General features: G+C 39.2%; 15 protein-coding genes and 2 long non-coding RNA genes across 22 annotated transcripts in view; 6 read left to right on the top strand and 11 right to left on the bottom strand.

Annotated features, from left to right (window-relative positions):
* Positions 1-22,122: 22,122 nt before the first annotated feature.
* Positions 22,123-25,920, bottom strand: pcna (proliferating cell nuclear antigen). The gene is made up of 6 exons (XM_084728531.1): positions 25,481-25,920; positions 24,294-24,391; positions 24,103-24,170; positions 23,817-24,011; positions 22,764-22,887; positions 22,123-22,664 (listed from the first exon to the last, which is right to left on the bottom strand). Exons 1-6 carry the CDS (start codon positions 25,699-25,701, stop codon positions 22,588-22,590), a joined length of 783 nt encoding a protein of 260 aa, XP_084584657.1. The 5' UTR covers positions 25,702-25,920; the 3' UTR covers positions 22,123-22,587.
* Positions 25,921-26,806: 886 nt separating this feature from the next.
* LOC146320307 (putative aminopeptidase W07G4.4) lies at positions 26,807-34,652 on the bottom strand. The gene is made up of 16 exons (XM_084728526.1): positions 34,536-34,652; positions 33,708-33,749; positions 33,497-33,587; positions 32,721-32,869; positions 32,508-32,616; positions 31,495-31,622; positions 31,300-31,399; positions 31,014-31,089; positions 30,802-30,887; positions 29,497-29,601; positions 29,337-29,412; positions 29,106-29,224; positions 28,929-29,012; positions 28,761-28,818; positions 27,422-27,603; positions 26,807-27,315 (listed from the first exon to the last, which is right to left on the bottom strand). The coding sequence occupies exons 1-16, from the start codon at positions 34,544-34,546 to the stop codon at positions 27,178-27,180; spliced, it is 1,554 nt and encodes a 517-aa protein (XP_084584652.1). The 5' UTR covers positions 34,547-34,652; the 3' UTR covers positions 26,807-27,177.
* A 519-nt stretch (positions 34,653-35,171) lies between these two features.
* Positions 35,172-43,968, top strand: fahd2a (fumarylacetoacetate hydrolase domain containing 2A). 3 transcript variants are annotated; one of them, XM_084728529.1, is made up of 8 exons: positions 35,172-35,392; positions 36,590-36,855; positions 37,456-37,672; positions 38,908-38,967; positions 39,063-39,225; positions 41,630-41,738; positions 42,401-42,488; positions 43,344-43,968. In XM_084728529.1, the coding sequence occupies exons 2-8, from the start codon at positions 36,590-36,592 to the stop codon at positions 43,404-43,406; spliced, it is 966 nt and encodes a 321-aa protein (XP_084584655.1). In that variant the 5' UTR covers positions 35,172-35,392; the 3' UTR covers positions 43,407-43,968. The 3 variants fall into 3 exon arrangements, with proteins under 3 accessions (XP_084584655.1, XP_084584654.1, XP_084584653.1); XM_084728528.1 differs by having other exon boundaries at positions 35,387-35,526; positions 36,566-36,855; XM_084728527.1 differs by having other exon boundaries at positions 35,388-35,526.
* Positions 43,969-45,967: 1,999 nt separating this feature from the next.
* On the bottom strand, positions 45,968-193,913 carry gpat2 (glycerol-3-phosphate acyltransferase 2, mitochondrial). Its single transcript, XM_084728525.1, has 23 exons — positions 193,897-193,913; positions 91,658-91,761; positions 86,686-86,796; positions 86,351-86,421; positions 86,131-86,241; positions 85,582-85,704; positions 82,026-82,125; positions 79,142-79,275; positions 78,772-78,871; positions 76,051-76,230; positions 73,429-73,527; positions 71,253-71,335; positions 68,346-68,476; positions 68,144-68,214; positions 67,736-67,896; positions 67,476-67,579; positions 62,443-62,627; positions 61,033-61,110; positions 58,940-59,062; positions 50,302-50,422; positions 49,597-49,665; positions 49,155-49,210; positions 45,968-46,506 (listed from the first exon to the last, which is right to left on the bottom strand). Exons 2-23 carry the CDS (start codon positions 91,727-91,729, stop codon positions 46,390-46,392), a joined length of 2,400 nt encoding a protein of 799 aa, XP_084584651.1. The 5' UTR covers positions 91,730-91,761; positions 193,897-193,913; the 3' UTR covers positions 45,968-46,389.
* On the bottom strand, positions 148,347-277,157 carry LOC146320300 (lymphocyte antigen 6G-like). 2 transcript variants are annotated; one of them, XR_014771466.1, is made up of 4 exons: positions 277,002-277,157; positions 276,073-276,180; positions 275,717-275,921; positions 148,347-148,360 (listed from the first exon to the last, which is right to left on the bottom strand). XR_014771466.1 is itself a non-coding variant. In XM_084728524.1 (3 exons), exons 1-3 carry the CDS (start codon positions 277,045-277,047, stop codon positions 275,773-275,775), a joined length of 303 nt encoding a protein of 100 aa, XP_084584650.1. In that variant the 5' UTR covers positions 277,048-277,157; the 3' UTR covers positions 275,626-275,772. The 2 variants fall into 2 exon arrangements, 1 of the variants encoding a protein (XP_084584650.1); XM_084728524.1 differs by lacking the exon at positions 148,347-148,360 and having other exon boundaries at positions 275,626-275,921.
* Positions 218,005-222,488, bottom strand: adra2b (adrenoceptor alpha 2B). Its single transcript, XM_084728521.1, has 2 exons — positions 221,634-222,488; positions 218,005-221,471 (listed from the first exon to the last, which is right to left on the bottom strand). Exon 2 carries the CDS (start codon positions 221,446-221,448, stop codon positions 219,862-219,864), a length of 1,587 nt encoding a protein of 528 aa, XP_084584647.1. The 5' UTR covers positions 221,449-221,471; positions 221,634-222,488; the 3' UTR covers positions 218,005-219,861.
* Positions 235,033-239,075, bottom strand: dusp2 (dual specificity phosphatase 2). The gene is made up of 4 exons (XM_084728519.1): positions 238,456-239,075; positions 237,601-237,722; positions 237,184-237,403; positions 235,033-236,059 (listed from the first exon to the last, which is right to left on the bottom strand). Exons 1-4 carry the CDS (start codon positions 238,841-238,843, stop codon positions 235,842-235,844), a joined length of 948 nt encoding a protein of 315 aa, XP_084584645.1. The 5' UTR covers positions 238,844-239,075; the 3' UTR covers positions 235,033-235,841.
* izumo1 (izumo sperm-egg fusion 1) lies at positions 243,827-251,024 on the bottom strand. The gene is made up of 9 exons (XM_084729513.1): positions 250,751-251,024; positions 250,019-250,093; positions 249,735-249,818; positions 249,597-249,617; positions 249,378-249,467; positions 249,015-249,142; positions 248,664-248,814; positions 245,325-245,493; positions 243,827-244,909 (listed from the first exon to the last, which is right to left on the bottom strand). The coding sequence occupies exons 1-9, from the start codon at positions 250,950-250,952 to the stop codon at positions 244,828-244,830; spliced, it is 1,002 nt and encodes a 333-aa protein (XP_084585639.1). The 5' UTR covers positions 250,953-251,024; the 3' UTR covers positions 243,827-244,827.
* On the top strand, positions 259,443-273,696 carry LOC146320301 (alpha-galactosidase MYORG-like). The gene is made up of 6 exons (XM_084728522.1): positions 259,443-259,556; positions 264,498-264,987; positions 267,632-268,163; positions 269,088-269,892; positions 269,981-270,090; positions 271,985-273,696. Exons 2-6 carry the CDS (start codon positions 264,710-264,712, stop codon positions 272,330-272,332), a joined length of 2,073 nt encoding a protein of 690 aa, XP_084584648.1. The 5' UTR covers positions 259,443-259,556; positions 264,498-264,709; the 3' UTR covers positions 272,333-273,696.
* A 3,007-nt stretch (positions 277,158-280,164) lies between the features above and the next one.
* LOC146320299 (uncharacterized) lies at positions 280,165-281,872 on the bottom strand. The gene is made up of 3 exons (XR_014771467.1): positions 281,715-281,872; positions 280,588-280,683; positions 280,165-280,456 (listed from the first exon to the last, which is right to left on the bottom strand). It is a non-coding gene; the product is annotated as an uncharacterized LOC146320299 (long non-coding RNA).
* Positions 281,873-285,272: 3,400 nt separating this feature from the next.
* Positions 285,273-288,804, bottom strand: LOC146320298 (lymphocyte antigen 6G-like). The gene is made up of 3 exons (XM_084728523.1): positions 288,655-288,804; positions 285,672-285,779; positions 285,273-285,508 (listed from the first exon to the last, which is right to left on the bottom strand). The coding sequence occupies exons 1-3, from the start codon at positions 288,701-288,703 to the stop codon at positions 285,354-285,356; spliced, it is 312 nt and encodes a 103-aa protein (XP_084584649.1). The 5' UTR covers positions 288,704-288,804; the 3' UTR covers positions 285,273-285,353.
* Positions 288,805-291,682: 2,878 nt separating this feature from the next.
* Positions 291,683-347,698, top strand: msh3 (mutS homolog 3 (E. coli)). Its single transcript, XM_084728518.1, has 24 exons — positions 291,683-291,946; positions 292,053-292,176; positions 293,958-294,247; positions 295,401-295,628; positions 295,788-295,904; positions 295,996-296,113; positions 296,243-296,382; positions 298,016-298,182; positions 303,374-303,483; positions 303,663-303,777; positions 304,389-304,476; positions 306,355-306,464; positions 309,008-309,140; positions 311,528-311,715; positions 313,949-314,117; positions 314,323-314,387; positions 318,071-318,187; positions 318,413-318,520; positions 320,413-320,527; positions 320,928-321,085; positions 333,924-334,110; positions 344,019-344,151; positions 344,302-344,470; positions 347,580-347,698. Exons 1-24 carry the CDS (start codon positions 291,815-291,817, stop codon positions 347,659-347,661), a joined length of 3,363 nt encoding a protein of 1,120 aa, XP_084584644.1. The 5' UTR covers positions 291,683-291,814; the 3' UTR covers positions 347,662-347,698.
* Positions 347,699-349,917: 2,219 nt separating this feature from the next.
* On the top strand, positions 349,918-410,091 carry LOC146320296 (ras-specific guanine nucleotide-releasing factor 2). Of its 2 annotated transcripts, XM_084728516.1 has the most exons (29): positions 349,918-350,577; positions 372,482-372,588; positions 373,977-374,124; positions 380,991-381,080; positions 381,222-381,358; positions 382,464-382,580; positions 382,734-382,813; positions 384,618-384,811; positions 384,954-385,063; positions 385,151-385,269; positions 387,364-387,524; positions 388,300-388,366; positions 388,836-388,972; positions 390,042-390,124; positions 390,486-390,734; positions 392,833-392,925; positions 395,090-395,580; positions 397,767-397,892; positions 399,475-399,564; positions 400,235-400,341; positions 401,786-401,898; positions 402,969-403,029; positions 403,675-403,778; positions 405,535-405,619; positions 405,704-405,901; positions 406,677-406,756; positions 406,866-406,983; positions 407,078-407,146; positions 407,823-410,091. In XM_084728516.1, the coding sequence occupies exons 1-29, from the start codon at positions 350,302-350,304 to the stop codon at positions 407,913-407,915; spliced, it is 3,903 nt and encodes a 1,300-aa protein (XP_084584642.1). In that variant the 5' UTR covers positions 349,918-350,301; the 3' UTR covers positions 407,916-410,091. The 2 variants fall into 2 exon arrangements, with proteins under 2 accessions (XP_084584642.1, XP_084584643.1); XM_084728517.1 differs by lacking the exon at positions 392,833-392,925.
* Positions 410,092-414,289: 4,198 nt separating this feature from the next.
* On the top strand, positions 414,290-422,754 carry LOC146320295 (creatine kinase U-type, mitochondrial-like). Its single transcript, XM_084728515.1, has 10 exons — positions 414,290-414,441; positions 417,276-417,441; positions 417,729-417,927; positions 418,179-418,274; positions 418,349-418,570; positions 418,706-418,791; positions 420,366-420,489; positions 420,766-420,900; positions 421,010-421,135; positions 422,462-422,754. Exons 2-10 carry the CDS (start codon positions 417,299-417,301, stop codon positions 422,576-422,578), a joined length of 1,248 nt encoding a protein of 415 aa, XP_084584641.1. The 5' UTR covers positions 414,290-414,441; positions 417,276-417,298; the 3' UTR covers positions 422,579-422,754.
* Positions 422,755-426,719: 3,965 nt separating this feature from the next.
* Positions 426,720-427,660, top strand: LOC146320294 (uncharacterized). The gene is made up of 3 exons (XR_014771502.1): positions 426,720-426,879; positions 426,975-427,076; positions 427,215-427,660. It is a non-coding gene; the product is annotated as an uncharacterized LOC146320294 (long non-coding RNA).
* A 5,801-nt stretch (positions 427,661-433,461) lies between these two features.
* The window catches only part of LOC146320292 (corticotropin-releasing factor-binding protein-like), a 118,132-nt gene continuing 46,201 nt past the window's right edge, over positions 433,462-505,392 (bottom strand). Inside the window, exons 3-10 of the mRNA XM_084728511.1 lie at positions 451,064-451,281; positions 443,530-443,635; positions 443,303-443,390; positions 442,427-442,584; positions 440,256-440,466; positions 438,285-438,439; positions 435,318-435,438; positions 433,462-434,502 (exon numbers count right to left, since the gene is read on the bottom strand). Coding sequence (XP_084584637.1) covers positions 434,348-434,502; positions 435,318-435,438; positions 438,285-438,439; positions 440,256-440,466; positions 442,427-442,584; positions 443,303-443,390; positions 443,530-443,610 — 969 coding nt within the window. The 5' untranslated portion in view covers positions 443,611-443,635; positions 451,064-451,281 and the 3' untranslated portion in view covers positions 433,462-434,347. The remainder of the gene's footprint in view (positions 434,503-435,317; positions 435,439-438,284; positions 438,440-440,255; positions 440,467-442,426; positions 442,585-443,302; positions 443,391-443,529; positions 443,636-451,063; positions 451,282-505,392) is intronic.
* On the bottom strand, positions 463,150-469,787 carry LOC146320293 (homeobox protein orthopedia B-like). Of its 2 annotated transcripts, none has more exons than XM_084728507.1 (3): positions 468,905-469,787; positions 468,239-468,633; positions 463,150-464,527 (listed from the first exon to the last, which is right to left on the bottom strand). In XM_084728507.1, exons 1-3 carry the CDS (start codon positions 468,978-468,980, stop codon positions 464,024-464,026), a joined length of 975 nt encoding a protein of 324 aa, XP_084584633.1. In that variant the 5' UTR covers positions 468,981-469,787; the 3' UTR covers positions 463,150-464,023. The 2 variants fall into 2 exon arrangements, with proteins under 2 accessions (XP_084584633.1, XP_084584634.1); XM_084728508.1 differs by having other exon boundaries at positions 468,944-469,785.

Below are 505,392 nucleotides of genomic sequence, written 5' to 3'. Positions count from 1 at the left end.
CATGCTTCATTCTGTGCGGTTATATGGTTGGCAGGTGTTGCTCAGAAGTTCCCATCATAGATAGTACAATAAGTGGAAGGACCTTCAGGTCTAAAAAGTAAAGCCAATGTAGAATTGCCTTGACACCTGAATTATTTCTAATGGCCAGAAGGAGGCGACTGCATTGGCTGCAAAAAGAAATCCGATTTTATGGAGCCTTATGAGAAAAAAGCCAATTCTCATTTGATTTATGCACTCAGTAAACAGTTTCCTAATGAGTTTATAGTCTCAGTCACTAGTTTCAAGTCTTCTTCTGTACAGCATGATGTTTGTTTTGTAAATTATTAGAGTAAAACAGACAGAAAAGCAGAGTATTCTTGTGGCTACCTTGTGATTGACCCGTCATTATCAGTGAGTCCACCCAGTGCAAAACACAGGGCTCAGAAAACTCAGATCAAACGGTCAGACTGTGTTGATCAAATACGACTAAACAGTACTCAACAGACAGTAGTCCACAAACCAGTGGTTGGCTTCAAAGTGGCTTTGTCCACTTACAGTTTACAATTTTTCATTTATCTAATACAACACAAGCAAGGAGCACTTATTCTACTATCTACAGTTGCTATACTAATGATTTCTAGAACAGTTATAGGCCATTAATAAGAACACCCCTTTGGATCCCATGTTTATCCTCCATCATGACACTTGCTTTTTCTTTTTTGCTCTTTTAATCAAGAGGAAGACCTCTTGAACAGCCACTTATCTTTAAGGAAAACAGCTGCAGGTTAGACTTTAAATCTAAAATCCTAATTTATCCACCCTTTATCCTATCTTTAATAAGTACTTCCCTCATAATTCAGAATGGAAGACTAAGTAGATATTGATGAGTTACTAAAGAACAGACTGGGACGTTCTATATTAATGAGTCATCAGGTAATGATTAGTTCATGAATATCTATTAATCAATCATGCCAGACCACTTCCTTTATGAGTGTCTCCTAATTAACTCTGAACCAGCCAGTGAATGGCACAAAACTATTAATGACTCATTCATTACTAATTGCTTAAATATTAGTCACTGTTTTCGTGCATCCCACATAATGTGATAAATTATTACGTCATTATCTTACTATTTTTGTGGGTCCTAATACTAAAGCTTTAAGTGTTCACTTTGTTTTAAAACTGTGAGGAAGGTGCAGATTCAACATTTAGTTTTGACAATGTAATTTGACTTATTTTTGTTTTACACTGTAATGTGATTTATGTGGGTGAGATTTACAACAGTGCTTTAGGGCAGCACATCAAAAGAGATGAATTCTTCACTATTTCGACCTTTCATTCATCTTTCCTCTCTTCTGTGATCACTGTAGCCACTTTCAGCATGTCAAGTAGAGAGAGGAGGGTCCTGTGTGAGTGCATATGTGTGTGTATGTGTGTGTATGTTGCATCAGATTACAGTACGTGATTGTCATTAGAGTGATTGGTACAGAAATGCAATTACAGCCCTGCTGGAGAATCCGTGCGCTTGGAGAGAAACTGAATCAATTTAGGTGACCTTGGCCCTGTGTGAAGCTGCCCGGAGCAGAGAGGGAGAGAGAGACGCAGAGCGAGAGACTGTAGCAGGATGCTAAACAGCAATCAAGCCAGGTCAAGCATCCTCACACATAACGCTGATTGCATAATGAACAGCCAGGAAATGTAAATAGCCTGCAGGATGACTGAGGAAAGGCCATCTGTCTAATAAAACTACATCCTATGAGCCACCAAAGCTGAAGGCACATTTCCATATGTTTCCACAGGAGCCCGAGAGCAATACAGAGGTCATTCTGAGAAAAAATACATTCATATGAAGTTTAATTTCAGCGTTAGCCTCCAGGATGTTCACTACTGGAAAGAAGAATAAAACCTTCTGTTAGAGGAAATGTTGCTGGATGGATGTGTTCAACAGAAAAGTGGGAAATTATCACCTGTGGGCTGCTGTATGTACAGAAATCACTCCATTTATTCTGAATGAACAGAAATTTATGTTTTTTGTCCTCAAAACAATGTTGTACTGTGCGTATGGGTGGATACATTTCATTTTTAGCTTTAATTTATCATTTATGTAACATTTCCCTACTGTAGTCATACATAGGAGGTCAATCAGGAAAAAGAAAACAAATCCAGGTGGGGAGTAGGCTCCAATAGAGAAAGAAAATGCTTGAAAGCGATGAACTCACAAAGAAGAACAGAGACAATAAGGCAGAGGGAAAACAAGGAAGAATATATACAGGGTTTACTACTGGCTGAGTCAGGGCCAAAATAAAACAGAAAACACAATATGCAGGGATTAATGGGATGTTACAATTTAAGGAACCAAAAAGAAGAATATCAAACACTACTGTATAATTCAAATCTAATTAAAACATAAAATCAGACATCGCTGCAAGCATAGGCTACAACATATAATACAGATAAAACAGAGGAGGGCAGCGGACCAGTTTATACTCATCAATTTCACACAAAACAATACAAATGTTAGTGGGAACTATGTTGGGATTAATCAGTTAAAGGTATGTAGACTTTCAACTTCTCATCATGTACACAGATCAGACTGTGCACGCCACCAGATTCACTAATATGAATAAACACAACTTAATATAGGAATATGTGCTCTATGAATACAGAGCTGTTGCAATAACAATTTTGAAATATGGTGCTACTGACAAGCCAACTTGATGGGATGGCAAGCATCAAAAAAGTCCTGCTGTGTTCATGTTTTCTCTTTTTTTCATGACTTTGATGTGAGTTACATGAATGAATTACTGTTTCAAAGAAATATAATGGTTCAAACTCAAGGATGGATCAGTACCAGCTGTCTGTGACCTGACTTCAAGCCCCAAACCTGTATGTTTTGTCATGTTTTATGTTGTTTAAGAGTTTATTGTGTTGGTTATTGTGTAGCATGCTGCACAACTAAAGTGGCTACTCCCAAACATCCCCAATATTGAGGGACAGTCAAGAGAAACTGTGTTAATGTTAAGCCTCATTTGAAGTCAATTAAATAACAAGGGTGGCAGATCCGGTGCCTGAACTGCGTTTTACTGCATGCATGCATGCAATGCATACCTGTCCTAGCAAGCCTAAATAACTGCAAGGGAAATGTGAACACAATATAAACTTAAATAAACCTAAATAATCGAGTTCTGAAAAACAGCTTCTGATTTAGGGGTCCTGGTACAGTTGTCCACTAAGTAATGCAGCTTTCTGGGGACATCGCTTTAATTTGACCCAGAGTCCATCAAATCAATTATCAAAGTCTTGAAGGACTTTCCAATGACAAGAAGACCCAGACCTCCTCCAACCACTTGTCAATGTTAAAACATTTGATTCAAAAGCTTCAAGCCTGTTAGTGTAAAGTGCAATATAATAGGAGCTCAATCAATAAATTGTCCAGATCGTTTTGTCTTGCAGCAGCTGAAGAAAGTGCAAAACAGAAATGCAAATGATATGTAAGACAAGTCAAGATATATTTTAGTCACAGAGGGAGAAAAAGGGAATTTATGGATAAGGAATGCCCTTAAACTGGAATGGTGCCTTGAGAAAATTTCGCAGCATGTGGAATCACTTTTTTAATAGTTATCCACAAATGATTGATTGGTATTTTACCAACATTGTAATTGTGACATAACAGACAGCAGAGTGACTACAAATATTACTCCGTGTTTTAATATTTTATGTTATTATTATCATTTTACATATATAATTATATTTTTTATTTTATCATTATTTGTAGTATTTGTCTTGTCTTGATCTTGTAATGTTTCTCTCTCACTTATTAATTGCACCGTTGCTTTACTGACCAAATATTAGTGTTATTTATCTATTTGACTTGGAAAACTGTGGAAAAAAGACATTTTATCCCATCAAAAATATTCAGTGGTGGAAGAAGTACTCAAATCTAAGTAAAAGTACCATTACAAGTGTGTTGAAATAAATTAAAGTAAAAGTCAGTACAACAGTATCAGGTCAGCATCAAAATATAAGAGCCCAAACAGACTCATTTTGCCAGAATCATATATATGACGTGACTAGATTAGAATTATTGATGTATTAATGTGTTGCAGCAGGTAATGTTTGAGCTAATTTACATTACTTTATACTGGGCAGTTTAATTTATAATGCATCTTAATTCAATAACCTGAAACTGCAAAGTAACCAGTGAACAAAGTTATCAGATAAATGTAGTGGAGTAAAAAGTTTAAGTTTTAACAAACATAAGTACAGAACTTGAGTAAATGTACTGAGCTACATTCGACCACTGAAAATGTTTATATTATGTGTTTGTTTAAAAATGAAAATTGACTGATACATTCTTCATGGTTTTATTTTTAAACTTTAAAAAAAATCTCAGTCATCCTCAAAACTCCCTCAAAAAGCCCTGTGTCTTGTCTTTTCTTATAAACTTTTTTCACTAACACAATACATTACCTATGAGTGTGAATACATTAAAACTGAGCCTGTGGTTAATGCTAAAATAAGATTTTGTATAATTTGTGTAGCATAGTTGAAACCCAGCGTGTGCATACAAATCCAGTTTAATTCAACAGAAGGATTAGATGCCTCAGGAGGTGCAGATAAAGTAGTGAGTACACAGAGGTGGTTGTACACCGACTTTACATGTATACTGTTTGTAGTGCCTCTGGTACAATGAGAGAAAACACAAACAAGTGCTCACACAGTGAATTAAAGTTCACTCTTGACCTCAGCATCAGCGGTCGAGAAAAACAATCTCACCTCAAGGTCCACTGAGTTCTGGACTCTGGAGCGTTTGATTGTATCACAGATCCTCTTCTGCAGACGGAGTTTTTCTTCGTACTTTAAGGACTTCTCATTCAAATTAGCATAAAAATGTAGATACAATGCCAATTCCATCTTCTCAAGAGGATTGTGTGACACAATCAGATTTTTGTTTGTACTCCACTACCTTTATCTTACAACTATAGCTACTTTACAAATTAAGTTTGAATTTTTCATACAGTACATATCATTAGTTAATAAAATATGATGAATTGCATCAGATTAAACTATTTTATAGTGTATAAAGTAGAATAAGCTTTACCTAAACCATCTACCTTGAAAAAAAGATAATTGTTGGACTAACATTAAAAATTACTTTAATTGGTAACAAACAAATAAATTGGATATTTTTTAATATATGGACACATCTGCTGTATTTAATGATCTCATTGTGTTCAAATCAGCAGTTTGCATTAATTCAACCTAAATTTAAGACTTGAAACTTTCCAATTTTCCAACTCACTTATTTGCTTTACCCAAAACTGAAATACTGCACATTAAAAACCCTTCAACTACAACAGAAATATCGTTTTTTTTTTTGTTTTTTTTTACAGTGGAAAGAGACAATTCCACATAATATGGTTCACTATTGACCAAGAGCGCTGCAGCCATCAGAAATTAATCTGATCTGCCGTTCCTAATCCCTCGTCCTCCTCCCCTGCCTGATATTTTCTCATCTAACGCTATGAATTAAGAGATTATTTTGACCAAATAACCAGAGTTGGTGACAGTGATTTAAGTACTGTTGCATTTAGCGAGAGCAATCAAACGACTCTTTCTAGTTGAACAAAAAGGATCTTACTGTTTTAAAAAAGGTCTCTGTCTGACACTTACAATAACAATCTGAGCCTGTCAGTGGCAAAAATAAGCACTTTTTAGTGGCGATCACATTGCAACCTGTTTCGTGGTTAAAGGCTGCAGTGATCTCACCTCAAAACTGGACCAATTTAAAAAATTGTTCTCATTGTTAATCACTTGGACACAAAAACATGGGAAAATTGGTCCAGGTTGACAAATATCTTTAAATATTAAGTTATTCTTCAAGTAAAGTTTGTCACTTTACTTTCATTTGAGTAAAAATGTTGAATGGAGGACTTTTACTTTGAAAGGATTATTGTTACAGTGTGAATTTTGAATGCTTCTGTTAGAACCTGCAGGTTTGAGATTCAAAACTTCTACCGGATTAAATTTTAATGACTGATATACATGAATGTCAATGGTGACACAATATTCATGTTTGGATTCTATAGTCTCTTTTCAATAATATATTTTTACAGGTTGTATCACATGATCAAACTAAATATTACTACTTGTGTTAAACGTCTTGTCAACATCTTTGAGGCAAAAACACCTCCACATTTTGACACAGCTAGGTGAGAGAATTACCATGCTGAGGTTTGTAAATATTCTGAGGATATGCAACATAATGCAAAAAGAGTCAAGCCTCTCAGGAAAGGTCAAAAGGTCAGGAAAAGATTATAACCCTTCTTTAAGGTTTTATCTCTAACGTGATTTTTTTTTTAAAACAAAGTGGATTTCTTGTTATCTCAAATCTGTCAGAATCCTCGTCCTCGTCTTGCACGTTATCTCCATCTTCATCTCCGGCTCTCCTCTCATCTTGTTTTCCACTTTATAACAACACACAAACAACACTCACACAAAAGCACATTATACGTTCACAGCTGATATTAGAGCCCAATGAAGGAGGACTGCATGTTAGTGTGTGGGCGATGGAGAGAAAGAGAGAGAGAGAGAGAGAGAATATTTGAACAAAAGGGACACACACACACACACACACACACACACATGCTCTAACCCCTCTTCTGTTTTTCTTCTCTCTTTTCTGTCTTTGTTTTATTCAACCATCCCAGATTCAATACCTCATTCTTTAAGCCTCTGCCCTACCCATGCAAACACACACACAGACACACACAGGTTCAGCATTCGATCCGTCTTCCTTACACACGGCGAGGACGGATAGCAGTTATCAGAGAGAATGGCTCAGTAGGACAAACAATCAGTGCAAGGGTCAGCTCCATCTTGAACTCACACAGAGTAAACATGATGGAAACAGCTCTGGTAGAAGATCGTCAGCGGCTCTCTGATCCCAGGGAGATATAAGACGGTTGAGCTGGGCTTTTTGAATCAGCTGCTGGTTCCCCCACTATCCCCAAGGACGTCCACAGCCTCTGCTGAAGAAGAGGAGGAACAGGAGACACACTGTGAGAGGAGGGACTAATATGGAGGCAACAAACAGGAGACACACTGGCAGAAATATTTTAATGCTACCATTTGAAATGTGTTGGTGTGTATGTGGTTGTGTGGTTAATATATTCAATATTTAGGGTATCAGCTTCTATTACAGAGGTTCCCAACCGTTTCCACCTTTGTTACTTTAAAAGGATAATTAGGATTTTTGAAATTTTATGAGGTATTTATCCATAGTCAGTGTATTACCAACAGTAATTAGTGGATGACACGACCCCAGTTTGGAGAAGCAGCGGGAGCGACAGTGTAGAAACCTAAGCAATGCACTGTTGTGGATAGAGTCAGCAGCAAAATGTATTTTGTCCACCTATAAAAAGGCCCACACAAAACAAAAATCAATATCAGTTTATAGTTGTTTGTTTCTGTGCTCTCCTGTGTCGCGGTACTGCAGCCCCCCTCCTTGCAGCTGCAGTGATTGGCAGCAGCTGTGGTCAATCAGTAATCATGCCTGGAGCTAAAAAACAGGCAGAGAGCAGCAGAACAGGGCCAATGGACATCAGTCTGCATGTGCAGCCTGGTTGTGTGGTGGCAGGCAAGACTACATGTGTCCAGTGTAACAGACATAATATTTTGAATTAAAGTTTAAGATCCTTGTTTGTGTATTTGCATCAGTTTCTTTTTCCCTGGGTTACATTTTATTATTGTTACTCCCCTCATCCTCTGGTGAAAATTTAGAATATCTTTTTACCAAAAACCAAATATCGCTCTCAGATGATAACTGCCAACAGAGTCTGGTTGGAGAGAGCAATATTTGGCTTATAAAACAGCAGATTGCCATAAGAAAAGAATGTCTGATGGCAAGATAAAGCAGTCAACATATTCTAAATATAGCGTACATGTAAACAGATATTGATTTTTTTATGTGGGCCTTTTTATAGGTCCGCAGCAGCAGCTTAGCTTCCTAGTCTGGTACTCCTGCTGCTTCTCCAAACTGGGGGTGTGTCAACCACCATCTGCTGTAGGCATTACACTGACTAAGGATAAGTACCTCAGACACTTCCAAATATCTGAACTGTGCCTTTAAGGCCCTGGGCCATTAATGAATGTCCTCCACCTCACTCAGTTGTTGGCAGTTTTTTTTTTTTTTTTTTTTCGAGGTCTCCCCAGTTGAGCTCACTCCTACACATTCCTGCCTGGACACCTCTTCTCCAGCTGTTCCTGGGTCGACCTCTTTTCTTTGTTCCTCAGGGTTTCAATTTCAGGGCATGTCAGGCGGTTTTCTGAGAATGTGTTCAATTCAACTCCACTTTCTCCTTCAAATTTGTAAATCAGTGGGATCCTGGCTTGTTCTTTTCCACAGGTCCACATTGCTTACTTTTACTTTTTCACCAGATATATAGTGTTGTTGTGCTGAGGCAGATGTTAATGAATGTTTGCACCCTGTTATTTGTGTGATTTGTTGTTCTTCATGTTGGAGTTAAAGATGCATGTTTTGGGGTTGACTGAGATCTCCCTATTTTTATTGATCCTACTTTTTATGTCAGCATCTGTCCCTCTAATGACGTCCACAACAAAGACTTCTACTCCTTCTCAGGCTGTTTGCTGGTTTTAGATGGGATCTTTATCACCCATGTATTTGCTTTATTGACTAGAGAGATAAAACTATCTTAACTTAATAATCTCATGACCACTTTAGATTTAATTTGTGACCCCTTTGGGAGGTCTTGACCCCAAGTTTGGGCACCCCTTCTCCTTGTACAGTACCCCCATGGTATTTTTTGTAATTTGTCTTTTAGGACCCTAAGGATATCTAGTTAAGAATTTTTCAAATTGCCAATCTTCACTAATGGCCCATAGGGTTTGTTTGGTGGCCATCTTGAATTGATGTTTACATGAGTGGCAGCAAAAAAGCACAGATTTTCATAACTCCTACACACTAAACAGGCTCCGAAATTCATTCCCCTTTCCTCTGCCACCCCTGACTGCAGTCGTATGGTTCAGAGCTCAGCTGCCTGCTTACAGCAGTCCACTCTATAGTTCACTGGATGTTGGGGGTGAGTGAGTCTCAGCAGGGGGGCAGGCAAGAGAAAGCAACTCTCAACTTGCTGCTCAGGGTCTCGTCTTCTACTGTAATCTTCTTGAGCATCTGGTTCCTGATCAGGTTGACTGATGTCTCACATGTTTGACAGTACATCATGCGTGTGAAGCCCTCCAGCTGCACGTCCAGCTTCACCTTCCACCAACACAGGACTGCTCATGTCTGTCCGTCCTTGAAGAAGAATCCCCTCCCTGCTTCTCTCTCTGAGGACTCTCCCCATTTAATGTCCTGATTGTGACTTTGTGTTATATAAATGACACTGACTTTATTGACCTGAAATACAATACACAGAAAAACAGTTTTATACAAAATAAGCTGCCCGTCACCTTAAGATAAATGAGACACACAAGGAGTTTGTAAGAAATAAAATACAACAGAAAGACAGCACATTCACCTTCTGTCTCATTTGCCTGTGATTTGTGTGACTTAGCTGGTGCACCACTGTAATTTTCTACTGGGATTAAATAGCATTATCATCTATCTGAGTACAGTCTTTGTTGGACATGGAGTATTAAGTATTAGTCTGCTTGTATCAACTGGTTTTCATTAAAGAGCCGATGAGTTTCAAACTGTCACCTGAGTCATATTACATAGTTTTCTGGCATCCACTTAAACTATTTTTCTAAAAGGCCACATCAAAGTAATGTATTTTTAACCTGTTTTTAGGGCCCTAATGGCATCTAGCTAAAGGGACGGTTCATTCACAAATCAAAATCAAACCCAAAATTTTGGGTGTAAATTGTATATTGGCCATATAGATATCTGCCTTCTCTACAATACAGTGGGACTAAATGGCACTTGGCTTGTAAAAAATACACTAGAAAAATTAAAAACCAGAGTCTCTTTCCAAAAGTGTCTTTGTTATGTGCTAGAAAAAAAGATTTGAGATGGTTAAAAGGTGTTGCTGGGAAACATGTTTTGCTCTGTAGTAAAACTCTGGCTAATCTACTAAAAGAATTTCCTATCTTGTTATATCTGACAGCTCATATTAGTAAAAATGCTAACAAATCTACATTTAAAATAGGCATCAGTCAAGACAGTTAATGCCATTAGCCAGTGTTGCAGCAGGGTGATACTGCAGTGTTATTTCACAGCCTTAAGGCCTCATCACAAAGTAAACACTGAAGGTATTGGAAACATAATGAGCTAAAGAAAAAGAAAACGGCCAAATTATCTCTGTTAAATGTAAATTTTTTAGAAAATTGTCATTTGGCTTTTGCTCATTTGCACATTTTTGTTGAGACAAGGTAAAATTAGAGCCTTTTCCACATCAACTAGACAATTCCCTCCTACGGCAGATTAGCCACGGATTCACACACTTCCCCTTTTGCTACTGTAAACTAATGTGCATGAATCTACGCTTCGCCTGTCGGCTTAAAGCCCGTCATTATGAAAGAAGGAAGAGGTGGTGGTGGTGGTGGAGGGAGGTGGGGTCGATCATCAAAGCACTGTAAAAATCCTGTCTGCTGCAGGCTGAGAAGGAGAGCGGAGATTCCCCAAGAAAAGATCCTCACAGCTGGGATGATACAGTTGGTAATTTGCTTTCACCTTTGGAAGAAACAGAAGAATAGCACACACAGACACGCATGCACACACACAACAGCAGCAGCTCGAGAGTAATTCACCACTCTGAAGGATTTCACGTCTCTATGGAGAAGAATGTCTATTTTTAGAAGCAATATAAATAGCTATTTCTGTAGCTCCAATACTTGCATTCATGTCTGAATGTACCCAGAAGCCTTTACTGTATATTATTGTCTTATCTCCATGTGTCTCTGTGGATTCATCTGCTCTCCTCTGAGTGTGTGTGTGTGTGTGTGTCTGAATGACACCCGGAAACATGAACAGTTTACTGTGCAATGAGCTGCCATTTGTCTCAGTGACATTAGTGCTGAGGCGTATGGTCTCAGAGCACACTGACACTCCACGAGGACAACACAGAGGGAAATGAAAGGAGTGTAATTGGTAAGAGGTTGTCACATTCATCAATACGCTCTCTACAGCCCTCCTCGGACCAATAAAATCCCCAAAAGCATCAAGATAACAGCCATATCTCCACACAGAGGAGTGCTGTATCGTTGAGCTGGATAATATCTTCTTCTGAGCATGACACAGTCGATATTGAAGCTGCTGTGACACTTTGGTAGCCTGATGTTTTAAATGAAGACAAACAACGGGCAGCACGTAACAGACCCCTCATTAATACACTCGCTTCGTCACCAGGCTTTAGGAAGTGGACTCAAAGGAGCAGAGGGACACCGGCGACTTATGGCAGATACAGGGTGAGAGTGAGACAGGGAGCAACTTTGTAGCCGTGGAAACAGTTGCTAAGTAGCAAAGCCAGGCATCCCTGGATGAAGAGGGACAAAGATTTGATTGTGCAGGAAGTGCAGGAAAAAAGGAGAGAGGGAGAAATTTTTTAAAGACGTTCAGAATTTCACAAACTGATGAGGGAAAGAAAACGTATTATTATTCTTATTACTCAGTAAAGAGAAGCAAAGCATCTTCATCTTGAAACCATGAATCTCCAAAACAGCTGTCACTAACGATTATTTTCAGTATCCATTAATTAATCCATTAGTCTACATGCCCATCACAATGTGTCCTAAATGCCAGGCAGACTCTGCTTGTTTTGTCCAATCAACAGCCCACAGCCTAAAAATACTTTGTTTACTGCTGAATGAGACAGACAGAAGCAGCAAAACTTCACAACTGAGAAGTTGGAATGAGTAAATGTTGGTGATTTTTTCTTGAATAAGCATGAATTCACAATAGTTGCAACCTTGTATGCATATGCATCCTTGTGTGCATGCATTGACACACACACATCACAAACACTTAACCCATGTCACCAAAGTAACATACATAGAAAGGGTTCATTAGTTATGAAAGAGGCGTGGTTAAAGTATAGGAGGCGTGATAAACTGTCACCAATCAACATTAGTCCAATGATGACACCCACTGATGCCTAAACCACAAGATGATAACTCTTTACAATATGATACATAAAAATGTGATAGTTAAGGAAAAAGAGTAATTAATGATTAAGTAATTAACAATTAATGAGTCAGCAGGTGGTTCATAGTTAAACAGCAGTAACTCATAAAAAAAAAGTGGCCAGTATGTCGATTCACAGATATTCATAAACTAATCATTACCTAATGATTAATTAATGTAGTATCTCCCAGTCCATTCTCTAGTAACTTATAGTCTTCAAATCAAAGGTATTCAGGAACTAGTCATTAACAATTCATTAACAGTTCATTAATTATCAAGTCATTCCTGATTCATGTGATACCCAAATGCTTAATAAGTTGTGGAGGGGCAGGGCTGAAGTGTGGAGGTGTGGCTAACTCACGCCACTGATAAAGAAACTCTGCAGAGTGCAGTGATGCTTTTGATAAGACTCTTCAACAAATGGTTCATGAGTTTGGTCACGTTACAAGAATCCATTTAAAAGTTATGAGCCTTTCTGTTAAAGGCCACCTGCTCTGTCATGTTCACTTTTTGACAGTTGACATGAACTGTTAATCAGCTTCTGTGTGAATCCATGTGGAAGTTATTCGCCTTGCTATGATAGGCTACCCCCACTGCCCCCTTTAGCTAATTGGCTAAACACACATGCACTTGACCTCCTTGCCAAAGTTCAGCCTCCTGGGGCAGAAACTAATTAATCGATTGTCAAAATAGTTGCTTATTTTTATGACAATTGACTAGGCAATTCATTGTTTCAGCTCTAATCCCTGATTTTTGTGATGTTGAGAACATTTTCCAAATTGTCAAGCTACATAAACAATTTAAAAACCCGTTGGCTGAAAAATGCATTGTCACAAAACAGAAAACAGGGCTGGTTTGCTTGGCTCATGTAGAATTTTGTTGATTCATGTTTTGTTTTTTTTTAACAATACAGCAATAATCATGTGTAATGGTCATACAGAAGTTTAAGCATCAAAAACAGCAGTTCAAAGTAAGCTGCATTTTGTCTTTATATTTTAAATGTGAAGTATGTAATTTCTGCTGCTAGCCCCCCATTTCTCTGGGTTTGAAGATTTACAACAATGTAAAAACACAACTCAACAAAATACGCAACACTGAGTCTTGTTATTTTTAGACATCTGAATGTGGAAATGTTACATAATGTGCCTTTAATTTGCATCACTGCTCATTAAAGTGCTGTAATCTGCTTTATAGATTCAAGAAGATAGAAGCAGGGATTTTTAATTTATTGAAACTGGTTTGGTTTCACTAACAAAAAAGGGACAATTTTGTTGTTGTCACTGAGGATATATCAAGATCGACTATGTGTCCCACCTGAATCAATTACACTCAGGTGTGACTCCCCAGCCACAGCAAGCTCCTCCTCTCCTCTCCTCTCTGCATCACCCTCCCTTCTTCCTCCTCCCCAGCCGCATCGCCTTGTCATCTCCCTCACTGCTGTGAAATCTGAGTGACAGAAAACAGGGACAAAGAGGACATCCCATTAATATGCTAATCCATGCGGGGATGACTTCAACATGCGGAGCATAGTCAGAAATACATGTGTGTCAACTGTGAGGCATGCTATGTGGAACCAAAGCTCAGGGAGGAAGAGGAGGAGGAGGAGGGTCATGGAAATGTATTGTGGGGTGGGGGTGCTATGTTTGTGTGCAATAAAAGAGGGAATCCCCACCAAATCTTTGAAAGAGAGCTCAACTATCTGACAGGGTGGTTTGAAGCAACTGGATCCTGCTGCATGTGTGTCCTTGCCATGTGCCATGCCTTCATCGCTCTGTGCTGGCATCAATAATCCATGCAACCTGCTCTTGTGGAGAGACAGCAGAGCATCGAGGAGCACTGAGGGCTTATGTAAGGCAGTGTCAGGTCTGAGAGTTGGAATGGGATCGACCCTCCAGGACCTGACTGAATGACAAGAGGGGAGAAAACCACAAGAATGTGCACAGAAATCTGTTTACACTGCAAAAACAAAGAGCAGCATCTGTGTCGCACACCCACAAATACGCTCACAGCGAGAATCCACTGTTTGCTTTGACATCTTTCATGTTTGTTTTGTTGCTGATAGGGCTGACGGCGGTTTGAAATGGATTTCAAACATGTCGTCGGCGTCTCCTCGGCCTCACTGACCCGAGGGATGAGCCGGTGCAACCTGCTCTGTTTCAGCAAAAAGACAGGCGCTCAGTAGACTGGCCCTGCCTCGCAGAGAAAGACAGCCAGCGAGAGTGTTTCATCCCATTCCCCTTATCTCCCCGGCCAAAATCCCCTGCCTCCAGAAAGCAATTTAAAGGCCAGACAGAGACAGAAGACAGAGAGAGATGCAGGATTGCAGCCTCATGATAACACTGTAGAGGTTCACTTGAATACAACAGGCTACATCCAAGCCAAATGTAAGTACACTAAGAATGTATTAAGATATAGAGGACTGAATACAAATAAAATTTTAAATTAAAGCCCGAGTTTATGTTTTATCTCATGCTTGCCATGCTGTTCACTTTTACTTTATCAAAGAGGGCGAAACACTGCTGAAAGCTTGCTGAAACTATTATTTTCACACAGGAACCCACAATAACACAAGATATTAGTTGAGACAGATGACTCGAAAGGACTCGGATTTTTTTAAATTAAATATTTAAAATGTTCTGGGCAGACCAGCAGAGGCCAGTGTGTGAAGCATCTATCATGGAGGTGGCGAGTCCAAAATTAATATTTTGAATCAATGATTATATTGTGGATGATGATTGTAGGAAGGGAACAGCAGTGTGCAGAGTCATATAAGAACAACTTAGACAGATGTGTTAATAGGCTGGGGAGAAATGGTGTGATCCACCTGATCCTCCCCAGAAGTAAAGCCAAAGCATCTTGACCGCCCCCTGGTGGCAGGCTGCAGTACACGTCATAAATCCTGCTTCCCTAATGTTTTAGCACATGGACCAAACTAAAATTTCAAAGTACACGTCAAATAATTTTTTTTTCCCAAAGACGGTTTCTGTAATTTTAGGTAGTTCTTATCACACTGATGTTTGCTCAAGAGTTCATTTTTCTCATCAGTTTGGCTTTAATTAGTTATTTGATGCTATAAAACCGGGGTGAGTTGGATGGCTGTGCAGGAAGGAACTCAAAAGTGCGGCTCGCTAACACTGATCACTACTGTGCAGACTGCGGCTTCAGATGATGTCACCAGTGCAAGATGACAGCACTCGTGTCTGGGATATTTTGGATTCAGTTTTGTACAGTAGGAGGAAGTGGAGACTTGCTGTCCATGTTTTATTTATGTCAGTGAGCAGGAGGCATAACATTGTGATGTAAATTTGATGTGTCATTCTTCTGTTTTCACTTTAGATCCCTTTAGAGCCCATGAGTCTGCATCATTATTTCAAAGCCCCGCTCTCCATGGTTGTTCATTTAGGAGGATGGTTACTGATTGCCATAAAATGTCAAATGTCAGTTAGATTTATAGGATGTAAGCAGTTCAGCAATGACTTGAATTGCTTGAGACTTGAAGATTAAGACTTGAGACTTGCTTGTGACTTGTACATTGGCTGGGAAAGTCTCCCAATTTTATGATACATTATTCAGTGTAATACAGTACTTTGATATGACACAAATCCTGAAAATAAGCTATCTCAGCAGAATAAGCTGAATTTAATACTTTGAGTCATCATGTAAGAAATTTAAAGGGTTAGTTAACAAATTAGGAACAAAAATATAAATACAAACTTTGCACCTATTTTTCATGAGCTGAAGGAGTTGAGTATTTTCTCTGTACACACATAAGGTTTTTTTTCCTCTCACATTAACCCTAAACAATCATCCTCATGCCTAAACCTAACCAACCTGACCAACCGTAGACATATATGTAGACGCCACATTGACCGCTTTGGCTTGTTGCTGTATTATATCGACGTCACAGCCATTTTCGTTCGTTAGTCAAGACTGAGCTGTGGACAAAAACCCTGTAAACAGGAGAGCTGCTGTTTCTCTGGATACAAACACAATAACGTTAATTTTCAACTGATCTCAGTGAAAGGTGTCATATTCAAGTTTTTTCCTTCTAGGAAATAAATTAGCATCTGTAGACCTATGTGAACTACAAAGAGTAGAATTTTAACAACTTTGTGAGCAATATTTGAGAGAAATAACCTTTTTGTCTGTATTGAAGAAATATTACACCTGTAGATTTTCTTATCTCAACTCATGAAAAATGAGAGCAAAAAGAAAAATGGTGCTTATACTTTGTCCTCCAGAAAAGTTTCAACTTACTTGAGTAAATGCACTTAGTTTCTTTCCACCACTGCCACAGGTGATGCATTATTTTGGCTACCTGAGAAAACACATAATCATTGTTTGTGTCTTTTTATATTGCCTTGTGTTTCTTTTCTATCTTGTCTTAATCCTGTTTTATATCTTATGTAAAGTAATCCAGATTGCCTTGTTGTGAACTGGTGCTACACAAATAAACTTGCCGTGCCCTTTGTTTAGGGAATACCTCTGTGTTGTGTTCACTTCAGCTGCAGATGGAAAAAGAAGAGATGCCACAGATAATAAGCAGTTCATTGTGCGTGTTAAATGAAGATTGGATGGTAATTACCTCCTTTTGGATTATATAGTCATGTAAAATACAGTAATTCTAAACTGATTAAAGTAAAAGCTATGCACTTGAAAATTATGTGAGTTTCAAACTTATGCAGCTCTGACGTAAAGACATATAGTCTGATTGGCCTGGTTTAGTTATTAAATATAACTCATAATTACAGCCCGGACATTATTCGTCGTTATGAAGCATGTCTGGAGTCGCAGTCTGAAATTGTAGCCAATTCAGAAGCAGAAACCCCAATCAGGTTGAACGTTCTTTGCTCTGTTCCAGGACGTAATTAATTTTAACCTGGATGGCAGTGGTTAATTAAATATTGAGGCAGCTTAAATGGCTGCGCTGTCGCTTTGCTTTATCGGTCACTTCCTAAGATGACAGGCCCGTCTCTTCTCTCTGCTCTGAATCTGCAGGAACACACTTCCCCTCTTATCTGTGGCTCTATCAGATAAACCCACGCCTGCGGTACATCGTGTTTTACAAAATAAAATGCTGTAAGGACTGCTTCCATCACAAGTTTTCAGGAACATTTCAGTACACACTCTTAAAAATAAAGGTGCTAACCACAACCATCAGTGGTTCTTCAGCTTCAGGAACCATTTTTAGTTCCTGATAGAAACTTTCATAAAGGCTCTACTTGGAACTCTTTCAGAGGATTCTACGTAAAACCAGGTTCCACCCATAAACCCATGTGTGATGTTCTAAAGAGGAACCACTCTATGGTGTAATGGTTCCACCAGGTTCTATCCAGAATCTTTCCCCCTTCTAAGGATGTTAACAAGAACCCACCCAGGGGGGTCCATTCAGAACCCTTTTATATTCCAAGCATTTCATCTAGAATGCACCCAAGGAGTTCTAATGAGAATCCTTTTATATTATGATACAAAGAACCCTTGACGAAAGAGTTCTTGAAGAAATTCAACAACCTTCTCTGGGGATTCTCTCCAGGATCATCACTCCTGTAAGTCTGCCCACCCAGCGGGGTTCTACCAAGAGCCCTTTTATATTCCAAGGGTTTCCTCAAGAACCCACCCAGAGGGTTATACCATGAACTTTTTTGTATTTCAAGGGTTTTATCTAGAACCCATCCAGAGAGGTTCTACCAAAACTCTTTTATATTATGGTACAAATGGTTCTTTGGATGACTAAGGTTTTTAATGGAACCCTTAGTCTTCAAAAGACACCCTGATAAATCCTCTCTTCCAAAAAGGGTTCTTTAGAAGCAAATGGTTCCGGGTAGAACCTCAGCGCTTCAGAAAGAACCCTTTTGAACCCCTTGTTTTTAAGACTGCAGGGTGAAAAGCTGATAGCTGGTGTGGATTTAGACAACTCCAACAGACATGCAGGTATTAGGACTCATGAAATGCATTTATCGAATGTATTTAGAATAATAAGTAAATCCACAAAAATTACAATCCTCTTCTGCATGGGTTCAAGGTCATTAGAGTCCAGCCCCTTTCAGTAGATGAATTTTGATATTCCAGAGGAGTCTGGGATTACACTGGCAGGCAATCTACTATAAAGTTATAATCTGCTCCGTCTATGCTCGGGTGTCTCTACCTCAGGCTGCTTTTATTCTTCATTCAGCCAGGACTCTTAAGAGCAAAGTCAGATTTTACTGTGATGGCCTGAAGAAGGAGAAAATTCCTTTTTATGGGAATAAAAGAGAGAAAAAAAAAATAGAAATATGGATGAATGCGGCTGTGGTAAAAGTTTGACATTTTGAGAAATGCACTTATTCGCTTTCTTGTAAAGACTTCAAAGGAAAAACAACAACAACAAAAAAAATTCTCCTCTGGCCTGTGGAGCTATTTATCTATGCAGTTTGTTTTGGTGTGAGTGGCAGAGTTTTGGAGACATGCTCTGTTGAGATGTCTGCCTTCTCTCCAGTATAATGGACCTGGGTGGCACCATGCAGAAGGAAGTGTGCATCTACTGATGGACCACAGGCTTGTGTTTGTGACAATGTGGAATTTAAATGTTGATGGAGACCTCCTCGGTTGAACTGTAACCTCTCATCCCATCCTTGTCTTCTAAGTTATGTTTGCATATTGCTAAATTGTTTTTATAATTATATTAAGTCCTGCCAGTATTATGTTCACAGACAAGATTTATTTGAATGAATAAAACTGTATACTTACGTGCCACGCTGGACTCACGAGGACATGGTTGGGACGGACGGCAGGTATAGTGCAGGACTGTGACACCAAGGTCCAGGGTTCAGACTCCTGCTAAAAACAATTTGGTTAAAGTTGGGGGAAGTTTGTGATTTGGGTTAAATGATGATAAAAAAAAAATCTCTAATGGCTGAAATCACTGATAAGTTTTAAATACGGCTGTAGTCGCTCTGACTGGACAGTGTCCAGCAAGATTACATATTTTGGCAGAAAACACATGAAATACATTGTCAGGGAACATTTTACTGATGCATTCAGTGTCAGGCTATCACAACATCAGATATTACCTCAGTCAAATCTATTTTTAACTTAGTTTATTATGCTTGAGGTGGAGAGACAGTCTGTAACCATAACTATACAAAAATGCACAGTTTCACTTAACGGATAGTGAAAAGTAAACAAGATGAACTGACAAGTAAAAGAAACAGGATTTAAGAGATTATTTACAGGATAATATCATAAGTGTATTAATAATATATCAGTATTTCATTTCTCAAACATCACAGTTATCATCAACACAGGTATATCACGATACCTGTAGTTCAGTATTAGCATATTTGTGACTTGCCAGGGATGTTAACAAACAACGTTTCCTCATTATGTTAATATTAAATGTATTTCAGTCCGCATTACGTATCCATGTGCTGCAAACTAACTGTATAATGTAATCTCTAGGGCTGCTTGTCCATAAATAGATGCATGCTCCCATCTACAAAAATAGTTCCTACATGAAACTGCTCACAACAAGGTCTGTGGATTATCTTGAATAAACAGGCCATGATTTCTGAAAGAGACATATCTTTCCTTTAGTTTACAAACAGACATCTCCAAAACTCAGCAACTCGCACCAAAATACAATTGAGGTGGATAAATAGTACTACAGGTTAGAAGGAAAATACATTTTTTCTGATTTTAGGGTGAACTGGCCCTTTTGATATTCCCGTCACATTATGTCATTATACAATCTGCTCTGTTTACACTAGTGGAGTTCAGAGTGATGCCAGATGTGGCTGCCAGTCAGATTAAAGCTTCGTGAGGATTAAAACTGTCTGACTGCACACTAACGACTGCACTACAACACAGTAACCATCAGCCAGCTGCAGACAGACAGACAGACAGACAGACAGACAGACAGACAGGTGGTCTCTCAGGTGTGTCTGGCTGCTTGAACAGTGAATTCTCTGAATATTTATATTATATAATATTCATTCTATTTTGAGTTTTATTCAGTCCGCTCACTGACCTGCATGAGATCAGAAGCTGCCAGACATCTGTTCAGAGAACTGTTTGTTAAATCCCCTGTAATTTGTCTGAATAACTGAAAAACAATGCGACAGCAGCAGATGATATGTTCTTCATACCAAATAATGATAATGTAATGTTATGTGTAAAGAGATGATGAATTTATTGCTGAGTAACTGACAGGTGCTGTACATCATGAAGAACTAAATAAACTTTTCATCCTTTTGAGAAAATGGACAAATGGAAATAAGAGTAAAATTCTTCAAAATAAATGATTCCACAAAATTGACCTGACAGGTGTCTATAATTTGCTCTTTCCACAGAAGAAAAAACTTAAGTAGTAAAAGAGCGCCACCTGGTGGCGACACATGATCACTGCTGCACAACTTCCCTACACAGGATGTCAAATAGTTCACCGGCGATGGAAAGTAACTAAGTACATTTACTCCTCTACTGTACTCAAGTACAACTCTTGAGGTACTTTTTAAAATGTCTCGTTCTTTGCCACTTTACACAGGGGTTTGGTCCTGGTATAATCCATGAATGGTCTCCAGATCCTCTCAAACTTGTCAGAGGAGCCACATAACATATATTATATATTTGTCCTCTAAACTTCTCACATGGTTTCATTTAAATATGTAAATAAATAGACCCTCAGTCAGGTCATGGTATTCTGTAGCTGTGCACAGTCAACTGGACTTGATTGAGATTCTTGAAGACGTTTCACTTTTCATCCGAGAGGCTTCTTCAGTTGAGTGAAATGTTAAGAATCTCAAGCAAGTCCACTCACCTACATACAGCTCCTAGAGTAAATTATCACACACTTCAACACTTCAAAGGCACAGATTAAAAAAAGTTCTGAAAGACTGCAAATACGTGTATCAGAACTTGAGCTGGTTCTTTCCCCTCCCAGATATAAAGATTACAAAAACACTACAACTAAATAGCCAATTTACTGGATAAGTTATTGTTGCTCCTCCAATTAAAAACGTAAGTCTTTTGGTTTCCTCGGTTTGGTAAAGTTCTGAACACAAACACTCAAACTGGCTGAAAGTTGGTCAAACATTATGATCGTCCATTACTATGGAACTTATTCACAAATGGAAACGACTGCGGTCACAAGTCAAAACAAGAATTACTGCCTTGCAGTTGAATGCCCTCAAAATCAGTCCAGTTGCAGTTTAGCTTGAATTTTTTATTTTTTTTGCAAATATAAGTTATATTATTTTGACGTGTGACTAATTTCCAATGAGAAACACGCAGTCTCCATGTCACAGTGAAGTTGACCTTTGAGATACAAAATGTCATCACCTCATTTTATCCTATTAGACATTTATGTGAAATGTGAGAATATGAGTATGAATTTATAAGTTATGGCCAAAAACGTGTTTTGTGAGCTCAATGTTGACCTTTAGCCACCAAAATCTAATCAGTTCAGAAGTCCAAGTCACCATTTGTATCAAATTTGAAGAAATTCCAACTCAAAGCATTCACCGGATAGTGTTTACAAGAATGAGACAGATGTACAACCTGATAACACACTGCCTCAGGTCACGGCTGTGCTGCCTGTGCAGAGGAAACAATATTTTGATAAACAACTGACTGCAGTGTGGTTAGATCAATACAACAAACTACATGACAGTGTAAAACATTTCCAACATGGCTTTTTGTAGATACTGGGATGGTATGAGATAACTGTTAGTCAAGATCACAAGGAGAGTACAAAGAGAATAATATGAATCTATAATAAGGCGATTACCCTGCAGTCTTAGGAGGCAGGTTTTAGACTTGGTCTAATAGTGATCATTAGCTCGGCTATGGGTTTCGTGTGTGATCAAAGAGGCTAATAGATAGTTGAAATTTAAGACGAGTAGTTCAAATGTCAAGACTGAACTCATTATTCCAAAGTCCACCCTGAAGACGTGCAGGTACAGTGCGAGTATGTCAGGAGCATAAATGTGTGATACTTTTGTCCACAAATGTCAGAAACAAAAGGATATTGGAAAGACCTCGATTTATTTTGGACTGAATCAATGAATACAAAAACATTTGGGGGTTGGTTGACCACAGGAAGTATTTACAAATGCGTTATCTACAAGAAGGAATGACATATTTGAAACCTGTTTTTCCCAAAATGGACAAAAATAGAGAGAGAGAGACCAAAGTGGAGCAAACAAGTGCTGAAGTTTACACCGGGGCGGTTTGGACCTCAGCCAGCGGCTCTGAACACCTCTCCAGAGGGACTGAAGCTTCATCATATCACACAGATGGCATTCATATGGCCGACGGCTGACTTGTGATAAAAGTTGACACTAGACCTCGCGCTGAGAATCTCATTAGAGATGACATCAGAAGCCTCAGAGTGATAACCACTGACCACCACTTCAGCCCTTCAATCACTCAGAACATGTCTCAGTCACTTGCTTTTCTCTATTCTCCCTTTTTGGGCGGCTGTAAACAACTTAGGAAGCCTCTTCATCAATCTTCGGTGCCAAATAGTATTTGACGTGTCCCATATCAGCAATCTTGTACTCCACCACTGTAGAAAGACAAGTCAAGTAAGGGTCATAAAAATGTCCGTAAATGTGTCAAAAATTAAGATTTTCCACAAACTTAAAAAAAAGAAGAATACACTTACCAAGGGGGATATCAGCGGACATGCTGAGGGTGACGGTCTTGGAAAGCGGCGTGGCCTTGGTGAAGAAGTTCAGGTAGTTGAGGGCAAAGATCAGCTGGACGGGTTCATTCATCTCAATAGTAACCTGAAAACAGAAAGTGAAGGTGAATGTCCAACTACACGTACCATCACAACAGTGTTAAAGTAAAGCAGGGACGTTGCTAGCGTTTACTTTCATTATTGCTTATTTAATCTTATTTTTGAGTAGCCTAAGGTGACTTCTTGATGTGGCTTATTTTGTCAGGCTACCAGCCATTCAAACCTGAATATAATCATATTACAAGCACAAAAGACAAAGAAAAGCAAACTGTCCACAAGTGACAAGCTGGAATTAAAATAATTTGCTCAAAACAATTCATATTAATTTACTATCAGTTGAATAATTGTTTCAGGTCTAAAGAAAAGCTCTAAATTACTTGTTGCTTAGGACAAAGTCATTTTGTTTTTTCAATTAAACATCATAAATTATTGGCAAAGCAATTGCTAGGTTGTTGATTGTCCTACACACAAATTGATAGTAAATATTTGAGGTAAACACAAAGCAGTATTGTGGTTAAATGAAACAGCCTGTTTATACATGTCGGTCAATATTTTTTCTGTATAACTTTGTCAATACTCTCTAGTGGACAAACTAATGGAAAATACATACATAGACATACATCTGGTATTTATGTAACTTCTTATTTTTCATTGACAAAAATGGTTAATTTGACAATATGCAACTTTGAGTGAGATTTTTTGAGAGGTTTCATTGAGATGTTTATTTCACATGCATCTCATTCAGAGAATAAATGGCTTCAGAGGAAGCTTGGAGCTTGAGACATTAAAATGATGAGCAATGTATATTTGAACCTTTACAAACTTTGTTTTTTACCATGTCTGCAAGAGAAACTATAAATCTTCAAAAGACATATGATGCATGGCCATTACTTCATTGGACCAATGTTGTTAATATTGCCAATAATGTCCAGATCTGCAGTGAGGATTTTAACCAAGTTAACACTCAATACTCACTGCTTCTTCCTCTTTGTCTACGTTGCTGGTCTGGGACAGCTTGACGTTTCCTGTGCCCAGCTCTCCTGAGGCGGAGAACTTGACTCCGTCCTTGGCGCAGGAGATCATGACGGCGTCGCCGATCTGGGACAGGTCACGGCAGATACGGGCAAACTCCCCAGAGGGCATCTTCACCACACAGCTGTACTCTTGCTCCTGTAAGGCACAAATGGACAAAGAGTCAGGAACAGTGTGTATGAATAGTTTGCTGGACCGAAAAGAAAAAGACAGGTCACATAACACTTACTGGAATTCCCAGCTGCTCCACATCCAGGTCCATCAATTTCATCTCATAATCTGACACCTTCTCCTGGTCTGTAAGAATGAAAAGAGAAAAGGAAAACAGAGTCATTAATACTGAAGAAATATAGTTTAACAGCATCTGTCAAGTGGAGCTACTACTGCTTTAAAGGCAGTACCTCAATGTGAAAAACTTACTGAGTGTCTCAAACACAAGGGCGAGTGTGTCTGCATTGTCTTCTGCTCTGAGGGTGATGATGTCTTCGTTTCCTGCACACTTGAGGATCTTTGACATACTGTATGGGAAAGTCAAGGAAGGAAAAAAAGTCAGTCAAGTCAATACTGTGTAACAACCCACAGAGGACAAATTGAAAGATGTCCTTGTTGCAGAATTTATGGCATTAAAGAATAAAAATAAACTAAAGAGGTGGATTAGCTCTTTAGATCTTGTAGGGAAAACAAGAACTATTCCCTTCAACTTGTTAAATGTGAGAATATGCCACTCTCCAATAGAGCTGCAAGAACAAATAAATAATTAACAAGAAGAAAAGAAAATTCACTGCCAAACACTTTCTGTTCATTGACTGATTTTTTGTCTCATTCGCTCATTTCTGTCCTAATTCTGTGACCCTGATACTTTACCAACACTGAACTAAAAGCTTAAGTTAAAGACAAAATATATTTATTACATTCGAGCAAAATGAGCAAACTGTCAAAATCAGATCATAGCTCAGCAACTAATTCAAACCGGCGTAGTGTCACAAAGAGGCGGCAGTGAAAAGGAAGTAGAAATTCCCGGGTTCAACAACAATTCCCGCCAACCCTCCCTGCGTAGAATTTGGCGCTCAAATGACGTCACTGCGTAATTAAAATTTAGCCGATGACCCTCAAACTGCGCCAGATGTCATTTCAACATCAAACAACACGTTAAACGTTAAATCAGTCTACTTATTTGTAAATGACACGCGCGCACCCGCTCCGTTTGAACGCTGACAATAAAGAGTTAACTCTTAGCAGGGTGAGTCCGGTGCAGGGACATGCCCGGGCAATACCGCCATGATGGCTACCCTCTTTGTAAGGTGCAGATATTAACACACAGATCATTAACTCACGCTAACAAAAGAGACTGAAGAATCGTTTAACTGTGTATAACTTTAGAGGTTAAATACACAGAAAAAAAAATCCTCCATTTTTTTAAATATTTAACTATATTTAGCTATAGTCGTCAAACTTCGGCAACTCGACCTGTCAAACTAGCTACATTAGTCAGCAGATTATCTAGAACTTTTCAAGCCAGCAACCTAATAAGCCTACAGACTGACGTTGAAATAATATGTAATCATCTATTTTCTGGCTAACAGAGCTGTGTGTAAGTGGATGTTTACCTGCTGAGGTTGACTCCCATGGCGAGGTTTCTGTCGCAGCGGTACGAGTCGAAGCCATCGTGCCGCAGAGTGAGCTGCACCAGGGAGACGTGAGAGGAGTCCATGCTCTGCAGCGAGATGCCGGACGAGCTCACGTCCCAGCAGGCCTCTGTGATGAGATCCTTCAGAGCCTCCAGCACCTTCTTCAGGATGGAGCCCTGGACCAAGCGAGCCTCAAACATGGTTGCTGTGGAGTTTTAAGTCTGCGTAGATTCAAACGAAGAGTTGTTTTTGACGCCTTTGTCGCTACTCCGTCAAAAGGGAGGCTGCGGTTTCACTTATTACCGAGTATAAGAGGTGAAAGACTCCTCTGAAAGTTCAGTCTTTGTGTTGTTAGCTAGCAGAGGTGCAGCACGCAGACACCGCTCTCACTGCAGAGTGAAGGTTTGAGCTGTAAGCGCGCGCTAATGTCTGGTTTTAATGTTTCGGCGTCTTTGCGTCACTTCCGTGTCCTTGTTCGCCGCCCAGCGGCTAAAACGATTGGGCACTAATGTCCGCCATATTGGAGAGGACAATACAAGAAACTACATACGAAATCTAAACACATACCTAGAAAAAACACAACCCGAGAAAAAGAGTAGATATGACGCGATGAAAACTGAATAAATACAATTATAATAATCAATACATATTAGAATAAGATATTGATCAATTTTATGTTGATAAATTCTTTGTGGAATAAAAGGAGTGCCATACAAAAGACTAAATGCAAAAGAATAGGAAAATAAGTGGAAAATTAAAGACAAATAACATAATATGAATAAAAAATTGTAAGGATTTTTATTTATGTTAATATGTATTTGTTAGTGTATATCTGCATATATTAATTTCTATATTTCTTTGCTTATTTTTCCTGTACATTATTTATTTTCTAAATATATGGTGTTATTTTTTTAAATTTTCAGTCTTTTCCCTGTTGGTTTTGCTAATCCTTGAAGGGCCAAGCTGTCAATTGACTAGTTTTTGTCAGGCTTTCCTGCCCAGACTTTGGTAAATTCCTAGCAGGATTCATGTGTTCATTGAAGCAATAGCACAACAACAATAAGAAAAAAAAAACAAAAAAAACAATTCTTTTATATTTCATTATGTCTTCATATTTTCATTCATTTTCTTATTCTTTTACAGATTTTATTTAATAGATAAGAACATGTGCAGGCTGCAAAAAGTCAAAACTATGACATACAGAAGCAGTTTTTTCCCCACAAGGTGTAATATTTCTCATTCTCTCTAACTTGTGTAATAAGAAAATCTGTGCAAAAATAATTGTACATTAAGAACACAGTGACCTTTTCAATTTCAGTTTTGTTTTATTGATCAATGAGGAGTTCCTGGTTTGACTCACACGACCATGTCCCTAGTTTGTTGTACACATACAGACACACATATAAAAAGGATGGTATTTTTATGCTGCCATTTAGCCCCTGAGTATAAACTGATTCAGGCCACTTAAGAACAGGTTCATTTGATGCTTGGTGCAGATTAAAAAGGCAGAAAAGAACATTCTTACAGAAAAACAATCTGAGATGTTAGGGAATGTCACATATGGAAAAATTTTGCATTACGTGTTGTGGCAGGGATTTAATTTATATTTGGACGGTTACAGATTTGTGTTGGCATTGAGTGCAGAGACCATAGCATTTTTATATGGGAGTATCTGTTTAGAGACCATCAGGCATGACGTAGTAGGTTGCCATGGCGAGGATGGGGGCTCCTGTTGGCACACCAGGGAAAGGACCACTAGACCCAGCAATGTCGATGTGGGAGTACGGCAGAGGTTTGTCAGAATCCACACCATGCTGAATTGCAAACGGAAATGACAACACAAGTTAATTACTATACTTCTTCTGTATTAAATCTTTCATACTTACACATAAATAACTTATTCTGATAACATGTGAGCACCTTGTCAAGCCCTGAGGCCATGATGAGGAAAGCAGCGGGGGTCTGATGTCCTCGTGGTGTAGCTGAGGATGGCAGGTTGTTGCACTGCAGGATGTCCTCGTACTCAGACTTTCCCTTGTGGAACTCGTAGTCCTCTCGTCTGATACTGGACACCTCGAACACATCGCCCAACACCTCACCAGCTGCATGAAAGAGGAAGAAGACCATGTGTTTAGATAGTGATGGGGAGCAGTTGAGCTGGAAATGGTTCAGTGAGTGTTACAGTCTAAATGGCAACAGCTGCCGAGCAGCCCAGGGTACTGAATTTGCAACGAAGTATTAAAATCGAGACCAGAATGAAACTGTAATAAGTAGGAGTGGTCTCACTGCTGTAATTATTTATACTAATTATATTATAAAAAACTGATCACATTTAAAGTTAGAGTCAGTAGGGTTTGTCAGAGCTGTTCCTACATGTATCAGGATGTAAAATACATTTTTTTCTAGGCTAATGAAATGTGCTTAGCAGAGCAAAACATTGAGGAAAAAAATAAGGAAATAAAGGCAAAGGGGAGGGTCTCTACAGATACAGTATAATATAGAAGTGTGTGTTTGTAGCTGTATGTGATGACTGAAAGGGATTATATCATGTGAGTCTATACATTGTTTTCTTTAGGAAAATGTTGCAGGTTACACCTTTAAACTAAGTATACAGCTTTGATTCTAAACAACCGACAAACACATTAGGTAGTTGACACCTGTGTTTTCTGCTTTGAGATGTATTTCAGATTAAGGGTACAGATCTCATCAGTGCACACTGCACACTCTGGTTGGATGGTGTGCAGCCGCATCACTTTTATGTATTGATGTTCAAGTTTGTAATACAAAATACCTGCAATCTTAGATCCAAAAATAAACTCTGTTGAAATGTGCCACCTGTGTGGACCAAGACTAGGAAAAGGAGTCCATCTTTGAGTGACCTACAGACTCAAATAAATCTACCCCTCCTAATCTCTCTAAATAAAATCTAACTGAAGTTTTTATTGCAAAATGCTCTTGATACAATTTATAATTAATTTTGGCATACATTTCCTGTGTTCACTGAACCTGTTGTGTTGATGAACGGACATTAGTCTTTACTTTGCACTACTAGTATTTTGTATTTTTATTGTATACATGCAATCAACATGCACATAAAGTGTAATTTAGCTGCCTTCTTGCCCAGGTCACTATACTGTGTGTGTGTATATATATTTTTTTTCTACTATCTCAGTCATTATCAGCAGAAAACATTTGCTCAGTTGTTCCATTTTTCAAGACCATTTTGTCACACTGCTGTTCATCTGTATAATTTTCTCACCTTTCTGCCACTGAGCAGCGTTTGCAGTGCGATTGGCTGGTCCATTATCCATGATGATCTATTAGGAGAGAAGTTCAGAACTGATCTGAGTACAAACACTGATTTCTACAGCAGGGGATTAACTGACTTTTTAAAGTTTATTATTTCTCAGTAAGTGTCAGGACTCACAGAGTAGTTGGGTCCCATGGCTCTGATGGCATGACCGGTCAGAGTGGCGATAGTGAACAGCTGAGGAGAAGTCTCACGTACAGCCTGCAGACACAGATGATCAGAATCAGAGAGGAGGCACACCAGCAGAAAAGAGGTCAGGGTGTACAAATGAGTCAAGAAGTATTTATAACGAACTTTCTCTTTCATTTCGCAGAGCAGGTCGACCATCACCATACGTCCCTCAGCGTCTGTGTTTCCCACTCTCACTCTGCGACCCGCACGGGAAACCACCAGCTCATCGGCCACATAGCAGTCTGACAAAACATGCATGCACAGTCATTTGAAAAGAGGTGCTATGAGACAGATCACACAAAGAGAAATGTAAACAAGGACATGTATGATGAAAATAAAGTGGATCAAACCAACCTGCACCGACACTGTTCCTCACCATGGCCATGGAGCCGATAACCTTGAGATGTTTTGGCTTCAGCTTGGCTAAAATCTACAGAACAAGAGGGCGGTTAGAGAGGAAGCAGTGCCGCAAACTTAAAACAACACTGCAGGGGCAGCGTTGAGGGTCAATTACCTGGAAGAAGCCGGCGACGGCAGCTGCTCCACACTTGTCCCTGTGCATCCCGGCCATGAAACCACCAGCCTTGATGTCTGCTCCACCGGTGTCGTAGGTGATGCCCTAAAAAACACCACATAAGAAGTAACCTCTAGTTATTACATAGTCAGTTACATACAGATACAATACAACCTAATTAGTGGCCAATACTGAGCCAATTAAACCCAAGGCTCCAAACTTTAAATGTCTCCCTGATTAGTTTAAAATGAACAGTTGCAACTATTGATTATTTTCATTATTAAATCACTGGCTTTGTTATTATTTCCTATATCCCAATCTTTTAAATGTTTTCTTTGTCCAACCAACGGTGGAAAAAAATCTAAATTTACCATCATGTAAAATAAAAGTGTTAAATCTTTGCATTTCTGCAACCAATAAATGTAAGAAATAAGTAAAATGATTCTTCCATCATTAAAAAGGTTGCAGATTACTCTTGTCAGGATCAAGTAATAATAGCAGCTTTACTGAGAGCATTATGAAAACTGTATTGTATTTTACAATTAAAACATTTTAGAACTCCGAAGCATGGTTTTACATATTTTCTTGTACTTTAGGCTGATATTTAGTTTCTTTGGAGGCATTTGCACATACTGCATTAAAGCAGATGTGTATGTCAGTATATGGAGTGAAACTGTAATTCTCTGGATAATGATTTAAAATGCTACTAAAATATTTCATTTAAGAAAATTTATAGAGACAAAATACTGGGACGTGAGTAATATTTATGTGTATGAGTGTAGCTGAATCTTTTAAGTGACTGTATCTGAGTTCGTATTGTTGAATTTCCATGTGTTATGTGAAAAGGAAAATGGGAATCCATATTTATGTTATGTTATTACAGATGGGCAGGTAGTACAGGATTTTTCTGTTTTTATAAAAGTGGCATCAGAAAATCAATTAAAGCAGATTCAGCACTACTGTTCAATCTCAGCCTTTCACCGAACTTTACATTGATAAAGCTATTGTTTAAAACCATGCAATAGCCTGTTTCCTCCTATATTCTAGCTTGTGCAACATAATTCAAGTGTTTTCAATCCATGAGATCCAAAAGCCTCAATGTTTAATTGTTGCACTGTATTAAATTCTCACTAACAGTGCCTTACAAATGTCTGGTGATGTTTGGTCAGCATTTACTGGATCTTTTGAAGGTGTTAGATCATGTTTTAAGGAACACTTTGTTGAGTACAATACTAAATATTTATTTGGTACATTTTCTTTTAATGTTTTAGTGTTTCAAGAACAGAAGTCTGAGAATCTCCTCACCTTTCCCACCAACATGAGCGTCTTTTGAACGGGTCCCTCTCCACAGTACTGCAGTTTGATAACTCTGGCCTGGTGGCGAGGTACACCTGTATGAGGGAGACACTATGAGTAAGTATGCAAACATTTTAAAATACATCCACATTTAACAGGCATAAAAAATATGTGTCCAGGACCGTGTCAATAAATCATAAAAACAAAATATGTTCTCATACTGTTGGCACAGCGGTTGACTGCAGCCAGACATGGATACTCCTTCTCCAGAACCTTCAGGTCGCTCACCACTTCAACCTTAAAATCAATAAACAAAGAAAGATGAAGCAATCAGTGACTTTTAAATGCCACATAAGATCCAAACACTCACACAACTGTCTTGGACTGTGACTAAAATTGTTGCAAAACATCTTCATGACTTTTATGAGGAAAACAAGATGCTGAAAAATAAAAAAAAACAGAATCATGTGATTCTGTTTGTGCACATGATATGACATTTATCGCTACCTGCACAGGGCTGTCCTTGAAGAGCTCCTTGACGTAATCAGCCACACGAGGAGCAGCCATACGTTCAGGGTCTGAGCCGCCGATGTCACGACATGCCAGTCTGAGGAGGGGAAACAGGACAGCTGGATGAAAGAGCGGACAACACGACATGAGAAACCTTTAGTAGGGAATAATGAGGTGAAATATTTGACCCACCTCCCACTCTCCAGAGCTTCAGCCAGCTCTACCAGCCTCTTTCCCTCTGCCTCCTGTGTTGCCCACAGCCCCAGAACACACACCTTGTAGTCGGAGGGATTTACATTCCCCTCCCGCACTTCCAGGGGCTTTTGCAGGGGGAAAAAATGATAACAAGTCAGTGTATTTTTGCCATATATTTTACATATATTCATGCTCATATACATGCAGATGCAGCTGAGACGGACAACAGTTCACATCTGGCATTAAAATGTGTCAGGAGAGACTTGTTATCTCAAACCATGGACTGTAAAATAAATAGTGGATGGAGCGTCCATGACATCACCCACAGGTTTCTGACAGGGGTAAAATATCTGAATATTTGGTGCCACTGTTATATTCTCTTGTATACAATTGTTCCTGGGTTCCTGAAGCAAATAATAGACTAAACATAAACAACCTGTCAATGCCCATTTATTCACACATAACAATTTCCAATCATTTGTGTCTAAAAAACACAGAGAGATTTTTTTTTTAATTTTCAATAGTGAATAATTTTTCTGTCTCCGTTGCCACAGGATTGATATGATAGGATTCACATATATGCATGCATGTGTGCAGTACTCGCCCAGCCTCCAAGGCCTCCCCCTAAAGCCACGGTGTAATTCGAGCGCGGCATATGACTTCACACTGAACAAGATTTACTTCACTCTGGCCAAAAATTAACTGCATTCATGTTATTCTACAAAAGTTGACTAAGAGGAAAAGAAGAGTGGGTTGTCCTGTGTGTCCCTTAAGGTTAACCAGGCTGAGAAAAAAAAAAACTTTTGTAACTTAACAACCAGCTTCAAATGTGTTTTGTTCTTTGGTAGAGGATCATAATGAATGCACACCAGCGCTTAACGTGGCAAAATAGTGTTGCACTTTCATAAAGTTGGATGACTGATAAGACATGAATTTGGAAAAGAATGGTTGAAAATCTTTATTTATTTATTTGCCTTTATTTATGAGAATGAGTTAATGTGTTTTCTCACCATGTAGAGAGCATGAAGGGCCCCGAGTGCAGCCACCAGAGTGCTGTTCTTATAGTCCTTGTGTGGGGGGCAGACCAGCAGGGGGCGCTGCATGCCTGCTTTCAATGCCCTGAAAAGACACACAGACGAATGAGACAGCAAAGAGACCCGGTGGTAAACGAGCAAGATGAGAGACAACGGGCGGAAAAAAAAAATCAGCCACCAACAACTGACCGTTTGATGCCGTTGACTCCTGCATCGCTGAAGCGTCTGACATCATCATAGTCTCGGTTTACAGGGCCGGTGGAGGCAAACACCAGCCGGTTACCAGGGAGACCAGGGACCTTCAGGACCACCACCTCCTCACCCAGACCGCTGTCCACCTAGAGGAAGAATAGAGGGGGACGATACGTAACACACCATCATCACTAGAAAACACATTATACCACCTCCTGCTGATAATCACCTGCAATGGACTAGTTGCACAGCAGACACTCTGACTTATCAGAGCAGGAAAAGCACAGATGGACTTCGGTCTAATTAAGGCTCAGTTTCATTAGGTGTCCCAGTGACAGTAAAGCAGCATGCGCAACACAAGGACCTCCTCTATGTGGGATGCAGCAGTCATTAATACACCTGTGAGTTTTATGGTAAGGCATGTCAAAATGTTCATATCATTAATGTTGCTAAATCTGAGATGATTTTTTTTAATCCCACAACACGTCCACATACGTACTCTTTCAGGAAAGGGCAAAGAAGGAAAGGCACTTAAGATTTCAGGATCAGTTCCGACTCTAACTTCACTCATCCATATTGATTCTTAAATTCCCAACGTTTTTTCCAGTCCTACATTTTGTCTTTGTCTATTCTTGATAACACCATTACAAACAGTAATCTGTATCAGTGTGTGAATGCGTGTCACTAGAGTCTGGCTGTGAACGAGACAAACAAAAAAGGAGAGAAGATTCAATCTTTTTCAGGTTTGTGTGGTTGAAGAACAGAAGACTTACAGAGCTGTAGTCCTGCAGTGGTGCTTTCAGACACTCGAGCTCTTTGGGCAGCGTGTCATAGCTCTGGGTCACCAACACGATGCCATCAAAACTAAGAAAGAAGACAATATCATTATGTTACAGAACTGTTTGGTCCGGTGCACAGATGTTCTACCGGCACCCTGACAGGCAGCTAAAAAGAGGAAGCTCAGCATTTATCCCTAATACTCACTTCTGGTTATTGAGGTCAGTGGTCCACTCTATAGGCTGGATGCTGGACAGAGAAACACAAAGGATACACAACAGTCATTTCCTCTTGTATAAGCAAAGTCAGCAGACACAGAAAAGCTATGATTTATCAGACAGAGTTACACATTTAGACTTCATGTCAGATTTTATATTACAGGGAAATGATAACAGAGCAGGACAAAGTGTGGAAACTGGCAAGACCTTTGAGATCTGCTTTATTTTCAGCTGTTAAACATGTTGATGTTTAACAGCTGATGGGAATGTAACTTGTTGATTCTTTGTCCCCCTACAGTGAAATCAAAACTTTGTACTTAGTGTGCACTTTCCTGGGAGCTATAACCACAACTTGCAGTGGATGATAAATTTGTCAACTAGTCAAATTTCTACACAAGTCAGACATTTCTGGCATCATATGACACTTGAGCAGAATTCAGGGAAGCATATTGAAACTGAAATCTGAGCAAAAATGACTGCGTGGGCCCTTTTAGTGGAAACTAAATCCAGAAATATCAAACCTCTATTGCATCATGAGAGGATCAGATTTGACCACTTTCAGATATGAGTTAGGCAAATAAACAAATGGAGCATTTGGCTATAAATTATCACGGATTATTGCAATAACTAATCCAAATCAGCTGAAGAAACACATACACAGAACTGTGGGGAAAATCTCTTTAACAAAAGCCTCTATGGCCAATTCATTCATGCACAAAGTGCACACGGCACAAAGCTGCACGTGAGAAAACCACGTAATCAAAAAAGAGAGGGAAAAAAACGGGACAGGTAAAATAAAAGCAACTGTTAATCTCACCTGGTGCACATTTTGTAGTCCTCCTCCTTCTCCGGCGTCTTCAGGGCGAAAGAGACAGCTGAGAGCCGGTGACAACGGCTCCTTCCCTTCACTCCTCTCCTAGTTGATCACATGATCCTTTAAGTTGCACACGTGCTGCCTTCGCGGGCTTCTCGTAGCTCGTAATTACGACCGCCCGAGTCGTAAAATTTTTAATTTTCTCTAATTTAAGAGCTTTGGGTGTTATACTAATTTCAATTGAAATATTAATTGTTTAAGTAGTTGACGTGTGTACTAGATACTGATTTTTCAATGTGAAAATAATAATATTTACAGCAGATAGCCACAGTGCGCTAAGGGTTTCTGCTAAGGGTATATCTATAGGAACCTCGGACCCGCGGAAAATCTCGCGAGAGTGACCATTTTAACCCCAAAAATCTTATTTCCCTGATCGTAACTGAGAGTTTTTGTTCCTAAATTCACGCAGATTATTGTTATTACATTATATAACATACTTATTGTGAATGAGGCGCACATTATAGAAACAAGGTCAAATCTCGCGAGAGTTTTGGAAATCTAGGGTTTCCATGTAGAAACGGCAATTGCCCATTTCCCACTGTACACTAAGGCGCATTTCAGGATAATGTAGGGAAGTGTAGTTCACAGAACCGATTTAAGAAACGCAAAAATCAGCATTGAGGTGATTATATGACTAATAAATGAATTATTGAAAGGATCGAATAATAATGATCATGGTTAGCCTCTGTCGTTACCTTCAGGTAAGCAGTTTATCTTGTTTTTGACAGGACTCACCTCATGGACTACAAAGCACTACCCGGAAGCAGTTCAAAGAAGTTTCTCTGTGCAGAAACGGAAAGGTATGTATTGATTAGAGACAGTACAAAGGGCATGGAAAAACGTAGTGGCTGTCCTGTTTACCCAGTGGCAAGTTTAAGGGTCACTCTTGAAATGGCATTATATCTGAGATAAAAACGAAATTGCAAAGCGACAGGTAGGTAGAACTTATCGTGGGATTGATTTACAGCTCTACTATCAATGATAGCAAGTACTGGCAATTGTGTGGTGTAGCAGGCGGCACAATCACTTTGCTCTCGCCCAATTTTTGCAGCCTCCTCTCGACAAACTAGTCTGGGTGCATTTCATATGTTGCTCAATTTGTACTCACTGTTCCCGTGATTTTACCCTCAAACGGTAAAAGTAACAGAAGTTGGCAGATTTCCTCGGTAAACATGGGAACTATGGTTATATTTTTGGAAAATTGGTGACCGTCTCTTTCCAAAGAAAGCCAAAGCTTGGTATCTACATGTCCATATATTGACAAGGAAAGTAGGGTTGCACAAGTAATCGATATATTATCAGAATCGCAATATGGCCCAGTGCATTATCCAAGTTTTTGATTTTGAAAAACGTGTGAGAAAAGCATTATAATGAATACTGTAGTGTTGCAGAGATGCTCTGGTCTGTAAATGTTGTTTTCCAAATGTGAGAAAACGTGCAAATGTCACATAAATATGATTTTAAGAGTTTTTCAGAGGAAATGAAAATGTGATGCAAAAAACAAACAAAAAAAAAATCTCATTCCCATCATGTCGAAATCACAATATCTTTTTTTGTCACCATATTTTGCAGCCTAAAAATACTTTCTCTGGTTCCAACATCACATAAATGTGAGACTTTTTCTGCTTAGCTCAATTTTAAAATCTAATATCTTAGTTTTGTACTTCTGGTTGAACAAAACCTGTAATCTGAAGCTGCTTTATTTCCTACGGCCCAAGGTGACTATAGACTCAAGATTTAATTGAGTAACTGAAGTAGATAAATAAGTAAGTAGGTAAATAATGATAATTGAATAATAAATAAAAGGTTTTGATTTATGTGTAGGCGCTTTAATCTAGTTTGGTGAACGAAAAAAAAGTCTTCATGACATGACCAGAAAAGAAATATATATTTTTTTCTTTGTTTGATTTGTATTTTCTATGTGTGTGTCTGTCACTGGTCATCTGTTCTCCTTCCTCTTCTCCTCACCTCAGTTTCACTTCCTCTGTCGTCGACAGATGAGACTTCCTCTTCGCTCCTTTTGCAGCTTCAGGAGTTGTTTTCGTCAAAGGCAAACAACAAACACACAGTGGCGAGGCTTGAGTGGTGCTGCCATGCGTCTGGTGCAGTTTCATCGCCATGGTGACAGTGGGGGCATCAGAGTGGGAGTGGAGCAGGGTGAGGGACTCGGCGTGGTGGATCTGAAGGCGTTTGACCCCGCCATGCCCTCGACGATGAGGGAGCTGCTAGAGCTGGGAGACACAGGTCTGGAGTGTGCACAGAGGTACCAAACACACAAAACACATTCTTACATTCAGTAAAAAATTATCACCAAATATCTTTGTCCAGTCTGTTTTGACTCAACATTAGCTCTTAAATCACCATCTTCTTCTTCATTTTGTAAGATTTACTGGGATTTATTGTCAGACACCAGAATAAAAAAACACAATATAATGACTTGCATTGTTTAAAATAAAGAAAATAGCCTATATACACATTAGAACTGCATATTTATACATAAAAACCTGACCTGTTACTATGATTTCAGTCTCTCTTGCTCCTGTTGATTATTTTCCAGTCCCGTCCCAGTCCCTGAATTGTTTCTCATATCATCATCTTGCTCGTACATCAACATCCCTTCCTTAATTAAAAAAAGATTTTTGATCAGTCATCTTCTTCCTAAATCATCTTTTTTTTTTGGTGAAACATCATCTTCTGAAATTAACTTGCTAAATTTGCATCTTCTTCCTACACCCTCTCTTTGTTCTGACAGCTTAATCTTGTTCCGCATCGTCTTCTGCCCACATAGTCATTTTCTTCTTCTTAAATCAATTTTGTTCCAGATCATAATGTCCTTGCTGACTCCTCGCCTCCTTTTCCTCAGAGCCTTGTCATCTGGTCAGTGTGTGCTGGAGCGATCAGCCATCCAGCTGCTGTCTCCTGTGTTGGCACCGGAGAAGGTGGTGTGTGTGGGTATGAACTACCGGGACCACTGCCTGGAGCAGAACGCCCCGATCCCCAAAGAGCCAATCATCTTCAGCAAATTCCCCAGCGCCATCACCGGCCCGTATGACGACATCATCCTGCCCTCAGAGAGCCAGGTGAGCAGGCAAACTTTATTTATGTCACTTTTTAAGACAGGAGGCAATTAAGAGCTTTACAGGAAGAAATACAAGAGAGTGAACGCCAGAAGCAACTGATAAATAAAAGTTTATCGTAAGTGAAAACTTTCTCCATAGTGTGAGTGTGTCTTGAGCACTGTATCTTATTTTTTGTCTTGAAATAAATTTCAGGACAAATTCATTTGTACTTGAAGATTTGTTAACATTTTAAGGAGAAGAGACACATTTAATGTTAGTGTCTCTTCTTGTTTTGCAGATGTTGAGGAGACTATATCCTGGGCCGCGACCCAATTCCACACTACAGTATATATCATTGATCCCCAAACTTTTTTTCTGTGGACCCACTTTTTAAAAATGACAAACCATCATAATCCAGGTCACAAACCGCCTGATCGATAAATCTTGAAGAGTTAATTTGTGCATAATTGAACGTTCCTGACCATTTTTCTGCCATCTCTGGATCACCTTGTAGTATCATGACACATTTTATTGAAAAGACACGTGATACAGAGTAATGATATGAGATATAAATGCATTTAGACCGAATTAACAGGTCATCTAATTGTCTTTATTACCTCTCCTCTCATCAGGAAAACAATATAAGATATTTCAGTCTACTTCATAAATGAGACATAATAAGTACATTTAGGCAGAATTAACAGGCTCTATTTTCATCAGTATGACAATATCCACTTTTTAAATGTTTTATAAAAGTTGTACTGCTGATATAAATCCTATATTTGCAGAATTCTTTCCATAGTTTTATTTATTCGGCGACCTGTGACTCACCTCTCGGTCACGACCCAGTCTTTGGGAATGACTGCTATATATGAACTGTTTGCAGTCTGTACATAATTTATTTATTTATTTATTTTATCATATACTGGTTTTGCAGTTAATAGACACAGAATCAGCATATTCTACTGTTTACACAAACAGGGAATGATGCAGTATGTGTGGTGCTGGATATCATATACTTAGTTTCATTGAATTCTAAGAACTTTTTGGAGCCGTCTCATCATTTGGAATATATTTAAATTGTTTACAGCTGTGAGCAGCTCCTCTGTTTTGTTTGTGCATTAGACTGTGGGACAATAATGTGCATCAACAGTGCACTAAAAAAAATATTAGTGTTTAGAGTGTCTTTGTAGTGTTTAGATTAACTTCGCCATTTTATCTCGTACGACACACTGTCATGTCTTGTCTGACTAAAGGAGGTGGACTGGGAGGTGGAGCTGGCCTTTGTGATTGGACGAAAAGGAAAACACATCAAGGTGAGCATCACAGCATCACCTCTGACCGCCTCGACCCTTTGATGCACTGCTGAAGCATTTATTCTGACTGCATCTCCACTCCTCTCGTTGCTCAGGAGGAAGACGCTCTCTCTTATGTGGCTGGGTTCACTGTCGCCAATGACGTCAGTGCGCGTGACTGGCAGATGAAGCGCAACGGGAAGCAGTGGCTGCTGGGAAAAACGTTTGACAGCTTCTGTCCTCTCGGCCCCGCATTAGTGACCACAGATGCTGTGAAAGGTGAGAGGAAATGAAGAACTACAGAGAGAGCGAGACTGAAAGGGCGAATTGTGCAATTATCTGTGATTCTGCTCCTCAGGAACATCTGAGTCAAGAGGCTGCAGTTCTGTTGAAAGTGTAATTTGTTTAGCTGATTGGAGCTGTACGATGATGGTAAATATTCGTGAGAGTGGAAACACTTCAGGTGAATGTGGACATCTGTTATTATGAAAATCTTTGAATGCCGTGTTGTCTTAGAGCCTTTTCAGATTGCATATAAAGGTAATAGGTCTGTTTATGATGCAGTTTCATTGTGCTGCACTCTATTTTTCAACACCCTTGACACTTATGCAAGGGTCTTGTTTGTCATTTACTGTTCAGATTTTTATACTAGTCTCTCATCCAGGCTGTATGACAAACTCCTTCTCTTGGATGTTGCACAGTCCTCGTGCCAATGGGTCCTTGGCTTTTTGTCAGCGAGGACGCAGGTGGTCAAACTTGATAACAAATTCTCTGCAGACATTCTGACAGATGATTCCCAGTTGTTTAGTTTCACTCAGTTCCTTGGTAGGATGATTATGTTATTTGACCTCGAAGACACTCGACAGTTCAGCCTAAATAGCCTAATACTGCATTTGACATAATTTCAGACTATATCACATATATTAAAAAAGTTTGTCTTACGGGATTTATTAGTTTCTGGCGCAGAGAAAGTGGAAAAACAGTAAAATTCTGCAGTTCTGTATCTCTGCACTCTCACTTTAACCAAATCACACACATTTTTAGACTATTGAAATGTGATCTCCTTTTGATGACAAATGTAGGGCTGCAACTAATGATTATTTTCTTATTTGTGGACCATTTTCCTAATTAATCAATTAGCTGTTTCATTCAGAAAATGGTGAAAAATTTCCCAAAGCTCATGTGCAATTTGTTGTCCATAGCCCAGACATACTTAGTTATTGGACTAAAGAAACTGTAAAGTCTTCACATGGGAGATGCTGCAAGCGGACAACTACATATTCCTGGGGGGGGGGGGTCCAGCATGAAATGGGAGGATTACACCACTACTATCCTAAAGAAAGCACACCAGAGGTTTTTCTAAAGACAGCAGAAAAAATGTGGCACATCCCAGGGTGGTATGGTGCAGTTTTACAGAGCTGTGGTGGAGAGCATCCTTACTAATGCAATAACTATGTGGTGTGGACTGCATCCAGAATAATTAGAGGGGGCGCTCCACCCTTAACAGAAATCAGTAAAGCCAGATTACAAAAGAAAAGCCTAAAAGTCTTCAAGGACCCCTCTTATCTGGCGAACAACCTTTTTAAATGTCTTTCCCTCCTACAAGAAGCATTAAAACCAAATCATTCTGGTTTCAGAAGAGCACATCCTCCTCCGTAACACTTCAAACTGCAGGCTACGCAGGAGGGCAAATTAGTTGTGAGGCACTTTATCTAGTGGGTCAAATTATGTTGCCTCAAATTTCCTTACAGGTGTTAGTGTCATTTATGGTGTTCTTATGTGTTGGATTTTGTTTTTTACCCATTGTTTTATGCTTTTATGATTATTGTATGGGTTAGGAATGTTTTATACTTTTGTGCTGTGCTTTATGAATGAATGATTTTTGTTTTTTGTGTCCATAAGTGAGATAATCAAGGTAAATTCCAAAGATGTTGATATGGCAAAGTACTGAATTGAACTAACTGAATTTACTGCCTATGGCAGGCAAGAAGAAAAATTCAAGACCAGAGATATACTGAAAGCTTGTGTAGTGGCATCCTGCAACAATAGTGAGGCGCTTTAGGATTCTGGCTTGTTACATTCACATCTGCAGCTGACAGGCTGAGAGATGGCACTCATTTGCAGAATTTCCCATGATGCATTGCTGGGAATTTTGAAGTTTACTATTTTGTATTCTAAAATGCAAATGTTACCGTTTGTTAGTTCTTGTCACGTGTTTGTAATGTGTTTGTTCAGTGGTTATTTTTAACATGGTGGTTTGTATCGCTAACTGTCATTTTTGTGCTGGTTTATTGTTACACCATGAGTAGAGTGGCTAGTACATCTCCTCAGTCCAGCTGTTTCTTATCATAAAAAAAAGTGAAAAGAAAACTTGAAAAAGTGAAAAGAGCCATTTGTCTCTCACTTTGCACTGCTTAGCATAATGTTTTGAAATAGAAAGTGTGTGGCACTGTAACATTTACATCAGAAGGCAGATTGATACTGATATTGGATCTGGTCAGTCACATCTCTTTTCAAGACCATTGTAAGGCCTTTTTTGATGGAACCGAATTCAACACTTTATAATACTTTTCAAAACCTGCAGATACCCCGTATTTGCTATTATTCAGTATCATTGTTTGTTTTAGTGCCATTCTAAAGTCTAAAGACAACAGTGCTGTTTTTTGTATAATTCCCACTCCAGATCCTCACAACCTGGCCGTCCGCTGCCTGGTTAATGGAGACACAGTCCAGAGCAGCAACACGGATCAGATGATCTTTAAGACAGAGGCACTGATCGCCTGGGTCTCAAAGTAAGTCCAGTCAGTGCATCACCTACTCATGATGATGGTGTCTTTGTTTCAGAGAGATGTTGCAAGTTTCAACTTCACATACTGATTTTCTTACTACTACAGAACTTCTACATTTTTCTGCCTCAGTAACTCAAGCTCAGAGTGCAGAGTTTCCATTTAAGAAATTATGCAAATCAAATCGTGTCTGAAATGAATCCACAAAAGGAGCACGGTGTGAGCAAATGGCCTCGGTTCATCACAGGCTTGAAGCTGAAATTACATGCTTCAGCTAAGACAGCGGCTGGCACCCTGGTGCCCTAAAGCACCCTGACCAACTGGAGCGTTCCCTGATCTGATCTGAGATTCTTGGGCAGAAAAGCCTCTTAGTCCCTTCACCCTACTGCTGATGATGCTGTGTCATTCTGTAATAGTGGCAGCCAAAAGCACCTTTCACAGGATCTGGACTGTGCATGAGGATCATTTGGGGAAGTTATTGGTTAGCATGCTCTTATATCATCTAAATGGGCTTATAAATCATGTTGCATGACCATGAGAAAAGATTCCTCATTTTCTGCAGTCAGTAGTAAATCATGCTAATTTTGATGCTACTGTATAGCACATGCTCTTTTCTACTTCTGAACTGTGTGTGTGTTTTTTTGTTTTGTTTTTTTTTGTCCTGTCAGGTTTGTGACATTGACTCCAGGAGACGTGTTCCTAACAGGCACTCCTCCGGGTGTGGGTGTGTTCAGAAAGCCACCAGTCTTCCTCAAGGTGAAAAATGTAGAGCTAGTCAGTACATGTTCTGTGTCTGCAGGTGCACATCAACTCCAGTTTTACTCTCACTTTATCCAAAAGAACTTAAAGGGATAGTTTGCATTATTTGAAGTGGCCTTGTATGAGATACTTATCCATAGTCGGTGTATTACCTGCAGTAGATTGCAGTCGCCATGCCCCCAGTTCGGAAAACCAGCAGGACCAGCAGGAAGCTAAGCAATTTACTGTTTTGGACAGGGTGAACAACAAAATGTATTTTAGCCATCAGTATAAGTGTATGGTATGTTTAATACATTTTACTGCTTTAGCTTGCTGTCAGACAGCCCTTTACGATGGGAAACCGCCGCTATATAAAGCTAAATGCTACTCTCTTTAAAGCAGCCAAACCTCCTTTGGCAAAATCACTAATTATATCTCACAGAACAGACGCTGGTCTACTGCTGCCTCAGTCTTTTAGTTAGTTTGTGTTATTGTGTGACTTCAGTGTATCTGAGCTAACCTTTTAAAACACCCAAGTCACAGAATAACACATGCAAACTAAGCAACTGGTGCAGTGGTAGACCTGCAACTCCTGTGCTCTGCAAGGTAAAATGACAATGGAGCTGGTTTGTAGAGAGCAATATTTGGCTTGTAAAACAGTGGTTTCTTGGTTGAACAGGCTGTCTGATGGCAAGGTAAAACTGAAAATATTCTAAATATAGCGTAGTTATGTTTTTTGGTTTTTAGGTGAACCTTTAGGGTGCATGTCAGCCACCATCTAGACAGACTGTTGTGTAATCTGTAGCATATTATTTTAATAGAAAACAAGGAAACTAAAGCATTTTAATGTTTAACTGTTTTTTTTTCTTTCAGAAAGGAGATGTGGTGGAGTGCCAGATAGATCAATTAGGATCTATAATAAACAAAGTGGTCTGAACCCTGAGACAAGCTGCTGAAAACACCAAGAACCCATCAAGGAATATCAGCTGTTTCTATTAACTGAATGTCTGATCAACTGCTTCACATAATGAACTATTATTTGTAAAAGGTTGAATTGATTTTTGTTTTGAATAGAATGTGTGAAAACCAGCTAAAATGTGTTTCATGATGAATGTTTTATTTGTGATACTACAATAATTGAGGGGAAGGCAAACATGGTATTTTTACCACATGAAACGGTATAATTACGTGACTCAACATGGTGTTTTTACAGCCTGACCTCAGTTGTTGAGTCATTGTCATCTCTAGCTGTAAAAATACCCTCTATCAGCAGCCACCCACTCATGCTATAGAGCAGAACTCTAACCTGCTGACTTTTTTTAATGTTATGTAAAAATAAAAAGTATTTCGAATCTATTCTAATTATGTTTGCCATCCAGGATGATAAATTGATTATTTTTCTACAAACATGGAGGATCCAAACAGCCATTTTATCATAAAAGTAAGCAGGAATCCAGTAATGGAAAAAAATGAATTAAATTAAAATATGCTATCTTCAGAGTGCGTCCCTTTCATTGCCTGGGAGAAAATTTTTAATAATTACTTCGATTGGGGCTTTGATTCATGTACCTGCCTGCTGCTGCTTCTTTTTGCTGAAATCACCAAAGTTGCCTTTTTTTGTACTGACAGAAAGTTTTAGAGAAATCCTGTAACTAAATTGACCCATTTATATGTTGAAGTGGTGTGATGAGGTGACTTGTACCTGTTAATTATATGATTAACCATTGACTAATTAAAAAATTCAGCACTACATTACACTCATTTGGCAGATTATATTATATTTTCCCCAAAAAATTACTGTACATGGAGAGTTATTTGGGGTTAACTGTCTTACTCAAGAACACTTCCATCAATCAAACACTGCAGTTAATGACCAGTTTAGCTGCAGCTGCCCCTGAAATTCACATGATGGACAGTGTCTCTGAAGACAAGAATCGAAGCAGATGTAGTCAAAGAAATCCTAACAATGAGCTAAAGTGCAGAAGAAACACATAATAAGAAAATCACATCACACAACAGTGGCAGTTTTTTTAGACAAGATATTGTTGAGCACGAGATGTGTTTTCTGGCATATTATAAAAACAACTGCAGCTAGCTAATACAGTCCTGCCATAAATCCTCCCGACATGAATGGATGTATAAGTTAATTCAACTGTACGATCATTCTGGGGGATCCAGTCTGTGGTGCAGCTGAACTGCACTGTGTTATCATAAGAGTTGTTGTGTTGGACTGCATTAGTTTTTACCTACGTGTGATCTTGAGCTGTGTCCAAATACCATCAACACAGTGCCTGTATGCAGTATGGATTGTAAAGCAGAGGTTCTCAATTTTTCCTCATCCAAGGACCCTTACAAGATAGAAAATACATGGTGGACAAACTCATGTATGTTCCATGGAATAATTTTACATAGCATGTTTTACACTTCTTCTTAGTTATGCGCAAGAAAAACACAAAAGAAACGTCTTAGAAGGAGCACCATCAGCCCTAGCCTGGGACTTGAATATAATAAGCCTATAAAATTGTTTGTGGAAAGGAAATAGTTTGTGTAAATAAGTAATGACTGCAAAAAGTCTTATCATAAAATAAATGCAGTGTCACAGACCCCTGGGGCTCCCACACCCCTATATGAGAAACACTGGCGCAGACAAATCTTTATGGTACACTGTTTTTTGTGTTTACTATGCGAGAAATCAATATACTTGTTAATACTGATGGGAAATTATATAATGCTTGCACCAGAAGTAACATTTGTTTTTTTTGTATTTGATTCTGATGATTTTTCACCCTCATCCACAACAGCTAGCACAAGTTTGCAACTTCAGGAGGACAAAATACTCTCATACTAATACTTATTTCACTTTCATATCACAGTGAGTGAATACTTTGTCCTCCTTAACTCAAATCCTTTTCAGTTTTTTGGAATACGCTCACTGGATTTGGGGTTTAGCACTGCAACACTGACACTTCAACCGCCCAACCTCCTTTTCCAATAGAGACTCCAAACCTGCATAGAATTAGTATGTAATGTGGATTTAAGACCCAGCCACGGTGAGACGTGTGTGAAAGGTTTTGAGGCTTTGACAGTACACTCCTTTCAACACTGGGTGGCAGTAGAGTTTCACGGTCAATGGGAACTGATCAGCTGCAGGTTTGGACCGTAGTTGAGCTTAAAGAAAAAAGCCGGACTGAGACTCGACTGTACAAACAGATGGTTGTAAACTCCAAAATATTAATGTCTGCCAGAAAAAGATCTATGTCCTGTTTGAAGTCAGGCATCGATTTGTCTACATCTCACTGTCAAAAGGTCCACATCGAACACACAGACTCTCCTGAGGTCTGAGTCAGCACAGAAAGATCTACATCCAGGAGGAGAGCAAGTCAGAGTGAAGAAATTGTATATATATATAAAAAGAAGCATTATATACTACTGTAATTTATTCCTGTGTACAAGGATTCAATTGATATCTACCGAGTTAATGATGAGCTATGCCAGCATGAACAATGGTTTAGTTTATTGCTTTAACTGATCAAAGTGTGAAAAACCAGAAAAAATGCAGAACTGAGGTTAATGCTCACACAACAAATAAAACTTTGGCGGCCTCCAATACAACATAAACATGGTCGAAACAGGAGCTGCCTCACACGAGTCCTCACAGCTGATTACAGGGACTTCATAATCCTTGTCTCCTGTGGCTTTATGCTAATGCTATTACTAAAGATAAACTTAAAAATCAATGTCTCATCACTGAAAAATCAAAACGCAATTAACCTAAAGGCACGAGCGTCCCGACTCAGCATGCCTCGTTTTTTAACACCGAACACGAGCCTCTCTGACTCTTAACAGAGGATGAGGTCACACTCTGCAACAAAAACAACGTTGAGCTGAGGCCCCAAGTCGTGCTGCTCAGTTAAACACGTTAATTGTAGAGGTACTGTGAGATGAAGCGGTGCAGCTTCTGCCTGTTTTCTGACAACTGGAACAAAGGAGTGACACCCAGGAAAACGCCTCCTTTCTGACGCTCCTCCGAAAGGACCTGAAGTGAAAACAAACACAGCGCTGTCAGGACACTCGCAACCACAATGCCTTTTTATTTAGTAACCTTCATTTGAACATTGTGAGCGCCAAGCTTTTCTTATCTTTAGTAGTGTGTTTTTTCCACAAGGCCAAATAAAAAACACTGAAGTAATAACAGAGATAAAAACAGAACCTTTCAAAATAAAAACACTTCAGAAATGAACAAAAAAACAGAGCTAAAGATGTTACATAAATAACACTGAACTACCTTATTCACTCAGCAAGGTCTGAAGTAATGAGGCAAACGAGACAGACCAACTTCAAACTGTGCTGTTCTTCCTTTTGATTTAATGTTGCATAAACACAAGAAACTCATTTCCCCTTTGATTTGACCTGTAGGTCTTCAAAATCAAGACGTCTTGACATCAGGGAGTAGAATTAGCTGTCAAATCCTAAAGACAAGCACAATAATGACCGTATCTGACCGATAACCTTGATATGAAAGTTAATAATTGCCTCGTGAGATCTTTGCTGATATATAGGTCAATGATGCTCTATTTTTAAAAAGGCAACGATTCCCAGCCCACAGACTGATGGAGGAGAGTGATGGGTGCACACACTGTCGACTTTATTGAGTCAAAAGGCTGAGTGGTAAATTGTGAGAGCAGGAAGTCTGTCCCGAAATACTGATTTATGCAGTTATGGCTTATGAGTGACCTGCTGTTTTTTCTCCATTTTTCTGACTAAATGTTTCTAAACAGTTCTTAAAGTTGCTGCCTATCGTCCAGGATGCCCTTCACCTATTTTTTATTCCTCTCTGTTGTTTTCAGTCAGTGCAGTTGGAAATAATAGATGCTCATACTCCTATCTGCAAGACAAGCCATTTGTTGCCTCCTTCTCTCTTGCACTGTAGGAAAAAACAACTTCCACAGACTTTAAAATTGCCACAGCTTGATAATCCATCACAGTAAACACAAAGGCTTTATCTGGCCTCATCAAAGTTTCTGTTTAATCCTCGGTTCATTGTGCCTGAGTGGAGCGTTTTCATATCAGGTCACCGCACAGCCCACAAGAAGAAAGAGAAATATGTCACAGAGGAAATCTTAAAAAACATAAGTCACCTCACAAACACTTTCCCTGCATTCAAGATCTTAATCTTACCACTAAAGTAATATCAACAAAATGTACTTAAAAGCCAACCTGGACAGATGATGAGAACGATATTCTCCTTGTAGAAAACAGAAATTGCAAGCACATAATTTTAAGTAAATTCAGCCCAGAAGACTTGGTAAATAGTAACACAATCAATGTGAGAAATCTGCCGTGAAATGAACCGTAGATGAAGTAATAAAGAAATATTTCTATGACAGCAAGAAAGGAGATTGAGAGAACACTGACAGTGAGTTTCAGTGTCCAGTGGGTTCTCCATGTCCCAATAAAATGCATCTTGGTATCTCCACATCCTCTTCAATCAGCCATTTCACTTCTAGAGACTGGAATGGCTCACTGAAAATGGTTGTTAAAGGTCTGTAAGTAGCTTAAGAACTAACACTTACAAATCACAGGGTTTTCCCTTACAGCATCCTAAGAAATCCTTTTAATGCAAGGCATTCTTCAATGAAAATAAGAGCAACCTTGCCGTAACTGTTTTTTTTGCAACCAAGCACTGACTCTAAACTAATTCAAATAAAATTTTCATATGTGGTCCCAATCCTCTTCCAAACAGTAGTACCTATAGCTTTCAGATAAAGTTGTTAATCTCAGATGTGTCAGGTGGAACAGATACACTTGTATTTGAATCTTAAGAGCTGTCTACACAGCTGCACACAGCTTTCAGTTTCTTCTGTTTTACAGTGATTGTGTGTTGGATTTTGAAGTGCTGCAAAAATACAGGTGAGCTACAGTCAATACTGTGCCTGAATGCATCCTGTACAGAGACAGATGGAGCACTGAAGCTGCTGTTCTGCTGTTTAGAACTTATTAAAAAGTAGCAGAAAATGTAAGAACTAAAGTGAAGTACTTGTTATCAAAACTGTACCTAAGTACACCACTGATTCCAGCTGTGTTTTATGTAGAGTCTTTGTGATCTTGTACAGCAATTACATTTGTGCCAAAAGTGTATTTCAGACAATTTCCAAATGATCTAAAAAAAACAAATGACATTCAACACAGAAAACATGATGACAGTAAATGTGTGGTAAAGGTGGATATAGACAATAATAATAGGATTAGGTTAAAAGGATACCAGTATTTTTCTTTTTAAATAACAAAATGAAATGCAAATCACTTTGGCATGGTTAAGAGAGTGTTGTTGTCTGTACCACACTATTCTAATTTCCCATTTTAAATCATTTGTGTCCTTGGCCCAGTGAGTTCTCTTGATGCATTGACATTTCTGCCTCAAACATGATTGGATATGGCTCGCTCGAGTCAGGCTCAGTTTCTCTCGTTGCATCAGAATCAGGTTGAATTCCTGTTCCTTTATGCTGAACTCAAGAGAGACGCTACCAACCATTGACCAGTTGTTAGATCGGAGCAGAGTCATGTTAAAATTGGAGTTTTTGGGAGTTGGACGGTGCCTTAACTTTCAGTCCTGAATCGAGCTTTAATTCTCCGCAGACAGACAGACTTGGAAACACACAGACACACATAAAGGCTGTCACTCACCCCCAGGTCTATTAGTGTTCTAACTGCAGTGTCTGCAGCCTCCTCTGAGCAGCTCTCTGTGAGATACGGCACAAAGGCATACATGAATCAAAAGAACAGACAGTTATCCAACACAGAAAAACCAGGTCGGGATAACAGAACAAAGCCATTACCAGTGGGATTGATCATACTATACTAAGTATTATCGAAGGGTGTCATTTGGGTAGTTTCTGACGGTCTTATATGTTTTTTAAAGAAGGAGAGAGCATGTGACGAGAACAGGGGAGCTGCTCGGTGTTTCTTCTCTGGTCTCTGCTGACTTGGTACAACACAGGCTGAATCAGTGGGAAAAGGCAAGGTGACAAGCCATTGAAGTTATGACATAAAGAAATGGAAGATCTTAGTGTGTGCGTGGATGTCTGTGTGTGTGTGCTTTTGGAAAGGGAAGTCAGGTTGAACTCACCATAGTGCTGTTTCTTCTTATTTGCTGTGTCACACAGATGGGAGTGTATCTGAGCCATAAACTCAGCCTCTGCAGCAAAAAAAGACGTGAAAATAGAGCCAATTATTCCTCTCAAAGCAAAGCGAGTATAGTCTGCTCAGATACTATACACAGTTTTCAGGGTTCACTGACATGTTATCATACTGTTTATTTATGACTGGTGGGCGGTACAGCAGGCCACTGCAGATGGTTTAGGGTGACATAAATATCAGAGACATGAAGACCACCATTCATTTTGATTTAATATGGCATGAATGTGTGTGCACTCTTTTTTACCACTTTTTTTTAACTGCATGAAAATAAAAATGTTAATCAAGTTAAGGCAAGCTAACTTCTGCTCCTTATACTTTGTCCTGTAACTATCTTTGGCTGCCTTTAGCTCAGTTAGCCATGTAGCTCATTGCCCTTAGCCAGCTGGACCTGCAGCTCAGATCACTGGGTGAGTGTTTGCATTTACACAGTTATCAGTAGATGTCACTGCAACATTGACAGTTTTTGACATTAAAAGTCATAACTGCTTATTCTTCTTCACACAAAGTAGTTCATTTTTTTAAGTTTTAAACTAAAATTCTAGTCTTATTTTGCACCATGCACCTTTAAATGGCAAAGTGAATGTCTTGCCAAGTTACCACAAAACACTGTTCCTTGAAAATACAGTGCACATACCTGGCAGAGGTGTAGGCAGAAGGCTCAGTCCGTTGGTCGTCCAGCACAGTGTCCTCAAATGACCAGCTAGCATGCTGCAGAGGAAGAATAGCATCTCTGGACACTGACTTGGCTGCCTTATCTGGAGAAGCAGACAGAGACCAAAGTGGTCAGAACAGGGAGGGAGGATGAGGGGAGAGCAGGAATAAAAGAGCATTTTCCGCTGCAGTGAGTCAGTTGGTCTGTCGGCTCCAGAAAGTAATACTGCTGCAGGATACAGAGCACAATACTATAAAAGTAACACTTGGTGGGGCAGAATACTTTTATGTGGGTGTCCCAGGTTCAAATCCCTCTGCTTTTTATGTTCATGTAAGCTAAAACCTTTGAGTCAAAAACACACAACACTCCGTCAATGTATACTGAAGGCAGAAGGGAAGGACAAAATAACTGAAACACCTAACAAAATATAAAAATCAAATAAGTCCCAACAAGACTAGACTAACCCAGTGTCTTCACAATGTTTTGGACTTTTTTTAATGGCTTTAATTTTCCTCTTTTATCCCACAGGAGATAAAAGAGTGGTACACACAGACATGTCCACGGAGAACATAAACTCTCATTTTAATTAAATCCTTATCTTTTCTTTTTGAAGTTTTTCTTGAAGAATATAGTTTTGTGTTGTTTTTGTCAGTGAATTTATTCCATCAGTATTTATTTCTGATGTTCTGCAATCAGTCTTGGTTGATTAGGATGGAGCTCTGTAATTTCTCTGATTTTAGAGATGAATAAATTGAACATTCTACCTTTATCCAGTCCTCATCAGAGAGCTCTCATACAGGACAAGTCCTGAAATATGTGTACACTACATGGCCAAAAGTATATGGACATGCAAACATAACAGCCATATATGATTTGTTGATCCTATTCTAAAACTATGGGCATTAATCTGCTGCTGTAACAACCTCCACTCTTTGGGCAAAGCTCAGCACCAGATTTTGAACCCTGGCTGCCATAAGAGTGGAAGTGATATTGGGTAATGAGGTCGGGCCACATTCGGTGTTGGTGTTGTGTGAGGTTGAGGTCAGGGCTCTGAGCAGGCCACTCCAAAAAAAAATCATTTAATTATGGACACTGCTTTCTGCACACCAGAACTGTTATGTAAAAGCAGAAAAGATTGTGCCCCCAACTGTTACCAAAAGCTGAAAGCACACTATTGTTTAAAATTAAAAATTATATATATATATATATATATATATATATATGTATATATAAAAAAAAGCAAAAAGACACTTCCTCGCTGTCCTCTGCACTTGCAATCAAAGATTTAATTACAATGTTAGTAAATCTCTGATTGCAAATGCAGAAGACAGTGTGAGAGAGTCTTTTAGATTTCAGATTCTTAAAGAACAAAACATTTTGCCTTGTTTTCACATTTTTTGCTTACTTTTGCTACTTTTTGCTTATATTATTCTACATACTTCCTGATATCATAGTTTTGATGTGTCCAGTATTGATCTGCAATGTAGAAAAATAATAAAAATGAAGAAAAAGCACTGAATGAGAAGATGTGTCCAGGCTTTTGACTAGTACAGTACATGCTTTAAAACATACCATTTTCCCTTAGAGCAAGTGAGGAAACGTAAGTGCAAGCAAATGCTCAAATGTCCCACATATTTTGGGCCATACAGTGCATTAGGGCTCAACAACAAGGATTGCATTCTTGCCTGGGGCAAAAAAAAAAAAAAAACTCACTTGGTAAAAACAAGTAAACACCTTTCTTTTCATCTCTGAAGAGAGCTGCCCATGTGCAGAACAAATTGAGCACTTGTGAGAATGATCTGAAGTGCAAGCTAGAATTTAAATAATCATGGAACAGGTGTTTAGTTGGGTGATGTGAGGATTTGTCCAAAACTCGAATTGAAAAAGAAAAGCCTTTAGTGCCAGAAGAAATACTCTCCAGTTCTGATACAACTGGTGCTATCGCAGTATCTACGCTAACCTCTTCAGGAGCTGCCAGTTTGTCTGAGACGAGACACTTCAATGGACACCCATAGCTGCCAGTAGTCCCTCCTAGGACACTGACTAGCTGCACCACTTTCAGTGTGGACACAAACAGATAACTTGAAGCCTGGCAAGATGGATTCTCCAGCTGCCTTGCAAGGTGAGAACGACCAAGCAAGTGAAAAAAGAAAAAAAACATTAATGTTGAACCCTGTGTATATACTGGACAATTCTTCCATACAGAAACCGTTCATCTGCTTCAGTGATTCAGATCTACTTCTGCTCTGCATTCACATATTCAAACATTTACCCTAAAGACAGGGTTAATGGTTCTATCTGGTAAATGAAGTAAGTCATAAATCTGCGGCTTCATTAAGGCACTTTATAAATAGTTGAACAGTGTGTAAGGGGCTATTAGAGTCATGTAATGTGAAAACATATGGGAGTTTTATACATATAAATATTTATATATTGCAGGATGCAGCTGGTCTCTATTCCTTGCTCATTACATGGCCATATAAAACCATTATGAAATGTAAAGTCTCTCAAGGGATGGATGATCATACCAGTGCAGCATACTGGTCAGCCAGCAGCAGATTATTATGGGTTTCTTCTGCTACAAACATGAACTCATCCTAGTGTAGTACATTTATCAGGCCACTTTGTATTTATCGCCGCTCAGCTCATTTTATGCTACTTACAAACGATTCCACAAAATGTGCTTAAAAATACGTATCAAGTGATAGTTCACGCAGTGTGACATTTTGAATGGAGCCCATCCAATTTTTCAACGAGCGCTCGCCATTTAGTCAATAAGGCTAATTCAATCATAATGTGAATGGGGAGCACTTACAAGCTTCAGTTCACAGTAGAACTTTAAAATAAACATGGCAGAGAGCAAAGTGAGGGCGGTCAGAACAACAGTCATGAGAAGGGTTGCATGAGGAGTAAAAACCCATCATAATAAAGATAAAACTAAAACTAGAATAAACGTCTCACGGTTGCATGCAGCGGGTGAATTTGGACAACCGATCCAATTCACAAATGCCTCTTTTGGTTCTGTATTTTTTTTTTTTTAATAATAGTAGTTTAATAATATGGCCACAGCCATTTTGATCTTGCACAAACCTGAGTCAGATAAAGGATAAATCAGCCAGGCAGGCAGACTACACCAACATATTAAACTAACCCCCCCCCAATAACCCCTCTGCCCCTCCACTCTCTCTGTTATTAGAGGATGGAGATGGGGGGGTGTCAGGTTAATGCGAGGGATGCATTTTGGTCATTTTAGTGTGACATCATCACTCAAAACACCACCGCAGTTGCAGTTTATGTCCATGTCAAAACTCAAATAATATGGAGTGAAGACTTTGAAAGGATTTAATTAAAGGTGTTGAATGTATTTTTAGGCAAAATGGAAGTTATTGCTATATTGACATGTGCGATTCCCGAGAACAATTTCCAGTGAGAAACATGCTATCTTCCACTTAGAGACTATTTTTACATGTTAGTTCAAGTGTTTCCGTGTTGTCATGTTGTTATGTTGTCACAGTGAAGGTGACCTTTGTCTATTTTATATAAAATGTCATCACCTCGTCCTTCATTAGATATTTATGTGAAATTTTGTCATAACTAGTGTGAATTCTCGAGTTATGGCCAAAAACGTGTTGTGAGGTCACCATGACCTTTGACTACCAAAGTCATCCAAGTGAAGAAATTCCCCTCAAGGCGTTCTTGAGATAATGTGTTCACGATAATGGGACGGACAACTCAAAAGCACAATACCTCCAGCGATGAAAGGGTGCATAAAAAAAGCAAACCAGAAGCTATGAATAAATTGTTTTTAAAAATGCACAAAGGGTCCCCTGAAGAATACAGCAGCAACTAAAAATACAGACACAAATATACTGGCCGATATCAACTAATTAGATAGATCTATATCAGAGTATATGTTCCAGAAGTAACAAGACATGAAAAATGTCAAAGCAGTATTTGTATTTGTTGTTTATGTATTACATAAACAACACAAATAAAAATTATTGTCCTGCTTAATTCACATATTGGTCAAAAAAAAAAAGTTTTTCAGCTTCAGGCCATCAATTAAAAGTTTAGCGGATATAAACAATCATATACTGTAAATCCTTGAACCTTGCTACCAGAGAGAATATATCACTATAGCTTACATGGCTGAGTTAAATAAGTAACTCAATATACATTAACACAAAACCAAATAAAAAGGTGCCTTTGGATAAACAGAGTTCTACATGTCAGCGAACAAAATGAAGTTTCTAAAGATGAGCTGTCGGGGCATAAATCATAAACTTATTATCGCTGTGTTACTGCCAGCCTCCTTTGTGAGACCACCTGAGGTGAATTCAGCCAGGCTAACTGATAATAGGCAGTAGAGGAGGAGGTGAGGGAACATTTTTCATTGTTTGGTATGGAGGTGTTTGCTGTCCTTGTTCAGCGCCTGAGCTGAGGGCACCAGAGCAGAGGCGTGAGGAGAAGAAGAGTGAAAGCACTGGCTGGACAAAGTTAAAAGATTAGAGCTGAAAAGAGTAAAGCCGTGTAAACACTGTTGAGGCTCTTTCTCAGCAGGCAAAGCTGAAGTCAGATAGAGGGTTTTATACCAGTGTGGAGGTGGCCGTGGTTTTACTGGACTAGTAAGTAAACTTGCTTGCGGCAAAGGTAGGCATAAAGAACTTATTTGTATGTGTTCTGCATAGTTTATTGTGGATAGTTACAATATTCCTCAAATTTTCTGATAAAAAGAGGGTGGCGAATAATGACAGTATCCCAACTACCATCATCTGAGCACATCCAATCCCAGCAGTGTAAAGGTGAAGTACAAAAGCATCATACAAAACAAAAACAGAGGTAATCCACACAATGATTATTTCAAGCTCCCAAAAAATGTGGAATGATGCAGTAATTCAACCTTCAAGGTCTTTGTGAGCCAAACATCCATGTGAACAAAAAATATAGACAGACAAAAAATATACAAAAAAAAACCCTACCCATCATCCCAAACCGATCTATTATGTACTATTATGCACATAAAAAAAAACAAAATTGTCAATACAATAAGCAAGCCTGAGTGTAGACCTCTGAACTGCCGCCCACATCTTACTTGCTCAATGCAAATAGAATTGAATATAAATGTTTGCCTACCCCAGAGCCTATTGTAGGACAACTAGATGTTTTTATGCACATGTAGTAGAGAGTAGATTAATCTCTCTCACACTAGCTCCCGGTGGATTTCTGACCATTCTCGCCAGCTCCCGCAATGTGTGTGTTCTGCTCCTGCAATATGCGTGTCCCCTTCTTTCCACTCCCACTGGATTTCTGAACATTAACTCCCGCACAGTAAGAGTTTCATTGATTTTGTGTCTCCTCCAGTCCTGCAGGGAAACACGCTATTTTTCTGACATATTAATAGAGATGCATACCAGCTGGATGAAATTATGTTCCAGCATATCATTACATTCATATTAATCACAGTTTTTCAATTAAACGGAAAGTAAAATAAACATGTTCAAGTCAACTTTCTACAGTGACATCATATATTTGAAGTAAACATGTTTTTAAAAAATATACAAAGGGAAAGAGAAGCTTGAATGAACTCTAGTATTTACAACCTATAGGGACATTTAATCCATTGATGCAGGGAGGTGGACAAGCCGCCGCCTGCAACACAGTGCAAGAGAAGGGAGAGGGAGAGACGCTGGTTGAAGTCCACCTATTCTGGGACTGTTGGCACAGAGAGACAGAGCTGTACACAGATTACTCTGAAGAGGGCTCTGAAAAGTCAGTAGATCTAGCAAGAAAAACATCAAGTTGGCAACACTTGCTAAATCCTGGGATCTGCAGCTCATTTTATGACCACTGCCCGCTCCCGCCAGATTTGCGTTGATTTTCACAGGACGTGTCACGGACGGACAATCCCACTGCAGCCCCCTAGTATATAGTTTTGTGATAATGGGTGTTTATTGGTATCATGTGCGGAGAAGCTGCCATGTTTTCTGTATATAAACAATCTGCTTTTTGCTCATCTGGATGTTTGCCTGATGACAACTTTGAAGGCCGAAATGTTCCATCATTAATACTTTTTTGAGAGCTTGGTATATTTAAAGTGCTTCTCTTTAATCTTTTTCATTTGTTTATCACACTCAGTCAGGACCTGAATGTCAAGGTTATGGAACATGTGACTAATAACTTCTGTGCCTGCCTGGACCTCCGTAGGCTCCATTAAGATGTCAAACTGATGTAAACACAATGGAGGCTTCAATATATTCAGGGCTTTGAGAATCTTCTCTGATGCAAGAACTGCAATTAAGATACCTGTACTATGGACTCAATATGTTTTTGTGAGAAACACTGAGTGTCAATGTTACTGTTTGTTGAATCTTAAAACTTCTCACTGTACCTTTGAGTCTGTTCTTTTTATTGCATTTTGACATGCTGAAAATAAGAAAAGATGTGTTTCAGTGATTGACAATGGTGATTTATCCATATACTAAGGATTCAGGTGGGAAAGTATAAAACATATAGAGTGTACACTGGTTTAAATATGCCCTATGGTATGAATCTTGACTATACTATGCTGACTGGTAGACCCCTCCCTTTGCTTGATCAAAAAAAAAAAAAAGTTGTTAATTCGTCATCATCAGCCTGTGCAGCTAAACGTATGGAAAACTTTAGAGCCTTTGCTCTTCTGTTCTGAAACAAATAAATTGCTGAAATACTGCAGAGTCAAGCTAGCGGGCTGTGTTTGTGTAAAACATAGCACTGGTGGATGAAAGGCTGCAGAGAGAGCAAATTAAAATGTTGCTTTCTGTCTTCTTCAGGCTATCTTCACTTCAAAGAGCAGGGCAGAAGCTACAGCATAATTAATTACACCAAAACATTAAAAGTACAGATAAAAAAAAGTGATAATGTTGAAGCTTTGCCGAATTTTATGATATGTGACAAACTAAGCTAAACAGACTACAGCAGCAGGCAGGCAGCTTTCACTGTAGCTTGTTTGTAACCACCACCACGAAGACGAGGAAGAGCTGCTAAAAAGGCCGGTGTTACTTTCATTATATGGACAGAGTGTAAAAAGTCAGACAAGACCAGAGGAGAAAAACCTGCAAATCACATCAGTGGTTATAAGAGGTGGTAATAACTTACCTGACATAGTTGAGGACAGGTTTTGTTTTTTTCTATTACTCCAGTTTTGCACATTAAATGTTCTTAAAACACATTTCCAAAATATGACAAAGTCTGCCTTCTATTAAACAAAGAATCTTGCCAGATTCATCCGCTTCTCTCCCAGGCTAAAGCTGAAAAACTTGTGCATGCCTTCGTTACCAGTAGAGTCGATTACTGTAACGCCCTCCTCTCTGATCTACCAATAAAAGTTATTGATTAGCTGCAACTTGGATAAAATTCAACCGCTTTTTTTTTTACCTTGCACTTCACTGTTAATATTATCTATTATTTTTTATATTTTTTATTTGTTCAAATGTTTTATTTACATTTTATATATTTTTTTTTACGCTGAGCAAGTTTGATGTATGAGCATTTGATGTATGACTTGTGCTATATAAATAAAGTCTGATTGATTGAGACTGATTGTGAATAAATCCTAATAATGAAGCTCAGCATAAGGTCAATCAGGAAGACCATCTTTACGATTCATTCATTCACAATCTTCTCTCTCACTCTTCCTGCTTCCACTTAATCAGCTGATTATAGGCGTTCAATTTTTTGTGGTAAACCAAGTTTTTTCCATGATCTCCATCAGCCAATCATACTCCAGTTGTCAAACTTTAAATCTGTTCTCCTCTGCTGTTGTCAGCTGTCATTTGAGACGATCACTTCACCCCCCATCCAGCTCCAGTTCATTATATCCAGCGTCAGTCAAGCCCATCGAAGTTGACTCTTCATCATAGGTTTGCTGCTCCCGCTGCTTAGAATCAGTTGCAGACTAAATGTATGGGAGCCGTTCTCGTTGAACACTCTTAAAGTTTTTCAGTATGACCTGGAAAGAGGTAGATCTGGCTGTGGATGATCAATATTGAAAAATGCTTTCCTATTTTATAATTTTATGATTTATTTTTCATTTTTCATTGATGAAATTTGAATAAAAAAGAATATACTGTTACTGTCCATGCTCCGACTTACACTGTGATATAAATTTGAGATCATACTGTCCAGAACTACTGAGGACTGACTGGTGCTCTTTCTTTATGCAGTGTGAGTATCACATGTACAATCAGGGACTCCTGAGGCTGTCACCTCAAAGTCACTTTGCGGTGTTTGTGAGCGCTGGCTGTTTGGTCCCTTTGGAAGTTTGTGAGCTGCCTTGTGTTGCTTTGAGAAATCACATATAACCGTCATGACAGTAAGGCTTCTTTTTAAAGCTGACACATACCGCTAATAAGCATTCAAGTAATGCAACTCAACTGTGTAGGTGCTTTTGTAATGGAGATTTAGTTACTTCAAAGTTCTTTTTCATGTGGTGTTTCTGGTATTTTAGTACGTGCCCTGTAGGCAGTCACCTCGGGTGTCATCTTTTGTAGGCTGTACGGAACATTTTTCCCTTCGTATAACCTCCGGTGCTTCACAGAGGCATGTGAAGAAGCCAGAGGGGCCCAGCAGTGCACTTCTGTACCTTGTAGGAACACAGATCCTGCTCGTCACAGTCAGAGTCGCTGTGATAAGGGTCATCGGTGGTGGTCCAGGTCAGAGCGCCCTCTTTCTTCCAGAAATCACAGATAGGAACATCCCTGGATATCTACATAGGTTGGAGGGTAAAACAGACAGAGGGATGTCAGACTACAGCTCTCTGTCTCGTGAGGTCATGTTTGTCTTTTGTCTTCAGCCGACTGTTTATGTCCGACGTGCACATTTTGTGTTTAATGTCTGAGTTTCACTGCAAAATGAAAGACGCCTAATTTCACAAAAATAGACTGTAAACACCAAATTCAAACAGGGAGAAAACAAGGCCCTCCACATTTATTACTCCTCTGGATCGTTCAGGAGCGTTCTTATTAAATCATTATCTGCCTGCCTGTGATTGCGTTCACTGAGCCTGTATTATTATCAGTTTATGCTCTCTTTCTGTTTTATTGATCGACTCTTTGTTCTTATTATTTTGTTTCTGTTACTCTACAGAACTGTTAAGAAGACACTGATATAGCATAACTTTTTTAGTTCAAATGGTTTGCTATAGCTCGTCTTATTGACACATCCAACAGTTATGGAGCAACATTATTCATTTAAAGCTGTTTTAGTTTTGTTATGGTCTCTATAAACTCCTGAGAGAAATATCTAGTTCTTTAGCTGCTAAATGCTCCACTATGACCATCTGTTGGCTGTTTGGTGCTGAGTGAATCGTGTACAGTGGGTTTTTAGAGGTTTTTCACTCCACTCCATAAAGCCGAGGGGAACTGCAGATGCAGGTGATAATTCTCTGTTGGACGACTCATCATTAAGAGCAAACGCTGTCACACTGTCACAATGGCCACATTTGCATGCACAAAATATGCAGGTTTTTGTACTTATTCTGAAAAAGACAATATGCCTACTGAGCTGTTCATATGGCTAATTTCAATGAATATTTCTCTAATACTCACATTTACATGCAGCTGGGCATTACTCCCAGTATGGAGACTTCTTTGTGTTAAAATAGGATTTTTCCACCAGCGGCAGACTTGTTTGACCATGTGAACGCAGGCTCTTTGCATTCATTCAATGGTCAGCATCGCCAAAAACCTGTTGATATCCAAGTCTTTCATAATGTTTAAAAATAGGTCTGTTTCTCCTTTCAACCAGAATTATGGGCTTGTTTTTGTGCATGCAGGTCTCCCCCATTCCTCAAACTGTTGGCTGGTTGGTTTATTTACAATACACAGAGCTGAGCATAAACAGACAAGAGGCTGTGGGTTACAGACTGCAGTGAAAACCCCTTAGACACATATACTGAACATGCTTTACGTATATAATAACACCAGCGCATCCCATATGTCTTAATCAGAAAATTCTACATTTAGAATAAGGCCTAATACAGAATATCTAATAGGAATATGCTGTTGACATGACCTGCATCAAATTAAAAAATTTGGAAATTAATGTGCATGTAAACATAGCCATTGTTTTCACGTCGTCATTGAAAATATCAAATAGTTGCTTTAACATCCAACAAGTATCTGACAATAAAGCCAAGCCTTTCAGTCACTAAACTTCATCAGGAAAAATGTCTGACATAAAGAAATCCCAGATCTTAGAATGACGCTTGCTTTGTGCTTTGTTCTGCAAGTAGCCATGGGAAATGCAGTTCACACGTGAAATTCCCAAAGTCCCAATACATATGAAACTCCATAAATACAACATATTATAACATCTAAGGATAAACAATACAGATGGCAATCAGGAAATCAAAATTAGTTGATTACAAGAGAGCTGAGAAGTCATTTATCAAGGAAAAATTGTGAACTTTCACTGTTACATGCTTCACTTAATGTAAGAACTTGCTAGTTTTCCTGTTTTATACAATATTGAATTGGGTTTTAGATTGTTGGTTGGACAAAATAAATAATGAACATACTTTAAAAAGGTATTTGTAGATAAAAATGCATCAATAATGCAGCAGGTCTTCTAGATGTTTGAATAATCAAATTAACTTAAGGCAATATGTTTATTCATAACAGTTCAGCATTAAATTATGTAGTGTTTCAGAGAAAAAAAAAAGTAAATTTATCTTACTTCTTCCACAATCAGGATGCCACAGCGGACCAGACTGTCAACTGCATCTAGAGCAAAACTCAAAGACGCCTGACAGGGCTGAAGAGACAAACAAAGAGAGAAAATTCTACCAAGCACTGGTTACAGTACTGTACACTCACACATATGCATTATAAAGTTAATGTGGTTACAGTATTTGTTAATTACATTAATAAACCAAGCCAGATAGCCAGTTTAGTCCCCATCAAACTACAAACAGTCCCATCTACACACCACGTCCTCTGAAAAATATCAAGTTGATTACGAAAACATAGTATTCATACTCAGTCCTTTAAACCGTAGAATCAGGGTCTACCAGACCCGAACCCTGCAACATGTTACACCTTGTGAGTAGGGTTGTTTCCATACCAATGCCAGTATAAGTATAGGCTTCTCATGTTGATATGTTCAGGTCTATGCACCGATCCAATACCACAGAATTTATTAACCCTGTTACATCCCTTTATTTGTTCATCTTTTATAAAGTTTTTAACCTGAGCCAGGCCATACCGTGGTCTATCAACAATGACAGCAATAATGTCACTTTATATCTCGTTATCTGGTGCATGTCAATAAGGCCCTTTGAATTTAGAGAGGGAGAAGGGTAAATAGGCAAAATCACAATTCTTCTGTTTAAGTAAATTATGTAAAAATTTACACCTGCTTTAGCAAAGTAAGCAGTGCCCATACCAATAAAGGTACTTTGAATTTGAAAGAGAGAAATACAGAGTGAATGGAAAGCACAGAAAGAAAGAGACAGACAGACTGAGAGCAGAGTGAGAGAGACACAGAGAGAAAGAGATAAAGAGAGAGAAAGCAAGAGAGATAGGAAGGAGTGAGTACGCCGAGGTTAAAGGCACAAACAGATTCAGCCCATCACATATCTGAGAAGACAGCTGACAGAGAGCATAAAGTGTGTAGTAGAGACATAGCAGAGATCACACGATGAGAATGAAAGATGGCCGGCAGGAGGATGAGAGCAGGAACGATATTTTTCGTTGAGGAATGGGGTGAGAAACGTAGCTGCAAGCAGACGAGACAAGAAAGAGCAGCCGCTGAAATGAAAGGTGGGCAAGCGGAGAAAGGAATAGCATTTCTGGCTCAGATTCTGAGGCCTTAAAGTCAGTCTGATGGAGCACGTACAAACACAGCCACACACAAACACACACAGATACGCAGTACACACGAAGGCGCACACACGCGCGCACGCACACACACACACACACACACACACACACACACACACACACACAATTTGAAGCCTCTCTCTGCCAGAGATAGAGGCAGCAGAGCAGGATGAATGGCTGTTCAGCTCCATTAAACATCCATTGAATGAGACACACTGGGTTGTGTGTGTGTGCGTGTGTGTGTGTGATATGAATTCAAACTCACTGGCATGGAGCCCGGAGGCAGGAGATGGCAGAGCTGCAGGGCTCTCTCAGTCAGCTCGGAATGGCAGAGCACCACATCAAACTCCATGTCACTTTTCAACTCCTCCCCGTCCACGCCACTGCTCCTCACCCTGCTGCTGACGCCACTGCCGGCCACCTCGCACAGCATGGCCGACACCGCACACGCTAAGAACAAAAACACGCAAGCAATGGTCATTCATTCAATGTTCTTCATGCACATACAGTATACATGGTTAGAAAACGGGCTGGTTGAACAAAACACCTTAAGTTAAGATTTTCTTTCAAACCAGAATTAAGGCTTCCTTAAAAAAATGGCTGCACAAAACAACAAAAAATTTTCTCCTTAGAAATACTATTAGAAATTTTTAACTGGTTAAGAAGATGTCATATTTGAACACCTTCTGTACAGAGATTTCTTTCGGCATCAGCAGTGGTAGTTAGTTAATGTATCCTTCACAGTTACTTCAAGTAAACTGTAAGCTAATTTTAAGTAATTCTTATCAGTTTTACGAATTAGTGGCCCCTTTTTCGGTGAGAACTGACAAGATGGCATGATTTTTTGACCTCTTGGATGCAGACGATACAAGTTATCACAAGCGCTAGCATGACCAAACACTCTCTATAGAAACTGTAGAAACTGTTAAAACACTTTCAATGCAGTAAATGCCTTAAGGGTTCCACTTAACTAAGAAACTCTTTTAAAATGATTCTGTGCAATACCTTCAGGAAAATCACTCAGCTAAGGAGACATTAAGCCTTAAGTGTCATACACAGGAAGAAACCTTATTGGGGTTCGTGCAACTGACCCCTGGTGTATTGTCTTAGCAAAATTTCTGAACATGTTCCCGTTTGGCTGTAATATGCTGGACTCCGGACACTTTTAATCTTTAGCTGATGATATTTTGCTGATAAGAAGGATTGAGGATTTCCAACATTTACACAAGTGTTATCTCTTTATTTGTACTTTTTATCCCTATTATCCTGCTTTCATGTGCTGGTGGGAAAGTCTTGACATCCAGATTGTTTGTGTCCCTAAACAGAATTTCCTTCACACCCCATTTAGTCACAAAATCAAACCCCGAAGACAAACACTGAAAACATTATGGAGGCTGGTGGAGATTTGAGTGCAAGTGTCCTTATATTAGCGTTTATCCTATGCTCCATGGATTTGCTACAAGATTACATAACAAAATACTTATTTTTACCCCTTGAGGTTAGCAGCCATGTATTAATCTACTACACAGAGGATTTCAGCAGCACACAGCCCACTACCCACCAGCTTCACTTCCTATACAACCAAAACAAGTCATGCAGGAATAATGAATCATGCAGACGAAGTTGCTTCCTGCGCTTCAAAACACCACATTATTTTTACATCCACTAGCAAAGCGAAAATGTGGCTACAGTATCTACAGCTTCACCCTAGCCTGCCTTTTCGCACAATTTCTAGAAACAAAACAGCTCACATTTGAGTACAATTGAGCCAACAGATAGCTCTTGGCTCAGGGATGAGCTGATATAAGACTGGTGAGGATTTGGGATCTAGGCTTTCTGCCATTAGATGATTACCATAAATTACTTACTGTATACTGTACGTATTATGCTCTTCCCAACCCTATTGCCAAACAAGCCAACGTTGGCTGATTCTTTCTGCAGTATCTGCACAAATATCCAAATCACAGAAGCTGCAATTTCTTGAAAAAGGAAAATGTGTGACAAAACAGCATCATAATGAAGTACTGTAATGCTGCAGAGATGCCCTGGCCTACGAATCTTCAGATGTAAGAAAACATGTTTGTTTGGTACACCAACAAATGTCACATTATCATGATATTAACAGTTTTTCTTTCAAGGAAAATGAAAATTGTGATGTAAAAATGATCATTCACAGTAATCTTAAATTGCAGTCTATCAGAATAATAGCAATATGTTTTTTTTAACATACCGTGCAACTTTATTACAGTATGATTAAGGTCTGGGAAAAATCAGGGTTAGGGTTAACAAACATGTTAATTGCAGGTCTGTGACAGAAGGTCAACTCTGGTCTTTTGCATGAAAGTCTGACTCTTCCTTTAACAACCCAGACGTCCACACAGCTTTACTTTCCACCTGGTTACATCTGCAAACACCAAACACCACTGTGTCAAACACCACTACGACCTGAAAACGACCTGACACATGGACGCTCATTCATTTGGTCATCCTCAGATGAGCCCTCCAGTGGCGCCTCCAGTCATACTGATCCTTCATGCCTCTGGCTACCCCAACAGTACTTTCTGCTCCTGTGTCTTTCTTTAGAACATCCACGTACGTTAACATTGGATGCCCTTGTGGTTGATGCCCTTGTGTTGGCTCCCACAGCACCAGTTTGCAGGCCTGGAGCTCCTGGTGTCTCTGGCAGTGATCGGCCAGCCTCATTCTCCTGGATGCTGTTGTCTCTATACAGATTCTTTACGGTGATGTGGTCGCCCTGGTTGATGTTCAGTACTGCACACTCCATTTGGCAGCATTATTGGACATGTCCAGACGTGTTTGAGCCACCAGAGCCAGAGGACGGTGACAATTTCCCTTTTACTGACAGTATTTTTTTCTGTATCAGGTTGTTGGAAATGAAGTGAGCTGAAGTGAATTGCTGGGCTGATTTGAACTAAGAGTGGTGCTGAAGATACTTCTGTAACTGACCGCTAGGGATGGTGAGGGGAGGGGAGAGGAGGGGAGGGCGGTGTCATTTGTGAGTCCATTCGTGAGGTTTATATAGTGTTCAAGGACCCATGGCTCCAGCATGTCACCAAGCCATGTTTCAGTTTACCCATCAAACTCCACAATTCATGTTTTCAGCAATTATTTTCAAACATGTATAATGTGTTCAGAAGAAAAACTATGAATTCCCTTTACACAGACTTTAATGAAAGTAAGAGACAGACTAAATAAAACATGCACAAATATATATATATATATAACAGCTACTAGAATTTGTCTCTCAGAGGAATGAAAAGTCTCTCATTTTAATTAGTATTGCTAATCACTCCAGTGGTGAGGTGCACAGTGCCAGAAATCAGCCCTCACACAACTTTTACAGCCAACCTGTTGTGACCTGATGTCACTTTTGTTCACTTTGAATTCTATAAGGGATGTTATGTTACAAAGCATGGCTCTGTATATGAAAACACAGGTATGTTGGCTGTCAGTGATGAACATCTGATCTATTCATGCAACTGTCAGTGGTGAGTGCAATTAGCTGCATTGATTAAATGAATTCCAATTTCAATTATGATTTTGGCTTCCCACTATCATTACAAATTTAATTCAAGCTACGCTGGCACAGTGGGACAGGACGCTGTGGAGTTTCATGTTTGCTGTGGTTTGTGTTCAATTCTGAACTTGCTCCACATAACTGTCAGCTGTTTTGAGCAGAGAGAGGGGGAGAGATGAGCGGACACCTTTTACAGCGGTGACACAGAGCTGCACTAAGCAGACACACAGAAGGAGAGAAATCCTCCCACGAACAATCTCACAGGAAGATCTTTTTAACAGAGGGAGCAACGGCCTGTTTTTCCAGGAACATATAAAAAGCTTTGTGTTATAAATCCATCAGGTTATCAGCTCTGTGTGTGATTATAAATGAGCAGAATCACCTGGTGACCTGTGCGCTGTTGTGTTGTGTCATACCTCTTTTGATTTTGCGATGCGGGCTCACTGTGTAAAAGGACACATTGTACTGCACTGTAATTATTATTATTTTTTAAAACATATTATTTGTTTTATTTATTTATATATTACCCACTTTGTTATTCATTTGAATTTATTTCTTGTTTTTCAGTTCAGCTACACTGATAATTCAAATTCATTGTGTTAAAAAAGACCAGTAAACACATAATGTTATCAAGTCAAATAATAATCATATTTAATAATCACAATTACAGTATCAATCAAAATAATTGTGCTAATGATTTTTTGCCATAATCAAGCAGCCCTAATTTCATGTTAATAACATAAACATGACAATATCATGTAAATAATCCAGCGTCTCGATATCCGTTTCTTTCTGTTCTCACTTTGTCTCCCTCCACCACCAGCCTCCTACATGCACCTTTTCTCTGTCCATTTAGTGTAATTGCACTTTCTGTTAGACTCTCTTATCGCCTCCCTACACTCCTATTTTGAGTGTTATTCATTTGCCAAATAACAGATAAAATGTTACATTAACAAACTTGAAGATAAAGACTTTTTCCTATTTGTTGCGATATCGTTATTGTGAATTCTTTTGGCAGCGATGATCATGCAGCGAAAATCTCACATCTTGACAGTGCTACACTCAAATGGCACCAAATTGTGTGTCTGAGCTCACAAGGTATCTCTATAATCCACTGTAGATTGCCTTGTGGATCGTATGCCATTTTTTCTGTTATTTAAAGGAGAAACAAGCTCTGTTGTAATATATAATACAACTAGAATTTTTTGTGTCAGGTGTTCTACTTCATACTTACAATTTGGCCTCATCTGACATAGTCTTCCATATCATTCTGCAGCCTGAATTCCATGGATGACTTGCTGTCATTTCTTAAAAATGACTTAAACCAATTAACAGACTATCAAAATAGTTTGCGATTAATGTAATAGGTGAGAACTAATTGATTAATCATTGCAGCTCTGACTGACACAAGTGGAACTGACAGAAGAAACAGTTGAAAGCAGCTGAAGAAGTGCACTGCCACTGATGACCTGTCCTCACATCACCTTCCTTTTCATGTTTAGCTGCAGCATACAGCACCCTGACACTGCTCGAGGCTCAGTATGCCTTAACCACTCAGAATATTAAGTACTTAAACTTTAAAAATGTCACTTGTCAAACTGATTTTTCATACTGACATGCCAGCCGTCAGAGGAACAGCCAAGGCCTCCCACGAAAAATAAGGTGCCTGTAGAACACAGGGTCTTGAGATGATATTTAGGCTTAAATATTACAGGCAACATTTGGTCAGCTACACAAAATACATATGAAAAGTCACTCACCACCAACAGCTTCCAGAATAAATGTGTGTGTGATGATCTGGGCCTGGAGGGTGAGGTGAAGTGTGGCAGCACGAGAAGGACGGGGCACAATAAGAGGGTCTTTCCTAGAAAGAGGGAGACATGGACCAAAAGGAGGAAAGGGCAGTAACGTACAGGAGGTTTCAGTGAAAGGGAAATTGGATTTTTGATAAGCAACACAGTTTGGCTGTGGAGAGCTTATCAGTGTCCTTTGTTTTTCTTTTGACAGACAGAAAACCAACCTCAATGGCGCTGCAGCTATGATGAGATGAGGAGCGAGCAGAGAGAGGGAATAATGGACGACCTGGACTAAACTCCCCCCAAAACCAACGTCTTTGTTTCTGAACAAGACTTCCCTTGTGAGCCAGGCCACATCATGACACAGGAGAGACATATTCACACCCTGTGGAGGAGAAGGATGGAGAAGTTTTGTTCCAAAAGCAGACGTGAGCATTAACCATCTGGTGACATTAGTTGGATACTGGTGGGTATGACTCAGAAAATCACTGTCACACTCTAATAAACTAGCAATTCTGTTTATGAGCCTCTTGGATTATTGATGGAGGGGCAGAGGCGGATTTTAACTCTACTGACGGCACCGTGGGGACAACAGCTAAACAAACACACAAACACGCAGATGGTGCACTCACTTTGCGGCGCCTGTGCAACAAAAGACTGGCCACAAGACTGGTTGACATCACAGCCATGCAGGAGGTTGCAGCTGGAAACAGAAAACACACACACACACACACACACACACACACACATAACAGTACAGAGATAATGCAGAACAATTTGCATAGCATTAACAAAGATTTATGAATCAGCAGCAGTACATAATCCTGGACGCACAGTAGACGAGGTGAAGGATGATGGCGTTGCTGAGGTCTGTCTCCGGATGAATTGGCTCTTTGAGTTCAGATGCATAATGAGAAGAAAGCAGGGGCCACGACATCTTCCTCTGCCCAAACACACTGTCAGCTCTGAAGCAAGAACGTCAGATGAGGAAAGAGGGATGTGAGGATGAATTTAGAGAAATTTTATTTTAGGTCATTTCAAGTGACTCATACTTGTTCAAAGTTTTAATCCTAAAGATTTTCATGAAATCAAATCTCATTTGTGGTCAGCATTTTTTCCTGCAGCAACCATTCAACACATTTACAGTCAGTGCTTTCCTCTCTATAGGCTCCAACTCCACAACCCTTAAGGATAAGCGGTTATAGCTAACGTGTGATTGATGTACGGATTACCTCTATATAGTTTTTTTCATTGTTAGTCTGCCAAGCCCATGCAAGATTCAAGCTATATTCAAATGCACAGGGACTTACACGGGGAAATGATGCATGCATGTACAGCACAGTTTTATCTTACTGCAATCAGCCTTCTGTTTACCGTTCGCTCTCTTTACACAGTATCCGAGTATCAGTTTGGTGAAGTGTTACAAGTTAAAGGCTGCACACCTTCATCTCCTCAGCAAGCTTAACAATTTTTCTGTGTCCTGCTGTTGTGTGGAAGACTGCTCGCACTGTTTCAGCAAGAGATCAGATTGTGATTGCTCGGGCAGGGCCTTTCTATGCGGAGTTTGCATGTTCTTCACATGTTGCGTGGGTTTTCTCTGGATGCTCTGGTTTCCCCCACCATCTAACACGTATAGGTTCTCCTGCCAGTAGCCCTGGCCAAGGCACTGGCTTAAAACTGGAGCTGGTCCCTGGGCACTGCACCATGGCTGCCCACTGATCCTAATACTAAGGATAAGTTTATGCAGAGAACACGTGTCACTGTAAGTTGTTCTTATATAATTATGTATGTGACTAATTAACTTGATTTAGCTTTTTTAGCATTATTGGCTGTATCAAGCGACACTTGCTAATACCACAGTAATCACAGTTGCTGCATGATCAAGACTGAAGTATAATTTGTAGGACCCTTGCGCTCAAAAAATTAGTACTGCAGTCCAAATAGCAAAGTGGAGCCATAGACGGTATATTAAATAGGTTGGAACCCTATTTAATATTCAGTCTGGAGTCAAAGGGAGTTGCTTTCCCCTGCCCCTTCCTCCCAAGACCTGAAGCTCAGGCAGGCTGTCTGCAGGCTGCAGGGGCACTGAACCTACACACATGCAAGACAAGCACAATACGCAATACACAATACAGGTGAGGAGTCCTACACTATACATTGATTAGCTATATTTATATATATAACATATTGCTCAATTTAACCGTCAAACATCTACGCCTTCGAAAAGGTTATTAATCCTTTATTAAGACTCAAACATTCACTCATTTGGCAAACACTCATCTAATAAATGGGAAATGGGTAAAAAAACAAAAAAAAAACAAAAAAAAAACAGACATTCAGGACCGGAGTGGAAATTTCTGAGGCGAACGTGTTGGCTGTAGCATTGCCAGAGAAGCCACTATTTAAATTCAAAATGTTTTCTTAATCTCTGATGACATATCATGGTGATTTTATGATTTAGCACAGTAAATGTATTGTATATATTTCTTGTTTAAGGATAACAACTTTAACCCACATTTGGCCAGAATGTGCTGCAGTAAATTGCATTCATTGTCAAGGGAGTTGCATAACAAATCATGTGGATCCCAGATTATTTGATCCAGCAGAAAAAACATGTCTTTCTTCATTTAATTACATTTCATGAAATTTTTCAGTAATGATCAATTCACTCAATTCACCGTTATTGCAACATCTGTCACTCAGAGCAATTTCCTTTCAGTAAACTCTTAATGGTCACAATGAGAGTTCCTTGGATTACTTAACACCATATTTCTGAGAATAAAGGGAACGTGTTTGTGGGTAAAATAGGACTGAGGCACTTTAGGTGCATACAAGTGTATAAAAAAGCTGCTATGTCACTCAAAAATGGAGGGGTGTGAGATACATTTTATGAGCTTCTTATCTATGGCTACGCTGGAGTGATATGAGTGTGTTATTTATGCGTTTAAGCTGTACATGTGTGACAGAGAGAGGTACAGAAGTATCAGAGACAGTGTATCGTATCTTGGCTCTGTTAATACACAAGTCCTACAGACAGTCACCTTGTTCATCTGAGACAAGAATAAATAAACTATGAAGTGTTTGTGTGAGAGGACTTTTATTTATCATTATGCAAGCCCTCACATTTGCTGTATTTTTTATAAGTGGGGACAAACAAGAGGCATCAAAAGCTGAAACTTGAGCAGCAAGGGACAAACGGAATGAGGAAACGTGGCAGAGACACCGAAGCATGTTAATGATGTAGACATGCACAAAGAACCAAAAGCGCTCACACGCTGATAACAATTCAATCTAACTATCCCTCTCTACCTCTTTTCATCTATCACTTCCCATCTCTTTAACTCATGCTGTTTTTTTTTTGTTTTTTTTTTTGCATCCCGCTCTCTCAGAAGAATTAAATATATGAAGGGCGAAGCCACTTTGCTTGTCAGAAGCCAAGCAGAGATTGAGTGGGGATGTTATTTTCTTTCTGTTATCTTTTTCACTGGCAGACTGTGTAATGTTGATGGTAATTGGACCGAGTCTAAGAGGATGAAAACTCTCATCAGAGCTCGCATCGCGTCTGTGCCAGATTCAAGGTTTAGACGAAAGTTTATCTTCAAAGTTTAAGAGAAAGTAACTTTTCAATTTCACAGATGTTAGATAAAACACAATCCCAATCCAAACTCCATTGTGATTTGTTCACATACAGTATGAACACTTGCTCATGCGTACAGGTATGCACACAGGTGGTTTGATTACCTGTTGTTGAGGATAACAGGCAGCAACAGGTCCTGTAGAGGGAGCCATTCATCTACTCTGCACCTGCCTGACTCGCACATCTCCTACACACACAAACACACAAATATGAATGCACATATACACACCCAAGAGCTGCAAAGGATCATCTCCAAGTCATTCAATATTGATGTTTTGATAATCCAAGCGAAGAAAATTAGACAAAGTTTGCATTAAAACTTTTACTTCCAACTATTATTGCTGCTGCACATTCCTCTGTTATTAACACCAGATGATAATCTTCAGTTCCACTTGGGAGCCAGTTTACTAAGTACACCTCAATAAACCCAATTTAATATGAAACTATGTTAGAGAGGGGTTGATGTTACTTTGATGATTTTGGAGGCTGCAGTTTGTCGCTCTTTGAACTATACTCCATTCAGGGTTCCAACACCTTTTCTAAAGTAAAAGTCAAGCAATTTTCAAGAATTTTCCTGGTGCATTTTCAAGCTTTTCCAATGCAACTGTGGTAAATTACATATTTCTACTCACATACATACTAGTACTACTACTATAATGATTATTTCACTTAACCATCACATTAAATCAGATATTATTGTGCTATAAACAACCAAAATTATAATTAATGTTTGTGATTAGAATTCTACTGAAGGGTGACAAATTAGAGGAAAACAGAACAAAGTGTCACATTTCATTCAAATCAACTATTTGTAAGAAGACTCGGCATCCTGTACAACCTGGCTGAGCCAATATCGGATTTATTTTATTTCTTTGTCTAAAAACTGTCTAGCGATTTATTATCAAAGTAATGCAACAACAGTTTCAAGTAAAGTTTATCCAAATAAAAATATACTTTGAAAACACTTCATCAAAAGTGTTTTAAGGGATTTCCAGCACCCATATGAACCCTGTGTTGGGTTATGTTGGGAGGTGTTTCTGATTCTGCATCTGGACAGACTAACTACGCTCAGTGCTGGGAGCAAATGTTGGCTCTGTTCAAACAAAGCTTGCCCAACAACAAATAATGCCAAAAACAAGTTCCCAAAACATACTTGTGAACAAAATCCTGTTGGCCAAATGCAATTACAGCAGCTTTTGAGTGAACAGAGCCCCGATGAGCACTATCCTGCCTCTATCTTTTGGACAAATCACTCATAACCTTACTAATTACAAACATATTCTTACAGCGGTATCTACCCAGGTCAGGAAATAAAACACTGTGGCAATACTGTATCAATATACAGACACCAGGTATCAATCTTTTATATATAAATTATTAATATTGAAATTGCAAATTAAACTTTTAGGTACTTGAATAATACGACCAGTTAAGTTGCACTTTAAGTCTATCCAGACTTATTTAATGTATGTAGTGAAGACTTGAAAGGAATTTAATAAAAGGTATTCACTGTATTTTTTAGCAAAATGGAAGTTCTCACTACCCATGTGTTATTTGCAGTGAATAATTTTCAGTGAGAAATGTGTTGTCTTAACTTGAAGATTATTTTTATGGAGGAGTACAGAGGACTGATAAAGAGCTGAACACACAGAAATGATGAACAGAATGAAGACTTTCTCTTATTTGACAAATCCCCTTCGTGGACAAAATCTGCAGTTGAATAAAGTTGCAATATATCACAAAATAGGTTTTCGCTGTACCATCTGTTGCTCCCAGTCAGTACACAGTCCATTTTTCCCCACACACATTTGTTGAAACTAATGTAGTTGGTCCACTCTCAAGGTCAGTACGATTTATGACAAAGCTCATTCCTTGCCTCTCCAATCGCGCCTGTAAATGTGTGGTTTCAAATCTGGGAACTGCAATTCCACAAGGGGTCCCAAGATAAGTCACAAGATGATGATTAAAAGGACAAGAAAGACAGAGGGATAAGAAAAATCTGTTCTGCAAAAATATGCATTTTTTTTCTCGACCACTTGCTTTTTCCTTCTCAAACACTGGATGCTTTTACTTCTTTAGAATAAAAAGGAAACACGGAAGGGAGAAATCAGGGAAGAAGACTTTTTGGTTGAACTGCTCACAACTAAGTACATAGCATGGAATGGGTTGTCACATGTAAACACAATTTAAAAAAAAAAAAGGTCAGCAGCCGCCTCTGTAAACGATAACCTGCATATCATTTACTTAACATTTTCTGATATGATATGCTGTTCCTTTCACCTTGAGAGAAAACGGCTGAGCGAGGTCGATCCTCAAACTTCCTCTTGGTCTCCTCCAGGTCAGAGACCACAGCCACCGCAAGACAGAGCTTAGGCCAAGCTGTGAGGATATGTAAACAGACACACACACACACATTCATAGAAGTGCTACAGTGAGTTAGTGAGTATATTATAATGAGGCCTTGCCTTTGGGATGGACATTACAGCAGCAATACCACTAATGAGCAGGATCTATGATGAGCACTAAGATAAATAGCCAGTCAGACAGCGTGTGTGTGTATGAGTAGTGGAACTGTGTGTACAGTACGGTATGTGCATTGTGCATGAATGACATAATAAATGGATGAGGCAAGGACCTTATTATGGCAATTAACCAAAAGCAACGCGCACTCTCCAGTATCATCTCAAAGTGCAGATAACAGAGGGTAAGACTAATGGAGACTAATAGCTGTCAACGTTGCTCTGAAAAAATGAAATGCAAACCTCAACTAATCAGCCCGTGCTGACCAGAAAGAAATTACAGAGCAAACTTGTGAAATAAGACTCTCTTAGCTGTGCTCATTACAGACAATTTTGTTTTCCACTTAAACAAGAAGTTTGACACAGTGTCCCTACTCTCACCCCTCCACCCACCAATCACGATGTTCTGGAAATTAGTTAAGTCAAAAAACATACTGACAAATTTATATTTATCTTTTTTTTCCAACTCCTTTTATTATCATTTGGATTACTTCGATTACTTCTGTTTGGGGAAAATTGTGTTCTAGGTTTGAAAACTAAACTTCCTATAAGATTTTGGGTAATAAAAATAGCAATGTTGCCACGTATTCACTGAGTTATGCTGTGGACCACGACATATTCTCACATTCTACTTCGATACTACCATTGGGGAGGTTGGAGGAATGCATCTCCTACTGACGATGGGGCTGAAACGGTCGCTGGATGCTTTTTTCTGATTTTTGGGCAATATTTGTAATCTTATTTTGCTAATGCAATGGTCCGCAGAGTGATAGCCACTTCTCTGCAACATGCTCTCATCTCATCAGCTGGACCATGAGTGGTCTAAGCTGGATGAGGAGTGAGAGATAAACAGACAGCACAGTCAGCCTCTTTGCACTCTTTTCTCACAGTGAATTAAGGATTTAGTTTGACCAAACCAGAGCTGGAGATTGTTGGAAGAGTGAACAGACTGACAAAGACAGTTTTGGTGAGTTTTACATGCTTTTCTGTTGAAGTCTGTTTGAAGAGGAGTCAACGACTACCGCCTGTGGCCCATTTGCTGCATGCTGTCCCCTCTCTCTCTATCTGCTTCCCTGTCACAGCTCCAGCTGTCACCTATCAAATAAAGGCAAAAAGCCCCAAAAAATAATCTTAAAAAATACTGATATCCCTGGAAAGTCTCAAGCCATATTTGCTCAAGACCTGTACTAGGATCTCTAGTAATTTCTAACAATGGTGGAAGTCATCAGTCTTAAAGCCGACTAAATCTGCCATGTCCGTAATTTGTGAAGGTAAAATTTTATCATCAAACACAGAGCTCCTGTGATAATAGTTCAGTGCGACTCAGCATCTTGGTGATTTGGGGTTGCATTTAAAAAAACAAAAAAAAAACAAAAAAACATCTTTTGTCTGTTGTCAGAGAATTGAAGAAATATAAAATTCAATTGCAGTTTATAATATACTGAATATACAGTTGGGCTGTGAGAGTGGAAATGTGTATTAATGACTGTAACACATGCTGAACTATATTATTAGTGTAGCTGCTGAAGGACAGATGCTCTGCCTCTGAAATGATGTTGTTACACAGAGCCTTTACATCATATCCAGGGACTAATGTCAGTAAATTTGAGTAAAATACAGACTCCACTTAACTCAAATCACAAATGCACCTCACAAAACACATGAGGTCCCCTGGTATTACTACTCCCTGGCAAATAAGGCTTTAGTCCCACTTCAGCTTTGACTGAATTATGACTCTGAGGAACATGATTTTTCCTCTGGTGGTGAACTCGCAGAATGGATATACACACTGCCTCAACCTCCCCTTCCAATAGTGCTGGAGAAACTACAGTAGCTGCACAACTTGCATGAAATGTGAGGCCCTATCTAGAGCCAGTGTTTGATTTCTCCACTCTGTACTGAAGAAATACGGCAGTGCAACATGGCTGTCTGTAGATATAAACATTTCATTCTGAGGTAACAAAAACAGGATTCTTATTTTCAGGTGATTATGCACTAATGAAAACATACTTTTCTCCCCTGCTGCCATATTCTGCCAATAAATCCCAGTAAATTTTACACAATGGACTTTTAAAGTACCTTAATTTCCTCGACGAAATGTGTCACATCCTCTGCTGCAGCTCAAACTGAACATGTTCATACGCAGGCTAAATCAGCACACGGAGCTGCAATAAATAACTTCCTGTTGTTTTTACAACACCAGCACGCACCTGCCCCTTTCACCTCAGGGGGAATATCTTTGCCACTTCCTCTGCACCCCCCTGGAGAGGCACACTTCACAATTTGCTCTAAACCAAACCTAATGACTTGTTCCTGAAGACATTACAGATGGCTGTGTGAGTGTTGTTTGTGTGCTTGCAAGTGTATGTTTACACGCACCCACCTGTATGTTGGTCTTGGGCACACAGTCGTAGGAGATGCCAACGGGGACCAGACTGACATCGGGGACAGATCCCTCATTGATGAGCTGTCTGATGCATGCCAGCCACTGGCCACCTTGTCCAGACTCCGCTGACACACCAACACTTATCGCCTGGCCCTCATGTAGCAGCTCACGGAGCAACTGTTGAAGGAGGAAAGAGAAAGAAAGATGGCAGAGGCAAAGGTCTGAAAACTCCTGGCAGTAGGGGAGCAATTAGCATAAAATGCCTGCCATACATTTCTAAAATGTACATAAGCAACACAGCAAAACAGACCTTGGAGGGAATACAGAACGTCGAGAGCAGCAGAGGGAGGAGAAGTCAAAACGTAGGGAGCAGGGAGGATAAAGAGCAGGAATAAAATGGGACTGTGGGGGACACTTCCTGACATTCAGAGACATTTCCATTAAGTACTGTTTCCCCCTTACAGACATGGAAAATTCAATTACCATTGAACAGCAGCTAAGCAGGCCTACACTCAATAAACAATAAAGGTTTATTAACATTGAAATACAACCAATAAACAAGCCTGCTTTCTCACGCACAGCCAATATGCTTACTCACACAAATGGTCAATGAAAAAAAAAAACAAACTACTCTCTGTGTCAGTCATAAACAACCTGTTTATGTTCCGCTGTGGCTGTAGTCTTGTAGATTAATGTCAGACAGAGACGTTTTATTGAGCTGTATAGCACAATATTGATCTTAATATAGCGAATAACTCGCCCAAATGAATTACATCTTTACACAAACTGATATCAAGCACAAAAGAGCTCCCTTGCTAAATACAAAGACGGGAAGATATTAATGATGAACAGGTGCTGATCATTAATAAGAATCAAGTCAATAGGGACACAGCATTAGGCAAGGAGCACAAGGAAGGTACTACTACAGGAAAGTGTGACAGATGCAAGAGAGGAGCTTCATAAATCTCCAAAATAAGCGAGAAAAAAAAACATAAATCACCTTCCTCATAAAAATAGAAACAACCTGCTCAGACGTGCCAAGCTCACACAATCAAACTAACCACCATTCTTCCCGTCTCTCCGCCCTCTCCTCATTGCTTTGTCACTCCAGCCAACTCCAGAGCTGCAATCTCTGTGGCAAAAACTCGAGCCCCTTGGTAATTTTGCGAATGAATAGAGAGTGGGATGGGACTGGGGAATGGGAGGGAGGATGAAAAGACAGGTTGTATTCTGACTGAGGAGCTGACTGTGATAACACTCCACCATCGAGTGCAATGAAAAGTGTGTGACTGCGAGCGAGCATGAATTGAACTGACAGCACATACACTAAACAGCCAAATTACAAGGACAGGTATCTTTTGCTTACCCTGCAATTTCACATAATTACCTGCTGTCTATGAAGGATTTTTTTTTAGCAAAATGCATTAGCAACATGTTTTTGGATTTGTGGCCCAGTGCTTCGTTCCCCTCCACTAGTAAACAGACTGTTTTTGGGTTCACATACACAGCTAATGAGGGACCACTCCAATTGTCAGCCTGGAGGGTGTTTTTATGGTTGGTGACTCAGGGTATATGAAACCTGAATTAGCTTTTGACAGTTGAAAGATACATTTGCATATGTGAAAACGGTTGTTGAAAACCTTTTGTTGCTCTAGAGGGAGCAAAAATCGTGGGAGTTACTGCACTGAAGTGGTGTCATTAAAGTACATTTTAATAGTGGGTGGAGAATACAAATTTGAAACAGAGGTCCATCTTTAGGTGGTTGTTGGTAGGAAGAAGTCAAAATCAGTGCTAATATTCTTGGCATTTCTGTTTCCCCTCAGCAGTGAGGACGATAGACAAATTTGCGAGGTTGAGAAGCGGCAGGTCTAATATAATCTATAGCACCCCTTTTATAGGGATATCCTCAAAAGACAAGGCTTGGAAGGAAAACAGGGGGCTGTCCCCCAACTATACAGAAACAAGGATGACTAAAGAAAGATATGTATGCTGTAACATCTCTTGTATTATATCCTGGGCTGGGTACCGAACTCCACTTCAATACCATCAAGCAAAAACGCCTTGTCATTTGAAACCAAATCTCAATACCCAAGGAGTTTTGACAGCTATCTCAGTGTTTCCCCTATAGTGTATTTGGCAGGGCACCCCGCCCTCCCAACAAACGCCCCCACCCTGCCAACAGGACGCCCACACAGAACTTCAAGTTGTAGTTTTTTTTTTTATTTCATTATTTGATTTATATTTTAAAAGGTCCTATAACAGGTGTTCTTTTTTTCAAATAAAAAAGCTAACTCTAATTTGTGTGACTTCAGAGTCTAATGCGTTGCTATCGTTTCATTACATTCATTACAATGCATTTCTCCTCTCCTCTGTGACGGGCGGGTCTCCCTGCTCAGAGTAAGAACAGTTTCTCCAGCTGCTCCCGGATCTTTGAACAGCTTCTCCCCTTTAAAGTGAGTACCTGAACTGTCTGTAATGTAATTTTCTTTTAATTAAAATGGATCTGGTGTTGAAAAAGTATCATTCAGGAACAAGTATCAGAGCCAAGGTATTGTATTGAAAATTTTTTGAATGATACATAGCTGTTACTATATCTGACCCCAGGGAAAAAGCAAAACCTTATTTTTTCTTACTTTATACCTCACAGAACCACAATCACCACAAATATTACCACATCTTACCCTTTAACCCCAAACCATCAAAACAGATCAGACTTACGGAGGTCATGACAGGTGAATATAGCTGATCCATCGCAGCATCCTGCTCAGTCTGTGCAGAAGGGGGCAGAAGGATCACACCTACTTTCTGCAGGATGGATCTATAGGATAAACAGAAGATAGTGTAACTCAGACAAAACTAGATTAATTTAAGAAGCTTGGAATGACAAAGCAATAAATGTATTGGCCTAAATATAATGCTGTAAATTAAAAGTGATAAATTCAGCATATCATGTCTGGCAAAAAGGGTGTCAGCGTTATTTGCAGGGGAAGATCCTTTCTGTTAAAGTATGTATATATTCTGTACAGTTATTATCTCGGTGCAACTTGCCTGGAAGTTTCCATGTGGGTTTGTGTGTGGGTGATAATACCTTAGGACGTAGCTGTTAATCTGGAAGGGACAAACAGTGTATGGGACTCTGAGGCCGCGACAGAAGAGCACCAGAGGGATGAGAGCACAGTCCATAACGCTCTGACGCACATACACGTAAACCAGCAGAGATCCCTGAATTGCACAACAGAAGCAGCTGTGGATAAACAAGATTCTTCACATTGTTTTGTAATATGGAAAACAATAGTGGACTGTGCAGAGAGTTCCCGCGGCCTTATATTCAATCAATACTATAATCAAGCCCCACAAGTTTCAGATAATATCTGCAAAATGGATTTCAAAAAAATAAATTTATTATCTAAAACCAGCAGGGATACAAAATTGGACTATCTTATTATTTTACACTCCACAAGTTAGGAAAGATTTGGGCGAAGATTAAGTATATACATGGTAAGTATGTTTAAGAGACTGCATGTACTACAGAAGGTGGCAGCATACAAGGTGAACAACAGCTCTATTATTATGTCTGTGCGTCTTTATCTTTTGAGTAGCATTTGATATTTTTTATTGCAGACATGGAAATGAAGAGCTGCTATCGCAAACTCAATTACATATTGAGGGAAGTCAAAGCACAGTGATAAAACATCATTGTACTGTTGTGGATATGATAGTCACTACAGTAAAAAAGGTAATAAGGTTTGCAATAAAAGTGCTGCAATAATAAAAAACGTAAGTAGTCAGAGTATTGCTAGGTTCTATTAAAGCCATGATGAAAACAAGTTTATTACTTTTTTATTGTTGTTCATCATTTTTATCTATCTGGGAAACCGGTTTCAAAAATCTCAAGACTCTCACTTCCTATCATCAGTTCCAATGACGTCATATGCATTTATTTTTCATCTATTATTTCATCTGTAGTCACTACACAGTAAATAAAACAGGTAAAACAGATGACGACATACAAGTCATGCCACAAGCACTTGGACAAATAAAACTGCAATGATTAAACAATAAGTTAATTGCCAACTATAAACTAAAGGACAAATCTGTAATATATTTACTGCAATAAATCAGATAATTAGCATATGTCACCAGAGATGAAGGAAACATACCAAGTTGAAATACTTCTATTCTGGCCATAACTAGTTATTTGTCTGTTTCACACAAAATGGGAGCTGAATCATGAATAATCTCGTGAAAGGACTAGATGTTTATAACTGTTAAATTGAGCAATATGTTAATGGAGCCTGGCAGATAGTAAGGCAGGCAGGCACTGAACTCCAACTCCAGAGTGTGTATTTTTGGAGCAGCGAGCTTTTGTTTTCAGGATAACGGGCTTAGCTTTATGGACAGTTATAAACAGCTGATGGACTCATGTAGGACTCATTGTCGTTTCTTATTGTCAAATAATTAAATTAAGTCATTAAATTATTGTCTTGTCTTGTGCTCCTGCGGTTTTCTTGCAGCCTGCCTGAGGTTCCTCAAGTTTAGGGAGGAGGGGGCGGGGAGAAACAACTTGCTTCAACCACAGATTTTACTGAATAGGACTTCAACCTATTTAATGTAACATCTATGGTTCCAACTCACTATCTGGACTGCTGTACCCATTTTTGTACATGCAACTGCCACATATTGCTCCTTTACTCTGCAACATTTTTTTAAAAGAAAAAAGTCAATATTCTCTGATCTCAGCTTCTTAAATGTGATGTGTTCATTACTCCTCTGTGACAGTAATCTGAGTATCTTTGGACTGTGGACAAAACAAGACATTTGAGGTTGTCATGTCAAGATTTGGGAAAAAAATATTTGGATATTTTTTTCGCCATTTTCTGGCATTTTATAGACTAAACAACTAATTAACTGATAATGGCCATGCAAACATATAATCGACAATTAAAATAATTACGTATGTGTGAAATAAGTGTAAGATTACAAAGTTAAAATACAGATAATCGGATTATACAGTTGAGTGGGTAATTGGGACACACTGGTTGCAGGCTTTAAAAAGGCATTTGGACAAATTAAAAATAATCCAGCAGAGAAGACAGTACTCACATTGCGTAAGAGACCATGAATATGCACCAACAGTCAGCTGACAACCACTGAAAACCGTAAGCATCCCTAGAGTAATTTCCTGGTGGTTTTGCCTCCATTTATGTAATCGACTCTACTTCAATGAGATCTAAACTAAAGACATAGTTCACTGAATTCATTCATGGCCATCTCGAACCTCTGAAAAGAGCTGCGTGACTCAGACTTATTTACTTGTATTTATTTAGTCAACCATGTAATTAGAGTTGTGTCGTCTTCTGTAAAAAATGGAAAATAATTAAGTATATCAAGGCAAGTTAAAGAAACTCAGAAACTCGATTAGGCTTTTATTTTAAAATAGACTTTCAAAAGTACTTGAAAAACACTGAAATATTCTCACATTTGTATACTTTTAAATATTCTGATGGTTGAAACAAGGCTGTAGATGTTCATTATCTCATTAGATAGCTGAGCACAGCCTAGTTTCATATCCTGACTGCGCAAACCAAAACATTATAGTATGTGTGAAGTGGGGCTGCAACTAACTGCAACTTGATCATTTTTTTCCCAGATCCCAATATAACATCCTGAAATGTTTTGTTTTGTTCACAACCCGCGATAGATAGCTTGCTCTCACAATGGATCAAATAAACCAGAAAATATTCACATTTGAGAATGTGAAATAAAACAAATTGGACCTTTTTTCCTAAGAATATATCTCAAAAAAGTAATTGTTAAGCAAAATAGTAGGTGATTAATTTACTTTACTTACTAACTACCAGATTTATCACCTTTTGGAGTAACAGTTACGGGCATATTTAATCATCTGTGAACAAAAAACTTAGGACATTTTGTCTGCATATGTGTGTGATTGCGTTTGTGGATAGCTGTACCTCTTGTGAGGCTCTGTGCAGAGCCGGCAGATGGTTGAGGTTAACCTGAATACTGTCAAATATTGAAGCAAACATCTTCAGCATCACCCAGCCCACGAATCTAGTCAGGAGAGAGGATAGTGGGTGGAGAGGTGTACAGAAGGATGGGAGAAAGAACAGGAGAAAAAAATTAATGACTGGAGATAAGGAGGAGAGGGGGACAATGTACACAAGGGAATAATGGTTAGATAGTGGTGAAGCCAGGAAGAAATAGTCGCCAACAACGGGATGTTGAGCAAAATGAGGATGAAGTTAAGTGTGACAACATGTAAATGAGATAGATGAGAAGGAGACAAAGTGAGGAGAAGAGGGATAAGGAAAAGAAACTGATGACACAAGGAAAAGGCAAAATGGAAAGCGATAAAGAGTGGGGAGTGTGAGGATGACAGCTGTAGATAGAGACAGAAGCCGAGGCTGTAAATGAGGGAGAGAGAACGAGAGGAGAGGGCAGATTTTGACGAGAGATTCTTAAGAGTAAATGAAGCCCCCCCCCCCCCAAAAAAAAGTTTCTTTAAAAAAAAAAGTTTCCACTTCATTTCACCAGACATTTGCAGAAATCTAATACTGTCTGTGGCTACAGCAGCAGGCTCTTAGGACCTGACAGAGTCGTAACACCCAATTTCAATTTAAAATACAACATGCCGGGAGCAATCGAAGCGTGTTGCATGTCTGGGGACAGGTTTAATCCTCAACAACTGCCAGTCATCTTGAAGAGCGTGATGACCAAGTGACAGATTGTTATGCACCAGTTGGTAGTTACATATAAACATTTTGCAAACTAACATCCTAAAGGTCTTGTTTCACAGTGTATGAACCATTTCTGTTTGTCTTTCAGGTGGAACCACATATATGAAAGCAGTTTTACATTATTGTTGTTGTTTTTTTAACTGTTCTGTCGCAGAGAAGCCAAACGGAGGGAGTTATTTTGGGCATCTTGGGTCTCAGAGCTCCATGTCCTGTTCATTTTCTGCACAGACAATATTAAGGGACTGGCAGCTGGATCAGTTTAATCATCAGTAAAAACATGACAACATAACTGTGTTAGAAAATAACTAACTTTGATAAAAATCAGGAAGAAACAAAATCTAATCACAGTGTCTCAAATTCTGCTCGCTATTAGTATGGAAAACTGATAACACATTAATCAAGATAAATTAGGTTATTTTCATATTCTTGGTCCATTTTGGATTAATTTGACAGCTATGGTGTGCTGTTTTGTCCATAATTGCACTACAAATCATTTCTGCATTTGTTATGATTGACTGGCTTTCTCTTGAGTATGGCAGTTCTTTTGGTATAAAGATGACGGTATTCTGCACTTTTGTTATAGTCAACAAAACCAATGAAAAGACCAAGGCCAAAACTCTCAAAACTCTCAAAACTCAAAACCTCTCCAGCCTTTCTGTTGCTCTCAGACTCAAGCCCATTTGTTCCTTTAAAAACGGGCATGAATATAAACTTTATCTGAAAAAAGGCTAAATAATGTTTCTATAACAGCTGAGCACTATAGTTCTCTTCACACATTACTTTATCATAGTGCATTTGTTGGGTATGACTTTCTGCTCAAGATGTGCTCTAGTGCAGTGCTTCCCAACCTTTTTTTCCTTGGCGACCTCCTTACTTGTATCTAAGAAAAGCTGAGCCTTTACTTCATGAAGAGTGGCCCATCTGAGATCATACACTCTACATGGATTCCCTGGGCATTCATCAGAAGTGGATCAAGAATATTAATAGTATATAAGAAGAATATAATGTATTCACATTTTTTCATATTTTAATTATGCAAACTAGCTAGTATAGTAACACATATTAGAAAGGAGGTGGTCTTTTTCTGTTTCTCTCTATTTCTCCATTATCTGTTCCTGGCTACTGTCACAACCAATGTCTAACCACAATGTAAAAATTTAGGAGTATAAATACTGCCATCCAGAAAAGTACCTTCATCAGTTACTGAAGGCCACTGTGGTGTCAATCCAGTTGTACATGCTGTCACTGTGAGCAGGCAACACAGTGTCTGGAGGAGTGATCATTTTAACTTAAACCTTAAGGCTCTCATAAGAGTTTCACAAGTCTCAGCTTCCCTTCTAGACACCACCAGTAGTAGCCTACTATTTTTGAGTGAGGACAAAAAATATATATATCTTTTCAAACTGTGTTGTAAACAGACTTTTGTATAAATTGTGATTTTAGTTCAAATGTGTAAATGTGATTCTGACAACCTCAGAGCAGACAAGGCTTGCCAACACCCTTTTCTCTTCCTCCAGGTGGGGAACCACGGCCCAAAGAGTGTTTACTGCTGCAGGACGATGAATGTGACATTGACTCAAAACAAACAACAGTGTTAAATGTTCATGAACAAAAACATATCACCTAGTGCAACAGTGGGCCTCACTAATTCTAGTTTTTGGCCAACCAGCAGAAATAAGTCATATCATGCTTTGGCTACATAGGCAACACTTTCCATTTTGAGGAAGTCTGATGGATATCATTAAAAGAAATTTTTCAACAAGTAGCTCATCACAACTCTATTGTTCCTTCAGTCATGTTGATAATGTAGAATAGTGTTACTTCTAAAACTGTACAGGCCGGGTGGGCCAAATATAACGCCAAACATCCACTGGCGATTTGGAAAGCACTGAGTTGCTTTTGATCCATGTATCTGCATGCAGATCTGCACACTGTTGATGTTTTGCACAAGTTACACAGCCTATCTTTATGCAATAAACGCAGCTTATTAACCCTATAGACCCCACAGCACCCACTCTATATTTCACTATGCGCCCGGGTTTTCCCGTTATTTTAAAATCATTCTCAGTGTATTAAAATACAGCAAAAATCCTGATCTTTGTGGTGCAGATACTTTAAGTTGTCATCAATAACTGGAACCAGAAATATACATCATTACACTGAGAACTGTCACTTTTTTCACGCTGTTAGTAAACGCACTGCTGGAGTTGGCTGCTGTTTTTCAGGGGGAAGTGCAAGGAAAAGTCAAAAGAGACAACTGACTTGGTCGCAACTTTTCCACATATAAATTCAGAGATTTTTTTTCCTATTAGTTACTAAAGTCACTACCTACTGCCACATTACTGTTGTTTGTTCTTTCAATGAGAATTCTCACTGAACTGCACTAATATTATAGCAGTCGTCTTCTCCTTGTGATCACTTTGTTTGAAGTCTTCAATATACAGAACAAACAAAAATTTGAACGGAAACAGCCTATAAACTGCAGACTGCCCGCTGCGCCATCTGACTGAAGCTGACTGCATCAATATGCCACTCCATGTGCCTCATCTGTTTTTTTGGAGCACATCACCAGGCCTGGTGAAAATCAATCTAGAGGAAACACGGGAGAATATATCCCATTTCTTTCTTGTTACTAAGTAAGCGAGCAGATTGCATAATGCAGCTTTAAAATCAATACACAAAAGTATTTTATTAATAAATAAACAGTAAAAAGCAATCTTTGAACCTCGCCCTTTGCCCACCAGCCCACACATGGTAAACAAACACACACCGTAAGAATCCAGGGAGGATGCAGGTGTTAATGAGAGGGAGGAATGGTGAGAGGCGGTTGTTCTGCCCTCGGCTATCTCCCCCCTCAGACGCTTTATGCTCTGCTGCGAGCGCCTCCTTCACCCTGAAACACACGGTCACAGGACAGCAGAGTTAACACAGCACAAAGCCTCTTCTGTGCTCCACACAGACAAACACCCAGCTTCCAGTAAGACAACAGCAACAACATCCCTGACTAAAGAGGTTACAGAAAGGTTAAACTCAATTACACCGAAGGAGAGAAGACAAGCTGAGAACTCGGTGACTGAGATAGGGCAAGTGTGACGACAGTCCGAAGTCATCCCATTTCTCTTCATCTACTCTGCACAGACCCCATGATAGCCTTCATTTTCTATATCTTTGTTTGGGTCTCTTATCTCCTCTCCTCCTTTCTCTGCCTCTCACCAGAACAGCAGGAGCTGTTTCATTTTCTGTATCTCTGCCTATCATTTATTTACTCTCCTCTGGCATCTCGAGTCCTCTCCTCCTGTTTCTCTTTCCCCTAAGGTACCTGTTGCTCTGACAGACCCTCTCCAGTCTGTCGGTAACAGCACTCGCGTAAACCTTGCACCCACTCACAAACAGCATGCAGCACACCCTCCGCACCAGCCAGCCTCGATACCTGCGATTGCAAACACACAGTACAGAGGCAGAGAATGTGCATGGGTGAGTGTGCTGGGACTGATAAGTTTTGTATGTGTTCGCCTGAATACTGTAAATATTATCAGTACCTGGTGTGCGTCTCGTTGATGCTCAGCAGGTTGTGGAAGCCAAGCCAAGGGTTCTGCCCAACTTTCTTTTTCTGAGCCAAGTGAAAAAAACACACCATCTGATCGGACACATCTATGAAAGTATCTTTGAATCAACTAAACAAGCTCAGTGTGTTGTACAAGGTCAGTATGTTTTCAGTCAGTTTCACTGTAACTTGAAAGCCAATTTTTCTTGCACATACTGTACATTAGATAAATTTAATTTGTCTGCCTCCTTCATTTCATTAGTCTAAATGTTTGCTTTCCTCTCCTGTCTCTCTCTCTAACCGTCTCCGGCTTCTGTGCGGCACACTCACCAGACTGTCTGGGGTGCACTGGTGGCAGCACTTGCCAACAATTGGTCTGAACTTGCCCAGACAAGGAGGCACCATCTTCAGCTTTTTCTTGATCTTCAATTCCCAAGACAACTGAGAAGGAAGGAAACATGGTTATATAAACATGCTGCCATATACACAGGCATTGCAATCACATCTACCTTATAGAAATTACACTCAGTTGCCAATTTATTAGTTACATCATAACTCAAATCAATACAGTCTAATACAACAATCTGGCAGCAAACTACCTTACCCTCACTGATATAATTGGGGTAGACAATAAGAGAAATAAGGCTGCATTAACGCTAATTTGCATTATCAATTAGTCAATCACTGTCATGGTTAATCGTTTAATCCATTAAATGTCACAAAATTTTTGAAAAATGCTCATCACAATTTCCTAGAGCTCAAAGTGACATCTTTAAATTGTTTCTTTTGTCCAACCAACAGTCCAAAACCAGACTCTTCGTGTACTATCATAAATGATTCATCAATTATAAATTGATTAATAAAATAATTGCCAACTATTCTGATAATCAATTGTTTTTTCGTCTTTTTTTTTTAAATAAACAATGTCCAATATTTCTGATTTCAGCTTCTTAAACGTAAATATTTTTTGGTTTCATTACTCCTCTGACAGTAACCTGAATATCTTTGGGCTGTGGACAAAACAAGACCTTTGACTATGTCATCTTGGGCTTTGAGGAACACTAATCAACATTTTTTCACCATTTTCTGACATGTTCGCTTGATTAATTGAGAGAACAATCAACAGATTAATTGAAGATGAAAATAATTGTTAGTTGCAGCCCTACGTAGATGACAAAGAAAATCAGCAAAGTCTTGCATTTAAGAAGCTGAACCAACAAAGGTTTGCCATTTCTGCCAAGAAAGACATGAATGATTATCCCAGTAACTGGCAGCTAGTTTCATTTTGATCAACTGAAGACTGCAGCTCTAGAGAGAAACACCTTCAATGTATTTGGTGATTCGTGAGGGCTGGATTTGCTCTCTCTAATTTTGAACAAAATAAGATGCTTGATACATGACAAAATCACTAATGACACTAATGACATGTTTACATACATGTCACCATATTAATGAATGAGTAGTGAAAGAGATCATCACACATAGCAATGCATCCTTATGTTAAAATGAATTCCAACCAGTACAATTAACACAAAGTAGGCTCCAAAAGCCTAATGAAGATGTGTTTTGTAAATTAAATTAAGACATTTGTTTGGCAAAGAAAAGCTACAGAGCCTGTAGTCTCCCTGCAACACTCGCCCTCCAATAAATAAAACATAAGCCACTCTTCTATCATAAGATCAGGGATAGAGGAAAGAAATATGATTATTGATCTGCTGCATTTATAGGCAGATTTACAGTAGCCAAGTTACTATTAGTGCTTGTAAACATGTTTTCTGAATATCTGATTTCTCCCAGTAACCTGGTCTCTTGTGTGCATGTAAAGGTACTGTAAGAAAAGCACTGGTGGGTAAAGCACTGAATACACAAGTAAAAGTGCAATGACTTCCATAAAAAAATACTCAAGTATAAGTGAAAATTATCATTGGAGAATCCAACCCAAATAAAGTAAAAAGTACCTGGTTAGTAAATTACTCAAATACAAGTACCAATATTATTCCAATTTTATTAATATATATGTTGAAGTTGGCATGTCAGTAACATCAAAGATTAACGGTACACAAGGAAACAATATAGCTGATATCAGCTAGTTAACTACATTTTCACCCACTGCATGCGCAACTTGATTAAATGTGTTTGTGGGGGTTGAGTTGTAAAAAGCAGAGATCTCAGTGTTTTTCAGGAGGCACAGCAAGCACTTCATCATGTAACTGCTGTTTTTCAAATTTTGGTATAAAAAGTGTGGGCCAGATGTGGGCAGGGATTGTCGCTGGGAGCTGCATCTTGCTCTGGGTTTTGCTCCATCATCACAGCATTGTGGTCAAAGGACAGATGGTGTTTATTTTTCTTCCAGGCAGCAACTTGTAGCGGTGCTCCTCGCACACTGTCGCCTCTCCTCCCCCTACACTCAATCCCCACATTTAAACAGATGAGATATAACAAAGAAATAAATGGCAAACGTTGCGAAGTAAAAAAAAAACATTACTGGCTGAATAACAAACTCAAACAGAGTAGAAGTGCAGTTTTAAAAGAGAAACATAAAAAGTACTAAAGTTCTCATGCGCCTCGCTTGTAACACCTTCCTACCCACCCCTGCTGACAAGCTTACAAAAAATGTAAGGGGCGATAAAATATCATATAACTGTTGGTGAGCCACATTTCATTTTACCAGCTCTTCAGAAATGTAACTGCACTGGTAAATTAAAAGAAAAAAAAAAAATAGCTGATTTAAATGCTTCAATTCTTTGCTCCTGAATTTCATTTTGAGTTTGTTATGATTTGCGTGCTGCTGTGAGTGGGTTAACTTTGAAACCATGGGAGCGTGCGATAACTCGCAGTGCAGTAAATATTAATACAGGGGCCCATATGAGACCCAGTATCAGGCAATCAGTGCACATCAGGCATAAACAACTCATGCACTGAAGCACAGGCCAGACTGTGTACTGTATACTAATCAACCAGACTTACGCTCTCCTGCAGCAAGTTGACTGCTGGTCAGTTGCACAAATATTTGTGTTATGATAATAAACAGTAACAATACCCTTTAATTTTCATACAGTGTGTGTGTGGCCTGTTACTGTGCCTAAAATAAGGTATTAGTTAGGATTCAGACTGATTACCCTGTTTAGACAGGAGCTAATGAATCTCCTAAAATCAATGACACTTTCTCCTGGCTGAATGATGATGATGGATTCCAGAGAACAGAGCAGCTGATTGAATCAGTGCCTTGCCGAAAAAGGTCAATTTAAAGACAAAACATTACTGTAATGACGTGGTGTGAATCTAACTATCAATAATTCAAACAACCAAACTAGTTCAGAGGAAAGACATAAGACTAAAACCACATACTATTTCATGTATTAAAGGACTGCTTCAACATTTTGGGGAAATAGGCTTGTTGCTACAAAACCACTCTCATATCTGTGCAGTACAGGAAAGGTCCACAATTTTGTCAAGTTTGTCTGAATGGACTGTTCCAGTGAATCCTACATGCTTACAACTGATGTTACTGACAACAACTTCCCAGTTCATGCAAATGGTATGTGGATTTCTGCCTTCCAGTGGTGTGCTGGTTTTGGTGCATGGATGAGTGTCAGCTTGCAAGGCCTTAAAAGTCACTTAACATAGCTACTGCATCAAAATTAAACACACATCCACACTGGTTTTTATTAAGATTACTTAAAGGTAAATATAATTAGTCAATTGCTGTTTGTAAATGCATCAGAAAGACAGTTGACTGTTTACTCTCATTCCCAGGACATGAAATACAAATGCCTTTAACTGGAGAGTTTTAATAGTGTTGCAATTATCAAGTGATCTGTGAATCCTTGCTAGCGGTGCATTCATGTACTGATGCGAAGGTCTGACGACAGAGCCATTCAGCTGACACAAAGCATTGCATTCATAAGCTATGGTGTTTGGGAACTCAAGGGGAACAACAGTTTTAGCTTTGTAAAGTACTGACGCTTTTACAACAAAATGTGCCATCAAGAAGATAATAACTCTTTCTATAGTAATCTGCCATTAATAACATTGGAAGCGTGCTTGGAGGGGATTTCTTAATGGCCAGTATGAACAAGAGGGCAATCAGAGCAAGCAAAACCCAACAATTGCTTTAAGACAGACTTAAAGGACCAGCATGTAAGTTGTAGGGGCATTTATTGGCAGAATGATAGGAATGGAATAAAATATTCATAAATATGTTTTCATTAGTGTATAATCGCCTGAAAATAATATTAGTTGCACTTTTATTACATTAGAATGAGTTGTTCATATCTACAGAGGAAGTGGGTCCACTTCCTCCACCATGCTGCACCACCATGTTTCTACAGTAGCCCAGGACAGACAAACCAAACACTGGCAGTTAGGGCTGGCCCCAGACTAAAGATTTTTGTAGTCAACAGGTTGTTGTTAGTTCAAGCCTTTAATGGACCAATTGTTGCATGTTGATATTAATTAAATTATCTAAATATATGTTTTTGGGGCACTCACCAAGCTGGATATTAAATACTAACAGCAAAAACAGTAATGATCCTTATTTTGCTGATTTATTTCACACAGTATAATCTTACCTCTTGCTGTTTAAACACGACTTTGTCCCAGTCTAATAGTCTAATAACAGTTAGCTAACTGAGCTAACTAGTTAATGGCAGCTACAGCACAGTTAGCAGCTGTGTGCCGGTGACTTCTGTGTTAGAAGAGAAAAGGTCAGTGAAAACATGGTCGACTAGGGCACCAGAATTGGTCTTGGTTTCGCGACCACAGTAAGTCCTCCTACATACTTGGAAGGGAAGGGTGAGGCGAGAGGGGTATTCAGTTGTTTGCAATCTGCATCCACAACACTAGATGCCACTAAATCCTACACACTAGTCCTTTTAAACAGTTGCGATACACAATTGCACACGCATGCACTATTTCTAGACAAACAACAGTTTGTTATCCCTCTGTCTGGTATTCACGATCACAAGACTCTGGGAAGTCACCATATTAAACTATTTCTTGTCAAAAAACCATTAAAGCACTCAACTCCCTGGAAAACCCACAAATATTGGTTTTGCATTTCTGTTTGTGAATAAGAAAATAGGCATATTTCCCAAAATGTCAATACTCTTACTCCTCTGACGCATCAGTATTACTCACTGATACATCACATCCTGCGATTTGGTAAACATCAAACAGATTGAAGCGCATGGGGTTGTGCATGTTTTCTCATGATTGTGAAGAACAAAGAGTTTGAGATTAGTGCACATGGAGTTAAGTGGGAGATAACAGTGGGAGAGAGTCATGCCGGCAGTGTTCTTACAGCAGGTCTATTCTGTTGAATTGGTGGAAGGACCATGTCTTTGTTTATCTTGTCATTCTTCTCTTGCACCATGGTGAGCCCCCTGCAGACTTCTACCCAGAGACCTACCGAAGAACAGATTAGGGGAAAAGAGATTATTATACGGCATCATGTTCAAAACAGTGCAGTCTCACATTGTGTTCTGGTAATAAAGATTTTTTGTAAGGACATGTGAATGTGAGTGGGCAGCAATTCTTGCTTTAAAATACAAGACCAATTTTGTGAATTTTCAGACAGCGATGCTCCAATTTAAGAAAATAAACACACAACCACTCACACACACAATCTCAGTGTGACACAAAATTCATTTTGTACTTTGCTCCTTGGCAGGGGAGTGTTGGCAGCACTCACCGATCTATCACCCACTGCCCATAGCTACAATTTTACCCATCTCACTAGCACTTCTTCCCCTCAACCATCACAAATTCTCTCAGATTCTTAACTTGCCCTTCATTCTTTTCAGTTAAGGGAAAGTAGCTTCTTACTATTGGTTTCCTTGTGTTAGAGTTCTATTGTTTTCTCTTGTTGTCCTCGTGGTAAAACTTAAGTTTAAAAGTTTCATGCTCACTTCTGTATGCAGGAAGGAATAAAACAAGGACGGAGCTGCCATTAAGAGGTTAGAGATTGAGAGGAACTCGAGGCTGTCTTTGCTCAGCAATACACAGGTGCAGCGGGGCAGACATTCACTAGTGGGTTATAAATCATTAAAAGCAAGGTACATAGCCATCAGCTGAAAAACAGCTCTTATGTAACTGATGCTGGTCCCTTGCTCCTGAGGAAACCCAGTAATGAGAGTTGGCAACATAGGTCACAGTGTAATACGATCTAGCTTAAATAGGTTCCCTAATTGATAACGCTGGCTGTGTCTGAGCTCAAATGAGTAATCATTTGAGATTAAGCTAGATTTAATACAGATCAAGAGCCAAAGAGAGAGCTACACCAGTATAAAAGCCATCATCCTGAGAGAGCCTTCCTTTAGTTCTACGCAAGGCTTTGTTTCTACTACAAAGGATGAAGATGTGGCCAGCTGTCGTCCTGTGGCACAAACTCTCTTCTAATAAATCTTTCTGTGGTTACGCCCATCAGATTCAGGTGTGTCACTAGGCTCAATGGGAGACTTTTCCTTTCCATCGCTGTCTCCCACTCTGTTGATCCCACTCTGCCCCATTAACTATGGTAATTAAAACTTAAGCTTTCCCCATGGGGAGATGCTCCATTTCAACTGGCTCAAGTTCCCACATTCATTACCAGCCGCGGTGGGAACAAAGCCATTGATAAAAGGTTCCCAGGACTCAGCGGTGCTTCGCAGGTGGAGAGAAGTGATGGAGGAGACGAGGCAGCAAAACGGGCAGTAAAGGGTGTAAGACTGTAAATTACACAGCCAGAGTATCAGCAAAAGGCTCTAATGGGGGTTATATAAGCCACTCCAACGGGAATACAAGACCGCATTGAAACAGCTAGAGACAGCAGTATGCCAAGGCCAGACCTGTGTAACACTACAAAGATTTTCATCTTCCTCACACGCCCAGAACTGTAAACAGACAACATATGGATTCACACACTGATGTGTAGAAGCATGACTTGCCATACAAAGAGCCACATGATTCTCCTCACACTTACACTTGCTTCGTTCATCCTCTTCACAGAAGTTAATTGATCAATTATAGTCTATAATTAATACGCTAATGTGATAGCCCAGATGTAAGTGGGTCTGTGATGAGAAAGGATTAAAAATCAGAAGCCATTACGGGCTGCCAGGTCAGATTAGATGGAAGATAATTTCAGAGCTGCAGTCGAAGTGATGTTTGCTGGTGCGTTCAGGTCTATTCCCAAAACCGCTCAGTGATTAGTGGAGGCTTTAAATACACTTAGCGTCTGTTTGAAAAGGAGAATAAAGAATCTCAATCAGATCAGACATCTTTGTCCATTCCACAATCAGCCCCCAGTTTGAAAAAGCAGAGAGGATTGCCAGCAAGGAAGCTAAGAAATGCACTGCTGTGGACAGCAGCAAAAGGTATTTCACTCACTTTAAGTCCTTGGAAAAGAAAGAGAGAGTTTTTCCTCTGAATACATTATACATGTTAGAACGTAGTTATTGAAAACGTGTAAAAAGACTGAGAACTGTGTAGTACTAAATTCTGTAGTTAGACCATTGAACTGTTGTTCACAATTTCTGTGTTTTTGGGCAGACCTGAAACATGGCTTGGTGATGTGCAGGAGCCAACACTTTATGAGCCCCACAATCCAACACACAAACAACACCGCCTCCCCTCCCCTCACCCTCAACAACTGTCACTGACGAATGCAACAGAAGTAATTCTCTCTGTCTAAATCAGCCCAGCAGTTCACTTCAGCTCGCCTCGGTTCCAACAAACTGACAGAGAAGAAAAAAATACCATCCTGTCACCGTCCTCCGGCTCTGGAGGCTCAAACATGTCTTGACATGTCCGACAATGCTACTAGACAGAGCGACCATGTTTCAGGTTGTTTTCAGATCATGGTGGTGTTTGACGTTGAGACAGCAGAGCAGACATACCTCCAGCATTTCAGAGCAGAGAAAACTGCAATTTTTTCACAATTTTGAGACCTAATTTCATATACTTTGATTGATTTTTTCAAATTTGGCTGGGTGACTAATAACATGTTTTTGTGGTGAGATACACTCAGAACACTTTCATGGCTGACTTACCGCATCTTTACAAAAGCTCCACCACCAGCCCTATATTTAGAATATTTAACCAAAAATCGCTCTCTCCAAACCAACCAAACTTCATGTTGTATATCAGTCATTTTACTTCACAAAACACTAGAGTTATTGCTGATCTACCACTGCCTTGATCAATTTGTGTGAGTCACACAAAATTGCACAAACTAACTGACCAAGACAGTGGTAGACCAGCTATTCCCATGTTCTGCAGGGTACAATTACAGAGTTTGGCTGGTTTGGAAAGAGCACTATTTGGCTTATATGTACAATGGCAGCTTCCTGTCAGAAAATGCTGTCTAATGGCAAGGTAAAGCCAAAATATATTCAACATATAGTATGCACTTAAACTGATATAGATTATTTTTAAGTGGACCTTTTTTTAAAGTTGCTTAAATACCTGCCTGCATACCTGCTGATCAGCATCTAGTGTAGCTTACATACTGACTATTGATAGTTCAACAATCTGAACTATCCCTTTAAGCTTACAGGCCTTTTTTTTTTTTTACCCAAATCTGTGTAGGTATAGATGTGACATAAAGATAATTCTGACTTTTTTCAGTCAGAGAGTGCCAGTATGTGAGGTGGGCTTCTATTAGATGTAAAGAACATGAAGACCCTGGAAAGACCTCAAGGTCAGAAAAAGTGACAAAAGCCACATGGCTGGAGTTACTATGGCAATATGAACACTAAACATTGCACACAATGTGAATGCAAAAGAGGAATCATACACTGCATGGTTGTGCCACACAACTGCTAAACAACCTGAGAAGAAAAGACTGAAGAGCAGCACTGCTGTTGTTAACCTGACAAGAAGCCAGATGGAAAGTTTGTTTGTGTTGAATGCTGACGGAGTGTAATACTGACAACCACCTCATGCCACACGAATGGCAAGCTGAGGTCTGCATTTCCTGCTGCGTATGTAATTGATAGAGACATCAGGGACATGTTAGCTACATGTTACCTAGCTACACCTTTAAAAATATGTTAAGAGCAAAACATGTAACAACACTGATTATTCACAATTATTTTGAAAACCCACCTGCTGCTGAGCTCCACCGAATTCCCACAATGGAGCCGCTGCAATTCCTCCTTCACTAATAACTTGTTTACTAATTCAGTTTGTTTTGTATGCAGTCCTGGATGAAATTAACACTGCATACAAATGAGCTCCTACTCCTACTTGGAATAAGTTCTCTCAAAGTTTTATGGAGAGGAATCAGCCAAATCCACAAGTCTCTCTCTCTCTCTCTCTCTCTCTTGCAATGTTGTGAACACTTCATAAAAGTCAGCAAGTTGCTCTTTCTCAGCTGTAACTTGCTAATTAGTCTAATGATCTGCCAATCAAACATAAAAGGCAACACCCAGGAAAGATTAGTAATCCATATTTAGACACTTTGGACTACCCAGCATCTCCACCCAGAGGTAAAGAAGATAACATGTTCATTAAAATACCACATGGAAGCTATTAACGGTAATTAATGAGCTGATGGCAGGACCACAGCACAATTAACAGCCATTTAATAACAAATTGACAATTTTGGCAGGAATGGGGGTGCATGATATAAATTAGGTCATGCTTGTCTCCACTTCCTTGAGTGTTTGCCAACACATAAACAGTGGAGTATAAATAGGGACAGAGACAAATACAACCGTGTCATTAATAATAATAAAAAAAAAAATACTATTACAGTAGTGCTGCAAATATGCCCTGGCCTACAAATCTTGGTCTCCAGAAATAAGAAAAAATGTTCATGCGGACCAGACCCCAACAAAAGTCACATAATCGTGATGTTTACAGATTTTCTTTTAATGAAAATTATGTTTAACATCGATATGGCTAAAAAAATGAAATGATCCGTTATGAGATTATCAGTAATAACTAGTCAGAAATGAAAAGGGCGTCATTATTAACAGGGACTGTTTGCCTTAATCATAAATCCTCATTTCAGCAAAGGTCAACTCTGTGAGTGGTTGACCTTTCCTAAAAATAATTCATCACTCACACCCCATTCACATGTGATGTGTCCAGACACGTTATCCAGATAAGGTAAAACTCGTGATAATGCAACATATAAGCTTAAATACATCATGATGGGAATGTGATCAGTTCTGCCTGACCACATCTGGAGGTAGCCTGGCTCAAATTGTGTTCAGATCTTACACAGGTGTGAAATCAGTCAATGTACAATATGCTGGTATCAATACACAATATAATACTGACACAGATATTTGTTTTAGGAAAACAAATTTAAAGAGTGAGCAAGACAGATGGCTGAAAGATACATGCCTCTAATTACTAATTATATGATTATTTTGTGTCCATGAAATTAAGAATATGTTGTAGACAACGAGTTTATAAAGTTTCCCCTGACTCGACAGCTCACAAACTGATTAAAGTCATTTTTTTATTAAAGTCTGGGGCTGATTTGGTGCCACATCAAATTAGGGAGGGAAAAAAAGGAAAAATAGAGTCTGCACAGTAGGAAATGCTTCCATGAACATTTATTGATATAAATGTGACACTCTGGGCACAAGTTCTTCTTCAGTGTCTGAGACGTGACATATTGGTTCATTAATAAATGTTCATGGGAGCATTATGCAGTGTGCGGACTCTGTTTTTCCTTTTCTGACATGAACTTCTGTTCTAGCACCTAATATTTTTCATGTTAAAATGTGCGTACTTTTGCAATTTTCCATCACTTCAGACTACTCGTGTAGGTTTCACTCTGATCCGATCACAATCAGGAAACGGAGGACGCATTAAAAAATACCAAGCAAGAGCAGATCATTTATTAGCTGCTTAATGTAACCAGATAGAGTAAATAGCATGTTAGTTACATTGTGTGGTGTAAAAACATATAGTCGTTCTGTGAATACAATAACGGAGACAAATGTTTGCTGTTGGCAGAGAATTTCTCCTCCTGGTGAAAAGAAAATTTTAATCTGAGCTTTACCAAGGAAGGGATAAATGAGAAAAAACAGTGGTACATAGTGTACTTGGTGATGGTGTCAACAAAGCATCTTTGACATGCTTCTGAAGGTTCTTAAACAAACCATCGGGGAGCGAGGATTCTGCTGAGCAGATAGATAACACCACAGGGATATCAACATGATGGGCTCTTACTCCCAGTCTGCAAGTAAACCACAGTATTCGAAAAGAATGTTAATATGGTAAACGCGCACAGCTATGCACCTGGATGCATCAGCCGTCTGTGTTTCCCGGTGCACACACATAGACACACAGAAAATCAATCTGTGAATCAGTATCTGTGCGTCATGGAGCCAGAGAGTATCATTGATTTCCCAGAACAAAAGGAATTCTTTACCATTACTCTCTGCTCTCTGTCTCCCTTTGGCTTCACACTGTTCTTACTTTAATGTCCATGCTATTGTGCTTGTAGGTCTTATATAAACATTCAAAACATTAAAATTAAAAGGGTTTCAGACTGTTACAGAAGCATGACTAATTGTGCTATATGACCCTTTCATATTTTTGGGACAGCTAGTCATGTTATTTATTTCCATTTAGAATTTCAACACATTTCATGGTTTGTCACAGATTTACAGTATAATACTATTAATGCAAGAATCCTTTCTTTAGAGAACCACATAATCCTCCCTTTTAATGAAAATCAGCGCCTACATATGTATGAAATAGCTTAATTTTGGTACAGTGACAGCATCAAAAAGCATTCATTTTGAATGTATTCAGTAAATTTACCATAAGAGATGACAGTGTGCTGGCGCTGATCTTTTTTATTACCTTCACTTGTCACTTAATCACCCACACACCTGTCTGTTTACAGTTTTGCAAAGATCACTTTTCTTATTTGTTTTTAACATTTGCTCATTCTGGTGTGGGGGTTTTTTTCACCGTGATACAGCAGGTATGTGTTTATCTAAGCTGTCTGTAATTAATTTTGTTTAACAATGTGTTATTTGGGGGAAAAAGGGAAGTTTATGTCTTTATCAATGGCCAGTCATGGTTGTGCTGCCACTGCATAGTGGTTAAGAGCAGGAAGATAAAAAAGGTGGAGGTGGCAAACTAAACAGAAAGTGTGAATCTGAATTCTTGACTGGAAGAATTTTAGTCGAGCTCTGACTATTGATTTCAGCTGTCGACTATCTGGGCTCCATCCTTTGACATTTTAACCAGTGAAAGCAACGATCTGCACCAGTTAAAAATGAGAATCTGCTAGCTGAATGTTTTATACACTGCTCCTTGCTAATGAGAAAGGAGAGATACCAGATTTGTAACTGTCTGAGTTAATTTTTCTGAATCTGTGTTGTAGTCTGACTGGGTATCAGTCAGTCACCTGTGGGACCAAATCATTTTTCATATTAGCACTAATGAGAAGGAGGCTAAGGTGGACAAAACACAAGAATAGAGTAAATAGAGGAACAGAGTTTGATCTGCTTTATTTTAGCTGATACAATCCATTAGAATAGGCCCAGAGCTGCCTCCATAATGATCTTTAAAACAAGCTTAGGACATTCCCAGTTTTTGAGCTGTGTTGGTCGTGTTTGATGACCTTATGTGGTGTAAGCATAGTTCTACCCAACATCAACCTGAGATCTAATGCTGCAACCCATTGCGAGTTGGAAGTTGGGAATTCAAAGATAGTATTCTTGCCTTCCAATCTAAATGAGTCTCAGCGCATCTGGTTGGGAAAACATGGATGCACACAACAGACCGATGCTTGCATGGCAAGTCTCTGAACTTCACAACTTCTACAGCCGCTGATTTAACAGATTAGCACACAGGAGGAGTCGGCTAGTACCGCATGCTCACAGATCAACTGAATGTAAATGGCAACCATGAAGTTACAGCTCATGTCACAACAAAAACACTACTATAACTAATAAAAATGAGGAAAATGTAATTCTGCTTACTGTTCAGTGTGTGTGGCACCAGATTGCTGTGAAGTCAGGTTTGTTTATGTCAGAGAACTTTGCCTCAATGGATCTTGTCCAAGTTTCCGACTGCAAATTCTGACTTGACTGTTCCACTGAACCTTTACATGTCGGACATAACTTTTTCTCTGTGCTCAAAGTACAATGGACTGCAGCATAATTAGCCAGAATAACTTGAAACACCTGTGTGGGTGTGCAGAGCCCTTAATAGTTTCCCATTTAAAGTCAGCACTCAAAGAAATAAGTTAAAATGAAAGTGCTAGGGAGAGCACATGTGGCCTAGATAAGAAAATAAATCATTTAAGTGCAGGTCGTCAAAAGAGTCCACTCTAATGAATAAAGCAATATCTTCCCACAGCTTGATTGTCCCAAGTGATCAAACTGGCATTCAAGTACACCTGAGTTTATTAGCTGAGCAAAGAAAAAAAATGAATCACAATATCAGAACAGGCCTTTTTAACGGCAGAGATTTTGACACATAAATGTTAACATTGATGATGGCTGAATTATATTTAGCTGCTTTCAGTTTCAGGGACCTGGTATTGTGCATGCTGGCATATGGGACACTTGAACAGAACAAAAACCTCTTTAATGCTTTCAGTATCACCTGCGATTTTCCTACTATGACAAGTCAAAATGTCTGCTGTGAAAAGGTGTGACCAACTAAGTTGATAATTCATACATCCTTTGTTTTCAGACATGATTTATGTTGAAATATCTCAGATGTGGTTAGATATGATCTCTTTCTGCCCTTTAGGTGACCCAACTCTTGTCACAAAAGACAAGGCCCAGGCAGAACAATAAAAAGATAAAGAGTGTAAGAGATCAAGAGAATCAGAGAACTGCTGTGACTTTTGATGTTCTTTTATGAAAACAACATTAAAGCGTGTAGGAAAACTGTATAAGATATGACTGAGGGAAAAACAGGAGGGAGGGGAGAGGGAGACGAGCTCAGAAAAAAAGAGATCAAATTGTTTTCGACTAACGGGATCTGATGATAATTACACTGATCATCATGTTTTTGACTAACAGGATCTGATGATAATTACACTGATCACTGAGCCGTTTCTATCTGAAATTGTGATATAAAAAGGTTTCTGTCTCACATTGGATTCACAAAAAAAGCAAGTGCTAATTGCATGTCAGATACCCATCATCTCTCCCCCTTCACACCTCCATATTTTCCCCTCTCCTACCTTTTAACAGGTTTTCTCTCCCTGACAGCCATGATGTTTTATTAACTAACTGTGGAATACAAGACACCTGAGCCGACCTGGAAGAATATGAGGTAAGGGTGAGAGGTGAGATGCATGCAGCTATGCTTCTTGAATATGGAAGCTGTGGGCCTCACAAACACCTTTGCACATGAAACCCAGATGCATTCAAATATGTGCAAATATGAGAAAACAAACCTGAGAGTCTATATTAAGAAAGAGCCCTCAGAATGCATTCTACAAACACCATGATGCAACCTTATGTCTTATGCAACTGGCCTATTTGGTAATTGATTCATGAACCAAAAATATTCAGAAAGGGTTGGCAGCTTTATGCAACACTTGAGAATAAATTGTGTAAACATATGTTAATCTATCTGTGTGTGTGTTGGTGCAAAGTCAAACAACAGACTTCTCGAAAAGCAGCACTAATAATGACCAGTGCAAGCTTGATCAACAGCAACTGCCCTGTGACCCCATCTAATGATCACATTAACTTTAAACAAACATCCATGTCATCTTTGACCCAGAGCTATCTTCCTCATGCGGCAACAAAGACAAGCTGTAGGCAGCTGATCCAATTGAGAGCTCGACACAGAGGCAAGCCTGACATTCATGTGTATATCTTTATACTGTACAGAAAGAAAATTCCTCAACTGTTGAAAATAACTCACAGACAGAAAGAATTCACTGGATTATATCAAGGCAGGCACCAAGAATGACTGTCTCTTCTTGAATTCACAGACTGAAGAGAACAAGACCAAAGAAGTTTGAGGGACAGATTCATCATGAGTTGATGCACTGAAATAACATCTTTAACTTCTCCCACAGAACCGAGTAATTTTCTCTCAGAGATTTCCTGGAAGACTCGTGTCTTGCATTACAGAGGGATAAGCAGCATGGAGGGGTTAAAATAGTGACAGGCAGCACACTCCTTGGAGCTCTGTCAAAACTTATCATGGTGGATAATTTGTTGTGCTGATATGACGGCAGCTAAGAAACCACTGAGCTATGGTGCATTTGAAGAAGGGAAAAAAGAGGTGCTGCAACTAACAATTATTTCAATTAAGAAGAAGAAATCAGTTAGAGGAGTAAGGGGTTGGCACCAACCTCAGGAGGTGAACTGGCACCTCTCCAGCTACCAGTCTTACCATACTGACTGGTCCGTGTTGGACTTCAACTGTGACCCTCTGGTTACCAAGACAAGTCCTTACAGACTGAGCCACTGCTGCCCCAAAAGGGAATAGAAAGAGGAGATAACATGCAGCAAAGGCCTGCAGCAGCTGCAGAGGACCGATAGCCTCAATACATGGGGCACACACTACCAAGTGAGCTACCAGGGCACCATGAGGAGTTTTCTATCACAAAAAACTAAGGAACCAGCCTGTACTACATCAGTTTGTCTGTTTATTTATTTATGAGTCTTATCTGTTTCCATATCTGCATTTGTTTAGGCAAATGAGATGGTTAAATATCCAACTAACTTACCCAACTTACCCTGTATGAATAGAGGGTATATTTATAAATCTAACAAAGCTGCATCCATTGTGACTTTTTTGGCTCTGACATGACTGATTAACAGGAGTACATTGCTTAGTTTCTGTGCTGGTACTTCTCCCTGCTTCTCCAAATTAGGAACACATAGACTGCCATCTACTGTAGGTAATATACTGCCTATGGATAAGTACTCCATACAACCTCACTTCAGATATTCTGACCTATATCTCTAAATGTCTCTTTGTCTGTCTGTCTGTCTCACCAGCAGTCCAAAATCCAAAGATACTTCATTTACACAAAGGATTGTGATGCTCTTTTTGTCCAGTACCATCTTAGTTCAGGTCAGACGTCTGACAACATCTTTAATTCAATATCAGACTAATTAGCCAAACATACAGCCTGTAAAATGCTTCAATGGGGTGATAAGACTGTATTCTTGAAGGCATAGATCACACAGATTTACATACACACACAAACATACAGATACAAGGGTTCAAGTAAGGTGTGATCAATCTGTCAGAGTGTTACACTATGACATACAATTAAAGAATCTCAGTTCAACTGGGGACCAGAGCCAAGTTAGCGTGTGTGTGTGTGTGCAGAGAGTACACACTATGTTCTTCAGTGATGTCTGACCCACTGATGAATAATGGGTGACACACTAGTGTATGATTATCTCCATTTCTATTCATGGTCACAGGAGTAGTGGTGGTGTGCAACAAAAAAAGTTGACAGGAACTTTAAATCAGACCAGAAACAGACAGCCCCCTCATGCCGACAAACACACAGACCTGCACAAGGTTTAAACACATCATGAACAAGCTGGATGTATCTTTGCAAAATAGGAACTACATTTCAAAAAGCAAGGTAAAGTGGTTAGAGTTGTCAGCAAAATGACAAGGTGTTGAAGGCCATGTCACAGTAAAACAAGCAGCACAGAGGACGCTAAAGGCCACTGAATAAGTAAAGTGAAATTATGCTGTATATGAGCTGAGGGGTGGTGAAGAATGTCAGGAGACTACCCAGATAATGTGGGCTCAGACCGTTCAGAGACATCTGACTGCTTTAGCATCCTTGAGAACATATAAATCCATAAAGCATCATGTTATATGATCAGTCTACACACACATGCAAACATGCACATATTTCATTCAATTCAATTACATAAAAATCATATATAATGTTTTATTATATAAAGGTCATGTTTTCTTAATATACTGTGGTGTTATTCATGTGCAACACATCTGTAACTAAATTGAACATACTAATTTTAATGTAAGCTTATGTTGGTTTGAAGGGGTACTGTATTGATTTAGCATTTCACTTCCATAAAACTTTTAAATGGTTGAAACTGAAGCCACATAGGTGGAGATGTCCTGACTTTTAGTCCCATGAGCCAAGCCCATGGATGCATTAAAAGAGCTGGACACAGCACCACCACTCAGCTTTGCTGCCAACTTGACCCTGTGGCTGCAGTTGCCTCTGCTATAAAAAAAAAAATCCCCTTCTGCCCAAAAAGTTTTTACCCAAAGACTTCCAAACAAAAGACATGTGTAAATTTTTTTACAGAACACTTACAACTGCAAAAAAGGTTTAATTATTACTCTTTGTATTGTGAATTTTTATTCCATGGAGGGTTCATTTTTGTAAAAACTTTCCAAGTCTGTGAGCCAAGGGGGTTGGAGCCAGCAGGAAAAACACTAATTTGCATGTGCAGTGGGTCGCACAACACAGACGTAAACCCAGAAGCTAGAAAACATTTTTGGCTTATGCACTCGGTGAGCACTTTTCATTTCACTGAGTGGGTGCTAGGGTTAGGCCAACGGACAATGGCTGTCAGCCATCAACCACTGAACCCTCGTCCATCAGAAAACTGATTTTAAAGCCCTCTGTATTTGAGGTGGTGTGTTTTTTTGTTTTTTTTTAGTAGTCACTGCTCATTTATGATATTAACCTGATTATTTAAATCTATATTTTTCTCTGGCGTGGAGCCATAAAAAAAAATAAAATTCTGAATTACAGAGGTCCTTCAGCCTACAGTCACGAACGTGCGCAAAAAAATTAGGCTGATCGACCCACTAATGTTCAAGATTAACTGCGGACAAACTTCAGGTGAGCTGATCAGTCATGCATACACTCACTCATGCACACACATATGCACACGTACCTAGCAGGGATAACTACATTTCCATGACAACACATGGGCAATTCAATCTGCTGAGCAAGATATTGGGTCAAAACCTTCAAAACAGCAAGTGAGTGGACTTTGTTTTTGTTAAAAACTAATTGTTAATTTTCCCTGCTTGTTGTTTAATAATTGCAGTTGCTCCACCACTAATGTGAATGTGTATGCAATTTTGCCGCATGGTTTACAAGCCTTCTGAGAAAAAAGAAAGAGGGCAATTTATTGAGGTCTCATGATCACAAGTTTAACAAGTTTAAATCTAATAAAATCAAGGCTAAGGGCTCTGTGGTTATATGTCAGAGTAAGAGAGGGAGACATGTGAGGGTCATTAGGTGGGCTCAATGAGGAGCCCGTGGGCTGAAAAGGGTGAATATTCTATGTGAATCTCTCCCTCCCTCTCTTGCTCTCTCGAGCTATGGGTGTATGGTTTAAGGAATACAGTGGTGTCACTGTTTACCTTTTTGCTAAGCTCCATCACTTCTCTGCAAAGTGAAAAATACCAAAACTTCCTCTAAGGCTAATTCTCAAAACAATGTACAATTTATTTGAGTCTTGTGAAAACAAGAAAGCACACAACCCGCAAAAATATTTTCAATCCAGAGGCAAAGGAACGGATAGACCAAGTGAGAAAACGTGGGATGGAAGGGGAAGAATGCTTGTTTTTCTGTTAACACAGATTAAAAATCAATTTAAAACAGCCTTTAAGGAAGCTTGATGAAGTTGAGTGAAAATGTTAATTGTCCTGGGAGTTTTAAGAAGGACTGGGTTCCTGTCAAACATTTAAGAAATAAGGGGAAGAAACACTTTCATTGTGAGACCATAAGTTAGTTTTACATAATTATAATACAAATCCCAAATACAAAAAGTTACTTAAAACTATGTCAGGCTGAAGAAAGGACACACAGTAGAAGCAACCTGTATTTGCTGTTACTGTGAAAAGGCCTGTATGGCCAACCTGATTCCACACAATGAATTTTTTTCTCATGTCTTAGAGTGGACAGGAATAATTGAAAATGGGATACAGGGATGCACGACTTAAAGCAAGTGAAGCTCAGCGCATGTTCAATCAAGAAGACTACTTTATGCCTCATTCATCCGTAACTATCTTTCTCTCCCCCCTCACTTTACCCACTTATTCCCAATCAGCTTTCCATGGGTGTTCACTCTTTAAGTCAACCAACCAGATTTAGCCACAGTCTCCATCAGCCAATCGTGTCGTTGCATCAAAACTTTACCTCTGTTCTCCTCCCTGCCACTTTCAGCTGTCATTTCTGCACAGAATTGTTGTGACCCTCCTCCACTCCATTCTCTTCCAGAGACTTTTGAAGCACTTTTGAACTCTGCTTTCTCTTTGATCTCAACTACACACCTGTAAAGTTTCATAACTGCATCTTGCACGGTTGACAAAACCTGTCCACAGACAGCCAGCCATATAAACAACTGGCACTGGCACGTACTCAAAACTACTTCTGTCGTAATATCACTGTATCATCATGCAAAAAGAAGCATGTGTCTACTCATTGATGAGAGGATCATGCTCGTGACAGCATGGGATGTAAACAATAATAGTGTCCTCCTCCGCTGAGCTGCATCGTTTGGGCCACTAAAGCCAAGTTAGAGCAATGATATGGTTGGCAGGTGTACTTGAATAACTAGGTCATGATTTCTGAAAAGGGACATTGATGTTGTTTTTTGTTTTTTTTTCCCAAGACAAATTTTTGGGACTGCGTGCACCACAAGCCAAAGATATTGCAGGTATCTCCGTGGCAGATATCTCCAAGACAAAGCAACTCTGATCAAAACAATCTAGATTGATAAATATCTCAACAGCTAAGAAAATTATGTATTTTTGATATTGGGCTGAACTTTACTTTTAATTGAAGCATCACACTGCTATGCTGGGGAAGAAAGGACAGTGGTAATGATTAACTCATAGATACCGTCTTAGAAAACATACAAGAATCAAACCATCATCACCACCTCCAGACAAAAAAGGACATGTTGGGACCACTGTGTAAAACGCTGCCTAAAATATTTACTTTGTATCTGCAGCCTTCAAAAATGCGCAATCATAAAATATGCAGGTAGCCCCTTAAACCCTGCTACTTTTATAAGAGGGCAACATGTGGGCTGAAGTAAAGTTAGTGAGAGGGCGGTCAACACAAAGCAAGTCAGGGCAGTGTTTGGAGCTAATATTACTTCCAACTGGCCTCAACTACTCCTAGTTCCTGAAGCTGTGTGTTGTTTTATTTACAGTGGCATGCACCAACACAGTGTTATTGAAAATACCAAATTCAGAGGGGTGCCAGTGACCCTGGGACTGAGGTAAACAATTTCCCACTCAGCAACATTTCAGTGAAAAATGTATCTTCCTTCAGGACTGGCTTAAAAAAACTGGACTCTACTAAGCTTCTTGCAAATCTGAAAACTTTGGAATGAAATCGCATACATGTTTTTTGTACTCTAGAGTATCTATATCTTTTATTTAGCAATTCTGGTATATATCATTAGCAGTAGTTGTGGTGACTTTGGTTTATCTCAGTCAAAGTTCTCTTCTTAATCACAAAAATACTGAAAATCTTCCATTAGGTTTAAGAAAAAGCTAAAATTCTATTTATGTAGTCGGTAGGCTTGTAGTCTGGTGCAGTAATAGATCTAGGGGGTGGACCATGACAAAATCTACAACACTAGGATCCAGTGTTTTGGGGGGAGACTGCTCTGGGGGGCAGATAGGTCATGAGGGCACATACTTCAACAATCAAAGTGACCAATTCGTCACTGAAAAGTAGTAGAGATGCACTGATTTATTGGCCAATATTTGCTTTGTTGACTGCAATCGGCTAACAGCAAATAAGATGACATTCACCAAGTGGCAGACGTTTATCTGTTGTGTTTCATCAATTGTGCGCTCAGTAAATGTAGTGTTAGTTATTTGTAGCCAGACTCTGACTATTTCAGTGAAGAAGCCACTGTCAGGTAGACACTGGTAAAACATCACTAACGGCATTGGCTACTGGCTTTTGGCAAAACTGTTACATTAAAAATCTGTATCGGCCAAGAATTTCATGATGCAACTAATAAATAATACAGGCTGAATGCTGTTCAATCTCCTGTCTCATTCATATGATTCTTATGGGAAAACATAAAGGAGGCATTTTTTCATTCGTAGTGCATTACCATACTACAGTTGACGACAAATTTATTAGCTCCCCTATGAAATTTAAAGTTTCCTTGCTGTTTAACAGCACTTGCAAAATACTTTTTAAAAAATGAAATTTTCACAGGGGGGCTAATAATTTCGTCCTCATCTGTATGAATGCTTGCATTTCGAGGACACCCATCTCTGTGTCAATGATGAACAGATCTTTTTTATTTTCGAGAAAAAAATGAACAAACAAGTGTCCTCATTTAAATGTGATCTGTCAAAGCACACGCTACAGCTGCAGAGGACTGTAAACTGATATGTATCTATTCAACACACATGTCAGAAATCACTGGTCAGTGTTTAACTGAAGTATCCAGTCCAGCCCATGTTTTGTGTTAACCTTGTGTTATAAAAGAAATCCAACTGGAAAGCAATTTTAAAACAAGCTCCCCGCTGTGCATAATCAATAACAAAGCAGGCAAGTTAAAATGTGTCATTGTAGACCTCTGTGACACACTATTGAGATAAAAGTTTAATATTAACAGCCAAAACCACAGGAGGTAGAAAAATGTTAAGACTGAATGGAAAGAGACTTGGTAATGCAATTTTAAGGTAATGTGGCTTCGTCTGAGCTTTCTTAGTTCCTCTTGTTGCTTTGAAAACACACATCAAAGTGTTTATTCCAAAACGTCTTAAATCTCTGATGGCACTGTTCGGCTTTCAACCTCATATGACCCACCGTTTACGTCAGTGCTTGTAACTGTGACTAGCTGAACATTTTCTGCATGGTGTTGACATAATTTTGTCTTCCTGCTGTGTTTAGAAGTGATGTTTAAAGTCTTAAACTCATCAGGGGCTTAGGATGCTGAGTTTCAGTGTTGCTCATATTTAATTTCTCTCGGGACTCTACCTAAAAGCTGATTTTTCTTACTTCAATCTAACATGACGAGCCTCTAGCACTAGCTGTACTGTATTTGTGATCATGTTAGGTGGGTACACAGCTGATGTAAGGTAAAAGCAACCTGTTCAGAAGGGCTTTGTAAAAACACAGGCAATCAATATCCTTCTTACTGGGGATTTTTGTAGAGGACATAATGCTGGATGTGGGCACAGCCTCTAGTAATACACTGCAGAGAACAGTAGTATAGTGTATCATAGGGCTCTGAGGTGGAGACAGTGGCCTCGCATATAAACGTCTCCTCATATTTTTAAAACAGACCTTGCAATAGACTGAACAAATTGCTTCAATTTTATGAACAAGCTAGTCTTTAGTTGTGTTCAGGTCTTATTGATGGGATTTTGTGTTTTCATGTGGAAATCCATCTGACCAATGAGAAGTCTGCAGCAGCGGACAACTCCTTAGAAGTCAGTCCTTGCAAGTTTCAAGGAAATTAGAGCGAGAGGGAGTTAAAGGCGTCTCATTATTTCTGATGGTTTTGGTGGAATTTCAACAAAGTTTAACCTTACCTGCAGCAGCGTTTAATTAAAGTTCCTCAGGTTAAATGCCAAGTTACGGGCAAGATTATACTTTTCTGTTATGTACGTTGCATTTCAAATGACGATAATAGGTTGTGGAGTTTTGCTTCCTGGAAAATAAACTGTGTTTTCATAATTAGGAGTGATTTGGGGATCGTTCTAAAAACTGACTAGGATGCCTAGAAGTCAATCTGGAGGTTGGATAATTTCAAGGATTTATAGCATTTATAAACTGTTGCATAATAAATAGTTGCATTGGTGTACAAGTTGGATTTGCAATATCCAATTGGGTCATTTAGGGTATAAATCTGAGGTGTGCATTTTAATGAATGAATAGTCTCCTCTGTCTGTATCGACTGTGTGGTTGTTTTACCAGTTGCCCTTGCTGTCTTTTAGTCTTTCTGAAAGAGTGGGGGTGTGTAATGGTGGGTGTAACCAGTGCACCAACATTTTGTCTACAGGAGACAAAAGCAGAAGCAAACATCACTGTTTACTTGAAAAATCCTTTTCCATCGATCTTTTTGTCTATTGGATCTTTTCTTGCTGTGTACCCCTGTTAAGTACTGATATAGAATTATGTGGATCCAGAAAAAAAAACAGCACACAAGACTCCATTTCAACAGGGGCACAAGTTCTTTCTTCTTAGATCTTAAATAGCCTACTGTGAGAAGCAGGGGAGACTGTACAGTCTGTGTCCAAGCCAAAATAAATATTGTGCACAGGTATAACATTGGACTGGCTACAATTTTCTCTTACAGATTGACAATAGAGATTTATTTTATGCCATTTCTGCTTTTGTGGCTTCTGGTGGTGGTTTTGCAGTTTTGTATGGGCTGTAATGGTTGTGAAATTCGTTTTTTGGGGGGCACATTTAGCAGACTAAGGCTTTGGGAACACAAGCCATGGCTTCTAGATTTAATGCAACCCCAATTTCAAAGAAGTTGGGACACTGTGTAAAACCATAAATAAAAACAGAATGCAAATACATTTCAACTTGTATTCAATGGAATACAGTACAAACAAGATATTTAATGTCCAAACTGCTAAACTTTATTGGTTTTTTATTTTGAATTTGATGCCTGCAACACATTTGAAAAAAAAAAACTTGGAAAAGTTGTGGAATGCTCAAAAATGCTTGTTTGTACCATTCAAAAGGCATACAGGTTAATTGTTATGAAGTGATAATGACATGATTGATTATTAAAGGGGCATCCTCAAAAGGCTCAGTCATTAGTAAGTGAGTGAATTGATGTTTAGAGTGTGGTTAATATTTTCAAAGATACTAAGAATAAGAGCCCAGGACGTGATCAAATCTGTGGCCCAGTACTAATAACCTGTGCATATCAGCTCTGTAGCATCTTTCAGTAGATTTTTACACAATCTCTGAAGCTGCAGAAGGTCCCTACAATTTGGAAACATTCTATTATTGTCCCAGGAGCCTAAAGTAACACCCCAAAGAGTTCAATGATTTCAGGCCAGTAGCTCTGACTTCTCCAGTTATGAAGTCTTGAGAAGCTTATCAAGAATGAGGTTATAAGGCAGGTAGAGGTAAAACCTGATCCTTTTCAATTTACATACAGGCCTGGTAGAGGTGTGGAGGATGCTGTCGTCACACTGTTACACTCTCTGCATCACTTCCTGGAGGGACCCCTGACTCTCTTTTTTTTACTGATTTCTCTTTGGCATTTAATACCATTCAGCCATCCCTACTTGCAGAGGCGCTCATCTGCCATTTTAAACTGAATCATAACCTGATTGGCTGGATAATGAACTTTTTAACTAATAGGTCACAGTGTGTTAGAGTGAACAGTTTTCTCCCCAGAAGAAGGAGGTTTTGATATTGACATAATTGAGACTTACATATATATGGGTGTTGTTCCTTATAATAAATCAACTTTTGAATCCAATGCTGACTATACCCGTCTTTTTTTTTTTTTCAGCGTAAGTGTCATTGAATCTGTTTCAATTTCCCGCATTATTGCTTGGTTTGGAAACCTTAATCTGGCTTGTAAGAATCGACTTGGAAGTCTTGTTAAAACTGCCATCAACACTTCAGGGAGGAGTCAGATCAAGCTTTTTGGTTATTTGTAACAGGCAGCTATAGGAGGTTCACTTTCAAAACTTCAACAGTTAGTGCCCTCAGCTCCCAAATGCTGATGGAGTATTAGTAAATGAAAAGCTTATTTAACACAGGATTAAATATGGCCCTGTCACAACTTTTATGGAGCATGTTGCAGGCATCAAATTCAAATTGAGTGTACATTTACAAAAACAATGAAGTTAATCAGTTTGAACATTAAATATATATCTTGGTCTTTGTACTGTATTCGATTAATCATTGGTCAAAAGGTTTTTGCAAATCACTGTATTACGTTTATTTACATTTTACACAACATCTTAACATTTTTGGAAGTGATGCTGGGTTTGTCATGTTATTATTGGAGCATATTTTTTTATGCTAAATGCAGTGAGGGTTTCTGGACAATATTTGTCACTGTTTTTGGTTAATGTATTTTATTTAATAAAGTTACATTTGAATTACATTTTAAACACTTGAAAAATATCCCTTTAAGATACATTTTGAACAAATAAAAAAATGTGCAATTAATTTGATTAATCGTGAATAAATATTTGAATCATCTGACGGCACTAGTTTGAAGTAGAGCTGCTCCAAGGTAAGCGTTAATCATTAAGTATTAATCATTGAGAAAAGTCTTTATTGACTAAGTTTTCATTAGTCAGTCACAGGAGGAAAAAAAAAAGTCTCAAACACCATCCTTGTATTTAGGGCTGGGACAATATTATCAAGGGCTTGTTGCAATACCTACCAGTGTGCATAGCCTGGTATACTTGATACTACCCTATTCTTACAAGATTCTCTCTCATCCCTGGAACACAAACCATTTTCTGGAGGAAAATAAAATGCAGCTTACATAAGTAATTCAACTAACAACTTGAAGTAATAATTACTAGTCAATAAGGAAAATCCTCAGTCACTGCCAGCCTAGTTTATCTATATTAAATAAGAAAAGTGGTATTTTTAATACAACAGCCTTTTAATGTCACCGTGACCTGCAGCCTTTACTTCTTTCTTCTCCTGAAGTAACCCTGTCGTAAATGCAGTTCAGCTTGTTTTATTAATCTCCAGCTGCAACAGAGAGAACGGGATAACAAGAAAAAAAGAAAAAGAAAGGAGATGTGATTCTCTGGTTTCCCTGCACAGTATACTTCTCATCTGAACAACCTGACACTTACTTTATCACACTCTTCTGCTGGTCTTTCTAGCTCACTACGAAAAAGATCATTTTTTGTTCATTCTTCATGAAAATATGTGGTATAGATCTAGCAGCCATAATGCACTGAGCTTTCACGTTCACTATGGTCATTTAAATGACATCAGCCGATGCCCACATCTTTTTATATGCATTCAGATTTTCTCATTATGAGGAAAGGGTTAAAACTGACTATATACAGAATAGTAGAGTGAAATCATAATTGTCTTTTACAGATTCTGAAGTCATCCTGGTGAGTCAACACTCTAATGCAGGTCTATATCACTTAAATGGCTTAGACAAGCAATCCCATGCATGAGCAAGCACACAGGAAACCATTAGCACACAATAACCTGTAATTTACCATATTCCCAAGTGACCCGACACTTCTGTATACGCACAAGCAATACTATGATTAATAATTTAATTAGAATATTACATAATTATAATTGTAATAATCTCTACCTCAGTGACAAACAGATTTAGCCAGGCCCCACAGACACTGCATTTGTTTGTAGTCAAATCACATTTTAATACATGCGTTTCTGTTAATTAGTGTTAATAAAAAAGGTAGTGCTGTACAGTAGAGGCAGAATACAGTAACACTTATGTAAGCCTCTTTGTGTAACTGGTGCTTAAGCTATTGCATAATGCGTATGTGAATATAACCAAAGCATAATGTGGATGTGAATATAACCATCCCATAACTTGGTCAGCTAAAATGAAAGTGGGTGCAGAAACACAAAGAAGCTGTTCACCTGGTCCTTCACACTTAATCAAAAATATCCGCACGACTAATGTGATGGCCGCAGTGAGGCATGAAGGACTCTGCATACGGTAAATCTAAGCAGAGACATAATGCAGCTAAACATGTGCCTACACAGGAGAATTGAGAAAGTGCTAATGATGGCAAATAATGGCAGAACACAGTAGTGAGCAAGCTCCACAGGTGTGTGCATATTTTCTTCAAAAACATGACACCCCAAAGTCTTCACTCCTCTGTCTCAAACCTGCACGCTTAGTGTTGTTTCCCCCCCTGCTCCCTTTCTTCTCTCAACCAGCTGTGCAGATAAACAACAAGGCGCTCAAGTGGAGAACAGAAACGTCCCCAATGGAGGCCTGGGGTAAGAGCTCTTCTAATTACACTACAAAATACAGCCTTGGCTTCTTCTGTCTTACTGCCATCCGTCTCCCTCTTCTGCTCCTCCTCAACTCTCCCCTCCCCAGTCTCTGCAACACCTCTTGCCTCTCTCTTGAATTTTTTTTCACCACTACAAAAAACAGTGAAGAATAGTTTTTCTCACTTTCTTTTTAGATGTGAAATGTAGACTCAGACCCGTCCACATCAACTCTCCTTTCCCATCACCTCCTGTCCTCTCTTTTTTTGCCATAATCTTCTGTCTTTGCCTCTTTCATCATCTGCTGTCCTCCCTTTGATTATACTTTTTCCTCCTTGCCATCCGTCTGTCCCTGATCTGCCCCATCATCTACTGTGTGGTAATAACATCTGTCGCCTTTCCTCTTTTCCATCATCTCCAGTTTGCTCTTCACATCACAATAATAGGGCAAGGCGTTTGTGTATCTGAACTTTTTCTAAAGAGGACAATTTTCACATCATTAGGATCAGCTCATCCAGTATCTGATTGGCTTATTCCAGTTTTGAAGCTTTTTTCTTGAAAGATAATACACAAAAATACTGGAAAAGCCATCCCTTTGCCAAATGTGTCACAACTTCATAAGATGTCCTGTTTCTGTCATGCAATATTCATGTCAAGTAACACCCCACAACAATCGCCTTACCTAAAAAGTGGTGTCCCACCCCAGGTTACAGCTCTCTGAGTGATCACAAATTAGCTTTATAAATCACACTTTTTCACACTTGATACAAGTTTTTCAAGCAGGAGGCAACAACACATTTTCTGTTATCAGTAGTCCATGTTCCTGTTCAACAGCAGCTTCACTCTTGCCTCTCAAGTGCAACTGTGGTCTGATGTTTGACGACACGAAACTGGATCAGAAGCGTGGGCAAAAAGTGATTGCTGTTTAAAATTAGATTCTGACCAGCTAGCTTAAACAGGGGACATAGAAAACACTGATGCTTGCAAAAACAGAACAGTTTGTTTTCATTTTAAAAAGAACTGCAAAATCAACTTAACTCTGTTAGCTTCAGCAGCTTGTAGCTTGCTATCAAAATGCCAGAGACAGGCTTGGCAGGCTCTAGTATCCCAAACATACACCCTCCTTTACCACATCCGCATCAACAGTGCCATCTGAAGTCTGTGGACAGCTAAACAGGAACATAACATGCCTCAGAAAACTGGGTGGTGAAGACTGGGCAGCCACGATGGATTGGCCAGTGAAAATACTGCGAGTGGTGGTTTACTTGTTTTGCAATTGTATTTTTTTTGTCCAGTGACTTCCAAGTCATTTATAATGAATAGCTGCTTGTACAGATTGCTGTCTGCTGAAGCATCCCTACTTTCTACCTTAAAAATGCCTTTATTCGTATGAAACTTTAAAACCTCCCACACAGCAATAATTCACCTGGAATGCTGACACAATTTAAATCTACACTTTGAAATAAGACTCTCAAGGAGAAAAATGGCACTTTACCAACTCATACGTGAGAAAACTTTAGGAAATATTATGGAAAGTACTGAGGTCAGTTCCACTGAAATAATGCTGTTATAATGCATTAATAACCCCATATTGTTACTCAAAACTGAGTTTGCAATGACTGATACTTATGTGTCTTTGCTGCTTAAACTTTAATACTTTTCACCCTACATGTCAGATCAAATACCTAGGGTTTCCTTGGGGACTTAAGTGGGCATGTCATATTCTACAGATTGTTGAGCAGTATACAATGCTCTCTGTCAATAACTTCCTTGATTACAATGGTTCTGTTCAAAACTGGCTCGCTAGATACCACCCAGGTTCCAAGAATCTTGAATGTACATTCAATACATTGCTGGGAAGTTGTTAAAAAGGGATGCAGCAATCGACTACCCGGAGACCGGAACCAGCCGGTTTTAAGTGTCACTGGTCACATATCAGTGTCGCATATCCGCTTCTGTCAAATTCACACACATGCTCTGCACAATGGTCACATCATGCACGCAGTGACGGACAGTAATGTCACAGCCACAACAGTTCACTTCTTAGCAAGGCTTTCATTCTGAAACATTTGCGGAAATGTGTTGTGAAAACTCAATGACTTGTAACTCAGCTCTCATTCATGTGTTCTTATAATCCAGTCAGGAGTGGCTGAGGATCATGCAACACCTCGTGGTAAATTCAGTTTTCCTAGCCCAGTTTGGTTTAATAGCAAGACTGACTTCCAAATACCGCAGTACCAGCTGCTGTAAAAACAAAACAAAAAATGGGATGGGGCATCCCTGTTGTGCCACAAAGGGCTGAAGTCAAAAGCATCAAACAAACGACAATCCAACTCATCTTGTCTACTGCCCATGTTTCCACTGAAACAAATAAGCTACAGCAAGAAACCCTCAGTAGTTCATATTAGTATTAGAGAATCTCTGCTCGTGGTATTGCTGATTGTGCTTCAATCTGTCAAACTAAGAAAATTAAAGCACTCACTTTATTGGCTGTCACAGCCTCTCTATTATTCTTATCTCGGTACTCCTCAATGCAAAAGCTCACCCTTTCACTTCTAAGAAAAACAGCTTTATTTTTTCCTTCTGTGCACATTTGTTGCTTTTTTCTATATTTAAGTAAGTTTTTATGCCCATGGAGGCCGCACAATCCAGGGCAAACCATTTTCTTCCTTCTCATTCGGTTCCTTTCTCTTGACTAATAACTCATCCCTGCCCGTTTGTTTGTTCAATTATTTTGTTCATTCTTTTATATCATCTTCCCTTTTCTTCTAGGCTTTTTATCTCTTTCTGCCGCTCACTCTGCCCGTCTCTCTCCCTGTCTCATGCAGGTTATTTCTCCTCCAGGAGCCAATCTAGCTGTGATTGATCAACTCATCTCTTCTGCATTAGAGTGCCAGAGGAACAAACCATAGTATTAACAACACCAATAAAACTGATGACGGTAATAAAGAACCACACTAGCATTATCTGCGCTGTTGATATAAGTAATGGTGTGCAAGTTATCTTGGACGGATCTCACTCTCTGACTCTGTCCCACAAGCACAAACAATGCACACATATACACTGCTAGGGAAGTAAAATCTGTTTGAAAAGGTAATATATGTGATAATTGGATCATAACTTCCCAAGTTTCATTCTGGAGACTATGGATCAAATTAGCCTGGATTACTGTGGCTCTCCAGCATCAGCAAGATTCCCAGGATTTCCCAGCTCCCTACAAAGAGCTGACAGACAGGAAAACAGTTGGATAGAACAAGTGTTATTGAAATGCGGTCCAATCGTCTTGTCTCAGCACATTTCCCTCATTGGATCTTAATCGATAGGGTGTGGGTCATTGTCAGGGTTAGCCCAATCATCAGTTTGTCTGACTGACAAATTAATCCTCTCACTATTGACAGTAACAGCTAAGACCTTAAGACAAATAAGTGTATACTGTAAGTCTACAGGATTCAGTGGAGCACTCCAAGAAACACCTTATGCAAGCAGTGTGAGTCACTTTACAACTGTCAATTTCAATCCAATAATGCCCATGTTATGTCTCACCTTTAAACTATAAAATATCTACTTTGTGCCCTACAATAAACAACAATGTCAAATAATAGTAAGCTAGAGGACTACATATTATAATAATATTGAGAGCCAAATCAGTAATTTGCATAGATTTATAATTTACAATGATTTTCATAGTAGGATATCATTTAGGTAATTTGTAAGCAGAAATACTAAAAATTCTCTGGTGCCAGCAGGGTGCAATATTAACTTTTTTGTCCACCAGCCAATGGCTAATGAATATTCAGATTTTACCAGCCACTCAATAGATTACCATTGTTTTTTTGGCTGATAAGTGAGGCAAATCTAACAGCCACTTGCATATTTTACTAGAATTTGGCTGGTGCTAATTTTGTGTCCTGGGTGCCAGGTTCTCAGATCTGAATATTTGCTGCTTTTCTCTGTTGTATATTATAGTAAACTGAATATCTTTAGGTTTTGGACTGTTGGTCTGACAAAACAAGACAGTCATAGGTGTTACTTCAGACAACACACGGTAAGCACAAGGTAGAGCACTTGCTCTGATCTTATCTGTGGATGAGGGGAAAACTGAAGAACGAAGGGACAGAGAACTGTGTATTCATGAGATTTTGTGGGCGAAGAAACATCTCAGCAAGTATCATTGTTGTGTTCAAGAGCTGAAGTTGGACTGAACCCTGTTCAAGAATAAAGAACAAGACACAGTTTGTTGTACTGAATTTGTCCTGCCCCTTCTCTAGTTTGATTGAACGGTTGGGTGAAGAGTAACAGTGACGAGCGCAGCGTTTTACCCACAGTAAAACATTTTTTTCATTCTCACAAACCTTAAAGAAAACATCAAACGCACAGCACTCAGAGTAGAAAAAAAACGTTCAATGCATTGTCACACTGCAGGCATTTGTAGCACGGTGTTTGTAGCAGCGCTCCCATTGCAAATAACTAAAATAAATATGCTGACATCAGAAAGAAACACTTTGGTTGACACAGATTCTTAAATGAGAAAATAATCAACCAAATAACTGATAATGATAATCACTTGAAGCCCTAATTGTGCTATAAAGTAAAACTGAACATTTTAATAAAAACATTTACATGTTACCTTAATAATCACTTTATTTTTGACTGAAAATGTTCACTCCAATGTGTGTATGTACATCATCTATTAACTATTAATAAACTATTGAAGACCCCCTCCAGTGAAAAACATGACCATGTGGTGCTTTTCATGTGTTACAAGACATCAGAAATGAAATAAGCAGTAACTGCCATGTCTGAGCATTTCTTGTTTTCATACTGCAGCGAACAGGGGCAGTCTCAGAAGAAACCATTTCAGTCAGGCTGGGTATATGATGTCATAAACTCAGGGAACCAGTCCCATTAATTGAGGGAACGGCGCTCTACATATCATTAGCGGCGATGCCCAGCTCAGAGGAGAGGCCAGACGTATCTCGTTATTGTGATTAGCTAGCAAAACAGAGAAGAAGCCAGGTGCATAAGCAGGGTGGACTATTTGCCTATTAATAAATTCTTTAACAGTAAATAAAGGTTTAGAGCTACAGCATATGTAAGACATTTTAACAAGGTATTTTAACTTAATTAGAAAAAAGCCCACAATTTATTACTTCTTGCGGAACATTTTATATTGTTTAAAACGTGACTGGAGGTGGACTTTAAAAAAAGAAAAACCTTTGTCAATAAAAATTTGGGTTTTCCAGTTCAAGTGTTCCAGCAAATACAATGGGGCTCAATAATACAAGTATGTCCATATTCTGAAACCTTCCCAGGAAAAAAAATAATTTGTACTGAGTAACCGGACAAACAGGAACATCTGCACAATGTAACAAAGTAGCTCTGTACCTCATACCACCTTAAAATGATTTTTTTTTTTTTTTTATTGAGACTGCTGTTTGTGTGTACTTTGTGTGCTGACTCAGTTCTATGGTAATTTCTGAGGCTGTACTTCATAGTAGTGTTGTATAAGACTGCATTATGCTGAGGGTTTCTACTTTTTCATTCAGTGTCCATGTACAGCTCATTTACTAACCCTGCCCTTACAATGCAATATAATCCAATACAACACAACAAGTGCAAGTTACAGTGTCAAAAATTACCATAAAGCTGAATCAACACCTCTTTTACACAGTGTCAGTTTTCACAATGGTCTGATTTATTTCAGCGCTGTTGGACTGAATTAGATTGTCCATAGGTTTGTGTTTCTGGTCACTCAATGTTTAGTATATGGTGCTCGATAAACACGATAAAGTTAGGCATAAAGTCCGGTGAACATTACTCCAACTTCTACTAATACAATGAACTTTTTGGCCGACAAATTAATTATATAAAACAATGACTTTCATTGTAAATGTCACTAGACTCTTGCCGAGTGAAAACAGAAAAAAAAAAAAAAGCAGAAGCAGAAGCAGCAGAAGCTGTGTTAGAAGCAGAAGATTACAAGGTAAAAGTGTATGCAGTTTTATTTTGTGTGTGTGTGTTTGTGTGTGTGTGTGTGTCTGTATCTGTCTGCCCCATTCCAGGAGAACGGCATCATAAAACTCCTACTCCTGCCCTGCAGGTAGACAGCCCTAGCGTCACTGGATTGATTTGACCAATAATTCTAGCAACAGCTCATTTAGACCAGAGTCTATGCCTCCCATCTGTCGCCCACTCCTTCACCTTCTGTCTTTCTACTTTGGATTCCCCTCACCATCATTAGTTGGCAGCTCTGGGAAACAGTCAAAATCGAAATATGGAATTAACATATCAACTAAAAATGTTTAAAAAGGTAGAAAAATCATGACATCATATTTGGTGTTGATGGGAACAGAAGTGGGTGTACTATACATGTCTACACCTTGGACTTGTTTTCATGCCCATACCTCCTTTATGCAGACACATGCAATATGAATGCATAGGTTGCTGCATTTTTCATGAATGTTATCATAAGGCCAAGTGTGTAGACAGTTTGGTTTAATTAGAGGTGGGTATTTCAAGCATCAGCATTCAATCTTCCATTTTACCAGCAGCTCGGATTTATTGGGATTATCTCATTTAACACCCACTGCCATGCGATATTTCAAGACAAAAAAGGTTTAAGCAGTTTTAACTTCTCAAAATGTGGCAATCTCCAGTTAGTTCAGATGAGAGATTTTTGGACTGTTCAGCTCACAATTTGCCTTATTTCACTGTGGTGTGGCAAAGATTTTGAATACATTTTTGACAACAATGTAATTCTAAGAAGCCTAAACAATGGATATGTTACAAAGCTTTCCTGTACTGAACCATTCATACACCTGACTGGACAAATCTCGCTGACTCGCTCACTGGTCTTTTATTTCTGATTTTCAGTGTTCCTACACCTTTTCCAAAGTCAAAATTTTAAGCATTTTCTAGGTGCATTTTCAAGCTTTTTGAGCACAACCAAAATTATGTTTTGTTGTGTGTTAGGTGACAAATTAAAGGAAAACAACAAAATTTCATGTTTCAAAATGTGTCACCTGTCCTTATGCAGACTTGGCATCATATATAATGTCGCTGAGCCAATACAAACTAATTATTCAATTTCAATAAAACCTTTTTCATTGCTCATTGAAACAGCAAGCCCCTGGGATTTTGTCATCAGTTAGCCTCTGATTCACAAATCTGTCAGAGGGCCACATCAACAAAGACTGACTGATCACATTAAGCACAGCCAGCGAGGCTTGAGCAAAGTCATTTTCATTTTGTGTGAAATGCAAACGCAATTAGGCCCTCTCCAATTTAATTTTTTTTCTTTCTCTAAAAAGCAAACTATTCAGTCAGAGAGCAATTTGTTTTAACATAATTTTAACCAGTTTCAGGCACTTTATACAAAATTCATGCATGTTGAAAACACTACATTATATTCAACTCTATTCTAGGATTTTCAGCACCTGCTGTCCAAGCCGACATAATTTAGATAAATATGATACTAGAAAGACACTATGTAGTTGCAGAAACATGATTCCTTTTATATGTACAATGCATAGATATTAAAAGGTTGTTGGGTGTTGACAGGAGGTGAGTCACACCATTATCTATTCTACACAACTCCCATCATTTCAAGATCCGTCCACTATGTATCTAACCAAGCAAAAACAGAGCTTATGAGACACAAACTGGTTTTGTGAGGTCTGACACCCATAAAACCACACGTAGAGCAAACAGCAGTGGATAGTATGGTGATTGCACCAAACTGTACAATATCACAAACCACTGCTTTTCATAGTGTTCTTAATTTGGACACTTGTGGTTCCAGGCCACAAGAGCCAGGCAATGGTCTTCTCCTCAGAGTGAAAATAGTGACAGCGAGGCAGGGGATATAACATCAAAGGGCAGCTAGTGGCCCATTGAGAAGGTCTATACTGCTGTCTGCCCAAGATTTATTAATTATTAATTTGTTGTTTTCAGCATCAGAGCTACAGTTTCCCCAGAGGGCCACAGGCCATTGACCTTGATATGAACACATACACATTCAAGAACATGTTCACATGCTGCAAGTAATAATAAATGCACACTAGCTGTGGAACTCATCCACCCTTTGAACCCTGAGGTCAAAATAGCATAATAAAGAATTTTGAGATAACAACTTCATCAAGTTCTAGTTCATGTTTGTTCGCTTGATCTTATCTTGTCTTTTGTGTGTGTGTGTGTGTGTGTGTGGTGTAAAACTGAGGGGACTTCAGAGTTACAATATAAAACAGTTTAGAGACTGTTTTTCGACCTTAAATCCCTGGCTTGGAGGAGGTGTATCCCACATTCTTGTCACGGTGCCACCTGTGCTGATTGGCTGTCAGGTTAGAAAGGGCCCTTGCCTTGATGAGGGGGAGTGCTGAGTGCAGCTGAGAGGAGGAGGGCTGAGAGCAGGAAGTGTTAAGGTGCCAATCCCTGAAAAACATGTCTAAGACTGTAAAAAGAGGTTTTGATCCACAGTGAAACAACCTCTGTTTAAAGTCTCACCCATCTGTTCCATATAATGTGTACACATACAAATGTGTCACTGTCCAAGTGATACTTGAGCCGTTGGCCATACAAACACCTTAAAGGACCAGTGTGCAGGATTCAGTGGCAACCAGCTGTGAGTTTACAGCTTAGTTGCAAGCACACCGTCTCCCATTTCAAGTATGTAGGAGAACCCGTGGCTGTGAAGCTCAAAAAAAAATATGAAAGGCCATATCTAGAGTCAGTTTGGTTTGTCTGTTCTGAGTCTGCAACGTTTTTGTCATGGACCCCTTCGCTGATAATGTAAATGAGAGGGTACCCCTGCTGCCCTGCATTTCTCTCCAAGGTTGGTAAGTCAGCAGCAGTTGTAGCATGGTTAATATTAGCTGCGTTAGTCTCAGCCCCTGCACTTTCTCTGTGGTTTCTGAGGTGAAGGGTATACTTATAAATATTATATTCCATTCCTACCATAATTTGCCCATAAATCACTGTAAGTATTACACACTGCACCTTTAAATGTAAATATGGCATCAAAATGGCAACAGTGTTTATACATGCTGGTATTTTGTTTTTAGGATTAATTCACCAAGGCAGACTCTCAAACAATCAATGGCAAGAACAGTGACAACATCTATCATTCAATAGATATTATTTGTACTGCCAACTCATAACTGTTTGGAAACCATGCCTTTTTACATGGAGCTGTTTATACTGCAGTAGAGCAGTGTCATTTTAAAATCGATGGTACAGCAAAGCTAATAAGCTACGATGGTTGCCTCCATTTTGGACTCTCCAGCTCCCCATTCCTTCAAAGGTCAACACTGTCTAGACAGGTTTGCTATTGGTCAACCCACGCAAATTTGCTCGTTAAAGTTTACCATGCTGGACTCAGCACAAACAGGAGCGCCAGAAGTTCAATTTTGCACAAGATATGAGACATGGGAGTCCTTGGGTGGAACAGAGGAAATTGCACCCACCCACCACTGCAGAAACACAGATTCAGTCTCCAGCAGCAGCCTCTGACTTGGCTGGATGTTCAATCGAACAACAGCGTTTACAGGCATGGGAAGCACATAATTATTGTCACTGCAGTAGCAACTCCAATAAGGACTGTAATATGCAGGGAAATGACTAGGAGGACAAACTATGAAACAACTACAGGATTTTGAGCCAAAAGGAAGGGTCTTAAACAAACCAGAAGGCACTGTCTGACACTTGTTTGAAGCACCAAAGTATTAGAAAAACAAATACCCACACAAACACAGATGTTTCCTGGTCCCACAGCACCTTCTGTTGTTGTGCAGCATCATCTGTTGCTCTAGCTAAAGATACTCAAGCCTTGGAATAATCAGGATACACACATCATTTACTAAAGTTACACAATGGATCAGAGCACACTCTAACAAAATGTTTGCCGCCTACAAATGTCCACTTGTCCACCATCTTTGCTAGCTCACTTATAAATATTCACATATATAAAACTGTCTCTTGTCACACAGGGTATTTACTAAGACTTTTAAGCATTATGTAACTAGAGTAGATTGACTAAGCCAAATACTCTTTTTCCAGGAGTGGCCCAACTCTATACTTGTACCGTTATATACAGTACAGTATTGTCACAGGGTATGTATTCAAATTGAGGGCAAGCACTGCTCTTTCACTTCCCAAAGCGTCTGCAAAGCAATACATCACTGAGTATAAAAACTAAACAGAACAGTTTGACTAATTTGCCTTGAATTAACTTGGTATAAAAATATCAATAAAAGAATCAATTTTCCTATTTGGCTGTCTGTTATGCCATGGAAAATAGCAATCAAGATGCAAAAGTCTTTTTGTTGATTTTCTTTTTGTTGGGACCAGGTTTTAGAAGTTGAAGCAAAGGTTAAATGTAGTGACACTGAGTCTAATGAAAAGCATTTCCTTCTTTGCAAAGACATCTGAACAATTGACTTTTAGGCTTTGTAACTGTGTCGTCTATAGTGCGCACCAGAACCAATAATTGGTTGTTTTTCTGCTTAGCTGGTTAAGTAAATTAACTCCACTAGGTGCTATATGGATCTGACAACATCTTACACGGATTGCCTCTCTGTGCAGTGATTTGTACTCCAGGTTTTAAAGTAAAGCCCTGAATCATCTGGTCTTGGGCATGACCCAGTATCTTCCCCACAAACCACCTGTGTCATAACCTCTGTTATTTAACTATCAAGTTGGCTAGAATTTAACAACTCAGGGAAAATGGGTGACAGAAGCTTCGGGTGAACAATTCTGGAAAGTAAACTCATTTTATTACACAGCAGCTGAATAATAATAATGAATTCTAATGCTTACCATGATTTGTAATACCTGAGAGACTCTGCACAAATGCAGCTGCCAAACAGTTTCCGTAAATAGCCAAGAGTTTATCTACCAAGCAGGACAAATTACTTTAGTTTGATGTAATCCCATGATACAATCACTCACAAATCACTAAGTTATGTTTGTGGAATCAGAATCAATTTATCAATTCAACTGTTGATTGGATGACTACTCATGTCATTTGATTCATACCAAGACTTGTTTGTTCTGTCTACTCAGTGACCAAGTCTTGTTTCTCTAGCCCTGTGTCCATATAGTGTATTTTTGCTGGCAGGGCTCTGAGGAGTGCTGAGATGAAGTGTATGTGGGTGGGTTTGACATTATAAACAACATTAGCTAGGTAGCTAACTTAATGCTACGTTAACAGAGGGTTGACAGCTTACAACAAGCTTACAGTGCATTGAGTGATAAAAGCACAGCACTCACCAGCAACATTCAATGTCCACCTGATTTGCTCCCACAAAAGGGCTTTCTGTCTTCATTTGTTTCTATCTAACAAACAACCACATCAAGCTTCTCCTCCATCTTCTTGGTTACTGGGGTGAGTCCCACAGTTGAGTACCCCAAGTGATGACATCAGCGCCTTTCTGAAAAGTTCAGAGATTTTCAACTAGAAGAGCACAGAGTGGCCGCACGAAAAAGGCAGAGCACTCTGAAAAAAACGATTTGGTGTAGCGCCTTTTCTATGGGCTGTATGCTGCCACAGACACTCTCTCCTAATTTGAAAAAAACATTTGAACATGAAAAATATGATGTATAGATACAAGCCTTAACTAGAAGAGTGTACCCAGACAACCTGAAAACAATATTCTGATGTAGCCCCTTTGTAATCACCAACATTTTGATCAGTAACTGTAACTGAATTACTCATTTTTTGTAATTTAATTACATATGACTGGTTACATGTCACTAGTTACTCATCAACATTGCTAGTAAGTAGCCTAGCCTAGCAACTGTTGATAACTTGTGGCCCCTACCAGCTGGTTAAGAAGAGAAAGGAGTCAGCCTTTGGTATAGGTTATATATAGGTTTTATACTCTCTTTCCCAAAACGATGATAGGTCCTTGAGCATACAGTCATAAATCTGCACAAAAAAGTTTAGGCTGATGGGGTCCCTAAGGCTGTAACGGTTTGGATTTTTTCTGACTGTGGCAGAAAAACAACATATTCGCATGCGATGGCAATTTACTGCAAGAGCCCAGATAATTGCATTTTGTGCGTTGTGCAAGTGAGGGAGGAAGAGCAAGCAGCAACCTGAGAGTAATGGTGCTGAAATCCCAGCAGTGCAGAAATATGTCAATCTGGCAGTAAATGTACAGCACAGTGTGCCAGTTTCTCAAGACCAAGGAAAGTCTTGTCAGTTAAAATAAAATTTGCAATAATGACGGCAAAGAGCTCACCCCGTCACATGACCACAGTAATGTGGTTATGGATCCCATAGGATGCAAGATTGGCTGCAGACAAATTCCAGACCCATTGGTCACGCACACGCATGCACGCACACACATACACAAGACCCATCAGATGATCCACTGCTCATTTTGATCTTGGCAGACACACACATACACACACACACACACACACAAAAGACCCATCGCATGATCCACTGCTCATTTTTGTATTGTTATCTCCTCCAGGCATGAGCTACTTGTACTGTAGTGTGGACACACTCATCTGCAAGAGGCCTCCAGGGATCATTGAAGAAGTGCGCTTTAAAGTCAAAGACCATCAGAGGATACAGAGAAAGGAAACAACTGCTGACGAAAGATAAAGGAGGATAAAACAGGAAAAAAATCCTTTGACAGGCTCACCTTGGGTGTGATAGACGTGACACTGAGGGCATGTTCTAGGACAGTTTAAAATTATTTTTGACAACTTTTGACAGCCTTAAATTCACCAACTTGATCTTGGCAAGTTCTTTTTCATGCAGGCCAAATTTTTAAATGAGACTTGACAAAAAGATGAACTTTTTTGGGGCTTGGAGCAGCACATTTCAAAGTTTTTTTTATTGATTTTCCTCTATAAAATCTTCCAAGCTGTTGACGTGCTTTTTTTTTTACATAACATGCAGGGCACTTAGAGAACATGCTTAAACCTTTTTTCTATCTATGGAAATGGCTATAGCTTACACATGCCTATATATAGGAGAAAAATGAAAGTAGACTATGGTCTTCTGACAACAAACATCAATCTTATTGGTCTTTATATTGGAATATGAGCACATGTAAAGTGTGTGGTCAAAGTGTTATATGTGGAGTGTTTCATTCCTTTTCATTTATTAAAACAAGTGGCTCAGTTTTGCAAGAGGTATTACACCAATGGAAGATGGGTGAAAAAGAAAAAAAAAAACTGCATTAGCCAGATGGAACCAGTAAGATGAAGAGACACGACACCAAACTTGACTTGCAAATGTATAAGAAAACCTGTTACTGAGCAATTTTGCAGTGTGGAAAATCACTCACCTGCATGCCTGCAATATGGACTCTGAGTAATGAAATACATCCTAAATCCATCTGCTGAAAACAATCATTCAGGTAGAAACAATGTCCCATAGATGCAAGACTGGCCTTGTGCCAACTGTGTGTAAATTAGGATAGATGATGTGACCCTAAAATAATATAACAATATTTCAGAGTATTCTGTTACAATGATAGTCAGGACACCATGACAGAATACTGAAAAATATTTTTAGTTTAGAACAATAGCTGTTGAGCTGTCCTGGCAGGATTTCTGGCTTTCCTATGACTCAACCAGGTGCTTCTGCTGGAGGTGGAAAACAGTTTGCTGTATTGCCTATGCTTGGATGGTATAAAGGTCTGTGCTGATGCAATCTAGATTATAAAAACTTGGGACTATTTGTTTGAGCATTAACATCAGTCTTGTTTCAACAGCGTACGCAAATTTCATCTTCTAATACACGGACGGACTGAGTGCAAGTGTGAGGAGTGATATGTGCAGGAGCCACAGCCTACAGGGACAGACTCTGCCACCCACCGAGTGACATCCAGCTGGGACATGATGCCTTTCAAAGAGTAGCCTAAGACACTGCAAGAGGATTCAAGTGTTCAGCCTGCTGGACACTTATAAACAATGTCAAGGGCTTTATTACTGTAGCTTTCATCTACCATATAAATGTTCATGGAAGTTGATATTTATTGTTGGTGACAGACACATTTTCAGTTTTTGTTCGTACACAATTCAGCAGTCCAGCGATAGCAATGTAGCGTTTCTTTATTTAAAGTGACAGCTCACACCACAATAAAAATACATGTTTTTCCTTTGGCCTTGTTGTGCTTGTGTTTATCCATCTATATGGGTTTGTGATAGTTGCTGAGTTTTGGAGATATCGGCCATAGAAATGTTTGCCTTCATTCCAACAGAACGGGACTCAATGGCACTTAGCTTGTGATGCTAAAAGCACTATAAAAATACATTTGAAAATCTCTTGGTGTAATAAGAGAGGGTGTGATTATTGAAGAAGACTAGCATCTGTGTAAACCCAAACACAAAGAACTGGTACAAACCTGAGCCTCCAAACCTCAAGTGGTCAACTTGGTCAAAGAAATATTTGTTATGGAAAGGTTGACTTTCTCTCTGAGATCTGAAGGACTTTTTTCTGTTTGAGATCTGAAGGATTTCTTTCTCTCTGAGATCAGTACCTATCTCAATGGGACATAAGTAGTGCCTGCATTACAGTGGAAGAGGACGCTATCTTCCTGAGATTTCCTTTGGACAAAAATGGACATCTGACTTGACATATCTTGATTACTTAAGGTGTGCCCCCCACATTGTGATCATCTTGATTGGTTTTTTTCTGTTATTTCTGTTTTCCTTTCTTTTTATGTGTAGCAAAAAAAAAAAAAAAAAATTCATTCAATAAAAACTAAAAAGAAGAAAAAGAAATAAACATGTCATGTCCCATTGAGCCATAACCTCTCATCCATGAGTAGTGTTGCATAGTATACTGAAATTTCATCATGTTTTTCAATACTTTTTTTTAACAACAGTCCAGGCTTGAGCAATATCCATTTTTTCATATCTTCATACCTTCCTGACATTTTACCAGAGTATACAGTATTATGATGGTATCTGTGTAAAACTTGGGTGAAACATCTCAACTCGACTATATTCAGTACTTCCTTAACATAGGCGGAGCTGATCGCTGTACAGCTGAGACACAATGCACGCATGCATAGGATCTCCACTTCGGTCTTGAGAAGATGCAGCCTCTATTCACTGACAAACTCAAACCTTAACTTTAAATTTACAGCGCCGTCACTGACACTGCCAGACTGACAGCTTCACTGCTCACCTTTCCCTCCGCTCAGTGTACATTCACTGCATCTCTCTGACACCACCTCTGACAGTAATCAGTCTGCCCCTCTCACTCTGTAATGTTAGATACAGTTACGATTTCACAACAAAACACTACTATGACCAGCCAGTAGTCTGCAGTGTTTGTTATCTTACCTATCTACCATCACAACTGAATCCAAAATAATCCAAAACAGGAACAGAGGCATTTTTCTTCTTTTTAACTAGTTATTTCTGCAACTTTATCCCCAAGACACCATGTTTCTTCTTCTTATGAAAGTTATGTTTGTCTGCTGAGATGCGCTGCTGTGCAGAGATGGACCTGTGGTGGCATAAACTGAATACTACAATACAGCACCATAAATTCAATAGAAAGCGGAACATCTGTATTTATTATTGAAATTCACAAAGTTTTGGTTCTTGTCATGGGTCAGTGTTGATGTATATGCACTGAAAGTGTCGCAAACTTCTGCCTTGCGTGGCACCAACGGTGTGTGTTTGAGTTCAGTGCAGCCTTTGACTGAACAACGCATTTAACAGACACCGGATCTTTCTGTTATTTCCTTCCAGTCTCTCTTCTTTTCCCCCTCTACGCTCTGTACATCTGTGCATTCACAAAGTAAAGTACACCAGATCAGAGCAGAATGCAATGCGCCTCGCAGTGCTTATTCATTGAGATGCTCCACTCTGGCAACAGCTCTCTCCTCCAGAGCTCCCCTGAGGTCAGCAGCTGTCTGCACCTTTGCTTAAGATGAATATTTTCAACTCGCGCTTTCTCCTGGCACTTAATATAGTGCTGTCTATCAAACTGTATTAAGCTGGAGTTTTGTTTTTTTTTTTCTTGTTTTGGTGCTTTTTTAAACGTTTAACAGCTAAAGAGCATAGGGCTACTAGTGACAGGTCACTCTCAACTATACTGGCTCTGTAGGGTCAGACAGAAACATCTGACCCAATAAATATAACCACTGATTAGCAACTTGCACTCCTGTGTATGAAACTGAAATAAAATAGTTCAGATATCATTGTAAATGTTTTGTACATTCTGTGGATCTCATGGTTTTACAACAGTATGGTATATGTCCAGAGTTAATGTTCCCTGTGGATGTTCTGTTTTGGTCAGTTCAGTATTGAACGAGTATTGTTTCAATTTCAAGTATCACCTTGGTATTGAGTATCGTGATACTAAACTGGGTATTGGTATTGTATTGTGACAACACTATGCATGAGTGGATGCACACTCCCTTCTGCACAGTGTTATGGTTGGCAGGTGCAGTAGAAAGAAAATAGTTCCTACAAGAAACTGTTCACAACACTGTCTCTTAATTTTTTTTGTTTTGTTTTGTTTGGTCCAGTGCCACCTCCCTCCATTATATTCAAGGGAAGTTAGAGGGTGGATGGATAAATAACACTACAGATAAAAAGAAAAATATGCATCTTTAATTTTGGGGTGACCTCTCTGTTTAACTTGTATGACTGCTTTTTAGGGACTACTCCTAAAAGGCATACGGGCACTTTGAAAGTTGGTGGAGACCCTGGGGTAAAATTCAGAATAGGAAAAATGTATTACACTTTCCACAAGGTCTGGGAACTACTTAGGATCCATGAGGAAGAGTCTGAAAATATGGTTGGAAACAAGGACATCTGGGCTCCCTTGCTCAACCTGCTGCAACCGCAAGCCTGACCTGGCTAAGCAGAAATAAATAGATGGATGGGTGAGGATGAAGGGCTAAGACTCCAGAGCCCTGTTAGCTGGTTTCGCCTGTCAGATCAGATAACTGCAGTTACAATACACAACCATCGGTCTGTGAAATCTCTTTTACAACTACACCACCTGCTTGACTCCACGAATAATTGATTTATTTAGCAAGTATTATGTGTAGAATATGAGTTTTATTTCCATAGCAAGATTTTCTTTTTCACTGAAAGGTGAAGAATACTTGTTCAGACATAGTGTGAGATGGAGGGTGGCCTCTGCATTATTAACATAAAAAAAACAACTCCACATCTGACATTTTGATGCATTTTAGATAAAAGCTAAAATGGTTACAGAAATGATATTCTATCAGCCAATCTAAGATTTAAAAAGACTGAAATAAGCTATAGACACACACCGAACATCTCCTTCAGCTCCAGCTAATTACTGAGGCTTAGTTATGAGTCACATGTCCTCTACAGAACAGATACAGTTTCAACTCATTAGTGTATATTCAGACTTTAATGCTGCTAATTTTACAGCAGTTGCCTTCACTCACTTTTTAATTCTCAGTCACACTCCCAACCACAAACACAAACAGAATACAGCTGAAGTGCTTTAATGCATCTCCGTCTGCTGATGCCCGTACAGATTCAACGACCAGTGGAGTAAAGGCTGCTAGTAAACTCATATTTATTCAATTCTTTGTGTTCTCTAGAAGAGATTGACAAGGTGCACAGCATATATAAAATGATGACATACACGGATACCAAGGGGGAACCAAGTTCGTATGGCCCCCTCAGGCAATATTGACTCACTTTTTATAGATCACGCACAAGGTCTTGAGGTCTCACTCGTGCTCTCTTTCTTTCTCTCGTACGTACGCACATACACACACACTCTTTCTCTCCCTAACACTCTCCCTCTCACGCAGGCTTCTCAAGCAAAGACTGTTTACTTTGATAATAGCAATGTTTCACTCTCTTGACATCTGCTGACTGGTCCTGGCAGAGTTCCAGTCTTGCTCTGTGCAATCTTTGATAGACTGTGGAAGTTGTTTTAATTGTAGGGCTATGACATATTTGAGAATTAATAACTGTTAGCTGTTTAGTTTCCATAATCAATCCACTGGCTGGAGACAGAAGTGTGTTCAAATAGGCTACAAGTTAATTTTATGGGGAGTTTGTTTACAACACAACATTTAAATTTTGTTGCTTCTTGTTTGGCAACAATGACAGTGGATGTATGGACATGGGCATAAGCTTTGGCAACCCAATAGTTCAGCACAATAGATTATATAGTGTGCTTGTCTATAGACAAATCCAGCAGTTGATTTATGCACTGCACTCTAAAGTGCACCAGCATAATTGCTGTGGCTCAGTTGAACTGAAGCAGAACAAAAGCATTTAAGATTAATGCAAATGAATAAAAATGAAATTGATTTCATGGAGCTGAGGTTTGCTTTACATTTGTTGAAGTTTATTGTTGGAGTAGCTGAGAACAGTACCGCCTAAGAAATATTTCTAGCTGTCTGTTAAAAATAAACTCAATTTCATTACATTTTATAGATTATTACCTTTATTTAAAGGTCCAGTGTGTAAGATTTATGTGGATTTAGTGGCAGAATACAGAATATAATATTCATAAGAATATTATCATTTGTGTACAATCACATGAAAATAAGAAGTTGTTGTGATTTCATTACCTAAGAATGAGATGTTTTTATCTTCAGAGGCGACCATGTTGCACTGCCATGTTTCTACAGCTGCCCAGAATGGACAAACCAAACACATTGGTTAGTGCGCTGTGTGTGTAGCCAAACAGGACTAGAAAGTCATTGAAATGAAATAAATATAATCAGCGATAGTTTTTTAGTTTTAGTTTTTAAAAGCAGAATCTGTATGGTGGGGTAACACATTTACATGACTGGTTATCGTGGAACCTAGTGGCGAACAGGTTTTAAAAATAAATAAGCTTAGAACCATTTTAAATACTGTATTTAATCTCACCTCTTTGATTTTTTTTCTCCTTTTTGTCAACAACTTTGGGGAAGGTTATCTTTGGCTGGGCTCATAAAACAAAACTTTTAAATCCTCAAAAACCAAAATGGATCCAATAATACACAAGAAGAAATTTTCAGATTTCATTCTCTCCATTTGCCTACACACACTTCAAGGCACTTTATCTTAGTCCTCACACTCTCTTTTACTCTCTGTACGACATCTCAGCAACTCGACTGATTATCCAAATAGTTATGAAACATCTTACAAAACACACAAAAGCTGGATAGTTTTTGTTGTATTCATAGTAAACTACCCTTTATCTCAGTTATCCTTCACATGCGAAGGCTCTGTCAGCTTGTTGCCTTTTTGTGACAAACAGTTAAGAAGTCCTTTTCCTAACTTAACCTCATTGATTTGTCTCACTCTGTCCTCTGCTGCCACTCAAAGTCATGACACTACAATCAGGAAACTTGCAAGAATATCACCATATTGAACACTGGTTACAAGTAGGATAACAGCTCCTTGTTCACTTATGATCCCAGCAGCTCTACAGTGTAGTCTATATTTCTGGTCAACCCTGTTTGATTTAACCAACCACTTCAAAACCATTTGTAATACTGTTTCCCCATCATCTAACAACAACGTTAAAAAAAAATAATCTTATCTAACTGTACGTACGTCACTTTGGATAAAACGAAATTGCAAGATTGTAATTTTAAGATTGTAACTCAAAGGCAAACCGCCTTCATATTTTTGGATGCTGCCTTTGTTGAAAATTCCAACAGACAAGTTTTTTTTTTTACACTTAAACAATTGCCCTTTATCTCCTTCAATGCACTTAACATCGATTGTGCACATGCTGAGCGCAGCACTCTTGTGTGGAGACATTGGGGGACTGACACATTCACAATTTCTGCAAGATCAAGGCAATTGTGAGGTTGACAAAAATGTTTGTCAGGAAAACTAGGTTATAGAGATACAGGACTAGATATAAAACCTCAGTAGACGCTTTTTGAGTGTTGATATTCATTTAATAACTTATATCTACATCAGCACAGGTATTTTCCCCAATTAATAGGTCTACAGTGTCATAGCTTGTAGCCTACTTCATGTACCTTTTCAGCTCATTTCAGTGCATTAGAGTGTGTGATAGCAACCCCACAGTAATAAGCCCCAAATCATTACTGAACAAGATAAATCCTAAATAAAATGCAGTCAATTTGCAGTATAATAATACTTACAATGCTTAGAATCATTTATGTCTTCGTAAGCTGTTTGTGACATCAAAGAACATAAATATACACGTCAGAAGCATTAAAGTGCTGCATAAACTTCTGCTAGTCACTGGAAATGGATTTCCCCCATGTGGGTCCTGATGATGATGATCATTTTTTAACCATGTTCCAGACCAACTGAGCTGAACAGTCCAGTCCCTTTTAATCATAGGGGTTACATGGGGAACATCAATAAATTATTGTTTAATTGACACAAAAGTAATTTTACTTTTAACGCCTTTGTGCTGACTTACCCATGTTAGTTAGGGCTGCACCTAGCGATTATTTTTTAAACCATTAATATAATTATTATTTTTAATTTATTGATTAATCTAACAATTATTTTTATTAATCAGTTAATATAACAATTAAGTTACCTAAAACATGATATCAAAATTCATCATTCATTCATTATTTCATTAAAATAATGATAATGGTGGTATATTTTAAAATTAGTCTAATTTCCACCCGATTTAATAGACACCATTTCAGATGCCTGATCAGAAAAATACTGGACTTCAAATCCAAAACGAGCTGTGATGCATATTTATATATTCACTAATCATTATGTCAATCTCTTCCTGAAATAGACAAGCAGTATTTTTACTTGACTTAAAACATAACCTGGCCATGACATGGATTTATTTCATCACTGGAGTCATATGCAGGTTAGATGATCAACGGCAATACATTTTTTTCTTTAGAGTTACAGTCTATGTTAGTTTTAGCCATTTCTCACTCACGCATGGTCGTTAAAGTGAAGTTAGATGACACATGGTGTAAAGTTCACAGAAGTGGTGCAGACAATACTTTTAACACAGAGCAGTTGAAGAAACATCCAGGAAATCAATCTTAAGTAACTTATACTAACAGAAACATGTTCCAAATGTTGATAACTCTGATACACTGTGTTTGGGTGCTGATGGATATTAAACAGAGTAATGCTGCTGTCTCACTGCTGCAAGAGGACAGAGCGCCCGGTGCTTTTCAGTGCTTGAGCTGAGCAGTTGTACTGCTGTATTAACACATTTCCAGTTTGTGGAGCTTGTAGAGATGCATACTGCAGAGTGCCTGTCTAAAATTCTCCCACACTTTAGATGATTGTGGCGAGGCTTGCTCTCTGTAGTTTGTTCTGTAGGTGAATCCATGCTTTGACCAGAGACCGGCAGCAGTTCATAAACGTGTCAGTGCATGTTATGCAAATCGATATATTTCTGTAATCGATGGTGTCAATCACATCAACGAATCACTCCATCCCTAATGTTAGTAAAATTTTATGATTGAAAAATAATACTAAATTTGTCTTATGTAGTGTGCCTATTTTTATTGCTAATGTGTAATTAATTTATTTTACATAAACATTTGAATAGAAAATAATGAAGGTTTTTCACTAGCTTCCATTCTTTTTATTAGACTGTGGTGCTTCTTATATTCTATATTATTTAATTTTTATTTTTATTTTTATTTTATTTCAGTATCAGTCTCTGTATTCCTTTGCCCTTTTGCCCCCTTTTTCTTTGTCTGGTCTCAAGTTGATAAACAAAAAGTGAAATTGTGATTTTTTTACAAGGCACTCTAAAAGTGTGTGTCCAAACTGTGTACACCATGCATGCAACACATGTTATCCAGCCCTTGCCACCTTTGTCTCAAAGAAATCCAGGGAAAACCCTGCAAAGGGCCCATATCTGATCCTTATCCTACACTCCTCCTCTAACATCATCTTCAGCTATAGCGACTGTCAATATTTCATGTCTTATCATTAATATTTAGTAGACACAGAGCCAAGCCCTATCCTTGACAGAGGCTGCATGACAGAGATGCTTCATATCCCTGCATCTCGTTCTACAGCCAAAGAGAATAGGAAGTGATAGAGTAAGCACCATGAATCCTGCATGAATCCATAGTTTCTCATACCTGTCTGTCACTTTCAACACGGGCCTGAAACCAAGGCCAGTTTGAGAAGTGTTTTTATGCTGACAACTACTAAGAAGTTGTGTGAGGCTAACACACGCTGTTACTGAATGTAACAAAACTGATCAACTTGTGTGGCTCTGAAAGCAATTAACCGAGGACTAGTGGAGCTCAAGAAATCCTAAAGAACATTTCCTTTGAGATAACAAAAACATACACCCTCTCTGAGACACACATACACACACTGAAACCCCTGAATAACACTTGCTTTGTGTAGGAGAATGCTGTAATTTGGTGCAGCCATGAAATTTAGGAGTCACATGTTAGAAGTCAGATTAAAAATGCCTAAATAAATAAATAAATTCAGCTGTTTTACATACCATTGCAAAGCGCTAATAAGCTTTTTCTACATGGAAACATGAAAGGAAAGCATGTGACGTTACAAGCGTCACAGAATCCAATACTATTAAATATAGCCAGTGGTGTAGTCACCCACTCAGGAATGCTGATTTGTATACCAGCTGCACCATCCTGATTGGTGGATGCTGCATATTAATGCCCATTCTGGTGGTTATCATTCTGTACTGTCTGACAGCAGGCAGTGCAGCACTCAGAAGAGCTGGCAGTGGCTGGAGACTTGGCTCTGATGGGGCTCTAGCATGTGAGGACTATTCGCTGGCTGCTGGCAACAAGCTGCCCTGAGGGCTTTATCAGCCAGAGACACTCGCAGGGAATCAGTCCCAATAACCGATCTATTGAAACCATTAACGCACAATGATTTGCAAATCAATCTAGACACCAGTATGAAATAAGAAATCTGTAACTGTGCCAAGAGGTGCGGCCACAATCACTGAGTTGTTGTTGTACAAACATGCAGTGAAGCTTGTCTATATTCTCAACAAAATTTGGAAAATACAACAGCTAGCATAGTGCACCAGTTCAGTGCTTATACTTTACTTCAATGTGCAAAACTGACATCAGCTGTGCTGGCTCTGTATTTAGGAGCCTTTCTCACTGCCTAACATGTAAGGTGTGACCTGACAAGCCAGATAAGCTTATAAACACTTCAGGAGAGCATCTACAAAAACATTAAAGGCAGGGTTTCCGCCTGCGTATCGCAAGCCTGGCAGCTTGCCACACTTAAATCGACTCTGCACCAGGCCTAAGCATTGGGGATTTCTTTTAAAATGTATGTTACAGATGCTTTTTTTTTTAAACTAAACTGTGTTATACAAGCAGCAAACTCCTTACAGGAAGAACTCAGTGTGTAGGTTGTATGCTTTAGCGATTGTGCGGTCAAGAGAAGAGAGAGTGTGTGACGTTATAGATATGAACATAGCAGCACAGTGTGTGTTTAAGTTATGTTTGAATAAATACAACAACTCCTCGGGACCAAAGCCAAGTTCTCATGTTTTTCTTGCAGATGAAGCAGATTAGCTCTCAAGTTACTGACATCTCTGACCCAGGCTCACTTAAAGCTATAACATGTAATGTTTCTACATTAACCTTCTGGGGACTCTCCAGCTGCCAGTGACTGGAGAGGTGTACATCTGACATCTCTAATGGAGTGTGATAAAGACTTACTTTAAAAACATGCAGACCACCATTTTCCTGTCCTAATGAGCCATTATTTGTAATCCTTACCTCATAATCCTTCCACAGGTTCTGTAATCTGTCAGTGAAACTGGTAACCTGACACACCAGATGGTTTGTCTAATGTGAGTTGTGATGTAGGATCTCGACCAATCGTAAGCTGTGTTACTGAACTGCGTAAAAAGCCGAGCCGATGAGAATCACAAAATGTTGGACTGCTGATCTATAAACATGTTTGCAGAGGGATGTGTAGTATCCCTCGCATAATCCCCCCACCCCTACATGTTATATATTTTGTTGTCTACGTACAGGATCCCAAATATTTCCAAAAAAAAGTTACAGCCATTGCTGGGTAGTTGTTATAACTTCTGGGACACCAGATACAGACACTGAGGAAGGAAATCGGCACACATGACTAAACGTAAACGTATCTCTTTAAAAGTGAACATGACCACTTATATGATCCCATGCTACTTAAAAAAAGTCATCAAACTACATATTTTGTTACTGCTTTAATGTGGGGAAAAAACCCAGCAACAGATTTGACATACTGTGAGTTTAAGGTGAACCAGTTATTCTCATTTTAGTGACAAGCTGCCCTACTGAAGTTTGCTCAGCTGTGAAGGTAGCAGTGTAGTGTGTACACAGTTCAGGCTATTTGACTGTGAAGAGATGTTACAACTCCTCAAGACGGAGGTCAGCCCCAAATTTAGTGACAACGTCAGCACAGGCTCGTTTAGGGTCAACAGACCACAGCAGTACATTGCTTTGCCTCCTACACTGGTACACCTCTCTGCTTTTCCAAGCTGTGGTGTGTTGTCTGCTACCTACTGTAGGTATACTGACTGCGGATAAGTACCTCATACAACCCCACTTAAAACAAAACTGAACTATCCCTTTATATAGGCTAGCTTGTATTTTTTACAGGTCTCCACAACATCAATTTACATAAACAAATCAATCTTAATGAAAAAACATTACAAATACAACCTTTACAAGCACAAAAAGCAAGCAAGAATACACGTGCACCACACAGAGTACACACAAAGCATTATCAATTATTAATTTGCCAGGGCAGTCTGTGTCTATGGAGTGGACCTATTCAAATAAATGAGGGTTTTACTTTGTTTTTTTTTCCATGCACTGCTCACGTTGGTCTGAACAAGATCTTACTTCTTATAGATGTTAGATTTTTGTTTCTGCCCTCTTTGCCTCTTCGCAGCTATTCATATAATCTTTTGTAGGGAAAAATCAGGAACGCTTGGTTAGACTGAAAGGACCTCCCTGCTAATGGAAATGCTACAGAACCATTGTCATGTAAAAATTGGATTGCAATGAATGAAAATCACGATTTCAATTAATTGTGCGGCCCCAGTAAGAACCAACCCTGACAAGAATCTCACTGATGCACTCAAACAGTTCCCAGACAAACATGTTTTGACAGTATCCAATTATTATACACGCATGGCAGCAAATCCTCTTTACAGCAACACTCATTAAACAACTTCTATATTTTATGCACAGCAATTCATTGTTTCAAAATACATTCAATCTGTCAAATAGTCACGAATCACAAAATGTTATTACTCATAGAATAAAAACAAAGTGGGTGGACTCTGTCACTTAACCCAATGGGTGGGCATCCTTGCACTCTCCTCTCCTTTAGACCCCTCCCAGCACTTTTTTTTTCCTGCTAAATGGAATTTCCCATGCATTTGCGCCCCCAAACACTTGACCCCAGTTCACTGTTTTATCTTGGTCCATTTAATGCATTAAAGGGCAAATGCGTGCAATTTACTCTTGATGGAAAACACGAGCTGTCAGAGCACTGGAAGTAGATGTGACTGCAGGGGTGGAGTGGATATTACATACAACCCTGTTTAACTCTGTTTGAAAAAGCATCTGGGCCTCTCAACTTCCATTCCATTTGTTCAGGGACCTCCTCTGACCCCCCCTACTCTGATGAAAAAGACAAAAATGAAAACAAATGAATAAACTGTTTACCTTTTCTATACACGACATAGTCTGTTACACAATAAGGCATTGTGAAGTGCTCTGCCCTGCAAAATGAAATGTACCTGGTTGCAGGTTGAATTTTGTTTTGGTTCACTACATTAAGAGCCCTCTTCAGCTCTGAACATCATGTTCTTAAGAGTGGTGGGAGCGGGAAAATGCAGTTCACTAATAGTCTTACTCCAAAGGCACCCAGATAATTAGGCTGACAGGTTTATATCTTCATGTTGTTTTATGCCATCCGCTTCCAACTTTTACTCTGGCAACTGAGAGGATAATAAATGGGTGAATGGAAATTACTGTCATAGTCTTTTAGTGTTTTGTCTGTTTGAAGAGACTTACGAGGACTAATGTGTGGTGTGTCTGTGGGTCTTGTAGCATGTATCTTCCTAATTTTGATCTTTCATTCATCTTCCAAACTGGTGTGACAAAGATTCCAGTTAAATCTCCACCACTAACACATATTTACAATAAATCAAAAATCAATTGTTCAAATACTGCACGAACTTGCCTTGTTTACAAGTGTGACACAAGTATAGCATCCCTAATTTACCTCAACAGCTGAAAATACGTGATAAATAAGTCAAAAAGTGTGGAATGCTTTGGGTTGTTTACTAAGGGAAACTCAACATATAATTCAGTGTATGAAATGGAAGCTGCCAGAAACTGTTTCAGCCGTGTCAGCTTATGGCTTTCATTAAGCCGTCATTTTGTTGTTTGGCTGCAACATCTGAGTGAATTCTACCAATCACACACTATTTTAAGACCTCCTGTTCTAAGTGTGGCATCTTATTGACTGGGTGCCTTCGCTGCCTAAAGCATTTTAACAGTTGTCAACATTGGTGTAATCTCAGATTTTAATATATGACAAAAATCAATATGTCATTCACTTTTATTTTAGGGACACCCATCAGGGCTGGAGGCAGGTGTTGCACTGAATTACAGAAAACCTCAAATGAAATTTAACTTTTGTGCATGAAAGCATTTGTATGAAAATTGATTTGTTTTTCTTTGATTCAAGCTGGACAGAACTAAAGGGAAAGGTTCTTTACTTCTGTTGTGATCACAAAAGGGTTCTTACTTTTCATCTTAAAATTGTAATCTAAAGAAGGTCCATGTCACTCCTAATCCCTACTGTGGGTTTGGCTGCATACTGACAGGTATTACCTCTATGAAACGTGTCTTTAGCTGGGATGAGATCCACCAGGAGGATGTCATGGGTGAGAGGCTCACATTATCCCCCTTACAGGGGATTAGCTTTGCTGCTTTTTTGTTTCTGAACCTGTGACAATAACTGGGGAGGGGCAAGGGAGCTGTCCAAGTTACAAGCTCCTGTCATCATCGACTATAATGGTAAAACAATAAAAGTGAAAGTGACTACCATGTCTAATCATGAATTTCACCCGTGTGATAGGTTATATTTACCCTGCTCCACTTTCTCTTGAAAGTAGAGCAAGCTTGAGTACATCTCCCTCATCTGACTTAAGCACATGATCCTGTAACTGAGCTTTGAGTAAATGGAAAGGACTGCATTTGTACAGCACTTTTAAAGTCTAGACCACTCAAAGCACTTTACCACACATGACAACATTCAACCATTCATACACATATTCATACACTGACAGCAGAGGCTACCTTGCAAGGTGCCAACCTGCTCATCAGGGGCAATTCAGGGTTTAGTGTCTCACTCACAGACACTTCAACACTTCCTCTGCATGGTATCAGGCACTGTATTTGGATATACTTTTTAAAATTGCTAATTATTTTTAGGGTATCTGACAGGCTATAAAGGGAGCAAGAGATGGGAATGATATACAGCAAATGTCCACAGCTGAACTGATCCAGGGACATTGCTGTTTATTGTCAGTAACTTAACCATGAGGACAGCAGGGCGCCTGTCTGGGGCTTCTTGATGGTGGTTGTGTTGCATGTCAATGTTTCAAACCCTATAACCTATATCTAGGGATGGGCATCGAGATGCGGTTCCACAATAACAAATCCATCAACATCATTAAGAAAATATAAAGTCAGTTCCACTATCAATTCCTGCAGTAATTAAACTCACACATATGCGCATGCATTTGGTCTGTACATATCACTACATTACCCTTCTCTATGACATTTATCAGATATGAAAACATTATCTGTCATTCTATCATGAATAACCAGTAATAAGTTGGTCTTTTGTGAGAAAATGTCCCTGCATTAGCTGGCTAGTTAATGTCTACTTTGCAAACATAAATAATAAAATGACCACAAAAAAAAAAAAGTAAATAAATACTCGCATTAATTATTTTATTGTTCCATTTCACTGTGCCAAGGAGTCAGACCAACATACATCCCTTGTGCAGTCAACAGATGTGGGGCACCAGAGTAGGGCTGAACAGTTAATCAAAATATTAGTAAAACCACAACATGGCGAAGTGCAATATTCAAATTGCAGGAGCTACAATTTTTGAATAAGGTAAAATGTGTCACAAAATACCAAATGAAGCACTGTGGTGCTACAGAGAGGCTCCGGCCTACAAATCATATTCTCCAGACGAAAGGGTTATTGCCGATATGACCTACCACCAGTGGCGTTTGTCGGATGGTGAAAACAGCAGCAGCAGCAGCTTAACATAAGAAGCTGCCAGGGGAAGGCGGAGTTCTGCTAATAAGAAAGTGAGAGAACAAATAACAGATTTGCTAGTGTCAGAAGTTACTAAATCTGTGTATTTTATCAAATTATTTACTGACTAAACAACCGCTACTGAGCCATGCCACCATGAGCGAAAAAAATATTCTTAAACTAATATGATGTAGTCTTACTCATGTTAATTGTTTTCTGAAACAGACTGGTGGTTCAGCCTAGGTCAGCAAGAAGTTGTGACTGTAGTGTTTACTGTTTTGCCTGAGTGAATAAACTGTCTGCTGCCCTTATCTGTACTTGAGTCTTCATCTGACTACTGTTTACAACAGCAGATAATGTGATTATGTATTTGGATGCATGGTACCAGTCCACTGAGATCTGCATCCAAATAATCACCCTTAATAAACCTTACATAACACAATAATAATGTCCATTAGGACCTTTTGTTGTTGTTGTTGTTGTTGTTGCAAATATAGATTCTTATTAACCTTGTTTGACTGAAACTGCCAACACCGTTTGTTCAAAATATTAAACAAACTTGACCCAGAGTCAGCAATACTTTTTTTTTGAGAGTTGACATAAATGTAAATTAATGTGTTAAATCAACATATAGCATCGTCTGATATCAACCCCTGAATTGGACTGAATCGAAATCACATTTTTGTGATGATATCAGCAATTAGGGTGTAACGATTCACTCATGCATCTGATGCAGCAGACTTTAATGTGTAAGATGTGAGCACATCAGTTCAGACGGCCTGTATTGGTAAAAAGCTTAACATAGTTTGGGAAAAGTCGATACAGCACTTGAGTATGGATACATCTCATCAGGACGCACATATGTTTAATTTTTGGCAGATTAAGTTTGGGTTTTATAAGAAAGATGAGAAACACTGCTGCAAATCATTTATGCAAAACATGTCGGGCAGCAGAGTACAGAGCCACATGTCTGACCCACAGAGACGTCATGTCACTGTGAGAGCAGGTAACACGGAGCATCACTGTTCCTCCATACTAATCAGAACCACACGGCTCTTCTTATGGAAGACAGCAACAGATCATCTTACTGCAAAAACACTAATGTTTTAAACAGTTTTAAAGTTTGTTCACAAATTCTCATTGAGGCTACAGTATCTCATGTCCCCTTCTCCTTGTCTTTAATGTTACTGGATTTAGTACAACTATCAGGATTTCTTTTTTCAACTAATAGTACCCTACACATTAGGGGTGCAACGGATCAAAAAACTCATGGTTCGGATTGTATCACGGTTTTGAGTCACGGATCGGATCATTTTTCGGATCAGCAAAAAAGAAAAAAGTGGTGGGATTAGAGTTAAATTATTTTAAAAATGCACTTGTCTTTGATCTTTGTCTGACTGTAATTATCACCATAGTTTATGTAATGTAATAATAATGATAATAGTAATGATAATGGTAATAATATTAAAAACTTCAAACTTATACAGTGCTGTACTATGTATATACTATACATATATTAGATCATTATACACTGTACAGTATAGTACACAACTACGCTCTGTAGTCTGGCTCAATGTCCCGCCTACAGCACAGCACATCTGATTGGTTAGAAGTCATGAGTCAATCAATCAATCAGCAGACACACTGTGTCACAGAGACAGAGACAGAGCTGCACCGGTGAGCAGAGAGGAGCTGTGTAGAAGTTAAGACAGCTGATATCACCAAAGTTTCAATGAACATCACAGTTTTATGATCTGTTTCTTTGGTGATAGCATAGTTACATCAGTGAAAAAAGTTACGGTCTGGATTTCAGTCAAGGCGATGTGACGGCTTTTAAATCAGTCACTCTTCACAGAGATGCACTGCACACAGCAGCATCTGTCCTGTCTGTTCACTGCAACTCTGCATTGACATTTCAGGTATTATAACTTATACAAAAATAACAGTAACTGATAAACTATGATGCTCACATGTGGTCCGCGGATCACATGCGTGTCGAACCGTAGAGGGCAGTCCGTACGGGACACGGATCAACGGTGATCCATTGCACCCCTACTACACATGTAACAATAACAGAATCAAAATATAAAGATTCACACATTGGTTCATCTCGTATTGCATCATATTGTATTGCATCATGACAGGGCTGAACTGTGTCGTACTGAACCGTTGGCTATTTGAAAATTTCTAAGATGTATTGTTGAACATGTATCAAGATACATACTGAATCATCTCAGACAATGAGACACACACCCCTGATCAGCAAACATCCCACTGTTGTCCAAAGAATCCATATAGTATTCTATTGAGATCTGACATTGAGACAGGGCCAACACAAGACTGGGAAAGATGTGGACTGCTCAAAAAACACCTGTTTGGAACATTCAACAGGTTCAGTAACAGATGATAGTATCATGACCGAAAACCAATATTGAATGCCTGGGACCTTTGACACCTCAGGCAGCACTGCATTAACAACTAGGGATGTAACAATACATTCAACACACAATTCAATATGATTTCCGATACTGGCTTCACAATACGTTTTTTTTCATGATTATACATATATATATATATATATATATATATATATATATATATGTATATATATATATATATATATATATATATATATATATGTATATATGTGTATATATGTGTATATATGTATGTGTATATATATATATATATATATATATATATATATATATATATATACACACACATATATATATTTAAATATATAAAAACTATTACATATATCTTCAAATTAAAGACAATCCCTTTTATTTTATTTTTTTATCTCTGAGGTAAACTTAAAAGTGCAACTGAACTGATATTTTATCTTGAATATAAAAATAAATAAAAAATTGGATTTTTAAAACAAACCCCACATCAATATAGCTAAATTAATAATGGAAATAAATTAAATCTCTTCAAATAAAAAAACTTAGGCTTGCATGTGTTCCTAGTTCTAGCTAAATCTGCTTGTCAGCGTGGACTGTCCCTTTAACAGCTTCTCTGCTCAGGCTGTGTTGACTTGAGCTTCTCACTATGCTGCCAGGTGACATGCTGCATCATGTTGGCTGTGCTACTTGTGTAGGTCATCACACTCTTGCAATATCTGCATGCAGCTTTAATCTTGTCTGTGATCTTCTCGCCCTCTTTTTTTTTTTTTAACATAGAAGGCCCTGTTTTATACTGATCAAAAGCGCAAGTGGAAAGCGCAAGGCTTCAATTTAATGGATTTAATTTATTCAAGGTGCGTCCAAATCCACTTTTGCCATCTTGTGCCAGGGGTGCAGGGGTATCCTCCTCTCAGTAAACATAGTTTCACACATATCACTGCATTGGTTAAGTTACTGACAATAGCACTCTACCATGTAAAGTAAAAACCAAATATCAACAACATCCAGAAACACTGCAGACTTCTCTGGGGCCCAGGCTCTCAGATGGAGAGGTTTTTTATGTTTTACCCAACATCTCAACTTATTTTAAATTAGGGTTGTAATATTATCCTTTCAAAAACTGTGTTTCCTTTTAGTAGTATATCTGTAGTAAGACACCCAGGTAAGTGTAAGCATACAGGTAAATAATAACTAAAGAAACAAGGTGCACAGGTTATGTAAGTCAACAAGTACATGATTACACAAAATTACACTTGTTCACAACCCTAGTCAAACATCCTCTTCCTACCAAACGTGTCATCAAACAAGGAAAGAAACCGACCATTAACTTGTCTCACTGAGTGGTTGCTCACGATTGATGCCTCTCTCTGACGTCATGGAGCCAAATCAAAAGCTCAAGGAAGACGCTTATTATTCCATTACATTCAATCTGATCTGTTCTGTATCCTGATGAAAAGGCTGAAGACCGTGACTTAAATTAGAATCAGATGCAATATTTCATTTGACTGTCACAACCATGAAAAACTGCAGCAGATGTTTTGGACAAAATGAGCATCCATAAAATCTTGACACAAATATGTAGCCAATAACACATAATGTAGTTCAGTGTTGTGGGATTATTTTCCTCATTGGTTTTAATAGTCTCATTTTCTGCCTGTCACACATCATCATAGCCGCTAAATGAAAGGCTCATTCTGTGGACAAGAGTGTCCAGGAACTCTAACATGCAGAGGAATTTGGCCAGCAGGAAAAATGTAATCTGCTGAGTAATGAAAGCTCAGATTATGATGACTGCTGTGTAATAACTTCTGCTGAACTCTCAATGACCTGGTGTCAATTGCCAAAATGTGGAGAGGCACCTCAAATGGACGAGTTTTTCCACTACAATCAACACCTATAACGGGGACAAATCTGTCAAATGCTGATTCTGGACCAGACTACAATATTAACTTCTTGACACATCTGCCAAGGGCACAATGTTGACACAAAATGTTTCATCTACAGCCTGAAATTTCTCATTTATAACAGGCCTGCCTCCAACTGATGTCTGAGGCGTTCCCAAAAGCAGCCAAGTGAGAAACTATTCTGCCACCTTGTAACCTCAATAGTGTTGGAAAAAGAGCTCAACGGTAATGGCAGGTAAGGTAATGATACACCAGAAAATGGGAAAAACCTGTGACATAAAGTGACTGCATGGTATCAGACACTGTATTTGGGGCTACTTTTTTAAATTTCTAATTATTTTTTGAGCATTTTATGGCTTTATTGGACAGCAACTGCAAAAAGATAACAGGCCATGCGGGGAGTGATATATAAAAAAATATGCAGCCAATGTCCCCAGCTGAACTTTGTCCAGGGATGTCGCCGGTCATTGACAGTTGCTTCACCCTGAGGCCAGGAGGGCGTCTGTTTGGGACTTGCTGACAAATGCCAGCTGTGCTGCATGTCAGCGTTTCAAATTAACCTATATCTGGTTTACTAAACCTTTTACATTTACTGTCATAAACAATCATTGACAAGTTGGTTTTCTGTGAAACAATCCCCCAACAATAACTGGCTAGTTAATCTGATCAGCAAAAGCTACTCTAATAGCCACAAAACAAAATTAAAACCTAAACTGGCTGTGAAAAAAATCTAACAGCAGATATTTTCACTTCAAAACAGGGAAGTCATAAGTTTAAAATAATTACATCAGTTATTGTCATTGTGTCAGTCAGCCAATGTAGAACACCAGAGCACCACAACTGAATGTACCAAAATTATATTAACATTTGTATAATACTTCAACATATTGTGAATGTTGTTAATGTTTAAACACATGTAATTTCATTTTTCAAAACATTGAGGAAAGTTTAATTTGTTTTAAAACACTATTGCACATCACTTTATCATAATTAATACCTAGATGTCAGAAGTCAGATTTCAGAAGCAATTAAAGAAAATCAATCTGCAATATTAAAATTATGCTCTTACGGTGAGAGATTAAATTCAGGAAACAGAAATACTAAAGAAACTGTTTTTTTTTGTTTCCTTTTTAATGCACCATCCCTGTCAGGACAATTGGAGTGAACTAGGGGTGTCCCAATCAAGTTATTTTGCCCAAAACTCCCATTCCAGTCTTTTAATTAGAGATGCACCGATCGACCGGCCAGAGACCAGAACCAGCCGTTTTTCAGCGTGACTGGCCCTGACCGGTGACCAGCCGGTCAGCATCACATATCTGATTCTGTGCCCGTCATTGTCACACACGAGTTCTGCACGATGGTCACGTCATGCGCGCAGGAGAGAAACTGAACCTGATATCAACACGGCGCTGATAACAGCTACACACTCAGACACATGCTTGCATGAAGTGGATGTTAGCAACAGATTCCAAGAAGGATAGGATAAAGAGAAGACAGACAGTCTACAACGAGACAGAGCAACTGACAATGTCGCACAACAGCCGTAAACTTTGTAGCTCTTCAGGCTAATGTTAGCCAGCAGCAGACTGCTGTTCACAGAGGGACAGTTAAAATCTCACCTCCTGTTCTGACTGAAGAATAAACAAATTGTGTTGATGTGTCTCCTCAAACATTTTCTCATCCAGACTCATTTAACTTCTGCATCCATTTTTCTCACTGCAAAGTTTTACTACAGCAAACTGTTGCACCGCATCCATCTCCAGTTTGTTTACATCTGCTTCCACAGGAGATCACGTGAAATCACGTCCCACAAAATCCTGCGAGATCGTGGAATCTCACGGGATTTCGCAAGTCATCACATTCAGCTGATTTATAATCTTAATGTAAAACTATAATAAGCCCTGGCTGTAACCTGGAGGACTTTGGAGAAAATTTAAATAGTATTTAATGAATATTTAATAGTCAGTGTCATATTATGAACATCTAATTTAATTTTTACAAGAAAAGTTGCAGTTCTTAGAAAGACTGAAAATTGGAATCAGCCAAAATTGGAATCGGCAGGTCAGACCCTTATAAAAACTGGAAATCGGAATCGGCTAAGAAAATTGCAATCGTAGCATCTCTATGTTTAATACTGGCAAACTGTCAATAATTAGTTCAATCAAATATTTTTTTTATTAAATATGTATGTGGTACATTGAAATAACAGCTGTAGCTTACTAAATCTGCATGTGTGACAAGCTACGGGTTCTAAAAAATGGAGGTCCTTGTTCAAAACTATTTAGTTCAAAAGCTTAAATTATAATTTTTATATGAATGAAAGTTTAACTAGAGAATGCAACTCCTGAAATTGACATGTCGTGATCAGCTAGAGAGGACGCATCACTCTGTTGGTGCTCTCTGAATTACAGAAACAACATTAAACACAGTGCAGACACCAGCTGCATAGAAAACATTAACAACACAACAGCTATGTTTAATTTCGGCCTGTCATCAAGTTACTCGCAGAATTAACGTTAATTAGCTGCTGATATAACTTGTTGCCACCAGCTTTTATCAGATGTTGAAAACAACAGTCAGTGCAGGCTAAATACGAAAAGCTGCCTCCAGAAGGTCTATTTGCTAATAAGCAAGTAAGTGGACAGATAACAGACGTTAGCATCGAAACTTAGCAAATCCATGTATTATATCTGAACACAAGAGTCAGTCACACTGCTGCGCCTCAACAGTTTTCCCCATTATTACGCTCTAATTTTCACACTGCACTGTAGAGCCTGGCTGCCGTAAAAGAAAGCACCGCTGCAACACCAGCAGCATGAGGAGAACAGGGATCTGCTTTATTTTAGCAGACTCGGGATGTGAACCACACGTTACACTATTATTGAGCAGGGCTATGTTTCAGGTCTGGATGTTACTGTTTATTGTTATTATAAATGTCAATGTCTCAGTGTTAATGTCAAATATATCAATTTTGGAAAAGGCAAATGTTGAGTTGTGAAGAGTTTATCATTTCAAGTGCAGATATTATAAAGGCAGATTATAGACTGAACAGGCACACACAGCTAACAGAGAAGAGAGGAGAAATGAGGAAAAGGGTAAAGAAGAGAAAGAGTCGTACTAGTGCCAGATAGTCCAGATGGGAAACCAGGCAATTAGTAGCAGAGGGGAGGCCAGGCACGAGTTCCCAGCTTAAACAGAAGCTCTTTCTTTTTTGAGAGAGAGAGAGAGAGAGAGAGAGAGAGAGAGAGAGAGAGAGAGAGAGAGAGAGAGAGAGAGAGAGAGTGTGTGTGTGTGTGTGTGTGTGTGTGCATGTGTGCATGTGTGCGTGTGTGCATGTGTGTGTGTCACTCCCACCCTGCCCAGGAGTCACAGAGGCACAGCAACGGACGGGATCCAACAGAGAACAAGGGAAAGTCACACACATCAAACAAACTGTCAAGCTTTAGACAAGAGTTGGAGGGGAGCATTTCACCATGCAATTAATTAGGACAGGAGGGAAATGGTAATAGCCTGGTGTAAACGGATCCATTTATGCACCCATCAGTTGCTATTGTCTCAACCTGGATGGTTGAGTTAATTTATGTATACTTGTTCAAAATGTGCTTTTATGTATCCTTGCACTTAAGTGTTGTGGGGTGCTCTTAACAGCACTTGCCACACAGTACATAATAATAACTAATGTAATATTATCAAAACAAATTAGTTATATTTGCACATTTAGGGACTGGGTGCTAAAACATGAACAGCTGTAAATCATTATGCAATACAATACACAGCACTGCAATAAATTCTACCTTTGTGGTGCTTTTAATGTTTAATTTTTATGAATACTGTGTTAGAAAGGAGATGACTCAACTCTAATTCACAGTTCATGTTTGTGTTGCATAAGATTGCATTATACTGTAACATCCTACACAATGTAAGGTTGTATCTATATAATTATATACAACCCTTTCTATTTGATTAAATTATATTGTTCACTTATTATATAAAGCAACACAATGGGACAGTAAGGTGCTTCAATTATTTTTTATTCAATAAATTGTACTGCATTTCATTAACCTACATTTTGTGAGGCATTTGTCTTTTTGTTCAACATAAGAGCTAGGGCTAGTAGAAAATCAATTCTCTGAATGATTGTTTTTTTTACAATTCCTGGAACAACTTTTGCCTGCTGAATCAATATAAATAACTAGTGCTAACTCAATCTGTTATGCCGGCTTCGACACTCCACAATACTTTTATACGCACTAGGTCTATAGCAATGATGCCACTGAAAAAAAACTCAAAGTCTGGCAGACGTGATGTGCATTGTTCTCAGACATATGACTCACGGTACACAGCCTCTGGAAGTGTATGATTCAGCTTTTTTACGTGGTCTGGTGTTAAAAAAAAAGGCAAACAAGAATTGCAATAATACCTGAAGCACCATGTAAAGTAAAGCAATCTAGTACTAACTTCACACTTCAGCTTCAAACATTATCTCAGTGTTGATTCAACACACACTATTAAAAACTTTACAATACATACTGCTTTGTACTGCATGATACGGATTATCCAGTTTGCATTCTACAGTCTGATGTAGTGAATATGTTTATTTTATTAGAGAAGCCCACGCAAGTTAAGTCAAACTGCTTTTTTGGACTCTTCTGGGGAATACGAACAACACAGCCCATTTTAATTACTCAATCAGACAAGTGATTAGCCTAATTATGAATTCTGAGGTTGGGGAGTTGTTTAATTGTTATGAGAACAGAGGTTAACAGTAGTCCCTTTCAGCTTTTAGATGAGATGAGGGAGGACACAAGGTGATCACAACAAAAAGCCGCACATGATGAAAAACTAAAGACATTTTTTCAAAAAACTGAACAAAATGTCTCTTAATGACCTCACCTCTTGCACACTATGCCACAGCCCAGCTCTCATGCTTCGATCGCCCTCATTCGCTCTCTCTCCCATTAATGCAGAAATGTTTCATGAGAAAACTATGGTAAATCTGCTGACACCCCTGCCTCTGCTCTTCTTGGTGATGATGACACTGCTCCATTTGCCACTTCAAAGTGCTAAAAACTAAAAAATAAACAGGTATTTCATCTAACATGTGGCAAAGCAGCATTTTAAAAACTGGAGAGGGACAGGGAGAGGGTGAAAAAACAGACAATGGAGCAAAAATGCATTTGGTGAGTCAGGGCAAATACTCCAGTGCAAAGCATTTTCGTGTAATGTGATAGCCTAATGAGAGAAGAAGTGGAGGAGGATCAGAATATCCATAAGAGTGAATGTGTGACCTCTGTAGCAGGGACATTTCTCCCTCTAAAGTGCTCTTTCTCTGCAGAGGTACCATAGGTACCATAGGTACTGAGGATGCAAGTCCCCCAGACTTCATGGGGACAGCATATATGACTACAAGTGTTCTAGTCTGCTGTTAAAATGCCAAAGGAAGAAGGAGAATGCCACAAGTTCTAGTTCTTCTGGCACTGTCATCACCACGTTGAAAGTAGCAACAGGTGCAGATCCCCTTTGACTCATCAAAAAGAAAAACTGTCAAAGTCGTGTTGAAGTTCACTGCATTCAGAGATCAATAATAAATTGCAAAAACCAGAATGTACCATCCAACTTTTCAGATGAAAGGAGGAAAAACACTTCCAACTTATTAATTTAGTAAGGAAAAGACAGACATCCAGAGTGGTGATGTCATTAAATTGTCAAATATAATGTAATGATAAGCCATAAAACTATACTTGAAACTGAAACGATATGGGTTTGATGCTCAATACCTAATAGATCCGAAACAGAATGTCCACAAGGGACATTAACCCTTGACATGGAGCATGCTGTTGCAAAACCGTGAGATGAAATTGTAGAAGTGTCAGCAAATAACAGACAGAAACAGAGTGTCTATAGTGTGTAGTTTGACCAGAGGATCCAGCCACAAGCATGGTCTAGAATGGCCGCGGCTCACCCTGGCTACTGCAGTGCAACCATGCCTGGTGGGTATCACAGAAGCAGGTCTCCGTTCCATTCCACTTCAAATACGTGCTGAGTCTATTTTTGATGGGTGCTGTGTCAATTAACACAGAGCAGATCAAACAGGTAGGAAGTCAGACACAGAAAAGGCAGGGAGAATCCAGTTTATTTTTAATATAAAGGACCCCGTGCAGACTCACTCACAGTGGACAAAACACTCTGCAGCTGCAGAAACACCTCTGAAGCACTGCTTGTGGGACTTGCAGCCATGCAGAGGACGGATGAGAACCGTAGTGCAGACGTGCCGTGCTCGCTGGAATCAACCAGTAAGTCTGAATTCAACTTCTACTCAAAGCTAAGCAGCAGAAATAACTTTTGCACTTTTACATTACTTTCCACACATGGCAACAACCTCTCCTGACAGTGCTTTGCGTCGTGCTTTGTAAATATCCTCCTTAAGTCTTTTGTCCTAGAAGCTCAGAAGATTTTCCATTTCAGGTGGCAAAGAAAAACAATGCCTGAATTTTATTATTGTTTTTGCTTCTGACCAAGGTTGAAGTGCGTATTGAGAATTGTGTCATTTTACTGGTATTGGTATGAACTAGGCTTGGGAGGTATAAAGATATTATACACCAGGGGTATACCCAGGTATACCCAATAAATCCCAACAGTATGAGTTTCAGGGCTGTAATAAATAAAGGCACTCCTCTTTCTTTTCAGCTGTTAGGGAGATGTATTGTAGCATACTGCTTATGCCACCAGGGGTCAGTCTCTGTGTGGCAGTGCAGCTGAGCAGACAAAAATGGCTTTCATGAGAAGAAGAAACATGGCATCTTGGTGACAAGGTTTCAGGACTAACTAAAGAAAAAAAAATGCCTCTGCCCCTGGTTTGGATTATGTTGGATTCAGTCCTGAATATTAAGGTAAGCTAACAAACACTGCAGACTACTAACTGTATCTATGAATGTACGGAGGCCGCACTGTAAATTTACACACTAGGTTTGAGTTGAGTACAGGCGTCGTCCTCTCAAGACCGAAGTGGAGCTCCTGCATGTGCACATATCGTTTCCCGTTTCCCATCGTTTGTATTCTCGCTCTCCAGTGTTTGCTGTCCTGATTAAAGGGAATTTTTTTTTTTTTTTTTTCAACCTGGGTCTTATTCTCATAATTGTAGCCTTTCTGATGAGTCACAACAACTTTGCAGTCTCTATTGTAGACTTTCAGGAAATATGAAAGAGGTCAAAAAATTTTAAAACTGTGGTGTTGATTGCCAAGCCAATATTTCAGAATTGTCCCAGTAAGCACAAACGTACTCCAGATTATTAGGATAATACGACACATGAATGAAACTGAGATTTGAGAAGTGACTTGTTGTTATTGTATGTCTGCCAGTTTGAAATACACATCAATTCTGAACTGAAAGAGAAGCTCTGCTTCTTTTTCAGAGTCAACTCTGTTCTGGCAAATCAAGACTAGTGACAGGCTACATCACAAGTTAAATGGTGGAGAATCTGGGGAAATTAATGCTCAGCCTTTGTGTTAACTGGGTTCTGCCTGAACAAACTGTGGAGGCATTGCTTCTGGGAAGAAACAGGCAGCGAAACAAACATCTAACTGCTTAGATTTCCATGGAGGGCGTTTTGTATGGATCAAAACATTTACCGTTTTGTATCACCCAGGCCCCCCTTTTAAAGCGGGGCGTTCTAGTGCAAGGATTGTGTGGGTGGGCAAGCTCAGGATGTGTCAATGTAGTGACATTTTGATTTTTTTCACCATGGGGGGAAAAATGAGTACAGGATAAATGACCATGACAGGATAAAGGCAATAGAAGACAAAAGGAAAATAAGAGAGAGGGGGTTGAAGAGCAAAACAGGAAAATACAAACTCCTGCTGCATCACAGAGAGATGAATAGAGGGATGAAGGTCTTCATCTACCCAGCAGGGGAAGAGAGGAGAGCTAGTGAGACCAGCAAGGTTTCATGTCGATACAAAAATAGAAGGGGTCCTTTCCATCACTCTAGGTCTTTGGCCCACACAAACAAGCCCTTTCAACTCTGTAGAGCAACACAAAAAGACGGTCCATGAAGCTTTACACAAAAAAAATCTAAAACACAGTTGGACAGTACACATCTTTTGGTGCAGTGAGAACATCAAATATTTGCTGAAACTGCTTTAAACTGCCACTAACATTTTCATCGCTAAGGACAGATTTTCTCAGATGTTGTACATACACTTCCACAGTCCTTAATGACAAGTCTTGACGGATGGACAGACGCATTAATCTCAAGTAAGAAAAGGGATAAGAACAAGTTCCCCAAAGTGGAAGAAAAAGAGGAAGATAAACAACATGGACACAGAGATGGAACAACATTAAACAGGCAGAAAAGCACACAGGGAGGAAGGGACGAGTGGGAGATGAAGATAAATGTGATAGTTTGGTGGGAGGAAACATGAGCAAGGGAGAAAGAGCTGTTTCCAGTTCAAACAAACTGATACATTACAAGATTTGAGGCGACCGGTGCATTTACTCAAAACAGGAGACTAGAGTGAAGACATGAGAGAGGGGAGGTAGGAACAGAGGAACTCAAGGGGGGAAAGAAATAGGAGGAAGAGCAAGCATGGTTAAAGCTGACAACTGTGATAGCTGTGGAAGATTGAGACGAAGTGATTTGATGAAAGGATGAAAGAAGAGGAGAGGACGAGGAGGAGTGAGGCAACAGGGGAAGAAAGACACGTCATGTTGGCGATGGAGAGAGAAAAATGACAGGCAGAGAGACAGAACGAAAGGCAATATGAATTCATGTAGGCAGCTGATGGACAGTTGAATGTCAGGTTGGCAGTCATTTTTGTAAACAGCAACACTGCATGTTCTCATCTCATCATATTTCTACGGCAGGGAGACAAAACAAGCAAGCGATGGGGAGGGAGATGAAAGAGGAGCGTAATGTGCGCCTGACTGAATCAAAGACTCCCTGACTGTGCCAGTCACATTTGAGGTCATACACATTAGAAACGCTGCAGATCAGAAACAGCAGAATCTCAAAGGCCAACAGACTAAATTAATCTGTGACACAAGGAGACACACTGTGTCAATATCCCCTCTCTTAATGTTGTTGACACCTAAACACATGAGGTTTGCTGACAGAAAAAAAGAGCACATTTACATGCAGCCTATCGTTGTAGTAGCCTGTTTTTACGGGTTTTGAACACGTTCCAAAAACTGTCTCCTTGCAGTTACGTTTGTATACCTCTAATTTGCAGAATAACATTTTCATCAACATAATTAACAAACAGATTTAATGAAAAATATATGTCAAGTAGCAAATCAGTGATAGACTTATTTTAAAAATGTTGAATGACAATATATTTGATTTGTTTTCACAATGTCCACTCATAAAAACATTAAGTCTGATGAATGGTTATGTTTAGACACTCTTAGCTCTTATGTTGTTATAGGTAGAGAAAGACTGTGGTCATATAATACTGAAAAAAATGCACTGTGACCTAAAGCACAAGATAGGATGTATTTACGTCATTAACATCGACCCAAACCGCAGCTTTCCTAACCTTAACCAAAGAGTGTGAGCATATGCACAGTTTCTAAGTGTATGGCTGTATTTGTACATGTGTATGCATGAACATGAATGTGTCGATGCATGTGTGTGTGTGCATATAGAAGGCCTGGGCAAAAAAGCAACAGTGATAGCTATCGGCAATAGACACTCCACCAACAGCAATAAGAACATTCTATAAAATGTTCAATAGTTTCATACAAACTGTCATGACGGCACATTAGGTGTATGCCCTAGCTCATATCTGATAATGTAGAATAGCACAAGTGTAACGCAAACAACCAGTCATTTAAAAGATGTGTTTGCACCATAGACATGTGACCCAACAATCATTAAAAATTACCAATAATTATCAATACTGACTGAAATTACACATTTTAACATGATAGGTTTTTCAGTTATATCACACAGTCCTAGTATATAAATATATGTAGACCTATAGCTTTTATATTTTTTATGACATACATCAGGTATAGATATTTCTATTTTATATGTAAATTCTGTTTTTATTCAGTTGTTAATTGTGAGCATGAATAGAAATAACATGAACTTTTGTTGCCTGAAATTAACCACACGTTGGACTTCGGTCTTTGGAGTCAAAATCCTGCAGTTCTTATGTGTTTCCACCCAACTGCTCCTTACAACTTCCATGCAATATGATAATTAAGCACTTCCTACATTCCTACACATCTCCTTCAAAAGGTATCCAGAAAAAGTGGGAAATTTGATCATTCGCAACCCCCATTTACATGATTTTATCATCCAGGTTTCTAAAGTCTGTTCAAAAAAAGAAGAATGCTCCAAAAATCTAGTCACAACAGTGGATTGAGTGTGTATACGAACACAGTGTCATTTTTAAATAATGATTTTATTGCAACTAACCATTCAGATCCACACTCAAACACACACACACACACACACACACACACACACACACACACACACACACACACACACACACACACACACACACACACATACATCTAGGAAGACTATCTATATTTAAAGCACTTACAGAGATGACTCAGGTCAAAGGTGATGAACTGTAAATGAACACACATCTATATAAACATTTGCCATCAATCTAATTTCTGTAAATGCACTTTCACAAGCTAAAACAGTAGTGCAAAGACAGATCAAGGCTATATTTGTCCAGGAATGTATTAGGCCTGAGGTCATAAAGCTGCAGCCTGCTGGGTTCATCCTTTTACTTCTTGCTGCCAAGCACTGCACCAGAGTGGGAGAAAACTGTGGGAGTGACCTTTGGTGAAGCAAAGCACTTCACTCCCTGTCTGAGTGTTTAAAGGTTTTATGTTAAGGTCAAGTGTATGAGACTCATATCAGCTGGGTCCCACTGGCACAGGATGGGAGAACTATGTGCTGCACACTCTCACAAAAAAGGGTCTCAAAATAAAAAGGTAAGCTCTGGCAAAAAATTAAGTTTCCCCAAGTATTAAATTTTCCCTTTGCTAATAATATAAACAAGAGGACACTGTTTGCTGTAGAGTTACAATGGCTAGTTGATTAGGCTGATGGAAAAGTCAAAAAAGGTCATATTAATCAGCAACTACTGTACTTTAATAATCAAATAATAATTTTTATAAGTAAAAGCTGGCTCCAGCTTCTCAAGTTTCTTTATCATAAATGACAGTTAACCGAATAGAGCAGCGTTTTGGACAATTGGTCAGAAAAAATTTAACATTTTATAGATAAAATCGTTATGTGAAAATAGTGAAAATAGTCAGTAGAAAAAGTGTGCTGACTTTGTTATTTTGTTACTATTCCTGACAAGTCAGTAGCAAAATATTAATATGCATCCAGGACAAACAATTCTGCAACCAGTATTCATGTAATGTTACATAAACCACTGACAGGCCAAAAAGGGTGCGCTCGCTTTACTGAATTTGATGAAAATGTAACTAAAAACAGTGACTCAAGAAACAATTTAACTTATTACTGCAAAAAAGTAATAAGAAAATAACTATTGAAACTACTTACATCTATTCATGACATGTCTTTATTTTTTGCACCAACCTGTGGTTAGTAGTATCAGTAAGAATATAAATAATTATTGTATAAATAAGCAGTACCAGTATCAATACTGGAGTCAATAAAATCTTAACGATATACATCCCTAATTTTAACATCTTAAATTTTTTGTCTGGTCTTAAGACTTTGAAAACCAACATTTAGCTTTTTATTTGTCTCCTTCTAATGATGTGGGTGGTGAACAGTACGTGCATTGTTCTGTCAAAACACCAACAATGGCCCCTACATTCTGGAAGGAGAATGTCTCAAATAAAAAGGCCTCCACAAGGAAATCCCCCAGTGAGAATACAAAGTACTTAGTTGTACAGTGAGTTTACATGCCCTCAAAACAGCTGAATAACCTATCACGGTTTGACACTCCACCCTTAACTGGCACAGTGCAGTTCTGCTCCCTATTACCTGTGCCAGAATCAAAAAGCACATTGTGACATCCTTCAAAGCCTCCAGATGGACTCAAAGAGAGAGGATGAACAATAGAAACGGGAGTGCAGGAAGAAAGAACATAGACTGAAAAAGGAGCGAAAAGACAAGAGGAAGACGAAGGACTGAAATCTTCTCTTTTAAAGGATAGTCCTCTGAAACGACTGTGACATTTCAAAAGGCCAGACTTCCTGAGAGGCACTGACTCTTCCTCCATTAGAGTAGGGCACTCCATGATTGCACATATCAATAACATCTGAGCACAGGCCCTGTGCTTTGCTTTATACAATACTATGTACCATGTATGTTTATGTGGATGTGTGTGTGTGTGTGTGTGTGTGTCTGTGTGTAAAAAGAGATCGAAGGATGTCAGTGGTTTGGCTCCTGCATCTCTGCATCTCTCTTCAAGGATGTGCTGGTCAGTCAATTGACATAAATAGATTAACCAGGACAAACAGGATGTGTCTTTACTGGCATTTAGTGTTTCTGGGAAATTTGGCAATAACTCACAAACACACGGGAACATGTGTTTGTGAGTTCAGCTTACAGGTGCTAACTAACACATTACACACACTTGCTAGAGGAGTAATTTAATTAAACAGTGTAAACTGTTATTCCAGCGGTTTTGCCAGAGACAGCAGAGGGTCAATAGAATAAAACAGGAGTTACAAATGTAACTACGGTTCTATGAATTCTGGATGACTGCCAAACAGAGTTGCTATAGCCCTGGATATCTCCATCTCATGTATGTAAGGTCAAGCCATTATACCAACAAAGTCACCAGTGACATTGTGATGACATTAGGACACCTAACATCATCACACAATCTGTTTCGCCAGAATCTTTGACAGGCCATTCCGGCGGTCATACAGAATTCATAGAACCATTTGTAATATAGAATCAAACAATCCAATCAGAAAGCCTTTGCTTTGTCAGTGGTTTACCCTTTTACCCCATAACAAATGAAGAGGTAGTCAGACTTGAGTACCAAAACTGAGCAGTGGCAGACTGTTAATTAGCCCCCTCAGATGAGCCTGAATGGAACGTCGCTAACTCAGTGGCTTGGTTCACATGTGAAGGAGGCACCCTCTTTGGCAGGAAGGACGAATTTGGTAGGAGAGTAACCCCTGAACCATCCGGTACCAGCACATGCACATCTGGCTTACTGATACGGTGTGGATTTCCCTCACTTGCTTGGCTGACATGACAGCAAGCAGATATGCTGCCTTAGCAGACAACTACTTCAATTATGTCTACCCTAACAGTTCAAATGGAGGCAAACACAAAGACTGCAATACCGATTACAAGTCCCTTGACAGTATTACGGTGATTCTCGGTGGCCTAATTCTGTACACACCCTTTTTGCCTAACTGCCTAACCAGCCCACCGTCTGGTTGTCCACTTTTGTGTGACTGCAGGTCACACAGAATAACTGCCACGGAACAGCTCTCCAGCACCTCACAATGTGTTTTGCACCGGTGGGAGAAAAGCTTCCACTGATTAGCATACAGTGACCTATTGAAAGGAACCCTCAAACTCTCATGATGGTTCCAGGAGTGGGTCCGGCTTCCAACGGCCACATCCAAAGCTGAATGCAATATGTGACCCTCCAGGTGAGAGAGAGGGGCTGGTCTCCATGGGAGGCACCCCATCATTCAGTTTCAAAAGCACGGTCAAAAACGGTCTGACCTGCTGATTCTGATTTTGGCCATTTTCAGTCTTTCTAAGAACTATAATTGACAGCATTCACAAACATTTTTGCAACTTTTCTTCTAAAACTTAAATTGGATGTTCATAATAAAACACTGACTATTAAATATTTGTGGGATGCGATTTCACGTGATCTCATGTGGAAGCTAATGTAAACAAACCGGAGACAGACGTGGTGCAACAGTTTGCTGCAATAAAACTTTGTCGAGAGAAAAACAGACGCAGAAGTTAAACGAGTCAGCATGAGAAACTGTTTTAGAAGACACATCAACACAGGTTGTCCCTCTGTGAACAGCAGTTTGCTGCTGGCTAACATTAGCCTGAAGAGCTACAAAGTTTACAGCTGTTTTGCGACACTGTCAGCTGCTCTGTCTCATTTTAGACTGTCTGTCTTCTCTTTATCCTGTTCTTGGAATCCGTCGCCAATACCAACTTCAAGCAAGCATGTGTCTGAGTGTATGTAGTTGTGATCAGCACTGTGGTGGGTGTAATATTATAGTCAGTTTGTTTGCTACACTCATTACGTGAACATTGTGTAGAATACGTGTGTGACAATGATGGGCACAGAATTGGACATGTGATGCTGACTAGCCAGTCACTGCTCAGGGCCGGTCACGCTGAATACCGGTTCCGGTCTCTGGCCAGTCGATTAGTGCATCCCTACCAGAAACCATGGCCTCCTTGGCCATTTGGGAGCTACTCTGTTGGACTCTTTCCAATGTCACACAAATGAGTAGAATTGGTGGAAAGGCATACCATCAGAGTACCAGAGGGGGCAATCACACGGTCACCGGTGACTTTGTTGGTATAACAGCTCAACATGCGCATATGCAAAATGGTGCTATAGCACCATCATCTGGCACTCAGTGCTATAGCACCGCTATATGGCTGTAAGGAAGAATGTAATCAATTGAATGAATAGAGATTATGATCACTTCCAGTTCAGTTTCCACTAGGGATGTTCCTGGCAACTAATTTCCCTGTCGATCAAACACAAAATTTAATTTAGACTAGTCGACTAGTCTAACACTAAGAAAACACTCAGAAAGCAGTTACAATTTAGCAGAATTTATTAATTTATAATGTTAAACACTGTTCGAAAAAAAAATACTGTGTGTATTAAGAGCCATTTGAAGCCGTTAATCACGGTCTCCAATCACTGAATCGTACTTTAAATGCAGCTGAAATGCGCACTACTTTGCGCTGTGCAATACAAGCCTTACACATTAATGCACAAAACATGACAACAACTCAATAAATGCTTCACCTTTTCAGACCGAAGAGGGTCACAGTGTCTGCGGGTAAAGGACCCAGAGCTAAAGTTAGCTGCCAGTCTGACACACAGTGTGGCTAACATTAGCAGTGCTAGCAGCAGCAGCAGTTCCGCTTGCAGGTTTATGTCCGTGTATGTGCTTAATGTGTGTGTAAATATATATCAGCTTATTCTGTCACAGTCTACATTAATCTGTCCGACTTTGCTGATATAAACATCCAGGGTTTCCAGAGTGACTGGGGCATACACGCTGGGCGAGAGGGGCTGCCGTCTGACAGTGCTGCAACCCCGACTAGTGGCGAGTGGCTGCATAAAATCTTAAAATCTTAGAGGCAACAGATAACTGGCATTGTGCATGAATGAAATATTGATAAATATTTTAAACGACTAGTATTTCTGGTGCCGACTAGCGTGGGTGGGGACGTTTAATGATATAGTCGACTAATCGCACGCATCCCTAATTTCCACCTCCACCTTGTAAACATTCAGAATGGGAATTTACTTAAAGTCAATATTAATTGGTAGTTGAACTAACTACCAGATTAGTCTTTTAAAAAAGGATGACAAAGAGATTATAGATAGCTGAACATACAGTATAGTAAGGAGGAGAAAAAAGACTCATTTTCTCACAGCGTTGCTGACTATATCAACAGGGATTCTTTGATTTTGAAGAAAGAGAAACACATAGCGAGGTAGCGTTTCACATTGTTTCATTTAACATTTATATAAATAATCTGGTCAAAGATCCCAAAAATGAAAAGCACTCAGGCAACATCAGCTTTATTTTTAGTGCTTAAGAACCAAGGGCTCCTATTAGAAGACACTGGTGGTGTCAAACCTAAAACCTGCAATACAGTGATGCAGGAAGGAGTCCTAAAACCTGGAAATGAGTTAGCATATCAGCACTTCTGTTACCTGTGGTTAAAATGAGCCTATTAATTTCATTCATTGTCCATAACCGCTTATCCTTGAAGGGTTGTGGGGGGCTGGAGTCTATTCTGACATTGGGCGAGAGGCCAGGTATACCCTGGACAAGTCGCCAGTTCATCACAGGGCTTACACATAGAGACAGACAACCATTCACTCTCACATTCACACCTATGGGCAGTTTAGATTCACCACTGCATCGTCTTTGGACTGTGGGAGGGAGCCAGAGTACCCAGAGAAAACCTACACGGACAGAAGGAGAATATGCACAGAAAGGGCCTGCCACAGCCACAAACTCTCCAGCACCCCAGAAACACGTGAACCCAATATCACCTTTAGATAACCTTTAGATATGACGAATTTGTTAGAAAAAGATTGCTTAGTTACACATTCAGCAGTTTCGGAGAACCATTATCATTTATTTGCAGTCCCACTTCTGGTCACTTGAAGGCTATCTGTTTAGCTCTATCTTTGTTCTCTACCAATTATTAAGAGAGGACTTATTAGCTGCTACATTTTCCAAAAAGTTCACCATCTAGTTGCTCACTGTGTCTCTCTGCTGTTCGGTGTTGGGCATGTAGTGTAGAGAGTGAACCAGAACAGTACGGTTGCAGCCAGACAGCCACACAATGAGCTGGAACTCACTGTAAAAGCACAGTAAAGCATGACAGGTTTCGAGTGCAAATTCTGCGCAGTTTCATCACAACGTGAGACCCTTTTCACGATGACTCAATAATAATAATGATTTAGTTTCAATTCTTGAGCAAAAAGATAACCACGTTTTTTGCAACTCCTATGAACAACCATAATTTTAAGATGTTAGTCTACAGCATCATTTCATCTGAAATAGAAAAGTAAAAATCACACCAACATTTGGACAGGTTAAAAAAAAAAAGTTTATGACAGATTTGACAACAGAGAAAGGAAAGCCAAGAGGCTTGTTGAGTGACTCGCTTGAAATGGCAAAAATCAGATGTCAGAAACAATATAACTGCAAAGAACCACTACGCAATCATCTGGGAAAACCTAAAATGTCAGAAAATAGTGAAAAATGTCCATCACAAGTTCTTAAAGGCCATGGTGACGTAATCAAATGTTTTGTTTCTGTGCCCCAACAAAAAATCAAATGCATTAAATTTATAATAACTTAAAATGGAAAAAGCAAATCCTCTAAAAGGCTGGAAGCAGAGAATGTTTGATGTTTTTGCTTGACAAATTAAAATGATTAACTGATTATCAAAATTGCTTAAGATTACTTTTCTGTCTAATGATCAAATCAGCTAATGGATTATCTGACTCATTTCAGCTCTTGTTCAAATGGGCATGGTTTAGTTCTTCTTTTTGCTTCAACAAAGGGAATCTGTGTATTTTCTGTATAATTCACAACATAGAGAAATAAACCCAACATAAAGAAATGTCCTCTGTAGATAAGCTATGCTGCAGGGAGTTATGTAATTAAAGATTATTAAATAAATCATGCACATACATATAACATTGTACTGAAATTTCCCATGCATTTTACTGCGACAATATTTTGCTATTTTAGAATACAAAATTTGAATGTTTTCCCATTTCAAATTGTTGTCTATCACTACTCCAGGGAAATTTATTGAAGAACCTGTTGGTCTTTAAAGAGAAATCTTGGCTACTCTGATTGTAACAGAGGATACACACACACACACTTAACCATGCAGCCCACTAAAATGTTGTGAACTGTGTGGCAAGGGGCCAAAAGGATTTGTGGCAAATGACCACAGAGCCACCAAAGTGCCTTTTAACAGGGCTTTCTGGCACACAGACATAAACAAAAAGTGTTTTATCCACAGCCTGTTCATCTATCAACACACAAACACAAAACAAATGGCCAGAATGTCTTGGGAGAGTGTCTGTGCATCTCTCCAACACATTTCTCTCTCTGACTCTCTACCCATATGTCATTGAGTTAACATGTCCAGACCCAATTAACCTGACTTGGGCCACGTGCGCCAGCTGGCATGGTGGAAAGGAACAAAATCTCTCTTCTCCTCTCGGTGCCTGTCAACTTTGCCCACCAAAGCCATGTAACATCAGGGAGAGGTAATTTCCTGAGCCAATTAACCTGACTAAATACAGGTAGGCAAGTTAGTGCTGCAGTCAGGAACCACATCTCCTTTCCACAATGGAATCACAGGAGTGCAGTACAAAAGAATAAGTTATAAAGAATAAAAGAATAAATGTTGAAATATAAAAACAAATAAAAGAAAAAAGAAAAAATACAAACATTATGATTTATTTTCACATGTATTCATATATACAGTGTATACATACACACACACATTGTTGTTAACAATTCTGATTCTGCTTAGCAATTTTGGTTCTTAACAATGTTCAATTGCATTATTCACAGCAGAGTTGTGTGAAATACTAATTACCATGGATAATGTTACCAGCAGAAACTCTGAGCTAAGCTAACATTATCTAGATAACCACAACGATGATGATCTCTCGTTTGTCTGCTTGAATATTTTGGGGTTTACTCTGGTTACTCTACAGAGTATCCCATCCTTGTAAAGTATTTTGTTGCATTGAACTTGCTAAATTGAGGTGATTGTTACAAGACACGCAATTTGTGCTATACACGTGTCAAGCAACTTAGCAACAGCTGAGTATGTTAAGTCAGAATAATGCTACACTCACAATTTAATAAAACAAATGCATTAGAAGATGGGAAGGCATAAACATTCAACTCACAGGTCTTTAGGCTTTTCCTGAGCCAGGTCAATACACGATAGGTGTTTGCAGTTTGACTCACATTAAGTTTCTAATTAAAATGCAAAGTTGTCTCGTATCGATGAGCAGAATTAAAATAATAATCTCTTAATGATTCCTTTAGAATCATAATTTTGGAATCGATTCTCATTTGGAATTCTTATTTGGTTCTTGATGCCCAACCCTGTTCCTGTGACTCCATATTCTGCCTCTAACCAGCCCTCAAAACACACCTGACCATGTCACAGTGCTGTACGTAGGATTCATGTCATTATGTCCTCTGTAGTACTAAGCCCTTCAAAGCAGCCTTTCAAGCACCCTTGGTAACATTACAGACGATGGTAACTGGAGACAAAGTGGTGTCTGAAGATGATGAACAGAGCAAACTGAATGAAAAAGACAGGAAGGGAGAATAAAGGAGCATGTGAGATAGATGTACTGAGGAAAGAGATGAGCATAAGAAAGAGTATCATCAGAGAAGAAATTGTACTTTCTGAAAAGCATTCATGGAACTTTGGTGCTAATGTAACAGACTGAAGAGCTGCTCCTGAAAGTCTCCCTCAAGCCAATCAATAACAGCTGCATTCGATTTCTGTGCAGCAAGTCTGTCCACAGAAATTTAATTCATTAAAACTCAAGACGCCTATGATTTTCTTTTAGCACTGTGTAAACATTAATTTCAAGTTAACTGCATATTTAACTAATCTCACCTGTTCTATTTAGTTGATCACTGTTGCTGCTTCAGATAGTGACAGCTACAGGCGAATCCAAAGAGTGACATGGACAATTAGCCTAAGTGTTTCTGTTTAACTTTATTAAACAGGGCAAGAGTGCTGGACTGCCAAAACTGAGTCACATGGCTAGGCTGTGATACGGGTGGCCTAATGGGAAACATGCTGCTGCCACACAGTCTTTAATTACAGGCAAAGTCGTCTGACAGGCCCCTGTGTGACCTGGTTAATTCTCTACAGCAGGCACACATATGCACACTCAACAAAGACTACACTCTGGTAAAATACTTGACTGACAGACGAAATCAATATAATTAGCCTACATGATAGAGGCTCTGTGGCAAGACAATCTGTATTAATGATAGAAAAATCTATCAAGCTCTCTCTCTGCACTTCTCAGTCCTCAATCATGTGCTCATTCGCTCCCTCCTTTCAAGTCTAATTTATGATTCAAAGGAAACCATTAGCACAGAGCCACACAGAGACTGGCACTGTCACAGGGGTTGCAGATATGCAGAGCCGTGCACAGCCTTGTGAATGGGAGTACACAGCGGGTGCTGAAGACAACACACAGGTCTGAGTGGCTGTCAGAGTTAGAATATGTCACCTGATTGCTGTGCTGCTAGCTCACACATTAATGCACCACTAACTGCTGCACGACAGCCCTGCCGTACGTGCCAGGGTAACACAGCTGACACTTAAATAAATGCTGAGTCTCTACACCAGGAGTTTTCAAAATGTAAAACTTTAATACACATATGGAGAGGCTCATTTCTCCAATGACTGAAGTTAAATTCTATATAGTACACATTATCATCACTATGCTATCATCCAGTCCCACCTACTAAATTAGATAATGGCATTAACTATTTTTTTAAGTTACCATGTGATGTTATTTTTTTTTAAAAAAGTGGGTCTCACTAGGACTATTTTAGCATCCTGTACAATTTAGCACAATGCAATCTTTAAAGTGATAGTTCACCCAAAAATGAAATTTCACTCAATATCTAGTCACCCCTGTGCTGATATGAAGATGGGAGAAGGTCACAAACCACTCAACTTCAGCGGGAAACTGTCATGAAAGCCACGAAATTTTAATGTTGCGGCTTACGGACACTTGGATTACACCACATGAGTAGTATGGAGACTTTTTTTTTTACAGTTTAAAACTGGTCACCGTTCACTTCAATTGTACTGGATTTGGCTGCAACACTGTCTTCCGCTGAAGATCCACGGTGTTTCATGAACTGGAGATCTTCACCCATCCTCATGTCAGCACAGGGGTGAGTAGATATTGAGTGAAATTTCATTTTTGGGTGAACTATCGCTTTAAAGCTACAGGGAATCTGCAATACATGGCAGCAACACGGTATCACAGAAATTTCCACAAATTGTAGAGAATGGAGAGATGAGGTCTTTTGAGGAACTTACATGTACACATGGGGCAATTTATCAACGTAATTGATGTCATCAATTGTGGAAATCTGCATCACTATTAACTGCTGCACCCGTCCACCCGTCTGCCCGCCCTGTCAGTTCATGGAATCACCTAGAGAACAAGCCACTATCATCTAATGTGTAGGAGTATTTTAGACAGACGTAACCTAGTGCTTCTCTATAAACTCCAAAAACTGTACATGACTTGTCACAGCAGTACATCTGGTCTGCATGAGTGCTGGAAGTGAAGCACCAAGTGTTCTGTCCTCCTGCAGCAGCAGCAGCGAGACAGCAACATCACCCTGATTACTTTCTGTCAGCATCCACGTACGATTTATGAGGATTATCAACACATGCAATCTGTTTCTGTCACTATGTTGAAAGTAAAGTCTGCACCTCTGTGCTGTTAACTTTACACCATGCGTCATTTCATTGTCTGCAGCATCAAACAGAGGCACAGTGTCAGGTTTGAACAGGATGTTGATCCAGTCCTCTTCGAATCCCGACTCCCAGATACAGTCCCAAGGGGAACAAGATTTAGGGGTTTCACTCACTTCTACAGAGTTGGGAAGAATGTGGACTCGGTGATATTTTCTAAGTCCGTCACAGAATGAGATACAATTAAAACCTGTCATTTTGGACAGAGGTGTTTAATTTGATCTCAGTAATATTGAATACAAATCTCTCCCCATGTCCTCTGGTTTGCTTGTTAGGATATAGAGTTGAAGAAATAAAGTGAAAATAAGACAGGAAAATAGTTGGCCTAGCCTTTCTGGCTGCTAAAAGAACGATCTTGTTAAATTAGAAAACTTGGAAGCCAGAATGTTTCTCCATAGAAACATGGTCACTTGAATTTTCCAGTCTTCTAGGTTTGGAACAAAGAGCTGATAAGATCAGCAATACAACTTTTGAACTGGGACTGAGTTTGGAAATGTGTCTCAGCTTGAGACTCCCTAAAAAGCTCCATAAAGCTGGTGGGAACTTTAGATTCAGTTAATAATTCTCTTTAGGTTAATCTCTACAAGCAACCTCTTGCACATTGTCTTCACATTATGTAAAAATATTGATTATAGCCACTAAGGATGTCTGGAAGACCCAATACTTTGGTACCAAGTCGATACCATACCATAGGTACCACAGGTACTGGAAATGCCAGTGGGCTTTGGTGAATGGCCCTCCTTTTCTATCACTCTTCTCTATTTCCATCACTGTTTTTTTTTCTTGAGGTTTGTGGTGATGTTGAGACTTGAGACAGTTTGTAAAGTTTACAGTTTGCCATGCTGTATTCCCCTGTGTACAATGATGCAGCAACTAGAAAGACAAGAGCTGAAACTTGTTTATCAACCACCAGTTTCACCCTCTCCCAGCACTGAACCACAACCCGTGTTTGCTGTCACAACAACTGTTTTGATAAGTATGATAGCAAATATTAAAATTCCCCTTATTTATATTATAATATTATATTCCTCACTGAAATGTTATCCCTGTGCATTTCTTGCCAGTTTTTATTTGTTTTATCCTGTTATTGTAATGCACACTGAATGACAAAGGAAACAAACAACTTTTTTCTTGGCCAATTCTGATTTGGGCTGGTTCCTGGTCAGGGCCGATCACACTGAAATCCAGTTAATTGGAGAGATTACTCAGTGCATCCCTAAAATCGACTGCACAACTGGAAGAATCTCAGTCAACTGAGGGGTCTTCGACTGATGATTTTAATCTTCAACCCTCCGGGGTTGGCCCTAGATGTATGTCATCAGCTGCAACATAATCGCATACTTTATTCTGTGAAGTTAAAGGTTTGTTGCCATAATATGCTCCGGATCCCTACCGCTGATCAAAACTAGTCTACAAAGACAAGCAAAACCTCATTAGTGCATCATCACATGATAAGGTAGTAGGCAGCCTGCTGTTAGTGTCCTGCCCCATATTGATCACAGTGCTTTCAGCTCTCACACATACAACACACCTACATTGGAGGTATTTATATGAATACACGCCCAGCAAATTTGACAGTCTTTTTGACTGGTCTTTTAATGCCAGTTAACCCGGTGCCTTGTAATGACATAACTTGTTTAAATATAACCCTTAATCATGATCAGTCAGTTGTTAAATTGTCACCGCCAGCAGGTCAAAGAAGATTAAATCTGTACCGCAGTGGATAAAGAAGCCACATTGTTCCAAGTCAAATTACAGGAAATATGATGAAAGGCTTGTTACTTTTCCAATCCTTTGTTCCATATGAATGTAAATGAGGCAGGAGTGAACTCATTTCCCAGCTCTCATATCAGCAGGATAAGAGGAACACCTGTTTCATTAGAAAACTTACAAAGAGGAAAACCTTTGGGATTTTCAGATACATTTCAGGACTTTGTCTTTCCTTCCAGGTTCTCTCTCACACTGCACCACTAACTCACAATTTTCTCTGAAGCAGCAGCAGAAAAAGTTTTGTGGCTCAAATGAATCCACGTAGAAGTGATGCAGTTTTAGACGAGGGTAAGTATGACATTGGTATTCTGAGGAGACAGAATGAGATGTTATCGCTACAATCACAAGGCTAAAGCCTCTCAGAGGGTTGGAAATGGATCACAGGACCAATTCCATTACATTTCTGACAGTCATTTGTGGAGACAAGATTTATCTGCAGTTACTGGCTGACACACCCTAAAACTGTGTGTCTATTTTTTAACACGCTGTACACTCATTCCCTGAAAAAGATGTATGTGATAGACTCAACTGATAAGGAGAGATTGATTCAGAAGAAGAAAGGGAACATCTCAAGAAATATAATAGACTCAACAGAATGAGTGGGAAAAGGGGGAGCAGTGGACAGATAATGGCCCTGTATGTAAAACCACCAGGACGTGGACAAAACACAAGTGTTATATAAAGCCAAAGGGAAGCTTGAAACAAAGTAGCCGGTGTAACGTATCATCTGATGTCTAAATTCAAATTTATTTTTAGCTGTCTTAAAGCAATATTATATTGATATTATATATGTTTTAAAGGCTGCATTACAATAAAGTGATGTCTTTTTTCCAGCACTGTTGTAGCTGTTCTATTATGCCTTTACACTCTTAGTCATTATATCCACATTACTGATGATTCTCAAAAATTTCATTTTCTTAGTATTTCATTAAAGCACCAATAGGCATCCCTATAATACTGTCACAATATCAATAAAATTGATACACGTATTTGGTCAAAAATATTACGGGCCAATAAATATTGAGCCTATCCAGCTACATTGCATCGGTGTATTTTAGCCAATAAATATTGATTATATTAGTATGTGACTTAACAGATTGTAATTTTCATTTGAATTCTTAGGCAAAATGCCAATAAAAGCCACTGTGAAATTATCAGTACTGGCCACAAGAAGCAGGTAATTATCAACTATCATATCGGCTGAAAAAAAATCGATGTCATGCACGCCTAACAAATATTGATGAAATACAGTGATTCTGCCCATCTCGCTAACTTACATCTACACTCAAAAGCGGGTCTAGGTGTGATAATTGTTCAAACGGGAATTGCGATAATGGTGCACACATTGATACTGTCTCTCCTTAAAGACATGCATGGTGTTATACTTATTTTATCACACAAAAAGTGATGTCAGCAGTTGACAGAGAAGGTCAAATTCTACTTTTCATCTCCACAGACCTGGGCAATCACTATATGAGGTGGACACCAGCAACAGCAGTTTTAAGATCCTTTGTAATACTTAGTTACTTTTAAATGAATTCACTACTGAGTGCAGTGCCTACAATTTAAATTAATATCCAAAACTTTCATCTGTATTTTAGTAGACAATAAGGCTGTAAAGGCCAATGAAATCTATGACACATGGATGAAGAAAACGCTGCATCAGGCACAAGTTTGGACAGTTGACCATGACCACTGACCAGAACAGGAGTCATTTAAACAGGATTTAAAGAAACCCCTTTCAATTTAATGTCTGCTATTGACAATAAATTAAACATCAATGGTTAAAAAGTAACATAGTTTTTGAGAACAATACTTGTACTCTCATTTAAGTATTTTTTTTTCAACAACAGTATTTTCATTTGTAGTTGAGTAGTATTTCATTCGGTAACAGTACTTCTCCCTGAGCACAGACTTTTAGTACACTTTGCACCACTGGTAACCAGAATGCTGTTTGAAGGTTTTGGTTCTGCTCTTTTAATGCATTCATGACTGTGTGAACAGTAATATAGTCAACTTTCCAGTGAAGGGAAGATGTAACTTGGTCTGTTAGTCTCACTTGTCGACTTATGGAGATGAACATTTAGCCCTCAGTTGAAAGTTTTTAAAGAGTAGATTAAGCTTAGGGTAAATTGCTTACAACAGGCTTCCAGTTGGCAATTTGCCATAAGAGGTCCATGGAAGCAATATAGAGAAGTCTTAGAAAAAGGTGAACTTGTTTTTAAACCACAATATGCCTTTTATAGGTGGCTTCAGGGGTAGAGAAACATTCCTGCTCAAAGCAATATGTCAAAAATATAGATCCATCTCTCAAAGTGGCTTTATTCTAAATCACACAAGGAAGGGAGGTACATTATATAATAAATCTCTGGAGGGTCCCCACACAGGAATAAACAAAAAACAAGCACCTCTCTTCCACTATCCACCAAGGTAAAAAAAAAACAAAAAACATATTGCATCTGGTTCTTCAAGGTAGAGACAAAATTATTGTTGAAAATATGAAAAATAAGGATATATTGTGAGCAAAGATTTGTATGGCAGTGACAAATGATGTATGGCTGCTATACCTGAATACAGAACACTGGACAAGAGATAGGATTATTGTGAAATCGTAAAAAGAATCAGGGACTTGATACATTTCTACAAGGCAAACAAACATATACTATAACAATAACCCTGACCAAATTTCTTTCTTTGTACCTACTAATCTCCCTCTAACTTTATCTCTGCCTTATGACTTCATATTGTCAATATTCTCTAAAGTATGTGCCTCTCACTTTAAACCCCTAAGCTGCCACCCTTCACCTCACCATAATTATTTTTCCTCTCATCCTTCTCTCCTCCTCTACTCTGTCTGCACGTTAATCTGAGAAGCACTTCCGTTTTACTTCTCCCATCCCACATCCCACACAAACACCCCTTTCGCATTTGTTTTTGTTGCAGAATAAGTAGGAATTCCCTTGAAATTATAGTTAATTTAAACTTGTACTGCAACTGAGAATTCCTCATGCATATTTAATAGTACCTTAAATATCAATCTGACGAAAATCTAATAAGCAAAAGGAAATTAAGCAACAGAGCGGATATCCTGTGCATATTATGCATAATAAGTTGCCCTCAAAAGACTTCATAATAGCTGCTAAACGCAGAAAAAAAGACTTGCAAAAGGATGTAAGAGAAACAATACCATTAGATGCAGAACAAACTGCTACCTTCGGCTGCTTCATACTGCGCCATGCCTCCTCCATTAGATGTTAAAAAAAACATTGTTGGGATGAAAAATGCCAAAAACAATCATCAATTTACTATTTGAAAGAAAGTAGTTTTAGCCTGCAGCCTCTGTCTCAGAAGAATCGAATTAACTAAAACTTCTGATATTACATTTCTCAGCCAATTTAATCACCGCAGTACAAGGGGGAAAGAGAGCGAGAAAGGAAAGACAAACAGCAAGTAATTGGAAAAACTATATCTTACTGGAGGATTTTCAGCTTTTCTGCCTCTTCAGCACACTCTGTGTATGAGGGACAACATCAAAATCCTGTCTAAAACCTTGCTGTGTTCATCACTCTCTCCAATCCTGCCGCTCAAGTTCTTTTTTTCTTGTTTGAGGTGAATCTAAAGTAGCATGTGCGTGTTTGTGTACACTCACACTGTTATCTTTATGAGGACCAATTTTAGCTTAAATCATCTTAGGACATCTCTGCATTGTGAGGTCGTTTTGGTAAGTCTTCACCATTTCAAAAGGACTGTTTCTATTATTATTTATTGTTTCCTCTCATGTCCATTTAATAACAGCTGACAAGAAAGATTGAAATAGCAGACTGAACGACAGCTGGCTGCAGCTTAGTAACTTCATCCCTTACAGAGCCTACTGTCGCCTGTAGATGTTAACTTACCCATAATAAAAAGTAACCCATATAAAAAGTATCTCAGTGCTGTGCTGGGTCCCTAAACTAGTGACATAATCCCAAACAGTCCCAAAACAAAATCTGACAGTCTTGTCTTGCCGCAGCACATCTGCTCCATGAATAACCTGCATATGTTACCTGTTCAATATAGCCAAAGCATTATCTGTACAGCACAAGAAAAAATATTTAGAGAGAGTGTCTCTTTAAGGTTAGGGGCTAACGAATGTATTCAAACAGTCACAAGTATAACAGAACAAACATCTGTGTGTATGTGTGAGAAAGAGAGAGAGAGAGAGAGAGAGAGATAGAGAGAGAGAGAGAGAGAGAGAGAGAGAGAAAGAGAGAAAGAGAGAGAGAGAGAGAGAAGGAAACTGTCTTTCATTGCAGCAGTTTGATACCTGGACCGTTGCCAAAGTACTAATGAAGTCTAATTTTAACAAAAGCCCAATTTCCATGAAATTACATGTATCTGTTTAATTTGACAATGACATACACAGTCTGAAAGCAAGACTACAAAAATAATATTTTTTTCCTCACACTGAGAAGCACTGTCTCCAGTGCTTTTTAACTTTTTGGCTTGAAATGCCCACTAGCAAAGCAAAGCTTGTTCAAGACCCCCTGCTGCATTAATGGCATTACAACACTCTTAGTTCCTTATTTTCTGTTGTTTACTTGACTAATGTTTGGAATAGTAATACTTTAGACTGAGTGGCTGAAAAGAGCTCATTTAAAATTCATTTGTGTCAAATAAAATGACAACAAGCTTAGTGGCAGTTAGATGCCTGCCACTTGTGAGCTTCTAGGCAGGTAATAATTTGCAAAATGAGACGTAGCCCGTGACTAAATCTGTTCTGAACACTGGTGTTAATGTGATGAAAACTATTTCAGGAGTTTAATTTGATTTGGATATGCTCTATGATTCACAACTACGTCACTGACTTTATTTGATTCAGATGCTTTAGTACCCCATGAATCAGCACAAGCTCACATCGGTTGTAAAAGGAATATTGTAGCTGCTACAAATGTGTGACAGGAGAGTCATTTTGTGACAGTATGCCAGTGCTCCATAGACAACAGAATTAGACTGTAAGGAATAATTCTTGATGACAGATCGACATGGGGGTGGACAATACGACAAGGAACATCTTACAATATAATGCAGCCCATTACAGTAGCCCTGCAGTAAATATCACCATGGTCATACAGTTTTAATAACTGTCTGTCATCCCTTTGAAAGGCCCCATGGTTTTCCTCATGCTTGGGTTTGGTGACTTATTTTGATTAAAATTACTTGACTGTATCACATCATTTTCACAGTTATTAAATGATTTCATATGCTGTACTGAAGCATTTAATTTATTTCCTTTAATTTGTCAGCAATCTTATTTTGAATTCACTCCAATAAAACTGTCCTTCTATGTTAATGTAAACAGCAGGCAAAGCTACTGCAAATAACTGCTAGGAAGCAAACAAAAGCAAAAACAATTCCTTGGCTTTGTTTGCTCTTTTTTGCTTCTGCTCTGCTCCCTAATGTAAGGAAGACAATGTTAAGCATTCTGAATCTGCCAGCAATGGCTTTGGTACAAATGAACTGCTTCATCCATCCATACATCCATCCTCCCTTGCTTATTCAGGTCCAGGTCATGGTGGTAGCAGGTCTGTTTGCACAGTCTCTTACTCCAGCTATCCCTGAGGGATCCTGTGATGTTCACAGGCAAGAAATGATATGTAATCTCTCCAGCATGTTCTGGGTTAGTTTCCAGTTGGACCTGCACACAATAACTCCAACCATCCAGAAAGCATCCTGATCTAGTGCCCAAACTGCCTACACTGGCTGCTTTGAATGCAAGGAAGTGATGGTTCCAATCCACGATCCTGCTGGATATCCGAGTTTGTAAACATGCCCATAAAGGTGAGCAGAGACATCCTGCAAAAGAAGCTCAGTTGGACTGCATGCTATCTACAATCTCATTCTTTCAGTCACTAACCATAAGCTCATAATAATTCAAAATCTCTTTCAAACTAATTAATTTACTCATTCATACTCTCCCAGGCAGCCTAAGCATCTAACAGGCATTTCAAATCTGTGGTTGCCCTGACTGAGCCTGTTAGAACCCAAACTAAGTCAAAAGAAAATGCCAGAGCAAAGCCTTGCTCAAACACAGCACTGAATAGAAACACATTACCATTCCCATGTATAAGTCTCTAAAAAAAAAAAAAAAGTGTGTTTTTTTTTTTAAACAGGTGAGGGACTTAAGGGACTGTGGGTTACAACAATCTACATACACCGATCAGCTACAACATCAAAACCACTGACAGGTTAAGTGAATAACACTGATTATCTCAATACAATGGCACCTGTCAATATATATTAGGCAGCCAGTTCTTCAAATTGATGTGTTGGACGCAGGAAAAATGGGTAGTGCAAGGATCTGAGTGACAAGAGCTAAATAGTGATGGTTTGACAGCTGGCTCAGAACATCTCCAAAATGGCAGGTCTTGTGGGTAGCTCCCAGTATGCAGTGGTTAGTACCTACCAAAAGTGGTCCAAAGAAGGACAACTGGTGAACCAGAGACAGGGTCATGGGTGTCTAAGTGTCATTGATTTGCATGACGAACAAAAATTAGCCTGTCTGGTCCGATCCCTGTAGCACAAATTGCAGCTTGCTTTGTATGGGGCTGCTCAGCCACAGACCAGTCAGACTGTCCCTGCTGACCCCAGTCCACTGCCAAAAGTGCCTACGATTAGCATGACAACCTCACACATAGACCATGGCACAAGGAAAGAAGGTGTCCTGGTGTTGACAAGGTGTTGACTTGGCCACCCTTAGTTTTCAATCCAATAAAGCATCTGTGGGATGAACTAGGGTTGGGTCAGTGAACATGCCATTGTCCATCTACCATCATAAAATCGTAATTTAAAAGCCTTCTGTATTTGAGGTGGTGCATCCCCTCAGAGTTGCCGTAAGACAGGAATTTCGTTCAGTTTTTGTGGGAAACATTGCTGCTTGTCACTGCATTAACATTACATCTCCATGTCTTGTTCATGATTTTCTCAGTAAACCTGTCCAATTAGAGAAGCCCAAGATGCTTGAATACACTGGTGACAGTGGTGTTTCTTTTCTGGAGTTTTCTGTTGCTTACATAGCTTACCTTCCTCAGTATAGCCATGTCCACCTCTCAAGAGCTACAAACGTCTTGGTGTCAGATACCATGGAACATATTTTGAAGTCTTGTTGAGTCTATGCATCTACAGATCAGAGCTGTTTTGGTGGTTTGAGGGGGACTACAGGCATTGGTTCCTACATGGTAGGTGGTTTTAATGTTGTGGCTGATTGGAGGAGGTACAAAAGGTCTGACACTGCCCACCAGCCCAGAAAACTGATGTAGCCTTTTGGATGACAAAAAGCGTTCAGTCTACCACAGACCAGTGGATAGAAGCAATTTCATCATTCAAAAATTGATTATCATTTGCACTGATTCATGAATATAAGATAGACAGTCCCTATAGTCCTGTTGGCCTGGGGATAGATGCAATCTAGCTTGGCTTTTGCTGGGTTTTTTTCTTATTACCAACAGCTACTATTCAAGCTTCATTGTGTTTGAACCCTCTTTTCTTAGTAATGTTTTGTCAAGGGGGTAATGAAGTTCCTCCCTAAAATGTTTCAAATTAAACCACAGACAAATGTTCAAGTCTAGATTTAGACAGTTTTCATTAAGTGTTAGCCTCTCGTAGTTTACACAACATTCTTGTGTATGCCACCTGCTTGCAGCTTTTTCACAATTTAAACGTGCCAGCTCTGCAAGTAATTATTATAAGAACAAACTCTTAAATAAATTAAGACGTAGTAGTAGTTAATATGGGTGGTGGCCTGGGTGATGCAGCTGTAAAGTCTGTCACAATAGTGAAGTTTCATATCAGTACATATCGATAATTATCAATCATGTAGGTCTTGACTGCCAAAGTGTTGTGTACTCCAAAGGGTGGAAGTGTCTAAGGTGCCAATAGACTCTAAGGTAATAAAATAAATCCACTTAAGTATATCTGCAGACAGGTCATGATGGAAGCAGGCCGAGCGCGGTTTACAGCTCCTCCGCTGACTCCTTCCGATGCAAAAGGAGAGCAGTTCTACTCCACCCTCCCTCCAAATGGCTTCTCATTCTGATAGTTCTCCAACTTAAAAAAACTGCCATACCAGCAAGCTAACTTTTTTATATGCACTTATTTTGCATGCTGTTTGTAATCTCACGTGCCACTGGGACAATGGAACATCTGTTAAATGATTGGCTGTTCACATGTCACTAGGCTTATGATTGGCTGTTTATGGAGGGTGCACGTGTGCAGTTTGTCTGTTACACGATTGGGTGCTTGTGTGTCACCTGTAGCATGCTGCATTATCAAGAGATATGAAAGGCTGTTTATGAGCCGGGGCATATTTGGCGGTGGCTTTCATGGTGGGTTGCACTTAATACATTTGAGCGAAACTAACATTTTATTGAACTACTTTCTTATTGCTATCGATGACGTGACTGTCAACGATAGATAACTGTGATTTTACAGCCCAGGCTTGATGTCTGAGTTTTAAATTAACTGGCAAAATATCACACCTCAGCTGTGTGCAAAGACAATGTTTCCATATGGGCAGATCCAATTTCAATTACTTTTCTGTGACATTCATGTGAAATACATAACATTTCATATACACATTAGTTACTGCTGTCCCTTTCTGCACTATACCTCCACGCTGAAAGAATTCCAGAATTTTCTGGGGGAAGAACGTTTGTAAAGCCACTGGGCTACATTTTTAGATCTGCTTCTTCGTGCTGGGAAACTAACCTTTCACCCAACAGTAGCGTGATTACAGAAAAGCAGACACTAGGCTGAGAAAAGCAGCCATCAACCTAACAAAGACAAAAAACAGTCTTTGGGGCTGTCCATGACACTTAGTACAATGCCATTAGTGTACTCACACAAGTATCCACTGAAGCATGCACACACAAAAACAAAAGTTGAGAGTTGAGAGCTCAGCTGATTAATGTCATGGGAATACAGCAAAAAGGTCCCCCAAAGGATAACATGTCAATGGGAGCGCAGCAAATAATGCTTTGTTGGATGATTGTCTGTGAAAGAATGTAAACAAAAGAACAGCTTGGTCATCTGCTTATATTCTACAAGTAAAAGTGTTCAGTCATGTTTGAGATATATCTGTGATTACAAACTAGTAGAGTTCTGCTCTATTATCTAGCAATAAAAGAGGGCAAAGAAATCAAAATGATTTTACTTTCATCTTAGCTACAACTACCATAACAAAAGTGTAAAGGTGAATGTGTCCTCATGCTGACCTTTAACTATATTCAGTGAGAGATGCAAAGTATTTTTTTGTTAGAATAATTAGTACCAATATGTCATTTTTGGTGCTTAACATCCTGATCCTTGGTACTTTGGTCATTTCTGAAAGAATTATATCAGCGCACGTAGACTAGACTAACACCAAGCCTACTATCATTAGCGGAATAGTGACATGTATACTCTATGATGAAGCCCAATTAAGACACTTAGAAGTGGCAAAAGGGAATTAAAGGATGAAATCATAAAGGCTTCATAAAGGCAGTGAAAATTCATGGGGTGCATGTTTAATCCAAACAAAAAAAAAGAAGACAGCCAATTACAACTCGACAGCCCTAGAGTTTTGGGAACACTATATAAATGAAAAGCGGCCCATGGGAATCCTTTTTAATTACATAAAAATAATAACAAATTTGCTTCCCCCAACACCAAATCAGATGAACCATTCTAATAGCAGGCCTGCTCTCCGGGATCAAGCCAAACAATTTATCAGTGATACGCGTAAACATCCGAGCAAATGCACTCCAGCTCCCAAGTGGGAAGCATAGTGATAGAAGGGGAAGAGGTTGAGATGACTTCCACAGAAACAGGGAGTGAGAGAGAGAAGAAAAGGCGACAAATTGATAAATGGAAAAGAGTGGTGTTAGAGGAGGACAGAAAAATTGAAATTGCAAACAGCGAGGTAGAATAAGAGATATTACAAAAACACCACTAGAGTGTTAATTTCGTAGAGGTATGAAGCTGCTCATACACTATTAAAAAGCAGACTCCTGCAGGGATACTGAAACAAATAAACACTCCACAAGCCTCTCCACATCACACAGATGTGATGGTACTGCAGGCACTACAATGTGAAGTGCCAGAGACAATGCACAAACAAAGCACCACAAAGGACTTAGATACACAGAGGCCAACACTGGAAGTGAATTTACGTCAGCAAGTGCTTGACGCACTACTGCTTTGGCTTCTCTAAAATGCACTCAGAGACAGCTCATGAGAGGCAAGTGCCAGGGGTCTACATACATTTATGTTTCCGATTATGCTGAACAGAATGCTAATGTAACCAACTCCATTACAAGTAAGACTGCACTTAGGATAAAGTGACAATCATGCTTTTCTTGCTCAAAAAAATTGAGGTGAAAATTCTTTCTCACGGTTCTTTATAAAAGGATTTCAATATCAATACATTCTCTTTTGCTTTAATGCATACATACAGTATGTCACAAAAGTGAGTACACCCGTCACGTTTCAGCAACCATTTTATTATATCTTCTCAAGGGACAATACTATAGAAATGAAACTTGGATATACTTTAGAGTAGTCAGTGTACAGTTTGTATAGCAGTACAGATTTTCTATCCACTGAAAATTACTCAACACACAGCCATTATTGTCTAAATAGCTGGCAACACAAGTGAGTACATCCTTAATGATACCTGTACATGTCGTTCAAACATGCAAAGCCATCCGTCCTATTCATCATGTTCATGTTTTTGCCTGCCTGACTGGACCATACAAATTTGTGTGTCATGGATTAGAGCTGTTCAATTTGGTGCTTTGGGTACAATTCTCTCATATTGGCCACTGGATGTTCAACATGGCACCTCATGGCAAACAACTACAACAAAATAGAATTGTTGCTCTCCACAAAGATGGCCTTGGTTTGTTGGTGTTGCTGCTGTGCTCTCCTTTACAACAGCTGGGCTCTGCAGTGCAGCATTACGCTGCATATGCAAGTGAAAATTAGAGTGTGTGAATGTGAAAAATGACTTGGCCTGCACTGGTGAGTGAGTCCATCAGTAACTTCATGGCACATCAAAATAAACTTGTCAGTTGTTGGGTTTGTGTGCTCTCTGCAGTCAGTGTGTGTACTCAGCCAAAGACTCTTTGTGAGGGAAGAACCTCCACTCTCCACTGCACAATCAGAGTGGACAGTCTTTCTGTAGCACTCACAGCACTAATGAAGTGATATAACTTCTCTTTAGCTGATGTCAATTTTAACAGTCGCATTCAATCATTAAAACTAACTGAAGCAACTATAATGATGTTTTAACAGGTTATGAAACTCTCAAAGTTTAATACTGATACCTCTAAACAAGGCATCCCTGAGATGATCAGCTATTTCTATATAGTTATTCTAAATGACTTCCACCTGGCTGGCTTCTCCTTGAAATCAGAGCCTGTGTTTAGATTTTCACAGTCAAAGAAACAGTGAGTCGTACATTAGCCAGTTCAAATGCAGCTGGAGGAGATTTTTATTTCCATAATTTTAATTTTGACTTTCCATTTTGTGGCTATGGCAGTGGGAACATGACCGCTTTTTTCCAGAGGAGCCTCTAAAATCCACAAAATAGGAAAGCTCTTGCAGTAACTTTAAGCTGGAGTATCAGATTAATAATCAGTTAGGTAGGCTAGAGCTGTTATTTCAACATGTCAGACACATATTTCATCAACATCTCTGCAAAAATTAAAGGCATTATAAAAACTTTTTCCTAAAATAAATCCCTTTCAATCATCACTCACAACCCACTGTGTGTAGGGTGGCTGTATCTGTAGAGAGCCTGCCATCTGTCTACATTTTGTTATTTTCTCCTTATTTTGCTGTGCTCTTGATGCTTTACCAACCCAGAATGTCTGTATTTGACATCCTGGGAATAAGACGCAACAATCAACTATATTTCAGGAGCATTTATGAACAGCTCAGACATATCCTACTGATTCTAACTTTGAAGGACTCACATCGGAACTGGGGGCCAAAGAAATTGAAATTGATTGAAACATCCCCACAACAAAAACAAACATCATTCTAAATTAGATTTATTTTTCATGTTTAAAAATTCTCAATATAATTGCGAAAGTTTTTTCATCATGCACCTTAGCTGCAATTATGAAAATGCTATATTATTCATGGCCTCCACTCAGTTATTCTGAGGCAGATATTGGCACCAATATTTTAGAATTTTACTCATTCAATAATCGTATATGAGCCAATTAGGGGTGTCCCGATCCGATATTGATATCGGTTATCAGTCCGATATCAGCCAAAAAACAAGTATCGGATTTTATCGGACTGCATCTAAAATCTCCGATATAAGCGTTCTGATAAGCAGTCCATTTTCCGCTCCAGCACTTCTATCCATAGGTGACTCTGGTTGCTGACTATTGTTCTCTGTTTGAGTAACATCACTTGATCAAGCCTTTTCTAACATTCCACACTACAAAGTAAGTAAAAAAAAGTATGTGTGATTCGTGCTGATATCGTATCAGATTGATATCGGTATCGGCCAATACTCAAAGCTGCAATATCGGTATCGTATTGGAAGTGAAAAAGTTGTATCGGGACATCCCTAGAGCCAATACTCATTTCTTTTTAAATACAATCGTAACTTAAACCAGAGATGCTCCATATAAAAAGATGATGCATTACAAGCTACACCAATGGTATGAAATGGTAAGGCAGTGGGAGAGTGCAGTCGAAAGTACTGAAGTGCTGTGATACAGCACAGTCACTTCTAGAGCTGCAATGAGTAATCCATTATTAATCAATTATTGAATCAATTAATTAACTGTACTAGATACAGCACAAACAAATGCGTTGCTGAGAAAGAGACAGGTCTTGAACAAAGTTGATTTCTCCTGAAAAATACAATTTTATTGCCAGAATGTTCAGAAGATATGAAGCTTGTGAAAAAGGGGTCCGGTATTTACTTCAGTGAGTATGGGGCAAAAGAATAGGTCATGGTCTGCTTGCATCTCACACTGGAGTGAACAGACGTAGGACCTGCTGCTAGTCTGCTAAAAGGGGCAGGGCAGTGGTGAAACACATGTGACACAGATACAGGAAATTACTCTGAAGTGTGGCATCTTATTTTTGAACCAGCTCTCTTTAATCCATTAAAGTATTACTGAGTGGGGTATTTTACAGTAGAAAAGTAAATGGCATCACTAATTCTAAAGCAGCACAAACATTTATTTAGAATTTCTGAGCTATAATTCCACATTACTTGCTGTCAGCCTTCTACACCAATACTAATGTATATAAGCCAATACATCAGTCTGGCTGATTAATAAATTAGGATCCATTTAGAACATTATCTTCATTTGTTCTTCAATCAATATGACGTACATTTAGATTATTGTTCAAAGCTGGTCATAGCCGCTCCATCTACTAATGCATATTACCAGTGGTAACTGTTTTTGTGATTTTGTTTTTCTTCATACGAACCCCTAAACATGACTCAAGGAAATACGAAACAGGGAAAAAAGAACTCTTTCTACCACTAGCACAGTTTTAGATGAATAGTTGTTTACAAGTTTTGCAAGACAGGGGGGTGGATCATGGCACATGGTGGAAGTGGTGGTTTAGGGTGTTAAGATAAAGAGATACTTATAGATACATCTGCACCCACAAGACCGTGGATGCCCACCCACTGTCTCCTGGCGAGCAAAAGTGTGACACAATGAGCAGTTAGGAGAGAGAATACCAGCTTTGTGCGAGAACATATGCTTGAGGAGATTAAAAAGGAGGGCAAAAGTGAAAAGAGAGGAAAATAATTCAGTCTCCCTCGAGCCTGTTCCTGTGGTTCTGCAGTCAGTGACACCTCAGGAAGGGGAAGAGAGCAGGAGGGAGGGGGTAGTGTGTCAGTTGACTGTGGCGTACAGAGACAGAGGTACAATCAGCTCTTTGAGTTAAGACTCACCCAGCAACTAAAATAAGATTACAGAAGACAGAGACTTAACAGCCCTGTTTCAATGATCATTAAAACAGAATAAATTTTATGACTCAAATTCAAATTACTGGATAAGTTTCTGTAGTGTCCTTCAGTCTTTTGATATGCATGTTTAATTCATCCCAATTATAGTCTAAATGATACCGCTACTGATACTTTTTGGGCTGATATGGATGCCAATATCTTAAAATAAAAAAATCGGAATAATATGCATCCCGTATTGTTTTGTTTTTTCTTTCTTTTTTCTTTTGTTTTTGCTTTAACAGTCCTGATAAGATAAGATATTCCTTTATTAGTCCCACAACAGGGAAAATAGAAAGATGCATCAATAAAAAAAATTTAAAAAAAGTAAACAAGCAATATAAACAAGACGAGAAGTAATGTGAAATAATGAGAAGAGAACTTGACGGTTGTTGGTATAATTCCCCAGACCAGCAGGATAAATCAGGGAGGGGAGAGTGAAAGACAGCACTCCAGTGGAGCTGCTCAGTAGCTAGAAGATCAGACTGTGGTTGTACTGCTATCAGGTGTGAATATGTTTAACTGTGAATGTGAGCAGGGTGTTCCTGAAAAACTGCACTGTTCTCAGTGAAATGCCCCAGGTTAAAACATTAAAGAACTGCAAACAAAACATGTAATGAGCGGGCGATTTGGTTCAACTAAATGATAGATTCACTTGTAAGTCTCTGGTGGACAAACTATGTAATAGTGATACAGTTTCTAATGTGATCTTTGGCATTTTTAAATAGCAATTTCTTGCCAATTATTGGCCAACAAGTGTGCCGGTATCCATATATGTGTGACAATCTAATGATGCCTCATAATATTGGCCTTTAGATTTATCAGCCAGGCTCTTATCCAGAATTTTAAACCAAGTGTTTCCCCTTGGTTGACTGCATTGGGTTTGAGGACTGTCCGTTAATAGTGTTTTCACTACAGTTAGACAGATAAACTGTTAACTATAAACATAGACATTCCTAACTTAAGTGCTGCACCTTGTCCTCAACTGTGAACATGTAGTTTATGGGGGCAGTATCTGAATTACAGATTGGAACACATTTCAGAAGTGTGCCAGATGCTTATGTATGACTGCATCAAAACCCCACAACCCCAAACCCAACCAAAATGTCTATTACAGTGAATTTATGAGTCAAAAATTCAAGAAATTATTTAGAAATTAAAAAGATGGCACACAATACTTTTATCATGACAAAATTAATAATACAATTTGAGCTTGGAGAACACTCGCAGCTATAGCACAAACAAACATATCCGCATGCACGGACTGACAGAACAATTCCCTCAAGAGCACTCATGTAGAGGGAGACAGATGCAATCATTGCACACCAGATACCATGAATCACTGCTTCACTTCCCTTGACACAAGGCACTCACAAGGCACAACACTTCAAAGGACTATATGCAAATCAAATAGGCTACATCCCAGTTGGCTTTAAAAAAATCTTAAGTCTAGCTCTGTATTCATAGTCTTTGTACAAGCTTTATAGAGCTGTTATACCTAAATAGAGGTGGACACAGACAGATTAACAATGAGAAAGAGTGAGTCATCCTGAATGCACTACAAAGTTCACCAGTGTTCAGAAGGCCAGTTTTCTTTTCAATGTAACACATTTATGACCAGTATCATAAAGCAGTTCTTCCTAGCAACTCCCTTCTTGCAAAGGCATATCATTTATATATGGTTATAACTGATCTATAATCAAACATCTCAACTATCATTCCTTTTGATTTCCACATACAGAAACACTCAGCAGGCCATTGACAGAATTCAATGGATGTTTTTCCTCTGAAAACACTCGCTGTGATACTGATGATGGTGCACTGTTGCTTTGGTCCCTTGTAACATAGCAACTAAGTGACTTATTCAATACATTGTCCATAAAACAGCTGTGGACCCCCAACCAAGGCCTTGAGAGCAGTCCTCAGGGCAGTGGAGCCCCCGATGCATCCACGGGTGAGGATTAAAAGGAATGGGCTCACACGTGCCAACACACACACACGCACACACACACACACACACACAAATACTAATCATAAGTATGCATGCAAAAATGCACAGTAAGCTTATTCTGTATCTTGTGTACCTTGGCAATAGTAAGAGGGATGTCCGACCTTGTTCTGAGGCAGCAGCAAGGTTTGATAAGTATGACTGGTGTCGAGACGCTCTGTGCTGTCTTAAAAGAAACAGAAGACCTGTTAGGATCCTGAAATTGAGGGTTGTCTTAGTGAACAAAATGGAAGCAAAAAGAAAAAAGAAAAGAAAAACATTTCAGGGATGCACAATATTGGATTATGGCAGGTATCCAATATGCCAATATTTTCCAACTAATTTAGGCTGATGGCCGGTGCTGATACAGATATCTGCACATGTTTTTATATGTTTATTGCTGACAGTTCAGATCAGAATGATGGATCAGTTAAATTTATAGTGTTAATGTGATTGGCTCCTCGTCACATGACAGATGCTGAGCAATCTTTGCAAACAGCAACTGTGATGTCCACTTAGACACTTCAACAAACCTCCACGCTGCAGACGTTTGCACCACATGCATGATTAAAGTGTCATCTTATCAGTAGAAATATCCATAAGATGACATGATCTGCTGATAGTAATGACATGCTGATAATATTGTGCATACATGATATGTTCTAAAATCTCTGAATGAAGCCAGACAAGCCAATCTGAGTCAAAAAGGGGATATCCAAAAAAACAACCTAATTGATAATTAAATAAGGGTGTCTGGGTACTTGAATGTCTGCTCTTAAGGACATAAACAAATCCTTCATGTTTCATTTCCTACATAACATGTCATGCGCACAGATGTCAGTGTATGTGTGGGTGGGCAAAGAAGGTCATGACACACATGGGCTTTTTTTTTATGTTTGTATGAACTGTATGTGGCACATCCCCCCTCCTCCTCCCAGCAAGACATTAAGTGTCATGCCAATGATGAGATGAGAGGAAAGGAGTGGAATAAAGAATAAAGCCTTCAAGGAATGAAAGTGTGGCATCTTCAGCATGATTAGGTATTCACAGCCAGACAAGCCAAATCAGAGGTAATAGGGAAGACATCAATGCAGTGAGCAAAGACAAATGAGAGAGGAGAGGGATGAGATGTGAGGGGAGGGAGGGGAAACCTCTGACTCAGAGCCCATTTGATTGCAGTGAACAAACTCTTTTCTATCTACTCTGACGTATACATGCACTCTCATTGGTAGACAACATTACACTCTTTTAGTGAACCAGTGCAAATGGACATTACTTTTTACTTTAATTGGGTCAATCCACTTTGCCAACTGTTGTTGCAAACTCCCACACACTTACAGGCTCTCAAAATGTGGATTAGATCATGTACCAGCATGACATACATAGAGGCTTCCCTCCTCTCCTCTTCATTGAGAGGGTGAAATGACATGAGATCCATGATCCTGTCAGAGCTTAAAAACATTGCATTAGACCTCAGCAGTGCTTTCAATTTATCTCACTTTCACCATTTCCCCTAACATCAACCCACATATCAGTTGGGCTTAAAAAAATGCTCTCATCAAAAAAGAAATCTTGCAAACAGAATGTAACCTTTTACTTTATATTTTTAATTTCTTAAAACTAAATAATGCAACCTGGTTATGTCTGTATTTTTTAAAAGGTAGACTATGTAAGAATTACAGCAGAAAAAGTGTTGATTGTATCATTCCCAGACTGACAATACCAGCGTTTTGGAATGGTTGAGCATCCCGAACACAGTAAGATAATGAGAAAATAAAAACTAACCGGTGGAGGACAGGATTTATGCAGATGTTGGCAACACCACATACTTCTGGTGGGTCATGGGTGATGATTGAGAGGGATTACTGTTGTATAAGTCAATGCATAATTTTTGGGAAAATCCTGCATAGTTTGCCTTTAAGTAGAAATAATTAGGTATTTCATTCCAAATTACCCCACCCTCAAAGCAGCACTATGGTGGCTGTCTACCTTGCAGGGTCCTGTTTGAGCAGCTGCACAAAAAGAACTGCAGCATATTTAAGGGAAAATGCAGAAATTCTGCTTCATAGAAAGGGCTGAGACAGGACAAGGAGGAGAGACAAAGAAGGATCAAATTGAGTCGGAGCATTAAACTGAGAGGTCGGTGAAATCTGATGAGGTTCATGGCACAGAGCTGGAGAGAAAGACGCTACATCCACACCAATATGTTTTCATTTTAAAACCTAAACCATCTCCAGCCAGACAAGCATTTTAGCACCATTTCAGAAATAATGCACTGCATGAGAGGAGTCACACGTCACTTTCCTTGATTGAAAATGAAATGTACGTCAAGCTGAACGAGTTGGTAATGACTGCAGAGAACGTGATTTGCACTCTGAGCAATCTAAAAAGCCCTGAAATACTTCATATTTTGGTCAGACGCAAAACTGTGCGAGAGAGAGGTCTATGATCTTTAAATCAAGTTGTTTGTTTATTTTGTAATGTGTAGGCAAATAGATCTTCTGCAAGAAAAGTTTATGTTGAAGTAAAAATACCTATACAAGTAGTCTTAAGTTTGCTAGTTGTACTTTCCGTCTTATAGATATAATGCCCAAAATTAGATACCTGAATGGTTTGAACCTATGTGGGTGTTTTAGAAGGAATAATCTAGCATCGTTTTTGTTTAAATTTCCCAGCCCCACTTCCTACATAATCTTCCTATTTTAGATTTTGAACTGGAAAACAGTATAAGACAGTACAAGCTCTGATCCCTGTCGGTATCTTTGAACATATGACAGAGGAGCTCCTCTTTCTCAGCATCAGTTATTGCTCACTCTGATTTTTACTATGACTAACTGCTGTGAAGTCACATTTAGGGAAAAAAATAATGAACAATTTAATGTTAATCAGTGTGAGTCATGCTGCTTTCTGACTTTGTTTTGTTTAATCAATCAATAGAGACACGTGTTATATGCAATACAATATAAACAGACACCGTTTCCGTCTCCTGATGTTTGTGTTGTGTTGTGACTGAGGGAAGTTAATATTATGAAAATGCTCCAATTCTAACTACAAAACATAAAATATCTAGAGCCACCATGTAACCTACTTACACGTCCTGTTTCTCACACTGAGAAGTTGGTCTCACATTGTTTATTGAATTGGAGTCTTCATCAGTTTGTCATGGAGCTATCAATTAAGCCCTGTGGTAGGTTGCTAAAGGGATTTTTTGTTGTCAATAAGATGTCTGAGGTTGCAACAATAAGGTCAAGGAGCCTTCAGATAAGTCAGCTGCTATTGACAGCTAATTACATGTTCCTGAAGAATATAGATTCCAGCATCCCTGTCCATATTTTTGTTTGTGTTCACACTGCACAAACTGTCGAAAAGGAGGTCAATGGTTGAGAAACCCTTCCTGTAATTATTTTCTTGCTGTGAGGCTAATAATTGTCTTGTCTGATCATACTCAAAATATCTGTATGTATTTGTTAATTATGTGTATACTGGATGCTGTCATATGTCAGTTTTTTTGAAAAACAATCTCCTTAAAGCAGCACCATAACCCATCAGAGGGGAGGCTTATCTCAAGGATTTATACTCCCAGTAGTTGTGCAAACAGGAAGTAAATGTATGTCTGCAGATTTATGAGGAGCGCAGGGAACTAAAATGTCAGTATCGTTGCATTACAGCCCACACATCTAGCGGCAAGAGAACCCTGCAGGACACTAACTCATATGAAATATTATACCCTCACCTCTGATGAATCCCTGCAAGAACTAACTCATTTCTGTCCTCTACACTCAAGGAATAAAGCATATGTTACCATAATGACAGTGACAATCATCATCATCATGCTGCTCTGTAATAATGTGTTAAACTCTGTGCCTGCAGTGGTCAGTTTGTAGCCTTTTCAAAAATCTGTACACCCACATATCTGTAGGTGTGCTCAGTTATTGTATGGTTGATAAACCTCAGCTGGGTCCCAAATGCAAGTAATATTCCTCTTTGATATCTGATTGAGACACATCTGAGAAAAGATCGTTTGTTCGACTTTCATGAATTAAAATATAATGCCATTAGGAGCAGGGCAGCACGATATGATAAAAGAAAACATATTGTGATCATTTTGATATTGATATTGCAATATGATACACATTTAGGAAGTGATGTGTTGCTCCCTAAATGTTGGAGTGTTAGAGACACTCCACTTCTTTCTGTCATTTCACTCCAGTCTTTATCCCTTCTCTATACGTCCGTGTGTTCACAAAGTAAAGCACATCAGATCACAACAGAATCGGATGAGAGTTGTGGTGTGTATTCATCGAAATGTTCTGGCTCCACCCCCAGCTCTCTCCCCCAAAAGCTCCCAGAAGCTGAGGAGCTGTCTGTGAGCAAGCGGTAGCTCTGTCCCCCTGTTCTGCTCGACCATCCCCACACAACACTGTGCAAAAAAGTACGGGAGAACTTTTCCCTTGAAAAGTTGAATAATTTCGACTGGTTCTTCATACAGTGTTGTCTGTGACTCTGTATTAAGGGCAAGTTATTTGGGGGTCTTGTTTTGGTGCTTTTTAACACATTTAATGTCACAGGTCACTTCTAAACTACGGTGACTCTGTAGTATCAGACAGAACAGCCAATAAAAGAGACATACTGACTCCCACTGTAAATTTAGAAAACAACACTGCCCATAGTGAAAAATTGGCAGTGTAGTGGAAAAAAATGTAATGCACTGGAGTATAGTTTAAGCGTAAATGAACTGTTGATAGAATCATGATTCATAGTTTTTGAATTATTCATAGAATAATACATGGGCATTCTGCAGGATAGGTCTATAACACATACTATATAACATCTGACCTAATAAATATAACCATACATTAGAAATCTGCCCACATATGTATGAAATTCAAATAAACAGATCAAATGTCATTGTAAATGTATTCTGTACACTCTGTGGATCTCATGGTTTTGCAACAGCATCCTGTTACGTGTCAAATATCAAACTAGTATTGTTTCAGCCTCAAGTATTGTGTCGGTATAGAGTATTGTCATTCTTAACTTGGTATTAGTCAAAATGTTGGTATCATGACAACAGTAGTACTGAGACAAATACCGTCCAGAAAGGTAAGTACTATGAGTATGGCGCTATTTAACTACATTTCTCCTGATGTTGTTTATTAACTAATTCTGTCTGAACAGGGCTCAAAGAGACCATTAAAAAACTTTCTTAATATATTTTCTGCTTTGTCAAACTCATCTTCACAAGATCCCTGACAGCAGTGTTTTTTCTCCAATCATGCCATTTGGTGCAGCTTTATGATTTGACTTAAGGTGTCATAATGAAATACCCATTATTTATAATTCTATGGCAGCTGCAATAAAAGTATAAAACTGACACAGATGGCCCTATGTTGGGGAAACACTGATGTCAGTATTGATTCTTGAATCCCCTAAGTCACTTACCAAATGTGTGAGTTTTTCATTTCCACGTCAGTTCTACCACATCACTGAATTATTAAATCACTTCAACCACATTTGGTTTGCATAATCCCTTCTTAACATTAAGTCTATATTACTTGTTGTGCCATCAACATGTTGGACTTCACCTCTTTCCTTAATTTTCAGAAAAATTTGTATTTCTATAACTATACAAATAAATAACAAACCTTTGAATACCACAGACCGAGGGCCATTCAACTCCATTACATTCAAAAGAAGGCAGACATCTCTACAGTCAATATCCCAAAAAACTTGTTGAGTTACATCAAAACAAAAATACACATTTTTTATTTGGGGGTGAACTGTCTATTTAGGCTCAGAGAAGTTTTTTCTTACAGTGCAATTTCAGTCAAGTTGAAATAGGCACAAAAAGAGAACGAGTTCAGACATCTGGTGAAATGAGAAAGTTGTTCAGTCAGACACTGATAGATAATTCTTTTGCAGTATCAGTGTTTCCTTCCTCCATTCCACACAGTTGAATACAGTTTTTGTGACACAAAAGTCCCCTAACATGCCATTTTCAACCATGGCTAAATTCAGTTGAAGTATACTGTGGTAGAAGAGGGAGGAGGAACTTCAAAATAGATACATGTACAGGAAAAGAGAAAAACACACTTGTCAAGGCATAGTGATAAAATGTAGGAGGTGTGACAGCGAAAAAACTTTAGCGGGTTTGGACTGTGCGATCTATCAGATAAGCTCTACGAGGTCAGACCTCTGTCACCTACAGTTTATTCTCCTCCACCAGTACATGATTAAATCAGACTTCAGTGTTCACTGTTTTTTCTTTTTTCAAGATGATTAAACCATGTTAAGATCTTTCACTCCCAGTCATTTTCTTTAATAATTAAAATCTTGTTACATAATTCATTAAAAATATGTTTTTCTTCTCACATGCTGTTGTTACCACAGTATGGTCCCCTTACAGCAGCTCACTAAGTAATATTTTTTTACACAGTTTGAGGTGATTAAGATATACTTACTTCGCTATCTTTAAAAGGCATAAAGTTCTTCACTATTCACCCAGTTTGGGCGTGTACAGGAATTTAACCTCATGTCTCATTTCTAATCTAGTGTGCTGGTGTACAGAGCTGAAACCATGAATAACATATCACTGTCCTAATACTTTTTGACCACACTGTAAATCACACTCAAATCCAAATGAGTACCAGGCAAAAAAAGGAGCCAGAAAAAACATTCACTCCAAAATAAGAACACTTTAGGTAAAACCTAATGTCCAAGCAACAATACAGGCTAATAAACAGCTAGATACACTAGTGTATTTAAATGACATCTGTGTGCATGTCTTTTGCACTATGAAACATTTACATTTATTGTCAATAGAGTTTCCCATCAAGTATTGTAGCAGAGACACAGCACTTCAGTTAACATCAGTCAACATCAGAAACAATTACCCTTTCGTAAAATATAATGTGAAGAAAATAACAAAGGTGCTACAATATATCACACAGAAAAGGCCACGTCTTTAAAGAGTGAGGCAGTTGTTGACCATCATCTAGTAACTAAAATGATACAAGATGATCAATTTCATGTCTGATTCAGTTAAGCAGGTGAAAATGATTGATCACACTGTATGTTCGCTTTGCCTTACATTGCAATGACATGTTTAAACAGATAAAGTGCAGTTACACAGCTCTTTTATCCAAAGTACTACAATTTCACCCACAAATGGCGACAAGCTACCATGCATCATGCAAACCACTGAGAGCAAGTGAGGTTCACCGTCTTGCTCAAAGACTCTGCAGCACCGGTGGACCGGTGAAGAAAGAAATTTAACCGCCAAGCTTAACCAATGACTGGATGAACCAGTCTACCCTCTGAGTCACCACCACCCAAAGTCACAAACATGAAAACAAGCATCTGAACCTGTCAAGACAAACATCAGACCCAGTGAAGGCAGACATCCAAACACATGAAAGCAAACATGATGAATCTGCAAATTATCTGCAATTACAGCTGAAGGGTTCCAAAAAAGATCTTCTACCTACAAAAATTCTCACTAGTTATGTGATTCAAACACAACAAAGCAGATGACTTTTAAAGTAAATTATCTTGTGCATTTCAAAAAAAGCACCAAGGTTTTATTTTATGCTGACCTGAATTTGCCTGCCCAAAATTATGACACTTACCCAGTAAACATGTAGGCTATAAAATGAAAAAAACCCTGCACGTCTTAAAGAACTGCAAAAGCAAAAGAGTAAATTCTCTGAAGAACTTATGTGTCTCAAGAAAGAAATAAACAAGCATAATCTCTAACATCACAAACTGAAAGCTAAAGTGTAACGTGGATCTTCTCATTTGTGCTGTCTATGAAGCAGCTCTTTCTGAGAAATATCATACATATATTTTCAACTGAAAAAAGTTCCCTTTTAAAAAAGATGATATTTGTAAAAACTAAAGTACATGAATTGTCTTGCAGAGATATCTACAGAAGTCCACATGATAACCAGCTAGCTCCAGCCCATCCTGTCTCGTAATACCACTTTGTACCTCAAGAGGCAATAGTCTGACATAATAGCTCAGGTCAGGAAGGCAAACAACCTGATCCAGACAACATAAAGATAATCAGTCATAGTCAAGGAACTGATCTGTCACATCTCTGTGAGTCTGAAGCAAAGGCGACAGTGAGTCTGGCGTGAAGGTAAAGATGCAGGCCACAGACAACTGATAACAGACTGGTATGAAGAAGGCATGCTGATACTAGTCATACTATCATTTAACTATTAGCCACTACCTCTTGCCACAGAAGTTGCAGGCTCTCAGCCAGGGTCTTTTCAAGCTCTTATTAAAGTAAGAAAATGTACTCAAAGAACAATTATTATACTCGCTCTATTTGAAAATTAACTTATATTCATGATTGGATAAATCTTTGTGAGTGGTGAAAGGTTTTTAGAAATGCAATTATTAATATTACCATTAATGATAATAATAATAATAATCATAATTTACAGCTGTGGTATGCCAGCTACAAAAAATGTTGGCATTCAATATAACAGAAAAACATTTAGATTAAAAATGTGCACCCTTAAATAAGTAGTAAACTGATTTTAACATCACTGCCATTGGGAAAATAATTCTAGCTGGCTTTTATTATCATTGATAATATTTCAACACAAAAGAAAGCCGACAACTCTTGCTGTTTACTGCCTTTTGCGTTTTTTTCTGCCTTGTTGTTACAAGCAAAACTGGATCTATGTCCTGCTTCAGTCTTAGACAGCATTTCAACTTAAAAGCGCTGGCTACACAGAAAGCAGACTTCTGTTCTCACTGAAGGATGAAAAAGAAGACTTATAGATCTAACATTAACCGGCATTGTCAGCAACAAGCATATATATCTGCATGATCAGTTTCCCCTGTATAACCAACACGTGTAAACAGTGCAAAGCAGACAAGACTGGAAGAGAAAAAGCATCAGGTTTCATTCTATGGCCACCAAGAGCTTCGCCTGTATTTGCAGGGTCAAAACACTGGCACACAGCAGCCATTTAATGAGCATTAATCAGAGTATGATATAACATTACAGGGTAAATTCAGACTATTTAAGTTCAATGAGTAATTTATCCACAGTCTACTTACAGTAGATGGCAAATGGCACAACCCCTGTTTGGAGAAGCAGCAGTAGTACTGGTGTAGGACACTAAGCAATGTACCGCTGTGGACAGGGTTTGAAGAGAAACATATTTTAGACACCTAGAAACAAAAAAAACATTCATCCATTCATTCATTATTCGTAACTTCCTATCATTGAAAGGTGTGGGGGGCAGACGCCTATCCCAGTTGACAGTGGGCCGGAGGTGAGGGACAACCTGAACAGTCCGTCACAGGGTTGATGCATACAGTACAGTAGAGACAGACAACCTCTCATACTCCCATTCACTTATTCACCAATTAGCCTAACGTGCATCAATATCAGTTTAAGTGTAGGTTATATTTAGAATATCTTACCATCAGACAATGATATTCAGCTTATGTAATGTTGGTTTCCTGTCGGGAAAGGCTGTCTGATGTAAAGATAAAGCTGTGAAAAAATTCAAAATATGCCATACACTTAAACCGATATTGAATTTTAGCTGCATACAGTGATTTCTGATAAGAGAAAATAGCGAAGTAGTTGGTAATTAATGTAATAATCAATTAGTGATCTAATAAGCGACCAATCATTGCAGCTCTACTAGGATTGTTGCTAACAAGTTAAACTAATGTTTACTTAAAATAATGCTAGGAACGATGCGCCATTTCCCATAAAGTCAGAAATATAGCACAGGCATAGTTTTTCAAGACACTAAACGTGGTCTAGTCAATAAACCGGACAAAAATAAAGTCAAAGGACAAAGAAGAAACTGTGTGACAGCATGTCCAACGTTAATAACCAACAGCAGGGAGCTCAAGCTGAAGTCCTTGTTATGGTTTTCTAGCTAGCTAACCATGACAGTTCACATCAAACACAACAACCCATGGCGCATTTTACCCTTGCGATCACGGAACAAAACATTGTTTTACTCACCTGTTAAACTAGCTGTTGGTTAAATATCTCCAGTCTTCTGTCTCAGCATTTGTTCACCTGTAGCTCGCGTTGCCAGGTCACCTGCAGTGAAGAAGCCATGTTAGCTGACGTAACTCGCCAGCCGCGTGAAGCCCACAGACAACGCACGTGGAAAACGTTCAAAAACCGTGCATGTTGTTTAACAACACTTACCGCGGATATGAAGACGTTTCCCCTCTTCATCACAGTAAAATGTTCAAAATATTCAGTCCGCTGCAGTATGAGAAACTTTTTTAGCCGCTGGTTTCCGTAGTTGTGTCTCGTAATCCAAACAAAGATGGTCGCCAAAATTGAGCTGCTTATTTGTAAACTAAGTTAAGTTTAATTTTAACGTCATATCGTCATACGCATATGTTTAAATGGTACTTTGAGTTACTGTTTGGATTTTTGCCGATTTTTTCTCATTGTGGCCAATTGCCACCATTATACACAGGCTACTTATTTTACACCTTTTTTTCAATTAAATTTTATTTGACCTTTTTTTTTTTTAACATAAGCTAAGATAAGATAAAATAATATAAGATTTAAAAAAAAGAATTAAAAAAAAAAACATTAAACAGTAAAGAGAAAAGATATGATGAATCAGTAAATGAGTAAAAAAAATATGATATAAACAAGATAAAATAAACAGTAAGACTGGTATAAAAAAAGACAGACTCAGCAGTTGAGTTAACATTATCACACATAGTTTTAGGAAGTAGACATTGCACAGTTTGGTATGAAATAATATTTCATCTCAGTGAAAATATTCCACAGTATTACCATTGATGTTCAGAATCTTTTTTCAAAAGAGTCCTGCCTGGCTAAGACAGGAGCATGAAAAAGTTTCAGAAGAACAAAGAACAAACAACAGAAAGAAAAGAAACAAAACAACAGACTTTAAAAGTATGAAAACAAACATCAAACAATGAATTAGCAGTACTGAGTAACAGGACATGCACGTGATTGTGCATAGCTCAAACCAAAATGAAAAAAACAAAAACTTGAAAAGCAATTTCACCAAAGACAACGTGAGTAATTACACATGACATACATAATATGTCATCATGACCCAAAATTACAACTATAGTTTTAGGAGTCAGCAAAGTGTGGGCTGCGGCCCTCTGGTGGGCCTTGAGGACCCTGCACAAAGGCCTTCAGAGGTCATGAAAAATAAATAAATAAAATGTTTTTAAGTTTCAATTTTATAAGTTTGAAATTGCCATAAAATAATTATATATTATTTAACTAACCAGAACTAATGAAATATAAAGCCATGAGATTAAAACTATTAGTCTTCATTTATCTAACCTTGTTTAGTTGGTTGGTGTTATTCCATATTTGGTGATCTGTCACATTAACACCAGTACGTATCTTAAATCTCATCATTAGTCTGTTCTGTTGATCAGAGTTGTGATGAAGGTTTAGGTGGGCCCCAGAAAACTTTCAGAGTTTGGGAGTTTGGGACTGGCTGCAAAACATAAATGAGGAGACAGTTCATGTGATTTGGCCTTATAAATAAAAATGTACAAGTGCTCCATTCAACAGTTGTACAAAGGAGACAACTCTCATTCAAGCATCAATGATGTGTGCGAAAACCTGAATCAGAGGCTAATTGTTACGCAGCATGGTACACTGACTCTAACATTTCAAAAATGATTAATTTTCATGCTTTATAAAATATCTAATATCTATCAAAAATATCTGTCTACGACATCAGGGTCGGCTGATTTCTTGGTGTCTTTCATTGCAGACAACATCAAGTCTCTCCAGTGGAATATGCCTGCTTTTATTGTGATGTCTCACTGGCTGATGCAGACATAAATACAATTCTTTTCAAAATGTACACATTCACTGCACAAAATCATTTTAAAAAACTGCCACTGAGAGGTGTTTGGTTTGTTTGTTTGTTTTTTCCTGTGGCGCCTGTTTCTGTTATTTCTTTTCTGATGTTTTTTTTTTTTTTTTGGAATGATGGTTCATAAGATTGGAAATTAAATTAGATTAAATTTAATTTGTAGTGTTTCAGGTTGTCAGGTGCATTGAAGTTTGAATACTTCAATACTTTTTGATTTCTGTTTAAAATGATACAGTATCTTTTAATTATAGTTTTGAAAGTACAGAAGTTATAAATAAAATGATAAGTGTTCCAGACCTCACCTCAGTTCACCTCAGTCTCACCTGAAATTTGGTTTGCAACATCACAAAACCAGACAGTCCTCAGTGTGTTTTGACTATACCAGCCCTGTGCAGGTTGTCAGTACAAAAACAGAGAGTGCCTAAGATGTTTATTTCTCTTTGCTGTGGTACCCAAAGAGGTATTGAGCATCATTTTTTAAATGGTTGAATCCAAGTTTAAAATTCTGGTACTATGACAACTCTAGTATTTGGCTCCATCTCACATGATACTAAGCAATAAATGATGCTGAGCAATCAGCTTCCAACTTAGAAAAAAACACAGCAGACATACTTTCATCACATGATTAAAGCATCTAATTCTCCTGTCATATCAGCATAAATGTTTATTTCAGGCCAATACCAATATTTTATCTGTGTTCGTGTGTGGTATCCCCTTACAGAAAGGCAGCTGCAGCCTCTTTGACTCCAGTTAGCATGCAGCAAGGCGCAAGGTCAAATGGAGTGCACATGCCATTAATAAGTGGTCAAGAGACAACAGTGATCCAAATACAAATACAAGCACTGAAGCTTTGAAGGTCACCCTTGAACTTGGAAATAGTTTTATCAAGCAATTTCAATTCAATGTCCACTTACTGTTTTTTTTTCTGGAGGTTTTAACCACTTATGCTACTACCATTTCCAGAGCTTTCAAGCTTTCCAGTTGACCTTTAGTTTGGATGTTTTGTTTGATTTTTAAATAATTACCCATCCATGATCTATTAACACATAGGGCTGCGGGGGGCTAGAGCTGATCCCAGCTGACATTGGGTGAGATACACCCTGGTCAGGTCCCCAGTCAATTTAAGGGCTGACACAGACAAACCATTCATACTTACATGCGATTTAGAGTCACTGATAGACTTTTCACAACAGCCATATGACTTTTAACCCCATGAGGACCAAATATTAGTCTGACTGCAGCCAGATGCAAAGTTCTTGTGTATCAATCAATGTTTGTTTTATGATAACTTCCAGGTAGAAAATCCCTGTGTTACTACGTAACATTACAACATGCCATTAATGATGGCAACATGTTGAATGACTTCTTTTTTCATTATGTTGTTTCAATGTGTAAACATTTCATTCATCTAAAATGCATGTTTTATGTTTTCACTAATGTTAGGTTCAAGACCTAATTTACCTGTTGGGCTTCAGGCTAAAGAAATGACAGCTTGATTTTATCAAACACAAGCAGTTAGTTTGATCCCAGGTGAGATGTCACTGCTGGGTGGTTTATCAAAGATGATAACAAAGCAATGCAGTACATAAAACTTGCAATTGAAGAGTCATCCTCTTAACACTTGATGTAGCTGGACAGGTCTTCCATTCCCGGCCCTTGCTCCTCCTCCCTCCGGCCCATGAGACGATGTCCAAAAAATAACATAACTTCTTTCTTTCTGGTGTAGAACCTACCAGAATTACTTTCTTTACAATAGAAAGAAAGTGGATTATCTTGAGCAAACAGGGCTTGATTTTTGGAAACACTGTGTGTGTGTGTGCATGCGTGTGTGCCTGCTTTTGTGCCTGCATGTGTGCATGTGTGTGTGTGCGTGTGTTTGTTTTGAGCCCCACAAGGATAGTGCAATTTGGTCCCATTATACTGGAGTGAGGGCAGACATCTCTGAAACTCTGTGACTCACACCAAAACAATCTAGATAGATAAACAGCACTACAGGCCAGGGGAAAAATATGTATATTTGATGTTGGGGTGAAGTGTCCCTTTAAGGTCTTGTTCCATTTAGTGTAGCAGAGACTTTCCAGTGAGCCAACATGCACCTAGTAACACCTGTGTTTACTCCACTATTTTGTGTCAAAATGCTGTGAAAAAGGTCTATTGTGAAGCTAGGTCACTGTTTTGTTTGCGTTCCACCACTAACACTCCTGTAAGTGACTTCAGTCTGGGCAGGTCATCAAGACGAGGCAGATGAACTCCTTGCCTTATGGAGAGACTAAAAGGACAATAGGACCAGACAGATTAAAGAAGTACAGACAGTTGACTCATCTCAAATATAGATATGCCGAAGCAGTAGAGCCAAGACAATAAAAAACCAAAGTACTGGAGGTTTGGCTGCCGATTGTATGCATAATAGAATTGACTGAATGGTAAGCCTCCAGATTCTCTGTGAGTATGCAGCATCCTGTCACTGGTGCTGTAGTGTATTACTGAGGCAGTTTAAACAGATGGGGAAGTGAAGAGCTGCACATACTCGATTGTGCACACATCAAGCATCTCAAATCTCTCTTTGCCCCATTTAATGAGAAGATACTTATCTCCAAGACACCTGGGAAAGGATTATCTCCATTGTAGATGCATATAAGTATTGACCACTCATTGATAGATTTGATATTCATCCAAGGTAATTTTACTGATTAAGTCTCCCTCCCTGGGCGAAGGTATGTTAATCAGTGAAATCACCTGGGGTGAGCCAAAAAAGTCAAAAAATCATTCCTCTTCTTCTCTCTGACAACAAAACCAATGCTGCTTTTGAAGTATCCTTTGGATGAGGCGCAGGACAGGTGCTTCCTCCCCGCGGAGTTTTTCAGTTCCAAAGAAGTGGGGCTCACTGGGACTATTCACAACATATGATGCCACTGACAAAACATAATTAGCAAAACACTGACAGTATGTAATTATCAGAGCATAATAACTCTCCTTTTTTGCATCTTGGGCATCAGCCAAAACGGTGCAACTGAATATGATCGACTGCCATCTGAGTCCTTTACATAGAAATTGGTAGACAGGCTGTTATAGGCAACTGAGAAAGTCAGTGAAAGTCTCTGTTTTTAAGTTACAGTAGAATACATGCATACATTGGCAATAGGGATGAGTCCCCCCTAACTTCTGACAAACCTGAAATTGCTCCCACCTGAGACACACTCCACTTTTGAGATAATTCTCACATAAGCACTTTTTGAAAGTTTATGAAGGTTTATTATTCCCTTCTCCGCCTTTTTATCCTGCTCAGTGGTATAAAGTCACTTGTCCTGGGGCAAAAAATTAGGCTGTAAAAGTTGATTACAGGTTGGTTAATAATGTGAATGAGTAAATGACACGTTTGCTGATTGTGTCTGGAGATCAAAGTGAATCAGAAAAGAGTCTTAGTAATGGTGTAACTAAAGTTTGTACTGTGAAAAAATATAGCACTGGAAAGATTGCCAAGAGAAAGGGTATTTTGATTTTTCAAAATCACATCTTGACAGCTGACATTCCCAACTGAGCTTACCTACCTTTCAATAATGAACCTTGTAAGCAGCATAAAGTAATGTAGGAAGTGTGGCTAAAACCGACCCTGCATCGTGATAAATGCACCCAACCACCCACCATAAAGTGGATTAGATCATATGTGGGAGATGTGGATGGGACTTATACCTAAAGGGAAGTGTTTTGCGCCCATTGGTCTTTTTGTTGTATATAAATGATATGAAATATGTGATCCCTCCTGTATGCAGCTACCATTCTGTGGATTGAGCGACATATAAGCATTAAGATGATTAACTAATCATCACTAAAATGGTTGAGTGCGTATCTGCACTTTTAAACCAGCAGAATGGAACAGCAGGTTGTTGTTCTAGGGAGGCCTATATATTGTACAGTGCAGGGTTTCTCAAATTTTTATAACATAAGACCCACTTCTGATGTTCAGAAAACTACTTTGTGCCACTGCATCCGAGGGAATGTTATCTAGCTAACAGCTAGTTTTAATCCATTTTAGTTTGACATTTTTATTCCTGTGTGTTCTTGATAAGTCTCATCTCTGGGGCTCACTAGATTTTGCTCTGAGCCCCACAAGTGTTTGAGAATGTCTGGTATAAGTATGTTGTGATTGGAGTGATTTGTGATGAAATTGAGATGATGTTCCAGGTATTTTTTTCCAATTAATGAATTTTGGACCAGAATAGTTTTATCAGAACTGTATTTAGGAAAGTTTCTGGATTAATATTGCTGTATTGTGACTGAGATTGTCTTTTAAATTAAATGATTTATGTTTAGAAGCTGCCAGCTGCCCTTCAGCTACCTTTTCATGTTGTTTCTTCAGCACCCCCTGCAACTCATCCCACTCCCACTTGCCCAAGAGGACGTCAATGAAAATAAGCCTTTGGGTTTTCTTGTGTTTTTTTTTTTTTCTTTTGATGATTTATGTATTTGGCTAGAGGGGCCACATGTATATTAATGATCAATAAAGAAATCAATCAATCAATCATAATTCTGCGTGGGTTCATCCCTATTTGAGGGGCCTCTTTCACACACACACACACACAACAACAACAACATGATCTGTTGTTGACCCAAAACTATGAATTTTCGTAGCTTTAAATAATTCACTTTGAAGGCCAAGGAAACGTGTTTGTGCATGAAAAAGTGTTTGGCTAGAAGGTGTAGTGTAAGCTTTGGGCTACGTCACTCATGACAGGTCCACTCCATCAGCAGCAGAATTCCTCTTTTGATTATGGTGCAGCAAAAATACATATTCAAATCATCTCCTCTCTCTCTCTTTATGCCAGTTCTGGTCCTTTCTTTGTTGGAAGACAGGTGAGGCACGGCGAGGAGGCGTGGCAAGAAGCTGCAGCATACTCTCAGCCCTCCATTGCACATGACTGCCCATTCCTGACAGAATTGATGATTTACAATAATATATTACCACAGAACTATAGCGAGACCCATATTCTTATGGGTAATGATGTATTTTCTAATAACATATTTCACGTAGGCATGGAAATGTCACTTTTTTTAAGCCAAGTGTTGCGTCTCTCAACTACCTCCATATTGCAGACACTCACTGACTGACTCTGACTCACCATATATGCCCTGAATATCTTTAATTGGTATCTATTGCATGTGGGTGTTCATCTGTACTGTATACATGATGTCAATAAGGTATTTAGTGTACTTTCACTCTGGCAGAATATTGAGATAATTAGGCATCCGCCCACACATGAATCGTACAGAGGGCACACGTGTATACACACATTGAAGCTAGACTGGTACATGAAGAGAAGAAGTATCAGGATAAATCACTGTGATGATTACCTGAGAAAAAATATACTTTGGCACCTCAATATCTAGTTATCAGACTCAGATTATTCCTGCAATGCACCAGTGTGATTATATCTGGTGATGCCATTAACGTGGAAGAGAACGTGTCTACAACTACATCAAGTGTTAAGAGGATGACTCTTCAGTTGCATGTTTTGTATTCACCAAGGTTCAGCTGATTTCAGACTCAGTATGCATCACTGAGCTCGCTGGTCTCTTGGTCTGCTGGATGAAATCCTGCAGTTACTTTACAGTTCAAGAAAGGTCCCATTCTTAAAGGCATAGTTCGGATTATTTAAAGTGGCATTGTATGAGGTAGTACTGAGGTATTATGTACAGTAGATTGTGGTTAACATGCCCCCAGTTTGGAGAAGCAGAGAGGAGCACTAGTATAGAAATTAGGCAGTGAATTGTTGTGGACAGGGTCAGCAGCAAATTGTATTTTAGTCACTTAAAAACAGGTTCACCTAAAAAAAATATCAATATCACTTCAAAGCTATAATATGTAACATCTCTGCATTAAAATTGTGTTTTTGCATTAACCCAAATGTTTCCAACAATGTCATAATTTATTCAAGGTAATGGTGTATTTCCTGCTGGCTGCTCATCATGTCATCAAACTGTGTCTTTTGTTATAGTTTTAATGTAAGAGAGAATCCAAGTAGAAGAATTTGTATATTGTGCATTTAAGTGTTCACTATATATATATATAGAATATTTTCACTGCTTTATCTTGTCATCAGACAGCTTTTTCTGATGTCTGGAAGCCAAGGAGAGGGAGAAGCCACACCCAAACAAAGACACACACAGCACAGAAATGACAAACAGGGAACTAACAAGCTGAAAACAAAAGGAATGAAGAAGAGACAATTGTTTTCCCAGGATGATGAAGTCATGACCTGCCCTACTCTCACTCTGATTGGCTAGTACTCATTGCCTTCATTGGTTTGGGTAGCTTGGGTTGGTTAAGTTTAGGCATGAAGAGTGTGATTGATTGGTTAGGGCTACGGTAAGAATATCAGGATAAGCCAATCAGAGGCAGAGTAGGGTGGGTCATGCCTTCCTCATCTTGGTAAAAATTCATATCACAAGGGGAAGGCACAGCCAGACCATGACAGTAATGGCAGTTTCCTGTTGGAAGGTGTTGTCAGAAAACAAGGTAAAGCTGTGAAAATATTCTAAATATAGCATGTGCTTAAACCGATATTGATTTTTTTTTTTTTTTTTTTAATAGACCTTTTTTTGGGTGGCTGTTGACCCTGTCCACAGCAGTACATTTCTTACCCTCCTACACACTGACTATGTACCTCGTGTAACCTCACTTCAAAAAAAAAAAAATCCAAACTTGTGACTGTGTTCTGTGTGTTTTCATGCAGGAGTGTGAGAAACACACACACACAGGTAGATATTGATTCCTATATTCTCTCTGCCTGCCATAAACACCAATAGATGCCAATTTGTGTTAGCTCTGTGTCATGTTCCATTATTGTTCATTCCATCACTCAGCAGCCACAGTGCCTGATAAGCAATCTAGAGAATTTCTCTGCTGTCAATCAGTGACACCCATCCCTATCAAATTACCCTCTGCTCTCCTCTGGCTCCACTCTGATCACACTGTTAGCTGCTTTTGTCATCAGACACTCCATGACAGCCACTGCCTTCAAGACTGAAGCTCTTCGTGTATTATACTGAAATAAGTGTGTGAAATGTCTTTGAGAGGATCATGCATAAAAACATGAGAACACACGTACACTTTTGTATGTCTGGGACAGGTGCCAAGCTGTGTATTAATATTTGTAGGCTGTTGTTCTGTGCAGTCTGATGGGAAGTTTAACTAGACAGAGTTTGTCACTTGAGTGAATTGCTCCATTTTACTCACTGGCACATAGTTGCCTGTATTTAAGTACCTCCTAAAATGAATATGTAAAAGGAGTCTGTTTATTTTTATGTGGTGGTACCTTATATCTTATTTTTTATTTTGTGTCTCTGTTCTCTTGAATGAAAAAATATGCTGCCTCCTGTACTTATACGTAAATGTTTCTTTTTCAATTGTGAAAACTCATAAACAAAGTTGAGAAAAAAATATATATATGTAAATGCGTGGACAGGGAAAAAAGCCGAGGACTGCTGCATTCAGGTGGTGTCAGAATTATCAGAAAAAATTAGTTACCAACTGAGAAGTCAGAATAACAACTCATAAAGTCAGGTAAAATTTTGGTGCATGGCTTGCAGAGTATTTTTATTGGGTTTCCACAAGAACAATAAGAAAAACAAACAAACATTACCGTGTTTCATAGACATTGTAATGGTGTCAGAGAATATGCATTATGTTTCTGTGGAAATTAAGCTTTGATTGAAGAGGAAAAACATGAATCAATTAATCGATCATTAATCTTACCAGTATTTACTTCCCACATCTGTTCCCACAATATAAACACAACAACAATCATACCCTACCCTTGGTAGTACCCACATTGTTTCTACATTACAAATTAAAAGCTCATAAACACACCAAAGTCAGGAAATGGGGCCACCAGAGGAGCCCTTGAATGCAATGTAGGTGTGTCAGAGTGTCCAGGGGAGTGTCTTATATTTGTTTTTGCCGGTTTGCAGTGTGAAAATCCTCATAGCTAAAAATAAATTCTATAGTTTGGGATTAATTCACCCAAAAATAGCATAATTAATGAACTACTGATGACTGGTTGTGTTGGTGCCTTGCCCCTCTCTCATAAAAGAAACACTGACTGCTAGATTTAGAAGCCAGACCGTGTATAGTCGTTTACAAATGTCATTTAGACCCCAAAGGGGAGGACTAGATCCTGAATATCACAAATTGTCCCTTGTGTGGTACCAGTTTCCTGCTCTTATATTGCTTAGAACATGTATTTCTGGCAACAAAATACACTATAAACTACACAGGGCTTGTCTTTAAGTTGATAGATGGTGGGGTTTTATGTCTCTACTCTGCAGAGTGTTGCAGGAAAAATCACATCAATGTCTCGTAAAATTGCTTTGACATTTGACATTCACCATTAACAAATGACTGGCATGGGAACACTGAATGTGCACTTTTGCATCAAGGAGTAAGTGTTACCCCTTTCTGGAATATGTACTTGGCACAGGGAGGCTTACAGGAAACATTAATCTTAAACATCTCACATGACTTATCTCAAAAACCTGCCTGCCAACATGTGACAGATAGCAAACAAGGGTTTCCTCACTTTGTAGGTGGACACTCACAGTTATATCTAAGGCCGGATTGCACCAAAAACTTTTAAACTAAGAAACTAAGAATTACTTAATATATTTAAACTGCTGCTTAACTTTAATACTGGATTTACTTGTTTTAAACTTAGTTTTGCTCACTCTGATTAGAGCTAATCTTGGATTAAATTTGTTGGTGCAACCCAATCAAATTGTTATGAACTGATATCAGAGGTACTCAAGCGTCAATGTGGCTGTGAATGCCTGCAGAATGGAGCTTCCCTCCATGTCAAAACCTTTTTTTCAGGAAATGTGGAATAATTAAAAATGTAATAACATAACATTCAGTTCTGTGAGCATAAAAGCACACACACAAAAATAGGTGAGCGTATGTATTGATTGAGTTCTTTATGAGACCTTTCTCATCGAAAATGTAGCAAAAGAGAACCTATGTTGTTAACAGAGTCCAGTGTCTGTGCTATCTTTGTCTGCTGGCCTCATTCTGATTTTTCAAAGTGGACTAAAAACCATATTGATAAAAAAAACCAAACAAAAAACAAACAAAAAAACACAGTGAAAAGCTTTGAAACCCTAAGAGAGATTCTTGATACAAAAACCTAAACAAAGATTGAGTGTTGAGACTGTGATAAGAAATAAATGCCCCTTTCTCTTTGCTATGCTGGGTGCTCTCCTCCTGGTAGTCACATGGCGCCCTTCATCCACGCTAATGATGAGAGGCCAACCACTGAAATCAGTCACTGTTAGGGCTTCAAAGCACAAAAGCAGAAGGGAGAAACTGATGGGATGATGCCAAGAAGCTAAGGTCAGCGGACTTTATTTATAAAATTGGGTTACGGTTAAACTTCGTCTTATGTAACGGTGTGAGGAGAGACCCACAATCAGGCAACTACTGTGGACTATTTAGAGTATAAAGCAGCATATCAAATCCAATTGGTTTGTACCTTACAAAATTTTAGGAAACATGCTTATTTTGTTGCTGAGATTTAAATGAGAAGACTGATACCATACTCATGTCCGTACCATAGACTTTATATTTAATTGTGAACAGAACTTCCAGAAGTATCTTAAACCTTCACTCATTCTAATAGCCAGCAGGGGGCGACTCCACTGGTTGCAAAAGGAAGACAGATTGTATGTACTCTAATGTAAAAATGACCCTACTTCTTGCTTGATTTATGTTCTTAACAAGCAGAATGAGTGTATGGCCTCAGTCGCTAGCTAGCATGATGTATATTTTGTTAATTGTGGTCCTGTTTAGAGTAAAATAGACGATAAACCAGGGTTTGCTTTTAGTGAGTCCATCCAGCACAACACACAGGGCTAAAAAAAACTCAGATCAAACTGTCAGACAAGACAGCTGATCAAACATGGATCAAGAAAACAACACGTTTTAGAGGCAGAAGCAGTCGCCATTGTGTGTCCAGTTTCCAACAGAGCTTCCCTGAAACTCAGATCAAACTGTCAAACTAGGCAGGCTGATGGAATATAGATCAATATTCTGTTACTGCATTGTCTATTTATCACCTAACTGTTTACAGAAACATATTTTAGTGAACTGTTAGCTGCAGTACGAGAAACAGACAGGCTACAATTATTTCCTGCTGAACGGACAAGCTAAGACCAAACACCAACCAAGTTGCAGTTCATCAGCCACCAGCTCCACGCTCCTGTCTCATCTTGATGGCAACCCCCATATAATACCAGACTCAAGGCTCCAAAACTGTCGTCCACAAACCAATGGGTGATGTCATGGTTGGTTCTCTACACTAAATATGAAGCTGGAGGTCAGGAGACAGTTAGCCTAGCTTAGCATAAAGACTAAAAACAGCATTAAACAGCTAGCCTGGCTCTGTCCAAATATAAAAGGACTCTGAAGCTCACTCGTTAAAGGACCAGAGTGTGAGATTTAGTGCCATCTAGAGGCTTGCAACCAACTTGCCTGCCAAGAATATAAGAGAAACTATGGTGACTGCAAAACCTGCAAAAAACAAAAAAGGGCCTTATCTAGCTGCAGTGTTTGATTTGTCTGTTCTAGGCTACTGTAGAAACATGGTGATGCAACATAGAGGACTTTGAGACCTGCAGTACATAAAAATGGCTTGTTATGATAAAAATGAAAATACAGCATTTCTTGTTTTCAGCTGATTACAGTTGATTGACATTTTTATTCATAGTTTATGTAGTAGATGTAACATGTACCTGATGTGAGCTTTAGAGGTCCTGATAGGTATATTTTGTTAGTGTTGGGCAGGGCCAGCTAGCTGTTTCCCCCTATTTCCTATCTTTATGCTAAGCTAAACTAGGCTAAGCTAAGCTAAGCTAGCTGTTAGCTGTAGCTTCATATATAACAGAGAGAGTAGTATCGACCTTCTCATCTAACCCTTGGTAAGAAAGTGAGTAAGCATATTTTGCAAAATGTTGAATATTTCTTCAGTATGACATAAATTATTAAAAGTCCTTTTCTTTTAAATCATGATACTATATGGGCTTCCAAAATTTATTTTGTCATATCAGAGGAACCATGTCTAAACTATATCTGTCAATGTAATCTCCAAACTGTCAGTGCACACAAACTTTGTTGGATACAGCTCACTTGAAGTTAAGGTTCTTATTGTGTTCTTCATAAAATATTCTTATGCAGTGTTTTTGTTGTGCTTTTTATGAATAAAACATAGGCATCCATGGAAAGTGATCTGAAAACTACATTTAAGTGTAAATTGAACTTTCAGCATTTTATTGGATCAAAATGGCACATCGTGCACCTGGAAGGAGTCCCAGACTGCAGCCATCAGCAAAATGTGAACAAAAATTGATGCAACATGGTGTCACAGATGTGGGAGCCCCAAAGAGCCCACTGTAATGAATGAATGTTTTTCTTGTGATTATTTACAGAAGATATATTTGTTATGGAAACTGTCAGTAAAGTGTCATGTCCAGTGTTTAGCCTACTGTACTACTGTGTGTATTGTATAGCCCAGAAAGCACATGACACTATCTAAACAGCATATCCTGTTCCACTTCCTGTGCCAGAAGTCACACACACACACACACACACACACACACACACACACACACACACACACACACACACACGCACACACACACACACACACACACACAGAAATTCATATTGTATGTACGTCCACAAACATCCTTCTTGTTGAGTTCTGAAAATCATTTCTCTTCTCTCGTTCTTTTAATCAGTCACACACTCACGAACGCACTTTTACACACATACACACAGTGCACTTCAAAAAGATTTTAACAAAAACTTTGAGACGAGATTGATGTTGCGCTGATTACTGTGAATCAATAAATGAATTTTACAGTAGAGCGTCATTAATGGATGAGCTAAAAATGACAGGCTGTGTCAGAAAATCAATGAGGATGAAAAGAATCATCTTTAGTCTATTGTTTTTATTTTGTTGCTGTCTGCGATTGTGTGTCTCTGCGTGTGTGTGTGTGTGCTCATGTGACAGCATATGTGTGTGTGTGTGTGTGTGTGTGTGTGTGTGTGCTGACATTCATAAGTGTGTATCTGTTTGTGCAGTTGAGTGTTAGTCATCTGGTCCTCTATTTTAGGATTGAGTTTGTTTCTCTTTGTGAGTGCTTGTGTGTGTTTGTGTTTGTCTTAGCATGTGTGTGTGCATGTACATGTGTGTGTGTGTGAGTGTTTGAGGGTATGGACGTGCATGTCTGTGTCAAAGTGAACTTTGTGACCTTTCCATGTTGGCTTGGCTAAATAAAGACTCAGCCGTCTTTCTCCCCTCTTCATATTTGGCAGTCTTGCTTTGGAAGTCTCACACAACCACACAAGTCGCCTGTTTTATTATGTGTTGATCCGTCGATGTGTCAGCTGCAGATTTTATGGCCATTTCTTCGTCTCGATGTCCCAATCAGATGATTTAACCACTGATTTGGATTCTCATCAGAGTTCTGGCTAGGCTTCGATTTTTCTGAGAAAATACTGTACAGCCATAATAGAGTTATTACAGCACGGCCTGATGCTGCCCATGATAATAATCTGACAATTTTGCCTCTCGATTATTTTCTTTACCAACACCAGAAGGCACAATAATGCGTCAGGGTTTGTATCTATTGAAAACATGAAAGTAATTGTGTCCACAGGGAAAGCATAAATGAGGCTCATTCCTAATTCAATGATGAGGCCACACACAAGAACATTTTTCCTTTCTAGCTGAAAAACTGCATGGCTTTTATTTTGATACATCTTTTGTGCGTCAATTAGTGAGCTCTTATTGTGTTGTTGAAGCTGGTTTGTTCACCTCATATGTCTGTGCCTCCATAATTGTGAGGACTCTCATTAAAATAAAGCTTTGTCTGCCTAATCTGTACACTTATTGCAGTTCGATTCTCAAAACACTGTCAGATATTTTCCAAATGGTAATTCAGCAGAATCCTATGATGGCTAATAGGAACAAAACTCTAGAACAAAACACAAAATAACAAAATCTGTCACTTTATTAGCACAGAGATCAATCTTTCTCCACTGGAGGACTCTTCATTGATCAAACCCAGTGTCTGAGGGAGGTAAAACAGCATTTCAAACTCCAGAAAGTGTTTGAAAGAATTTGGAAACCATTTAGAACTGCAGTGATTAGTTGAATAAATCAAATCATAAATCACGTTTATTCATAAAGAACCATTAAAAACAATCAATATGACCAAGTGCTGTACAGTAAAATTAGACAATTAACACAGTATTAGCAAAATGGCAGTGGAGATCCTGTGCACAAATAAATGAGTAAATGAACAGAAGCAAAATCATGTGGGTCTAAATTGATTGATTACTTGTTTTGGAGTAATCACTTAGTTGTCAACTACTACATTAATCGCCAGTTATTCTGATAATTGATTCATCATTTTGAGTCATTCCTTGAGAAAAAAAAATCTAATTTCTCTGATTTCAGCTTTTCAAAAGTGAATATTTTCTGGTTTCTTCACTCTTATATGACCATTTGACCATGTCCATTTACCATGTTTAGACCATTCTGGATTAAATTAGTAATCGATTAATCAAGAAAGACAGATTAACCAATAATAAAAATAATTGTTAGTTGCAGCCCTACATTGATGGATTAACTAGGGCTAAGCTCTAACCCCCTCACCTTCCTCAAGGTAACCCTAAATGAACTAAGCCACATCTATTAATTATATAGTATCTACTTCTCCCTGTATAGCCAATCACACTGTTTTGCTTTTACTGTGTAACTGTCTGTTTGCTGGTGTGTCTAGTTAATTTTTTCTTATTCATTTCTTTGTGAATTGTTGTGTGGATGTTCTGTCAATAAAAATGTTCATACAGTAATGCTTTGTCTAACCATTTGACATATGTAGAGACGGACAACAGGAGACCTCCCTAAATGTGAAGCCAAAACATCTCAATCACGCAAACCTGGTGGCTGGCTGCAGTATAGGTCATAAATCCCATCCCCTCCATTTTAGCAGATTAGATTCAATAAAAAGCGGGTTTCACGTCATGATTGACATCTGAGCCCTACTTGTGATTTAGTCGGTTGGCTGTGTGGGCAGGAACATGAAAGCACCAACCCAGATGACCTCAGTGCACACTCTGGCTCCAAATGGCAATTTTTTTTTCCCGAGAGAGTCATGACATGCCCTCCTCTGACTCTGTGGGTTGTGGGATGTAAACTTTTTGGCTTCTGATAGGGGGGCTGGCTTAGGGCAAGAATGTCAGGGTAAGACAATCAGAGGCTCAGGAGGGCAGGTCATAACTTTGCCATCCTGGGAAAACTATGTGAATATACATATATATATATGTATGCATCCTGGATATTTTGGCTTCATTAATGCACAGTGGGAGGAAGTGCAGACATGTCATACATCTTTATTTATGTCACTGGTCAAACCCTTAAACTTCACACATCAATTTGCTCAATCTCAAACTATGTAATAAAAACTAATGTATGGAGCGTTACCCCATTGGAATAGTCTGTCATACTTTATAACTCAAAAATCTAGTAAAAAAAACATCTCTAGAAGCAATATATCTTGGCAGTATGGCTGTTCCAATTCATTTAGTGTTTGATGCAAATTCGTTTGTTCGTTTGGGGCAATGGTGATATTGAAATTCAATTCAGTTCAGTTCAGTACAACTTCATTTGTCCCTGCAAGGGCAACTGCAGGCAGTGACTGTAATAAATAAAAATGCACTACTTACATGGAAATGATTTTTCCTTCATGAAAATTTCACACTTTTGGCTCAAGTGAATTTCCCTGTGATTATGTTGGGCTACTGCAGGAAGGCACATAATGCATACCAACATGTCATCGGCAAATATTGTCGGTTAAACCCTCGACAAGAAATTGCTCACATCAACAAAAACACACACAATCAAGAGAAGAAGAGAAAAACACTGTTAAATACACTAATAATATAAACATAGAGAAATATCTACACAGAAAGACACAGACATCAGGAATAATCGACATGGGGACAAAATTTTCTAAATTCCACACCCACTCAGCATGAGCAGGTTGCAATATAGCCTTATAAAGGCAGTGCAGGAGTTTTATTTACTAGTCTGCTCCTCACCTTTGCCACGTTCAGCTTTGCCTGCTTCTTCACACTGTTTTTGGCCATTGCCTCTCTGCCTGCTCTCATTTTCTTTCTCTCTGAGTACTCTGGTTTTCTTATTGAGACTGATTTTTGCTGAGGTGTTTTGACTTAGCTTGTGAGCTCGCTCTACATTAGTGGCAAATGTCTGTTTTCAGTTGCACCATTTTCACAAAAACAGTGCGGAGTGGGATATCACATTACAAGTTAAAAAGTGTTTTAATGATAAGAATTAATTTATTCATCAAGGAAATATAGATTGCAGTGTCTAGAGGTGGCAACTGTCCACATTCTGTATGTACTCAAGTTGGAGTACAGATATTTAAGTGAGCAAAAGTAGATGTACTGATTCAACTTCTTCACTCAAGGAAAAGTGAAAGATACAGGCTCTGAAATGTACTCAAAGTGTAAAAGTAAAAAGTCGCTTTCTGAAGGACACTTCTACCAACTGATTCTGTGCAAAACCTCATGTCTGTTTTGTCTTTTTACTCATTTTACATAATTTTGGTCTTGTTATGTCTGTCGTACATGAGATGCACTGATGGTTATACCAAAGAATCCTCTTTTCTCTGTGTTATTGTTCCATCCATTTGGGATGACATTGGCCTTGATGTTGGGAAGGCAGCGCACAATGATGCAAAGTAAAAGCGATCAATAATTCTCCTCAAATGCATTAAAACTAAAATAATGTAACAAACCTGTAGAAAGTACAGATATTTGAGTCAAAATGTATACGTAAAATACATAAAGATACATGAAAAATCCAAAAGTACAGTAACAAAGTATACTTTGTTACTTTCTCCTCTGATGTAAGTAATTAAATTGTTGTACTTGATCCCAGTTAAGGGTCAATCATTGACCTTTGCATGGTTCCTCTGGGTCTTTGATCCCACCTGACCGCGGAGCTGCAGACACAAAGAGCACAGTGACATCCTGAAGACAGCAATGAGAATTCACTTGCTAAGATGGGGTCAGGAAGGTTGAATGTGTATTAGTGTAGTGCATGTGTAAACTTGTCTTAATTGCGTATTTCTTTCTTTCTTTTTTTTTTTTTACTTCAGTAAGAGCAGTCGTTGCCAAGGTAACAGCTAATGGAGAGCGAAAATAAACAAGAAACAACTACACGCCTAACACAGAACCTAACTCTTTAACAAAGTCTTTGAAGAAAATGTCCTCATTTCCCGAAAATGTTCTCTTTGTCAAGGTCTACAGTCACGTTGGTCCTCCCAAAGATAGAAGTGCACACACACACTCACACACACACACATCGAGTGGAGCACCACTCTGTTAAACAGCCACAGACTCCTAAAGTGATTCTAATCATAATTGCCTGTGCCCTCTAAAAATGACGTTTTTATCACAGATTTCACCATTTCAATGCCGCCACCTTCAATAGGCAGAGCGAGAGGGAGCCTGTGTGTGTTCTGTCTCTCATTTTTCATCCTGCCTCTTGGGTGTTTTCAACAGCCAAATTACAGAGTGAAGAAATCTATCTGGCGTTATAACGTGCAGGAGATTGGAAATGGAAAATACTCAGCGCTGGAACGCCCTCCAAACGCATACATATTCATACAGTGAAATGCTACATCCATCATAAATTTGAAAATCAAAGTTAATGTGTGTGTGCCTCTGTTTGTGTGTATGTGTTGGGTACACGCCTCCTTGTATAGGGGCTCATATGTGCATTATTTTCTTCTCGAGGCTACTATCTTGTGTGTGTGAATAAGAAGCTAATGAGTGTGTTGTGTTTCTTGTTAGTCGGACTCTCTCCTTTGTGTCTCTGTAGGGTCCACTGCCGCCTGCTTTATATTCCAGCTGAGGCTGGAGAATATTGAGCTTAGGGACAGTGTGTCTGGATGAATATACAACACTGTAAACATACACCTCACGCTCCCCACGCTTGGCTACGATAAGTTATCTGTTCACCTCCTCGTGCACCTCAAATCACAGCTTAGCCATGAATATGGAAATTAAACTGCGAGAACCTAAACGTGTGCCATCACATCGGTGGTGGTGTATCATCTTTGAGTGGAAATATGTGTGTGTGTGTGTGTGTGAGGGGAAAAACAGGACAGACAGGCTTGATTCGGTGCTGAGAAATCCCCAAACTGCCCATCAGCATAAATCAATTACAATTCACTGTGGGCCTGCTGACCTCAAATATAACAAGCTGTCACAACAAGAGTGTGTGTGTGTGTGTGTATCTGTGTGTGTGTGTGTGGCTGGAGCATCTTCCATGACTTGAATACAGTATGTGTCACTTGGTGCAGGATGACACATTCAATGTGTGTGTGTGTGTGTGTGCACATGTGATATTTGGCAACCTGATTTAATTCCTTATAGACCTTTCTTGTATTTGTTGGCAGTCAGCAACATTATGCTGCTTCCGCCGCGGCCTACTTCTCATGTCCCACTGTGATAGATAGGCAGTGGTGAAATATAACTAATATATTATATTATGTAACACTTTAGACTATCAGTAACATGAAGGAGTGTTTATGAATGTTTATGACTATTGTTGTGTCATGTCGTCAGTTATGTCATTTTTAATGGGGCCTTTGAGACTGACGTTGGCCCGCTTGACAACAGGGAATACAGTACCAGGGTGGTTTCCCTGCTAGGTTTGGCTCTTAACATCCCTGAGCTGTGTCAGCTAATTAGACGGCTAGCTCCAAATATTTAAAAACCCTCTTGGATCAGCTGGAAAACCTACTGTCACAAAGTAGAACAACGGTGCTGTTTTTCTGAGAAAGAAAGAAAAAGAAAGAAAAGAAAAGTACAGCAACACTGAAAACATATAATGATCTTGTAGCAGGGGTTTTCAAAGTCTGAGACTGTGGGCCTCACCTTGGACACTCAGTTCCTGGAAGTCTATGGAATTGTGACTATGTTATTTGATACCACACTGAATAACTGAGCCAGGATAACTTAATATTGCTGTTTGATAGAACTTCAGACTACACCGGATACATAATAAAGGTCTGTACAAAGGCATTTATAATTTTCTGACTCTGGGAAAGAGGGGGAAACAGTAAAATTCCCCAGTAATGTATCTTGGAACTCTCTCTTGAATCAAGTCACACACATTTAGGCGATTCTATGTGATCTCCTTTTAATAAATAATGTATTATTTTTTTCATTTCCATTCACTGAGCCTCTTCTGAAACTGTTTTGAGCTCCCTGGGGTGCTGAAAACATCTGCATTATAGAATATGATGCACTGCTGTAGATTAATCTACCAAAACATCTACAGCAGTAAAATTCAACATTCCTATTAATGTGACAGTAATGTTAATATTAATGCAAATTCATCATATATAATAGTGAAACACTGACAGGGACCATTTTACTGTGCAACTTTTGATACTTTAAGTCCATTTTGCTGATAATACTTAGATGCTTTTACTTAAGTAAGGTTTTGATGCACGGCTTCTAGTTTTACTGGAATATTTTCAAGGTGTGGTATTAATACTTCTATTGAAGTTCTGGTTCTGAATACTTCTTCCATCACTGGTGAGAGAAGGTTTTCCAATTACATCTTGAGCTTCCATCAACCGTCAATGTGTGATGGACTATTTCCTGAAGTTGTGTTGTTATTCAGGGCTCTCTGATAATGGCTGGAAATTACTTTACATGTATGAGGGAAAAACATCACTTTCATATTTGTGAAACATCTTATTGGCAGTTCTCTTCCTGGAAATTATCCATTTTTATTTTTCCCTTCTTGTATCATGTGAAAAATATAGGAAAATAAACAAAACAAGAAATGACTCATGCTTTTTCAAGTAGCTTTATTTCCGAAACTGGAGAGGGATGATGACAGATGGAGGGATAGAAGATTGTAAAGCTCAGACCATGCAGTTTGGTCCAAACACGGGAGGAGAAGAGACAGTACAGGCGGTTTCAGGGGAAAAGATGATGATCAGGAGGCAGATTACTGCATCTGTCACCTTTAAGCCATAAACTTTTGTTGTTGTTTTTTTTTTTTAATAAACAAAGCAGCAGTCTCACCACATAAAGCCATGGTTGAGGAGGTTGGGGGTAGGGGGATGGGTGGTTGAGTAGCATTACAACTCATATTTATTGGAAACAGCCATGAATCCATGACCTTGGTGGTTATTTTTCTTGCAATTATGTCGCTATAGCTGTTTGTCTTTCTGGAGAGAAAATAACCATTTCAGATGAGGACAGGGAGCGGTCGTGCAAGTGAACGGAGCTCTTGATCACAACCATTTTGCTTTCATTCTGTTATCTGAATCTTCAAGCAGCTGTGTGCGGTATGGATTGTAGCTTTAATGTCCTGCACAAATCATCCAACTGAAACTGGCTTTGGGTGCTATTGACATTTTCAGGTTCGATTACTTCTTCAGGAAAAGTTTGAAAGTAACTGTGGTGAAGAGAGATTTTCCTGCAGCAGTACGCTTGATGAATTAATGTGCTTGTGTTTCTGATTGAACATTTTACCGTACTATAACTAGATCAAACAATGATGATAAATGTTGCATTGTAGGTTCTGCATTATGCACATGTTCCCTCAACACATTTCCCCGAACTCAAATAGCTCAAACTCATATCGCAAGAGCTCGATGTAGGGCTGCACAATTAATTAAAATATTATCGGAATTGCAATATGCCCTAGTGCAATCCACTGTAAAACAAAAAAGTTGAGAAAATGCAAAACTTCAAGGCAACTTACTTCAATAGATTTTTGAGTTTTAACCCAACTCAAACTCCTAAAGCTACTACAAGGAGAATTAACTGGTTATGAAACCGACTTAATTTATTACTGAGATGGCTGATTATTTCTATATAGTTATTCTTCATGTCTCCATGAAATAAAATGGAACAAGCCTGTATTTCACAGGTAAAGTTACGGTGAATAGTAGTTCAGAAGCAGGGGAAGATTTTTATTCATTTTTTTTAGTGTTATATTTTGTGGGTATTATGATGGAAACAGTACCGCCTCTGTCCACAGGGGCCTCCAAAATCAGCAAAATATTAAACTTATTGTAGTAGCTTTAAGTTTTGAAATCAAAAACAAAACAAACAAACAAAAAAAAAACTAAGAATGTTTTATAGACAATTTGAGAGACAAGTACTAGTAAGAAGTAGAGAGACAATTACTTTTCTTCTTGAGGTAAACTTGAATCTTTGAGTTTTAGAATCCTCCCAAAAATTGTACTTCAAGAATTGTTAAGTAAACTCATTCAAGTGAAAGTGAATAACAGTTATAACGTAATAAATAACGTTCAATAATGTAATATTTTCAATTGCAAGCATTTAATTTTCAAGCAGCCAAATTATGACAAATCAGGTTCACAGCTCACTGTAAATAATTTTGGAAATTTAATAATAATTTTGTTTTTTGTTTTTTTTGGTTTCTAAAATTTTAAGATTTGAGTTTATCTTAAGAAGTAAAGTAAATTATCAACAACAATTAGGTCAGCAAAAGTTTGGGATTAAATTAAGAATCTACTGAAGGAAGTTGCCTTTAAATTATGAGTTTTTTCAACTTTTCTTTTCTTTTCTTTGTGTTTTTTTTTTTTTTTTTTTTTTTTTTACAGTGTATTCAATTCGCAGAAGCTGCAATTCTTTGATAAAGTAATAAAGTGGGGAAAAAACAGCATTATAATGAAGTACTGTCATGCTGCAGAGATGCGCTAACCTGCAAATCTTGTACTCTAGATGTAAGACAAGTTTTCTTTTAAATACAGACCCCATCAAATGTCACATCCTAATGTTCTTATTTTTTTTTCATTGAAAATGAAAATTGTGATGAAAAAAAGTCATATTGCAATCGCAATATCGGTCAAAAAGATTTTTGTACTGTATCGTGCAGCCCTAACTCGATGGCATGAATCAGTTCTGATCTTATTATTCAAGATATTAAAAATCTGTACAGTGTTCTCGCTCTCGGCTCCACTTTTGCTTGACTTTCAGAATAAAAGCACAGTAACTGAACAATAAATAGGTAACACACAGAAAACACAAAAATAGTTTTGAAATAAATAATACAGTGTTCTCAATCCTCAATCAATCAATCATTAATATTTCATTAAAGCAACACAGAGCCAGATATCACTGAGTCAGGCTGGTGTCCTCTATATATATATATATATATATATATATATATATATATATCTATATGTATATATATAAGGCTCTTTGGTCCCTTGAGGGTGATCACTAAAAAGCCATGTATTCAGTATCACTGATAAACACTGAACTTCAGTTCAATAAGACTTTCTCAACATAGCGATTATTATATTAACTTCCCATCAAGTAGAAACATTCACAATGACAGACAGCAAAGTGATGCCTGGTCTCCATTCATATCAATATTACAGTAGATCTGTAGCACATAGCAGCCAGAGGAGGCACTGACACTTTCTACAGAAAAAAAACATTAACATTCACACACATACACACGCACACATTCACACAGGTCAGCAGAATTAGACAATTAGTAAATTGAAGTGTTGCTGCTGACAGCCCTTGTCCCATGGAGTCAATAAGCCTGTGTGCTGTTCACAGTTACAGACACATTTTCTGTTTTTTTTTTTTCTTTTTTCTTTTTTTTTTTTTGAGGCTCAGTCTCTTGGTGAGAAAAATAAATGGTTTACCATTCATCCTCTCGCCTCAAAATGTGCCATGTAGAGGTTCGCTGCAGGCGATGAAGTGCCAGAGGCGCGACGGTAAAGAGAGAATAACCCATGTAGGGGTAATTAGGGGTAACATTGCACATCCATAATTGCATTGTTCATGTGTCCTTTTACAGTCAATGTAAATGTCTACCTGCTAAATACTGCTGTTCATCATGGAAATAACAGGAAGAATCTAAAGTTTTTTCAGTCTTCAGCAGATGCACCTCCCATAAGATAACCTCTGAAACACTTTCCAGAAGCTAAGAACAGTTTACACAAATGTCCAAACACTGAGTCAGTTCAGTCTATTGATTTGATAAAAACATGAAACAGACAATGAGTTTTTCTTTTGCATCTTGATAATAACACACATGTGGTCCAAAAACCCACCACACTTCAGCTTATTCATGAACAATGGTGTCATAACAAACAACCTGAGTGTCCATGATGACCCAAACCAAGCAAAGAGTGAGGTGTCTGACATGAAGGCTTTCCACATGAAAGTCAAAGAGTACAGCTTGAAAGAGTGCCCTTGTCTGTGCTATCACATTTGAGATTGTCAGAAAACTCTCTCTTGTTGTTGCGCTTTTTAGATAAAAATCGAGGAGCACATGTTTGCCCTGCAGCTGAGCAAATTAAGACTTCAGACGTAAGAAATCACCACTAACCTTGTGTGCTCCTTGTGCTCTGTATTAATAAATAAAGGGCCCTAGGCTCACAGGAATCTAAGGCCACTTTTCCTTCTTTTTCTTTTAATACCAGTTTTCTTTCCCCATTAGTCCTGGAGTCCTTAATAACTACATATACATTAAACGCTCTGTTTTCTTATTTAAGAGTCAGTTCTCAACAGTTTTTCTGTTCTCCTTATAAATTCAGTCTGTCTTAGAGAGTGTGTGTACATTTCCTTTGTGTCCCAGCATTATCCATTATTCGATGTGATCTGGAGATAAAACTTTGCATTCAGAATCTTATCAGCAGCACTGAAACGGCACTGAGCCGTTTAGTGTCTCGTACTGCCTCGAGTCCATGTCCTATTTCCAACCCACACACACCCTGTAAAGATTCATGTGTGTATCAGCTGCAGACTGGGATTTCACAGTCCAAGATGCCTGTTTGCTCACACACACACACACACACATGCACACACACACACACACACACACATGCACACACACTGCGTCTCTCAGTTCTGATTTCTATGCTGGAATTTCCACAGTTCAACATGTTTGTAAAACAGCCCTTTGAGTGTTCTGAAGAAAGGAAATGATTATTTTTTTTCTATTTCTCAGAAAAATGGCAATTTTGTTTGTGTCCATGTGATATAAATCGGATTCTTGCATTAAAAGAAAGTCCCCTTGGTGCCACCGCACAGTATCTTTTTGAAGGCCTTCCTGAAGTCTTTATTGAAGATGGTGTATATGACGGGGTTGAGAGAGGAGTTGCAATAACCGATCCAGAAGAAAAAGGTAAAGAGGGGATCAGGGATGGCGCATGTCTCTGGGCAAACTGCCTGCAGAGAGTAGGAGAAGAAGAAGGGGAACCAGCACACCACAAAGACCCCGATGACCACTGCCAGGACGAAGGTGAACCGCTTTTCTCTGTTGACCATTGCTTTGCGCCTGGCTGCCCCAGGGTTGGTGTCTGATTTGGACTTCCTCCCCGGCACCAGCCGAGCCCCCTTCGAAGTGGCAATCATGTCCCGGTAGCGCTTGACCGAGGCCGGGGAATGGACCCCACCTCCCGCAGGTGACCCCGGCATGCTGGTGCTGCCTCGGCCTCCTCCCTGGCTGTGCTCCATGTCGCTGTCTGTGCTTGAGCTGTCGCCATTGTTATTGTCAGCCTTTTTCCCTCCCTGCTTCTTGCCCTTCTTCTTTGCTTCTTCTTTAGTCTTGGCGGGGGCAGGTGGAGGCACAGAGGAGGGGGTTGAGGGCCCGTGGGGAGAGGTCTCAAGGGAGGCTGTGACAGGGGTCATGGCTGGAGAAGAGGATGGAGGTTGCAGGAGGTTATTGGAGGTGGGGTTCTGGGAGGTTTGAGACTCTCCTGGGGACGGAGAAGGGGTGATGGCGAGGGTGGGGGGTCTAGTGTTGGAGGTTTTGTTGGATGAAGGTGGAGTGCTTTGTTCATCATCCTTCCCGTTGGCTTCAACATGGCGTGGAGCCTGACTGGGTGTAGCGCAGCCGACCCCATCCTTCCTGGGCTCTCCCGGGGGGCAGCGCGTCCTCTGCTTGGCGATTTGGTAGATTCTGATGTAGACCAGGATCATGATGAGGCATGGGGCAAAGAAGGAGCCGATAGTGGAGTAGAGGATGTACCAGCGCTCATCATTCAGCTGGCACTGAGGTCCCCTCTCACTCGCCTGGTCCCCTCCCTCACTCTTGTTGAGTGAGAGCAGAGGGGGGAAGGAGATGATGGCAGAGATGAGCCACACCACCACAATAGCTGCTTTGATGCGTTTGGGTGTCCGCTGACGCCCGTAAGTCACCCTGGAGATGGACAGATAGCGGTCCAGAGAGATGGCACACAGGTGCACAATGGACGAGGTGCAGAAGAGGACGTCCAGTGCCAGGTAGATCTCACACCACAGAGACTTAAAGTACCAGTAGCCGAGCAGCTCATTGGCCAGAGAGAAGGGGATAATAAGGGTGGCCACTAAGATGTCTGCAGCAGCCAGAGACACCAGGAACAGATTCTGCGGACCTCGCAGTGACCGGCTGGTCAGCACGGCGATGATGACCATGATGTTCCCCACGATGGTGAAGACGACCATCAGGGTGATGGCAGTGGCGAAGGCTGCCGTGGCTTCAGGGGAGTAGGGGGCAAGCTTCAGGATGCTCTGGTTGCAGGGGACAGAGGCTCCGGCACTGCTCACACTGCTGTTCCAGCCACTCAGCTCCATGGAGCAGCCGCTGTCCACAGCCGAGGCCATGCTGGGGGGAGCTTTCCAGGACTCTTTGTAGATTAAAAATATAAATAAAATTTCTTATGGAACTTATTTCACGATTTTAATAAGTGTGTCACAATATTTTGCACACACAAAAAATTTAGTTTTTACATATTCATAACATACATGATTATGATGTGATAATGGATTATAATTAGTTTAATATTTACCTCAGTTGTTCACGTTTTGTCTCTGTGTTGTTTCCAAATGTTAGCTCCCTTGCATCTTCCACGGCAGGTCTTCCAAGTCCATTTTAAGCACACAAATCAGTCCTGAACAGTGCGTCAAGACACGGATCAGTGCTTTTCAATTAAAAATGGACGTGTCACTTTGTACAGCAGACGTTTTTAATCCTCAAAACAGAAGGAAAATATTAGTGACTGCTGTGCATCAGCCTCTGCAGAGCTGCAATAAAACCCGAAGAACTTAAACTTCTTTAGCGCACCGAGTTTGATCCTTTTTCCCCTCAGGTAATTACTTAGTGTCTTGAAGATGCAAAGATATAATTAAAATTAATCTAATATGGGGTCGCCTATTTAATATAAGAGGTCGGATTAGAGGAAACTATCTCGATACTTGCGCGATCTCCGTGCGTCCTCGTTTGGAGACGCGCGTAAACCTGACAGCCTAACCTGAACAGAATGGTTTAAATAAAGTGGAATAAAGTTCATATTTACAAATATTTACTCATGGAAAGACGCTGATGTTTCCATGCAAAAGGGAGCAGCGTTTCCAAAAAGAAAAGTCAAACATTAACCTTAAGCTCTCCAGCCCTGTGCATGAAACAAGAGTCAAAACGCACTGATCCTCCAGCACTGAAACGATTCCTTCCTAGCAGCTTCAGCCTGTGCGTCCCAGGAGTTGTTTCTCGCTCCTTTGCGCTTCTGTCTCTTCCGAAGTTTACGGGGATGCCATGATCCAGCCGCTCCGCCGGCGCACATCACAGGCTGCGTCCTCACAGAGGCGCAGCAGCATCCTCACTTGCGAACAGGACCTCAACGACGAGATCTAATAAGTGGGGTGCCTCCCATCTCCCTCCTGCGTTCTTTTTTATACTCGGTGATGTCACTGTGGAGCTGTGGGCGTAATGGGATCCTTACTTTCTCTATCCCTCCCTCCTTCTCCACCTCTCCCTCACATTAAATCCATACCCGAGCGGCTCAGCCAGCGCAGTTCTATTAGAGATGGCTTGTTGGGTGGCACCGCTCCGGTCAATTGACGCTGCTGAGGTGTCCAGCTGAGAGCAGGAGAGAGCAGAGATGCTGCCATCTGCTTTACGCAAAACATGAGCTTCATTACAGGCACCTTTGAAAGCTAGTCACTCATCATCATCACCGCCACCATTCCCTGCAATATGTGGCACGGGACATATGGCTGACAAATGCTTTTCAAATATTTGATCTCTGCATCTTTAGACTTTCTTCTTCACTTCAGTTTCTTTGTAACCTCCAACACCTCCAGTCATCTAGGGCCAATAAACGTGTTCACTGAAGCAGCAGCTGGAGGTCGACTAAGTTACTCAAGGCCACTGACAGGGGCAGATTTAGTCATTTTTTGTGCCTCAGGCAAACACAGGCATGGGGCTTTCCACACCCTTTGTCCCCCCTCCCTTTTTTTATTCTTATTTTTCTTTAAAAAAAAAAGAGACTGCTTGTAACTTCTTCTTCTCACCAAATGAATGAATTAAAGGGAAATTCAGCGTCCTTATTGTGTGCTACAATGGCCATGAGTTTTTCTGCTGGCAGAGCTGTGCAACAGTCCCTGTATGTACCAGGATGCATTGCGTGCATGCTTCTGATGCCTATGCCCTTGTTGCCGTTATCGCCCTCTTAAACTATGGCTATTACTTTATAGGCCAAAACATAGTGTTAGGTGACAAAAATGCTCATCTTCCATGGTCTCCAGCTACTCAGAGGCAGAGATCAGAAATCCAAGTTGAAATAGTCTGCAGTTCTACAGATTTTGCAGCAGGAGAACTGTTTTCTTTGTTAATATAGCAGCACTGAGGAAGTGATTGCTTCTACTGACAAAATTTATCATCAACACTGACTGGACATCCACACGAAAAGTGCCAAAGTTTCTCTTTAAACATTCTGATGCCATTTTAGCATATGGAATTTTTAAAAAGACATATGCATGCAATGTAAAAAAACAAAAAACAAACAAAAGATCAGGTTTTTGGGGTGTTTTGTGGGGTCTTCCGTAACTTGGGGCCTAAAGCAGTTGCTGACTTTTACCTCATGGTAACTCCCCCTCTGGACACTGACACTCACTTTTAGCAACCCAGCCTGCTCATAAGCCTGTTGGATGATTTTTGGTTAGGGTTAGGTAAGACCAGTGATTGAGGCTAAACAGGCCAAAATACATGTACATGTTTAAGGCAGGAGTAAGATTTGTATACGTGCATGGTATGAGTCTTTTATCATGATATGTTCTCTCAGTACAGATTGGAACATGTAGAACATGTCAAATAAGGGCTCATTCTCAACTGTGAGAAATAAGTCAAATCTTCAATTCCAAAAAAGTACACACATTTGGGATATTCTAACGAAATGAAACCCCTCATTTTGAGAAATCATCCTTTCAGAGGGCTAAATTATCAATGCACTAAACTCTAGGTAGTCTCTTTACATCAAACTAGGAATCATATATTTTATGAGGTTACAGATTGTATATGTAAAAACTGGAAATCACAACCGTCACATAAATGTGGCAGTAAAAGTGAGTTCCTTCCTCATAAAATATGTTCCAGAAAAAGCAGTGGTGGAAAGAGTGCTGTATTCAAGCAGAAGTATTGATACATTTTCCCAAAGTAATCCTCATAAAAAACCACTATTTTTAACCTTATGTTTTAACCTGATGTATAATACATTATCAATAGAAGGCATTCGACTAAAAAGGGTTTCTGTTTCTCAAAATCTTCAGCCTAAATTACTCAAAACTTCTTCTGCTCCTCTCAAAACCTGTTCCAGCTGTAGTGGTGTTTTGTCATGGATCATCATGTTTTTTATGTCATGGTTTTCAATGGCCTCTTTTGCCTTTTCAGCTACAAAAATGCAGAAGAAAACTTTGGATATTAACTTAAAACTAGAAAAACTAAGCTGAGGCCACTTGTGGAGAGGCACACTACGCTGAGGACTGTCCAGGGGTGCTACAACTATTCACCAGCGGTGCAACATTGCACACCTCAAAGCAAACCACCCCAATCAGGGAACTGGCTGGGGGAGGAGTCAGGCTGCTGCATTCACCAACACTGCACAACACATACACCTGCACTAGGGGAGTATTCTCCCCCACACATAGTTTGATGAAAATACAAGATACAAAGGGAGTAAAATTATGGACTTAAAAATACTCATAAAAGTACAAATACCCCAACACCCACCTACCCACCCAAAATCAACTTAATTACAGTAATTTGTGAAGTTTTAATTCGCCATTTCCCTAAGTAAAAGTATAACATCTCCTCATGCTCAGCTAACTAAATGCACTCTGTTACCTACCACCTCTGATCAGTGTGTGAGGTGCAGGCCAGGGGTATCAGGCATTCGCTCTCTGTGTGCTCATGCATTTACATCATCACTTGACTTCCATTTAAATCCCTCTGCATTATGCATCCTGCAACACTTCCTCCCCCAAGAAGCACGCAGACATCCACGGCATCCCTCATGATTGGTTACCCACACCTGAGATCAAGTGCCCGATTGTTCAATTATCGAGCGAGACCTACGTCACGCTGCCTGTTTTACTGAGCCATAAATTAAACAGCAGCAGAGTTTGTCCTGTGGTGCTGTTTGCAAGTACGTAGGTGGCCACTGTGATATAAACTCACACAAACAATACACACACACATTCAGCAGCCTACACATGCACACACACAATCTTATGAATGGTGTGTGTGGGTAGGAGGTCCTGTTTACTTGTTTTTGTAGTGCGTCCCCCACACACCGCTGCTTTAATGAGAGAGAAGCCCAGTTAGGCACCCATGGAATTACAATTGGAAGCCCTGCGCTCTGATTGTGTGACCTGAAGCCAGCAGCCAATAATGGTTGTACATTTTTCTTTCCCCGCTACACATGCTAAATATAAAGGGAAAGAGAATAAAGCTTTTAGTGGGAGAGAGCACTCCAATCAAGTGTCTCTGTTTCCATGGGCGAACCGTGCTTAGTAACACGCTGAAAATGTATTCTGGGGGAGAGGGGTGTGTCACTGATGCCAAGGTTATGGAGACTGAGAAGCAAACAGCGTTCAGTGCACAGTACATCACTTCTGAAGTGCTTGTTGTATAAGAGCATGTGGTATACAAACGTGTACACACACACACACACACACACACACACACACACACACACACACACACACACACACACACACACACACAGTACACAAGCCTGGAGGAAATTCTGCTGTCATGGATCACGCACAGTGGTCACAGTAATTCTTGCTTGACATCCAGACTGGAAAAAATTGCGTCTGTTCTGGAAAGGGGCCCCCACTCTTTGAGAAAACTTTATGTGCTTTGGAAAAGTTTCCTTTTTTTGTAATGAACATTTAATTGAACACAGAAATAAGACAGACAGGGATCAATTCACTTAATTAGAGAACAATCAGAACTAAACACGACTCACTTATAAAATGGGGAAATTAAGTAAAACAATGAAATACACGATCTGGGGCGTCCCAAGTGCCCCAATTTAATGCTGAGGTCTTACACAGACTCAATATGCAATATACAAGTTTGGATCACGGACCATTTGCAGCACCACCACCCACGGAAGAAAAAAAGGGTATTCAATGTCAATATAAGAGGAAACACCAAACATATTTGTGAATAAATGTTTTCCAAGTGACAAATAATTATTTAAAGGTTAAGAGAAAAGAGAGGCACTGACACTTTCTCCAAGGGTAAACACTGCAGTCCATTGATAGCACTGAATCATCAAGTTTATTATTAACTTACAGAAAACTAGTTAGCAAAAGGGCCCTATGTAAACATGTATTGATCAAGTTTATTCATTACAGAGTGTGCCACTCTCTCATGAGCAGCCAACTGTGTCATTACTATAGACCAGATGTGGGCAAAATGTGCCCTGGGGGTGAGATCTGGCCCACTGAAACATTCAGTATGGCCTGAAAGGCCATCATGAGCACTTGGAAATATTGCAATTAAAATGTAGATCCTTAGCTTGAAGCAACATTCACATGTGAGTGCACACCATCTGAAGTGGGAGTGTGTGGTATGATGGTGTGCATGCACAAGAGAGTGGCATGTCGGGGCTGCAGGAGACTTGGATTACGCCAGATGAACAGCATGGTGGCATTTTATGTTTTGGGGTTTTTTCCCCTGTGTTTTTTCCATTGACAACTGGTCACCATTCACTTGTATTGTTTGGGAGATTCTGCAACACTGTTTTCCCAAGAAACTCCAGCAGTGTTTTGTGGACTATAAAAACTAAACCTGACCCTCAACTGGCATGACTGTGAGTAGATAATGACTGAATTTTCTTTTCTGGGTGAACTATCCCTTTAGAGAACAGTTTATTGCAATTTCTAGACAGCAGGATGAAGGCTTGGCTATAGTGGTCTGGATTATGGCTGAGGAGAGCTGGGTACAGCAGAGGAGAGCAGGCAGAGGAGCTGAAGGCTGAACAATCCAAATCAGGTAGCAGAAGATGAAGACGAGGCTGGACGTGACTGGTTTTCCAGGTGGAGCAGGTGTGATGAATCTCAAGCACAGGAAAAATGAATCAGTTGAAGTCCAGAAAACACCAGACCTTAACGTCTATACTGCCTTAATATTCTGCCAGCCTCTGAGCTGGGGTTTTATACTGCAATGGCTTGATTGGTGGATGAGATGTGCAGGATCAGCAGCTGCAGTCACTCAGAAGGATTGGCAGGTGGAGGGAACCAGCAGGCCACGCCCAACAAACAACAGAGACATGAGACATGAAAGATGAAACAGTAGGGAGAGGAAACAACAGGCAACACAAGGAGAGGGAGAGGCAAAAGGGTCAGAGCATCAGAGCATCTCCTAAACTGCAGCTCATGTGGGGTGTTCGCGGTCTGCAGTGGTCAGTATCTATCAAAAGTGGTCCAAGGAAGGAACACTGGTGAACTGGTGACAGGATCATGGGCGGCCAAGGCTCACTGTTGCACATGGGGAGCAAAGGCTGGCCCGTCTGGTCCGATCCAACAGACGAGCTCTGATGAATCACATTTTCTTTTACATCACGTGGATGGCCGGGTGCATGTGCGTCGCTCACTTGGGGAACACATGGCACCAGAATGAACTATGGGAAGAAGGCAAGCTGGCAGAGGCAGTGTGATGCTTTGAGCAATGTTCTGCTGGGTAACCTACTTTGACACGTACCACCTACCTAAGCATTGTTGCAGACCATGTACATCCTTTCATGGAAACGGTATTCCCTGATGGCTGTGGCCTCTTTCAGCAGGATAATGCACCGTGCCACAAAGCATAAATGGTTCCGAAATGGTTTGAGGAGCATAACAACAAGTTTGAGGTGTCGACTTGGCCTCCAAGTTCCCCAGATCTCAATCCAATCAAGCATCTGTGGGATGTGCTGGACAAACAAGTCAGATCTATTGAGGCCCCACCTCGCAACTTACAGGACTTAAAGGATCTGCTGCTGACATCTTGGTGCCAGATACCACAGCACACCTTCAGGAATCTAGAGGAGTCCAGGCCTCAACAAGTCAGGGCTGTTTTGGCAGCAAAAGGGGGACCAACACAATATTAGGCAGGTGGTCATAATGTTATGCCTGATTGGTGTATTAGCTCATAGATATCTAAGGGGCTTTTCCATCATTAGGGATGTGGCAATTATTAGAACCTTAAATCACATTTGTGTTTGGTCCACAGCAGCTTGATCGATCTCTCATGTGCCCCCCTAGAAAAATGATACCCCATCACTATTATAGACGATCCTTCGTAATAAGGTGGGTGTTTATTCCTCCAGTGTCTCAGCAGTATCCATTAGGCTGTTGTAAGAGCAAAAATAATCCATCTCTTCTCAAAGGGGTGAAAAGTCATAGTCCTGGAGCTCAGTGGTTGAGCCCAAAATGGACAGTTTTGTAAACATCTGAGTTTCAAACACAATCTGTTGGATATTATTCCACCAGTCCTTAAGTGCTGGACATGTGTGAAGTATTCATATATAGTAGCAACATTTCCCTCACATCTCCAGACAGAGTCTTCTGGCATCAGGTTCCATTTATATATCTAATACCATCTGTTATTATTCCAGTTGAATAAACCCATTGCTCATTACTTTGTACATTGCACCAGTGTTAAGCAAACATGATTTCCAGTCTGCAGGAGACATGTCCACAGCCAGGTCCCCTGTCCAGTGTTTCTTGATCTCATGCAAGTGGTCACATAATTGTTGGAGAAGTCTAATTTTATTCAAAACAAGTCCTGAGGTGTCTTGGTGCAGTAAGATTTAACAAAACTAAACAGAAGTAAAGAACTTACCTTTAAAGACCGTCTCCCAGATGAGTGGCAGATTACTGCAGGTCAGCACAATGCAGTGTTGTAGTGGGAGTCAGTGCACGCCATGGGTCAGATCCAAATCAATTACAGCTCACCCCTTTGGATGCTTTCAATTTAGGACTTTTTTGAGTTATTGGCTTGATTCTGCCTCCCATTTTCTGTGTGAGCGCTCATGTTCCTCTACCTTTGTGAGGACCAGTTTGAGTTTTAGAAAGTGAGAGCGAAGGACAGATTTAAGTAAGATTTTGGCCACCGAATGTTCAAGACTTGATTTTACGGTTGAAGTTGGAAGTAAGGTAAGATTAAAATCTATGTAAAGCAATAATAAATGAGCCTTCTGAGTTTGTCACACCATAGAGACGGGTGTTATTAACAATCCAGTCAATTTTGAATGATTAAAAAATAGCTAAGTATATAGAATAGAATAGTTTTCTCTGCTCTGAAATGCTGAGGACATGCTGATATGAAATAGTTGGGAAAACACAGGTGATACTAATTGAGGTCCTGTTGCATTTAGTGTAGCAGAACCTCTCCAGTGAGCCAACATGCACAAGTATTATTGATAACAACTGTTTACTATTCATGCTAAAATGGCTGCTGTGAAAAAGGTCTATAGCACAACGCGGAGACAGACAGAACCCTGATTAACAAAACGGTCCTTACTTGCAAAAAGGGTTAGGTACACAGTCAATCAGTAGATAAGGCAAAGGCGAGGTCACGCAAACAGGAAAGGGTCTAAAATAACAAGAAAACACTTAGACCCGAGGGGAAATGGCTGAAATGCTTGACACCGGGTACAAAGACAAGCTGGTTCTGAATGAGAGAAAACACACTAAATACACCAGAGAGGTGGAAGATAACGAGGCTCAGGTGAAACTAATCAGGCAGAGGAGCCGACAATCAAACAAGCAAGAAACACACAAATGCAGGATGTGAAGTCAAATGTAATGAGAGGAGTAAAACCACAGACATACAAACGTAGACGCTGCATTGACTCCTTCGGCCAGACGCTGCAATACGTCAGCAATGCCGCCATATTGGAAAGGGCAAGACTGACCGGTAAACAATTAGATATAAATGAAGGAGCTGCTAACTGATTTCAGTTAGTGATTTTTATTTTGAAAGGTTGATTATCTACGTCAAAAAAGAAAAAAAGTTTTACTCTAATTGGGTAATGAACCACTGAACATGAAACTTGGTTTAGAAATATAATGTTACAGTGCTTTTGATCCAGATAATCAGCAGCTCCCCTGTTTACTTGTATTTGTTTATGGGCCAGTCTTACCCAGTTTCAGTATGGCAGCGACATTGCCAAAGTCGTACGTATGAATGTATGTCTATGGCAAAGACCAGCTGGTACTAAATGAGGGAAAACACACACTAAATATCTGATCCATAATGCATAACCTAATAAGCAGAACGGACTGTGTCAAAAAGAAATCATGTCTACTTGCAGCAATCACAGATTGCATTTGAACATGAATTGCAAACATGTCAACCACACTGATGTGGTGATTTTCTCATCTCAGGTTGATAATTTGAATGTTTTTAGAGGCCTAACATGATAAAAGTACTCAATTGTTCACAACGAAAATGAAGAAAAAAGTCAGAAGAAATATGCTCCACAGAAAATGTTTTTTTTTTTTTTTAAATCTTATTTCTCATCTGTTCATATCCCTGCAACCTTCACTGGATTAGGGAATGCATTGTATTGACGGAGGGCCCTCAGAAGTGTGGTACAGCATTAAAAGTGTGTGAGTGTGCGTAACCTGCAAACAATTACAGGGAGCTCTCCCAGATGGTCATACAGTAATTTTGCTGTCTGCATTCCTAATGATGACAACTGCTGCTTGTGTATTTGTGCCTGCAGGCCAATGCGCGTGTCTGTGTGTGTTGTATCACCACAATGCAATTCTCAAGCTAACAATATCACACATATTATTGTTCATATTGTCTATTAGTTTTCTCCAAATGGGATTTCTTGTTTGTGTGACAAAGTCTTCAGCTGCTAATTGCAAAAACTGTAAATGACATCAAACAAAGGCGTGATCCACGTGCAAATTCTCAATCTCCTCTCTTTATATGTACAGTGCAGGCACACATACACACACATACACATACTCGCAAACACACCACTGGGAGGTATTTCCACAGCCTAATGTAGTATGATTGATCATGACAGTGGTTTAATGTGGACACGGGATGTGAGTAACGGTGTGAGTCTGTTTTCATTACAGAGCCCGACTGACTGAGAGGGAAGTGAATCCAACAAACGAGATGAGAGACGTTCGGAGTGAGAGGGAGAGGAAGGACGGTCTGCTTCCAGAGATAAATAAGTGATCAAGTGAAATGACACCACAAGTCATTTAAACGCGTTAATGGACAACCAGGTATAAGGAAACAGTACAGATAGGACGTGTGTGCGCGTGTGCGTGTTTTCTGTATTACCTTGGTAATAAATAATAAGTAATAAACAGTCTGCTGGCGTCATCTGCTGGATACTTCTGAATCATCTGGAGTTCTGGTAATATGAAAAACTGTCACTAGAGGGCGGTGTCTCACCACAAACTAATATTCAGTTTCACTAATATAGTTTTTTTCTTCCCCTTTTGAAACGACAAGGCATTCAGATCCTTTATGTCACTCTTTCCCAAACCCTTTCCTTTGCCCCTCTGCTATCATTGAATAACACCTGACTAACTGAGAAATTTTATGGATGTTTCATATTTTAATCAATGCAAAACAGTAATAGTACAGAACAACTGATAAGATGTATCCACAGAGTGAACACAATAACTGCAGGAAGGTTGTGTAATTTGGATGAATTTTGATCTGCATAAGTTAACCAGTTGGAAACCAGTGAATATACCACTACAACGATGAAAAAAACCCCCAAACTGCTCCATTACAGGTTAAAGTCTTGTATTCAACAACCTACCTAATGTAAAACTAAGTAAAGTATTATCAGCAAAATGTACTTAAATAAGTTCAAGTACTGATATATGACTTATATGGTATTACATTATCATATTGTCCATTCTAGTGCATAAATGTCTTGGTCAGGGTACAACAGTAAAAGACTTTGAAATATACATTTAGGTAATCAGATCCACTGGTTTAATTACATTTCTTTTAGTTAAGTTTTTTTCTTTCTTTTTTGTTTTTAATTTTTTTTCTCTAATCTTTGTTTTTGTGACATATTGGATAATTTTAACTCTTCGGGCCTGGTTGGACAAGGCATGAAACCATTTGAGAAGTTTCAAGGGGAAATGTCTCTGTGGTGGAACTGCTGGTAACGACATGTGACAGGTGAAACATGAAGAGGGCCAAAAAGACTGGAAACCACTGGTTTAATCATTACCAACGCATCATATTTTAGAAACTTATAATATGTTTATAAAATCTTAATCGGAAAAGTAACTGGTTACTAAATCTGTCACAGTAAAAAGTCTATAAAATAAAAAAGTACCATATCTATACAATACAATAAAGTAGCATTAAATTAATACACACAAGTAAAATTACAAGTACCTCAAAATTCTACTTGGGTACAGTCTACAGTAATTAAGTGCCCTAAAACTAACCTAATAGTTATTTATATTCTAACTGTCTTTCCTCCTGTTTCATTGTTATGATTTATGGAAAATTTAAAGGTAAATGAAGATCAACATTTTGCATATTTTGGCTCCTACCCAAACATTATTTCACTGAGCAAAAGATGTTGACCTTAATAAATGAAGGGCTACAACCTGCTACTCAAAGGTTAAGTTTGATGTAAATATCCAAGACAATTTGACAGATTGTATGCATATACCTGAAATGATGTAAACTGAACGTGACTGTGAACGTTTATATGAACACAAACCAGAACAAATATTTTTCTGAGTCTCAGTTGAAGTGAACTCTGAGTTAATTAAAACATGAAAACTCTAAGGTGCGTTTCTCTGCCCTCTGTCTGGAAAACTGAGGCTAATGGGAGGAAGAAGTTGAGCATAACAGCTACGCTTTCGTGCGTGTTGAGCAATGGATACTTGCAAATGAGAGGAAGTGGATTATTTTAGCTATGGCCGACACAAGTGTGTGGGTGGCAGAAATGTCATGGGGGGTGGGGGGGTGGGGGGGTTTGGGTGGGTGAGGCATTTTGCTTATAAGTAAGCAATTCAGTGACCAAAATACAGAGTGACAGGCTGTGGTTTGAGGGGAAATTCATGGAAAAAGAGACCTTTATCTGCATTTAAAAAAGGTAAATGAACTGTGTCTGATATTCCTGTGACCTGTGGTTCATCTGATAGTTGTTGACACATTTGAAAGCTGAAATCCTGCATCCATTTGTTCAAACAATACTGCCCTGCAGCAACATGCAGTATATTATGACAGTATATAACTGGTATATTTATGGTGTTAAAAGTCTATGTGAAAAGGTTCATTGGATTAAAGTTTCACAATTAAGACTCCTCCAAACTTCCCATTAACAAATGTTCTTTATGACTCTTTGCTGTCTTGCAACTTTCACCGTCAAAAAAATAAAATCACTGTGACAAATGTCCATTTTTGTTCTTGCAACTCGAGTAAATGGATGTGAAATTCATGTCAGTGCTTGATGAGGTCAAAAGGACTTCTAACTGTAAAACCCATTCTCTGAGGATAATCCTCCAAAATGCTCAGCAAGGCAAGGCAATGAGTTGTTTTAATACCTCCTGGTTTAGCAGGAGCGAATCAAGTGCAGCAAGGTCAGTGTGTGAAATTGTGCATTTGTACTGTGTTCTGTGAAAAGACTGCAACACTCTCAGGGTGATTATTGTCTGTCTGGAGAGCCAGTGCTGGACTAATGTTGGGGCATCTACTTCAAAACTCCAGTATAACAAACTACCAGCTACTTCAGAGTAAAATGTGGTTAAACCACATCTTGACTACCCTCAGATACATATATTTAGTTTATCAGGCTAAACCTCTTTTAAAAACTGGCTTAACTACATCCACACTATAACACACAAAACTACCACAATGTGAGTCAGGAACAACTGAACAAACAGGTGTGTTTGATTTAGGGAAAAGGCCACACCATATTATGTGGTAAAATGGTCATGAAAACACTATGAACATGTAGCTGCACACAGGAATTACAAGTTCCAAACAAGTTTTATTTGTTCAAGATAATTCAACAAAATTTTCAGTATTTATTTTTATAATCCATCAGAACTTTGAAATGTGTTTTTCTAACGTGTACTTTTGACTTGAAATGATGATTTGAATGAATGTACTGTACAGAGTTCAATCAACTCATTAAGTTACGTTTCTAAAGAAACAAGATCGACATGGCAGAATTCCCAGCATACATTGTGTGAGACTTAAAACTCTCCTGAGACCCCTCTTTTTTTTTTTTTTAGAAAACGAAAACATATGACGAAAACTTTCTGTATGTCCAATACCCTTTGAGATACATTGTTGGTTACTTTTTTTTCACTAAAATGAGAACATTGCAAACCATGATGAAGGTTAGTATTGAATTCAGTTACAACCAACACTAGTTCCACTGGGAGCAGCTGCAGCTGTTAAGTACTTTGTGTGAAATGAAGAACTGACTTTTAAAACTGAGAAAATGTGAAACAAAACCAAATTTTTTTGTGATGTTCATCAGTCTGAGTGAAGAGTTGTTGGTTCACCTTAATATTTCAAACTTATTGAACATCTTTTCTCAAGTTCGACTGACTTAATATCACATTTATTTGACTAGAAATGTTTGTTTGAAATCACTGCAGAATTACCTGAGCTTGTCTTTTCAAAGTTGGTAATCTTAGAATTGTAAGGCAGATTGAGTTTATTTTTTTACAGTGTGTATTAACTACCTAAACCACATGGCTTAAATGGTTAAGTATTGAAAACGCTACTGAGAACTGAGTGCAGTTTAACTGCCACCCAACTACTGCAATTTGTGTTTTACCAAGAAACTGAGCTGCATGTACTCAACTAAACCCAAACACAGCCTTTTATAATGGTAGAAGTGAAATGTGCTCCATGGAACAGAAATAAGGACATTGTATAGAGTAAACAGACTCGGCTTGTTCTCCAGCATGTTTATATTTTAATGGAAAAAAACAGCAGGAATCAGCCAAACTTTGTAAGTATAAAGTGCAGTAAGAGACAGTAATAATGTGAACACTGTCAGAACAAATACTGAAATAATAAATAAAAAATAAAAACTCTAGTTACATAATAAAAATAACTTTGTCCAGTTTGAGTGGAGTGTACAAAGGGTGACACGTCTCAGGATACAGAATGATCAGACTCATTATTAGACACCAACTGTGGTTAGTGCATTTTTATAAATTAGACAATAAAACTTGAGATTCATCCAGTATTGCCTTAAGTAGTTTGTAACACAGTGTTGTCTCATAAAAAGACATGTCTTCTCACAGTGTCTGTAACTGTGAAGGAATGCCTTTCAGAATGAAAATAAGACAGCCCTTGCCAAAGTTGAGGCACATTAATCAAACACAAACACACACAAAACCAGACAAGCACACACGATTCCCCTCACGTCAGGGAAATTACCTCATAGCTGCTCAAACTAGCTGGCTCAGAATTACAATTGTTCATGACGTGGTTTTAACAGTGGAGTTTCCAACTGCTGTTTGTTTTATCAGGATATGAATTTTCAGTTTCTCCTGAAAGCAGGACATCAGCCAGATATGTGATGCCAGCAGCACAAATAGCTTTTCTTTCAAAGTACAAAATATATAGTCAATAGTACAAAAGGTGCATTTGTACATTTGATTTAAGTCCTGTTAATGCTCCGAGTCCAACTTTGTGCCTACAAGAGGCGGGAGAATGAATTAAAAAAATGCAGTCATGTAAATGTCCTTCCTCTTCATCCCTGACAGAGAACATCAGTCTCAAACTGCAGCAGCTGTCCCATGAAGGCCAGGTTGGGGGAGATGACGTGACGCCGCTGCTTCACGAAGTCAAAGGCCTCATCCAGCTTGACGCGCCGTGTGTGCATGAGGTAGGCCAGACAGATGGTGGCGGAGCGGGAGATACCTGCCTGGCAATGCACCAGTACCCGACCACCACTCTGCTTCACTGAGTCTGTAGGCGGAACGGAAGAGACAAGATGGAAAGAGGAAGAGACATCAGCATATAACGCTCCATTTACCATCGTTTTCTTTGACAGAACAGAAACAACAACAAGCAGAAAAACATACAGAGATTTAGGCTGGGTTGGTTTAATTTTTATACCCTGATTAGAGCATGGCTTTACTTTGATTTATATTGCACCAAGCTTTTATACTTGCCTAAAATCAAGAAAGATTGAATGTAAACATCTTTAAATGTCAGTTTAGTTTTTACTTTAAACCTAAATTAAATTTAATGAATTGAACAACTCTCCTGAGAATTGTTTTAAGTTGTATTAACTTTTTAGCAAGCTAGCAAATAAAGTTACATTTTATTAATATTTTGTAGCAAACTAGCAAACAAAGTAACATTTCCTTAACTTTCAGTTAGCTTGCATACAATGTAATGTTTTGCTCAGGAACATGGGTCTGTTGGAAGTTAACATTTTCTGCTCTTTTCTGCTCTCTAATTTGTTTTTTGTTTTTGGTAGCATCTCAATATTGATTAAACTCTAATTTTGGTTTACGTCACTGAACTTGGATTTACTACATGGAGATTAGTTTTTAGTTGTGCAACAGTTTGGATTTTGTCATTTTAAACCCAGTTTTACTAAACTCAGATTAGAACTAGTCTTAATCTTTGTTGGTGTGACCCATTCTTAAACTGTGTGACTGAAGGACCAATCTGCCCATAAATGAAAATGCACTTATTATTCACCATCCTTAGTTCTTATGAATTGAACTCTGTCTTCTTCTGAGCTAAACTTTACAGTATAAATGACTTGATACAACCAAAGAATAAAATGTTATTTTTCTCCTCTGCAGCTTGTGTAGGATAATCCAGTTGTTTTGTAATCAGGCGATTACACTGTTGGTCCATATATCCAGGCTACAAAATGGATTATCGTGTAAAAGCTGCTTAGTGAAATTCTTCTGGATATTTTACTTTTCATCAAGAATGTAAAAAGATGGCTTTGATAACAAAGATGAGACTAATTCACTGTGTTTGGTGGGTCTACTAACTTCACTACATCACAGTGCAGCACATAATGACTGAATACAGGCCAGGAGTTGTGGCTGTACAGAGGAAAAACTCACCGATGAAGGCGATGGCTGTGGAGAAGCAGGCTCTGATGTCAGCGGCCAGGCTGTCCTCCACGGTGAGCCGCAGGTACTCAAACTCTCCCTCGTAGAAGTTGGGGCATGTGGAGGAAACGTTGAGCACAGCTGTGATGCCAGCTGCTGCGAGGGTCTCTCTGCGAGATGAGTGGATGGCACTGCCCAAAAACAGGAAGGGCAGCAGCTCCACTGGACCATCCTGCAATTTAAAAATAGACAATAATCACTATGCAGTTTGCTTTTATGCTTCATATGTTCCCATTACAGCATTTACTCCTTACTTATTTTTTTATTTTGATTTTATTTCATGTATTTATGACTGTATTTTTTGCTGGCACAATAATTGTGGGATTAATAAAGCTCTCTCTCATCTTATAAAAGTGAGTTTCATCTTACCTGATCATAAGCCGGTGTCGTCCGGCCAGTCACTGTTGGCTCTGGTTCCACTGTGAGAGGGTGATTGCTGGCAGAGTTGTAACAGAGCTCTGGATAGGCCTCTGAAAATCCCTCAAATCCACCTAAATGGAGGTCACATAGTATTAGCTAAGCTGGAAGCTTTCACCCAAGTCCTCCATAAAAATTTGTCATGCATGAGACAATAATGATGATGTGGTAAACATTAAAAGGAAGCCTGGTTATTCAGTTTTTGGATTACAAGTTCAACTGTTTATCCTTTAGGTTTGATAATAAAGAGTTTTACACTCAACAACAACTTTTATACTTAAAAATATATTATGCTCTTTAACAAGTGTTTTCGGTGAGAGGATTTCATAAAAGGTTCTGTTTTACAGCATAAGTCTATCTTACTCTCATATGTAACCACAAACTATTAGAAAAAACAAAACATTCAGCCACATTCAGAAACAAACTACATAAAAGAAACAAAAAAGAGAGAAAAGGTAGGGAAATGTTTAGCCTATTATTAACACTCTACACTCAAAACATGATAAAATAAAATAACTTGGCTCTGTGGTATTAAAGTATTGCATCCGTTTGGCACAATGACTGTAGTCTGCTTATTTTAAGTTTTAAAGAAAATGTCGATTTCATCATTACATAAATATCCTTTACAATTTCAAGAAAATCTCGTGGTTGTTAAGACCGTGTGCACAAACATTAGTACACATCAATAACTCACGTTTTTTTTTTCTTACAAAGTCAACAAAGTCAAAATCTAAAAAAAAATATTTATTCAGATGCCTGAAACAAATAAATTTTAGTGAGTAAAAATGGATGAAAAAGTCTTAGTACCTTGTAAAAAACAGATGTGCGTCTGGACTTCGTTCTGCAGGGCGGTGAGCAGCATTTGGACCACACTCTCTGCCTTCAGCTCGGCCACGGAGCGGCTGCTCTCATCCACCACCACCACCGGGGAGAACTCCCCGCGCCGCAGCCGGCCCAGGAGCGCCTTGTCCGGGATGAGCCACTCCAGAGCCACCACGGAGCTCTTGGACCTGCGGCGCAGCATCGAGTTCCAGTTGACGTTTCTGGACTCGTGAATGTGCGCGCAAGAAAAGTCGAGGAAGGGCCTGCAGTCCAGCACCACACAACCGGCAGAGGTGTACTGGTCCCGGGGGGTCCTGAGTATGTGAACCAGTTCGTTGCCAGTTATTTCCAAAGGCTCACTCCCTGAAGACATGGCTGAAAAGTTATTTAAAATAATTTAAAAGTAATAAATAATAAACTATTTGTTCTGAAGAACAAAAAAAATCAAACAATTAAAATAAATCCGGGTTTTAGTGTTTTTTCTGTTTGATTTTTTGTTAATAAAGTAGGTTAAAAGATAGTTTTAAAATCTACTGTAAATGTATCTAGAGAGTTCTTGAGTTGAATTGTCCGTCAGGTCTGTTAAAATCAGCTTTAGATTCAGAGTTTCATTTGTTCATTGATAACAGCTGTGGGAGGGGCGGGGTCAGTTGGCCCCGCCTCTGTGTTCCACTGAAGGAACAACGTCAGAGGCGGAACGACCATATTTAGCCCGCCCGACACTCCTCATATGGACACTGACGTCAAACCTGATTTTCCTACCGCGCACGTGGTGGTTTGGGGTTATCCCGTGTTTTTGTGTTGAATGACGTTATGCCGAGAGTTAAAACCAGCCCTCTCTCATCTGCCGTGAAACAGCAGCCTGCAGAGGAAACGGCGGGGGCCGAGTTTGGTTATTTGGGTTAGATTAAACCTGAGCGTCTACAGGCCACTGCTTCATTACTGCTTCTGTTTTTTTCTTGCCCCATGTAGATCACACGCAAAACCAACACTTCTCTACATGCTGATAAAATGCTGGAAGAAACTTGAGTGGCTTTATTTCTGCTCTGGAAAATCTACAGTATCTGTGGCTTTTTTCTCTGTCACATTATAACCTATTAGACTGAAAAAAACCCTAAAACATTTCTCTTGCAGACAGCAGTTGCACGGTGCACTGATTATATCAGATGCACAGATACAGCTACTGCCTCTGCTCATTCTCTGATGAACAAGCCCATGTCAGTTTTGGATTATGGTTTCATCACACACCCACACAATGTCACACATGTGTGACATTTAACTCACTAAACATATTCTCATAATTGATCATAATTGCTTTGCTGTTTATTGTTGTTAGATAATGTTTGGGCTAATCTAAGCAGAAAAGAAAACACATTTTATGGTGTTTAATAGATGTTGTTTGGGGTAAAAGCAACATACATTTTGTTAGCTAATGTAAATTAAAAAAAAAAAGTTATTCTACATAAATTGTTAGCTAGCTAGTTACATCTGAAAGCTAATGATAGCAAAAACACTAGCTAATTAGCTACCTTATCTATGTAAATCATTAGCAGGATGTAATCAAGTGTTTGCTAACATTAGCTACTTTAAAATTTGCCTGTATCACGTCTACAGGTCCCCCACCAAAACCTTTTAACCAACTTCAACATTTGTTTTTCTTTTCAACTTAGACAAGCCTAGCACATAGCATAAAGGAGGTTAAGGTTACAGTTGATACCAAGTTTGCTCAATTGTTACTGGTGCAGAAAGCACAAATGGGCGGGGCTTTTCAAACAGCCGAATAATGCTCGTGATAGTCTATATTTTTGTTACTGTCCACAAAATAAACAAATCTATACAAAAATAGACACAAATATATACTTGGCCTACATTTTTTCAAAAGGCCAAGTACTTCACTCAGCTCAGGATTTGATGTACTATTGTGTAGGTGGGATGGACTCAAAATAAACTACAGTGCCTTTGTTCATTACATTACAGTGTTCAGTGGTCATCCACACAATTTTTATTTGGACAAGAGGGAAAAGAGCTACACAGAATTGTTAATGAAATCAATTTGCTGTTAGTTTTGGTCTTTTGATGGGATTGTTAACCAGAAGAAAAATATGATTATCAGACAGATCACTTATTCATTCATGTTGAAGTGGTTACAGTCAAGATAGTTATTTCTAATGAACTTTGAAAGAATAGTTTGCACTGCACATACATCCTGTGATCATCATCATCATCACACACATAGTCCCGCATAGAGTTGTCATAACTCATAAACTGGACTGACTACCTGTGATTCAAAATGGTTTGTTAGAAATTTCCCTGAAAAAACCTGAGCATGATTAAGGATTCCAGAGCAGACTGATTTCCTGGATGTGACTCATAAATAATCAATCACTTGCTTTCATTTTCATTTGGTTCACATGTTTTATCTTCCCTAAATTTAGCGTGTCAGAGTGTCATGGTTGGCACAGAGTCGGCCGAGAACGCGTTCAGCCTGACACAAAGATGGGTGTGAATTTGTTGTTGTTGTTGATAATGATGACGACGTTTTACCGGAGATGGGACCAGCCCATTGCTTTGTCACAGGTAAGTCCCAAGTCTCTGCATTGAAGTCTTAAGTCAAGCCCCAAGTCAAGACAGTCAAGTCCCACGTCCATGTCTTTTTACATGAGTGATATTGATATTTGTGTTTTTTTCTGTCATTCTCTCACTGGTTTTAAAGTAGGCAGGGCTTGTTTGGGAAATGGTGATGTTGTGTATTTCCAGGATTTAGCAATATTTGAATCAAAATGATGTGATGACAGTTTGACTATCAGTCAAATGTGATAACATCTACATATTCCTGATGAAGCAGATTGGTTACAATAATGAGGACAAAGAATGTTCCCACTGAATTTTGAAAGAATGATTTGGATTACCTGAAGTGGGGTTGTATGAGGTACTTATTGTATTACCTGCAGTAGGTGGCAGTTGGCACGCCCCCAAGCAGCAAGAAAACCCGTGTTGAAACCTAAGCAATGTACTACTGTAGACGGGGTCAGAAACAAAATGTATTTTAGCCACCTAAATACATCCTTATCCCACTTTGCCTTGCCGTCAGATAGCCTCTTTTGATGGGAAACTGGCATTATATAAATCAAACATTGCACTCTCCACTGGCAAAATCAAAAATTTTATCTCACTGAACACAGAAGTTGCTGGTCTACAGCTGCCTTCATCTGTTAGTTTATTTGTGTTATTGTGTGACTTCTGTGTTTTAGAAGATTAGCTTGGATTTGCCAAAATCAGACAATAACACTAACAAACTAACTGAGCGAGGCAGCAGTGGACGAGCATGTCACATGTCCTGTGAGGTAAAATGACTGTTTGTCCTTATTGAGTATGGTTGAATGGGAGAGAGCGATATTTGGCTGTTTCATATCAGAAAAATCCTTCTGATGGCGAGGTTAAGCAGTGAAAATATTCTAAATATACTACACACTTAAACTGATGCAGATTTGTTTTAGATACACCTTTTTTAAGTGGCTGAAATACATTTTGCTGCTGATCCTGTCCACAGAAAAATCTGACTTGACTTTTTTGATTTGACGCTGACAATCAATAAGTATCTCATAAACCCCCCTTCGAATAACAATTTCCTTGACTTTGATTGTTGGCGATTAAGTTGCAAATATTTAATCATAGAGAAATACATCAGATTTGAACCAGGTTTTAGGGGCTTTAAGTACGTCTCAGCAGCAGTGTAGCAGTTTTCAGGACAAGTTGTCTCGTGAGTAATGTTGAGGTCAAACAGCAGTAAATCTTCTTGGGTAGGACAGTGTAGACGAGACATTCTTCCGCCCCTTCCACCTACTTTATGTGCAGTGTGGGATAGTTTTTATCATAAGGTGTAATCTGACGTCTTTGCCTTCGTTTCCTCATAACCCACATTCAAATCACTCTGCCTTCCCACACACGTCTCCCACTCAAACCTCTGACTCCACTTTCTTCATGTTCCCACTTCCCTTCTCCCCCTCCCTCATGGCTCGCTGCCCGCTGGTCCCTCAGCTGCACTCCCACTTTGTCATGCTCTCCCCCTGCTGAGGCTGCGATTTCAATCCACAGCAGTACACACACACACACGCACACAATGGTACACAGTTCATCACGGCTGTCAGTAGAGCCGCTGAGCATGCATTTACAGTAGCCTCAGCCTGCACTTAAGGTTTGAACACACACACATAAACCCACAGTGAAGGAGGAGGTTTGTGATGTGAGAGTTTCTGAGTGGTGGGTGTCTTAAAAGGGTGTTTTTTTTGTCAACATTCGTCCCCATCTCAGTAGCCCGACAGGAAACAGCGCAGCACATACATCCTGTCAACATCCATGCAGGCCTCAGTATCCACACATACACACACAAACACACCCTCATACTGTATCATTACTTGAGTTTTGTCAGAAATTTCCCTGAAAAAACCTGAGCAACGATTTAAGATTTCAGAGCTGACTGATTTTCCGGATGTGGTGACTCATAAATAATCGATCACTCGCTTTCATTTTCATTCGGCTCACACGTTTTGTTATCTTTCCTACATCAGCGTGTCAGAGCGTCATGGTTGGAACAGAGTCAGCCCAGAACACATCTGGCCTGACACAATGATGCTGCTGTTGATGACGATGACGTTTTATCGGAGATGGGACCAAGTTCTTGTTTTGCAAGTCACAAGTAAGTCCCATTTCTTTGCAATAAAGTTCAATCCCCATGTCAAAACAGTAAAGTCCCAAGTCCTACACTTGGAGTTTCGAGTCCTAAGCAAGTCACACTGCCCTCTTCACCATAAGTAATAACATTTTAACAACAGAATCTCAACTTTCTCTTCTTTGTGAAACTTTACATGTTGATAGAAGTTGCCACAGCATAGTTTTTGTATGCAAACAAAATCTTTGCTGTCATTTTATTTAAATGGAGATCAGTTATGTAACATCAGTTCTTCAAAATACTTTAGACCATTATAAATGCAATTAAAAACCTATTTCACATCCAGACTGGTAAAAAGAATTTGAATTAATCTCTTATGGAACTTCATAAAAGTAATGTTAACACCTTTATCCAATCAATTTTAAGATCTGTCAAAATCATTTTAAGATATTTTAAGGCCTAAAATGCAGCTTATTTGATTTGAGTCTTTTTAAAGATCTGCAGAAAGCCTGTAAATAACATACATTTTAATCTTTGGGGTTTGGGGATGGTATAAAGTGTTTTCAAGTCAAAATGCTGAAGTCCAAGTGAAGCTTTTTTTGATTTTGTAAAGTTAAGTATAAAGTCATCAGATTTGTGACTTGAGTCACATTCGAGTGACACATCTCGAGTCCAAACCTCACCGGAAGTAAGACTTTTACATCAACAGCGAGCTACGTGCCGACAATAGCACAGAGTTTGAATGATGAAAAAGGGCAACAGTGAGCAGAAATGACACGTGAGATGATGACAAGGAGGTGGAGGAGATCATGATGAAACTTGTGTGAACAGAGGTGACTATTTTTTGAATCAGAAGCAGCTTATGTCAGACTGTGGGCAGACAGACACAAAGATTTAGAAAGTCTGGTGATGGTTTTGCAAGAAAACGATGACTTCAGAATTACAAGAACACTGCTAGCAATTCAAAAGTTTGCCCTTACTCAGTCTCTCTGAATGAATGTATGGGTAAATAAACACTGAAAGAAACCCTGGCGAAAACATCTGCTGCTAGATTTTACCCCTCCACTTCTCTCCGCCTCCTCCCACAGGGGATTATCCAGGATTAATTGGATGGCTGGGCCTATTAATCTCTGAAAAACACTGTAATCTGGGAGATTTGCCTCATCCCCGATTCCTCTCATAAACGCCCACGTGACGACGCCATCACTTCATTGAGGGGGAACATGTCCCTGCTGGGGTCAGATCATTGATGTGCGCTGGTGGGCTGCTGCTTAATGTTACGGAAAGTTGAGTGGTTTCTGGGGGATTTCACTGTGTGTGTGTGTTGTACATTCTGGTTTTATTACACCACAAACTTTCTGTTTTATAAGGGACGTCTTAGTGTTAAATTCACCAGGATTCACATGGACAATTTGTGAGGATTTTTTTGTTTAAGATAACCAATGTATTGTAACAAAAGCAAAAACAATACGCATTAGTTTACAGTGCATTTCTATTCTAATGTGTCCAAAATCACCCTCAAAGAAAGTCTAATAAGAGTCTAATACTGTCTAAAAAAGAACATGTCATTTCTGGTTTCTGTCTAATTTGATACAAAGTACTGCTTGCTACATCTTAGTGTACTGTAAAATAAAGTGACCATTTATTTAAACCGCTCAAGTGTTTATTTACTGTAGACAGTTTGTTCATCACACCATGTTTTGCGCATTTTTTTCCACCCTCCTCCTTCTTCTTGGCTTCTCCGTGGCTCTTCTTTGAATTATCATCAGTCTATGAAGATAACAAACACAGTAATCCAAACACAAACATATAAGAGCAAAAAAACAGAAAAATCCCCCCATCATGTGTGTTAAAATAAAGTTAACACCTGTTGACTTTTGCGCTGAAGTAACTGACATCACTTCCTGGAAGAACTTTCAGAGAAAATAACTTACTGGCGTCATATGTTCAGTTGTAAACAATGATCCTATTTAGAAATCTATTGTAGCCTTATATGACAAAACCATAAGTCTCATAAATCTTGATTACATCCTCAAACTACATGACCACACAGCCACTTCCTTAATTTTGCATAATTTAGTTTGTCACGCTCTGCGACCATTTCGTCTCACCTCTTTCACATCCTGCCTGTTAACCCCCTTGCCCTTTCTTTTTGTCTCCCCTCCACCCGCTTGCCGTCTCTCACCCGAGCACAACTGTGAGTCCTACGCTCGCTGCCAGGCTCAGAGCAGTAACCATGGCGATGACTGGCACCAGCAGGCCTGCCGTGGGCTGAAAAGGTGAGTAGTTGTCTCCATGAGGCAGGGGAGGCAGAGTGATGACAGGTCGCTGAGTTTGGTCAGGCGAAGGGGAGACTGTGAAGGAGGAGGATGAAAATAACAGAGAGCTGTGTTAATAGAGGTGGAGAGTAATATTTGTGTAGATGAAAGTGTGGAGGAAGGACTGAACACCTATCAGTTTGTCCTCGATAACGATCTGAGCAGGGGTTTTCACATGGTTTTGACACCCACCTCCAAACAGACGTGGGACATGGGTCATGGACTCCATTTACAGGTTTTTATTAGGAATCCTCATACTGAAAGATTTATTTTGTTAATTTAGCAGTTTATTGTTGGAACTGTAGGCATTACTGGTAGAATGAAATCACTTTTTAGAAATAACTTTTATTCATCCTCTTAGTGGGATTATTTCCACAGGCAATTTTATTCACAGCATATATTTACAGCAGGGTTTCTGCAGGTTTCATCAAGATAAATTTAAGATTTTAAGACTTGAATTTAAGACCATTGTGAATGTAACTGAAAACCTATTTGACATTATGTCAAATGATAAAAAGAACCTGCACAGTTTGCATTAGTGTTTAATGGTTCAACGTTGGTTTTGTTTTGTAGTTGTTACAACATGATCAATACAATTTTTTTTTCCTAAAAACACATTTAAAAGTAAGACTGAAGTTAAATCCAACTTTATAAAAGCAATTTCTCTTCATAATTCAACTGTTAAGGCCCGTCAAAAATCATATTTAAGAAATTATGAGGCCTAAAATTCAGATTATAGGATTTTACACTGTAATAGACTGCAGATACACTGTACAGAATATAGATCATTTCAATACAGGTAAACCCAATGTGTTGTTAATCCAGACAACAATCAAGAACAAATATGGAAGTATAGAGTGCTACAGGGATGAGTCCTAAAACCATGCTTGCACTTCCGGTTCCACCACCTCAAAGTCACAGGGTTTTCTGAATGTGTTTTTGATTAGACGCCTAAAATAAGGTCTGTGGTTCATTCATCAGTAGACACCCCACTCGTGATTTCTGAAACTGTTACATGAACTACAAAAGGCAGCAGCGAACAAGTGACAACAGAAGTTGACGGGGACATTAATCATCATTATGTTGAACACTAGTCATTTAGCGATGGTGTCAGTGAAGTCATGCAACCACAGTGTTGTTTGTTTATAGCCTTAGCTTTTTTACTTCTGGTGACTGCATTTACACTTCCAAATCATGTAAGTGGTTTGTTTGTTCATTTGTGAAGATTATCTTGCTGTGCAAAAAGCGTCAGTATCATAAAGTTTTGTTTGCCGCAGAACCCGGGTGATGTTCCTTTCTGAGTTGGCCTGCAAAAATAGGTCATCCCTGCAGCACGCTATACAGTACATAGAATATAAGAAAGCCCACACAGCAATGTCACATGAGGGAAAAAAACGCCCCCCCACTTTCAAATTGACACACCCTGCATCCACCCCACAGTCACAAACCACAGTCACACACAGACACAGTAGCGAATTATAAGCTTTACAAAACTCAAATGTATTCAGTTTGCTTTTCAACATGAAGCGAATTCAGTTCTTTGCAAATTAACAGCTCTGTTTCCAATTTTGCTTGGAGTCTCCAGAACATCTTTATCCCCAGTGGCCTGAGAACTAAGATTTCGGAGCACTTGTACTAGAATACCTAAATCTGGGACATTTGTCTCATCTGGCAGTTCTACAGCAGTGAACAGTTTTACATCCGTTTTCTCTAATCTTACGTTGCTGTGTGGGCTTTCCAGTTGGCCACAGGAGTACTTTCGGTGAGAGACTCATTTCACCGAGATGCACCACAGAAAATCATTCCTGCCTGCGGCCATCAAACTATACAATTCCTCCCTCGGAGTGTCTGACACTCAGAGTCAATAGACTGGCACTTGGACTCATTTCACCCCTGTCAGCAACTATAACCTCATATTTATTCTTGATTTATACTTCAGCTGAGCACTGCTGACTGATTTTACAATAATTCTGTGCAATAATTCACCTGTGCAATACTGACTTGAGATTACAATAACTTGTGCAACTAGCGGAGTGCACTCAGATCCCTGACACACCTACTGCGATGCCACCTCAACTTTGTGAAATTCCAGTAACATTAACATGATCCCCACATTAGTTGTCTCTGACCGGAACAAGATTTCAAACTGAAGCAGTTGTTGATCACTTGCGACCCCTACCAGCCGAGTAAGAAGAGTAAATAGTGATAAAAAACAGAGCAGTCAAAAAACAGAATTACTGCCTCACTTTTGTGTGTCTCCACCAACCAGTCAAGTCACAGTTTATATTCATGTCTGTCCAGACTCCAGATATAACGTTTTGAAGACTTTGAAGGAATTTAATATGGAACTAACAACTATATTTACCTGTAACTTTGAAGGAATTTAATAAAAATGTATTAAGTGGTTTTTTTTTTGCAAAATGGAAGTTATCAATATACATTTATGTGAATAATTTCCAGTGAGAAACATGCTATCTTCATAAGAGTAATAAAAGATTTTCAAGATTTTGCCAGAATTCTGAATCACAGAGGTCCTTCAGCGTACAGGCATGAATGTGCAGGGAAAAAAATTAGGCTAATCGGCCCAGTAGTATCTGAGATTAGCTGTGGACAAGATGTAGGTCCAGTGATGACGCACACACACACTCACTCACTCATGCACACACACGCGCACAAATGTAAGCGATTATGTAATCCCATCGAGGTTTACACCTGGCAGGGATTATAACTTGACTGTTCAATACATACAGCACTGTTATTTAGACTGTCATATAATGTAGACATGATTTTAATAATAATTGTAATGTATTTAATTGTGTTATTTCATATTTCATTATTTCTATTTCTTTCTTGTATTTGTGTATATATAAATTGCTGTTTATATATACATTTAGTTCATATATTTTATATATTATATTTTATATTTCTCTATGCTTTTATATTTTTTATTCTTGAATGGGAGCATCTGTAATGTGACCGACCCCCCCCCCCCTGAGATCAATCAAGTTTTTCCTGATTCTGATATTTTCAAGTGTTTTATCCAGAGCCATTTCCTCAGGGTTGATTGGAGCGTTTGTTCTCTTATGTGGAAACTTTTCAAAAGTGCTAAATTAACTTGGATGTGATGTCGCCTTTTTCCCTTTCAGACTTGAATTATCTGACAATTTCCCTGTGATGAATCCTTTGATTTAAGAGCTGTACTCTACCAGTGAGTAGGAAAGTGACTTGATAGAAGACGGTTCCATTTCGGCCCTGCAAAAAGCAGCGATATGTTCCTTGTTCATCCACGCGCAGCTGATTTAAGACCACAGAGGAGTCATCTGTCACTACCAGGGCTCTGAAGTCACTCTCATTCAGCTGCACACAAATTAGGAAGTGATAGTTGTAAGTAAGTGGGTGTAAAAGCTGGCAGACAGCGAATATGCATATTCATGATGATACTGTACGGCTAAACATAATTCATGGGAATCAGGACGTTTCTACTCAAGTGGTTTCAAACTACTACTTATGCTTCTGTTTGTGTTATCGTTTCATAAAGAGGCAGTGATGTTAGAGACCTTTTTAGATCGTGGCACACCAGGGGCCCACGAGTAGTGGTACTCTGGTTTTCCCAACAGGAGATGATGCCATGGGCAGAAACAGTTCAACACTGCCTGGCCTCCCTCCTCAGCCTGCACTGCGTACTCTGGAGAAAGGGGAGGAGAGATGCTTCATTCATTCCCATCAGGATTACTTGAATAATCTTTTTCATTAGCCCTGCACATGGACAGACAGCGGCCGTTCCTCCTTTAGGAACACATTTACACACTCGTGACAGCATGTGTCCATGGTACACACCCAGTACATAGGTAGAACTAGTCCTCACCCACTTGCCATAAACACGCACACACATATACACAAAGGAAAACATAAAAATATACCACCGCAGTCCTGCTGGCCAGAGGAGGAGGGACAGATGTATATCTTGTAACGGCAAGAGAAGCAATCCATTACTCTCCGTTTCAAAAGCCCTGAAAATCACACCACACACACATGCATACACACACGTGTCTTTGTACTAAATATATAGTATGTACACATTGTGCTTCTGCAAGGATTTACACAGATACAGAGGGCAGGATCAAACAGAACAGACTTACCACACTTGTTCGGGCACAATCCTGAGGGAGAGACAAACAAATGATGTGAAACTAATGTATCTTGCACACAGCAATGACTTACACAAAGTGCCCTGCCTCATACTGTGCAGAACACTTACTGTTATTTATGCCAATTACCATCACGGATGAATGCGTCCAAGTGTTTCTCTAAGATCTTCCGGCCCTTCTCCATGATCTGAATGGCTTCAAATGTTACAGATCCTTTAAAAAAAAGAGCAGTCTTTAAATCTGATGGAAATTGAGTTTGTTATCAATATCATTTCATGCAACATCTGTAAATGCATTCAGGGATGCTACAATGGAACAATTCTAATGATCTAAGTGGTTTGCTACATTTATTTCCAACTATTGTGCATCTATTTGGAATGAACAGTCACAATAAATATCTTTTTGTTACTCACCAGTGCGTTTGGTTTTCAAGAAGCGATCAAATTCACTCTGGTACTCAGTTCTGGCTCTGTACAGAGTGGTGGGATCTGAGATATGCAAAGCACAAGTCATTTTTAACTGATTTTAATATTTACATTGATTGCATTTTTGTCGGCCAATTCAGATTTTTTAAAAGTCTGTCCTGCCAATTCCAACTTTTTCTAAGAAATGAGAATTGAGCTTGTGGCTGGCTCTAGAGTCTTGCTAACTTTAGCTTAAAGACAAGATAAAATAAGATATGAACAATGATTGAAAACACATATATAGATAATTTTCTTCAGTTTGGGCATGTTCAGCATGGTGATAGTGTCTGATTAAGTTTGTTGTTTTCCATGGTTGTTCCTCCACATTTTGACCGTGTGTGTGTGTGTGTGTGTGTGTGTGTGTGGCTGTGACTGGCGCCATACTGTCTGTGTCACTGCACACATGACATGAACATCATGCATGTACATTTGACGGGCTCAGAATCAGATGTCTGACACTGATCAGCCATTCAGCAGTCATGGACAGTCAAGCTGAAAACTGGATGGTTCCAGTTGACAGCTGATTGATAAATGCTTCTTAACAGTTTATCCAGAACTAAATGAGTTCCATAATAGCGAAAACTTCAATTGCCAGATCATAAAAAAACTAATGGTCTGCTAATATTTTTGTGCTACTATTGTATCCTCCGGACTCGTGCTAAACCAGGTCTTTTTTCTCACCAATGACTCCCTTTCGTTCCCTGCTGGTCTCTTTGTAAGTCTCATAGGCATGGTCACAAATCTTTTTCATTTCAATCTGGTCGTTGACAGTGGGTGCTGACAGGATAAAGTCCTCATGTTGGAGCCTGATCCTGCGGTCACACTGTAGACAGGTCTTGGCTGCAGGGACGCAACGCAGCAGGAACACCAACATCAGCAGCATCTCCCCACTGCACCCTCAACTTCCTGCACATCAGGATGAGTCACTATGGCTCGAGGGATTTTTCAGTCGACGCAGGTTCTAAAAAAGAGTACAGAACAACCATTTGTACCAGTACTACAGGAGCTCTTTCAGTAACTGGCTCTTTTTCTGTTACTACTGCTACCACGAGTACTAGTATTACTCCCATCACTTCTGTTTCTACTTAGGTCCATGTTAGGTCCACTTTCTTTGGATGACAAAATGATATTTGGTGACCAGACTGATGTATCATTACACCCCTAGTTGGCCTCATGTACAAGTATATTAAGACCAGTGTAACCCTCTTTTCTTGTTGTTCGTGTTCTCCAGTTCTTCCGGGCTGTGGGTAATAAGCGGGCTACAATGTGTCTTTGTTTCTCTCTCATTTAATATCCGCCAACACGGCACGACAGTATAGAACAACTCCAACTTAGGGGTACAGCAACACCTCTACACACTAGCACGAGGCACTCTCTCCGAGTGTGTCACCTATATCTGTCCGTACTAAGACAAGAGCAGGTAGGAACCAATTAACTTAACCAAGGGGATACGTCACTTAAAATAATGCACATGAACATACAAATAAAATAATATACAAAGTAATATAAATGACAATGAAATAATAATTTACAGTAACTCAATGACGCTGTAAAAAATATTACTACTTAAATATAAATAATATACGTACTGAACTGCTAGATAAGAAACATAAATTTACACAATAAATTAAGTAATAAAAATAACCCAAAATATAATGTGTACAGTATTTACAGTTACAGTCTTCCCTTGCTACAAGTAGAAATGTCCCCATTTCAATCAACGCATCAGAAATTTGGTATATAATATTGGAAATGTAACAAATCACAGTAGTAAATACGTGCAAACAATTCAGCAACTAGAACAACCATACTCTTACTCTTAATGAACTCAGAACTGAGCAACACATAAAACACTTTCTGCAAGAAAAATGTCAGTGCAGGCAGAAAAATCCTTCACGTAATATATACTCAAATAACAATCAGGTATATATATACACGTGGTATCATAAAATCATAGCACCCAAACAACCATAAACACAACATGTAAGGGCCTGAATCAGATTAACCAAACCACTTTAAGTGACAAAGTCCCTGTACTTGAGTGGTCGCCTAACCTGGCGTCCACAACGGGATGTGACGAGCAGGGGCTCCTGAAGTGGTGGGCAAAGTCCATCCGTTTCGCCAGGAGGGGAAGAGGGGGAATAGGGGGAATAGGGGGAGGGACTGGGGGGATGAGAAGAAGGTGGAGAACTGCTTTGAGGAGCAGCCCTGGCAGGGGCAGGCACATGTGGGGGAGTAGGAGGGCGAAAAGGCAAGGCCCCTGACAAGGCAGTGAGAGGGGGGGGGGCTGATGACAGTGATGTGCCCAAATCAGCTGGCACGGAGGGTGGCCGGCTGCTGACGGGGGCAGCTGGCAAGGTCCCTTTGTAGGCTTTCAGTCTGTTATGATGAACAATCCATGTCCGTGAGCGTGCATTCCTAGGATCCGTGATTTCATAGGTGACGCTAGGGTGTCCGTCTCTGCTCATCCTTTTCCGGACCACAAACGGGCCCTTCCATCTGGGAGCAAGTTTATTCATTTTTTGTGCTGGGTCATCCAGGAGAACAAGGTCACCTGGCTGGTGAGGGTGAAACACAACTTTCTTGTCATAATGAGTCTTTTGATGCTGTTTGGTTGCAGCAGAGGTTTGGGCTGCATCCCTGAAAGCATGTGACAAACGTGTGGTAAGATCCTGCACATAAGCTGCTGGTGTACCTGGTGTGGATGAGGTCACTGCAGGACTACAGTTCAACATGACATCCAGTGGCAGGTTTGGTTCTCTCCCATGTACAAGGAAGAAAGGGGAAAATCCAGTACTTGAATGAACACTTGAGTTGTAGGCAAGCTCACACTGTGGCAGGTACTGGTCCCATTCACCACCATTTTGTGAGATGTACTTAGCAAGTTGATCTTTCAGTGTCCTGTTCAGTCTCTCCACCATACCATCTGACTGGGCATGGTATGGAGATGTGCGTGTTTTGTTGATTCCAAGCAGGCTGCAAAGATGCTTGATGAGGTCTGATTCAAACTGGCGGCCTTGATCAGTGTGAATAGACTCTGGCAAGCCATGTTGTCTGATATAGTCCTCAAAAATGCACTTTGCCACTGTGGTAGCACGCTGGTCTTTCAGGGGGAACAGATTAACATAGCGTGTGAAATAGTCCATTACTACCAGAACATACCTGTTCCCTTGTGTACTGACAGGTAGCTCAGTGATGTCTGCAGCAATTTTCTGAAATGGCCTCTCTGCATGGATTGACTGTAGTGGGGCTCTTTCATGTGGGTTTGGAGAACCCCGTGTTTGACATGGTAGGCACTCAGCACAAAACTTGCGAATATCACGGGTCATGTATGGCCAATAACAAATACGTCTGGCTCTCTGCAGTGTGCGGTCTGCACTTAGGTGACCACTGAACTGATTTCCATGCAAACCTGACAAAGCTGTGGGAATGAGAGTTGCAGGCAGAACAACTTGAAAGTTTGCAGGGGTGTGAGAGCTTGTATTGACTTTCCTACAGAGGATTCCATGCCGAATGATCAATTTGGGGTACTCATGCCAGAGTTTCCTCAGTGTTGGGGAGGAATGTTTGAGGTGACCTATTGGTGGTTTGTGGGCAGCGTTCTCTAGCCATGCAATGACTGTGCTGAGACATTCATCCTCCTTTTGTTGTTCCTGCAACTTTTCAAAGTCTACTGACAGTGTGTGGCTGATGTCAGGCATACCTGAGGATGTGTTGTCATGCCTGTCTGTGGAGGTGATGGAAGATATAGCACACTGAACAGCTTTGTTGTGGGTCTCAGAATTGGGACGCCTGGACATGGCATCTGCGTTGGCATGCTGTTTACCTTCTCTGTGCAGTAGGTTGTAGTCATACACATCCAGCTCGAGTATCCACCGACTACGCCTGCCAGTGGGATCGTTGTCCACTGGTGCTTTCCTCAAGCTCAGGAGAGGCTTATGATCTGTGATCACTGTAAATGAACTACCAGAGAGGAAGTGTTTAAAATGTCTCACAGACCAAACAACTGCCCAGAGCTCACGGTCAAAAGTGGACCATTTTCTTTCAGGAGGCCTGAGTGTGTGGCTTGCATAGGCAATGACACGTTCTTTGTTGTCTTGACGTTGAGCTAGCACAGAGCCAATGCTATCCTGTGAAGCATCTGTGTACAGTAAGAATGGCTGTGTAAAGATGGGATGTGCCATGATTGGTGGGTGAGTGAGAGCGTGTTTCAGTGACTGAAAAGCATCCTCACATTCAACAGTCCATTTGAATATTGCTCCTTTTTGTGTGAGAGCATGCAGTGGAGCTGCAATAACTGAAAAGTTTTTGACAAACCTACGGTAGTAGGAACACAGTCCAATGAAAGCTCTCACCTCTGTAGTTGTCCTAGGTGTTGGCCATCCACGTACCTTTTCAACATTTCTTGCATCTGGTTGGAGTCCATGGTTGGAGACCACATGTCCAAGGAAAGTCACTTGGGTTTGTGCAAGCTGGCATTTTCTGGCTTTCAGTTTGAGACCAGCTGAGCGAAACCTGCTGAACACCTCTTCCAGGCACTTTAGGTGGTCTGGAAAAGAGCGGCTGAACACAAGGACGTCATCCAGGTAAATCAAACAGTCCTTCCAGTGTAGGCCATGGAGCACCAGCTCCATCAACCGTTGAAATGTTGGTGGGGCGTTGGTTAATCCCATAGGCATAACCTTGAACTGGTAGAGAGCACTGCCAGTGTTGAATGCAGTTTTCTCCTTGTCCTGTGGCTCAAGCTCAACCTGCCAATATCCACTTGATAAGTCCATGGTGCTGAACCAGCATGCGCCTGATAGGCTGTCAAGGGCATCTGCAGGGCGTGGCAAGGGGTATGAGTCTTTAATGGTGACTGCATTCAACTTTCGGTAATCAATGCAGAACCTGTAGCTGCCATCTTTTTTTCTCACGAGAACAACAGGAGAAGACCAGGGGCTGCAGCTTTCTTCAATGATGTCCTGGGCGAGAAGCTGCTGGACCTGTCGGTCTATCTCTGCTCTGATGTTTGGTGAGGTTCTGTATGCTCTCTGTTTGATGGGGCGAGCATCTGCTGTGTTTATGCTGTGTTGTACAACATTAGTGCGTCCATAGTCTTGGTCATGAGCACTAAAAACGTCACTGTATGTCAGCAGTAAAGCTTCAAGCTTTTGTCTCTGTTCGTCACTGAGTGCTGCCTGACTGAGGTCAACATCTGGTAATGTCTGTTGAGGGGAGGGTTCTGCTGTAGTCGTAACTGTGGCTACGTCAGCTTCCACTATGGAATAGTCATCCTCACTATCACCTAGTGGGTGAAAGTCGCCTAGCCTTGTTTCACTTGGAACGTGGAGGTCAGTAGTAGTTGGGTTCATTACTCTGACATAAGTGAGTCCTGCCTGTACAGTAGCAAGTGTGCGTGCAGCTAACAGACCTTGAAAACTAGGTGGACCTGGCTCTAGGATACCTGAATAGTCAGTTTCAATATCTGGCACACCAATAGTGGGCTGGACTTTAGCTAGAACAGTCATTTGTGACATGGCAGGGACTATAATAGGGGATAAGGTGACAGCATTGCAAGCCAGGGGAGCAGTCTCAGTAGCACACAGAAGGGGGGTGCTAGTACGACTCCCTACTTTAAAAATGCCTTCTCTCAAATCCAAAACTGCATGATGTGCAAGTAGAAAGTCCCATCCTAAGATCACTGGTTGTGTTACATTTCTGACTACTTGGACAGTGTGGGTGAAAACCTCATTACCTAGTCTGATGGTGAGAGGAAGTGTACCTAGAATGTCTAAATAGTCACCAGTCACTGCTCTAGGGAAAAGCTCAGAGCGTTGCATAGCTTTAGTTTTCAGAAATGGAATAGACATTCTAAAGTCCTCACTAATCAATGAAATGTCTGAACCTGTGTCTAGGTAGACTTTAGTAGCAATGTTCTCAATGACAGTCATTACATAGCGTGTAGGCTTTTTGTGAGAAGGTGGAAGCACCTGTTGTGGGGCCTCATGAGCAGTAGCAGCAGACACTTGGCCCTCAGCGTCTGCTACCATTCGTTTCCCTGATCAGTGGGGTCTCCTTTAAAGCTCACATGATGGCTCCTTTCTCCGTATGATGGTCGTCTTTCCTGAGCAGAGTATGCATGATGTGACTCATACCTGGGTCTGGCTGACTCATGTGGGGGAGAGTAGGAGGTGTGTCTGTAGGAGCTGTTTTGGTGTGGGTATCTGGCGTTGAAGTGGTCAGGAGAGTGGCGCCTGTCTGGGCTGTGGTGCCTGAAGTGATCCCGACTGCTGGTGGAGTGATGGTCACGTCGATGATGTGGAGAAGATGGTGGAGTGGGTGAGTATCGCCTGTTGTGGTGATCAGGAGAGTATCTGGAATGGGGATGATCACTGTATGACCTGCTGGTTCTCTGATGGTGGGTTGCAGAGGAGTAGACACCGCGGTCAGGAGACACAGATGGAGAGCGACGATACCTTTCTCTGCCGCGCTCACCCCTGAGTTCATCAGGACGGCCATATTTATGTTTGGAAAAGTCAGCATGGGGAGCACGGTGGCTAGCAGAGTAGCTATAATTTTGTCCCAGCTGAGTGACTTCAAGCCTGAGTGCATGCACATCCTTGGAGAGCTGCTTGACAGCATCCATAAGGGCAGCAGATGAGTCTGAGTGAGATTGTTCATGTTTGGTGGAAACCATAGCAGAGACTGGCTCACCTTGTGGGGCAGGAGGAACAGCATACTGGCTGGTTGCATATGAAGAAGCAGGTGGGGGGAGGAGTTTCAGAGCTTCCTGTGCACGTTCCCATTTACATGCAACATCTAAGGCATCCTCCAATGTAGCAGCACCATGCTCATGACATTTAGCTTGAAGAATGGGGTCTAAACCAGCAACAAATCTTCTGAAGCGTTCCATTGCAATAGCTGGCTTGCCATAGTTAGGAAATGCCTCCAAAACCAGTCTTGTGATTTCTGCAGCATAAACTTCTAAAGGTTCTTTAGGCAAGCGCTGTCTGGCATTTACAAAAGTCTGAAAGTGCAGCAAAAATTCTTTCCTCCCAAAAACTTCATTTAATTTGGCCACACATTCATCATAGTCCTGCTGTATTTCTGGTGATAATGACAGCCAATATGCCAGTGCATCTCCACTAAGGCGGGTGGGCAGTATAGTGGCGATATCTAGCTGCTGTCCATCTGCACAGGCTTTAACTGCAAGCTCTAGCCTGGTTTTCCACAGTGAAAAGTTTTCTTTGTCCTTACCATCTCCGTGAAAATATGGCGGTAAATCCACTCTGTAGTGAACCACTGTCTTTGTTGTGTCCCGTTGGGTCGCGCTGCGTGCGCCATCATCCTCATGGGCAGGCTCGTTGTCCTCAACGTCGGACACTAATGACTGCAGCGACATGTTGTAGTGTACTGTCCAACTTCAATCGACGACGGGAAAAAAAACTTTGGTCCGCTTGTCTCTTTAGCAACTGTCCGTAAAAATGTTTAACTGTCCATGCACAACAGAAACAAACTCACACAGTGCACTTGTAGACTGCAGCCGGCGCTCCCGTCGGCGCGAGCTAGTTGATTGCCTTGGCTAATTAACACGAGGAAAACACAGAAGAAAAACACCGCTGCCACCAGTCTGTAACCCTCTTTTCTTGTTGTTCGTGTTCTCCAGTTCTTCCGGGCTGTGGGTAATAAGCGGGCTACAATGTGTCTTTGTTTCTCTCTCATTTAATATCCGCCAACACGGCACGACAGTATAGAACAACTCCAACTTAGGGGTACAGCAACACCTCTACACACTAGCACGAGGCACTCTCTCCGAGTGTGTCACCTATATCTGTCCGTACTAAGACAAGAGCAGGTAGGAACCAATTAACTTAACCAAGGGGATACGTCACTTAAAATAATGCACATGAACATACAAATAAAATAATATACAAAGTAATATAAATGACAATGAAATAATAATTTACAGTAACTCAATGACGCTGTAAAAATATTACTACTTAAATATAAATAATATACGTACTGAACTGCTAGATAAGAAACATAAATTTACACAATAAATTAAGTAATAAAAATAACCCAAAATATAATGTGTACAGTATTTACAGTTACACCAGTATACAGTCAGTTCAGTTGTGGTTATTTCATTTAACTCAAATTAATTTGAGAATATGTACCATTTTTTAGTGCTGAAAGTCACTAGTATTTTCATTACTGAATAATCTGCATTTTATTCTTTTGATTACTGATAAATACATCACAATTTCCCAAAATCAATCTGTCAAATTAGCAGTTGAAACTGAAACCAAAATTATTTGATTTGCTATAACTTAAGACAACTGAGAGACTGAAAGTAATCAATGTTTTGTTAAAAAATAATTAAACAATTAATTGAGAAATGGAAAACAGTGGCTGATCAACTAATCGATTGACCAACTAATTGTAATCTAACCGTGCTAATCTGATATAAACAAGGCTGAGATAGTTATTAACACATGTCCCCTCTCCAGGATCAAATCATTTGGTTAAAATGCAGGAGTTGCAAAATCCAGAACAAAACTGCATTTATTAAATTACCAAAAATAGAGATGCACAATAAATATTGGCAAATTTATATTATTATTATTTATTGTTCCGATAACATAACTATTACATAGCTATAATAACATCTGTTTTAACATATTAAGTTATGTCAAGGTATTAAATTTGTACTTTTAGGCAACATGCTCTATAAAAGCATAATGGCCAAATAAATATGTAAGAAAGAGTACTTGCTCTTCCATCGTGCCAGTCAGCTTCTGTGTTATAGCTTGTTGCTGTCACCCAGTGGCAGAAAGCATGTCACAATCACGATTTGCCCCGGTTGTTCTCACCCCTGTACTTTGTTCAGGACGGTCAAGCAATCTTGCTCCTGCGTCAGTTTACTTGGCACACCGTCTAGGCCTGTCAGTCTCTGCTAATATTGTATACAAACAGCAACAAAAATGTCTGCTTATACTTCAAAGTCTTCAAAACAAATAGTTGGTAAAAAATAAATAAATAAATAAAATGCAGTTAAATCACATATATCCACGGTATATCTTCCGATCAAAGATAAAATACAACAAGTCTGTTTTGATATTTTTGTTGTTTCCACGGGCGACGGTCGTTAAATTAATGTAAAAAAATCCAGGCGATAATTCCAAAGATGAATAATAGTTAACATCAGTTTATCGATGTTATGTCTGTCCTGTGGGTTTGATAGTTTCAGCTGTTGACAAAAAATAAACCTCAAAATCTCCTGTTTATCGCTTGTTGGGACGAATTCTGGACTAGTGTTCTCACACTACATTTCCCAGACGTCAACTGGATGACTTGTTGTGTATGATTGACAGATGCGTGGACGAATCCCCTTCTAACTTGTTTGACATTGGGCGGGACCATGGCTTCAAACCGCTCTGCGGCTGCGCAGTGGCCTACTGCGCTCCGAGCTGTACACAATGACACCGGCGAGTCCGATGCGGAGGTAAGATAACTCTGCTTTTATGACCACAGCGCCGTGAATCGCAGTTCATTTGTTGTGTAACTTGTTTGTTATAAGTATAGTTATTGGCAGCATTGTTTTTCTGAAAAACACCGTTTTGAAACGCAGTTCGTGACAATTGGTGCAGCCAGGTTACGGTGTCACTGAAATGTTCCGAATCGATACAGCGTCGACAGCCGTGTCGACGAGTGCTGGTGGGTTATCGACGGGTTATCTGCCTCTGGTACACTGGAAATGTTTGGTCAATACAGTTTGTCCCCTTGTTAAAACCACTATGGCACTGTACGTATCCACACAAGTCAGACGACAGTGTTTTAATTCTGTTGTTTTTAGGTATTTAGCTGCAACTAATGTGAACACACACCAGTTAACAGTTACTGTGGAGGAAACGTGTACCTGAGTTTATGAGCTCACTGCTCGATAAGAAAACGTGCATAACGTGCAGAGTACAGCCTGCTGTACTGCACTGATCAGACTGCATGGTTATTTACTGCTGTTTAAAGCAGCAAGTTGCACTGCATACCACTGGTCCCCAAAACCCAACAATATTAAAATGATTTCTGGTCACAGTGTAGGCGCTAATTTACGCGCACTTAAAATAATCAGAAGAATTTTGCACAATTAATTCAGTATTATGCCTGCTAAACTACCACAGGGACCTCTACACAAATTGAACATAATGCAGAATGCAGATTTTTACTCCCTATTATGGTTATCAGCATCTGCCCCAAGAATCCAGTGTTGGTTGGTTGAGAGCTAATATTCTATAATATTCTATAATATAGTATAATATAATATATAATATTATATATATATTATATATATATATATTATATATAATATTATAGACTCTCATAACACAATGTGTCATGGCATTACTTGTGCCTTTAACATGGCAATATGACAATAAATCAAGTTAAGTTGAAACACAAAGTGAAAGTAGTGGATCTTATTACAACATACTTTTGTGTAAATTAACTAGCATAAAGAGGAAGATGTGTGAGACCACAGTCTGTCTGTGAAGGGCTGGTTTGAGCTCAGGAACTCAGTTTTTGCATTGCATGCATTTACAAGGTTTCCTTCCCTCCCTGCTGCATTGCCACTAACCATCATGAGAATAAAATAAGAGTTGAGCTGGAACATAATGATACCTGTTGGGAGGTTAAATATGGTTCTGCTGTGGATGATTGGCCAGGGCTCTGTGTGAAAACTGCAGGTTTGCTGCAGCACAGTTATTTGAGGGCTGCTGCTCTTAAATATTATTTACTCACGTCCAGTGTGTTCTGACCTGAGAGATGAATGTAATCTAAGCATGCTGACATGGTGTCTGAATTTTCTATGATAATAGGCTGTTTTTAAGTTGTTATTGGTTCTGCTGCCACCAGTTTTTATGTGGCTACAGAGCCTGGCTCCCTGCCATTTTCCATAGTAAAGTCCCTGTGCTCTGTTGGATGCTGCTGCTGCTGCTGCTGAACTATTCTACACTCGACAGCAAGTGCACACAGTACAGTAACATGTATCCTTATTGACAAGATATAGAAACATACTCATCTATATCCACTAGGAATACAAATGTTGTGCATTTCCCCTAAATGACAGTGGAACACATTAACAATCAGTAATTCACTGAACATGAATAATTAATAAGATACAAATGCACATCTTCTCTTCAGTTTAAGTTTTGTTTAAAAAAAAATCTACCGGCACATTAAATATCTGAAACATTCATTTATGATGCTCAAACAATTTAAATGAACAGAATCATAAAAAAATAAGGCTCTTGTTCAAAACGACTTCTCTTTTCTGTCTGCTCTTATTCAACAAATTAATGGTTTTTCTGGATGAGCACAACATTCTTGAGGTCTTCCAATCTGGTTTTAAAACCTTGCACAGCACCGAATCAGCTCTTTTAAGAGTTTTTAATGATATCTTTTTAGCCACTGATGCCGGTGACTGTGTTATTCTTGTGCTTTTAGATTTAACTGCTGCATTTGACACAGTGGACCATGAACTTTTAATCTCTCGTTTGGAACAGTGGGTGGGTATCAGGGGTGTAGCACTGGAGTGGTTCAGGTCATACTTGGCTGATCGAACTTTTTGTGTCAGCCTTGGTGACTCTGTGTCCTCCTCTGCTCATCTCTCATGTGGGGTCCCACAGGGCTCAGTTTTAGGGCCTCTTCTCTTCTCTCTCTACTTGCTTCCACTTGGTTCCATACTGAGAAATCATGGTATCTCATTCCACTGTTACGCAGATGACAGTCAGATTTATGTCCCTCTCAAAAAGAAAGACTCCTATTCTGTCAAACCGCTACTCAGGTGTCTTGATGACATAAAGGCCTGGATGGCTTTAAACTTTTTAAATTTTAATGAGAAAAAGACAGAGGTGATGGTTTTTGGTGGCACCTCTGGGGCTCCCCCTGTAGATCTGGGTTCCCTGGCCCAGTTCATTAAGCCAACTGTCACTAATCTTGGGGTTAAAGTAGATGCTGATCTCAAGCTCGACTGTCAAATCAGGTCAGTTGTTAAGTCAAGCTTTTTCCAATTGAGGCAACTTGCCAAAATTAAACCGTTTCTTTCAAAACAGCACTTTGAAACAGTAATCCACGCCTTTGTGACCACTAGGCTGGATTACTGTAATGCACTTTATGTGGGGGTTAGTGGGTCCTCTGTCGCTCGTCTTCAGATGGTGCAAAATGCTGCGGCACGTCTTTTAACTGGCACACATAAGCACGAGCACATTTCCCCCATTTTAGCCTCACTTCACTGGTTGCCCATCCATTTTAGGATCAATTTTAAAATTCTTTTATTTACTTTTAAATCCCTAAATGGTCTCGCCCCGCCCTACCTCTCCGAACTGCTGCAGCCTTATACACCCCTCCGCTCTCTCAGGTCAGCTGATCAGCTGCTCCTGAGTGTACCTAAAACTAAGCGAAAGCTCAGAGGTGACCGTGCCTTTGCTGTAGCAGCTCCTAAACTGTGGAATGATCTGCCTCTCCACATCAGACAGGCCTCCTCGCTGCCTGTTTTTAAATCACATCTTAAAACCCATCTCTTCTCCCTGGCTTTTAACATCATGTGAGATGTTGAATGTATTGTATGTATGTGCATATGTATGTGTGTATGTATATGTATATATATATATATTTGTTTTAATTTTATTTTTCTATTGCTTTAAATTGTATAGTTGTTTTATGTCATTTAATCTCTTCTTGTATTTTATTTCTGTACAGCACTTTGGTCCACTGCGGTTGCTTATAAAGTGCTTTACAAATAAAGTTGGATTGGATTGGATTGAACAAATGGGTTCAAATGAAAAAAGTTTTCTTATGAAAACTAGTGAGCTCTGCAGAAATGGTACACAAAACACACCTTGCTTGTTAATAAATTTTTAATTGATTAAATTTTAACAGTGATTGATTGATTAATGATCAATTATTAACATCCCTCATAACCACTACCATAGAACTGTTTTAGAATAGACCAAATCTTACATTTATGTGTGCAAAAAATTGTGAAAAATAGGAATGAAGGGTAATACAACTGAAATGCAGTAAATGCAACACATCGGGAGTGATTCAGATAGAACCCTGTCTGCAAAAGTGTGTTTTTGAAAGAGATAAAACAATTTTTGCGAGTCATATTTCTTTGGGTAGGCTGCTTCAAAGTACAGGCAGTCTAATAATCTATGAGAGGGACAAACATAAAATACAAGGGTTCAAGGTCCAATGGTTCATTTAAAAGTCAAAGTTGTGTACTGTGTGTTACAGACCTATTTTGCATGCATCTGTATATGCAAATTTTGTGTGTTTTAGAGAAAATGAACACTCTTACAGAATCATTCTACAGTAGATGTGTTTTTAGAAACTAGTGGGAGATGTGAGGGTGAGTGATGAATGTTTTAAATGGTCACAGCAGCACGCAGTGTGAAGAGCTCTGAAGCTATTTATAACAATAGTACCTGGAGACTCAGTGGTGATAATTGGGTCCAAAATAAACTGGACTGTCATCAAGTGCCTTCTGTGATGAAGGTTACAGTAGTCCAACAGTGGATTTGTATGTCCCATATTAAAGATTTGGAATTTAACTAGTATGTATATCAATATATGATTGGCTGATTTTACCCACCCATTCTCATCCCAGGTCTTTTAACACGTGGCTAATGTTGTGAAAATGCTGGTTAGAGTTTGGTTAGAGCTTGGTGGATACTGGATTTTTCGGGGCTGCTGCCAATACTGATATTGGGGAGTAAAAAAATTCAGATAATGATATATCAGTCAATGCTCATAATTTATGTAATATTATTGTTTGTTTGTTTATTGTCTGTTTCTTGGACTCTGCACTGTTTTTATTTTGCTGCTTTGAAGCAGTTTGTAAAAGTGTTTTGGAAAGTGTTTTGAAAAATAACATCAACTTTCATTGGTATTTTTAATAATTCTATACACCTAAAATACAAATGCAAACTACTGGGTTAGCTTTATTAAAACATCATGGTTGGGTGTTAAAATAAGTAGCCAATATTCCATTACTGAAATAATGTGACATAAGTAACACTGTAGTAAGTAAGTTACGTAGAACTTAAGATATCATTGACTTCTGTTTTTTACACAGGACAGGACAGGAACCCCAGCCTCTTGGGTGTAAGTCCTGTGTTTGTTTCACCCATCCATCCACATACCCCATTTCCTTCAAACACAAACCTTTTCACTCCTTATATTAGGTCATCTGATGCGGATGGATTTCCGCTGAAGTTACTTGAAAGCCTGGTGTGTCTCATACAGATGCTAAAAGGTCCCTTGCTTGGTTGTACGTGATGCCAAAGGGGCGTGTCAAAATGGTGATATTTTATGACCTTGGAATGAGGACGGGCTGGTTTGACCCGCTGTGCCGTGCCTCTACTGACTGTTTATTTGTCTTGTCTTGCAGGTTTAGACAAATCAGCTCTTACTCAGAAATGGAGACTTTGCTGAAGATTGGCAGGTAGACATCAGGTTTCCCTTCACCTCCACTACTGCCACTGCGAAGACGATATAAACCAGACATTTTCACCAACACTAACAGCAAGTTAACCTCTCCACCCCTGCCACTCCTTCTCCAAACCTGCTTCCCTGCACACCTCACTGTTTGAAGTCTTCGGCATGTATCAGATTGTCCCAGTGGCTCCTGGGGAGCCGCAGCCGGCCGGGGGAGCTGGTGGTTCTCCCCTGAAGAAGAAGCTGGCTCATGAAGGCCGGCCTCTGGTGATGGCCGGCATGCTGGGCTGTGTGTTGGTGCTCGCTGCTGTGGTGGCCTGGTGCTACTACTCAGCGTCCCTCCGTAAAGCCCAGCTGCTGAAGGCTGAGCTGTTAGACCTCAACAAGGACGGTTTTATCATTCATAACCAGGCGGGGGCTGTCATCTTCACTATGACCTTCAGGTGGGTTCACTGTGGGGGTTATTCAATTAATTATCTGTCAATGTGAAAAAATCTTCTGTTATCATATTTACATTTTTTAAAAAAGTACATTTTTGTAAATCTAACTCTTGTGTCTCCATTGGAAATAATCCAGTCACCCACATTTTATCCATAAGATTCCTTGCAGTGCTGCTGGGTCGTATTCACAAATATTCTGAGAATCCTATCAGAGAGCTCCTTCTTTAGCCTTAAAAATTCCTCTCTAGGACTCCTAGCTTAAGAATGGTTTAGGAAGACTCACAAAGCAACTCTGAGCACACAGGGACAGAAACCTTAATCTTTGTGAAGAGGTGTGGTTGACCCAGTTGCTAGTATGACTCATACTACTACAGAATGTGATTGGTTGATCCAAAAAAGCACAAGAACTCTTAGTTATAATGGAGAGAGATTAGACAGTGAAATTGGTAGAATTTAGTTTCTATTAAGACATGGTGTAATTATGAATACTTAAACTACATGAATACTTTAAAAGTAGACTACAAAATATTTAAAAACAGGTCTACTTTTGCAATAGCCTTTTTACATACAGATAGTTATGTTTATTTGCTTTTATTTATTTACTGTGCTGAAAATTTAGTTCTTAATATTTACTTTTATAATAATATACTTATTTGATATTAACAGGACAAGCCTGCTGTGTCCATGAATGCCATTTTGTGAATAAAGGTCATTTATAAATAAATATATATTTTTTTATTATCATTATGTGAACCAAACTCTAATGAGATCAGTCACAAACATTATCTCTGCATGATCTAATCTGTTGTGTTTTACTAACTAACTGGCATTCACAGTTTGGGGAATATTTCTCACACCTCTTTGTTTTTCTCCTCTACTTAAAGAGACAGTTCATCCTAAAATGAAAATTCATGGGAAAACAGCATTGCAGAATCTCCTAACCAGTTTAAGTGAATGGTGATCAACCAAAAAATAAATAAATAAATAATTAAAATTCCTTAACAAGCCCTGGCTAGCCGCGTTCACTTGAGTGCACAAATGATCACACCTAGTTCAGATGATCTGCACGTACATGTGAATGTGGCTACAAGCTAAACATTGTATAAATGAATGTATTTCAAGTCACTTTGGCACGTCAAGGCTTCGATTACACCAGACGAGCAATATGGAGACATTTTGCATGTGTTCTTTTAGGTTGTTTTTTAAAAAAAATGGTCACCATTTGCTTACATTGTTTGAGACGGTTTTCCTGTGAAACTCCTGCCAACCTGCAGTTGGCATTAGGGTGAGTAGATAATGACAGAATCACAGACAGTTTTTCCCCTTAGGAACTCTTTCAAGGGCCAGGTTGTTTTGTGAGCAACTTCTATCTTAACCAGTACATACTCTTATCTTGAAATGGGGAAATACTTAGAAAACGTCACAATCCTTAGAATTTCCTTAGAATTTCATAAGAGCAACTTTTGTTTTTACAAGGAAGCTTTGTGAATACGGCCTCTGACTGATGATGTTTACCATAAAATGTCCAAATCTATGACATCACTGACCAATTTCAAGTTTGATTCATCAGACATGTGTAATAACTCTATTATAGCTTAATTTATCCTTACTTCATGTTTTAACAGTCAGCCTCTCTCTTCAGTTAGGCTTAGATATATATATTTAACACAAATAAATACCAAATTTGTCTTTATTTACAAAAGGTTGCATCAGTCTGCTTCCCTTCTCATGCCTTGTAAAGTATTTTTCCAGCCTTAGCCTTTCCAGTCTAACTGTGATGTTATTAACTATTATATGAGACATCCCAGCTGCGTACATGTCCCAGTTTTCTGCACTGCGCTCCGTCAACTCTTTATTAGATATAATGAGGTGAGATCAGATTCTTTCTATAAGCCTCAAGTGTTTTGTTTTGTTTTTATCTCAACTGCACAGTTTGTTTCCTTTCTTTTCTTGTTGATCCATCAAAATAGATTCAGCTGAATTTTCTTTTAATCAGATAATCATTTCAGCTTCAGGGGAAGCAGGATATACAGGATAATTATTATCCTGCTGATTTTTGGCCATTTCAGAACAATCAAAATCACGAGTGACCAGAAAAACGGGAACAATTGTACACTGTCATGCAATCCAGTGGGTTCCTGTTATAAATACTTTGACTGTGAAACTAACAGTCAGTAAATCTTGGCCAACAATAACCCTTTTAACATGCAGTATATCACTTTTCTGGCCTCGGCACAGTTGTTCCTCTTTGTGTGCTGGGCCGTACTAAAAAGCTGCACTGTGTCGATGGATAATGGAAATCCAGACGAGACAGACGCATGATTACACCCTCAGGGAAGACTGATTTAGTCATGTCCTTTATCAGCAGAGCTCAGACCAACGGAATTAGCCACAGCACAACCCCAGAGCAACAGACTAATGTGATCTAAAATAGAGTAATACAATATCTGATATTGTATGCCATATAATAACATGCAATATTTTCTGTATTGTGATTGGATTTCCTCTCTGTTGTAGTGTTTTTTTGTGAACCTTATCTTTTCAGCAATATAGAAATATGACTTACTCTGAACAACACTGGCTCTGTTAGTGCAGTACCAAGTTTATTTATTGTTTTTCCTCTCTACTCTGTCAATGCTCCGTCCAGGTCTGGCGCTCTGGATCTGGACTCCTGCTCAAAGGAGGGAAATATCCTCAGCTGCACTCAGTCAGACTCTGGCAAGCTCAACTTCTTTATCCAGACGGTTCGGCCGAAGGACACGGTGATGTGTTACCGCGTCCGCTGGGAGGAGCTGCAGAATAAGCATTCGGTGGAGCACGCCATGGCCTATAATGACTCTCATTGGTACGGAGGGGCAGAGACAGCGACACAGTACTGGCCTGTCAGGATCCAGGGCGAGCAGGAACCACAACCCTTCATCACCAGTGATGTTTACTCCAATCGAAACGCCTTTGGGGGAATCTTGGAACGCTATTGGCTGTCTTCGAATGCGACTGCCATCAAGATTAATGACTCGGTGCCGTTTCATTTGGGCTGGTCAGAGAAGGACAGGATGCTCAGGTTCCAGTCCCGATACCAGGACTCACCCTTCAGACCGCCAGAGGGACAGCAGGCCTTACCTGAGCTCAGCTACAGAGTGTGTGTGGGGTCAGATGTTACCTCTATTCACAAATACATGGTGAGTTTAGACACACTGTGTATATTTATTTTGATGGTAGGGTAAAAGTAACTCATCTTATTTTCTTCATAACATGTAGAATTCATAGAAAGTACAGTGTAGTTTTTTTTAGAAATTAGTTTGTGTTAAAAGTAGTAAAATCAAAGTGTAGAGCATTACTGATTGAGATGTTTTGGCTCAGGTGGGAGTTGTTGCATTTATTCTTGGATACACACAAAATCACTGCATTAAGAATACTTGAAAATGCAGATGTTGGTTCTCTTCCAGGCTCTTACTTACAGAGCAAAGCCAATTTCGGAAACAACCTTTCCTGCTTTGAGAGTGTATTATAGCAGAACAAAATTAACTAAAAGCAAAACTGGAGTGAAGACTTGGAAACAGTAGTTAGCATACCCAGTTATTTCAAACATTCGGATCCGCCCAGAATTTGGTGCAAAACAAAACCCAAAACCGTCCCTAGCTTCTCCATTGTGTTGATTTGCTTTTCTCTGTGTTACTGTCAGTGTCTTTAGTTTTGGGGACTGTTGATTAGGTGAAAACAAGATGTATGAAGAACTGGCTTATTCTGTTTTCGTGGGGTGGGACAACCTTTTGGCTGGGAGCAGTGACTTCCTTCACGGCCATGCTAGGTGTTTCCCTCATTATGTTCCAGTCATTATGCTCCTCTAAACTAACTGGCTGCTAGCTCTACTTTAGTTTTTAACAGAAACATGAGAGAGTGGTTTTAATCTTCTCATCTAATTCTTGGCTAAAAAGTGAATGAGCAAATTTTTCTAACTGTTAACCTTTTCCTTTAAACTAAATGAACCAAATAGAACTAAGGCACAAACTTTTTCGCTGTGCTTTCTTGGATGAAAAAACATAAACTATTGATGTGAAGACCCCTGTTGTAAGTCTCTTTCTCTCTCTCTGTGTTTTTCTCAGGTGCGTCGGTATTTCCCGAAGCCTATCAAAGTTCCATCTCCTGAAGTGTTCAAACAACCATTGTGGTCCACGTGGGCTCTCCACAAGACAGCTGTAACTCAGGAGAAGCTGCTGCAGTACGCCTCTGACATCACCAAGCATGGCTTCACATGCTCACACCTGGAGCTGGACGACCGCTACACTGCCGACTATGGAGAGTTTGACTTTGACCCTCAAAAGTTCCCCAATGCTAGCGGCATGTTTGACAAACTCAGAGAGGACGGGTTCCAGGTGTCGCTCTGGACGCATCCTTTCATCAACTATGACTCCATCAATTTTGGTGTTGCCGTGGAGAAAGGACTGTTTATTCGGGAACCGAGCGGTGAGCTGCCTGCCCTGGTTCGCTGGTGGAACGGCATTGGAGGGATCTTGGACTTTACCAACCCAGAAGCCCGTGAGTGGTATTCCTCACATCTGCGTATGCTCAAACACCGCTATGACGTAACATCTTTTAAGTTCGATGCAGGAGAAACTAGCTACCTCCCGCGCCAGTTTAGCACCCTGGTTCCACTCTCTGATCCCTCCACCTTCACCCGCCGATACACAGAGATGGCCATACCGTTCAGTGAGCGTGCAGAGCTGAGAGTAGGTTACCAGAGTCAGAACATCTCCTGCTTCTTCAGGATCATCGACAGAGACTCTGTGTGGGGTTATGAGCTCGGCCTCAAGTCCATCATCCCGACTGTTCTGACCATCAGCATTCTGGGATACCAGTTTGTCCTACCTGATATGATAGGAGGGAATGCATACCCCAACCGCACCACAGGTATGGTACTCCAGAACATATGGGTACATAGAGTTTTCCAGTTGAAAGTAAATCTGACATCTTTGTGTGTGTGTTTCATGTGGTTTAGATGGAAAAAATGGTCTGCCAGACCGAGAGCTGTACATCCGATGGTTGGAGCTGTCTGCGTTCATGCCTGCCATGCAGTTCTCCATCCCACCATGGGCCTACGACGATGAGGTGAGCACACTGAAACTGTGGGTCTGTCGCATTAGTTGGAAAATCTTAATGTTTTTTTACTTCTGTTATTTTCTGTATTTGAATTTAATAGAAATAGGGGATAAATTAAGTGATTTTATGTGATAATTGCGTCTTTGCAGTCAGTATGAGAACATATAACATATGCACATTTACCCAAATTGACTCCTTATTATGCACAGGTATCAATCTGACTGTCTCATTGAATTAATTAGTCCTCACCATGGGTGGGGTGGTACCATGCTAAAATTATGTACATAGGACACTTTTGGCAAAAACCACAAACATTAAAAATTCTGTCAATGAATAAAGTCAAAGAGTAATTATAGTATTGCAAACATATGTCCAAAATCACTAAAAACAAAAAAAATTAACTCCTCTACAACAAAAGACAATCAGCTGGGATACAAGGGGATACAAATCCTAGTAGAAGATAAAATAGCAGTAGCATAATTTCATCTTCAAATTATTCTGGACAGATGAATTGTTGCAGCATAAATGTATTGTATATATCCATTTATTTTCAATGTCTTTTTTGATAGTACCACTAGAGGGCGCCATTGTGTAAACTTTGTGTAAACACTGTGTATAAACATGCAGGTCCTTTGAAGATAAAAGATATTCATTTGTTCAAGGTGACTTTCCTACCGTACTGAAGCAAGTGGAGGCCAAAGCAGAATCACTGGTTTAGACAGACCCAAAATAGAGCATATTGTTTATTTTGCCCGTTCCCACAGGAAAACAGTGCAAAACAGAATTATGTGTCTGAGATGTTTTGTATCCACAGGATGAGAACTGTGACTCATAATATATTTTTGTCCTCATCCTTTTCACATCTTCAGTTTAAGTTATTCACTAAAGACCACTAAACCAAAATCCAGATGGGCAAAGCTCTGAGTTGATCAAAATTCTAATAACAGTAAATAGTAATAATTAGTTTTATTTTAAGTCTCCTTTCGTGGAACTAAAGATCACCTTACATAAAATAAAAATATTGCAACAGTCTTAAAACATATAACCATCACAAAAAACATATCAATGACAAAGCAGCAGTAAAACATCTATATCTATAATCTGAGTGATCCTCGGTTGTTATTGTGTAATCACAGTATTTTGCTCACACTTGGCTTTACAAGGAGTTTTTTTCCCATGGACTTTGCAACAGATCATTTGGCTATCAGCTGACCATCAGTCAAAGATCAAGCAGTAAAAAGCTGCTATTTACAGGCAAGATGGAGTTCATTGTTGATTCTGGGAATATGAAATTGTTCAGCATCAATGTTTTCTTTTCACTTGCAAGTCTTCTTGCCCAAAGTCAAATTTCACTTGTCTCTGTACAAATTGTTTTATTTATTAGAGATCGTCATCAAATAACAACAAAGACTAAAGTTGATTTAATCTAGGGCTATGCATAAAATGTCATGAAATAGTGAAAAATTTCCATCCCAATTTCTGAAAGTCCAAGGTGATGTCTTCAAATGTCTTGTTTTGTCAGTCCAAAACCCAAAGATATTCAGTTTAATGTAATTGTAAATTTAGACAAACAGGAACTCTCCATATTCAAGAGACATTTTTGCATGAAAAATTACATCAATCATTTATCAATTATCGAAATAGTTTAATTGTTCAATTCTTTTTTACCAGTTGTCCCACTGGGCAAATGAGTTGCAAGATATTTATCAGGTCTCCATCAAGCAAAATTGAAGTGTTTATTGAGTTAGTGTCAATCATAATCCAGCAATTTACGTAGCTCTTTTTGGTATGCAAACATTGTAATAGAACGCATGACAGTCAATTTAAACATAATTCAATATTTATAAACGAATGAATGAAACGACTGTGATGCTAACATGAATCTTTGTGTATTCATCTGCAGGTGGTACAGATAGCACAGAAGTTCACAGAGCTCCATGAAAATCTGGTCGCCCCAAGGGTTCTCGAACTAGCAGGCGAGGTTCTCGATACTGGGGACCCAATCATAAGGCCCCTCTGGTGGATCGCCAATGACGACGAGGCAGCCTATAAGATCGACTCTCAGTTCCTGATCGGGGATGACCTGATGGTGGCTCCGGTGTTAGAGCCAGGAAAGCAGGAGAGGGACATTTACCTGCCTGCCGGTCGATGGAGGAGCTACAAGGGGGAACATTTTGATAAAGGCCCCATGTACCTCACTGACTACCCCGTGGACTTGGACGACATAGCTTTCTTCACATGGGTTCACTGAAGAAGTAAAGACGCATAAACTCACACACATACTGTTTGCACATGTACATTCTTGTGAGCACACAAGCCAAGAAATAGCAGGAGATGTTTGCTTTTCAAAGGGAAATGACCACTAGGGATCTGCTGCTACAGCAGAATGTGATTTTGGTAAAGATTAACCTCATGTCTCCTCTGGCCTGGTCTTTATATGGATTATAGCCGTCCATCCAAAGAATTAGAATGAAACTTCTATTCACTTCTGATTCTCTTGTTCCATCCTTAAGCTGATCCTCATCCTCATGTGCCTTCCAGAGCCAATAGTGAAACCGATCTCAGATTGTATCATCACCACAGTCTTCCGCCTAATGGATGTCTAGATTTCTAGTCCCAGAGTTTGAATGGTTCAGGGCGAGAGTTATCTTTAGGGTAGATAACTGTCAGTTTTCACAGACGCCCCGAGAGGCAACTGAGAAACAATTGCGACGATCCAGTTTTTTGAGTCGAATCTAAATTGTTTTCTCTCCACTGATTTACAAACAGGTGAAAAACTTTTTTCTTTTCTTTTTTTTTGAGAGAGAGATTTTTCTCAGTTGCCCCTCAGGAATTTTTTTTTCAGGCTGCTTGCCTTTATTGGATTGTGACAACTGAAAATAGAAAGTGGGGAGAGAGAGAGAGGGGATGACAAAGGACGGCAAAGGGCCCATGCTAGAACTGAACCTGGGCCGCTGCACACACAGCCTTAGTATGTGATGTGCGCATGCTACCGGGACGCTCTGGACAGATGCTCTCCTGCTCAGAGGACATGCCTCACCTTATATGAACACGACAACTCCTGTATTGTGGAAAAATCTTTAACAATCCCAACTACCTAATGTTTAAGATAACATGCATTAATTTGCATTGCACTGACATATAACTCATGTGTTACTCATTCACCTTCTCCTAATATTTATTAACTCTGTAGTATCTGATTGTATATACAGTAAATTCATATGATTCTGGGTTTTAAATTTGAGCTGTATGTTATTATGAACAGACAGAAATTCTTATGTCAGCATTCCTTGACCTGTAGTGCCATTCTGTCATTCCAGTGCCAAAATCTATCTACTGCTTAATGTTTTGTCATCTGCACAAATTAAATTCACAGCTCAGGGTAGATTTAAAGAAAACATGTGTTCTGTTATGTAATTTTATTGATCCACAGCAAGAAATAGGTTTATTATACTGTAGCTACTGTATATGATTGGTCTGCCTTGCAAAACAGGTATTATTCTCGAAGATGCCATATTTAAGTGCTCTCCATGTCTGCCTTGTGACTTTATTTGCCTTATCAGCTGAATGAAGCTATGCCAAACTTAGCACAGAGAACCAATAAAATGATATAAAGACTTTTGCACAGTGATATACTTGATGCTTTGCACTTTCACATTTTTATTATCAGATGTAAGCTTGGTTGAGATCATATGATAGGTTGTTTGTGTGAGTGTGTGTGTGAGTGACCAACAGGCCTGGAGCTACTGTCCACAGATAATCTGGCATTTTTATTGGACCCAAAAATCTATTTTACTGTTTTATACCAGCTGTAGACTCCTCACTCTTCAGAACTGGCTGGTAGGGGCTGCAAGTCATCAATAACCGTTAGGCTAAAAGCAAGGCTTACCTGATGAACCACATTTTGACCTTGCTGTGGCTGAAAAACTGACATACATTGAAAAGTTTAGTCTCATCTTGAACTGGAACTTCTGCACAATAATTCCACGCCCTATATGCTCTGATCCACTAAAGTCATGCATGCATAAATGCATAAATCCCTGTTTTGTCTGCTTTACAGCCACCTCCAATATGCATCTCCACAGTCACCATATTGATGCGTTCAAGGTCAGTAAGAAAACAAATCAGAGATGCAGACTTCATTACAAAATCAACTGTAACTCGACCTTGAATATGATAGTGGTTGCTTGTTGGAATTCAGTTTCTTGGGACGGTCCAATAAGCCCTGTGCCAAAACATTAACATAATATTGAGTTTCTCCAAAATTATAGATTTCTGTGATAATAGTAAACCTGCCTGGTTGCTTGTTAAGTTCTAAATAAATAACAGAATGATCTTAATAAATATGAATGTTAGAATGATGAATATCCTGTTTATTGTTTTCCTTATTAAGGAAGGCAAATCCAGGATGCTCAGTCACCAATCCATTACACTAATCTGTGCATCTTAAAGAAAACTGGGATCACACTATAGAAAAACACTTCAGTAAAACCTTTGCATACATCTAGATAGGAACTTACACTAAAATATGTTATACAGAAAAACCTCATTCAAAATGTCACGTCTTCACTTTGTTGCATCTGTCAGATATGGTGGCATCTCATTGAGTACACTCTTCTAGTTAAACACTGACATCGCAAAGTACATGAGGGGATTTATCCTGTAGTCTAGTTTTGTTCAGATCTCTGTGAGACAGAAATGTTCAGATCTTACACACAGTGGCTTGACTCCCTAATAAGACATTTTTGGAATAATGTTACTTATATAAAGAGAATCTATAGTTCAGTAACTGAACTGTGGAAAATACCCCAGTATTTTCACAATACTATGTTTCTTCACAAATAAACAACAACTGAATAAGAAGTGATGTGATTTTTGGTGAAGTTTGTCCAGCATTTTCCACTGTGACCCATCAGTGTTTAAAATGCTGAAGGGAGGTATTAAGTGAATGACTGGTAAAGCTGACAGTCTTTTTTTTTTATTGCAGTTGATGACTATGTTCTGCATGATGAAAGTAAACTGATAAAAGAAACAAGGGGTATGGTTATTATACAATAAACATGGGTGCTGCTGTGTGGGAAGTTTGAATATTGTCAGAGGTTTGAGGCTCATGACACGCTAAACATAATTATGTCATCTTCACAATGTGTTATATAAATATTTTCAGATGGCAATAACAATGTCAGATTTGACCATGTACCTCTGTCTTGTAAACTACTGGCGTTTGGATTTTCTTCAGTTTATTCAGCTGTGGAGACATTTTTCTCACTGTGCCGTATATTGTACTGTATATATAGCATGTATACGGCACCTCTAACAAGAAAGTGTTGCCTAATAATGTCTTACATTAGAAGGTCAAATATGTCAAGGAAGGTTCACCCAGCTTCATCACTTATAAAGAGCACATTAAATCTTTTCTTTTTATTCTTTTCTGTATTTGTGTCTGAAGTGGTGAGAAAATTTGTTGACTTGTCAGTGGTTTGCACCTTCTGGTGATGTGTGTGAAAAGTAAAAGGCCGCCAAAGCTGGAGGTCCAGAGTATAAAGAATTAAACAATTCAGTGGTTCATCATATTGGGGCTTTATTGAACAATTCTCAATCTGCAGTCATTCACAGCTTTTACATGTTGAAAATAAATCTTCCTGAGTTGTACAGATTTGGTCTGTAAAAAGTAAAATATTCTCCAGAGCCTCAGAGAAAGGCTGCTGTGATGGCTGAGGATACCAGCAGGAGGAGGACACTGGAACCAGTGGGTATGGCACTGTTACACAAGTCTGTCTTGCAGCACGTGATGGAGCTATCACATGCATAACTGTAATAGCAGCTCTTGACGGTGTTACCTGTAAGATATGATAGAAATGCTTCAGTTTTAACCACAAAAGCCACCAGACATCAAGCAGCAATGTATCATCTCAGAACCCTTTTGGTAGTTCATCTATGTGCAATACTTAATATTATAAGAAATACTTATGATGAGGAGGAAGAACTTACCTTGGACGACGGCGCTGGCACAAACGTCATACTCTGCAGGACAAGTAAAGGCCAGGGTGCAGTCTTTGGGGTTTGGTGTTATACATGTGTAGCATCTCAATCCATATGCTAGACAGAAATACAGAATACTGTTACACACGGCGATAAATTAAATTTTCAAAAAAACATCAGTTTAAAGTGATTTTTACTTTCCCACAGGTACAGTCTGACCAGTATCGGCGTATCATAGCTATATTAGACTCAGTACCAGAACCATATGTGTTGTCTGATGTGCACCAATATGAAAACTTTTTTTTTTTTTTTTTTTTACAGAATATTATGCAGATTGTTTGCATTTTAGTTTTATAGGCAACATTTTATATATGTGTGTTCCATTTCTTCAGTTCAATAAATATTGTTCTATTATATGTATTTATAATTATTGAAAATCCCCTTATATCATTTTGGACTGCAACGTTTACTGTTAAACTGTTAAATATCCTGCCTCCATTACATACCTTTGTTTGATAACCATATTTGAGGGCTCATTTCAAATTTGGGGTTATGTATATGTTCTGCATATTATATTCTTTGCAAGAATACTGGCTGATAAGCCACAATTTTTGTTTACTCCCAAATATTGGTGGCGGGATCGGCCCAAAAACTCCAGTGTCAGTCAAGCCCTACCCTCAGGTAATGTCCCTTGCATCCACAGAAGACAACATGAAGAGACAGAATTCGTTGCAAATTGTACTTTTAAAAATCTGACTACTATAATACTTGAAGTGAATTCATTCACTTAATAAAAGTGAGAATAATGATCACACTAATTTAACTTTCAGACACTAATACCTTTTTCAGATTCAGCATTTCCTTTTACACAATAATAAGTTATAGTTGTTTGTGTTGCAGTGTCAAGCTAAAGAACATGAATCATAAGCTGTTCTTACCTGCAGACAGAGTCACCAACAGGACCAGAACTCCGCAAAGCTTCATTGTGAACAGAGCGCACAGCAGACTTTTTTATCAGTCCTGCTAGAGGAGAGCTGGAGGGAAGATGTGAACTCTTCCAAAACCTGCTTTTTATACTCCAACTTTTCAGTCATTTGCTCACAAAGCCTCCTCCCAATTGAGGTCAATATAACTGACAGCTGTAGACTATATGGGCCCACAGGTGTGTAGGTACAATAACTATAAAAGTATTTTGAAAGTCATCTCCAGTGGCAGATAAAGTCTATCCAGTGAGTTCCACAGCAGCTTTGGTGCCATCCTGTGAACATCTGGTCATACTGAGACACTGAAGCGTTCAACTGAATGATGATCACTGTAGTGCTTGACTTCTCTGTGTACATACACAATAATATTTGTTCAACATTTATCAAAAGCTTAATGGGTCAAATTTTTGTTTTTGTTTCAAGTTCCCGCAGTGCTACAGTAGGTCCATAACAATAATGTCAAATAAGACTGATGTAATTCTCACTTTATTCCCAGTGTGTCATATATACACTGATCAGCCACAACATCAAAACCACTGACAGATAAACTTAATAACATCGATCAACTGGGTATAATTGCACCTGTAATGGGGTGGGATATATCAGCAGACACAGTGCATCGCTGCTTGCATATGGCAAGGGTGCCCATGCTGACCCCTGTCCATCACTGAGAGCTCCCACAAAGGGCAGATAAGCATCAGAACTGGACCATGGAGCAGTGGGAAAGCTGACACGATGCTGACAAACTGCTGACTCTGCCTCCTTTATCTCAACCAAACCAGAGCTGGTGAATGTTGAACAGTGGAAAGACTTTTTGGTGAGTTTTCTTTTGTTTCTGTTGAATTTGTAAAAGAGAGAAACTTGAATCCAGAAGGTGTATGGTTTAGTAGTTATGTTTAATAGTTTTGATGCTACCACTGGAGGGCGCCATTTTTTCTTTTCCAATTTTGAAAGCTAATTAAGTGGAGGAAAAAAAAATAAAAAGGTGCATTTTTCTTACACATTTAAATTCCTACCTTTGCAGGCTGGACATACTGTAGGAGTGCAAATGTCTGGCCTCTTGACACTTTATGTTTTTTTTTTTTTTATCTGGCTCTTCTGAAAAAGTAGTTGAGTAGGGCCGGTGTGTACAGTTACATCATGTGATACTGTTTTAAATTTGAAGTTTCCTTGACCTGTCATTTCTATCTACTGCTTTATGATTTTTTTTCTATTTGCACAATTTAAAATTCACAGCTCAGGGTAGACTTAAAGGAAAACATTTCTTCTGTCAGAATTGATTTTGCTGATCCACAATAAGAAACAGCTTTATTGTACTGCAGGTTTGCCTTGTAAAACAGGTCTCGAAGATGCCATTATTAACTACTGTCCATGTCTGCCTGGTGACTTTATTTGCCTTATCAGTTGAATTAAGCTGTGTCAACCTCAGTCCAGAGAACTGATAAAGTGATACAACACTGACGTCTTCAGTGATAGGCTTGATGCTTTTCACTGCCGCATTTTAAACACTGACATTGCAAAGTACAAGAGTTTTATTCTAAAATGAGATATCTGCCATCTGAATATGTGTCTGCTCTTACACAGCGATTGCTGGCAGGGCGGTACTGGTTAAGTCATCCACATGCCTTGAAAATAACTAAACTATAATTATGTAATGTTATAAGATAGAGCATATTACAAATTGTTTTGGTGCCTTTTGTTTGAACTAAACGTGCTGTAAACCAGTGGTCTTAGAGCAGGTTTCTTGGTGCTACCAGCAGGTGGTGCCAAATTTACAAATGTTCAAATCTTAACACACACTGCCTTTGACTATGAAATCAGTCAGCGTCATTTTGATCATTTATACACAGATTTCTAAATGTGAACTGTGTCAGTTATACATAGATAAACATCAGTTCAAGGATTTTTGTCAAAACACTGAAAAGATGAATTGGCCAATGTTTTACCGTTAGAGGTTTCTGGTAACACCTGTCCAGGCATTCCACTGTGACCCAACAGTGTTTGAAATGCTAAGGGACATGTTTCTTAAGTGAATGTTTGGGTAATAGTAACGGTCGTTTTACTGCTGTTGATCAATACTTCTTGTTCTGTGAAAACATTTAGTGAATACTGTCAGAGATTAGCAAAAGGTAAGGCTGTCACCCTCAACATGACTATGTAATCCTTACAATATACTGAGTTTTTCCCTCGGCCGCAAACAATATTCATGTGTCATGTATATGTAACATTGTCTCATTTCTTATTTTTTCTACTTCTAATAAGAAAGCATGGGCTAATCTTTAGATTATTTTTTGGGGCTTTTTGCCTTTATTCAGACAGCTGAAGATATAACAGGAAAGGGGGTGGGGGGGGTGACACGCAGCAAAACTGCCGCAGGCGGGAATCTAACTGAGAGGACTGACAGCCTCAACACATGGAGCGCACACCCTACCAACTGAGCTATCAGGGAACCCCCCAGCTTCAAACTTTTCTAATCTGGGCTTGAGAACAAAGTTATTTTTGCTGTAAACAGTGTTGTGAAATGCAGAACCTAAAGAATTAAACAATCCAATGATAGATCATGTTGTGGTTTTACTGAAGAATTCTTGATATGCAGTCATTCAAACTTTTTACATTAAAATTCAAATTTAAAATTGTGTTTATGCTTCCAGGGTTTCACAGACTTGGTAGTGTACGAAAAAAGTAAAATATTCTCCAGGAACAGGAGGAGGACACTGAAACCAGTGGGTGTGGCACTGTTGCACAAGTCCCCTTTACAACATGTTATGAGGTCTACACATGCCTCCTTTGGCATAATGGTTCCACCCAGAAGCCTCTCTGGGGGTTCTATTAAGAAACTTTCCACTTTCTGGGTGCTATCAAGAAACCACCCAGGGGCTTTAACAGAGAACCTGAAGAACTCTTTCTTTCAAATATGTTTCTTGTTTTGGTTCAGTAGAGTTCTTAATGGAACATTCAGACTTAGAAAAGTGCCAAAGTTCTGGGTAGAACTTTGGCACTTCAGAAAGAACTTGTTTGTAACCCCTATTTCTAAGATTGCAATGTTCTTTGCATCCAGTAAGAGAACATGAAGAAACACACCACAAAACAGAAAAAAGACTACAGACAGAGGACAATGTACCGTCATATTGTGGTTTTATTACACAATTCTCGATCTGCAGTCATTCCAAGCTTTTACATAAAGATTTGAATTTCAAAGATTTTTCATCTTCCTGAGTTGTACAGATTGTGTAAGAACAAAGTAAAGCATCCTCCAGTGCTTCAGAGAAAAGCTGCAGTGATGGCTGAGGATACCAGCAGGAGGAGGACACTGGACCCAGTAGGTATGGCACTGTTACACAGGTCTGTCTCGCAGCACTTTACGTTACCTCCACACGCATTACTGTTTCCACAGTACTTGGCGATGACACCTGCAAGATGGACAAACCTCATTTTCAACAATAATAGCTACCAGGAATTCAGTGCAGAGATACAGTAGCTCAATCTATTTGAAACACCTAATATTAGTTAGAAATTCTTCCACTGTAGAAGAACAATTTACCGTTTTCCTCTGTGGTTGCACAGCGGTCAAAGGCAGCAGGACAATCGACCTCTTGGCACTCTTTATTTGCACATACTTTGCATCTCAATCCATATGCTGTAAAGAAATACAAGTACACATAGATCAAATGTAAATCTTAATGTTCTTCACTAAAAACACCAAACAAACAAACTGACCGCAGATGATTTTCCTGTTCTCACACATATGGGGATATGTTGCAAAAAGACACTTGCAGTAAGTTTCAGGTTATGTCCTCCGTAACCACAGAAAATGTACCGGTACGAGAAGGTGAAAAGAAACTTGAGGGAGCCAACTGTTTAATTATGAATTCTTCTAAAAAAACGAAAAAATAAAGTATCACACTACAGAGAGGATATGTGGCAAATGGTATTTTCTGATGGCGTCTGCAGATGGACTCACAGCACAATCAAAGAATGAGCCCAGAACAGAGAATGTGTCAGTGTTTTATACACAGATAAATACAAGGGCAGGAAAGGGTGAGTTGCATATTGTTATCACATGATGGTACAGGACATTCAGAAAAACAATACAGCAATTCTGGTTTGTTCTGTCTCATGCTGTCTTGTGAGTCATACAAGTATATCAGGCCTTCCTCTCTCTCCTGTATTTAGGAACTTACAGGATTAGATGAAAGATGGGAATTTCTATCACAATGACATTTAAATTTTAATGGTATATATCAATGATACGTAATTGTGTAATAATCATTTACAATAATCAGTGCATTTGATTTTATTTAAGACAATCAATTAAATCTAAATACTTCTATTTCTTAGGAATAACACATTCAAGTTTTAGTGAAGAATTATTCCCTTTATTTTAGATGATGTCTTTTTGTTGTGTGTTAAATCAAACTGTGAAATGGACAAAGGACAGGTTTAAAAAAAAGCTCCAACAACAGGAGCTACACATCGTCCACCTCAGACTGTGTCAACATTTATTCTTATTCACTGAATTTTATTTTCCATCTTAAGTTATGCATTCTATTTAAATCTTTTTTTTTTATTTAAGTTTTTTTTTTATTATTATTACATGTGAAAGTAGTGGTTGTAGTAAATGTATAAATAATAAATAAATGTAATGTAATGTATGAATCCTACGCTTACCTGCAGACAGAGTCAGCATCAGGACCAGAGCTCCATAAAACTTCATCATGAACGGAGAACGAACTTTCAATCAAGGCTGAGTGAGGAGAACTGAGGCAAGATTTCAACTCTTCCAAAATCTGGCCTTTATAGAGCAACTTCTCACACTTCTTTCACAACTTGACTGTTGCATTTCTTAATGAAGCTTCAAAGCTCAACGAAGATAGCCATACAGACTATTTATAGACATGTAAAGACAAGAAGTAAAATTGATTAAAAAAAAATCAAAAAATCATCTTTTGTAAGCCAAAGGGTACTAGATAACATCGTCATTATTGTGAAATGCTTTGTGTTGGGGTCCTGCATCACCCTGTTGGGGTTTATTATGCAATAATGACCTGCACACTGCATATTATCCCTCACATAATACTCAGTTTATGCTATACTATTATATACAAAAATATTAATTCGGGACAGAATATCGATCATCCTATACACTGCCTTGTCTATGAGATGGACACTCCTGGTCTTTAGTTGAGTTGTATTTACTATAGGAACCTCATCGTAAAATGACATTTATACTTTCTGTAAACCATATCAACAATAAACACTGTAAGCAGACCTACGTCACAACATGCACACCATGTAGGCTACAGGCCTGTACGTTCCTGACAATATTCTTTGCCTTGGACTTCTGTTTGTTAGAAAGTGAGAACCCAAGTGGACCCTGCGGTAGGATGTCACAAACCTAAAATAAGGAACAATCTTAAATAAGGAACAATCTTTGCATGTTATCCTCTTTTTGTTATTATCTGCCATTAACTGTTTGTCTGTTTGTACTGAAATAAACAAATAGGCTACTACAGATCTCATTACCCCTTCTTTCCCCAAACTTTCAGATTTGTTTCTCAGTAATGATCAGACTATACCACTTAACACGAGGAGCAGTTCCTGGCAGTTTAAAGTTTTTACAATATCCTGTAAAGTTCTTTCAAATCCTTCCAAATGTGACACAGAATATTTCTGGTACGTTTATTTTTTCACAGTAGTTTATGTATGTTCACAAAGTCTATCAGAAAGACAAATAATATACAAATACATAATTATGCATTTTGTTGTTTCTTTTTAGAAATGCTGCTCTGATTTATTAGTTGAAGCATTAATAGGATGCAAGAAATCCTGCATGTTGGCGCCATCTTGTGAACATCTGGTGGTAGTGAGTTTAGTGTTAGAGTGGATGATGGTTAATGTAGTTGTTGAACGTTCTGTCCACATAAAAAGCATACGAGTTGAAAATGATGCAGAATGGCATTATCCAAAGGTCAGATGATTTTATAGTTACCCCAAGAAAGAAAAAAAAAAGAAGAAAGAAATAAAGGCCCTCTGAAGGTGGAGCACTCCAAATCTTTGCTGTTTTATCTGAAATGGTGATCAATGCATCAAAGCCGGAAGTCTGAAATATTTGTGTCAGCTGGCCAGTGTTGTAAATCCTCAGGATCATCAGCTGTGTTATATTAATTTTCATGCGTTTTAATATCATTTAATAATAATTATGTTTAAGCACTGTTCTGAAGGCCTCTTCACGAGGCTGTCATTTGCTCTAACAGGCATTCAGTGCATATATATGTATATATATATGTGTGTAGAGAGAGAGAGAGAGAGAGAGAGAGAGAGAGAGAGAGAGAGAGAGAGAGAGAGAAAGAGAGACTATATTAGCTCTGTCTATTGGACAATTAATTTTAGGTATAAATTCACCTCACAGCTGAACAACCGTCAGTAGAGGGAGGACAATCTATGGCACGTCTGCTGTATGTATATGCGCTTGAGTGTGTTATTGTTTGAATCACTGTTTCACTTTTTGACAAACAACCCTCTGACCTCATCTTCTGAGTGGAACTTCAGAGACACTTGCTGGTGGAAATGTAACACACACACCTACACACACCCTCTTTCCGATCTGCACTCCTCCTTGTAATCGTTTCCATTTAAAGCCACAATTGCAGTGTTTTTGAAGGAAATATGTTCAATCTCTCGATCTATCTTACTGTAACCAAAGTGGGAGACTGGTTTAGTTTTAGGTTGCCAACAACACCACCTGGGGAATTCAACCCCAGGAAATTATTAAATAAACGTGCAGCAGGACAAACTGCAAAAGTTCATATCTTACACTTGGTGGTAAATACAGTTATGGGGGCAAAGCAACACACTGCAACTGCAAACTGTTGGTGGGCAAGTTGATAGAAGGAGGACGTGAAGAGCAGCAGCACACACACCCAGGTAGATAAACCCTCTGCTGTGCTGTGGGGCAGGGGGATATTTCACCCCATTTTTTGAAGTGAAAATTTGTCCTCCCTGCTCCCTTGGTCCAGATTTTGGTTTGTTGCCTCAGGGCAACACTGTGCTACGTGGGTACTGAAACACATCAACAAGATTTTGGAGCATGTAGGAGAACCTACGTTGGCCACAAAACTCACAAAATGAGAAAAGCTGTATCGAGAGTCAGTGTATAGTTTGTCTGTTCTGGGCTACTGTAGAAACATGCCGGTGCACCACGGCCTAGAAGAGGACAACTCCCTCTGTAGATCTAAAAAGCCCTTTCTAAAGTAAAGAAAAACACAGTAATTATTATATTCAGTTGTTTCCACACTAAGGAAAACATATTTATGAAAATTATATTCCTCTTCTGCCATATTCTGCCAATAAATCCCCCTAAATCTTACACACTGGACCTTTAAAGCATCGTCATACAGTTTCAGAAGCTTATCAAATATAATATTCATTTAAAAACAATAATAAAGAAAAGATGAAGTGATTGAACTCATATAAAGAAATAAAGTTAGCATGAGGTGTTTTTTCAAAGGATGAGGAGGAAGAGGTGGGAGGAGAGCCGAGTACCTACATCCTCACTGCTCCACTTGGCTGTAAGTGCTTGTTTATTAAAAATGAACATTGTGAAAGTATCATCTTTAATGTCAGTTGCCTAACAATGTTGGAATTACTTCAAAGATAGTTCCTTTTCATTAAGTTTCTATGCCATTTTGTCTGTACCTGGATCATGTGTAATCAAATGCTATATGCTACTCCGGTCCCTGCAGGACACGTGCACCAGAAGGGTGACGCTGAGAGCCCAAAATGTCATGAGACACTTCACACCCCTACAGCTGCCTTTTTAGACTGCTGAGATGAGGAACTCACATGGCAGAAACTGAAAGAGTTTCTATTCAGACTTCATTTGAACTTTAAGTTCTACACATACTGCTGTTTGTTTTTACTTGCACACAGGTCACTTTAGCTTTGAATGATTCTGGTAAGATTTATTTTAATGTATATATAGTTTTACCCAACTTTAAGAATTTTAACAGAGATGAAAATAAATGTCAAAGTGTACTGGATGTCCTGTGGCACATACGATCGTCTCTGGCTCTCATTCATACATGACCCTTTCCAGAGAAACTGCTGGAACATTTTAGGGAAAGGCTGTGTGAGTGAAGGCTACGTAACCCAATCCATACTCAATACAAGTCAGACTAAATTTGAAATCGAAATGCAAGTCCACCTCAAAGAGTTTTGCAGAGCAGCTGCATATTTAAATGTTGTTTATTCCTTTTCAGTTGTACAAATTGGGTCCAAAAAATGTACAGCATAGAAACAACAAAAGCCTCAGAGAAAGACTGCGATGATGGCTGATGATACCAGGAGGAGGAAGACACTGGAACCAGTGGGTGTGGCACTGTTACACAAGTCCCCTTCGCAGCAAGCGATGGCACCACCACATGCTATGCTGGTTTGGCAGCCCTTCGTAACCATGCTGTAACCTGAGAAAAAACATGAGGGGAACTCTCAGAGTGCAAAACATATTAGGATGTGTGTAATGGCCGCCAGGCTGTCAATTATGCAACATATTGCATCAGGTGTTTGGTGACTGATGATGGTGTGCCTCTCAATATTAGAAATTTTGAATGTGAAAGAAAAACTTACCGTCTAATCTGAGAGAGAAACAACGGTTGAAGATGACAGGGCAAGCTTTGGTGTCTGTGCAGGATTTAGGCTCGGTGGCTGTGCATGTGTAGCATCTTAATCCACATGCTGTACAGAGACACAGAAAACAGCAGGTCGTGATATTGTGGTGAGCTGCGATTCATTCATTATAAACATCAAGACAATTTTCTCTGGCTTTTGATCAGGTGCTTAATTAGCAACAAGCTACAAGGTGTTAACTCGCTGTATACCTGTTGAAATAAAGCTGAACAGATAAATTGCACAGATGCTCACAGGAGAGTGAATGTCACTAATGCTGTACCTAACTACACTTCTAACACCTCTGGTAGTACCAAAAAATCTGTACTTTTATGGCACAGATCGCATTGGTCAGACTCAGTACTATTGGGTATTGAAAAATACCACATTTTCATATCCAAGGAGCAAACATCATTAGCGTCAGTGAAACATTAAACCTGCAGCATGCTTATACAAACATCTAATAATGCTGGCTGTCTAATGCATGCAGAAAAAACACACAGACAGGGACCATTGTTTTCTTTTTAACACAATTTCTTTGAACAGCTCCTTCCTTTAAAGTTAGTTATTGTACCATGATGTATACAGTGGTGGACAAAGTACTCAACCCCAGTACTTGAGTCAAAGTATAGATACTCCTGGTCAAATATTACTCAACTACAAGTGAAAGTTGTTCAGTCAAAATTTTACTTGAGTTAAAGTACTAGAGCTCTTGCTTTTAAAAATACTTAAGTATTCAAAAGTACAAATTAAAGTACAAGTTTTCTAATATCAATACATGCTGTATTGTTTTCATGATGCATTTACAGAAGCTTGTAACTCTCTGAAGCCATCTAATGATGCACTGATTTGAACCACTCTGCTATACAAAGTCTATAGAAACACATATAAAAACTTCAGCATAAAAATACAATCAAAAACAAAAAGACAAAAACAAAAATTTTCTGATGTAACGATTGAAATGACATCATCAAATTAGATTGGAGCCGACTGTAAGGAGTTCTCCAAGTCTGTTAAATAACTAATGAATAACTCTGTCTTCAGAGGCAGTATATACATGAATTATGCTGTATGTTTCACCCCAATAAAAACAATCAAACTTCAAAAGCTACCTGAAATAATGAATAATTATAATAACATCTTGAGATTTCATTTTGTCTTTCTCCTGCCGGCACCATTAGAGCTTTTTGTTTGAATAACAGAGGGAGAGCTTGCTTGTGCTTGTTACAGAGAGAGCGTCTGGATGACGCATTTCCTTCTTTTACAAAAGAACACCAACAGAACAAACAGCTGACTTCAAAGCTTAGTCAACAACTTTCCTAGAAATGTAGTGGAGTCAAAAGTACAATATTTGTCTTTGAAATGTAGTGGCGTGAAAGTAATAAGTTTCCAAAAAAAAAAAAAAATAATACTCAGGTAAAGTACAGATACTCAATAATGTACTTAAGTACAGTACTCAAGTAAATGTACTTCACTACTGTCCAGCACTGGATGTATAGTATAACATTATTTGAGTTAAAATTGATCTGGTATCAGTCAGAATCAGTATCAAAGCCAAGGTATCGGTAGCAGCAACAGTATCAATAGGCTGATATTTTTGGTCTATCACAGTTATATTGGTCTTTAGACCATGGTCTGGGTGAATACTTAGTTCTGATTGGCTGCAGGGTGTCTGTTAATTCCTGGAACTAGATATCTACAGAGTAGTTCCAGAACTGTCTGTTCAGTGTTGTAAAGCAGCCTGTCTAAAGTCAAGTATCTACTCAAGAATATTTGACTTGCAACAAGTGCATCTGCAAACATCAACTATATTAACATGTAGTTAATCACGTGCACAAATTCCACTGCCTATAAACACAAAGCTCCCCTTCATGACACACTGACAATTTGCATAGTTTTCCTCAAAGAGAACACATTGTCCATTACATGCAGGGGTTCAAAGATAAAAAAAAACAACAGCTCAAATATCCCACCAAAAGCAGATGTTGACTCTTTTTAGTTGAAATCTGATGTGGTCTCCATATTTTCCTAGTGTAATAGTGTACAATTTTATTTGTAACCATTTCTGGTTAAATGAAAGTAAAATAAATGTGGTCTATTGTTATTGCAAGGTTTTTTATTTCCATAACTGATTTTTAAAATTAGATTCAGTTGATTTGAGTGTTGTAAAAACAGTTCTTCACAGCCACAGAACAAAATTGTTGCCTTTTTAATCATATTGTCACACAAACATCTGGGTTATGAGTCGCGGTTGATCAGCTGGGTTCTATAACTGGAACATGCATCAAAATGAAACTTATGTTGTGTGGGTTATGCAAGAAAATACATTGTGCAGTTAGTTATACTCTCACGTTTTGAGGGTGAGAAAACATTCAGAGAAAATTAAAACCATCTGCTGGTATTAAAAACATCAAAATGTATGCTTCAACTTGTGTTTTATTTATTTTAAATTAACATTTATTTATTCAATAAACTGTGATCAGCCTCGTCACAAAACTGAGATGAATAGAATAGTTTGACATTAGGCTATATGGCCTATATGCTTTTAATCTTATTTTTTTTGACAATTTTATGCCTCTGTGGGATGTAGACAAGTACAAAGGTGACAGACACTGAGGGGAGAAAGATAAAAAATGACATGTAACAAGCACTTGTTGAAAAGACAGCCCTGTTAACCTGCTGACCATAAAGTACTCTTTAAGGTAAATGTTTCACTTTTTTCACGTCAGAGCAAGAAACAGTCTGACACTTAAACCACATATCATTACATTAATTTCTGTTTCCTCTCATCTATGAAAAAACAATTTCTTTAACTTTTGGACAGGATTTCCCTTGCAGCTTTTGGAATAACCCTTAGCATCAAGACATTTCTTTTTCAGGTTTAGTATCTTAGAGTTTAACGTTCATTCAAAGCACACAGACCTAAGTGGAAAGCTGTTCTTACCTGTAGACAGAGCCATAAACAGGATCAGAGCTCCATAAAACTGCATCATGAATGGAGAGGAAAAGCAGACTGTTAAAGTGAGAGGAAAACTGGAGAGAAGGCTTCCTCTTTACGCCCCTCCCTCCTTTTTTTTTCAGGGCTTGAACATTTGCATTTCCTCACAAAGCTTCCAAGTGACCTGAATAATGTTGGCCCTAAAGTGACCTCATTATCCCTGAGACAGCCATGTACTTTTTGAAGATGAAGACAAGAACTTAATGGTGTTAAGTAACTTATAAGATTGTCTTTGACAGCAGAGAAAGGCTGGTGAATATTTTTATAATAAACTGACATATTTACCACGGCTTTTGTTTTTCACCTCTTCCCTTATTTGCTGTCTCGACAAAAACAGAAAAAGCACCTTCACTTCCCACTAGTGTTTCTCAGCATTGTAGTGAGGACAATTATACGCTGAACTGGTCACTGTTGTTCCTCATAGTTACTTCTCATGTATTGTCCCTTTTGAAGAACAACTTCTGAAAACACAATCACATCCTGACTCTCCCAATAAGCACTTCAGGTCCATCCTGGCCCAACCTCCTTCGTCTCCTAAGACAGATTTACATTCTTGACTCATTATCAGTTCCTTTTACACTTTCTGTGTGACTGTGTACTGATCCTTTGCAAAGCTCTATTAAAACACCACAAAGACAATCTTGGTCTTCGTGCCTGTCTTCATTTTCAGATTTTCCACCACAGCATACAACCTGTAAATCAGCTCATTAATTTACTGAGGTGACCTGTCATCAGTTGAACAAATAAGACTGAGGGAAAATTATAAATCATGATTTTAATTCAGATTAGGATTCACAATCGGATGGTACAGAAATAGAGAAGTCTAAGTCTAAATGGAAAACTAACAAAAAGTGACTGCTCTTGCTCATCCATGCCTTTGACCGACTCTACCAGACGCTGTCATCACTTTTGTGTTCCAAAAAAAGAATCAGTTTCAAATAAGGCCTTACCGTGTCTTCAGCGTGAAATTTTGCTAGTTTCAGTACCCTGTAGTAACCATTTTAAATCTTCATGCTACTATATCTACTGCATGTCTGTCCATCCTGGGAGAGGGATCCCTCCTCTGTAGCTCTCCCTGAAGTTTCTTCTTTTTTGTTTTGGAGAGTTTTTCCTCTACCTGAATCAAGGGTTAAAGGGTGTCATAGACTGTGCAGATTGCAAACCCCTCTGAATCAAATTGTAATTTGTGAGTTTGGGCCATACAGATAAAATCTGACTTGAGTTTGAAAAGTCATAAATAATTAAAACTCATTATTATAAAACAAAACATCTAAATTACTGAATCTCCAGTCTTTTAAGATGGTAATAGCATGTAGACTGCTGTTTTTAATATGTTTAATATTATATATATTTAACACATTGCTTTCTGACTGTGAATGTGTGTGAAGCTGGACTCGAGACATCTTGGGGCCAGTGCCCAGATGTTGATCTTTCTTTCGAGCATCAGACATAAGCTACCATCAAGCTTTCACCAACAGGAATTACCAATATATTGTGATAAAGTAAGCTATTGCCATTTTTAAATCTTAATTTCAGGAAAACAGACAGTGTAAAGAACACACCACCATATGCATGAAATCTGAATTAAAGTTTACTTTTTTATGCAATCACCAGTGAAATTAGATAACAGCACTGCTCTTTAGCATTTAAACACAACACAAAATGAACCACTGCCACAAATCTTTGCATGTATCACAATATCCCAATAAAGTGTTTCTTAAAAATCAGTATGATGACAAAACTTAATATTGCAATATTCAAGTGTATTGATATTTTCTTACACCCCTAATCACCCTGTGTTTGGGGTGGAACTTTTATCAAGCATGTGACATTTGGTGCACATTGCATAATTTAATCAAAGGTTATAGGAAAAAAAAAATGAGGCCTCGTCTATGAAGAGGTTTAGACCACAGTACGTGTCATTGAAAAAAAAAAAAGAACCACTAGACTAATAACACACAAACAACATCTGTTCTTTTATCTGCCTTGTAAAGCACTTTGTAACTGTTCGTTTGATAAGTCAAATATATATCATTATCAGACACGAAATATCTGAAGTATCTCCACAGGTGATCTAACAGGATGTTAGTGTCTCTTCCTGTATGTTCTCTGCTGGAAACTGTCCAACTTGACTGCAGCTTTTTGTCTCCACCTTGTGCTGCGGCCATCTGATCTCGTCCACTTTCCAGGGGAGGTGCAGCTCATCTCGAACAGCCTAATAGTTCACTTCACTTCACTGTCAAACAGAAAACCAACCCCCAAAAGTGAAAGAAGAAAATAAATGGCAAAAAAGTGAAAAATGAAGACCTGGTTGTTGCGGACACACCTTGCCATGGAGGGAGTTTCTGATCAGCTGGTATGGGAGATGTTTGAGCTTTTCGGAGGACCGACTTTGCTCTTCTCTACTTGCCAGCGTTCAGACACCATAAAATGACTTTTACCTCCATTATAAAGGAAGTAACGTGAGTGGACTACTCGAGAACCGGAAAGGGATTGGTTGTCAGGATGCACAGGTGACAGGGGCGTGTGTTTAATTTATTAAAATTAATTAAGTAATTGGTTTCCTGGGGACAGTGAATATTAACAAACATTACTGTAAATATGCCAGAATAAGCAAAAATGCTGTTTTTTTATTGGCCAGATGTAAAGGTGGCAACCTAAAATCAATATAAAAATTAAGAATGAATTAAATTACTTAAAGAATTTTATCTGATCTGGGACAGGTCACTTTGAAATCTGGACACTGCTTAAAAAGGTCTTTGCATTCTCCAAAACACTACTACTACTAATATAACAGTTATTATTATTTTTATTGATATTGTTAAACCCAAACTTTTTCTTCCCTGTAATAGGCTTGGTGTACAAAGACGAAAAAAAAGCTGCTGCTATAATGTTGAAAAATATAACCGGAAACCTTCTAATGTTCTGATTGGCTTAACGCTTTTTGCGTCATTTACGCGCCAGTGTGTGATGTCAGCACATGCGCCGCATGTTTTGAAAAGCCGGGGGGAAGCTAAAGCCTCTGTTTTCACTGCTTGGCTCCACATGTGTACGTATTTGTGAACGTTTTTCCATAATGAATTTTGATATGAGGGCAAATTAAAACATGCCAAAGTCTGTGAAAAAGTCCTGCACCACCCAGACCTCCATCAGCAGCTACTTCGGAGGACGAAGCAGCTCGGGCAATCAGTGTGGGATTAAACCCAGTCCTGCTGAGCACCGGCTTTCAAGAGGCAAGGTGAGGTGTGGCTGCTTCATTAAACACATAAAACACACACGCCCAGATTACATTTGCTCAGCCTACAGCGAACACAAACTGAACCTGAGCTGCCTCTGTCCTGCAGCAGAAACTTTCATCTGACGGTCATGAGTTTGGATTGCCAACAAAACGAGCCAAGTTTTCTCCACAACACCGGCAGGTGGAGGACTTGGAGGAGTGTGAGCCTGCCAGCAGTCAGAGCACTACAGGTGAATGTGTGCACCTAAAATCTATTTATTTCTTCCCAGTCCCCGTGCAGGTAACGCCTCACCCATTTCCAGCTTCACGTTTCTTCAGCTTTCAAACAGCATGTGTAGCGGTGTTAAATCCCACTGTTAATTATTGTAGTGTACTGTTGAGGGGTTTTTACTTTCTCTTGAAGAAAATCTGTAAGTAAAAAGTTTCAAAAGGTGCAACATTAAAGGTCCTGAGCGTAAGATTTATGGGGATCTGTTGGCAGAATATTTCAGAAGTGGAATATAATGTCCATTAGTATGTTTTCATTAGTGCATAATCACTTAAAAATAGGAATTGTTGTGTTTTCTGAGCCCGTCATATCTGCAGAGGGTGCAGGTCTTCTTCCATGGGAGACTGCATGTTGCTCCACCATGTCTCTCTGGTAGCCCAGAAGAGACAAAGCGAACACTGGCCCTCAGGGATGCAACAATTTATTGACTGTCATTATTCTTATTATTGTTATTAAAAAATAGATAAAACATTTAACATCTTGTGCAAATTCTGCCGCTCATTATAGTTTCTACTACATGCTTCATAAGAAAGAATAGAAGTTAGAACTTTATTAATCCTGAAGGAAATTATTGTGCTAGATTGCTCCAAAATTACAGTAACATAATAACCACAATAGAGCAATAAATAAGTGAAATATAGCTATAAAATATGAAGTGTATGAGGAGTAAATGCAAAGAAACATGGCTTAATAGAATAACAGTTTAAGTAGATAAGTTTAGTACAAAGTATGCTAAATAGAAAAAGTAGTAATGGCAGTTACATTGAAAGTAATGTTGGCAGTGATATTGAGAGGTAGTAAAAAAGTTATTTTGCACCACAGGATGAACGTAAAGATAACACACGACTTTGGACGTAATAGTAAATGATAATAATGAAAGACGGTCATAATGATAATGCACAGTGTATTAAAACATGACATTAAATGTAATAGAAAAGATGATATTGGACATACAGACCACAATATTGAATATTGCACATGGTAATGAACATAATATAGCCCCTGATATTGAAAGGTAGAATTGCACATAGAATGATAAAAAGTAATATTGTGCATGATACTAAAATATGACATTAAATGTGATAGAACCTTTTGTTGCTTATGACAATGAACATTATATTGCAAATAATATTGAAAAATTATCTTGATGTTGAAATTATATGGAACACAATATTGCTGTTATTGCTCTCAGTCTGATGCGTTTGATGACCACAGGTAGAAAAGACTCCTCTGTGGTCTCAGTCTATGACTGAACATGCTCTGATAGGACTGATAGGTGTGACATGCAGGGGGTGACCGCCATTGTCCACCAGCCTTCCTGATGAGCATAATGAGTCTGTTAGCAGGAGGAGGAGAATCCTACACACTGGTACTTTAATATCTACACAGTGTGCAGGACTTTTTCCATGGAGCCTGCCATGTTGCACCGCCATGTTTCTACAGTAGCCCAGAACAGTGAAACCAAATAGTTGCGGTCTTATGGCTGCCTCCTTGATGCTTGGATGGAGAAGGTGAGTTGAGTTGGCTGCAATCTACAAGGTCACCATTAGATTCCACTAAATCCTACACACTGGTCTTAAAAAAGTGAATCTTTGACTAATATGACATGATGTTTTTCTGTCAAACTGTAGATTGAGGTCAGGAATAAGTTCTGATTGCACTCAAATATTTACACTGGGGATTTTCTTCTATGGGTTTAGATACCTGATAATCCTACTATAACTGTATTTCTTCTCTCCTCAGAGACGAGGCTAACGTCGAGCCGAGGAGCAGGCGTTCTCTGCTCCTCCACCTTGGAGAAGCTAAAAGGCTTCAGCTGCTCATCTCAGCCCAGTGTCGGGTGCGGTGACACTCAGTGGGAAGAAAAGAAGACAGATGGTGCCAGCAGTAAAATCTGTGACCGAGGAATCAGCGTTGAGCCTCCTCGGGACATTACGTATCAACACAGTGAAAAAATCAAACTTCAACAGCAAGAGGAGGAGCATGAGGATGAAGAAGAGGAGGCAAAAGAAAAAGAGAGTTCAGGAAAACAGGTACACTACATAGATGTTCTCCATCACATCAATGTCATCAGTGTGTTTTGTGCAGCAGGTTGGTCCAAGGATGAAGATTTAAGCCTTCATTGTGTTAAATTAATGACAACATCATTCTCACAGTCTTTGAGCGCACCAGAATCCTCACAAATGTCCAACTGGGTCTTTGATAATGTATTGTCCACAATTTGATATCCTCCGCTGGTTAATTTAACCTTAATTTTACCAGCTAGCCTTCATCTCTGTCAAAGCAAACAGTGATGTCCCATTGTTTGGCAGGATGTGGAGACAGAGGTTGCGTTGCAGCTTTTCACAAAAAGGCTGATTAGGCTTGCTATTACTGTTTAAGTGGACATAAATGTTAAAAATCCTGATGATTTTTTATTATGATTAATTAATTATTATTATTATATTGCCAGGTAAAAACAGTGTTGTATGTGTTATATTAGGGTTCTCACATGCTGCCAGCCTGCAGTTATTAATGTTTTAAAAATTTTGCCTAGACCCATGAATTTATATAAATGTACCCATTGTGGATCACCCATCAGGTACTCGTGGGTACCAAACCTGGTGCAGGACTCTATTTTCAGTAATTAAACGATTGCAATCAGCAGTATTTACAAATTCATAGATTCAGCATTTTTTAGTACAGGAGAAGGACAAGAAGTAATTAAAGAACTTTTAATCAGGTAATTTAACTTTTTGGTGGAACAACCATATCAGAGGCAAATGATTATTCCAAGAGTTTATTCATGTTTTCAAACATGTGGGGAGAAAATCTTTATTTTATTGAAGATATATCTGTGTACATGTTTGCTTTTAAGTAACAGGAAGTTTGTGTATAGACATGCCAGTGATACGTTTGACGTCATCTAGAAACAGTGTCTGTACGTACTGTGGTCATAGTTCTGTAACAAAAAACACATTTTCGAGCTCTCTACTGAAAATGTTTTGAGCATGTTTTTTTTATGTACAGTAGGACTATCTGACATATCACTATTGCATCTTTAAACGCTCAAATAACACTCATGGGGAAATGAAATTAGCATGAGGTTTTTTTTCTCCTCCACAGAGAACTGAAAGTTTTGAAAAGGGAAGTGTTACTACTGATAAGACAGAGAGTGATTTTCTATTTTTTTTTTTTTTTTTGCAGGGGGTTTGCTTTTCTCAGTTTACCAAGGCAGGAGGAGGAGGAGGAGGGGGAAGAGGAAGGATTGCAGAGCCAAGTCCTCCACCAGTCTCTAGCGTCTCCTCTAGAGGCTCAAAGAGTGTGTACACTCCCCTGGAACAGCAGGTCATCCAGCTGAAACAGCAGCATCAGGATGCGTTGCTGGCTGTGGAGTGTGGTTACAAATACAGGTTCTTTGGAGAGGATGCAGAGGTGAGAAGTGAAAAACATCTGTCTTAACGATGCAGGAAGGAAATGAACAGTTTCTAATTAAATATTTTTCTTTTGTCCCACTCATCACTAGAACAAATCTTTTCCCATTTCATACACTACTTTAAATGATCAGCACAGATGTCATCTTTGTGTGAACAGACTGCTGCAAAGGAGCTGAATATCTTCTGTCATCTGGATCATAACTTCATGACGTGCAGCATCCCCACACACCGTTTGTTTGTTCATGTCAGACGGCTGGTGTCTCACGGACACAAGGTATGAGACGTATCTTGTATATTGTTCATTTTTAGAAGCCGTTTAAAGTCACAGTGTTCCTTATCTCTACATCGTTGTTTCTCATTTCTAGGTTGGTGTGGTTAAACAGACAGAGACGTCTGCCATCAAGGCCTCAGGGACCAATAGGAACGCTCTGTTCACTCGTCAGCTCAGTGCTTTATACACAAAGTCCACCCTGGTGGGAGAGGGTATCCTGACAGACTGTGAATATCTGTGTGTGTGTGTGTGTGTGTGTGTGTGTGTGTGTGTCCAAAACAGTCTTTTTTAAAATCTCTGTGTGTCTAAAGTGTTGTCCTTGACCGTTTTTTTTTTTTGAGACGTGAACCCGGTGTGCAAACTGGGGGATGAGGAGGTGGGGGCCTGTGGTGACGTAGTGTCTGACCCGCCTGACAGCTTCCTGCTGTGTATCAGTGAGAACTGGGACAAACTGAAGAAGCAGCTCACTGTGGGCCTGGTGGTGAGTCTGATCAGCACTGATTCATCAGGTTGTTCTGTTTTAATTGTTGTTGTTCGGTTTTATTAAGTACCAGTTTATGTGAATGTTACCTTAGTTCTCTCACTCTGTAGTTGATGAGGTGCGATAGTTTCATCTGTTGAGAAGGACTGAGTGATCACGACTGTGAGACAGTTTGTCCTCGTAGATCAGCTGGTAGAGCTTGTGCTCCGTGTACTGAGGATGTACAGTGGCCGTGGGTTCAATTCCCTCATATGCTGCATATCATCCCCCACCCTCTCGCTTTCCCTCGTTCCTGTCCTTCATTCAGCTCTCCTATCAAATATCTATAAAAAAAGAAGAAGAAGAAAATAATTGTTAGGCAGTAAAGTCAGCTGTTAGACATTTTTTAAACTAGATATCTGTGGTCCTCAGATTAATGAAAGAGTTCCCTTCCCTCCCTTGTCAGATATTTAATCCACTGGATTAGTCAGACACAGATATTCACATTCATTTATTCGTTTCTCAACCTTGGAACCCACTGGTTATCGTGTGGGGACAATTTAGCCTCTGTGGGCAGCGGTCAATGTTTTTTGGCTTCCAGTGTGACCAGCGGATATCCGCTGGTTACACTGGAAGACTTCCTTTTTTGTGCACTGCTCACTGTTTACAGTCCGATTAGCAACTGGAAACATGGGGCTAATCTCTATATTTGCATATAAATGCAAGTACATTTATAAAAAGTTAATAAAAAACTAAATTGTCATCAGATGGTAACTGATCAGTTCCCAGATTGCATTCTTGCCAATGTGTTCTTCCTCTTTTGCTCTGTTTGCTGTTTATCTGCATGCAATCAAAATTCTGCTCAAACGTGACTTCAAACTAAAACCAGAGCACTTCTGATACCATGTTCTGCATATTCATATGCAGAAATTTCCAGAAAATGGAGTATAACATGATCATGATATACATGATGATACGTGACAGCAGACTTAAACCAATCACAGGTCATCTTAGTGTTCCTATTGGCTGTTCTATTGGCTGTTCTGCTGGTGCAGCTCTGCATGCATGTTCCTTCAGTGAAACCCTGAATCAGTGGTGGAAACTCCTGCAGGAAAAGTTGCTATAAAACAGAATTAACACAAAGAGAATCTTAAGAAGAGTCAAACTAATGAGAAACTTGTTCAGTCCAAGCCCTGACCTAACTCATGTCCTGGAGATGAGACTAAAATTTATTTTTTGTCTTAGCTTTAGGCAACAAAATTACTTCATTACTTTAAGTAGACTTGAAATCTTATTTCTCTAATACTGACTTATTTTGACTTTTTATGGTGCAGCTACCACAAGATCAACTTTAAATACAAGCTGTACTTCCTTGACATAATCTGATTTGGAAGAAAAGCCTCTCTACATCATAGAATGACTGACTTTTATATAAAAAATATCACTCTGCATCATTATTATATGAGCAATGTGGAGTCATTATTTCATAGAAAAATAACATTGCCCCTCAAAAACAGCACAAACGCTCCTGAAATTCAAATAAGGGATCAAACACCACAAGGAACAAAATACCGGAGTATGTGTGGAGTATCATGTCTTCTTTGTTATTTCTTCAGTGCATGCATTAATTATAGGCATGTGTTTGTGTCTGTAGGCAGTTCAGCCCAGCACTGGAGACGTGTTGCTGGACTGTTTTCCTGATGGTCCGTCTCGCTCTGAGCTCGAGAGTCGTGTCCTGAAGATCAACCCTGTGGAGATCCTCGTCCCCTCTGACCTCTCAGAACAAACACACAAACTCCTGCTGAGCATCGCCAATGCCAGGTAATCTGCTGTCAGGCCACCAGGGGGCAGTTTGTGCCTGTTAACTACCTGACAGATTGTTCTTAGTGTGTTGACCTGGGCTGCCTATCTGCGTGTCTGTTTCTTTCTGAAGGATTGTGTTTGGATTTCACCGGGCAGGAAGACAGTTGTTTTGTTTTGTGTGGAGCTCTGTGGGCTCAGTGTGGAGGAGGAAATCAGTACAGGCTCATTGAGAGGTGATGTGATAATGGCCTTCAGCATCCTGGGCTCCACCACAGGGCTAAACGGGGTCCAACTGCGGCTTATTTATTGTAAATGTTCATAGACTCACTTTTCCCCTAAACTGATGTTTTTCTAATACGTGTTTTACAAAGAAAAATATTTGTTAGTTGATTTATTGAGTCTGTTTCATTTGTCAAACATGAAGTAATTATAAATAATGAAAAAATGTTAAAGTTAATTTCTCTAAGGTTAACTTTTATTAAGTATAATTTAATGTCGGTGGTGCTGGAAGCTCCAGCAGGCTGTAGGGCCAAATGTATTTGTGAGCCTTTTTACTCAGGGTCAAAGAAATAAAGTGCACCGCTATTTTTCCAAACTGCAGCTGCTGGGAAGTCCAATGGAGAAAATTAAATATATATGGGTATAAAAGTGTATCCTAGTAAAACCTGCCAATACTGTCATTTTCCCTGGGCTTCTACCTTATTCTTCTCCGAGAGGGAGACAAAATCCAAAGTCCTTGTTTTGTGCTAAAAAGCAGTCAAAAAATATCTGAAGCCAATGTGAGGTTTCAGCAGTTGTAGTTAGTCAAATCATGTGATTTGATTTTTAAGCCTTTTAAATGCAAAAATTCTTATTTTTGTTACTATTCATCCATTGCATCTCAACAAGGAGTCACTCTCCAGAGAAACACAAAGAGCTCTCAAAAAGCTCTAACTTGAAAAGACTTGAAATACATTTTTACTTTTTACAGAACAATGACTGTGGACATCACTTCCATTAAAAGCGCATTAGGAAGGGATCTTTTAATGGCTGGTATGAACAGGAGGAATTAGTACAGCAAGCAAACCTCTTTAAATGTACATATGGGCACCAGACTACATTGTGAAGCTGCCCGCTAAGCAGAGTATTCACTGTCAAGGTAACGCCATCAGTTCGAATGATTATAGATATTTGACAGCAGTCAAATCACTCTGGTGATTAGCTCTTCATACGCTCAGTATGTTCAACAGGGAGCCTTTAATTTTTATGTTGGACTAACGAGCCGCAACAGAGTCTCTGATGCAGAAGTCGACTTCCATTTAATGCATTCAGGCTGCTGTTTGAACCTCGACATCAAGAGGAGTGAAACAGTTTGTCCTTTTGTTCGTTGGCAAACTCACAGCCCGGCGAGCGACAGTGACGTCGAACTGATGCATTCCAGAAACCTGTTGCCGTTCGGCTCGTCTTGGCCGACAGTCTGCATCCAGCAGCGCGTTCACACCAGTGGGGCCGGTTCCTCTGGAGGCTGCCTGTGATTGCATTATGCTGTGAAAATGAATCGAGGGAGTGGAGTGGATCTGATTAGAAGGGGCTGGCTGTCGGATAAATGGGAAGGATGTCTGCTACTTTCTGCCTCTTTTGTCTCTGACTCCTTGATGGCGCGCGTTTCTCATTTTTCACCTTTTTTTTTGTTCTCTCCTTTCTCATTTTTCCCCTCTCAGTTTAAATTTGATCATGTAAAATGTGATTCATTTGTATTCATTCCTCTTTTCTTTCTCTCTCCCCCTCTTCCTTTTTCTCAGCTGTCCGTGTTGAGTGATTAATGTGGAGATGGTCCTGTAAAGGCCAGCCCAATTATTGTGTTTGAACAGCACGGCTCTCCAGTGATGTGCTCGTCAGAGACAAGACTCTTCTCAATTTGCAGCCTGTATCATACAAATACAGGGCAGCTCAGACACAAGATTTATGACACACAATACTCAGCTGTGCCAGGCCCGAAAGAGAGCGCTACTATTTGAGACCGCACCAAATCACCAAATATAATTTGAGGTGATTTTTTTTTCTCAATAGTGATTCATCAGACTGAGAAGAACAACCGTTAAATGATAATGAAATAGATATTTTGCTGGATATATAAGTATTGACATTACAGGGTGTTCTTACAGGTTTGCCTTTTGCATGAAATGAAGATGAATGCGCTCAATTCTCAAGTTATTTGTCTATTAATTGTTTTAATAATTGTGTTCTATCGGCTCAGCGAGGTTGTTGACACATTTTGAAACGTGAAACTTAATTGTGTTTTCCTTTAATTTACCTCCTTTCTGTAGAGCTCTATTAGAAAAACATAATTCTGGTTGTTTATAGCATGAAAACACCCAAATATTTTGAGCATGCACTCTTAGGAATAAAGGTGCTAACTAGATCCATAAAGCGTTCTTTAGCTTGCCCCCAGAAGAGAACTCTTTTGGTTCCTGGCAGAATCTTTTATAAAGTTTCTACTTGGAACCCTTTCAAAGCATTTTTCCTAAAATCCAGCATAAAGGGTTATATGTGGAACCATCTGTAAAAGTTTTCCCAACAAAACCCCCTATGAGAGGGTCTACAGAGAACATTTCTGTTACGTAATAGTTTCACCCAGAACCCTCTCTGGGGGTTCTATCTAGAACTGTTCCACCTTCTGGGAAGAAACCACCCAGAGGATTCTACCGAGAACCCTTTTATATTCCAAAGGTTTCATCTGGAACCCACTCAGGGGGCTCTACTGGGAATGTTTTTTATTCCAAAGGTTTTACCTACAACTCATCAAGTGGGTTCTACCCAGAACCCCTTTGTATTATGGTACAATTATTATTGAAAATGAAAATTATTTCAACAATCCTGAAAGATCTCTTTCTTTCCAAAAGGATTTTTTGGATGAAAGGGGTTCTTCATGGAACCTTCAGTCTTATAAAGAACCCCTAACAAACCCTCTCTTAAACAAAAGGTTCTTTAGAAGCAGATGGCTCTGGGCAGAACCTTAGCCCTTCAGGAACCTTTCTGGAACCCTTATTCCTCAAAGTGTATATACACAGCATGCATAAATATACCACAACCACAGCTGTAAGGTGCTGGAAAAGCTTGAAAAGTGTTTGAATTTAACTCTGGGAAAAGTGCAAGAACCCTGATTACAGCAATTTCTCTCCAGCCTGTTCAAAAACACTAAAGCGAGACCCACCCAGGTGAGCATTTAAACCAGGGATTTTTTGTTTTTTTTTTGTGTGTGGCCGCTGATGTTAACTCGACAGCCTCCGTGTCTCTGGGGTGGGCTGACGAGACGGGCCCCCTGGCAACAGGATTTCTGTGTGTCCATGGAGCGGCAGGTAATGAGTCCCTGGGAGGTTGGTAGTAGCTAGGTGCGGTATTAGTTGCTTTACTCATCCACAGCCTGGAGTCATGAGTCAGGAGGAGAGCAGCGAAGGGGATTAGAGCAAGTGAAAAGCTCACTGGCTGACGCTGTCAACACAAAGGTTCTCACTTTCTCGCTTTTCCTAAGATTTTAAGTCCATGACTGACGCTCTCAAAAGTTAATATTACATCCTGGGTACATGTGCAAAAAACATTAATCAGAATCAATACACACACACAGAAACACCAGAAGTTATCATTTGTGTATTTTATGAGTGTGTGTAGATTTGAATGGCCACTCTCAGAGCTCTGTGCTCATCCTGCGGCAATAGATCTTAATCGAGCAGCTTAATCTGCTGTGCACGTTAACCTCTGATCTCAGGGTCGCAGCATCTCTGATTTAACCTTTAGCCAGCCCTGCTTTGGATTGATTATTGCCATCAATCAAAAAAATATATTCAAGAGGAAGTGGTGCGTCACGTCTTCAAGTGAAGCACCCACCTCTTCACGTCTGCAGTGACGAACTAAACCCAAATTACAAAAAAGGAAACATATTTTTTCACTTGCTGTCACCCCAATACAGTGGAGGTGAACAGAATGTCTCTCCTACGAGAAACAGCATGAACAGTGTTCACTGGAACTGCTTAGAAACTGTTGACGGTAGGGGTGTCACAAAAGTTGAACTGAATAGTGGATTTGGAGAATTATGGACACAATTCGATTAGATTCTTTGATTTAAAGATACCATTGTTAGACTATTGAATCTTGATTTGTTCAGATCGACAGATCATTGGTTTTATGTCCTGATAACTCGTCATTTACATTTTCAAATTCTTTAAAAAGATGGTATGAAGTGTGATATAACTGCCGGTGAGCTATGCTGTGTCGCCTTTGAAGTGTTCATTCTGACACATGCCTGATGCTGCAAGTGGGTGGGGATGGAGAGAAAACAAAATACAGGGAGAATCACAGATTCTGGCTTTGATTTGGCCTTAAATTTTGACCAGAGTTATGAGCAGAACTCAAACCTCTGGTTCCTAAACCCACAATGCTGAGTCCCAGGGTACAAAATAATTTTGTCCACCAACCAAATGGCAGTGAATGTTCAAAATTTTAGCAGCCACTCAGTAGATTACCAATGCTTCTTTGGTTGGTCAGTGAAGCAAATCTACCCGCCATTTGCATATTTTACCAGCATTTGGCCAGTGGCTGGTTTTAATTTTGCGGCCTGCTGGGTCATGTCAGGGTTTTGCAGAAAATGCTACACTGTGCTCGTCTGTCCTCGGATCAATACCAGCAATTGTTGCTGTTCTTGTAAACCTCATAATACGGTTGAATTGACTAGTTAAATGATTAATGGTCATAGTTTGACTGCCGGCACAATATGCGGTCTATTGATCACTTTTATACATCTTTGCTCCCAGCTCGACCAGTGACTCAAGTGAAAGATGATGATCGTGTGTGTATAAGCGTTACAGTAGGAAACGGAAGAAAGAAAGCGCTCTAGCACTGCGTCCACAGCCACGTGTTTACCTTGGTTGCCCTGGCAACAACAGAGCAGACAAAGCAACCGAGTCCTTGAAAGCAGCAATGCCGAGAGAGTGAATGGAGCAATAGGGAGGTGCGATGGCACAACAGGGAGCTGCAGGGAAAACTGTGTTTTTCTGTGTATCCATAGAGTCTATTTGAACAAAAGGACGTCTGGAACACGCAGTGCTGCATGTGTCTCGTTCGTTCTCTCAGACAGGAAAATGATCAGATAGTGGATGTTGTGTTTCCTTCTGTCTGCACAGTCACAAGCACCACTGACCTCCTGAATCAATGCTGTCATGTTGTTCCCCACCAGCGCTCAGGCCGATGACCGAGTGAGAGTTGAGAAGAGGGGCAGCGTTCAGTTTCAGTTCATCTCTGCAATGAACACAGTCACTGAGTTCTACTGCCACTCGCAGGAGAAAGGTGTGTTTGTTTGGGCCTCTTGTCTTTTACCCCATTTTCCCTCCATATACTCGCATACTGTCACTGTCAGGCCAGGAGTGACATTCAGCTTTACAGTGCTGGATATGTCTGAGGAGAGGGCCTGTGACTCATGTTTTATCTCTGAAAATGTGGCATGTTTGTGTGTCTGTGTGCTCCAGGCTCTCACTCCCTGTCGAGTGTTGCATCCTTGGAGAGCCCAGTGATCTGCTGTCTGGGGCCACTCATCCAGTACCTCCAAGAATTCAACTTAGAGAGAGTTCTTAGGAGCGAAAGGTACAAACAAATGGACACGTATACATACACACACACACACACACACACACACACGCGCACACACACACACACACACACACACACACACACATTCAGCAGCATGGGTTGAGAGTTATCCAGTGTCCCCGCTGCTCATTGGAAAAACAATCGTCAAGTATTCTGATAATCGATTATTCATTTCAGTTAAAAATCAAATTTTTCAACATGTTTCTAAGCCATGACTCCATGTCCAAGTGGAAGATTGCTATTAGTGGAATAATATTATAAAAGGGCCTTTTGTTCCAACAACAAGAAAAAAATCATCAGTTGCAGCTCTAATCTTGGCATAATGTGGGATTTTATGTTTCAAAGGAATACACTACAATGTATTTTACAACTTATTTCACTCTTGTGTTAAAATGTAGCTTTTAGGACCCTCCTTTCCCCATGTGCAACATTTACAAGCCAAGGAGGAGGAATAGTTTATTTTCTGTAAAAGAATTTCTTGGATTTGAGTTATGCAAAGACAATTTATTAAATTTAGTCATCACATTTTATAAACCTCCTCCCAGTAGATACATTGATCGTTTGATCATTTGATCATTTGTAGTCTGATTTTGTGCTCCATGCAGCTCTTTCCGCCGTCTCTCCTGTGCGTCAGAGGGTATGATGATCCTCAGTGCCGCAACCCTCAGGAACCTGGAAATCCTCAACAATCAGGTAAAAGCACATCTCGGCTGGCAGTTATGGCCACTGATCAAGCCTAAAGAAAACATGGTAAAAGGTTTACATTGCACCATACTGTAATCCTCTCACGCATACTAATTGCCAAACAGAAACATCTGCTCTTTGTCTTGAACTTAGCTTTCAGCTTTGTTAAATTATGTTGCAAGAGCCAGAATGTTTTTTGAGCCAAAGCAAGTCTGAAGTGTGTGAAGAGAAGTCATGTTACATGTCTTTGTAATCAGTCTTGTTGTAACCGGTTGTACTGACTTTCCTGGTTCCTAGATGATAGCTTTTCCGCTAACGCCATCATCAGGTTGATCTTATTTAGCCTGATGCAGCACAGCCTCACTGAACCACTTACATTGCTTTAGACTTTACCAAAACTAGGTTTAAAGTGAGTAAACCCAGATTTAAAATTAAGCGGATACATTTTCCTTGATATAAACTGAAATTAAATGAAGTTTAATCAATATGGAGATGCTTTCTTACCCAAATTAAAATGGATAACACAATAAATTTGAGTGCTGTTGGGACCTATTGAGTATAAAAGAGACATAGAACATAAAACATAAAGATTAAAAAACAGGCAACAGCACAGTAAAGAGCAAATAGACTCCCAGGCAGCAATTGGAGTAAAAGAAAGGAAAGACACATCATAAAACTCAGCTGGGGTGATTCTGTGCCTTAACTGTGTTTGAGGAACTTGATTATTTTGCTCACTTCATCTCATAAAGGCAGCTATTTTGAAAGTCTAAGTTTAAAGTTAGAACTGGATCACACTTTGAATTGGAGGTTAAAGTTTTGTTACAACAGACATTTAAATTGAACCTTTTTTTTTTTAAATTCTAACCTTGTTGGTTCAGCCTAACATAGGTTTTGTTTATTGTTTTGGGTCTAAACGTTAATGTCTTTAAAGTGTCAAGTCAAGTCTTCATGTTCATCAGCTGGTCACAAATTGTGTCCTTTTACTTTTTGGTGCTGAACAGGTTGTGTACAGTGGGATTTTAGAGCTTTTCAGTGTAAATATCTGCCTGCTGTGACAAAAATTACGTTAGGAGAGTGAGAGTGAAGCAAAATAGTAAATTTGTGGGTTAGACAAATAAACAATTTGCTGAATCGCTCTATAAAGCTGAGGGGGGCTGCAGATCTGTGTGATTAGTCTCTGTTCACTGTTCACCGTTTCACTTTTTTTTTTTTCAATTATTCTTTTTAAGTCATTGTTATTAATTGTTATTGATTATAGTTGCATTAAGTCGTCATTTTTGGTTGAGGAGGAGGTTGAGGAAGACTTCTGACCTGAAGTGCATGTCTGTCACTTGAAAAGCTTGAAGATGATGTTACATTCATCTCAGGAGGAGAAAGCCTTCAGGGAGGAGACAGACTTACCTGCTGTACTTGAGTTTTCCATTTTGGCAACCTCTCAGCACATAGCAGTGTCAACAGCCAGCCAGCTGCAGATGTCATGCAGCCTGCAAGGGTAGAGAAACACCTTCCAGGGCCAATTCTTTTTTTTTTACATATATGACAAAACAGTGCAGATTAATCCTGTACAATTTGCTGGAATCAGTTTACAGTCATGATTGCACAGGGGGCTGTAAAAATTTAATGGGTGAGTTAAATTGTCGTTTCTCGGATCACAGACAAATGCTCAGTGACTAGTGAGGCTTGCGTGGGTGACGGCTCAAAAGTTCGGCACGACTCCGTTGCCGTGGCGTGTGTGTCGCACATGGAGTTCAAGCTCAGTTCAGGTCTCCTCACCTGACCGCTCATGGCCTCCATCATCATCAGAATGTTTGGTTTTTCTTCCTGAAATTTGGCTCGTTCGAATTACGTTCATGTGTGAGCTGTGTTTGTGTGTTCTTTTGCTGACAGACAGATGGTGGTCTTAAGGGCAGTCTGTTGTGGGTGTTGGACCACACTCGCACGCCGTTTGGGAAGAGACTGATGAGGAAGTGGGTGTGCCAGCCCCTCACAGACCCACAGTGAGTACAGAACCCTCTGATGAAGCACGACAGTCAGTGCCGAACCGTCTTGTCATTTAGTTTCAGAGAGCCTGACAAAGTTCTGACAAAGTAATTTGATTAGATAAGAAGCACTCCTGATACTGCTGATATAAAGTATAACAGCAGAGGGACTTTCTGCATGTATTGCTCAGCTTTACAGGCGTTCTAATTACCCATATGCTGGTTACATTGAACACGCAAAAGAGCAGCATGTGAGTGGTGTGTATATACCACTGAGATCCGCTCTGCACAAATATAAAGTTGGCCAGTCTTCTATTTATAGTTTTTACACAACATCTAGGTGGAACTGTTATACAGAAATGGGTTATAAACTGTCAACTACCAGCATACTGAACTGGACATGACTCAAGCTTATTGGCGGTTTGGTTTTGTCAATAAACGCGAGAAGAGACATCGAAATAGCAGACTGAATGTCAGGGAAAATCTAAAAGTGAAGAAAAAAAAAAGAGTGATCTGAGCTTATTAACCTAATACTAACTCCCTGGTGATCACCCTGTTGGCATTTAGCTGGCAAGTACCAGCTGGCAGTTACTTTATCCCTTACATAGACTGGTTTGTAAATGTTAACTTTGCCATATTACACAACTAATCAGTACAACAGCACTCCCTCTTGTGTGAAATATGCAATAAATTTTGGTTTAATTACCTGGAACAGCAGACTTTGGCTGACATGAGGCATTGATGTTTGATTTTTTTAAGGCACTTTTACATTATTTAAACTGAGGTAGGCAGCTCATTTTTAGAGAACTTTTTAGCATTATGCAATTCAAGTGATCTGAAAGAAAACTAGACTTCTGCTCCTCTTCTTGGTTCTGTTTTCAGGTTTTAGAAAATCTACCCTGCGACCTGAGACCAATCACAGGTCGGTGCAGGAAGTTGATTGCTGAGTTTCATTCACAGGTTGTCAAATACCAATGCTTGTGTTGGCGGCTCGGTCCTAAAGTGTCGGCAGCTGTCGACCTGGGAATGAGACTCAACAATCAGTCTTTCTCTAGAATCGCTTACTGCACTTTTAATGTCCCTCTTCTGGGACAGTAAAGATCTGAGTTGAACTGACCGGACAGGCTCTGGTCTGTCAATCTCAGCACAGGCTGCAGGATTTACATGCAGCTTGAGGGACAGCACTGCCTCAGAAGCTTAACTTTGGGCAAAATAGGCCACACTTCACAGGACCATGCAGCTTTGCATTTTCTGCATTGTCTCATTGGGACAAAAAGCCGAATTTCACAATGCAGTGTTATTCTTTAATGCTAGTTATTAAATACCATGTTAACAAGTAGCAGAAGGCACTATTATTTTAATATACTCACAATTAAGTGGCATTTAAAGGCTTTAATCTCCACAGTTTTGAAGAACAAAGTAGTGGATTAGTGTCGGCCTTTTGACTGACATAAACTAACTTCAGAAGTTGCCTGGCTGGTGTAAAAATTATCCCTACTTCCCATTTTCTGATGTTTGAAACACATAAATGTCAGTATTGTTGGAGAGGATGTAAGATGGAGCCCATAATGTGAACAATTAGTTGTTTTTCACCCAGCAGAGCAGTGGCTCCTCTTTTCAGAAACACTGCAGGGTGAAAACACATAAAAAGTGTTCTGGAGGCGACCTGTTTAAATAAAAACGTTGAAACTGACTCACAGCACTTCTGCTACAAACAACCTCTCACTTTTCATGTTGTACTAGTACTATTCCAGTTCTTTTCTCTGCACTGCGATGTTATTATCCATATATTGATTGTGTTTTCTGTGTGTGTGTGTGGCATGGCCTTTTCCCTCCCACAGTGCAGGGATTATATCTGTGGATTGGGCACCGCTCTCAGATTATACAGATAGCTCCTCTGCAAAAATACCAACATCAATAAAACCCAGATTACACCCAGCAGGCACATTAATTCCAAGATACACAGTGCAGCAGCCCATGACACAAACACTCATGCATGAGTGTGATTTCGATGTTGTTTTATTACATAACTGAGCTCGACTTTATCTCCTTTTTTTCTATCCATTTTTTTCCAGATGCTCACAGAACAAATTTGTTCTTGTTGCATCTTTAACTGAATATATTTTGTAATGGTCACAGCTTACAGGTTTTAAAGACCTTATACTATAAAAACTTTATTTGTTGAACTACTTCAGACATCTCAGTACTCAAGGAATGCCCATCTAATGGCTAGGTAATGCCCTAAAGATACTATAAACTAAAGGAAATTCAGCTTAAAGGGAGACAGTAGAGAGGGGGATAGTTTGGAATATTTGAACTGGGGTTGTGTAAGGTAGATATCAATAATGTATTAGCTACAGTAGATGATAGCCAGCAAGCATTTGTTTTGAGTTTCAAGTGTCTTTTCATACATTTCAATCAAGGGTAATTCAGTTCCAAGTGACAAGTTTCCTTCACAGATGACTGTGATTGAACATGTTGGTTTCTTTGACTCTTTGCCGTCTTTCATTCCTATCTACTTTCTCTCCTTGCTTCTTTGCTTTTCTCCCATGAACCCACAGGTCGATCTCAGAGAGGCAGGTTGCTGTGCAGGAGATCCTGGAGTCGCACTCTCTCACTTTAAACTCCATCAGATCTCTGCTGTCGCATCTGCCCGACCTGGAGAGAGGCATCTGCAGCATATACCACAAAAAGGTACAAAGTAGTCAAATGGGACACACACACACACACACACACACAATACATACACACATAATATCTTTATCTAGTTATGATAGCATTTTACTCACTATCTTGGTGACACAGTTATAACCTGCTGGAAAAAATGGTCAAAACTGCAGAAATTTGACACGCATTGTTAAAAAGCAGACCTCCTCCTTCTTGCTGTTTTGCATAAAAATGAGAACAGGACAGTTTTCTCTCTCTCTCTCTCTCTCTCTCTCTCTCTCTCGCTCCTTTCACCTGCCGTCTCTCTGTCGCTCTGTCTTTTGTGATGTGCCTCTTGATTAACAACAGGGAGCAGTCACCTCAGTGGCACTTTCCTGATTGTCTGACACAATCTCATTTCCCGTCGGACCCATTTTTGAAATGTCAGAAGGCTTCATCCCACGTGTGTGTGTGTCAGTGTGTGTGTTTTGTGCAGAGATGAGAGAGGCCATCTGGTCTGAGCTCGTGTTTGATGTTCAACTTTCTGGCTTCTTCATATATTGTTTAAAGAAAATAATCAAATGTCACTGAACGCACACACACACACAGGAGCCTTAATTGTCATTTTGCTCGTCTGTAGATAAATGGGCCTGTGTGTAATGGCCTGTGTCTCTATGGCTCCATCAACATAATAGGAGGGAGGGGAGAGAATGTCTGTTTGGGTTCATAAAAGAGCATCACAGGGGCCGCTGACATGGGGGACCATTAAAACTGCAGCATGTGATTGATACAATAAACCATTGTCAGCGTGACTCTCATTAACCTTTCATGACTCGGTACTATACTGTGACATCACTAATGGCAATATGAAGTCAATATGATCCCAATATCACCTCCCTGCAGAGGTATTTCTACGCAGAGCATTGATTGATCATTAACTTGATTCCATCTTAAATGATCGCTGGTCCTATTTTTACAGCCTACGTATTGAACATGAATAAACATAAAACTGTAGTATTATGATTTAGTATTACAGATTATAGACGCTTTTATAAGGTGGATTTTCAGGAATTACCAAAAAGGCTGAAATTTGCACAGAACAAAAAAGAGTAATAGCGTGTGTCACCGTGCGTTTCCAAATGCTTCCCCTGTTTATGCACAATTGTTTTTAAATATTTGTTGCACATCCCGCTCGGTGTGGGAATCCTTTCGAGAGAAATTCAGCCACACGTTAGACGGTTCAGCTCGGCATTTAACTGTGTTTACGATAGCTATTTGCTAACGGTGGGCTAAAATCGCTTGCATCCAGAGCCATATGGAGTGCTGCTGTAATGTTAACAGACAACAGCAGCATCACCTCACGTGTCGTTACGTGAGGTGATGCTGCTGTTGCCTGTAACGTCTGCACCACAGGGCAACTATGTATGGAAACCCAACCCTAGAGGTGTCTATATCTGCAGAGACCCCGCTCTCTGATGTAGTGACCAGTGGTTACATCGTCATCCCTGTCTCTCCTCTGCTCTCTGTCTGTGGGAGCTGTAGAGAGAGAGACACACACACACACACTGGCAAAATAGACTGAAGACACAGCAACAGGATGAATGTTTGCTTCGCCTTTTTCACACAAAACCCGGTGTTGTGTGGAGGTGTGGGTGTGTTTATGTGTACTTTATAATGCCACCGCTGTGAAACAATTCCAAAATAAGGTTTTATTTCTCTGATTCACTGCTTTGTTCTCACTAGCACCGTTCACTCTCTTCCTTCACTCTTTACCACCATCACCACTGCTCTGCACTTTCACTCTCTCTATTGTTTGTTATGCTAGGGGCGAGGGGCAAACTTTGAATGGTATGTTTACAAACAGCAACTAACAAAATCTGCATATTCTACCTTTAAAAGTGATGAGAAATGTAAATAAATTTGTTTCGCTGGTATATTCAATGACAGAAGTTCTGAATAAATCCTGTATCTACATTTTTCCACATGTGTAATGCAGTGAAGCAGCTGGGATGTTTAATTTGTTCTTGTTTTTTTTTTTTTTTTGTTGGGGATGTTTTATTTTCTCTCTGACATATTGCGAAGACTTCAACAGTCTGTGCTGCTGCTAATGAGTGGTGTCTCTCAGAGCGTTGGCTGTAATAAATGTTTGCTCTTTAAGCTTGGCTGTTGCAACCAGTGCAGATGAGATTTAGTGATCTAATCTCGCTGCCTTACAGAATCCCCCAGTAACACAGCACACACACTCACACACACAAATACAAGAATACAGAAAGCATGATTTGCAATTTCTGCATGAATGAAGAAGGTATTTTTTTTTATTTCTGGTCACTAAATGGTCATTACTTTCTGATCAATCGTAGTGCACTGATTCAAAATAAGTCAAGTGTTCATCCTTTATCAAATATTACGTATATCTGTCTGTGTGCGTGTTACAGTCTTCCACGCAGGAGTTTTACCTCATCAGTAGCAGTCTTTCTCGCCTGGGGCTGGAACTGCAGGCCTTGCTCCCAGCTATCCAGTCACAGATCAACTCGCAACTGCTTCGAGACCTCCTGTTGGACACTCCTGAACTGCTGGCTCCAACCCATGGCTTCCTCAAGGTGCTCAATGAAAAAGCCGCCAAGTGAGTATCCAGCAGCGCAAGGAGAAGGTAGTGATTTGCATGATACTAATACATTTCTTACTGTTGCTGAATAAAGATTTATGGATATCTGACACTCATAATGTGTTGGTCTTTAAGATTTTGTCTGAGTGATCATTATTATTCATTACAAAAGAAAAAGGGCAATTAAGTCAATATTCTATCATTTAAATTGCTTTGTTGTGTGAACTCACTGTAGTCTGGCTGGATATGGAGCGCAGGGCTCCAACTAAGGTTTTCTTTCATTATAGATCGATTTATTGATTTTGTTTAGTCTATAAAAATGTCAGAAAATAATGAAAAATGTCCACCTGAGGCCACCAGCAGTTTACAACCCAATGATTTTCTGTTTGCAGTGATATGAAACAGAGAAAAGATCCAAATCTTGACAGTGTAAAAGCTGACACCATATTTGCTCTATAAATGGCTCAAAATTATTTCTTCATTATCAATACTGTTATTGATTGAGGTTGTGTTTTCTCAGCACTAATTGAGGGCTTAGAATAATACAGCTTTTAGGAAGATTGTTTTGCTGTATTATGTGGTAGTATCTAGGGTTGGGTGATATTCATGTTTCTCTCTTTTACCAAACTAAGATGAGCTTAATTGCCTTCAAACTCCATAGACAGAAACAAAATAAAATCCACCAAAACCATCCCGGTCAGTGTTTCCTCTGTTCAAATAATCACCAGCTCTGGTTTGGTTAAAATAAATCTTTAATTCACTGAGTTCGATGTGAAAATACTCTGGCTCTACATGCTGTTTTCCTCCCACTCATTCTTTGGCTCAGAGGGTGTGTACTGTGCCGCTCAGTGAGACTCTGTCGCTGAGCAGTGGCTGTCACTTGTTGCTCAGACGCAGACCATTAAATAAGCTAAATAAAATGACAAAAATCACCCCAAAAATTGCCTGAAAATTCTATTCTTAATGATCTCTTGTTTGTCTGTGCTCAGTGTGCCTCGACTATCCTGAGTTGTTTGTCGTGTTATCGAAGTTCAAAGCATTTTTCATAGTAGAGATTCTTGCTGTTTCTACAGTTCTGCAGGGAGTTAGCCTCCCACATCGGAGGGGTGGCTGATTGTCATCCTTTTTGCCTTTGCCTTACTGTTTTTGGCATGTAACAGTATGTCTGACATGATTAGAAATTATTTTGGACCAAGTATATTGCATCAGCACTGTTATTACAGAAGTGTTATCATTCTTAATTACTTATGACAGCTTCATGAAAACAATGGTTGTCACATTTTTATTTGAACAACAAACTGTTAAAGCTAATGAACGAATGACCCTGTTATGGAAACTAAAATAAATACTTGGAAAAAGAAAATTGCCCAGAAAAACAACAACAAAAAACAACCAGTGATGGACTCAATCAATTGCTGAAATCCAATGTATTCACCTAAATGTCCAACTCGAGTTGCAGCTCAACATTAAGAAAAGGAGAATTTACAGCAGTATTTGTCAAGACCTCATTTTATTTAGCATATTTTTATATGGACATATTGTAGGTCTTAGAGCCACGAGAGACCATATTTCAATACACACATTTGAATATGAATGTTTCAAATGTAATATATAAATCTCCTTTCCTGGATTTCTTTTGATTCAGTTCTGAATGTCTTTCGTTGATTGCTAAACACTGGTGCAAAATGGTAAATATGTCTGAACAAGACATTAAATCTAAAGCAGCAATGATTAATTAAATTAATTGCCAATTGTTTTGGAAATCGATAATCCGTTTGAGTAATTTTTGAAGGAAAAACATCAAAACTACTGTTATTATTCTGATTCCAGCTTCTTAACTGTAAAACTTTTCTGGTTCCTTTAGTCTGAACTGAAAGTAAACTGATGTCTTTGAGTTGTGGGCAAAACAGGACATTTTGATATTTTGGACTTTGGGAAAAACACTGATGGACATTTTTCACCATGTGACATTTTATGGACCAAACAACTAATCGATTAATTGAGAAAATAATCACTGATGGAAAAAAAACTGTTAGTTTCAGCCCTGATCAGATCATTAAAAGACACCACAGTATCATGGAATTAGGCTCAAAAATGTAACATTGCGGTTTTCTGGGTAAATGCTTCATGCCTGCTGTCACAGCACTTAATGAACAATCAACAGTTGGCATGAAGGCAGCTTCGATGTGTACTGTGATGTGTTACCGGCGGCCGTCACATTTTAACTGTGTGTTTTTGTGTGTTTGTGGAGGTCGGGAAATAAGACAGAGCTCTTCTCAGATCTGTCCGGCTTCCCGGTGCTGCAGGAGCGAAGGGAGCAGATCCAGACGGTCCTCTCTGAGATTCAAGATCACCGCAAAGAAATCCGCCTGACGCTGGGGGCCCCGGCGTTCGACTACACGACTGTCTCTGGACAGGAGGTACCGTCTGTGTGTGCGTGAGGCTGAGAGTGAAAGACAGGTGGGAGGAGATTGATGGCCTGATTTGGGTGGAAGACTGAGTCACAGTGATGATCTGATGTCTGTGTGTGTTTGTGTTTGTGTGTCAGTTTTAATCAAAAGTGACACATTCTTTTGGCCGTCTGGTGCCGTCTTATTTATCAAAGTCTTTCTCCTCCGCCCTCAGTTTCTGATCGAGGTGAAGAACTCGCTGTCGTCCAAGGTTCCACACGATTGGGTCAAAATCAGCAGGTGAGCTCACAGCTGCAGCACACACATAACGAGCACAGCCGAGACCTGGTCTGTTTGAAATGTGCCCTGAGAGAAATGGGTTTCACTATACAAATGAATTGAATTGGGTAGCCACAGTTTTTGCCCTCAGAGGCTGAAATTTAGCATGGAGGTCAAGTGTGTGTGAAGGTGTGTGTTTGTGTCCATGCCAGCAGGTTAAAAGGGGGCGTGGTTATGCGTAATGACCCCCCTCCCTCCCCCTCCTCCATAACTCATGAATCATTTTTCTTACTCAGCAGAGAGTTCCTGTTTCAATTCAGACATTTCTTTTTCAATTGATGTGACTGAGTCCCACTTCTTGTACTTCAGTCACAGAGGTCAAGTGGTCGTGTGTGAATGCATGGACGCAAGGATGCATGTGCATTTGTATGTAGCTATTGTGAGTTAGTGCTTGTTTAATATTTCCATGGTCTTAGATCTCTGAGACCTCTGAACCAACTAATGTGCTTTCTGGATTTAGTCTGAATTCTTTTTACAGCTGTGTCATCAGAGATTTAGCTGCATAATTCTGAGTAATGTGATATCTTTTTTCACTGATGTAATGGGGAGCGTGATGTTTTATTTTTGTCTCTTTAAGACTGAAAAGAAGATGATGGAAAAAAAGTTATTATTAGCTCTAATATTTAACATTTTGGTAATTATCAGAATCATTATTTTTTATTCCAACTCCTGATAAAATACATTTTAAAAAGTGATACATTGGCTTTGATGCAGCTGTCTTTGTCCATCTGTAGTCTCAATATCCTGCACTCAGCACTATCTGATTGGTCACGTTTCATGGGTTGTAGTCTTTCATCACTGACGGTTTGCCACAGACGGTCAGAGGAAGGACTGGAGCTGCACCAGTGAGCCCAGCAGAGCTGTGTTTTGATAGGATGGCAGGAGATATTGCTGAAGCTGCAATAAACGTCGCAATCTTATGATCTATTTCTATGATGACAAGACTGCCCAGTTTCCGAGTTACCCCACTGAAAATGCCCAAAGTTACGGCCATAACAAGAACAGATGCTGTCTCAGTGGAAAGCTGCTGAGCAACTCTGCTTTCTGCACCACAATCTGGTGCTTAATTGGAACCACAAATTCAGGACAGAGACTTAGAGAGGATTTCAATTTCAATACAAATTTAAGTGTTGATATTTTTATTTATTTTTTCTTTATATACTTTATTGAAACCTTTGTTTATTTATGTGTTATTCTTTTAAATTATCAGTTAACTTCATAATAAATGCTGCTGGGAGCTCCCAGCATTTATTTCAGTATTGTGTTGGAGTTCATGGTTTTCTAAATTTTGACACTAAGGTTTTCACTTTTACAAATGTTATTGGACTCCTTGATTACTAATCATCAGTAATGTATTTGTTGATAATATATCAATATATGTTCATGATCTTGGCAAGTGCATGTTAGAGTGTATATTGATTTAGGACCCCTCATTTTGTGATTATATATGTGATATAGCATGTTTCTATGACAACAGCCAACCCAAAAACACAGGCTGTTGCAGTAAGAAGGCAAAACAATCTAACCATACTATAGTATAAATGACAAAAATGTAATAGCAACAATACCTGCTTTTAAACTACTAAAATAAAACTTAAACTAAAACACTACAAGGTAATTTTGTAATAGAAGTAATCCTATCATGGCTTAAAACGCAATAATCAATATTTTTTGTGTTAACAATTGATCAAAAGATGTGTAAGGTGAAACTCCAAAGAGAAATATCACCTGACTCTTCAGGTCACCTCAACTCCATCTGGAGAGTTTTGCATCTTTCAGCTCATTGTTTTGGGTTTTGTGGTTAAGAAATGTGCTGTTTTGGTTCACTCTCACTGCTCCTGCTCTGTTAAAACTTGTTTCCAGATGCAAGCAGCTGTTTTCAGCCAAATGAGCTGTGCACTATCTGTCCTGCATGAAATGAGAGTTTAACAAAGGCAGCAGCTCACTAATCAACATATTGAAGCATTTAGAAGCCAGATATTTCCCACAGGAGTTTCTGGGGAGCAAAACAGAGTTTAAGGAGAGTGAATATTGGACTTACAGTCGTCAGCTGGCCAGAAACACGACTCCAAATGATTGCTAATATTGCTCCATGGATGCTGGATGTGTAAATAGGCAACTGTCTGCTAAAATGTTCTCAAGAACAGCTTTCTAAGGTGATAATGTTGTGTTTCAGCTTGTTCAGCTGTGTCCAAGTTTTAAAAAAACAACAATAAACGCTGACGATGAAAACACAGCATCCATTTTCATAAAGCTGCAAGCTGCTCTTTTACATAAAAAAGCAGCTAGGGATGGGCAGGTAGTGTGGTACCCAATTCAGTATTTGCCAGATATTCATGGTAAAAATGAAATTTGTATCCATTATGTGCTGAAACTACATTAGACACAGCAGTGAACTTCACTTTGGATTGACAGCTGGTGTGGATCTGCACACCAGTGGCAGGTGATGTTGGCAGCTCCTGGGAGCCTCTTTGCTTTCTGTGCGTTTCTTATATCAGGACACTTGTTGAGTATGTTTTCATATTATAAACTTTAACTATATTCTCGGCCAGTGGTTCCCATCACATGGGGTTGAAATATTAAGGCCCCTTTGTGCTGGACAAGAACCCACTAACACCCATTAACATCTGGCTTTTGTCTTCAGTGGGAAAGGGTACAATTGTCATTTGTTCCTAACTCAAATGACTCTGCGGTGGTCACTGGTATTTATCTGCTCCAGCTCCAATCAGCAGTGATGGAAACATAACACCTGGGTGGACACACTAATTGTTGCCCTCTTTCCGGCAGTAACTTCTGTGACCGAATCAGTTGGCATTAACTTGGAAAGAGAGACTAAATTAAGAGATATAAAAAAGCAACCACTGTACCATTTTGTCACCGGCCTCCATGCTGCTTTTGCTGTTTACTCATCCTGTTTTCCGGCGCATCAAATATGACACATCAGAATAAAATCCAGAAAGGCAATTTCATCTCCTGACAATGGCAAAGAATCAATCACCAATTTTTGGCGGGTTTACCTGTGGTAAACAAATACATATACGTGCTAATTTTGGTGTAAAAATTGTATAAATCAGAGGATGGAGGAGTGGTGAGGTAACTAATTAACAGGCTGCTGCACAGAATAATATTTGAATTGAATTTAGCTTTTTTCTTGCAGATAATTTCACCTTTTCTGGCCTCTAAAAATGATAAAACAGAGGAAAGACACACTCTTTGTTTGACCTGGTTGTAACCCATTCTTGCTAAAAATCCGGCATGTTTAGATATAAAATTTTTATCTGAACATGACTGATATGGGATTTTTGAGACAGATACTGATTTTAGAGGGGAAACACATCACATATCACCAGTGTTGTGATCACTGTAGTGAATTTTTGAGCTGGAATTAAAATAGACTTTTCTATGTGGCCTTTGCACTGATATGACAGTGCAAAGCGATGTAGAAGGCTGCTTTGTTAAACAAATAACTTTATTTAAGATCCAGTGAGCAGACAGGCAGTCCTGGCACTTGTTGATCCTCTGTATGTTGCTTCTGCTATTTTAACAAATACCACTATGCTGCCCAGTCATTTCATCGCTCGGTGTAATCAGTTTTTCCCTACATGCCTCTTCTACCTCACCTCCTCGTCCCCCTTCCTCTGCAGCACCAAGGTAGTGAGCAGGTATCACTCTCCCTTCCTGGTGGAGCGCTACAAGACGCTGCTGCAGCTCCGAGAGCAGCTGCTGCTGGACTGTCAGAGGGAGTGGACCAATTTTCTGGAGTATGACTGACAGACACACACACACACACACACCCACACACATATATATTTACACACAAAGCTGATCATGAACTCCAATGAAAAACTGCAGAAACATGTCTGCAGAGTTCTCAGCCTGCTAGAATGAGTCTGTTTTACTCAAGAACAGCGTCAGTCTGCTCAGCACAGTATGCACTTACCTTAATTTACACTTAAAAAATCTCTTTCCTCTCTTTCTCTCTGTAGTCGGTTTGGGGAGCACTATCACACCATGAAAAGGGCTATTAGTCACCTAGCAACCATGGACTGCCTCTTTTCATTGGCTGAGGTGGCTAAACAAGGGGACTATTGCAGGTGATGTCCTCTCATGACGACCATAAATATTGGTGTGTGTGTGTGTGTGTGTTTGCAATCGCGTGTGCATTTGTATTTGTGCGTAGGATATTGTGTGTGTTTGCAGTAGTGTGTGAGTTTGAATTTGTGCGTGGGATATTCTCTGTGTGTGTGCGTGCGTGTGTGTGTGTGTGTGTGGGTGTCCTGTGTCGTGTCCTATAGTCTCAGACAGGCTGTGTGTGGGAGTGTGCACTGGGCTCAGCAGTGTGCTCAGCCAAAACGCCAACATCTCTCCCACTCACTCACTTCCACACATACACACACACCTTTATTTTGTCTATTTCTACCATGTTTTGTGTTTTAATTTCACATCCATCAATGTCTTCATGTTGCAGTCCCTCTTAACGCTGTATTTGGACATTTAGTTCTTCTTAATCACTTCTTTTTTTAATAGTCCTCTTTTGTTTTGCCAGTGTTCAGTGAGATGATCAATACAATTCATGTAAATCATTTTTTTACTTCACCAGTCAGTGTGCGTTACAGTTTCAGAACAAAACAGATAGAAGCCTACAAAAATACACAGGAATAATGAGGAATTCTGGATAACTTAATATATTTTTATATTAACTGGCACACTTATTAAAAAACCCTTGTGACAGGTGCAACGAGTGGTTGGTGAACAAGTTTCAGCTCATGTTGTTTAGCTGCGTGATTGTACACAGAGCGATAGAACAGCATTACAGGCTGTAAACTTTAAAAACCGACTCTCAAAATCACCACAAAGCATGAAGAGTGCATCGTAACTTCCTGGAGTCTCCTCCAGTAATTTTCAGTCCCAGTCTTCTCATCAGCTGTGTTTCTCAAAATGTCGAACTATTTCTGTAAGGAAAGCAGGCATCTACAGTTTGTGTGTGTGTGTGTGTGTGTGTGTGTGTGTGTGTGTGTGTGTGTGTGTGTGTGTGTGTGTGTGTGTGTTTGTATGTGTAATAGAGCCTTGCCAGTAAATCATTAGGCCAGTTGGGGCTGCAGCGAGTGGTTATTTTCATAATCGATTAAACCGTTAATTGTCTAACTATCCATCACTTGATTGGCTGTTTGGTCTATAAACTGTCAGAAAATAGTGTTAAATGTTTATCAATGTTTCCCAAAACCCAAAGTGACGTCTGCAGTTGTCTTGTTTTGATCGCAACTCACAACTATGAGAACTATTCCAATATAATCCAATGAAAAGCTGAAATCAAAGAATTTGCTCTAAGGCAAATATTATTGGCAAATATGGAGTAATCACTGATAGATAAAATAAGATAAGGAGCGTTTTGCATTTGCATAAGGACAGAAATTAGTCCAGATAAATATAGTGACTGAAATAATGAAAAATACTGTATGTACAATAAGAAAGATAAAATATACTATACAGGAGGAATTAAATTACAAGACATGCAGAATGCATACAAGATAGAACCCACAACCAGTGTTGAAGATATGAGGTTCTGTCAAGTGAAGTGGACATAATGATTAGTTTCTCGCAAAGTCAGCAAATTATAATAATTATGAGGGTCATATGATACCGTCTATTATAGCAGCATAAACAAGATAATATATAATAAGATAAGCCATTGGAGCTGCTGCAAAGTCTAATAGCAGTGGGAACAAATGAGCTCCTTTCTGCATCTGGGAGAGATGATGAATGATGATGTGATTAATTGTATTGGTATGAATTTTATGCAAAAAGAAATTAAACTGCAATAATTAATGTTTTATTGGTAGCTGTTTTTTTTTAGTCCATGTGTTTTATTTATATATATTATTTAAAATAATGTTAAATGTCCAAATGTGGGTTGTGTGTGTGTGTGTGTGTGTGTGTGTGTGTGTTTTGTCTAAGACTAATGTGCGAGTGTGTTCTCTGTGTTCAGGCCAGATGTGTGTGAAAGTCAGCGTCAGATTATGATCAGGGACGGCAGACATCCTGCCATCGATTTACTGATGGGAGAGCACAACCAGTATGTGCCCAACCGCACTGAACTACAGGTACACACACACACACACACACACACACACACACACACACACAAACAGGCTCATTCAGAGTCCTTTGAAAGAATTTGAGCCAAAACACACAGACGGTTTGCTTGCTCACTAACTCATTGAGACAGTACTGAAACAAATTGCAACAGCTCGTACACATAAATACACACATGATGCACACATATACAGACTTGCTTGACACCACACACACACACACACTAACTTCCTCGCTCCGTGCTGGAGTGGGTGTGGGTTAATCTCGCAACAGAAGCACAAGCCAATGGGAAGAGGAGCCAAGCTTTCAATCCACCCACCTCCTCAGCTGTGCAGGACAGCATGAAAATATCTTCTTCTGTCTCTCTCCTCCTGTTACTCTACTCTCCTCTCCTCTCCTCTCCTTCAGGGTGATGGCAGGAGAACTATGGTAATCACTGGTCCTAATATGGGGGGTAAGAGCTCCTACATCCGCCAGGTGGCCCTTATCTGTGTCATGGCTCAGATGGGCTCCTACGTCCCGGCCTCTGAGGCCCGTCTGGGCATGCTGGACGGCATTTACACCAGGTATGAACACAAGCACATCGAGATCTCACAGCTGTGATTTATTCAATCACAGCTGTCAGAAATGATAACAGTCTGCATTTGATGACTTGATGGAAGAGAAGCTTTATGATAGTGTATGCACATCCCAACATGTTATCAGGAGCGTTGGCAAAAAGGTGAAAGCAATCTCAAGAAGAAAAGGCGCCCACACACTGAATAGATACAACCAAAAAGACAATGATTGATATATGTTTAACATCACCTGATTAGTGCTGCAACTAATGGTGATTTTCACTGTCGATTCATCTTGTGTGTGTGTGTGTGTGTGTGTGTGTGTGTGTGTGTGTGTGTGTGTGTGTGTGTGTGTGTGTGTGTGTGTGTGTGTGTGTGTGTGTGTGTGTGTGTGCATGATCGATGGACCTGGAGCTTCTCTACAGCTAGTCTTGCATACTGCTGAAATGATCGGTGCAGGTTTTTTGTGCACATTCATGACTGTTTGCTGAAGGACCTCTGTGATTCAGAATTCTTGAAAAATTTTGAAAAACCTTTTTTTATTCCTCCACACAGACGACAGCTGTGGCCGGAGGAATTATGTTTTCACATCATCCGATTCATGTGAACATGAACGTCTTGAGGGAATTTCTTCAAACTTGGCACAAATGTTCACCTGGACTCAACCGTGAACTGTTTAGGCTTTGGTGGTTAAAGGTCAAAGGTCACTGTGGTCTCACATTTTTGGCCATGACTCAAGAATTCATTCACTAATTATAACAAAATCCCACAAAAAATGTCTGGCAGTGCTTGAAATTAACTATTTACATCTAACTAGTTGGATATAATTGAATTACGTAATAATTGTAATTGAAATCCATTGCAGTTCCTGAGAAAAAAATATGTCATTTAGTTACAGATAATAATCAAAATGTTGGTGATTATTAAGTGGTTACAACCAAATATTCTTTTCAGGTTGCCTGGTGGAGATCTGCACTCTACTGAGTCCACTCCTCTGGTTGTCTCCTGTTTTTAATTGTATTCAGGCCTTCTGTTACAAAAAACACTGCAAAGAAAAACACTCAGGCAGAATGAGGAGAGAGGAGAATTAAAATCATTTTTTTAAGTCGGTTGCTCTCAGGATCTTCATCAGGATGGAACAGCGTCTGGTGTAGGGAGATACTTCAGATAATCCAAACTATCCCTTTAAAAATAGACTTTACATTAATGCATACTATTACTTACGTATACAGTATGTTGTCCATTATATAAAAGTGACTTAACCATGCCATTGCGAGCTACAGTGTTTCTCTCTTTCTGTTGATGGACAGACACATAAACACACTCAACAGGTTACTTTTTCTAGCTTTGTTTCCGTTGACAGGAAGACGACGACAGTGACCATGACAACACTGACGGAGCATGACACAGTTTCACCTCTGCAGAGTTTTTCTCATTAATGCAATTAAACATAAGGGCACTGCTGGATCTATACTCCGGTGTCAACCTGAGGATAAAAAAAAAAAAAATCTCACTTTCCCCCACGAACAGCTCGTTCACCTTGACTCACCTTCATCGTCTGTGACATTCTCAAGTTTATTTCTAGGACTGACACTCAGACTAATCCCCTCTAATCCCCACTGCGTTCCCCACTCACCACACAGGAGGAGGAAAAGACGAACCAGAGGTGTTTGACAAGGCCGGCACTATTGTTCTGTCATGATTTGGTACGCTGCCGTATCGTAGGAACCCTCAGACAAAAAGGCTTTGTTGGAGAAGATCTTTTTTTTTTTTCTCTCGCTGATGATTGTTCTCATTATGATCAGAGTAGCAGTAAGCTCTGCTCTGCATGTGGTTTCCAGTCCTGACTACATATTAGTGTGGAGCACAGGCCAACATACTGTATGGTCTCTGCTATTTTGCCTCTGCTGCACTGTGTGATTAGACCTAATGGCTTGCAGATGTGTGTAATTGTATTTTTTGTGGGTTTAAGCATGTTCTTATATATTAACCCAGTAGGAGCCAGAGACTTGTCAGCACACCATGAGCGTGTGTGTGTCTGTCTCTTTCCTTGAGAGAACCAGTTGGGGGTTTTAGACTTCATATTAGTGTAATGCGGTGATATTTGGCTGGTGATCCCGTATGTCAGGGTCATATTTAGTGTTTGGGTGGAGTGGATAGGAGTAAGAGAATGATCATAAAACACGGAGATTCATTAATCGAAGTGCAGATGATATATTTTGCCATCCCATAAACTGCAAATAAGAAAAAACAAAAATAATGAAGTAATCAAAAAATGTTGTGTAAAAGCAAATTATTTGAGTTGAATTTGTCAAATTAATTGGATTTATGAACTTAAGCTTACAGTATGAATACTTTTTAATGTCAGAACTTATTATGTTTAAATGGAATCAAAGAGCTTAAAATTTAATTTTGAAAATCAAATATGACCAAAATCCAGAATAAACTCAGACTTTTTAAAAAAAAGTACCATCCGCATAACACTGCAATTTAACATTTTTTTTAATAAATCTCTCATGTTCACTTTGATCAAACTTTTTTTGAGTTGTGCTCATCACTAAAAGGATTTTCAACTTTGTAAACCAAGGTTATTCATGTCTTCTTCCAGCTCAAAAGGACTTTTACAAGCACCAGGACATAAAATCTAGGGCTGTACTGAACATCTTTTTGTTTTTTTTTTTGACATTTGAAGCCATCATCACCCTGAAACAAAAAAATCCTTGAACAAAATCCATTTGAGTCCATACAGTGTTTTTCTCTGGCAGAAAAGCGCTGGCAGGGCGCTGGAATGAAGCGCTTGTGCTTGGAGAGCATGTGGGTTTTATTTCTATGACAACAATATCTTGACAATTTCTGACACTTTGCTATTAGCTTAACAAGTTGTTAAAACAACAACAGCTGTGGACAAAGCAGGTGGAAATGTCACTTTTCTACTTTTTCTATTTTTCTGCTTTTTACTTGAGTTGTTGTCAAGTCAGAGGAGAGGACAGAGAAGCTAGCACTGCCATAAATGACAGCAAAACATGGTAGAGATCTCGTTTCTGTCTGACATATCATAAAGGAGAAATATTTAAGACCCAAGCGTTAAAAAATGAGAACTGCGAACTGGAGCCATAGAGATACATTAGATAGAGATAGAGATGTAAGGTATATTAAACAGATTAAATCCCTATTAAATACACACTCTATGGTTAAAGTAAGTTGTTGCCCCCAGATTCAAAGCTCAGGCAGGATGTCTGCAGGCTACAGAGGAGTGCAAATTGAGCGCAACATTATATTTGAACACTGACAAGTACGACGAGTCCTACACTGTAAGTCGCTCACGTGTTTGTAACTGTCAGCTGTCTGACATAGTAAAGTTAAGCCTGTTATGCTGACAACAAAAACCCACTGCTCTGAAAATGCACACTCTGGAGTTTGAGTTCAGCGACTGCTTGTCACGCTGCCTGCCAGACATATTGCTCAATTTTACTGTTATAAATATCTACTCCTTATAAAAGGTTATTAAGGATTTATTATGACTCATAAACAGACACTTACTTAGTAAGCAAACAATCAGCGTTAATTTGAATTCTCATAAATGTGAAAAGGACAAACAGAAACAGATGTTCTTGCCCAGAATGGAAATTTCAAAGAACGTGCTGGTTGTAGCGTTGTTGTTGTTGGAGAAGCCGGTAATTCAATTTAGCATGTTTCCTTAATCTCTGATGACATATCATGATCATTTTATGATTTAGTGCAGTAAATAAATGACATATTTCTCCTTTAAACAGACATGCCAAAACAAATATTCTGCGCAGCAACTGAACGTTGATTTAGAATTTCAATTAAATCTGAGTGAAAATCAGTTTAGCTGATCTGCTTTGTTTGGGTATTTTACGCTTTTATGTTAGCAAGTTGGTAATAAAAAGATAACAGGAAATGATGGGAGAGTTGTGGAGTGACATGTGGATTTGGAAGTTTTCTTGGAAAAAAAATGATACAAAACAAACAAAAAAAGCCCTTAGGTTTGTGTTTCAGTTATGGCTTGTTTAGAGGTAAGACTGAATTTGAGTGTAATTAGTGTCAGCAGCAGTGCGAGGTCAGTGTACTTCAGTCAGTGAAGGTCTACAAAGCAAAGCGTGTGTTTCCCTGTTGTTTAGTCAGGTCTCTGATGGGGGTCGGATGTTAATATTCTCTCTTTCTCTCTGAAAAAATTAGAGCTAATTAATGTCCACAGAGAAAACACACAAACGTACACACACAAGTACACACACACGCGGTATCCGCTGTCCTCTCCTCACCTCCTCTGTTACCTCTGTCGTCCTCTCTGTTTCTAATTGGACTGCTCAGCCTCTCTCCATCACTGAGTGTAAGATCCTGAAGAGAATCTGTTTTGATAATAAACGCTCAATCAATTCTCACTGCTGTGTCAAGCTGACAGACACAGCACTGGGAATTGCTTCATCATGTGTGTGTGTGTGTGCGCGTGTGTGCGTGTGTGTTTACGAGTGAGAGGGAGACAGACATGGAGTGAGAGCTTGTGAGCTTTACTCGAGTGCAATAAGCAGACTTTGTGGGTTGCGGGTAATGAGATGGTGCGTAGGTGTCTAATGGGATATCCTGTCTGAAATGATCCAGATGATTGATTATCAATGAGGATAAAGTGAATAATCTGGAGACTGGTGTAAAGCAGCGTGCCGCCTCACACAGTCTTGGTTTTATTTTCCTTCCCACTCCACCATGCTACAGCATTTTTACAAATGTGCCACATAGTGGTTTGAGCATAATTCTCTGTGTGTGAGAGCCAGCATTCTTTTGTGTGTGTGTGTGTGTGTGTGTGTGTGTGTGTGTCTGTGTGTGTGTTTGTGTCCTGGCTTCTAACAGATGCATATGTGCACGTATGCAGCTGATGTGTCTGTGCGTTTTCTTGTCGGTATTGAGTCCTGAAGGTTATAGAGCACATTCTTCCATCCCTTCATGGTTGTTATGGAAACAGCAAAGGAAGCAGAATGTAAAACTGTGTTTTGAAAGGGACCTTTAATCGACCATGGACTCCTAGCAGTGATTATTATACTGTGTTTTTACTAAAGACTTTCACAAGCTCCCCCTCCCATCAGAAAAAATGCAGTGTTTGGGGCCCAGAAATGTTGTGAATATCCAGAGAGACCTCACAAAGGGTGCTGATTGTGTTGGCGCCGACAGGTCTCTGTGTAACTTCATCACCTCAGGTGGGTGTTACATAGCGATGTGAAACATACTGAGCATGTGGGAAAATGCATATCCTAAATTGACTTGTTGGTTCCTCAGAGTTTTCATGGTGCTGCTGGTGTCAGTGTCTGTGCCATCTTGTAGGCGGCACACAGGGCTGGTTGGGCCTTTTTGAGTTGTATAGGACCTGGAGGTTTACATCAGATAGTTTGGAGTCAACTCTGCAGAAGTAAACTATTCAAACTGGTAGGACAAATCGGAGGATGAAACGAAATAACTGACAAAATGATCGACAGAATCCTTATGCTATGTGCAGACTTTGATCTTCTTGTTGTACATATCCAGATAAGGAATAAGGTTCTTGTATAGCTTTGTTCCTTTTTTTGTATTTCCATTAGCATAAAGGGATAGTACTCATCATTAGTCAGTGTATTATCCGCAGTAGATGGTAGATGTCCCAGTTTGGAGAAGCAGAGAGGAGCACCAGCACTGAAGTTAGCAATGAATTGCTGTGCCACTTAAAAGAACTGTATCACTTTACAAGTTATTTTAAATATGTTGACCACTTTATCTTGCTGTCTTTTCCAAACAGAAACCATTATATGAGCTAAATATCACTCTCTCCAAACCAACCAAACTCCACTGGCAAAATCAGCTATTTCAACTTGCAAAACACGGAAGTTCATGGTCTGCTGCTGTCTCGATTGGTTAGTTTGTTTCCTGTATTGTGTGACCAGGTTAGTTCAGATTCACCAGTCCCACAATAACACAAAGAAACTAACCAATCGAGACAACGGTAGGCCAGTAATTCCTGTGTTCTGTGGGATTTTAGTTGAGCAAGAAAGAGCGATATAAGGCTTATATTGACAGCAGCCTCCCATTGGAAAAGGCTGTCTGACAGCAAAGTAAGGCAGTGAAAATATCCTAAATATAGCCGACACTTTAACTCATATTGAGCATATGTAGGTGGGCCTTTTTTTTTGGAGTGGCAAAAATGTGTTTTGTTTGCAGCAATACATTGTAGGTACTCCGCTCTGCTTCTCTAGACTGGCGGTGTGTCGACCGCTGCCTCCTGTAGGTAGTACGCCAACTATCAGTAATCACCTCATAAAACCCGACTTCAAATAATGTGAAATATTCCTATAAACAATGTGATTGCTAGTTCTCCAATGTCCACATAGGATAATGATAAAATATAAACTGCAATTGAAAATCACACAGCATCAGTGGAGCAATAAAGGCTGGACAAACCAAACGTGAACAACAGAAAATAAGTTAACCAATATTGCAAATCATATGCACCTCAGTACACACAGGAAACTGCAGCACAGCTATAGTGAAGTTTAAATGAGTTTAAAATGTTTTAAAAGTTTTTGTCTCAGTCGTTCATATCAAACAGCAGCAGTTTCTCTGTAGCCTCTATTTTTGCAAATTTTAACAGTCACACTGGGAGAAAGTCACTGCTGAGAGAGCTTTTCTCTGTCAGTCGCTGTCTCATCGAAGTAGCAGTTTGTCACTTTGAAAATAGATTTTGTCATGTTTGTGATAGTCATGCGAGTTCTTCATTTGTGTTTAGTGTTTGCTTTGATTTTACTCTTCTGCCAAATACAACAAATGCTTTGATCGATTAGAGTGGAGTGATGTGATAAGGTGTCCAGATAATAAAATAACTGGACAGTCCACGGGCTACAAGTGTCAGAAAGACACTTGAGATGTATCTAAACATGCTTTCTGGAGATGTGTGAGGTGATAATAAATGAACTCTATTTTCAGAATCAGTTTGTTTGGCGGGAAGGATGGACTCAATGGGAGCAGCAGGACACCCAGCTGGTGTAGCGTTGCTGTGTGTCTGCTGTGTGTCCCCTCATCAGTGGACAGAGTGTGTGTGTGAATAACACTCCTCCTTCTCATCTGATTCTGTCAGTCCTCTGCCGCGCAGTATAGATTCGATTGTCATAATTTCCCCCGAGTTAAAGGCATACGTGCACCCACACACGCTATAAATTGGCTAATGAAATGCAGCAGCATACCTGCCACACCCCTCTCCCATATAGCGTGTGGTGTAACTATGGTAACCTGTGAGCTGGAGGCTCTTGTCGGCAGTTCATTGATAGGTAGTATGTTGAAGGTCAATCGGGACAGGAAAAGACAGATTTAGAGGTGAGAAACACGGCCTGGCAGAGAGATGTTGCATCTGTGATCCAGCTGGAGTCTGTTTTTATCAGATGAGTCATGGCTCTGTCTGTCGATCTGTAGCGCAGCATCACAGGGGCTCGCAAACTGGCTTCGAAGAACTCAGCATGTTGTCATTGTATCTCTGTAATCAGTAAATGCCTATTGACATGAACATGGATGGTGTTCAGAATAGTTCGTTCCACTTTTGTAGTGTTTTTGATTTCCTGTCACTGGCCTTAAATCTCGCCTCCTCAGATGACAGTGTAACGTCATCAGCCATAAATAAAATTCAAATGTGTTTGTCAATATATTCATTACATGCATTCTAGGCTGTCCAGTAAATTTTTGTAAAGTAATCTGTTTTTTTTATTACACATTAGGCCTCCTGCAAGAATCTGTTTTTTGTATCTTTACCCTAAACCTCTCTTACTATTTTCTGTGTTCAAGTCAGATTCGGCGAACTCTACGGGACTAACTTGTTGTGAATTGCTTGTTTCAGCCTGGTGAATGCCAGTTGTTCATGAGGAGGTGCAGCATAATCAACAGCCTTCAAACTGCAATATAATGTTGCCTTTCTCTTTCTATTTGTGGGAAAGGTTCATTCACACATATGAGTACAAAGAGTAGAAAGAAGAATTTCTTACAGCAGGGCTTCGAGTTCAGCAGTATCAGTATAGTGGTATTAGAAGAATGGAAAATTGTGAGAAATACTAATTACAATGACCCAGAGCCTAAAGTGACATATTCATATTGCTTTTTTTGTCCAAACAAGACTTTTCATAATATTTTTTTATATATAATATGTTTTCTGTATCATAAAAGATAAAGAAAAGTAGCAAATCCTCACATTTAAGAACCTGAAACTAGAAAATATTTGCCATTTATTTCTTGGAAAAATCACTGAAACAATTATAAATTCATCAAAGTAGCTGGCAACTAATTTTCTTTCAACTAAATAATCAATTAATCATTGCAGCTCTAGTGTCATATACTATATAAAGAGTGAATGATTTAACATCAGCCTTGGCAGGCAGCGGTCACCCCACTGTATTTGCACATGTGTGACCGTGCCCTGATATGTGAGGCGGTCAGTGGGGAGCTGATAGTAGCTGTGATGTTAGATGAGATGATGTTACATCCTACAGGAGGGGATGTTACACTGTCAGTGCTACAGAGGATGATGCAGGATGAAGACCTGCATAAAAACCCTGAGAAAATGTATTTGGCTAGCAAGCCATGATGATGACACATTTTATTTTTGTTACATATTTTATTTAAGTTTATTTAACTTCAGTATCATGTGTAAAGTCCAGATTAATTCAGATGAAGGCATTTTGATTTTAGGTCAGACAGGTGTTTTTCTCCTGCAGGGAGTTGGACTGTTTGCTCATGACTCAACAACAAGAGCAGGTTTGGACCACTTGTGAATTTTGTTCACACCTACTTTAAGACAAATTTTAAGTAAGAGAAAGTTGGTAAATGCAACAGATCCTCTTAAAACGTTAGTACCTGTCTACAGCTAAGTATTAGTATTCAACACCTTTTAAGGTATCGACCAAAATAACCCAGTGCCAAGAAATATGGAAACTTCTCCAGTAAAATACTAACCTGCATTTGATCCTTTTTGTACCCAGATCTAGAAGAAGAAATACTATTTGTATTATTTTTCTCACAGCCAATCACCACAGGCATTTTTTCATTTAATGCAAGGTGTGATTGGCCCCCTACCACAGCAGGTACAACCCAAACAATCTGTGTTGTGCTAAAGTTGAGTGCGGTGTATTCGATGGAACATGCCAAGATGTCACCAAAACATCTGAAAGTGTGGCGTCTGATAAAGATAAATGCATACAATTATTCCGTGACTGGTATCGAATGAAGCACTCCATTGATCATCATATCACTTTAAGGGTACTGGTAGGATGTACCAGTAGGATATTGGTATTGTAATACCCAGCATAAAGACAGATTTGTTCTTACATGAGGCCCGTTGTATTTTGCATGCATACTGTATGACGAAGAGATCCCTTGTTCAGATACTCATGTGTACGTTTGCCCCCTGGCTGTTTTTCATGGTGGAGAAAAGCCCCTCTCCTGTTTCAACATGATGGTGCCCCTGTACATGAAGCCAGGTCCATAAGGAAATGTTTCTCCCAGTTTGGTGTGAATAACACTCACATATGGGAGCAAATCCCTGCAGCCAGAGTCCCTAAAGCCCTCCCAGAGGAGTGTTGGCTGTTATAGCAGCAGATTAATGCTGATATTCAACAATAACATTTAGATGTAATCGTAATGTGCAGGTGTCCACATACTTTTGGTCATATAGTGTTGGCTGCCCCTTCTGTAGCACCCTCTCAGTTCAAATATAAAACTGGCCACACATCAAGGTTTTGCTTTCAAGGCATCGATTGGTTAATATTGATGAGGTTCATAGACGTAAAACATCATTTGAAAGAGTGCATCTGTTTTCTGTTTGTGAGAACTACAGTCACTGATTGGAAATAGATGCAGACTGAATAAATATTTTATTACAGTGCTTTATGCTTTTTTTCTAGCTTTGTGGGAGTCTTGCAGGGATGTTGAACATTTTTAATTTGCTGGTTTTTCTGTGTGAGTTGCTTTAGGCCAAATGAGGAAGATAAATCTTAAATAATTGGAAAATAAAACCTTGAGGAATATTGTAAATGGGTGAATGTTAAACTCAATTAACCTGAGCCGGCATCAGAAGAGACGAGAAATTTGTAACCAGAGTTTCACAAGCCGGAGAAACGATGTTAAAAACTGAACGTGGCCCGGAGTTTAGACTGTAACTCATAACGAGTGGCTAAAATGAGACTTAATCCATTGTAACCCGTCCACACCAGCACCAACACTGTTCTTTTCCTTCTGCTCAGTTTAAAAAAAAACCTCAGGGTGTTACAGTTACTCTCTCTCACTTTCTTCACACCCCTCCTTCTCCGTCTCACTCTCCTTTGTCTTTTCTTGGTACAGTATGTAAGTAGTTCTCCTGGAAGAGGAGGAGGAGGAGCAGGTTCACTGATTGCAGATTCTCCATTTGTCTGTCTGTGGGTGGTTTTTGGAGTCTTAACAACAGTTTGTAAATTATCTCGGTGGCTTCAGCTTTGAGAGCAAATCATCTAAAGACTGGAGCATCCAAACTTCATATTAATTTTTACAGCACAAGCATAAACACGAATTATGAAATCCTCTCCTTGAGGATACAATGAAAAATATTTCATGATTCTGGCCCTCCAGTGTTTCTTGTTTATAGTCTCTGACCTCAACATGTGGTTCAATGCAAAGTTTACTTGAAAATGGCACTTTTGCAGCTTACTGCATACAACTTGTTAGGGCTGCACCTAATGATTTTCTTTAGACGAATAGTTTAACAATTATTTTTCAATTAGACAACTAATTCAATGACTAGAGATATGAATATTTTTTACCGGCCGATTAAAATAACAATTTACCCAAAATAAATATCAAAGAATTATATCATTGTTTCAATACTTTAGTCAATCAAATTCCTGAAAAATAGACACTTTAGACCACATTAGAATGATATAGTGGCATGTTTTAAAATTAGTCTTATTTCAACCTCATTGGTTAGAAAATATACAGCACATAAAAAAAAACAACACAAGACAGAACATGCAGGCCACACCAGTGACACCCATATCACATTTCACCATAGGTCAAGGATTATGTAAAGCAGCAACATGTTTCCTTCAGGGCAGTTTATAAAAGACATTTAAAGGTATTCAAATGTGGTAGTGCTTCTAAAGAAATGGTATTTTGCTACTCATTCCATGCCTAGAGTACATAAAACTAAAAAGCGGTTTTACCAAGTTCGGAGTGCACTGTGGAGACATTTTAAAGCATCCGGCTTGTGGGATCTAGTGTTATAGTTGCTGGTATGAGGATAAAAGGTTGCATATCTATGTAGGTAATTTACCTAACAGGGTAAACATCAGAATGGGTGTAATTCTCCTCTGATGCAGATAAGACCATCCTCAAGAGTTATATAAAACACAATGGTGAGTGTGTGAGCCAGCACTTGTTACAAAACGTAACGCAGCACGATATGCAGAATCCAGTTTTTTGAGTAGTGTTGAATTTGCATGCAGATAATACATTTTGCACAATCTGTCTGTGTTTTTGCATAACTGAAACAATTTCCAGTCCGTAGCATTACTTTCTTGCCATTTTATCTCTCATATAACATAAAAAATAAGAATAACAACAATGATTAAATGATGCATGGTCTAATGTTACGTTAACAGCAGCAGTGCAGAAATTACTCAACATGGGGGCAATGAGGAAACATTTAGAAAATCACTTTTAAGTGAGTACTACTAACAAACATTTTGCATGTTAATAATCCTAATACATCATGCTTGAGTGCAGACAAAAAGTGAACAGGATGGTGCTGTCTCATTGCTGCTCCTTTATAGAGCGCCTCTGTGTTTTCACTGCATGCAGAGCAGTTGTGCAGTGATAATTCATGTCCAATTTGCAGAGTTTATAGAGAAGCATCCTGTTGCATCTCTGTCTAAACTGCTCCCAAACTTAAAATGATCGCGGGTTTCACATGGGCCTTAAAAGTGAGTCCAGTATCCAGTTCTAAGTATTTATAAGTTTTAACAGTTTCAATGTCAGAACCCTGAAGCGTTTAGATTTGGACAGTGGGCCAGATACTCTTTGGTGACCTAGAGAACAACTTACAGTTTGTCTTGCCAGAATTTAAAACGAGCTTGTGTTTGATGATCTGAAATGTATCAAAAGCAGCTTGTAAATCTGCAATGGCCAGATAAAGAGAAGAGCCAGTGGAATATAAAATTGTGTTGTTAGCATTAAAAAAGTGACAGAGAATGAACAAAAGCTTAAATTTTTTATTTCTTGAAGGAGTCAATCTAACCCTGAAAACACAGACCACACCATCAGCCGTATTGTTTGCCCGTTAATGGCCCGACCAGTGTGAAAATTTATTCCTCATAGTGTGGCACTAGTGAAGAACAACCAACACAGCATCTGAAACCCAACAAAAACAACTTCCACAATGTATTGTTCTGCAACACTGAACCGTAGGAAGACTGTAAAAATGAAGAAAAATAGGAATAATATTTAATTTCTGTAGCCCTTTGACTGTGCCCCTTCAGACAACACTGATGCCCTCTTACCACAGAGCGATGATCAATGGATGCAGGTGATGATTTCATTCATGAAATCATGATTGCATGTGTAAACATTTGTTGTTGGAACAGTGACGTCGATCCGTGGTACTTTACTGATCGCTTGTGTACAGCAAAAATTGATCAGGGTTTATGTTTAGTCTGCCATGTCTCTCTCACAGTCATAGCAACGGTTCACGACTCCATATTCCCCAAATTTGACACAGTCTCCATCACAATGTCTATTCTGATCTCAGCATCTACATTTTGACTCCTGACCTCTCCTTTGTCTTTGACTGATTGGTTATCAGGATGGGGGCTTCAGACAACATCTACAAAGGGCGCAGTACGTTCATGGAGGAGCTGACCGAAGCCTCAGAGATCATTTCCCACGCAACTGAACGATCGTTGGTCATCCTTGATGAACTGGGACGGGGAACGAGCACCCATGATGGGATTGCTATCGCCTACGCCACCTTGGAGTACTTCATCAAAGATGTAAGTGTGTTTGTGTGTGTATGTTTGTGAATGGAAACTCTGTACAGATGACATGGGAATAAGACAGATTTGAATATTTAAAGACGGAAAGAAAAAGATGAGAGGGAAGGCACTGATGGGACTTTTGGGTTAGTCAGGCTGCTGATATCCAGGCTATATTTGTCTTGTTGCTGAATCCAGCACCATTGTTGTTTCTTGAAGCAGGCCCAATTAACCATAAAGATAACGGCCTTCGGTGATTACAGGGATTGTTTTGCCGACAGAGACGGGGCTCCAGGGAGGCCTCAGCAGCAGAGCAGCTCTTGAAAACTTTGCAGAATTTTGGACAAGCTTTCATCTATTGCATAATGTTAATATGCTTTTACAGAGAAAGCTGCAGTGGATACCTAGATACCTAATTAATTCAACGGATGTATGTTACGCTGTACTGCAGCAGGCCTCATTTAATCCTCATTAATCGTTCACAATATCAAGGCTGATGACAATTTGTCCAATGTCCACTTTTGCACTATTAAGATCGTAGGTGTCCGTATGTGTCATCTTCATTTCTTAATGATATGTTTTCTGCTTATTCTTGTCAGCTGTCATTTAAATGATGTGTATGGAAAGCAGAGAGGTTCGATTTTAGCCAGCAATCAAGGCCAAAGGGAAGAACTGGTGCAGAGGTTTGCAGAAGAGAACAGACGGAGGTGGAGATATGTGTGGTTTTACAGCTCAGAGTACTTGGAATCATTATTCCCACGAGAGACTGTGTGTTTGTGTGTGTGTGTGTGTGTATGTGTGTGTGTACATGTGCATGTGTTCTGCTGGGATTACGTGAACCGGCACAGTCAGGAGCCCTTTGGGTGTTGCACAATGTTGCGTATCTCCATTTTGACAGAACTGATGAGTGGTACCCTGAGAGAACAAGACAGGGGGGCGAGCGTTTGTGTTTGCAAGGTGGGTTATCAATACCGACGTTCGCAAGTTGACTCTCGAGAGCGCACAGTCCTTGTATATCCTAATTAGTGTTGAAGAATCGGATCGATCCTGTAAGCACAAAAAAAACTGATTATTACAGTTTGACGATGATGGGCTGCGTACTCAAGGTTGTGGCATCAATTAAGACTCACAGCTGTTCATTTTCTCAGCTGTTTGCACTCCGAATATTTTCTACTGTATAATATAAACTGAAGAAACACGAGGCTCTTCCTGCTCGTTGTTCAGTGTTTTCTAATTAGACTGACAAATGGGAACATTTGAATTTGGAGCACCTCTGGTGTTAGATATCATGTCATATTGTGTTAATACACATTTATTAACATAAAGACAGACTTTGTGTTTCTTTGCTTGCAATGCATTTGACTGACTTGTCCATTTCAGGCAAAATTTGGAGATTTGAGGCTCATTTTACATGTGACATTTACATACATGTTGACTGTTTGGAGAGGATATTTACAGTTGAATAATTAACTTTACTATTAAAGATGACAGTAACAGTAAATATAAGATGACAGTAAACTATCTACTCTTGAAGTTCTTGGAATTTACTTCCTGAAATATTACAAACTGATCCACTGTTAAAAAATGGCCAAAAATAACTGTTGTCATGTTTTATATGTGTGTTTTTAATGAACAATCATGGTCAGTGTCAAGCTCACTCGCAAATACATTGCTGCTTGACTACTTCATAATAAAAGTCAACTAACATTTCTCCAGTTAAATGCTGTTTAATATGATTTAATGTGTAATGCTGCAGCAGGAGTAAATGTTTTGTTTGCGTTAGCAGTAATGCAGCTGTGACATAGTCTACTGGCCCAACCTTAATTATTAAGTATTGTTGTTATGTTATGTTTTGTAGGTTAATGTGTGATGTTAGTATTGCATTGTGCAAAGTGACACAGATTTCACCACCGTTTGAAATACAATTTGGTGATTGTAGACTGTGATTAATGGCTTCAAATGGTCTTAATACACAGATTATTATTTTTTTGACAGTGTTTAACATTATCAATTAATAAATTGCGCTAAATTTTAATTGCTTTCAAAGTGTTTTCTTTCTATCAGACTAGTCAACTGGTCTAAATTAAAATTTGTATTTAAACAACATTGAAATTAGTACCTAGTTTATATCTACAGAGTGCAGGGATCCTCTTCCACGGGGTCCGTCATGTTGCATTGCCATGTTTCTACAGTAGCCCAGAATGGACCAACCAAACAGAGCATTTTTCATGGGTTTTGTAACCATTGTAGCTTTTCTGTGCTTGGAAGAGAGTGAGAAGTGAAGTGAGAGATGTTTGCAATCTGCTCACCGTTAGATGCTACTAAATCTTACACAGTGGTCCTTTAATACCTTTACACTGAAAAATAAGGGTGATAAGTTGATGCTGGAACATAATATCAGCCCGCCAATAAAATGATCAAGTCCTACTTTGGATTGTACACACACACACACACACACACACACACACACACAAAGCCAAAAACACTGTTAAGCACGAGCGTTTCAGAGGTGTTCTTAACAGTTTGGTGGTGGTGTGTGGTAGCACTGCCCTCCAGACTGTAGCCTCTCTGGAAAGAAAGGATTTATCTAGTCAGATGGTCCACTCTGACCTTAGGGGGCTCATATTTAATCTGGCTCTTCAGGAACTTTGTTTTTCCAGCTATCATGGATAAGCACACCACCAGCTGTTTAGCTGACAGTCAGTGAACTACACACACAACTGCCTTTGAACTTGGGCCTCCTGGTTGGTTGTAAAAGGATGAGCCCCAGGGTGCAGCTCCCACTCCAGTTCACAATGACAGCTACCACTGATGAGTTTCTGGAGTTTTACTATTAAAGCATACTTTCTCTACTGCTGCCTTCTGGGTAATCAAAGCTGTATTCAATCTATGGGAGCAGGTATTTTGGTATTTGTTTATTTTCTCCTCTCCAGGACCTTAGTCAAAAAGCTCCAAATTGCCCTGTCTTACCCCTGGTCAAATATCGACGAATAAACATTTATCTTTGAAAAACTCCTTCCAGTTTTCATGTTTTGCCAGTTCCACATTAATCTTTGGACAGAATCTTAGGGTTATGTAATCCTGCTGGAAAACGTCAAATTCGAATGTGTAAGTAGCAGCTAATGCAGCAGGGAGCTGCTGCTGGCAGGAGGAGGGAGCTCTCTAACTACCTGTTGTATAACAGCATTGATTTGTTTGAGAAGCCTCGCTATTAAAGGAAGACAAACAAAAGAGCACAAAAGAAGTTATGCTTTACAGCGAGAGGCCTCCTCGGTGCAGGCGGACCTGCTGCAGAGCCTTTCATGCTCACTCCTCTTCCTCCTACTCGTTCTCCTCCTCCTCACCAGACTCAACTGTACACGTCAAAAGTCAGTCGACTCCTCCTTTGACTCGGTTGTTATAGTAACACACCTTTCCCTGTCCCCGGCACTCACCTGCGAGGTAGTTAAGAATGTAGATGGGTTTCATAACAGCACTCGATGAAAGAGACAGCCTTGATGCGGGAAGAGTGAAAGAAACAGAAAAGCAGAGGAGAGAGCATCACTAAAATGACAAGTTTCTGGGTTTTCTGGTGAAATCACCCATGTTTGTCTCGCTGTGATGTTGTGTACCTCTTACCGTCCTCTCCTTTAGCCATTACTCACTCTCAGACTCACTTGTATTCACGCTGACAGCAGGTCCTGCCATTAGCTTCACACCAAGCTCTCCACTCGTACTGTGACTCAGATTTGCGTGTGACTGCGCTGGCATTGTAATACTGCACTGTAATAGCAGGCAGAATCAGGCGTTACACTTGGACTCAGAGGGAGAACTGCACAGAACTCACTACCGCTCACTTTTGGCTGCACACTAATGGGTGGATTTTCACTAGAACGTATTGCTCCATGTGGGCGTAAATGGTCCGATGTGTTCGCACTGATGCACAAAGCTCCCTGTGAAGACCCACATGTGCTCCACTGCACTCTGCACTGCTTTATGCCTGCTCTGCACACTGACAACATGCCAATCTGTTGATCTCTCAGCTCATATTCTTTAGAGCAGTTCCTAACATGTAATTGAGGACCCCAGAAAGAGGTCTTAAGAGAGGTGCCTAAATATCCAAAAGATGAAAAATTATTCTTTGGGTGAACAGCTCATTAACTCATGTCCACACTCCAGTGTCAAGCTTAAAAGAGGCAATTACATGTAGACATTACTTCATGTTAAAGGACCAGTATGTAGGATTTAGTGCATCTAACTGTGAGGCTATAGATTGCGGCCAACTGAATACCACTCCCCTCTCTCTCCTTCCACGTAGGGCTGCACAATTAATTGCAATCGCAGTAAAATCGCAACATGGCTAAGTGCAATATCCAAATTGCAGAACCAGAATGAAACCACAATTTTTGAAAAGGGAAAACTGTGTGGAAAAAAAAGCTTTATCATGAGGTATTGTAGTGCTACAGAGAAGCCCTGGCCTAAAAATTATGATTTTAATAGTTTCTTTTTTTCAGGGAATATGAAAATTATAAAGCAAAACTGATCATTTCCACTAATCATATTGCATATTGCAATTGCAGTTTCAGTCAACACAATCGCAATATGACTTTTTTACCAAATTGTGCAGCCCTGCTCCCAAGCGAGTTTGAGAAACTACTGTGGCCTTGAAATTAGATTAATCAGTAATCAACTAATCGCCATCAAGAATTTGACCAATTAAAATGTATCAATTGATAATTAATCAATAGTCTAAAAATGGCACCTCATTTTACATTATTTATCTGGCAGACAAACAGTGGTTCAACAGTGGCCAAGTGTTTCCGTTCAAACAAAAGACAAAACATGACCTGTAGGAAAGGTTGTCACTTCTGCACCTGTTACTCACCCTGGCTCCAATAATTTAGGCCAGTGAGTGAAGAAGACTGACTCGCAGCCAAAGTCGTAGGTCAGTGACACACATGCTTCATTTACACCCAATCTCTCTCTCTCTCTCTCTCTCTCTCTCTCTCTCTCTCTCTCTCTCTCTCTCTCTCTCTCTCTCTCACTTGTTAGTTGTGAGGTGAGAAAACGAAGGGTGTTGACTTAAGATAGAATTTGATTTGTGTCTAATTAGACAGACAGGAGTAACAAGACAGACACGGCAATTGTGGTGTTGACACCTGGAGCCTTTGCCTCAGGACCAGATTACAGAGTAGAAGCACACTTGCATCTTTGACGGCATATCATTAAAAAAACAGCTGGGGTGACTGGTGGTGCTCCACAGGTGCACAGTGAAACTGACACCAATTTGGAGCTCAGAGACATACATGGCCCATCAGAGACGTATTACGGGAGGAGACGAGGCGGACAAGGTGAGACAACGCAGAGAAAGTGTTACCTGTGGCACGTGGCAGATCAACAGTCTGTCAGAGACGCAGTTTTATTTGATCCGTCACGTCAAGGGAGCCGAACACACAGCCTGTCCCATCTGGACCTGGTGTTTTCAGTGTCTGACCGCTCCCAGCATTCCTCTGTTTGTTTATAAACATGCACCAGATTTTTGCTTACATTATGGTTGACATTTATAGATGTTCCTCTTTTTTTTCTTTTTTTTTAACTACTTTCATAATCAGAGAGGCTGAGAAAACATTCTCTACGCACAGCCCCTACCACCCCACGCCTGTTTTAAACTTTCAGCTTCGAGGACTGGGAAATTTAAGATGATGTGCATCATTAAACTTGGATTATATTTGAGGTAGGGCTACTTTTCAACTGAAATTGTTTAGTGTGGGGCTGCAACTAGCTTCACTTTTCCTGCAACCAGCTTAATTTTCCTTTTCAAATAATTCCGAAAAAAATATATTTTTGAATAATAAATATTTCTGAATTAACAATGGAATAAATTAGGAAGTGTCACTGTCATGGCAAAACTACAGAGGACCATTCAGACTCTGCAGCTCACCACACGTCTACGGTGCATTTTGGTGTCTTTCAGCTCATTGTTTTGATTTTCTGGCCTGAAATTTTTTGTTTTGGTTCAGTCTCGCAACTCAGATCAGTGTTGTTTCATGTTGCAGCAATAAACCTCTGATAAGCCAACTGTATACTGCATATTCAGCCCCAAACAGCAGACAAACACAGTTAGCATCTAGCTGAAGAACACTGTGACCAACATGACCATGCCATGACAATAAAGAAATTTTCCTTGTTCTAAAAAGAGCAAAGAGAGTAAAAAGGAGGTTTTGTGATGTATAATAATTTCAACTTTGAGCCCCAAGTCAGCAAAAATACATGTCCACTTTAGGACCAATTGATAAAAAAAGATGAGAAATGCAGAAGTTTCCAAAACCTCAAAAAATGTCTTTAAACTGCTTATTCAGTCAAACCAGCTGTATAGATGGATGTGCAAGATTTCAACAACAAACTAATTGGTGGGATAATTATTTGATAACAACATGAACAGATATCAAAATTGCCTGTGATTAATTTTCTGCTCATCGACTAACCGATTAATTGTTTCAGCACTAATTCCATCAAATCATCCAGCTCTGCAGAGCATGGCTGTCAGTGCACCCGAGGGTGGTCTGGTAATGAGTTGCCATTAGCACCTAATCAGACCATTATCCAGGCTGCAGCCTCCATCTGCAGGCAGCTCTCCGTTTGTTTTTACCTTTCAGTGTAGGTGGACAGGAGTGACTGAAGTATGAGTCTGTTGTACATGTATTTTCAGCAGGTGTGGGTCTGCGTGTGTCTTTGTTTGAAGCGTGTGGGAGTCACCCCGCACGTCTCTTTCAGATGAAGGTATTACCAGTGACGTGTGACCTTTCTTAGACCGAGTGGTTAGCGGGCCGATCCTGGAGCCAGCTGAATCCTGCAGCCGCCTGTCTGTAGCGATGATGTAAGATTCAGGCCTGTTTCAGAGCCCTACATGATGATTACATTATTTGGGATATTTAATCCCGCGCTAGTTATTGTGCTTCAAAAGTGTGTCATATTTTCAAGACTGTTTCTGGTATGTGAGAGATGTTTTCGCGGTATTTTCTGTTGATTTGTCTTCCCCACTCCCATTTACATCTGATGGGCTTGTTAAAGTAAGCAGGAAAAGGAAATGCATTTGTTTTAGTGAAAAGCTCTCAGCAGCTGTACTGAGAGCTGAGAGAGCAGCACTGAGAGGTAAAATGTTTGTGTATATGTTTGAGAGGCAGGCTGGGTGAGCGAGTGCATGCACCACTTGCTTTTTGTCATTTTTATGTTGTAACCTTAATGCCAGAGTTCAATCATGTAGCCTTTGGGTGGCTCCCATGCCTGACAGAGACTGAAGAACAGCAGGATGAGGTGCAGTGCCATCACTACCTGAGAAGCTTAAAGTGACAGGCAGAAAAACGAATGATTGACTGCAGAAACAAAAGAAGTGAATAGACTAATGAGAGGGGGAAATGATATAATAATGTGTATTTTTGTTTATACTGGTGATAATATTCACAAAGCATGTCTCCGTGTATTAGCTCAGTGCACTGCAGGGTACAGAGGCAGTTAAGTAACACTGTGCCCAAATACAGTCGATGCAGATGCTCTTTGTTTTTCAGCTTCAACTTTTGTTTAGTTGTGGTAACACAGGCGGTGTTACATAATGCAACATTTGTTAGGATACCTACCATTTGGTATATGTATGACTTTATCTCTCTTCTTTGTCTTTTGTCTTTCTGCTCTTTTTTCCTCTCACTTTTCTCTTAGTCTTAAAAAATAGTAAAAAATTAAACTGATTAATATTCACTGAGGTTAAATTACAAAGAAAATACAGATGCATAGGGGTTTACAAAACCTTTTTCTTATTTTAAGAGCCGTTAAAGTGAGTGATAGATTTTTGTGGTGGTGTCTCTTGGTCCTTCACTGATATATCTCAACAACTGTTGGAGGGATTAACATCAAAGTTTGCACAGACATGGTCCCTTGGGAGCGCATCCTCATGACTTTGGTGAGTTTTCCTCCAGTGCCACCGACAGGTCAGCGTCTCCACTTATTCACTGAAATATCTCAATATTTGCCGGAGTGTTTGGCAGCACGCAATCCACATATGATCCTCTGTCACAGGTTGCATGCCCATTGGTGCTGCCCGATAAACAAAATTTTCATTGTCATTTTGGTAGGAACATGTACAATAAACACAGTGCAAAACCCTGCCTGATATGCACAAATTAAAAAAGACATTTTATGTACAATTTGTTTAAAATTTCTGATATGCTTGTGCCATATGAACCAGCGAGAACCCTTAGGTCATCTGGGACTAACCTATTGGTTGTCCCAAGAATAAAAAGCAAAACAAGGAAAACAAGGAAAAGCAGCATTTTGTTCATGCAACACAGTTCTGGAAGAGGACATCTGGAATAAACTCCCAGATGTATTAGAGAAGACCCACCTGGTCATTTTTAAGTAAAAACTAAAAACTTTCCTATTGTATACTGCCTGCTCTACCTAGAAATATTTTGATTTTTTTTTTTTTAGCTAAGCCTTTGAGTAGCCTTCATTTTCATGTTTTTTAAGAAATTGTTTGTAGTTTAATTTAATCTTTTATCTTTTTATTGTCACTTGATTGAACTGCACTAGTTCACTTTTCTTTTTTTTTTTTTATCTCTTGTATATCCCAGTTATCTTGTAAATCTTAGACTTTTTCTGTGTTCTCACTGAATTGCACTGGTGTATGAAATGTGCTATAAACATAACTGTCAGTGTGCAAATAATTGACCTATATGCATCAGACCTTTTTCCCATTGCAATAGAGGTGCTTGCCGAGACAGCACTTTTGTAGCTTCTAACTGAATCTCTCTGGTTTGAAGTTTACGTTCTTTCTTGTGTCACCGTTTGTACTTTCAGGTGTCTGTTTTAATTTGCTGTTTCATGTTTGCTCTCAGCCTGAGGGGTCATGTTAAGTTAAAATGTTTGTCCACCATTCAGATGCTCAACTGAAGATGAGTGCGTCATAAATACACACCCTCGAGCAGGTGCAGGTACCTTCTCCGCTGTGCTGGGCTGATGCATTGAGTCAAACTGAGTCAAACCAAACAGCACATGAGAATGAAAAAGGAGCAAAAAAAAAAAGCCTTTGGATGCCTGAACTTCTAATCTAGAACCTCCATCAGGTCAGAGTACTTTGATTTATGATCAAATACCTCCAAAACTAATTACATTCCCATCAGCCTCAGCTGCACTTTGTGTGTAGTGCTATTAGCAAATATTAGCATGCTGACATAAACAGGTGAACATGGCAAACATTACATTTGCTAAATGTCAGCATGTTTATGAGAATGTTTCTGTTCCATGACTATTTTTATTGGGCTTTGGTTCATTGAGTTTCATATGTGATCGTTACATCTATAAACATGACCTTTCTTACACCCGGTAATCAAATGTGTTCTGCATCTGTACATGCTAAACGGACAATAACAAACAACAAGAACAGTATCTTAACATTGACTCCAGTTTTTATGTGATTTTCTTGTCTGTATTCTGTGCACACTGTGATCAGATCTCAGTGTTCACAGGCACCATGCAAAGCTGGTGAGTAGGTGGGAAGGTGGTACTTGTATTGTCAGTAAACCCAAACATGGCAGGTGGAGGGGCTCCACAAGTGACATTACTGTACAGCCTGTACTTACTTTTTTTACTCCTAGTTACCAGAGAAACGTCTTCCACGACTGTCGGAAACAACAGAAGTGACTAGCTTCTTTTGCAGGCCGGTACAGAGCACATCCCTGCCAACAGCTCTACAGTTTTCTCCCCCTTGGCTGGATATATTCGTACCAATGTGAACACAATGTACTGTGCACTTACACATGGTTGGCCCTGTTTATGCTTTTTTCCTGATCCTTTACATTTTGATACCAGGTGCAAGAGGCTGAAGAGCTGCTACAGACTCAGTGATGTAGATTTTTCAAGATGTTAACATGTCACTCTGTCCTTCCTTTTCTTAGGTGAAAGCCCTCACTCTGTTTGTGACCCATTACCCTCCTCTGTGTGAGCTGGAGCGGGTGTATCCTGACCATGTGTCTAACTACCACATGGCTTTCCTACTTAATGAACCTGACATCGCCACTGACACTGACGGTACGTGTGTGAGGATTTTTGTGCATGAAAATGCTTTCAGTGTTTGCCGGTGGCCTTTTTTCTTTCTTTTTTTTTTTTTAGCAATCTTAATTTGATAATTTCATTATCACTTCACACTTTGTGGATACTTGAATGTGTGTGTGTTGACAGATGGCGAGTGTCATCCAGAGTTCATCACATTTCTCTACCAGTTAACTGAAGGAGCTGCAGGACGGAGCTATGGCCTTAATGTTGCCCGATTGGCTGACATCCCAGACCCTATACTACACACTGCTGCACGCAAAGCCCGAGAGCTGGAGAGCATAGTCAACGCCAGGAGGTACACTGAACGCATGTATTCACCATGACCATTTCTTAAAGTGGGAATCCACTAATTTTAGAAATAAAGATCAGATCAAATCAATTCATTTGTATAACTTCTTTTGTGGAGGAGCTTTTTAAAATTTGGGAAAATAGTTGGGTGATGCCGTCTAGGGCTGCACAAAGAAACATTATCTGCAATTTTTTGAGAAAGGAAAAATATGTGACAAAAAATTATTATATTGAAGTAATGTAGAACTGCTGCGATGCCCTGGCCAACAAATCAGCCCTAATGTCATCTGTATTATCTTGGTTTTGGTTTAGAGACCAAAAACATTAAAACAGAAATTCCACGTTATAAATTGGAGGTGTGGAGTTTCAAAGACATGAGCGTTTATCTGGCGGGGAGGGTCTCAGAATGAAAACACCTCTGTGCAAAAACAACTGAGCTGAAATCCAGGAAGTCCATCTTATTTAGGATTTAGGATTATCAGACACCAAAACACTGCAGAGCGGCTTTTAACACAACTCTGGAAAGTTATTGTGAAGGCAATTATTTTATCTTTTTAAGATTATTTTTGGGCCTTTATTCAGATAGGAGAGCTGAAGATATGACAGGAAAGGAGGAGATGAAACGTCGCAAATGTGCTGCAGGCGGGAATCGAACCGCTGCAGAGGACTGATAGCCTCAACACATGGTGTGAACGTCCTACCAACTGAGCTATAGGGACGCCCCGTTATTTTGTCTTTTGCCATGATGATTGTGAGTTTGAACCTGGATCAACTTTTTAGCCAGAGCCCCCCGGGCCTCATTCAAGTGAATGAAGGGGCTCTGAATGCAGCCAAACCAATGAACACTATCACATTGCATTATGGGAAATGTAGGATCCAGTGTTTTTGACCCATGTGATGTTGTCCTGCTCTGCCTTGATTTGTCTTTTTTATGTGTCTCCCACAAGTCCTCCAACTTTAGGTAAGTGAAGTACTGCAGGGGCATCACAAAACATCCTGGTCCTGTGCTTTTGGAGTTTTCTGAGTACTGTTAAGCACACAGAGCTGAAAACTAAGAGTCAAACGAGTGTCATGAAGAAATAAAACTCAAGGCAGCTCCACTGACACCAAATTGAGTGTTTATTTAAGCTTTAACACTCAAATGAACCTGATTTGATTCTTGAGCTAACACATCTGAATGACAAAATGTGCCAATACTCCTGCAAAATCAGACTAGATACAGGTTACTGGTGCAGCTCCGACTAATGATATGGAGGAGTTTCACAGAGGAGAGAGACCAAAATCAAATCAAATTTTACATGCAGGTGATACGGCAGTCCTTCCCATTAACTTCTGTAGGGTGCAGGTCTGGTGACCTTCGTTGTCATGGTGACAAAAATAAATGTGGTTGACGGTGTGAAATGGTCACACTTTTTTTTACGTTCAGGCAACCAGAGGTCATGGTTTTGGTAAAAATAAGTATGTATGTGTGTAACTTTAACCTTTAATAATGTTGTAATGTACTGTTTTCACACAGGACATGAATCTTGGTGTTCTGGGTGAAAGTCCTGTGTTTGTTTGACTCGTCTGACCAAATCGGCAAATCGCCTGCATGCAAAATTGGACTTACGCACTGTACGCTTTTTGAAAGTATAAAGTTATCTTATTTGCGTGCAGAGTTAAATGTCTGGGTTGTTAATTCTGAGACATGTAAAACCAGTTCAGGTTCACTTTAGTTTTTATTTAAAAAAATGTTTTGGTGTCAACTTCAGTTTAGATGTTTTTAGAGACTCTCATTACATCTCAAATTGATTCAGCTGTTGCCACCTCTGGCTGTCAGTTCAACACCAAACAGCATTTAAAAAAAAAGTTGTTAATACTTTTATTTAGCTCTGTTTGTGGTGAAATTTTCTTTCTTCTGCACCAATGTTTCCCAAATGTTTTTATCAGTCCCTCATGACCCAATTCACAGTAATCAACAAATGTTGGAAAGAGTTAATTTGTTTTAGACCATTTTTACTGTCATTTCCACATCACCTTATATCTTGACACGTTTTTAAAAACATATATACATGTTAAATACTTTATAAATGAGAAGTAAATGCATTTAGGTTGAGTTAACAGCCTATCTCTTTCTCTTTTTTTATTTCCTCATCAGGAAAACAATATTCACACTTTAAATGTTTTACAAAAGGTGTAATGCAGATATAAATCTTAAATTTGCAGAATTTTATTTGATGAGCCTGTGGGTCACGACACAGTCTCTGAGAATGACTGTTCTGAACTACATGATTTAAGTTCTTAAATCGAATGTTCCTTATCATGTTATTAGCTAAAAACAGTTTTAATTAATCTGAAAGTGCTAGAATTGTCAACCAAATTCCTCACAAAGCCAATCTGAGACCCTTGAACAACTTAAGTCACATTTTTGTTGTGGCATATTTTCTCTCTGGGGGTCCAAGTCTTATTTTCACGTGGCTAACTGATTTTTTACAAGTGTTAAGAAGAATGCTTTAGTGCACACTAATAGGTAAAGACAGAGAAAATTTAAGTTTTTTTAATGCTGATGTAGACAAGTTTTTCTATTTCGATGAACCACACAATACCAGGCATAGATGTTCCATTTGCGATCAAGTTAAGAAATGGAAACTCCGCCAATTGTTCGCCATTTTTCCTGCCAAAGCGTCGGCATATTGCACTTTCTCCAAACACATTCTTCTGTCCCTGTAAATTTGTACACGGCATCTCCTTGCTCTGTAACAGACAGCCTGCTGGGAGCTGAGTGCTGCTTAGCGTCTTCCTAACTAATCCTCACCATATGAAATATCTGTCAGAGCACACACACATGCACACACACAGAGCCATACCTCTCTATCAGTGTAATCCTCACTATATGAAATGTTTGTCCTTTGTTGGAGGGAAGCCATGCTGAGTACACAGTAATCGTACACAGAGGAGTTGAGCTGCTGTTCAGAGGTTAAGAACAGGGATTTCATTGTACTCTCACACAGCTGTGTGTCAGAGTGCAATGTATTTAGGCTGAACACACGTGGGGCAATGTGAGGATAGACTATAGTTTAATATACAGCTTTTTGTTGAAGAAACATTTCCACGTCTTTGTTTCTTTGTCTCTGTAGGAAGAATAAGAAACTTCTCTCAGATCTTTGGAGCGTCTCGGACAAGTCGTCTCTCATGGAGTGGCTGCAGTCAAACTTTTGACATCGCTGTAGTCAACACCATCAGAACACAAGAAGAAGAGAGAAACTAGAAATCAGTGAATAAGCATGCTCAAAGAAGTAAAATCTTGCTTTAGAAAGGACTCAGCTATGATTAGAGATTAGAGAATCATTGATGCTCTTTTTGTTTCTTTGTGTTTCGGTGTGTGACATGGACTTTAACCATCTCCAGTTCTGTTTTTCACTATCATCATGTACTGTAACCTAATTGTTAAGATTTTATCTATTAGACTACATGTGACATCACTGTCAAACTGGTCACACTCTCCCACTCTTTGACCTTTAAACTCCATCGATTCAGCATTGTACTACTGTAACACTGTTAAAATGATGATGGACAGTTAAAAAGACTGATGAACCAGAAATGTTGTCTTTTTTTATTCCGCTCGTTGGTTACCCACAATACACAATACAACTCCACCACTGACACTAGAAGCTATTAATGTAGCCTTAAGCCACTAGCCTCAAGTAGGGCTGAGCAGTATTAATTAATTAATTAATTAATTAATTCATTCATTCATTCATTCATTCATTATCCATAACGGGTCGTGGGGGGCTTGAGTCTATCCCAGCTGACAATGTGTGAGAGGTGGGGTACAGCCTGGACATGATGCCAGTTCATCATAGGGCGGCCGGGCAATATATTGATATTATATCAATATCATATGAGACGAGACTGATTAATTTTGATTATAGATTTTGGATATTGGAATTAGAGTAAAGTAGTGTAATTTTCTTGACCTACCAGACTGTTCTTTATGTTCTGTTAAAAACCCATTTTCCAAAGGGACATTGTGTCAAAACAAAAATAAAAACAATGAAATGATTGCAAATACTTTTCAAACTGTAATGAATTGAATACAGCACAAAGACATTAAAACTGATTAACTTCATTGTTTTTTGTAAACGTACACTCATTCTGAATGTGATGCCTGCAACATGTTCCAAAAAGCTGGGACAGGGTCATGTTTACCACTGTGATACATCACCTTTTTTTTAACAACACTCAGTAAGTGTTTGGATCTGAGGACAGTCCAGAGTCTCTGTTTTATTTTGCACTTCATAATGCGCCACACATTTTCAATGGGAGACAGGTCTGGACTGCAGGAAGGTCAGTCTAGTACCTGAACTCTTTCACTCTGAAGCCACACTGTTGTAACACGTGTAAAATGTGTCTTGGTGAAATAAGCAAGACAATAAGCTCTCAGTCAGGGGCATTCGGTGTTGATTTTTGGCCTTTCCTCTTGCATGCAGAGATTTTTTTTTACATGATATCATGGATTGCAGATGGTGAAATCCCCAGATTCACTGCGGTTATGTGTTGAGAAATGTGCTTAAACTGTTGGACTATTTGCCCACACAGTTTTTCACAAAGTGGTGAACCTCACCCCATCCATGCTTGTGAGTGGGTGCCCTTTAATTCCCAATCATGATACTGTCACCTGTCAACAACTAACCTGTTTACCTGAGGAAGGTTCCAAACAGGTGTTTTTTGAAAATTCCACAACTTTTCCAGTCTTCTGTTGCCCCCGTTTCACCTTTTTAAAAAACAAATTGCAGGCATATTGCATTCTGTCTTTACTTATGCTTTGTTGTCTTCTTTGTAACTGGAGTTTGTATTTGCCTTCAGCCACTCGGTCATTATATCCACATTAGTGATGATTATTTATCAAAAATGTAATTGTGTTAATATTTTGTGAAAACACCTACAGTCATCCATACAATCACAATATCCATATTGAATTTGGTCAAAAATGTTATGAAAAGTATTTGATTTTGTCCATATCGCCCAGCACTAGCCTCAAGCAGAGATGAGGAGAAGCTACAGAGGTCTGTAAGCTCACTGACTTCAAACTTTTTTCAATTTCCCAGAGACATTTGATTGTTAAATTGTTGTTCAGCTTTAAATAAGAATATTTCTTCTTGCGGGGCACAAAGTGAAGGCACTGAAAAGCACGGAACAGCTGACCTAAAGGGTTTTGTCATGGTATTTTCTTCATCCATCAATGTATTTATTAGTGTGTGTTCATTAGTAAGAGTGTTAGTAGTGCGGTAACAAATCACAACATTTGCTACTGAAAAAAATCTACATTACATCTCTATATCTATCTCTCACTCGCAAATACACACACACCAACTCACGCTCCGCCTTTAATTCCGCCTGTAACTCCAAGATCAGCGCATCAGCGGAGAGAGAGAACGATAGAGAGACCTAGTGGGCGTGAGTGTTTGTGTGGAGAGAGAGTTAACCAGTGTCAAAGCGGATTACAGTTTATCACCGACCGACTCTGTGGTTCTGTCCCTGTCTATGATTCTGTCCACTGGTGAACCACACGCCTCACGCTTTCTCCTTTTTCTTCTAACTTGTTGTTTATTTATAGAAGCGAGCGGCATGGATTTATTGTAGTGCTTGTGTGGGACTCGGACATCTTCACTATGAGTTCCTCTGCAGCCGCGCTCCCGTCAGCGGGGCAACTTTTCCGTGCGCCACGGCGCCGCTGAGCCGCCGCGCGTCTCTCGGTGGGAAAGTTTACACGCAGCCCCCGGCGAGGCGACCATGGGCCCGCGGTGAAAGCTTCGGCCGTCCTGCTTTTCTCCTCTCTTCCAAAACCGAACGACAAACATGCAGAAGAGCGTCCGCTACAACGAAGGGCACGCGCTGTTTCTGTCGGTGGTCGCGCGTAAAGAGGGCACGAAGCGCGGTTACCTGAGCAAGAAGACGGCGGAGAACAGCCGCTGGCACGAGAAGTTCTTCGCCCTCTACCAGAATGTCCTCTTCTACTTCGAGAACGAGCAGAGCGCACGGCCTGCCGGGATTTACCTGTTGGAAGGATGCACCTGCGAGCGCGCACCGGCGCCCAAGATGTCCACCACCGGGAAGGAAGCGCTGGAGAAGCAGGTGAGAGGTTTAAAAGGAGCAATCCACTAAACCCTGCTGTCAATGAAAGTCCCACATTGTTTCTAATCTGATGGTATAACTTTCCAATATCAGCTGAAAAGCCCACTGACCGGCCAAATTGGTGTAGCAAAAGGACAAATAAATACTGGAAATATTTTGTGAGTTTTATAGATTTAGATTATTACTCGTTTAATACACTTTTTAAAAGCATAATGTGAAAACTACAAGATCAAATTGTTTCATGATGCTGACACTGACGCCCATGTACAGTGAAAAGAGCAAGTGGCTCCTGCAGCATCAGACTAAAGTGGCTGCAGCAGCTCAGCCTCTCTGCTCTCCACAGATTCACCAAGCCCTGCAGTGTCAAGTGCAGTTTCCCCGAGCAGGTGACCGTCCCCCAGAGATTCTCATGTTCAAATAGGAGCAGGCTCTTGTAGGAGAGAGAGATTTCCCATACCTTGTCTTTTTCCAATTCAAAACAAACAAGCAACAACAACAAAATCAGGTTTCAGCAGTCACACTCAAATTCGTTTCTTTTTACTCACTTTTTTTGTCTGAATTCATGAATTTTGCTGCCTGCAACCACAAAATGTGCTTAATTTTCAGCCTGTTAAGTGTGAAACCAATAGTCTGTCACATTTTCATCATACATTCAATTGAGTCACTCTGAACACTACTTGATGTGGATTAATCAAATGAGGTTGAAATTTATTCATAGTTCAAGTCTAACAGTGGGAGGCAACTATAGCAATGGAGCAACAGGTTCTTACATTTAACCTCATGAACGCTGTAAAATCATCTTACATTTTGATCCGTCACTTCAATAAATCTGTATTATCTTCACATTAAATGAAATATTAAGTCCCAGGATGCCATTTTTATGGCTGAAACACTGATAATAATCTAGATGACTTGTGCTTCATTCATTTACGCACAAACGCACTGGAGCGTGGCACATTCAGTGTCTTTGGAAACCATGAGATCTGAACTACAAGCTCTGTCGGTTTAAGTAATGCATGTTTGTGCAACTTTTATTTGTTGTAATAATAGACTCACTGCTGAATCCTGCAGGGCTGAAAACATTTTGGGTTTTTATAAGTTCATAGCATAGGCATAGATTTTAGGTGGGGTGCAGAGGGACACGTTTCCATCAATATTTAGAGCACATCAGTGAGCATGGATGGGCTCTGAGTAAACATATGTATATGTTTGTGTATATTTTCTCCAATTTATAAACCCTCACCCATGTGAGGGTTTGACAGCGTGAGCTTTTCAGGTGACGTCTTTGTGTGTTGCATTGATGTCTGAATGTTTTCTTTATCAGTTTACTTTAATGATTAGAGAGGCTGCTTTTGCTTTTGTTTTCATATGCTCATTAATGTCACTGCAGGAAATATTTTGGGGATTCAAGCAGCAAACCTAAAATCTGAAACAGAATTACAAAGTGCATGGGAGTGTATCATGTGTAAATGTGCACACAGCCTCTCTCTTTCACCAGGGAGATGCACCCTATTAATTTTCATGCTCTGGCCACCTGACCCTTGGTTCAGCTTGTGCATTTGCTCTCCTCAATAAAAACAAGATTTTTAATTTGATGAACTGCTAGAATGCACCTGTTATGCAACAATGCCTCCAATAAAGTAGGTGGCAACAGCATGAAACCTCAAAGGAAATGGCTGCAGTCTTTTGATTTTGGTTGCCTTGACTCTTTTTGTAGATATAAACTTTGGAGCCAAAGGTTTATGTTTTCCAGCATTATTTAGAGATTTTAACAAGATCTCGTTCTCTAGTAGATTTGATCACTGTCTTAATTGGCTATGACCGAAATGTGTTGAGATGTATGTGACTTAGAAAAAATCGATCCAAAACACAGATGCGTGGGACATGTTTTGGATATGCAGAAAATATTGAACATGAGCAGAAATCTTGCTGAAACACATATGAGCTATTGAAGTCCAGGGTTTCATACATAAATTTAAATGAATTCTTTCATCTTTGACGTGAATTAGTGCCACATAAGAGGTTATTTCCCCAAACAAAAGACAGTATGGAAGAGTAAATATTGCCCACTACTGACTCAGCAGGGATAACATCAAACGGTCTTCAGGAAAATAAATGTTTTAAAGTAGAACTGCAACGGTCAATCGATTAATCAACTGTTAAGTGATTATTAAATTAATCTTCAACTATTTTGATAATCGATTATGCATTTTGAGTCATTTTGTATGACAAAATATCCAAATTCTCTGATTTTAGCTTCTCAAGTGTGAATATTTTCAGGTTTATTTACTCCTCTGTGATAGTAAATTAAGTATCTTTGGGTTATGGACAAGACGACATCTGAAGACAACAACTAATCAGTTAATTGAGAAAGTAATGGACAGATTGATTGATGATCAAAATAGTCATTAGTTGCAGCCTTATTTGAAAGCACTACAGAAAGGCCCAGACAATACTCCAGTATATTGAATTAAGACAATCCCAACATGAACTGATGCAGAACAGGCACAAATAGGTGCATAAAATTAATCAGAATGCAGGAAATTAAGCGCTTGATTCTCAAAATTTCTTAAAAGAGGAACCCCAGACTGTCGACCTACGACATACCCCCCAACACACACACACACACACACACACACACACACACACACACACACACACACACACACACACACACACACACACACACACCAACCCTGAAATGACAGCTATACTCTTGAAAGCAGTGAAGCAGGGAATATTTGGGGCAATCTAGTGGTGACTGAGCTCCTGGAAGTTGCCTCAGCACTGTTGCTCCAACAGTTAGGTCGATCTTGTTGCTAGGAAACATTTGAATTACCATTTGCACATTCATTTCATTGAGAAAAAATGAAACACACATGCACTGGTCACCAGAGTATCATCAATCCCAGGGTTATATCAAGAAAATAATCAATATTTGTTATTAAAAAAAAAAAACTACCTCTACTTTGTGTAAGTAATCAGTAATAAGTAAGGAAACAGGATGATTTCTGTTTGTGATCCCTGTTTTCAGCTGGCCTCAGGGACTGTGTGCATGTGTGTGTGCACAGGCATCATGCCCATTAAAATGCAGGGGCAGGGACACACTGGAGAGCACTGACTTTTTACAGTTTGGGCAAGTATTAAAGAGACACTAAGTAGATGCACGATTCAAAAATAGCCACCAATCATCATAACTCAGAAAATATTCATCTGCATAGACTCCCACCTACTTATACAGTAGTTATCCATCTCTTTAAATGTACACTATGTGTAAAGACAGTTCATTCCAGATGTATTCAAAAGGAAGAGAGGCTTTAAGAAAAGCTTGGAGATGGAGTGGAGTGTGGTTTTAATCAAGTCATAAATAAAGCAAGAAGATTATGTCCTTATTTCTGTAATGGAGTTGTTATTAATTGTGGTGAAAGGAGGACACATTTGTCTTTTTCAGAGTAAAATTACATGTGCTTCCAACCACTTATATTGGCATTGATACAAGCGTAAAACCTGTCTCTTCTATGTCTTCTTTTCTCCTTCTCTCTCTCTTTTTTTTTTACACACTCTCACTGTCTCACTCTCTCCACATCTGTCTCACTCGCACTACAGCTGTGATGTTTAATTAGGGTTATTTTGAATCTGCCCTCAGCTGAAACCTTGTGAGCTGCTTTGAAACTGTTTAACTACATATCCGTGCACACAGAAGGAGAATAAACCAAATAACAGTGACATTTTGTGGCTTATGAGGCTGCATGTGTGACTTTTAGATTATCAAAAATCTCAGAGTTCGGTCTGATCCTGGGTTTTTTTTTCCTTGGGTGAGGGTTTGGTAGGATAAAGTAAAAAGAGAGGGCCCTCCATCTTTGCATCTCACTGTTTTTCTGTGCAGTAGAGTGAGTCTGCCAGCAACCTGCAGTATCACACCCCCACAGTGAGCCACAATGCAGCCACACAAATAACACACAGCTACAGTACTGCCTGTCTCTCTGCCTCTTGTACTCTCAGAGAGACACAAGCCCTTCAAATAATTTGGAGAGCATTTACACTGGTCTGAATGGTTTCCACAGCGACTGTGGACCTGTATTGCTGATGTGAATGTGCGTATGTGTGTAAAAGGCCAGCAGATCGAGCTGTGTATAATTGTCAAACTATCCCTCCCCCCGTCGTCAAGCGTCTGGTTGGTTATTGATCCCTGAGAGAAGCACAGTTCATCGGAGGCCATGAACCAGGGGAGATGATGACTGTTACGTACAGTGTAGCCTGTTTCCAGATCGCTGCACACATGTCAGATTTTGCTGAGTGATCCAAAGGCCTGGTGTTGCTTTCTTGAAAGGCTGTTTGCCTCATTGGAGAAGCAAACAAACTAATCAGTGCCATTGTAGGAATTTGTTGGTTCATAGGTTGGGAACATGGATCTAAAAATCAATGCAGCTGCAGAGATTGTTTTAAATTGACTGACAAAAATTACTCAGAAAGCTATGCATCCAAGGGATTTCTTAAAGGATTTTTTGTGAAAATACAAAAAACATTGATACATTTTAGTACTGGAACATTATCTTTTGTGTAATTGTGTCGATTCTCAAAAACATTGTATTGATTTTTAATAAATAGTTCACATCCAAAAATGCATTGCAGTGTTGTCCTCTGTCTTCAGCCATTCGACTTTTCTATTAACGCAACAACCTAAACTGAGGCTGGAAGATGTATGCACAAATCTTTCCTTTGCTCAAATTGCACAAAAAGTAATGCAGTGAAGTTGGATGATACAGGGACCGTATGCAGATCCCACTGTTTTGATTGCATAACAAGTTAACCTTTTTTACTCACATGTAATGAATATGGTAGTGTATTATTCCTACTGACAGTTTCCCTAAAATTAGGGGGAAAAAAATCACAACATATCACATTGCATATAATATCATAATAGGTAGCAATATATTGAGATGTAACCCCTTTATTGTGTCTCATGTCGCCAGGTACTTGCCAGTACACAGCCCCTTTTTTGCTGATGCCACCCACAGATTTTAAGAAAAGGTTTTATAATCAGAATTTACCAGTCTTGTAAGGCCAGATTGTTGTTTTCCCAATCAAGAAAGGGTTTGGCTTGATGACTGCATATTTTGAGCGCACAGCAACAATTAAATAGAAAATAGACATCAGGAGGTGGAGCAGGGGTTGGTAGAGCGTGTCGAATCTCAGGGTTGGTGGTTAGTGGTTCGATGCCCGACTCCTCCTGCCCACATGTCTAGGTGTCCTTGGACAAGACACTGAACCTCCCACTGAATGGCAGAGTTGCCAGGTCTGTGGTTTTTCTGTGGAACTGGGCTACTTTTGAAGGGTTTTGCATGAATATTTTGCATGAAATTATATGAACAATGTCTATAAATCCATATTCCAAAATTCATACTTAATTTAAATGATTTATTTATACCCAAATTCTATCAAACAATTTCCAGATCATATGCAGGCCCACATAAACACACACACACACACACACACACACACACACACACACACACACACACACACACACACACACACACACACACACACTACGTGCCATGCCCACGCAGGGAGAAAGAGAAGAGGGTAAGTGAAAAGACAAAGCAACAGGTTAATTTGTGCGTCTAAACATTCACAGAGATTTTATTCATGATAATAGACTGCATCTAATAACACAAAGCCAAATGTTTTATTTAGGAAAAACTTCTTTTAATTCTGGCACACTACACATTTATCATGTTTATGTATATTTGGTGATGGTAACAGTTCTATTGGTCTTGAAAAGCATTATATATATGGTTTGGCAGGGGCATGTTTTGAGTTACGGTATTGGCTGGTTGTATTGGCCATTGGGCTGTTTTTGATCTGCCATTTGGCTGTTTTTATTACACAGACCTGGCAACCCTGCTGCATGTTAGCTTGCCTGTGTGTTTCCATGTGAAAGGGTGAAGAAGCAAACTGTTAAGTATAATAAGATGCAGTCCAGTCCATGTTAAAAATAACATGTTACATCAATCAATATGATAAATGCAAAGTGAACTGCTTCTTTCTTTAACACAGCCATGTTGTTGTGAGAAAAGTGAAAATACTGCACAGAAAATGAGAGTGAATAATCTGCCGGTAGTGAGAAGAAAGTTCAGTTTGAGTAACATGCTCAGTATGAGGTACAAAACATAGTACCTGAAAATTAATAAACAAAATTCAACACCACACCTGAAAGTGCCCGCTATTCCGCTCATTTTTAATTCTGATTTGATGCTGATTATGTCGCTCTGAAACAGCAGCTCTAAAAATAATGGAAGTGGGTCAAATTGTGCTGATTTTTCTTTCTGTGTTGATCTTTCACAGGTGTTTGCACTGACTTTACAGTCACATGGTTCCATTCACCCTCCAGGCATTTTTACAACATTTTGCACTTCTTTTTGTGGTTTTGAAAGAAAAAAGAGAAGTTGAGACATGCAGTTGTTTGCTTTTGTTACAGCGCCTCGAGCATCTTTGTTCAAAAGGAAAAAACATGCAATTTTAGTAGCTTCAGTGTTTTTGTTCAAAACTAAGTTCAGCCAGATTGTTGTGCATACTGCAGTAAAAGCTTTGATTCACTGACAGACTTTTGATTTGATTTATTTATTGAAAAGGAATCATGCAGTATGTTTTGGCACTGCATTTTCTAAAAAATCATTGTTTCCTGAAATCTTCTAGTTTTTGTTGAGGTGTTTTGTTGCGTTTTGCACCTCATGGCCACCATACATATAACTTAATAGATTATTGGTGTAAGCATAATCATGAAATTGGGAAGTGGGAAATGAAGAATATTTTTACTCCAAGTTATGGACGTTGAGCATGTTCAAGTTTCATGTTTCCAGAATCGAGGCTCAGTATCGTCATCAAGGTCGCTTGGAAAGACTGAGGACAAACTGGCTGTTAAGTGGATCGAATCTGACCTTGCCTCTATTTATGTGTGATGCACATGCCTTTAGTGTGGTCAGATACGAACTTTCATTAGAAACTTAAAGCTTGGAAGAGATAAATTCAATACTGTCTGATCTTGCAGCATTGGCTTTAATTAAATGTGTTTTTGTTGAAATATAGGCACATAGGGCTTCTTTTCAACAGTGTCCTTCCTCATTAAAGTTGATGCAAAAAAAAGGTGGGGTGACACTTTAGAGTTGAAGTGTCAGCACTGACTTCCTGTATATGTGTGTGTGTGTGTGTGTGTGTGTGTGTGTGTGTGTGTGTGTGTGTGCGTGTGCGTGTATGTAATTATTTCTCATTAGAAAGCTCCTCTAGCTCTAAATGCCCCTCTCAGAGCTTCACATTTGTCTGTAGTTTGCACTAATCATCTGCATCAAGGAACCAATTCCTCCCGTATTCCCAGAGTCTGATCCGCTGCTTTCCTCCGCAGGCTGCTTTTCATTTTCCTCTAAGTTCTCTGCCAAGTGTTAGAGCCATTATGGACCTCATTAGTGTCAGATAAGAATTTAAAACTGGCATCTGTTTAAAAATCTGTCTCTTTTGTTTGAAATACTGCACTAATCAAAGTTATGGATGACAGCAAGGGTGGATTTTACCTTCAAGAAAACAACCCTGGTGCAATCCTCCCTATGAAAACATGGACTAAAAAAACAGTGTCTTTAAAAGGGAAACAGAGAAACATGCTTATTTGTTTTTTTTTTCAGAGAGTTAGATGAGAAGATCAACATGGTTCTTATGATTTTGTGTCAGGAATGGAGCTAGAGCCAAGAGATGTTTAGCTTGGCTTAGCATAAACACTGAAAACAGGCACAGCTAGCCTGGCTCTGTCTGAATTTAAAATACAGGGTTACATACCGTAACTGTGTCTGTGTGAACAAAAGCTGGGAGCACTGACTTCTCAGCGTCTTATTATCACCATGGGGTTGCCAGGCAACCAGCTGCACAGAGGAGCTGGTCAGATGGATGAACTGTTGAGCTTTAAAGGTAATGTCCTGTTGTGAAATGTTTAAACTTTGAGAGAACCAGCCTAGCTGTTTCCCCTTACTTCCAATCTTTACTGTGCTAATCTCGTCCAGGCTGTTGCTCCACACTTATCACCCAGACATGGTGTCAATCTTCTTAGTTAGCTCTCAAGAAGCTGAATAAGTATATTTCACATAATATTAAACTATTGCTAATTAACAACTCAAATTATCACCAGACTCTGCAGTTCCTCTCAACTCTTCTGAGCTTTTTAAGCATCATTTAGCTCATTGTTTGGTTTCAGTTTTACAGCTCACAACTTGACTCTTTTGGTTCACACTCACTGCTCTCTTGAGTGTTGTTTTTTGCAACAGCAGGTAGCTCATTTCAGCTAAAAGCTCTAGAAATCCACTATACAATACCGGCTCAGCACCAAATGACAGACAGACAAAGATAGAGATTACCTGGTGTACATAAGCTGCGTTTACATGGACCCTAATAGTCCACCAACAATCAGAATAATAGCACAATCAGGATAAAAATGCATCATGTAATCACCTCAGTTGGAAGGAATTTGCAGTCTGGTATGTCTTTGTGTTGTGCAAGTGACATTAGGTGATGTGATCCAAATTTATTAGGTTTACACAACAAGACCCCTAATGAATTATAATATGATAGGCTGATATCAGCCTGATGTGTATGCCACCTTTTGCGAACTTGTTCACAATATCAACTATATCAGCTTTATTAAGTTACATCTCAGTGTTGTGTTGACAGCATGTGGTGTTGGCCCTAAGGCGAGGGGGCTGCCGGTGCTGATGTGGAGTGGTGGTACAGACAAAAGGAGAACACATGCATCCCATGAGGGGTGTATAAAATAAACTGTAGCATCAAATAACAGGATTGTCAAGTAGTTTCAAGTCTTTGTTGCTGTTGGCACACTAGTAATCCTCAGGAATACAGTAAAACAGATTTACGGTGTGTTTAGACCCCTCTGCTGTTGCACTGTGGGAGTTGTAGAATAAACTCTCCCATCCAGCATCTATTGCATTAGAGCAGCAGGATGTTCCCTAACAAGTCCTCCTGGCGATGGAGTGACAGAGCAACAAATGTGTAAGAACGGAGAAAAAGCTTGATAATAGCTATATATTATATATGTGTGTGTACACGTGTTTGTGTTTTTTTAATTTATTTTGAGTAGGAGGACAGCAGTGACAGTAAACAGTGGAGGAGGGGAGCAATCTGTTTAATCTCCAGATAAACAGACAGGTAATCCCTGATCACAGTGTTCTGAGGTATCTAGGTACAACATGTTATTAGTATACTAATATATACTACTAAATACAGTGTGTGTGTGTGTGTGTGTGTGTGTGTGTGTGTGTGTGTATGTGCGTGTGTGTGAGAGCTGTGTGAGTAAATGTGTGAAAATTTTATGTGTGTGTCTGTAGATGTGAGACGGGCACATACTTTGTTATAAGAAGTTCTTTGGAGGAAGTGAACAGCATGGAGGGCGATGAAGAAACAGCAGGATGTGGGATGTTGATTCAGTGATTGTCACATTAGCTGGTACATCATTAGTTGAATCCAGTGGTTACATAAAGTACTGCCGCCGCCGCAGTCGGATTAATGTTTTGTATCTCTTCACAATGACAAGTCTGCAGGAAATTAAAAATCTGTTCTTCTGTTTGAAAGTGAATTGGAGCTTTTTGGATGTTGCAGGGATCGAAATATACAAAAAGGGCAATTAAACTCAAATGAGAAGATAAACCATGTCAAGAATGGCCCATTTACTTTTACATCTCGTGTTTTTCTTGTCAGGTTAGGTGATGTAATGTGTATTTGTGTTGGCAGTCTTAAAACAAAGGAAAAGAGGCATTTTGAAGGAATAGTTTGCCATTTTGAGAATTCTGCTTATTCACTTTTGTTTTTGCAAAAGACTTACTGTAAATAAGAAGACTGTTATCAGCAGCAAGCTGGCTAACTTAGCTTTGCGTAGAGACTGGAAACTCATGGAAGCAGCTAGCCTGGCTCTGTCCAGTGGTCACAAAATCCACCTACCAGTAGAGATGCCATTTTTTCCTTCCCGATACTAATTCTGGTACCTGAGCTTTCCATTTTGGCTGGTACTGTGGTGAGTACTGAGCCAATACCAGTGGGTAAAAAACAAAAAGCAAACAAAAAAAAGTATTATTTTTAGCAGCTGTGTACTACTGTCCTGGGTGGATATGATGTGATTGCTATCACTGTTTGATGGTTTAAATCATTTTAAAAAAAAAAAATGTACAGGACCCTGGGTGGAAGTATCAGCGTCCCATTTTGGCACTAATAAATTACGTGGTATCTTCTCGGTGCATAGACTCACACACTCAGGCAGTATCAGAGACTTTTCTGACACAGGCGCTCTAAATCTGAGGAATTAACATGCTATATCATGTTTGTTTAATCCTTATATTAACATTGTTTTTTTTGTGGTTTTAGGAGGGTTGTGTGCTGCACTATTTCCTGCTATTTCCCGACTGGCTGCAGTGACTTCCTTGTATGTTGGTGAAACTATGAGGTTGCTAGGCAACCAGTTTTTATGCAAAGCTAAGCTAACCAGCGGTTGGAGGCAGCTTTATATTTAATGTATGGACATGAGAGTTGCATTGATCTTGTCATCTAAAGCTGGCCTGGTTATCCTGGGATTTACCTGAGATTCACCCCTCCTTAAAATCAGAGAAGTCTGGGCTGGACCTGGGCCTCGGTCGGTACCAAAGTTACACTTGGATTATTGGGTAATTTTAGATGTTTACGGATCCAATCTTTACTCCTGCAAACTGCTCCTAACCTCTTGCTGCCCTGATAATTTTCAAACATATTTGATATTTATGATTTAAAACCTGGATGCTTAATTTTGTACAGAAGTGAAAGAGAGCCTTAAGGCTAACTTAAAGCTTGCATACTGCTGTTGACAGATATTAAAACTGACAGTTAAAATCTCACCTCTTGAGGAATAAACAAGCCGTGTTGATTGGGCCTCCCCCAAACATTTTCTCATCCAGACTCATTTATCTTTCTGCCTTTGTTCTCACTACAAAGCATTAACGCCACTACAGAAGGTTGTTCCTCCATGTTCAACTCTGTTGTTTACCTCTGATTCCAGATGAGATCACGCAAGATCACGTTCCCCACAAAATCATGCAAGATCGTGTATAAGATTATGTGAGATCATACTCTCCTCTCTGGCACAACAATCCTAATAATATTCTGTAGTGTGTGATGGCCTGTTATTTTCAAATTTTGTAGTGCGTATGTGTGTGTTAGAGATTAGAGAGTCTGTAAAGTCCCTCATGACGTGTGTCATGCAAAACCAAATTTCAAAATTGGTTTTGATTCTGAAAGTCCTTTAGTGTGAGCCCAGCTTAACTCTGCAAGAAACTGAAAAAACTTCCTAGAATTTTCCTTTTCAACAGAGTGAAGGCCAACCAACATGTCTTAACTTTGCTCATTCAAGTACAAAAAGGGCAATTTGCGTTTCTTTACAGGGGGTCAGCGTATGTGTGGAACTATTTCTTGGCTGGGAGTGATCACTTCCTCGTCTCAAACAAACAAGATGTAATGTGTTTTTAATGAGCTTTAGAGGTGCTGGTAAGTGGATTTTGTCACCTCTGGACAGAGCCAAGGTAGCTAATTCACCCTCTTTCCAATCTTTATGCTATGCTAAGCTAAGTGGCTGCTGGCTGTAGCATTATATAAAACAGACAAATAGCCTTTGTGTGTCAGTCTCATCTGAGTCTCAGCAAGAAAGCAAATAAACCTATTCTCTAAAATCTCAAACTATTCCTTTAAAGCAGAAGCTGCTTTTATTCTCTCTACTACATTATTTATAATGGCAGATATGATGGATGGCACCAGGAATCCTAAATTAATTCATAATTTTTGCTGTTGTTACATAAAGATGCGCGTGTGTGCAGGTAACAGCTTACTGTACAGTAAATAAGGTAAAACTTATATTAAATTATATATAAATTGAGTTGAATGCACAAGGTTTTCATGACAATAGATGCTTGTTTCTTTGTTCTTGTCCTTGGAGCATTTTATGAAGCAACATTCTGCACAAAAAAGACATTATTGCCCCTGTGGGAGCAAGACAGGAGCTGAGAAATGAGAGGGATATAAAGAGGAGGGAAGCAGATTGTGAATCTGATCCAGAAGACTGGTGGGTGGAAAAAGTGAACCCATACCCCTCTCACTTATTTATCTCACTAAAGCTTCTTCTCACAAATGACTTTTATTGTTTCAGGAACTGTTTCCATCCTCGTTATAGGCAATAATACATTTTAAAGCTTTACATGGAAGTTTTGAATAAGCTGTGCACACATTATCAATGAAATCTGAGCCAAATGCCTCTGTCTGCAAGATATCTCAGCTATTTTCAAAAACACCCACAGTGTGTCAGAATATTATGTCCCTTTAGTTACTTACTGGGTTTCTGTGCCTCATTTTTGATTTGAAAGCAATCTACTTTCGCCTTATGTGTTGTGGCTTTCTCGGTAGTATATTTTCATACCCTGTGTGTGGTCTTTTCAAAGCTAAATAAGATATCTGTGGTGAATCTGAAGCCAGTAATCTCTTGCTGTTATGTTTGAAGCATTGTGTTCCCCTGCCAACAACAGGTGGTTTGAGATTAGCTCTGTTTAGATAATCACTCACGATCACTACACGCGGTTCTTTTGTAGCATCTTATTTTCTGTTTTCTCTCTCTTCTTCTGAGGGACACACACATGGTGTATTCACTCCCACATACACCTAACTGGAAATCCAGTGTATGGATTATTTATGTTGCCTCTGCACTCTCTCACACACACACATGAAGATGGTCTGCTCTCTGTTGTGTTTCTCTGTGATGGTAATTATCACCCTGAGGGACTCACAATCACTGAGCAGTCCCTGGTTCACCACAGCAGTGCAAAGGTGGAGACACAATATAAATCAGCTTCCATTGGAGCCCATTGTGTTCAAACTGCTTGTTAATGTTTTTTTCCTTTCTTCCTAGTACAATCAGCACATATAGATCTAAGGGATAAGATGAGACAAAAAGCTGTTTCTGCTCTGAAATGTGTCAGGACAAAAGTACATATTATCAGCCAGGCTGCAATTGATTTCCCTGCATTATATTTTGTAAACTGTGATTTCAGTTGTTCACTGGTGCACTGCAGTCAATTACCTTTTCCTTTTCCGATTTCCTTACCTTTCTTTTGAGCCAGGTGTACAGTGCACGACTCTGGGCTGTCCCAGATGAACGATGACCAATATTAAAGAAACGTGGTACAAAGATGGCTGTTCTCATGGTCTCACGACCAAAGATAGCCTGAGTTAAAATCTGACAGTGTCAGAAATCTCAGTGTGGCTACAACTACATCCGACATCTATTAACCAAACAATAGCAATGTAACGTGTCAGTGGACAAAGACAGACATGGCTGCTGCCTTGGGCTGAACAAAAACAAAAAACAAGGCTTGGAAAAGCTCTCGCTGACTTGGTGTGAGATTTCAGATAGATACTTTGGGAGATTTTGGTCATCTTTCATCATGGACAGGGGAATTTTGCCACAGCAAACTGTTGGAGGTAAATCAGTCATATATTCTTCAGTCACATTATATATTCTCTCTCTATCTCTACCAGTATTTAACTCAGAAGTGTTTTGGATAAATTATGAATCCAGTGTTTTGCTTTGGGCTGTCACCTTTACTTTTCCCTGAGATTCCCAATGTTGCAGCAAACTTCAGTTTAGCGTATTTCTTTCCCCATCAGAGCACAGTGCACACTTTAAATCTTAATTGTTTAATCTTTTGACATATTTCCACACAAAACTGGGGGCAGATATCATGCTGTTTTAGACTCATTTGGATGGTAGAGCCTCAAGTGACTGTACAAACTGCATTAACAGTCAGAAGTGTTTGAATCCGTGGCGCTTTGTACTTTTTAATCAATTGGTTAAAGTACTCGGTGTGTTCAGCTGGTAACACATGAGAGCAACAAAACACACACTATTCCTCATCATGTAAATTAAATATTAAGAATAATAAGGCACATGCTATGATTTTATTTGTGGTCCTTCCAAAGACCAATGAGATTTTTTGGTCTATGGAAATTTTACAATAGCCAGTTTTTTCTGTTTGCCTCAAGACTTGGGCGTTGTTGCATCCCCTTCTTTAACATAGATGGTGCCTATGAAGACAGATCACAAAATGCACAAACATGTATGCTAAATTAGAATACTTAACACTCTACAAAAATATTTAATGTTACCTCAAGCTCTCTTTGCAAAATTGGCAAGGTGGCCTCTTTTGCCATGACATAATCTTATCAAACACACAACCACAAAAACACACTATATATGGAGGTGATACATGGCAGCAGCACAGTGATGTATTTTTGTGAGTGATCTAGCTGCTAGTTCCACTAACACAATTTGTGCATTAAGTTTGTGATTAAAAATGGATGAGCCCTTTGATATGCAGTTACTAGTAGTAGAAAGCTAATACAGCACAATTGTAGATGTTGTCACTGATATTTTCTCACTTGTCAGTTGTGTTGTCGAACACACCACGAAATGTTTTTGGTATTTGTGAATGGCAGAACTTATTTTCCTGCGTATATTTAAATAATCCTGCCAGAGGTTTTTGCATGTTTTTGCCCTTTTACTGCACTAAAGAATATATAGTATACACAGTTAACCATCTGCAAATCATACTGCTGTGTTTTTCTGCCGTTCTGTTCGGCTTCTGATCTGCTGGTTTCTATTCATTTAAGTTTATAACATTGAACATCACGTCTGCAGCATGTTTTGAATTGGCAAACAAAGCTTTTCTTTGCAGAATGATGTTGTGCAGAGCTTGACACCAAGGCTGTTTTCACATTCATCATCTGAAAGTGGACAGTGGTTTCTCTGCGTGCATTGAAAATCCTTTTGTGAGCAGAGAGGATCGTCAATGCAAACCGTGTTCATTGTCAATGATTAAACAACTCAATCAAGCAAGTTTTAACTCAAACACGTTGCCTGATAGGATCTCCTCTCAGGACTGTGTGGGTGTGTACAAACTGTGCTTGATTGACACATTCCTCATCGGGCAGACATATTAATATGAGTCAGTGGAGTAAACACAGGTGTTACCAGTGATAATATTTAAGGTCCCATTCCATTTATGCTGCCGTCACACATGCACAAATCTGTGTCTTTGCTTTGCATGGAGTTCAATTTTGGTGAACTTTGACTGGCAAAACGGCAACCTCAACCAACAGCAAAAGTGTGTGTGTGCTGTTTGCCTTGGCAGGTGATGCCACATCCCTGCGTTCATGTATGTGTGACAGTGGCCTCACTGTAGCAGAGACCTGCTTGACCTTAATTAACGGAAGCTTAATCAGTACCATTGTTAACACCTGTGTTTGCTCAGCTATTTCAAGTCAAAATGGCTGCTGTGAAAAGGGTCTGTTAGCACCAGGCTGTTCCCAGCATAGCTCCACCTATCTTTCACCTGATTAGAGGTCTAATTAGCCAGAACAAAAAAAAAGCCATCTCAGGTGTCACTGCTCGCTGGTTTCCGTGCCACGTGGAAAGAAATACCTGGAAAAGTGAGGAAAAATAATAAACAAAAATGTTAAGTACACACGATTTGTTGCCAAAACTTAAACACACTGATTTGATGGTAAAAACATATAAATCTTGCAAGGGAAACTGGATGGCAGAAAAACTGTTCTTCCTGTTCTGTTGGTGTTTATACACAATATGTGCTCTGTGTGACCGTGCAGTCAAGCTGGTTTTCAGAGCCTTTAACACTTTTAGCATTCATGCCTCTTTCTACCCATTGAAGCAAACATCATCAAAGCAGTAAAATGCCAGTTGCTTTGAAAGGCTGAGAGTGAGAGTCGAGAGAGAAAAAAAAGGTCCATCTGCGGTACGGTACAACACAATTTGGCCTCTCATCAGTGCAGATACCAAAGCAGACAGCAGTGTTGCATCATTAGTGGCTATTCCAGTCCCTAATCATCAGTGCATCCCAACAGTGATCCTGTCATCTCTGCTTTTAAATATTTATAACACACGAGTATTTCTGGATCCCCCAGCCATCGTTTGCTTAATGAATCTATTACCACCAAGGCCAATTTCATCTTTGATTCTTTAATCTTTAATAAAGAAAAAAGAGGATTTCATCACAGCGCCACCACGAACCTGATGGTGTGTGTGTGTTTGTGAGCGTGAGTGTGGTAGGTTGTACCTGGAGGTGGTAGGAGAGCGTCGCACATCTCACCTCTGTTCTCACAGCAAGCAGTTTCAGATGACTGACCCCAAGTTGCTTCTGAATAATAAAATTTGCTGTCCTTCATTGTGCCTGTGTCTCGCTCAGTGGTGGTAAAACACTCCTTTGTGTCACGCTGTCAGTCTCACAGTCTCATTTTTTATAATAGCAGTTCCTCACTTTCAGGTGAGTGCTGAATTGGTCCTTAGTGACACAAGGAGTGGAAGACTAGGAGACAGAAGAACCTTTTTTGGTTCCTGGTAGAATTTCTGATAAAGGTTCCACTTCAGACCCTATAATAGACCTTCTCAACTGACATGGATCACCTAATCTTCCACTTGGAACCTTTTCAGAGAGTTGTATCTAGAACCTAGCACAAAGGGTAATATCTAGAACCATCTGTGAAAGGTTTCACCCAGAACTCCCTTTCAAGGGTTCCCTGTAGAACCATTTAATGGTGTAATGTTCCACGTAGAATCCCCTCTGGGGGCAGGGACAGAACTGTTCCATGTTCTAAACAACAAAAGACCCAGGAGGTTCTGCAGAAAACCTTTTTATATTCCAAGGGTTTTATCTAGAACCCACCAAGGAAGTTCTACCAAGTACATATTTAAGGGTTTTATCTAGAACCTATCCAATGATTTAGAACCCGTCCAGCTGCTCCAAAGGTTTCTTTGGATGAAAAAGGAACCTTTAGTCTTACAAAGAACCCTTGATTATCCCTTTCTTCAAAACAGCATTCTTTGTCTCTATGGGAGAACCATTTTGATTTCTGGTAGAACCTTTTGAAAAGATCCCACTTGGAACCCTTTAAGAGAGTTCTACGTGGACTCCAACAGAAAAGGGTTATACCTAGAACCATTTGTGAAAGAACTCGCTATGAGAGGCACAGAGAACAGTTCTATGGTACAATGGTTCCACCAAGAACCCTTTTATAATGTTACAAATAACTTTTAACAAGAGAGTTCTTCAAGGATTTCAAAAATTTCTACCTAAGAGGGTTCTTTGGATGAAAATGGTTCATAATGGAACCTGCAGTCTTACAAAAAAACCCTTGACAAACCCTTTCTTCAAAAAAAGGGTTCTTCAGGTTAGTACCTCAGTTTTTCAGGCAGAACCATTTTGGAATCCTTATTTCTAAACATGTAAAGAGTCTTTGCCTCCCCGTTTCTTTTGCCGTTCCTCTCTATCCTTATTTGTTTAAATGAAATTTCTTACAGTACAGTGAAGGCCCTGAGGGATGGAGGCTGCATCTGAGCCGATCTGAAGGGAGAGCGAGCCGGTAGTCCTGAATGGTCCTGTAGAGTTGGGAAGCTTCCTCTTCTACTTCGACTAATGAGGACACAGTACAGTGTTAAAATATAATTCAGAGCAATGCATTGCGAATGTTTTTATTGCCATGAGGTCCAGTGTGATGCAAAATTTCTTCTGTAAAGGATGAGCTACCATTAAAATTTAATGATTGCCTGGGGGCAATTGGGTCACCGCTGCATCAAATAGTAGTCGTACACACAGCAGGGGTAAAACAGAGTATAAATATAAAAGTAGGATCAAAATATTATCAGTTATTTAAACTTACAAACTGACAACTTTAGTTAAGCAGAAGGTATAAATGGAAAGACTGGGCAAAACATTTACATTATGTAAAGTATTCTGGAAAGGGAAATGATGAGAATAAAAATAATATCAATATGAACGGTGCTGGATTGTAACTAAGTACTTCAGTGTTGTACTTATAGGTGTTCTGTGGAGTTTTCTCTTAAACAAAGTGATGTTTACATTCAAAAACACCACAGCATGTGTATCCTTGATGTTTTATGAGGAAGTAAGTGCACTCAATCGTGAACACTTTGAATATTTAAAATTGTGCATTGTTTAAATCCATGTCTGCTGGCTTGCCCTTCTTCTTCACTGCTTTTGTGGGCATGCTGCTATGCTCTATCGCACATTACCATCACAGGGTACCTTTAAGTACCATTTTTAGGTGCTTGTGCTTTGCTATAATTTTTCCATTTTATTCTACTCTACTCTGCTGCATTTCAGATGAAAACATTACATTCTCTCCTCCTTTAGACGTACATCTGTTTGGGCATATTTACATTTACTTTGCAGATTAAGATGTTAGACCTGACATGCAAAACATTTGATAAAAAATATTTGATCACATGATAAAATATGATGCATTATTATAGATTCATCCACCTAAGTGTATGTAAAAGCTCTCTATATGTTAATGCATCAGCAATATGAATATGAATATTATAATAAATGACAATATAGGACTGATAAGCTGCCTGCATTATGAATACTTTTATTTTGTGCATGTAGCAGATAATACTTCTATACTCTATTTAAAGGGATAGTTCAGGTTATTAGAAGTGGGGTTGTATGAGGTACTTATCTATAACCACTTTATTACCTTCAGTGGATGGTGGTCAACATGCCCACAGTTTAGAGAAGCAGAGGGGAGTACTAGCACGGAAGCTAAGCACTGTACTGCTGTGGAAGTGGGTGGCAAAAAAGGCCCATTTAAAAAAGTCACTATCAGTTAGAATATTCTTCACTTATCTTGCTGTCAGATAGTCTTTTCTGATGAGAGGCTACTCTTATATAAGCCAAATATCACTCTCTTGCTTATTTCACCTTGCAGTTGCTGGTCTACCACTGCCTCAGTTTGATAGTTTGTTTGTGTTATGGTGTGACATCGGTGAATTTGCACTAACCTCATGTCCCACAATGACACAAGCAAACCAGCGATTCTTCTGCTCTCTGTTGAAAAATTACTGGTTTCACCAGTGGAGTCCGGTTGGTTTGGAAAGAGCAGTATTTGATTTATATAATGAATTTTCCAATCAGAAAAGTCTGTCTGAGGGCAAGTTAACGCTGTTAAAATATGCACTTAAAACTTTTATGATTTGTCTTGGTGCACCTTTTTTTTTTTGTTGGCTAAAATACATTTTGCTGTTGACCCTGTCTGCAGCAGTACATTTCTTAGCCTCCTACACCATAACTCCTGTTGCTCCTCTAAACTGTGGGTGTGTCTGTGCCATCTACTGTCGGTAATACACCTACTATCGATAAGTACCTCATGCAACCCCACTTCAAATAGTACAAACTATCCCTGTTAGAAATATTATTATTTTATATTATATTAGGAAATTTATTGCAGTAAAGTTAAACTAATTTAAATAAATAATCTGATAATTTCTTCCAGCACTAAGCATAAAATAGGAGAAACCACTGTAATAACTATCATTATGATCACTGTATATGTGATAATATTGACAAGGATTTTGTGATCAATGCAAAACACCAACAGAGTGTAAAAATATTTGTGTTACACTTTATTGAAGCTATAAAAGGCAAATACATTGAAAGCCCTCACATATAATGTGCACGGTAAAAATCAGAAACTATTACCACCTTATTTTCAGTGCACAGATAACACAGGGTAGGATTATCCATGTAGATTTTAAAATTTGCATTAGCAAAATTTTATTTTATACTCCTTCCTCTTCAGGTCTAAAATTGCAGGATGGATCAATAAAAGCATTAAATGAATAGAGACAGCGCTGAAAAGCAGAAAATGGAAGTGCAAAACATGGGCAGAAGCGTTGGAAATTGCGTTGCCATGGCAATGTTATCTTGTTAGGTGGAGACACAATTTAGAGATATGTACTCGGTTAAGAAATATTATGTAACCGCTGCCTCTCTCGAGCCTTCTCTGTCTCTTTCTCCCTGTCAAAGGCTGTTAGAGCACAGATTATTGTTGATGTAATAAAATGCAGCCAGCCAGTGAATCGAAATGACAGATACATAAAAAGCTAGGATCGGAGGATGGAGATGGAGACGGAGGAGGGTCTCTGAATGTGTGTGTGTTCCAATAACCTTGGCGACTCTGTCCCCATGCAGCCCATCCCCACTGCAGGGGCCCGAAGCCCGTCCATCCTCCTGCGGGGTAAACGTCTCTCCTCTGGACTCAGTTTGGTTCACTGAATCCTTACTGAGAGAGACACAAAGAGATGAAAGTATGAAGGGATGTGGGGATGGAAGAGGAGGAGGAGGTGGAGGAGTGGGTTTCGACAACAAGAGAAGTGAGGATGCTGGTTGAGCTGGGCAGAGGAGGCGGAGTGGGATGATAGGTGAAGTGCAAAGAGAGAGGAGGAGGAGGAAAGAGGTGGTTGGATGAAGAGAAGAGAAGAGAAGCTCAGTCGTCTCTGTTTTCCCTGACTAAGAATAGCAGCTCTTCTGGTAACCCAGTGCCCCAGGACATGACCATTTGAATAAAAGCCTCTATCACTTCACATAATGCCTGGTGTATGTGTGCGCTCTACTGTAGGTGTGTGTGCTTGCATGTGTTGGCATGTGTAAGTGTGGGGAAGCGTTTTGAAAGGCAGATACTCAGGGAAATTCATCAGAATAATAAGAGAGACAGACAGGAAACGAGAGAGAGACAGACAGACAGAAAATGGACTAATTGATGGTGATGATAATAGGCTGGTGGAGAGGGGAGGCACAGACTCGATGTTTTATTTCACTGAGCAAATAACTCTGTCATGTGTGAGAGCCATCCACCCTCCCCCGTCCTGTCTCACTCTCTTTCTTTATTCTTTATTTTTGTTTTTATTTTCCACCGATAAAAATTGTACAAAAGTGGCATAAATGACAAATAAATATACAGTGCAAGGGAGGCAAAAACCCCAGAGGTTTTTTAGTTTCACAAAGTTATTGAGAACACAAAATTAAAATACAGAAAATTATACGAGAGATGGCAAACTGGTTGTAAGAAAATGTGTAGCAGCGTGTGCACACTCTTACAAATAAACATTTTTGTAAAGGTTCCACTTTGAACCCGTTAATAGGTCTTTTCCACCGACATGGAACCAGCCTTGTCCTGGTTAAACCACCTAATCTTGAACAGTTCTGGGCATTTCCACCAAAAATAACTTGATTCAGAACTCACAAAGTTGGTTCCCAGCAATCAAAAAACAGCAGGCTTTCCTTGAGAACCAAAGCTGTTTTGATGGAAAAGCACTTTATGAGAGTTCAGAAAAAAACAATCCAGAGACCAGCATAAAGGTTATACCTAGAACCATTTGTGAAAGGTGTTACCCAGAACTCCCTGTGAGAGTGAACCTTTTTATGGTGTTATAGTTATATTATGATACAAAGGACTCTTGACATACCCTTGATTAAAGAGTTCTTCAAGGATTCTTTTTTTCCAGAAGGGTTCTTTGGATGAAGAGGGTTCTTAATGGAACCCTTAGTCTTACAAAAAAAATCCCAGATGAACCTTATCTTCAAAAAACGGTTCTTAAGAAGAAAGCGGACCCCCTTTTGAACTCTTATTTCTAAGAGTGTATATATTGTATATGCAAGCATCTTTTGTAACATTTTATACTCTGAAGAACAGCTTTTTTCTTTTTCTGCCTGTTTGCTCTGCTGGCTTCATGTAAACTCTGTGAAACTTTATTTGGGATAAATCTGGCCAAGAAATGAGCGTGAAAAGCAAATGCAGTTGAAAGCAATGTTTCCATATGTCTGTGCCATATGTCTGATTAAGCTGTGGCTAAAGCATCTCAAAGGAGCAACAAAAACATCTTCTGCGAAGTGACACTGTGTTGTAGATGTGTTTGCTCTCAGGGTCACAAGTATAAACAGCTTTCCTCTCTTTATTTTTCTCTCCTCAGCACTACTTCCTCATCGTGTTTGGTCACGACGGACAGAAGCCTCTGGAGCTGCGAACTGATGAGGAGTGTGAGTGCGATGAATGGGTGGAGGCCATCCAGCAGGCGAGGTACACACATAGCATTGTATAAAAAGGGTGTTTGTGTAGCGGGAAATATGACATCAGACTGTCTGACCACAGTTTGATGTGATGTGACAAAACATTAAGATTAGAGAGCATTAATATAAACTTTAAAGGCCACACCGTTGGTTTTTTAAAATGTTATAGCCCATTTAATAGAAACCATGTATAATTTACTTCGAAGCTGATTGTGTTCCAAAGAATACTTAACTTTCTGCTCTTGTTTCCGAACTTCCACGATCCATTAGTTTCTGTTTATTTCACTGTGGTATAAAAGTCATTCTGCAAAGATTGGAAAATTTGATTTATATACACAGTAATCCATCTCATTTTTGTGTCAGACTGACATTATTGTGGCATGAAGTTACTGCAGCAACTTTTTGAAAGCTCTTTGCTCGCTGGTGTATTCAGAGAGGCCCGGATGTCTAAGGTTTGAGGTTTGAGTTCGTTCCTGAAAAGCACTGCGTTATGATGTGGGAAAATCAAACAGGGATGTCCTGAAAAGAAAAACCTGCATTTGATAGTTTCAAAAGAAGTTTATATTGCTTATATTTTATAGCTGGTGCCATAGAGAAAGAGCACATTGAAGTCCCACCTACACTGGAGGACTAAGATGTGACCCTTTATATAATTTTTACAGGAAATAGAGCAAGTTGACCAAGATACAAAGTTTGCTTAACTGTTATCTGAGCACAGAGCAAAAGAGGAGGAACTTAGGAAGGATCAGTTGTTTCCTTCTCTGGTGGGCGTGATTTTTCGGAGCGTGACATTTTATGCTCTGTTTGTATATTCTCAGCTTCATTATTTGCTTCTTTTGCTGTTCACGTTATATTGTGACCAAAACATCCTACAGATATAGCTGTTATGGCTTTATTGTGCCTGAGACTGTGTGATTGACATTTCCTTTCCCACTCTGTTAGCTTATTCTTACTGTTAAATGTATTTTGATGTTTTAATTTCATTCACGGCATATTGCAGCCTGTCCAACTTCAAACCTGTGAGGAAGGTGAGGAAAAAAAATACAAAAACTTCTTGTGAAATAACAAAACTGTTTTCACTCTGGCAGAAGATGTTGTGTTCGTTAAGGGCCCCATTGTGCACAGTGAGAAGCTGGTTGAGAAAATAGGTTTTCAGGGCCTTTAAAATTTTAAAGCTTCACACAGGGTGGATCATTTGAATCACCGCTTAGCATTCATTTCAATGCACTTTTGAAAATGTGTGAGTGTTTTCCTTATTCACTCATTTTCTGCCATAACACCAGCAGCAAGAAATATAAATTCTTTTGTATATGCTGCTATTCAGCCATGTTTATGATAAAACATGTTCTGTGTCATTTAACTGATGTCTCTGTATACGTTTGTGGTCTTTAATTTCAGTTACTCTGACATCATCATTGAACGAGAGGTGCTGATGCAGAAATACATCCACCTTGTGCAGATAGTGGAGACTGAGAAGGTGGCTGCCAATCAGCTGCGCACCCAGCTTGAAGATCAGGACACAGAAATCGAAAGGCTCAAAGCAGAGGTAGCATGCATGTGTTCACACACACAAATACACACTAAAACAACTGAAAGATACGATCTTTAAGATTTCCATCATATCAAACCCCATTTTCATACTGTTGATGGCCAGTACTTTGTAAGCAATTGCCATTAAATGTTTTGCATTCAGTAACTGCCTCTATGGGATTTAAATTATATAGCCATAGGAAACAATGCAATTGGTTTACTAAAGAGGATGCAAAGCAAAAGCCAGTGCATGTGTGCATGTCAGGCAACACAGAAGAAAACAGTCAGTGCTAAGCATTGGGAGAGGAAATAGAGCTCTTAATAGTTTCCTTCTTGCTTTCTATATTCTTTAATAAAAACCTCTCAGACTACACTTTAGTTGCTTTCCAGAGCACATCCTTTTTTATATATATAGTTTTAACAAGCACTGCAGCAGTCTTTACGTAGTACTTACTGTTGCATGCAGCATGCATATAACTGGAACAAACTGCTTTGTCATAACATTGCACCTTAAATTTTTGACCCTCCTGCTTATATATGCATCACAATCCATAATGCAAATTTTTATGTAAAAACGAAAAGAATGTGATTTTTAAATGCAACTAATGAGCTGTCTGTGCTCTCTTGGCAGCTGAGTCGATGTGATGTATCTTAAGCTGTGTAGAGAATTATGGGTCAGAATATCCAGAAAAACATGTTGGTTTGCATACTGGAAAATGTAACTACATGCAGTAGGACATCTTGGTATTGGCATACTGCATTTGACATACTATGTATCAGGAGTGGGCGGCACAGTGGTGCAGTGGTTAGCACTGCTGCCTCACAGCAAGAAGGTCCTGAGTTCGAATCCCCAGCTGTCTGTGCGGAGTTTGCATGTTCTCCTCCTCCTCCTGTCTGCGTGAGTTCTCTTCTCTCTTCTCATCTAGGTTCTCTGGCTTCTTCCCAAAGATATGCATGCTAGGTTAATTGCCCGTAGGTGTGAGTGTGAGTGGCTGTCTGTCTCTATGTGTTAGCCCTGCGATGAACTGGTGGCTTATCCGGGGTGTACCCTGCCTCTCGCCTAATGTCAGCTGGGATAGGCTCCAGCCCCCCATGACCCTTTGGGAATAAGCAGTTACAGAAAATGAACAAATGTATTGGGAGTAAATCTACGTACTGTGGTAGTCTGGAAATTGGAACTACTGTCGATACATGAGCTGCTCTTCCTCTGTTGCATTTCTAGCTCCTAAAAATGTGTTTACTACCCCTGGAGGTCCACACAACTATCATTTTGAATGGAACTCTGGGGCTAGTGTTATTGAAATGTGGCTGTCATAAACACAAGGAACCAGAGGTGTTGCCAAATCAAGCAGGATCACAATCGTAACTGTCTCAACTTTAGATGGCAAGTGTATCTCCTAAACCTTAAAGTCAAACTATGCAACATTAAAACGTTGAACCCTGCATTCTCCATCTCTCTCCCCTGCTCTCTATCTGTGAGAGCTGCAGAAAGAGATATACACATAGACATGCATAGGTATAACTACCATAACTACCATAAGAGATGGTAGTTATGACCAAGTTGGTCTTCATCTCAAAGGTGAATTCAGTTAGAAATTAAAATTTTGTGTACTTTATAAAAGATTTGCAAAGCTAATTTCTTGAATATCTTAAATTGTGCATTGTTTTGTGCAATTTTTACTTGCTTGTCTTCTTCTTCTGCACAGTACACATGCAAAAACATTCATCCATAGTGCTACTGGAGATCAAAATCTCCACAGGGTACCTATAAGATAACATTTCACAGTCATTTTTGTAGCTTTATTTTAGGCTTTGAAAATCAGTATGCATACATAAAGTTGGCATTACCCTCACTCACTTACTCTCTCACTCACCAGCACACACCCACACAGCTCAGTGATTACTCTCCTGCCATGAATCATTTGAAGAGTGATCCAAGGAGAAACACATGTACCTGTATATATACTGTACTCTGATATATATACCCATATCCCTGTGAGTACGCAGTGTGTGAGCGTGTGAGTGTGTTTATGGCAGCAGAGGAGTGGGTGTGAACAGTACTCATTCAACTCTGAGCGTAGGAGAAGAAGCCCACCGCTCGATAAAGACAGCCCATCAGGGTCCTTACAAACAGCTGGAAAACAGTTCTGCTTATCGAACGTGACACATTTCTGTTCTGCTGTCACAGCAGGATAAATCAGATGCGCACACACGTGAAACACAGCTGACCTCTACACCATTGTTAATCAGACCTAATTACAACTCTCTCTCTCTCTCTCTCTCTCTCTCTCTCACACACACACACACACACAAATGACAGCACGTAATTATTGGTTTATGGTAATTAGATCAATAGCTCTAATCTTTTCTAATGTAAAATAAGTGAGCTTACTGTGGATCCTGATATCACTGTCAAACTGCTGAGAAAATCCTTCTACCTCGCTTAGATTAGGACGGAACAATAACATATTATTGTTTATTGTCTCTGACTGGGATCTAGTCCAAATTAATGCTTCTAATAAAGAATTCAGTTAGTATATATTGTTATTGGATATTTTGTTTGTTGATATTGTGGCATTAATTTTACAGTAATATTTCCCAGCTATAAATGACTGTTTGTACATGTGCATGTGATACAAAACTGCAGAAGAAGTCATCAGTAGCAGTGGTACTTTTGGTAATGCTGAGAAAATTTCTCAGAATTAACTTAATATTGTAGTACTAATTATGAGTAAAAGTTCTCCATAAATGTTGATTTGTGTGAGTATGCACTTGTGTGTGGGGGTGTGGCCTCAGTCTTTAGGCCACGTCCACCTGCAATTTGCAGTTTATTTTGAGAAATCAGGCTGGGCAATATGGGAGAAACTTGAATGATGCCATTTTAAATTTTACCTGCTTTGCACTAACAAAAAGGCAGTGACGGTTATCAGTTAACTGGAATTAATTTGCTGGAAGTGTATTAACTAAACCAAATTTCTAGCCAAAATTCTTTTAGGAAAATAGGAAACTAAGGACATTATTATTATTATTCAGAAATTATGGACCTGTAAAATAATGCATTACCAGGTGAAGATGAAATGGCATTTCAAGAGTATCTGTATTGTGATGTATTTCTGAGTGGGACAGGATAGGCAGACAGGATGTAACGTTGGAACTTTGATTTGAATGTTGAAAAATGGGCGTCATAAGCCAACACACCATGCTGATGCCAGCTAACTAATGAATCTTAGCATTGTGCTTGGTTCAAGCCCACCTGTGCACGTGTCATATTTTATTTTACAGGAAGAAAACATGATTACATATTCAGGGTGAAAGAAAAAAAAAGAGTCTTCTAAATATCGTGATTTTTTTTTATGATCCCTGAATCTGTAGCAAGGGTTGTCATAGGCAACTGGACTTGATGGAGTTCTTGAAGACGTTTCGCCTCTCATCCGAGAAGCTTCTTCAGTGACTGACTCATTAACACCTAGAGGGGTATGTAACTCATGTGCCCGCCGTTCCATTGTGTGAACCGTTAGGGTCACCCGGGGAGAAGCGTGAATAAAAGTTGATAAGGTCCCTGCCTTCATGTGAGTCATTAGAGTCACATGAATGTTGGTTGGTTAACCGTTCACACAATGAAAGGGCGGGCGCATGAGTCACATGCCCCTCTAGGTGTTAATGACCCCACATAGGTTTAATACCTGAACTCCCAAAGAGTCAGTCAGAACTGAAGGATGTTCTTGGATGAGAGGCAAAACTTCTTCAAGAACATTATCAAGTCCAGTTGCCTCGACAACCCTTGACCTGGATGACTGAGAATCTTCACAGACAAGATTCCTGAATCATTTTTGGTTGCTGGATCAACTCTTAAGCCTATAAATAACTAGAGGTTAGTCTGTTAGTTCGATGCTGATGCATGATGGGAATTCACATTAACACATGTCAGAAATTGGCACCACAATCTCAGTAATATTATCTTAACAGATGGATCTTTTTTACTTCACACGACTTGCATATTGATCATCTCAGGCATATGTTTCCTCTGCTCTGTGGAAATGAACTGATAGCTGCTGACTTCACATTAACTCAGTCTGCTGCTCTTCAACACTCCACACTGACCGGCTACAGCAGCCTCAAAGGGTCAAAACTAAAACTCAAAATTCCTAATGGGTTTAAAAATACAGTCACCACTAGGTGGAGATGTCATGAGGACAGGCCAGCACACGGCTTCAAGAATTTCCCCATAAAGGATTAATAAAGTTCTAAATGCCTTATCTTATTGAAAGAACAGTATTCTATATATTTATGTTTTCTGTCTTTTTCTGTCTTTATTGTTCACTTGATGAGTATTTTATTTACTACTTTTATATGCAGTATACTAATAATGTTGCTAAAATAAAACCCAGAAAGTGACTGACATGTGATGTGCATTGTTTTTGAAAATATGAAGTATATCCCACTACATATGAAATCAGCACCCAAGTATCAGGGTTAATAAGAGTGTCATTCTTGTCCTGTTGAATTTTGATATAATAATACAAAGAAACAGATTTTTTGTTGCTGTTTCTTGGCATATGTTGCCAAGAGATGCACAACATGACTAGGGATGTAATCTAAAAGGGTTAAAAAGGCCATTTTCATTTTATATAGACTTTAAAAAATGTAATTGCTAAGCAGAGATTTGCTGTGATTTTCCAGACCTTTTTGTGTCTCTGTTGTGTCACATGAGAAGTGATTCTTATTCTATTCTCTTGTGCGCCACACAGATGACCAGAGGGCACTGCAGAGTTATTCTTAATGTAGAAACACCTATTTGCTCATTGAGCCTCTCTCATCTTCATAAATCACAGCTCCTCTTTCATTGCCAATTCTCCGCTCTTCGGTGTCAATAATATATTAATGTTTTGGTTCAATCGGCTACTTCTGTCAAAAATAACACTATGTTTAATGGATTATCCTGTTACGCTGCTTTTAGTTGTAATCCCCCCCTTAAAGCAACAAGTGTGGCTCCTCCCCGCTACACACTGTGATTATACCTCATTGGCAGGATTCACTGAGCCCTGCTGATAATGAAAATGCTAACGAAAGACATTTTATATTAGGAAACATCTGCCTGTGTAATTGGGCCACTCATGAAAAAAGGATTAGATGTTGAGAGCCAGTGTGCAGTTGGTGATCCATCTCATTAAAACGTACTCTCGTTTGTTTGTTTTTGTGTGTGTTTCTCCATGTTTATGAATAATTAAACCAACTAGCCACTGTAACTGTCAACAGTTGGCAGACTGGCTCTTCCCTGCTGCCATTTGTGTGATCGTGCTGGTGAATAAGAAAATGAAGATGAAAGTGTGAAAGGCTGAAAATGGCTTCACTTTCATGCTTTTCTCCATCTGTGATAAGCTGATGTTTTCAAGAGGCCTGAAGGTGAAAGCAAACACGCTCTTACAGATACGGGTTCCAATATGGTTCTTCCTGAAGGGCCAAGGTTCCACCCAGAACCATGTGCCTCTAAAGAACTCTTTTTTGAATACAGGGTGTGTCAAGGGTTCTTTATAAAACTAAGGGTTGCATTAAGACTTGTTAGAACTTTTTATGGGCTCTAGATAAAGCTCTTGGAACATAAAAAGGTTCCCTGTAGAATCCCAAGTATGTTCTTCATAAAACCTCTGGAATATCAAAGATACCTAGATTGAACCCTGGGAATATAAAAAGGTTCCTGGTAACACCCCGGAGTGTGCTCTAAATCAAACCCTTGGAATATAGAAAGGTTCTCTTTAGAACCCCCATGGTGACTTCTGAACAAAACCCTTGGAATATAAAAGGGTTCTGAATAGAACCTCCTTGGTGGGTTCTAGATAAAATGCTTGGAATATAAAAAGGTTCCTATTTGAACCCACAGTTTGTTCTAGATAGACCCCTTGGAATATAAAAGGGTTTTTGGCAGAACCTCCTGGGTGGTATCTTGAAAAAAACCTATGGAATATAAAAATGCGATCTAGATGAAACCTTTGAAGTCTAACAGAACCCTTGGTGGGTTCTAGATAAAACCCTCAGAACGTAAGAAAGGTTTTTGGTAGAAGGAGCCCCTGGGTGGGTTGTAGCACCTGTAGAAGGTGGAACAGTTCTGGTATAGTTCTAGGTAGAGTTCTCTGACAGTTTTCCATGTGGAACCTTTACAAAAGGTGATCTTGTATGACCTTTGGCTTCTGCCATGCCTTTGTGATGAGTCTCTTGTGTGCCTTTTCAGACTTGATTGGTGACATTAATGTTGTGGTACAGTAGGCGTCTGGCTTTCCTCACCTGCAGCAACTAAATGTCACATGTCTGAAGACTAATCTGACTCTGCTGTGTGAACAGAGTATTTCACGGCTGTAAAACGATATAAAAACTGGCATAATTAGATAGATTAGGTCTTTTAAAGGGCTTGATTTTATGGTTTCCCTGGATTGGTTTCTGCTAGAAATAGAACATATTCAGCTGGGGAGGATTATATTTCTCTTCAGTACTTGCTGTGCCTTATAATGCTGCACAGGTGATCAGGCACACATAAGCCTTAATTTGCTTACTGTCACTGGCAGATAGCAGCCCTCCCCCTTCTCACTCATTCACTCTTTCTGAATGAAGGCACCAGATTGTCAAAGATGAGGAAGTGTGATGTCTATCTGGTGCAAACACACCAACGGTTCACTGAGCACACCCTGCCTGACTATCACATATCCACTATTCAACCAAATGACTGTTAGTCCCTTTAGGAATATAGTATTAGCGTTAATTAAATCTTATCACTTTCTGCTTTATCTCACAAGACAATTGCTTTTCTTTAATGTCATTTTAATATAATATAATGTGTATTTTGTGCAGACATGTCAGCACTCACATTATGCTTTGAATTTCTCTTTAAAGATTGTAGCCCTGAACAAAACTAAGGAGCGAATGCGGCCTTACCACGTCAACCATGAAAATGAAGACCCGGATATTAAAAAAATCAAGAAGGTAAATATTTTTCAGGTAGAGCTTAGTATTCATGTGTTTGTCTCTCTTGTAAACTTCTTTGTTATGTGTGAACATGTTGCAAACACGGTGTGTACTGTACTGTACGACTGCGTCTAAGCTACCTTGTCTGTTCCTCCTCAGGTGCAGAGTTTCATGCGGGGCTGGCTCTGTCGGAGGAAGTGGAAGATCATTGTTCAGGACTACATCTGCTCTCCTCACGCTGAGAGCATGAGGAAGAGGAACCAGATCGTCTTCAACATGGTGGAGGCAGAGACAGAGTATGTAAATATATTATAGCCACAAAAACAGCACACAGCACAGCAAAGCTGTCACTGTTGTCAAGCTTTGCATTACATGATATACATCTCACTTGCTGTGAACTAGGGTTTAGGAAAGGATGTTCATAATGATGTGTTTTACTGAAAGCAATATACAGAAGGGTTGGGCAATATGATGATAAATACTGTGAGAAGTCATTAATTTTTTACTGTGAATACCAAAGTAGATATTATTCTAATATTTCTAGTTGTGTGAGACCATTCCAGACAATGTTGGAAAACTGTAAACAGGACTGCACTATGACAATATTGGATTGATCTGACCATGAATTTGATTTTAGACCTTCATGAGCACAATAAACCACCTCATCAAACTCATCTATAAACCAAATCTCCTGATGTGGGGTTTTCTTGCCAGCGTTTGTCCAGACCAAGTTAAGCTGCAATGAAGAAACTTGACCCACAGCTGGAAAATACTGACTGTCTGAGTGTTAAAAAGTCTGAAGTTAAACATTAAAAAACCCAATATAGGTGCCTTGGTGGCTCAGTTGATGGAGCGTTTGCAGCATGTACTCCTGTGTTCCCCACTCTCTCCCTACCGCTTTCCTGTCATATCTTCAGCTGTCCTCTAAATTAAAGGCATAAACCCCCCAGAAATGTATTAAAAACAAACAATAAATTTGACTAAATACTGTTATATTGATAATGCAAACGTAACTGTTATTTTGATTGGGGAAACGTCAAAATAATCTCATGTTTCAAATCTGGCAAAAACGGGCAGCTGATGAGTTCAAAGGATATTTTCACACCACGAAATGTTCAGAAAAGATCATTAGTAATTTGTGTCTACAGGGAGAGTCTTTCATTAGTAATTTCTTGCAGCTAGAACAAATAAAAATGTGCAAAATCTTATCATCTAACTGTAAGACAACATTTAAGTTATATTACAATATTACAAAAAAATCAAAATATTAACAGTGCATTCAATAAAATTCTGAAGTGTCAGTGAATCTGGTATACCCCACTGGTCTAAAGCCTTTTTAAGTTTACCAGATTTTGGAAGTTGATACATATGAGTGTTTTTTTTGTGTGTGTGTGATGACAGGTACGTCCACCAGCTCTACATCCTGGTCAACTGTTTCCTCAGACCTCTGAGGATGGCTGCCAGCTCCAAGAAACCCCCCATCAGCCATGATGATGTGAGCAGCATCTTCCTCAACAGGTGTGTGTTTGTGTGTGATTGAACAACACGTTGTGTCCATGTTTGATTTAAACTGAATCACTGAAGTGTTAATTATGCTGGAGGCACACGCAGAGACAGATACTGAGGATTTAAACAATCTTTTGTCATCTTGTTTTCGCACTTCGTCTTCAGCGAGACCATCATGTTCCTACATGAGATTTTCCATCAAGGCTTGAAGGCGAGGATAGCCAACTGGCCGACGCTGGTGCTGGGTAAGCTGTTACTTAACCACACACACATGCACAACACACACAAATACACACTGCGTGCATACGCTCTGTAGCCACTCAGTCACATCAAGGTCAGGTTTTCAGTGGTCCTCCACGTCCAGTTTGTCTCATTCAAACGTCAGACATGACGTCTTACACACACACACACACAAACACGGTCATTTCCCTATCTCAGTCTGCAACAAGCACACTCATTGTCTTGACAGACAATGACCACCCGGACCAGGAGGCATCCCACAAATTCACCTCCTAAAACAGAAGCCCCCTCCACAGATAAACATCTCCTAGGAGACAGACTTCTGAAAGAGACAACAGCAAATTACTTGTGACAAATTCAAAAAGAAAAGGGCTGAATGTCACCGTTATCTGACTCTCTGCTTCAGGCTGCTGTCGCTCAATCTAGACTCTTGATCAACAAAACCTTCAATTTCTCTATCTTCAGGACAGATTGTTTCCTTTCTGATAATATCACTAAAATATTTTGCCTACCATACAAACATGTTTTAGACTTAGACTTAACCCCAAACAGATTATCTTAAAAAAACAAAAGCATCCATCTGTGACATGACAATAAAGGATCCAGATTAGATTCTTTTATCTTTTTGAGGGCACATCTGTTGAAAAGCCTGATGATTTGCTTTCTGCAGTGATTTAGCAAATACGATCTACTTAAGCCCATGCTATTCAGAATGTCACATAACATTCAAATGAGGTTTTGAGTAGATTTTGTCGTGTACCTCACACCAAGATAATGCTTCTTTTTTTAAACTAGCTGTTGCCCAATAAAGAGGCAACATGATCAATAAAGAAACTAGAATGCAGTCACTCATTGGATTATTAAAGCTGTGTTTACTGAGTTTGGTTTTAAAGAGTCAGTCTCACAGCTACACATCTGACAAGTTTCGAAATATCTTTCTCCCTCTAACATTACCTTAGCCAAACTATTTTGGGCCTGACTTGAATGAATTTACACAAGCAAATGAAACTGTATTTCCTTTATTTTGACGATTATTTTTTTCCTGTGGCCTGCTGTCCTTATTATAAGTTTTGGTGTGCAGCTCTATGTGGCTAGCTAATAGAGGTGCACAGACACATACCTATTTTTATCTGAATCTATTCAGCCAACAAAACTAGCTGTCTTTGTATCTGTATTTGAATAGAAGACTAGAAGTGGGTCTATTTTAATACTGCATGTCACATAATTTTTGTTTAACCTAATATTAATTGCCAGTGCAATTGTTCTGCCTACAAAACATCAAAATGAGTTTTTGTGCATTAAATCAGGGGTTGATAAAGGGAGATGCCATATTTCTTATTTCTGTCCAGTCTGTTTCCATTACATTATTAAACCACAGTAACATTATTATTAAACCACAGTAATTAATCTTGGTAACATACGCAAAAAGTCCAGGAAAGTAAACATAACATATGTGTGTAAAATACAGAACGGTTAGCCCAACAGTAATTTAGCACTAACTTAAAATGTTGTATTAGCAATACATTAGTCTCAGACACCTAGTTTGGTGATCACAGAAAAACTAAACTCTTCTAAATCACCAAGAGATGATGCTTCAGCGAGGACATTTTGGGAACAGATAAAAGATGTCAACATTTGACTGGTCACAGATCTGGCTTAAATTAAAAATGGCGGTTAAACGGCTATGAAACTGTGCCAGTAATGGTTGTTATGGCAACTGAAACTAACTCCTGGTGGCAAATTACTTGGGAACTTTACTTTTGCCCTCATACATACTATATGTGTTTATATGTGCGTGTTTGTGTCCAGCTGACCTATTTGACATCCTGCTGCCCATGCTGAACATCTATCAGGAGTTTGTGCGAAACCATCAGTACAGCCTGCAGGTTTTGGCCAACTGCAAGCAAAACAGAGACTTTGACAAGCTGCTGAAACAGTACGAGTCCAACGCAGCCTGTGAGGGAAGGATGCTCGAGACCTTCCTCACGTACCCCATGTTCCAGGTAGATCATGGACCCCAGCACACACTTCTTTACACGAACATAACACTGCTTCCATCTATTATCTCAGTCTAAACTGTCTTTTATAGATATTCATATAGTATAATGGCTCTTTTTCCCCCATGTTCCACTTTTCTCCTACAAGATTCCTCGCTACATCATCACTTTGCATGAGTTACTGGCACACACACCTCATGAGCATGTGGAGCGCAAGAGTCTTGAATTCGCCAAGTCCAAATTAGAAGAACTGTCCAGGTATGTGTGCAGCTGTCAGGATGATAAATTTTCACATACATCTTGATAGTGAATACTGAACTAACCGCTGTATTTGTGCACGCCCAGAGTAATGCATGATGAGGTGAGTGACACAGAGAACATCCGGAAGAACCTGGCCATAGAGAGGATGATAGTGGAGGGCTGTGATATCTTGCTGGACACCAGCCAGACCTTCGTCAGGCAGGGTAAGTCTTCATCAGCTCACAGCTCACCAGACAGCAAAGCTCTGGAGGTTTTCCTAACTGTCCTGTGTGTCGACCTGTGATCTAAGAGCACAGACACAGCACCTTTTTTTAGAGCTCAGTCACTGAATCATGACTTTAGCCACTGTAATACTTTCTACTGGGGGAGATTTGGCTCTCTTTTAACTCGTCCAGTGAAAATGTGTCTCTACAAACTGGTTGTGGCTCTTCATGAGAACTTCTCAAAGATATTATTCTGAGGGATAGTAACAACTAGCACAATTTAAAGTAAAAGACTGATGTATTAGCAAGAAAATATCTTCAACACAGGGTCCAGGATGAAATATACCAAAGTTACCCTTTAAATCAATTTATCTTTACTAAATAAAAAGCTTTAAACACTTGTACTGCAGCACTGAACGCACTGTTAGTTGTTTGTTTTTGCAAGGATGCACGTCCAGGTTTTGATGACATCCAGCTGTTGTTCATATGGACTTATTGTAAGCTGCTTTAGCCAAATTACTATAATCGTAATAAAAAAACTGTAGATTTAAAGCCATGCTCTCATTCTACAGTGGATTGCCTGTGACCACTGGTGTTTGCCAAAGTCTTAGTGTGGAGTCATGGTGCAAGAAACTACAGTCTGTTTAATCTAACAAAACAAAGTCAGTCTTGATCACCGTAATCTTAAATGTACTGCACAAATTGTACTGTTTTTATCAGGAATTGCTTCAAGCAACAAGTGGTTGGAAAGACAGTCCCATAAAGGCAGTGGTCCAGGACCAGCTAAATCTTTAAACTGTTGATGTGTTCTTGAGAAAGACACTAAATGCAGTACTCATTAATTGCTACAGCGTGCAAACCCTAATGAGCTGTCTGATCTCCTGATTAGTCGTGGATACTTACACACAGATCAAGTCAAAGGCAGTTTTCCATTTAAGGTGCAATAAAGGCAAGGAGTGTGCATTGTCTGCTAATGAAACATGCATGGCATGCTGCCGTATGACTGCACAGAAGAGCAGATTGTGATGTTCTTGCTGAAGTTGAGTCACAGATCAGGAGAAGCATGTCTTCTCTTGATCCAAGGTTTCTATATTTTTTAAATCTTCAAGCAGAGATACAGTTTTTGCCAGTGAATCTGTCCATTTTTTGAAAATTAATTTTCATGTACAGCATATAAACAAACACACACAATAACAACAATAACCACAAAGAAGAATATATAGGCTACAAAATAAAATAAAATATATATATTTTTAAATCCCCATCCATCAGAATCCAAGTTTATGTAGGAAAAGAGTGCAGGGGTTTCCAAAGTCTCTAGAATTTGTCTGATTTGTGACTGAGATTAAAGGTCAGGGCTGATGTCTGTGATATCCACATGTTGACCGTGGGGACCTGCTGAGCAGAACATTGCAGCAAGATACTCTTCCTAGCTAGAAATAAAAGAATTATTACCAAGGATTCAGTGTCTGTATCACAAAAAGTGTTTGTAATATGGCTTAACAAATAAAACAAACAAGACTCTGATTTTAAAATCCTGTGTCCCCCTGCGGTTTGAGCTGTTGGGGAACTTTTTCTGCTTGTAAATAGGTGTATATGAAGTCCTATGAACAAAATTAAAATGAGTTTGAATTCCATTCAAAATCTTGGTCCAGTCTGCAGAGCGAAATGTCAGACCCCGGTCATGCTTCAGGGATTCATACACTGAATAATCAGAGTAACACAGAAAAGTACAATTTTTGACATTATTCCTTTGAGAGACCTGGCTGAGAGCATGGCATTTTCCAGTTCTGACAGTTTCAAATGGAACTCATTCTTCCTTAAATGGGGACTGTGTAAAGTGACAAATTTGGAGATATTTGAAAAATCTTTGTGGGTAATGTTAAAATCAGCTGAATCTGTCCATTTTGATAATCTTCTCCTTCATTTTTCAGTGTCTTCATGTTTTCCAGGTGCACACACAAAATGCATGCGTGCAGAAAGGTTCAGCATTGTTGCTTTTTACACATGTATGTTTGCTTAGTAAACACGACCCTCAGCTTAGTGTCAGCTCAGTGAAATGTAATAGAATTCTGTGGCCATCCTGCTCCTCAGGCTCTCTGATCCAGCTGCCATCGGTGGAGCGTGGTAAGCTCAGTAAGGTGCGTCTGGGCTCTCTCTCTCTAAAGAAGGAAGGAGAGAGGCAGTGCTTCCTCTTCACCAAACACTTCCTTGTCTGCACACGCAGCTCCGGGGGAAAACTGCACCTTCTCAAGGTAAGAACACCTTAACCTCAGCAGGTTAAGTAGATCTCAGAATGGAAATTCATTCTGGAATTGATTTTAACTTTTAAAGTGGCCATATTATACTCATTTTATATTTTTACCTTTAGTTCCTACTGTAGCTGCCCTTACAAAGTATGTGCTGTTGAAGACAATTTGCATAAAACTGAGGCATACTACTTCCTCATAACATGGCACCTTGAACTTTGACCCCCTTGATCGTGCACTCATCACAAAGGATTTGATTGATTGGTCAGAATAACCAGAAAAGCATGCTGATTTGCATGCTGCAAAATGTGGAACATCACAATAGTTAGCGCACACTAACTAGAGTTTTCCATTACATACATCAAAGATAGGTCTTGACCTGCTCAGATGGCAGGAGTAGAGGAAAACTTCTGTGTTGGTTCTTTTAGCCAACAACAGTCAAATTGGCCTGCTTTGCTCATACCTTCCACATCTTCATCTTCTTCTGCGTCAGCATTGGCAAGGAAACTGTAATCACCTACAGCAGGGTGGGAGGTGGTGCTGTCTTACATAGTGAAGTGAAAACATAACAGAAGAAAAGCCTGGTTTGCGATGTGTTGCAGGCGGTTCAGGAGCAGTGTTTTCTGTGAGACAGATTCCCTTTCGTGTGGACTCTGATCTGTGCAACTTTTAACGTTTTATAAGCATACTGAAGCAAGGGGAAAACCCAAAAGCACAATATGGCCACTTTAACCATAGTGCCAATACACTGTTGTTAATATTTGCTGTTAAACTCTTGCAGCAAGGTGGCGTTTTGTCTCTGATTGACTGCACGCTCATAGAGGAGCCAGATGCCAGTGACGAGGAGTGTAAGTTTACTGCTTCAATGAAGCTTTCACGTTGTTCAACACACAGTCAGCGCTCATTGGCTCATTTAGGCCTTTCAGCACTCATGGAGGTTAATTAGGTGTCAGATGATAAGTGTCCAGAAATAACTTTCCTTTAAATATCAGATGCTCACCCCTTAAAATGTCAGGTTTTGATCTTTTGACATTACAGGTCCGTTATTATTTTTTTTTTCTGAGGATTCATTTTGCAGATAGGGAGAGTGATGAAACACCCATGCAGCCCCACAAACACAAGTGCTGAGACAACGTCATGCATGTGCACACTTCTCCTCAACACACACCTTAACACTTAAACCTCAGGGGTGTGAGGAATGGAGATAGCAGGTCTGCTTAATTAACCCTCTGTGAGTGCATGTGTATTTTCTTTACTATCATCATTAAGATATCTGCTGTACTGTAAAAATCTCTTTCTTTTCCTTCTATAATGTAGCCAAAGCTGGTGGTCAGGTATTTGGTCAGCTTGACTTTAAGCTCGTGGTAGAGCCATCAGACTCGCCTTCGTTCACTGTGGTGTTACTGGCACCGTCGCGGCAGGAGAAGGCAGCATGGACCAGTGATATTAGCCAGGTAATACACAAAAACACACACCCAGACAAACACAGAATAACAAGAACCTCCAAATAGCGAGAGCGTGGCTCCACCGGGCATTGAGAAGGCTTAGTGATAAGTAAACACAGACACGGGTGCAGCTCCCCCGAGGTGAGTTCAACTCACCGCCTCAGTACTTCACAAACAGAGTAGGGCGATACAAGCATGTCAGACGGGATTCGATCTTATCAGACAAAAAATACACTGACAGGTTTAAATGACTTGTTTTTTCCTCAGCGTTCTATTAGTAAGACTTTTCAAATATTTCCACAGTAATTCTCAGCATTAGATTTAATTCAGTGTGAGTGCACAGATAACAAAAGTATGGAAGTCCATTTCTCATTTAAAAATATTAAAATCCTGTAATATATGATTTAGTATCTCAAAATAACGAGAAACTTTCTGAAGGTAATGATGTAGTATTGCTTATTTTTTTATTAAGTTGTTATTTTGTGAAAATTGCTCATTTTAAAAAAAAAAATTGTCATTATTTTGACAAATTAAGTCATTATTTCAAGTACATTTCCCTTTTTTTTTTTAGAGGTATTAATTCATTATTTCAAGGTAAGTCTTTTTTCTTTTGAGATGCTAAATAATTATTCCAAGGAATTATTTTTGAGATATTAAGTAAGTATTTTGAATTACTGTATTTTTGGAGATATGTTTTAAGTCATTATTTTGAGACACTATCTATTTTTCTTTAAATAGTAAGTCATTATTTTGAGAAAATAAACATTTTTTATATACTAGGCCATTATTTTGACAAAACATCACATTTTTTTTAGATACAAAGTTTATCATTGCAATGACCACCAAGCTGGCGGAAATATGTTTCCATACTAATGAGTGCTAGAGAGATTATTTCAAATTAAAATTTAAAGTATTTTTCACCCTGACATGTTTTACAGTGTTGCCGACACGCTTATTTAAATTGTGCGCGAGAAAATAATTTGCATGATGATAGTATTTTCACTTTCCCTCTCTCATTCTGTTATTCTTTCACTTTATTCTCTCATTAATTATCTCCCTGTTCTCTCCGTCTCTGTAGTGTATCGATAATATCCGCTGTAATGGCTTGATGACCAGTGTATTTGAGGAGAACTCTAAAGTCACTGTGCCTCATATGATCAAGTAAGTTTGTTGGTGTTTGTGAAGAGGAATTCACGTCTTTATGCCAGTGTTGTAAAAGTTTCTGATGGAGCATACAAGGGTGAAAATGTTATAGTTGTGTTGATGTAAATTGTAAACTATTAGGTGTGTGTTATGCTTTTTATATTTATTTATGCTGTTGCTAAAGAGTATTATTTAGTATTCTCTCTTATTTTTAGCTTCCTTCTTTGGATTATTATTATTTTTTTGTTTTTAATTTATCTATTTTACTTGGCTTGGTTTTTGTTCATCTATTTTCGTAACCTTTTCCTTGCTTAGCAGCCCAGCAGTCACCCACGCTTGGTTATGTGTGTGTGTATGTGTGTACGTGTATATCCATCAGATCCGATGTGCGTCTCCATAAAGATGATGTTGACATTTGCTTCAGCAAGACGCTCAACTCCTGCAAGGTCCCCCAGATCCGCTACGCCAGCGTGGAGCGGCTGCTGGAGAGGCTGACCGACCTGCGCTTCCTCTCCATCGACTTCCTCAACACCTTCCTGCACACATACAGGATTTTCACCACAGCAACGGTGGTCATGGACAAACTGGCCGACATCTACAAGAAGCCCTTCTCCTCCATACCGATCAGGTCATAAATCACATAAATATTTCCATATTAGTTCACTGAAGTGTTTTTTTTTAAACGTGCACATTTGTTCACAAGGATGCAAGGAGTGATCTGAGAGTATTTTTTAGCTTCCCCCTCGTTTTTTAATCAGGTGAATGATGTAGTCAGATGTTGCTTAATGTTTTGAACTCAGCATGCAGCTCCCACCACTGTCCGCGAGGTTGAATACATACCAGCTAAAATACATGCCAGCCTTTGAGCAGAGGCCAGCAGGACAGATGCTTCAACAAGGTTTTTGGCACAGCCATAGGAATATACTGTGTCCCTCTCTCTCTCTGCTTGATTCATGCTCTCTCTCTCATATTAGGTCTCTGGCTGCATCAGATTTGTGTGTTTATATTCCCTCCTCGCTTTACTTAACTTTTCAACTGGAAACACTCTGTCGTTTCCTCTGCCCGAGGGGCAGGTTTGTATGTAAAGCTTAACTCACCATGGCCTGTGGCTGCCCTCGCTGGAAGAGAACAGGGAGGACTCATCCAGAGACCAGAGGTGTGCAGGAAGGGTGTGGGCGTGTGGAGCAAGTCCCTTTTCTGAGACCTTTACTTAAACAGGATATGCTTCATTTTTGCCCTTAAAGTCACTCCAGGTGGGCACTGGAGCAGCCCAAGTGCCCTTCCAGTCAAGTTTTTCCACTTGTTGAGTGAGAGAAATAAGAACATATTTCTGGGTTTCATTATTGTTTTGGTGCTTTTAGCTATGACAGTCAAATGTAGGGATGTCAGAGTTGGTCTGTCACCTTGGTCAAGACCAGAATATCTGAACAAATAATGGATGAACTGGCTTGACAATGTATACAAACATTCATTAGTCGTCTCCATCAACATATTTTATGCACATTTTGAAAAAGTGTATCAGAAAACACAGTGAACATTTAACTTTTGACTGATGAGCTGTCTCCACTCTGACAGTCTCCCGTGGGTCTATAATGCATGCATGTTCACTCCACATAGATCTGATGTAACCCTCCACATCATTACACAAATCTAACATAAGTTCCATTGTGTCTTTTTTTTACATTGTTTTTCAGTTCTAATGGTGATCTGAAAATTGCATCATCTTGTTGCGCCCTCTTCCTCTGTAATAGTATGATGGTTTTCCAACTGGAAAGTTGGTGCCACCTACCTACTTATTTAGATTAACTAACTACTAACAATTGCATAGAACAGCAGTGGATGGAAAAAGCATTCATTTGCATTTTCTTTTGCTGATTTTTGTGATATGCTGAGATGGAAATTGTCGCCAGAGGATTAATTCTAATGACTATGGTAGTCCCCTTTTCCTCTAATACCATTATCAGGTCCAACTTTTAAGTATCAAGTCAAACATCTCAGCATCAAGCAAATGGATTAGCACAAACATTTATACAGATAAACATGGTTCCCAGATGTATCCTGATGTATCCTAATGACTTTTGTGAATTTTTTAACTTTTCATCAAAACTAATGACAATCCCATCAGCCTCAGATGTACTTTACTTTTGTGTCTGGTGCCAATTAACAAATGTTACCATGCTAACACAGAGCCGCTAGAATTGCTGTGGACTATAATATTTTATCTTGCAGTCTTTCATTTTATGAGAAGGGGATTTGCTGGCAAAGATTGGAGCACTGCAATTTGCTCTCTTTTACACATGGTTAGAGTGAATGGTGGGTACTTCAGTTTTTGCACCCTTGAAATCCCCCAAAGTCCCCATTTGGTTGGCTCCAATGCCCCTTGATTTTTTAATTTTACTAAATTGAAGAGGTGCCCGTACAAAACACAGTTTTCTGTATTCACTTTACACTGGATTTTTCTCCCAAGTGGTCATGTGTCAAATATCTGGGAGACTGAACATATGCTGCTCTTCTCTCATCCACATGCTGCCTCCTCAAACACACCTCTCCTCTGCCACAAGATTAATTTATCATCCTTCCATCATCTGCCCTCAAACCATCTTTTATCTCTGTCACATTTTTTATTTGCATTTTCATGTCTCACTCCAACCATCACACCCATCCATTTAATCACTGTTCTGTGTCATCCATCCCTGCTTGTCTCCTCATGTCCCCTCCAACTACAGGGCGCAGTACCACTCATTTGACCGTCTGTCCATCTCATCCATCTGTCCTGACTACAGTCTGAAGATCAAGAAGATAGCCATGGATCAGTCCAAGTAACCAACTCTTCTCTCTCTGTCCTCCCTCTTACTCTTTCCAACTTTTCTTGCCTGTTCTTCCTCTGCTCTGGTCTTGGTCTGATACCTCACTGATGCATGACTTTCCCCTTTACTTTGACTTTTTAATCCAGCTGCTATCTCTTTATATGAATGGACAGCTCACAGATGATGTACCTTTACCAGTTTGAAACATTTTAGGTTGACGAAACATTGACAGAAATGGGAGAGAGGAAATATTTTGGAGTCTTCACTCTGCAGCTGGTCCGTAGCATGTTCTCTCACTGAAGCATCATTTCCTCAAGGCTGTTTTTCTCTCTGTATCCATTTTTGTCGTCGCTCTTCAGTCTGTTTTATATCCTCCTCTTGAGCATCTTCCGTCGCTCGCTTCCTCTTCAGCATTCCTCCTATCTCTGCTTTTCATGTATCTTTCCTTCCTCTATCCTCCTTTCAGTTCTGCTCCTCCTCTTTCATTCTGGGATGCAATTTGTCCTCCTATTTCCTGCTGAATTACAGGCTTGTGTGAATAAATGATGGCTGTGTTTATCTATGCATGATTACTCCTCCCTTGATGTAGTTCTGTACACGACTCTCTGAGCAGTGTTAATGGCATCACAAAATTGATAATCAAAATGCTTGTTGATTAAAGCTTTTGCCCTTTCATTGCCTAGCAAATAAGGCGTTTAAATGTTGCAAATGTAATCGGCAATAAAAGACTGATGATTTTTTTCTAATCAATCAAGTGGATACATTTTTGTTGACTCTGATGTTCCTGCTTTAGGCACATAATCAGCCATCGAAATCATAGTCTGTAACTTTCAGCTTTAATGATTTTTGAGGGTGTTCACATCCACATTTTCTGAATAAATCCATAATTTTAGGGTAGTGCAGCAAAGCAATGATCATAAACATTATAAAATCCAAGCTAGGAACTTGCAGAGCTGTAAAGCAACATTTCATGAGCACATGTTATATGTTATATGAGTCTGGAGACAAAAAGCACATTATAAAGTTGATATGCAAAATGTATGAACAAATAGGTTGTTTTTACACATACATTCACCTCTCCCAAGTATTAGAGGAGAAATCAGGTCTGTGACCTCAGCCAGTACCAGTGTTGAGCCCAGATTATCTGGTAATGTGAGAGGTTTACAGATCCAATCTTAAAATTCCTGAACTGTTCATTGACTCATCTGAGCCTCCATTTTCATACATGCTCAACAATTAGGAGTGAAAATACAGCTGCTCTATACAGACTCATCGCTACAAGCGACCTGTTTGACGTTACATTACATCATTTTGTCCTTTGAATCAATAGGGATAATAATTAGAGCAACTTTAAGTTCATGTTAACTTGTTCAATTTCATAAAATCTGTGTTCTAAAACATCCCTTTATGATCCCACAAAGAGCTTAGTACAACTTATGTAGGTGAACGTCCCGCCCACTGATCACCTAGTGAATTACGGTGGGCAGTGCTTCCTCCTCTGAGCAGGGAGCTGACCAATCAGAGCAGACTGGGCTTTCAACAGAGTGTTTCAGACAGAGGGTGAATAAAGAAGGCACAAAAATAGCCAGTATAATAAAAAAATGTCTTATGAACATTAATGCCTGTGAACCCTTTCTATTAGAACCACCAAATGAAAATATGAACCCAAAAAATGAGCATGTCTCCTTTAAAACCGGTGAACCATGTACACAAGGCTCTAACATTTCTACACTGTTCATCTGATGTGGATGTAAACAGCCTAAAATTAAGGCTGAAAGTCAGTAACCTCAAAAACAGAGATTTATTTACAGCCCAGTGTGCTGGAGTACAGAAACAACACAATAAAAATTGTGTCACTTTTATAATACTTCTTGACTGCACTGTTTGTACCCACTCATTTTAAGTCATGCTGGATAACTACTGGATCGCTAAATGCCCCAAATGTAGCACTGAATGCCTTGAGGTGATGTGCAATATGAAGCTCTTCTGTGAGACACTTTTCTACTCTTCAGTTCTGTATGGATTCTGAATGCACAGTATGCCATTTTATTTTGACTCTAAATGAGATATACTGTCTTTGATAGTGGAATACAACAAAAAGAAAAACAAGCTGTTGTCTTGTCTCCTTTTACACTGCAAGTACTTTGATAACATATTGCCTTTCTCCCCCTTCCAGGTCCTTGGAGCTTTTCTTTGCCACCAATCAGAATAACAGAGGTGGTGAGCACATGAACGACAAATCTCCTCGTCTCTGCCGCAAGTTTTCCTCTCCACCTCCTCTGTCCATCCCATCCCGCACCTCCTCCCCAGTTCGAACACGGAAGCTTTCCCTCCACTCCCCCATCACTGGCAGGGTCGGAGGCCTCGACCTAACCAGTCCTCTGTCAAACTCCGGCATCAACCACAACACTTCCCAGTCCGCCGCCAGCAGTCCGACATCTGCCCACACCCCCCAAACCCCAACGTCTCAGACCACGACTCCGACCACCACCTCTCCTCCTCCTCCCTCTTCCACCTCTCCCCCACCCAACAACTCAAAGCCACCGCAGGACCAAGTTTCTCCCATTCCCTCGTCCCCGGACCAGAGCCCCTGCTCGAATGCAGAAGGGGAGGAGATGCCCAAGATCGACCCATTCTGTGGCAAATTGAGACGGAGCATTCGCAGAAGTATGTGATAGCTGACACACAAACAGTACAAAAACAATTATACTGCACAGAGTGGTGATGCAATATCTGAGTTTCAGCTCTGACACCAAACAAGGCTTTTTTGAGAAATTTCAACATTATACCTGGCAAATTTGTCAAATGACTAAACACAAGCAGCAATTCAAAAACTTTAACTTAAAGGTAAATATGCAGGATGGCCCCTCCTCCCCAGTTTAATGAACAAGAGAGAAAGAGAGACATAGGGAGTGAATTAAGAGACAGAGTGGTGTTAACGAGAACATAGCAGTGAAATCAACAAAAATTGAATGTGGAAAGAGAGAGTGGAGACTTTTAAAACATTGGCAGATGATTTAAATTGTCATACTGTGCTTCCATACTATGCTTAACCTATTGTCATGTGCACCTTGACAATGTGTGCAGTTTGTTCTGTAAACATACCAGTTTGTATACATTCTCTATGACTGAACACAAACATCTAGAGCCTTATTGGTGCACTGAAATGCTCATGAGGAGCTGGAGGTCACTCATCAAGTGACACAGTGTGAAGTGTTCCCTGTAAGAGCAGAACAGGCGCCTGGTGGGACATTATCATTATCTCCTTCCATTTGTGTGTTTGAGTCAGCTAAGCTGACTTTCCACCACACACACTCAGATCTTCTAATAGTGGTGTTAAACAGCCCTCTCAGACTGGAGAGCGATATCGTCAGGGCATCTGAAGCAGCACAGCAAGGACCAGCTACAGACCCTCATTAGCATGTGCACACACACACACACACATTATGTGTGTGTACGTGTAAGAGTGTGTGCATAAGCGTGTCCATGTGTGACAGCTGCTAACCGCTCACTAGGAGACAAAGAGCCATTAGCACTCGTACCATCGAGTCTTTTTCACCTCCTCTGCACGCTGTCTCAGTTTCTTTAGCTCTTAATCAGGCAGTGCGAATATGTGTTTTTATGTATCTATGTACATACAGCTATTTGCATATTAGACATATGTATTTATCTCTTGATCTTGCCCTTTTTCTTTTTCTTTTCTCTGTAACTAACAAATTATCAGTCTGAAATTCTGAGCATATGTTGAAGAGTCATCGGGTGAAACCTTGTTTCATTAATTTGTTTGACTTGACACAACTAATTGACTAATTTAAAAAATGTTTAGAAACATAATGAATACAGATCAGTCATCACTGAATGATTTAATGAGTGTGAAAATGATATGAAGCATACTATGTACCAAGGCCTTCAGATTTGGGACTGATGTGTAAAGTTGAGCTCGGACTACAGGAGTTTCGATTTACCTCAGACTCATCAATCCCAAGAACTGGAAGAGAAGTCTGAACCATGACTTTGGTTGGTACCAGTGTTCAACCCAGATTATGTGTTATTGTGAAGTATCTACAGATCCAATCTTACTCCCCCAAACTGCTCCTGGAGTCACTGGGGCAGCCCCAGTGATATTTATGAGTGAAACTCTGGGTGATTACATCAGTACTTTACAAGCAGGACCACAGTGGCCAATGAGAGATACAAGTCTACAGGGAGACAGAGCAATTGTGCAGCTGAGTAGCTGATGCTGTTGTAGAGCAGTGGTAAAACCTAGCCATTTAGCCCATTTTTCCCAAATCTTGTAGTGTGTGCATATTTGAGATAAGGGGGATTTAAAAACTCCTGTAGTCAGAGCCCAGTGTTAGACAGTGCTCTTCACAATTGTCATCAAAACACCAAGTGAAAGACTATCTTTAGGAAAAATGGTATTCATCCCTTCCAGAAAGTTCAGCTTGGTTCTTCTTTTAACTTGTCAGCAATGGCAAATCAATTGCTAAAGAGAAAATTGGGTTCAGCTGTAAGAGCTGTAAGTACACATCCAAAGGTTAAATACCCATTTGCATCCAAAGAAATCAAAGATATTCTACTTTATAGGTGTTTGTAGAGTGAATCAAATATCAAGCACATGCATGTTTGCCTTTAAGATTGCAGTTACATGTATATAAACAAAGAGAACAAATACAAGTTCCAAATGTATCCACTGGTGATACTGGGTGATCTCTGCATGGCTGTGAACTACAGTACAGTATAGTTCTCTTCTCTAGTAGAGCAGCAACAGTAATGGCCAGCACCATGACCATAACTATTATCGTCATTATCATCATCATAATAATTGTTATTCTTGTTCTTCTCCTTTCTAGCTGTGCTGGAGTCGGTGTCACTGGAGAAAATCATCCCAGAGTCCCCTCAGAGCAGTGAGGCAGGAGACATGTCTCCATGCCGCTCCCCTTCCACACCCCGACACCTCCGCTATAGACAGCCTGGAGGTAACAATGTCTGTGTGTGTGTGTGTGGGTGTAGGTGTGCGTGTGTGTGTGTATTTGTGTGGTTCATGACTCAGAAGTAGGCCACAATGCCATAGCCAGAGGCCCTCGCAGTGGGCAGTGCTGTGCCCACTCTGCAGAGCTGGGCAAAGATCCCTGACCCTGGAGAATGACATCTTTATTACAGCAGCACAATACAAAGCTCAAAAACAGCCAGACCATGGCATAAATGGACCTGTGTGAGTGTGTGTGTACTGTATATGTCTTGAGATTGAAGTTACAGTACAAAGTAATTGCGTTAGGATGGTGATGATAAGTGTTGGGAGCAACACATTACTGTAATTCCTCTACTTTTGGTGGAAACATTTAACGAATTACTTTTTTAAATTAACAACGCACTTGCGATCACAATCACTGAAATTTAAATAAGATTGTTGCTTGTTCCTCTTGTCTTACCTGATAACAGTGGACACCTGCAGAGGATAGCAGACAAACGCAGCTTTTTCTTTGATCTATGAGCTAATGTCAGTGAACTCAACGGTGATCCTTACAACTTACCAAAGGAACAGTGGTTTCTTGACATTTATATGTACCTCGATGCTGGGAAAATGCACAAAGCAAAGCAGGCAGACAAAGTGGTGGCTTTGCCGTCCTGTTATTTCAAGGCAGGATTTGTTGCCTGGAATATAAATGGAAAATGCTAAATATTTAATTGATAAGGAACATTAGTCAGTACAGTATATAACTTAAGGTATGATTTTACCCCCCAAAAAATATCCAACATACCTGACACAAAATGGCAACCACAAACTCACATTTCAGTGCCTGGATTCCAGCTGTTTCTGTGAATTGCAGCGGTTTGCTACTCTTCTCTTTAGCATTTGGCAATTTGTGAAAAGATTGCTCTGATTTCTTGTTAAATCTATTTTTACAGTCAATCATCCAACAGCTCTTTCTCATTTTATTGTCATGTGTTTTTTGTGTTTTTGCGGCATTCAAGCTGAAAGCTAACGCTGCCACTCAAAGCAATACAAGTGTAGCTTACACGAAGAGTACTAGTCTTTGCTGCTTTCTGGTGGTTGGAAGTATTAACTCATATCAGCGATAATGGGTACAATAATAGATAAATATGTGACACTCGTCACTCAAATAACAACACTGTCACAGCCTTCAAATTTGGCATTGGGCTTACTAACACATAGCCTGTACTTCACAGATTGTTCAATATTCTTGTTTTGTTTTTTTGTGTTTTTATAGGACAATTACATGAATAATAATGGCAGACTTAATTTTTGTTAAGTACATATTCATGTGAATATATCACCAAAAGGTTACAAGGCAAATGATCAACTATTCAGTTATTAATCAGGTTGACACAAAAAAATGTTGCTATGAAAAAAGTATGTTAATCAATATAATGGGCAGTTTGACATTTGGTTAATATTTGTGAACAACCTCATCATGTTTCATTATGTTCAGATGAAATCAACGTGATTTTTATTCCCTTGTGGCCCCTCCCCTCCATGATGGAAATTATAGCCGTATTGTTGTCGCTGATCATAATTATGTGTTTGTGTGTCTGCAGGCCAGCCAGGCGAGAACTCACGCTGCTCCGTCTCTCCTGCTTCAGCCTTTGCTATCGCCACAGCAGCAGCAGGACATGGTTCACCACCAGGTACACCTTTAGAACATTACTGACTTTATTTAATCAGGAAGTCATATTGAGATCTCTTTTATGATGAATAAAATATTAAAAAAATAATAAAAATGGAATGGCATAGAAGTATAATAATAAAGTAGCACAGATTTAAATGTAAATTCATATAGACAACAACATGACAAATTACAAATCATGCATTTTAAAATATCCTTGGCATCAGTGCTAATGAGAAAAAAATAGGCATATTATATGAAACAGTCCCACCTAAAAATAAAAATAAAACCTCCAACCAGTCTTTTTTGAATTGCCTTATCAGTGTGCCAAGCTGTAGTCTGTAAATTATTTCAGACAAATGGAGCAAAATGTCAAGACTGTCTTTCCAAGATGAGTATTTACTGTGGCACATATACAGTCAGTTAGCCCTGACAACTGGTATTATAAGTAATAAATAAGGTGGTATTATTTGGAGCAGTCCTTTATAGATAAAGGGATAAAAGTGCTGATCTCACCTGACAGAAACAGAGGGTCATCCCACCTTTTAATACAAAATGCAGTAATGGGTGTTAAACCTTAGAGCTGAGTGACAGAAAGCATCTAGATATTTAAGGTTGGAGATGTGGGCATATCATCAACATATTGTCTTTGTCTCTCTTGTTCCTTTTTTTTTTTTTTATTTTTCTTCCAGTGTTTACAAACTCTGAAAGAACTTGTGATAAAGATTTCATCATCCGCCGAGCTGCAACTAACAGAGTTCTCAACGTGCTGCGGCACTGGGTCTCCAAACACTCACAGGTCTGTCTGCACCCACCACTGTCTGCCTCTGTGTGTGTGTGTGTGTGTGTGTGTGTGTGTGTGTGTGTGTGTGTGTTTGTGTGTGTGTGTTTGTGGTCCCCTATTTTTGCAGGGATGATCAAGTCTGTGGTCTCATTAAAGCAGGTGTCTGATACATTATCTCTCTGCTCCACTGCTCTCACTTGAGCATGTAAACAGCTACACACACACACACACGCACACAGAATATTGTTGGTGTGTCAATTCGACGACCATCTCAGCCCGCTTCAGTCCACCTACCTACTCTTGTGCGAAACAGCCAGTGGTGCCTCTAATGAATTGAACATCACGGTAATTGCCTGACTCCCTGCATAGAGGTCTAACTGCATCGATCTGTTTTATGTATTTTTCTTCAATAATACAAAATGCTGTGATGACAGGCCAGCTTTAGTCGGCTTATTAACACAGAGGCGAGCACAAACACACACGTACACCCACTCAGATTTTTCTTTGGGAGGCCAAGGAACAAAGAGCTCGTTAAACCTGACCTTTGAACAGGAGTTAAATTGGGGCGGCAGTGAAAGTGAAGAAAATAAGGTGTAAAGGTTGGGAGGAATGAGGGGGTTCAGGGGGAGGAATGGATCATCGGAAGACATGAAGGATTATACGGCAGTGATGGATGGTGGGGAGAGTAAAAAAGGTCATTAATGTTGAGAAAGGAATAGACAATCACCTGTGTGGTCTAAGTTTGTGTCATATATCAATACAACTATAGCAAGGAGATTATAGTAATTTATCAACTGTTTATACAGTGTTAGCTGTCTCTTTAAAATCTCTTAGTGAAGAAGGCCATTAGGACAGTGTTGCATTCAAAGACCCCATGAGATGATTTTTGCACCTTCTTTTATAAGGTATTTAAAGCAATAGTTCTGTCAGTAGTTTTACCTTGCAGAATACAAGAGTTGTTGGTCTACCACTGCCTCAATCATATAGTTTGTTTGTGTTGTTGTGTGACTTCAGTGTTTTAAAAAGTTGGTAGAGTCACACAATAACACAAAAAATGAACAGATTGAGACAGTGGTAGACCAGCAACTCCTGTGTTCTGCAAGGTAAAATGATGTTTTTGTCTATGGAGTCTGGTCGAGTGAGAGAGAGTGATATTCAAGATAAGGCTGTGAAAATATTCTAAACATAGCATACTGCTGCTGAATCTGTCCACAGCAGTACTTTGCTTAGCTTCCATGCTTGTACTCTTCTCTGCTTCTCCAAACTGTGAGCGTGCAACCACCATCTACTGTAGGTAATGCATTGACTATGAATAAGTACCTCATGCAACCTTGCTTCAAATAATCCAAAATTTGCCTTTGATTTGTTGTGTTAGCTCAGAAGCTGGTTGCTGGTGGACACCATTACACGTCTTTGAAGGTCCTTTCAAATACAGAAATTGATTTGTGTTTGTTTTTAGGACTTTGAGATGAATGGGGAGCTGAAGATGTCGGTGATCTGTCTCCTGGAGGAGGTGCTCAGAGATCCAGACCTTCTGCCTCAGGAGAGAAAAGCTACTGCCAACATACTAAGGTACGGCACACATGAAAACGAACGTTGTAATCCCTTTAAACTGCACACACATATACCATACATAGAGATAATTAAATTCAGAATAAAACAAGATAAAATATAAAATGAAATAAAACTATATATACAGTTATTTATAAACATATATATATATATTAGGATAGGACAATTTTGAAAAAAATATCTAAATGTGATTATTTTGACTGATATTGCCATTGTGATATGATTTGCAATATTAGAAGGAATGATTTTTTACACTCTATTCTCATTTGCATTAAAAAAAAGTTTTTGTTTTTGCAGGGATTTCTACTAAACAAGTTTTCTTAAGTCTGTAGAATATGATGTGTAGGCCAGGGCATCCCTGCAGCACCACAATATCCTAATATACACATACACATATGCAATCAAGAAGTAATTCTCTAGTGCATTTCTTTGAATTTGCAACTGGGAGGATGTAAACAACAGCAGCAGGGAAGTGATGATAATATGGTCGACATCTTCACATGAATTTAACACCTTGTAGACAGTATTTATCAACCTTGACTGTGCCTTTGCATTAAGCATCAGATGTAAGTCTACTCCCTTTGCCCTGCTGGACTCTTGCCTGACATCTTGTCAGCTCTGACCTAGTCCACCACCTAGTCAAGTGCAACAGCTTGACCTGGGATGTTGTGGCGGTATAAGATGTGACTCAACTGTCTTTGACTTCCTGTGGCTTGCCCGGCCTGAGTCCTACTTCATCAGGGTATAAATAAGCGTATTTCATAGGCAATGCATGTTTCAGCAATACAACTGAAAAATAACAGATTAAAACAAAAATTAAGTGAAGTTTGAAGGAGTTGCTAGCTGGTTGCATCTGCATGCACTGCTGTTGCCATGCAGCCAAATACGCACAAACAAACATAGAACACATGTATGAAGCACTTGGAAATAACACTTGAAAGACGAACAGTCAAATTGTCTTGCATTTATTGTTTAAAGCTCCCCCATATTCTCTTTTATTCTATCGTTGTCTGTCTTGTTTAATTGTTTTGTATTCTGTTATTTATTTTATTCTTCTCTGTCTCTGAAAGTGCCCTTTCTCAGGACGAGCAGGATGATGCCCAGCTGAGGATAGAGGACATTTTACAGATGGTGAGAAAACTGCAGCACATAAAATCTTCTGATAACTTTTTTAGTGAGTCATTGCAGGTAACGGATGATTTTATCATGAGCTATTCTGTTGTATAAATTAGGCTGCAGTAAACAGCAGGGAAGAGAAACTTTCACTGCATAACATACAACTCTTGTTACTGCAGACTGACCAAGTGATACAGCTTTTAATTTGAACAGGGATACTTATTTGGTTCTCTGTGGGATGACCTGGTTTTATTAAGCCAGTGCCCCTGAAGTACTTATACATGAATACACACCTACCCCAAATACTTATTAATTTACCCAGCTCCCAGAGGTGAAAACAATCAGGATTTATGAGCAGCCCTGGTTAATTGGTTGGTTTAATAATGACTGGGAATCACAAACAGACACATGCTACCATTGTCAGATCCTCGGTCAGAGGAACACACTGTTCTATCTTCCGGTCAGATGGGGTAAATAAATACACCCTCTGCTCTCCAGGGGACTGCCACCTGTCATAAAACATGCTCATCACAGGCCGTCCCTTTATAAGATATTTTATATCTGCTTGTTATTTGTGTTTGTGTTATGGCCAGTATTTGATTTTTAATGACTCTGTTTGTCTCTGTATGCATGTGTGTGTCTGTGTGTGTGTGTGTTTAGGCGGACTGTCCGAAAGCAGAGTGTTTTGAGTCCCTCTCAGCGATGGAGCTGGCCGAGCAGATCACTCTGCTAGATCACATTGTCTTCAGGAGCATTCCTTACGAGTCAGTCCTCTCATAACTCTCTCACACTGTGATCAGCATCAGGCCAAACAAAACTAAATCACCTTTATGTGATTCTTCTGCTTATCATTTGACCAATTAATCACCAAAGTTTCCCTCAGCAGCTCCATGAGGATACTTTTAGAACGACAGTGAGGAAAACTGATGACATTAACTTTACAACTCTAAGTTTTTATTTGAAAAGACTAGAGTTTGACTGGTTTGGATTATTTGATGTCGAGTTGTATGAGAGGAGTACCAGCATAGAAGCTAAGCAATGAATCTCAGTGGAGCAGCAGCAACACTTAAAAAAGGTCAGCCTAAAAAGAAATCAATATTAGTTTAAGTGAAAGCTATATTTATAGTATTTTCACTTGTTAACTTTGTCATCAGACAAAGTTTTAAAAGGACAGTCACTGAAACAGTGGTTTCCCATCAGAAAAGGCTGTCTGACAGAAAAGTAAAGTGGTGAAAATATTCTAAATATAGCGTACACTTAAACTGATACTGATTGTTTTTAGGTGGAGCTTTGTTAAAATACTTTGTCCTGCCAACTCTGTCCAAAGCAGATCATTGCTTAGCTTCTGTGCTCGTGCTCCTCTCTGCTTCTCCTAACCAGGGCTGTGTTGACACTGAATAAGAACCTCATACAACCCCACATTAAAATAATCTGAACTATTGAATTTACATTTACCTATAAGATACTGACATCAGCTTTTTGAAACAACTCCTATTAAATTTTACTTTAGATTCTTTGCACTGTGAATTGAGTCATTTAATTCTTTGCTAATAGATTTTGTAAATAATTTTCTCACTCATTAGTTCTAATTTACTCCAGTTTCTTTTGCTCTTGGTGGGTGGAACATAAAGAGTAATTAGATTCTATTAGATTATGTTAATTTAACAAATGTAAATGAAAATGTCGATTTTAACATCAGGAGCTGACAGGAAACAACATCCTGCTGCTTTAACTTCTTATTATACTAAATAAACTACACAAAGTTAAAAATAAACTATGTGAGGAATCAGGCAACTCCAAATGTGACATGGTGCCGGGGGGAAGAGGGAAACCACAGACTGCAGGACGGGGTGGGTTTTATGGCAGCAGCGGCCAGCTGCCTCCAGTTTCTTGATGACCTCAACCAGGAGCCAGCACACCAAAAGGCAAACAAACAAACAAACAAACAAACAAACACACAACACAGCAACAACGCAACAGCAAGCCCTGGCAGGGGCCCTGGGGCCATGACATGTATTTATATATTGCATTATATATCATACAGTAAAGTAAAACAGGTTAAAAGCCTCATTATATATGCATCTAATGTGTTTTTTTCTGCATTGCTCTCTCTCAAAAATCTAAGAAAAAAAATTGGTATGTTTGATTTGTGAAATTAAAAGCCAGCTGAAACAATAAGGAAATTGACCTAGCTTTTAAATAATTAAAATTTGAGGAAAATGTATTTTGTGTTTTTCTCAAATCTTTTGACTAGATTGGAATACAAGCTTTTCATCTGACAATAATGCTACACACACCTAGTTCAGTTCCTTATTTCTCAGCCTTCATGAGACACCTTGTTCTTTACTCACAGTGTTTACTTAGTTAAAAAAAAATCCTTTTTAACACCTACTGAGGATGTGATAATATCCTTAAGTAACAGGTTTGTTGTGTGACTTATATCTGCTGTGTGGTTACTGTGCTATGTTTTACTGTCGGTGATCTTTTTGGACTCATCACATCTCTGTCCTCCCTCACTAGAGAGTTCCTGGGTCAGGGCTGGATGAAGGTTGATAAGACAGAGAGGACGCCATACATCATGAAAACTAGTCAACACTTCAATGACGTAAGCCCCTTTAAAGAATATTTTTCCCTTCTGTAAATATCCTGTCCATGTCCTCTTATATTCTCTTTTCTTTTCCTTTTGAAGATGAGTAATCTGGTGGCATCACAGATTATGACCCACACCGACGTGGGCTCCAGGGCCAGCTCCATAGAGAAGTGGGTCGCTGTGGCCGACATCTGCCGCTGTCTCAACAACTACAACGGAGTGCTGGAGATCACATCTGCGCTCAATCGCAGTGCCATCTACCGTCTGAAGAAGACCTGGGCTAAAGTCAGCAAACAGGTGGAATAACAATAATAATAATACTCACTGAGTCTCATACAGCAACATTCTCTTAAATTTCTCATATATATTCTCTTAATTTTCTGGTGGGAGAAAAATAAGAGAAATCAAGTCCAGATGCACCAGCTGTTCTTAATCACCCAAATCTGCTCTTCTGAATAACAAATCCCATTTGATCATTAAAAAAAGTTTTAAATTTCTTTTTAAATTAGTATTTTAAATTTTATTTTAAATTTTAACATATATGCTTTAAACATATATGTTATTAACGAATTTAGCTATGAACAAAGATAAGAGGAAATTTGTTCAGATGTTGCTTCATGCACGAGACCTGCTGCGTATAAAAACTAAATACTCTAATTAAAAACACATGCACATAAAGTTTACCTAACCATGGAGAGTTAGAAAGCAGTTATTTTGTCTCTGCATTGTCTTCAAAGTGTGTCCTCCTCGTAGAATTGATGCCATTAGAGATTTATGAGAGATAGTGAAGAGAGGCATTTACCCGTAATGATCAGTATCTGCTCTTAGCTTAATTCTGATGAACACTAAATCGATCAAAGCCATAATCATCCAATCACCAGACAGTCTGTCTCTCCACCTGGCCTTGCTGCCTATTCACGACCGAAGCAAATTTGATTTTGTCTTTTTATTAGGTTCATCTTATATTAAGAGTAAGTGGATCTTGGGTTAATGCAGTTGTCTTATCTGTCCCTAGTTGTTCGCAATAATCGCTTTAATTGATTTTTAAATGTGTATTTCTGGTCCTGTCCAGACTAAAGCCCTGATGGACAAACTGCAGAAGACTGTGTCCTCGGAGGGAAGGTTTAAAAATCTGAGGGAGACCCTGAAAAAGTGAGATGTTGCAGTTGTTTCCAGATGTCAACATACATATCACAAATAAGAAAATGTGCTTTTATTGATTTTTTTTATGCACATTATTCCATCAAACTTTCTTCCTCAGCTGCAACCCTCCATGTGTGCCGTACCTGGGAATGTACCTAACAGACCTGGCCTTTATTGAGGAGGGAACACCCAATTTTACCGAGGAGGGTCTTGTTAACTTCTCCAAAATGAGGATGGTAGGCACATGCATACATTATGCACAAACGGGAAAAATATTCTGTACATGTACATTACTTTAATGGTTGTGCTTATATTTCACATTTTCTTTAGATATCGCACATCATCAGAGAGATCCGACAGTTCCAGCAGACGCCATACAGAATAGAGCATCAAGCCAAGGTACTCTTCTCTCCAAAACGTTGCAATTTTTTCGCAAAAATAAATTTAAACTTAATTTAGATAGTACTTATAAAAACATAGTTTCAAAGTGCTTTACAAAACATAAACAGAAGAGAAAAAAAAACATTAAACCAGAGGAAATGATGATATAAAATAATTAAATATTAAGGGGATTTATTTTAAATTGAGTGACATGAGGTACTTATGCTTTCCTGTGCTGCTTTAACTTGCCATAATACACTGACTATTGATAAGTTCCCCACTTCAAATAAGAGACAGACACCTTGAGCACAACCAGGCTCCAGGGTGCGTAGCCATGTACGGCGACCAGTTGCCCTGCAGAAGCCATTTTAAATCAACAGTCTTCTGTCTCTGCTACAAGATATTCATCTTTCAAACATCCACTGAACATCACTTTAATCCCTTCAGTTATTAGCTGTGCCAATCAAAGAACTGTGGAGGGCTGTTTAGATAAAGCTGACCATGAAATCTAAAATCAATAAGAGTTAAGTACCATTTTTAGCTTACTTACAAAATCATTTAATTCCCTATTGAGACCATCTGTCTAGTTTCTAAAAAATGTTAAATATTTGTCTGTTTAATTGAAAATAACACAATGGTCCCTGTAGGTGTCTGGTCTGAAACTTCTCTCCCCTCTTTTCTGTTTTGCGTCCAGGTGACCCAGTACCTTCTGGATAAGACTCTGATCATGGATGAAGACACGCTGTATGATCTCTCGCTGAAGATTGAGCCCAGGCTTCCTGCCTGAGTTACAGCTGCTTGTGGCCAGTGGGAGCCTGCTGAACCTGGACCCCCCTCCTTCCAAGGGCACCACGCCCACGTAATCTCATCAATCAAGAGGAAATCGGGAAGTTTTGAGAGCGACATGAAAAAGGAGAAAAGAGCGATAAAGACTGAAATGAGAGAGGGAGAAGCTTGAGAGTTTGACGAGAGACTGAATGAGCGCGAGATGGATTTTCTGAGGACTGATTGTCTTTAAGCAGAGGTTTGGTTGCATTGCGTTGAAGGTTTTGAGGAGATGACATGTCTCTGTTTGTGCTCATCATTCCTCGGTCGAGATTGTGGTGCACCTGGCATCACACTTCCTCAGACCGGCCTGAGAGTGCAGGAGAGGCTTGGAGCATGGAGTAAACGGATGAAATACGGTGGACATAACAGAGATGTAGCATATACAGATAGTGTGACAGAGAGATGTCTGAGCTCGTGTCTCTGTGCTGTTGTCTGTGTTCCGTTGCCTGTGCATTTCTGTGCCATGTCCTGGAGCAATAGCCCCAAAAAATGCTTTCTGTCATGATGGTCACTGCGTAAAATTTTTTTGCATGATTTCAGCTTGGGATGTAACTGTCTATAAATGGCCTTCAAACCTGCCCCCCGACCCTCAGCTTAGCATGCTTCACTCTCCACCAGGGTGACTCTCTAAGCCACTATGCATCCTCAGTGGGCTGGGAACGGCAAAACGCCTGTAAGCCTTCAGATATAATGTAGAAATACACTAATGAAACACATAAAGATCATTTAAAATGGAAAAAAAAAATTGATATATTTTGACAAAGTTGCTTATTTTTCCAACAGTAAAACAATTAATTCTGTATTTGTCTTCATCTAAAGACTTCCCATGAGAATGAAGAGCTCTTTTTTTAAAAAAAAAATGTCCACATGAATGATACAAAATTAAAAACTTTATCAGTGCCTTCCACTAGTGTAGGTCATGTCCCCCCACAATAACCAATTTACACATAAACTTTTATATTGAAATCCCACTTAGAAATCTTATGACTTCCTGTAACATCTGACCTGTAGTTTCACTCTTTCTTTTTCCCAAAAATAGGTCATGTAGACTGAACAGTAGCATGTTAGTGTGAACACAGTGAAGTCTTCGCAGCATCTAATTGTCAGCAAATATCTCCCTCTAGTGTTTAAACATTGTTAGAACCTCTACTGACCCAAAGCTTTCGCTGCATTTGTGTGATTTTTTTGGCTTTTACAACAAATTGTCAGATATTGACTGACGTGTGTAGTCAGGTCCCAGTGTGTAACTCTTGGATGTAGGCTGGGACAGTTTTTTGCACTCTCTGAGATGTAGCTTTGCTTGAGTGACAGTATGATCGTTATTTACCATGCTATTTATTTCATCAGATACTGTATTTATCTTATTTTTGTATATAGTGACTCCAGTCCACACATATCATATGATTGATGAACAAATACTTTGAATTGTCATGCTGTGAATATAGATTTTATTGGGGTTTTTTTGTCTCTTTTGCTTTTATTTTGAATTCTAGTTTTGCATCCCAGGCTCTTATATGGCAAGAAATCTGTTTATTCTAAAAAAAAAAAGAGAAAAAAAAGTCTTTTGAAAGTTAAAAAAAATGTAGCATTTGAATAATGAGAATTTGTTTTCTGTATTGCTGATATGATGAACATAGTTGTCCTGCATGCACACAGAACAACTGCATGTTGTGCATGTCTGAGTGGACGCTCCCTGTACGTCCGCCCTCTGCTTCTCTATATAAATATTGTCTCTGTAGCTGTCGAGAGGCTCTGCTAAAACAATATTTTGTCCATCAGATCTGGCACGTTTGTCTCTTAGTGTGTACCTCACAAAGTCGAGCATAACTTTTAGGGTGATGTCATCTGCAGAACAGCCTGTTGTTATGCAGTATCTGTGTTGGACGTTCTGCAGCAGGCCTCAGTGAAAACAGAGAACTTTCCTCCTTATTCCACATTGATCAGAGGAAATGTTTTCAGGCTTTGCTTTTTGAAAAAACTTGTCCTTTGCACTGCGTCTGTGGTTTTGAGTGTCTGTTTCACATGCAGGTTTGGGAATACAGGATGCTGTGTTTGTGTGTATGTAATATTCTGTTTGTGTATTTGTTTGCATTTTTCACTTGTAGGTGCAGGGGAAATAAATTCAACATGCCTTATGTGTCTGTGTGTTTCCTTGGGCAGTGCAATAAGTTCAGTGATATTAAGGTTCCTCCTCTGGTAACAGCTGCACTTATTTTTAACTCCTTTGTCAATTTTTCATCATGCTGTAGGGCTGCAACAATCTCTGGTGCATCAACAAACAATACTGGAGCAAACTCTGGGGGACAAAGAAAGAATTACCTTTGTATGTTTTGGTTATTAAAGAGACCATTCACTCCAAAATCATCACATTTTTCTTCTCACCTGTAGTGCTATTTATTTATCTTGATTGTTTTGGTGTGAGTTTAGAAATTTTGGAGATATCGGCTATAGAGATGTCTGAATTCTCTTGAATATAATATAACTAGATGGCCCTCGGCCTGGGGTGCTCCAAGCCAAAAACAAAAAAAAAAAGAAAAGAAAAGAAAGCTGAGTTCTATTGGATTCTATGATATTCAAGAGAAAACAGACAGCTTGAGGGCCAATATGGCCAGAACTCTGCAAATTAAACAATGTATATGGATAAGTAGCACTACAGATAAGAGGAAACAAATATATTTTTGATTTGGGAGTTAACTTCCCCTTTAGGTCAAAAGGAACCATCAAGATTATGCTACAATACACAACAGCAGTAAAACAGTGAGTATTTGTTAACAAAAGAAGTAGTTTTATATTACCAGAGCACAGTTTGTTATCCTGACGTCTTAATTGATGCTGAGGTCTAAGAAGAGACTGAAAGTAAAAATCACTAAATTTAAGAAATAATATTCTTTCCGTTCTCTAGGACCATCAATTTTTTTACCTACAAGAACTAAATTGTTATAAATTCTCATCATGTCAAATATAAAGCTGTTTTAAAAATGTTGAATAATTTAGGGGTTATTTTAGGATTTTGAAGATTCACAGATGCTATATGCAGTGAAAGACTGTGCAAAAATCTTTCACTTTAACTTACATTTAGCCGATTTTTCAGGTTGCATGACAGCAATCGATATATGACCCCCAGTAGCATGCTGAGTGGCCTTCTGACCATTTTGTAATTCACAATGAAAATAGATCGCTTCAGAGGCAGAAATGCCAGTTTTGATGGGAGAAATTAGGCTGTTAGTAAGATAAACGGCTGATCTTTGCTTCATGGCTGTGAAAATGGCAGTAAGACAGTGAGCTCTGCAGGAGAACACGACCACTGGCTGAAGATGAGCAACAGTTGTGCAAAAATGACAATCAGGATAAATCTGATCACCTACTTAAGTCACTTCATTTGAAAATAACAACAACAACAATAATAATGATAATAATGTTTTTTTTTTTTTGACTGGCCCCTGGCCTCCTGTCATTTTGCAGAAGTGGTAAAGAAGTTTAGTTTCTCTGTGGTAAACCACAGTTGTTACTGTGTCTTTCATGAAATAGTTCCTCAATCAGAGAAATGATGTCAAATTCAAGAGCATTCATTCATTCTGCTTCATTATTAATATACTATACATTGACAGAGGAAAGCCAGCACTGTAAGGACATAAAACATAGTTTAAGACTGAAGGTTTTACAGTCTTCACATCCTCCATCAACTGTTTTTTTTCAGCCATCATCTTGTTTCTCTTTTGACTGAAACACAAAGCACTGCTGAAGGCTTTTGACAACCTCTGTCTTGAGGTTCTGGCTGAACGACACAAAGGCCTCCACACACTCATTGTCATGTGGTGTGGCCCGTCACTGTGACCATCCTGCCACCCTGTGGTCATAAATGGCATCAACTCTTTTTGCACCAGTAAAGATATAACCTGTGGGTAACCTGTTATCTAATCCTCCCTTTGCAAGAAATCCGTGAGCACCATTTTAGTTTTGTAAGTGATAGTGTGCAAAAAAACTTATAATAGTCTGAATAGAAAGTGCTGAAACTGACCGTGTCAAACTACGAGGCACTGAAGGACTGTTGAACAGTATAAAAATGTAAATAACGTGTCAAATCTGGGAAATTAATAGATATACAGAGGGAATTATTCATTATAGATATAATTTACCAGCTCTGATATCAAAACAAGGTTTAAATATGAAGAAAAAACAACGGAAAAAATATAGAAAATAAGACAGACTAGACAGAGGAAGTGAAATAGAAATAGAAATAGAAATAGAAATAGAAAAATGGTACAGTGTGAATCCCAGACGAGTTGAGCAAGTGTTAGCAAGGTGATAAAGTCATTGTTGCAAATGTCGATGAGGTGTTGTACCAAGCTGTCAGTGTGGGATCTGCTGTCAGTTTTTAGTGCCGATAAACTGACTGGAGGGTGACAGTTGTGGGTTGTAAGCATTTGTCTCTCAGCGGGAGTTTCATGGCTGAACAACCAGCCAACATGACTTTTGTTTCTGAGGGACAGATGGATGACAGTTAGTTGACGTTCATCACAACACTGTGGGTGTGACATCTTGGCCTTACGCAGTCAAAGACAGCAGCTCATGGTTTTAGTGAAAATTAATGATACTGTAAAAAAAAAAAAAGTGAGATGGTATCTGAATTCAGACAAACAGCGTAGGTAATTATCAATATGTAAAGTTGAATAAAATGTTTATCTGTGGTATAAGCATTAGGTTACACTCTCTTGGGAAACTTCTCTTTTCTCCACACTCTCCATGTCAGGGCTGAAACTGGACTTTGCACTGAGTGATACGTAAATATAATCAAAACACACGTGAAATACTGGAATGTTTTGAGGAAGTGGATGTATTCTGGGCAGGGCTGATATTCCTGCCACAGATAAGGTGACCTTGACCCACATTTTCACTTTAATTAGGCTTAAATACAACATGGTTGTTTGTGACAAACCATAAAGTATTCTTATCGTAATTGCAGTATACAATGTACTCATATGTTGTCTTACAACGAATGAAGGAACAGTTTAAGAGTTGTGCGGAAGTGACTTTCTTTTAAACCACAAAAGCTTATTGAAAAAACTTTTTTGTATGACAGCCTGCACATAATATAATAAGTGTAAGAGGTATGGTTTAGATTTAGATTAAATGAATCCTTTAGTTAGATTGACATTGTCTTTACATCCTTATAGTTTGGGGTCTCAAAGACCCCACTGTGTGTGTGTGTGTGTGTGTGTACGTTTTATAACAACACAAAAACAAAAAAAATAACAACAACAATAACAATAACAATAATTCTAATAATAATGATAATCCTCCCATTATCTAGTGGTGAAGAGAAGACAGAAGAAATAAGACATAAAAGAAGAATAGAACAAATAGACATTTTACTTAAGTAAAAGTAGTCTGAAGAGGGTTAGAGCCTTTTATTTCATTTATTTAAAGTCAGACGTCTAAAACACGTCATCTGTTCAAATTCATTTTAATTCATATTTTGTGTGTGTCTTTATGATCCTCTTGCTCTTCAGTGACGACACGTTGCTTCTTGTCACTTTAAACATGAAGGTAACACTGTAAAGTCTAGGCTTTTGTATGGGATGTATCCACGACAAAACTAACAGAGGGGTGGGACTGAAAGAAAAAGGTGCAATTACAACTGTCTGCTGCTTCGGCACCACGGACAGTGCCACGGATTTATCACTACACACTTAGGCTGCTGATATTTCAGAGCCATGGTCGGGGCCATAGATTCTAACTGCCATAACACTCAGTCAGGATCAATGAGTCAGGCAAACTAGATCAATATGTTCCACTAAACAATCCCTCTGCCCCTGCACTCTCTCTGCTACTAGCTAACTAACAAATCGCAAATTAAAGTACTGTTAACATATTACAGTAACATATGAATAATAAGGATCCAATACTATAAGTATATAAGACCACTCTGCAACATGAATACTTATGATACTTAGAGTACATTTTGTTGCCAATACTTTTACTTTAGTGAAGTTTTTAATGTAGTACTTTTACTTGCAATGGAGGCTGTAAGCTCAAGAAAAATGATTTGAAAGCTTGGTAACACTTCCTGGTAGGTGCTGATTGATCACAGGTGTCAGGATTCACTGTAGGTGGTACTGCAGCTTAGACTGACTGATGTGTTTAAAGGAGCACAGAATTTAAGATCTTTCATGGGTATCATAGTGTAAAGAAGAGCACCTGAGCCTATAGTGTGAATGTGTGTGTGTGTGTGAGCATGCATGCATGTGTGTGCATGTGTGAAGAGGCAGGCAGACATGCTGACTGACAGTAGAAAGAGGATTTTCTGTCTGTTGCCCAGCGAGAGGCTAATCCTGAGCCAGCGTCCCCATCTCTCCCCCTCTCTGTCTCTCTGATCCCATCTCTGTTCTTCTGTCTGCTCTCACTCTGCACATCGAGCCTCTCTGGACGGAGCTGCAGGACACACACGGGCCCATCGCTGCCTCCACTCTTCAGACAAACCTCAGGTGAGTGATGGACTAACCCTCCTCACCTCTCAGCTCTTGTAGATATTTTCTGTCTGTGTTTTCCCGCCTCCTTATGCCTGCTTGCATCCCCCTGGTGAAGTCAGGTAGCTGTCACTTACTTTCCAACACTATTCACTTGTGTTTTTGATCAAGCTTGATGCTTTCCTCTGAAAAAGGTGGAATATTTGGAAGAAGTGGACGCATTTATATGGTTGTGGGAGTTTGCACAAAAAGCTAATTAGGACTGAAAACATTTCGACTGTTTTTAATAATCTGTAATAGAAATGAAGCTTTGTTTCCTTGCATGTATGCCACATCAAGAGACTCAGCGTTTTGTTTTGTACTTGCTCCATGGGTGAATATTTACAGCACATGATTGTGTATAGCCTACACAGCAGCCTCTTGCATTAGGGCCTCTTAATCTGCCTTATATTAACCAGCCACCTGTCAACAGCTGGTCCTCTTAATTTGTCCCTTTATCAGCAGTGTCTCCTTCATCTAACACTGACTGTCTCACACTTAACATAAATTGATAAAAACTCTCCAAACATTCAAAATACCAAAACACACTCTGTAGTATGTTTTTCCCCATTTCAGGAAAGGTCAAAAGGTGCAGGTGTCTCTCTTCATTACTTTCACTCTTCATTTAATCTTCTGGTGTCTGATGGGAATCCGTCTAATCCTACCTTTTCCACCTTTCTTTTAAGTGTCCTCTTACCCTTTAACCCCTCTTTTCGGCCTTCATGCAACACTTAACACATCCCATCACTCCTCCACATTTTCATTTTCTGTTAGTTTTTCCAGTGAGAATTTCTATTTTCTATTTTCCCCTTTGCAGTCTTCCTATACATCCACCTTATCTTTATTTCTTCCACAGCTCCTCTTTATTTTTTCTCCTCCTCACCGCCCGCCCACTCTCTGTCTCTATTTTCTTCCCATTTGTCTTGTGTAATCTCAGCTGACCGTCCCAGGAAGTCAGATAGGATCATGTGTTGTTCAGGGCTGATGCCAACTCTAAACTGGCACAACAGCTTAACCTCACTAGCTGCTACTATCAATACTGTGTGTGGGTGTGTGTGAAAGGTGACTTTGACTCATGGCTGAAGACAGATATAGAATTTGCATTTGTATCATGTGACGTGCAGAAAAACAACAGCATCTCATTAGGGGGATGTAATATTAATTTACATTGCAGTTTGTAATGCTATGTTTATTTTTCCACTTTCACCCTTAAAATGAGATAAACTGTCATCTTTTGCTTGATCTGGTTGTGAGTTCTGAGATTTGATTGACTTTATCAGGCTGACAGGTGTTAGAATTGCCAATGATAATATTAATATGGCGATATCTCTCTCAGTATCTTATCACAAATCATCTGATCACCTGAGCTGATGGCTCACCCAGGGTGACCAATCAGAAGGCTTCTGCCTGCTTCTGGAATAATCTCATCACACAGACTGCAGGAGTATCTGTTACTTAAGCATTTGATAGTTTAATGCAATTAGTCGTTTTGTCTGAGTATGTTCCTTTGAAGATGTGTGTTAATATAACTGAATGTAACCGAACATGAGTTGAATACGGCTTCCATCTGTATCCTCAAAAACTTTATTACTTCATCACTTGAATTCCTTCTTTAATTTGTTTCCTTCTGATTACTGTAGTTACAGAGTGACACATACAAAAAGTAATTATATTTCAAGAGCAGCAGCATTATCATTAATCATTTAAATACAAAAGCCACAACCACTGCTGCCTCCAAACATGTTTTTTATCATTTCAATCCAAAAGAAAATTTGTACTGTACAGGCTTGGATTACTGCTCATAGTCATACATGTACTCAGTACTATAATCTCTACTATAAACATAACACTGGTTTTATGTTTTTAAAAAACCTTATATTTCAACATTGAGGGAATTTTGAGGTTTAACATTCAGCTAACTTTCCCAGAACATTCTGGAAACATAACTATAAACCAACACTGGATGCCTCTGACCTTTGAGCCCTCAGCCCTCTATTAAGAACCTGATTCTATAAAGGATATTACTACACAGTTTGTCGCTGCATCTGAAAGCCATATATCAACAACATCTACAAACACTGCCAACTTCTCTGGGGCCCGGGCTCCTCTGAGATGGACTGAATTGGTTTTGGAAATCATACATGTTATGTCCTCCCAGCCAAAGAGGAAAAGGATCATCCAGATTATTAACAGTGCTAACTTCAAAGACCGGCATCTGTGATGGTGTGGGGGTGTGTTAGTGCCCATGGATGACATCATGAGTAACGTGAACATATGTGAAGGCACCGTTGATGCTGTGGCACATACAGGATTTTTGGGCAACATATGATGCCATCCAGGCTTATTTCAGAAAGAAGTAAAAGAGTGTGGCTACTGGCTCACTGCAGAGCCAAATTTGACCTAGTCCAGCTCCACCTCTCTGGACCGAGTGAGGCTCAACCTGAGGAGTGTGACTAGGTAGGGTTAGGGTGAGAAAATCAGGGTAAGCCAATCAAACTGCCCTCCTGTCAGTTGGGGTTGGTCTGGACGTCTAGAGGCGAAGCTGGACGTGCCTTCAGTCCAGACCTGTCCCCCACCGAGAATGTGATATGTGAGAACGGAAACCCTGGATTGTTGAGCAGCTGAAGTTTTATACCAAGCAAGAATGTTTTACAACTTCAACAATTAGTGTCCTCAATCCTTACAGTGGTAAACATGACCCTATCCCAACTTCTTTGGAATGTGTTGCAGGCATCCATTTTTTTGTAAATAAATAATACCTAACACATTTGAAGTCAATGAAAAGTCACCCTTGGTCTCTCGCCGTTCACCAGGTAAAAACCCGGACTACGCAACCATGGCGAACTCTTTCACCCGTATGATGTCTGGCCGTAACCCAGCAGTGATCATGGCCAGCATAGGAGCTGGCACACTGGGAGCTGGATACCTCCTGAGTGATAGCACTGCTGCAGCGGAGAGGAGGAGGATCTATCCACCAAGGTACGTGTGTGTGAGTGTGTGTGTGTTTGTTGTTACCTAATCTTTCTTGTTGAATCAAATAAGACAATAGGACAGCTGATTAATTAATAAATTTGAGTTGTAAACTTAATTAAATTGTAAACTGGAAAAAAATGAATATATTTCAGCATATATTAGTTGTATAGTATGAGGTTCAAGCATATTAAATGTTTTATTTCAAGTTATTTGGAAGGGTTGCAGATTAGACTAACAGCTCTACCAGTAGTGAAACATGTTTGTTCAAACACTGTGTTAACAACTATCTACAGTGCTGATTTCCCTGACTTGAGGAAGCACAACAACTGCATGGCATCTGCCCTGACCCCAACCATTTATGCACGCCTGAGGGACAAGGTAACCCCCAACAACTGGACCGTTGATCAGTGCATCCAGACTGGGGTGGACAACCCTGGACACCCCTTCATCAAGACAGTGGGCATGGTGGCTGGAGATGAGGAGAGCTACGAGGTGGGAGTTAAAGCTGTATCATGTAACGTTACAGACGTATGCTGTGTATTTTATTGAGTTATGTACTTACATTATTCCAAATGTGTTCAACAACTCCCAGATCACACACTACTTCAGATGTCATCCAACTACATCTTTTGTTATTGTTTTAATGTAAGAGAGACTCCTGTTGGCACAATTTACATATTGTATGTTTGATGTTGCGATGAGTTCATTTTCAGTCCTAAAATGTTTTTTTTTTAATCCATCAGGTGTTTGCTGAGCTCTTTGACCCTGTGATCAAGGATAGACACAATGGGTATGACCCTCGCACAATGAAGCACCCCACTGACCTGGAAGCTTCTAAGGTGACTCTCCTCTGTCCTGTGCATCATGATGATCTCCTACATCCAGTGTCCTAATACTCTCTCCTCCTCCTCAGATCACCTCAGGGATGTTTGATGAGCGCTACGTGTTGTCATCTCGTGTCCGTACCGGGCGCAGCATCCGTGGACTGAGTCTTCCCCCTGCGTGCACGCGCTCTGAGCGCCGTGAGGTGGAGCGCGTGGTTGTGACGGCTCTGTCCGGTCTGAAGGGAGACCTGGCCGGGCGTTACTACAGCCTGGGAGAGATGTCTGACAGAGAGCAGCAGCAGCTGATTGATGTTAGTGTTCACTTACACACACTCATTCACACACATACTCAGAGACAAGGTTGGTTTCTGTGCTTTTTTTTTGGATGATAGTTGCCATTTCATACCTGCTCCCCTGATTCCTCTGTCCCTTTACTGGCCAATCAGGAGCACTTCCTGTTTGATAAACCTGTGTCACCTCTGCTCACGGCAGCTGGGATGGCCAGAGATTGGCCTGATGCTCGTGGGATCTGGTAAGACTAGAAGAAACTCAGTATAGCAGAAGTATTTGTTACTTTTTATGACACCCATGTATATAAAGCACTGTAAACATACTCCTCATCCTTATAGCACTGTATATTTGAGGGGTGATTGTGGTGGGGTGGGGGTACTATCAGCAAAAAGATCAAAATGCATCCTTTTGTTAGCCTGCCTTTTCATCCCCTAGTGGCAGACAGAGTGCAGAATCAGAGGGGCTGTTTAGTTGAACATGTTAGTTTAGTCTATCTGTCTCATTGATTCTTTATATGACTGAGGTTTGCACAACATTAATATAACTGTCATTAATGTGCTCTTGCTATAAATCTTTTCTTTTCATTTAAGGATTAGCAGTTAGGGGTTAGTCATGCATTATAATAAACTATGATCTTTGCTTTGTCAGTGAGTGACTAGCAGTTATTAAGTATTATGATACTTGACCATGTAAGTCAGTATAAGATGCTTTATGATGTGCTACGATTATTACAAAGCATTATGAGTATTTATTAAAAATTATACAGTCCTATAAGCAGATTATAACACATTATAAGTATGTTCACGATGTAATATAGACATGGGCGTCGTAGAAAGCGTACTGAAGTACTGATGTTTTTGTAGCTTAAAAAACCTGCAGAAGCTGTAGTCACTGCATAGTTTGTAGATTCCCTAGAAACACTTTCAGAAGATGTACGCCTCACAGTTTTACTGAAGAATAATGCTCATATGTCTGTTTGCGCTGGAGACAAGTACATTTTTTGTTAAGAGAGACAGCAAAAGAGACACAAATAAGACTGTGACTGTATGTCCGTCTTCATTTTAAAACTTCTCTTTTTAGCAATGCAGCAGTGTCTTATTAAATGACATGTACCAATTTGTTAGATACAAAGGATTAATCTCTGAAGGATTTGAGAATACTGTCTGACATCAAATGCCATTATGCATCACTAATATACAGTTGGGCTGATATGATGGGAGAGAAGTGGATTATACAGTAGAATTAGTAGAACAGTTTTTCTGTAAAATTATGTAAGACCAAATTAAATAGAAAACACTGTGCCCCCCTTGTTGCAAGGTATAAAATCAACAAAAACAATACATAGATTCAGGCTGACTCACTGCTAGAATCCAATTCAGTTTATTTTTACAATACACTGTAATGCTATTTTGCTATACATTTAGTGCCCAGTACATCACTGGTGGTATCTTGATATTTGCCCTTGCAGTTTGTTGAGACCGCTTGTTTGAATGCCTGATACTTTTCACACTTTTCAATCAGCTGTTCTGCACTCAAGTTTCACTCTCCTCTGCAAATTCAAAATGTCTTTTCTGATGCATCTCTTCTTCCTGCACCCCCATAAATCCATCTTCATGGTAATTTCCTTTTCGATAAAGTAATGTTGCACCAAACCCACCCTCCACACTGTGCCTTCATGGCCCTTGACAGGCCCGACACTAGAGGTGTTTACTCCGCTGAATGTGATTGGTTCAATCATATCAGCAGATGTTTTAACATGGAAACCAAACCCCAGTTTTGAATCGAAGTTTAATTCTGTCTTTCTGATTGTCTCAGGCACAACAACGAAAAGAACTTCTTAATCTGGATCAACGAGGAGGACCACACAAGGATCATATCCATGGAGAAAGGAGGAAACATGAAAAGAGTGTTTGAGAGGTTCTGCAGAGGTCTCAAGCAGGTATGTGTCTCTCTATAGTCTTCTTGCGCCACCATGGTCCAGTTTTTAAAACAACCTCAGTCCTTCCTCCCCAACTGAAATAGTTTATCCTTGCAGTTTATATGCAGTATTGTAAAGTACTGAAATCATTGCCTACGAGATTATGTTAAAAGTATTAAAGTAGACTATAAAAACAAAATATACAGTAGAATTAATACATCAAAAATCAAGAAACAGAGCCTTTTATGTTTCTTCCAAAAAGTACAAATATACAGTGTATTTTCTTGTGGCTTTTAGGTGGAGCATCTAATCCAGGAGAGAGGTTGGGAGTTCATGTGGAATGAGCGTCTGGGCTACATCCTCACCTGCCCCTCTAACCTCGGCACCGGCCTCAGGGCTGGTGTGCATATTCGGCTGCCCATACTCAGCAGGGTAACGCAAGAAACACACTTGCAGTAAATGACAGCTCACACAGGGACACATGTTCTCCCAGTGTTGTTTTCACGTCTGAAAATGATTTCATGCGATGTTTTTGATCTAGGACCCTCGCTTCAAAAAGATCCTGGATAACCTGAGGCTACAGAAGAGAGGCACAGGGGGTGTGGACACGGCCGCTTCTGGAGACACCTTTGACATCTCTAATCTCGACCGTCTGGGAAAGTCAGAGGTAAACACTTGAAGCGGAAGGCAGCAGCTGAAGTAAAAGTAGAAAAGAGCAGCAGAGTCAGACAGAGGAGTGCAGACACCCCAACAGGTGTGGGCTGTGAATAACCGTACCCCCCGCTGTCCTTTAATCTGTAATCCAGGCAGGGATGTGTCAGTTGAGGTTAAAAGACTTCGGAGCCTTTCATGCTGCACCTCCTCACAGGCTGTGATGACGGCCTCCAACAGGCTCTACCAATCAAAGGCTGTGAAAGGTCATAGATGGTTAATGTCAGGGTTATGGTTGTGGTTAGAGTCTACCAATCATACCCAAGAGAAGAAAGTCCTGCCTAAAAAGGCTAAACTCAGAAAGCAGAAGTTGTCCAGTATTAGTTGAACTTCGCTGCCAGATGTCAAGACTATTTATTCTAGTAGAGAATGGCAGAGAATCACAGAAAATTTTAACTTGGAAAGACAACGTAGAAATGGAAAAAGGTCACTGGTTTTCAACAACATAAGAACTAATAAAACTTGCATATTACTAATACAATTTTATTGAAATATCACATGTAAAAATAAGCAATTTATTTAGACTTAAAAAAGTGTGTTTGCCTTAAAATCTTAAGGTGGCAGAATTTGAAAAGGTGAAAAGGTGAGGTAAATTTGTAGGGATTCAAAACCAATAAAATTGTCTGGTCAAATTAATTTGATAGGAATCTAGTTGGGAAAACTTTCTCAGTTTGAGTCTTCAAACTATTACTAAGAAGGGTCTTAGGAGAGTTTAACTCTCAAACAATATACATTGGGAAGTCTGCTAATATGATGAAAAACTTACATTCATAAGTACTGAAGTATTCAGAAAATAAACACTAGAAATTGTAAGATTAATTAAGTTGAATAAAAGAAACTTGTATATTTATATTAAATAAATGAGAAAAGAATAGTTGATTCTATCAAATTCCTATATGATGTTTACAGTGTGGAAGCATACATACTTTTGTAAAACTCAGTTTAAGTTCGAACAAAATTGTATTATGGAATAGAAATTATTTACCACTAAATAATAACTGTCCACTTTTGATGTACACTGCTGTCTTTTCCCCAATTCTTCTTTTATTCTTCATTTTCATGACATGGTTTCATGTTCATTAAATATTGCTAATGGTTAATAGCTAAATGATACTTCAGAAAAAATACAAAGCTGTATATACCAAACCAGCTGATTTCACACATCTGCATTCCTTCAACTTAAAGGGACAATTAACATTTTTAAAGGATATGAATTCAGGTATAACCAGCTACGAACATAATGATCATGTGATTTTTGACACTAATTTCCATGTATCCACAGGTGGAGCTGGTACAGTTAGTGATTGATGGTGTGAACTACCTGGTTGAATGTGAGAAGAGGCTGGAGAGGGGGCAGGACATCAAGATCCCCTCCCCCATCCCTCAGTTCAGGAAGTGAACATCACCTCTGCTGGGAATCCAGGTGTAGAGCAGGCACTCCAACCGCTGGTCGCTAAAACGTTGGTCCTACAAGATATTCATGTATAGCATTTATAGTGCTGTACTGACTTACATGTACAATAAATTCATTTTATGTACATGAATTTAAGCACAATAAACTCTACTAAACTGAAAAAAAAAAAACTCCTGAAGACCTCTTTCTGTTTTTCTGGTTTAGATGGCTTAGGTGACTGGTTTTGTTTTCTCTGTTTCCTCTTAGTCTTCTTCTTCTGCTTCTTTCATCTTTATCGGTGGTTGGCCAATGACATATATACGTAGTCACTGCACTGACCACTTCTTTGGCCAGTTGTTGTGATATGTCAACGTCGCTGCCATATTGGAATACATACATATACTGATTTCACTGAGTCATTTTTATACCAAGGGAGTAAGATATAAAAACAAAACTTTTTTCTGACCTCATGTCATACCCTGTACAATATGGCGGCAGCACTGATGTACGATCCAAAGGCCAATGCAGCATCTATGTATAAATGTCAATAGGCAAATGGCAAACAACTGGTTTTCCTTCCATTTTGCGACCAATTTGTTTATTGCAGCCATGTGTAATGTAGTTTGTGTAGGAGTTGATGGAAACAAACCTAATTTGAGTTTTCTTTTTTCCCTTCTTATTTGCAACCTTGCAAAGGGTTCACATTTTAAGTGTATTTTGATGATATGTCCTTCTTAACTTAAGGTTTTGAATGCAGTTTTTTTTCATTTTTGTATTACTATTACTTAAGTAGAAGATCTGAATTCTTCTAACCAAGTAATTTTATTTACCCCTTAAAGCACGTGTGATGTGTGACAAACAAAATATAAGATTAGATTAGAAAGTGCTTATGTGTCATAAAACCGTACTGCCAGTAAATGAAAGCAAAACAGGATCATAAAACAGAGCTTCATGTAGGTCGAAGAAAGGAAAGCAGCACAACCCAAAGTGCACACGAAGTGCAGGACGCACTCAAACACACTCAGACTTGACCTCCCACTGCCCTGCTGGTTCCTTCTCTTGCTCAGACAGAGAAGTTGTTATCAGGCCATGGCCGACTGCCAGACTTAATAAGATGGAGCTATATTGGACAATAATGTCACGACCTTTGCAACTCTATAACTGCAAGTGCTGAACCACTGTTTGTCCTGCATTGACTCACAAAAAGACTGTTGTCCCAATACTGCAGCAAGTAGATTCATATTCCTCTGATCTTTTGTCTGACTGTAAAAAACAAAAACAAAAAGGAAAATACCACCAGGAATAAAAAGTGCCAAAAGGATGGATTACTGCTCAGCAGCTGGTGGTTAACCTGGCATTCAGACCTTAACCTGCCTCCTACACAAGGCCTTTAATCCAGAGGTAACAGGCCAAGCTCATTACTGATAGACAGCAGACGGGCCAAACAGAGGTGGCTGTTTAACACTATAACACAGCCAGGTTCATGTTATTTTACATGCTGAGGTGTGAAAAGAACTGGGATTATACTTGAACATTAAAGGCATCCTGCTATATTAGTGTTCTAATTATTTGGGTGAATGGTCTTTTTAAATCCTGCTGCTCACAGTCTTTCTGAATCGCTCTTCCTTTTCCGGCGGCAGATTAATGACGTAGATCTATTAATGCTATTAGAGATCTACACTAAAGAGCTCAGAAACTGTGTGTGTATGGGTGTGCGTTAGCAAAGAATTAATGCTGCAGTTATTACAATCTGGAGGAGGCGAGGATTCACTTGATGGACACTAAAATTGGATTTTGTGAACAGGGATGGTGAATAGTCAGATCATACTGTACACAGAAACAGTACATTGTAAACACCAGTCCGCTCAGTCAGCCTCAAAGTTTGTTGTACACAGCTTGCACACAAAACCATTAATGTACACCAGAGATGCTTAAGCCTTTTTTGCAAATCTAAGTCTCAAGTCTTTGAGCTCGAGTTCAAGTCAAGTCTCAAGTCTCTAATGGTTGTAATGAGTTGTAGCATCTGCTGAATCCTATCCTGTCTGCTTAGAACACTACATACCTATATCTATGGCGTTCAAAGCATGTCCTGTATTATCATTGCTCCAATATCTATTAGCACACAGTATCAGCATCGATTATTTGTTTGGTATGGTCACTTTAAACAGCCACTTCTTCATGTGTACTGACACATCACAGAGCCTCGTGTGCACCCAGTCGAGCAGCCCAGTAGATTATCTAACATTCTCCATGAGCGGATGAAGGCTGGAAACAAATAAAGCTTTCTGCTGTGAGAAAGCACAAGGTTATATACACAATAACAGGCCAGCGAGGAGCAGAGTGTACGTACCGACAGGCAAGAGGGGGAGCGCACAACCAAATCACATGATATCAGTCACAAAACACTCAGTACAGAGTGAGCCATAGAAAAACAAGAGACGTGCCACAGACAGTGAAAGAGCAGGAGAAGACCAAACAAAGCCGGGAAAGAAGACATTATTTTACAGTTGTGTGCCGAACAAACACTTACACAACACCAATCTAATCAAGCAAGCAAGCTAGTTTTAATAGGTGCTGAGCTTAACCTGTTTGGTAACCGACCACTGACACTAACATTAACTTAGAAAGTGGCTCACCTCTCTGTGTGGGCTGTCAGGTGCCTGATAACGTCTGATGTGGTTGATCCAGCATCCTTTATCTCCACAGACGATACGTTTAGCAGTTCTTTTGTTTGGGGCTTGTGTGAAGTTATTACAGCCAAAATTTTGACCAAGATGAGTCTTAAGTCTTCTGAGTATATGTCCCACTCAAGTCTCCTCATCTCTGATGTGAACAGTCAGTTAATTTGAACTGGATTAACCTGAAAAGTTAACTGAACTTAGATCAGTTTTTTTTTTTTTTATAAAAGTTTAGTTATTGAGTTACCTGAACTTGAGAAAAACATTCACTAAGATTGAGACAGTAAGTTGAACCAACACCTGTTCAGTGACACTCAAAAACATTACAAACACATTTGATCTCTTTCTTCACTTTCTCAGTTTGAAAAGTCCGTTTTTTCTTTCACACAGTGAACTTCCACTGCAGCTGCTCCTGTTGGAGCCACTTTGTTGTGACACAGCTCTCAGTTAATTTATAAGATTTTCAGTGTCAGACGGTGCAGACTGAATTTAAAACTAATCTTCATTATGGTTTGCAATGTTTTCATTATTGTGAAAACAAGCATGCATGACAAATCTTAAAATGTATTAGAGACACGTGGCTATTCCATCATATATGTTTTCTTCAAACACAGAAAGGTTTCCAGGGGGTTTAACTCTTACACACTGCATGCAGCACTCTAAAAATGAACATTGATTTGATTCATGTTTACTGAATTGTGTATACAAGAAAATAATAAGTTGGTAAAAGCAGAGGAAATTGATGCAGCCTCGTGTTAAAGTAAAACATTTTTGAGTTCAGCAGCAACACTGGCAACTCTTGCTGTAATAATGTGTTTTTAAGTGAACACAAAAACATTGAGCGCATATTTTAGCAACCATTTAAGTTAGTGCACAATGTGCACTTTGTACACAATGTATGTGTCGTTAATTGGCCTTTAACTAATTGGGCTATATAGATCTAATAATTTTGAGTAAAATGAACTCAAAGTCAAAACTTGCTGGACATAAAATAATTATGCCAGTCTCACAAGAGACAAGTGTTTATGTCAAATGAACATAAAGTTTCCATGTTATTTTGACAGGCCTGCAAATTTGTGTAGACTCAACATTAAACTTTTGTGTCATTGATGAATTTTTGGTTTAACTGTGATTCAGAGTGTATCACACCTCTATGAGGCAGTTTTTACAGCTACAGTCTAAACACTGATTAGTTACACATTGACATCTCCAGGTCTAGTGGCCTCAATCTCAGCTTCACCACAGACAACTGAAGTGTTTTGGGTAAATGTCTTGCATGAATACAAGACAAATATGCAGTTTGAACTCAAGTTCAGCAAACGTATTGACACTGGAATTCCTTTGAAAAAGGGATTAATGATAAATAGGTGGGACTGTTGTGAGCCATGCACAATAAATGATCAACATTTAAGATTACGTTGGCTGTGGACACGTGTACCGCCCAAACATTATTGGTTGTTGGCACTAAACCAGTGTTGTGAGCCTATAAAACACACAAGGACGTGGATAATTCTCATTTGACATCAGCGTCTGGCAAGTAATCGATTCTCTGCACTTTATCATTTAATCAAAGAGTCGAAATGAGGCTGTGTGTATCTTTGGCGTTCATCTTTATGTTGCTGCCAGCAGGTAAGAACAGTAAAGATGAGCAATTAACAAAGAAATTAATAGAGAAATTGAGTTTATGTCTGTTTATGAACATTTTGCATTCTCTTTGCCTGCAGTGTGTGGATTAAAGTGTTTTTGGTGCCAGAGTGTGAACCCTGGAGAATGCACTGATGTATGGGAGTGTCCTCACCAGTACGATCGCTGTTCCAGCACCATTGGTACGTATGATCTTTGTTTTTGCATCAGTAACAGTACAGCAATAACAAGCCTTAGAAACAACATAGTCTGAAATTCTGTGACTCCTGACACATATTTTAACTTTAATGGAACTTTCTTCCCATCTTTCTCTGTTGCAGTTGCTGAAAATCTGATCACCAAAGAATGCCGGAAAAGTGATATGTGCGATAATGTTTTTTCCAATGGTGTCAGATGCTGTGCTGGAGACCTGTGTAATGGAGCAAAACACACTGGAGTCTTTATCCCTCTACTTCTAGCACCCTTAGTCATCATTACAGTCTTCAATTGAAGCTTAAAGTCCTCATTTTTACATCCCATGTGGTGCTTTGAGCGTTCAAAAGTGGAGGAAGTATACTAGTAATCATTTGAGGAAGAGGTGATCTCTGAAATATATTTTATATCTGTAATTATTCTAAGCTGTATAGTATAATTTCCTCTTTTTATGCACTTCCCTGTTTAACAGATACTGTATATTGTGGAATATTTGTATATATTACATGTAAGGAATAATATAAACTGGTGTTATAAAAATAAATATAAATGTTTTTGGAAACAGTGATGAAAACTTGCAGATTTTTTTCTCAAAAATAACAACTTTGTCACACCTTTTTTCCTTTAAACTGCATGAGGTGCCAGGAGTCTTTCTACTCATAAATTCTATAAAAAAAAATTAAAGCACAACTACATTCTGTGATAATTTAGAGGATAGATCAATTTGTTTGGAAAATCCTTCAACTGGCAAGAACACCGTGGCTCATCCTGTCTGCAGTTAATGAAACCAGGCAGTAGAGGGCAGCATAGGAGAAATCACATGGTGGGACACAAACTGTTTGGAGTAGTGAGATTAGATTTATCCAATAAGCAAGTCCACACACAGTACCAGTTAAAAGGTAGGATACATCTTCTTTTTCAGTGTTTCTTCTTTATTTTTTATTATTTTTCTACATTGCAGATTAATACAGGAGAAGCTGAAACTATGAAATATGGAATTATAAAGAATCATGTAGCATAAAATGTGAAAACAAGGCAAACATTTTAGATTTTTAAAAAGCAGAAATACTCAAAGACTGTATTTTATACTTGCACTCAAAGATTTAATACCAGAATTATTACTATTAAATCTTTGATTGTAAGTGCCTGTAAGAACTTTTGCTTTTTATTGTTAGCCTTCTCCTTTGTCGTACTACAAGTGTGCAAAAGTCATTTGCTCTTTGATTTTTTTAGATTCTCAACTAAGTTTTGCTTTGATGACAGCTTTGCACACTGTTGGTACGATCTCAAGCATTTCTTATAAAAGTTAAAAAAAGAGAGAGAGAGAGACAGAGAGAGAGAGAGAGAGAGAGAGAGAGAGAGAAGTGTGTTCGAACTGTAGACTTACTGTATTGATTATTTTTGGCAAATTATTACATTAAATGTGTTATTCAATAATGACTTAAAATATATTTTGGACATTATTCCTTGAGAATCTGCCATCAAAGGTGTGTTATTATGTAACCGGTGTTTTCAGTGGATGGTGTCTGTATGGCACTATGGTTAGATTCCTCAAACTTTGGCAGTCCTTTGTTTTAGGAACTTATGCATGTAAAAATCAGGTCAATGGCATCCAATCATCACATAGCTGAGTTCAAAGTAACAGCTGTGATTGATGTAACGAAATGCCACATCAAATGCCACAGACAAAACTGCTAACATTTACTGCCTGTCTGACTTACTGGAGTGCTTATACTGCAATTGCAAAATTAATGGACATTTTTGAAAGTGTAGTCATAGGCAATAAATTACCAATTGACCTTGTATGCACTTGTGAAAGAGCAGATCAGTACCACACCCGGCTGATTATCAGCTCTGATCTCGATTACACAGTGACTGCATATAAATAAACCGACACTCCTTTGTTCAGGCACTCTTGAGGTAAAGTGGGCCACAAAATAAAAGGCAAAACAAAACAACTGGGGTTTAACCGTTATGCAACAGCTCCTCTATGCCTGTGTAAACTGTATTCATCACAGGTCACAGCATTTGAAAAGGTCATTCTCTGATGTTTGAAGTTCATTTTGCTTTATATAATCAATAAGAGGTAGTAAACGAAACAAAAATCTGAATTAAAAATGATTTTAGCATCATATTTTCCTGTCAAGTTAATGTATACTGATAGGTAGGACTTTAGAAAAAAAATCTTTTAAGCATAACAACATTAAAACACCCATAAAAAGTGTATAAGTAATGTCAGTGCACATTAGGATCTCTACTCTTGATGACTAAATTTAGTTTTATGAATATCATCAAAGTAAAACATGTGACATTGTTTTTTGTTATTGTTTATATAAAACAGCTGCAAATCTCCCAAATGGCTCTGGACAGATGCAGTACATTGTAAATAATGGACTCTAATAGATATGTTACAGTAAATTGTGGATAAGCAGTGTGTGAACAATGTATGTATGTAATTTGTTGTGATATGTTTCACCGGGGTCAGCTGTTGATGGTAAATTGTGAAACAGATCGATTAAATTTGTTCTAAAGAGGCAAAGAAAGACACATAAACTGGTAGCTAATAAGTTGAGCAATGTTCATGTGTTTGTTTTCACCACTGAATGTTCTGCTCTTTCCATCAGGCATTTAAAACATACTCTTGCATATCAGCAGGAGTTTATTTTCTGCTGCTCCCTCAAACTTCCAACATGAGCCAAGCTGTCAAGAAGCTTGATTGTTCTGGCTGCTAGCGGGATTATACTGTATAGAAAGTTAAACTTAATCTGTTGTTTGCAAACCACAGATGCTTTAGATGACCAAATATATGAATGGGGAACTTTTTTCTTCCATAATCACCAAATGGGTAAATGAACAAATGAGCTCGATCTGCATTTATTTGGAATAATTTTGTGGCAAAGAATTCCACCCAAATCACAGCTTTGTTTCCACAGTATCCCTGATATTTTAATTGGTATTCAGTTTTATTCAGGATTATATTGTTTACATGAAGATCTCTGCCAATTTAGTTGGTGCATTTATGTCACCTGAAACCAAAATATCCCAGATAAGAGTGCTGTCATCTTGTGCTGTCGATGTAATTCGGAGTCTGCACAGTAGAAAAACCCTTGTGAAACAAAACAAAACAAAAAAACAAAAACAAAAACAAAACAAAACAAAAAAACCCTGTGTTCTTTGTTGTTTTATTTTGGCCCATGTCTTACCTACTGATATTGGGGAGGCAGGATTTATGACTTGTACTGCAGCCCGCCACCAGGGGGCGATCAATATGCTTTGTCTTCATATGTAGGGAGCTCTTATGTCAAATTAGTTAGTTAGTTAAATCATTTTACCCATGTACAGATCATTAGTATCATTAGTGATACTGAGGAGGTGCTTGAGCAGACCTCAGAGGATACTAACAGAGAACACCCAACCCAGTTGACCCTGTTGCCTTCTGGCCAAAAGATACAGAAGTATCCGCTGCCGTACCACCAGACTTCAGAGCGGCTTCTTACTTCAGGCTGTGAGACTGCTTAAATGGATAGTTCAACCAAAAGTGAAAATTTACAGTGTTGCACTTTTTATGAGTAGCAAAGAAGGGACTGCACCTCACTTTGCAACTCTATATTGTAAAATGATAAATTAATCATGCTAAAATGTTTTCAGAACAAAAAATGCCCCCCAAAACTATGAAAATATGATCCAGGTTGTAAAAAATCGGAATTTTTAACAACAAAAACATCTGGAATCAACATTCATGTCACTAGAAACCCATCATTTTCACTATAAAAGCATGCTAGGTCACACAGACTACTACTCAGTAACACGGTTGTGATTATTATGTAAACGTTGAGGAGTAAGTCAGTTAGGAAAGTGGAATCTCTGTGCTGTGGATGGTGTTCGTTGATATGATGTTAGTCGTGACTGTGGGGGATGGGGTGAGTCAGTTATCATGTGTTCAAAAGAAGGAAGTTATCTCTCAGAGTCAAACCTCATGCAGTCTAGACCTGCCCCGGGAGCACATGAATTTAATTAGCTCGTTGACCAGGGAAGTCTTGCTTTGCCACTTGTCCAAAAACAAAAATGCCCATGAAAACTCAGTTTTAACGCTGATATTCAATTTCCTCAACAAATAGACCGATATCTCTCACCTTAAAGTGTGGCATTGTCAGTGAAAAGGGGTGAGATGTTGAGGACAACCAATAAACAACTTCCTGGCTCTTCAGGGTAGGGAAAGAAAAAGGATAACAGCTGTAACAGATTTTCTCTGTGTGGTGTATTCACTGACCAGTCCACTGTGAATAATATCTTAGATAAACATTGTTTCCTATCTCTGTTACTTAAGAGTTATTAATAAAGCAACCATGTCTCTTTCTGTGCAGGGTCACATCTCATCCACAAGGACTTGTGACCCTTTTGGCCCGACAAGTGACAAACTCATTTGCAGTCCACCATCACAGGCCACTAAAAATACATTACAGAGTATTCAAGACCGCTGTGCCCAGTGCAAGAAACAAATAATCAGACTTTATCCCTTTCGATGGCATCCAAAGTACGTTTCATTCTCTAATGAAGACTGAAAATTGCAACACATCAGGCGAAAAAAAAGACATCCGCTGGTTAATTGAATCATCACGGTTGAGCAGGTTTGAGATTAATTCCACGTAAGGAGAAGATCAAAGGCGAGCCAGTGAGAAGGATGTCGAGGGGAATAAGAGCACTGAGGCTTGTGGGATAATCCCATTAAGAGCCGCACATTCATTCACACTGAGGATCCACAACTGTACAGTATGTAAAAGATTAGGGCTAAACAGTCAGTGATGGAGAGGGGTCAAAAGAAAACCTGCGTTCTCACAGTTTTAGAACATTGGTGTATTATTTTGTGCTCTCGGTATTAAGCCATTTTAATCATTATTTTGAGCAACCACTATGAAAGCTATTTCAGAGTTTCTCTCTGGAACAGATTGGATTACAAAAAATAAGAAAAATGCATGCGTCATTGCTTAATACTGATTGCCAAGGACATATTTTAATACACTGGATTACATATACACATTTACATTATACATATACAGCATGCATTTTATATAGAATTAGGCTATAATGTCCTGCAGTCATCATTTAAGGTGTATGTGTCTGTGTATGAATGTTAGCATTTCTGCGTCACAGTTGCACTGGTCAAAACGTCACATGGACAAACCTCTTCACGCAATCAGCAAAACAGAAGTCTAAGTGGACCGAACTGTGAATCATTTTTCATTGCTTTCACACAAAATGCATTTTCCTAAAATCCATGAACTCTTTTTCTCATTCACAGCTCACCACCTGCAAAACACTACAAAGTTGCAGTATATGTTTCAAATACTGTTTTCAAAACTATTAAAAGACCTGTTCAAAGCAAAATGATGAAATGTTTTGTGCATTTATGCAGAAATCACGTTGAAATATATAGAACAGAACATTTACAATAACATGAAATAATCATTTCAAACAAAACTGATTGCAATTTCAGCTGAAAGCCTAACCATGTGTCATGTTCATTACCAAACAGACAAAATGGTACACATACTGTACAGTACTGTACTTCATGCTGTTGATGCTTTTTAGTAATTATTAGTGTAGCCCTGGAATTTCAGGAATTTGTCTGTGATTGTTATCTGTTATTTTTCACAAGTAAATTATGTAAAATATCTTGAAAAACAAAGGATACTAAAGCCAGTTGCTAAATTTCTGATTCAGTCTTGTTACATACATGAAAATGAAAGCACATTATTATTTTATATAATGAAATACTGATTCACATGAAAAATCACTGAAACTTCAGAGATAAAAGTTCATCACTTATGTAACGCTCCCTGTTGTTAGTGTTTTTAGGTCGGTGTGTTATGAGTGACACACTTTCTGAGTGAGAAACTTTTGCCAGTGTTTTGGTCAAATGAGCTCATTTTGAGACAAGTATAAAGTGTTTTGGTGGTTTAAGTGACTTTTGGACATGAGATTAAATATTTGGCCAACATGTCTGTTGGTGGCTTCAGTACTGATCGATGATTGTTAGTGACTGGAAACAACACTCAGCATTTGCTTCATTAGCAAGGTCAGTATCCGCTTAATGTCCAAATATCCCAGCAGTATGACATTAGTGATTCTACGATGCCATATAATATTTAGTAAAACCATACGCCAGTGATGAAGGGCAGTAAAGCCAACAGTTTAGTCGGATCAATAAAAACTTGGACCAGATGATGTTTTTAGATGGAAAATGTAGGAATCACCAAAGTTATTTATCCTGAAAGTCAAAGGGCTGTCTGTACCAAATTTTAATGGCAATCTATCTACTAGTTTTAGAGATATTTCACTTTAAACAACAATTTCAACCTCGTGGTCGGTCAGGGGAACACCAAAGTCAATAGGATTCATCTTCTGGGGAACATGAATGTTAAGTAATTAAATCCATCCAATAGTTGCTGTCTGGACCGAAGTGGTGTCACAAAAAAAAGCCCGATTTTAATCTTATGACCAATCTCTGCTCTCTCATCAACAGCCCTGATCAAAACCAGTTGTTGCTCAAGGCAACTCCAGGATATGTAAATGTGATAGTTTTGCTAGAAAAACAAATCTTATGCCTGAAAAACATCATGTATTGTACTTAGTGCTGAACTGGACTGAAGAATATTTTCATTTTTTGATCTAAAGAAGATATAATATGGCTGTGGCTGAAGTGGACGAATCCTGGAGAAGCATACTAGAAAAACAAACACGCAGTTCTATAAATGAAAAGGAAGATGGCTGATAATCGTAAAAACAGAATGACTCACAAAAGCAGAACATTAAAAATGTGCTTTATCATGCAAGTCATATTTATTTCAAACTATCAGGGCAATATAAACAGAAGAGACAGCAGCAATGTAAAACCTCCCAAATAATACTGAAACTGATATAAACTGAGAACAGCAGAGTGAACGTTTGAAATGAATGCTCAGGCCAAGAAATAGCGCTATAATATACCACAGACTTTCTTGACAAATGACTAAAAAGAAATTAAATCCACCATCACCCATAAATCTGAGATGAATTCATATAATTCTTCAAATAAATACGCTGAGATAAAAGCTATCATAATCAGGACATGAAATAAAATATTTGGCAAAAACAATACAAAATATTTATTGACGGCATTCATCAAACTGATGTATTTACAGAGAGATGGATGACTGTGTGTGTGCATGTTCACAAGTGTGTGTGTGTGTGTGTGTGTGTGTGTGTGTGTGTGTGTGTGATCTCATTCCACAGCGCAGAAGTTATCCAGACTGTTCTCTCGGGTCTTGGAGAGCTCGTGGTGTTCCAGTAGTCTGTACTGGAAGGAAACACGGTTGATATAGTTCCCACTGGACACCAGCCTCACCACCGAGTTATCACAACCAATCTTCATCTGGGCTGAAGGGCCAGAGAGAAAAAACAGACGCCTTACACTGGAGCACACACAGAGCATTCTTGTTCTCTCGCCAGCCCTTCTTATCCTGGATATGGACATGACGTCCTTATTCTCTTGTGAACTGTTTTGCATTGCACCAATCAACCCAGAGCATGGTAAATGAATAGAATAATATAGTATAGTATTTTATTGTATGACATATTGCAGTTCAAAATGAGGGAATTACTCATTCCAGTGAGAATGAAAGATCATTTATCATGCACTTTTATGAGCTGAACATGTAGTCGTTATAACATTCATGGAGTATTTTTCAGAAAATGTTTTAATCTATTTGTGTTCAATTTTGTAATATTAAAATCAGGTAAAAATCAGGTTGTAAAATGCAGTTTGCATTGGTGATTTCACCATGTGGGATGTCCTTATTTGTATTTTGAAGGACTCACCTGCAGCATTTTCCGAAGCAAGTCTATTTATTTTTATAGTATTTAAGTCATGACTTTAATAACGTTATTATATTATTTTGAGATCCTGAGTCATATTTTTGAGAAACTCATTATTCTGAGAAAAAGTCAAATACTAACTTGTTATTTTGGGATATTTAAAGGTTTCTCATAATAATGACTTATAGGATATTTGTTTAAGCTTTTTTTTCACATCACATTGGCAGAAAGGAGCTTCTATAATTGTCTCTATTATTGGTAGCATAATCAGAGCTGCATGAGAGGACCCCCGCTGCTGTAACACTGTGTTGATGTGTGTGTGATGTGTTTTTCTCTCAGATTGACACTGGAGGTGGACTGGAGGTGCTCAGACTCACCGAGCCCACTGAGGGAGAAACACAGGTCAGCTACGGGGAACATCTTCGAGGTGTCCACCCCATTGCCCCCGAGCAGCTCCACATAGTCACCTGTCCCCGAACAGCCCGACCACACCTGTCTCTGTAAGAAATAAAGAACAGTACATTCTGGTGCTGCAAAATATGCATATCTGCATATGAAGATCCCATATGAAAGGTACCCTGGGGAGTTCTTTGCCACTGGTGACGCTATAGAGCAACACGTTGACAAACAGGTCCTGGTCCTGGCCAGTGTAAATATATATGTGAAAATGCAGCTTACAAAGTATTAAAAACTCAACTTAGAAATGTTTTATAAGGAATACGACACGTGTCAGGTCTCAGCTTCTTGGTGAGAAATACTGAAAGTAAACATACCTATGTTTGTTTACAAGAAATCTCCACAGAGTACCTTTAAATTCCAGTTTGGTCTGCATACTGTTGGTTAATGTGTAGTACTGATTAGAAGAGTTAGAGCAATATTGAGCTCTAACTATCAGATATGCAGAAGTCTGATATTTTGTTGTTCAGAATAATACTAACTAAAGTAACTAAAGGGTACATCAAGGTTCAATCCTTGGTCATCATATTTTCTGTCTTCTATACTCCTCTTTTGTCACATTTTTTTTTCATAAAATAAAATTATATGCAGCTGTATTTGCTTGTAAAACTGTTCAAATCATCTTTGTAACACTCGACTTTGGAACATGTAGAAATGTCAGGTTGTTGTATTTGGCCCATAGCTGCAGCACTCACAGTTTATCATAATGTCAGCAGTCTGGCAGCTGATGTCAGACCAGCTGCCAACATCTTCAGGACTCATTTTGTTTTGTTCAGTCCTTTTATCAGCATGATTTACACAATTTCTGTCCTTCTCCGACTCACAGAGATCTGGACCTCATGTGATGTTTATAGCTTAAACGTTGAAATACATATTTATTAGATTTCCATTCTGGAGTTTATTATTCTGTTCACCTTCAGTGTGATTTATCTATTTCATTTTTATTTCTTTATTATGTTTTTTTTTTTTTTTTTTTTTTTTAATTTACGTTGTTTATGTTGCAGTTTGTAACAATGACTAATCAGATTTAAAAGGTTTGCTTTTAGGTCTGTTACAGACTTACTAATGGTTGCAGTTGTCACAGAAATTGTTTGCTGTGGTTGTAATCAAGTAAATAGGCGTAATTGTTGCCATACCTTTCTGTATTCTTGTACAACTTTTGAAAATGTCATTATATATTGTAGATAATTAAATTCTCCACCAGCTGACTTTTTGGTTACTAAATGCTCCACTGTGTTCATCAGCTGGTTGTTAACTGTGTATATTTGCCATTTGGTGCTCAGCAGGTCATGTACAGTGGATTTTCAGAACTTCTTCACTCTAAACAACTTCCTGCTGCAGCTGAAAATGATGCTGCATGAATAGTGAGACTGAACCAAAAGAGTCACACTGGTGGCTGCACAAACTTAAACTAACTATAAAGTCACATAAAGCTGAGGGGAGCTGGCTGCAGATTTGGGTGATAAATCTCTGTGGGTTCATTGCTACATTACGACAAATGATTTGATACTGATTGTAGCTACACAAAATATGCTTTGACTCAATTTATTTTCTTTACTACAATTTAAACTAACTTTGTTACATTATACATTTCTATTTCACATTCAGTATAAAAGCATAACAGTTTATAAACTGTATTTTTGATGCTCAGTTTTGTATATGAGAGCAGCTGATTGAAACCCCCACACAGGTGTTTTCACTTTGCCCAATTAGACATTTTGCCATAAAAGTCTAATTAGACTTTAATGCACCTGTTAGAGTAACAACTGCTGACAACAGAATCACTCAAAACACGATTTACCAAACAGAACATTGATTCTGGACGACTGTCAAATGCTGTGAATTATTTACACTTGCAATATTTTTATAAGTTCACTACCACTAGTCAGTTTCTCATTATGCATGCACGGCAAATACAAAATGATGAGGTCAAAATAAGGCAAATACAAGTGACTGGTTAAAGGAATAGTTTCAAATATTGGTATATATGCTTATTCGCCTTCTTATCCACAGTTAGACAAAAAATCACTACATCTCATATTAAATATATTAGCTGGAGCCAGAAGTCTGTTAGCTTAGCTTATCAATAAGAGTGGAAACAGGGAGAAACGGGCTACCCTGGCTGTGTCCACAAGTACAGGTTGTCATTTTTATACTCCATTATTTGTGTGGATTGAACAAACAAGATGCAATTGGCTGTATCTCATATTTAACAGAAAATTTCCATAATCTCATACAAAGTAACTTAACCATGCTTTCTGAGTTTTCACGCTGAATTACATGACTACAGTATTGCAGTTTTTTTTAAAATATTGATATACTTGTAAATAATGTTACCCGCCTACATAAAACTCGCCTTAGACAAACAGAATCAGTAAAAAAGTTAGTATTTTAAAATAAGGGTAATTTAAACCAATGATGATATGATGGTGATGATAATAATAACAAACAAACAAAACACAGAACATTATACCACGAAGACAAGTGCAAAAATTGGTGTAATGTTTTATAGTTTTGGCCAGTTTTAACCAGAACTTGACGACTGTAGAAAATGTTCTAAAATCCTGCAGCTTTAGACTTACAGGCAGGGAAACCGAGAGATTATCCGACATCTTATCACACCTGCTAAGTTCTGATTGGTGAGTTGTTTCTCTAACTGGGAGAAACAGCCATCAGTGAGTGTAGCATTTGGAGGTCTTGTACTGGAACAAGTGTTTTCCCTCTGATCAGGATTTATGATTTAAAGACAAAGTTCAGTGAAATTAAAGTATTTCTTTCACAGAGAAAGGGGGTGATTGTCTTTGTGTGTGTGTGTGTGTGTGTGTGTGTGTGTGTGTGTGTGTGTGTGTGTGTGTGTGTGTGTGTGTGTGTGTGTGTGTGTTTCTCACCTGTGGGCTGAGCTCATTGCTTTTGGCCTGGCCCAGGCTGAGTTCTGTCAGTCGGATCTCAACGGGGTAGATGACGGAGAAGCTGCAGTTTCTGCGCTGGTGTGGCATCACCATGGTGAAGCTGCCCTCTGGACTCTGAGACATGATGTTACAGGCTTTACACACAAGCACACACACGCACGCACACACACAGACAGGAGAAGAGGTTTTGAATTAACAGTTCCCCATCACCAGAGAAACTCATTACTGACACCTCATGTCACAAATTGGACATAATCAAGGCTGACTGCGGGGAGGGGACACAATTAGGGCTGAGCATGGAAATCCAATTCCAGTTCTGATGACAAAGATCAGAAAATAATGAAATCTGAATTGATAACAGTATGGTAGAATAGACAGTCACCAACAGGAGTCGGAACACTTTACTCCTGCGGGCATGTTGTTCATTTAGAGACATTTTCGTGGTGAAGGAGCCATGCCAATCAAAAAGAAGTTAGAATAAATATAATATTACGCAGTGTATTTATTCTGCAAGTGCAATATTTAAAGACTAGATTGATGACTTTTAACTGTTATGTACACTGTAAAACACCATCCAGAATTTAGTGGATTCAACTGATCTTGAATGTACAAGTTTTATTTATTCAAGTTAATTACACAAAAAATTCTAGTGTTTAATTTCACACTTCAGAAATATAAGTTCTTCTAACTTGAAGTTTTCTGACTTGTAATAATGACTTGAATTAATGTAAAGTACAGAGTTTAATCAACTCGTTACATTAAGTTTCTAAAGGAACATGATCAGCATATTAGCAGTAATGTTTGTCAGTGTGACTGAAGAGTTGTTGATTCAACTTTTTGGGCATGTTTTCTTCAAGTACAGATGAATCAATATCAAGTTTATTCACTTAGTGAAGCTTATTTGTTTTGAATATTACAAAATTACCCCAACTTGTCTTTTCAAATTCAGTCAAAATAAATTTTCTAGTATTTATTTTCAGAATGCTTCAGAGCTTATATACACGAGTTCCTCTAACTTGAAGTCTTTTGACTAATGTGAGTCTTGAGGGTTAAATCAACTCATCAATCAAATCTCAAAAGAAATCAAATCTATTTGTAATGTTTGTCAGTTGTCAGTTTGTCTTAAGCTTTGGTTTCTTAAGTATGACTGAAAAATGTCAAGTTTTGATAGATATTTGACTAAAAAAAGTTTGATTTGAATCATTACAAAATTACATCAACTTGTCTTTTCCAGTTTAGTCAACTTAAAATTTTAAAGCTGCCGAACACTAACTTTTTTTTAGGGTAAAACAACTGGTTTATTTCTCATATCAGATGAAATATTTGTAACTTATTAGACAAAAAGTTGACCAGCATAATATGTTTACCATTGCTAATGTACACATTATATGTACATATTGTGTGTATATTACAGAATTAGAGCCACTTTGTAATACAGCAGGGCCTTGTGATTAGAATAAAGGGTTTTCTCTATCGTGGACAGCTGCAGGTAACAGTCAGTATATGAGTATGACCTCATACGTTAGCCAGATAACCCATTCAGACTTTACTTTTTTGTGTCAGTGCTCTTCCTTTGTCTGTCGGCATCTTACAACCACACTGTGATTGTTATGTTGCTTGACACAGTGTTAACACCGTGTTTGTCAAGCAGCTGGAAAACAGGTGCATCCCTCTCGTTCAATCTCTTCCTGTCGCTCTCGGCCTTGATTAATGCTCGACCAAGCGAAAATGACCAGGAAGAACACACATGCATGCACACAAGCAGGTAGCCCTAATTTTAAAACACACATTCAAAGATAAACTCAGCTCAAATCTGATTTAGGTGCAAGGCCTTGGTCCTTGTTCACAGTTTTTGCTTACAATTTATCTTTATTTAGAAGTTGTTTCTGTTTATTTTGCTTTTATACTTTCAGCCCTCAAGTGACTTCAAGGATGTGCAGCAGGACTCACGGAAGGGGTTGTGTAGCTTTTTGACAGCGAGGGTGAAGCCGCTGTCAGGGCTGTGAATGCGGAAGAAGATCATGGCGACGTTCTGAGAGGAGCGGCTGCTGGCTCCTGGTGCTGTGGAGGAGCAGTAGTCTGTGTAGCGCTGGTGGAGAGGCAGCGGGTGGTCCTGCCTGCTGGGGAACTTCTCTCCCTTCAGAACCCAGCCATCAAACATCTGTACGAAGAACATACATGATGTGGAGTCAATATAATCTACCCTTGGTTTTCAGTGGAGCTGAAAAATATATTGAAAAAAAAAATATATTGAAATTAATTTGGAAGATACTGAAACAGCATTAGGAGCCAGGATTTTAGAGGTAATTTCATTTTCACTGAAAAAATATAAAAGTTATGATGGTGTCATTTTTGCTGGGGTCTTTATCAAACAAGTATGTTCCCTTACATCTGGAGATTATGATAATTTGATGACCACAATGCTTCATTTATGATGGTATATTGTGATACATGTACAATGTTGCACCTGCATATGATTTCAGTATAATATTTCGACTAATTTTTCGTCCCTAGGTTTAACATATTCAATATAAACAAAATATAGTTTCCTAATTTATTAATTCAGACTTCACTTATTTTCACTTAGCAACATATTTGTCATGCTTGAGGAACAGTGTTGAACGCATAGAGCCAAAAAAAAAAAAAAAAAAATCCATGTAGATTATTTATTCCACTGTCCCTCTGCATACACAGTGTGGAGTAATCAGTGACAATAGTTAGAACAACAACTTGGAATAGGTGTAAAGTTAAGTGGTAGCTAACAATGACACAGGGAGAATTTTTTTGTGTACGAAGAATCGCAAAAGAGACAAAAATATCATTACTGAGACATTTCCTGCTAACATACAGTAGGATGTGAACATGACGGACACTGGGCAGTTGGAAAATGAATAGGTGAATAGGTCTATGTGGTTGCTGACATAAAATATAAGATAAACTGATCAGTTGAGTTGATCAATACTTCCTTGTATTTTATATGAAACTTGTTTTACAATTTTATTATTTGTGATTTTATTATTAGAGATATTAGAGAGAGATAATATAATAATTATTAGAGATAATATTTACTCTTTTACTTTTACTATTTTACTCTATTTAAGTTGCTGTATCAAAATATATATTTATAATTAATATTTTATTACCTGTATATTTGCATGTATCTGTGTACAAATGTGTATCTTTCTTCTTCTCTTCTTTAAAGTCTATATTTTAATAAACAGTTGGAAATGGAAATTGTAACTGCATCATTTAGTAAGCATATTTCAATGTATTCAAATACAAACACTGAAATTTCATTTTAAGTGTGTGTTTTAGTTCCTAATGCTATGTTCCCAAGCCCCTCTAAAAGTGTTTTCCCACCTGATGTAGGTTTCTGCATCATGACGTATAAATCCCCAAGGTTTAGGGAAGGGAGGGAAAGCCACCAACACTGTAACCTACGTCAACGCCTTTTGCTACTGGCAGACCCCCTCTTTAGTATAAGTGTAAGGCAGCCTTACTTTACTTTGCTTTACTTTATTTTACTTTACTTAACTTTACTTAACTTTAGGTGTCTTTTCTTGGGATTTTAATTTCATTCACAGCATCGTTTACACTGCTGTGTTGTGTCATTTTTAATTAAAACCATAATCCAACATGAATTTTGTTCTATAAATACTCTGTAAATCCCATCTTGTGTTCAAAAACAAAGAGGTGTGCTGTTTGGATGTGCTGAACATCTGTCTCCTGTTAAAATGGACTGATCCATGCACGTCAAATACAACAGCAGTTAGTCTCCAGATGACCCCTCAAACCCAGTTATTATGACAAAGTTTTCCTCTCTGCCATGCCTTTTACCACTTCGGCCCACATGGACTGTAGCTGCAATGTGACTGGCAGGCTTGGCTTCAGAACTAAAGCGCCTCCTCTTCCCACACTTGCTCTGGGTAATGTGACCAATGCAGAGAGGATTCAGTGTGGTGTTTGGCCCTTAAACGCTGCCTCGACCCTGTTTGGCACCATTTTAATCAACCAGAAGAAGATGAAATAGAAATATGGGTGGCAAAGCCCTGTACTTCCTGTCTTCCACTCGCAGAGGAGTTGGAGATGTGTGGGTGTTATTTTTGGTGAGTGGAACCAACCTTGATGAAGTCTCCGGCGCTGCAGTCGATGCTGACGTCAGACAGCTCCAGACTGATGACCTCACTGGGCTCAGCGATGATGAAAGCAGCGCAGGCCAGCTGAGGCTGAGACGCCACGAAGGTGAAGTAGCCCTCAGTGGCCAGCATGTCCAGACACCCTACACAAACACATCACATAATGAAAAATGTTTAGGTAGAGGCACTTCATGGACTCAAACTGACTCTGTTTAAGGTGCTCTTTGGATACGAATACATATGTAATCAAAAAACACACAAAAACTCTAAGGCAACAATTAAAATGCCACAGCATAGTCATGTCAGACCTTAAAACAACAAGGTACAATATGACAATGTTGTGACACTAAAGACATTTTAATTTTTGTTTTGAGAAATACTAAATGAATGTCCTACAGTTACTGCATGTACAGTATTATGGACAATAAAGATGTAGGCATGGATTGATTGAGTATTGAGTCTTTTTTCTTTCTACTGAATGTTTTAAAGGTAGAATATGCAGGATTTGTCAGTTGCTGTTAGTAAAAAATATAGTTGATTGTTGGGTCTAAAAACTGATGCTTTGGGCCAGTCAAGTGTCCCAATTACAGCAAAATAATGAGCAAATGAGAAAATACAAGCAGAGGACAGGGCTTCCTCAGAAGCCACACACTTCTCATGGGTCATAAGTGGTGATTGAAATTATTTTTATATGAGTCTGTACATTGTTTATTTGGAAAAATCCTGAATAATATGCCTTTAAATTCATCACTTCACATACTTTTGATCATGCAAAGGGTTTACTTGTTGTTTGCCAAGTCGGTGAACAGTGTTAGTCATAATCAGCTTCTGAATAACGCCATTGTTTGCTGCTTCACTTACTGAGAGGTCTGCGGAAAATAAAATCCTCTGATTCTCTTTTCTGGTCCAAACTGAGCAGAGAATATAATCCATCTGAAGCTTCGTTGTCCTGAATGAAATTCAGAAATAGACCTTAAATTTTAGGTGCCAGCATGTATTCACAGAAACACCGAAACTTTTCAGTTTATTAATCTGCTTGACTTAACAGAGACAATGTGGAATAACTGATCAACAACCCAAACTCTCACCTCAATGTAGCGACTGAGTCCCATCCTTGATGAGAGGGAGATGAGAAAGAGGAACAGCTGTGTGCGCAGAGCCAACGACATGCTGAAGTGCGTCTCTGTGTGTTTCCTGAAGCAGAGGGGGAGAATAACAGCGCTGCCTGTGAGGTGGCAGCTTTTATAGCAGCACAGACCGACAGACAGACAGACAGGCAGGCAGGCCTACATCAGAGGGTCACTGGAAAACACTGAGCCGTGCAGCCTTACTGTCATTTTAATCAAATGTGAAAACCTGTCATTCTTACCAGTGTTAAGACACTTAAATATGCCTGTTTACGTAGGAACTAATAAAAACTGTGTATAAAAAGATATCTAATTAAAACTCATACTGTAAACCTGCCATATTTAATAAAAGTTATTGCACAACATAATATTGCTCACATTGTGAAGTGGTTATTACTTTATGGTGGCACTTTATTCATGAAAAATTAAGCTAACATGTCAAATACTGAAATAAAAACAAAATCTAGAATCCCTAACAAAAAAAGGGACATGAATTTTTCAGATATGCAACATATTTCACTAATAAAACATTTTACACTTAATGTCATATTTATAGACAGTGGTGGATGATGTCTGAGGTAAAAAAATAAGGGCATAGAGGGCACTTCTTCTTACCTTTTATCCTCAGGAAGGGCACCTTATAAGGCACTTTACCACATTTTGTCCATTGAAGGGGACTAGAGGACACTTTATCACATTTATCCACTTTATCATGATTTATTTACCTTAGGGGAAACAAAGAGGACAATTGCCCCCTATGCCCCCCCTCTGAGTGTTTATGGAGTATCTTTGAACATCTGACCAAATTATAATATTTCTGGAAATTTCATGTGTGAAATACATCTGATAGTAGATAAATTAAAGCATGAGATTTTCCTGCGTTTATTTGTAAGGGATGAACTGCTTAGACAACACACACATGCAAATATGGGCTTATAACCCACAGTGACCCAAGTTTAGTTCCCTGCAGGAGCTTCAGGCTCAAGCAGACACTAAAAACAAAACAACCAGCAGTGTTTGTGAGTGGGAAGCCAGTGAGGGATCATTGGGAAGTAAATGGCCTAAATTTTAGAGAGGCAGGCTTGTGACTGGAAGGTTGCAACTTCAATCCCCTGTGAGGTACAGGTCTAACATTTATAGACCTTGTTTCCTGATAGTTGCAGGACTAAATAAAGCCAGTGTTAATTCTCACTGCTAGTAATAGTCCTTGTTTTTCTCAGCCCTTCCGTTACAAACAATTTGTAGGGGACATGGACTGGCTGGACAGGTTGTACCTTCTGTCTTCACTGATGCATACAGAGTTACCGGCAGTACCTTATTTGGCCTCTGATCTCCTCCTCCTCCTCCTCCTCCTCTCTTTCTTCTCTCTATTCTGGAGTTAGTGACTTGTTGCCTCTGCACCAATCAGTAAGTAAACTTTGTATGTAAAGCGCCTTTTAAAATCACAGTTTCAAGTTGGTGTACAGTGTAAACATTGTGGGAATAATAATAATAAAAACAAAACAACACATAAAATGAACATGTTACAGATTGAAGTACTTATGTAATAAACGTGTTTGTAGCATCTTCTTAAAAATAACTGACTGGCTGACTCTGCATCTTTAATAGCTAAGGTAAGACTGCTCCAAAAGGGTGGAAGCCACAACTGCAAAAGCTCAGCTGCCTTTGGACTTGAGCCTAAATTTCTGGACAGCCAAAAGGCCTTCAGGAGTATAAAGTGGGGCCAGCCTGTGAAACACTTTAGAAATTATTTTAAAAAAACTTTAAAATCAATTCTACATTCTGTGGGTGACCAGTGTAGGTTATCCAACGCTCGTGTTCTGTGAGACCTACACTGTGTATTAGTTGAAAGTCTAGTGACCAAATTCTGGATCAACTGAAGCTGAGACAGAGCAGCTGAGGGTGGTGAACAGTAAATTGCAATAATTAAGACAGGAGGAATCACAGACGTGAATGATTTCTTCCACATCTTTAAAGGATACTACAGGCTTTAGCAGTGTTTCATAGGTGGAAGAAATTGGGATGGACAACTTTCTTCATATGGCACTCAAAATTTATGTGTTTTTTCAGAAACACTCTCAGGGCCTATGATGAGTACTTCTGTTTTGTCTAAGAAAGTTGTCTGGCAATCTTGCAAGTTGGGAAGGTTACTGGGGTCCTTTTGTTTAAAAGAATAATACAACTGAATATCATCTGCATAACAGAGAAAGAATTATGTTTGAAGCAGCACCTTGGGGAACCACGATGGAGCATGTACGAGGAGAAAAGAAAAGGACCAAGTATGGACCCCTGGGGTTCACCACACGCCAGCCAAGCAGATGAGGACACATAAAGATCAATAGCCTCAGAAAACCTCCTTTCTGACAAACAGGAGGCAAAACCAGTCAAGCGCAGTCCCCGTTATACTCTCCCAATGCTGCAGCCTACTGAGAAGAATTAAGTAATAGACAGTGTTGAAAGTTACACTTGGATCAAGCAGCAACAGAACAGAGCATCTGAAACTCTAAGCAGGGGAGTTTCAATACTGTGCCTCAAAAGGAAACTGGACTGGAATTTGTCAAAGATTTTGTTACTGTCCAGTTCTGTCATGAGAACTACAGATGGACCATAGTTCAGAGACAAGTGTTGCAAGGTCTTCTAATCATATTGAGCTTAATTGGCCCCCAAGTCAATTAACAAGTTCAACTAACATCTTCGCATGGAGAATACATTCTGTAATCAGATAGTTGGTAACACTAGTTTTGTGTTTTGTGTCCCTAGCTAGGGTGACTTAAGACTGGCCATGACAAAAATTTTGAGGAAAATGCACTAAACCATTTAGGGTGAAATATTGGTTGCAATTTTAAAACTTTTTTTTTGATTCCATGTTTAGCTACATATTTTTACAGTTGGAGAAAGTAAGAACCACGTTAGACCTACAACAATGATACATGAAAATTAAGACATTAAAAAAAACAGGAACTGTTATTCATTGGCAACTGCCAGCTGCAGTATACTGACTCCTGTGTTAGTGAAACCCAGCCAGAAAGCCAAAGCATTAAAATGCACAGCTGTATTCAATAGTTCAATGATAAGTACACAGTTTAATAAAACAAGGACTGTAGAGAATCACATATTGCCCAACGCAAACAACAAAAAGGACTGTACTGAATGTAGATAGGAAACGAGAAAGAGTTGGAGAGAAAGAAGTTGTGATGTAATCTGGTTTGTGGTGACATAGCAAACTCATTTGGATGAGACTAATTGTGAGTGTCCATGCTGCTACTGTGAAAGGTCAAACTCAGACATAGCTGAGTGTAGGAGATGATAATCATGCTGTCAGCGTTCATACAGTCCTCTGATAGAACGAGAGACTGTGTGTGAAACTCCGGCCCGCAATTATCTTAAGCTAATGAGAGCTGACATTTTCTCATCGTGATGACGCCACACACAGGACTACAAACCAAACAAAACAATAATGAACATAATGAATAACATTTGGTCCAACAGCCCCTCAAACTGTTGTCCTTCAATACTGATGACCTATTCAAGGTGTATTACGTTCATTTAAAAGCCACTGGTCAGTGATAATAATGAGTTGTCTTACATGGTCCTTGTGTTAAGAAGATGTCTAAACCCATTAGCCGGGGTCTCGCTGCTAAAATGTGTTTTCCTAATGTGAACGACAGCAGAGGAAAAGGAAAATGTTAGCAAAATGCTACATGGTGTGTGTGTGTGCGTATGTAAGTGTGTGTATTTCATGCAGCGCCATGTGCTACAAGTGCTTGTCCCTTGGCGATATTACACAAATGCTGCCATGTGTGTGATGCAGTGCTGTGATACATACTGTAATTGTTTAAATCCAATTTATTAAATGAATCAATAGATTTTAATGAACAAGTAACCCCACGGTCTCATTATACTGCTCTAAATGATGAGCAGATATATCAATTCACATTATGCTGGTCAATTCACAGAGTTCATCGTCCAATTTAATATAATATAATCATATCTAACCTCTCTTCCCATACTCCCAATCTCAACCCCCATCCTCTCACTGAAATCTGAATGAATGAATTAACGTCCTATGTTTCCCAGAGATGAACTTTCTGTGCACTTTCTGTTCGCATCGCAGAAATCAGGATTTAAAAAAAATGCAAAAGTGGCCAGATTAAATCAACAATCAATTACACAGAGTAAACACGACAACATACAAAATATCCCACTAATATGTGATATAAAAACACAGCCTGACAAACACAAACATATTAAATCAGCTGTTAGAAACTGTGAATTTTGTTTGGTATACAAATTCTGGCAAGTGTCCCAGAAAAATCAAATTCACATATGCGTTATACATGTTCTCCATGTCCTCACTATGGAAATAAGCTGCCTCTGTCTCAGCATGACAAAAGACTACAACACCATCTGGTGGCAAATGTAGGAGCACCATTCATTATTTTGGTTCTGTGGGATTTATAACAATGTAAGACTTGCATGAATAGTGATGGAGAAGCTCTGAAAGTAGAGCAATGCCTTGCAAGCTATGAATTACTTCACACCAGGAGACGTTGAACTACAGCAAATTATCTGTGTATCTGTATTTGGATAGAAGACTGGAAGTGACTGTGATTTCTACTGGAAGTCAAGTTCATTTCAGCAACTGTTGTATTTTCTAACCTAATTACAATTTATAAGTCAATTGTTGTACGACACATCAAAATCCTTTAATATTGGCATATAATTCATTAGAAAATATATTTTCACATCCTCAAACTGTACTTTTCATCTCAAGCTCTTTTTATTTTTTAGCTTCATTTTATGAACTGTCTGAAGCCGGCCACCACCTCCCCTTTAACTGGGGGGAGTTCATAAATCGAAAGATTCTGTTTTGCATAGGATATAGAAACTCTGTTTGTAGTTTCAATAGTTAAGTACAAAAAATGGCATTAAAAAAATATTTAAAGGGAAAATTTGTCACTTTTCATGTGGATGTCCAGTCAGGGCTGATGGTAAATGCAGTCAGTTGATGCAATTATTACCTCAGTGCTGCTATACTGACTGAGAAAACTGAGTTTTCCTGTCCATGGAGCTATGCAGCAGTGCCTATATGTACCAGGATGCATTGTGTGCATCAGCTTCAGATGCCCACGCACACGTTGTGTTATTATCACCCTAACCTACACCTAATACTTTGTTGGCCAGAACATAGCATTAGGTGACAAAAATCACATTTAGCATGCACCTAGAGGTGGAGTTTAGAAATCCAAGCTGAAACAGTCTTTAGTTCTTCCTTAACACCAACTACATCAGTGTGACATCACTGGATGCAGGAAGAACAATGGGTTTAGTGAGGAATATATAGGCAAATTTTCTTTTAACCACTTGAGTCACTATGCAAATATAAATGTAGCTGAAATACCATCGAGCCACTGCATAAGATAAGTAAACACACGTAATGTTTATTGACATGTAGTTCACTATTTTCCAACACTGTCCATGATTTACAGTTCAGTACAATTGTTTTAAAGATTCTACCCTTTCTCCTCATCAGAAGACAGAAGCAGTTCAGAACATTTTAAGGAGTGCCCTCTGTGTGTGTGTGATGATTGCCTCAGCTGGCCAGATGTGACATTCCCCCCTCCATGTGGTCAAAGTTAATTCACAGTGATTGTCCAGTCCCGACATTAGCGTCTTAACCCTGCCTTGTATCCCAGCATGCAACCTCCTCCTGCACACCTGCTCCCTGGCAAAGATAGCACATATAGCTAAGTGTTTGGCCCCTTTTGTTCATTGTGTGTTGACTCCATTGCACACACACACACACAGAGTTGTTGTGTGGATCTGTCTGTCAACACAGCGGTCCAGCCCGGCTCTCCTCACTGCCTGACTGACCCATTCATCTCCTGTGGGGGCCGTAATGAGCCGACCCTCCCCGTTTGGACCGACCTGACAGAGAGAGATTACTTTAAAGCCTGCATGGATTTTCTCCCTTGTCCCCTCCTCCCCATTCCTCTCCTCTGAAAGTGGTTAATTCAAAGTGCATTAATGAGGAGCGATGGATAACACACTCTTCTTTTAATTACCTTCCAGCGGAGTTCTTCAGAGGAGGCCTGGTGACTCCCATCTGATGCCGGCCTGTTTGTTTGCTTAAAGTCTTTTATCTCATGCATTTTGTAGTCAGGAGGACAAATCACAATGAAGCATTTATGGGTCAGTCATACAGATGCTGTGACAGCAGTGTAAAGGGTACAACTGTATGATGTTTATAAGACATTATCCATTTCAGAAACTTTATAAGAACCTATAATCTGTTATGATACATCAGAGCAGTTCACTTTGTCTTTATAACTGGCTAAAGTCATGGTGGTTATAATGCCCTGTGTAACCCAGGACTCAGACTCTTCTTTCAAACTATATTGTCTCTTTATGAGGGGTTTATGGGCATGGGGTTATAAAACCTTATAAATCCTGAACCTGTAATACTTTATGCCCACCACTTATAATGTTTTCTAAACCTTGTTATTGCTTTTTAGAAATATTTTTTCACTTGTGCATCTGCCACCAAAATGTCTGTTCACGTGCCTCATAATCTATTTACTGACGAGATGGACAAACCTTGATTGTGTTAATCAATATAAATACATTGATATAGTTTAACATGTATGCTGATTGTGCTGGAGTATTGGAAAGAGCCCCCGTAACATTTCGTGAAGAGCTTTTTGTTGTCCTTTGCCCAGTAAAGCAATAAACACGTTTACAAATTGTGCAATGATGATTGATGCTGCTCGCAGATGATGAGAATAACTCTACATAATAGGATAATTACAGAGTGCACTGTGGAATAATTGTTCTGGAGCAGCAAGGGACCTCTTTCCCCAAAGAAACACCATCAGTGACAATCAGAGTGCAGAGGCCCAAATTTAACTGAAGGACTGAGGGAGCAAAATCATTGCAAAAAATAAACTAGTGAGGAAAAAGTTGCAAAGGTGCAAAGTAAAACATCATCACATACATTAATACTCTTTTTTTTTTTTTTTTTTTAATTGATCCAACCAGAGTCTGTCATCAAGTGTCTAGTCCTGATAACTCACTCATTACTAACTCACTCAACCCTGATCCTAAACCCTGATTTATGTGACCTGATGTCCAAGCCTGGCCTGGTGGAAAAAACATGTTGAAATTAATTGAAATTATGAAGAGACACTATTGAACGTCCTCTCTTGTAAGATGACTTGTTCTCTCAAACAAACAATTCATATCAGACTGACGTGTTTGTTTTTTGTGCATGGGTCGGTGTCACAAGAAAACTAATTATAACAAACCTGATTCAGTGTATAATAAAATCCCTGCAGGCTTAATGATTTAGGATCACTTCCTGTCTTTACAGAACAGAGTTTTATTCTGCAGGCCATAGTCCTATTTATACAAAGTCAGAGGAGGCTCCTACATGCCAGACAGATGCCTTTCTTTGAAATCATTCTTTCAGTTGCAGGCAGTGACCATCTCCACTTACCGGTATAAAGACAGCAGCGCATCATCTGCCTCTTTGCATCTGGAGGCTCCTGTCTGATGCTTTTATCCATGTTTGTCGGTTCCTGAAGCACCTATTAGCTGGAATGGACTACGGTACCCAATGCAACCAAGTTTCGATGATCACTTAGGCCTCAGGTTGTGGTGCAGGTGGAGCCAGGACACCACTGGAGCTGTTAGCACGAGAAAGGATGAGTTCACCTGTGTCGAAAGAAAGACGGACACTGTAAAGATACCAATGGACTTTTCATTTCTTAGACCTCTTTAGCCAGAAGCACCACACAAGACAATCATAGCACTAATGCAATGGATTTCTCAGTACTGACTTAAAAGTAAAGTCCTCCTCTTCTATCCCAAATTCATATAATTAGATTTACATTACCAGTACATTCAGAAAGTGAAACATATGCAACAGGAAGTGCATTTAGAGTTTAACAAATCTTTCGCCATTTCATTTTGTGTTTTTCTACTTTGGTTTCTGTTATTCTGTTATTTAGCTTTGTAATTGGCTTTACAATGTATTTTTTAAGAAACTCAGGTTCAAATTAGTTCTTGATTTAGCTTTAAATATAAAAATGTTACCTAACCTAATGAATGTATGTATCTGTACATTATTTATCCATAATCCTCGACACAATGTTTAAAGGTATAAATTTAAAGTAAATGTCGAGTGACCTTAGCCAGTTTTGGATGATGGTCCAGGAACTTCCAACATATGGACAATAAATCTACAGATGTTTGTTTGTCTGTGAATGTGAGCAAAATCTGCTTTTCTAACTGAGTTTGATATATTAACTGAATTTGAATATATAAAAGGAATTTGGATACACACACTGTATGAACTGTATGACTTCATGTATGAACATACATTTTGAAGTTTCTTGGTTAAAGTTCCCTCAAACTCTGAAACATGTCAGCTCAGGGCAGGTGGGTGGGCCTGTGACACTCAGTAAATGTGTTCCTTCATCATTCAGCCTCCACTGTGGTCTGGCCGGTCTTACCCAGCCTAATAAACATTGATTAGTCCACATAATCAATGCACTCAATGACAATGATTCAGTGCACTGCATAAATGTATCGACTGCAATCAGCTATAAACAGCAACCCTCTTTTTCATGCATTTTCTGCCTTTTATTAGCCATGTTTTGATGGAACAATAATTGTACGACTCTCTGTAGAGTTAACAGACATATTTCATTAACTGATGCAGAGATGAGATAAAAATCTATTGACCATCTGTCTAGATTCTTAAAAATAAATAAATAATTGTATGAATGAATAAGAAAAAAAAACATTTTTGCAGAGCACTGTGTTCCTCTCCAGAGCCACCAGAAGGTGGCAATGTTTAGCTGCTTTTAGCATCAAAGTACTGACAGCCAGCTCTTTGTTGCTTCCTTATCCTGAAGTGATCCACACTAAATTATATTTTCTGTATCTTAGCAGACTGAATGAACTGGATAAAATAAAACAAGGAATATGAGCTGACTTTTCCATGCCTAAAAGTTAATTTTAATGAGGGAATTCAAATAAGGAAATTAAGTAGAAATGCTGGATAATGTAACCTAACTATATTGTAATAGAACACTAGTTTAGCCACCTGCAGTTAGGTTCAACATGTAAAAAGAGAGTAAGAGAGGTGGAAAGATTTTGGGGAATACCACAACAAACCTCTCTGCTCATATAAAACATCACCGAGATCCAAAAGAGAGCCATGTGATATATCATCTTTCACTTCACAGTTGAATTCAAAGAAAAACCCCAACGTGAAGCATGTAACTTTGCTTCTTCTGGTTTCCGTGGCCATGCATGACCAGGTCATGTAATGAATGTTGATAAAGTAGAAAAGCCCGTTTAATCAGGACGGATCACTGTGCAGAGGTGGAGAATGTCAGAGAGAGCAGGCACAGCTGCTTAGTGAGAAATCCAATATTGACTGTCGGGATAAATGTCCTGCATATTCTCTCATCTGTCCCAGGGGCCGTGGTATTATGCCTCTCACGTTAGCACTCCTAATTGGATTAAAAATGGCTTGTTATTGGGAGAAAAATGACTGAGAAAACTATCATGATTATTGCCTCTCAACAACGTTGGCTCCCAGAGCTGAAGAGGTGAAGTAATTGTCATGGCGTTGGAAAATGTCAAAATCGGGCGATGCTGCAGTCTGTTTTGAAACCAACAGCTGCTTTGATTGATTGTGTTTCAAGATCAAACCAATGGGATACAATGCCGTCATTTCAATGCCCCGTTCATTGTGTTTTAAAGCAAGAAATGTCACATCGAAGTCTGGCATTCACAACATTTATTTGCAACCAGGCCTGAAGCTATAACTGAGATTGTTTTTCATTTTAAAATATAATTACATATATCAGAGGTGGCAAAAGTACACACATTATTTAGTCAAGTAGAAGTACAGACAAAAAAAAGGACTCTGGTAAAAGTAGGAGTACCGATGCAACTTCTTTACTCAAATAAAAGTGAAAGAGTACAGACTCAGAAATGTGCTCAAAGTATAAAAGTAACAATTAGCCCTCTGAGGGACATTTCTACCAGCTGTTTGTGTACGAAGTTAACTGAACCTCAGATTCTGTCCATGTCTGAGTCTCCCTCTCATGTCTTATTACAATATTTTTGTTTTGTTACACCATTTTCATCTTGTTGCGTCTTTTTGTCTTTTGTCTTATACGTTGTTTTCATCTTGTTAGCTCTTCTATGTCATTTCCATCTTGTGACGTTGCCTGTGTCTTCTTACATCACTTTGGTCTTGTTACATCCGTCCCTTTTATGTTATTCTCTCATCCGTTTAGGTTGAAATTAGTTTTGATGTTGGGAACACGGTGCACAATTACACAAAAATAAAAATGATCAATATTTTCCCCTGAAATACACTAATACTAAAGTAATTAGCCTGTTTTGAAAATGTAGGGGGTAGAAAGTACAGATATTTGTGGTAAAAATTTGCACATAAACATAAAAAGTAGTCAAATAAAGACATACTCAATTAAATCCAGATACATGAAAACTTTGTTAAGTACAGTAACAAAGTTTTTCTACTTAGTTACTTCCCACTGCTTTTATATATATTACCAAAAATGTTAATGAAACTGCTGAACTGCTAAAACTACCTAGTTGTATCATGGTGTGTTGTGAGCAAAGGTTGGCCTCATCTCACCTTTCGGATTTATGGCTTGTAGATTGTGGTTTATTGTTTGGATGAACTTGAGTAATGAGTATCAGATGTCTTGTAAGGTAATTTAGGGGAAAAACCTCAAAAGATACTGCAGTTGTGCTCCTCTGCTCAAGTTGTTTGGCAGTGAAAGGGATTTCAATTTCAAAGATTTCAATGCAATAAGAGACTGAACTGAAAAAGAGTATTATCAAAAATGTTCCAAATTTGTGTGTTGGATTCTAATCCAATTTTCATCTGGTAGTGACATAATTTCTTAAGTGATTAGTCCCTACTATGATGCGACCACAACAATTAACACAAATTAAACCAGTCCTCATGAATTCTGCACAATCCTGCGATTCTGTCCGATCACCTCGAACAAATGCCATACATGTACACTAAATGTTTTTGTATTTCTAATATTTTTTTGGTTGTCACGGGTACTGAAATGAAGTTCGTATTGTGCTGTTCATCAATGCTCTGTGCATTTTTCTATTTTTGCACTTGTTTTGACTGCTCCAAAATGATTTTGCTTCTTTGTCGAATACCCCCCAGGTGCACCTCTTCATTTCCAAATAAAGCATATTTGCTTGTAATTTTTCTAATTCTGGGCCTTTTTGAGTAAAGTTACTTTGAACACTCACAACAGAGTGCGGTTTTATTCTCACCAGAACAAGTTGCCTTTGATGTATAAAGATTCATGCAAAACACTTAAAAACATGAAAAAACTACACAGCCACAACTATCTCTAAAAAAGTCACAGAATTTTGGAGGGGATGATTATTGTTACTCTCAAAATGTATCCAGATGCATAGATTTATACTATAGTCTTTAAAATTTCTCGAGGAAGGGCCGACCTCTTAATGCCTCTATCAGGGCTCAGACTCATGACCTCAGTATTTCTTTAATCCCAGTTATGTACTTATTCGCAACATTTTGTACTTTTAAAATTGTTATATAACGCACTAGACTTTGTGTGTGTCTGTTTGTAGGCAGACATGTACTGTATGCATGCACACATGGCTGTGACTGCATGCGTGAACAGAAATAAAACAGACAAATCCATCAGACGTCCGCTGGGTTTTAGTTTGTATACCACCAGGAGCTCCCATTAACAGAAAATAAATGCTTGACGCCATAAAGCTGACAGTGTCTCATTCATATTGACACTCTGGCTAAATTACACATAAAAGCACTGATAACATCATCATTAAATATTGATTTTAAGGATGGTTGAAACGAAAACACATCCACACATATTCTGCAGACGAGGGAATCTGGATGAGAGTCAGAGCAGATTGAGCAGAGTGGTTAAAAAAGAAAAAGGGCAGCTACGGTAGCTTCTTGTGAGAAAAAGATGGACAGAACAGATGCGGGAGAAGAAGAGGAGAGAGTAAGAGAAGAGGAGAGGGGGTGAAAAGTAGAGGGAGGTAAAGGGTTGGGGGGGGTAGAAAGAGATTTAAGGCTGAGGCTCAGAGCAGATGTTAGTGTTGATGATGATGGATGCAGGTTGTTGAGATGCAGAGTTGTTATCATGAGAGGCACTCGCAGCCTCCTCACAGCACACTTTCCCCCCAGATGTCACTGTGTGTGTGTGTGTGTGTGTGTGTGTGTGTGTGTGTGTGTGTGTGTGTGTGTGTTTGTGTGTGTGTGTTTCACAGCAGTGGAGAGGGAGATGCTGAAATGAGCAAGCCACATGCCCAAATTAGGTTAACACTGAATCTACTTCATCTCTGTTGGTTTTTATGAAGCTGTAGATTGAAAATTCTTTAATTCCAGAAATTTCCTCCTCCATCTAAACTTAGATCAACTGCAAGTGATCACAACAATGAACAGAATGAACGAGATACAACAAAGCAGAGTTTAGACACTGATTGGCCCAGATGAGGCTAACTATCTTTTACACACTTAGCTGCAGACATGGTGAAAAGCAACTTCTTCTGAAGGCCTAAATTGGATTAGTCTGAAGATTTTTCACCTTTGGATCACACCAGAGAGAGGTTACATTTTCTTGCATTAAAGGGACAGTTCAACCAAAGACCCAAAAACATATTTTTCCTCTCACCTATAGTGCAATTTATCCATCATGATAAAAACAAAAGCATCAAAACGCTACGTTAGGTTACGTTATATTACGTGATGTAAGTGACGCAAGTGAAATAAGTTTCAATACAAGTCACATGACACTAGTCACATGACAAACGTAACATTATTCACCTTAAACTTTTAACCAAATTTTGGTTTCACATGCAACATGAACCCCTGTCTCCTGGGTCCTGTGTTTGTCTCCATCCACACCACCTCCTCAAGATGAGAACTTTCTCACACCTGGTGCATCTCTTTCAGCCGTGGGTGCCTTGTGCAGTTTCATGTAGGAACAATTTTCTTTCTACACCTGCCAACCACATCACCAGGTAGAAAAAAGCATGCACCTCCTCATGGATGAGAGACTTGTGACAGTGCAGGATGTAAATATCAATGGTGTTGATTCTGAGTACCGATATGATTTAATAATGCTATTAAAGTTCTTGCACTGACTTTACAAACATGTTTTATTTTCATCAGATGTTCCTCACTTTCTAATTGTAACAAATTCTTGTTGCTTTTTGCTTTTTTTAAACTCTGCATCATGTTTGTTTTTTAGATGTTTTATCAGATTGCTTGTGCTGAAGGAGCTACTTCATAGCGTGGTATTGAGTGTGGTGGTATCGAAATAGTTTTGAGTGTGAATACAAATACATGAGTATACTATATACCCGATACTGGTTTTGGTTTTGGTGCATCCCTCGCTGCGACCTCTCGTCCATGAATAGATACACACATCCTGCTGCACGTTGATAGGGTTGGTGAGTGAAAGAAAACTACTAGAAATTTCTCACCACAAGGTCTATTGATTTTACAAATGTTTTTTTTTTTTTGCTTTGAACACCACAAGCTGAGTGACATCTAGTTCCTTTATATTCAAGAGAAGGCAGACATCTCTGTGGCCGATATCTCCAAAACACGGCAACTCACACAAAGCAATCTAGATGAATAAATAGCACTACAGGCCAGAGAGAAAAGTATTTTAGTGATGCATAAGCATTTGTGTTTTGGGGACGAATTGTGCCTTTAAACCATGTATCACTGGGTTACCACATACATCTCTACAATAATCCAAATTCACCAAAAAGCACACACATTTGCCACACACACATACATAAGCAGCAGGTGGTGTGTGTGTGTGTGAATGGGACATGCTGAGTGGTAACCTGCTCCACACTCTAACCAGATAAAAGGTGCAGGACAGAAACACGTCAGTAATTGATTGCTAATTAGTTCTTTTGTTGTCGTCCATTGTGTCCTGACAGAGCTTTGCCCCAGGCTGTCTATTCACACACAGACTCTCGGGCCTCACAGCAAGGAAATAAGCATAGCCAGTCCATAATGAGACACACTGATGTCACCCCTGCAGGCGACAGAAGCTGCTTTACTCTGTTATTGAACACTTAGATGCAAATACAGAAGACTTGACAGTTGTAAACGGTGGATTCTCTCCAGTGGCGTAAGGAAGTTACAGCAGGGCCCAGTGCATGCTTGTTACTACTCCTCCTGGTCTTTTCTCTATTGTCTTTCCTTACTGTTGCTTTTATATTTGAAAGGCATGACTGCTCGCTCAGTTTAAACTTGTGCTCAGCTCATCAGTCTTGGAAGATTTTGTGCCTAAACTAGCCACCATATAGAGATGTGAACTCCCTCCCTTTCTGGCTTTCTGGAATTATGTCATGAATTACACATGATGTTTGTCAATTTGAAAGATAATTGTAAAAATGAAGAAAGTCACATTTTGTTAAACGTTTTTCATCGTTTAGTTTTATGTGAAACCACTTGGTGAACTACTCGTTTCACACTATACATCACCAACACCAGCATCACTGTCCCTTGTGCTACAAATCAAAGTTGAGTTGGCCTCAACTTTTCTCAGCACTCCAATGACGCGATGACGTCAACCAATCATGTTTTTCTTTTGCCACTTCCACTTACCATCTCCTTGCAAGTCCTGTGCTGTGTATGGACCTGCCCTTCACCAGTTTTATTTAACTCTAACCTTTTTGCATACCATGACATTAACAAAAAAGAATCTTGACAATCTAATTCACTGACTCTACACATAAGCGCACACTAACATCAACAAGTGCTTAAGCAACACTTCACTGGCAACTAGCTGACAATGTAGTGGGCCACATTTGCTCAATTTGTACCTCTGTTGCTGGTGGCGTGAACATACAGTAAGGTCCCATGGTGATCCACCGTAAAGGGGAGGACTTTGTTTCTGTTTGTCTGTGTACTCAAATAGAGACTTGACATTGGACATACATCATTTGGACATCAACATCCATCCATCCAGCCAGCCAGCAGTCATCATTGCATATCTGTATATGACAAAAATACTGAAGAAAATAAGATATTACACATTTAATTGTATCTGTTTTTATAGTTTATATATAGACTTTATAGTTTATGTAGAATAACAAAATATTTTTGTTATATAGAGAGTAATATAATGAAAACCATGACTTTTTGAGGGCATGTAGCACTATAGCATTATGTTTAGTTTGATGTGATCCTTTAAACACAGGAATATTTCTCAGGTGCCAATCTGAATCACTCACAACAGTTTGTTCTCCCCCAAACACATTGTTGGAGTGCCTGCTTACTCTATGGTCCCTCTCACCCAAAGGGCCCCATTGCAACCTCAGTACCTTCACTGTCTATATTTACGCCTCTGACTCTCAGACAGAAACACATCCATGCAAGTCTCATCCCATGATCCACGATGAGGTGATAAATGTCCCCTCATAACTGTCCAGCTGCAGCAGCTGCATCCTGCTTTACAGTATGTGTTGCAGCAGACTATGTGCCATTTCCACTGAGTTGCTATACCCACATCTCTCTCCCTCTCTCATCAGTGCATGAGAAATTACCTAATGAGGAATGGGTCGCACATTTCCACAAACTCATTAACCCGCGAGCGAGTGAGACTAATTGCAGCGTTTGGGTAATGTGATTTCACATCTGTTACTGCAGCCCAGGACACAGTAGTCAGCACAGGGCTGGATCTGGTGGGCTGAGCCACACATAGAGCTAGATGTACCAGAACTGCATGCGCATACACACACACTCAGTTAGGAGGCTGACACCGCTGCAGCTCCAGCCTGGATGGGTGGAGCAGCAGTCAGTTTGGCTGTGGTTATAACGTTTGATCAACTGTTGTCACGCAATATCTTGTAATTACATGCCTCTGCAGGGTAGGTGGGCCACCTGCATTCATTCTGGAAAAAAAAAAAGATAGACCACAGCAAGTCCAGAGCTGGGATGGGTGTAGGTATACAGTAAAATAATACAAATAAACATTTGAGTTAGTGACCATCATAAATCAAGCAGTCATTAAAGTAAGCAATAATGCTATTAAAGATCCAGTATGTAAGATTTATGAGGATTTACTAGGATGTTTTCATTAATGCATAACCACCTGAAAGTAAGAACAGTTATGTTTTTGTTACCTTAGAATGAGTCATTTATATCTATAGAGGGAGCAGGTCCTCTTCCACAGAATCCACCATATTGCTTCACAATGTTTCTACATAGCCCAGAACAGGACAACCCAAACACTGACTCTAAATATGGCCTTTTGCACACAGGTTTGCAGCCACCATAGTTTCTCCTATGTGTTTGGAAGGGGAGGGTGAGAGCAATTGTTTACAATCTCCAAAAGGGCAGAAACTACAGATTATTACTGGTGATCAATCTGTTGATTATTTTCTCGATTAATCAATTAGTTGTTTGGTCTATTAATGTCAGAAAATGGTAAATAAATAAATAAATTAATTAATTAAAAAAAAAATTTAAAAAAAAATTCCAAAGCCCAAAATGATCAAGTCTTCAAATGTATTTTTTTGGCCCACAATAACAACAACAACAACAACAACAACAACAACAACAACAATGAAATCAGTTTACTGTCACAGAGGATTAAAGAAATAAGCAAATATTCACATTTAAGTATCTAGAATCAGAGAATTTTGACTTTTTTTCTTTAAAAAATTACTCAAACTAATTAATTGATTATCAAACTGGTTGCTAACTAATTTGATAATTGATTAATCGTTTCAGCTCTAATCTGCCACTATCACTGGTCCTTTAATTTGTGTTTTTTCTCTTTCTGTTTCTCAGAAGATGTCCATTTATTTTGAAATTTATAACATCATATTGAGATGGTTTGCAAACTGTATTCCACAAATAAACAGGTTTAACATCCATTTCCATAACAGGTTCAAACTGATACTGGTTTACACCATTGTTCAATAAACAACTGATACTATTCAGACGTTTTCCTATAAATTCACTGTGCCTTGTCTATAAATTAACCAATAAAAAAAATTAAAAGGTTTCGTTACTTGCTTTGCTGCAATTAGTCTTTCTTCCACTTAGTACAATAAGACACAGTGTCCTGGTCATTGTATCAATCTGTAAATGTAATCACATAGTGATCCTGTGCTGTGCTGCTGCAAGGCACACTTGTAAATAGCTTGGAAAATAATTGTTTTTTATTGTATGTTAGAAAACTCCAGGCTATTTCATTCAAGCTAATTGCGTATAACGGAAAGTAGGGTTACACATACACAAACACACACGCACAAATGTGAATGCACAGAGAGGAATAAATTATTTTTTCAGGGTCTTGACTTGGGTTGGTATTTTCAATAATTCACTAAATTACTGCAAACAAATTTATGTTAATAGAAAAGGTGGGAACCAACTGTTTAATATGGGAAAAGTAATATACTTTTGTTAATTATGATTAATCCTTTGTTTAACCCCCCTGCATTGTTACAGAAACTCCAATTATAAGTTTACAGGCAGTGGGACTGCTTATGGTAATGCCATATCTCATCAATTACCGTCCCGTGACCGTAAATTGGCCTCAGCGCTGACAACGAGATGAGGTTAACACGCTGATTAATTTGAGCTGCTGTGATTTCAGGCTCAAGTTGACACTTATAATCTTTGACACAGACAGTGAGGTCCGCTCACTTTCATAATGGAAAAATTTTATTTACTTCTTCTCTCTGAGCGGAGTTTATACACACTACAATCTCACACATCAGGATAATTTGAAATTAAAGTAACGCAAACAAGGTGAGAGCTTTGCTTATTAGACATTTGATGGGCAAGTAATGAGGAATTTTAAATAAATGTCAAATGATCAAGAGGTGTAAAGGCTAAACTGTTTAATACTGATTATCTGTATTTTTTATTTTTGTTAGTATGACACGCAGGTAATGTAGTAAACACTACACTGCACGCTAGGCCCAATAATAATTCAGAAGTAATGAAAACATGTCAGTTTACCAACTTCAGGATCACAGTGTGTCAGTTTAGATTCAGAAATGTCTCAGAGGATTGTGTTTGTCCATTGCTTTAAAACATGTATTATATTAATATTATGAATACTATTGCCAATTTAGCTGCCAACACAGAAAGAATGGGCTAATATGATATGCAAAAATACAAAAACTATTATATGCATTTTTTCCACTTCTTATTTGCCTTGAAAAGGCTCGGATCAACACGTTTTATTATCTATTTATCTAATTGAATTTTTGCTCATCGTGTGTTGAGTTTGATGGAGTGCTGACTGATAGGTGCGAGACAGCTCCCTCCATAAAACAGCTGTTTGCGCTGCATAAGAAGGCTGAAGTACGTCAGTGAGCACGTTACCGATAATTTGTTCGAGGACAAACAGTCGTGCACCATTTTGAGCATCTCTTATAGATTTGCCTGAGGTTTATTACTGCAATTAAGTTCAATTAAGACAACGTGAAGCCGGTCTCTGTGAGAGACCAAGTGGAGGTCTGTCAGTGTTTTCTTTGGGTCTACCTGCCCCATAGTGCCCTCGCAGATGTAGAGCAGCAAAAAAGACAAAAATTAGCGACACCTACCAGCCAACTGCTGGAAAAATATGTCAGTAGCTGGTAGATTTGCCTCACTGACAATCTAAAAAAAGGGCCTGAACATTCACTAGACATTTGGCCAAGAGACAAAAGTGTTGATTTTGCACTCTGAATGAAGACAGAAACGTGTGTGAGAGACACACCGTTAATTCCTTAAATTGTGTCAATAATAGGCTAGTGTGAAAGCTAGCCTAGTGATTCTGCCTGGATAGACTTAATAAACTAGTTTTGGCTATGTGGTCTAAATTCTGTATGAACAGCTATTTGGCAACTATAGCAAATCAAAGTGTTGCCACCATGTTGCTCCTAACCTGCAAGGATTACAACCTGTATCTGTGGCTCAGATTAGTCTATTAATAGTGTTATTGAAATATGGTGGAATTCCAGCTGCCATAATATTTCTGCAGCATTTCTACGAGAACTGGACAGACTTGTAGTTTCTCCTCTGTTTTTTTTTTCTATAATAACCCCATTTAGATCTTTCTTTACAAGAAGTTTGGTTTTACTGCAACTAATCGATTGCGTCATTTCTGCTTGGCAAGTGTAAGATCATAGCAGACACCTTTAGCCCGAAAATAAAAGCCGTAGAAAGTATAAGCTGGTATAGAAACAAACAGAGGCCTGTGATTCCTCCTCTTTAGTTACAGTCCATCCAGTCCGCTCAGTGGGATGACCGTCATGGTTAAAAGCAATGACCGTCACATCACAGCACTGACATCTTTACCGCTGCTGCTGTCTGCCACCATGGGACCAGTCACCCTTCAGAAACCCTTTAACCCTGTCATCTCCTCAAACACTGTAAAAAAAAAAAATACATAAAAGATATTACTTATATAAGGGTGGCAATAGTGGGACTCAGTGTCTGAAGGAATTTGTGCAAAATAGTCATTTTAATGGAGACATGAATCATTCTTGTTTTGACATTCTTGAAAATTACTTTTATTTGTTTCTTCATCTTAAATTGGTACAAACCCGTCAATGAGGTGCATTTCGATGTAAGATCAAACATTTAAGAAATGTGTCAAGTAATAGCACATACAATAAGTTAAAACATGTCACAAAAAAGACCAGCGGGTACATAGCAAGAATGTTTTATCTACACAAAACATCCTAAAACAGAGTCGGCCTACTGAAAGATCTTTGTGTTTCTTTTTTTCCTCTTTAGATTCGGTGCTCCCGTCTCATGCAGACGAGACCGGGGTCGCCTAACAAAAGCCAATCTGAGTGAGTGGGCGCCATTTACTCCTGAAATGATCCAAGCGTTTAAATCCACATGCACAGAGCATGCCTGAGACCCAGTTCAATAGGCCCACGTACAGAATGGTGCGTGTGTGATAGGCTGTTACCAAAAATCTTATACCCAATCTTATTATAAATAACCGTTTGACATAACACAACTTCACCTGAACACAATAACATGTGTGCGTAAAGACGCACTCAGTGAAAACGTAAATACGACGATTGTTCGGCTCCCAGTAGTCAGGGCCTATAGTCTAGAGATAATTACAATAGTATTTATCATCAATAGTCGATAAAATCCTTTTGAATTAACAAGATAAATAACCCCAAACCCAAGTTATTTTTTTTCTTCCATGTGTCCATAATGTTGTCCTTCTCTTTTTGTCTTTATGTCTGGATGATGTCACACACAGTTTCCATTTTCTCACATTTCAGGCCTGATTAGCTTCTCTCGTTTTGATTTAAATAGCGGGAATAAAAACAGAAAAAGAGCCGCAGTTTGGGGCTGGGAGAGGGACTTTTGGAGGTTTTTTTTGAAAAGTCACTAAGTGAAACTCATGGACACTGTGTGCTCCAGCGCTTTGCGCCGCAGTGACGCGATGCTTGTCCCTCTCCACATGTCACTGTCCGGGGAACTACACAGCTGCGGGGAGCCCGTTACGTTCGTGGGGCCGGAGAGAGAGGCCGACATTCCGGGGAAAGGCGACTGGTAGAGGTGGGACTGCAGCCCGGAGCCGTTGGAGGACAGGCCGTTGGAGAGACCCATGGAGTTTGGGGGCGGGCCCGGACCCAGACTGCACTGTGACAGGGACTGTGGCATGCCCGGCTGGCGGCCCAGGGCCGGCGGGAGCTGCAGCTGGGACACCCCCGGCATCCCCGTGGCCCAGCGAGAGTCGTTGGCGTGGAAGGAGCACAGGCTGTTCTCCATGGCGGCCGCGGCAGAGAACTGTGGCAGGCCCGGTGTGGGGAGCAGCGTCCCCGGGGCGCGGAACACATTGGTGGTCTTCTTCCTCTTCTTCCACTTAGCACGTCTGTTCTGGAACCAAACCTGCGAGCAAAGAGACAGGACCGTGAGACACCAGGAGGACAGACTGGGAGACACGTGTCTGGCGCATTATTAGTTTATATTACACTGTGATGAGGACAGCAACTGGATGCTCAAAGCATATCCCACTATAACCATGGGAGAAAAACAATATTTCGCACAATCATCTCACTAAGACAAACGTTAATGTCTATAAAATATCAGTACATCAAAAGTAATACTGTTATAGTGTCACTGAGCAACACAAATTATCAACCAGCCATGAGGTGTGGTTTGGATCTGATGCTGTACCGTCTAACCACTGGAGCAAACAAAATTAACATGACATAAATGAATATCTATTAATTTGATTTTTAATTTATTATACTCTAAAAGTATGATGAGAAATCTAAGTTTTTGGTTTTGTACTGTTGTGTATTGATATTGACATAATCTGCATTATTTATTTAGCTATGGAGACACAAGGAAGGATAGGTGGGTGGAGGGATTCATGATATGAAAATGTCCTCATGTCTCATAACTTTCATGTAACGGCATGTATGGACACAAATATCAGGAAAAAAAACTGACCTTCTCAAATAAAATGGGAAAATAAAATTAAGGAAAAAATAACCTCTGGAGAAAGTGACTCACAAATTAAGGAATATAGAAGATGTGTTTGAGAAAAGGTGGAGGGATTATAAAAATATCATCAAAGTGGGCAACATGACTGTGTAACTGCACTCCATGTAGACAGCATGCAACCAGCCACGTTTATATATATATATATATATATATATATATATATATATATATATATATATATATATATATATATATATATATATATATATACATATATATAGGTATTAATATGTACATGTATGGGTATGAATACATATATTAATGTTAATGTGTTTTTAGGATTGTGTGCATTGTCCAACCTGTCTCTCATATTTCCCTTTTCTTTTTTCTTTTTACTTTCTTTTTGCTTGTTTAATTTAAAAATGTGATACAAAATTTTCATTATTATGAACTGTAAATTTGGAAGCAAATTAGTTTAGGTAAACGAAAATGTACACCTGCAATTACTAATTATCAGAGTATATTTACTTCCCCCCAGTCTTAACAGGCAGGGAGTGTTTCAGGTAGTGCTGTCTGATAGCAAGTGTAATCTATTAGTCAGCTGCATTAATAGAGCTTAAATAACTAAAAATCCTCTTAAAAGCTGTTTGAAAACACACCAGAAAGATAACTGATTGTTGAATCGTCAAATACCGACGTTTTGGGCTGGTAAAACGTCTTGAGCACAGCACAATAATAATAACATAACAGGGTGCGGACAGACAGCGGTGTCTGCGGATGAACATGCCGCCACACACACGTGGTGGGTTGTGGGTGATGATTGAGAGCGATTAATTTTGTATGGGTCTTGTTATTATATTGTTTTGGGGGGAAAAACTGAATAGTTTGCCTTTAAACGACTATTTTGTAAATACCAGTCTTAATGTCAACATAATATAAAATAAGATATGATTTTTATAATACCGAAGGAAATCTATGTGCTGCAACCTAAAAATAAAACCAATATAAAGTGAAATATAAAGTGAAATATAAAATATAAAGCGTGCAAGGAGTAAATGCATTAAAACATATTATTTCGTGTTCCTGAAACACTAAGGATAAAACTGAAACAGTCAAAATGCAGGATTGCGGATTTAATTGTAAATAAAATACAACACAGAAGACTCTGTTTATAAAAACGCAGCCGTCGCAGAGGTTTTTTATTACTGCTGTTCCGCAGCAGTGAGCTGAACAATTTATCTTCCTAACATCTTATTTACAAGCAGATTAACTGAAAATTGCCCTAAATATTGTGAGGGCTTCAATACAAATGGCCTCGTATTACTGTACACAATCTAAAATAAAAATCTGCTCATCCACACGCGCGCAAACACACCGAGGCCACACTATATACGTTTTTTTTTTTTTTTTTTAAAGTCGTGCTTTATAAAGATTTCATCATCTTCGGCCGTGATTAATGCTCGCTGGAGGCCGTGAGTCGATGCCTCCGTATTAAAAGTGAAATCTCGCTCTCATTCCGTTCAGCCATCCGTGAAACGTCGCCCAAACCCATTACACTCGGGGGGAAAGAAAATGCAATTTCTCATTCCATTAAAAAAGTACAATATATTCTTGAGTCCTATTAAGACGTCGCTGATAGAGCATTTTAAAGGAGAGGCTGTGGTGGAGGCATCATCACGCCCTCTGAAGGCTGCACCACCTGCACGGCCTGCGACAATGTTTACCAACACCGAGAACCAACCTGCACCGAGTGGTGAGGATCCTGAACTCCAGATATAGAACATAAAGGACTGATTATTAAGGTGACTAATGATTAGACTGGTTTTATTGCTTTCAGTGGGATCATTTGCATGAATTTCACATCACTGGTTAATAACCCGTTCACTGTTATAAATAAGACTGAAATTGGTTGATAATGTGTTTGGTTTATTAGAGCTGAGCTGGTGTGTTCCTGCGTGCTTGTTCAAAAATATGTCACAGCCAATTTAAATTGTTTTGATATATTTACATGTTCAGATTTACAAATATATATATATATGTGTGTGTGTGTGTGTGTGTGTGTGTGTGTGTGTGTGTGTGTGTGTATACATTTTTAAATGTCAAAAAATATGCGCAACACATTCCTTCACTAATAATTTAATAAAATTTAAAAAAAGAAAGAGAAAAAAGAAAGAGAGGAGTCTTATTTTGAAAAGGAAATTCTTAGAGATCTACTGGAATATTTTGGTAAGGGTAACTCCTTATTTGTAAGGTAAAATTATAGAAAAATAATTATGAATGGTTTAATAAAACAAATACAATATTATGCAGTTGCTGCAGATCCAAATTTTAAAATTGTATGGAAACACACACACCCAATTTAAATATTTCTAAAGTCACTCAGCACAGGTGGTGTTAAACAATATTTTTTTCTGAATATTTTGGACTTGTTGTGCACCGTTTCCCTCGTCGTTATTTGCAGGTGAGGAATATTGCAGCACCTTGGACAGAGCCCTGTGTCTATTAGATGGTTCACGGTTTCTTAAAATTAAATCTCGCTCACCACCAGGCTCAATATTAACAAATTAGGGGTATTTGAATAATATAATTCAATTAAAAGACATTTAATTCAATCAAAAGAGGCTTGAGTCTGTATATTTTCTGAAACAACTGCTACTGGAGTACCAGAACCAACGAATTTACCTCTCATTTTTAAGCAGACTTGTACCACGCAGCAGAATACAGCGCTGTATATAAACATAAAAAATAAAATAGTTTTAAGTGCTTCTATCACTTCAGTAACAATCTTCACAACAGTGCACCTTAAGTTATGTTATGATGTAACTTATACTGCACCAGTGGTGACAATTCCCCTTGATAGCTTTGATATTCGCAGCATTTGCACCCTAATTTTAACAGCTAATGGGCAAAATATTTCAAAGGAAGAATGACAAATAACTGAAAACACAATATGGCAAATGAAAATGATTTGAAGTCCACAGAGGGAACATTTTTCCTGAATCATCTGATATGAATCCAGCCTACTGCTCACTGCCCCTCGAGATTGAAAGGATTTTTTGACATTTATACGATGCTGAAAACCCAAAACCTGGACCCAACGCCACACCCCGTCACCTCCTGTAAAATCCTCCACATCGCACAAGTGTTTACCTGAACTCTGGACTCGGTGAGGCCGATCCTCAGCGCCAGCTCCTCCCTCATGAAGATGTCTGGGTAGTGGGTTTTGGCGAAGCTGCGCTCCAGTTCGTTGAGCTGCGCCGGCGTGAAGCGCGTCCTGTGCCGCTTCTGTTTCTGCTGGCTGGAGGTTTGACCGGAGCTCTGCTGCGGCTGCTGCTGCTGCTTCTCCTGCTCCTTCCCGTTCACCGGCATGCCAGCCGAGTTGGATCCCACGGTGGCGATGTCTTCTCCGGGTAGGAGAGTGGTTCCCTCCACAGAGTCTGAACCAGGGGCCATGTCTCCCGGATGCCCCTGGTCTGGCACGCCACCACCCAGCCGACACTTGAGAGCCTCTCGGTGTCCGAGCAACTCTGCAGCATCCTTCATCCCTGAGAGGATGAGGAGGAGAGTGAATACATGGCAGCATCTTTAAATGAGAGTCACATGAAATAGCTACGGTAGATTTATTTAAAGAATATAACAAATAAACTCAGTGTAGTCGTAATTTTACACCATCATTTTTGCTGTCAGATCATTCTTGATAATTTACTGTAAAGAACTGCTTCGAGCAACAATAAACCACTTAGCTGTTAACACAATTAACTACACAGTCTATCTATCTATCACTTCATAAGGTGGAACAAGAAGTTGAAATCTTACACTGGAGTTTAGGGCCGGAGTTTAGTGATGATAACTCACCGAGCCGAGCATCCAGGAGGTCGGCGTGAGAAAGCATCGCGTACCGCTCCAGGGTGAAATGCGCTCCAAAAAAATCCTACAACTTTGGGTTCAATTTAAAAAGTATATATGGTCTAAATGAACGAAAATTCGGTTTGTGGTTAAAAAAGGAGGTCCCTTGCATTATAATGTCCTTTAGAGCGACGGGGAGGCGCTTATTAGTTGAAAGAACCCGTGAGCTTCCTCAAATAAGAGCCAATCAGAGCGGGAGCTGGGAAATGTCAGCGACGTGACTCCCCCTCTTCTTCTTCTCTCTTTTTTTCTTACACGCGTACGCACGCAAGCGCACAGACCCAAACGCGCACGATTCAACGCTACAATTCAATTCAATCCTCTGCCATTCCGTCCTCTGATTTATTAGCTTTTCATGCTTAAATTATTCCACGTTAAACATCTTAATGTGTTTGTTTAATCTCATATCGCCATGACATGACTCCTGTTTGTAGACAGATATACGTGTAAAATACTAGAAGGCTTGTTTTATTTTGCTTCTGGAGCATCTTACAGCTGTTTGAGCCAGAAAATGTATCGCCATTAAATAATTAGCCATATGAAAATCTCAATTTTCAAATCAGTGGACTGTGGCAATTAGCCTGCTTACAAACAGTGAGCAGAAAGGGAGGATTCGTTTCACAAATTAACGAGAAAATCTATAAATTAAAGCAATTTTCAAGCTGATTACTTTCTGTATATTTATAAAACATACTGTGTTTTTATGCTATTGAGAGGGTTAGCAGACTGAGTATATTCTACATGTATCAATGTAATTTATTATCATTATACAACACAGGGTTGGACAACGAAACTGGACTACACAAATATAATACAGATAATTATTTAACTTCCGACTAAAATATGATCAAAATGAATGAATGAATGAAGTACAGATCACAGAGTGGACTTGGGCCCTAAAAGAACAAAATGTAGGAGATGTGAAGCCTTATAACCCCTGAGCCCCACTTCCCTCCCGTCCTTGGATCACAAACAAAACTAATATCGCTCCCATTCCCCCATGGCAGGTGATTTGTGGAGACAAATCGAGGAAATAAATAAATAAACGAGTACAGATGGATTTAAGCTCTGTTAGTGATCGGCCGCTTTAACTCCCATCGACTTTTCATCAAGGCGGGCGCAATTAAAGGTATTTAGGCCTGTTTGGTTCAAACAGAATCAGACGTGGTGGACCCTAAACGATTGTGCCCCTTTAGCAGGGGTCCATAAGTAGGTCTATTATACAATTAACAGGACAGCCATTGATCTGCGCTCCGCTCTCACTCCTCCAGACAGTGGTGCTGGTTAGAGAGGGCTTTTGGCAGATGTCAGGGTGAGTCCGCTGAATAGACCACCGCCTGGGACTAAATGGGTTTCTTTGCAGCCGCACAAAGGAGGCGTCCGAGCGAGGACTCCTCTCTCTCCTCCTCCTCCTCCTCCTCCTCCTCCTGCACCTCCACACAGGCAGCTCATCTTTTATGCTCCTCAACCGCAATCTGCCGGGACGCAGGGAAGTAGCCTATATGTGGCACAGCGTGAAAACTTTAGGAAATGGACTGGTGCATGGTCCACTGAGATGAGGAAAGCTGTGACCAGCTCCCGAAGGTTCAGGAGAAGCAATCAGCAGCAGCAGCAGCAGCAGCAGAGGCTCGACTCGTTTGATTCAGACGTGTAAACCAGGAGAGAGGAGAGGAGGAGAGGGACTGTCTGTGCTGGGAGTTTGTAAGGCCAAGCCTGCGTTTGTGAAGGGCTTGAGCCTGCAGAGACAGACGGTCTGTATGCTCTGGAAGCTGTTTGATTTCCACTTAGTGTAAGCATGAAGACAACTGAGGGAACAGAACATAAATACATAAATAAATACATGAAAACTGAATTGTTGAAATGAACTCAGCCCTAGAAGGTAATCTTTATTTGTCTTTCTGCTTTTTTTTGTTAAAAAACAGCCCTTGTTACATGACATGTAGCTTAATATGTAAATTATATAATAATTATTATTGCAATGATTTATGACAAGTTTATGTAAATTAGGTAGATGTAATATTACATTATAACCATTTAATTCTACTCTTGTATTATTTTAAGTCCATTATTCGATTTATTGATTAATTATTAATTTAATGTAGATTCTAGTATGATATAATAATAAACGTGTATATTACCACTACTACTACTTATTATTATTATTATTATTATTATTATTATTATTATTATTATTATTATTATTATTAGCATTGAACAAGTAGTCATTTTTCTATTTCCTGTTTTTTTCTCTACAGAAAATAAATACATAAATAAATAAATAGAGAATATAAATAACAATACAGCTATTGGCTGAACAACTATGTTAATAATATTCAAATAAGTAATAATCACTATACCAGTAGTCAAAATAATCTGATCTGATCAAATTTATTTATAAAGTATATTTAAAAACATCTAAGATGACTAAAGGGCTGTACAATGCAGTAATAGGAGCTAAATATTAGAACAGAAAAATATCAGTAGAGATAACGTAAAAATACCACACCATACATAAATAATAAATGTATATTGGATTATTATTTTAGCCTTTAAGAGAAATTCTAAATCATTAATCTGGACGCCAAGTTTGCATAGGATAAGGCAGGTGTAAAAATCTAAAGGTTGTAGTTCTTTCTAACTGGAGACCTACATGATAAATATTGATATTGTGGTGTGTTGCAGTGAAATCAGCCCCCGGATAGCAGATATATCCCCTCAGCTGTCCGCTCCTCAGCCTGTAACTTATTGCTGTAATAAGAGGAACCCACTTGAAATGGGTCTATGTCTCACTCAGCCTCTCTAACTGGACCGCATCAATCTTCCCCAGTAAAAACACACTCACATACAATCCTCCCGGGTTAATGCGGCGCATCTGAGTGCGGAACGGCTGTTTACACGCGAGGAGACACTTTTAATGGAAGCGCACCAAAAACAAATGCAATTTTGTAGAGCAATTTCAAAGATCAAGAATTCCGTGTCCAGCCTCTCCGCGCTTTTTTAGCAATCAAACTGCGTTAAATCCATTGCTCATATGGGCCTGTGCAGAACACGTTAAAACAATACCAGTAACAGAAGACAGAAGACAGATGCAGCAGGGATAAGATCCTTTACACCACAGCCACACTGTAACATGGACCAGTAGGTGAACTGGGGTTTCAGGCCTATTTCAGGCATCTGCATTCACTCAGTTATAGAAATCTAAAAGGAAAATCGATTTTCCAATCTGCTCCCTAACAAATCGCACAGTAGTTTTGTGCAGGTGATTTGATGACAGTCGGAGGAATAAAGAAGCGGACCAATAAGTGCGTTGCATCCGAGCCTGAGAGTTGCAGATGCAGAGAGCGGAGAGCCACAGACAGGCAAACCCATTAGAGGCTCCCCTCTTCGGCCACCCAGCCTGGCTGCACCACCCGGCGCATCTCATGCCCCAATTAGACCCGCTGCCCTCCGCCTGGTCTCCGTTACTGCGTGATGTGGTGCACAGAGCGGTAATCACGGCTTCAAATAAAATAATCAGCAAAGAAGAGCGATTTCCTTAATGAGGAGGAAGAGGCGTGTGTCACGGATAGTGTGCTGTGCTGTGCTTGATGCGTGTGTGTGTGTGTGTGTGTGCTTGGTGGTGTTGGGAGGTTATTAAAATAGCAATGAAAGTCACAATAGGTGTCATTAACACAGTGGTGTTCAGAGTCTCAGCGGCTTTAAAAATGTCTCATTACTTCTGCTGCTAATAGTTGACCCCACACTCAGGTGGTCTATGTTTAGGATGCTCGTTTCATCTGTACTTAAGACAAACAGCCAGAGGGAACAACCTCGTGTTAAAGTTAAAGGCACATGTGGCTCCTCAACAAAATGATATACATTACATTAAGAAGCAAAATGTTTCAACAGAAGTAAAGTAACATGCATCCATGCTGTCCAAATCAGCAGCTCAGAGACATCTACTCCATATCCATATTCACAGTGCAACAATATTGTTGAACTGACCTTTCAGAAAATATTAACACAATGAGATTTTAGAAAAATAATCATTAGTAATGTGGATATAATGACTAATTGAATAAATTCAAATAATAGAACAGCTCAAACAGTCTGGTAAGTTCACAAAACTGCATTATTTTATGATAATGCAGCCTTTTAAACCAAGAAAAAAAAATTCTGCCATATCACAGTATCAATCACAATAAGACAATATCTTATCTCACATCATGATATCAATATCAATATATTCCACAGCCCTACACCACCTTATCCACACAGATCAGAAATACACTGATACACACTTAATCTCAAGCCAGAACAATGCTGGTTCTAATTATTTCTTCAACCCGTCATTTGTAGAGCTGCAATGACCAGTTGGCAACTATCAAATTAATCCCCAACTTTCAATAATCAATTAATTGAACTGAGTTGGGGGGGTTTTATTTCAAGAAAAAAATGTGAATTTCTGTGATTTCAGCCTCTCAAATGTGAATAATTTCTGTTTTATTTACTCCTCTCTGATTGTAAACTGACCCTCTTGTGGACAAAACAAGACATTTGAAGACATAACAAATATTTGTCACCATTTTCCAACTTTTTATGGACCAAACTTCTAACTGATTAATCGACTTTGAAAAAAATTGTTAGTTGCAGCTCTAAAACCTCAATTCATGAAGACATACTTTCCAAAATATGCTTTACTGGGCAGACATCTGCAGCCCACAGACATGTACTGTGGATTTTAAGCAGATCATTAAGTTCACCACCACTTTATACGTCCAAACAGATTAGAATTACACAATTCTGGTTCTGTTTTTTCTTGAGCTAGTTAATTTATAAATTAATTGTCAACCATCTGAATTAATCTGCAACTATTCTGATAATAGATTCATTGTCTGTGGTCATCTGTTAAGAAAGAATGTCGAAATTCTCTGATTTCAGCTTCCCAAATAGGAATATTATCTGGTTTCTTTACAAAAACCTGTCTAACAGTGTCTTCTATCGAACTGTCTCTCTGCAGTTCAATAGAGAGGTTCCTCTTAAGAACCAGTGCTTAATAAAACTGAAACATATTTGTGATGTTGTGATGATTTAATGACCAATAACAGCTTGTCCTCAACAAAGAGACCATAAATATTGACTGTTTAGCTAAAATTTGAAAATTTGTCTTTAACGCCTGATTAGTCACCTAATTGACTAAAGAGTGACAGCCCTAAACATCACACAGTCACAGAGAGTCCCGACAACAAAAGGCTACTGGGACTGCTGATGCCGGTTAATATGCATGTATCAAATCATAGATGCATATTTTCAGTTTCATGCATCATTTAATGTCAGCTGAAATGCAAAGGAACTGGATCTTTGAATATATATATCCAATTTAGGCAATTTCCCATTTTAATTTAAAGGATTTCTTGACTGACACATTTCTCAACAGTTAAAATTAATAAAACGCTGAAAATCCATCAGAAAATTCTTTAAACGCATGCTGATCAATTTGAAATCAAAGCGGTTTTCCTCTCTTTCTGAGAAGTGGACATCTGAGAAATACGGGGTTTAAGGCCAACAGCAAAACAAATCTTCTTTGAAATCTATTTTGACAGCTTATTGTTTGGGAGCATCTACTGAGGTTTGCAATACGATTCTGATAAAAGCCTGATTCCACTTGATCATGAGGCCTGTATGTTTTCATTACGTCTTACGCAGTGTAAAGCAGCGTTTCCTGAATGTTTTTTTTTCTGTGCGTTAATTTAATTTCTATGCATAAATACTCTCAATTATTTAATTAGTCCTATCTTAACTTAATCACATTTAAAACAGAAGCAAAATATTGAACTAACAAGGTGAGAGCCTGTAATCTATTGTATTTGCAGTCTGACCTCAGTCATTTAGGCTTCTCCATGCAGCCGTCGACAGATCTAATTCCTTCTCCTCCCTGACACCTTGACTTTCCCTCCAGTTCTGCTCCAGCTATTAGAATATGTTCTTTCTTAAGTCCGGTCATTAGTTAGGTCCATTACTGTGGCTCCATCATTAGGAAGCTGTAATGCATCATTGAAGGTAATGAGTGCCTTACATTACAGGTGCCAGCGAGCCTTAGACACACTAAGCGAGAGACTCTGTTTCTACTCTGCAGCCTGAAAACAACTCCAGTTTTACTCATCTTTACCACAAATGTGTCAGTGAGATAATGGTTAACAAAAGAAAATGTATGATCTAATGTAATACTGATTGTGAAGATTTTATTTACATGAGATGCTTGTGAAAAATGATGATGATGAAGTAAAACATGGTGAGAATAAACAGACACATACAGGCCTATAAGCTCACACACATACCTACATCCTTCACACACACACTTGTGCTCCTAAAATACCAGATAAAGGGGAGGACTTGGGTCAGTAGTGTCTCTGAGTAGCTTGAAATTAGAAACATGTGCTGGTAATTATCAAACTGCAGCAAAGCCACATCATGCAATTTAATGCCTCAGCAAATTAAAGAATAAATGGGATCAGTCTCTTTGACCTTGCTCACTCTGACTTGCCGAACTTGATCTACCTGATACTTCAAATGTGTGACTCTTACTCACTTTGAGACACATACAGGCGCACACACGCTAAGGTTGCAGCAGTATACGTGCATTTATTTGACGTTTATTGTGTACATTTAGTTACCTGATGCATTGAATTCTACTGTGTTATTGCTTTTAAAAGTACTTCAAGTTTAATCAAATTGCATGACTGTCAATACGCAATATTTTGTGAAATTACAACAAGGCATTTGTTAAACCAAAACTGCTAATAACTGACCCTTCTTGAGGCCCGCCCCTTTTTTGCTCTGCTACAGTAACAGTTGAGCGAGCTTGGTGCCTCGCCAACTTTCTCCTTTCCTGTTTCCTTTTAGATACGCTATATGCCAGACTTGTCTATGTTGAAAAGAAAACCAAATTTCAAAAACAAGGAAAAGCATTTCCCTGGAGAAATATAGTCACATATTAAAGGGACAGTTCACCCAAAAATGAAAATTCAGTCATTATCTTCTCACTATCATGCTGACTGAAGGTTGATTTTAGCTTTTTAGTCCACAAAACACTGCTGGAGTTTTACAGGAAAACAGCGTCGCAGAATCTTCCAAATAATGGAAGTGAATGGTGACCAGTTTTCAATGTAAAAAACAACCAACAAAAACAAAACAAAACAAAACTGCTCATCTGGTGTAATCCAAGTCTCCTAAAGCCCCGACATGCCATGTTGACTTGAAAGATGTCATTTACGCCATGTTTCTAGCTTAAATCTTCACTGTAGATCCTTAGCTCGGAGTCACATTCTCGTAACCATGCACACCGTCTGAACCAGGTGTGAGTGGCGTGATGGTCTGTGCACAGAAGTGAACGGCATCTCAGGACTTTAGGAGACTTGGATTAACACCAGCAAGCAGTATGGAGGCATATTATGTTTTTTGTTTTTTTTTCTGTTTTTTTTTTCCATTTGAAAACTGGTTACCATTCACTTACAATGTTGTTCTGAAGACTAAAATACTTCACCCAAACTATCCCTTTAAGTTAACTAATAGCCCAACCTCACCAGAGAAAATGTGTCAAAGTCCAATGTACAAGCAGCTTATTCAAACTCATGTACCAGTTACTTGCTAGGCAGTGACCCCTTGTGGGCGCAGGTATTACAACAGCTAAAGAGTGAGAAAGTCTGTATTTGGAGGAGGTGGAGTGACTGGATGGCTCAAAGAAGCACAGCAGGACTTCCACCCAGGAGACTGACGGTCGAATCTTAAGTGAAACAAAAAGTTAAGGTAGAGTTAGTTAAAGTGAGTAATGTCACCTCCATCACATAACATGCATGACGTAGTTATTATAACCACAACCAAGATCTCTCCCAAAACCTACCCATGTAGTTTTGTTGCCTAACCCTATCAAAGTATGGCTATACCTAACTAAACTGCAACCGTTTTACAACATAAACCTCATGACTTACGATAGGTAGTTAAGGTCTGGTAAGCATGTCGCTGACGGTACTCTACACTGGTATTATATGTTGTTTTGGGCGTCACTGGCAAGCAGCTTATTCTGTCTGGTTTATGTTAACAAAAATGCTAGCTAATTAGCCAGCTAATCCACATAAATCGTTAGGTAGCTAGTTTCATCTGTTCACTAATGTTAGCAAAATGCTAGCTAACTAGCTAAGCAATCTACATCTATTGGTAGCTAGCTAGGTAGCTAGAGTTTTTTTTTACATTAAAAGGAAACAGAAAAGTTGAATGTAGTTCTGCCAGGTACCAAGCTTTCTCAACTGTTATTGGAGCACAGAGCAAAGAGAGGCGGGACTTAGGAAGGGTCAATGGTGTACCACAAGGTCTGTCAACCTTTTTCTAACTTAAGGTCCCACACTAATGTTAAAAAAATTCAGAGGACCACTTATCAAAAAACTGACCCATTTCACGTCTGCATCTGAGGGAATGTTGTTACGTAACACGCTTGTCTCTACCTGATGAGGTGTCTTGATTGGCGTGATGATATTAACGTCTAACTGGTCACTGAAATTATACATTTTAATTGAATGTGTTTTATAAAGTTTTGTAAATTATCCCCCATCGCTCTGAGGAACACCAGTGGGCCGTGGACCAGTGGTTGAGAATGGTGTAATATACCCTAATAGTAGTGTAGTGTAGTGCTTTCTGAGACAGTTCTCATCTGTGAAAATCTCATATTGTTGCAACTCTAACACACGTTTACTCAGGACACTTCTTAGGACATCACATAGACTTACATTCATTTCATGGAGACTTAGGCCTAGCTCTAAACTTTACCTTAAACTTTACCATAGACCCCTAAATAAGGGGGCACAGTTTTTGTCCCCAGTTGGACAAGTTGTCCCCATTTAACTGGTCTTTAGTCTGAAATGTGTCCCTGAAAGTAGCCTAAGTCACACACACTGTATGTAGAGATAGGTAAAGAAAAATAAATATGTATGTGCACATAAACCCACATCCTAAAAATGAGCTGATTGTGTGCTGATAGGAACTATGTGAAATCAAAGCAGTAAAAGCTATAAAATAAAAGACACAGAGACACACACTTGTTGTAATTCTCTGCTGTCACCGCCCATAACACCTCTCAGCTTCCCTCCTCGTGTTTTCAGTGCGTTACTCACCAGCCAGTTCAACTCGTCTCTCACTTCACAAATCCCGCATTTCTCCCATCCATCCATTCTCTTTATCACCCTCTCCTCGTCTCCTCCTCCTCCTCCTCCCTCTGTCTCTGTGTCTCTCTTTCTCTCCTTCCTCCTCTCCATCCACTCCGCCACATTTTCTGCCGCTTCTCTGCTAAACACGGCGCACTACCCCTCCCAAGATTAATTGATCATCAATTTAGCTCTAATTTGGACCAAGTCAGCTGGTAAATGGGGCAGTTTTCCCTGATTGTTAGTGAAATGTGTGCAAGTACATTGATAAATTTTGATTATTTATCAATTACAACCAAATGAACTAAATCTATTGAATAAATTCCAGCCTGATTGCCATAATAGAGTTTGAAAATATGGCTATTGATAATGATTCCGGCTAATAGTCTTTTCCGGCCGCGGTTGCCGGCTTGTCGGAATGACAACACAAAACTCATTTTTCACAGAATCAGCTGAGTGAGTGCGAGGCCGATCTTTCATTAATCAGTCACATTACGGAGCTGATACGCCGTAATACGCGACGCTTTCCTCACAAAGACTCAAACACTTTGTCATATTTTATGTCAATTACCAGTCATTTCGTTGTGTTCCATCAAGACATCTTGTAATAGTTAACATATGCTAAGGTAAAGCTCCCCTGTCCCGCCCTCCAGAGGAGCTCCGCCGGAGGATGCCGGCGCTGTGTTTGCGCGCAGAGGGAGAGAAGCAGACACAGACAGGGGGGCTGATGATGAAATGGGCCCTGCTCTTAATTTCTTATTTTCCTGAGCTCGGGCGCTTATGGGAAGGGTGGAGCACGGGCTTTTTAAATGGACCTGCCACCGTGTTTTCCCAAAGTTAATGGAAAAGCAGCTTGCTGGAAAATAGGAGAGGGAAAAATTGGAATTAGGCTCAAAGGCTTTCACACACAGTAACAAGGGATAAGCACGAGCCTCGCAGACATACAAATTAGTGCTGTCATTTTATCCACATGCCATATTTTACTTTTTCTTATGTATAATTTTATAAGAAAGGTATGACACAATTGCTCGGTCTGATTTTTTATTTTATTTTTTTTTACCAAAATAACAAAATGTCATTAAAGATGGGATCAGTAGGATTCGTCAGTTGTTCGTAAACGCAGCAGAAAGATAGTTAATTGTTGGGTCTCCTCTCCAGGACGTGAAATACAGACGTTTTGAGTTGGTGAAGCGTCCAGAGCAAAGTAAAAATAATAAGAAAATAAGGAGGGCAGAGGGCAGAGTCTCTGCATATTCAGCCACCACCGCACTTCTAGTGGGTCTGAAGGGTTGCAGAATGTGCCTTTAAATATATGGCAGGTAGAAATGGTGGCATGAAATAGGGCTGGGCGATATGGACAAAATCAAATATCTCAACAGTTTTGACCTCCATAACAATATTTATCAATGTCTGAGCAGCCATGAGTAGTCGATTAATCATTAGTTGCCAACTACCAAATGAATCACTTTGAGTCTTTTTTTTTTCTTAAAGAAAAAACATTCAAATTCTCTGATTTCAGCTCCTTTAAATGTGAATGTGTTCTGGTTTCTTTACTCCTCTGTGACATTTAACTGAATATCTTTGGGTTGTGGACAAAATAAAACATTTGAAAATATAATTTTGGGCTTTGGGAAACTGTGATCAACATTTTTCACTATTTTATGGACCAACCAACAAATTAATTAATAGAGAAAATGATCGAAAGATTAATCTCTAATTAGTAGTTGCTGCCCTAACTGATAATATTGGTGCTTTTACAAAGTGTGAACACAATGGTGGTCTTCAGTAATGTGGATATCAGGGCTGTAACGACACAAAAACCTCAAGGTAAGATAGAACCATGATAAAAAAAAAGTCCACAATATGATGTTAATCGCAATAGTAACAAACTGAAGCTGTTGTTTATGAGTTTATCATCAGTAATTTAGACCAAATGTAGAAATGGTAGCATGAAATAGGGCTGACGATGTGGACAAAATCAAATATCACAATATTTCTGACCAAATACCTCTATAACAAAATTTATCAATATTTTAACAATAGTGTAGGGATGATTATTGGTGCTCTCACAAAGTTTTAACACATAGCATTTTTGTTTGAATAAAATTAGATTTCCCTTTTAACTTAAAGTGCTCCTGGTGTCTTTCTTTAATATAATACAATAAAATAAAAGTAGCCAGCAATGATGTGCGTATCGTCAAAAAATTGGCATAATTTGAATTTGGCAGTGAATGTTTTAATTCTTTATGGACAACTGCAAAACAAAACAATGCAGCAGTCAGTCGCAGTCCTTTTATTTAAAAAAAATAAGTAATTAGCCATGAATATCATAGCAGATATCATCACAGTCCGCTACCATAATGAAACATTTTTTAAACCGTGATATTGTGATATTCGATCACTTGTAACGTCCCTTGTGTGTATGAGGACTACCACAATAAAGGCAAATAACAGAACAGCTAGAGCAGTCTGCTAAGTTCAGAAAATTACAGGACTTCACTGTAATGCAGCCCTTAAAACCAGGAAAAGATAATATGTCATAATCATGATACAACAATAAACAAAATTCTAGGACAATATCTGAAGTTGTCACGATATCGAGACTTATCGATATATTGCCTAGTCCATGCATGAAACATTGTTCCAGAGTGAACAAATCTGACTGGATCTTAAATCTCCAGCAGCCTGAATGCTGCATGGGAGAAAAGGCAGGAGCTGAAATAACTGCAATATCAGCCTTCCTTCCTTTTTAATCAATGATATGAGCCCCTCTGCACCAATCATGGCTGCTGGAAGCAACTTAATGATCAGCATTTAGACTGGGCAGGTAAACCGCCGCGCTATGGAGCTAACACAGGGGCCAACTGCAGGTGAATTAACCCAGTCCACATCTAATATGCTGGTGTCAGCTCTGGTTAGTTCATGGCTAACTGGGGCCTGTATTGGCAGTGGCATAGCATCCAACATTGTCTCCCTCATATGCCAGCAGGCAGCTATCTATAATCGATGGCCACTTTTAATTGGACAGGCTGTCTGTTAGTGGACAGCCGAAGGTTGTGCTGTGCAGGGGCAGTGGGAGGGGGCAGCACTGTATTTACCACATGGTTACTGTGGATAAATAGCGTAGGGACGTCAGAGATTTTTTCTGTAAAAAGCCAATCAAGGCTTCTGCTGTTGCATGACAGTCAATTATAGGTGGACATTTCACACAGTGACCCAAACCAATTTATAAATATCCAGTGACAAATGCCATAATATATAAATTGCAGTTAAATGCTACAGATTGATATATTAATATGGGTATTCATCCATCAATATGCAATGAGGTAGATCTTTTTTAAAGTATCTATACTAGGCACTGAATAAACATTATTTATAATAACCAGCCTGATGCACAGCTTTCAGTACACGTACAAAAAAACCCTGTCACTGTAATAAAGTATGTGCTAATGGGAAGAGTGCAAATGTAAAGTGATTAGAAAGTAAAACAGTGCAACATTATGGATGATATAAGATAATATAAGATAATTATAGGAACAAATATAAAAATTCTGATTGTGCATATGGCTAAGACAGTAACTTACAGTCCTGCAGATATGATCACAAAGTACAAGCTGTTCATGCAGTTATAATGAATACAGCTGGAAATATAAGTAGAAAATAAATACAGAAAATAAATACATAAACAAATCCAATTTTTTTCATAAAGGAAGGTTATTATAAATACATTTCCATTGTATTCATTATTCTTGGTCGTAGTTATTGATCACATTTGCTGGAGTTTATTGGCTATTTTTGCCTGATGCACCATCTGCATTTGTTCATACAATTCTCACCAAACTGCAGTTCATTTTTATATTTTCCATAAAGTAATTGTGTCCTTGCATTGTTTTTACCTTTCAATAAACTGACACTGACAGCTCTCTGTAGAAGTCCTGATATCCATCCATCCACATGTCAATCTGTCTGTCCTAATTGTTTCCAGTGCTGCAGAAATAAAGAAACTACATTTAAGCCTAATTGACCTGAGTGCACCTATTACATCCAAACACAACTCATTTTAACTCTTCTAAAAATAAAATATGGGTAGATGGGTGTTTAAGATATAGAATCAATAAGGTTGGACAGAAATATCTTCACTAATGTAGTCAATAAATGAAATCAGCTGCTATTAGGCTAATTTCTACTGAGGCAAGCAGGTCAGAGAGGAGAGAAAAAAAAATGTGAATTAATTCTCTCTAAGCCGGAACGACCTGCTGATGCTGGGTTGAAAGGCTTTTCATTCCGTATCCACACATACTATTCATTATTTCCAGAATGAACTCCGCAGAGGTAGGCGACACTGCCTTGACTAATATGCCTAAGTGACTTTTCCCTTATTTCGCCTCTTGATTTGAACCTCTGCACGGCTAAATGTCTCACCCACATCTGCGGCTGCTGCATAAGCTTGAAAACTGGCCTACATGTGATCTGGAGTAGCTGAGGCACCATGTGATGAACATCGCCTTAACTGTCCTTTCTTATTTCTCCCTCACGGTTGATGATTGTAACCCCCACCCCCCCACCCCCCAATCCCCAGCCTCTATTCTGCCCCATTTTCTTTCTTTTTTATTATTAGACTAGTATTTTTTTTTAAGCAGCGGATTGCCAGCGCTGTGAGGAGGAGGCTGGAAGCTGGAGACGGAGGGCCACCGGTGGACATGCTGCTTTTGGCGCAGCCTCTAATTGATATTGAGCGAGCTGCTGGTGAGGAGCGCACAGGGCCACTGCTGGCTAATCTATGCTTTAATCAGCGTGTGTAATGAGAGTGGCGGCACGCTCCGAGAGAAAAGAGACTTACAAGCAACGTCTGTCAGGGTCCGGGGGAAAATATTGGGTCTAATTGTCGCGATTAAAGAAAACTAGAAGACTCCGGGCTTTTGTTTTAGAAGGAGAAGGAGGAGAAGGTGTGCTGCTGCTGCTGCTTTCCTTCAGCACCACCTGTACGGAGGAGCTGTCCAAGGTGCTGACGTTGCAAGGCCGCAGGTATACGTCTGAACGTGTGTCATCTCTTTCAAATCTGCAAATTCTCGCAGTCATAATGCCCAGATTTTACCACAACCTGATCACAATTCTGGTGAAGTAAGCTAATTAGCGAATGGGGCTGCTATTGTAACGGAACAATCCGTACCGAAGGGAGAGGGAGGAGGAGGAGGAGGAGGAGGAGGAGGGGAGGCAGGCAGGAGGAAGGCAGGCCGGCCGCAGACTGAATAGCAAGCGGAACATTAGCGGAGGAGTGTGTGGGAACACTGTCAGGCAATTAACAGGGCATTAGAGAAGACGCACACACACATACACTCACATGCATGCACGCACGTAACCATGCACACCGTTGTTGCATGCACACATTTGCACATACATTACAGACGGATAGAAAAACAGAAACCTCCTGTACAATGTAATGCAATTTAACCATGCACTGTAAAAAAAAAAAAAAAAAAAAAAAGGAATGCAGGAACTCAGTGGAATCAACTTATCGTTTCTCATTAACTTAACATAAATATGTTATTCATTCATTGTTCAAGGCATATCAACATTTTGTAGGTAATTTTATTCTATATTAACTTAATATTATAAACTTATTGAACAAATTTTCTCAACTAGGTCTACAATTGGATTAATATCAAATTTATTTGACCAATGAATCCAACACAAAATGATCTCAACTTGTATCTCACTTTTAGTGTCAATTTTAAGGCAGCCTGGACACTGACTTAACTTCAAACAATTGGTTTGTTTTTACAGTTTATAATAAATCCAGTGGTTGTGAAACTTAAAATTTTCAGTTGCTGCTGAAGCTGTCAGCAGTGATGATCTTGAATTGTATTATGTCAGTGTGTAAGGGTTTTGCTCCTCCATAGGCCAATATAAACATCAAAGCACATTTAAAGGGACAGTTCACCTCCTAATCAAAAATACATATTTCTCATTATCTGCAGTGCTGTTTATCCATCTCTTTTGTTTTGATGTGAGTTGCCAATTTTTGTAGATACCAGCCATAGAGATGTTTACCTTCTCTCCAGTATAATGAAACCAGATGGCACTCGGCCTGTGGTGCTCATAGATACATTTGAAAAGTTCAACAGCAGTGTCTCTTTTCAGAAATCATGAGTCAGCTACTCAATATAATCCTCAGACCTTGTTGTGAGCACTTTTATGTAGGAACTATTTCCTTTCGACAGAACTACACACACCGACTGTATCAGTGTCATCATCATCAGACAGCGCTTGTGACAGTGAGACATCAGTCTTTGTATCTGTTCAACCACCCAAATTGTCTGTAACTGTATTCAAATAGAAGACCATAAAAAAAACCAATAAAAAACAAACAAACCTAAACAAAAACTATTGAGCATTTGGAGTGAATTAGTCTTCATTGTAAGTTCGGTTTGGTTCTCATTGCATGCCATCAGACAGGTGTTTCTATTTTTCTGGTCATTCAGGGTCTGACTGACAGACAGAGAGAAAGAGGGAGAGCAAGAAAAACAGTTCAGGGCAGCCGAGCGCCATTTTACACCCAGAGCCTCAGCAAAGCTGTCTGACAGTCTGCCTGTGGCTGAGATTAGCCTCATCTATCCGGTGTCAGTGACGGTCGTGTCCAGAAAATCACAGCATAAACGGGTCTGACTGAGGTCTGAGAGAGAGACACACATACACACACACACAGACACACACAGAGGTCAACTGATTACTCATACAAACAGACTGAAATAGACTGTGGTGCTGTGGGAATGTGCAGGGAGGGGAGGGATGAATTGGGTTTCCATGTGACAGAAACAGAGCACACCTCAGTCTTCCCCTGACTGGGTCCACATCCTGTCCCTGGTGCTAACACTTTGTCCTTTCATCAATCACACCTGCATGAAATCATATCAGAACAATGCACACACTTTCGGGCATACGCACCCTTGTTTTCTTTTAGTATAAATAAATAACGCTTCTGATGTGTAAGCACAGCCTTTATTTTCAACAGATAGGTAGTTTTTATCATCACATAACTGAAGAGGGATTTCCCCCCCAACAAAATGAGATATCCATCAGTCCACGCAAGTGACAACTTCTCTAACAAAATGATTGATAGCACAAACTGGGAAGAAATCATGGCACTTTTTAAAGGTTAGGAGGCACCTGGAATCATTGGCTGACAAAATGATTACACTTGCACAAAGTGGATCCTGTAAATTTAAGAGATATGACTGATGGACCTCGGTTGCCGTTGTTGTTATGAATGATATTGTGTTTGAAACTCTTATTTAACTGCAATCATTTGCTAAATGAAGGGACCACTGGGAAATTTGACATTAGATGTAATAAAATGTGAAAATGTGTGTGGGAAAAATCTGTGGTTAAACCACATACTGTGAGTTTAATCTGAGAGTAATTCTCTAGCAAACATTTTCTTCTGTGGATCATTTTAAATGTTATTATCCACCTTTTATTCTAACGCACAAATTCCAAACCTATTAGAAACAAATAATGCTTATCAGGGCTGTAGCCAGGATTTTAGGAATACTATGATCTTAAAACCAGGTCCACCATCCCCCAGAAATGTCTGACTGTAAACCATTAATTAAGTCTCAGTTCTTTTATTATTTTAATATTTTTTCCAAATATGAACTTTTCATGAGCTAAGAAAATATATTTTCAGCATTGTGACAATGTATTTTCAGGTAATCCACACGCCAGGAAACATATTAGGATGGGTGAATAACCAGGCCATTAGTTGTTTATTGGTCTAAAACTAGACAAATGTAATGTATTGTTTCTACTGGAATCAGCCTGTTTAATACCCTTCAAGGTAGAATAAAAACTCTCTCCAGGTTCCCAGAAAGAATTAGAGAGGACATGACCTCATTGTCCTCAATGGTAGCAACAGCACTGATTGGTATTTTAAATAACCTGTAGCCTCTTTAGTTTTATTTTCATTTTTAATCCTGTAACACCATTGGTGTTATATTTGATACATGAGTTTCTGAGATCTGCACAATAACAATACATCAGTACTTTCCTGAAAAAGCTGATTTAACCAATCTGAGATGTGTCTTCTGCCCTCTGGTGGATTCTCAGTGCACTGCAGGCAGCAGCTGGCCTGTGAGTGCAAAATCCAACATGGATGCATTTATGTTGTAAATTGAATGTTTTTGGCATGAAAGTCTTTGCTAATTTTGAAAAAGTAATGATAAGAATTAATGATATTTTTATAACTATGTCAACATGGATTACATTATTCACTGTATTGAAACAAACTAATATTACTCAATATTCTGTACATTTTTATAGTAAAATTGTGTTGAAAATGTGTTTCAAATATGATACAGCAGAAACATAGAGTAATTTATCTGTGAATCATTATTGTATTGAATTCAGTGATGCAATCTGCACTATACCCTCCACATTCACACACACACACACACACACACACACACACTCTTAAAAAAACTTATTAAAGAAACAAATGTCATATTAAGATAAATTTAGAGTCGACAGAATTGACCAGTTCAGATTATAGTGACTGTTTTTGCTGACCACAAGGCGAAACAAAAAGGCTCCTGTTAGGAAAAAAAAAAGAACCGAAACAAATGAAATGTACCAAATTTCTCCAAAACAATGAATATTTGTTTTTGCTTCTAAACTGAAAATATTGTGATCAATGAATTGTATCAAATATTATACAAACAAATTATCATATATATATATTATTATTATTATAATTTGTCAAAAGGTCCAATAAACACTTCAATCAAAAAATATATTTTTTCTGGGAATTTTCTTGATGTGTCAGGCTTTACAGGCCTAAATAAACAAACACAGGAGCTTCTCCTCTCTGTATCCGTGCTTCTCCATTTGTAAAATGTCCGGCGGGACGGAGAAATGGAGATATCAGGACGGGAGCGCTCGTATTTATGAGGCTTTCTGACAAATAGGCGCAGTTACGCTCCGTCGGCGCACTGCCTGTTTACATAGAGCAGCTCCATTTCAGCGCCAGGCGTTTATGGACCGTGTACGCGCGTGTATCGACGTGAGTAAGCGTGTACGCGTGTGTGTGTGTGTGTGTGTGTGTGTGTGTGTGTGTGTGTGTGTGTGTGTGTGTGTGTGTGACAGAGAGAGAGAGATGGCCTGATGACCTTGAAGAGGGTCACCTGAGACAAACCAGAGCTGCTGCGTGGACGCAGACAGCCTCCAGTAAACCTTCCAAACCTGCAAGGCTGCTGAAGTTTTGAAGGTGACTGGAAATACCAACGTCCTGTGCGCACTCTGCCTCTCCCGGGCTCCCCCTGCGCTCTAACTGCCTATTATGGCTCATATTGGAACGACCCGGAGTTATTTCCTATACAAATAAAGTGCCTTTGAAAGAGATTAGAGAAATATGTATGAATTTCAGCTTAATTTATTTGATCATTCCACATTACAAAGCAGCGTAGTGCTCAAATGTGATAACAAGTTTCCAGTTCCTTTCATTATGTAAGAGAAATTAGAGCTCGATAGGGTTTCAGTGGGGCGCGGTGGTCCCTGGGATGAAATGTAATTTGTGAGGAGAATTTGTTGTATCTGTCACAAATATTCCCAATTAGCTGCGTAATTATTTGAGGGTTTCTGCAATTACGGCTTAAAGCGGTAAATTTGAAGCTGTGGCTGTCCCTAATTGGTCTAGATTTGATATTTTGCATATTTGCATAATGAGGAAATTGGGAGGAAATTGTGTTCATCCATTTGTGAAAAATTCTATGAATTTTATGAATCTGAAAGCCGTCCCCTTGCGGTCGGTGACTTTGCCTCAGCTCCCAGAGGAAGCCGGGGCGGGGGCGCGCAGGGCACGGTCACGTCTCCATGTGCGCTCCAGAAGCACTCAGGGTGAACGCAGGAGCTTTACACGATTCTCTCTGCAGGAAATGTTGCACAAATCCATGATCTATAAATAAAATACTATTAAAAACATTCCATATATCATTTTTTATTAATATTCGGCCATAAAAGCACACATTCCTGCATAAGAACACACATTTGTGATGGAATCTGCTTCTCTGATTTATGAAACATTAGCAGAAGGATCATGCTTATCTTTCTCATTCTCCATCAGTTAACAAACAATATGGCTGTATGGGTTTTATTAAGAAGTCTTTGATTTTGTCATTAGGTTTCTATTAGATAATTCATCCAGATTGGTCTGTGAGACTTAATTATGCATTATCACAGTGTGCTGATTGATATTGAGAAAGCTAAGTGTTCTATGTAATTGGTAATAAAGAAGGTAATTTTAGAAATTTGTCCAATCAGTAATGATTATGAGGCTGTGAGTAGGTAATGATGTTAACCCTAGTTGCCTCTCACACAGTCCACCTCTAGCATATTAAATATTAAATATAATAAGCCTGACAAAAAGAGGAAATGCCCTGTTCATGTGCATTAATATTATTAGAAATATTTCTGGTTTCTAGAGTTTATTTAGAGAATGAGTTCAAGAGGCCAGAGCTCAGGTTACAGTCAGATGCTTCACCTCCTCAGATACAGTATGACATGGAGGCTCCACCTGGTGTAATAGTGCTGGTGGAGTGTGCGTCCTCCTCATGTGTGAGGGCTTCAGCCCGCTGAGAGCCGTATATCAGAAAGCAGTAAAAGAGAGACGCTAAGAGCACTGATGAATGTCTGAGAGATAGATGTGTTAAGTGACCTTGGTACATTACACTCTCCTTCAAAGCCGGAGCAATGAAGATTAGTATAGTCTTATCTCGCCATGCCAAGTGTGCTTGTGTGTGTATGTGTGTGTTTGTAGTCTACAGGCTGGATTTCACACAGTTTTCCAAGAAACTTTAGATTTTTTTTTTTTTTTTTTTTTTTACAGGAACTTGAATGTAAATGTGTCTACAGGTCTTGTGCTTTTCAACTCATCACATTTTCCCTTTCTTTTGTATGCAAATGTGTATAAATGAGTGTGATTTTATACTTTTAATTGAAATATGTTGCTGAAATATTAAAACTGAGTGCCTAACATCTGTCCCATAAGCCCAAACTTACCACGAACAATGGTTTTTTATCATCGATTAATTTTTTATTTTCTCAATTAATGAATTGTTAGTTCTACCTAATACACTATAATGTTAATAATACACATATGACAATATTGTGTAAATAACTCAAACCCTCTTAAACATACTGCATGACTTTTCACTCTCCATATAAATGCACTTTTTGTACACATTTTGTACAGATATGGTTACAGACTCTCTCTCCACTTGTCTCCACTTGTATTTTAAGTGTAATTCATTTGTTAAAAAAGAGACCAAACACAGTAAATAAAGTAAAAAAATCTATGACTGCAGAAATTTTCTTTTTAAAATTTCAATAAATATTGTTGGATATTGTTAATGTAAATTCCTTTGGCCATGATAATTGTGTGGTGAAAACCTGATATCATGACAGCCCTAATTATAATAATATAATAACACAATTAAGTACTTTTTATTTACAATAAATTATTTGTGCTTTTCTGAATAACATATTAGGATTCAGGTGTGACCCTAACAAAAAGTCATCCCTACAATATTGTCAAAATATTGATATCGAAAGCATTTGGTCAAAAATATCATGATATTTGATTTTGTCCATATCGACCAGCGCGACTACCAAATTTCAAACAAATAATGAAACATTTGTCCAAGATGGCCTCCTCAAATATCTTGTGTTTTCACAAATCTCACATTTGAGAAGCTACAACCAAAGAATGTTTGGCGATTTCATTTATCAATTGATTAATTAATCAATTGCCAAAATTAGTTTCAAATTAATTGTCTGCCCAGTTAACTCTAGTTTAATGTTAATGTTAATGTTAATGTTAATATAATATGAATATAATTTAAAAATAATATTCTCTTAAAACAAGATGCTGTTTCTAGAAAAGTGACACGTAAGCCATATAAGGTTCTATTCACTAATAATTACATTCATTATCAATTGATGTATTGATCATTTTCTTGATTCATCGACTCATTTTTTGGTCTAATAATGTCAGAAAATTGTGAAAATGTTGATCAGTGTTTCCCAAAGCCCAAAATTACATCTTCAAATGTCTTGTTTTGTCAATAAACCAAAGATATTCATTTTACTGTCAGAGAGAACTAAAGAAACAAGAAAAGATTCATATTTGAGAAACTGATATAAGAAAACTTTGACATTTTTTCTTGAAAGAAAGACTCAAAATCGATAATGAAAATAGGTGGCGATTAATTCAATATGCAACAACTAATCAATTAATCGACCAATCATCTCAGTTCTTACTGTTACCACACGGTTTCTATTTGAACCTTTTGCTCATGGAGGGAAAAATTTGGCTGTCAGTGCAGACCCTGAATTACTGCGACGGTGGTTTTATTAAGAGGGAAGAAAGCAAGCCAAAAACAAACACAATCAGGTTGATTTATGGGAGGGAGATCACACAAAATATCCTTCTTTAATATTCACAGGCAGCTCGTAAAATAGGCTGCATAATAATTTCACCATTTCATGGGATATTAGACCATAATGACCACAGTCCACCCCTCTACACCCCACAGCCCTACAGGCTACACACACATACAGATATACACCTCAACCCCTGGGCAGACCAGTGTCGGGGCTAATTTATAGGTGAAAATTAAAGGCGAGCTTAATGTAATGGCTCCTTACAGGCAGGAGATATTATTCGCACCATCACTCCGTGGGCTCAAGAAAGAGGAAGATTTGGAAACAAGAAGGACTGTGGAGTAAAGAAGAGAGCAGGTCAAGTGTGTGTGTGAGAGAGAGAGAGAGAGAGAGAGAGAGAGAGAGAGAGAGAGAGAGAGAGAGAGAGAGAGAGAGACTAAACACATCAACACAGGGACTGGAGGGCTCACAGCACACACTCTGGTGTTTTTTTTTTTCTTTCCCAGGAAAAAACAACAGCAGCCATGAATGTGTTCCCAATGAATCTACAACTACAAGCCTGAACAAATAGAATCACACACACACACAAACACAGCGGCAACAGCAGCAGCAGCAGCAGCAGCTGAAACTGGCGTATTCTACTCTTTGAGTTAATGGGAATAAAATACCTCAGTGGATGAGTGCAGATGTGTTTGATACAAATAGTCATTTTCCTATTTGCTGCCTCATTGGGCATGATGAATGATGGAAGTCATGGAGGCGGTGTGATAAATGGCAGCACCTTGGCTCTACTGCATGGCCTATTGATTCTCCTTCTTTATTACCCCTCCAACCCAGCTGGCTGCTCTGCCACCCCCCCCTCTCTACACACACACATGCACGAGCATGCACACACACATGCACCGCAGAGAAACAAACACACACGTGCATGCAGCGCTCAGTGAATACACACACAGAGAAAACATGCAACACATGCACATTTGAAGCCGAGCGAGGCAAGGTGATGAGAAAAAGAGGCAAAAAGAGGTTGGAGGAAGGGTGAAGAGAGCAGAGCAGAAGTGTGTTCTCATATTTATGGTGTAACAAAGCCATGAGACGGTTGGCTCAGGTGGAAATCTGCCGAAAAGAGAGGAAATCTAAACATACAGATGTCTCAATTAAAGTGTTTTGTGAAGGTGATTCAATCTTCCTGAAATTGTTTTGGTTCATTTATAAATTCCAAGCTGTCAAAGACTGAATAGTTTGATGAGGGATTGGCCTGCGTGTGCAACGCCATCAGTCACACAGACAAAGCGGGCAGGATAAATCAGTGATATGACCATCTACTGAGCTCTTCATCACCAGGTAATGAGGGTAATATCCTCCTCTGCACAGTAACAACCAAGCAGGTTTTAAAATAGACAAACAGACGAGCCCCGATTACCTTTACTGCCCAGGTGAAAAATAAATATGCTAAGTAAATTAAATTTTAGGATACTTGAATGTACTTGCAGTCAGCCCAACCATCAGTATACTTCAAGAGTGTTGATCATCAGTTAACTTGAACTTTGCTATTTTGAAACAACTTATTTTGTATTTAGTATATTTCAATTATATTTAAATTGTACAAAAATCACATTTTAGGTGTATGTAGTACACATTTAATGCACTTCTGTATTAATATACTGACGTGATTGATGAAATCAAAGATTACCTTGCCCATACTACTTTTTCAGTGCACACTGAAGTACAACTTTAAATAAACATAAACACCTCTAATGAAGTGAAATTTAAGTACACTTTAATAAAGCATACTACTAATGTACAAAGGACATCCAAATAATTATACTTTTCAAAAGTTAACTAACTTACCACCATAAGTATTTGCCATTTAGTATTTACTATTTGTTTTAGTATTTTAATGTACAATTTACAGTACACTTACACCATAGTGCACTTCTTGTATGTGCACTGATATACTTGTTTAAGTATTGCAGAATTAGAATATTTATTTTAACTACAATGAAGCTGAACATAATGACATCTATGTTGAAATGTGCTATTTAAAAGCACACTTTAAATATACTCAGGGGCAGTGCTACAAGGGGCCAACGGGGGCCAGTGCCCATTTCAACATAGTGTCCAGTGCTTGCATACTGGAATATCTCCCCTGAATTAGTATGCACCTCGCCTACTGCTGATTTCATACTAAGGTTGTGGACAAAAATCTTAAATACTGTTTAAAGGTACTAAATAGCTATGTGATTTTTGATGCAGTGTATCAGTGTCTTGCAAATAACAACTGTGGTATTTTATGTTGTTTTTTGTGCGCTGTTACTTTGTGTATTATCACTGCTGAGGTCAAAACAAAGACAAAACAACTGGCGTCAGCCTGGCCCCACAGTAGGATTGCTCCAGAACCGCCACTGGATATACTTTAAATTAAGCAAAAAAAGTAATATACTTCTGATAACTTTTGTATTCTTAAATTACATTTATAATACACTGAACTATAATACCATTTTTACCTGGGTGTACATATTCACACTCTGAAAACACTCGAACACACACACACACACACACACACACACACACACACACACACACACACACACACACACACACACACACACACACACACACACACACACCCATGCCATCAGCGAGGCGGAGTGATGTTTGAGTAGCAGTGACAGGTGTTTTCTCTGTGTGTGCAGAGGTGAGCCAAGAGGACTACTTTCTGCTGGATAGCAGGAAGTGACACAGGTCAGAGGGAATGAGCTTAGAGGCCTGTCAAATACGGATCAAGGAAATGTCTCTATCATCACGGTCATAAAAATGAAAACACCAGCCTTTTTTTTCCTCTGGCTTTATCTCTCCAACGAGAAACAGAGTGATCAAACTGCTCCGCTGACCCCTCAGAGCTCAATTTACCTGCTGCATCTCCTTGACCTTGAACCACAGAGATAATAATTCAGGGTCCTGGGCAGGTGATAAATAGTTTGTGTGTGCATGTGCGTGTGTGTGTGTGTGTGTGTGTGTGTGTGTGTGTGCGTGTGTGTGTGTGTGTGTGCATGTGCATGTGACTGTGTGTCCATATCTAATTCACAAAAGAGGAAACAAATGGAGAGGCAGGGAGCAAGACAAACACACACACACAATCAAAAACACACCTGCTACCACTAATCTGTGTTGTGTAACGTACTAGAATGTAACAGAAATTGCTGTTTTTCAATTAAGATCAACTTTGTTCCACTAGGCTGCAGAATAATAGAATATTTTTTTGGTCTGTGGCCTCGTTCAATGTTTGCATTATTTTGCTTTTAAATTTTCCATTATTTGGATCTAACTGTCAGTGCAGCTGTGGTTAAAGATTGTGATTCACTACATTTAATATGTTTTGGTACTATTTTCTTTAAAAGGCGCCTTTTATAAAGGGTATCTATAGGGGTATGTGAGCAGTAACTAATGGCTTTACCGATGATTAAGTAATAATTTACTAATGCTTTATAGATCAGTCAGAAGCTATTAATAAGAAAGCGGTACCAGTTTCTGACTGGTCTGTACTGAAATATCAATAAGCTCCTGGTTAAATAATGTTGCTATTGGTATTTATGTAACATTACATGAACAGCTGACAGAGCAAAAAAGTGTGGGTTGACTTTACTAAATTTAATGAAAATGCAATACCTCAGGAACAATTTAACTTGTTACTTCTGCAAAAGGTGATGTTGGTAAAACATTAATAAACACCCATGGAAGATTTATTAAGAGTATTTAGATCGTTTACCCGTGCAAATGCACAGGTACTGAAGTTCACACACACTCAATCAGACGTCGTACAAAGAAAATGTCACTTTCAGTGGCTATGAGTAACTTTCATACTGTGTATGAAACCAGGCCCCTTCTGGACAAAAGCAGGCAGGTTTGCTCTGCCATAACCACAAGATTTAACACAAATATAAAGCTGTCTAAAGAAGAATCTCCTCCTGCTTCTTTTTAACTGGCTAACATACTGTCACTTTACCTGTAAATACAGGCTCTTTCAGCCTGCGTGCCATAAACTGTTTCATCTGATTTCAAGGAGAATCTGACTCAGTGGCAGGAATGAAGAATAACTATATAACTGACAACTTCTTGCTTATGTAAGTCATGTATAGAAGCATCAGTATTAAAGTGAGACTGCTTTATAACCAGTTTAAAACTCATTGTAATATGTTTCAATAGTAGTAGCAAAAGCTAAAACTCATAATGTTATATATTCTTATGTTGCTGGACTATTATTAGTGATTTATTAATGTATGAGCGGTACATAGATGATTGACAGACTAACATGCACAATTTTATAAGCTATTGGGAAGATTAATCTATAAAATCAAATATATAAAGTAACTTTAAAACTGTCAGTTGTTTTTTCTTTAAAGAAAGCTTATAAATGCTAAACAGGGGGGCTTAAAACCATGTATTTTTCCTTAATAACAAGGTTTCACAATTATTTTCATATTAATATTTTTTTGAATTATATGTGTACAGCACATGACAACATAGGTCAACACAGCTTGGTGAGGTCAGACCACCAGTATTTTACTTGATGCTGACAGCATTTGTGTTTATGTGTGAGTGTGTGTGTGCGTCTGTGTCTGTGTGTGCGCCGTGAGCATGTGCGTGTACATGTGGTGGCGGGGGCTTGATGGCTTCCACCTCACGCTCCCTGCTTTAAAAGTCCATTTGGACTCCTGCCTACAATCACCTTCTCGTCGTCGCTGTGGTAACGGAGCCAGGCCTAATTAGTATGCATTATCAATTAACAAACTTAATAGCCGGCAGATTGATTAGATCCTCAGTTATAGGGGCAGAACTCAGGCGAAACATGGAATGAAAAATAATCATACACACTCTCGCTCTCTCTCTCTCTTTCACTCACACACACAGCTACAAACACACACGCACACACACAGAGGCAGCTCACTAACCTTCTCCTCCTCCTCACTTGTGTAATTACTGTATGCATATGGCGGTGAGTGGATTGGGAATGAGGCAGTGTGAGGTTTTAAATAAACCTTCAGCTTATAATGAGTCAGGCCGCCATGGCTAGTTTAGCTCTGATTGTGCTCCACTCTAATGAATGACAAACCTTCTCCACTGCACATGCATGCACGCACACACACACACACACTCACACGGAAACTGCTTAACTGTGTATCAATACAATAAAGACATGTGCAGTGTGTGGAGAAACATATAGAGTGCATCTTTCACTCCCACATGCATCCACACTTTCACCGTGCACACAGTGTGTATACAGCATACACACACAGACATAGACACACACTCTGAGAATGTAATCAGGCGTTAGGTTTACCCTCCTATCAGTCTAATGGAGGTTAATGAATGATTAGGTCTAATAATTTTAGAGTGGAGCTCTAGCTTGGCCACACGATGCATCAAACGCTCAACAGAGTGAGAGCGTCTGCAGTGAGCAACAAACTAAACCGTCTGTACTGCGATAAAAGCAAAGGAGAAAATGTTGAAAAATTTGATCATTAAATTTAGATTATTAATAACATTTTTGAAAATGTCACTTCTGTTATCAAGATCACAGCTTGTGCTGCTGTCCGTGGTGCTGAAACACTTGATTTCAAACTTGCAAGTTACAGTGAAAATATTCTACCGTTAAAATACTTCAGTTTAGAAGATTTTTATATGTTCAAACTGATTTTTGGCTACACTCTCTGTTTTCTGTTCTAAGAAACTAATATATCAGTCTGCAACAACAGACACAAACAGGCAATCAGACTACAGAGGGGAGAGAGCCTATAGCTTATTCTTACAAATATTTTGAAGTTTTATTTACTTTTCTTTCTTTGGGTAAAGTAAGATAATAGTGATCATTTTCCTTTAAATTTCTGTCTTTTATTATTCACTCTAGGGCTGGTCAGCTCTCCTTAAAATAATATCTTGATTTTTGTGTAATATCTGTATGTATCTCAATATACACCTTTCCTCTAAAAAACAACAGATGACTATTGGTACTTTCACAAAATCTTAACACAATGACATTTTTTTGCTAAGTTATCATCAGTAATTTGGATATAACAACTAAGTGAATGAAGGTAAATAACAGAACAGCTAGAACAATCTTGTAATTTCAGAAAATTAATTCACTTTACTGTCATGCCGCCTTTAAAACCAGGAAAACACAACTGTTATGCCATATCAGGACAAAACAATATCCAAAATCTAAGTTGATATTTAGTCTCATATCATGATATCAATTTAGTATTGATATATTATAACTCTAATTCAGTCTCACAATGACACATGATCATAGGCGTAGATTTCATGATGGATGGAAAGAAATATTTAGAAAATGTGCATTTGTTTCCCCCAGTAAAAACATAGCAGATGACTTTTATTTTGATGAACTGCTTGCCTGAGATAATTTTTTTCTTTCCCTTTAAAAAAAATCAAGACATTCCCACCATAAAGTGATGTGGGGGAAAAAAGCACCAGAATACAGGAGAAGAAGTGCTTCATGCTAAAATTTCCTGAGGAGGGACCCCTGCTTGATGTATGTGTCCCCAGTGTTGAAATAAAACCTATGCTCCTGGACACCATGTTGGTTTGATTTTTAATTCACACTTTTAAAGTCAAAGTCAGAAAAATAATTGTTACAAAGTAAAACAAAAAATATGTGACAAAATTACTAGATATGATAAAGAAAATCAACAAAAACTTTGAGGTAGAATGAGTTGAATCAGAACGATGGACGTCAAATACCAAGATTCTGAACTGGCAAAACATCCTAAGCACGACAAAATAATGAAGAGAAAAAGGAAATACAGGCAAAGGGGAGAGTCTGAACACAGCCACCAACACACTTCTAGTCGGTCATAAATGATGATTGAAAGGGATTGTTTATATGAGTCTATACATAGTTTTTTTTAGGAAATGTTGCAAATTATCCCTTTTAATTTAAAATAAAACATGTTTCTCTAAAATTATCCAGATTGGATCTGATCATCCTCACTGCAGGCTTTATAATGTCATTGAGATAAACAATTTTTTTTAAAAGTCTCTGAAAACAACAGATCTGATATCAAAACACACTGAGGGAATGTCTATAACACAGTTCATGGTATATCAGGGGTATTTCTTGACACTCGGAAGAATGAAGACAGTGAGTCAATCAATCAGCACTGTAAGACATGGGGTTTCCTTCCTTAAGCCCTGGCCACTAAATGCAGGTCTATAGGCAGACAGAGGCCCAGTATAGAACCAGTGACCTACCACATCAGTGAAAGGCCAATTCATGGGCATTAAAATGCAAACGCGCGCATATTTCAAAGTGTTAAATTTTATGAAGCATTTAAAGCACCATCTCTCCAGTAGTAAATCCTAATGGTCTTATTTCCTATTCATAATATTCATACTCACCACCTCTAAGCAGTGACATTAAAAATGTTTGCATCTCCACCAACTTAGAGGTTGAAATTAAACTGAGTTTGGCAGTGAAGACACATACATATTTACACATAATCACACACCCACACACAAACACACACACAGTGTGACTTTAGTGCAGATGTGCTCCCGGTCTCCTCTGCTGCATTGTGGCCCAGTTTGCAGCCATCTCCCTCTGATGTATAACTCGTTGTCCAAGCCTTAATGTTGATTTATTATCCATCCATAAATTAGAAAAATATGTTTGAGAATTCCGTGGCGCAGCCAGGCTCTGCGGACCGTCTGGGGATTGGCTGACGTGTCAGAGGCGCATATTGGCTCGCCAGGCAGCCTTTTGTTTCCCTGCACCAGCAGGCATTTAATGAGTGCTGATGGCTTAAGGTAAATGTGTTAGGACAGACAGCAACAACAGCCACAAAAACAGCCCGCTACATGGGAGAGACGGAGAGCCACTCAACAGCAGAAAGCAGCTCCTTTTCTTCATGCTAAACAACAAAAATGTGATTTTCATTAGAAATCATTTGGTTCTTTTATTCTGAAGAGTCAAATAAAGTTTCATAAGCAGCTGGTGACTATAAACGTCTTTACACTACCTTAAAGACTGCTTTGCTAATTTTACAAAGCTTCAGCCTTCCATTCAGCAGTTCAATAAAACGCCTCTCCAGAGCAAACTCATCATATTAGCTCCAGTTTCAGCAGTATGCACGCCTATTTTTCTCTTATCCTGCTATTATCGAATAAGGTTGATTATTACTGCTGATGATTCTCCTGCCGGTCCTGCCTGACTTGTGTACCGACATACATACTAATTTCTAATAAAGCCTCAGACATCTCTGGGGGTCGCATGTTGCAGCACAAGCCAGACTGTGCCACGGTGCCATCAGAAATGTTTTTGTGCATTAATCATAGAAGTAATCACAGGTCAAGGTTTAATTCTGTGACATAAAAAGCTGCCATGATGTACGCCGGGAGCATCATTCCCCATTTATCCAGAACAGCCTCCAGCTCTGTGAGACACACTGTACAGTCGGTGCATAATCAACACAGTGAGACAGAAACATCATTGTCATCTTGTCTTGAGCTGACACTGTCACTTCATTGTCATGGCTGTTAGGTCTGCTGTGCTGATGTCCTGCTCGACTGTTTATGTTACAGATGTTGCAGTAATCAGAGCAGCAGCGTGTGAAGGACTCAGCCTGCAACCCTGACCAGCATCACGCCTGCAAAGGTCATTGTGGAAATGCTGGGTGATGCTGATGGCTGGGATAGAATGAGACATGGTTCCACTGAGATAACTCGTTTTTCTCACATCGATATTGCCGCCATCAGTGTCTCACTTAACTTATTTAGATGCACAAATTTCTTTTTCTTCTTTAAAACTATAGAGATGCAACTAAACACTATTTTCTTTATCGAGTAAATGCACAATATGCAAGTTCTAAGTAAGTGTGTAAGTATGTCACTTATTAGTTAAACAATAACAAAAGTCGTAACTTGATAGTAGTGTGGTGTCTTGGGAGTTGTTGTCTTCATTGTTAAACAGCCACCATTGCAGATGAAAATCTATCTGATGTGACTCAGGCAGAAATTATGTTTACAGACGAGTTAATTTATTATGTTTTATTTACGTTCTGTTTAGTCACGTTTGCAGAATTCCTTCCTCCCTCTCTGACGTATCTGACATGTCGTGTGTTTTCCTGGACGTTATAACAACTCGCAGCTAGCAGGAAGCACACCGTTACCTCAGATAAATGACAGATTTCTCCAGGTTTGACGATTGTTGTATGTATGATTGTATAACATAGGTCCAGCATTTTTAGACATTTTAATACAGAAATGTTACATATTATAGCTTTAACAGGCCAATTATTTTCAAAAATAATCATTTAATCTATAAAATGTAAAAACAAAAAAGTGAAAAATGCCAAAGTGGTAACTTCAAACTGCTGATTTTGTCCAACCATTAGTGCTGTAACCCAAAGAATCTTCATTTACTATGATAAATGGCAAGAAAAGACAGTGATGTACAAGAAAAGCAACAGATTTAAAGCTATAATATGTAACATCTCCTCATTAAAATGTCTAAAATGCTAGACATATTTATACATTTTCTTGAGTTCTTGAGTAACCCTGCATTTCCTATTAGTTGATATTTAACTTCCATAAAAATGCGATATGGAACTGGTGAATGGTGAATATGACTAAATGTAACATAATTTCTGCTTGAGTCATGTCAGGTGAATGAATAATGACAAAAACAAGTCCCAGGATCCCACACAACCTGAAATCTGACTTATTGTGTGTTTAAGAAGCTGGAAGCAGCAAATGTTTTGTTTGAAAAATGTCAGAAACGATGCACTGATTATCAAAGTAGTTCGCAGTTTATTAATTCTTACTTCGATCGGCTAGTCATCTAATAGAGGTGCACAAGGACATCATTATTTGTATCTGATCAACAAAATGATCTGTACCTGTTTTGGGATAAAAGACCAGAAGTGAAAATATGTGAAACTGGGCAAATATTATGCTTAACTAAACTAAGTTTAACTGGGAGGCAATGAGCAATAAGACTGAATAACAATTAAATAAACTGAATTATATATAATTATATATTAAATTCATTTGAATCTTTAATTGCAATGATTTTGCATTTATGTATCTTATCTTACTGCAGTTCACAGTACCAGAATATCTTTATTATTATATTAATGCTATATTATATACATTTTATAATATTAAAATTATATTAAAAGTACTTGTGTACAAATGGACAAAAGTAAGATGCAGTACTCGTAACATTACTGTGTTACATTTTGGAAATGATTTTTTCTGAAATAATAACAAGCATATTCAGTTTCCAGTACATCATCTGTGCTTTCCTGAACAACATATTGGGATTTGGGTGCATCGCTATCAATAAATCAGCTGCTGCTCAACTTAAAATACATGCACAAAAAAAGCTTTATGATGTCTAGATAAAATAACTTAAATAACTGCCTCAATGCTAAGTATTCTGTCTTGGTGGTTCTTGGTGCGATATCAGCAATCAGGCAAACTCAGCTGGACAATAATAAGGACAGTACTGTATGTGTGCTCAGTGTTTGTTCATAATTCATTGCCATATTTTAATCATCTTGTTAGAATTTCGAACCAATTACAACACTTGTCACAACATTAGCTGGCCAGTTTACTCTCAGAATGGCTTCCCCCATTAGCTGGGATTTTGAGTGCCTTTCCTCATCGAGAAAACAATGAATCTTTCTCCTAGAAATCCATATCAGTCAAGACACAATTGCTGTTTTGATGCCAGCCTGGGCTGTGGAAATGTGTAGTTTTTGTGGTGGGGGGGAGAAATGATGCCTGTGAGGCACACTTATTGTCCGTCAGCAGGGTTAGCTATGTCTCAGTCTGAGCATTTATCCTGGGCCATAATGGGGTGCTGAGTTGCTGGTGGCGGCCATTGTTTAATGATCTCCTTGGGCTCTGGGAGTAAACTACTGCGGTAATCAGAAGGGTAAACTCAGCTATATTTCAATTTGGAGAGCCGCTCTTCCGTTCAGAGAGGCCGCTCTGAGACGATAAATAATAGGACTATTTAGCCTATCCCACAGGCTGCCTCTCTGACACCTACCCAAACACACACACACACACACACACACACATAAGTCAGCCTATAACAATTCATATCCCTTCCATAAATCAGCCCCACTAAAAGCTGGTGATTAGCGACATCATTTAGCCCCTAAAACCCAAACAGCGACAACTGTTTCCTTCCCTGTTTTAGGGAGAAGATGGAGAGATGCACAGATGGTAAATTGGTTGGAGGGGAATGAACTGGAGCTGGATGACTGGACTTGGGGATGTAGAATAAATTCAATGCAGGTTTCAGCGCTGGAGTTGAGATTATTTGGGCTATTTATTGTGGCCAGTGACAGTTTTGACCTTGTAGATTATGACGTAGTCACTGGGGAGGTGATTGTGCCCTTTATGAAGTATTTTGTTGTTTATAAGGTCACCATTTTTTTAAGGTAAGTGAAAAAAATATCATCTGACTCAAACACTTCCTAATTTTATTGTGTTTGCACTTTATGTTCTATGGCTGGGTGGTAATCTTTAAACCTGATTAAATCATGGCTTAAGCTTAATTTAAGCACCAAACAAGCCTAATATTAAGAAACATTGAATTCAACCTCAGTTTAGTTTTTACTTTAAACCTACATTAAATTTAATTCTGTTACACTAAAACTTTAATTTAAAAATGTGATCCAATACTAACTTTAAACCTAAAATGTTTCACTTTTAAAATAGCTTCCTTTTTGAGATGACTGTGCAAAATAATTCTCTGTTGACCCATCATGGGTAGGCTAACTAGGCTAACCAACTTTTTAGCTAGCTAGCAAACAAGGGAATATTTTGTTAACTTCTTAGCAAGCTGGAAAACAATGTAAGAGTTTTTGTTTGTTTGTTTGTTTGTTTGTTTGTTTGTTTGTTTTTTAGCTATGTGACTTTTCCTTTTTTAGCTCGCTAGCAAACATTTTTTCTAAACTTTTTATCTGACAAATAATGCAACATTTTGTTGTTTTATTGTTTTTAGCCACCTAGGAACTTAACTTTAACTTTTTAGCTCGCTAGTAAACAATTAAACTTTTTATTTTTTTCATTTTTTTTAGCTAGCAAACAATGTAGTGTTCTGTTACAGAGCAGGGAAAAAGTCACGGTTTCTCTGTTCTTTTTGGTCCTGAGAGTAATGACATTTTTTCGATGTATTAATTTTATTTATTCTAATTTAAGTAAGCAACCATCTCTATATTGCTTAAACTCTATTTAATTTCAGTTTACATCACTAAACTTGGTTTTACTAAAGTGAGATGAGTTTTTAACTGTACAGTACAGCTCTGCTTAATTTTAAATCTGGATTGACTCATTTTAAAACCAGTTTTGCTGGGTTTTTTTCTGATTAGAACTAATCTTAGATCAATTAATCTTGCAACATGCAACCACTTAAATGCACTGTTTACTTCTCATAATGTGCTTTGATGAAGAAATGTTTGTTTTTTAAATCAGAAAGCAAAGACAATCCTCATATTTCATTAAGTTTGTCATCTTGTCTTTGATGCCCAAATTGAAATAAATAGAATACATAAAATAAAGAAATATATATTATATAATAATATAATAATATATATCTAATATAAAACAGACCCGCGGGTGTCAAATAAGCAGTTGACACGAGTCATCTTTTTGTTAAGCACTCCTGTGTTTCTTCCCATCCCAGTCCTCGTGTCATTTGTGGTGCCTGTTGTGCGTTCAAATTTTTGTTTTTATCATGATATGTGGACAATTACACTGTAATATTCCTCTACTTAGGTTCTTATCAAGACCTCAGTAAGCCCATATGATGAATTTTTTATCATCTGTACATCAGCAGTGGAAGCAATTTTCAAATTATGGTCGGCCACTGTTGCAGCGTGAAACACTCCTGGTGTATATTTGTGCTGGAGGGTGTCATGTTGAGAAGTGGAAGACTGAAGTCCACATTGAAAAACAAAATAAAAACAGTTGATGGCGTCACACTGTGCTTTATGAAAGCAGTAGATTATGTTTGGAGTAAAGACTATGCAACAAGAGATCATTTTTACGTAGACACTCTCATGCTAGAATAAAGGAGTATTTACAGCTTTACTTTCAACTTCAACTGCACTCTCTCTTTCTCTTTTTGTTTCGTAAAAGGTTTGTAAAATATGTTGGGGCAACAAACGACCTACTAAGACAAGACTTTTTTTAAAAAATATTGCAATGTATTTTCTTTGGTTAACAAAGAAGAAGTAAGAAGTGATCACAAATGCACAGAAAACAAATGAAAACTGAAGTATCCAAACTGAAAAAAGAGAATTAAAAAAAAATAAATAAATAAATAAACTTTTAAAAAATCACTTCAATTGGTAAGATACAATTTTTTTTTCAGATAACAAGTAAACATATTTGTTTTACATTAGATGTCCTTAATAATCTGATTACTTTAAAAACAACTGTAATACAACTTGCATTTATGCAAATTTAAAGGAAGTCAACTTAAACATTTCCAAATTTCCAATTTTCTATTATTCTATCACTTAACCCAAAAGTACAATACTGTTCCTTAATAACCTAACAATATGATTTCAGGAGAAGTATTTTTTCACAGTAAACTGGTGCGTGATTTTAGTTGGTTAGTTAATTTAGTTGTCAAATATGATATGGCATAACATAATTGCTAACATTAGCATAACATCTGACTGATTTAACAATGGCTGATTTGGTTCAGTGCATTTATGAAAACTTAAACAACACAATTTTACCAATTTGTGTGGACAATTTATATCCTAAATAATAAATTATTTAATCACAAAATATAATTTTGTCTTGCATTAGACTAACCTTAGACTAAGGGCACAGTGGCTCAACATCAGGGGAAAAAAATCTCAAAAAGATGTGAACGCCATGATTTTAGACAGACTTAAAAATAACAAAAGAACAATTTTGGACTATATCCTGACTGCATATCAAGTTATTATAATCCATAAAAGTAGACTGCCTCTACTAAAGCAGAAAGCTGAATGCCACTCATTCAAAACATTACATTACTTCAACCAATACACTTTTTACAGTGCATTCTGAAAGCAGACATGAAATTTTAATTGACTAATTTTGACCGCTGTAAAGAATCACAAAAAGCAGGTAAGTTGCTGGACTAAAGGGACATAAAAATATTTCCCAGCTAATAATATCATCATCCTTTAATCCAGTGATTTACAAGCACCAATAAAATCAAACAGATTAAGCGACCTAACCCAACAATTTTCTCATCTAGGATCCTGCAGCACAGTTCTGCTGGTCTCAGTGGAGAGGGATCAGACGTGTGTCTGATGATGGCTTCCTAAAGAGCTGCAATTAATGGCCTGTCACTTATCATTAGAACTGCTAAAAGGCGGGATGCCAGGGAGCATGATGCAAACAAAGGCACGTTTTAGAACGTCAATTCTAAAGGCGCCCATCGACTCTCTGTTCTCGCGGCCGGTCTCTGAGGCCCCCCGTCCCTGCTGGCCCTGAGCCCTGCTGCTGTCTCTCCTGGGGGATTAGAGGGATCTGGAGAAATTAGCCGTTTGGATGACAAGTGGAGGCCAAAGGACGAGCGGGTGTTAATGTCCCCTTTTATGGGAACAAAAGCAGTGGGGATTTTAAATAACACGTCTCCATCGCCGCCTGCGTCCACTCCAGTCCCAGTGTGTGTGCGGCACGTTAGTCAGCGGCATTAATTGATTGAAGAAATCGGTGTGTCTGATAGCTTACATCTGCCTGCATCTGTGG

This window comes from Lutjanus erythropterus, chromosome 10 (genome assembly GCF_056507025.1).
Source record: "Lutjanus erythropterus isolate fLutEry1 chromosome 10, fLutEry1.hap2, whole genome shotgun sequence".
NCBI classification, from domain to species: domain Eukaryota; kingdom Metazoa; phylum Chordata; class Actinopteri; order Lutjaniformes; family Lutjanidae; genus Lutjanus; species Lutjanus erythropterus.
The sequence above is the reverse complement of the archived record's forward strand: the minus strand, read 5'-3'. Positions and strand labels throughout refer to the sequence as shown.

Excerpts from the sequence above, each read along its gene's own strand:
- LOC146320293 (XM_084728507.1), bottom strand. The coding sequence starts at position 468,980 with ATGCTTTCTCACGCCGACCTCCTGGATGCTCGGCTCGGTGAGTTATCA. Across the intron at positions 468,634-468,904 it reads CTCCGGCCCTAAACTCCAGT|GGATGAAGGATGCTGCAGAG; the intron begins GTAAGATTTCAA and ends TCATCCTCTCAG. Across the intron at positions 464,528-468,238 it reads TCACCGAGTCCAGAGTTCAG|GTTTGGTTCCAGAACAGACG; the intron begins GTAAACACTTGT and ends CTTTGCTCGCAG.
- gpat2 (XM_084728525.1), bottom strand. The coding sequence starts at position 91,729 with ATGGTGCAAGAGAAGAATGACAAGATAAACAAAGACATGGTCCTTCCA. Across the intron at positions 85,705-86,130 it reads AGGGTCTGTCAGAGCAACAG|GGTGAAGGAGGCGCTCGCAG; the intron begins GTACCTTAGGGG and ends CGTGTGTTTCAG. Across the intron at positions 67,580-67,735 it reads ATAGCTGCAGCGCCATTGAG|GAAAGACCCTCTTATTGTGC; the intron begins GTTGGTTTTCTG and ends CCCTCTTTCTAG.
- pcna (XM_084728531.1), bottom strand. The coding sequence starts at position 25,701 with ATGTTTGAGGCTCGCTTGGTCCAGGGCTCCATCCTGAAGAAGGTGCTG. Across the intron at positions 24,392-25,480 it reads ATGGGAGTCAACCTCAGCAG|TATGTCAAAGATCCTCAAGT; the intron begins GTAAACATCCAC and ends TTTCCCATACAG. Across the intron at positions 24,012-24,102 it reads TGGAGCAGCTGGGAATTCCA|GAGCAAGAGTACAGCTGTGT; the intron begins GTAAGTGTTATG and ends TGTGCCTTACAG.
- izumo1 (XM_084729513.1), bottom strand. The coding sequence starts at position 250,952 with ATGCTGCTGATGTTGGTGTTCCTGCTGCGTTGCGTCCCTGCAGCCAAG. Across the intron at positions 249,618-249,734 it reads GGACGCATTCATCCGTGATG|GATTGTGCCCGAACAAGTGT; the intron begins GTAATTGGCATA and ends TCTCTCCCTCAG. Across the intron at positions 248,815-249,014 it reads GTGTGCCACGATCTAAAAAG|CTGAATGAGAGTGACTTCAG; the intron begins GTCTCTAACATC and ends ATTTGTGTGCAG.
- msh3 (XM_084728518.1), top strand. The coding sequence starts at position 291,815 with ATGCCAAAGTCTGTGAAAAAGTCCTGCACCACCCAGACCTCCATCAGC. Across the intron at positions 295,905-295,995 it reads TGGTGTCTCACGGACACAAG|GTTGGTGTGGTTAAACAGAC; the intron begins GTATGAGACGTA and ends TCTCATTTCTAG. Across the intron at positions 298,183-303,373 it reads CTGAGCATCGCCAATGCCAG|CGCTCAGGCCGATGACCGAG; the intron begins GTAATCTGCTGT and ends GTTCCCCACCAG.
- LOC146320307 (XM_084728526.1), bottom strand. Across the intron at positions 29,225-29,336 it reads GAGGAACAGTGTCGGTGCAG|ACTGCTATGTGGCCGATGAG; the intron begins GTTGGTTTGATC and ends ATGTTTTGTCAG. Across the intron at positions 29,013-29,105 it reads TCTGCGAAATGAAAGAGAAA|GCTGTACGTGAGACTTCTCC; the intron begins GTTCGTTATAAA and ends CTGTGTCTGCAG.
- fahd2a (XM_084728529.1), top strand. The coding sequence starts at position 36,590 with ATGAGACTTCCTCTTCGCTCCTTTTGCAGCTTCAGGAGTTGTTTTCGT. Across the intron at positions 36,856-37,455 it reads GGTCTGGAGTGTGCACAGAG|AGCCTTGTCATCTGGTCAGT; the intron begins GTACCAAACACA and ends CCTTTTCCTCAG. Across the intron at positions 39,226-41,629 it reads GACCACAGATGCTGTGAAAG|ATCCTCACAACCTGGCCGTC; the intron begins GTGAGAGGAAAT and ends TTCCCACTCCAG.
- LOC146320298 (XM_084728523.1), bottom strand. The coding sequence starts at position 288,703 with ATGATGCAGTTTTATGGAGCTCTGATCCTGTTTATGGCTCTGTCTACA. Across the intron at positions 285,780-288,654 it reads GTTTATGGCTCTGTCTACAG|CATGTGGATTAAGATGCTAC; the intron begins GTAAGAACAGCT and ends GTCTCTGTACAG. Across the intron at positions 285,509-285,671 it reads TTTCTCTCTCAGATTAGACG|GTTACAGCATGGTTACGAAG; the intron begins GTAAGTTTTTCT and ends GTTTTTTCTCAG.
- LOC146320300 (XM_084728524.1), bottom strand. The coding sequence starts at position 277,047 with ATGAAGCTTTGCGGAGTTCTGGTCCTGTTGGTGACTCTGTCTGCAG. Across the intron at positions 276,181-277,001 it reads GTTGGTGACTCTGTCTGCAG|CATATGGATTGAGATGCTAC; the intron begins GTAAGAACAGCT and ends ATTTCTGTCTAG. Across the intron at positions 275,922-276,072 it reads TGCCAGCGCCGTCGTCCAAG|GTAACACCGTCAAGAGCTGC; the intron begins GTAAGTTCTTCC and ends CATATCTTACAG.
- LOC146320296 (XM_084728516.1), top strand. The coding sequence starts at position 350,302 with ATGCAGAAGAGCGTCCGCTACAACGAAGGGCACGCGCTGTTTCTGTCG. Across the intron at positions 390,125-390,485 it reads ACTGTGCCTCATATGATCAA|ATCCGATGTGCGTCTCCATA; the intron begins GTAAGTTTGTTG and ends TATATCCATCAG. Across the intron at positions 401,899-402,968 it reads GCTACTGCCAACATACTAAG|TGCCCTTTCTCAGGACGAGC; the intron begins GTACGGCACACA and ends TGTCTCTGAAAG.
- adra2b (XM_084728521.1), bottom strand. The coding sequence starts at position 221,448 with ATGGCCTCGGCTGTGGACAGCGGCTGCTCCATGGAGCTGAGTGGCTGG.
- dusp2 (XM_084728519.1), bottom strand. The coding sequence starts at position 238,843 with ATGTCTTCAGGGAGTGAGCCTTTGGAAATAACTGGCAACGAACTGGTT. Across the intron at positions 237,404-237,600 it reads CGACACCGGCTTATGATCAG|GATGGTCCAGTGGAGCTGCT; the intron begins GTAAGATGAAAC and ends TTTAAATTGCAG. Across the intron at positions 236,060-237,183 it reads CACAGCCATCGCCTTCATCG|ACTCAGTGAAGCAGAGTGGT; the intron begins GTGAGTTTTTCC and ends TTCCGCCTACAG.
- LOC146320301 (XM_084728522.1), top strand. The coding sequence starts at position 264,710 with ATGTATCAGATTGTCCCAGTGGCTCCTGGGGAGCCGCAGCCGGCCGGG. Across the intron at positions 264,988-267,631 it reads ATCTTCACTATGACCTTCAG|GTCTGGCGCTCTGGATCTGG; the intron begins GTGGGTTCACTG and ends TGCTCCGTCCAG. Across the intron at positions 268,164-269,087 it reads CCTCTATTCACAAATACATG|GTGCGTCGGTATTTCCCGAA; the intron begins GTGAGTTTAGAC and ends TGTTTTTCTCAG.
- LOC146320295 (XM_084728515.1), top strand. The coding sequence starts at position 417,299 with ATGGCGAACTCTTTCACCCGTATGATGTCTGGCCGTAACCCAGCAGTG. Across the intron at positions 420,490-420,765 it reads TCTGCAGAGGTCTCAAGCAG|GTGGAGCATCTAATCCAGGA; the intron begins GTATGTGTCTCT and ends TGTGGCTTTTAG. Across the intron at positions 421,136-422,461 it reads ACCGTCTGGGAAAGTCAGAG|GTGGAGCTGGTACAGTTAGT; the intron begins GTAAACACTTGA and ends ATGTATCCACAG.